The sequence below is a fragment of the Barbus barbus genome, assembly GCF_936440315.1.
Source record: "Barbus barbus genome assembly, chromosome: 21".
Lineage (NCBI taxonomy): Eukaryota > Metazoa > Chordata > Actinopteri > Cypriniformes > Cyprinidae > Barbus > Barbus barbus.
The window spans coordinates 3,194,036-3,770,751 of NC_136749.1; the positions used below are offsets into that span (position 1 = coordinate 3,194,036).

A 576,716-nucleotide genomic window follows, 5' to 3' on the forward strand; every position below is an offset into this window, starting at 1 on the left:
TCTCGTTTTTAAATAGTGGTTCTGTTTAGCCCCCTACAGTCACCTATGTAACAATTTAGTTATAGCTCAAACAACAATCGGAGATTATGGCTAGCAGTATGATACTTCAGTAGTGTTTCTATATAGCCCCCATAGTTAGTCTAACTATATAACAACTTGAATAAAGCTTAGACAATAATCAGAGGTTATGGTTAGCACTATGAAATATGCCTGAACCATGCTAGTATTTCAATAGTATTTTATCTAGCCCCCCTTCTAACACACTTCATCCTATGGGCTCATTCCGGCTACAGAAGATCCTTTTGCAACATTTCCTTAAGTACTTCAGATCAAGACCAACATCCCCCGAGATGGAGACAGGAGCTAACAATTGGAATTTGCATTGATTGAGTTAACACCTTTTGGGACAAAAGATAATTTTGCATGAAAACCACTGGAAACTGACCCGCCCTCTACAGTATATCTCTACAAAATATCTCTAAACTCTTAGAATCTGTATTACCTTTTAGTTTACTTCTTGTAAGAATGAGACCATTGTACCAGACACCCTGAGACAATTCAAATGATGCCAAACATGACTGTAAATATCATCTGCATTCATGTAGAACATTATATTCTACTATTGACCATTCTGAGTGAGTTGAGTGAGTGAAGGATGGGTGAGGGGAAGGAAGGGGATTTTCTCTCAGTGGGATGTGGAGACAGATGTCTGTATGTTAATACACTGTGTGTGTGTGTGTGTGTGTGTGTGTGTGTGTGTGTGTGTGTGTGTTGTCCATCTCAGCAGTTCAAACTATCTGAGGTTCTGTAATTCTTACAGGCGTGTCAATCCTAAATTTTTGCTTTAAGAGTATTTCACAAAGCGTTTTAGAGCTAAAACTAGCTCCTAAATCTGTGAAACGTTAGGAGTAGTGAAGAGGACTCCTAAGTCACTAAAACCAAGCCACAAACTATTCTAAAATGGCTATTGCTGGCAATCTGCCTCTGAACATAAACATTTTAGAAATATTTGATGGTAATGACCGTTTAAAAAGGTATCACCTTTGGTTTTGGAGGTTAACCCAACTCCAAATTTCCCTTGTTTTCATTAACCAGTTGGGCAAGAAGTAACAGCTGCTCTTGCATCCAGTTTTTTATTTTGTTTTTTACGTTTGCATGTATTATTATCAGCCATGATTATTCTACTCTGTTAATTAAAAGTCTGTTTATCTGCATATCCGCTAACTGTTTTTGAGAAGCATACAAGTAAGAGGCTGACAATAAGATGAACATATCCTTGTTTAATTGGTGACACTTATCTTGCATTTAAAATGAATGTGGCAATTAACATTTTTTATATTTAAACCTTTATTTGAATACGGCAACATAATATTGTGCTCTACAATATTTCCATGAATAAATCTCTGACAGAGACTATCAGCCAATCACTGTGAGCATAGTTAGTAAGCTGTCATAATAATAATAATTCATTACAATTACTTTTCTGCTTTTCTAAGCGCTCTACATTGTGAGGGGGGCTGTCTCCTCATCCTCCACCAGTGTGCAGGATCCACCTGGATGATGTGACGGCAGCCATATTGTGCCAGAGCACCCACCACACACCAGCTTACTGGTGGAGAGGAGAGAGAGTGATGAAGCCAATCAGTGTATGGGGACCATTAGGAGACCAATGGGGAAATTTGGCCAGGATAACACCCTACTCTTTTTCGAAAGACATCCTGGGATTTTTTAATGAGCACAGAGAGTCAGGACCTCGGGTTAACGTCTCATCCGAAGGACGGTGCTTTTTACTGTATTGTGTCCCTCTTCCAGCAGCAACCTAGTGTTCCCAGGAGGTCTCCCATCCAAGTACTGACCAGCCTCAACCCTGCTTAGCTTCAGTGGGCAACCAGTCTTGGGCTGCAGGGTGGTATGGCTGCTGGATATCATCCATAGCAATGAGGTCAACCCTGCCCCCTTACTCTTAGATTAAGACTTCTCTCTATTCCTCAGGAAAAGTTTGTCTCAGTAGCTTTGTGAACAGGGTTTAAGAGAAAACTCTTTTTAGGAGAACTGTTAGTGGTAAGATAAAATGTTTTGTGAACACGGGCCCAGGTCATGAAGTCTTTCTTTAAAATCCCTTCTCCTCAGGGCAAAGGTCATGTCAGGTATAGCACATCTATACCACTTATGAAAACATCACCATGGCATCACTATAGCTTTGCAGACACAGCTTAATTATTATATATTTCTGACGATGTGCTATATATAAATATTGGTAGTCCTATTACCATGTAAATACAGTCATACCCGCATTATCGGTAACGCAATTATTGGATACAAAACTTTTCTGTAAGTCAACTGGAGAAGTACCACGTCCCTACTGGAAAGAAACTGCTAAAACCAGCCTAAACTGGTTGGCTGGTCTTAGCTGGTTTAAGCTGGAAGTTGCTGGTTTTAGCTGGTCACCCAGCCTAGGACCAGACAGCCCAGCTAAAGCCAGCCAACCAGCTTAGGCTGCATATATAATAATATTAACAATCTTGTTGCCACTTCATGGCGTTAATCATTCAGAAAGTATTAAAGTATCACTGTATTGCTGTCTGACAGCATCAGTACTTTCTGTTACAGACTGTACAGCACTTTTCTTGAGTGTGGCTTTACGATTCTAGAGAGCTCAAGGTTGTTGCGGCGCATCCGGTGACGTCATCGCGCACCGATCGACGTCCATAATGGACTTGCAGCTGTTCTCTGACAAACAATAACAGAGCAGCGAGCGAGCGGCGGTAGCTTCCGTGTCTCTAATCGCGCTGATATCGAGCCTGTGAGGCGTCTCGACTCTGACATCTGACTCTGACTCTGGCCTCCGCTGCCTCCTCCTCCGACTCGGAAACCGGCGGAGCTTCGCCGCCCCCGCGGAAGAAAAGCCGAGGCTCGGCGGCGGAGGGAGCAGGAGAGAGCGGGGCGTCTGCTGCCGGGATCACGGGCCTCTCTGCGGCGTCTCTCCCAACCCCCCACCAGCGCTCGGCCATCCGTCTCGATAACAGCTCGCAGTCGCGCAGATCCGCCGCTGTAAACGCGTTTTATAACATGCAGGCCAACGGGACCGGAGGACAGGAGCCGGAGCCGGAGCTGTCCTGCAGGAACGGGGAGTCCTCGTCCTCCGCCGCGGGAGCGGTGCACTCCAACGGGCTGCCGTCCACCGAGAGCCCGGCGTCAGACACCAGCTCGAAGAAGAAGAAACGACTGTCCCAGAGCGACGAGGACGTGATCCGGCTGATAGGGCAACATCTCCACGGGCTAGGACTCAAGTAAGCGACGCTTGTTATTTCCGGATGAAGCCATGATGCTGTCAGCGGCGTGTTTGTGTTTTCATCATGCTGACAGTCGGGTTTTTGTTATGTATCACTGGTGTTTTAATGTTTTGAAGACCGTGGCACTGGTGTTTTGTCTTGTAACGATGCTTCTCGTAAGGTGTCAGTGCTGTTTGTGTTGCCATGATCGTGTCAGAAGTGTTTGTGTACCGAGTCAGTGGTTTTATTGGTTTTTAATACCAGTGTCGGTAGTGATCGTGATATTACTATTTTGTAACGTCAGTGGATTTTTTTTTTTAGATTCGTGGTGTTTTTGTCTTTTGAGATAGTGTCAGTGGATTTTTTTTTTAATTCAAGATTATTATTATTATTATTTTAATATTTCAGTGCTGTTATTGTCTCCATGATCGTGTCAGCGGTGTTATTGTGTTGTCAGGATGGTGTCAGTAGTGTTTTTGTTACATGCTGTTTGAGGCTTTTGATTTTTTTAAGTTATTAGTGGTGTTTTTTATTTCATGAAGATGTCAGCAGAGTTTTTGTCGCATGTCAGTGGTGTTATTGTTTTTTAATAACCGTGTGAGTGCTGTTTTGGGTTGTCATGATGGTGTCAGCGGTGTTTTCTGCTTTAATAATAGTGTAATAATAGTGACTGTTAAGATGTTGCTGTGGTATTTTCATGCTATTGTTTCTCTAAATTACCAGGCACTATAATATAATATTGTTTTAGCCAATACAGTGTAATTTAATGTTGCTACAGAACTCAAAGAGCCAGGACTGGACAGAGTATCATATAACAAAAAGACAAATAACAACTTAAAAAAAACAAGAACTGTTTTTTAATAAAATCTGAATTTGAAAAGTAAAAAAAAAAAACACGTGTATATACATATTTAGTTTAGTTCAGTTGTTATTGTTGACAAGGTAACAGATTTATTGCGTCTTCAGGGCTCACAAAATTTCAAACTTTATTCAGCAAGGATGTGTTAAATGGATAAAATTGATAGTAAAGGCTTCTATTGTTAGAAAATATTTCTATTTTGAATAAATGCTGTTCTTTTAAACTTTTTAAAAAATTAAAAAAAAAGTTTTTTCTAACTCTGTCGTGACATCATCTCTATAGCGGTTTACCCGAGCATTGCTATTCTTTCCCTTTTACTGCGGCATTCAATCAAATGGCTTCCCAGCTCATTTTTGTGTGCGCGAGGCACATTATTTCTTCTGCGCGCTCAGCTGAGAGGGAACACTGCGTGGGAGCCCTGTATTTAAGGCCCGTCGGGCAGGGCAGTGATACATTTTGGTAGCCCGACTGGAAAACACAATAGCCCCGGGACGTCGGGCTAGCGATTTTGCGAGCCCTGGTCTTGCTGTCCTGTTCTCTTTCGGTGTTGAAAAGCTGGTGAACTGCTGGTGCTCCGCACAGTTTACAGTGAGTTGAGTAGGAGTAGTGTTCCTTTCTAGGAAATGACACGTTCAGGAGTTTATTTGTTAATTATTGTGTTCATGAATCAAATACTGACTTCTTGTTGCTAGGAGATTGGAACTCTGTCTGTCTGTGTGTGCAAAAGTATAAAATTCTGAATCAATTCTGTAATCCTGAGGCTGTAATCATGTGAAAGAAGTGTGAATTCACTTTAAAATCTTTCTTTCTTTTGTCTTGTTTCAGTCAAACTGTGGACCTGTTGATGCAGGAATCAGGCTGTAGACTTGAGCATCCCGCTGCTACCAAGTTCAGGAATCATGTGATGGAGGGGGAGTGGGAAAAGGTGAGGCTTCATGTGGCCAGTCTAGGAAATGTCTTAACATTGTGGCATGCAGATGAGAGACCACTGGCATGTTTTGTTTACTAGTCTTGACGTCAGAATGAAAAGAGTTATTAAAATGCTGTAACACTGATGGCCTCAGATTTGAATGCTGTGTTACTGAGTGACTGACATATGGTTACCATAGTACTTACATAACTAAAGTAGTTTAAAGAATGGCATGGTGTTACTCTGATACAGATCTGAATAACAAGCCATTGTCACGATGACAACCTTCATTCGTCTTGTTTTCTGTCTGCCGTGTATGTGCATCATCCATCTTTTTAATCACTGCATCTTAAGCAAGTTGTTCTAACTATCACATCTTTTTACAGTATGCATGCTGGATCTCATACATGATGCACAATTTTTGGATTATGAATTTTTGGAAAAAAAAAAAATCAAATAAATCAAATAATTTAACAACAGGCTTTAGAGGATAGTGGATGCAATAAGAATGGTTTTCCAGCAACAACTAAAGTATTAAGCAATAGTTCACCCAAAAATGACAATTTACTGAAAATATCCTCACCCTCAGGCCATCCAAGATGTAGATGAGTTTGTTTCTTCATCAGGTTTGTAGAAATGTGTCTCTGCATCAGTGTCTCAGCAATGGATGCTCTGCAGTGAATGGGTGCCGTCAGAATGAGAGTCCAAACAGCTGATAAAAACATCACAATAATCCACACCACTCCAGTCCATCAGTTAACCTCTGGAGAAAGCTGCGTGTTTGTAAGAAGCAAATCCATCATTAAGACGTTTTAACTGTAAACTATTGCTTTTGGCTAAAATATGAGTCCATAATAACGCTTCCTCCAGGGAATTAGGCAAGAAATCTGCACCTGCACTGTTTACAAGCCAAAACAGTCCAAAACAAATATGTGAGTGGATTTTGATGTGAGAGACAACAGGAGATGGACTTTTTCACTGGAGGAAGCGTTATTATGGACTCATATTTTGGCCAGAAGTGATGGTTTAAAGTTAAAACATGTTAATGATATATTTGTTTCTTACAAACACACAGCTTTTGTCTTGACAAGATGTTAACTGATGGACTGGAGTGGTGTGGATTATTGTGATGTGTTTATCAGCTGTTTGGACTCTCATTCTGACGGCACCCATTCACTGCAGAGCATCCGTTGCTGAGACACTGATGCAGAGACACATTTCTACAAACCTGATGAAGAAACAAACTTGTCCACATCTTAGATTGTCTGAGGGTGAGTACATTTCCAGCAAATTTAAATTTTGGGGTTAAATATCCCATTAAAACAGTTATACAATAATGCAGTGGAATCAGAGCTGGAACCAGGATCATTAAACTGCTTATGATTCCCATAAATAGCTAGAAGGATTGCACTTTATGGGTGTTTCTAAACTTTGCCCTTTTTGTGTATGTAATGGTCATATGGGTCACAACAAGCCAAACAAGCAACAGAACTTGTGAAAACTCAGTTAATCTGTCTGTGGTTTCTAACAGGCTGAGAGTGACCTCAACGAGCTGAAAGCACTGATGCATTCACCCAGCGCTGTGGTGGTAAGAGTCCAAAGTCCTCTGAACATCTCCACCATCCGCTGTATGAAAGTCCTGACTGATTTTCTCCTGTGTTGCTCAGCGGATGAAGTTCCTGCTGCTGCAGCAGAAGTATCTGGAGTATCTGGAGGACGGGAAGGTTCTAGAAGCGCTGCAGGTGCTCCGAGCCGAACTCACTCCGCTGAAGTACAACACTGAACGCATCCACGTCCTCAGCGGGTATCACACTTCACTCCTATTTTGGGGGCATTAGAACAACGATGTCATTTCCTCATTTTTATTTTTGAATGTCTTATGCATAGGTGTCCTGTCTGTCATAAGAAAGCAAGTTTACTCTGACCTTTGAAAGAAATTCTGCCTGCGTGCTGCCACTCCTGTTATAGAGGCCACACACAGAGGGAAAAAAATGTTTTTAAGAACCCTCCAAAGATTGGGTACTGGTAAAAGTTCTACTAAAAAAGGCAAATAAATGTTTGTTCTTTTTTTGTTACAATTTCTTTTAAGGTGAGGTTGTTACAGTGTAATAAGTATTGAGTAATATGAATTAACTTAATGTACTTTCTGTATCATGGTCAAGATTAGGGTTTGGTTTAGGGTTAGTTTCTTGTAATTATGACACATTTATTGTGAAGAGTCAAGTAGGTCATGAAAAACGTAATTTTAGACCTCTGCAGGGTTATTATCGCTAACAAAAAACTAAAACTATATGAAAACATTTTCATTTCTTGAAATTAAGCAAACTTTAACTGAAATAAAGTATAAAATAACTTTTAAAAATCATTTTATTTCAGATAGTTGTCAAAGCAAACCTTTCTCAATTTGATTTAATTTACTAAAACTAAATAAACTAAAACTTGTATAAACCTATTTAAAAAAACACAACAAAATTACTAACATTTTAACCAAAACTGACTTCTTTTCTAAGAATTGTGAGTAAAAGTCACAATTACATTTCAATTTTTGTTATTCAAGCTTGCATAGAAAACCGAAAATATATTAAAAAGAAAAATCTAATTTAAAATACAAACAAAAACTATAATAGTATATCAATTATACCAAAATAGCACTTTTTCAATGAGAATAGTAAAAGGATTATTCATATGATTAATATGATTTGCAGAATATTAATCCAGATTCAGAATTTCAACTTCCCGTGTGTATTTTTTTTAAACTCTTTTCTTTTCTAATCTAATTTGTGCTTCAGAGTGACTCACAAATGAGGCATAAACTGAGTTCCAGTCTAACAGCTCTGTGGCTCCAGGCTCATTTGATCAGTGTGCAGAGAGTTTATGTGCTGTGCTGTTGTTCATCATGATGTCTGCTGTAGGTACCTGATGTGCAGTCATCCCGATGACCTGCGGGCTAAAGCTGAGTGGGAAGGCAAAGGGACGGCCTCACGATACAAACTGCTCGACAAGCTGCAGAGTGAGTTCACTTACATTTACATTTATTCATTTAGCTGACGCTTTTATCCAAAGTGACTTACAATTGCTATATATGTCAGAGGTCGCACGCCTCTGGAGCAACTAGGGGGTTAAGTGTCTTGCTCAGGGACACATTGGTGTCTCACAGTGGATTCGAACCCGGGTCTCTCACACCAAAGGCATGTGTCTTATCCACTGCGCCATCACCACCCTTAAACACATACTGCCTTTGACTCCTGTAACCATCACAAATAAACATGCTCGTGTGGAAATTTAGGGGAAATATGAGTAAATGGTCAAAGCTTGGACACTTCACCATATTGCATTATTAATTCATGAATTATTATAACTTGATTATTACACTGTGGACAGGACTGAATTAAAGAGCTGAAGTGGGATGTCGAGTGTTATTTGAATGGTATGTGAATGTTGCTATCATACTAATTAATGTCATTTGAGCAAACAGGATATTTGAACAACATATTCGACAAAACGTAAAAGTCATAAAAGTCCACTACTGCTGTTTGAGCTGTTGATGTCACTTCCTGCAGGATGCTGTCGTTCAGGCGCTAACTTGTTAGTTGAAGGGTTATTATAAAAGACTAACAGTAATGGATGTGATATTAGGGAGAGGAGTAACCTGTTGCTGGTCAAAGAAGACTGGCCTTTTAAAAATTGCTTGTAAATCTTTTCGTCAGATTGTTGTCTTTCAGGTTTTGTTTTTGCACTGACGTCAGAGGCCATTTATCGGAGCAATTTTTGATTGAAAAATAATAATTTATGGATAGTTTTGGCAATGTTCACTCAAACTAAGGTGGATCATTTCAGATCAGTGAGGCCTACAATAAATCAGTTTGAAAACCTGTGCTTATTGAAGGAAAACGAAATAGTCTAAATCCAATATTTGGTGATAAAATAACATGAGAGATTTTCAAGCCATTTTCTTTGTAGCCTGAATATTTTTGAGTGTACTGAAGTGTAACAAGGTGAAAAAATGCAAAAAAGTACAAACATGAAGTATGTTTTAGTCCAATGCGATAACATTTACTAGCATTTTTCAGAAAAAGAAATCCTCTCTGGGTCACACAACATGTTAAAATGTTTTGTTTAAAACTTTTCAGTTAATAATTGTTGTTTATACTACGGGGCCGTTGAATGCTTGAATCTGATTGGCTGACGAACGTTCTGAGGTGTGCAATTATTTTCAGGGAAACGCACGGCGAACGTAGTTCCAGGCAGCTCTCTTGACCGCATTACAGTTCCATATCACTTCGCATAGTTAACTGTAATAACGGAAATTAGCATACAGTAGTGCTAACGTTACCTATACAGCACACAGGACTAACAAAAACAACAACATGACAGACATTTCTCACTAGCGAGGTAATAACAGCGCTGCATCTTAAAGCAGACTTACAGTTTAGAGACGGTGCTTCAGAACACTGTTGAGGGACACACAGAGGTAGCCTAATTCATACAAGCTCTCTCTCTCTCTCTCTGTTTCTCTTTCTGTGTCTCTGTCTCTCTCGCTCTCTTTCTAATAACTTCATTATTAACTGCATTAGTCTGCTATCAACGGCTCAAGCCTCCATTGCCAGCTTTAAAATGACGTTTTGGAACTAGCAAAAGAGTCGTTGGATGAGATGCGGAAGAAATAATCCTACTCACAATAGCGATTTAAGTAGAAAAACCGGACGAATCCCTTGAAATATATCATCTGATCGATGTCTTGAGGTGTGGCAACCGTAGTATAAGCGGAATAATTGACTCCGGACCGTTGAATTATTAGAAAAATAATGCACACCCGAGGTGTAACGGCCACTCCGCTTCGCGTCGTGGCCGCATCACCACCTCGGGTGTGCATTATTTTTCTAATAATTCAACGGCCCGTCGTCAATTATTCCTTACATATTGTATATATCTTAATAAATGGCCAATTTTTCATATTAGAAGTTAGGCTTAATTATTTAATTGAAACTATTTAAAACTCACCTCAATGTTCATTTAATTGTGATTTTAAAAAACTAAGACGTTTCTGTATTTTAAGAAAAGTGAGTTTAGTATTTATGAATTAATGTATGAGAGGCTGTGCTATATTGTGACTATAGTAACAAGTACGCACACATAATAAATGTTTATAATACATATAATACATTAAGCTACTGCCAGAAGATCTTGACAAAACAAAACTTATTTAATCATGATTTCGACATGAATATGCACTGCTCAGAAATGATTTTCTATCTGAGAATTATTATTATTATTATTTGTTTAAACATTATTATTCACTTTTTCATTAATTCTGTTCACTTCTTCCTCTTTTTTTTCCCTTTGTACAGTTTCATGTAATTCTTTTTTTCAGCTAGGGTTCGGGTCAGTTCTATTTCAGTTCAGCCAATCCAGGAGATGAATTGATTTGGGGTGGAGGGTCCTGCGTAGTCTTTCACTTGATGTCCTGTGTTGGCTGAATTCAGATGAAACTGAGTCTAACCCTCCGCGGGCTGTCTGCTCCATCTCTGTGTCTGTCTCTCGTATCTCTCACACAGCGTACCTGCCCCCGTCTGTGATGCTGCCGCCCCGCCGTCTACAGACGCTCCTGCGCCAGGCTGTGGAGCTGCAGAGAGATCGCTGTCTCTACCACAACACCAAACTGGACAGCGGACTGGACAATGTGTCTCTGCTCATAGACCACGTGTGCAGCAGGTACCGTTTGGCAGATTTATATTCTCAGTATTTATGCAAATGAAATGAACAAGGTCAGATGTGAGCTCTGTTCCAAACTCTAGTGAGCTGCTTCGCTGTCTGCAAGCATCGTTTTAATATTTGATAGCACTTTAGATTAGGGACACGTATTCACTCCCTCAGTAAACTCCTAATTTGCTACTTTTTGATAGTAAATGAGGAGTTTATGGTTTGAAGTAATGGTTTGGCAACTAATTAAATAGTTGAACACGCATGCAATGTGACGTCTTGATCTGCTTCATCTCTGCATGCGCTGTGAGAAGGGGTTGCTTAGAGCGTGCATTTGGGATCGTTTAGCAAGATCTTTAATGAGAAGCTTTTATGAACCATATGCCAACAAAGGAGAAGCTTTATGGGCAGATAAAGCTTGATTGTTTACCTTTTGAAAACTAAGAAATCAATATGTAAATATTAGTATTATAATGTTACAGTTAAAAATAATTAAAATAATTATTTTAATTGTTTCTGCAATTTTTTTCACAATACTACTTAGCTTTATATATAAAAAAGCTTTTTTTATTATTATTATTTCCTATGCAGATGTGCTCCCCTACAGAATAACCTTTAATCAATATAGAATGATTAATTCTTTCCCAAATGGAATGTAAATGTGTGTTTTTTCATATTGCAATATAAATTGCAGAAAAACTAAATATTGCAATGTCATTTTAGACCAGTATATGTGCATATTCTCGTTCAAAATGCTGAATTATTCATATAAACCTAGTTATTTTGTCTTAGTTGAACGTAAACAGACAAGACAGACGCTCAGATTTATGCAGAAATATGGGATCTGTGCTATGTAAATAGGCCTGTCACTCTATTATTTTGCCAATAAAAATCTGAAAAATCACTCACTGCTCTGAATTTGTCTTTGTTATGGTTTAATCGAATACTTGAAGTCATGTTTACTTCTTTTGAGAAGGCTACATGCTATTATTATAATTAACTTAGCAACAGCGAATATGTTTGTCCTCTGATGCCAAAATTAGTGTGAAATTTCACTGGTCCTGAAACGGCTCGGCTCACTTTGTGTTGGAACAGAGCATATTGTGTCATTTTGTTTGTCGGGCTCTCTAAAACGCGTTGACTGTGATCTCCAGGAAGCAGTTCCCCTGCTACACCCAGCAGATCTTGACAGAGCACTGCAATGAAGTCTGGTTCTGTAAATTCTCCAACGACGGCACCAAACTGGCCTCGGGGTCCAAAGACACCACAGTCATCATATGGCAGGTTGACCCTGTGAGTGACCTTTCCCTCATCACCATGAAATAACCAGTGTTGGATAGATTACTTACTAATTGTAGTCGTTAACGTAATCCATTACATTACACATTTGAGTTTGACTCAACGTCAACGTTACATTACGTCTGATTACGTAATCCAGATTACATGTAATCAGTTACCACCCAGCACTGGAAATACTGGAGTCTTCTGCTGAGAGTCCGAGAGTCTGATGGTCTGAGGTGTTTTGACAGGACACTCATCAGCTCAAGCAGCTTAAGACGTTGGAGGGTCATGCCTATGGGGTTTCCTACCTGGCCTGGAGCCCCGATGACACGCATCTGATAGCGTGCGGCCCAGACGACTGCTCTGAGCTCTGGCTGTGGAACGTGCAGGTGAGGGTCTCGCCTGCTCAGATTCATTCCAGCGGCTCATCTCGTCTCGCGTTTAATCTGCCGCTCTGCTCCTCCAGACAGGGGAACTGAGAACCAAAATGAGCCAGTCCCATGAGGACAGCCTGACCAGCGTGGCCTGGAATCCAGACGGCAAGCGTTTCATTACCGGAGGTCAGAGAGGCCAGTTCTACCAGTGTGTAAGTGCCGCTGTACAGTTACAGTGCTCTCGCATAATAATTAGGAGAATCTCGTTAGCAAATGTCCAGGTCATATTTCAGCCTGACATCAAAAGGAAAAAAAAAGAGAGAAATCATATTGACATTTTATTTAGCATTAGGTAGAGTATTGGCCTTTGGTAGTAACTGGATATACTTTTTTTAATGCACAATTAACTTTTTTAAAACCAATTTAAAAGTCTTTCTAATTATTGATCACACAAACACTGTAATATTTTTTATTATTAAACTTACGTAGTAATATTATTATTACTTACACTTTTTTTATATTAATGTAAAGAGAATTTGCATTAATTTTCATGAAAATAATTAAAAAATATAATTAAATATACATATAAGTAAAAATATACAAAAAAATGCACTGCTGTTCAGAAATTTGGGATCGTAAGATTTTTTTATGCTCACCAGGGCTGCATTTAATGAATCAAAAATACAGTAAAAACTGTAATATTGTGAAATATTATTACAAATTAAAATAACTGTTTTCCATGTGAATATATTGTAAAATGTAATTTATTTCTGTGATCAAAGCTGTATTTTCAGCATCATTACTCCAGTCTTCAGTGTCACGTGATCCTTCAGAAATCACTCTAATATACTGATTTGCTGCTCAAGAAACATAATTATCAGTGTTGAAAACAGTTGTGCTGCTTCATAATTTTCTGGAAACCATGATGTGTGTATTTTTTAAGGATTCTTTGAATTTAAATTTATTTGAAATGGAATATCAGTGTTTTTACTGTCACTTTTGATCTATTTAATGCATCATAGCTGAATAAAAGTATTCATTTCATTTACTCCTACCAAAGCTTTTAACAAACTTGTATGTGTGTCTATATTTGCAGTGAAATATGAGATTCACACATTGAGAATTCTGGTGCATTTTAAGGCTCGCATTGCTAAGGAAAGGGAAAGGGGGAAGTGGTGTGTGGCCAAGTGTGGTGACCCATACTCGGAAAGTGTGCACTCAGTAGTGAACATGCATCTGGAGCAGTGATGGTAAATGGTGACGTGTTGATGTTATTGATCAGGATATGGAAGGAAACCTGCTGGACTCCTGGGAGGGTGTTCGTGTTCAGTGTCTGTGGTGTCTGAATGACGGTAGGACAATGCTGGCCTCTGATACACACCAGCGCATCCGGGGATACAACTTTGATGATCTGACCGACAGGAACATGTATGTTGACTGCGTTTATCACTCATAGATCCTGCTATGGCTTTTGTTGGTAAAAGTTATGAGGATGTGTTGATGTCTCTCACAGAGTTCAAGAGGACCATCCGATAATGTCCTTCACCGTGTCAAAGAACGGGAGATTAGCTCTGTTAAATGTTGCAACTCAGGTGAGTATGAAAACACGGCTGTTTTTAAGTCTAGTGTTTCATAATGTGAAGTTTTTTTTGTGCTTATGCCTCACTTGTGATTCATTTATGAATAGTCTGAGATTCTGGTGTGATTCTAAAGTACTATAAATAAAAGTGCGTTCAGGGAATCACCGTAATTAGGATTCTGACTTGTAAAAAATGCTGCCGTCCTCATAGAACTCTTAATTAAAACTTATAAACTCAGAATTTTCGGAATGCAGAAACACTCAAAACGACAGCTTCAGCAGTAAAATGTATTTTTTTGGTAATATTTCAGTTAGCAATTCTTCTAACTGACCACACAATTGTTAATGTTACAATAATGCAATAAATATCTGAAAATAAATGCAATGCATACACTATAGTTTAGAGTAGTGAGCACAGAGCTGTATAACTAATGTCCTATTAAAAATGTGTTAATTTGCATTATGATAGTTTTTTATTAATTACTGGTTATCAGTTTGGCGTTGTGCACTGTAATTTTGAATCTGATGATGTAAACGGCTCACAATGTTCAGTTGTCGTCTGTTAATTGCAGTAATTAAGAACATGGTGTGAACATACCAAAAAAACCGAGAACGCTGATGAGATGAAGAACGAGTGTTTCATTTACCATATTATCTAACAATTGGCTATTTTTCCATTCAATTTCAGTATAATAAATATATACCATTTAATGCAAAACTAATGGTAACTCTTTACAGTAAGTTAACTACATTGGGTAAATTGAACTAAAAACTAAAGAAGCGCTGTGTTGGTGTCTGCAGGGAGTTCATCTGTGGGACCTGCAGGACCGGGTTTTAGTCAGGAAGTACCAGGGTGTGACTCAGGGCTTCTACACCATCCACTCCTGTTTTGGCGGCTACAACGAAGACTTTATCGCCAGTGGCAGTGAAGGTAAGATCGTCTGCGTCTCAGTATAATGGACTGAATGCATCCAGCAGAGAGCTGATGGGGTTTGTGATCTGCGTGTTCTCTCTAGACCACAAAGTTTATATCTGGCACAAGCGCAGCGAGCTGCCCATAGCCGAGCTGACGGGTCACACGCGCACGGTCAACTGCGTGAGCTGGAACCCCGCGCTGCCGGGCCTGATGGCCAGCGCCTCGGATGACGGCACCTTGAGGGTCTGGGGTCCCGCACCCTTCCTGGACTCCCAGGAGCCCGAGGGGCTTACGGGTATGAACCTCCTCATCAGTCAAAATGCTGCTCGTTTGTTGTAGCAATAAATAAAATTGTGTTTTTGTGTTTTAACTAGTGCTGTCAAACGATTTATGTTTACATAATATATGTGTGTATACTGCATGTGTACACACACATGCATGTATATATTTAAGAAAAATGTTATGTTAATATATTAAATATATTTATAAGAATATAAATGTATATACATGTAAATATTTTCAAAATATATAGTGTGTGTGTATTTATATATACATAATAAATATACACAGTACATATATTATGTAAACAAACTTATTTTTGGATGCGATTAATCATTTGACAGCACTAGTTTTAACCCTTTGAACTGGAGCAGCGAGCTAATTTCCTAAAAAAACACTCTCTTGACACAAAATAGGTGACAAATCTGGACTTTCTGATTCAACTCGTAACTATAGCTTTTAAATATGCTTGTGTAATTCAAATGGATTTAATTCAGATTCAGGAATTAAACTGAGCTTAATGTTTGTTGGTAATGTTGCTGTGGTTCTGGTCTCCATCTCTGCTTCTGTTCTCCTGTAGAGTGCTATAGCATGGACAGTTGATGTTGACTCCGGAGCAGATGTCCACTTTGGAAAATATACAGTGAGACACACTATAGACTTTGTGAATAAAGAACGAGAAATGAAGTAAATCTAACGGCAGACAGATGTTTCCTGGCGGTTTCACATCCCCACCCGCAGCGCAGCGGACACATGAAGCCGGCGGCTGCCCTTCACCATCTGACTTCACATCTGTGTGTGTGGCGGCACCAAACGCACACGCTACACGCCTCGCAGAGGACACACCCCTCCTCGGCTCAAGCCCCTCCCCCTATTCCCTACTCTGCATCCTGAGTGGACGACTGCCTCCTGAAGCCACACCCACTCAAACAAACACACACACATGGACAAACATCGTTCAGATCGTTATTTATTACGGCTTTAATTTATTATTGTGAATGAATCAAGGCCTCAGGCTTGCTTTGTGTTCTGTACAATATTCACTCAGCGAGGGGACAAAAAAAACTCACGTAACTCTCGCACGTGTTGGAGAGAGAACAAATCATATCTTTATTTTTCAGCATGAACTTCTTTTAGCCACCTCGTATGCTTGAAAGTAAGTGTCTTCACCAGCAGATATAAGATATTGTTTTCGTTTCCCTCATGACAATTTTAAATGACTGAACTTACAGGCATTTTTTTAACTGATTGATATTTGTTTCGATTCGAAAAGTCCGATCATGACCCCACTATTTTCATTGCTTATGGTACTTTATTCTGAGAGCGGGAAGTGATGGATTGTTATTCTTTAGTCTTGAGGTGCAAGATTTAGGAAGAAAGACGCATAACAGGGCAGGACAAAACAGGTTGTTTTTTGGTAACGGGGTTGAAGACAAACTAATCTAGGCTCGCTAAGACTCAGCATGCTAATGAGCCGACGTCACGTTCCACATGTAAATACGGGCCTTCAGCGTGCATACTTTGCCTTCGTTAGGTGTTCGTGACGTGCTTGAGGTCATTATTGCAGTGAATGTTCAGGCTCTCGGTGAGAGACGAGTGATTATGTCATGGTAAGTACGTCAGAACGGACTCCCAAATGTTTCTGAGGTCAGTTTCCATGATGTTCGTCCGTTTTTTTTTTTTTTTTTTTGGGTCCACCCCCCCCCCCCCCCCTTCGGTCTCTTTTCCTCTCGTATAATCACATCTTGACTTTTTATTTTTGTTTGTTTTTTTTGTTTGTTTTTTAAATGCTTTTCAGACATGTATATGATTACTCATCAGCTTTTCTTAGTTTTATTGGCTTTTAATTTGGGTTGATTTATTTGCTTTGCTTTATTGCTTTTCCCCTTGTATTATCTTATAAGAAATGTCTTGGCAAGTGGCCTCTTAAATGCTTTTTTCTATTGGTGAATTTCTTATACTTTCGTACCATATGATGCAGTAGTACACGCAGGTGTACCCATAATGATTTAGGTATTCAGAGTGTCATCACTCGCCTACTATGATTTATTCTGTAATTATGAGCTCTTCATATACATATATATGAAGAATCAATATATATATATATATATAAATATGTGTGTTTCTTGCCATGTATCCTCCCTTACAAATGTTAACCGTTTCTCACCTGCATCAGGTAAACTCCTTGTACAGGTTATTTGCTCCCTGACCAGCCGAACCTGTTCTGTTAGCGAGGAGTGATGCGCACAAACGAAAAGACAAAACAGGTGCATGCAGAAACACCCTCACACTTATGCGAGATCTCACCGAATCGTGGTGTTGTATGTTCTGGTTTATGCAACTGAACTTTCCTTTCCTTCTGAATATTTGTGTTTCATTTCAGTCTTAGTTTGACTTTCTTGTGCTCTGAGGCGGGGTGACGGTAACTGTAGCGCCCTGGCGGAGTTCTGGGCTACGACTAAGTTTATTGCAGTCAGGTTCTGATGATCTGTTTTGCATTTCAGTGTGTTATTATTCTAAGTGATTGTACTATTATGTAATGTTCTGTAGGAGAGGTATTATGTATACATACTTTAAATAAAGCATTCAGGGTTTTAAACTATCCAGCGTAAACCGTCACTTTTGTTAGATGAATGGTTTCTGGCATAATTTGGAATCAGTCCTGAAGACTGAAGAGCCTGTTTGATGAACTTGAATGTTTATGACTTTCAAAGGTTTAGATTTTGATATTTTCTTAAGTACACACCTGGAAAAATCTTACTTTTTAATGCTAACATTAAAACTATTAAGAAATTGTCTCAGTTACTAACATAACCTCAATTTCCTGAGATAACAGGAACGAGCATTGTGTCAGATTAGCTCCATCTCTTTGTAATCCTGAAGCCTGATTGAATCACGTTTGTGCAGCTGCATGAACGAATGGCATTTCAGCCCGCCAAAACCGGTGGAGCCAACTGCCTATTAAAAGTTGGCACTGAATGCATTTCATCAGAATCTTTCTCCACTCCTTAGTTCAATCTGCCCGGCACATGCACTTTCTTCAGCGAACGAAAGTTGTGTTGTGCACAGGCCGCCTCACCAGCCTGTACAGAAGCTGCGACCCCTTGGTGGTTTACGTAGGCTACCACTATCATGTTGTCCGAACAGACCAAGACATGGTACCCCTTCAGGTCTGGCAGGAAGGCTCTGAGTGCCAGAAGAACTGCCATCATTATCAGGCAATTGATACACCAGTGCTGCTCCTGGATTGACCAGGAGCTGATCGCTGGTCTGCCCATGCACAGAACTCCCTAACTTGTGTTGGAGGTGTCTGTCGTGACTACCCTCCTCCTGGAGACCAGCCTCAAATCCGTTCCTGCCCGGTACAGATGAGGGGCTTTTCAAGGGGCCGGGGCCAGGGCCTTGACATAGCTGTGGGTTCTTGAGGCGTCCCAAGTGTGGGACAGGACCTGGGATTTCAGCATGTGAAGCAGGCACACTCCCTTCTGTCTCGGGGGAAGAGGGCCGCATCGACTTCGTAAAGGTGTGTGTACCTGAAACTGAATCAGGATACTGGCAAGCCACCAATTCAAACGCAAATAACAAAAATGGTCTGCGATCTTGATATGAAAGTATGCATCTGTCAGATCCACCGACAAAAAACAATTCCCTGTGAAAATTTGTGAGAGGATTTGTTTTAAGGTTAACATCCTGAACTGCTGCTTTATCCTTGCTTGGAGCAAGGATGGGCCTGAGGCCACCACTCTTTGCAACTAGGAAGTAGCAGCTGTAAAACCCTGACTCGCTGTGAGCTGCCAGAACCGTTTCCATGCCACTCTTTGCCAGCAGACTCTCTACTTTGGATTGGAGAATGCAAGCTCCACTGCCGCGGACCGAAGTTTGAACCTCACCCCTGAAACAAGTTCTGTGAGTGAATATGAGTGAGTGGCCTCATTTGATTGTTTCCAATACCCACTTTGACACACCTGGAATGGCTTCCCAAGCCTGCCTTTGGGTGGTGAGGAGTCGGGCTGATACTTACACTGTTGCGAAGAGGAGAATTCGTTGATGCTGGCATAGCAGGCTTCTGAGTGGACGAGGCCCCCTGGAGACTTGAAGCAGCAGCTGAGCTGAATCGTTTTGGCAGGCAGTGGTGCATGGCTTGAGACAACTTCTGAGCCGAGACTGTGGAGTCAAGGAAAGCTGTCTTGTCAGTGTCCTTGATCTCCGTTAAATTCAGCCAGAGGTGGCACTCAAGAACCACCAGGTTGGCCACTGCCTTAGAGCTGGGGTGTCAAACTCAATTCCTCAGCCCTAATTAAAAACACCCATGATCCAGCTAATCACGTCCTTCAGGCTTATTTGAAAAATACAGGGTTTGTGTGTTGGAGCAGGGTTGGAACTAAACTCTGCAGGGCTGCGGCCCTCCAGGAACTGAGTTTGACACCCCTGCCTTAGAGGCACGCAGCTTCTCATACCTCTTATCCTCAGCACCACCAACGGAGGTGAGGATAGCTGATGCTGAAGAGTTGAGTAGGGGGCACAGCACAACCTAGTACATTCATTGTGATCTTCAGGAAAGAACGGGGCAGGTTTCTTCCAACTTGCTGCAGAAACCATTCATCAAGTAGGCTGCAGGCAGGCTCATCTCAATGAGTGCAGCCTCTGCATGGGCTTTGCACGAACAGGCAATGCACATCTGAGGAGTGCTCTGCATGTGCCACATATGTGGCGTTGCATTTAGTAACAAACGGCACAATAAATACGTTACCCTGGACCACAAAACCAGTCTCAAGTAGCACGGTTATAGCCAAAATTATAGATTTTTCTTTTATGTCAGAAATCATTAGGATATTAAGTAAAGACCACGTTCCATTAAGATATTTAGTAAATTTATCTACTGTAAATATATCAATTTTTGATTAGTAATATGCATTGCTAAGAACTTAATTTGGACAAATTTAAAGGCAGTTTTCTCAGTTTCAATTTTTTTTGCACCCTCAGATTCCAGATTTTTAAATAGTTGTATCTCGGCCAAATATTTTCCTATCCTAACAACCAATACATCAATGGAAAGCTTATTTATTCTGCTTTCAGATGATGTATCATCTAAATTAAAAAGAAATTGACCCTTATGACTGGTTTTGTGGTCCAGGGTCACATATGCTCTAATAGTTTTGCCGGATAGCTGCGGAGAAGCACCGTTGTCAGCCGCGAGATCTGTCCGCGTCATGATCGGCTGCTGGGGCTCTTCTACGGCGAGCAGGAAGGCTGCTGCTTTATCTTCTTCTTGGGAGTTGGTGAGGAGATTATCTTCATGCTGAGCTGCTGATGGAGACAAATTCTGATGAAATGCCATTCAGCGCTGACTTATTTAGGCCGATGCCTCTCTCCGTCTTGGGAGGCTGAAAGGTCATCTGAACGTGATTCAATCAGGCTTCAGTATTTCAATGAAACTGTATCAATCCCAAAGTATCATCAGCTAAACTGACACAATGCAAATGAACCGTACTGATAAGGGAAATTACTAGACCTTTGAAAACAGAATGTATTAAAATCAAAACTATATTTAAAACTGGAATAAAAATGAATACCTATACATTAAAAAATATAAAAATTGGTCTCAATATTATTAAGACTGTAATTACTAAAACCTGTAATCTCAATAACACTATCAGATGTATTACAACTGCACATTTTAGGCATTCTAGTTTTGAGAAAATTTTCGAGGTTTTTCCATTTTCTCTGAAGAAATCTGGATTGTGACTCGTGCACTGAAACGAATGAACTGTAAAAACATGCTATTCAAGATCATCTTTTTATTTAATAAACCCCACAAACAAATATTCAAAAGAACTAAACAAAACCGATGACACAGATCTCACGATGAGACATGAACAGCTATTGAACGGTGCGATTCAAGGCAGAACACTGACTGATAAAACTCAAGGAAGATCACGCGACGCTGCAGTGTTTGAACGAAACCTCACCCCTGCTTACCCAGCATTCATTAACCTCAACAATGGTGAATCCACAATTCAAAATCAGAGAAAGGTATTTCGTGTAAAGAAAATAACACCTTTTTTAGGGACCATTTCGAGTTTTTGTTTAAGTTTTGATTTTAAATTAAGAGGCAGCACAGCAAATACTGATGCATGAATACAAAACATATTTTACAATTTAAATTTGATGAATCTTGACAACTGAATATTTATTACTGTAATTAAAGCACCACTGAAAAAACACAAATACCCAGGAGTAAAACATACGGACACACTAATGAAAATTCTGTAAGAAACGTGCTTAATTTTCATTAAAATAAGATTTAAAAATATCTTAATGGTTCTAAACATTGCCTTCAGTTTCTTTAAACAAAATATTATTTATTTCTTGTGATTTTGGGGTCCAGGTTTTGTGAGATTCGCCTCTACATGAATGAAATTTCACTTAAACATCATCAAATATCAGGTTGTCTGATCCGATTAAATTCTGATACGTTCTTGAACATAAAACGCAGGAGACACAAAAATCAATGATATCTGTGATGAACACATTAGTGCTTGTTCCGGTTATTCTAGAGCTCCTTTGAGTCACGCGCCGTTCATCTGTAAACAAGTTCACATACACAGACAACGCCTCCAATAACAGACAGTTTACAAAAGCATGCAAGTGGATGAGGAAGAAAAAAAACATGAAACTTAAGAACATGTCCAGCTCATCAAAACAAAAATGATGCATATATTTTAAACCATTAAGACTTCTTGCATCGACAGTTAAGCACATTTTCATTCCAATTTGTCATGATTATTGTAATGCAACAAAAAAAACTTCCCTCATTGCTGTAAAAAAAGACTATTTAAATCATAAAAATGTAAATGGTAATATTTGTGCATCACAGTAATAGGTGTACCGATAAAGCATGGAGTGTAATAGGAATTATGATTAAAAAAGACCTTACATTAATGACACAGTGCAGGTTAAAATGTGCTTAATTGTCATAATAATGATCATAAATACCAAAAGTCTTGGTCCTAAAACAGGCTTCATTATCTTTATGTAAAACTTTTTTTTTTTTGGTTTTGGTGGGTGAATGTATGGAGGCTTGTTTCTGCCACAGGATGAAAAAAAAAAGTGAGAACGGTAATTGCAACTTTTTTTCCCTCGAGTTTTGAGTTTATATTTCATAATTCAGACTTTGTATCTTGCAATTCTGATGGAAAAAATGTCAGAATTGTTAGATATAAACTAGACTTTTTTTTTTTCCCTTGCAATTTCGGAACTGCAAGTTTGTTTCGCATAATCTGAATATATCTTTCAATTTTGAATTTATTAGCTTTTATCTCACAATGCAGTACGCGAGACACAATGTTCAGAATGCACAATACGAACTCAATTGTCCGGTACAATCTTGCAATTCTGAGGGGAAAAAGTCATATTATGAAATATAAAAAATATGTATATTCAGACTGTGTTTCTCACAATTGTTTTGCCATTTCAATTCGTCAAGTTCAGAATTTTGCAATTCTGAAACCAAATCCTAATATATCTCAGAATTCAAAGTTTACATCTCGCCATTTAGACTTCTTTCTCAGAATTGTGAGATAAAAAGCCACGATTACCTTGATTTTTTTTTTATCCAGTGGTGGAAACTGAGCTTGTTTTGTGTGCAGTTGCTGGCCAAACAGACATTGAGTGATTCAGTGCGATTGTCTTGATGCTTCAGCCCTGAGAAGCCGTGCAAGATTGTGAGGTACAGACACGTGACGGGAGGAGAGCGCATGCTCCGGCGCTCGCTTCATCAGGGGTTTGTGGTCAGCAGACGAGCCGTTTCTGAGGGTCATTAGTGAGGATGTGTTGATGAGAGCTGGGCTGAACTTCTGATTGGGATGCATGGAATTTGTTCACAATATGTAAAGCCAGTTCATGATTTGGCAGTTTGTGTTGTGAAGACGGTCGCGGGTCAGTCGTTGATGAGAGCCAGGATCATGCTGCAAAACACAGAAGAGAAAATAAACCTCACTTACACACGACATTAACACTACAGCTACTGTTACCAGCTCCTAGCATTTCATCTGAAAACTGAAGTTCAGTTCTGGAATTATTATTACAATAATACTGTTTTACTGTAAAATAAAACAATGTAATAATAATATAATTAAAAGAATAACAATAATTATTGCTCTCTAAATATATATATATATATATATATATATATATATATATGTGCTGTCAAAAGATTAATCGTGATTAATCGCATCCAAAATAAGTTTTTGTTTGCATAATATATGTACTGTACTTATTGTATATATAAAAACACACAGTATGTGTATTATGTGTAATTCAGTATGTATTTTGAAAATATTTATGTATATGCATTTGTTTATTATATTTTATATTCTATATAAATATAAAAATTCTTAAATGTATACATGCATGTATTTGTATCGATATATACATAAATATACACAGTACACACATTATGTAAACAAACATATTTTGGATGTGATTAATCATTTAACAGCACTAATATATTTAATAAAACAATGGTATATTAATATAAAATAATAATAATGGTTAATAATAATAAAAACAATTATTACTACAAGTTATTTATACAAATAAAATACATGTTTAATAAAATATGATACATATTAATAGTAATAATTACTACTGCAATACTTTTTTGCTGTAAATAAAATTATTAATATTTAGTAGTATTATTATCATTTTATTTTACAGAACAACAGTAACATTACAGTAAAATTAGTAATATTTGTTAATTTCTTTGCTTTTTAAATGTTAAAGAATAGAGCAGTGAGCCGTTAAAGCTTCTCGTTTGTTGACGACATATTTGATATATAAGCAACACAAACTTGGGATTGATCACAGGCTCTTCCTGTCGGAGCAGTTTTTTACCTGTACAGGTAGATGAAGAAGCAGAGAAGGTGGAAGCCCAGTTTGATCATGGCTTCCTTCATGTGGGACTTGAGCTGGCCTCTGTTGTGAATCTCTGTGGGATCGTACACTCCCATGTTCCCCATGGGAACCTTCACGTATCTGTTCACACACATCAATGACCGTTAGCTGGAGCTGTCCTCCGGTTATATCTGCAGTGTGTGAGGTGTGATTGGGCTGAATCACCTGTAAACGCTCCATGATGCCACAGGTAAGTTGAGCAGGAACGCAAACCAGTGCATACAGACCAGCATTAGGACCGTGGCCAGAGCCAGAGCGATCAGCTCAGGAATGACCCACTGAACACAAATCATCACAGAGATGAGCCACAAAACATCCGCTCATTTACACTATTGAGCATTTCCAACAGTACTAGAAATCTGGATTTCTTCAAAGTGTGTTTTATCTGTTGTGCAAATGGAAATGTTCACATAATTGCAATGCTGCTGTCAGATCAACCATTCAAAATCACATTCCTGCTGCTTCCCTGTCACTTATGCAAAATGGATGAAAAATCTCATTTTAATCTATATATATATATATATATATATATATGACCCTGGAGCACAAAAGCAGTCTTAAGTCGCTGGGGTATATTTGTAGCAATAGCCAAAAACACATTTTATGGGTCAAAATTATCAATTTTTCTTTTATGCCAAAAGTAAAGATCATGTTCCATGAAGATATTTAGTAAATTTCCTACTGTAAATATCAAAACCTATTGTTTGATTATTAATATGCATTGCTAAGAACTTCATTTGAACAACTTTAAAGGAGATTTTCTCAATATTTAGATTTTTTTGCTCCCTCAGATTCCAGATTTTCATATAGTTGTATCTCAGACAAATATTGCCCTATCATAACAAACCATACATCAATGGAAAGATTATTTATTTATTTATTCAGCTTCAGATGATCTATAAATTTCAATTTTGAAAAATTGACCCTTATGACTGGTTTTGTGGTCCAGGGTCACATACATTATATATATATATATATATATATATATATAAAATCAAAAGTCTCTTATTACAGAAAAGGTTATACATCTATTGTTTACAATTACTATTGTGCATTAAATTCTAATTAAATGCAAATGATGTAATAAGCAACATGAGTAGAAAATTCATTCTGCAACACACTCCTTACGGAATAGAAAAGTTCATCTTAACTGAAGAATCACACACACATTAAATCACTGCCTAATACAATAAAGTGGGTTACATGTTAAGGAAATTAAACTGGTTTTAAATGGATAAAATCAGGCGTTTTGAGACATACAGAAGCTGTTCGTATTATGCATTCATAAGCACCTCGAGTAAAAACACAATGAATCTGATTATCTCTAGTTGCCCTTTGCTTTAATGACAGAAGCCCTCGAGCTGAGCCAAACCTGACGATCATGTTCTTCAGCATCACGTTTAAACAGAAACCGAGTCACATGATCAATGCCAGGAATTCCCTGGTTTACAGGATCCTCATCTTCCCTTTCTCATTTCATCTGCTCCCAGAATAAAGGATCTGTCCAGACTTACTTTGTTTAGCTTGGAGCAGCAGGATCGAGCATTGATGTAGTCGCACTCCAGATCAGACAGAGTAATAATCTGAGCATTAGTTAAGGAAATATACAGAGCATTAATAACAGAGTCTTCCTCCACTCATAACAGCAGGAATAACACACCAGCAGCATCTGGCCGCGAGACGGACATCTTCACTCAGCTCAAGAGTTTCAGAAGGATACGAAATACACGGAGAGGAATATTAAAGCACAGCAGTCGACGAGGGATAGAATGAACACGGCTGCCTCCATGTTTGCGCTTCCGCTTCCGGCTGGTTCTTCTCTCGCTGCTGAAGCGTCGGCGTCGAGTCACTAGAGCGCCACCGTCCGGAGGAACCGAGCTGCTGCTACTTACTTTTAACTTATGCACGGAATTTAATTACAAAATAAATATAATTGTAATCGGTTACAGTTGCTGAGAAAAATGTGTAATTAAATTACAGATGCTTATGAAAATGTTAATGATTACAAAGGGGGATATATCTGATTTTTTATATCTGAATTTCCTACCATAAATATATCAAAACTTCATTACTGATTAGTAATATGCATCATTTGAACAACTTTAAAGGAGATTTTCTCAATATATAGATTTTTTTGCACCCTCAGATTCCAGATTTTCTAATATTGTCCGATCCTAACAAACCATACATCAATGGAAAGATTATTTATGATGTATAAATCTGTAAAACTGACCCTTATGACTGGTTTTGTGGTCCAGGGTCACATATTTATTTGTATATATAATTTAGAAAACAATGGAAAGACGAGATTTATTTCAGATGATGTATACATATGTTTCAGGAGTTCAGGACACATGCTTATTCGATAACTGTTTTATTTCCTATTTGGATTTATACATATGCTTTATTATTATACCTTCAAGCGGGTTTGGTTTAATTTATTGGCTGCAAAGCATACGCTGGCTGAACCTCATGAATATTAATTAGGTTACGCTGCCGGACTCGGAACGTTTCAACGCAGCGCAAGGACGTTCTAATTAATATTCATGAGCTGTGCTTTCGCCGTAGTAGGGTTCGTAATTCGGTCAGAACCGAGCACATCTCTCGAGTTGCGGTTATGGCGGAGCCTTCAGCGCGGAGAGGTGTTGATGAATGGCACGATTTTAAGGAATTGAGGAGCGGAACGGGACGGAATATTAATCTGGAGCGGGGTCGTGTGAACGCTGAAGAGATGTCGCTGCTGCTGGATGAGGACACGGTCACACACTTCGACGAGAAGATACAATTATGCTTCCTAAACCCTAAACCGGACGCAGTACATCCAGTGACGCTGATAAATGAGGACACGACCCTGAAATGCGATGAGTAAGTAAAGAAAAGCATGCATTAGTGTGCATCATCAGTGTATCAGCGCAGAGTATCGTGTTCATCTGGTGATGCTCTGCTGGTTATTATCACGTGACTGCAAGCAGCATTCATCATGAAGCAGAAGTCAAACAGTTTACACACAATATCCTATTTTTTTGCGTTTTGTGTATTTAAGCTTTCGAATGATATCTAATTTAGGATGGTTTACTAAAATATGTGATAGGGAAAAAGGCAATAAAAGAAAGAGCAGTGCTTTTTGTGATGGTGCTTGTTTTGTCATTCCTGACTTGGTGGCATGAAAAAAGCTGCATGAAGAGTATAAAAAAAATCTACTTTTGTGTTCCCCTAACAAAAAATACAGTTATGGGATTATCTTGACACCAGTTGGTTAAAAGTCATTGCAAAAAATGTCCAAAAAAGGGAAGTTTGTTCTAGCATCTTCTATATTTACAGGTCTGCTTTACTATTATTTGGCTTTATTACATCTGGTAAAATATTTGTATGTTATATATACAGTTGGGCCAAAAAAAGTATTTAGTCAGCCACCAATTGTGCAAATTCTCCCACTTAAAAAGATGAGAGAGGCTTGTAATTTTCATCTTAGCTACACTTCAACTATGAGAGACAGAATGGGGGGAAAGAATCCAGGAAATCACATTGTAGGATTTTTAATGAATTAATTGGTAAATTGCTCTACAAACAAGCAAGATTTCTGGCTCTCACAGACCTGTAACTTCTTCTTTAAGAGGCTCCTCTGTCCTCCACTCGTTACCTGTATTAATGGCACCTGTTTGAACTCGTTATCAGTATAAAAGACACCTGTCCACAACCTCAAACAGTCACACTCCAAACTCCACTATGGCCAAGACCAAAGAGCTGTCGAAGGACACCAGAAACACAATTGTAGACCTGCACCAGGCTGGGAAGACTGAATCTGCAATAGGCAAGCAGCTTGGTGTGAAGAAATCAACTGTGGGAGCAATTATTAGAAAATGGAAGACATACAAGACCACTGATAATCTCCCTCGATCTGGGGCTCCTCGCAAGATCTCACCCCGTGGGGTCAAAATGATCACAAGAACGGTGAGCAAAAATCCCAGAACCACACGGGGGGACCTAGTGAATGACCTGCAGAGAGCTGGGACCAAAGTAACAAAGGCTACCATCAGTAACACACTACGCCGCCAGGGACTCAAATCCTGCAGTGCCAGACGTGTCCCCCTGCTTAAGCCAGTACATGTCCGGCCCGTCTGAAGTTTGCTAGGAGCATTTGGATGATCCAGAAGAGGATTGGGAGAATGTCATATGGTCAGATGAAACCAAAATAGAACTTTTTGGTAAAACCTCAACTCGTCGTGTTTGGAGGAGAACGAATGCGGAGTTGCATCCAAAGAACACCATACCTACTGTGAAGCATGGGGGTGGAAACATCATGCTTTGGGGCTGTTTTTCTGCAAAAGGACCCGGACGACTGATCCGTGTAAAGGAAAGAATGAATGGGGCCATGTATCGTGAGATTTTGAGTGAGAACCTCCTTCCATCAGCAAGGGCATTGAAGAGGAAACGTGGCTGGGTCTTTCAGCATGACAATGATCCCAAACACACCGCCCGGGCAACGAAGGAGTGGCTTCGTAAGAAGCATTTCAAGGTCCTGGAGTGGCCTAGCCAGTCTCCAGATCTCAACCCCATAGAACATCTTTGGAGGGAGCTGAAAGTCCCGAAACATCACTGCTCTAGAGGAGATCTGCATGGAGGAATGGGCCAAAATACCAGCAACAGTGTGTGAAAACCTTGTGAAGACTTACAGAAAACGTTTGACCTCTGTCATTGCCAACAAAGGGTATATAACAAAGTATTGAGATCAACTTTTGTTATTGACCAAATACTTATTTTCCACCATAATTAGCAAATAAATTCATTAAAAATCCTACAATGTGATTTCCTGGATTCTTTCCCCCCATTCTGTCTCTCATAGTTGAAGTGTACCTATGATGAAAATTACAGGCCTCTCTCATCTTTTTAAGTGGGAGAACTTGCACAATTGGTGGCTGACTAAATACTTTTTTGGCCAACTGTAAATGCATGTACACAACCATTCAAAATGTTTGAGGACAGAATTTTTTTTATTTTATTTTTAAAGAACAAAATCAATACTTTTATTCTGAACTGAACTTTATCTTACTTCTGAACGGTAGTGAACACTTTTTTTTTTTTTTTTTTTTTTTATAAATATGTGAAAATTAGCCATGTGAACAAGTTTGAAAACATTTTATATCTACATGCACTGTCTTCTGTGTGTGAATGGGGTTTCTCCTCCATGCAGGATCTGGAACGCTCTCACAGATAACTATGGCAGTGTCATGCCGGTGGACTGGAGTCAGTCTAAAGCTCGCTTGCTTCACCTCTCTGCGCTGAGCATTGAGGACAGACCGGTGAGTCTCGAGCCTGTGCTCTGCCAGGGACAGCATTCAGACCGCAGTAACTCTTCCTCTGTCTCGGTCCTTCAGCGGATGGAGAGCGTGAACCTGGACCTGTCTGACGATGAGGACCTGAGGGAGCAGATGGACTTGCACTCCATCATCGTGTCCTGCATCAGTGAGGAACCGCTGCTCACTGCTGAACAGGTGAGGACCGAACCTCAGTTCATTCAAAGAACTACAATCAAAATCATCAACAACTTTAGCCAAGCAAGTACTGACCCCAAACTTTTAATTAAAGATTTTATTATTTTAAAAGAAGATAAGTATAACTCATAGAGTGCCTTTCCATAGCATAGCTCATGGAGACTTTACTTTTGAGAACCAGCAGGGAAATGAACATCAATTGAATATTGCAAACAAACATTAGAATAGTACAATAATATTACATAGACACGAATACTTTTATTAATACTTTTAATACTTAGAAATTCATACTTTTATTTAGCAAGGATGCAAAGTGCATTAATGATGTTTCAAAAGATTTCAAATAATTGTTGTTTTGAACTTTCTATTCTTCAAAGAATTCTGGGGGGGGGGGTGTTCCATTTTTAATAAATTGCTTGTAAATTGTGTATGTTTTGTGAATTAGACATGCTTTTTGATTACTGAAATTAAATTCATCCATTTAAAATAGAATCCAGAAAAATTAAAACAGAAAAAAATAAAATTGTGAAAAATTTGGTTATTTTTATGGCAGAATAAAAAATAAAAAGGTAATCGTGACTCTTTATCTCACAATTAGTTAGTTGATGAAAAACCTGAAATGAAAAAAATAAACTTAAAATTATTTTAAAGACCTGAGTAACGGATACTGAAATTTCTGCTTTGCTATCCCAGGAGTAAATCACATTTTAAATTATATTCACATACAGTTATTTTAAATTGCAATAATATTTCACAATTTTACTTCTTTACCGTGTTTTTGATCAAGTCTGAATGCATGTTTAGGTGATTGAGGAGCTAGAGGAGCTCATGCAGGACTCCCCAGACGCTCCACACTCTCAGAAGAGCCAGAGATCCCACAGCAGCCAGATCCACGAGGAGCGTGAGTACATCTCTGTGGAGGTCAGGTGTAGGGATGTGGAGGCGTGTCTGAGGTGCTCTGTCTGTGCAGGAGTGAGGCTGATGTCTGCGCTGGAGCTGAACGGCGAGCTGGAGGACGTGGAGACGGCCATACGCGGCTATTCAGAGGAGCTGATCCAGCACCTGGCCATCAGGGACGAGCTGGAGTTTGAGAAGGAGGTGAAGAACAGCTTCATCTCTGTTCTCATAGACGTACAGAACCGGCAGAAGGTCCACCGAGAGATGCTGAGAAAGAAGAGGAAAGTGAAGAACACGTCTGGGTCAGAGAGGCTGCCGTCTTCTGTGAGTAGCACGAGGCGCTAGATTGGGACGTTTAGTGGAAGTATTTGTGTGTTTTGATCCTATTTGTTTTCTTAAGGCAAGACACTTCAGGCAAACCTATTGCTTTTCCATGCACTGGTCACTTTTGAGATTTTGGGCTGATTGGCTTTCATAATGTGAAAACATCCAAAACACACCAAAATACATCACAAATTAAAATTCTTTCATCCTTTACTCTACCTCAAGTTCAAACCTGTATGAATGTCCTTCTTGTGTTGAACATTAAAGATATTTTGAAGAATGTTGGTAACCAAACAGTTTCTTGTTCCTAATGACTTCCATAATATTTTTTCCAAATTATGGAAGTGAATGGAGCCCATCACCTGTTTGGTGAGTAAATGATGACAGAATTTTTATTTTTGGGCGAACTATTCTTTTAAGTGATTTATCTTATTGAACAAATTATTTATCAATTTGCATCCAAATATTTAAATTACAGAGCATACCTTTAAAGGCCGTTTTCCCAAAATGAGTTGTTTCACCTTTTCAGCAGAACTTAAATAACACCAATTTTTACAGATTTATTCCTATCTATATTCTGAAGGTTTTTTTTTTTTTAGTGGGGTTTGTTTATATATCATTTACATGATTTCATACATTTTATTTCTAAAAACGAGCTGATTTTATGGATGTTATCTGGATGTATTGTTTGATTTATAGAATTATAAAATGAAAAAATCTATTTTTTGACTCCATGAAATATAAAATATTGTCAACGTTTTTCCGAAATTGCCTCTTTAAAAACATAACTCTAATGTATCAGCATAATGAAAGAACCTTGTTTAACCTGTTCATATTGTTCAGGAAATGTATGCAAATTAGTGCGTATTTAATTATATAGTAAAAAATGTTTGCAATTCTTAATCAACATCCAATTGAGAAAATCAATGTTTTTTATTTTAAGGGTTAGTTCAAACCCATTAGACTTATCTAGTGAACACAAAAGAAGACATTTTTTTATATTTTCTTATCATTCCTCATTAAAGTCCATGCAAGCAAAATTGTCAAGACATAGAAAATGTAAGACCTGTATCAAGCAGTTTAATCCAAGTCTTCTGAACAGATTTCATTTAGGTTATCATTCACATATAAACATCAACACACACACAGAGTTGATCAAAAATGGTAAAGAAGCATATTGAGCTTTACCATATTTGATGAGCTCTATGGATGCGTGTTGTTCAGTGTTTATAAGCCCATCACAACCCAAGCCCACTTTGACAGAATCCAATCACAAGTGGCCACTGGTCTGGAAACACGTTTGTGATGTGCATCTTTTCCAGGCTTTCTTCTTCCTCGGATACCTCTTGCTGTAGTTGTTTTGATTTTTCTTCCATGCTGTTCTTTCTGTCTCTTTCTCTTCCCTCTGTTCTGTGCCTGTAGCGCTTCAGCGTGGAGGGAATCTCTTCTGCTATTCAGAATGGCTTTCGCCACACTTTTGGCAATGTGAGCGGGAAGAAACAGGTGCCTATATCTCTCGCTTTCTCTTTTCTGCTCTTCCAGGGGTGTCGAATTTGTGATTAGTTTAAAATAATAATAAAAATAATTAAATAATGAAAATTGCAAATAATAATACAACACTTACTACTAAGAAATATTGGTAACACTTTAGTTTAAGTACCAATTCTCACTATTAACTACTTTTACCCCCGGTTTCACAGATAAGACTTAAGCCTAAAACTAATGCTAGACTAAAATGTAAATCTGAGCTGTTTCAGCTGAAAGAAACTTGCACTGACTGATCTTAAAACATGTCAGTGCCTTTGTTTTGTCTTAAGATGCACACCCGTAATGCTTTTGAACTATGGCCTAACCCTGGCTTAGTCTAAGCCCTGTCTGTGAAACCGGGCCTTAAAGTTTGCTTGCTTGCTTAGTTGGGGACCCTTAATTTCCAACTTGATTGCACAGATACTATTTGTTATGTATTATTGTTTTATTATGTGCGCACACACATAGCGCTCAACTCTACAGCCTGGTGCATCAATCAGAGCTGTCCGGTCTGCAACACCGTACCAGAACTATAATTGTGATCGGGCATAACATCACACTATTTGAACTGAGCTGGACAATGACCACACTGAATCAGTGATGGACTGACTTGTGTTTACTGTTGTCCTTTTGCATTATTACACTATTTTCCTTTTTAATATCTATTTATCAATCTGTATTGTTAAAAGCGCTATATAAATAAAGGTGGCTTGACTTATAAAGCACATATTAATGTCTTATTCTGCCTGACCATATTTTAGATCTCTTAACCCACCCCATACCTAAACTTAACAACTACCTTACTATTAATAAGCAGCAAATTAGGAGTTTTTTGAGGCATAATAGTTAGTTAACAGTAAGAATTGGTCCCCAAACTAAAGTGTGACAGAAATATTTTATAAAAAAATAAATATTTAGTTTGCTTGCATGTCATGTGACCATTAACCGACATCAGATATAACCATCAGCATGTAAATGTGTTGTTAAATTACTAAACTTTTTACTTCATATTAAATAAATGACTGAAATAGTATCTAACCAATCTTAGAGGGACTTCAAGTAAATATTGCAGGTCAAAAGGATTTGTGAATTCATAACCTTTAAGATTTTCAAACTTTCTGGTTTAGCTTTCTCAAGCCAACCTTTTTATCAAGTTTAAATTAGGTGTCAATTTATGTGTTTCATTTCATCACCCTAATAGAGATCCTAATTGCTTTTGTGCCACAAAAAAATATTACTGTGCAAAATATCGCAGAACTGAATTGTAAATTCTGATTATTCCTTAAAAAAATGTAGTTTTCCCAGCACTGTGCAGATAGTAAGTGTTTTGAGACGCATCCCATGTCTGTCTTGCATGCTCAGCCCCTCTCATCTGTGCTTTTCTGCAGTATGTAACAACAGTCATCCCTTACGAGAGGAAAGATGGACCACCATCACTCCAAGACCTTCAGATTTTTACCAAAAGTGAGACCAAGTGCTTTTATTTCAAATGAATACCCAGTTTTTTCTGCTGCAGGCTGTTCGTAGCATATATGTACTGTAAATAATGACATTTCATTGTTATTGTTTGCTCTCCTACAGTTTTAGAAGCCATGAGAGATGACAGCGATAAAGTCCCAAGCCTCCTCACAGACTACATCCTCAAAGGTAACAACAGGCCACAAACAGAAAAGCATACAGTTTAAGAACAGCGCTGCAGGGGTGATGTGTTTTTGTTCACATCACCCTGATTCACCCGACAAAAACACAGAAAATCTGTGACTAACAATTCTTACATGTTTAGTTCATCATGATAATCTTCACAAATTAATGCAACTTTTATGAATTTCAAAAGTAAAAAGCTAAACATACACCAGCCATCTTGGTCACATGACTTCAGCGTCACCACCATTAAGCTTCTGACAACATTTGTGGTCTTTATTTTAAAAATAGTTTGAGTTCGAATAGCTTTCAAGAGTGTGATTATACACACAATGAGGCTGTGAAAGCGACTAGAGAGTAAATGAGTTTATCTGTTTACTATGATGAACTTAAACCTCAACGCTTCAGAAAACACATGCAAATACAAAAAGCACCTGCAAATCAAGAAAACACCTTCATCGGTTTGACAGCAGGTGGTGCAAATGCTCACAACACAACCAAATAGATTTTATTTGCAGTGCATTTCTTTGTTTGGTTGTGTTGTGAACATTTGCAGTGTGTGTGTTGTAAAATTGAGAAAGTTGTTTTCTTTATTTGCAGGTGTTTTGTCTATTTGCAGCGAGTTGAGCCACTGTACTGCAGTTACATTTCTTGTTTGTCTTTTTCCAGACAAGTAAAAGGTTTAAAGGGGTCATATGATGTTGCTAAAAAGAACATTATTTTGTGTATTTGGTGTAATGCAATGAGTTTATGTAGTTTCAGGTTAAAAAACACATTATTTTATGAAAACTTGAAATTGCATCATATGACCCCTTTTTTTTTTTTTTTATTACTGATGTTTCTTTTTTTATATAGAATAAAACGTTAAAGAATCTTGAGCTTATTTCAGGCATTTGACATTCAACAATACCTCATCCCTGCCACACTATTTTGGCTTTCTTTCAGTTAATGAGTTTGAATTTAAAATTGATTTGGTCACAAGACACAGGATGTTGAATTGCATTGACAGGAAGAGGAATTCAACAAGACAAACAAAAGGTTTTATTAGTTCAATCCAAGTTTTACAGCATTACAAAATGTCCAGCACACTGTATTTAGAATAGCTTTATTGACAACAGAATGCTAAATATATATCCCATAGTGCAGTGGTTCCCAAGCACGATCCTGGAGGCCCCTAACACTGCATGTTTTCCATGTCTCCTTTATCAAACACACCTGATTCAGACCATCAGCTCAGACCCCGAGACCTGACATGGGTGTGTCAGACAAAAGGAGAGATACAAAATGTGCAGTGTTGGGGGTCTCCAGGAGTGTGTTATATTGCCCTCTGCCATAGTGTGTTAATTGTGTGAAGGTGTCTCTGTACTGAGATGTAATTATGGGTATAATGAAATTATAAATTAAATTTTCATGAAAGAGAGCAAAAATGAAAGCGTAAACTAATTTGTAACATCGCACCAAAACGAAAATGACATATCCACAGTGGAAATTTTTTAATTTTTCATTTGTTTGCTCAACATGACACTTCAGTACTATAAATTAATTCATTAAATATGTTTGTGGAATAGCTTTGGATGTTTGTTTTAGAGACATTGTTTCTTTCATGGCATTTTGTTCCATCCGGTCCTATGGGAGCCCGTTTCCACCACAGGTTAAAAAGTAAAAACGTGATTTTTATTCTCAAAATTGTGAGTTCATATCTCGCAATTGTGAGTTTAGGCTTTTTCGCAGTTCTATGATTTGTTTCTCAGATTTGTGAGATGTAAACGCACAATCGCAAAATTATTAGTCGAAATTGCGAGATGCAAAGTTGCAGTTGTTAATTGTGTTAACTCACAATTGAGTTTATAATAACTCAATTGCAAGATATAACTTAAAATTCTGAGAAAAAAGTCAGAATTGCTAGATGTTAACTCACAATTATGGGTTTATAACTTTCGATTGCAAGACATAAACTCACAATTCTGAGAAGAAGTGTCCAAATTGAGAGAGGTAAGAAAGTAAGTCAGCATTGTGAGATGAAATTTATGGAACAAGCTTATTTATGGTCCTTTCTTTTTCTTGTGAAATTTTGCACATTTAGATTCAAATTTTTTCACAATTCTGCATCCTGTTTGTCCTCAATTCAATTCTGAATGACGCACAACACTGGTAATTAATAGTGATCGTATTTTAACTATTCATCATGAAAAGTCTGCTTAATGTAGAATTATTTTGCTCTGCTCACATTTAAGCTGTTCGCTGTCTGCATGGCATCTTCTTCTCTGTTGCTGTGAGGTTTGTAAGTTAATGAGTAATGCTGTTTTAGATCGTACAGTGCCTGTGTTTGCTATATAATGTGTCTAGCTGCCGTTACTGTAGCAGCAGATGGCATTCACTGCTGAGTGACTTACAGCCTTCCTCTAAACCCTGTTATCAGTCGCTGCTCAGTTACGTGCAGTAAACCCCCGTGTGCTGCGTCTGTAGCGGAGATTCAGTTTAGTCTCTCTTTTTAGTGGCCCAACACATGTCTAAGGAAAAGAATGGTTAATTCTGTCAATATTTACTCGCCCTCATGTAGTTTCAAACCTGTATGGCTTTGTCATTATATACACTACTAAAGTCTCTTCTGCTTACCAAGGCTGCGTTGTTTTTCAAAATAAAAAATACAGTAATATTGTGAAGTATTATTACTATTCAAAATAACTGTATCGTGAATATATGTTAAAATGTTATTTATTGCTGTGACCAAAGTCTTCAGATCCTTCAGAAATCATTCTGATATGCTGATTTGCTGCTCAAGAAACATTTCTCATTATCAGTTTAAGAAATTAATAATTTTATTCAGAAAGGTCGCATGAAAGACATTTATAATGTTACAAAAGATAACAGTTCAGCAGTAAATCAGCATATTATTATGATTTCTGAAGGATCATGTGACACTGAAGACTGGAGTAATGATGCTGAAAATTCAGCTTTGATCACAGAAATACATTTTAACATATTCACATAGAAAAAACAGCTATTTTAAATTGTAAAAATGTTTTTACTGTAGTTCAATCCAATAAATGCAGCCTTGGTGAGCAGAAGTCTTCTTTCAAAAACATTTAAAATTTGCAATTATTCCAAAGCAGTAATGTAAAAGGAGAATTTATGAAAGAAGTTTAACAGCAAAAGCTTTTGTTAGGCTTCAGAAATGTGCTTGAATTGTAGCATCTCTACTCTTTATAATATTTTTATAGTGTTTTTGGATTCTTTTAGGATCCTGACAGACATGGTGACTATAAACTGTTGCATGACGAAAAAAGCAGCATTTAGATTCAATCAGTCTCTCCTGTTATTACATATAAGCAGACGCTCATCTGATGATTCTGATGATGATTTCTCTTGTACAGTGCTCTGCCCCACCTAGAGAGAGATGCTGGTCTCTGCAGCGTCCCTGGAGGGAGTTACTCACGGTGTTCCTCAGATTTGATCTTCTCACTGCATGACATCTTCAGCTGCAGGACTCAGTTCTGATGTGGTGGTCTGTATTTTGCATGTTTTACCGCACATGGCGGTTTGCAGTATTCAGTGTTTGTGTGTTTGCAGGTTTATGTGTTCAGCGATTGGAGGAAAAATCCAGATCTGGATTGTAGGACTTGTCTCGGTGTAAATGTCCACCTTATTTTGCAGCTCAGTAAGGTCATTTCTGTGAATGTGTGAGACTTCTGATTCATTAGCTGCTATTGGTAAATATATGCAAGAATAACAACATGCAGTAAAACTATTTGCACTGCAATCCAGTGTATTTAAGACGTGTGATAATAAATGAAAATACAATAACAAACACCAGTTTGAAATATCAAGCAGAATACTAGACTGCTTTAAGGGCTAAAATAGCAGGACATGAATGACACACACATTCAGGTTATAAATGGCAGCATCTGTTCTTACAGTAATAATAAGGTGGACAGTATTAATGTACTAATGCAGCACGAGTCCCGTCAGAGAGAGATGTGGGTTAGTAAGGTTATTACCATCCCATTGTAAGCAGCAGTTTATCCACATACTGCATGATCTAAATCAGTGGTTCTCAACTGGTGGGTCACAACCCCAAAATGAATCTACAGGCCTAATAAATACTAAATAATATTAGGAATATATAAATCAATAAAAAGTCATTAAGAATAGCATATAAATAATGAAACTTTGTTCATATATGTATATATACAGTCATGGCCAAAAATATTGGCACCCTTGGTAAATATGACCAAAGAAGGCTGTAAAAATTAATCTGCATTGTTAATCCTTTTGATCTTTTATTTTAAAAAATCACAAAAATCTAACCTTTCATCGGATAATCAGAGTTTAAAATGGGGGGAAATATCATTATGAAATAAATGTTTTTCTCAAATACACATTAATCAAAGTAATAATTGATTTTAAGGACATTTTGTTTACTTTTGCATCATAAACTATTTTTAATAAAGCATGAAAAAATTGAATATGTGAATGGGTCTAATTCTAGTTGGGATGTAATCATTTGGAACTATTTGCAAATAATATTTTAAACATGCAATATGTTGAAAACGCGAAACGCTTCTTTTCTCGTCACATTCAGTTAGCAATTAGACGAATCATGTAAATGATACTATTTTCAAAATTCAAAATGGCCATATTTGAGATGAATAGTTTGCATTGCTGGATATTACTGTTGGCTTTTTAACATTTCTATCGTAAAGCAGTTCAAATATGAAATGTTTAGTACTTCCATCTTGCCTCGCTGCTTCTGTGAACTGTTAAGCCCCGCCTACTTTGGCCATCGTAGTCATTTTAAAACTTCTTTGTCATCCTAACAACAAACAGAGCAGCAGATCAGTGCAGGAGTTAGGGGACAGTGTGGCCAGTTCTAATCACTGGGGAGGACTTGTCCCCATTATTGTCTTTGGTGGTTACGGTCCTGAAGCAAACCCAGCTGAGAAGCGCTGATGTAAATCATGCTGTACTACTGTCGTCTCATCATGGGGTGTTGTAGTTCCAATCCTAAGGATTGATTAGTTGTCCTGTAACGTGTGCACTTACTGTTCTTTTAAACGTGTGTTGTTTTGCTCAGATTGATTGAACTCCAGTGAGTGAATCAGCTGATAATGCCTTACATAACTAAACATCTATTCACTCACATCCAGCTGAGCTTTACTGCAGTGATTTTGCTGTTACGGTTGTGTGTTTGAATCTATGCACCTGCGTGAAACGGACAGAGCGTTACAGTATATCTTCATGACTTGAGACACATTGCGCCTTAAATGAATAAATCTACATGCTGGTGGGATTGTGTTACTGAGCCAGTATGATCGAATGATCTGCTTGTGTGTCTGATAAATGAATCTTTCACTCAAAATGAAAATTTGCTGAGAATTGACTCATCCTCAGGCTATCCAATATGTAGATGAATTTGTTTCTTCATCAGATTTGGAGAAATGTGTCTCTGCATCAGTGTCTCAGCAATGGATGCTCTGCAGTGAATGGGTGCCGTCAGAATGAGAGTCCAAACAGCTGATAAAAACATCTCAATCCACACCACTCCAGTCCATCAGTCAATGTCTTGAGAAGTGAAAAGCTGTATGTTTGTAAGAAACAAAACTATCGTTTGGCCGTTTTAACTTCATCCTGTTGCTATGGCTAAAATCCTCTATCCATAATATTGCTTTCTTCAGTGAACAAGTCTATTCTGACGGCACCTATTCACTGAGGAGCAAGTGATGTAATCCTACATTTCTCCAAATCTGTTCCCATCTTGGATCTCCTGAGGGTGAGTCAATTCTCAGCCAGTTTTCATTTTTGGGTGAGCTATTCCTTTAAATCGGTCTCATAACAAGACAGTAATTAGCTGGACAGCAATCAGCTGTCAGTTATTTCAGAGGTTTAGTTTAACAATGAACGGTTACTAATATTGTGTCTTAACAGTTTTGTATATGTATAAATTGTGGCAATTTGTTTCTTACTTTTATTTATACTTTTCAAAGCAAAAATTAAAATATATTTAAGAAATCTTGCTCTATTTCTCCTTCTTTTTCTGCTTTAATAAAAAAATCTATTTGCTTGGACAAATCAGTAGCAATGGCTACCATCAAATGTTTGGCTCAAATACTGATAACCAGACATTAGTGACCTCCATAGTATTTTTTTGTTTCCATACTATGGAGGACGAACAGCTGTTTGGTTACCAACATTTAAATACCTTCAGTGTTCAACAAAAGAAAGAAACTCGGGTTTGGAACAACTTGAGTAAATGATGAGAAAAATTAATTTTCATGTTTGGGTGAACTATGCCTTCAAGTCGATATAAAGTCAGTCTGTTAGCACACATTCAAGTAGAAAAGTACATTGAACATTGTTCCAGCATTATTTCCAGGAAGAAATATTCAGAGCGATGCAGGGGATGTTGTCACAGACAGATCCTGTCAACCAATTATAGGCTTTTCAGCTCAATTTAAAGAGTTAAACAATATATTCACATAGAAAACAGTTATTTTAAATTGCAATAATATTTCACAATATTGCTGTTTTAACTATTACTGCCTTGGTTCTTTTAAACTTTTAACTGGTAGTACACATGTAACTTTACCTCAAGCTGACATTTATGAAGAGAGAACAAAGTTCATGTCATATCTAACTGCTGCATGTGCTTCTAGTTAACACCCATAATATCCACCCATGTTTTTCACTTATTATTCGACGCTTGCCAAGTGTCTGTAGAGAACGGACAGATACACACACTCCACCCAGTTCAGATCCTGAGGTTATAGCACTGATGTAATACAAAATAATAAAAAAACACTGCACAACAGTGCAAAGAACAAAATGAATATAACAATAATACATATAATTATTACTGTAACTGTAATTAGAAGCCACTGATACACGGATTTGTAATTATGTAAGGCGATACTACTTAATAATAACTAATACGTACTAATAATAAATAACAATAATACTGTAAAATAACAGCCCAGAAGGCCAGCAAAAAGGCTAGTTGCTCTGTTGAAGCCGCTGGTAAATGAGAATCATCTGTTGATCATGCTGTTACGCAGCTCATGATGGGCAGGCTCAACACATCAGAGTGCTTCTTGTCTCAAACGCTTCTAGCTTCATGTTTGGTGAGGAAGATGGATTTCAGAGCTGTGAAGCTTCTTTTTTGTGTGATTTGTCTGGTGCGCTGCAGCCCGGAGCAGAGCGCCACAAAGAAAAAGAATGGCAAAAAAGGTAAACGGAAACTCACTTCAGATCCAACTTTACTGTCTACCCGCATTTTTATTTGTGTTTTCATGCAATTTGCAGTCATTAGATTTTACAAAATAAATATTTTACTAAATGAACACATTCTACTGTTTTGTTTCTAATTTAGAAATCCATTTTAATTGACCCTGTTCATGTATAATGTGTAATTGTGTGCTTGTTTGCTGGTAATGAAGAGTCGAACAGTGCTGCTATCGAGGAGCTGAAGAAACAGATTGAGCAGATTGTGCAGGATCTGAACCTGCTCAAGGAACAACAAGCTTTACAAACAGGTACTGGATAAAGCTACATCTGTCAAGACATATGTACACTAACAGTCACAAGTTACACATACTAAATGTGTTATTTTTTTAACAATAAACCCATTAAAGTTGTGGAAGTCAAGTGTGTCCTTGAACTTACTAGCGAAACATCAACTCCAATTAAATATGTGTGGTATATTGTAAACAATTTCATGCTGTAGTGATGACATTTACCAGCAGAGTAGTTTCACTTTTACTTCTGTTAAATGATTGATACCCAGATACACAACAACAAGAAACATACTTTAAGTTTAAGTACTATTAAGTAAAGCTCAAGTAGCCTCTATTCTCCAAGTATAATGTAGGTAGTAATATACTCAAATCAGTGTAATGATTTCAAAATCAATAGTTCTTGGGACTAACTTGGCCCACTTTTTCAGAACTTGTTTACATCTCAAGTTTTCCATTTTATTGCATCTATACTGAAAACTATACGACAAGAGAACTTATAGGTTTGGGTTACTGTTAGTTTTCTAGCAAACTTTGAATTATACTCTCAGTAAACTACTGGTTTTTTATAGTAAGTATAGTTTTCTTTAAGCAAGCTTAATATCAAACTTGTAGTTTAATATTTATATTAGTTTTGCCCTTTAAGTAAATACATTTTCAAATTTTAAATCATTTTAATTTTAAAAGTGTACGAGTGTTAAGTCGACTCTAACTCACTTAAGTGGCCTTTTATTTAATTGATATTACATTATATCTGCAAGTAGTTTTTTTTTTTTAATATACTGTTAAGATTTGAAGGACAGTACAAGTGCACATTCAGTACTATTAAGTGCACTTCTTTTTCACAAGGGTGACCTCTGCACAAGATTTTGTTGTTGATGTACTTGTTCCTGGAAAACATTGTCTCTTCTCTGTGAGATATGAGGTGTGTGGAATTCAGCGTCTGTTGTGTGTTAGTCACAGCTCATAACATACAGAGCGTGTCCATCTGAGCTGCTCAGGGTAATGACCTGGAAGCACACATCCTAAACTTCATACTCTCCTTCCCTCTTCAGTTTGCTTAAAAGGCATTAAGATCCCAGGCAAGTGTTTTCTTGTGGACATGACGAAGAAGAGCTTTCACGCCGCAAACGATGACTGCATTGCTAAAGGAGGAACGCTCAGCAGCCCTCTTTCTGGCGACGAGAACGACCAGCTGTACGATTATGTGCGGCAGACCGTCGGGCCGGAAGGGCACATCTGGTTGGGTGTGAATGACATGCTAAAGGAGGGCGAGTGGACCGACCAGACGGGCTCACCGATACGCTTCAAGAACTGGGAATCAGAGATCACCCATCAGCCCGATGGAGGCCGCGGCCAGAACTGCGCCATCCTGTCCAGCACGGCCAACGGGAAGTGGTTCGACGAGGACTGCCGTGGAGAAAAGGTGTCTGTCTGCCAGTTCAACATCGTCTAAGCCACTCGTAGAGCAACATGATATAAAATGATGGATTAGACAGACATTTTCAGTAGAATGTGTAGCAAAAAGTTCAGTTAAAGTTACAATATGTATGATTTTTGCATTAAAATATCTAAAAACCAATTGAGCGATGTTATATATTTTGTTGGGAAGATATTTTGTGGGAAGATTTTCATAACACCACCCAAATTTATACACAGAGAAAGAGGGCGTGATTTTTATTCTGGCTGTAGTATTGTTGCTGCCACCGGCGCCACGTCCTGGAGACGCTGTGCTTCGCTGTGAAAGAGAAACGACTTTGTTTGGGCTTCCAAAAGAGGACACAACTAGAAATCAGTGGTTAAGTTGTATTCCAGAAGAGTACAGTATCCCAGCACTGGGTTGTATTTAACCCAGGATTTTTTAGAGTGTGGTAATTGGTTGCCTTCTATTGGCGGCTTGATAACACCACTAAATCCTAACGGAATACTGTACGTCCCAAAACACACTTCAGGAAACCATTTTTTAATGGTTAAAAGTTGATGGTGTACTTGTAGTGGAAACCATTCAAATTTCTGTGATGGTTTCTATACAGAAGCCAAAGGCCTATTAGAAGGTTTTGCTATCGCAAACAATTTAAGGTCTGCAACAAAACCCCTGAGTCACGGCCTAATCACAAACCATTTTCAATCAGATTTCTCTTCATTTTTCAAGATGTAAATAAATAAACATGTTTTAATATCAAAAACATACAATCGTTAAAACAAGGCGCATGTTCACGTAAATATAAAAACATCTCAGATGGACAGTCAAAAACAAACTTTAGTCTACAGTAGTAAATTCTATTTCATCAGGACTTTTCCCCCTCACACACTCAGTCTGGTTTCATAGTTCCCCTCCTCTTCGGAAATCTTCGGTGCGTCAGATGTACTTGATTGTCCCTGAACATAACCATAGAACTCATTGTCAATCAAGGCCTTGCTTTTAGTGACGAGGTTTTCACGGTTTCTGACTGGTCTCTCGGGTAAAGCTGGGTTATTCAGAGGTGAATAGTCCAGTTTGAGATCACTCACATCTGCAGTGGCTTCATGTTCTTTTTTTTCATCATCATCTTTAAGCAGATGGCTATATATTAGAGTTTCATCTATGTACATGTAAGTGTGAGGATCCTCCTCCTCCTGTGCTTTGGGGATGCCATGCAGGCCTGGAAGAAAAGCATGCTCACCGGGGTTGTAGACGGACACTGGGGGAGCCTTATTGCTCTTCTTTTTCCTGTGTAATATTAAGATGTTTTGTTAAAAATCCATTTCGATACGATACAATACTGAATATTAATAATTATCAAAACAATTTTAACTTTTACTGCAACTTCACGCCAAAATGTTTGTAGTGGCTTTGGCCACTTTTACTAAAATAACTCTAGAATGGATATTTTCACCAAATTTGGTGCATGTGCATGAGCTCAATATGAGGTTACATGAAAAGTGCTTGGGCACTTGGTGACACTATAACAGGGAAAAAAATAATGAAATTGGCTCTAACTACGCAACTGTTGGTCCGATTGGCATGCAGTGTCTTTGTCCAAGGTGCCTGCCATCAGTCTAATAAATAAAAATCAGCCACCGGGGGGGCGCTATCACATCTTATATGTGTGTAAATGATGGTATATTATACAATATTTTACAAATACTTCACACACACTGAGCGTTTAGCTCAAACTTAAAGCAAGTGAAGTATAAATCTCTGGAAACCTAGATCAGTAAGCAAAAAAATAAATAAAAGTTGAACTAATATTTGGTTGGCTATAGCAGGGTCATATTTAATAGTACACACAAAAGCCTATAATTCCAAACCGAAACCTCAGACCTGCACATAAGATCATAAACAAACGCTTATGAGAATCAGGCAATAGTTGGTGCTATAGCAGTTGTACAGCTTAAAAATTGTGTATTCATATGGAAATTTACCTGAAAAGAGATTTAGGCAGTTATTAAATAGCGTACAAAATTTATGCATGCACTTAAATGCCTTAAAGTGCTTGAACCCCTGTTCAGTAATTGTTGCTTGCAGCTCTATTTAAAACATGTTTATGCAAAACTCTCACCTGAGAAAAAACCAAATCCCCACGGCTGTTACGATCACCAACACAACTCCGACAATACCCAGGATGATGCCCAAAAGCTTGTCTGAAAACATGACAAATTTCATATCATCATTCAAGTTTTTTTTCTATGTTACATGGAAATTCTAGTGGACAGAAGAAAGTAAGCTAGTTAAGGCTGTCTCACTTGTGCTGTTTTCCAGTGTGATCTCCATCATCGCCCGGAAGGCTCCTGTCGGTGACTTGCAGTTAGTCATGTTCAGGTAAAAACTTTCTGGAACCAGGAGATCCTTAATCTTCACATCTGTTTTAGTGCTGTACAGCGTCGTTTGAGAGCGAATGGTCTGCACTGCAATGTTTGTGTGCACCTCCTTACACTTGGGCTGGCTGACATTTCTAAACTTCAGATTGCTCTTAATCTGAGGCTCCAGGTTAACAATCCAGGACACAGTGCTAGACGCTTTCATGCCAGATGGCCAGCCTGGGGTCGCCAACATGGTAGGATTATCCATTTTTGGTGCAACAGTGAATATATAGTGCTCTGTATGAGGAACAGCAAAGACTTAAATCAAGCCACTTGAACTGAACATATCTGAGCAGGTACACTATCAGTTTATGGATGTATAATGAAAGCATTTACCTGATATGTCCTGTGTAAATGAATAGGTTAAGAAGGGTTTAGTTGCCAAATTCCGGTCATTGAAACTCATAGCGGAGGCAGTTATTGCAATCTTGGATTCACGGATTTGGATTTTCTGAATGGTTCCCTTTGGACAAAACTGCCCAATAGTGATGCCGGAGTTAACATGGGACACATTTAGCAGGATGATGCTGTTGCATTTATCTTCAGGCGGACAGTAACGCAGATCTCCTGCAGGAGACTGCAGCTCCACTGCACTGTTCTGAGGGCCATGAAGGTGCCAGATGATCGTCTTCAAAAGGCCTGGGATACACTGCTGCTCGTAGTTGAAAGTTAGAGGGAACGGAGTGGAGGCACAGTCTCTCCATTCTTTACATTCTGTTGATAAAAAAAAACAAAGTAGTTTGCTGAATAGAGGAATATATCATTATTAGGGGCCAAGGAGGAGTGTACAGGACAATATAGTTATTGTCCTGGTTTGAATGGGCCTTAACCCGGTTATATTCATTCATTTTCTTCTTCTGTTGTTTAAAGGAAAATTGTGAAATTTGGCACACTGATTGTGGAGGGTCTAAAAATGACCCATTCCATTTTTAGTTTCTGTAAGTCAAACTCTTTGGCACCACCATCTGCTCAAAATTCATCATTCTTTGACCTTTGGCTCGAGACACATTTATATTTCCCTCTGATTCTATTGGTAATTCAGAGCAAAATGAACATCCTCCCCATTACGTTTGTTGCCATCTTGGACTTCTACCAAAAAACTAAATGTATTTGTCACCAAAAATGGCTCAGATAATCGCCACAAATAATAATAATGTAAGGGCTGCATCATATCACACAGTTGAGTACCTATGGTCTGGTTGACAGTCAACTCTACTTCATCCTTGTTACAGTCAAAGGAGTTCAGGACAAAATGGTTCCCTGAAGCTATGGTGATTGTGTCCATTATGACCGAATCCAGTTTCAACACACAGGTTGACTTGGGATCCTTTTTATTGACACGTATCTGTAGTACTTGCTTCTCAGGCAGATCCCCTTCACATTGCCCTGCAACAGTGGAAAGAGTAAGAAAAATAGATATAAAAAAAAAAACATTATCTGTCCATCCACTAAATAAATGGGCTAAATAATTACACAGACATGAATTACTGATTTAAGTTTAATTTACTAGTTGTACCAATGAGGGTTTTTCAGGGGCCAATGGCTAAAGGCTGATTGGTGATTTAATGCTGATATACAGAGTACGCCCAAATTTGCCCACATTTTCTTAAAATTAACCGAAAGAATTACAAGGAAAAATAAATGGTTTGTTATCCATTGGCAAAGGTGTCAAATTTGAAACTTTTGAAAAGTTAAAAAAGTCTAATTTATTGGTTGATCGCTACAAATGATTTTATTAGCTTACTTTAGAGCCTGCAGATGATGTTTCCATGCACAAGAAAGTGGTTTATTCTAGGGTTTTCACAGAACACAGTATTCTGAATCATTATTTAAACAGCACTTCCATTCCAGGGATTAAGAGTAAGCAGTTCAACACACCTGGATATCTGCTATAAAACTGGCTTATATGGACATGTAAGATTTCTGAAGAGTGTTCATGTGCATTAAAGTTATGGCACCACTTTTATACTTGGGTTATAAAGAATATGTTGCCAACACAGCATGTAAAACACCGCTTCTGTGTGGTAAAAAGTCTTCTGTGTTGCAAACTGATTACTTTTTGGAAGTAATGAACAATTTGAACCACAATTCCAGAGTTACTTTTTCAAGTTAGTTTCAAATGATCTTCTTCGAATTCATTTTTTTGAGACACTCAACACATTTGAAAAACTTTCATCTGGATGAATTTTTCATGCTTGATTTTACACAAATTATGTCCAATAAGTTGACCACAAACAGCTTTTAAAAAAAATATTTAAACAAATGGATGAAATTAAAAGCAAAAATCCCTACTGCATTTAAAATATAACCAATAATTTAATGTTTGTCATGATTGTCTGCTCGGTGTTGAAACACTGTCTGAATTCAGTGTTGATTCAACAATAAATCAATGACTGCTGCTCTATATATCATCCTTCTCCACCCTAATCAAACACGTGAAAAAACTGACTGAAGTAGCAACTCCTGTGAGACCCGAGGCTTTTCAAAACCCACTGAAAAGAAAGAAAGCTCTCTTCTCATATCCTGTATTCATGAGTCATGGCCTGGAACTGCTTGGGCTTTCCATAATGACACAACAGATGGCTCAATCAAAGTAAGGCCTTGCGTAACCAAAGTAAATCAATAAGGATAAAGCAATCAATAATAATAATAAAAGTGCGTCAAGAAAACATACAATGCAACAATTCTTAAAAATCTTTTGAGATTCACTCTTCTAAACCCAGTGTTAGAGAATGAGTTAAATTCAAAAAAGTGCACATGAACCCATACTGAGAGCCCCGATTTTTCTGAGACTGAACCATATAGTTCCTTAAAAATGGACTAAATCAAAAATACAGTTTGTTAAGACAAGAATCTAAAAGGATATTGAGATGCATTTCATACTTCTTGAGTTACAGGCACACAAACTTAGCAAAAAAGAATATCTTCGGCACTCAGACGGTATGGAGCCACATTGAGAGCTAATATCTCTGGACCTGAACCATACAGGGCCTTAAAAATGAAGATACCATTTAACATTTATTGAGTTACAGGCATGCAAACTTTGGAATAAAATGGGAAAAGTGCTTTTTGACCATTGGCATATAATGCAACAAGGATTGCAGAACTGATTTTTACTAATAGACCTACCAATCTCTAAAAAATAATAATGAAATGTAAATATAAAAATGAAATAATAATGCTGCCATTTCTTTTTCATAAGTTTTCCTCCCCTGTAGCTCCAGATCTAACTTAAAAACTGTCACTTTGACCTCTTTTTAAAAATAGTGGATTATTCAGTAAATATGCATCCATAGTGTTTAGTATTTTGCCTTATCTTCATTTATGTAGCTTTTTATCCATCAACCAAACAAATAAACAATCTTAGCCAGAGACCTCTGGTTGAGTTGACAATATGATTACTATAAAAGTATATATAAATACAGAATTCTAATTATGAAAACAAATCATTTGTGTTACCTACCCCTGCTTCTCTTGATGGCAGAGATCTGGAAGTGCACCATTAGGCCTTGCGATGGAGGCTGTGGCCCAGATATTTTGCAGTTCTTTATGGAGAGGTTAAAGTTTCCAGGCTCCACCGATGGCTGGCTTACATTCATCAGTTTCACCAGAGGGTCTTTGCCCTGCCAAGTGTACTTCATTGTAGGGATGTTTTCTGGTTGGAGGCATGTTGGAACAGTGTAGCTCAGAATGCGCACATCAGTGTAGTACGTGGGGGGAACGGTAAAATACCACATTGTCTCTGCATTTTCAGGAAAAGCGTTTGGGGTAAAGAAGTCCTGGGTTGAACTCCTCTCTGGGAGTGCAACATGGAAATTAGCCAGTGCTGTAAAATAAAGAACAACATTTCATATGCTGACTTTGTTTAGACAATTCGTGCTTAAATATATAAGTTTACCGTTGTACTTACAGTTAATGAGACGTCCCAGTGACACACCGATAACCTTCTTGTCTAGAGGTTGACCTCCAGGCACTTCCAATGACAGTTTGCCAACATTACGCACGTCGACTTGTCTAATAGCTCCATTCTGACAAAACCTTCCGACACTGACATTCTCCACTGCGAGCATGTAAACGTGTTTGTCTGGGCAGCTGTCTGTGGGTTGAATCTGCCGTAAACCAGTACTACTGAAATTCAAATGTAAGGTCTTTGTAGCTGGCGGCTTCATATTCCAGATGAAGGTGCGATTGAACTTTTGAAAGGCATTGTATTCTTTGGGTTCAATGTTATATACCACTGTGGAGCAAACGTGCATGTCAGAGAAAGAATACAGTAGATATGTTAAGCTGATAACAAGTACACATCTGCAAATCATTAATGTACAAGCATGCATTGGTTGTAAAATGAAGCTCTTTAGTCATTTTTGACTTGTCTTTTTTTTAATTTTACTTTGCCAGAATGGTATGAAACTTGGTAAAGGTACTGCCATTTGCTAGGAAATTGGTTTCTAGTGGTTCGACTGCATAAATAAAATGTAGTAACATGAAATAAAAATACAAAAAGGTTTCATTTAAATTTAAAACTAAATAATCCAACTACAATTTAGTACAATAATTTGGATTGAAATAGAAATATAAATTTGGTCACTTTTGTCCAACACGTGAGGAGCACCAGAATACATATATAATGTATAAATGAAAACGTAAAGAATAAAAAGTATAATTTTTTTATCTGACAGCTCTCACCATAGTCTGTGATGATCTGTACGGTGAATACCTTCTCTGGCTGTGAGCAGCTGAAATCCAAAAGCGTGGCACTTCTGAGGACCACAGATGACTGGCACAACGGTTGTGTGTCCTGTCTGATGCAAACTTTGCACTTTGTATTTGTGTGAGCAGCACTAGCATTAATGCGTATGGTTGTGCCCAGTTCAACAGCAATATTGAGCTCTGCACTGCCTGAAATGATGAAGACTTTTAACATCAACATTTTAGGTTAAACTGTATGACTACATAAGGAAATAATATATACTTTAGACAATTAACCACTATAACCTTTAGGTCTTTTCACATATATAATGAGTGACAAAATTATAGCCTATAATTATTTATAAAAGCACAAAATATAATGCAGTTTGAGCAACCCAAAAACAGCAGTTAGGTGTTAAATGTGTTTGTGTGTGTCTGTATGGAAAAGAGCTCGATACATCCAGTGAAATGCGTCATTATAAATGCAATCTGCCGTCACTTTTTTTTTTTTTTCAATCTCAAATGGAGCACATTGTTAACCTGTGGGCTATTTTAGCGAAGCTATAATTCATTTCTAAAGTGGAAAGACGTTTAAAAATGACTAAAATACTGACCAAACATCAAAGCAAACAGCGTAAACTGGAGCCATTTTCAAGATCATTTCCTTAAAAACGGTGTAACTTAACGTTAAAGTCAGGTCGCGTTTATAAAACCAGTAGATTTTGATTTACGTTTAAATTTTGAGAAGAGGAAAAGATTAATCCCAATTTACCGGACATCAAAATCGATGTAGCCTAAGCTAATACCTGTGCAGGTAAGTGTTGAATGTTTGTGAGTTCTGCTGTTACCTGTGAGCTCCGGGACCGTCCCCAGGAAAAACACAAAGAGCGAAAAGCACGTGAACCGACAAATTCGCATGACTTTTTAACATTTAAACTCATTAAAGTGAATATAAGCGTGCGCCATCGACCGTAGACAGGTCTAATGTTAGTGTTCTTCAGAGAAGAAAGCGGCTTCCTGGTTTGCGACAGACATTAGTCACCCATGCTGCCTCTCTCTGAATCCGCATCAAGAGTGGAAATCCGACCTCGTGTTCACTCGGGTCACCTCAAAAACTGAAGCTAGACAATAAGCAGACTAATTTACCTACTTATCGTGCAAACAGCGTTTAGTAACGCAACTAGTGTGTTAGTCCCGCCTCAAATGTATAACCTCATCCATCAAAACAGGTCAGCATGCTAATGTAAAATAGCATTGCATGAAAACACTTCAAGTGTGTTAACTTGAACAACTTAACAAAAATACCTTTGCCAACCTTCTTCACATTAAACAAATGAACAAAGATAATTCATCCTAAAAACATGGATTCTCTCATTGCATTCAGATGATCTAGGAGAATGTAAATAAGCCTGTTTAGTCTTTGTCTTTTTATTCAAGTAGTTGGATTAGTTGGAAATATTTTCTGCTATATGAAATTAAATTAGCAATAAAAGCCAATATTTTTTCGAGAACATGGCAAATGCCACCAGCTAGTTGCAACAAAACCCTTTTCTGACTAAAGGGTCCCCCACCCCTACTTAGTTTGTTGCACATGGGCACAGGCCAAAACCTGTTAGTCCGTCTATGCATGCCAACCAGAAACACATTGCAGTCCTGTATACCAAATATAGCCATTTATCAGGACCATATGTGTGTTTTTCAACCAGTATTTAATTACTCGTCCTGTTTAGAATATTTGTGACATGCAAGAAGAAACAAAAACTAGAAATGTGTGTACATTAAATGAATGATCTGGGTCCAATACAAGCTCCACTAATAGTCTCAGCCTCAGACGTCACCCTACCTCAGTCTAAGACTAATGCTGGGTACACACTAAAAGATTTTTTAAATCTTATAAGATCATCAAAATCTGAGAGAACACAAACATGAGGGAAAAAAAAGTTTTGCTCCCCCCCCCCCCCCCCCCACACACACACACACACACACACACACACATCAGGATTTCTGATCATCCGATTCGAGATCAGGGCGCCTCCAACGTTCTTCCGAGCAGATTCAGTCACTCTTAACACACCTCACACCACAGGAAAATCTGATAAGATAATCTTTAGAACCACTAAGATAATTGGGACATTACCTAGGATTGTCGAAAGGGGAGAAATCGGCCCAAAATCAGCCCGATTATCTTGTGGTGTGTACCCAGCATAAGCTCCTCTAGCCATGGTGCATAATGTTGATTTCCCCAAAAAAAAGACTATTCTTTAGAAAAAAGGCACTTACTATGGTAATGAATGCAGTGGACAAGGGTATCAAAACACATTTGAACAGTAGAAAATCTACATTCACTCAAATTAATGCCCTTTGACATTCTTATAAGCCCATACTTAGTTTAGTTTGGACTGAAATACACCACACAAACTAAACAGTTGTCCTGTGGGAGGCGCTTTGAGACATTATCAGTTTATCCGTTTGCACACATATCTATATCCATTATATCGCTCAGAAGGATCAATGGAGATGATGCTTGTTCAGACAGAGCTGAACTATAAGACAGTCACGGCAGAAATAAAGGTCATTATAGAGGTCAGTTCCAGCACAGCTTTCCTTAATTCATGTGAGTCAACATACAAGACAATAATCCTTACAGTTTAGAGTTGAATTATAATTTATGTATACAGTTGTGTCAGTGATTCAAGGGTATTTGTTATGTCATGTAAACTTTGTAAACTATGTTTTTATTCATTCCTCCATTGGCATTATTTCATTTTAATCGTGTTTTATTTAGAATGTTATCAAAAGAATCTTATAAAGATATAAGCCACTTAAAAAGTCTGGCATCGCCCATTTTGACTTATTTACATATTCTCTCAAAGCAATCCAAAACTTAATGAAACTTGATACCCATAGACAACAGGTCATTCTGAGGATGCACACCCAATGACGTCACCATCTGTCAATAGGGGGCATGAAAACTGAAAACCTGTCATAATTCTGCAACAGTTTGATCAAGGAAAATAAAATTTGGTTGTCATCTTCTTCAGGACAAGTGCTAACCAAACTGATGAAAAATCAGTCGTACAAATCAACAAAAATGACCCCCACTGGCCAAATTTCAGAAGTTTGGCATGAATTCAGGTTGATTGGGACACTTTTTTTCTGGTCATTTCAATCATTTCATTTCATTTCAGTCAACCTGTATTCTGATGTAGCGTGCATTGGGCTGTGTACCAATAAGCTATTTCACATCTTGGCTAATAACTCTGGAATGGTGATTGCTAGAAAAGAAGTCATCTTTAATCTGAATCAGTGCCACCAAACGACGTCTTCACACATTCATTTCCACACAAAGTGGTTTCCACAACCTTGCTCTTTTTTTCTTGTTTTTTCAAACTGGTCTTTAGGCCATTTGTCTGATTTGTGCATATGCACCATCTCAAGATACTTTTAATTACCCTAAATGCAACATGCAAACTTTCACAAAACACTGTATTTTGTACATTTCTGATTGAATCTGTGGGGTTAACAGCAAATTCTATATAATGCTCAAGGCTTCTGTTTATCCCAATGTTTTTTTGTTTGTTCTTTTATGAACCACCATGTATTTTTGCATGCCTTTTCCTCAAAATTACAATATGACTTTTCAAGCATTTAATAAAATACATGGCAATCTTCCATTTGAGCCACTGGTGCATGGACCCCAATGCTTGCTGACTTCTGCTATATTACTTTTTATTGTGGATTTTGTATACTTAATGTGAAATACTATCTGGCTCTTCTGCTACAAAACCTCCACAAAGGAATATTTTATGCATTTATTCATACTACAAATAACAGTTATGACAGACCTATAAAGTATAAACCTTATACAAATTTGCTCACTTTTTACAAATGGATTGCCTGTGGAGTTGTCTCTCAAGCTATAGTTTTCCACAAACGTCTAATCACGTTTTATTAGGCTATTATTTATACAAACAAATACAAACACAAAGAATCTGTCCTCAAACATGTGAAAACCATTGAAATATTTCTGCAAGATAATTGTTCCAACCAACTTGTCTTTACGCGCACGTCCTAAATGAGCTTTTTGACCTGAGACATGCTCCGCATTTTTAAATAAACACTAGAAATCGTATAAGATAAAAACATTACAAACATTTGGAATAACATCTGAATATCACATATAATGTTTTTCTATTACAATCAATTTATTTAAAAAATGAAATCTAATAAAATACCTCCATCATTCAGGAGATGCGGCTATAATAGCAGTTTCAAACACGAGAATAGTACGGTTTAAGCAAATGTATGCCACTAAGCATAGGATGTTTGACAAGTCAACTAGTTTAGGATCCTCTATTATGCTCATTTGAATTATATCCTGTACTGTTCTATTACCTCTGCCGTCTCTGCTCCATTCCATTGGGCAGAAATCCCGCGATAATAGGAACTGGCCATATGAGGGCAGCGACGCTCCATATTATGATGACTAAAGTCATGAAGCACGCCACCAGAGTGGACTCGATGGGCTTGCGGTTGAGCCTCCAGCTCCGGTCGCCCTTCAGCTCGTCCAGAGCGAAATCCACGCAGCAGAAGTGCACCGAGTCGCCCGTTTGCGAACCCTCTGACCTGCCCCGTCTGAATCTCCGGTACCGGGACAGACCGCATCCCACGCACAGCCTGAACTCCTGCTGGCCGCCCGTGACGCCCAGGGGCTCGATGTAGACCGGCGAGATCGCCCGGTTGAAAGCGGCGGAGAAGAACGCCTTGCCGTGGTTGTTGGTGGTGTACATGAGCACATCGCACTGGAAGCCGAAGTTGCTGTCCCAGCGCGCCACGAGTTTGGTGGGGAGCCTTTCCACGCTCACGTTGCACTGCGAGGAGGCATCGGGCTCCTCCACGGATCTCTTGGAGTAGCCCACATCCACCTCCAGGCTGGCCAGGAGTCTCCCGGAGGAGTTGATGGGCGGCAGCAGGAGGTCCTCGTCGCTCCAGCTGTGGGCGCAGCGGACGGGAACGGTCAGAGCCAGCAGGAGCGCGAGGGAGATGCTCAGCATGGCAGAGCGCGCGGTTCCTCCAGGCTCATGGTGGTCTCGCTCTCGCTCGTTATTCCGCTGCAGCTGCCGGGCAGTTCGTGCTCCATTAGTTCCGCGTGTGTGCTGTGCTTCTGCTGCTGCTGCCTCTGCGCGCACGGAGAGCGAAGTGAGCGACCGAGCGCACGGTTGCGCGCCACAGCGTGTGACTGACTGTCTGTCTGTGAAGCAGATTTCTGCTCCTTCACCTCTCTGCTTCAGCTGTTAGCGTGATGAGTTGATGTCCTCGTCGAAAGTGTGATAATGTGGGCTCGTGAAGATCATGTCACACACAGATGATGTGTTTTATGCATCGCATTAGAGAGACTGGGGCAAGCTGTCACAAGCGGAAGTTCCATTTATCAGTAACTATAAGGTCTGGAGTCGAAAGTCCAAAAATGTAGCAGTGGTTTGCATTGATTATATTATGTGTTTTTAAATGATTATTAGGCTATATAAAATAACGCCAGCATCATTTTATTTTGTCATATCTTTTGGGTAAGAAGTGAACACAATATTACTACACTGACAAACTATAATTGAAATGCCAAGTTTCTAAAAAATTCTATATGATATTTATTATTAAATATTTTTTCTGCATAATAATATATCTTCTACATTTATGTCTGTTCATGATTTGTTTTGTTTTATAATTGTTTTTCAGTTTTATTTGAATGTATCTGAAATTCTACATATATTGGAGGGGTCACAAAAGGTTAAATGAACTGTTTCTATTCATATTCTGCCTGGGCACTAATGGCACTAATGTTCAATAGTTTTCAGTAGTGCTCAATAGACTTTGAGGTATTTTCTAAGATAGCAAAAACAGTTTAAAGCACTATTTCTCTTTGTATTTTTATAGTGTTTTCGACAGGTATTAATCTGAAAATAGCAGTGGTGTATTTGGCAATTATGTGTATTCACATGTCTTGTCTGCAGGGATTCTCTCTGTAATACCATTTACTGTTTTATGGTTTTCATATCACATGAAAACAAAATGCCATGTTAGTTACATCATATTGTATGGTAATTTAACACAGAAGTGCTTCACTAGTTCTCATTCTTTTTGAGAATAAAATCAGTAAAAAAAAAAAAGTCTCATGTGACACTTGCTTTAGGCAGACTCACCTATGTCCTGAGGGAACATCTAACCAAATATTAATATATTTATGGACCTGTCACACGAGGCATACAAATTAGTCTGTGAAGTTCACAAGATGTGATTCATTTTAAAGGAATAGTTCACCCAAAAATGTAAATTTGCTAAAAATGCACTCAGCCTTAGACAATTTAAGATGTAGATGAGTTTGTTTCTTCATCAGATTTGGAGAAATGTAGCATTGCATCAGTGTCTCAGCAATGGATGCTCTGCAGTGAATGGGTGCCGTCAGAATGAGAGTCCAAACAGCTGATAAAAACATCACAATCCACACCACTCCAGTCCATCAGTTAACATCTTGTGATGCAAAAAGCTGCGTGTTTGTAAGAAACAAATCCATCATTAAGATGAATTTCATAATTAATCTGGACAAAAGACTAATACAATAATCCATAATAGTGCTTGTCTCGTCTGAATCAGGAGAGAAATCTGCACAGATCAAGCACCGTTTACGAGTCATAATTAATAGACTAGACTCGTGTATTACTTGTGGATTATTGAGATGTTTTTATCAGCTGTTTGGACTCTCATTCTGACGGCACCCATTCACTGCAGAGCATCCACTGGTGAGACAGTGATCACCACTCATCTACATTGATGATTGTCTGAGGGTGAGTACATTTTCAGCAAATTTTCATTCTTAGGCAAGACTATTCCTTTTACACAGTGAACTTCCCAATCTACTGCTTTACAATATGCTTATCAACATAAGAATTCACCAGGTAAAGTAAAGAATATTACAACATCCTTCAACATTACAGCAAGATGAAAAATATAATAGCCAATTGCTTTTTTGAGGAATACATGTATGAAACATGTATGAATCCTTTTCCTTGGAGATGTTTAAATGGCTTAATTAGTGCTTGAATACCGCCTTCTGTTTGATGCGAGAGCCAACTGATGTGTCGCACACATTACCTTCCATTTGCACCTGAAAGAGGAACGTCTGCCTTGCACTGGGTTTTAAAGCAGAACGGCTTATTCATCCTCTCACCTTGCCGTTCCCTTTCCTTCACACACTGTCCAAATTCCCAAATACTGCCCCCTGAAATCAAATATTCTCCACACAGTGTGGCAGTGAACAGAGGAAAAATGTAAATGACTTTCTTGTTCATTAATTATGCTATAAAAATGTAAATTGCTCCAGTGCCAAAAATGCTAATGGGAACAAGATAAAAGCCTCCTTTGTCAAAGCAGAATGTATGAAAGATTCAGCATATTTCTTTTCTTTTTAAAATCAGGAAAAAGAGAGAGACATATTTGTAGATTCTGGGTTGGCTAACACTGGCTTTTTGAAGAACCTCCTTTTTTTCATTTTTGAAACACACACACACACACAAACACACACACACACACACACACACACACACACTTACACCTGACTCATTGTAGGTATTGGCTGCCAATTGTTTTCCCCTTCCAGCTCAAGTTCCTGTGTAGATTAGGCTCTGGATGTTTCATTGACAGATTTGAGAGAACTGTGATGAGCTGAGTTGCTCAAACCGAAGTTTATTACCTAAGGCACTAATATACTCACGACCATGCTTTTTGTTGTTCTTCACTTAACCTACTCTTATCGAAAATCGCAATGCACTCCAAATGAATATGTAAGTATGTGGTGTGCACTTTCCTCTCAATAACAAAATAAACACAACACAAATGACAGTAGTGAGAAAACAGCCGTTAAGACAGCATGTGATCATAGCACAGTGGATATGTTTACAGCTCTGCAATTCACTTCCCCTGTCAAGTAAAATCACGGGCATGTGTTTATCACACTTTCTGAAATAGATTGCTTTAAAGCAAGCAGCTTTACAATATTAAACATGACGTTTAAGTATTGCTTTCAATTAGAATTAAAGCTTCAGTTATGACTATGAAGCAGCTCTAGTGTTCATGTTTTTACTTGCATCTGACCTTGACATACTGAACAGAAGAAATTAACCAAAATTTCTCAAGTATAAGTCTCTATAGGACAGTAATGGGAGTTACTAAACACACTATTTAAAGGGATAGTTTACCCAAAAAAGAAAATTCTGTCATTAGTTACTAACCCTCATGTCGTTCGAAACCTGAAAAACCTTTGTTCATCTTCGGAACACAAATTAGTGGTTCAACTGTCATTTTATGAAGCTACGAGAATACTTTTTGTGCGCAAAGAAAAGAAAAATAACAATTTTATTCAACAATTTGTCTCCTCCACATCACCCTAGCATCCTTATGGAGAGTATCACGACGCATGCATGTGCTGCTGATGTAGAACATCCATGCGCTGCGCTTGGTTTACGAGCAGAAGAATACACACGTATATCTTCATTTGTGTTCTGAAGATGAACAAAGGTCTTATGGGTTTGGAACGACATGAGTGTGAGTAAGTAATGACAGAATTTTCATTTTTGGGTGAACTATCTCTTTAAATAGGCAGAATAAACCAATCACAGAAATGAACAGCAGGTGTGCAAAATAAACAATGAGTAACCACGGAAACTAACTGAAAACTAGATCACAGAACAAATATGTGCTAACCATCCAAAACCAAAACACAGATGAACCTTGACATAAACTCACGCCATTAGTTGACATAATCAAACAGAGTTTTTTGTGAAAGCATTACAGTCACGTTTGATTTTACACGTGGTCTTATTGTGTTTGAATTATTGGTGGGTGTTGCCTTTGTAATGTTTATTAAGACCCAATCCCAATTCACCTATCCCCTTCACTGAAAACATTCCCCAAGAAATGGGACACCACTACCATCATACGTCATCTAGCTCCTACAATACACACACCTATACTGGTGTGCATTAGAGCCTTTAATTACCATTCTATGTTAATGCGCTGCTTACTGACACACACACACACACACACACACACACACATCAGATATCAGAGATTGCACAGCTCACATATCCAGGAGCAAAGAAACTTGTCACTGCTGCCCCACAACTTTTTTAAATAACAGTTTAAATGCTGAATCACATTATATTTTCCAGCAACAAGAGGATAAAATCGCTGTTTCTGAAGTAAACGTATTTATTGTATAGAGAGACGCACCTACACGCAACTCTCTCTCTCTCTCAATTTCATTTCAATTCAATTAAGCTTTATTAGCATGACTGTAACACAATGTTGCCAAAGTATTAACATATAGCCTATAAACAATAAAAAGAAAGAAACAATATAAAAACAGATAACACATAAATAAAATCCATAAATAAATGAAAAGATGAGGTGAATCAGTTTAGGGTTTACCGTGTTTAACAGCTAGCATTGTGAGTGGCTAACACAAATTGTGCAGCTAGTGCAGTGTTGTCATCTTCTCCACGTACGGAGGGCATTTTCTCAGTAATGCCCTTCATACTAAGTTCAGTAGAATCAGTGCTTCTGGGGAGAAATGTTTCCCTCACATTGTGATTTTTAAGACAAATCAGCATACAGAGTTTCTCGTCCTATTTGCTGTAGATAACAGTGTCTACAGATCCTCTGCTCTCGCTCTGTGTGTCTATGTCTTCCTCTCTAGATTTCTGAATCATGGTTACTTAATCTGTATTTGGAGAGAATTTGTTCTTCTTTAATCAGTAAATAATTGATGAATTTAGTGGTTCTGTTTAGGTTTGAGTAACATTGGAGTTTATGTCGAAGGTCAAATTGAGGTTTTAGTGATATATCATGAGTGTCTTTTAGATTTTTGTCAGTTTCTTTAATAATGGCTTTAGGGTTGTAGCTGTAGTCAGTGAGGAGTTGGATTTTATAGACTAGCTGAAGAGCCAGCGTGTTTAGAGGATGAGATTCTGGTGAAGTCTCTCTCTCTCTCTCACTAAAAGGTTTAGTGATTTCTAATTGTTGGGGGGACTAGCCCCCCTCAATGTCTATGGTGGTTATCCCCCTGATCAGACATGAAAATATGTAATGGCATTGTTGTGCAGTCAGTAATAATATGACGTTGGCAAACTTCAGCAAACATTTCTTTGAATAACATGACCGTAAATATGAACACGCGATTGAATGTAGCATAAAACAAATGATTTATGCCAAAAATGCTTACATTTACGTGTCTTTTTGTTTGCTAGGGCAGCCTTGTTGCCGCTGTAGATGGTTTTGCTCAAACCGCTTCGTTTGAAGTGTGGTCCTGAAAAATCTTCCTTCCCCTTCCCCCTCCAACCAAAAGAGAATTGAGATTAGGGGTAGGGGTAAGAGGTAGAAATGTGATTGTGCCTAAAGCTGCAGTCTGTAGGTTTTGCCTCTTTGTTGCCATCTCTGTTTGAACCCTGCAATTGTAGTTATTTGTGGAATTATATATTTTACATGGGTTGTGCACCGGCATGGCTCCAGTGGGGATGAACATGGTTGTGTTGGTGTTAAAGAATAGTGCTATAATAACCCCTACAAATAACTCATTATATACACTATAAACACTTTAAAAGAGACAGACATGTAGATGCTTATGAAATATGTTTTCTCTGTTTTGGAGGAATGATGATTTTTAAATCATACTCTATTACATCAAATTCTTTTAATACTTTAATATAGTTGGGGTGGATAATTTTATCATTTGTTTATTATTCATGCAACAAGACATATTATAGTTTTTTTTTATTAATATTGCTATATAGCTGATAACTTTGTCTAGTGATCTTTTGAATGTTTATAGCATGATTTATGAAAATGTAACTACTATAGGCCTACTGAATGACATAGCATAGACTTCTTCTTGGCTAGTGTTTGTGTATTTCATTTAATTCTGTAACCTATTTGTTCAACAGATCTATGTATTAGTGTTAAATGCTACTGTTTTTGACAGCGTTGATAACGTTTCTGACAGATAATATCATGATATTTTTTGGGTTTCCCCTAAGTGCCGGCGATGCAGTGTTGCCAGATATTGGTATTAAAAAAACTAATAAAAATAAACAAATTATTTAAAATCTTTTCCAAATAAGATAAAGATATCGCTGACAACTTCCTACTTTATTACCTTTCTAAAGTGTTAAATTACGTGGAAAAGACAAGTCTAAAAATGCTTATAATATATGGATCTGGCAACACGGAGGCTAAAAATTCTTGCAAACGGTCTAAACTGTATTACACATGTCATGCAGACATTCATATGAGGAGTTTAACAGCAAATTAGTCATTCAGAGAACAAATTTTATTTTTGAACATGAAACATTTACGTTGACCTCATAGCTGGCTACGGGCCTGGGGATGAATTTAATGTTTTGATTTGTGGCTGTCAGTCACCACAGTCCTGTACTTTGGAAACATAAACTCTAGCCTTGGAAGTATGACCCAAATAAGAATTTCCACTAGATATTGTCATCTGAACGAGTAAGTAACAAGTCTGCCACTTTTGTTCTGACCAACTGAGGAAAAAAGCATTAATCACGCTACCAATGGTGATTAACATAATGATCGGTTAGCTCATATCACATCAAACCATGCAAATTATTATTGTTATACTTTGTTCTCAAATTGTTCATGTTAACAACATCAGCATTGCATGACTATGTGTGTGTGTGTGTATTAGCCTTATATGTGGAGAGTAATTTTCTATTTAAAAATATGATGCAGTGGGATGGGAAAAAAATGCCATAAAGTCTCGAGACATATGCTTTTTAAAGGTTGAACTTACATCAATTTTACATGGCTTTCTTAACATGCGGCTCTCTTGTGCGAGACGCGAGTGCAACGGTGATAGACGTCCAATAGAGCATGCGATAAATATGCATTCTGTGTGAACAGCTTGTTTTCAGTTTTGCCGTAAACAAGATCTTGATGTTATCTTTTTCCGCAATATTTTGAATAAACAACATAGCAGTGCCGCATCTAGTGGGTGCACCTGAATCAGCTAAAAAAGCATTAAAATGCACTGACACCTACATCATCATTGCAACTTGTGTGCCACTGATAAGGCTGCCTGACGCACACGTAAAATGGGGATTTTTATTTGAAATTCGATGAATATTCAATATTTTTTGACAGCCCTAGAATGTATGTCCTTTTCCTGTTACTCATTTTTACACAAATACATTAAATTTGATGAATCAAGTCCCACTCTACATCTTTTCATGTTGAATTTTCACTTGGAAAAGAAGTCACATTATGGAAATTGGCTGCCAACACAATTTCACATTAACTTAAAATGGGATATGAGAAATGGTCTTAACACTGAAAAAATGACACACCTGACCTTTGATCATAGTGTTGGCTGAATAAAATGGCTAGACTCTGGAAGCTGAGACAGACAATACACAGCACAGGAGTCTTGGGACACGTGATCATCCCCTTGTGAGCACCAGCTCTTTCCCACATCTTGGAGGCAGCCAAATGATCAGGACGCTAATTAGTAATATTAATTAATGAGAAGCAGGAAGGGGAAAGGGCAGAGAGATGAGACTGATGCGCACACAAGGGACTGAAGGAGCTGTCAGCATGATAATCCACAGGAACTGTGATGGAAAACATCAAAAACACTGATTACAGATCACAATCTCCTGTTGGGCTGCTGCACTGAGGAGGGCCGTGTTTTCATAATTCTTTCATATTTGTTTCGGTTTATACTAAAAATCATATAGATATAACATGATTTACATAGCTACCTTTTACCTTCCATATAGACTCAGGCTGCATTCTGTACTGTTGCCGGTAGCAATTTTATATATATATATATATATATGTATATAATTTTTTTTTTCATACTATGGATGTCAATGGCTACCAGCAACTGTTTGGTTACCAACATTCTCCAAAATATCTTCTCTTGTGTTCAACATAAGAAAGAAACTCATACAGGTTTGAAAAACTCGATTGTGAGTAAATGATGACATAATTTTCATTTTTGGCTGAACTATCCCTTTAAGTACCACTTATACATTTACTACACAGTCAAACTATATTCTGAGCTTGTAGTGTTGATTATTGTAAATGAAAATCATACAGGACATGACTGTTTGTGATTTGTTAACTAAATCTGCTTATACAGTATTTTAATATATTTAAGTTTAATGTTTTCATAGGATATTGTAAGTTTTGATAATAAATTTGAAAGTGTGCTTATTTCCCAGTCATTTCCATGCCAAAAAGTGTCCCGATTTACCAGAATTTACCTCCACATATTACATTTCTGTGCTAATCTTTTTATAAGTGTTGTCTGACTAAATGACAAATCTGACTAATACTCACTAGAATAAAAAATAAACATGGTTCATTAATTACTACTTTTTACTTGAAATACTCAAGCACATTAAAAATCAAGTACTTATTTCTACTCTACTGAAAATGAGTGCTTATACATTTACTGGAGTAATATTTTAGTATGGTATCTGATTTGTGTACTTGTTAAACAAGAGTAGAGAACAGGAAAGTGCACACGTAGCAATGAAAAACAATTGAATAATTTAGGAGTTTTTAGAGTGAAAACTCAGTATTATGAAAATGCAAGTGGCTGCTTTTTTTGTTTTTTGAAGAATAATTGAGCTAAAAGAACATTTGGGGTTTAGGGACTGCAACAAAATGTAAGCTTTCTGATGCATGATGTCTCCAAACGATATTTTCTGAGCTCCCTGCAAGTTCCATGTTTCGTGAATGAGTATAGCATATTATCAGTCTGTAATTAGCACATGCACACTTCGGTCAGAGTGGAAGAAATGCAAAAATGCAAGCTTCATTTATGACTAAATTTAGGGGTAGACCGTCATCCTTGCTTATTTTTCAAAATATCATCTGTTTCTGCACAAATCATGTTGTACAAATTTCTACGACATCACCAGCTCGTAAAACACTCGTGTTTTCTCATGGAGCTGCAGAGGATCATAATGGTGATCCGTCACTACAAACACACAGCTAAACAGGACAAATAGGAAAGAAGGAAATGAGGGAGGAAGATTTAATCTCAGATTTGGACTTCATTGCACAGAGCCCGAGACGCTGAGCATCATTCATCAGAGAGAGAGAGTCACACAGATGCCCGGGGCCCGAGAGGAGACAGCAATGAGGAAATAGGATCAGGGAAATGGGCATTCACATAATTATAACCAGTTCCTGACGAAGAGATCTTCATAACATTGAGGCAGAACGGTCAGATCCAACCACATCTGTAGAATGTGTGCATGTTGCTTCTTTAATACAAGTTATTGTTCAATATGCTGTATATGGGGTTTAAGAAGAGAGGATATATTTTAATCATTTAATCATACAGGCTACTCATAACACTGACGTCCATTATGACCATCATAAGAAAAGAGTTTGTGGAAAATATCTGATTCGTGCTGATAGTTTATGTATTTGTTTAATGCAGTTTGTTTATATTTTCTGTTTTATTGTTAATTTTAGTTTTAGTAACTTTAATGTTTAATATAATTTTTTAGACATTTGTTGTAAATCAGTAAAGTTTCTGCATAATGCTTTTTCATTTTTTTCCATGTTTGTCATTTATATTAGTTGTGAATAATTTGCAGTTCATTTTAGTTAAAGCTTTTGTAATTTGTATTTTGATTTAGTTTTTTATTTTTATATTTTCAGTTTTTATGTTAATTTCAGTTAAAGTATTTTATGATTTTGGTGTAATTTTGTCATTTTTATTAGTTTTTTTAAATATAATTAATTATTGAAATTTTTAACTGTAATAATTTTAGTAGGATACTACTTTAGTAGCCACCATAAATATATATTTTTAGTTTTGGTGAAAAATAACAACTCTGAGGTTTGAGTGTAAGTCTGTAGTATTATCTGAAAGAGACAGGCACCTTCTGTTTGACACAAACAAAAGAAATCTAATCATCAAGTGTAGTTTCACCGCAGACGGATGTTTGAAACATATGGCAGCCTTTGGGATGTGAAGATATGACTGAACTTCACTGACCTTACAGTAAAGGAGTTAATGCTCTCTTTGTGAAATGGAGCCTGTGCTTCGCTGCTGATTTCACAAATCTGAACGCTTCAACAGAAAACAATCTGCTATTGAGAGATAAAAGGGTTGCTAAGGTAACAGGGAAAAACATCCAGCACTGAATGTTCATGCCTGGCAGCTACTGTATGACAGAATACTGTGCCACTCATTGTGATGCTTCAGTGTCAGATTCAAAGATGAGGGAAATTCTGATAATGTTATAATAAATGCACAAATAAAAACATAGGTCTAATTGGTGATCACTGCAGGCCAAGCATGGCTCATGTGGATGATTAGATGATGCAGTTGAAATGCATCTTTTATATCTGTTTTATACAGCATCTTGAATCTTCACTAATAGTCAGGGTTTGATAAAAACAGGTTACAGCATCAAACGAGGCATCTGACTTCCAAATCACTCCCTCTTACTGTAAGACTGAAAGACAAGTTCAGAAAAAGCCCTCTGTGAAAATCGTAAGATATGTGATTTATAGACTCATTCTTAACATTTCAATTTAGATGAATTGCATGTCATATGATACCCAATCGCCAGAAGTTTAAAGCTAAACGTAGGCTATAAACAAACTACACCACGGTCACATGACTTCAATATCACTACCATTAAGCTTCAACAACTCTTTCTCTCTTTGCCGTGATGACATCTAATAACCTCTGTGGTCCCTTTTAGCCATTTGCTTTATCAAGACAAGTAAAAACTTTACAAGAAAAATTAGGTTCAGGCACATTCAAAAAATCAGTTGAATTCAGGACTATGGAACCAGAAATGCTAACTCATTTTAGCGTTTTGGCCTACAAAAATACATCATTCCTGCAGCATTTTATGAAGACAGCAATTTTGGATATAGTCTGAGACATTTCTCAGAATATCATATTTTATGATCAACAGAAGAAAGAAACTCATACAGGTTTGGAACAACATGAGGATGAGCAAATAACGGCAGTTGCTGCGTATACGAAATCGAATAATTCCCTTCTTTATAGTAAGTGAAAAACAGTACACCAAAACATTATATATCCAAATTCATAGGCTACTATTTGAAAATAAAATGGTGCTATATAGCACTAAAAGTGGTTCTTGGCTCGTAATTATAGGGGAACCACTGTTGGTGCTATATAGCACCATATCTTTAAAGGTGCTATACAGCATCTTTGTCAAATGGTGCTATGTAGAACCATAAGAGGTGCCATACTGCATTGTATTTCTTCATCAAATATGGTGCTAAACTGCACCAACAGTGGTTCTTTGGCTCGTAAAGAACATTTAAAGGAGCTTAACAGGTTCTTTGTACAGCAGTGGTGCTATATAGCACCTTAATCACCCCAAAGAACCACTGAAGAACCATACAGGTATGGTAGCGGTGCTATATAGCCCCTCAGTCATACCAGTGAAGAACCACTGAAGCACCAAGATTTGGTGCTATATAGCACCAAAAGTGGTTCCCCTATGATTACGAGCCAAAGAACCACTTTTAGTGCTATATAGCACCATTTTTTTTAGAGTGTAGGTGAAAAGTACCCAAATGACCTGCTAATTTTGCTGTGATTCTGAAGTGCAGATCCCATCATGTTTGAAAATTAGTGAGGTGTGGGGTGGGTTAAGAGTTGTGCTACAATAACCCCTACAAATACAACTCATTATAAGCACTTTAAAAGAGACAGACATGGTGATGTTTGTGAAACATGTTTTCTTTGTTTTAGAGGGATGCACACTATATTTATTGCATCAAAATTAGTTAATGCTTTACTATAGGTTAGGGGCGTTTAATTTGTTTATTATTCATGCAACAATGCATATTACTGTTTTCATTAATAACCATTGCTATATAGATGCTAACTTTGTCTAGTGCTCTTATGAATGTTTTTAGCATTTAACTTCTATGCTGAATGAAATAGCATAGACTTTTTCATAGCTAGTGTTTGCATATTCATTTAATTCTGTAACCTGTTGTTCTACTAGTGTACAGTGCATTGCATGGACCACCTGAGAAGATTATGAATGGCACGAGGCACTGATTCTGGTAGGTCGCGTGACTGTAACACAATGACGGATGTTCATTAATGCTACTCATATTCTAGAATGCACTTTTTTAACAGTCACGAAGTAAGTTCAAATTCAGATGTACTATACCTACTCAGTATGCGACGCACCGACTATTATTATTTTTTTTTTTTGACGACACATTTTCGGGTGAACTATCTCTTTAAGAGCGTGAATTCGTTCTCTGTCTAATTCTTTACAAAAATAAAAGTAATAAAAGGCCAAAGCATCTCCAGTATGTTTAGAAGAGAACGCCAGTGAAGAATGCTTCCACCTGTCTTCAAAGTGCATTAGATAGAATAATTAACTTTTACATGTTTCTGTTGAAATCTACTCCATGGTTCTTCAGCGCGGGGGTTTAAATAAAGTTGGAGTTATTTGAACAACATGGCGGCGCCCGTGTAGCAGCGTGAATCTGTCAGATCAGCGTTTCGTGTATTAATGCAGCACCAAAATGAAGCTGTGAATGAATAAATAATATCGATGACACTGAACGGATCGCAATATATCGGTATAGGTCCCGTTGTTTGTCGTGTAAGTAGAATGTGATCTCTCTTCTTCAGCTCTAACCATTTGACATCTGATGTCTTTATTTTTACACATCCTCTCCTGCTAGAAATACTGGCTTTATTACTGAAACCGATGGATAATGTTGTTAAAGGCTGCATTACACATTCAAATGCGTTAGACTTGACTAGCATACGAGTTGCAGAGGCTCTTCTAACACTCATGATCACATTGAACATTGATATTCACTTTGGAGTCCAAGATCACAATGAATCTTCCTCGCTGGAAGATGAGTAACCATAGCGACGGGACACTGCTTCTCCTCCTCCCTCACATGAGACCTTGAGTGTGTGTGTGTGTGTGTGTGTGAGCTGGTGGGCGGCTCTGAATGTTTCTCAATATCCTCATGTGCATCAGATTAGCAGGTGCTTGATAACTGGGTCATCATGAAAAGAAATCCAAATATCGGATACACATGCTAAAGTGGTATTCATTATGCCATAAAGTATTCATACATGCTATAAAGTGGTATGATTTAAGTATATTTTGGGATGAAGGCTAATTTTTATACAGGGATTGGGCTACAAATGCCACCGAAAATATAAATATGACCCGATATGGCAAAAATACCTTAGTAATGAATTCCAGTTTCGTGAAGACTGGACAGTTATTTTATTCTAGAAGAGCCTTTTATTTATTACTTTCATGATTTCTGTTTTTCTTTCTATATCTTTTTTATTATATGACACAGGTACGAATCATTATCCATTGACAAAACATAGCAGGTGAAAGATAAAATTATTTAAAAAAATGCATTTGAACAGTTCACTTTTTAAAGCAATGTTCATGTCATTGTAAAAGTTATTTATTTATGTAGTTCGTTCGTTATTTTGATTTATAGATTGGCAAATTTAAAAACGATATGATGGTAATTTGAGGATTGACAGATTTACATAATTTTTTTTTTTTTTTTAAGGCAAGACACTAAAGGTTTTTCAGGCACTGGTAAAGCTTTTGGCTGTTTTATATGCATAACTTGTCTTGTTTCAGACTAGTGGAAAGAAACATCCAAAGTACACTTTCAGTTTTTGATTGTATATCACTTATAACACGTCAGTATATTTACATTACAATACATATCTTAAAAAGCCTCCACTTCAGCAGCACTTTCCTGCCTCAGACTTTACAATTTTATTCAGTCCATATTCTGAAGGTTTTCATGTATTATTCACCGGATGAACACTTTATTATGATGGAGTGATAAAAAGAGATATCAAAAAGGACCCAAATGATACTAATTTATTAGAATGACCTCGAATGAATTATAACGAACGTAATGAAATACTTTTTCGTGAGAATTTTTTAAAAACATTTTACAAAACCTCCCATGTGCATTGTCTTTGTAATGATACATTATTTTTCTTTAAGTGACCAATTTAGAAGTTTTTGTAGGTGTTAAAACATTTGTTTCCAAGGGGACAGGTTTATTACTACCTTACACTATCTACTGTTGCCATAGTTACGGCTTAAATATATCCGAGTCTATTTGTTTCTCTAACAGAACAGACATCTGAGCACAATACACCATAATCTGTTTAATTGAAGGAAAATGATGAATATGAAACTACAGTCGTGGCCATAATTATTGGCACCCTTGGTAAATATGATCAAAGAAGGCTGTGGAAATTAATCTGCATTGTTAATCCTTTTGATCTGTTATTTAAAAAATTCACAAAAATCGAACCTTTCATTGGATAATAAGAATTTAAAATGGGAGGAAATATCATTATGAAATAAATATTTTGCTCTAATACACATTGGCCACAATTAACGGCACCCTTTTATTCAATAATTTTTGAAACCTCCAGTTGTCAGTTTAACAGCTCTAAATGTTCTCCTATAATGCCTGATGAGGTTTCGAGAACACCTGACAAGAGATCAGAGACCATCCCTTCATCCAGAATCACTCCAGATCCTTTAGATTCACAGCTCCATGATGGTGCTTCCTCTCTTCAGTTCACCTTTTCTACAGGGTTCAGGTCAGAGGACTGGAATGGCCAGCAGAAGCTTGGTTTTGTGCTCAGTGACCCATTTTTGTGTTGTTTATTTATATATTTCTGTGAAACAGGAAGCCATGGCTGGATAATTTCATGTTCATAATCACCCTGGAGTGCTCAAAATGGGAATATATCTCTGTTTAATCTCTGACCGTGTGCTTCCTCAGAGTAATGCCGCTGGCTGTGTGGAGGGCAGGTGTGTGTCTGCAGAGGCCGCTGGTCAATGGCCGTCTGCTCAGGCTGAGCGTCCGCACTCTGTTCAGTGAATCGGGGGTCTGGGAGCGTGATTATAAGGCGGAGACACGGCGGCGGGTGGAGCAGTGGTGGCACGGTCGCATACAGGAACAGTGGCAGAGAGATGCGGCGGATCAGGTAACTCACGAATCATGTGACTGATGATGTACAGCAGATGATACTAATATGCAAAGATGCTCAGAACATCAGCTAACTGTCAATAGACAAAGTTAACCAGGATTTTGTTTTAATCTAATCATCATGTAGTTTTAAACTTGTGTGACTTTCATCTTTCTTAACACAAAAGGTGAATCTATAAAATTCACATGGAATGTTATTCCTAAAATCATTGTAATTTTTTTGTTGACATCATAAAAGAGATCCAAAATTCCATTTGGATCCATGAATATATCAAAATAAAACAAGAATGCGGAACCTGTAAAAATAAAGAAAAATATGAATATAATAAAGAAAATCAAACAAAATATATAAAGAATTACACAATTTTATTTTATTTTATTATCAGATACAATGAACGAGTAAAATTTACTCTGTTTTTAATATAAATTAAAGTTTCTTACGTAGCTTTTAAAGCCAAACTTTTTAAGTTTCAATTCAAAGTTCAAAGTAAAATCCACTTGGCTTCGTAAATTAACAAAGTGACTAATGATGTGCTCAAGTCATGTCAGAAAGGTCATATTTAAAGGTGCCATAGAATGGAAAACTGTATTTACCTTGGCATAGTTGAATAATAAGAGTTCTGTACATGGAAATGACATACAGTGAGCCTCAAACACCATTGTTTCCTCCTCGTGAATGCAAAAGACCACTGAAAAATAGGCGAATCCCAACATAACACCGACTGTGACATTACTGTCAGGATCATTAAATGTTTCCACCCCCAACATTTGCATAACGTATTCCAGCCCATGTTCTAGGCCAGCCGGACCTGCACAGCCAAGTCATCGATGCAGTGTTGCCATATATTGCTATTAAAATAAACAAAAATAAACCCAAATTATTTAAAATCTTTTGCAATTAAGATAAGCTAAAGATATCGCTGACCCTAAACTGCAACGTCCTACTTTATTAACTTTCTAAAGTGTCAAAAAGAGTGAAAAGACAAGTCCATAAATGCTTATAACAGCTGTATCTGGCAACACAGAGGCTGTGTCCCTCTCTCAAGCCTCATTCACTCCACCAGCGTCTCGATCGCAGCGATCACGTTCATACTACGGACGCTAAACATTCTTGCAAAATCTCTCAAAATCTGTATCTTCGTCTGATACAGGCTCAAACATATAAGGTTGGATGCCTAATCTCTCCATCGTTCATGCCAGACAGTAGAGATCTGATTGCTGTGTGAGCTACTGAAATGAGCCGCGCTGTGAAACAGCCAATCAGAGCAGAGCTCAGCATTATTATTCATGACCCTTCCAAATAAGGTAATAACATACCGTTTCATTCTCGGGAAAAATCCTAGGCTTGTAAATGCACATGTAAAACTGTTTCTGGAGAATTCTTGCCCTTAACTTAATGTAGATATCAGAGGACAATTCAAAATATTGTATCAATGCATTCTGTAGCACCTTTAATGCCACCGTAAAGTCATATGTACAAGTAAGAAAACTGATTTTCTTTAAGCTTGAAGTTCTTTAAGTTTCTGAGTTGGGTTCATGTCACTGAGAAAACATTTTGGACACAAGAACGCAACTTCTGTATTGATGGCAAATTTGCTGAATTTAATAAATGTCATTTATAAGTTGCATTTAAAAAATTCAGTAGAACATTCATTATTGAATAAAAGCATAAAAAGCAAAAATACACATGATGTACATTCTTTATTCATCATTTAGGATAAGTAGAGTAAAAAAAAAATTATGTTCTGATAAAAGTGACTTGGATGCATCTGATGGTGTAATTACAACTTACACCAACTCTTAAATACCAACTTCCCAGCAGGATTTGAATGCACCATAAGTGAATGAATGAAGCAAAAATATCATAGTCATAATACAACCATCCCTAACCACTATCTCTACTCTCCAACGGTAACTCTTTTAAATGTCTAACATAGCTAAACAAAAAACACTAACAGTTCTTTCCCTTTTACTTACTACTGCATACAATTATAACCCTTAATTTCAACATTTATTCTCCCAATTCAGTCCTATGCAAATTATGCGGGGAACTAAAATTCCACCCATGTAGTTTGTTAATGCAATTAAAATGATTCATTAAAGGGGTCATATGATGTTGCTAAAAAGAACATTATTTTGTGTATGTGGTGTAACGGTTTAAGGTAAAAAAAAAACACATTATTTTCCACATACTGTACATTATTGTTGCTCCGTCTTTCTGAAACGCGTACATTTTTACAAAGCTCATCGTTCTGAGAAGCGAGGTGTGCTCTGATTGGCCAGCTATCTGGTTGCGTTGTGATTGGCCGAATACCTCAAGCGTGAGACGGAAATGTTACGCCCCTCACTGCATTGTGATGGCCTTTCCCAGCGAGACGACACAAAAGCAATAAAACCCATTACAAACGAGGCATTTGTTGCATTCAGTGAGGAAATAATTACTGATTATAATGATTTATATTGTCTTTTTACGTGTCGCGTTGCATTGCGCCGCGTAAACATTACCATGTCTGCATTTGTGATCGGAGAAACGACAAACATCAAGCGCTACTCTATATTGCTCAAAACTAGCGTTTGAATCGTCAGTGGCAAATTCTTTGAATAAGAAAACGTACTTGCAGGCTGTGAGTCAGAAGTGCCAGACTGTCCTTGCAAAGTTGGAACTGCCCCACTTTATAGAAACAGTCTTTGTGCAGCCAGCATTGTAGGCTACTCTCCCAGGAAATAATCCTCCGTAAAATGCGCTGCACACACTCTAATATTTGAGTTGAACTGTTCTGGAACAGTGTTGTAAATATAACTTAATCACTGATTTCTAGTTGTGTCCTCTTTTGGAAGCCCAGACAAAGTACTTTCTCTTTCACAGCGAAACACAGCGTTTCCAGGACGTGGCGCCGGTGGCAGCAACAATACTACAGCCAGAATAAAAATCACGCCCTCTTTCTCTGCGTAAACATTTGGGTGGTGTTTTGCAAACCTTCCCACACCGTGACGTAGACGTGGGGGCGTGTTTGAATGAGTCGTTTTAGGACGGCGTGGACAAGTCTTAACGTTTATAAAGAATATCTCTTTGGTTTTGAGACTTTAGTCTTTGTAACTTCAGGGAGCTTATCTATACACAAACAGATTGTAACACTCCAAAAAGAAAGGAAAACATGACACCTTTAAGTCCTAACACAAGTTTTTTTTAAAGGAAATTTTACACATAAGAAGTGGATCAGTTGTGATAAAATACTTGGCAATTGTGTTGCTTTAGTTTAGTAAAATAAATTGAACAAGCAGCAAAAATAATTTTCTTCCAATGTAGGTGACATACGGACCGCTTTTACGATACATTTCAAGTTCAAGTTGAGCTTTATTGTGCTACATGTGGGGACAGTGATGCAGCTGGTCAGCACACTCTCAATGGGGCCCTGTAGAATGTGGTGAGGATGGGTGGAGGGAGACTTGCTCTTTTCAGCCGGCGGAGGAAGTGTAGGCGCTGTTGTGCCTTTTTGGAGAGTGACATGGTGTTGGTGGTCCAGGTGAGATCCTCTGTGATGTGCACCCCCAGGAATTTAGTGCTGCTGACTCTCTCCACAGTCGAGCTGTTGATGGTCAGTGGGAGGTGGTCAACGGAGTTTCTTCTGAAGTCCATCACAACCTCCTTTGTCTTCTCCACATTGAGGGACAGATTGTTAGTGCCACACCATTCAGCCAGCTGTGCCACTTCCTCTCTGTAGTGTGTTTCATCGTTGTTGCTGATGAGACCTACCACTGTTGTGTCATCAGCAAACTTGATGATGTGGTTGGAGCTGAACTTGGCAGTGCAGTCGTGGGTCAGCAGTGTGAAGAGCAGCGGGCTAAGCACACAGCCTTGTGGGTCACCTGTGCTCAATGTGGTAGTGCTCAAGGTGTTGTTGCTGACACAGACTGACTGAGGTCTTCCAGTTAGAAAGTCCAGGATCCAATTACACAGGGAATTGTTAAGGCCCAGCAGGTTTAGTTGATTTATGAGCTGTTGTGGGATTATTGTGTTGAATGCCGAGCTGAAATCAATGAATAGCATTCTAACATAGGAGTCTTTATTTTCTAGGTGGGTAAGAGCCAGGTGGAGGGTGGAGGAAATTGCATCGTTTGTAGAGCGGTTTGGACGGTATGCAAACTGGAGCGGGTCGAGTGTGTTGGGGAGGCTGGTTTTGATGCTGTGCATGACTAACCTCTCAAAGCACTTCATCATGATTGGAGTCAGTGCTATGAGACGGTAGTCATTTAGACAGGACACAGGTGATTTCTTTGGTACCGATTGTTGTGCATTTGGGTATGATTGTTGTGGATTTGAGACATGTGGGGACGACTGCCTGGCTCAGCAAGGTGTTGAAGATATCTGTTAGGAAATCTGTCAGCTGTGCAGCACAGTCTCTCAGAACACGGCCAGGTATGTTGTCAGGACCCGCAGCCTTGCGTGGGTTAATCCTAGATAGGTTCTTCCTTATGTCGCCGACAGACAGACAGAGCGCCCGGTCGTTGGGAGGTGTGGGCAGTTTTTGTGCAGGTGTGTCATTCTGCATTTCAAACCGTGAATAAAAGTGGTTGAGTGCATCGGGGAGGGATGTGTCCTCATCACAGGCCTGTGGCGGGGGCTTGTAGTCAGTGATGGTCTGAATGGCTTGCCACAGGCTCCATGTGTCTCTGCTGTCTGTGAAGTGATTGTTGATTTTTTTTGAGCGTATGACCGTTTTGCATTTTTGATGCCACAGGACAGACTGGCTCTTGCTGTTTTGAGGGCTGCTTTATCTCCTGATCTGAATGCTTCATCTCTGGTCTTTAGCAGCCCACGAACCTCTGCTGTCATCCATTTCTCAAAGTTAGTGTGATCAACAAGTGCAATGTGGAAATGCCTTAGAAATTCTCTTTTTAAAGGTGAGAGGAGGGGATTTTCAGTGACAGTATGCTATGTTTTTACTTTGAAGTGTCTCTCCCTTGAGATTTTCATTCAAAGAATCCCTTCCACCTCGCAGAGAAAACCTTTGTATGTGTGAGAAAAGAGACGTCTGGCTTCTGAAGCATTAGTCTTACAGAGAAGCTGCTTTTTGTTCAGGTTTGCAGGTTGGTCTCTGTTGGCTTTTAAGCTTGTTGTCGTGTTCTGTAGGAGAGAGTGCCCTGCTATCATGAGGACGCATGTGTTTGCTGGAGCTGCATTTATTAATGGAATCATTCAAAGACTGAAGGTTCAGTTCTAGATGTACGTAGATCAGATCTCATCCATCCAACCAACTGGCCCAGAGATTAATCAAATTACACTTTCATTCAATATCAGTAACATTAGAAATTGTGATTTGAGTATTTGAAAATAAAAGACAAAAGTACAAGATTGTGCTTAAATTCTTTCAACACGTGATTGAATCAGAAATGGCAAAACAATATGAAACCATTGACTGTTGTCATTGATTGTAAGCAGGGTCAGAAATTATATTTCTTTCATTAAGGGGCAATATTTACCCAATATTTGGAACTGATTTTCTTCCCTTTAGTGGCAGTTTTTGTCTTGTAGGAAAGAAGTTAAATTTAACCAAAGACTTCAATCAATCAGACCGTTACCAATAAAATTTGATCAACATCAACAAAAGTCATCTTTATACTGTAAAGATGGAACAGAAGCTACAGTAAACAGTTTAATGCTGCTTGAATGTGGCAAACATGTATTTACACAATAGTTGCATAATGAAAATTGCCTATAAATTAAAAACAGGGACTCATTTCAGGGTTGCAATATTATGAAAAAAAAGCATGCTATATAAACATGCCCCCTTATCTTAAATATTGGAGGATGCTTCTTCATTTTTGCCCCCCAAGTAATGTTTATTGCAAAATAGATATAACTCCTATATGGGTCATTACTGAATAAATAATAAAGGATGTCCATGATAAAGGAAAAGTTTAAAATATGTGGCAATTTATTGGAAATCTATTCTTCTATATGGTTTTGAAAAACTTTTATACAACTTTCAAGAAAGAGTTTCAATTTATTAAAAATGAAAAAGCTTTTGGCTTCTCCAGACATTGACTGATGGACTGGAGTGGTGTGGATTATTGATGTTTGTATCAGCTGTTTGGACTCTCATTCTGACGGCACCCATTCACTGCAGAGCATCCATTGCTGAGCAAGAGATGTAATGCTACATTTCTCCAAACCAAATCTGATGAAGAAACAAAGTAACATACATCTAGGTTGGCCTGATGGTGAATACATTTTCAATAAATTTTCTCTTTTGGATGAACTAGTCCTGTAAAATATGTTGTTGTTTTTTCCCCCGCTCAAAATCAGATGTGTTTCTGCTGTGGTATTTCTGTTGTCGTTTGAAGGTGTTCATGGCATGGCTTCTAAAAATAGTCTGACCCTGAGCCGAGACCATTTAACACCTTTTGCTTTCATTCCCCAGACATGTGCTGCAGTCCTGCTCCATCTGCCTTGTTTTCCTTTAGCAGTTCTTCCTATTGTTTTCTCACACTGTTAGTTTTCACATGTTCTCACCACACCAAAGGCTTCTTGTACAGTCACTGGCTTTTCATAAAAAAAAAAAAAAATGTTTCTCTTGCACTCCGAATAGATTTTAGTGGGGTCGACTCTCTGAAAACTGACCTCAATTGTTTATGTACCAAATTCCAGTTCCACCCACTTGAAGACTGATTCACAGGATTAATGGAAAAGCTTCTGAGGGAGATGCGGTGGAGATGTATTCTCTCCCAAAATGTGTCTCTGTCTCTTTCAGCTGCTGAATAATTCAGGCCTTTTTGACCTGCACTGATTAATGCTTGCCCAGTGCGGCGCGCTTCTTCAAAGCCGTCATGAATCATTAAAACTGCCGTGGAGAGCGTGACTGAATGTATGAGCCTAGCGGGTCTCACAGGTCAGCAGCCTGCACTTAAACAATGCCTCACATTAGGGATCTGCTCTGAGAACTAACTGGCGATATTGAGTTGTAACCTCAAGCTTCCACTACACTAGACGTGATTGCTTGTATTTGACCAGGACAGTCTGGCCTGAATATTATTACAGCAACCAGCATACCTAAAAAAGTACCATTGCATGTTGCCATGGTAAATCAATATAATTATAATGTACACCATATATGAAAAATACCAATGATTGCGTTGCATGCTACCACCGAAGTTCTTGTTTCTCTGTTTTATTTTTCCCCAAATTTCCATTTTTTTCTGTTTTAATTTTTACTGTATTCTATTTTAATGGTTAAAGGTAACCTATCATGAAAATCTGACTTTTCCAGATTTTAAGTGCTATAATCAGGTCCCCGGTGTGTCTGCCAACCAAGGAAACGTGAAAACTTTGTTTTGGTAAACCTTTTTCTGCAAGCATCTGAAAAAACGAGCGCGTCTGATTTTGCTTCCCTAGTGACATTGCAAAGGGATCTCATTATAATATGACCTCCCCTTAATCCGTAAGTTTCCAACCATGGCCCATTTCCACCATTCCACCCCATTTTTGTAACTCGTGTGTTTTTAACGTAAACTTGTGTGTGAATGAGAGCTTTCGTACTCACATGCCGTGTGACAGATGATGCACACATGTGTGCACACAGAAATCTGTATATCAGAAGTTTAAACTAATATGGTTTAAAACGCATGATTTCAGCATGATAAACATGATAACAGATGTTTTTAGCAGGGACAAGCTGTAATGGCACAGCTCTATTCTGGAAAAGGGGGCGGGGAACAGCAGCTCATTTGCTTTTAAAGAGACATGCACGAGAACAGCAGTTTTTCTGCTTCTACTCAAAATAGGCATATTCAAAATGATATAATAAATGATCTTTGGGGTATTTTGAGCTGAAACTTCACAGACAACTTCTGGGGGCACCAGGGAGTTATATTACATATTGTAAAAAGGGACATAATATGTCTCCTTTAAAATAAATGTTAGTGATCTGAAATTAATTAATTTAGCAACAATTTATAAAAAAAAAAAAAATTTTTTAGAACATCTATTTTTTTGAGTTCTGTGGTTTTCTTTTTTTAAGTGGTTTAATTGAAATGTAATAATCAAAAACCATAAAGAATCATAAAATGTTTTTACATTCAAAAACAATTGAATAGTTTATAGATTTTTGTTTTCAATTATAGGACTCTATAAAATGTTTTTTGCTCAGAAATGCTGTGTTGACTGTTTTAACTTTTCAGGATTTATAATTTATTACAAACTTATCAAATACGCTGGTAAATAAATAAAGGCATAAAACTTTAAAAATGTAATCAAATGAAAATGTAACTTTCATTTCTTGGAAAAAAAACGTGCTGCACAAAAGAGGCTTACTGTTAAAGTTCCTTAAAAATAAAGTTTTAATCATATTATCAGTATTATTATTATTTTTTATTATACTTTGAGAAATACATTCAACTGTACAATACAGCTCAAATAATACAAGTTTGATCAGAATAATTTATGCTTTATAAAACTATAAGCATTATGTTTCTTGATAATCAATCTTGATAACTGATAGAGCTTAAAGGGATAGTTCGCTCAAAAAATTAAATTCTGTCATCATTCACTCACCCTCATCTTATTCCAGAACTGTATGAGTTTATGTTTTCTGTTGAACACAAAAGATGTTTTGAGGACCCAAGAGGTCCCATTGGTGTCCGTAGTATTTGTGTCCATGCTATGGATGTCAATGGGACTCTAAACTGTTTTCAAAGTATCTACAAAAGAAGGTTATACAGGTTTAGATCATCATTGAAAATCGTACAGAAATTCTTTAAAATGAAAAAGGCACAGAATGACTCTTTGTTTTTTCAGAGCTCGCAGAAGAAGTTCTACGTCCTCTCCATGTTCCCGTACCCATCGGGTCAGCTGCATATGGGCCACGTGAGGGTTTACACCATTAGCGACACCATCAGCCACTTCCAGAGGATGAGGGGCCATCAGGTAATTTTACTCTTAAAACAGTCATATCAGAATTTACTGCTCTCTGTCGGCAGCACACACATAGTTTGATGATTTATCCTCTCTTCTGCCTCGTTTTTATATTCACCCACCCACACACAGACACACACACCAAAACACGCTCTCATAAATGGAAAAGCTGCAGTCAAGGTCTGCTGGAATGATGTGTGTTTTAATTATGAGGTGTCTGAATAATGGAAACGGTGTGAATATGTTCTTAATTAGAGCTCAAAGTTTGTCATGTTCAGAATGTGCTCACACCTTTAGAAAATGGCACTTTCTAAAGCCTGTGGCTCTGATTTGTGAGAATGTCTCTGAAAAATGCTGTCAGTTTATAACAAGGAAGGTCATTGCAGACATCATTATCCTGATGCTAAACTGATGGAGTGTGTTTTATACGGGTGGGTGTTGTGACCTGATATGACCACAGGAGTGGTTTTATGTCATGGTAACAATACATACAGTAATGTGTAGAAGAGTCATGTCGCAGAAACGTCAACATCTGATTTATTTCCATGTGGTAATGTCTTTTTCAACACATTCTCATTGGAAAACTGTGCCTCTACCCACATTTTTGTAAAAACATACCTATACACGCAATACACTCCCGTCTCCAGCTGAAATGAACACTAGTGTTATTAGTATAGTATTATTGGTTAATAAAGACTTATTTTCATACAGAGAACTATTATGATCTCAAAACATTTTACTATAGTGCTTGGTTTGTGAACTGCATTTTGAATACATTTTGACATTTGCATCAAATAACCAGCTCTATATGGCATTTCTGATATAGTAAACTTGCTCAGTAGCTCACCTGGTACAGCACTGCACTTGCAAATACATGGCATGGTTGATTTAGCCAATTGCTTTTGATAACACTAATGGTTAGATTTAGCGTAGGCATTTCATTTGATTTCTAATCTGCCGTGATACAAAATGTTGCCAGATTCACATTCATCTGTTTTGGATAAAACTAAACATGCTTTTTAGTGCAACTCATTGGACATTTCACTTTGAAAGAGTCGCGAAAATATCATTTTGCAGAAATGTCGCCACAGGTACGCATGTACGAACGTGCAAAATATGTCAAAGTCCTTTTCATTATTTTTTTTCATATTCTGTGTGATGGTCAGTTCACAGTGATAACAGACCTGGACTGTTCCACTACAAAGCTATATTTACCCCCGTAAACTAATTTCAGGGTCTTTCTTTTTTACCTTCATAAGGGCAGTGTTTCTTAACCTAATTAGATGTATGCATCATCTTTTTTGTAAAATCCTTACATTTAATCAACAAATTCAATGAGAATAATAAAATACTATAGATCCAATACCAATCAAATGAAATTAGTATCAACTAAATAATTGGCATTTAGATACATTTACACAGACTGTTTAAAGCAGCTCAGAGGTGGAATGAATGAATGCACCCTGCATTTACTGCAATTGCATAAATAATGCTATGAGATTTAAATAATAATAATAATAATAAACTTAGACTGCCAGTAGGTGGCGGCAAGTCATTCATTCAAACGATTTGTTTAAAATGCAGATTCATTCAGTAATGAAGCACTGCTATGTGTTACTTGCAGGTGTAAAACTGTTCTGCTGTGATTTCATTTATAAATTTGTAAATATTGAAAATGTTAACTTATTGAATATTGAACTGTTTTTATAAAATCAATAGGACTTTTGCATTTGTGCTGAGATTTAGGAGTAGCAGCACGTGTGATATTGCAACACTATATCATTTTATATAAATTTGGCCCTGCATATGTTGATTTTTGGGGCATTAAAATAGGCAATGAAAGTGTGAATTATGGTGCATTTTAATTAGTTTTTTACAAAACAGCTGACATGATAACATCAGCTCGCACATTTTGCAAACAATAATTACGACGTTGTTATATTTCGGTTTCCAACAACCTTCATGTCTCTTGGTGGTCATTTGTGTTATCTTTCAGTCATTATGGTAGATGATACATCATGTCACATACCCCTGAGTCTGTGCTTTCCCCAGCAGATGTTTACTCTCCGTTATTGTTTGCTGTTTGTTCTTTCACCCGTCTCTCTCTCCCTCATGTCCTTTGAATCATCCCCTCATCCATCTCTGTCCTCTGCGTGACGAATCTCTCTCTGCTCAAAGGCGCAGGCAGCATCTGGTGTGTGTTGTAAGCACAGCACTAAGTGTGTGATGATTTAATGGAGCTTGACGAAGTGCTGCTGTTGATTGAATTGGAATTGACAGTGTTCGGTTTTCGAAGGCTTCGCCAAACCGATTGAGTGAGCGACTATCAATCTCGCCATGCTGTCATTGACTTCAACTATGATTTGCTCCGTGTTTGTTCTTACATGTTTAGTTGCCATGAAAATAGCTTAAGATGCTGGCATGGCATTAAATAAATATACACTGTATTGACCCCAATTTAAGACGACCCTGATTATAAGACCCCTTTTTTTCAGATGTACCTTTCGGAAAAAACTTTTCTCTGTAAAACACATTTATTTCTTAAATTATTTTTATATTGCATATTTTTCTTATTTTAATTTTTAAAATACTGGTAAAATGTACCAACAATGACATTTAAGACATTTAGGAACTATAGGCGCTGCGTAATATCACTACGCCTGCTGCACTCATGGTACCTTCCTTGATTATTACGCCGGAATGAGAGTATAGTTCCTTGCCATATCAGCCTAGAAAATCACAACTTTTCATTTTCCGTCGGTCTTAGTGCACGATGTAACTACAGAAGTGTCAAGCTTTAAATAGGAAAATTATCAAAACTCTTTGGTCATTTTTGAGCGAGATGCTAATGGTCTAATCCGATTCAATGATCTATGCTAAGCTAAGCTAACAGTGCTACCGCCAGACCCGGAGATCGGCTGAATGGATTAAAAAACGGTAAAACTCAACTGTTTAAAGGAGCACTGCGTAAGTTCTGAAATTTCTAACAGTTACTGACACCGGTGGCCGTTAGAGGAACTGCAGCCAGTCTCATGCTCGTTCTTGGTGCGCACTAGATAAGACTTTTTTTTATTTATTTAAGCTTACGAGGAGTTTCCGTGGGTGTCTGGGTTGTGCTGGAGGCTGGTCGCTTCTTTCCGTCCGCAGAGTCCATTTAAAACACTACCGCTAGCGACTGCCGCTGTAGACGAGAACGCGCATGACGTCACATTTTGTGAATTTTCACATTTACATTTACATTTATTCATTTAGCTGACGCTTTTATCCAAAGCGACTTACAATTGCTATATATGTCAGAGGTCGCACGCCTCTGGAGCAACTAGGGGCTAAGTGTCTTGCTCAGGGACACATTGGTGTCTCACAGTGGATTCGAACCCGGGTCTCTCACACCAAAGGCATGTGTCTTATCCACTGCGCCATCACCACCCCAATTCACACCAATGTGGCGCGACTCCTCCAGACACAACTGAGCCTACAGGCTGATAGAGGCAACCGTGGTGGACAGTCAAGGTGTCATTCTTCCTATTATATTATGGTTGGCTCATAAATGGACAAATGAAAACTCTATCTTAAAGATTTAAGTAAAAACCTACACACAGCCCCTTTAACTCTAGGGGAGTTGTAAAATGAGCCTATATCCAAAAAGTGGAGTGTCCCTTTAACCAATATTACATTCAGTCATTTAGCAGATGCTTTTATCCAAAGCGACTTACAAATGAGGACAATGCAAGCAATCAAAATCAACAAAAGAGCAATGATACGCAAGTTTTTATAACAAGCCGCAGTTAGCCTAGCGCAGTCCAATAGCAAGGTTTTTTTGTTTTTATTAATTATTAAAAAGAAAACACATAGAATAGAAAAAGAATAGAGCAAGCTAGTGTTAGAGGCCTTTTATTTTGCTTTTTGTTAATTGTATAATAAATAAAAGAAAACAAATATATAGAATACAAAAAGAATAGAGAAGCTAGTGGTAGTTTTTAAATAGAAAACAAGCAGTAAATGAATAGAGTGCTAAAAGGGGCAAGTTTGTTAATATAAAGTCTAAAAGCGGCAAATTATATATATATATATATACTTCTAATAATAACATATAATTATAATATGATATAGTTAATTTAAATAATAATTGTACTGTAGTGCAGCACAAAACAAGAGAAAACTATTTATTTTGTAAATTTAATTTAATTTTGTCTTATTTTATTATTTTTGTGTTTTAGGTTGATTAGACTGTTTTGGCTCTTTAAATCCAACATTTTTTTTAAAGTGTTGAGGTGCAATTTAATATATAATACATAAAATCTTTAAATAAAGCAAGTGGTTGTGCCTCCCTCTGTACCGTGGTAAAATCACAATAATGCACAGTAATGTTTTTTTTTTTTTTTTTTAATAAAACAAGGACAACAACATGATAAGAGGTAACAGCATTCAAATAATAGTTATATTAATTGTAAAAAGTAAAAAAGATAAAAAATAAAATAAATTCCAACTGGCAGGTAGACCATGTATATCTATTTTAAGATATTTATTTTAGGCTTTAAAGCTGCAGCAAAGTGGAGTATGCTGCAACATTTGGTGTTTTTTATAATTTGCTATGTGTTGAATTTGTTTTTAAAGCGTACACTGCAGAGTGTGATGTCATATTATGACTGTTGCGGTGTTTGAAGAAATGTTTTGATGAAAGTGTGAGCGTAGCTTTAGCTGGCTGCTTCTTGCATTATGTGGTAACGCTGTGCTCTTTTAGCAGATGTTTTGCAGTCATCAAACCACTCAGCTGTCTGGAGCAGGAGTGTTAGAACAAAAAACTGTGCATTTTCAGCTGTGATTGACACTTCTGTTTGACAGCTCTGTTAATGTGTTGCTTTCTCCATGATTCTGTAAAAAAAACAACAACAAAAATAATTTACAGTGTTCACTCGTGCACATGCCCAGACACACACACACTGAGAAAACAAGCTTAAGTGTGGATTCTGAAGAAAGTAGACCTGTTGAAACATGGAGATGCTGGCTTTGGTTCAGCATGAATTTGTTTCTTGGGTGGGTCAGTCATGCTGCAGATGGAGGAAGTGTTATACAATTATTGCACAATCTGCTGCTGTATTCTACAGCTTTTACTGTTGTAACCATTTACATATCTACATTTGATGAAATACCTCAGTAATGTCCACTTCATATTTTTATTTTCATGTAAAGCGCACGCATACACACATATACTGTGTGTATATGTGTGTGTATGTAAGGGATAACCAAGGCGAAGCGGATCCTTATTTATAAAATCCTTTAATGCACGGCTAGCCATTGATTATCCCGCTTATTCCATGGTCATTTGCCAAGTTATAGACAAGTTAAAACTTGTATTGCTCTTTGCAACGCAATATTTGACTGGGAGGGTAAAAATTACGGTTATTTCCGTCAGTTAATGCTCGTTAGCGTTAGCATTCTGCCAGCTTCAAATCAGACACGGAGATTAAATAATGTGGTAAGACCACATTTATTTGAATGAATTATAGCATGTATTTCAATTAGTTGTCGACAAAAAAATGACAAAACTGCATAACAAAATGACTAAAAATAACAGAAAACACAGGGAAAAATTACCACAAGATATAAAGGCATAAAATATGAACAATGTCCAAGTTAATTAGCATTTGACCAAGGCCTGAATATCAGACAACAGAGTTTTATCGATATACTAGTGTCATTAATATTGTTATTTATTATTATTATTAATTTATTAAATATTGTAATAATTAGAAATATTCAGAAACGGTATTTATCAGAAAATCAATATTTAAAGCACTACTTCTGTAGAAGTGTGAATATTTGGAAATAAGAAATACAAATTACAATTAAAAACATTTTACAATAATTAACCCTAATTAACTTTTTTTATGGTAAATTTGCAGTCTGGTTAGTTTAGAGATAGTTAGTTTATACTGTTGTTATGTTTCTAGTAACCTTGTTCTCATGATTACAGGAATAGTTCAGCCAAAAATGAAAGTTTTCTGAACATTCACCCCTCATTTTACTCACTTGAAGACAAGTTTGTTTCTTCGTGTGAACAGATTTAGAGAAATGTAGCATTGAATCAGTGTCTCAGCAATGGATGCTCTGCAGTGAATGGGTGCCGTCAGAATGAGAGTCCAAACAGCTGATAAACACATCCACACCACTCCAGGCCATCAGTTCACATCTGGAGAAGACAAAATCTGTGTGTTTGTATGAAACACATTGATCATTAAGACATTTTAACTTCAGTCCACTGCTTATAATCCATAATAACGCTTCCTCCAGTGAAAAAGCCCATCTCCTGTTGTCTCTCACATCAAAATCCACCAACATTATTTGTTTAGGGCTGTTTTGGACTGCTTTTGCTTGTAAACAATGCTGCATATGTGACCACAAAACCAGTCTTCAGTCGCTGGGGGATATTTGTATCAATAGCCAAAAATACATTGTATGGGTCAAAATTATCCATTTTTCTTTTATGCCAAAAATCATTAGGATATTAAGTAAAGATCATGTTCCATGAAGATATTTTGTAAATGTCCTACTGTAAATATATCAAAACTTAATTTTAGATTAGTAATATGCATTGCTAAGAACTTCATTCATTCATATAGTTGTATCTCAGCCAAATATTGTCTTATTTTAACAAACCATACCTCAATGGAAATGTTATTTATTCAGCTGATGATGTACAAATCTCAATTTTGAAAAATGGACCCTTATGGACTGGTTTTGTGGACCAGGGTCACATATATTTCTTCTGATTCAGACCAGACCATAATGCTTTTTCACTCTTTATGTACTTCTGTCAATTCATTAATTAACCAACTGATACAGTTGTGCTTTATTATTATTTTTAGCATTGTCTTGGGAATCACTGACTGTAAGTGTGAGCAGCTGTGATAGTTTAGTTAACAGCAGGAACTTACAACAACAGATGAATCGACTCCTGTGTTTTATTAAAAACCTTCGTCTGAGAGGAAGTCAGTCCTCTTGAGTTAAAATGTGAGTAGCTTATTTTAGTGAATGTTGTATATAACAGTTTGTGTGGTCGTGTGACACCGAGTTGCTTGTTCTGGTTCATTATTGTTCAGCTCAGCACTTCACATGCAGCCGGTTACCAAGGAGACAGCATCTCCTCCTGTAGCGCTCGCTCTTCACACGTCTCTGCTGCTCTGCTGCACATCCACAGGTCTGGCATTGTTTACTCGCAACACAAACACAACACAGAATTTTAGAAGTTCCAGAAAGGACCAAAAACACTATGAAAGTGTCAAAGTTTTATGGAGTCTAAATTAATTATTTTTTATTTTACAGTAAAATAGTAATGTATTTTTTTTTTATTTAGTTATTGTAATTGTAATTATAACGAAGTACAAATAATATTTTATATAATAATAATTATTATTAATATTGTTGTTTTAAAATTTTAAACTACAATAGTAATATTTTTTTTAAACTGTTAAAATTGTATAACAATTTAGTTTTTATTTTACACTACAATAGTAATATTTCTTTCTCGCTTAGTTTGTTCAAATTATAAAATCATATTTTAATAATAATAATATTTATTCGTATGTATTTCGTATGTATTATTACTTCGTATGTATTTTTGACTGAAGTATACATTTAATCCTAATCTGTTATTTATCTCTGATTTGCTGTTTCTTCTCTCTGCCTTTGCATAAACAGGCGCTCAATAAAAGAGAAAGAAAGAAAGGAAGAGAAGGAAAAAGCCGACAGAGGAGTGAGTCAGATAGAGCTGTTATTATATCAGTGTGATCATCTGCGCTGATGAGGGCACAATGACACGACTCCACATTAGTCTGAAATATAGACCATGCTTTCAGAGTTCATGCTCTTCATTTGCATTCTCCATTAAACACTTTACCACGAGCACAGTCTTTATGATCGACTGCATGCATTTCATTAGTCACATCTCTCTTGAGTTACAGTATGACGTATGTTGTTACTCTTCCTGGTTTAGAGGCTGTATAATCCATGCAGGGAACTTCATCAAACTTTCCTGAAAGTCAAACAAACAACTTAAAGTCTGAAGGTTATTTAGGCCTTATGAGCTGTGAATACTGGGACCGACTGCAGAGAGAGTAGTCGTTTGCTGATGCTAAGTGGTTGCGTGGTGGTCACTAAAGGGTTGTGGGTGGTTGTTAGGGTGTTTCTAGGTGGTTAAGATTTTCTGAGTGGTTGTTAGGGTGTTAATAGGTGATGGATTTCGAAACAAATTCGAAAATAATCCCTTAAAGGAGACCTATTATGTCTGTGAATGTAAACAGCTGGGAAAGAAATTGCATGTTTCTATTAGATCTGTGTGGCAGCAGCGTAATATACAGTAAATGAATCAATAAATCCACTGCTCTCTGGTCTCCTCTGAACAATGTTCTGTGCTCATCTGTGCAGCCAAAGACAGAACAGTTAGCATGCTTTGCTCAAACATTCGCCTTGGTGTTAGAACTGTTAGAAACGTGCAGATTAAAGGGCAGGAATATTATAATAAGATCTCCTTTCTACGTCACTGGGGGAGGGAAATCTGAGCGCTTGTTTTTTCACAAGCTTGCAGAGAAAGACTTACCCAAAAAAATGTACTGGGTTGTTCTTTTTCACATTTTCTGCGTTGGTAGATGCACCGGGGACCTTATTATAGCACTTACACATTTAAAAAGCCAGATTTTCATGATATGTCACCTTTAATGGAGAAATGTAGCATCACATCACTTGCTCAGCAATGATAAAAACATCACAATAATCCACACCACTAACAATATAAAAGTTAATCAGCTAACATCTTGTGTGAAAAACTGTGTGTTTGTAAGGAACAAATCCATTATGAAGATGTTTATAACTTCAACCCATTGCTTCTGGCTAAAATATGAGTCCATAATCTATAATAACGCTTCCTTCAGTGGAAAAGGTCATCTCTCTTGAATCAGGAGAGAAATCTGCAAAGATCAAGCACCGTTTACAAGCCAAAGCAGTCAGTGTTTTGAACAGCAGTTCAGATGAGAGAGACAACAGGAGATAGACTTTTTCACTGGATGAAGCGTTATTATGGATTATGGACTTTTGGGCCAGAAATGATGGTTTAATGTTATAACACCTTAATTATGGATTTGTTTATTACAAACATGGAGCTTTACACTTCACAAAATATTAACTGATGGACTTGGAGTGTTGTGGATTATTGTGATGTTTTTATCAGCTGTTTGGACTCTCATTCTGACGGCACCCATTCACTGCAGAGCATGCATTGGTGAACAAGTGATGCAATGCTAAATTTATCCAAATCTGTTCCCTTGAAGAAACAAACTCTTTTACATCTTGTATGGCCTGAGGGTGTGTAAATACATTTTCAGCAAGTTTTTATTTTGGGTGAACTATTCCTTTAAGTTGGATTCACAATGTTGGTTGTAGCAGATTAGGAAAGCAGACCTGCGGGGTTTGACTTTACTAGCAGCTTGATGTTGTTTGTCTTGCAGGTGTTGAACCCGATGGGTTGGGATGCGTTTGGTCTGCCGGCTGAGAACGCCGCCATCGAACGCGGCCTGGACCCGGAGGACTGGACCAAAAGGTGCGGCGCTGGGAGACGCTCAGTGCTTATCCAAACACTCACAACTACACCACGCATAACGATCCATCGCACGAGCTCCTGAACACCTCTAATCATCCCGCACGCCTCTCTCTGTGTCTTACAGTAATATCGAGTCCATGCGGAAGCAGCTGGACAGTCTGGGGCTCTGCTTTAATTGGGATCGGGTGAGTGAGAGCCTGCATTCAGCAGATGTGGGACCTGACCTGTGCCTCTGTCTCTTAGCGTCTCTGACTTGCATCATTGCATCAGGATTCTTTCTTATCTCAGACTCAGACAAACACTGTTTCAGCATCAAAGGCCACCGCAGCAGACAGTACAGCACAGCTGTGCTTCTACTTTCTTAAAATAGTTACAACAGAATAAAGATAATAAGGTCACACATGTCTCAAACCATCATTTTAAATCTCCTGAGGTAATGGAAAACATGAAAAGGTCATGGAGATTTCTAAAACAGTTTTCTCTTCCCTATATGCAATGTGGAGAGGGTTGCCGAACCAAAAAACAAATCATGGTTGTTTAAAAAAAAAGGTTTGGGGTTGGTAGGATTTATTTCAACCAAGGCAGCTTTTATTTGATCAAAGATACAGGAATATCAGTAATACTGTGGAATGTCGTTACAATTTAAAATAACTGTTTTCTTTGTGATTATATAATAAAATGTAATTTATTCCTGTGATCAAAGCTGAATTACTCCAGTCTTCAGTGTCACATGATCCTCCAGAAAGCATTCTAATATACTGCTCAAGAAACATTTCTGGTTATTAATGTTGAAAACAGTTTTTATGTGATGAATAGAAAGAACATAATTTATTTGAAATATAAATTTTGGGACAGTTTGTAACATTATAAATATCTTTACTGTCACTTTAAATCAGTTTAATCAGTTTAAGTCTTAATTTTTTTAAAAACAAATTAATTAAAAAAAATCATACCAACCCCATACTTTTGAATGGTAATGCATAAAAAGAAAATTATCTAAAAAAAAAATATTTATTTACTAATTAACAGAGGGAATTAAACTTTGAATGAGGATTAAAATATATTACAGTAGCCTTCTGAATTGATTTCAGGCACATGTTTTTAACATCCTTTATGTTTTAATGTTATTTATAAAAGCCTTTAAATGTTACTCAGGAACTTTTCATTATAGACTTATTTCAGAATTGATTTAATAAATTTTTCCATAAATGAGCACAAAGCACTCTTCAAAGACAAAATAAAGGGCAGTTTACTAGAACTTAAAATATATAAAGCTTAACCAAATCTCTCGTGCCTGTGGCTATTTAAACCCAGAGAGCCTTTTAGGCGTCTTTTTGTCGCTGCTGTGCGTGTCTTGGCCATGTTTGTGTCCTCTCTGGCAGCAGGATGGAGTTTGACTGTTGCTTTGGTAATATCCAGCTGATGAGAGGCTCTGGGCTTGTGCCAGACGTGCCACTTGGAGTTCAGTTTTGCCTAATTGGATCAGAGAATGTCTTCTTCATGCTTTCAGAGTTGGTTAAGTGTTACAGACTCTGGCTCTGGCTGTCTGAGGCCTTTAACTTCAGTTTAGTCACATTACCTCAGAGACCAGACTGATGGAGAACTGATCCTCAGAGTGGACATTTACACACTGAAAAAAATTATGCAAATTATTTTTTTTAAGGTAAGTGGTTGCAAACAATTTATTTTAGCTACATTTAAAAATGTAGCTAAAATAATTTGTATAGTTTTGTCTCATATTCATCTTTTATTCATTTTGTAAATGTCTTGACTCCACAGCCAACAGAGCAATTTTGTCTTTACTGTCCCAATACTTTTGGAGGGCACTGTATATATAAAGTGTTTTATGTTTTATAGTTTGTCCAAACTTTGGATTTTCTGAGTAATTCGGATTACTTGCCCTGCCAGTATTTTCACTAGCCTCATTACATTTATCACTAACCCTAAAACAAAATAAATGTTACTTTTATAAATACAGTTTGTGTGTGTCAGAAAAGTATCTATATTATTATCCTTATTGTTTAGCCCTGTATGTTGTCACTGATGATTTTTGCTTTTTTTTTCAGACATTTATGTTTAAAGTGAAGTTTGCCTTCTTTAATTAGAGTGTGGTCTGGTCTAATGTTTTGTCAGGAGGTCACTACATGTCTGCCCGATTATTATAAGTGGACTCAGTATCTGTTCATCAAGCTGTTCAAGGCTGGACTGGCCTATCAGAAAGAGGTGAGAACATCATCATATTTATTTATTTTCTGTTTTTCATCTACTGTTGAAAGATAAATTAACTTCAAAAGATGATCTGCTTTTTTTTATTATAATAATAAGAATAAATGATGTTGTTAATGTTTAGAAAAAGACTTTAAATGATAAAAGAGTACACTACACTGTTCAAAAATGTTTTTTTAAGGAAATTAATACATTTATTGAGCAAGGAGGCATTACAATGATCAAAGGTTACAGAAAATACATTGATAATTTTACAAAGATTTTTATTTCAAAGGAATTTTGCTCTTTTTAAATTTTCTATACATCAAAGACACATTTTCAACATTGATAATAATCAGAAATGTTTGTTGAGCAGAAAATCAGTATATTAGAATGATTTCTGAAGATCATGTGACACTGAAGACTGGAGTAATGATGCTGACAATTCAGCTTTTAAATAGAAGTGAACATTAGCGAAGATAAAAGATCCTGCGGCATTTGTTTTCAGATTCCACCTGCTTTAATATTTATATCTGATGCAGTGATATTTAGACATTTGAAGTGTTGAAATGCATTTTCAGGCGCTGGTGAACTGGGACCCAGTGGATCAGACGGTTCTGGCAGATGAGCAGGTGGATGAGAGCGGCCGCTCGTGGAGGTCTGGAGCTCCTGTGGAGCAGAAGATGCTTAAGCAGTGGTTCATCAAAACCACCAATTATGCCAAGGTACGACAGCCTGAAGCAGCCTGACCTGATTCGTTCATTAATTATCATTTTAATTTTTATATTTTTTGAGAAAAATGTTAAACACTCTCGAAATTTCTATGTTAATATAGGCCTATCATGTAGGATTTACTTTAAAGCATACTTCACTCAGAAATTGCTTGTCAATTTGACAAATAATTACAACAAAACGACAAGTAGCATTGAATTAAAATGTCAAATTTAAAGCTAATCTTTGTTTTTTTTACTTTGAAATAAAAAATCATGTTTTTATACTGTGATGAAAGCAAAATTGCATGCTTTGTTCTAAAATATTTCTTTGCCTAGATATTGCTTTTATGTAATTTAAAAGAATGATTTGCAAATCTGACGTCACTATGGTTCAGTTCAGTCAAACCAGTTAATAAATTAGTCAGAATTCATTATTAGTGAATTATTTGTTTAATTTATTTTATTAATTACATTTAAGTAATTTGAATGAATGTATATTCTATGTATTTATTTGTTTATTTAAATCATTATCCAGTATTTACAAATAACTGGAAAGTCTATGGAAAGGTACTAGCAATTTATTGCCATTTATTATGTATTTTTTTAATCGAACACATCTGAATTTTACAAGCTGCTATTTTTTTTAACCATCATAATATTCCAGAACAGCATGTTCTTATGAGATATTCAGATTTGACAATCAAATGCTCTCAGTTACAGCACAGTGCTTCATTATGAATCCACACAACCATGCTTGCAATTTATTACCGTACAATATGTGCTGCTGGCTAGAGTGCTCTCCATCTTAATTATACTTCCTCTATTTAAAACATATATTCCACCCACACAATAACTGGTTAAAAGTCCTGTGAGACTAAATCAGTTTAACTGCTTAAGATCTCACAGAGGAGGCCTGTCTGTGATGAAGATTTGGAGGCTGATGATGCCCTCGAGTCATTTCCAAATGATCACATTCACAAGATGACCGCACATGAACGCCACTGCCGTGTGCTAATTATCAGTGGAGGCGTCGGTTAAAGAATCGTGTTGGAAGCAAATTGGTACTGGTCTTAATTAAGTTTCAAATGTGAATGTTGGCTGTGGAGTTTCATGTTGTGTTCTGCTAATGAAGAATAGCAATAAAGCTTGTTAGAAAATCATTTAGATGTTTCATAAAACAGACCGGTGCTGTGAGGCAGCGTTAAATTACATAATTCATTGATGGCTTGTTCACCCGAAAATTAACATTTGCTTAAAATGTACTCAACCTCGACTTCCGGTTGTGCCGAATACAGAGTAGATCTTTACAAACCTCGTCGTTTTGGAACTTTTTGGGCAGCCTTTGTTTTTTTTTAATAGTTCATAGTAGCTACTATATTCTCTCACATTATGTCAAAGGGAAAGGGCAAACAGGTGTAAAAAGATCGTGAAGCAACTTCCTCACCTGGCTCTAGCGTTAAGCCCCAAACACACTGCACAATATTCGGCTGTCCCAGAAGAAAGATCGGCGATTTCTGTGATCGTGGCTCCTAATCGGCTCTTATGTCATACAGTGAGAGAGGTTCAAAGATGGCCGTTGTCACGGTCTTGTGACCAAAGATAGCCTACGATACAGCGTGATCATCACACAGTGTGTTTGCTGCTACAACCCACATTTACGAACCAACCAATAAAAATGCGGCATGAAATCAACGCGACATGGCGCTAAAACATAAAACTGCTTACCTCAAGTTCTTATGCCATCCTCTTTCGCCACTTCCACTATTTTCAGCACACATAAACTACAACTGCTAAACTGTGATTTATCATTCTCTTTGTGTTTACCACTAACACATGGCATTTTATTCTTCTATAGTAACGTGCGTTGTATCGTACGAGGTGTCATCATCGAACAGTCTACACACACGTCATGGCCACGTTTACTGGTAGTGCCTTATCAGATTGTTGCTCTTCACAAATGTTTGTGGCTCGATTTGGTGCCTACTATATCTTCATTGTTTGGTAGTTTTCAGTGTTCAAATGTATATGTTTCCCCTACCAAGGTTCTGTTTAATATATGCAACGTATGCGGATTGTTCGCTAATTTTTCAGTCAATTGTTCATACTGTTGCTTAGAGATTTTAACAGTGTTGGTATAAATATAACTACGAGGTTGTGTGGTAAAATGTGGGGAGGGATTGCAGTTAGGAAGCTTGCTGGTTAAACAGCTAAAGTGATGTGGACGTTTGTGTCCAGATGTTTTTTGGGAGATATGCATGTGGATTTTCTCTCCTTTTGCTTGGTTTTTATTTATTTATTTTACTTTCATTCTTTCCTTTTGCCTACACTCACTTGAAGGGCTCAGGGCCCTATTTTAACGATCTAAGCGCATGGTCTAATGTGCACGGTGCACTTAGCGCATGTCCGAATCCACTAGTTTAACGACGGGAAAACGTTCGGCGCGCCCAGCGCATGGTTTAAAAGGGTTGTATTCTCTTAATGAGTAATGGGTGTGTTTTAGACATAAAAATTCCCATTCCCTTTAAGAGCCAGTTGCGCCCGCACCATGGTGGGTTCGCTATTTAAATGGCAGAATTTGCTAGCGCAAAGACAACGCATCTCCAGCGAGGAAACGGATCTGCTCAGGCGCGAGCAAATAGGTAGCCTTATTCTGATACACGCTATGACTATCCATCATGACGTATACGTATTTTTATATTTATATATTTAAAATACTGCGCCATTGACTTTAGACTAGGTTTGAGTTGGTCAATGGCGTGGTCTATTTCAGTTTCCTCAAAATAGCGACGCGCCAACGATTCGCCTGAACACACCTGGTTTTCAGACCAGCTCAAATGGGCGCAAATGCATTTGCTATTTAAACAACGTGGGTCAGGATGTGAAAATGATAACTGCGTCGGGCTGAAACTAGCAAAAAAACACCTGTGTCGCGCCAGGTGTATGATAGGGCCCTCAGTCTTCCTCATCCCTCTTATGTGCCACAAGAAAAGAATGGTCTTCAGAGAGCTTTTATGCTTACTATTAGTATTCTGTGCCTCCTGTGATCAGTGTTACACCACCTAGCGGTTTACGTAGATTTACCAGCTGCAATGTCAAAGAGCTTAGTTCACAGATAAAACGTTATAAAATTCTTAACCATTTGAAGCAGTTAAACACCAAAAGAACTTTTATTCAAGAAACTCACCTCACAATTGCTGATCATTTAAAGATTCAAAGGGACTGGGTAGGCCAGCTGTACCACTCCTCCTTTTCTAGTAAGTCACTTATGCATAGGTCAGTTCCATTTTCTATGTCTAAGGTCATTTCTGACCCAAACGGACGCTTCATCATTATTACAGGCCATATTAACGGAGTGCGTCTGGTACTAGCGAATGTGGACCGAATTGGGACAATTCAAGAATTTCCTGTTACTATCCCTCCCTGATTTAAACTCTAGCCAACTTAGGTGGAGATTTTAACTGTTGTCTGAATCCTCTTAGATTGTTCTCCTTCAAAACCCTGAGCTATATCTATATCCTCAAAAACTATTGAGCTGTTTATGGGACAGTATGCAGTTTCTGATGTCTTGCGGTTTTTTAATTCTAGTGCAAAACAGTTTTCCTCCTTTTCACCAAACCTTTTCTCGGATTGATTATTTTCTTCTTGATAAGAAAGTAATTCCACTTATCCGTGACTGACTGTTTCTACAGTACTATTGTAATCTCTTACTTCCTGGTGGGATAACTTTCAGGTCTTTTTGGCGCCTAAATTGTCTATTACTTAATGACCCAGATTTTGTAAAAGTTATTAACGGCCGACCTTTTTATTTCCACAAATGTCACCCTCTACACTTCAGCTGTCACTATATGGGAAGCATGTAAAGCCTTTTTGAGAGGAGAAATTATATTTTATTCAGCAGAGAAAAAAGTAATCTGAACAGCTTTAATTAGGTTAATTTAATTAGGCAGTTTTGGACGGGGTCCATTCCTCATCTATTTGCGCACGTCGTTGTCTTATTCAATGTAAGGTGGTTTATAGAGATCATTGGTCAAAATGCAAGCTTGCACGGATCGATCCATCCATTGACCCAGAGTGTGACAGGTGTCACTTAGGTTTAGCCACACTAACTCATATGTTCTGGACCTGTCCAGCTCTTTCTTCATTTTGAGGGTCAGTATTTTACTCTCTCTCAGCCATTACATCTGTAGACACAACACTGTCACCTATTATTGGCCTTTTTGGTGTGGTGCCCGCTCGTTATGCCTTGCATTTTTTAAATTTTGTGGCCTTTCTTACATTGCTTGCTAGACGTGTTATTTCATTAAATGGGAAGAGCCCTCAGCCACCCTCTCAAGCATGGTGAATGAAGGATGTACTGTTCTTTATGAAACTAGAGAAGATTAGATACTCTCTACAAGGGCCTAACAGAACTTTTACTAAAATTTGGAAGCCCTTTCTTATTAATGTTAAAACTCTCCAGCTGGACATAGACTGATCATCCCCTCTAACCCCTCTACATTATATGTTTGCTGATTAATTAGCTTGTAACCTTTTTCACCTCTAATTTGAGTATTGGGATGGTTGTACACATGTAGGTATATGCGTTTTTTGGGTGTGTAGGTGCACTTATATCATTTGTATTTCTATTCTTTATCTTTGTTTTGTTTTTTTCTCTCTATTATTGTTATTTGTATTGTCACCGTGTTTTTTGTTTTTTTTGGTGCAAATAGTGCAAATAGCCTGTCTTGTTGACAAAGGCTATTTACACTAACTCCGCCCACTAATGTGTGATTTGGGTTAGTCAACACTAAAAAAAGACACTAATATAGTATCAGTTTCAGTGGCGTAGATGGTAAGGTAAATACTTTTTTATACGATCGACCCGAGTTCGAATCCGCCTTTTGCAGAACTTTTTTTTTCTCCCTTTTCAAATCTCATATTGCATCAGAAAGGCATTTATTTTCAATAAAAATGAAGAAAATAATCAAAAAGTTGAAAATAAGAGTATCGGGTAGGGTTAGGGTAGGTGTAGGGAGGGCTTTGTTGTCCCAATAAGGTGGCATCCATTTAATAATTTGAATTAAAACTATAATTTACACTCAATACGTTATTATTGCGTACTGTTCTATAATGTACTACAATACTGAGGTGCAGATAATTGCCACTATTTGCAATAAGTAGTATAAATAGCAGAAAATCTTGCTATTTTAACATAGTGTGAATATAATCTATAGCTATTTGCACTTAGTGCAAATAGCCGCTGCCTTTTTTTTTTTTATCTGGTATTTAATTTTTTTTTAAAATAAATCATAAAATAAAAAATACTTAAACTCATCTACGTCTTCGATGGTCTGAGGTTGTTTCTTCATCAGATTTGGAGAAATGTGTCTCTGCATCACTGTCTCATCAATGGATGCTCTGCAGTGAATGGGTGCTGTCAGAAGAGAGTCATGAAGAGAGTCCAAACAGCTGATAAAAACATCACAATAATTCACAAGTAATCTTGAGAAGTGAAAAGCTGTGTGTTTGTAAGAAACACATCCATTGTTAAGATGTCCATAATGCATAAGCCTTTCTCCAGTAAAATACTTTGGACCCATCATTTAGCCAGAAGCAACAGGTTTAAGTTAAAATGTCTTAAAATTTGAAACAAGACTTAATATTTTAAGTAATTTTGCTTCTCAACTTGTCTTGTTTGAAGAATAATTAGATATGTGTACTGGAAAACAAGAAAAAAAAATACTGAGTAAGAAAATCACTTTTTTGCGTTGTTTGTAAGTGCAAAAAGAGAGAAAGGATGCACCTATAGTTTATTGACCAAAAGGCAGCATTAGCTCAGTTTTAAGAGGCTGAAGTTGACAGGCATCATCAGGATGTCATTCTAGTTCTGTCTCAGCTTCACTTCCCTCGTGAGCTGATTGAATGGAGCCCTGCATTCTGTGCAATTGGCCGGTATTTCCCACAGTGCTTAGTGCCAGTTGAATCGACACTTCCTCCTGGTTCAGATTGACTCATGTGAGGTGTGAACAGTCTGGTCCTCCACCTCTGATTGTACTGGGATTGAGAGCCTGAGCTCTGCTGGATGGAAGTGGCGCCTGTGAACACACAAATGTTTTTTGTCCAGTACTGCTATTATATTGTGTAAAAGCTGTTATTATACAACCTATAACTTGCAAGCTTGTTCATTCATTGATCCTTAAAAGCACACAGTGCCTGGCAACCCTTTTCACAGGCAAACACCACTCATAATTTCTTCAGAAAAAAAAATCCTCATTGTAAAAAATGTTTGTAATTTTTACAGAACCTGGTGGTAAGTTACCATACCTTATACGGTGAACAATTGCATTTTTTTTAAACATCAAATTATATGTTATATTCTGTAGCCTATATGTTATATTCTATTGATTTTAATAATAAATGTTGAAATTAACATAATATTAATAAAAGTGAAGTATTTGAATAATATAATTTTGATACAGATGGATGCTAAAGTATTTCTGCAGCATGTTAGAAATGCTAGCAATGTGCTAAACATGCTAAAATGTTAGGAACATGCTAGAAACATGCTTGCAATGTGCTAAACATGCTAAAATGTTAGGAACATGCTAGAAACATGCTTGCAATGTGTTAAACATGCTAAAATGTTAGGAACATGCTAGAAACATGCTTGCAATGTGCTAAAACATGCTAAAATGTTAGGAACATGCTAGAAACATGCTTGCAATGTGCTAAAACATGCTAAAATGTTAGGAACATGCTAGAAACATGCTTGCAATGTGCTAAAACATGCTAAAATGTTAGGAACATGCTAGAAACATGCTTGCAATGTGCTAAACCATGCTAAAATGTTAGGAACATGCTAGAAACATGCTTGCAATGTGCCAAAACATGCTGGCAGCATGCTATAGCATCATGCATCAGAATAAGAATGAGCTTTATTTGCCAAGTGTGCACAAACACACAAGGAATATGTTGGATTGATAAAAAAAACATGCTAGCAATGTGTTAAAACATGCTAAATCATGCTAGCCACATGTTAACAATACCTTACAACAATTAAGGAATACTAGCTGTCAGAAACATGCTAACAGAGTGCTTAGAAAGATGTAGTCTGATGTGGTTTGTTGGTGATCTTATGAGGTTTAATTGGATCTGAAAAGGTTTGTTGGGGCTGAATAGGTTTGAAAGGATTATTTAGGGGTCTCCTAATGAGGTCAAATGGGGTCTGATATGGTCTGACTGAGATTGATTGAGTGATTGTTTATTTGTTTGTTTGTATCTGACTTTCCTCACCCCATTTAACTTCAAGCTTCTAGAACTATATACTTTCAGGCTTTGTCAAGCCAACAAGCTTGCTATCAAATAATGTGTCTTTAGTGTGCAAGTGTATGTTGATTCACTCTGTCGCTGTCAGATGTGTTGAAATGACACAGCATGTTCCTGCGATTCACAGAGACTCTCATTTTCTCTGTAGTGGAAGTGTGTGTGTGTCATCTTGTCCATTAAAAGTCATGTCAAAAAAGAGCACACATCTTTATCATTATTTCATTATTTCAAAAGCTGTTTTAAATGTGTAGCTAAAAGTAACAAATTATAAATCCATAAACATCATTTATATTTTGGGGGGGTTGCACCACATGACATTTGACAACCTGAACTAGCCTTGCTTTGTCAAATTATCTGCTATTTTAAGAGACGTATTGGCTTTGATATGGAGTCAGGAGGGTTGACATGATATCAGTTCCTGTTATTCTGCATGTTGGTTGCACCACATGACTTAGATCTACAAGTAGTCAAAAGGTTTTTTAAAAAACAAACAAACAAAAAAAATAGCCAAAGGTTTTTTTTTTTCCTTCAAGAATTTCATTCTTTTATTGTTTTTTTTTTCTCTCTGTGATACCGCAACACTTCTGTACTGACATTTTCAACAGTATTTGTTCATGTATTTTTGAATAAATTAATAAATCTTTACAAAAATACAGTAATATATTTAAAATAACTCTTCTATTGTAGTATATATTGAGATTCTGTGATCAAATCTGAATTTTCAGCATCATTACTCCAGGCTTCAGTGTCACATGATCCTTCAGAAATCACTCTAATATACTGATTTGCAGCTCAATAAATATTTCTGATCGTTATCAATGTTAAAATCAGTTGTGTTGCCCAGTATTTCAATTCCGAAGAACAGCATTTTTTCTTTTGAAAAATTCATCTTTTTTATCACTTTAAATGTCTTTTATGGTCATATTATTCAATGCATCCTTGTTGAACAAATGTATTAATTGCTTCACATAATCTTAGTAACTTCAACAGTGTACATTGGAGGAGGGAGCTTCATAGAGACTTGCTATATAAGAGGTGGCCAACCCTGTTCCTGGAGATCTACCTTCCTGCGGAGTTCAGCTCCAACCCTGATCAAACACAACTGAACCAACTAATTAGGATCTGAAGGAGCACTTGATAATTACAGACCCTTGTGCTATATAATGTAGGCTAATAAACAAATATCCAGAACACCTTCGCAATACCCCGTCATTCAAAATTTATGCAAATAGTTTTGTCTCCGAACAGATCACCAAACACTTGCTACCTTGCATCACTTTTTCCACTGTTTCACAGATTTGTGCGTTGCCATGGAGACTCTCTATATGGTTTCAGAAATGTTCTCTATAGCCTTGTTGAAGCCTTGCCTTGGTTTGAATAGAGAAATGTAGGCTTTGGTTTGGCTTTTCTGCCGTTCTTGGCTCTTTGAGCGTTTTGTTTGCCTCTTACATCTCGCAGTGTGTCCAAGTCAGCTCTAAGCGTGTTTGCAGACTGAATGCTGGCAGGCCTGTTTGGCTGATAAAGTCCTCTCCTGCATTACAGGCTGTGAGAAACCAAAGCACAAATTACGTGGACATCTTTAGTGAACATTTTTTGGGTCCATATATCTGTGATTTTAATTTCGGTTTTAATTTAGCTTATGATGTTTTTCTAGAAATATCAGAATAAGTATTTTTCAGGTTGCATATCCCACTAGTCAGCTTTTAACAATGAGACTTTGGTAGGGTTGTCACACCCAGGGCCGGAAATGAATGGGGGCCTGGGGCAAAAATGGCACCAAATGAACAAAAATCTCCCCCTAATTCAAGATAAGGGGGCAAAATAGATGCACGATTAATCTGAATCTATTATGGCGGTCACAATTAAAGTGAAATGTGAAAAAAAAGTGTCAATTGCGGCATTAGATTTAGATCGGCGTCAGTGATTATAACGGGATTTTTTGTGAGAGTGCAGATCTCGTGCTAGACTGAAGTCATGGAGCGCTTCAGTGATAGGGATCATTCTTTCCTCTCTGTCTGTATAATGTATTCTCAGTTTAAATAACCGTTTGTTTTTCATCCTACTAAAATAACCAGTGTGAAATCTTGATTTTCTAATGTATAAAAAGCTTAATTCTAATTCTTAAACGGTTTGATAGTTATTATGCTAGAGAACTGTTGAATAGGCATTACAAAAAAGTAACTTGAGAATATTTTTATTCAACAGAATTTATTGCAAATGAACTTGTAAGGCTACAGTGTGGCCATAACATTGTTTTCAAGAGCTGCATCTGTGGCATTTAGGTATATTTACACAGACTGTTCAGAGGAGGCATGAATGCATTTACACTGCAATACAATTACAATTACATAAGTAATGCTGGGAGATTAATGCAGTGGTTCTCAAACGCCCCCTTTAAACCTTTAAAAAAAGTTTTTCTTCTGATGCCTTTGTATGTTACTCAGAGATGTACAACAATTTTGTTGTGGCTTTGTTTGGAACAATTTTTTGTGAAATTGAGCAAAAATAGACAATGTGACAATGTCTAAAAATGTAACACAAAATGAAAGGGGAAAGGGAAGTGGTGTGTGGCCAAGTATGTTGACCCATCCAAGTGTACACACAGCAGTGAACACACACCCGGAGCAGTGGGCAGCTAATGCTGCGGCGCCCGGGGAGCAGTTGGGGGTTTGGTGCCTTGCTCATGAGTCTCACCTCAGTCGTGGTATTGAGGGTGGAGAGAGTGTTGGTTATTCACTCCCCCACCTACAATCCCTGCATGACCTGAGACTCGAACCAATGACCTTCAGGTTACAAGTCCGACTCTCTATCCATCAGGCCACGGCATCCCTGCTTAAAGGGATAGTTCACCCAAAAATGAAAATTCTGTCATTAATTACTCACCCTCATGTCGTTCATGTTCAGAACACAAAAACTTAAGATAGTTTTGATGAATTCAGAGGGCTCTCTGACCCTCCCATAGACAGCAAGAGTCCTACCAAGATCAAGGCTCAGAAACAAAGCAAGGACATCGTTAAAATAATCCGTGTGACATTAGGGGTTCAACCGTAATTTTACAAAGCTACATGAATACTTTGGTGGGTGGAGATCTGGGTGGGGCAGGGTGCAGTAAACGCAATAATTAATTTTCCATAATTAATTAACACGCTAAATTGACAGCCCTAAAATAAACAGATATGCCATACCAGAAGCAGGTTCTGTTCCACCAAGATGGCTTTTGTTGATAAAATTTGGTTGGTGGTAACAGTCTATAGTATTAGTATTCAGATTTATTGAAGTAGTTTGTTTACTGTAAGTGTTTGACATAAAAATACCATAAACGCATTTAATAAGGTAATTATAATAATTGTCCCTTTCTGTTAAAAAATGCTCCAAGAAACCACTTCTAGGGGCAAATATTACTCCTTTAATGGGAAAGTTAAAGGGGTCCTATTATGCTCTTTTACAAAGTCTTGATTTTGTTTGGGGGGTGTACTAGAACATGCTCTCATGCTTAGTGGTTCAAAAAACGCATTATTTTTCACATAATTTACAATACAATACCTTTCTCCCCAGCCTGACACAAGTGACTCGATTAGTTCCGGGTTTGATGAAGGCCCGCCTTCCGAAAAATTAATGATTGGTGTCCCAGTGCGTTGTGATTGGCGAACAGCTTAGATGGCGTTTCAGTATTGCCCCGCCCCTTGCCAAAGCAGCACGTTGATGGCATCAATATTGCCATAATAAATTTGAGCCGGATTCAGACCCCGAGAGTATTGAACAAGAGGATCGCGCAGAACCTTTGCATGCACGGATATCGTAAGACATATTAGAGTGGTAACGTTATTGTTGTTGTTGTTTTTTGGCTAAATCACGTTTCAATCAACTGCTTAAAAATAACTGCATTTACTATGTACAGATAAGTGCAACGGTAATATGTATTATGTTTATTGTTGTTTAATTCTAACATGAATTGCAGTGAAACAGTTATACAGTTGAATTTATTTATTCCATAGTCTCATAATTGAAGTGTAAATTCTGCAGATTACATCATTGTCCGGTATTGTACTGTCAGCAATTTATAAGTGGAGCTGGGAACTGCTCCGTCTTTCAGCAAAAGCTGTTTGGCGAAACCAGCACTGTACTCCCTCATGTTGTGGAAGCTGTCCTCAGTAAAATGTGCAGCACACAGTACCAAATTTGGGTTATAATGCTCAGGAACAGAGTTAAAAATAAAATTCAGCCACTGTTTCCTGACATTGTCCACTTTAGGAAGGAAAAAGACGTTTGGGCAAAAAAACGTGACTCTACAGCAGCGCTTCTTCTTTGTCTTCGGCTCGTCTCATGCACTCAACCAAGAGTTCTAACCACGAGCTCACCCCTCTCCACCCCCCAGCGAATTTCCATAGGCGGGATTTATTGTAATGATATTCTAATGAGCCGCTTTGTGATGTCACAACACCCGGAAAAAAAGTCTGTAGTCCAAACGAGTCGTTCGTTGTAGTTCTTGAAAAGGGATTTTTTTAAAACTGAATATCTCCCTTTGGAGTGGAATTTGAGATTTGTAACTTTGTAGATCTTTTTTTATGCCCAAACATACACACTGACTAAAATTCAAAAAGTGAAAAAGCATAATAGGACCCCTTTCATTTTTAGCTCTGGTCACACCTATAGACTGTTTTTGATGAAGTCTTTTCCTCTTCTGTTGAAGGTCTGAAAGCAATTAAGGATGGACGAGGATTGACAGGCTACTAATCACATGAGGTTCTCCAGAGCAGTGTTTTAAAACCGACAAAGTGTTTACACACTTCAAGAAGTCAATCTACTGGCTTATGAATAGTTCTCCCTAGACATCAGACTGGAAGAAAGTGTTTCAGCTGAAAGAATGACACTCATGACCTTTACGCATTTCAAAAATTGCTTGCATTGTCTTGTTCAGAACTCATTTTGTAGAGCACTCAGCTCAAATGCATTGAAGATTTGAATACTGTGATTGGAGCTCTCTCAAATGAGACGGCTGCATCTCTACCCCCTTCCACCTCTTCGTGCAAGTGTGAAATTTCCCTCCTGCGAGTGCGTCCGAGTCGCTAATGAGTGCAGTGCTGAGGAAACGGACAACATTTGGGGCCCTTCAATTATTTTCTGTTTGTTTTGCGCTCAGGGAACGAAGCCTCTTGTGAGTAAGACCGCTAATGGATAGTGACAGAGAGGAGCGAGATGTCAAAACCCAACCGTTAGCTTTTCATATCCCATCCTTTCAGTGCTTGGCAGCCCAGCTGAGCCTTTTGGCCTGAACCGTCGTTATTATGCATAGCTTCCTCTTTTCCATCGTCAGCCTCATCTTTTCTTCCTCCACCCCAAGATTTTATTTTTTTCAGCCTGAATCTGTGTGTGTGTGTGTGTGTGTTGAGACTTTGGGCAGTTCATAAGGTTTTCTTAAAGCTTCGTTCTTCACTCGTAATGTGAAGGCAGTTGCTCGTTTCATGCCAGTAAAATGACCGTCTTCTGTTAAAACGGTTGCATTTGCATGGAGAGATCAAGAAATTCTATAGTACTTGAAGTTGTCCATTAGCATTCCCATTCATCTCAATGGTGGTTGCTCAGGACTACCCATAAGTATGCAAACTACACACAGTTTTGCTCATTTGTTTTCCTGCTAAATTATGTAGTTGCAGCATCTACCAGCAGGGAATAACCTATTCACGCTAAACCATGACTGCCTGGGAGAGATTATTGCAAATAGTGACCACAGATGGGGCACTGCTGAACACTTCTGGATCGTAAAGAAAGCCGTTGAGTCACTGAATTATTCACTCAACCTTTTTATTAAAAACATTCATTCATTTGTTCAGTAACACCACTACTGAGACTATTCCTGCTTTGGCTTTGTTTGGAGGTATTTTAGTTGGTAAACCAGAAATAGGTCATACTGTATATTTACATGTACAAAAGTTTGAGGGGTTGAATAAAAACAAATTCTCAACCAGGATGCATGGAACTGATTAAAAATGGCAGTAAAGGCATATAATGTTAGAAAAGATTTGTTTCAAATGTGGTTCTTATGAACATCAAAGAGTCCTGAAAACAAAAGTATGAGGGTTTCCAAATGAGTAATAATCATAAATGTTTCTTGAGCAGCAAACCAGCATATTAGAATGATGCTGAAAAATAAGCATGAGAAGAGCCGTTTTAAATTGTAATGATATTTCACAATTTTAGTGGTTGCCTTGGTGACCATACAAGACTTCTTTCAAAAACATTCAAATCGTACCAACCCCAATATTTTATAAAATTGTATAATTAATATAGATTAGATAAATTAAATATATATATTAACATATAATGTTATTTATGTATTTATATTGTATTTAGTTAGTGGTTATTGATACTGAATTCTGTCTTGGCAATCTCTTTTGGATGCTTAGATAAATTAGATGTATTCACATATACTTTTATTTATTTATTTATGTATGTATATAGTTATTAATACATTATTTTGTCTTGCAGCCTCTTCTTGATGCTTTGGCAGATCTCCCTGAATGGTATGGAGTCAAAAGCATGCAGGCCAACTGGATTGGCGACTGCTCAGGCTGCTTTTTCAACCACATATTGAAGGTACTGAATGCTTCATCTATGAAATACCCTTTCAGCTCTTGTGCAACTAGACAGGATTTGGTTTTTATCAGCTTCACAGCTCTTTCAGTGCTGTATTTACTGCTAACCGCTCACACAGCGCTTTCTATGAAATGATGAATTTCCATGCTGGCGTGTGAGCGTGTGTATTTCATCAGGTTAGATTTGGAGTTTGGCTGCAGGCTGTGTACTTGGTTTCTTCGAGTCTGTTGTGTTTTCTGTTGAGGGAGGATATTTGTGCTTTTTAAAATCATAATTTGATTTCCAGCACAGAGAGTGTCCGTTTGCCAGAATTGGTAAACATGTAAACATGTCATCTCTGTTTGTCAGGAGGATGGTCGTGACTCAGGGGAGGTGTTGTCTGCATACACTTGTTCTCCAGAGGCCGTGTTCGGAGCGGCTTATGTCTCAGTCCTGCCCTCTCACCGGCTGTTGCACGGCTCCAGTGCCCTCAAAACAGCTCTGCTCAGAGCCCTAAAACCCGGCAGAGGTGAGAAACACACACACATACTCCTGAAGGCACAGATATTAGATGCTTGAGAAGTGATTCTCTCAGGAACATCATCTACTGAAACTGAAGGAGTTCAACAGGGTTCAATACTAAAACACATTCATTTCATCAGCACTTTTAAAGTTTTGCTCCAAAATATATATATATATATATATATATATATTTTTTTTTTACCGAAACATTGAAACCGAAATTACAGTTTTCCAAAAGCAAAACCAAAAATAGTTTATTTAATAATCAATTAATTAGATGTATTTAATCATCAACACTCAATGAGTTGTTCAAACATTTAAAGTGCACACAAGGCAGTTTTTTTATGTCACATTTTTGATAATAGAATTATGTTTCTACTCATTTTATTTTGTTGAAATATAGGCATTTAAATGGTGGCTGTAACAAAAAATTTAGTTTTAGTTTTCATGGTAGATTTATTCAAACATGCATTAAATAATGATGTAAAAATATAACAAATATATGATATATATAAAAGATTGGTATCATTAAGATTTTTGAATGTTTTTAAAATAAATCTCTTATGCTTAGGAATAAATTAAATTTTAAAATCTATCCAAAATAGAAACAGTTTATTTAAATTGCAATGATATTTAAAAATATTACTGAAAAAAACACACCGTAGGCGAAGCACTTAATAAACATCACTATTTAGGTCAATGATTTCGGCCCTCCAAATGTGTTTGAGGCAAACCTGAAAACTGACTGCTGAACGTTTGTTGCATCACTAGCTTATATTTTATGAAGTTATTAACATGCGGATGACAGTAAAGAATGATTGCATGTATTGAAGATCTACAGATGCATTTATATCCTGTTTTTGTGGTGTGTAGGTGTGTTTTAACTCTCCAGGCTGTGGTTGTCAGTTGTTGATTTTGTGGTCTCACACAAAACCGTGAAATAACTGTGAAGCCCAAAGGCTTTGGAAAAGGACAGATTTCGGTTAATGTGGTCTCCGATTCAGCCTTAGTTATCAGTGCTGTTTGATTGATGCCTTTGACTCCTGCTTGTGCAGACAGCCTGACCGAGGTCACGGCCCTCAACGTGTTCACTGGCCGCGAGGTTCCAGTGGTGATCTCCAGCAAGAATGAGTTCGACGGACATCTGGACACTGTGATAGGTGAGATGATGCTTCTCTGTGTGTGTGTGAAGGGAGGATCTCTGTCTGTAAATCTTTAGTTTGTTAATGCAGTACATTCAGCATGCATCTGGATTTTATCCAGCAGGGACAGCAGTGTCATTACATTTTGTATGTGAGTGAATATCTTAAGGAGAATCTACAGAATGCATCAGGGATGTTTATGGATTTCACCGCTCTAGTTATTTTCCGGTGTTTTTACACATATACTATAGACACCTCATTAAACAATTTCCCAGCATGCTGTACTCCAGCATCAAGGATTTCTGTAAGAGCTCTTCAGCCTCTTCTGTGCTTTTGTCATCGCATGTACAGTTGCCCCAAAAAAAGTATTTAGACACCTATAGCATGCAAAGATATCAACATATCCTTATACACATGTATGCAGTGCATAAGGATATGTTTTTTTTAATGGTTACACTGATTGACATTATATAAAATGTTGTATTTTGTATAAACTGTAAATTTCAGTATAAAGTTATGCAACCAAGATGAATGCGAATATTATGTTTCTGCTAACTTGACACATTCATTTTGACCCACAATGCTGTTGCATTAGATTAAAACGTATCAAACCAAATGACATGTACAAACTTGTATTTACGCTTGGCTTCTTCATGCGTTTTTCTCAGACACACATTTATGTGGCCAATAGTATATGAAAATTTTAACAAATCAGGCTGCTATTTGATGAGTAAAAATGCATGAAGTGACCCTTAAACAGGGCCTTAGGTAATTTAACTCAATGGTGTCCTGCAGAGGAACTCTAATCAATCACAAAAAGTCACACTTCTTGCATTTGTCATTAGATATATTAACTAGTTTTCTTTAAAACAACTTTTTTATTCTTTATAACAGGCATCCCAGAGAGCAGTGAGGAGGATGCAGAGTTGGCTCAGTCTCTGGGTTTGAGCTGGAACTCTGTTTTGAAGACAGAAGAAGACGGCACGCAGACTCTAATAAACTCTGATGAGGTAAACTCACCATCACGATTAAACGAGAGAGCAGAGGTTAACCAGCTAACCGGTTACACATCCTGATCATCTCATCCGCTGTAGTTCACAGGTCAAAGCCGGGCAGAAGCTTTCAACTCTGTTACCCAGAAAGCCCGGGAGAGGAACGCTGGTGGATACCTCACTAGTGCCAAGTTACGTGATTGGCTGATCTCGAGGCAGCGCTACTGGGGCACACCCATTCCCATAGTGCACTGTAGCACCTGCGGACCTGTGCCAGTTCCAGAGGAGGAGCTGCCAGTCATGCTTCCTAAAGTACCGTCCCTCACAGGAAAAGGGGCGTCGCCCTTAAAGACGGCACAGGATTGGCTGCGATGCCAGTGTCCGAGGTGAGTGCAAGAGTTTGAGTTAAAAAAATGATCTTTCTCTATGATAGTCATTCAAAAGCAGATGTTAGTCGATATTTTTGTAAGCAGTATTTAGACATGTCTTTGCAAAGGGTCAATTACCTGCCCCCTTAGTTACTGTTGCTACGTCCGACATACCACACATCATGTTCTTATTTACATGAAGCCAAGAGAAAACTGACAACGCACCGACAGACAAGATAGAGCAAGTTACTTCTGGTATGAAACACAGTCTCAGCTTTCAAATTTTGTCATATTTTTAAGAAATTAAAACAATAAATACCATTTTGTGTCGGGACAGATCTTTGTAGAGCCTCAGTTCAAGTGGCACGTGAACCTGTCATCTCTTCCTCTTTACTAGTTATTGCACCAAATAAACATGAATGAACATCAGAAGGTATCTTGTTTCAACCGCAGAAAGACAGCAATATACACCATTTTTCACGTTCAAGTCCACCGATGTTAATCTGTTCTCATATCTGGTTTGTTTGTCAGACAAAAATGGCAGATTCAGGGTTATGATTGGTCAGATCGCCTGGCGAAGGGTGAATTAGATTATAAAGGAATATTATTATATTTACATGTTATAGAAGGTCTGGAAGTTTTTGCTTTGCTTTTGTTTGTTTTTTTGGGTAACATTTGGGACCACAATAATGCTCCTTTCGTTAACAAGTTAATGTGAACCAACAATGTAAAATACTTCTAAAGCATTTATTAATCTTAGTTAATGTTCATTTCAATATTTAGCACTACATAACAAAAAACTGAAGTTGTGTCTGTTAATATGATTTATAGAACCTGAGCCAACATGAACTAACAAGGAACAGTTGTAATTTTGTTAACAAAGATGAATAAATACTGTAAAAGGTGTATTTTTAATTCTTCGGTAATGTTAGTAAATGCATTAACTAATGTTGAGTAATGAGACCATACTGTAAAATGTTAGAATTTTTTTGTTTTGCTTTGTTTTTGTGTGTTTTGTTTTTGCTTTGCTTTATTTTTTTCTTTGCTTTTTGTTTTTAGTTTTTGTTTTGTTTTATTCCCCCTTGCTTTTGTTTTACTTTGCTCTACTTTGCTTGTCTCAATTTATTTATTTTCTTGTTCTGTTCTGTTGCATTTTTGTTTTTGCGTTGGCTTTGCTTTTTGTTTCCTGCTTTGCTTTTTGTTTTGCTTTATATTTGGCTTTGCTTTGTTTCCCTTTTTTTGCTTAGTTTTTTTCTTGCTTGATTTTGTTTGTTTGTTTGTTTTTTTTAGTTTTGCTTCTTTTATGTTGCTTTGTTTTGCTTTACTTTTTTGCTTAGTTATTGGTTTTTGACTTTTTTGTTTTGTTTTATTTTTAGTTTTTTGCCTTGCTTTTTGTTTTTTGCTTTGTATGTTTTGTTTTTGTTTTATATATATATTTTTTTAAGGACAGTACATACACAGAACACATTGAACACACTCATTTGAGCACCAAGGAGCTGTCTGGAGCATGTGCACTGATCGCTAGGCCTTTTCTCAAAGGAAATTTCTTCTCAGATTTAGAGTTCAGACAGTTTGGTTTCTTTGACGCAAGTCAGCGAATTGAACTCTGAGAAAATCAAAAGTGTTTGATAAGTGTTTCATCTGGTGGCATTGTAATATAAGTGGAATCATTTTCTTCCATTATCTGAGTCTTTGTACTCCCACTCTGTCATGTGAAATAATGGCAGACTCCACCAGAACTCATTGTCTCAGAGCTCATCAAAACAGAGCCATGTTCAGACCCAGACAGACTAAAGTGGCTTGTTTCTGGGAGCTCTTTTCCCCTGGAGGCAACAGGGATCATTACCACGGAGTCATGGAGGTGGTGAAGATATGCGCATAGATAGCACCTCCTCACTGTGAAGGGTATTAATAGACCCTCTCTGACCACGAAGCGGACTAATGCTGGCTGAGCCGCTGAAAGCTGATGACATTTTTACGAAAATCCTCTGTCGGATAGACACATGAATGGAGAAACAAATGCGTATTAGCGACCTGATTTCATGCATTTGTAAAATATCCACTCTGCATACACAGACACAGAAATGTGGATCAGTAGAGGTCGAACATTATGTTTTTTTAGTGGCTGATGCCAGTATCTATAAAGCAGGGTGGCAGATGGCTGATTTGATGCCGATATTTATAATGACAATTCTAGAATTTTAAAAGGAGAGGCAACAAAGAGGCCAAAATGTGCATCTGGGAACCAAATTTGAATTGAAGTGAATATAAGAGCTAATTCTAATTGCTTCCTATTTTAAGCAAGACAAGATGAACAATTTTACGTTACCAAATTTTTTCATAGGCCCATTTCCAAGTCTACAATTAAAGCAGTTATTCTAAAAGGTATGTATTCATATGCACATTTAAAATGTCTACTTTTTCTCTTATGAAAATATAAACAGACTAACAATTAGGGATGCAAAATATATTCTTACTATATTGGTTATAATTTATAATTTTCACGCGATCCTGAAGACCTTAATTAGTTGCGTTAGGTGTGTTTGATTAGAGTTGGAGCTAAACTCTGCAGGACAGTCGATCGCCAGGAACAGGGTTGGGGACCCCGGTTTTAAAACATACTCCAATCTCTCCAATGCCATTAGTTCATCCTTGTAAAGTTAAAGTAAATCAGTGTGAAATCTGTCATATTTGTAGAAACTAGTAAAATGGCAGTATTTGGTTCAGACGGTAAAGTTTTTGTCTGTGAACACTGCTTGTTCCTGTGTTGACGAGGAGATAGATCATCTCTTATCTGTGAGACCTCAAAGAAAATCACCTCAGTTCTTTAAATGATCGCCCACATTGAGTGAAGTGGCTGTGGAGAGAGAAAGGCACGGAAACCAGATAAAGAGAGAGATGGTGCTTATCTGCCTCGTCCTTGAGGAAAAGAGGAGTCATTTCCTGAGCTGTGATATTGTCTCGGGCTTCGCTGTTAGAAGTTTAATTGAAATCTGAGGATCTTTCTGTTTTTAATCATACAGCCGGATTTAGGTGCTGATTATATGTTTGAGTGTTTGTTGTGGGACACTAACACATATATATAAATGCACAACAAAACTTGCTTTCAACCCAGCCTCATTGGAAAAATGTGCCTGTGGCGACATTTCTGGAAAATGTTATTTGGTTGTCTGTGGTCGTTTGCAGCTAAGTTCCAACTTCACCTAGTTGTGACATAAAGGGCCAGTAAAACAGCAGATTGATTGGAATGCATTAATAAGCTCATGTTTTACCTTCAGTCCTTTAGACGTAAATGATGATCTTGACAATTACTCATTTACACGTTAAGAGACAGAACATTATGTGAATAAATGCTGCTTCACTGCTTTCAGCAACTTTTACTTATGAATTTGAAGGCTGCTATTGGTCATTGAAAGTAAATGTCATATTATACAACTATGAATTACTTTATAGAGAGCTTTTCCGTAAGAACAAATGGTGCAAACAAATACAGAATTAGTTACAAACTAGCTAGTAGTTGCAAAGCCTCTAGTATGGACTTTACATTACAATTTAAGTAAGAACTAATGAATCGCTGGTGCAACACTATGTTGTCTAAATGACGAGAGTGATTTGCACAGTTCAAGGTCAAGGTAATTAGTTCAGCCCCAGGAAGTCATATTTTCAGGTTCACTCTTAACACAAAAATGCCACGCGACATGCCACAATAGCAGCTGTTCAGAAAGTATTTGAAGTTAGATGTACAGCAGAATATTGGACCAATGAGATTTCACTCTGGGCGGGGCTATCCAGCAAAACACTGCAGAAATGGAAACCAAAAATTCAAAAGAAAAACTGTCATCATTTACTTACTCTGATTTCATTTTGTAGAACGTGTATTTTTTGTTTTTGTTTTATTTTTTGGTGGAATTATGCATTTAACTCTTTCCCTGCCAAACACAGAATTTTGTGTAGTATTTGATAAAAATGAGATTTTCTCAGCTTTTTGCTCAACATGTTGCTTTTTTTATTAAACTATACCTACATTCAAGTGCTGATGAAAAAGGATGCTTGAAGCTAGAATAAAACTATTTTTTTTGGTTGTTGTTTAAAAGTAGAGGCTCTGTTCTTTGATGTATTGCATGTTCAGATATTTATGCAACAAAATATTCTGGGGGACATAACATTTTACTGAAAATTTAAAAAAAGCTGGCAACTTTTTTTTTTTCAGAAACGCTGGCGGGGAAAAAGTTAAAGTCACAGTGAAACAGAAGTAGTGACAGAGCTTCTTATCAATAACAAATGTTATTTGGGCACTTGGTTCTATGCACTGGGTGTTGATTGGATATGAGATGTGGGCGTGGTTCTTAAAAGTGGAGGCAAATAAAAGGGGTGTGGTTTAAGCAGACTAAATGCAGATGATGTTCTGCATACATCACTAGAGAGAAATCTGTCGTTTTTAACTAGAAGATCCGGTTTTGATATTATTATTATTAAAGCTTCCAAGGTCAAAATATTTGAAAAAATGAAACGCACAAATTAATTGTTCATATCATGATATATAATATGTCTATAACATACAAAAAAGGCATCTATAACATATACAAAATAGAAGGTGAATTCTTTTTCATGCCAAGTTTATAGGAATAGTTCCGCCAAAAATTAAAATGAGCTAAAACTGCCCTCACCTCGGGTCACCCAAGATGTAGATGAGTTTGTTTCTTCATCAGGTTTGGAGAAATGTAGCATTGCATCAGTGTCTCAGCAATGGATGCTCTGCAGTGAATGGGTGCCGTCAGAATGAGAGTCCAAACAGATGATAAAAACATCACAATAATCCACACCACTCCAGTCCATCAGTTAACCTCTGGAGAAGACAAAAGCTGCGTGTTTGTAAGAAGCAAATCCATCATTAAGGTGCTTTAACATTAAAACTTCGGCCAACCCTTTGGCCAAAATATTAGTTTATAATCCATAATATTGCTTCCTCCAGTGAAAATGTCCATCTCCTGTTGCCTCTCACACGTTTTGACCTGATTTGGACTCTTTTCAAATGGTTTTGATCTGTGCAGATTTCTCTCCTGATTCAGACCAGATGATATTTTCACTGCAGATTTTGGCCTGAAGCAGCGTGTTCGACATTAAAACACCTTAATGATGTCTTGATGGATTTGTGAAGCATGCAGCTTTATCTCCAGATGTTAACTGATGGACTGGAGTGGTGTGGATTATTGTGATGTTTTTATCAGCTGTTTGGACTCTCATTCTGACGGCACCCATTCACTGCAGAGCATCCATTGCTGAGCAAATGATGCAATGCTACATTTCTCCAAATCAGATGAAGACACAAACTAACACACATCTTGGATGATCAGAGTAAATGTTCAGCAAATATAAAAAACTATATGACTGACCGCTGCTTTACTGTGGTTTCCGGACACAGCTGCTCTCACTCATGTTGTCTTCGGCTGTCAGTGCTGAGCTGCTTTCTCTTGTCAGTGTGCATCTAATGGCTTCCTCTCATGACATTCTGTGTTCAGTCTATTATCGGTGCAGCCACAAACACTTCCACCAATTCATCGATAATGAGTCAAAAAAAAAAACCCAACTAAATGGCAAAATCATTTTTTTCAAAAGCATAAATAATGGTTTCCTAGTGTAGATCTGTTATAAACACACTCTCTGAGCACCTCATTACGGCTCATATGTGGGATGCTCGTCTCTCAGATGGCACTTGGCTTTCAAAGAATTAACCTGCTACACCTTCGCCCTGTTGCTAGGCGACCACCAGGCGCTTGGCTGCCGCTGCCGGCGGTATAATAGGCAGGACTGTGTGATTATCAAAGATGGGCTGGACTCTCTCAGACTGGAGTGGAGGGAGGGCCGTCCGGTCGCACACTTTGGGGATGACATTAGCAGGGCTGGATTCCGCTCACGCCGTGTGCGTGTCGGGGTCCGGCTGTTAATTAGTTTCTTTTGATGCGGATGATTAGCCAAGACTCGTTAGAGTAAGTGTGACTGTATTGTAAACTGACAGATGGCCCAGAATGCAAAGCGCTGTTTGCTTTGGTGTGAGACTGGCACTCAGAGACAAACGTACAAGATTTCACCGGTGCCAGAAAACACACAGCAGGAATTTCATTCAAAATTCATTTCATTTTCGTTTTTTGGTAGCTCTAATTGTTCATAAAAAGTCTTTAGAAATTGACTAGTTTTAGTTTCCATCCTTTATTGTGTCAGAGATACATGGCTGATTCTTGTCTAGTTTATATATATTACGGTAGCAGTACTTATTATCATCAGCAAATCTGAGAGTAAGCCGAAAGTGCTGCAGTATTTCATCTCTTTTATAATGGATTTGTAAATTGTATACAATGTCATTCAAAAGTAGATTTTTCAGTGTTTTTTTTTTCTTTTATTAAAATTTTTCTTTTAAATAAATAAATACACACATATACAGGGTAAGTGTGCCGTGTGGGTGGGCTGGGTCTCTGGCCTAGGCTGCACTACACGTCTCACTGTTATAATGCATCACAAACTAGCTGAGACATATACACATCTACACATTAAAAACATAATTAAGTAGATAATAAATAAATAGATATATAAGTGTGGCATGTAGGTAGTGGCCGGGGATGGGTCCTATTGCCCAGCAGCATCCTTCCCTGGCGTGACATGGACTGGGGAGTTACGTTCTGATATGTCTTAGCCACGGTGGGATCAGAGGCACCCCCCCCCCCCCCCCCCCCCCCACCAATTATTAAACATTTATTAATTTGTAATTCAATACTAATATTATTATTTTTTACTTGCCCTCTTCATTGTCCTCCACCCTTTCCCAGTTTGGATGAAATCATTATTATTATTATTATAATCATTATGATTAATATTATTATGGTTATTATTGTTGCTAATAACATTTGTTGTCTCTATTATTATTATTATTTGGCTTTATTTATTTTTCTTTTTTTACACTACTTATATCTGTTATCAATCTATTATGATACTATTTCAGTTGTATGCTTCCTTCCCCAACCCTAGACACAATGACACAAACACACACACACACACACACACACACACACATGCATGCTCACAGACATATGAATGCAAATACAGTTAATCAGAACGGACTTGTAATGTTGGTCATCAGTATATATTTCTGTTTGTCCAAGTGTTTCTACATTTTGGCACATGTAAATATTGTCACCTTCTAAACTGAGTGTTTTTTTTCTTATATGTTATAAGTTTGATCCATGGGGTTCTGTATTTGGTCCATGTAAACATCGTCACATTCTTTACTTGCATAACAAAAAAAAACTAAAAAAGATTTTTCAATGTTTTTTAAAAAAAGTATCTTTTGCTCACCAAGACTGCATTTATTTAATCAAAAGTACAGTAAAAAATATAAAATATGATTACAATTTAAAAAGCTGTTTTCTATGTGAATATATGTTAAAATGTTATTCATTCCTGTGATGTAAAGTTGTATTTTCAGCATCATTACTCCAGTCTTCAGTGTCACATGATCCTTCAGAAATCATAATAATATTCTGATTTGCTGCTCAATAAACATTTCTGATTATTATATTATATATATATATATATATATATGTATTTTATTTTCAGGATTCTTTGATGAATATAAAGTTCAAAAGCAGCACTTCTCATTTTAATTTAGTTGTACTTGATTTACTAAAATAAAAATAAAACTGAAATAAAAATGATATAAATAATAATAATGATGATGATGATATTATGATGATGAATTAGAAAACACTAAAAATGACAAACGACAAAATTCTTTAAACTTTAACTAAAAAAAGTGTAAAAATAGAAAGTGATTCAAAATAATAATAAAAGTTAGAATAGTATCTAAATGATAAAATAACCTCGGTTTCGTTCTGTATTGTTATAAATCACGTTTCATTAAACAAATAATTTTATTTAACGCCATTTGTGAATTGGTGCAAGCATCTGTTTGAACCATCTGTTCAAAAAGGCTTGGATGATGTCAGTCCCTTAAATATGATGTCAAAAAGAGCAAATAATTTTTTTAATATTTTTTTTTTTTTTATATATAAACAGGCAAGATTGATGTGTTTGCACCTGCATCAAGGGTTTTGCAGCATCTCGTGCATGACATAAAGGTCTAAAAATGTGATGCACAAATTAAAAAGTTTAACTGAAAAAAAAAGCCCTTCCACTGCCCTACGTCTTTAAATGCACAAACATGTTCTGTGTGAATGCCCCCTAATGGGGTTGAAAAAAGACTGAATGACTTGCTTTACTTTGTATATTAAGTAAAACAAATATTTTAGCTTTATTATGAACATCACCTTTAAATATGTCAAATAGTATGACCAAGTTCAGTATTCTGGTAATTATGATTCATGGAGGCACAAATGGCAGTGTTTCTTGAAACGAAGCACGTCTAGTAGCCCAACACTCACACTCTTCCTCCTATTGATGTCAGGTGTAAAGGGCCGGCGGAGAGAGAAACAGACACCATGGACACCTTTGTGGATTCCTCCTGGTACTATTTCAGATACACTGACCCTCAGAACCCGCTGAGGTAAGGAAAAGCGGCTCTGTCTGGCCCACCAGGTGTTTGTGGAGACTGTTCCAGTCTGTGGTGCTTCCAGAGATGCTGAGAGAGCGAGACTCAGAATGGAAGACCATCTGTGTGTGCTATTTCAGATGAACAACACTGATTTTAAAATGTCACTCCTTTGTCCCTGTAATGCATCGCACACATCTTCATAAACATAATAAAATAGCACAAGCATATCTACACACTGTTCAAGATACTTCACAGGCGGCATTAATGCATAGACTGAAAGCTAAATGAAATATATAATCAGTTAGCCTTCAGTCTATGCATTAATGCTGCCTATGAAAGTTTTACCAGATATTAATGTGTTTATTTGATTTGATATGTGTGCTGTGATTTCTAAAAACTGGTCCAAACCTTTGGAGCTGACTGGGAATGTTTAAAACTGAAACTAAAAAATCCAACAAAAGTAAAGTAATTTGCATTTCAGGGTGGAATTCAATCATCATCAAAGGTGAACACTAGAGCATTGTAACTGTATATGTTAGATTACTTTCATAAAGTGTTGGGGAAATTATAAATGATTTTACTTAGAATTATTCATAAATTATATTAATTATTACAGGATTGCATTACAGTTTACATTTTTCAGTGTGTTTGGATGCACTTTGAGAGTATTTATGTATATTTATACATATACAGTTGAAGTCAAAACTTTACATACACCTTGCAGAAAACATGCATTAAGAGCTGGGGTGTGAAAACTTCTTGAATTTGAAGATCAAGGTAAATTTAACTTAATTTGTCTTCTGGACAACATGTAAGTTATCTTCTGTAGCTTCTGAAGGGCAGTACTAAATGAAAAAAATATGATATTTAGGCAAAACGAGGAAAATGTACTCATCTTCATTCTGTTCAAAAGTTTTCACGCCCCGGCTCTTAATGCATGGTTTTTCCTTCTGGAGCATCAGTGAGTGTTTGAACCTTCTGTAATAGTTGCACACGAGTCCCTCAGTTGTCCTCAGTGTGAAAAGATGGATCTTAAAACCATACAGCCTTGTAGGAAAGGGTTCAAATTCACAAAAATGCTGGAAAACCAAAGAAGTTGTGGGAGCTGAAGGATTTTTCTGAAGAACAGCAGGCAGTTTAACTGATCAGGACAAACAAGGGACTCATGAACAACCATCACTAAACAAAAATCACAGCTGTGGATCATTCAGGAAACAACACAGTATTAAGAATCAAGTGTATGTAAACTTTTGAACGGGATCATTTTTATAAATTCAACTATTATTTTATCTTGTGGATTATATGTAAACATCTTTTATGTGAAATCTCTTATTCAGGTCAGTACTAATAGCATGCATTTTGTGTGATCACTCTTACATGGTAAAATAATCAACATTTTGCAGATTCTGAAAGGTGTATGTAAAGTTTTGACCTCAACTGTATATAGCCTATATATATATTTATTTATTTTTTTTTTTGGTGGAAAACAAAGACTATATAAGTGGCCTCTAAACAAATTACACACAAAATAATTGTTATATCAATGATAAATGTAAATGATATTATCATGCTGCAATATATTAAATGTTACAGTATATAATATAGTACATCCTACATACATACAGCTCACTCATGTTATGCAGAAAATGAACTTTTTTTATCTCACAATGCTAATTGTGCTAATTTAATTTTTAAAAGTACTTAATGATAAGATTTTCTCTCCTTTCTAATCAGGCACTGAACAGAGGGCCAATAAAAGGCTCTTACAGTCAGTAGAATCACTTTGGTATTGACTGGATGATTGGGTTCATATTGTTAGTGAATATAAGTATTATGTAAATACATTGTTGCTTTAACTCAATTTCCATGAAGAAAAAGCATGGGAATTACTTCCAGAGCTCTGTCACTGTTCTGTATTGTATGGACGGTTAGTTTGGTGCTGCTGGCAGGTGTGATGAGTTCCCAGTGTGATGAGTTTGTTTATCACAGTTTGTTGGTGTGCTTATTGTTTTGTTTAGATTCACTGAGCGGTTCACATTCTCCCTTCAGAGTGCGTTTGAATGTGTTATTGGAGTGTCGTGATTGTGATGTCGATATAAAGCAGCGCCAGCATCTAAGTGTTCTTAGGGAGTTTGTGAGATGTACCACCTGTGTGTGTCACACACACACACACACACACACACACTAGTCATGTTTCAGTGGTGATGTCAGTGCATGAGTGCCTCCTAGTGACCGCTCTCATATAATACAGATCCAGTGTGAGTGTTGGTGTCCTCTCACAGGCCTTTCGAGCGCTCTCGAGCGGATCACTGGATGCCTGTGGATGTTTATATCGGAGGGAAGGAGCACGCCGTCATGCACCTGTACTACGCACGCTTCCTCAGCCACTTCTGCAGAGACCAGGGCATGGTTTCACACAGGTGCGACACACCTCCATGAGAGCCATGAGAAGAGTGCTTTTTGGTGCTTGACAACATTTCTCCTGTTTTCTTCCACAGTTATAACATATATTATATAAAACATACAGTGCTGCTTGAATGTTTGTGACCCAAAACATCATCAGATTTTCATACAAGTCCTGAAAGTAGACAAAGAGAACCCAATCAAAGAGAGAAAAATGTTTTCTTTGTCATTTATTCATTGAGAAAAATGATCCAGTGTTACATATGTGTGTTGCAAAAGTATGTGAATCTCTTGTATTATCAGTTAATTTAAAGGTGAAATTAGAGTCCATCTGTGCAGAGGTGTTTTCAGTCAGTGTTATTCAAAGAACAGGGATCTATCAAAGTCTGGTCATGTTTGTGGAAGTGAATGTCACGAAGGCAAGAAATGACAAATAAATAAATGACAAAGAAAATATTTTTCTCTCACTTGTTTGATTCGGTTCTCTTTCTACTTTCAGGATTCATATGAAAATCTGATGATGTTTTGGGTCATATTTATGCAGAAATATAGAAAATTCTAAAGGGTTCACAAACTTTCCAGCAGCACTGTATATATGTTAAGAACTTGTGCTTTGTGCTTATTTACATGTTGAATTTGCCTCATATGCTGGATTGGGTGACCGGTAATGTACATCCAGTCTCTTGATTTCAGGGAGCCCTTCAGAAAGCTGCTGGTCCAGGGTCTAATAAAGGGACAGACGTTCAGGGTGGCAGAGACCGGCCAGTGCCTCAAGAAAGAGGACGTCGACTTCACAGGTGTGTGTGTGTGTGTGTGTGTGTGAAGAAGATATGAAGTACAGTAAGAAGATATGACATACAACAGTGTGCTGTACAGGAGCTTTTTTTGTTGTCATCCACCATCGTTTTGTGGCTTTTTTGTTTTGTTTTCTGAAGTATCGGTTCAGACACAGTACCATTTTAAAAGTATCGATTTGGCACCATTTTTGTAAAAAATCCAAACAACACCCAACCCTACAAAAGTACTGGAGTTTGTGCTGGATTCATGAAATCTCGTTCATCTGGCTCTGAATTAGACTTTCAAACTGTTTAGGAGTGGGTATATCAGAAATCGCATGTTACGCTGAGAAACAAAATAGTATGAATAGTTTTGAATGTACTAACTATAAAAATAGAAGCCCTTCCTTTGGTTAAAAGAAAGCGTCTTATTGGAATCTACCATCTATTTTTACTCTATAATGTTAGCTGAGACAACCTGAAAAATGTAGGCAACTTTGATAAATAGACTGATAGAAAATATGTGCACTCTGACTCCTGTAAATTGCGTTAGGCCAGCCAATGAGACTTGAGTATAAAATTGAGACAGCTTGTGCCATTTTTGTGTGAAATGCATCAGTACTTCTCACATTTCTCACTCACTTCCTGTGTCGCTTTCTGTGGAGACTGGAGACAAAATAGTATTTTTTTAAACAGCCTCACATGAGTTAGTTCCCAAAAACGGCTGTAATTTCTGTGATCTTAGCAATGATGGTTTTATAATGCGTCTGTGTGTATAGAGTGTCGAGGAGAGATGCTTATTACGGTAAACACAGCTGCGTCTCTTCCTGAGGGTTCAAGAGCACACTAAAGACCCTGTTTACACCTGCTCTTAACATCTTGAGTGATCCAAACACTGGTGGTCTTTCAGAGCTGCTCAGGAACATATGACGTTCAAAAGTTTGGAGTCAATATTATTTTTTAAGATCTATGAAAGAAGTCTCTTCTGCTCACCAAGGCTGCATTTATTTAATAAAAAAATATAGTAAAAATGTGAAATATTATTACAATTTAAAACAATGGCTTGCTATGGTAATATAATTTCAAATGTAATTTATTTCTGTGATCAAAGCTGTATTTCCAGCATCATTACTCCAGTCTTCAGTGTCACGTGATCCTTCAGAAATCACTCTAATATGCTGATTTACTGCTCAACAAACATTTCTGATTATTATCAATGTTAAAAACAGTTCTGCTGAATGATATTTTGGTCAAAACCGTGATACGTTTTGTTTTTCAGGATTCTTTGATGAACAGAAAGTTCAAAATAACAACATTTATTTGAAATAGAAATCTTTAGTAACATTATAAATGTATTTAATGTCACTTTCAATCAATTTAATGCATCATTGCTGAATAAAAGTATTAAATAATAATAAACTCTTTTCACAGGAGATTTTAATTTGTTACTACCAGGTGTAAACAGTAGTGTGTCTCAGATCACATGATTGATGTTAACAGCAGACGTAAACAGATCATCTGTGGCAGGTCCGGAGCCCGTCCAGAGGGCCACCGGCAGCCGACTGCAGGTCACATGGGAGAAGATGAGTAAATCCAAACACAACGGACTGGACCCGCAGGAGGTGCTGCAGCAGTACGGCCTCGACACCATGCGCCTCTACCTCCTGTACGCCGCTCCACCCGAGCAGGACATCTTATGGGACGTCAAGAGTGAGTAGAGCCGTCCCACATCAAACACTGAGGGCCCTTGTGATGCATCTGTTCTGTGTTTTAATTGTAGGCATTGTAATTGTGTCAGACAGACGTCTTTGGCTGCTATGTTGTGTCTCACTGTTTTTTCACCCCCACATATTTAGGACACCATGGCAAATAAACTATTTAGACAGTTTTGAAGTAGTCCGATAAATCCTAGTGATGAAATCCATGTGACATATTTACATATGGACATAAGTGTTTATGGGTGAATTTTTTTGGGGGGGACGTTCTGATGCCCTAAACCTAGTGGTTTTCATTCTTTAAGCCCCTCATTTTCCAGGACAATATTTTTAATTGTTTTACATTTTTTAAAATTCAACGTTTTATTTTTATTTTATTACTTTTATTTTATTTATATTAAAATAATAGTAATTTCCATAATACTATAAGTTTTAAGAATGTAATATTCTTTAGCATTCACACACTCGTGATTATTGGATAAGTTATTTTTATTACTATTTTTGACAGTTAATATTTTATTTAATATTATGCTATTACTTTTTAAAGATTTTATTACCATTTTAACTAAATAAATGTTTTATAGGAAATTATATTAACCTTGTAACATTTTAATTATTTTAAAATAAGAAATAGAAGTAAAATTATAATAAATAATTTCTATAATTCCACACATTTTCAGGGCTCACACACTTTATGACCAGTGAATTTGTACATTAATTTGTTTAACTTTATTTGTTTGTTAATTCATTAATTTATTCAATAAAATGCTGTATTTTAGAGCTTGACATCACTACAAAAATGTAGTCATTTTTATTACTTTTTAAATTGTATTTATTTCCATGATTTTTCAATTCTATAAACCACACTTTTAAAATTTTTAATGTCAGTTTGCATCTTGATTTTTAGCTGTTTATGCTTGTTTTATCATATTTTAATTCATTTTAATATATTTACTAATACTATATAGCATTTTCAAATGGTGAAAAAGAAATGAAGAGCACTTCCACGTATGTTCATCAGTTTTTTTTTACCTACAATCCAGATCTTGATTTAAAGAAGTATGTGCATCTTATTCTTCAACTAAACATTAGCAACAGTGTATGAGAGTTAAATCACCTCCGAAAGCAGCTGCTGTACTCTGTCTAGCTGTTTTTAGCACGACAACACATCCTGAACGTCCTGATCTCTAACCATCCATCCTGTACAGTGACACCACCGTTATAGCAGCGCTCTGTTTAGCGTGATGCTGTGTTTGTGTGTGTGTGTGTGTGTGTGTGTAGCTGATGCTATCCCAGGTGTGTTGCGATGGCAGGCCCGTCTGTGGGGTTTGGTCTCCAAACTGAGAGCCGCACGCGAGGGTCCAGAGACGCCCAGCCCCTCCGTCCTCAACAAGAGAGAGCGATCAGAGGCCAGGAAGATCTGGGAGAACAAGAACTATGCCATCACACAGGTAAAGCCAGAGGTCACAGTGATTGTTATATGCCTATATGTTTTAGAAGTGCATTTCTCATCGTTTTGTCTGGGGCTGTTGTGCTCAAAATGCACATTTTACCTGGTTGTAGCATAGGCTTAAATCGCTAAGACACATTTGTAGCAATAGCCAAAAATACATTGTGTGGGTGAAAATGATCCATTTTTCTTTTATGCTAAAAATCATTAGGATATTAAGTAAAGATCATGTTCCGTGAAGATATTTTGTAAATTTCCTATCGTAAATATATCAAAACTTAATTTTTGATTAGTAATATGCATTGCTAAGTGCTTCATTTGAACAACTTTAAAGGTGATTTTCTCAGTATTTAGATTTTTTTTGCTCCCTCAGATTCCAGATTTTCATATAGTTGTATCTCAGCCAAATATTGTCCTCTCATAACAAACCATACATCAATGGAAAGATCATTTATTCAGTATAAACCTCAATTTCAAAAAATGGTTTTGTGGTCCAGGGTCACAAATGAGCACAAAGGTACTTACTAAACATTTGGGTGCTATTAAATATACAAGTGTTGTACCAATAAATGTAGTTGGCACCACCTGTTAACTGAGTATTTACTAAAGCCTCCAACCATGACTAATGTTTGACATTAATTGGTAATATAATAAAAACTGTAATGTAATGACTGAAACATTATACTGTATGTTGCTTGCAGAAAAGGTTAATCAGGATATACAGGTACTTTTGAATGGCCCTCATGCAGTGGAGAAAAGCATTTGCTGCAGAAGGTGTAGTAAGAGCATCTAGAAGCAGAGCCAAACCCTGACTCCTGGATAGGACCACTTTAACTAGTATTCAGTCATGTTTCTCACTCTTTGACCAGTGGGGGTCACTAGCACCACCCATACATATTTGTTCCATTCTTGTAGAGCTCCTTTGTTTTTTTGATATGTTTGGTTTGTAATTCATTTTAAAAGCACCAATATTTCATGTGTAAATTATGTTTTCTTAAGTCATATGAAATCATAAAATTCACTACATTGCACTTTAACAGAAACACCGTTAAATGCTCTCTGTGTTGCATAATAATATCAGGAGCCGGGTTTGTGCGGTCATAAAATAACACCTCTTTTCAATCAAAGCAGAATGTCCTGTATGTTTGGTAACATCTGAACACTGTAAAACATTTCCATGTACTTCAAATTAAGCATTATTAAAGGGATAGTTCACCCAAAAATGAAAATCCTGTCATCATTTACTCGCGCTCAGGTTATTCCAAACCTGTTTGAGTTTCTTTTTTCTGTTGAACACAAAAGAAGATATTATGAAGATTAACCAAACAGTGGTCCCCATTGACTTCCATAGTATGGAGGGGGAGGAAAAAAGCACCATGGGGGGACCATCAACTTTTTTTATTTATTTTGTGTTTAACAGAAGAAATAAACTTATACAGGGTTGAAACAACTTGAGGTTGATTAAATGATGACAGAATCTTCATTTCATCTCTTTAAGCATCAAATTGGCTGTACAAGTTATTTCAACTCATATTTTTAAAATCTTGTCTAGCTGAATCTCGTAGAACTTCCAAAAGTTGAAATTGGTTACATTATATTGAATTATTTAAAAGAAATAATTTTTACATTTAAGCATTTAGAAGATGCTTTTATCAAAAGCAACTTACAATATAGGAGCAAAAGCAATTAGTCACAGAGATACATCAATATACATTGTATGCAAAGACGCATTAAATTGACCAAAAGTAAGAGTAAAAGCATTAATAATGTTACAGAAGGTTGTTTTTTTTTTTACTTTATTTTTACTAAAGAATCCTGAAAAAAGTGCCATGGTTTCAACAAAAATATTGGGCAGCACAACTGTTTTCATCATAGATAATAATCAGAAATGTTTGTTGAGCAGCAAATCAGCATATTATTATGATTTCTGAAGATCATGTGACACTGAAGACTGGAGTAATGATGCTGGAAATACAGCTGCAGATCACAGAAATAAATTACATATTAAAATATATATATATAGTTATTTTCAGTTGTAATATTATTTCACAATATTACTGTTTTTACTGCATTTTTTTGATCAAAAATGCATCCCTGGTGAGCAGAAGAGTCTTCTCTATAATGCATATAGTGTGTAAATAACTTTATTTTTATTTCTGAGTGAACTATTTCTTGAACAAAAGCCTGCATAAAGTGGGAAAGTGATCTTACATGTGGAATGTGTATATTTAGCGTGTATAAATAGGGCTGGGATTGATTTTGCGCTGGTTTAAAAGGGCCTGGTCTCTACTTGATCAATCCAGAGCCGCTGAGCCTCACAGTCTTTGATCTTCTGCCGGGAAAAGCCTCTGTCATCAGCTGTGTCCTTGCTTCGGTCGGGGTCTCTGGAGGATAGCTGTTGTTCTTTCTGTTCTGATGTAGTCTCAAACCACGACAAAAGAGCAGCTTCCAGCAGCAGAGATCATGTGTTCTCACTATCAGTGAATAAACCTCCATCTTCATCCGTTCATTCATGTCAGCGAGTAATGAGGTATCTTGTGACATTCAAGCTCTGAAACCTAGAGAGCTGCCCCGCTGTATGCTAACTGTCTTCTAAGAAACATCCGAAGGGACTGAACTGAAATGCTTTACATAGTCAGCAACATATGCCACAACATGACGCACTCCGGAGGCTTGACTCACAACTTAATGATGTTTTTGAAAAAAGTCTCTTATGCTCATCAAGTCTGCATTTATTTGATAAAAAAAAAAAAAAAAAAAAAAATTATTAAAATTTAAAAGTGTTTTCTAATGTAATATATAGTAAAATGTAATTTATTTCTGTGATCAAAGCTGTATTTTCAGCATCATTACTCCAGTCTTCAGTGTCACATGATCCTTCAGAAATCACTCCAATATACTGATTTGCTGCTCAAGAAACATTTCTGATTGTTATCAATGCTGAAAACGGTTCCAATATTTCTGTGTAAACTGTGATACATTTATTTTTTAGAATTCCTTGACACATACAGTATAAAGTTCAAAAGAACAGCATTCATTTGAAATTCTAAACAGCATCTATTTGAAATTTTGTAACATTACTTGTAAATGTCTTTACTGTCACTTTTAGTCAAATGCATTCTTGCTGAATAAAAGTTTTTTTTAATGCTTCATAGTTTTGTTAAAATCCATGATACATTTTTTCAGGATTCTTTGAATAGAAATATCAAAAGAACTATTATAAATATCTTTATTTTCAAGTTAATTCATCCTTGATGAACTTGATTAAATTTTACTTTTGAACTTTAGCGTATATTTGAAGGAAACTAATATCTGATATTGTGCTGAATGAAGTTAAGCCATGTTATTCTGTTGACAGGTCACAGGTCACTTCACAGAGGACTTCCTGTTTAATGCGGCCATCTCTCGGCTCATGGGCCTGACCAACACACTCTCAGTAAGTCATCGACAATCATCGAGAATAATGTGCTTGGAAATCCAAATGATTGATTGAGCTTTCTGAACTATTTATAAGTTTTCTGCTCTCTTGCCATAGCAAGCCTCGTCTCGGGTGGTTCTGCACAGCGTGGAGTTTGAGGAGGCTTTGGCATCGCTCTGTGTGATGGCGGCACCCATGTGTCCACACTTAGCTTCTGAACTCTGGGCAGGTATGACACACGCACGTCCACCTCATTGTGTCAAAATATGAAAATACAGTCGTCATTTACTCATCCTCATGTTCCCAAAGCTGTTATTTGAAGCTAACGGTGGATGGACACTGTCAAGCCAGAAAAAGGAAAGTGTCATGAAAGTAATCCAAAAGACTTGCATGCTAAAACTTCTGTATTCATTCAGTAGCTGAAATTGAAGCTGTTATTCATTGAAAAGCTTCCTCTTTGCAATTGCTCTGAAATTGTAGTTTCATTTGCATCTATTTAAAGGGGTCATATGATGTTGCTAAAAAGAACATTATTTGGTGTAATGCAATGAGTTTATGTAGTTTCAGGTTAAAAAAAACACATTATTTTCCACATACTGTACATTATTGTTGCTCCGTCTTTCTGAAACGCGCTGATTTTTACAAAGCTCATCGTTCTGAGAAGCGAGGTGTGCTCTGATTGGCCAGCTATCCAGTGCATTGTGATTGGCCGAATACCTCAAGCGGGAGACAGAAATGTTACGCCCCTCACCGTATTGTGATGCCGTGTCCTGGCGAGACGAGACTAAAACAATAAAACCCATTATAAACGAGGCATTTGTTGCATCCAGTGGAGACATAATTACCGATTATAATGACTTGTACTGTCTTTTTACAACCATGTCTGCATTTGTGATCGGAGAAACGACAAACAACAAGCGCTACTCTATATTGCTCAAAACTAGCGTTTGAATCGTCAGTGGCAAATTCTTTGAGTAAGAAAACGTACTTGCAGGCTGTGAGTCAGAAGTGCCAGACTGTCCTTGCAAAGTTGGAATTGCCCCACTTTATAGAAACAGTCTTTGTGCAGCCAGCATTGTAGGCTACTCTCCCAGGAAATAATCCTCCGTAAAATGCGCTGCACACACTCTAATATTTGAGTTGAACTGTTCTGGAACAGTGTTGTAAATATAACTTAACCACTGATTTCTAGTTGTGTCCTCTTTTGGAAGCCCAGACAAAGTAGTTTCTCTTTCACAACGAAACACAGCGTCTCCAGGACGTGTCGCCGGCGGCAGCAACAATACTACAGCCAGAATAAAAATCACGCCCTCTTTCTCTGCGTAAACATTTGGGCGATGTTATGCAAGTCTTCCCACACCGTGACGTAGACATGTGGGGACTGTTTGAATGAGTCGTTTTAGGACGGCGTGGACAAGTCTTAACTTTTATACGTTTTTTTTGTTAATAAAAGCAAATAAGCAATCCCAGCCCAGGTGATGCAAAAGTAACTTAATGCATTACTTTCCATAAAGAATAACTAAGTGACACAATTAGTTACTTTATGTAGTAACATTTTATATTGCATTACTTTTACTTTCCCCAACACTGTCCATGATACACTAATGGTGTTTTTTGGCACTGAATGAGTACCATATTCATATACCACAACATTTATTGATTTCGATGGTAGTGCCATTTACGAATTGGTTTCCTTTCAGTTGAATTTGTATAGTTTAATATTTGGTCCTGCCTCACAGGAAGAATTGCAATTCAATGAAATTCAATGCAGTTAGACAACAAAAATATTAGTTATATTTTAAAAGCATTTAATCTTGAATATCAGTTACTTTTGACAGTAATGCATTACAATATTGCATTACTCTATAAAAAAAGCAACTAATTACATTACTTTTACTGTTACTTTTATGGAAAGTAATGCATTGTAATACTGTTGCGTTACATTTTGTCACCTGGGCTGGGTTTATTTGTTCACTTATTTGTTTTTTAATAACAAAAATCCCAAAAGTTATATTTTTGGCAACTGTAAAGGCTAACAACATGGGGAAATGATAGCTGTCAGTAAGTGAGAAAATAAAGTAACTTGCGTTACTAATTTGAAAAAGTAACGCAGATATTTTGTTGTAAACATGTTACTTTACTAGTTACTTAAAGTAATTCTAATCACATAACTTGTTACTTGTAATGTGTTAAAAACACATTTTTCACAGAAGATTAGACGTGTTTCTTTAAATGCCACAAAAATTATTTCTGTAAATACCCCATGTGTGTTTTGTGTATGATAACATTTATGGGTTATTTGTTAATTCAGCATTCATTTGCATCATCAAAACAAATTCAGTTCAAGAATCATTTTTAATTGGGCATTCCCAGTTCGACTCTGAATCCATGTGGATTGGTACATTCTGATGACAATACAAAATTGCTTGTACGATGATAGTAGAAAAAAAAGTGACTTGGGATGAAAGTGAATAATTGTGAGCTGGGTGAAAAGTCGTGGAAATACTTTGAGGAAACTCTTGGCTCTTGTTGTCCATTCCATCACATCCCGCTATTGTCACACACACACACACACACACACACACATGTTTGTCCCGTAAAGAAAAATGAACATGCCCACATGCTCTGATAACACTGACTGATGCTGACCAGAAGATGTGTAGCTATGGGACCAAACGTTGCTTGTTAAGAATATATTTATGTGTGTCTCATAGATTTAGAGGACCTTAACGTTCAACAGAAACAAAATAACAGCATGGGACAACATGAGGATAGTAAATAAGTCAGATCTCATCTCATTTAGGGCACACACACAAACACACGCTAAGGACAAGCGGAAGTGTACATCCTTCCTGAAGGCCATGTTGAGGTCAGACACAGGTTTCTAAATTTGTAGTATTGACCATCGTGTGACCATCGGATGCCTGTTTATGTGCAGATCATTCTCTGCCTTGTTACAAAACAGTTATGGACAAAACTACTGGACTTTATAAAACTCTACAAAGCAACTCTGTAAAGCATATTTTATCATATTTTTAAAGCCTGTAAATGATCAACATGATCAAAACTTTGCTGAAAAACCTGTTGCACACAATCTACTACGTCTTTTGTCATCTGATTGAGGCCTTTTAGTAAAATTGTGCAAATATCCACCTTCAGAATCTGCTTCCTGTGTCTATTTGCTGTGAAATCTTGTATCAAATAAACATAACTTTTATATTGTTAGTAATATTTCAAGATGAACACTTACTGGGCTGAAGCAACTTTTAGCTTTACTTGATTATCCATGCATAGATTTGAGGAAAAATCATGTTTAGATGTGAGTCTCAAATATGATCATCAGGCTTTTGAGGAATGTGTATTTGTTCATCTCTCAATCATCAATGTATTGCATATGTTTTGATAATTAAAACTACAGTAAGCATTTAAATATCATCATATCACTAAGACATTATTGGGAGATATAGAGTCATAACTGGCATTTATATAATTATGTACTGTAAGTGTCAGCAATATGTGATTATTGGTGTTCAGACTATGTGACAGTTTCCCGAAACCTCTCTTAGGTGTGTCTCAGGTGAGGAATCCTCTAGGAAGTGTGCTGTCGGGGAAGGGAAGTGTCCTTCAGCAGCCGTGGCCTAGTGTGGATCCAGAGTACCTACAAACACCCGACACACTGCAGCTGTCCATACGGGTATCACACACACACACACACACACACGAGACAGACAGAGTACTGAAAACACCCCAAATACATGTTATTTGCAACATTTCTTTGGAGAATGTTGCCTTTGCGGAAATTAAATCCACAGCTGATGTTGGACAAAAACTAAAGGGATAGTTCCCCCAGAAATAAAAATTTGCTGTTAATGCACTCGGCCTCAAGTGCTTCAAGATATAGGTTACCTTTTTCCTTCACTAGAACATTAAAGTTTCTTGTTTTGTTTTTTTAGCTGAAACTGTGATCCTGGATGATGCATAAAATGCAATGTCTACTATCACTTTAAGAGTTAAAAAAGCATAACAGGCAACACAAATTAATACCCATCTCTCCTGATGATATATGGAGGTCTTATGAAGTGAAACGATCAGTCTGTGCCAGAAACTGAACATTATTTACAACATTATTACCTGTAATCCAGATAATGTGATACTTTTCCAGAAACTGGTTATTTTGGACAGTTTGTTTCAATGAACTGATTCAAATAACAGACTGACCAGTTATGTAATCATACAATAACATCATGTATACACAATTATATAAAGCACCCAGTAATGGCATGATGTCTCATGTAAAACATCCACATAAATAATGTTCAGTTTCTTGCACAAACCGATTGTTTCCGCGTCATAAGACCTCGATAATTCAGCAGGATTTATTGAGGTCTTATCGTCATTGTGTTGCCTGATATGCTTTTTTGACAGCAGGCATTTACTTGTATTGTATGAATCACCAAGGAACACGGTTTCAGCTAAAAATCTTCTGAAGAAAAAAAAATCACCTACATCTTGGATGGCCTGCGGGTGAGTAAATGAACAGGATATTTCTGGGTGAACTATACCTCTTGTTCCCTGGTACAATGTGAGCGATGCTTGTTTGGAAAAATCACTGCCACAAGTCTAGGCTGTTCTGTTTACTTTACATCTCTACTAAATACGTAGTGTTAGGAGTTGATCTGAATGAATATAGCCCTAAGCATGATCAGTTTTTATAGTGATGCAGAATTTAACAAACACAACCTTTTCTCAAAAAAAAAAAAAAAATGTATTTTTGCGATATTTTCATGTCATCAGGATGTTTTTTTGCAGAATATTCGGCACAGGATGTTCTCTGGGAAAGTGGCAAAGGGAAAGTGTTTACCTCCAACTTAAAAGCCTGTATTTCAGTACAGTCTGTCTGTAATTTGTGCATGTGTGAGGATTGACCTCTGAATTTGGTGTGACGAGTGAACGATTATTACAGGCTTGAACCATCTGAGAGCTGAAATCTGTTTTGCATGACTGACTTTTGAGGCAAATGTATGTCTCTGCTTGCCCTCATGCATCTGTAATTGGTATAAATTAGTACATTTATGCTACGCTCTAAGCTATCTAGTTTTGTCCAAAATCCAAGGCAGCATCACTTGCAGCATTGCATTCTTCACGGAGAAGACATTCCCAGAATCCATTAAAAAAAAAGATGACAGATGGGAAATGGTTAGTAAAGTATCAAATGAGTTGATTTTTTAATAAGTCTGTGTACTAAAAAATTCTTGAGCTTATATTGTATCAAGCACATAAGTATTGTGTTGTTAGCTACTGAAACCGTTTACACCATTAATTCTGAGTTTGCATCTCACAATTCTTATTTTCTCAGTGTTCTGAGTTTAAATCTCATACAGTTTCGAGGTAACATCTCACAATTCTGTGAATTCTGAGTTCTCAGTTCTAATAAATTCTGAATCACGTAAATCAAAACGAATTAGTTTTTTTTTTTTTTTTGTATAATAACCATGAATGTGTGCTTTTTCTCAAATTGTGAGACGTAAACTGAGAGCTCCAAGAAAACAAACATCTAAATTATGAGAGAAACCTGGAATTTTGAGAAAAATGTCATAATTGCAAGAGGTAACTCAAAAAAGAAAGAAAGTCAGAATTGTGAATAAGTCAGAATAGTGGGATGAAATCTACTGTTGCCAGATATTGATTTCCAAAACTCACCTGAATGCAGTTGATGTCAAACTAGCTCAACTACTGTAAATCAAATTAAGAAAAAGAAAAATGTTACATTTTCATGTTATTTGTGACACACACTTTTTTTTTTTGACACACACACAGTACACATCTGGCAACATGAGATAAAGACGTAGCTACCATAACAGTTAGAAAGATTAATAAAATCAGGAAATTAATCTCCACATAAGAAGATGTTACTGCATACTCGGTTGAAATAGTACTACCCAGAAGGATTTGCTGCGCCCGCTCTCTGCCAGGCCTCACGCCGGCACCAGCCTGCTAGTATTTTAGGGAATCCCCTGCTTTGTGCGGGTGGCTGAACTACTTTGGGAGTCATAATAACAGGGATGATTTTCTCCCATGATGCAGTCCAGCTGTCTGGGTGCGTTTCATTTCACCACAGACACACTGAGGAGCAGATGCATCAGAAGACCAGCTTAGTTTCACACAAACCCACACAGAAAGCTAACAGCAGATGCAGAAGCAAGGTATCCACCCTTAATGGTTTTGTTTAGTCATCCCAGGATATGGCATACTTTAACACACAGTATGTCAGCTTTAAAAACTAAAATTACAGCTGATCAAGAGGAAAACCGTTTTACCCATGTTTTTTTCTCCAGCATAAAGTAGTATTAAACTTATATGTGCAAAGATGCTTACACACTAGAGAAAGCTCTGACAGAGCACTTGATGAATATGTATTTTGAGGATGTGGAAAGAGCAATGTCAGTTTAAAACCAGGCAGGAATAAAGCAAATTGATTTCTGAAAGCATGTTTCTCAACAGAATGTCACTTTTGCAAAGCCTTGAGATTTTAGAGAATAGATTGTGTGTGTGTGTATATGTATGTATGTATATATATATATTTCTGTCATGAAAACTCTTGGAGGGATGTACATGACAATGTTAATGTGTTTGGTGTTGGCGGAATAGATCTGCTACGCTGCGTAGTAGTAGAAAGTACCGAGTCTTGTTACTGCCAATTCATCCATCTAGAGTTTCATGCCAGAACTTTGTGTGTGTGTGTGTGTATATATATATATATATATATATATATATATATATATATATATATGCCCATCTTCCCATCTATTAAAAATGTCTTTCAATGGATTCTGGGATTGTGTTCTCCATGAAAGGCTCTTTGAAAGTTGGGTCAGTAAGAAAACATCTCTCAACCTCCCACAACAACAGTTTTATCTGACGGACAATAAAATAGGCAAAAAAAAAAATCCCTAGACTTACCGTGAAGAACTCGAATCTAGAGAACAAACAAGTTCTATAAAATGTCAAAATTTTGTTTGTCATTGTTTTGCATCAGTCAGACTTTTGCCTGTTTTTGGCTCAAAATAACAAAATGTAAAACCACTTGTTTAATTGATTATCTTCAGTTTCTAACCTTTCAGATGTCATCAGTGCTCTCTCTGTTTTGTCCTCAGATCAATAATAAGGTGTGTGGGAGTGTATCTGTACCTCGTGAAGTGGCTCAGGACGCACAGAAGGTTCAGGAACTGGTGCTGGACAGCCCTCTGGGTGCCCGTCTGCTCTCTGAGCGTGTCATTAAGAAGGCCATCCTCTCACCCAGAACGGCCCTCATCAACTTCCTGGTGGACGAATGACATGATGTACCTTATAGGAGTTCTGATTTCAGAACGGCCCGTATGTGAAAAGACTCTGATATCCACAAAGCCACATCAGGAAAACAGCTGGTCGAGGATTTTTAAAAAGGAAGCAAAGAAGGACATGGTGTACTGAGTAATTTTTTCTTGTAATGTTCTTGTTCACTTGAAAATGAAAATGGCTTTGCTCTTTGTTGCTAAATAAAGAGGATTTTAGGCGATTTTCAGTTTATGAGACACATTTTTTGTACCCAGCCCCACCTCTCAGCCCTCGTCACCTCAGACTCCAGTCCGGTCTGGTGGTGTTAGTGTTTTGTAGCGAGCTATTTCTGAATGCCCAGTTTTAGCCTGACATTACAACACCTCTGCTCTGACAGACCTGCACTGCCTGAAATGGAGATGTGGAGGTCATGCTGTGCTTTCAGACAACAGTGGGATTCCTGCTGGGTCTCATAACCAGCGTCTCACCCCGACCTCATCAAACATTCATTTACTGTGGCTGACTCACTGCCCTGAATGGAGTCTTCAGTTTTTTAACATCCTGGCTGTGGTGTTAGAGCACGTCCACACTGAAGATTACACAATGTCAAACACTGTCAAGCAAATGATTTCAGCGAGGACGCTGCTTCACAAGTAATCTGAGAAAAATAATTGGTGTAGGATTTACTTTGACTAGCAATTTCAGAGTGAAAATGGCTTCAATGTAACAAATAAATCATAGATTGAATTAAATGTTACATTTTTAAGGAGAAAGACTGAAATATATTTATTTGATTTACAGTATACAACTTTGAGATTTTTTTCAGGGTGAGGTAGAAACCAATGTAAAAATTTACACTAACCCAAAATTTGAAAACTTGGTGATGCAACTCTGTGCATCTACGTATTAACCAATAAGAATTACTTTCAGCGTACTTATTTACACATATACACAATCCTATGCATCAATGAGTTTGACTGTCTGCAAGCACATTTACCAGTTTATGCTTTGATAATAAACAAGCAAGTAAAGTTTGAAGTGCATCATCTTGAATAGCCCCATGTTGCAATAACAAGCCAAATATTGTAAGTTGCTTTGGATAAAAGCATCCGCTAAATGAATAAATGCAAATGCAAAGCAGAAATAAAATGGCATCATAAAGTGTTTTTCAAGCCTTTTCATGTAATGCACATGCATATTAAAGTCGCGATATTTTTTTCCCAAATTGTGACTTGCAAGAAAAAAGTAGTACATGGACTTGACTCTGTTCATCAGTTGTTGATTGATGGAGGCAGATCTGAATTTGCTACTTTGAACTTTCTATGTTTGTTCTGTGGAACATAAAATAAGATATTTTAAGAAAAGTCTTAGTGTTTTTTGTCTGTATGATGGTCAATGTTGACCAAAACTGGTAACAAAAACGGGTGAGTAAATAAACAGAATTTTTATTTTTTCATAGTAATACTAGATAATATGTACACTGAAAAAATTATTTTTCTGTAAATAAAAGAAAGATTATTAGAGTATGCGTAATAGTTTCAAAGTAATCCAACATATTTTTTTATATATGGTCAAATATATATATTCAAAATAATATATAGCAATAAAATGGAATCATACATTTTGGGTGAACTACCCTTTTAATTTTAAGTTAATGAGCCTGACATCTGAAACCATATTTCCATTTTTAGTGAATTGTCAGGACACATCATGTGAAACCATAGAACAAATCTGAAGGTAATGAATAGATCTCTCTTTTAAAAGATTACTGTTAGACAGCTTTAGGAATGCCCATCATTCCCTGTGGAAATGAGAACGGAGAGACTTGAGTCATCACATTTCAACACCAGAGTAATTTGGCCCCATTTTCTCAGTCTCGGCAGCCCAATCCAATGACACAACGCACACTAACACCACGCTCGAGTTAGCGCCTCGCTAAATGGGTTTCCACTGTGTTGCTTTATGTGTTGAGTGTCTGACCTTCTCCAAATGCATCAGAGAATATGTTTCTCAGTACTTGAGTGAACAATAAGTTGGGAACTGGCATAAAGGAAGCCTTTCGTGTCAAATGAAGTGCTATGCCTTTAGGGTATTGACATCCTGGGACAGTCGCTGACAGTACCTCTGTTGTTTGGAAATGTTTTTTGCTCTGTTACTCAGTAACCACACATAATTCAGTCTGAAATCGATCCCCTCTGCTGTCCCTTATGGCCTTATATAAGTGACTCACTAATAAAACACTGTAGAATAATTTCCCAGAAGTCCCACATTCCTCAAATGTGCTGACTTTAAAAGGAGGAAGGGATTTTTTTTTGTCTCAGATGACATGTGACTTGATATTTTTAGAGTATTCATTTCCTATGTATTGTGTCTTTTTGTATTGTGTTGCTGCGTTCACATTAGTGGTCTGTTATATTCTTCTAGTTTCATTTATTAGTTGTGTTTGCTAAAGCAAGCAGCATTATTACCATTTTGAATACTTACGTAGTTCACCCAAAAATGAAAATTCTGTCATTTACTCACCCTCATGTCATTCCAAACCTGTAAGACTTTCTTTGTTCTGTGGAAATATGAAAAGATATTTTGAGAAACGTCTCAGTCCAATGGAAGTCAGTGGTGGTAACCAAAGCGTTTGGATACCAAGAATCTGAACAAATCCTTATCCCCATTAAACTTTGGCACAACCCTTCGTACAGTTTCTTCAAATCATGTGACTTGTTAAAGGAAGGTTTGTTATTGTTTTTCTAAAAAAACAGATTATTGATTATTATTGTGAAACATTGGAACATGTTCATATGTGACGGACAACACTGTCACAGCAGTTAATGAACAGTCATAAAATGAAGAAGTAGTTTTAAGAAAAAATCATGTAATGTTACTGGACTTACTGTGAGGTGTGTGCTTGGGAAAGCATTTCTGTCCCTCTTCACACAGCAGATAATGTTGCTGTGTAGGAATGTTTGGCTTGCGGAGTTGATCACATGAGTTGTGCTATCCATCACTTCACTTTCCTCTTCACAACATCATGGTTTGGTTTGGCTACTGGAACTCTTGAAATGTCTCCAGATGGGACCTGATCAGCATGATGCTGTGATCTCCATGTTAACCACCAAACACGTATGTTGTATAGTTTTACATTGTGATGCATTTGAATATTATGTATCGAGTTACATAATGCTTTGAAAGCTAAAGAGGAAAGAGTGTCGGTGAATAACTTACATTTTGGTCTGTTCATCAGACAGAGCTGTTGAATGACTTCAAGTATTGAATATAGCCTAGCATGTATGTTTACTGTGCTTTTTGTCATTTTGAAGCAATGATGAAACATGAATTTTAGGGACTAAACGTGCAAACAGTATAAATTGACTAATTAAATGAAAACCTTTTATCTAGCCTATGCATTATTTTTTTCTTCTATACATTCATTCATAGCCTAAAATGAATGAATGATTCAGGCTTGTTTTGCTCCAGTCCACCAGACCAAGTTGACTCCTCAAGTAACCGTCTAAAATTAAACGTTAGATGTCAAATTCACTATAATATATCAAATGAAGCGCTGGACTATTTCCACATGTCTTGTGGTGAGCAAATTCTCCTCAGTGTAGGCTACTTTAATCATGTGAAATTACAACGCAACCACACGACAGCAGAGAGTCTTTACACGTCTCTTTCAAGTACAAGTTCTCTAAACCGCTCAAAACATTCTCCAACCCCAAAAAGCCCGATCTTGATGAATTAGCATGAGGATGCATGAGAATAACCTGCAGGCGGACACTGTTTTCCTCTCGGCGCGCGCTCGTGAACTGCACGGGTCGCGCGCTTCCTCATTCACAGGGACTCGGCGGGAGTCGCTCGGTTTCTCTCAGTGAGGAGAAGAGTTCACTACAGGAGCTGTTTAAACTCGCTGTCGTCCACTTCGTTAGATGTTTAGGTCGAGTTTCAGTCTATTTAAACGGAGAGCTGCCTCTGAAAGTGTATGTTTCTTGTCAGTCAGCTGTTAGTTCGTTTCATAGCAGATTTTCCTTCTTTTTGTCGCTGTCTACAGTTAGTTTCATTCACAGGTTGAGAAAATGCCGAGAGCTTTTTAGTCAAAATAGCTTTCCCGTCACGTTTTTTCTCGGGTCGGCTATTTTAGTGGATTTAATCTGTGTGGAAACCTCAACTCTTGACTTGGCTTTTGCCGTTTTGACTGATCTTACTGGTGGTTTTTCACAGGTGAAGGAGTTTGGACAGCTGTTGCCCATCAGTTTTCCGTCTTCAATGCTTTGACTAAGTTTACCGCTGGAGATCCTCCGCTGACAGAAGACGTTAAAAACTGAGTGTTTCAGTCGCAAACATGGATAAATACGACGATTTGGGACTTGAGGCGAGTAAATTCATCGAGGACTTGAACATGTATGAAGCATCGAAGGACGGCTTATTTCGCGTGAAGAGAGATGCAGGAAACAATCCGGATTTTGAAGAAACCAGAAAAGTTTTTGCTTCAAAGATGACTAAAATACACATACAGAAGCAGCAAGAGGAGATGGCAAGAAACAGTTTGGCAGCAAGGATCAATGGAAGTCATTCAAAAGTGTCAGATAACACATTTTACACTAAAGACAGACCACCCATCAATAGTTACAGACAGGGAGGTGAAGCAGCAGCCAAACCACCCATCATGTCTGGACCAATGGTTGGCACTGCCAGTGCGACTCCATACATGTCTTATGAAGGACAAAAGCATCATTCGGCCAGCATACCTGATGGATCCAGCAACAGGGCTCATGACATTAAGGAGACTGGGAATGCTGTTAACCCAATACCAGTGCCAGCCCGATCGGCACCCTCTACCAGCCCCCCTGGCACATGGGCTTCAAGAAGCGTTTACCCGTCTCAGACGCCATCATCTCCTTTCTCAAACAGTTCCTCCTCATCTAGCTCACCTGGAGCGGGTCAGAATTATTCTCCAGTGTCTCAGGGATCCCCTCAAACAGGGAAGTCTCCCTCTCAGTCTCCCACAGGAACATACAGGGATGCATATCACCAGCCTCAACAGGTTAGCTCTAGTCAGCACTGCCAACCAATCTCTGCCAGTGGACCTACATATCAAAACGGGGGAGCTCATAATATTGGCACCCCCTCCCCTACCCAGGTGACCCAACCTCCATTGTCCCATGGAGGGAAGCAAGGTGAGCCATCCCATCCTAAGAGCCCTGCACCCGGTAACCCGACAGTGCCCGCTTCTAACCCTGCTGAATCACCCCATGATGAGTCTTCCAGCCCTTCTCGGGCGCTCAAGCTGCCATGCCAGACCCTCCATGTACAGGCAGATCAGGGGCCATCTGCGGCTGAAATAAAATTAGAAGCTCTGACTGAACGCCTGGAAAAGGAGATGGACGCCCAGCCAAAGGCTGAGTTCTTTGGTAAGCACAACGTGATCACTGCCAGTGTTTTTCTATTTATCTTTTTCACATCTGCAATTGTGTTTAGCAGCTTGCTGATTGAAAAACCCTCTGCCTGTTTCCACTTGACCTTCACTCTATATGTGTGTGTGTCTGTGTGGTTCTTGCCACAATGAGCCGTACATTCAATTGTATGCAAGTGTGCGAATGAACGATATAGATCCCTGTTACTGGTGCATTTCCAGGCTTTTTCCTTTCCAGAAGCTATTCCTGGACCTGCTGTTTTTCTAATCTGTTGTTTATTTCTTCTATTTCATTACATTTCAGTTACCATGCAAAGGCAGACTTTGCTGTTACCTCTTTTCTTTTTTTATTGAGTTAGACTCTGATCTGTGGGAGTATGTTCAAGCTAATGGAGATTTCTCATAAGGAAAGTTTCCTCCCTGTCGCATGGTGCCTGCTGTGTATGAAACTTCCCTAAACCAACATTGCCATCCCCATTATAATTTGCTCTGTGGGCAGTGGCCCTGCAAAACTAACCTATATTCGTTCATTTTTGTTTCCACACAAGACCTACCAATTGTCTCTGGCAGGCGATATCACAAAACCAAACTCTCAAGGTATTTTATTATCTTCTGTGTTGAATTTAATTTCAGTTTACTTTGGTTACAAGTTTATTGACCTAAGAGTAAAAGGATTTATGGTTAAAGTGCAAGTATATACTTATGAAGCTCCAGAAGATGGCATATTTAAAGAGGTAGTTCACCCAAAAATTAACATTCTGTCGTTTACTCAACCTCATGTCTTTACTGTGTGAGTTTCTTTCTTGTGTGGAACATAAAAGAGAATATTTTGAGAAATCTTTTGGAAGTCAATGGGATCAAAAGTTGTTTGGTTTCCAACATTCTTCAAAATATTTTCTTTTGTGTTACGAAAGTCAGAAGAAAGAAAGTCTTAGAGGTTTGGAATGACAGAATTTTCACTTTTGTGTGAACTATCCCTTTACCATGATGCAAAAAGTGTGAATTTCACCCAGTGCTTGCGTCGTACTCTACTAGTGAACTCATGAACATGCTTGCAGGAAGTGTCACGGAGAAGAAAAAGTTGAATAAAATAGATTTAGTTTTCTTTGCACACAAAAAGTATTCTCGTCGCATCATAAAATTCAGATTGCACGTCTGATGGACTGTTTTGACAATGTCTTTCATACTTTTATGGACCTTGACAGTGCAATTTAAAATGCAGTCAAAGGGACAGTCACAAGCCTCCAGAAACAAAGAATATAATATCTTAATTTGTTAAAATAGCTTAAATATCTTAAATTGTGTTCCGATGACGAAAGAAGATTTTACGGGTTTGGAACAACATGGGGGTAAGTGATTAATGACAAATTTTTCATTTTGGGGTGGAGTATCCCTTTAAATATGCCATCTATCCTTGGTGAGGTCCATACACATGTGTAACACTGACGCCTAAGTAGACTGCTAAAATACGTAAAGAAAAACGTGGGTGGTCTCTGTGTGAGAGTCACCACATTACAAAAGGTCTCGTAAGAAGGAGCCGAATATCATTTGGAACCTATTAATGAGCCTATGTTCCTAAACTAGTTCAGTATGCCAACTTTAATGGCTAACAGAAGAAGCTGACAAGTGTTGACTTCTGATATGCATGTCTTCACCGTTTCCTCTGTGTTCTTTTCCTCTGTGTTCTTGAAAGTGTAGTCTCTGATGGTGCACTGAGCAAAGTTCTAGTGTTTTCCTTGTCTTAAAGGTGGGGTATGCATTTTTTCAAAAACGCTCGGGCCGAGTACCAAAACAAACTTGTAGCCAATCAGCAGTAAGGGGCGTGTCTACTCATGATGCAGAGGAGAGAGCATTCAGTGCACAGGATGGACATTAGCTGAGCCGGGCGACAAAAAGACAAAAAACAAAAGAGGATAATGTCTGCGGAACAAAAGAAGGTTTACGATAAGGAAAGAAGTAGGGCCCGTGTAAATATCGGATCAGCTTTCCAGCACTGGAGAGAACTTGAGGAGCGGAAGTCCTGCGATTGGACGCCGAGGTTGCTTAGTTTCTTCTCGATAGGTGAGTAACACCGTGTCTACACCAGACACACTGCAACAGCTAAAGTCGGTCTACACTGGACGCGACAAAGCGACCATTGAAAATCATTTGAAATGCACTGCTCGCATCCGATGTAGACACGGTGTAACATTGGTTTTGCTTTGTTTCACAGAACTAATTGTTGCCTGGGATGCGTACGTATGTCTGGGGCGGAGCTATCAAAATAGGGGCAAGACCCTTTTGGGGTAGCGGCGTGTTTGTTTTGGTGATTTCAAATATCAACATTGGCTACCAGAAATCGCTTACCTACCTTTAATATTCATACTTGTATAGTAGAAGGGTGGAAAACATAGCAAAGGGAATCAGTTCACCCATAACTGAATGGATTATAGGTTTTACTGCCATATGGATAAAGTGCATTGAGACATCAGTGCAGAATAGTTCTCAGATATAAAGCGTGATGGTCTAGCAGTCCCTAGTTGCACTTGCTGTTTCCATTGAGCTCTTGTAAATCATTCAGTCTTGCTAAAGGAATTTCCTGCTGGAAAAGCACAGCCATCGTAGAGTGTGTGAAGTATCTTTAGTATATGTTACTGTGATTGCAGGAGAGATACAGACATGCAATATAGACACAAACATTAGCATTCTTGTGCCTGAGTTTACATAGACACATAAATAGTGTCCTCTAAGCATGTCTCCAGACATTTGTTGTTTACATGGACTGTATAATGTGATCACTAGGGAATAGCTGGTTTAAATTTAACTAAACGAAGCCGGGGAAGCTGCTCATATCCTCGTGACCTTTGTACTGTACTTCGGCTTGACAGTCAGTCTCTCTCTCTCTCTCTCTCTCTCTCTCTCTCTCTCTCTCTCTCTCTCTCTCTCTCTCTCTCTCTGATTCAGACTAGAACATGGATTGAGTGACAAATGCTGTCTTTGGCCTTGCATGAACGGAACAAATCAAGGATTTTTCGTAAACTGAGGAGGGGGTGAATAAAGTACATTGCTTTCATTGTCAACCCCACGCAGTATTCTTTTTTTAAAAGAGCTCTCAAAGCCTTGAAAACGTCAAATGTCATTCAGGCCATAGCAAGTATCTTTTGGACAATAGGGCTGCAAAACGACTAAGTAAGGAATAATTGACAACGGGCTGTTGAATTCTTAGAAAATAATGCCGTGGTGTGACGCGAAGCAGAGTGGCCGTTACACCTCGGGTGTGCATTATTTTCTAAGAATTCAACGGCCTGAAGTTAATTATTCCACTTATACTACGGTTACCACACCTCAAAACAAGATCAGATGATATATTTCAAGGCATTTGACTGGTTTTTCTACTTAAATCGCTATTGTGAGTAGGATTATTTCTTCCGCATCTCATCCAACGCCTCTGTTGCTAATTCCAAAACATCATTTTAAACCATAACGGAGGCTTGAGCCGTTGATAGCAGACTAATGCAGTTAATACGTAAGTTATTAGAGAGAGAGAGATTACCTCTGAGTCTGTGCGTCTCTCAAAAGTCTTCGGCAGCAATGTCTCTAGTTATAGTCAAACTTTAAGTTCATTTTCTTCATGAACAGCACCGTTGTTGTTCCATCGCTTGTGAGAAGTCATGTAGTTTTTAAATTGTTAAATTGTTACTGATTAAATTGTCAGAGTAGCGCTAACAACATTAGCGCGTATGTTAATATCTATGTGTGTGTTAGAGTATGTGCTTTCCGTACATAACAAAACGTAATTTTGTGGCAAAAACATGGACATGATCTGTGTTTTTTTATCATTTTGTTTACTATATTTATTTGTTTGGCCAGTGTCGTTGTGGGTTTTGGCTCTTTTGCTGTTGTAGGCTGTAAGGACCTTTGAAATAACTCAAATCATTTGGTGAAGTGATATGGCCATGTAATGGGGTCAAGACCTGCCTGAAACTACGTTCGCCGTGCCTTTCCCTGAAAATAATTGCACAGCTTAGAACATTCGTCCGCCAATCAGATTTAAGCATTCAGTGGCCCTGTAGTATATTCACAATTAATCAATTCAATATTTATATATATAAATACTGTATTAAGGTAAAATAGATTAGATTTATATACAAAATATTTACATTTATATATTATATAAATAATATACAAGTGTTTACATACAATACATACAAATATTTTTAAAATGTATACATGTGTGTATTTATATATACATAATAAATATACACCGTACACACACACATAGTATGTAAACAAACTTTTATTTTGAATCGATTGATCGCGATTAATCGTTTTGCAGCCCTAGACAATAGTTTTAAAAAATTGATTTTTTAAAGTAAATATTCTGAGTTGTGTAGTCTAAATACAGGACCCTATTCACAAACTGTGGTGACATGTTTACACACTTAGTAACATTGTAAAATCTAGCAAAGAATAAAAAAAATAAAAATCCAAAACACACTTCTAAGGCTATACTTTGTGTTCTATAACTTGACATTAAATTTCAGAACACTAGTTGAGTGAGTCTAGTACAACAGCTGAGAGTGATGGCAGATTTGACGACATCTAACCACTGTAAACAATTATTTTGGAAAGTCATAGAAATGCTTTTTTTTTGTTGCCATTAGATCAAATGGGAATGCTATGATGTTTGTTGTAGATGAGAAATGTGAAAAGAATAAAATTAATCAAATCCATATTAATACAGCATGAATTAAAAAACATCCCAAAATAATATAATATTAGACTTTATACTAGACTTCTGCATGTCTGGTGGTTATTTACCACCACATTAAAAATTGTGTAATACATAACTAGCTGTGGATTACTCCTAATTTATGCACTATTGAAAAGTGCATTGATGACCAAACTATTCTGTTTACATTCATTAGAGAAGACCAAGTTTAGGCACTGAAGGATGTTTGAAATCCACCTGTGTCCTGTTGATGTGTTCTGGATGCTGAGTTAGCAGTAAACGGCATAATAAGCCATGCTGGTGTTTATAGTCTCAGTCTGACAGCTGCTGCACCACCGAGATGTTAAGGAATGTCTGCATTTTACAAAGTAGCTAAACGAGGACAAAGAGACGATAATAAATTACAAGACTCTTTAGTGAAGCCTAATGACGGTTTTGCCTCTGCTGACATCCAAATGGTTGGCGTCCACCCTGTCTGAAGTCGGTTATTCTTGTCCTCTCCCTGCTGCTGTGTTTTGTTTTGGAAGAGACAGTGGATGAGATGTGAGTCGGGCTGGAGGGAGGGAGTCCCGCCTTGTGCACACAGACATACATGATGAAGGATTCCTTAATCTGCCTGTCGACTAGATGGCTTTATCTTAATTGTTGTCTAGGATTCTTGGCTTCCTGTCCCTTAGCTTTCGAGTTCATGTCCTGCTCTCATGAATGGCTGTACGCTGGGTCCAGAATTAACTGTTTGGCCGACATCTCAATGGCGGATGAACTGAGAAAATGTACCCTATTTGGACAGTTTTTTTTTGACCGAGAACAAAGCCTGAGTTTACAAGAAGGGATCAGTCCCTTCCCTGTTGCACTTTGCATTAATGTTGAATGCATGTTAAATACGGACACTTTTATTAGTGAAATGCGGGAAATTGTTTACAAAAATAATATTACAATACTGCATTCACAGTGAATGGTAACTGTTAAGAAGTAAAAAATAAAATCACGCTTTGTTCTTTTAAATATATATAAATTTGGGCTTGCACAATCATTTAACTAGTCAAACAAGTGGCCAAATGTTCACCTTATGTAAATAACAGTTTGGTTATAACTTATTTCTGCTAATTTCCACATTTTTAAAATGACATCAATCATTTAGACAACTGAAATGCAAGACAGAAAACCATTTAAATCATTGCACATTAATTAAATGGTCAGGATATTATTTTCCTATTATTAAATTAAATATTGAGTTAATTTAACAAATTTACTAATAATTTAACTGTATTTTGCATAATTAGTTTTTTCCCCCTCTATTGCAGTAGTATTATTTCTGTTTTCTCCTTGCATAGTTGTGACCGTTGGTGTGCCGCAACCAGTTCAGTTTATGCATTATGTGTCCGTTCCTAATAAAGGATGGGACAGCTGGCAAGAACCGTTTTACCTATTTGCCAAAGCTAATTTGTACTTGTGCGGCATTTGGTAGGTGTAAATTTAGGGCCCTGGCTGTACTCACATGAATGTATTAATAAGCACACGTGGGCTGATAAATAGCAAAAACAGATTTAGTCTTTAATTTTAGATGCTTTAAACAAATAGCACTGGTGCTGATGGGAATCTTCTGACTGGTCATGCTAGCTCTCAAGGGGCTACATTTACTGGTAATGGTTATTTTGAATCAATATAGATCTATGTGCAAGATGTATGCTATCTGAGATCAGTTTGAAACAGTCCAGTGAGCACATTTCCCTGCATGTGTCATCTGTGATAATGTGTGAATTTAACAGAGAGGGGTGCTTGTTAGAAATTCACTCCACGTGATTTGTCCATGATTTGTTCCAGATTGACAGCATCTGGAACATGCTCGATTACCACAGAAAATCATTTTGATCTGTCTAACAATTTGAAAAATCTGCAGCAGCTCATATTTGGTCAAATAAGCTTGTATTAATTCTAAGGCTGCAACTACCCTTTTTTAATTGATTAATCTATTGATTACTTTTCTCTAGTTACTCTATTAATCTAACATTTCCCCTCTGATATATCTAGTGATTATTTTCTGATTTGCCCTGAATAATCCAATAACCATAACTTCTGGCGTTTATCTTTCTACGTTTTATTCAAACAATGTAGATTTGGGTTAAATGTGGTTATAGGTTTGTTTGTTTAGATAAATTGCTCAGAGGGGTTTGACCAAACATTTAGACAAACTATTTTAATTTTTTATTATAAATCCTCCAAGCACCCGATTCCTAGCCATTTCTAATATACATTTGATTAATATGACTAAATATTATTAAATTGTAGAGAAATTCCAGGATCAGTTCCCTCTTCACGTAGGCCTAGTATTTTCATCGGGTCAGTCGTAGAAAAATCTGATTGGTTGATAACGTTTGACGTTTAATCCAGATGTGAAAAGAATTAATATCTAGTGCAAGAGCACGGAGAGATGTGCGAGTGCACAGGACAAATTTCTGCTCAAGAGCAGCGTATATCTGAGAGCGCGCGTCTGGTTTTGTGCGAGAGCAAAGGAAATCCACGTGCGAGCGCATTATTGATCTACTTTCGCGCTACAAAAATGCGCTCTCGACATTTGGCAGTAAAATAACGCCATACATCCGTATTCTAATGCTGAGTGTAAACAGCCTATTTTCTGCCTTTAGCTGCTGTGAATAGTGCTGCTGAGTATGATTTACTTCCGTCCCTAGTGCCGAATGTATGAATCCAGACTCAGTTTAAAAGTGCTACAACACGGCGTTTAAATGAATCGTGTCAAACACTTGTTTCAACTAAAAGCTTTTTTCATAAAGCAGATGTGGGTCTGATTGTGTTTGTGTATAAAGTCTGACTGTGCTTGGCGCGTTTGGACCAGGCTTTGCTGAGTGGGCAGAACTTGTTAGCATGATGTTTGCTGAATACCAGATGAAACAGAAGCTCTTTTGTGTAGGGCCAGCGCTGGCTAATAGCAGACCTCTGTCTGTTTAACGTTGTTATCTCAGCTCATGCTTGCTCATGTCTCCTTGCGTATGCCACGTAGACCAGCCTGAACCAACAGGGATGGACAAAGAGCCTCTTGTGCTCTCAGCTCACCTTCCTAACAGCCAGGCTTGTGATTTCTCTTGAGCTGTACAGTTATCTTAAACTCATCTTAATGTAATGTTCTCTTAAAGTCAAGTCATTTGGGGGAAGTCGTGGCCTAATGGTTAGAGAGTCGGACTCGTAATCGAAAGGTTGCGGGTTCGAGTCTCGGGCCGGCAGGGATTGTAGGTGGGGGGAGTGAATGTCCAGCGCTCTCTCCACCCTCAATACCACGACTGAGGTGCCCTTGAGCAAGGCGCCGAACCCCCAACTGCTCCCCGGGCGCTGCAGCATGGCTGCCCACTGCTCCGGGTGTGTGTTCACGGTGTGTGTGTGAGTGTGTGTGTGTGTGTGTGTGCGTGCATTTGTTCACTACTCACTGCTGTGTGTGTGCACTTGGATGGGTTAAACGCAGAGCACCAATTTCGAGTATGGGTCACCATACTTGACAATACGTCACGACTTTACTTTTTTTTTTTTTTTTTTTACTATAGGGTCTGCTTGTTTACTAATTAGCAGCTGTTAACTAATTATAGAGCTGTCACTGCAATACTCTGAGTTTAGCACCTCTGTGTGTGTGTGTGTGTGTGCGTGTGTGTGTGTGAGAACTATCAGAAGTATAGTATCACACTCTTGGTGGGCAGCAACTAAATAAGAAACACACACTATATTTTCAGTTCTAGTATGGCATTTAGAATTGATATTTTCTAAATATCAATTATATTATTTTATTATCAAAGGGGTCGTATGACACAATTTCAAGTTTGTCTTTGGAGTGTTAAATATATATATATATATATATATATATATATATATATATATATATATATATATATATATATATATATATATATATATATAATCCGTGCATATACAAGATCCATAAAGTCACAAAGATTAAAGTCTCAAACCCAAAGAGCTATTCTTTCTAAAAGTTAAGTCTCATCCATGCCTTCCTAAAACGCCTCATTCAAACATGCTCCCACAAATCTACGTCAGTGTTAGACAAATTGCATAACACCGCCCAAATGTTTCCGCAAAGAAAGAAGGTGTAACTTTGATTCTTGCTGTAGTATTGTTGCTGCAGTGGAGACGCTGTGTTTCCAATTACTGTATGGTAAGGGGCGTAACATTTCTATCACATGCTTGAGGTATTCGACCAATCACAACGCACTGGATAGCTGGCCAATCAGAGCACACTTTTCAGAACCTTGAGCTTTATAAAATCACTGCGTTCCCGAAAGGCAGGGAAGAGAGGAGCAACAATAAAGTAGCCTACATGACTGTTTCTTTTGATCTTTCTTATAAAACTTTTTATCTGAAATCTTGAAATTATTTTTGTAGGCAAATATAATGTGCATTTTTTTTCAGAATTAAAAGCTTATTTTATCTTTTTATGAGTGAAGGAAATTGATAGTCAAAGATCAGTCAATAGAAAAAAAATCCCTCAGTTAATAATGTTTAAAAAGCATCCCAGATAGGGTTGCCAAACCTGCAGTTTTCCCATGAAATTGAGCTACTTTTACGGCTACTTTCCCCTAGGGCAGGGGTTCCCAAAAACACGTTCCTGGAGCCTCCCCAACACTCACATTTTGCATGTCTCCTTTGTCTGACACCCATTTCAGGTCTTAGAGTCTCTTCTAATGAGCTGATGAGTTGAATCAGATGTGATTGATAAAGGAGACATGCCAAATGTGCAGTGTTGGGGAAGTTTGGGAACCCCTGCCTTAGGGCTTAAAGGTTTGACATATTGCATAAATTGTATTTGACTGAAATGCATATATTTTCCTAATTTTATATTTTACAAACTCTTCCAGATAATGAGTTTTTTTCCAGGGAGGGCACTTGTAGGAGCATTTGAGCTCCTTTATGAAAACAGACTGTTTATTACTACTAGGCCTATATATTGATATATTTGTGTATAATGCAGAACAGTGGCTGTGAATATGTATTTAAGGTATAGGAGTGGCATTTAGGATTTGACTAATCTTGGTTTATTTTTGATTGGCCATTGGGCTGGTTTTGTTTTGCAGACATGGCAACCCAGATCTCAGGAAGCACCTCGTGAAGCTTTGTTTGAGAGCGTGAGTCAAATGTGCAGAGCTGTGGTCTAGTTAAGAAATACACTTCTAGTTTGATTGTTTAACATAATTCCAATACCTCTATGTGTAATTACATAACTCCAATATCTCCATGTTTGATGTATTTACTATTTTTCTAATATGCAGAAATGGTAATAAACGAAACAAGTTTAAGGTGTTTCCCAAGCTTTTGGCTGGTAGCGTATGTGTTTGTCCTGGTCTGAAGTGCAGATTACTGAGTTTGAGAAGGTCAGAAGTGTGGTGCTTCACACTGACTGTCCGGTCAGAAGAACAAACATTATTGTGGTTAGTGTCACAACACAGCTGACCTCTGCACTGACTTCAGCATTGCCTTCTCTCTTACACACTCTTTCATTAAGTTCTTCTGACATATTTTTAATTGATGTTGATAAAATGGAGTATAGAATGAAATTGGAAGTGTGACCTGGCTTGTTTTCTTGCTCTTTTGCAGGCAGCTGTGTGAAGTGCAGCAAGGCTGTGTATGGAGCGAGTCAGGCGTGTCAGGCCATGGGCAGCCTGTACCATGACAGCTGCTTCACCTGCAGCGCTTGCAGTAAGTATCTCATACAAACTCTCTCAAGACATAAGTGCGCTGTCATAAACACAGGCTGCTGAAGTAATCTTTTTGCATTCATTTATAAGCTGATGTGCCACCGAAGTCAGCGTATTTACGATACGACCCTGTAAGTTTAGCTTGTTATAGAGCTGTCACTGCAATACTCTGAGTGTAGCACCTCTGCGTCTCTCCACTGACTACATCCACTACATATTTACCGAGTGATCATAACTACCGGTATATAAAATCTTTTGGAGTGACTCCTGTCAGCGTGGAATTATGACTAATGTCGATCTAGTGTGATGTAAATGTCACATGAATTCCGATATGACTGTTCAGACTGCGGTCGCATTGCTAAATATCTGACCTGAATCGGATTTAGGAACACATATGGAAGTGGGCCAAATCAGAATCATAAAGATAACTGTGTCATGAAAAATAGGACATTTTTTTTATTTTATTTTATACTCCAGTCTTCAGTGTCACAAGATCCTTCATAAATCATTCTAATATGCTGATTTGCTGCTCAAGAAGCAATTTCTGATTATTATTAATGCTGAAAACAGTTGTGCTGCTTCATATTTTTTGTGGAAACCGTTCAAAAGAACAGCATTGACCCCAAACTTTTGAATGGTAGTGTAGGTAAATAATGCTGTATGCTGTTCATTACCATGTATCGTGTTCTTTTCTAAACATTCATTCGTACTTGACAGCAGTGGCTATTTGTTTTAATTTATGGTTCCTCTGATGTTATTTTAAACCATCACAAGGCTTATCAATTGAGATTTATAATCTATATATAGTTGTATGTGCACATTTATGTTTGGCGGTCATATTTGAAGCAGTAGGTCTGGTTTGTGATGGATGTCAGGCTTCATCTCAGTTTGTCTGTGTTTTGTAAATGATTTATCTTGTGGTTGGGGCGTATATGTGTGTGTTTGGAGCATATAGGCTGACAGGAAACAGCACTGGGTCTGACTGAACTAAACTAAACAGAGCCTATGCACTGCGGTGAAGTTCAGATAAACCTTAATTCCATGCATTCATCCAGTCTTGTTTCCTCACACTTTATTTAGCTCCGCTCCGGCCCCTGGGACTGGCAGCTATTTGAAGGAAAATGAGCATTCCTGAGCTTCTCCTCTGCATGACTGCCTCTGACCCACAGCGTCGCTCTCCGCAACGGCTCTTTTGTTCTCTGTGTGTGTCCAGAGTCTTGTTATAAGCGCAGTAAATGTGTCCGCGTGTACCTCCAACTGTTTACACGGATTACGAGACTAAAGATGGTGGGAATGCGCAGCTCAGGAGAGAGCGGTTTCCCTGCTGGAGAGGAATGCAGGGAGCGTGCGAGTGAGGTGGGCTGACGGGTCCGATGAGCAGATGGAGGAATGTCTGATGTGTTTGGTCAGCTGGAGCCAGAGAGGGAACGAGAGAAACAGGTGTTTGATCTCCTGAGTCAGAGCGCAGTACGTAAATGCAGACACGAATGCTTTGCCAGTGCATTGCAAGTGCACAGTCCCGCTGTACTTACTCACCAACACAGTAATGAAAAAGGATTTCGCTTCAGCTGTAGGACTCTATTAAATCTGTTTAGTTTTTGTTTTTTACCAAACACTTTTTTTTTTTACTAAGTTCTGTTTTTTCAGTTCTTAATTATTATTATTATTATTATTATGCTGGGTTCTATTATATTCTGTTAAAATTAACTTTTAGTAGTCAAAAAGCATGTCTAATTAATTGAAATCATGAGTTATACAGTTTAACAATTTTATATTTTCCCAAATTCAATGTTTCCTGTTTTAATTAGGGATTCCATTTTTAATGTGTTAATTACATTTTAATAATCAAAAACAGGTCTAATCATTTGAGACCATGAAACATATTCATAACAATTTGAATATTGATTTATTAAAATAAAAAAAACAGAAGAAAAACTGTAATTCATTTTTAATAATTTTTTAATTTTATTATTACTACTATTTTTATTGCATTTAGAAATACAGTATGCTATTATTCTCTGTTCACAATTTCTTCAAGTTGACCCAAACTTTTATTTTGACAGGTTGTCATAAAGACCTTTTTCTTTTGTTCCTGTGTGTGTGTGTATATGGTAGTTTTTTTATTAAATACATTGAATTTTTATGACTAAATTCTGCGATTCGGTCCATGTTAGAAATCATAGAGCCCTACAAATGTCTGTCCTTTAGACCAGAATCTCTGTGCCTTTTAAAGTGATTCCAACAGTTTGCTATAAATATATTAACTTGTTCAAGATTCTCTTCAAACTGTTGCCTAAAAAGAACTATTTGCATAGCATTAGAGGGATACTCCACCCCAAAATGCAAATTTTGTCATTAACCACTTATCCCCATGTCGTTCCAAACCCGTAAAAGCTTCTTTTGTCCTCGAAACACAATTTAAGATATTTTGGATGAAAACTGGGAGGCTTGTGACTATCCCATTGACTGCCAAGTAAATTACACTGTCAAGGCACAGAAAATGAGTGCCATCAGTGGTTCAATCTGAATTTTATGAAGCGACAAGAATACTTTTTGTACGCAAAGAAAAGAAAATAACGGCATTTATTCAACAATTCGTCTCCTCTCTGTCTCTCTGTGTCAGCATAGCACCATTTTGGAGAGCATCCGATGGAGGCAAAGTGCGTACGCTCTTCTGTCACCAGTAACGCATGGATACGTATTGTACGTTTATTTACGCTGATTTGAACGGAAACAGCATATCCTTGCATTACTGATGACAGATAATAGCGTACGCACTTTACGTCCATCGTTTCAGAAAAAACGTATATTCCATAAAATACAGTAAACAGTAAATGGACACCAAAATGGCTAAAAAGTTGCATCAATTTAAAAAATGTTGGCATTTGTATCATGATGCATTGCTTCAAACATATTTTGCATTGGTAAAAACTATTTATTTATATATCATTTTTAGTAGATGCACTATATTTTTATTATTTAGAAAGTGACCAATCATTTTTGTATAATTTTTTTTCTAATTTGTGACCAATATTTGTATATGTAGATTGATTTCCCCTTTCTAAAGTGTTTCTCAAGCATGTTCTCTCGTCACCACAGCTGCTATGTGAATATGACGTATCGCAACACTATGGAGACCGAGGTGTGTCCTGAGAGTTACATATAGATTAACATGGCTGTCAGTCTGAACCAAAGAAATAAAAGCGAACTATCTGTACCATATTGAATTGCATAGCATCATATTTTTTTTTTTTTCAATTTCCTTGTATTGAATTACATTGTGTTAAATCGAATTGAAATCGGATCGCACTGCATCATAATAGTGGTGAATCGTATTGCATCGCGTCGGTAGCTGCTTCATATGTATCTTTAATGTATTGTATCGTCGGCTGTGCATTGCCTTCAACTATGGAGATGCACATCCCTAGTATAGAGTATAGATTGAACTACAGTGTCCTAGTTTTGGCGTGTCACTCAAGTTGCTTGATATAAATTATTCCAAATTTAAAAAAACTGTTTTTTTTTTATGTTGCAGATTGAGCTGGATCAATCCTCTATGCTCAAACTGATCTGTCAGTTATATCCTACAGAAGAACTCTTGCTGTGTTTAGATCAGAGGGCTTCGTCAAGCAGAGAGACTTAGAAATAGCAATAGGCTACACAATCGGCCCATATAAGGGAAAGTGTGAAGGAAAACATCGCAAAGCCCTCATAATACTTCAAATCTCAACAGGCCGAGAAGAAATGCTTTGATTTCTGGCTTCTTTTTGGACTCACTTCATGGACTTCAGAAAGTTGTGCAGGAAATGGCATAGTCTGCTGCACTAACTAGCGCAAGTATTTTACATTTCAAACTCCCTGCTTTGAACATCAGATGAGTCTTTGTATGTCTTTACCGAACACAAGCTCATAGAGAAAAACCCAAAAGTCACTGACTCTACCACTCCCAAACTATTTATCTCCTCTGGACAATCAAGATTTGCCTCCTTGAACTCAATTTGGCTTGTTTTGTGGCTTCTCTGTGAAGTCCCGGTGTTTGGCGGAGACTGCAGCAGTGGTTTGTGTGAAGGGACAGAAGATCATTGTTCTGGAGCTGTTAGGAGGCCAGCTTTGTTCGTGACCCAGTCCCAATGCGCTCCGTATCAGACCCACCAGGGATTCCCTGACATTTAAGTGCTGTACAGAGGTTTTTCAGCTGAAATGGGATGGTATGGTGGCTTGGTAGTCCTGTATCCTCCAATGTATTTATAGGTACAGTGGCCTTAAAAACACCAATGCATTAGATAACAGAATAACAAAGCAATGGCATCTTTGGTTATCTGATCAATTAGCTGCATTAATTGGTCTTAAAAGGTTAGGTGCCTCAAAAATGGAAATTCTGTCATCTTTTGCTCACTCTCATGTCATTCCCAACCTATGACGTTTTTGCAGAACATTAAAGATGTTAAAAGAATGTTGAGGTCCAAACAACATTGGACTCCATTGATTTTTATTGTACAGTCTTTGGTGATCCACAGAAGAAAGAAAATCATGCAGGTTTGGAACGGACTGTTTTGACAAAACCTAATGGAAAAGAACAGATCACAGAGATAATTTATAAGTATTTTCAAGTTTAAACATCCTTAAGAACATTCAAGATCAGCCATGCCTTATAAAGTAATTTTCATTTGAATTGAATTTGGAGGGAATGTTTTAAAGAATCACAACATTTCTCACATAACGTCCTTAAAGAGATAATTTGCTTAAAGCACACATAATGTGGTATGTACCAAATTAAACAGAAGTGGGTGGCTGAATTACATGATAAATCAGATGGCTGAAATCCAGTCTGCATTGCTAACATTTTGTGAACATCATTGAGATGCACAGCTAAAGCCCTTGAGGGGCAAAATGATCCATATGCTTCACTTTCAGTAAAATATGGCCATTCATTAGTCCGGTGTCCTCCCATGAGGAAGACACAATTTTCTTTCTGAGGAGACATTGGATTCAGAATGGATTGTTTCTTAGAAATCCTGTGTTTTTGTCTCTGCAGAATAAAGCTGAAGTTAAACTAGAGAATAACGTTTAGAGCAGTTTCTCTGTACAGTCATAAATCTGTTATCACAATCCTCTCAAAATTCATTAGCTGCCATCATTCAATTATCTAGTTCAGTGAATCTGTAAGTATGTCATAGTTTTTTGAACACATTAACTAACATAGAAACTGTTTAAAGACATCAGATTTTATTGTAGCTTGTTTGTTTTTTTTGGTGGATTTGTGTGCTTGCTGGTTTTTGAGTCCCCCGTAAGCCTCCGACATCCTCTCATGAGTAGTGTGTGTGAGAAAAGGCTCTGTATTTACTCTCATCTCTCTGGAGAAAGATTAACTCAGTCCTTTGGTCCACATCTCCCAGCATTCCCTGGGACTAACATCTGTTTCCTGGCAACAGACTGATCTTTGTATGTGAGATTTTAACCCAGAAGAATGTCTTGTCATTTTCTCACATACTGCCGATTGTCTGTTGCAGACTTCCACACTGACCAGGCTTAATAATTTAATTGTTGGTCTTGGGTAGAAAAAAAAAAAAATGAAGTAGCACAACATAGTTTCCAACATTGCTAATAATCAGAAATGTTTCTTGAGCATCAAATCAGCATATTAGGATGATTTCTGAAGGATCTTTTGACACTGAAGGCTGGAGTAACAGCCATCACAGAAATAAATGAGATTTTAAAGACCTCTGTTTTAACATTAAAGGGCACCTACTATGACTTTACACGCAGAATATACATCTCCGGTGTCCCCAGAAGTTGTCTGTAAAGTGTTAGCACAAAATACCCCACAGATCATTTATTATACATTTTGAAAATGCCTACTTTGAGTAGAAGCAGAAACACTGCTGTTTTCGTGCATGTCTCTTTAAATGCAAATGAGCTACTGTTCCCTGCCCCCTTTTCCAGAATAGGGTTGTGCCTTTACAGCTCGTTCCTCAGATACTCTGCTAAATAACATCTGTTTGGTTTTGATTATCATGTCTATCGTGCTGAGTGCGTTTTAAACCATGTTTAAACTTCTGATATAGGGTTTTTTGGGCGCACACATCCGAAGCACACACAGAAAGCATCTGTCACACGGCAAGTGAGAACTAAACTAAGTTCTCTTTCATGTCTTAAACGGTCAAATACACACAAGTTTGTTAAAAACATGAGTTACAAAAAAAACCTGTCTGTGAAGGTAAACAGCTGGGAAAGAAATTGCATGTTTCTATTAGATCTGTGTGGCAGCAGCGTAATATACAGTAAATAAATCAATAAATCCTCTGGTCTCCTCTGAACAATGTTCTGTGCTCATCTGTGCAGCCAAAGACAGAACAGTTAGCATGCTTTGCTCAAACTCTTGTTAGAACTTGTACACTGTTGTCGCTTGTGAAAACACAATGACACAACCATTGCCAAGTATTTTCTCCTTGAAACTGCGTTGAACCAAAATGTGGTTTGAAAACACCCGTTTCCTACCAATTCCTTACCATTACATGTCTGACGTTGTAAAGAACAATACATAAAATGCGTTACCATTCTGTTACATTGAATTGTAGAACATCTTATTTTGCTCTTCCTCTTCTTGGGAATCAGTTTCTGGTTCAAACATGTATAGCTGAATTAATCCAATATTGCCACTGTGTAGTGTTCACTACTTCAGTTAACTGAGTGAGTGAAGGCAGGTTCGAGCTGGTGAGAATGGATTGAGCCGGGGACTAATTTGCATATTAATTTATGACGTACATTCAAGCCATTTTAAGACCTAAAAAAAATTATTTCCATTTCCAAAAATGTTTAAATGTGTCATTTTGATTATCAAGGATAAAATTAGTGACTAGTTTTCGAATAGAAAAACCTATTTTAAATGAATATTTCATAATATGACTGTGATTATTTTTGATTACATAAATGCATCTTTGGTGAGCAGAAGAGACCTCTTACTGCCCAGAACTTTTGAATGGTTGTGCACTTGAGTGTCTCGGCACACAAAAGCGTTTCTGCCAAGCATCATTTGAAAAATCCAGCTGAGCAGTGATGGTTTCAGCATTAAAGTAAACGTTCCTGTTGCCAGCAGACTCATTGGCCCGGTGAAGAGTGTTTAGGTTGACTGTGTTCCACTGAGCCTGGATGGCAACAGCATGAAGGCTTTCATTGAGCTTTGGCTTATAAGGGTTAACAGCATCGGTCTGAACCCCCCTCTGCAGAAAATGTGCGGAATGTTCCCCTTTCCTGTGGGACGGGGTCTGTCTGAATGGGGAGGGTTTGTCTGTCTGTAAGTTGAGGTAAAAAGCCAAAAACAGTCCAGATTGGGACAGGAAGTCCATGGGCTGGAAAACAACAGCGAGTGTCTGAACTGCACGTTTCGCAAAGTGCTGTCACTTTCTTAATGTGTTTACTGTGTGTTCATTGGATTCAATAAACCTTTCCCTTATGTGCTTTGAGTTTAGCCTCTGATTTATTTTCGAAACTTGTATAAGATTCAATTATATCATTGTTAGGTATTTTTCTAACGAGGTTTACACTGAAGAACAGAGAACAACTAAGATGAGACAGTGAGTGTGTTTACAGCTGCAGTCTTCTGTGGTTATGCTTGAGCCGAAAGCATGTAAGGTCATGTGATAGCCTCGTGTCTTTATTGGGAAAAGGTAATAAATAGTTTAAAGAAAATCCAATCAACACATCATTACCCAGGGCTATAATAGTCAACTAAAACTAGTTCACTTTAAACCATAAAAAATAAAATTAACATAACTGAAAAAAACAAGTTTGAACGTAGTTTATTTAACATTATATACTAAAATAACTGAAATAAAAATAAATAGAAAATGTTTATTTTCAAAAATCATGTTTTTATTGTTATCATGTTTGTCAGTTAGCTGTATTTTTTTAGTTATTTTTACCTAATCAAAATAACCCAACCTGCTGCTTGATTGAGATTAATTAGACAATCAAAAAACATGATTTTTTTTTAAATTGTTAAAGTAGTTATCTGTTTTTGCAAATGAACTCTTCATAGACATTTAAAAAAAAAAAAACTGAACACAATAAAATTACTGTAACTAATGAAAACGACATTTTGCTTTTTGATTTTAATTAATGATCAGTGTCCCATAATGAATTGATGGTAAACGTCTTTGTGTGTTTCCTGCAGGCCGAAAGCTCCGAGGGAAAGCCTTTTACTACGTCTGTGGCCAAGTCTTTTGTGAAGAGGACTTCCTGGTATGCTGTCTTTTTTATGGGGTTTTTATGTTTCAACATGTTTTGAGACATGTCTTACAACCATAGATCATGGTTATGTCAGAAGAATGTGTCGTCTTATCTAAAGCATGTCTTTAAAGACATTATGAGGTGTCAGGTTTCAAAACATGAACCTGGTTATGAGTTCACATTAGGAGTTCATCTTATGAGCTCACCTTAACTCAACTTGGCTTAAGTAGAAGACCGGTGGGCTTCAGCAGTCTGAGATGTTTTTATTTTGGCTTCTTTTTATTTTTATACAAATGGAAATTGATTATCAGCAGAGTAATTTGAGTAAAATTCACTCGACTTGGAGTATTTGAGAATCATGAGCTTCAGTGGAAGCAGTGAGTTTCCACATAAACTAGTCTAGTGAGGTGGTTAGGTATGCCAAATTACTGCCACATTTTCCTTAGATGAGCAACAACAATAAAAAAGCTTTGTAAAAACACATCCAGTAGGTGCATAAATGGCACATTTGAATAGTTGGGAGGGTGCTTCAAATGAGGTGAAACGGCATTCCAGACCAAAAAGTACAGTTTGTGTTATCTTAAGGTTCTTAAATTAGATGAGTTGTTATATCTGAGCTGTTAATGCTGTGTGTATTAGAGAAAAGGAACAGACTGAAGGGAACGAGAGCTCACCTCTGTCTTCACTCGTGTCTTTAACAGTTCTCTGGGTTTCAGCAGTCTGCTGACAAATGCAACGTATGTGGACATTTAATCATGGACATGGTGAGTCTGATGTACCTCCACACCCTGCATTAGTCACTATATCACACTTCAGAGCTTGAAGGAACTGGTTTTGTTTAATTTACAAAGCTCCTTATTATACAGGGCTCTTAAATAGATTTGGCTGAATGGAATAGTCTTACTGTGTTTTAGGTGATTTAACTTGTGTACTTGCATCAAAAAATGACAATTATTATAATAATAATCGTTTGATACAATGTACTTACTGTGTTTATGTTGTATTGCAAAACACATTTGCTGCTATGGAGGTGGGATGCGGTTGAGATTAAGGACTGGTTTTATGGTTAGTTTTAAGATGTAATTACATGCAGGTATTTTTTAAACACAAGTACAATTTAAAACATGTTTGCATGCAACAGGTTTATAATCATTAACTAAAACCATAAAGACTTAAAATAAATGTTAAATGAACTTTATTTACAAAAATTCAGCTTGATCTTTAGTTTAAAGATGTACTAAAAACTAAACTAAAATTGAAATAAAAATTAATAAACACTGTATAGGCATATTTTCAATACACACACACACACACACACATATAAATAATATATATATATTTGTTTTCAGCTAGTGGCCAAGGCAACACTTCTCATTTTTGTTTAGTTTAGGAGTACTAAAATAACTAAAACTAATTAATACTATATAATATACTGTTACAAAATAATAAAAAGTAACAAACTAGTGATCGACCGATATTGATTTTTTTATAACCGATACCGATACCAATTATTTGCATGTCTATGTGCCCGATAACCGATATGCGGAACCGATATTTATTTACTGTTATAAAGTAAATAAATGACTGCGTGAAGTAAGTCCATACTTCACTTTGGTTTTACCTCCTTTCAGTCATCTTAACAAAAAATGTTTTGAGAATTAGCAGTCTTTCATGCAGGGCTCTAGACTCATTCTTCCCACTGATCTCACTTTTGCGCACGAGCACATAATTTGGTTGCAATTTGTTTTTTGTTTTTGCTACAACATTTGATTAATCAAGGCATGCTGATGAACTATTATGTAGTTTATAGTTTATAGTTATATGGTAACGAAAGTTTTCAACATTCAACTCGTTCTTTTTCATCTGTATTATTTGTGATTTAAATTTTGTGAACAGGAATTCCTTTTTTCGTGCGCTTTTTACTTTCAAATTTGCGATCTTGGTGTCACATTTTACAAGAAAAGATCATTGTCTGTTTTGCTTATATCTATACACCTTTAACTTTTTAAGACTAAAACAAAAGATGGATTCATTGTTATTCTTAATTCAAAAGCGCAACAACAATAAAACAGTAAGTTGACAATGACAAACTCTTACATAACATTTATCAACAAAAACGAATAAGACGAGGCATGGCACAGGACACACCACATGCTGTACTATATACCTAGTATATTACAGAATGTTTAGCAAACTCTGAGGAAGCAAATAAATATTAATATATATATATTTTTTAATTAAGGAAAGCCTCCATAGCATAACCTGAGGTAAACAGCAAAGATAACAAGCTTCTCAAAATGAAAACAAAAAGAAAAGTAAAACTAAACTGGCTGTAGCTGACAGGACTTGCATGTTTTTTCTACAAGAATACCACCACGTTCACCTTCTCTGGTTTAAGAAGCAGTCTTTTACTTTAGTTTGAAAACAAATCCATCCGTTGCGCTCCATCCGCGACGCGCACCTTCACGCTCGTGCTGACGCGGCGAGTATAAACCAGGCTCTACCCACGAAGCGCTCGGCTGAAAGCACCTCTCTTCACGTGATCAGTGAAATCTGACTCCTGCTATAATGTGCTGCGGCTGGCAGCGCGCGCTGTATGAAGCAGACGCTTTGGAGCAGTGCAGACCTGGCACTCGTACAAATGCGACCACGTCAAATTTTAACTCGCAAACAATTACCATTTTGGTCGCAGTCTAGAGCCCTGTCATGTTAAATGTAATCTTCGTATTACAACAATAAAAAACATTTTATTTATAAAAAGCTTTAGCAGCAACACTAATATTAGCAGTAAGCAAAATGAACATAGAAAGTCTAATGTTTTCAAATGGAGAAAATAAAGGAAAGGAGTCATATCAACTTCATTTTTAACTACAGTTTTAGTAGGTTTATAAGCTGTTTAATAGGATAAAGAGTGAAGAATAATTCACTGGATAATGTTAATTCACAGAATAATATTCTCTGGAATATTGGAATATAACAAGCATTGTATTTTATTGCATTTCTCAACTGGCATGCTCTAAATTATGCTGCTGACAGCGCGGTTTATATGCCTTTACACAGAACTATAGGCTACTCAAACTGCGATCGATCGCGGAGATAATAAATAATTAATTTCCATAGAGTTGTATTAATTTAGATGTTTATAAACGAAATAATGGTTATATAGTAAGTGTTAATACAATTTAGGGTGCTTCAAAAAAGTTAATCTTGTTAAAAGTTACATGCGGTGGCCGAGCTGAGCATTTCTTGAGCATCAACCCGCTGAGTGAACTGCAATATGAAAGCGGCTTCACGAGACTAATGATGAGCATATAGACAACAGAGAGAGAATTACATTCAATGCTTTTCTTTCCAACATGCAATCATTCATGGCTGTATTTATTTCATGCAAAGTTACGTCTTTATTGGGAGAGGACTTGACGGATTATCTATGTGACTCCGACTTCACGAGACTAATAGACCACAGAGAGAATTAAATTGAGCGCTTTTATTTCCACCATGTGCTAATTCATGGCTGTGTTATTTCAGGCAAAGTTATAGCCTATCTTTATAGGGACAGGGCTTGACAGAGTATCTTATTTATCATATTTCTTAGAGCCAAGTTGCATTTAAACTATATATCAGGCATTTATGTAATACATCTAATTTGTGCATTAATGCCTGTAATATTAAATAGTTTACTAACTACAGCAAATCAAGTACCTGCACGCCGTTGCTGTCTCGTCTCCCCTAAGATGCGCTGCAATTGCGATCCTGCGCGCAATTCTGAAAACGTCCACAAGATGGCGGTGTTTATCGGGGAATCCGATATTACAAAACCGATATTCGATTATGGAAAAATGCTTAAATATCGGGAAAAATATCGGTAAATCGATATATCGGTCGATCTCTATAACAAACACAACAGTACTAAAACTTAAAGTGAAAATATAAAAAAATAGATAGAAACTATATAAACTATATCAGTCATAAGATAACAAGGTACACAATAAGTTCATTGTATCAGATTATTAATTTAAATGTTAAAAACCTTAAATATAAAGATGTTTTCTCACACACAGATGCCTCCATAGAGTCATACTGTCATGAGAGGAGGGATATCACACACAAAATGTGTTTCTGTTGGTTGTGTGTTGTTTGGCAGCATGTGAACATGGTGTTTCTCCTCAGATCCTGCAGGCGCTGGGAAAGTCTTACCACCCAGGCTGCTTCCGCTGCGCCATCTGTAATGAGAGTCTGGATGGAGTGCCTTTCACTGTGGACACAGAGAACAAGATCTACTGCGTGAAAGACTATCACAGGTGAGTTTGTGTGGAGCTGCAGGCCCACAGCCAATCACGGTTCTTCATTATACATTTAAATGTGTTTATTCAGACTTCGTTTTATGGCCAGAAGACTTTTACGTTCATAAAACTGCACTGGTTGTGCCGTGTGCTTGTTTTTATGTGCAGACCACCATCATAACTACAAAAAGAAGTGTTTTCCTGGTATTATTTTTTGCAGTACATTGTCTCTTTGCAAACTCACATTGACACGCAGTATAGTTTATTTTGCAGTGCCACTGAAGATTTTCCAGTGGCTTTGTGTGTTTTCAATGTCCTTAACTTTTAATTATTGTGAATTTTAACCTTCACTTTCAAATATCATATTTTTGTAGTAACTTTAAAATTGAACACAATAAACTACATAGTCAGGCAAGTGTCAGCTATGTACTGAAGATGGACAAAATTCACTGAATGATTGAACTCTGCGGTGAGGACAAGAGCAAATAGTTCATATCTGTTGTTACTTTATATCAAGACTTTTAGATCTGTTTCTACTGAAGTTGACTTTCCTGATAAACCTAGCCTGGGAAATACTGATTTGAGTATAAAGTGTGACAACTAGCCCAGGTACTCCCCTATTTATTTAAGTTTGTGTCATGATGGCATTTCCTTTTTTTAACACTGCTTTTGAAAAATTGACCAAAACTGTAAAAAAGATGACCGTATTTGCATTGCCCAGATATTATTAAAGCACGTTGTTGATGGCTGCTCCCTATAAAATCATGACTTAAAGTCTGCATACACTGGAAACTGTGACACATATCCGAATGAAACTACTCCTCAAGAAAAATATGTAGGGTTGGATTTTGTCCATTAGAAGTTAATTAATTATTGTTTGCTAATTGCTGTGTTTCATGTAGTAATCAATTTTAATCAACATTGATGTGCACAGACGAGTCGGGTATAATAAAAACTGCATTCCATTAAAAAATAAAAATTGTAAATTTTTATTTTATGTTGACTTTTGGCTGGAAAAGCAAACTCCAGATGCATAAAGTGAGCTATATATTTCCTTCAGTTGATGGTAGATGTGCGCTTTTTGTTGTGCACTATTCTCCATAATTTCTTCCACAGGCATTTTCCTAGCAGTAGCTTGATGTAATGACATTTTGAGTTTTATTGGTGTTGAGTGTGTGTGTGTGCGCGCTTTGCTGCACTACAGATTCTTCTCATGCATCCTTCGCCATGAGCAGTGAACTGAGCGATGATTTCTGTTGTTCCAAAACCCCAGACATTCAGTCAGGGGGTGACCATATGGAGATGAAATCAAACAGTGCTTTTCCACTCTGTCCTCCTGGGATTGAGCTATTCGCGGTCTATAATCGAAGAGCCAGCAGATCTACAGTCTAGTCCAGTACCTCTATTCCACTCATCTCTATCTACCTTTCACTTCCAAGTCATGCAGTGGCCCAAACAAGTATTTGGGCACACTTATAAATGTCTGATTGTCATAAAATATCAAAGCAAATGGAAAAAATAGCACTTTATAAGCAAAATGTTTAACAAAAATAGTTTTTTAATTAGAAATGAATTGAGAAAGTCGTTGAATTATTCACTTAACCGATTTGTACAAAAATTTCACAATGTATTCTTTCAAAAAAGTCGGTTACTCAACATCTTGTTTATTGAGCTGTTGTATACATGCAATGTCACACTTGCAGTTGTGTTGTTGGGATGAAAATAAGTGTTGATTTTAAGAACAGCAGCATTAAAAGGATTCTCTATTGGTTGTAAAAACCCCATAACCAGTTCACCTGTTGGTTAAAATTCGTTGCAAAAAAATGGTTAGTTCTTGAAAAGATCAAGCATCATTTGCTTGAAGGCAACAGTTTTGATATTTCAAAAAGTGCCTAAATAATTTATGCAACTAAGTATGTTACAGTCTTGTACTCTGGATAAAGAGTCATGCTGATGACTTTAATTGCCATTTAGTGGATGATCTGTGTGATTATTTCTTGTCTTTTCTTCTTCAGAGTTCTTGCTCCTAAATGTGCAGCATGTAATCAGCCGATCCTGCCCTCTGAGGTAAGACGCATATCAGGACCAATTCAGCCTGTGCTCTATAAACTCTCTTCATACAGAAACAAATCTCATTCAACTGTAAAATGTCATCAGTAAAACCCCAGGAAATCACTTAAAGTTTGAATCCGCCGGGGGCATGAGCCGTACTCCCAGCCTGTGTCATAGAATCAGCTTTCTCTGTATTAGAGCCATGCACGCGTCACAGCACTGCCAATCTAGACTTATGTCTTTTTGCCTGTTATGAGACATATTAACCAGAATGAGCATGGGAATTTTTACTACTTGGTAAAACTGCTATGCTTAACATCTTGGTCATTCCAGAACATTTAAACCTTCTTTAGGCCTGAAACTGTAAGTAATTCAGTTAGCACTGATGAAAGAGTGATTACTGCTAAGTTAGTGCATGTGTCATTTGTTAAAGCCCCCCCGTCTATAATTAGAGACGACCCGCGAGGCATGCTGCTCTCTAACACCATCAAGAGCAAGAGCTCAGTTATCATGCACTTGCAACTCTATAGGATTTCCTCCTCTCCGATCACAGCCGAGTGCAACATCAACACTGTTCACAGCTGAAACATCGCGGTACCCAGAAAAGAGCAGAAAACAAAAAAGCATAGTTCACCCTAAAATGACACAACTTTTTAAAACGGCAGTTAATAGTAATACAAGAGTTCATAAAACAACAGTTCATAGTGATAGACTAAAAAGAGAGCTGTTCCTTTAAAAGCAACAAACTAACCCAAGTCTCATTGAACATATGTGCCTACATTCCTGCAAAACTCCAAAAATGCACCTATTAATTAAAATCTTGAGTGAATGCTTGAGCACCTGCTCCTTTTCCCCTTGATGCCCAAAGTGCCCTTTTGTCAAGGCATTTTTTTTTCTTTTTGTAATTAAACGCCCTTTTGTGAAGGCCTGCCCAATCTAACTATTAGTACAATTAATTAACAATAGTTTAGCCGTAAATTAAATTATCCACATGATGAGCTTTCACCATCTCATCTGGGACGATCTCACGTTCAGACAGCTTTAGGATGCCTTCAATAACGCCTGCGGCTGCCGTAAGTGGAGTTCTCAGCGGAGTGGTGGGCTTGTAAACTTATATTATTGAATTATTATTATTTTACGAGACCGGCGTGAAGGGATCATGCACAGCTGTTGATTATATTACTGTGTAGCCTGTGGAAGCACGGTTCGCTGCAGCAAGGGGCTACAATATTTTTGTTCAATGTTATCTTAATGACAATTTTATGATTGGTTTTATAAAGGCTACTACGAACACACTTTTCCGTGGAAGTAATTCAGGAAGTATATTTAATAGTTTCTATACTAAATATGTCAATCAGTACTGCATTTTTCATATAGTTTATTACCTGAAGATAACTTGAAAAACACACACAAACCATATATTTATGCAATCGTGTGTTTGTCTTCACGTTTCATGAGTAAAACTGTTTCTGCTTTTTATTCAGCTCAGCTACAGCAGTATAGTGTGAGTTTGTCCATTATTAGGACATTAAACATTCTCAAGTTAATTTGTCATTTACTTGTCCGAGTATAAAAGTTACTTGCCCAGAGATACTTTTTTTTTTTTTTTGAGTAATAAATATAATTATTTATTGTAGTTATACAAAACACATTTAGTTTATTTAGTTAGATTTTTCGTTTTAAATAAAATGAAAAAAATAATAAATTGTGATAATACTGTTGTATTTTAAAATAAAAAGGGAGTATTAATTAAAAATACAATTATTTTATATTAAACTTAAAAATAAAATGCTAATATTTACTTCTTTATAAATTAATTTTCAAACTTAATTTTTTTTATTAGAGTTCAATTTAATCAGGCAATTAGTATAATTAGACATTTGGGCTGTTACCAAACAAATGAAATCAGTATCAACAAAATTAATCTTTGCAATGCAGAGGAAACACAGAAAGTGCATCTGAAGTGGAATAGATATATTTACCCACTGTTAATGCAGCTCTGAGGGACATGCAATGCTTTTATCTGCAGTTACAAATAATAAATAATATTTGAAATTATAAAAAACAAATTGTAAATGTGAAATTAAAACCACCAGTAGGTGGCATCAAGTCCGTGTTAATAAGTGAGTCATTGCGATTGAACCGAATCATTTAAATGTTGAAACACCATCATGTGGCTCAGAGACCCAGAACAGTGCTGTGGCTGTGTTTGGAGTTATTTTTGTTGGTGAAACAGAGCAAAAACAGGAAATATGGTGTCTAAAACGTAAGTCTCTTAATGTTAACTTCTTGTTTATTGAACTGTTATAAATCACATTTGTAATCATAATGATTTTTGGAGCAAAAACCGGTGCTCGATCTTCGTGTGAAACTATATGAAATTATATAAATGTATACATTTTCTTCTCCCATATCTTTAATTTTCTGATCATTCTTCATGCATGGTATAATACTGAATCATGCAGTGAAAGAACGCACTCGCACGTGAGCTCGTAATGTATGCGTGCACTCTGTGTTTTGATTCTTGCAGTACACTCGATAAAACAATTACGAAATTTTTGCAAACGATATATATCGCACACCCCATAACAAAGGCTATATCATAAATAAAGGCAGTTATTATTGTTTTTGGTATTGACTTTTTCAAGTTACTTGTCTGATTTCTCTTTCACTTGCCCGACCAAACCATTCACTTGTTGCGGACAAGCGTTAATGTCGAGCCCTGTTATGGTGCGTTCACACCAGACGCGAATGAAGCGTTGAGCACGAGTGATTTACATGTTAAGTCAATGCAAAGACGCGATTAGACATCCTGCGGTGCGATTCGCGCGAATGGCGCGGAGCGAATTGAGCGTTTCGAGCGAATCGCGCAAGTTGAAAAATCTGAACTTTGGCGGATATTTCGCGCCGCGCCAACCAATCAGGAGCTTGCTCTAGTAGTGACGTGATTAAGAGCGGAGGCAGAAATCAAAACAACAATAAAGGAAATTCTTTTTACACAAATGTAAGTTTCAAGGTGCTAAACCTCACTTTCCTGTTTTCTGTAAGGACCTTAAATCTTACCTGGACACTCTTCTTACATCCAACAATTCCAAAGCTCTTAAAACTGTCTCATTGTGTCATTTTCATAATATTTTCACGATTTTGTAACTAACTGTATTCCTAATTGCACTTACCCCTGGCATTGTTTACTTTGTTTTTTGTATGTTCTTTATAGCATTCAATAAAAAAAAAAAAAAAAAAAACAACAATAAAGGACATCTTATGTTTATCCACTACAGAGACATCAGAGCCAGCGGCAAATGTCAGAAGGACTAGCCGAGGTTATGCTCCTCTCTTCGGCATACATGAGCACGAGCGTCCGGTGATCGCCTGGAGCTCACGGCTCCGAAATCGGCAAAGCACATTTTCAAATAGGGGCTGTTTTTATAAATAAACCGCAGATTTGAGTTTTAAACAACTACATTCTCGGCTGAAATACACACGTCCAGTGTTTCCATAGCACATAAAGGTGATTTTTATTTGCCAAATTCTATACATATGCTCTCTGTGGCAGTCATACCTGTGCGCCTGGCAGAAGCCCCGCCCATGATGCGAATTCGCGTCTGTTGTGCAGTGAATTTCACGCGCAAATGAAGCGAATTTCACGCGCGAATGAAGCGAGTAAACCCAAAATGTTCACGCGTCCAACTACGCGCGAATAGCGCGATTTATTCGCGCAAGTCGCGTCCGGTGTGAATGCACCATAAGGGATTTCCTGCACGTCAAAAGTTTCTGCGCAAGAGCGCCCTCTGGCTTCGAGTATGAATGAAACATGCACTGCACGAGAGTGTTCAGCTCTCCTGATATTCATATCTCCTCCTCATGGATACGAATAAAACATCAGCTCTCTTCTAATTTAAATCTAGAAACCTCTATGTGAAAACACCTGCTCGAGCTTGAATAAAGTGTGGGGGACGAATTTCCATTTTATTAAGATTAATATTAAAAATGCAGCTAACACAGTTCTACACACAGCAATAAAAACAAAGGTGCTTGTTCTCTTTCGTTCTTGCTGTTTAATTGGGAAAAGTTTAAAGCGCGTCGAGGTGTCTTTATGTTATCTGACTAATTAATTTGTTACATTTATATAGAGCTTTTCTGGGTACTCAAAGCGCTTTACATAGAAGGGGGGAATCTCCTCCACCACCAAAAAAAAAAACTAAAAAACTATTCATACTAACTATTATTATTACAGTATTTATTTAAAAAGAGAGAGTGGCTTAAAAATAATTATCACAACACTGGTAAAACAGGTGTATACTGATTTTCTCATCCTCCGAATTATACATATCAATCCTGTTTTTATAATCATCAGAAGCATCCAGTTCGATGCAAAGAGCACAGCCCTACTAAAAGCCATGTTCCATGTGCCCCTTTTATACTTTGAGCACCTGCCCCTCCAAAGGTCTCTGCATGGCCCTGTTACACAGGCACGCTACTGATTAATGAAGACTTACTTTTGCATGGTTCACAATATTATATGATGACCTCAAAACACTTTTACCATAGCGCATGGTTTACCATGATATGTACAATTTACCAGTGTAATAATACATTTCCATGGTCACGTTTAAAACATTTACCCATTTTGGAGAAAACTGAACATGCTATTTAGTACCAGTCACTGGATATTTTACATTGAGCGTGAATTTGGTTCTTCATCTGAACAGATTTGGAGACATTACATCACTTGTGAAGTCTCCAAATCTCGGATGGCCAGAGGGCAAGTATATTGTTGTTATATTGACACATTTTCATTTCAGGGTGAATTATTCTTGTAACTATTTAGTGCATTACATTGCCCACAGTCATTTTTGACTTATTATCTCCAGGCTGACATTACAGGGTATATGCAGGAATTCTGAAGTTAATTACAATACCTTAAGACTTTTTAAAGACCTTCTCAAAATATTTAAAGACCTCATCGCCACTTCAAGTTCTAATCAGCAACAAACCTTTAACTTGTGGGACTTGACAGCGTTGATGCCCATCGAGGCTACGCTAATCTTCTTTTTACAATACAGTAGGCCTCACGGTTGTTTTCATCGACAGGCTTCAGCAATTGTTTAAACATCCTTCTCCAACCAGGAGTCTGCAAACTTACATTTCCCCATTTCAGCGTCTGTTTCGTGACGTGGAGGGCATCACATCACGTGACATCACCACCCGGCGCCCCGAACCGATCTCATGGACTGAGCACGCCATTGGTTTTCATGGGGAGGAAAATAAATATATTCATGCATACTTTTTGGAGTCAAACTCTTTGGACAAAGCTTGAACAAAATGTAATACCTCAGACTTTTTAATACCTTTTTAAGGGCCTTAATTTTCCCAAAGTTGATTTATCAACTTTTAATACTTTTTAAGCCTCCGCGGACATCTTGCATTAACACAGTTGAGAAACAAATTTTTATTGTTAATCAATTGTAGACGGTTCATGTTTCTGTTTGGTTATTGGAGTAGAGACCGCTTTCACTGTGGTCATGCTGTATCATTGCGTGTGTTGTGGTAAGTTGTGTTTTTCCAGATGCGTTGTCATCTCACTGGTTGTTTACTCTCATAGGGATCAGATGAAACCATTCGAGTGGTTTCTATGGACATGGACTACCACGTGGAGTGTTATCACTGTGAGGTGAGTTCAACTTGGGAGATGACTACAGTAATAGAGGTCTCTTCTGTGCTAATGTAATGTCACTCCCAATGGTTAGTGCAAGTAAAGAAACTTTTGTTGTTGAAAAACAAATCACCACTTCCCCTTGAGGCCTGCATGCCTTGACATGTGATATTAACAAAGATCTGCTTATGTCTTAGGACAGAGGAGCATGACATTAGTGATGTGAGTGCGTATCTCTTCCCGCAGGACTGTCATATGGAGCTGAATGATGAGGAGGGTCGCCGCTGCTATCCTCTGGACGGACACCTGCTATGTCACGTCTGTCACCTCAAACACATCGACCCTGCCGCCCCGCCGTCTACAGCAAACGGCTACCATAGTCAGTTTTAAACATCTGCTTCCCCCTAGTGGGTGTTCAGAGACATCACTGTTTGCCAAAGATGCTCAGCTATTGCATTGCCAAAAATCACAGCTGAGATTGAGATTACAAACTTTGTGAGACACATTATTATGTCTGAATTATTTACCATACTGTTTTTTTTTTGTTTGTTTTTTTGAGATTTACATTTATTTAATATTGTATTAGATTGAATTCAAAAAGAAAATAGTTATCCTTTCTTGTATAATATAAATACTGTAAACAATATACCATTGGCTTATGCAAAAATGTTGCTACAGATTTTTGGAAAGGCAACCATTGCGTATATTATTACAAAACGTCATCTGAATTTCTCGAATGGCACCTAAGTATAAACCTTTATTTAATTAAATACATGCTCATTAATTGTTTTGATTTTCTTGTGCTGGTCAATATGATCTTTTTTTAGACATAATGCAGTGGAGATGCTGCATCAAAAAGCTGTTTTGGTTACTGATGCCATTGCAGACATGCCCAATACACAGTCAGCCACGATTTATTACACAACAGAAAGTGTTCAATAAGAAGGAACTTTTTCAGTGAGGAAAAAATGACAAGAGTGCACCTTTTAACAGACCAAATAAATAGACATGCCTATTTGTGACCCTGGTCTTTCGAAATTGAGATTTGAACATCTCCTGTAAAATTTAATAAATAATCTTTCCATTGATGTATGGTTTGTTAGGATCGCACACTATTTGGCCAAGATGCAACTAAAATCTGGAATCTGAGGGTGCAAAAAAATCGAAATATTGAGAAAATCACCTTTTAAAGTTGTTCAAATTAAGTTCTTAGCAATGCATATTACTAATCAAAAATTAAGTTTTGATATATTTACAGTCAGAAATGTACTAAATATCATGGAACATGATCTTTACTTAATATCCTAAATGATTTTTGGCATAAAAGAAAAATTTACCATTTTGACCCATGCTATGTATTTTTGGCTATTGCTACAAATATACCCCAGCGACTTAAGACTGCTTTTGTACTCCAGGGTCACATTTATGAATATTTATTATAATAAGCCCCCAGTTACATTAGGTAGTAAGCTTTTAATTCTGTGTCAGATTCCATTTCATTTTAACGGACAAACATGAACATTCATGGTTTATTCCAAAAGCTAATGCAGATACCTGTGAATGTGTCCCAACACAAATTTTCTGAGTGATCACATCAGTTGAATTGACTTGACAGGTGATTTCAAATGACAGATCGTCACTGCTAATTTACTTTAAAAGTGTGAGTTTTATTATTCAGCCATGCAATCAGGTGCATTTACACAATGACTTTTTTTTTGATAACTACAAAAAAAGTACTTGAACAAACAAAAAATAATAATTTGGCGTCATAGAAGAGGTTCATCAACTGTTATTCTGAATACCTTTGAAATGTTCACTACAAATCTATTACAGTTGGCAGGTCAAACCCACATCTGTTATTTCAAGGTTATTTCAAGGCATATTTTAAGGCTGTTATTTCAGATCTAGACCTCTATTAATGTACATTTTGTTCAATAAAGATTTGGTATAATAAGTGTTGTGTTGTTTGCCAAGTTTGGTGAATCTGATCACAAAAGTTATTCTTGAGAAATTCAGATCATTTAAATGTTCCCAAATTTGTTTCACAAAACACCAGATTAAGATGTGATCTGACAAACGTAACTCCAGTTTAGCTCCCCTATATATTGTTTAAAAGTTACCATTCAAAGCCTTTAATCAGTAACTCACTTATGTGCCTGTTGTTTCTGTGTTTTTAAGGTTAATCGGTTGATTGTGTACACTGCCTTAAGCTCTCAGATCTCACTCAGTGTTACTTATTTATCCATCTGCTCCTATTAAAAAGTAGGATGTGATACATTGTGTTATGCTGATTATTTTTAAAATAAAACAAAAAAAAATTCATAATTTAAGATTGTTTCAGCACTTTTATGCAAAATGTTTAAATGGTAGTTCACCCAGAAACAAAACGTCTGTTATTGTTTACTCTCGTGTTGTTCCAAACCTGTATGATGTTCTTCCGTGAAACATTAAAGACATTTTGACAAATGTCTCTTTATTTTTTTTTTTTATCCATACAGTAAAAGACAATGGTCACCAAAACTGTTTGGTCACCATTCTTCAATAATTTTTTATTTTCACAGAAGAAATACATACAGAAAAACAACGTGAGGGTGAATGACAAAATTTTGGGTGATCTATTCCTTCAACACATTTTCATGAAACAACCATTTTTTACAACTTTTTGCCACTTTAGAATGCAATAATCGCTGCACAGCTGCCAGCTAACCCTGAGGTACCTCAAGGATCAGTGCTCAGCCATATCTTCTTTTATAAAAATGTTTTTGCTACACTTTGCTTTTGTTATGGTGCTGTTTTCTCATTAGGATACACATTTATTCCATGTATTATCACTGTCTTGCCACATAAAATATTGCTAATTATTTTTTGTTTACCTAAACCCAGAACAGCAAAGTGTTACAAATGAACTGAATTTCTTGATTATTTCTAGTATTTACTACATGCTTAAAGTAATTTATATTTCACTTAAAATGGACAATTAACATCCAAATGGTGATGTAGAAGTAGCAAACACAAACAATGAAATAAGTAAATTCTGCACCCCCTTGGCTTTAGTTAGGACACGTAACATTGATACTAAGCTTCACGGGTAAGATTTTGATTGGGAAATCTGTACAGCTGTTATAGAGAAGCGGATAAACTGCCTCCTTAAATGTACTGGTGAACATGCACAGATGTGTGTCAGTAAGAGGATCAGAGAATGAAATCTTTCCTCTGTCCCAGTCCAGCTGCACTCTGACCACCTTCAGCTGCTTATCAACAGTTAAATGCATGGGGGGCATGAACGGCATCTGTGATGTGTACTGACCAGCCATGTAACGCACACGCCAAACTCCAGTGTCAAAGAAAATGCCTCCTTTTCTCTGGCTGGATGCTGTGGTTACTCCAACAGACCAAGATGTGTTGTTTTGCACCTCCACATCCCAGAAGTGTGTTCCAGAGTTAAAGCCCTCAGAGCCCAGCACACAGTGATAATAGTCAAACCTCTCTGGATTGTCTGGATACTGTTGTACATCAGCACTGTATTTCACATGGGTCAGATCATCAGTCAGGAACAGCAGAGGATGTGCAGTATTGGGGTCCAGTGTGAAAGGAGCTGAGAGAACAGTCATCAGAACACATAACATGTAAACACAAACCAAGAGTTTTGATATTGTAAAGTAATTGACCACAATTTACTTTTGATTTCAGAAGTTTCAGTAAAAAAATATAGATATTAGGAGAGAAAAGGTACTGGGTGGGTAGGTAGGTACTGTCATAACTTTTCCGATGCTGGAGAAGACATGTTTACACAAATCTACATGATTGTGACAGTGCTAACTAGCATGGCAATGACCAACAAGCAAAGGATCCTTAGACTATGTGGCTGTGGGTGGTCCAAATGAACAACTTATCAGGGCCTGCAAATTCATCAGGGCAAGGCAAAATGTGGTGGAGGTAGCCAGATGCAAACTTGCAGTGGCAGATCAGACAAGAGGGAATCACAGCCAGGTTGAGCACCACCGTGACCCAGACAGTGGAGCAGGCCATCAGCTGTCCGAAACATGGAGAGGGTTTGCCAAAACTAGGCAGAGCTGGTTTTGGTTGGGGATCCAGATCTAAGCCTCAAAAGGGGCTTTCGTACAGGAGGAAATAGTTCCTAGAACTATTGGCAGAAGTTCCCAGTTTTTGGCGTGTTTGCACCGCAGGAACTAGGAACGTATTTAATTCTAGGAATTCTGTTTGGGGAAACTAAATCAGCTCCTACTTCAGAGTAGGGTCTAAATTCTGCAGCAAAAGTTACATTATTTAGTGAGAATGGTTAAATAGAGCTTAAGCCTAGTATTGTCATAATACAGGTTTAATTTCACTTTGTCTGTGCATATGAAATATTTTCATTGTGAATGTGAATGAAAAGTCACATGACTGAAACAGATGAATGTAAAACCCACTGAGTTGAACTATCTGCATCATCTTCTTCCAGACTTCAAACTTCAGGTTCCCCATGTATTTTCCCACGTTCATCAAGGCTCCAGCAGGCATCACGGGATCCTTGAGTGTGATCTGGGCTCTGTGACAGCATTCAGGAGTTAGTAAGACGGAGGAACTGCACCGCAGAGAGAAGATGGGAAGAAAACAGCTTACCTTTCTTTTGAGAACTTGAAGTTCTGCAAAACACAAATGCAGGAAATAAGCTACATGTGTACACAAATGTTATTCAACCAGTGGTCAACCGATACTGATTCTTTGATAGCTGAAGAGTGGCTGATATATCGATTGACCACTACCTCAAACCTGATGAGAATCACTTCAGTGTCTTGATTTTTGTAGATAAATGCAATAAAAAATAGATAAATACAATGAAACATTTCATTAAAATTACAGGTTATTTCTTACTTGTAGAAAGGGCATGTTGTCAGCGTCTAAATCATTTTTTATGGTTCCAATATTGTTTGAAAGAGATTCTATCTCTCTATCTATTTGTTCAATGTTCTCCTTCATCATCTGACTCTTCTGATTCTCTTCCTCTATCAGTGCAGATATTCTGATAATCTCTTCATCTCGCAGAAACTGATGAAGCCGCTCAAACTCCTCCTTCAAGCATCTCATGGTCTGCTGAGTCTGAGCCTGTATAAAATACAAAGATATGTTCACATCCCCTCTACCTTTCTAAAAATGCTTTAATCTAGAATATCTTACTGTATAGTTCTCACCGTAATGTGTTGTGATGCATCATCAAATGTTTGTTTTATTTCTTTAAAGCTCTCTAATTTTTCTTCTAAATCTTTCAATGCAGTCTTCAATTCCTCCTGAAATGTAATAATCAGTTGATGTTTGTTAAATCAGTGGAATGCCATTAATTGTAATGTTAAGCAATAGCATTTAAAGCAGTAGTTATCCCCCATAGTTCTTCTGGTATTTTCTGATGTAATTATGACAATGCTGCTTGTATTTTTTATTAACAGAGTATTGTTCTATTAAATTAATTCAGCACATTACATTTAGTCCTTTTAGAAGGTTCAAAAATCTTAATCTATCCCCCGGTTTCACAGACAGGGCTTAAACCTAGCCCTAGTCTAAAATGTAAATCTGAGCTGTTTCAGCTGAAATAAACTTGCACTGACTGATCTTAAAATATATCAGTGCCTTTGTTTTGTCTCAAGATGCACCCCAGCAATGCTTTTTTTTTCTAAGCATGTTTATAAAAATGACTTAAATGTCCTAATTGAACTATGGACTAACCCTGGTTTAGTCTAAGCCCTGTCTGTGAAACTGGGCTTATATGTTTTAAATAAAAATAAAGTATAGAACTAAATTATTTAAGGAAATCCTGGTTTAAATGGACTCTATCATGAGTCAAATCTTTGATTGAATTTGGGAATGTTCAGTGTACTGTGAAATAATAACTTTTCAGAGTGAAACTAAGCTACAAAAAACATTTATACATCACTGATGGCTCGGCAACAACATATTGCAAATAATAGGTTATAAGGAAGTCAGATGTTATTACTCTTAAACAAAACCCCAGAACAATTACAAGAGTAAAAGACTAAAAATTGATATATTTGGTGAACATCTCTATAAATTGAACTACAAGTTAAATAGTACACTGAAAAGAGAAAAATGGTAATATTTGGAAACAATTTCCACAGACATTGCTAGTAAATGTCACCAGTAATTACAAAGAAATTATATTTTGAAGTATAAAGACTTAAACAGGAGATACTCCAGTAATCTTTTCTTTCCAGCTCACCTTTAGCAGTGGTGCAGCTTCATCAACAGGTCTGAATGTGTGCTGCAGGTGTTTCTCTGAATCTCTGCACACCAGACACACAGGATGATTATCATCCAGACAGAAGAGCCTGAGTCTCTCTCCGTGCGCATCACAGAGCAGCTCAGAGGAGTCTCTGTTCAGCAGGAACGACTGGCACACGTTCCGCAGAGCTAGATTACTAGGTGTTTGACATCCTGAGAATCTTTTCCTGCAAACTGGACATTCCTGAAATCCCCTGAAGCTCCCTAGCTCTTCAAAACAAGCTCTGCAGACACTGTGACTGCATAACAGGAGCACAGGATCGGTGAAGATATCATAGCACACAGGACACAGCAGATCCTCCTCTGAAATCTGACTCAAACAACTCATTTTCTAGCGTAGACTCTCGTTATGGCTAAACAACTAACTTAAAAGCTTTAAGGGGCAGGTTAGAGACTCCAGTGAGTCGATGTATAGAAAAAATACTGTAAGAACTAGATTTTCTTTAAAATACGCTATTAAGGCGTCAGGAGTTGTTTTTGTGAGAGAATTTTACTTCCGCATCTGAAGCGCGCCCAAACCGGAAGTGACGCATCAACAGGGAGCGCCGAGCGCGGTCCATAGGAAAACTAAGGATCGCAGACAGTTTTAAATGTGTATTTACACTCGTATGACGGACCACAGACCAAATTATGAGAGCAGGACAGGCCAGGATTAGACAGAACAGCGGTCAGAGTTGATGTGAGGAGAACAGGGCAGGTGTTTGGTGAGAGATTAGTGTTAGCTTACAGATATACACACGTTAGCTAATAGCAAACACAAGTTTAGATCACATTCACTGCTGACCATGCTTTTCCACTTGACCTCCATCACATCTGCGTCTCCATTAGGAGTGGAAGCTGTGGTCCAGTAGAGGTGCTTCATAACAGCTGGCCTCCTCTGCTTCAGATCCTCCCATCTCCCAAAGCCTTAAAAACACAACATGCAACCTCCACAAACACAGTAGTTTACCATGACAGTGATAAATTGAAATAAAAATAACTACTGAAAACACCCTGACTCTGATATCCTTGTTCCATTCTGAGCTTTGGACTCTATAGCACGTGCAGCAACATTACAGGTTAATGATTACTTTAGAGGACTCATGCAAAGGCAAACTGACTCCCAGTCCTCAGTGCAAAGGAAAGCAAGCATAAAAGATTATAAACTTGCCTTCCAGAAGAGATTATATGTCTATGGCCAGAGATTATAAATCCAGGCCTTCACATCTGTATGGAAGCCTGCGAGGTTTCTTTCAGGGTTCCCACGCGTCCTGGAAAACCTGAAAATCCTGGAAAATGAATGACCAATTTTCCAGTCCTGGAAAACACATGGAAAATGAGAGAAAACATAAATTGTCCTGGAAAAAAATCTTGTTGTCCTGGAAAATTATTATTATTATTTTAATGTCCTTGGTCATTGCAGAACAGTTTACAAATGGTCTAAAACAATTAACGTTAATAACAGAAAGCGCTCTGTTCAGGGACGCAGAGTTTTCTAGCTGTGACGTAGTGACGCTGTCTTGTGTTGGCGGTTGCAGGTGCTTGCTAGAAATTAAGTGCTCGAACGTTTTCAGCAAATGTTGTCTGGTAAGCACGTAGCTAATCTTGTTAATAGGGGTTAAATGGACCGTAGTTCCGTGATCCATACGGAGACAGTCCGCACCGGTTTGCGGATTAGTTATAAAATTTAACCATCACAGAGTAAAAGTTTATCAGTTGTAACTTAACGTTACATGTTTTGTCTTGCTCGTTTACACGCTCAAGCAATTTCAAACGATTCCATTGTGAGAAGTGGTGAAATAATTCGGTAACATTACTTGCTCAATGTTTTCTTTGGACACACACACAGAGAGGCATTTCAGACAGCGCGCGAAGAACAAACTCCTTCCTCTTTCACATCGTTTATTTATTTCTTATGTGAATGAAAACCGCTTACTTGGTGTTTCGTTGCCCAATGAATCATTTGAGAAAGCGATTCAATGAACCATTCATAAAGACCGTGATTTGCTTCATTCTTAAATGAATAAGCATTTTGAATGAATCGTTTAATAAGAATTACTCTGGTGACTCACTCATTAAGACTGTTATTTGCTGCCACCTACTGGTGATTTTAGTCTCATTTTTAAAGTGTTCTTTTCTCTTACTATTCAAAATTGTATTTTATTTTAAAACATTAAATTCATGATAAATATGGATTATTGATCAACTACGATCCATTTAACACCTAATGACTGAATACTGTCAATAACATATACAGTAAATTAAGAACAAGGAGGGATGTAAAAAGAGATGGTAATAAAAATAAAGATACTAGAGCATGTAATGGCTATTCATTGCATCTGTAACATTTCTGATCTTGAATTACAGAAATAAGCAACACAAATGTCAGGGAGACAGTGCAAGTTTAAGAAGGAATGGAAAGAAGATCCCAGTTCAGGGACTGGCTAGGAGAAGTATCAGGAGATGTGCTAAGGGCATATTGCAAGTTTTGCAGGAAATCCTTTGATGTCGGTAACATGGGTCTGTCAGCACTAAAGAGTCATGAACGAGGGCAAGGCCATATAAAAGTTGTTGCACAAATGAAAAAAAGAGACAAAAATTACAAATTTTCTCAGGGAAGGGGCTTCTGAAAACAAGGGACAGGACATTTGCGGACAAACTAACAAAGACCTACAAGCAACCACTGTAGATGTAGAAAGTGTCAGTCAGTCAGCTTTTCAAGTGTCAAATACAAATGAAGAGGCAATGTGCTCAGCTCAGTGTGTGTGCGTATTCAGTGCAGTTCTGGTTTTATAGTTAAGTCATAGCCATAATGTGTATGTTTTTTAAAGACTTCTGGAGGGAAGAATATATTACTTTAGGCCATGAATATGTTATCCATGTCTTTTATTCCCATCGTAATGAAATTTGAAATGTCCTGGAAATGTCCTGGAAAAGTCCTGGAATATGAACTCTGAAAAAGAGTGGGAACCCTGTTCTTTATAGCTCTTAATATTCTGTTAATTTCTTCATACAAAGAATTGAGAATACTCAATAGCCATACAAGTAAAATGTCATTTACATGCATACTGATTTGTTTTGTTTTTTTAAGTAAAGCATTCAGTATGGAAACATTAAGACATTAGATTTCATTTTAAAGCCAAGCTGCTACTGTACGAACATTACAGGCATGCCTTCAAAATAGCAGCACACCAAAATAGAAAGTTGACTGCATAGTAAATGACCGTTACAAATGGGTAACAGGTTTATTTCTCCTTACACATAGTAACAGCTGGAGAACTATGTTTGAGCAAGTCCTGCCTGTTGATTTGCTCCAGCTGACTTATCTTATCTGTCAGTTTATTGGCGGCTGTGGAATGAATGTGTTGATGCAGGATAACAGCAGTCAGATCAGAGTCTCTGGATCGCTCACGCATTAGATGAATCTGACAATGGCATGTGTTTGGAAAATTATTCTTCTCAACATTTTCATCGTCTCTGGTAGAAGTAATGTGATGAAAGGTATGTCCTTAAATGCTTTGAGTTGTTTCGGCTAAGATAAACGACTGTATACTGCACATCTTTAAAAAAGCAATATGAAGTTCATTGAAGAGTAGGGACTTTCAGCAGTGTATCAGAATGTGTAGTTTTTAGGATGGAAGATGTAAAGCTAATATGAAGGCAATGTGAAGACAAAAGTGAAAAGAACAGTTGGAAAAGTCAGTTAAGTCCGTACTAAATGACTCCCATATCCTCTGGATACATGGCCAACAAATATTGTGCTGTTGCTTTTGTTTATTTTTATTTATTACAATATTTTTTAATGAAATAATGTATTATACTAAATTGTTTTCCAATTTAAATGTATGCATTTTTTTTACAAAGTGACTTAAAGCAGAGGAACTGGCATGAAAAAGCAGAAGCATTTAATCTTTTTTGATCTCAATTTAACTGTGAAGCTTAAAATGATTCTTAGTTTATTCGTGGAGTAATACACACACACACACGTAGGGTAAAGTGGGGGGAAATGCCCCCTTAAGGATTGTGTCCTTTTGTTTTCAGTGAAACAAAAGTTAAATGTGTTCAGAAAAGTTATCATAGTTTTAGACAATGACATAAATTATAAAACAAGTTTGAAAAATGTCCAGTTTTCATGTTATTAGATTTTTAAAAAAAATTAAATTTGTGCCAAGGGGGCGTTTTACCCCACCTATGGGGCAATACGTCCCCACGGGTGGGGTAAAATGCCCCCATGCTTCATGGTGAAAACTATATCACTCTACATCACTCGTCAACGTAGTCCATAGTGACAATAAAAATTTATATTGACTTTATCTTGTGGTTATTTAGGGAAAAACAGTAGTGGGGGCATTTTACCCCATGGGGCGTTTTTCCCCACTAATTTAAGTCAATTTTCACGTGAACATTGTAGATAGATAGATAGATAGATAGATAGATAGATAGATAGATAGATAGATAGATAGATAGATAGATGATTGATATGAAATTAAAGTCTAAATTAAGAAATCAGTTGTCCCATTTTTCATAATTTAGCCTTCAATTTCTTATGAATCATGTTGCACATTTATGGTGAAATCTTCAGTCTTCAATGGCCTGTCCATTTAAACTAAGATCTGTTATAGCTCAGTAGTCTTGAGATATATCATGCTCAATATATCACCAGGCTGATCACAGTTGTTCTCCACTACAGGCTATTTCTGGCACATCTCAGACCTCCACTGGGATCCTTCTTATGATGTAGGGAGTAACTCTGCATCAAAATGTGCTTCTAGTGGAGGCCGTCCGACCCCAAACGCAGGCATATTTGGAGATTATTCCTGTGACTCCCCATGGACTCTGATAAACTCAACATTGAGTGCCATGAGAGGGATCCTGCCTGACCCGGACTTCATCATCTGGACCGGGTTTGTGCCAAGCGCCCTCTTAACTCATAAGACTGTCCTAGTTTGAAGTGTATTCAATATAGAGTGCTGCAGTGTTGATGGATGTTTGTTGCCCAGCCCATAAGCCATCACCTTGGGTCACCTGACAAAAACAAGATTTTTCCATTGGCCTTTGGATTACTGTGCTCTGTGACCAACAAAAGGTTATGGTTCTTACACGTTTGTTCATCATGATAATCTTCACAATTTAACACAACCTTTTGGAACTTTGAAGTCTAAATGCATTGTGCAGAAATAAAAGCTAGACGTTTTAAATGAACTACACCACAGTCACAACTTCAACAAGTTGCTGGGAAAGTGACTAATGATTAGATGACTTTATCAGTTCGACATGGTGATGTTTAATGTCCCGACAACCTCTGTTGTCCCATTTAGACACTTGTTAGCAACCACCTTTATCAAGAAGAGTAAAAAAAACACAATGGGTATTACCGATTCATTTATTGTAGAATAAAACTATCTTGAGCTTGTATTCAGACCTTATTTTAGGTGTTTAACCAAAAACCCATTAAAAACCCCACTGAATTCAGGGCGATAGAACCAAACGAGCTAAAATATGAATCTGTTTTACTTGTTTTAAAGGAGCACAATAAATTTTCAACACTGCCAGTCAAAGAAGAATGTATGACTTTCAGAAACTTAAAAGCATCTAAAGGCTCTTACATGCTTGAACCTTGTAAGCAAAAATAAAATGTGCATTCATATAAAATGAATAATGACAAGTGTCCAATATAGTATAAGTCATGCTTCCATATTATTATTCTGGGAGTAATCATAAAGAATGAGTTGCTGTGTTGAGCATTTGGCCTGTATTGTAGGTAGATGAGCTGTCTGACTAAAGTCATATATTTTTTACATAATTAAATATATTTCAAACTCTTTTTCACAGAGATGATACGCCTCATGTGCCCAACGAGCAGCTGGGAGTCGAACCTGTCCTGCGTATAATCGGCAATCTCACCCACATCATAAAAACCACTTTCCCTAGTATGTGTTTCATATGGCCTGCTGACTGCTTGTTTGTTTATTTTGTCTATTAAATTCATTTCACATTTGTATTTCTTTAGATACCAAGGTGTATTCTGCAATGGGAAATCATGACTACCATCCAAAGAGCCAATTGCCCCCAGAAAAAAACAACATTTATGAGCAAACGGCAAACATGTGGCATGACTGGCTACATGCGGCGTCAAAAGAGACCTTTAAAACGGGTACAAACTACAGCAGCTCATCATTAACAATACACTGACACAGACAAAAAGGAAGAGTTTGGTTGAAGAATAATATTACAGGTTATACAATATTATAAAATAATTATATCTCATAGCTTTAACGAATGACTTTCATTGTTAATGTTTTTCACAGGTGGATATTACACAGAGAAGCTGCTGAATCAAACTGGCCTCAGAGTCGTGGTCCTAAATACAAACCTCTATTACGATCAGAACAAACTCACAGAAAGCATCAAAGACCCTGCAGATCAGTTCAGTTGGGCCGATAAAGTGCTTCAGGACGCAGCTAAAAATAATGAGAAGGTTAGTTGCATCTAAGGTTACACTTTAGACATTCTACTAACTATAAGTAACTTTGTAACTAGATGTCAACTAATTCTCCGTAGGGTAGGTTTAGGGTCAGTAGAATAAGTTGACATACTTGCAAAGTTTCTCATAGTCAGTAAATTGTGGACCCATCAAAATAAAGTGTGTTATTAAGCAGACAATCTACTAATACTCTGACTGCTAGTTAACATGTAGTTGCAAGTTCTTTATTGTTAGTAGAATGTCTAAAGTGGACTATCATAATAAAGTGTTACCGTATCTTACAGCAAGGAAGCGGGACCTTCAGTTTTGTCAGTTTATCCATGTTTTGTGTCATTATTGCACATAAAGAGCCTTTGTTCTGTCTTACCCAGGTTTACATTATCGGCCATGTCCCTCCAGGGTTTTTTGAGAAGCAGCGAGACAAAGCCTGGTTCAGAAAAGAGTTTAATAAGCGCTATATAGATCTCATACAAAAGCACAACGCTGTTATACAGGGCCAGTTCTTCGGTCATCATCACACCGACAGCTTCCGCATGTTCTACAGCTCCAAAGGTACTTTCAATTCTGCTACTAATTCAATTTGTGCATATTCTGGAATTTTAATTACCCTTTAAGTTAGAAAATGGATAAAAGACTGTTAGGGTTATTAACTGAATCAACAATTAAAACCTGTGTTACTTAAAATAAGCATTTACTGAATCTATCCATCTATAAACATTTAATTTCAGGCAATATTTTTACTTTATATTTAACAACGATGTATTAAACTAAAACTGAAATATAATAAAAATGACAACACTAAATTTAGTTTTAAAAAGCTAAAGGGTGCATATACCTACAGTGTACATGTTAGTACAAAAATGGTCCTTTCGAAAAGGTACCACCCCAATGACAGCTTTTGTACCTTTTCTTTTCTGAGAGTGTACCCTTTCAAAAGGTACACATTTGTACCATATTTATCCCTAAAGGGTGCACTTCAATGGTGCATTTTAGTAACTGAATGGTGCACTTTTGAAAGAGTGCATCCAGTGATGGCTTTTTTTCTGAGAGTGAAGATGCCTTTCACAAATTGTGTATAAACTGGAAGCTCCCTGGAATATCCCTTACAGGATCTCCCATAAGTGCAATGTTCCTGACTCCAGGAGTGACGCCCTGGATAACAACATTACCTGGTGTCATAAATGGCGGAAATAATCCTGGAATTCGCATCTTCGAGTATGACACCAAAACACTTTTGATCAAGGTAAGAAGTTTTAGTAATTTTTTATATATATATTTACTGTTTTTTTTTTTCACATCAAGTTAAACAAACAAAAATGAGAAATGTTGTCTCGACAAGCTAAAAAATAAGGTTAAGTTTATATATATATATATAGTCACATCCTCACCAGTCTAGGGTTGGTAAGGCCAGTGACAAGAGTAATATAAAAATGGGTAAACGACACAACGACACTTCTCTTCTCCTGTCCCAGCTCACAGTGACCACACAGGGATGATTACAAGTTTATTATCTCTTGGATCAAGAAGCACATCTCTTCAGAAGGGGATCCAGGCCAAAATAACCAACCAAAGCACTAACTAGGGGTTTAGACTTAAATTACCTAACAAAGAAAATTACTAAAATAAATACAGAAGTCTTCCCTAACTCCCTAGCTAGACAAAACAGGAGAAAACGAAGTTTACAAAAAATAAAAGGCAATCCCCAACTTACTGCTTCAGGAATAACGTATTAAATTGTTCACAGAAAACGAATAAATGATACAGAGAACGAATATATGGCTTAGTCCTTGCCGTGCAGGAAACGCTGTTTCTGCGGCACAACTCAGGAAATTACTCACTAGATTTTAATGGCAAGTCAACAACATCGTCGTTTAACACACTACACAATCCAACGTTGTCTGGGGCAGGAGACAGAAGACGGAACGACGAGACATCGCTCAGCCCAAAAAATGTTAGTTTTTGTCAGTGTTTATTTAAACACATCCAGTTATGCAGAATATAAGATTTGTCAATACGATACATAATACAATAAGGGTATGATTTTACCGCAAAATTCAACATATTAACATAAAATGATAAATGCAAATCTGTGTTTCGCTGCCTGGAGTCCATTTGTTTCTTTGAATTGTTGGGACCCATTAGCTTCTCTTTTCTGTAGCTTTCTGTAAAAATAGACCTCAGATTTCTTGTCAAATACAGTCAATCACTAAGTAGTTCCTCGTTTTAGATGTGTTGTGTTCTGATGCTGTCATTCACTCCGCAGTCACTCCAGCTGATGGTGACGTCATGCGCATACCCTCTATATGCATTATACAGAGTCAAGATGAAAAGAGAATATAATCTGAAGCTGGGGTTCTCAACTCTGGGCCTCGAGGTCCACTGTCCTGCAGTTTAGCTCCCACCCTAACCAAACACATCTGAGCTTGCTAATCAAGGTCTTCAGGATTACTACACTGTTACGGGCAGGCGAGTTTGATCAAGGTTGGAGCAAAAAAAGTTGAGAACCCCTGATCTAAACTTTTCTAAAGACAGTCAGTTCTTTACATTCATATAAACATACATTCATAGATACATTCATATAAACATTCATATAAACCCCTACTCACATATCCCCTACTCCTACCCCTACTCACTCATATATATATATATATCAAATAAAATCATCTTAACAAATAAAACATCTATAAACATTTGCTCAATCAGATCAGGGCTGCATTTCCCAAAAGCATCGTAAGCTTAAGTTGATCGTAGCTCCATTGGTTTCAAGGGTCTATGATGTACTTAAGCTTACGATGCTTTTGGGAAACACAGCCCAGATCCCACAGTACTCTCTCTCTCATAGCTACCAGAAGATAAGTGAAATTTACCTCACTAATAGTCTCAGCCTCAGACGTCACGCCCATGGAACGTTGGCTAAACGTCTGATGCATATGGCACTATTTTCTGGAAACACTTCAGGAATGTCGAAGGCTGTGTCCAAATTCAGGGTCTGCATCCTCCTTAGGATCCTTCCTACCCGCTTGAAGGAGGAGGGATCCTCCGACGTCCGCAAAACCCGGAAGTCGGTGTTTGTGAATTTGGACAGCCTACCCTTCTTTCAGTTCCCTCCCTTACCCGTTGCTCATATCCTGTCGCCTAGCAACCGTGACAGCGCCAAGCAAGAAGCGGGAAAATGGACAAACAAAGAGTTATTCTCCTCATTTTAATTCTTTTGGAAGAAATAAAGCAATTAAATAAATTAAATACTTTCTTTGCTCGTTGTCGGAGAGTTTTTTATATCAGACTACAAGACAGTCACATCCAGGTAAGCCATTATAGCCTATTTTTATTTGTTTTTAAGTATTCTACTAATTTCTCCTACAAATTCATTGAGCCGAAGCATAAACTTTAGCTTGTTTTGTCAGAGAAACTCCTCTCCCACTCCGCTACCGCTCGCTTCGTCCGCCATTACGCTCTGCCGAAAAGAATTATGGGATAGGTAGGACGGGAAAGGATCCACCACACCCATCCTTCCAATTCGGGGAAAAGGAGGACGTATTTGTGGGCCGCATTTGAAGGATCCTACGAATTTGGACAGCCTTCGTCGCGGCGCTGTGACGTAACATCCTTCAAATGAGTACTCCGAAGGATGCAGACCCTGAATTTGGACACAGCCTTAAGTCTGACTGGTTGAATTAAACCGGATTTCCGGGAGATGCGAGTGTCACGTTTATTTTCGGTCCGCTGGGAAACAAAGATGCTGTGGCACCAAACCCTTCACGAAAGAAGAAAGCCGTCGTGTTTACAAATGTGACGACGAACGCTTATCAGGGTCAACTAAACGCTGGATTTTCAAAAGTATATGAAATATTTAAAGTTTGTGGCATAGCATCTTTAAAATACATCCGAGAGTTTCACACATGACGCTAAACGAAATGAACTATGATTGGTTGTTTGACATGTCGGTCAAACGGCCTCATGGGCGGGCCTTGGCCAATGAAAGCGGACATCCATTCCAGACCTTCAGCCAGATCATGTTCATTTAGCAGAGTTGTTCATTTAGTGTAGGCTTTTGTCACTTTTTTTGTTTTCGATTGCAGACCCTCCAAAGCTTGAGGTTTCTTGAAATCTAGTCCATGTTGCTTTAAATGCCAGTGATCTCTGCTGACTCCACCCCTCTCTTCCTTGGCGTGACGAGCAGATATGTGTAGATTCCCTATTCGACCGCTTCAGATACGCTGATGCGTCAGCCATCTCACATTCACCATAATAATCAATGAATATTGAAAGATATACAAGCGTATAACTTGCTGTTGTAGACGCACACAGTCAATGCGCTCAAAGATGTGCAGACCGTTCCAAAAGTGGCAGATGGCTTGTATCGCGGCCCAAAGAAACAGTCGATAGAGGCATCTAGGTATATATATCTATGGAGCATACTAATCTTAACAGCGAAACTGGCTAACTAGCACATTATTAGGAAAGGCGATTTGCAAAGATTCATAAAAATCCTTATACTGACTTCTTCTGTAGATAAAGCTGGATCACGAATGATTTGGGCAAACATAGATGCATTTATGTAGATTGGGGATCGGTGCATTCACTTCAACATTAAAGTAACATCAATCCTCTGCATCTTCAGAGGAATTCTGACTCTCTTAATTTTAATATAAAAAGTTGCATGTAATGTTTTTTTAATCTTACACTGATTTGTCTCTGTTCTATACACATTTTTTTTTTTTTGCGTGAAAGACTGTCTAAAGTCGTTTGATAATCCTGACATCTCCTCAGATGTCAGAAGTAAATGACAACTGCTATATTCATTATTACATCCAACAACTAAACACTTCAATCGCTTAATCGGAGACATCTTGTCTTCCCCTGCACCGTAATCGACACAATGGCGGACAGCTCTCAGCTCACTCAGGGCGGGTCTAAGGTAAGCCGGTCTTGTCAATCAACTCTCGTGGGAGGGGCCTGTGCAGAACTACATCATTCTGACAGGAATCTCAGAACAGCCTGATTTGAGAAACGGGTTTTTAAAATAGGGATTTAAAAAAAACACTGGGTGGATTTTTATCATTATAGGATGGATGTGTACACACACTTCCAAAACACATTTATATTCAAACAACTTGTAAAGTGAATTTTGCATCCGATGACCCCTTTAAAGTCTAAGCAACTGTTGTAAGAGCAAGCAACAAATGCTCCACACACAACTTTCAACAGCCGGATCTTCTTTCTGTTTACTTTAATGCATTAATGTTGCAAATTGAGGAACAAAATACATTTTTTCACATTTCTTTTCTTGCTGCTTTGTGTTTCTGAAGGATATACTCACCTACTATATGAACCTGTCATACTCAAATGTGGTACATGAGCGCTGGGAGAAGGAGTACCGGCTGACCGAGGCGTTTCGTGTGCCGGACGCCTCTCCCGCATCCATGCACCGCGTGATGGAGCGGATATCCAGCGACAAGTGTTATCTGCAGAAGTACTATGAGTTCAACTCTGTGAATTATGACCTGATGGAGTGCCAAGCTGACTGCCGCATCGATCACGTGTGCGCGATGAGGGAAGTGGACTTTGAGGCCTATGAGAAGTGCGTGGTGAAGGAGAGAGGATCATCCAATGCTCCAGTGCTGTTTACACTGCTGCTGTCACTGATGCTGAGTCTGCTGTGTTTGAACTGATCACAGAACAGCAGCGTTTATGCACGTGATCCCTTCAGACTGTTGACCACATTTTCTCACTAATATTTAAAGTATTTTAACTTTTAACGTGCTATTCATAAATTTGATCTATCATGATTTCTTTATATTTACTGAACTGTCTCTTAGTTCAGCCCAAAATGAAAATGTTTTTGGGGGGGTCCCCAAAAATTGGAGTGACATGAAGGTAAATAAAAATTGCAGTTGTCTTTTCTTCTTTACGGAGACATACAGTGCAATGGCTTCTCTGCAATAACATTGCAGAATTCTGACTCTTTTAATTTTAAGATAAATGTTTTGTTAATCCCACATCAGAAACAAGTTGACACTGATTTGTCTCTGTTCTATACAAGTTTTTTTTTTGCGTGAAAGACTGTCAAAAGTGGTTTGATAATGATAAATTATGCATAATGATAAATTATGTACTCCTGCAATTTATACATAAATGCATTCATAAACATGATGTCATTTTTTCCTCCCACACTACATAATGCCACAGTTGTGGAGTCCAGCAGTAATTAAGGCATCCAGCAGTACGAACACTCACTGTGACCAACAATACAGTACAGTAGCCACAAAACAGTACAATGCAGTAGCGTTTGATTTGCATCTAAAGTTGCAAATTAAACTTGTGTGGAAAAAATGAATACTGCATAAAACATCTGCAAATAAAATTAATCTTGTGTTCAAGAGAACAAAATCACTTCCTGGGAAACTGGTGCAAAGTATCAATAAAATAATTGATGCAACTGGGGAAGGCTGTGACTCTTTTTCCTACATAATTATCTGCACCACATCAGTTGAGGCATCCAGGAATTTAATTGACAAATGTGTTTCCATCAGAGTTCATGTGCATGTTTTCTTACAGAATAAAAACACTGTCCACCTTAAAAAAAACATGTCATCATTTCTAATTATTCAGTCTGTTACAGGGTTTTATAATTGACACGAATGTCTGTCTTTAACATTCTCCATATGAGGATTTTTCTGTTTGACTCCATGTGATAAAGCAACAATAATCTGCCAAGATACTTGAGATGAAACAAATGCTCAGTCTTGGCAGCTAGTCAAACTCATACTCTCTGTACATTATCCGGTTATCTGTTTGTAGTCGTCATAAATGTAGACATGACAATCCGTATGATGCTCATATATACCAAGTATACAATAAATGTCAACACATTCAAAATCAAAGCCAAAACAGCTGATAAAGCTATCGTGATTCGATTACGCAGATCTTAACAAACGCATGTGAAAGACACACAAATAGGGTCACATGACAAAAACTTGCTTGGTGGACACATACGGCTTCATGGCGTTCTCCAGGGCCTTTCTGAAGTCTTGAAGGCGCACTTCAGTGCAAGCTGGAGCCGACAGCTTCCCGGCACGAATCAGGACGCAGAGTTCATCCAGCATGTTACGCAAGGCGTCTTCATCTATCACAAAAATTCCAATGAGTGTTTTAGATTAAACTCTATTGCTCCTCAAACAACAGCACCATTTATGAAAGACTGCAGGCACTCACCATGTTTGTTGTCTCTCTTCCATTGGGTCACCCAAAAACCTCTTATTTTCACATCTTTGAAGATCAGCGCACTCTAAAGACAGCATGTATAAGTGCAAAGTACACCACATTATAGGAGCGTGACAATAGAAACCTTCCACTATAATTATACATTTAAGATATCAAAGGTGCTGTATGTAAGTTTTTGACTCTACAAAAGCATAAACATATCATAATATGTTTGCAGATATTTACGAAACATGCTAAGTTAACATACTTGTTTATCTGAAAAACAATGCTACAGTCAGTTATTCTCCTTTAAAAATGTGCATTCCGGCCGGGATGTCGGTCTCTGTTTTGGTTTGTGAAACCCACCCACTGCCACTTTACCCAATTGTATTTTGGCACCTTGGGTTGCCAGTTGGCGGAAAACACAGCGTATTTCATGTCATTCATCGTCATGTGCGCTCGTTCCTGCTGGTGTCGTTAATCTGGCAACCTGCATGTGCCTTAAATCTGAGGACGAGGGGCCGGCTGAAAAAAGCCCTCTCCAATATTTTGAATTTGGACTGCAATACCTATTGTCAATCTTACATACAGCACCTTTAAGGTTGATCCAGTGCAGACAGTTAAACTCACCACTGGAGCAGTGACTGGTTGTTTGGCCATCCCACCGTAGGTCACCATGCTGCCTCCACTTCTGAGGAACACAGACACCTTGTTCATTCATTTACAGACCTCATACACCGTGCTCATCAAGGTATTGTTCAAATCAAAGTTTGTAATGTTGTTCCGCTGGCTGGTTTGGTTCATGCTTCAGAAGAGCGGTTGATGCGAAGGCCCCTCTCCAATTGACCTATCGGTAAGCCCCTCCCCTCGGACGCAGACTAGCCAATGGCAGTCGAGTATCAGTTGTGCCGGGAGCGGAACTCGGACATCTTTAGGTTTCAGCGCCATGGAGAAACATTGGAAGATGCGAAGCTCGCATCGGTTTTATGGGGTTTATGCTTCAAAAATGGACAAACGATGTGCCTGGGGTACTTGTACACTGATTCCAGGTATCCTGAGAGGATGGGCAATATAATTTATTTTATTACATTTCCTGAATCCAAACAAAACAGAGCAAAATGTCCCTAAGTATTCAACCCCAATACAAATGAAGACAAAAACGTTCATTTTCTGCTTGTCTTACACTCATTAAGTTACCATTTTCATCTGCTCAAGCAGAACGTTAATGTTATCTTGTGCTTCAGCAAGGTATCTCTGGCTAAAACTAGCTAGCTTTACTGAGTCCATGCTAACAACAAACCTAAATAGCGGACTGTTCTCGCGTCTTGTACAGTGTAGATCAAAAACACATAAATGAAGGTCTACGTTTCAGTGCCTCTCCATATTAAACTGGTTAAATGCACAAATCTTTTCGTGCCCTGCGATACATGAACAGTGTTGATCCTGCATGTTGTCATCCGCGACCGTGACGACCGTGATATGAGACTTCTCCCGCTTGCACTGTGATCTGTAAAGCCTCGCTTCGAGTTACCCACCGTATTTATTTTAAAATATTTTACAAATCCCTCCATGGAATATTTAATTCCCATTTGGTGGCCTACTGTGTCCAAAATTGTGCAAAAACATCGTGGGACAAGGCAGGAGTGGTTCTAGACATTAGGAGGCCCTAGGCAAAAATCATGTTGGAGGCCCCCCCCACACCCAATAAAAAGCACTTGAAACAAATGTGATTCCTAACCTTTTTACAACATTTAACTTTAAAAATACAGTATAAAAATTTGGAAAATTACCATTTTAAATGTTTTTGAAGGAAGTCTCTTATGCTCATCAAGCCTGGATTTAGCATATTTGATCAAAAATACAGAAAAAATTATAATATTGTGAAATATTACAATTTAAAATAATGGTTTTCTATTTTACTATACTTTAAAATATGTTTCTGTGATGCAATACTGATTTTTCATCAGCCATTACTCCAGTCATTCTAATATGCTGATTTATTATCAGTGTTAGAAACAGTGCGTCATGTTTATTTTTATTATTGTTATAACCTGTGATACTTTTTTCAGGATTTTTGATTATTAAAAAGATGTTTAAAAATAAAAATATAAATGTTTCATAACAGTATAAGTCTTTAAAGTATAATCCTTGCTGAATAGTACAGTTTTTCCCCTGTATTTGTGATCAAATAAATGCAATTTATTTCAGAAACATTAAAAATTACATTAACATGACCGCGTATCACAGAACAGGCAAGCATTTGTGTTTATCAAGCATATACATTTTTTTTTTAAATGACCGATCGTTTCGCTAGATAAGACACTTATTCATCGTCTGGTGTCGTTTATACCTCTTTGAAGCTGCACTGAAACTGTCATTTTGACCTAAAGCTGCATTGCAACGATTTGCATCGCGAAAAGTGCTATACAAATAAACTTGAATTGGTTTCATTTTTACGGTGACTGGAATTACTATTATATTAAATTAAATACATTTTGAGATTTTAACCACAATGTTAGTTACTGAGGGGGAAAAAGCTATGATTTAATCTTGATTTTATGCGTTTTATTATTTGAAGTTACATTTTTTCATATAACAATAAATATAATACAATATTCTGTTGCCCCTTGGAAGTTTTATGAGGCCCCCTTACGGAAAAAAAACTCTTCTAGAACGAATGTCACTAAACAATGAGTTGGACACGGTTTACATTATTTGATTTTTTTTTACATTTTCATTTCTCTGTTTCGGTAATGTAGCCACTTACTGTATATGACGTAACAGCTCTGTGGCGCTCTTTCCTCCAACTCCATTCAGAGCTAGCTTAGGCCGAGGACACGACTGTTAAAAGCAAACGCCGAACACCATCAAAATACAGAATCTTTCTCAAGCTACAGAATGTTTTTATATGTTGCTTTTATAACACACGATTCACTTATAGACAAACAAATATGCTTGTAGGACTAAAATGTTTCGGACAAACTAACCTTGTAAAGCTCCTTCATTTCTGGTCGTCTTAGCGTCTCCTCTGTGATGACGTGTGTGGCTCCCAGTGCTGTCAGTCTGTCAGAGAGCTGCTGCAGGTCAGGCCTAAAATGACAAACTAGCTGCTTCACACAATAACAAAATCATAGAGTTTCTGCACTTTTTGTCTTAAAGAGCTGTTCTGCAGCCGATACGGGACACTTATTTATAAGTCCTTCATTACACAGCAGAGACCCAAATTTGAGACACCAACAAAAAGTCAGTTCAGAGTCAAAGCAAATTTGTTGAAACATTATAATGACAAAAACCTGCACTGATCAATTGTCCACCATAAAACCATGCAAGTGCATTCAGAAAATAAATTACATCAAATTTTGATTTCATTTAAAGGAATTTCACTGAAGGAAGCTTTATTCTGGTTTATGGACTGGTATTTTGGTCAAAAGTGACACAGGTTTCATCAGTTGATGTTTTGATCAGCTGTTTGGACTCTCATTCTGACGGCACCCATTCACTGCAGCGCATCCATTGGCTTTTCCAAAATAAAAAAAACAAACTCATACACATCTTGGATGACCTGAGGATGACCAAATTTTCATTTTGGGTGAACCCTTCCCTGAAAGTCATTTTTACCTGTCTCTGATGACATTGACGGTTTGAATGCCCTTAGCAGCAGCAATCTGGATAACAGCCTGTCCGACTCCGCTGTTAGCTGCGTTCTGGATGACTGTGTCTCCTATAATACAGAGTTAAGTAAAGACCTCTGTTGTAGGATGAGTGGTTTGGATAGAGTAAAGCGCTGCCAACCTGGTTTGAGCTCCTCAAAGTCTGTGAGCATCCTAAAAGCTGTACAGGGATTGACTCCCAAAGTGGCAGCAGACAGTACAGGGATATCTTTAGGCAGAGTCACCAGATCATCAGCCTTCAAAACAGCTGCTGTTCTCCACGTTCCTGTGCAGATCAATGCAGGGGTGTTATAGCTTGAGAACGACCGATGATCACATTGACTTATGAATGTCATCTGAATGTTCACCTATGCCGGCATCTCTTGGAATCACCCAATCGCCCACCTTGAGTGTCTTCACCTTGTCACCAACCTCCATGACCTGGCCCACACCCTCATTGCCCCCCACTGCTGGAAGCTCAGGCAGGATGGCATATGTGCCTGTTTAACAAAAGTGGGTGAATACACAAAATCATAAGATATGAAAGATATTTGCATTCAAATCAAAGTTTCCTGGATTAATGTAAAGAAATAGCCTATATTTTCCACTCAGTTTTAAATATGCAATGCAAAAACATCTCGTTCTCATTGTTTTTTTAAACATTCAATACATTTTAAATACAAAATTAATAAATTAAATGCTGAAATTAACTAAAAAACAACAGCATTCATTTAGATTTGCTTCAATTCAGAACTAAATAAATAAAAAAGTAGTGCTGTTAAACGATTAATCGTGATTAATAGCATCCAAAATAAACGTTTTTGTTTACATAATATATGTGTGTACTGTGTATATTTATGTATATATTTAAAAATATGTTATGATTATCTATTACATATATTATTATACATGTACATATTTTCTAAATATATGCTGTGTGTCTTTTCATATATGCATAATAAATATACACGTCATGTAAACAAAAACGTTTATTTTGGATGCCATTAATCGCGATTAATCGACAAATTTGACACAATATCCTCTGCTTAAAGGTCAATGCTTGCATTTGTCCACTAAGGGTCGTTGCTTCGGTAATGCATTATTTATTGAGTTTATTAAATGCTTTGCTCTTGCCTTGAATCATGTTTAAGTCAGAGGGGTTGATGGGTGCCGCCAGTATTTTCACCAGGACACTTTCAGGTCCCATTTGAGGAAGAACCAATGACTCCAACCTGCCAAGCATGCAGAAAACACTGTTAACTTTATAAAACTGTCAACATGTCATTATCTATGGTTATGATATGCGTACTGGACGACTTGTGAGGGCTCGCCGTGGTTTCTGTGCAACAGTGCAGTGCTGTGTTTGGCTGCAGACACAGAGCAGTTGTTTTTAAGGACAGCTTCATCTCTGATCCGGTAAACGCCACGGCTCCGTATTAGAGATGTGACTCGCGACAGCTTCATTTTAAAGTTGTGATATGCGCGATATCAAAATAGCATAGTCTTACAATGTTTAAATAAGCACAAGAGAGCATACGTCCATGTTTACTTTCATGTAAGTGGCCATGTTGCTACCGTAAAACTTGTAGTAGAGGCGAAGACGTCGCGAGCGTCATGGACCGTCCAATCATGCCTTTTTTGGTAACCTACAATTCGTTCATTGGCCAGACTGACCAGCGGCCACTCACCGACGCCTGTCTTTTAGCCAATCAGGTAAGCCTACCGGACGGAACGTCACGTTGCCTAATTAATATTCATGAGGGGACGCTGCTCTAGACTTGAATTTGTAAATCTATCATCAAGTTGGCAATATACGCGCACTAATATATATATTTTCTAGTTAAAAAAATAATAAAGTACTGCTTGCTCGCAAGTCGCCGAGAAAGGCTGTTACAAGTTCAGAATAAATGTAGCTTATTACAGAAATTGTAGGTACTAACAAAAAACTAATTATGAATTTTCAAGGCAGGTTTAGGGCTGGAAATTTACCGGAAAATAAAATATTGATAAAAGTCATCACAACTGGTCTTTTTTCTTATATCCCACTAAATTTATTAGTTGACAAAACCATTGAAAACTTCACATTACATTCAAATGTTCAAGAAGTGATTCCCAAGTTCAACAGGATAGTCAAAAATGTATGATTCCTTCTGTATTAAATAGAACAAAAACATGAACTTAAATATTATTGCATAAAGGAATGGATTAGATATCGGCAATGTTTCCAGTTCATGTAAGAGGCAACCACAACATTCTAGATAGGATATACATTCCTGTTTGATCCACAAATCTCAAAAAGTCAATAATTAGAATGATTATGATGGTATGGAACTATAATAAAAGAATACAATTCATGTCACAAATCCTCACAGTCCTTGAGTAATCTGACATAGCCTACTTCCTGAGTTCAGTCATGATTCAACACTGAAGTAAAAGGTCAAATAGCGACTGAAAAATAAAGCATAAATCTGTAAAATAAGGCAGAATGCAGTGCAGACTCCAGCACAGACAGAGAGAAATCACAAAGCTCCACGATGTAACAAAATCAGTGCAATAAAACACAAACACACAAATCAATTCACCGATATCAGCTGATTCGTGGCACATGATGTTTGAGGTATTTTAGGAAATAATTCTGAGACAACTGAGGTAGGAGCCTGAGTCTCTTTACATTGTGGAGAGGATGCAGAACACATTGCTATAAATAAATACTATGCGTAAAGGCTAATAAAAGGTTTACATAAACAGTATGTATATATATATGTATATATATTAAATAAGTCTTTCAGCTCTCCTGTAAAATGGGAGTAAAAGGCTGTTAAATACATTCCAAACAATACAGGCAGCTAGAGAACGTAGGAACAGGCAACATTTGTTCAAAAGAATAACTTATTTCTCTCTATCTTGCTCCAAGAAAACCCCTGAGGCCAATTGTCAAAGACAAATAACAAAATATATTGCTAGCAGACACAGATCAGCAGCATTTAAGACAAGATAGCAAATACCAAGCCGAGGTTTGACTGTAGACTGAAGTTTAGAGATAAAAGTGTGATTGATTATTTACTTTCATGTCTAACAGGGTGAGTTATTGTTTGAAGATAACCGCAGATCACTAATGACAGATTTGGACACGTGTAAAAGGAGCCGCTGGTTGAGAGAGCCAGGTCAGCGGTTTAACATTCATTTGGTCCCTGGTGATCAGGACAGTCTATTGCAAAATTGGCAATTGCCAAATCCCCAACTCAAACCCACCCCAGAACACCACCAAAACATTTTCATAAAAGCATCAAGAAATACAAGAAACATTCAAATGCATCAATCAGTCAATAATCAAGAATAAGACCTTTGTTTTGAGTATATTCCATGTGGAGTATAGAAAACACGTTTAAAAATCACTAGGGGTTGTTTACACGATGCCATTTTCAACTAAAAATGGAAAACATTTTATGCGTTTCGGCTGTTCATTAAAACGGGGACTGAAAATGCAATAGCAAATCGCAAAGTTTTGAAAACAATACCATTATTGTCTCTGTGTAAAAAACGTGAATTTTCAATGTGAATTTTGTAGATCTGTAGGCATGCACGAGTATGTTAGAATGCGTTTGTGTGCAGGTGCATAGTGTTTCTTTACGTATAATACAGCATGTTCAGTCTTTTACATGGGTTACTGTAAACAGGGATCATTTTGGCAATGTTTGTATTCAAAACGTAAAAAAACGAAACTTTTCCATTTTTAGTGCAGCGTTGTCATGTAAACGTCCCCTTCATGAGATATGAGATAACTACTTCTGTACGCCAAACATTGTACTGAAATTCCTGAGAGCAGCTCTATTCCTGAGTGCTAAACCAGTAAAAAAAGTGACATTCTTCTCATCTGTTGCTTTTATAGACCTGAGGGAGTTCCAACAGCAGCATCAGCATTTGTCTTTCTAGTGATATGACTGGTTTTCAAGCGTCGTCCCAGCGTTCCCTGCTGTTTCAGTCGGCGCTCCCGGAGGGTGGAGGGGAATGACTGTGCTCTGCTTTCTCTTCTTTGACACCGCTAGGCTTTCCCTGAGACCCCTGAGACGGCTGCTGGGCTTTAGCGGGGCAGTTGGCGACCATGTGCGCGACACTTTGGCAGAAATGGCATCTTTTGGGTTGGGGAGGCAACTTGCACTCTTTGGCATGGTGGTCCAGACCGCCACAATTATAACACCTGTGGGGCAATTATAATAAGAATTTTCCTTAAATGAATAAAACAATCACCATTATGAACAAAATCACTTAAGTGTCTTACAGCAGGGTTTAACTCAAATCCTCTTAAAATTAAGGATGGGATTTATGGAACCCCGACTTTTAGAATAGTTTTGGGAATATAAAATAGTGATTAAGACCTGGTCTCATAAACAGGGCTTAGACTAAGCCAGGATTAGGCCATAGTTTAATTAGGACATTTAAGTAATTTTTATAAAAATGCCTTAGAAAAAAGCATTACTGGTGTGCATCTTAAGACAAAACAAAGGCATGTTTTAAGATCAGTCAGTGCAAGTTTCTTTCAATTGAAACAGCTCAGATTTACATTTTAGTCTGGGACTAGGTTTAAGCCTTGTCTGTGAAACCGGGGGTAAGTGTGTTTACATGTACCACAAAATGCTGAACTATAAAAAATCAGGTCATTCTAAAAAAATCATTTATGTGAGACTTAATAAGGTTTGTTTCCTGTATAAACAGTTTCGTAGCTGGCATGTGCACGTCAAATATTCTCACAGAATGACTAAAAAAGGGATTCATTTGCCAATAAAAACTGGGTATGGCAAACACACACACACACACACACACATTTGCATATGTGCTATTTTGAGTTTCATGTTTGATACTTCAAGCTTTTATGGCTCATATAGTATGATATAGCAGAAAATGGAGCTTATATTTGAGGTGGAAAAACACCTAAATTTTATTCGGAGGCAAAATATGCAATTTGGCGCAGCTGCTGATGTTTATATGGACAAATATAAGATGCCATTCTTGTAATGTAAATCAGTAAAACCTTTATAACAGTCAAACTAAGACTTCTTATATAAAATGCATATATCTATCACTGTTCTAGTAATGTCTTAGTAAGATGATATTTATATGACTCGTTTTATGATCAAAGTTTTATGCAATACAATGATGACTGAGAGATGAACAAATACATTTTCCTCAAAAGCCTGATGATCATATTTGAGACTCACATTTGAACATGATTGTATAAAATCTAGTGGATAAATCTAGTAAGTCCAGTAAGTGTTCATATTGAAATATTACTAAAGTTGTGGCCTAATGGATAGAGAGTTGGACTTGTAACCCGAAGGTTGTGGGTTCGAGTCTCAGGTCTGGCAGGGATTGTAGGAGAGGGAGTGAATAACCAACACACTCTTCACCCTCAATACCACGACTGAGGTGAGACCCTTGAGCGAGGCACCGAACCCCCAACTGCTCCCCGGGCGCCGCAGCATTGGCTGCCCACTGCGCCGGGTGTATGTGCACTACTGTGTGTACACTTGGATGGGTTAAATGCATCCCTTATAAAAGGAAAAAGACAAGTTTAGCTTCAATCCTGATCAAACTCACCTACCTGTGATCTTGAAGACTCTGATTAGCAGCTCAGGTGTGTTTGATTAGGGTTAGAGCTAAACTCTGCAGGAGTGGGCCAGATTTGAGGATGCCTGGTCAAAACTATCAATCAGAAGGCATGTAGTAAATCGTGTGCAAAAATAGGCTTTATAGGGTTAATGTTTTGCCAAACAGTGTGAGCAAATATTCAAATTAAAATAAAACATTGTTTTTTGTTTTTGTTTTTTAATCTAACCAAGTGTATTTTGAAACACGTTTTTCTGAATGTCCATTCATGCCCAGGCTGTGACACAGTTATTTAGAGGAGGGCCATGTGCGGAGCTCCCAGTGGCATATGGGTGCCTGGTATGGGGCAGTCACTGCTGCATTGATGTCCACTCAGCTGAGGTCATGTGGGTGACTGCAGGGCACAGGGGACTTTTGGGGAACACTACAGTGGCTTCTGGAGGTTTATAGGCACTGACCCGAGGCCTTCATCACACGGCAGTGATGGACAGCAGGCCAAGCGTGCAGAAGGCAATGATAGCCTTTGTTTGAAAAAAGCTGCAGCAGCAACCTATGAACTATGACCTCTTGCCGTCCTAACCCCCAAACACCCCACCCAGTCCCTAAACACATGCAGTTTCCATGGCAATCCTGACCCCTGACCTCTCTCGGGCACCTTCATCTGGTATCAATTAAATAAACTGCTGCGTTTTCTCCTCCACATCCTGAAGTCAAGCATTCTGCTCTCCCTTGTGAAAAAGGAGTGTGTTTAATAATTGAATGTGCACTTGTAGTGTTCTTCAAATCTTAAAAGTGTTTTTTTTTTTTTTTTTTAAACTGTACTTGCAGAAAACATAAAAAAAGACACTTAAGTGTACTTAAAATGAGACATTTTCTTAGTCCTTAACACACTAAAGTACACTTTTTAAAAGTGCACTATGTTATAATGTCAAATTAAAAGTTTGACTTCATGTACATTTTAAATCATTGCTTTAATCATATTTTGTCATGCTTCAAAGTACTTTGATGTGTTGATTATCATACTAAAGCACATATAAAATACATCATTCAAATTTCAATTGTAGTGAATTATTTGATGTTATATTTAAAATGAATATATTTTAAAATGCCACTTCGTCATTATAAATGTGTAATTACTAGTTTAGTTAAATATGTGACATACATGTTTCAATATAAAAGACCCCTTTTTACTCGAATTGCATGTAATATAAATTGTATATAACATGCTATTAAGTGTCTGGAAACATCACATTCTTTAAAAGTATATCATTTTAAAGTATATAACTTTTTTAAAAGATTACAACAGTTTACTTCTTTTTCACAAAGGCTGCTTCAGTAGAACAAGTCCATTCAAATGAATGAATAACCATGATGGACAGATATGGTTTTCTTAAAGGGGCAACATGCTCCAGGGATGTATCGAACGCAAGCCTCGCAAGACCCTTTGAGGAGACAACGATCTGATTCTGTCAACACGGTGTCTTTCACAGTAATCAGAACGGACTGACCGATGGGCCATATGATACGCCTCTAACTTCCAACCGCACTGAGAGCTGGGAAAGGTTTGTTTTGGTACCATTTGGGAGCAAAAAAATGGCATGAAATAAACTCCTCGCTCTATGTATGCAAACAGAACTTTCTTTAATCAAATGTACCATAATTGTGGCATAATGTTTTACTTTTTCACAAATCAAATCTAAAACGGCATGCAAATACTGAGTCCTCTTTGTAAACAACAGCCTCAGGATTGGGGGATATCCATCAGGTATAAATCCATCAGTGACCAGGCGTTTTAAACAGTTATTGATCCAGGTCACATCGACAGCCTGTCCATGCAGCCCTAACCCAGGCCAGAGGAGGGGGAAGGGAGGATCTGGTGAAAGGGTTGAGGCGACCAAACCACATTTTTGGAGAGAAAAATAGGACATTTAGTTGCTCCTATGATGTAATAATAAAAGAGCTTTTTTATATGACATGAATATGACATGGAACAGGGTTGACCAGCCAAACAAGGGATTAGCAATTCATAGTCCCCAAACTAATTGTGGAACTACCCACTTTTTGGCGTGTTCGCACCGCGGGAACTAGGAACGGTTTTAGTTCCAGGAACTCCGTTTGGAGGAACTAAATTAGCTCCTACTTCAGAGTAGGGTCTAAAACAGTTTGTGACGTAAGTGTACGCTGATTGGCTAAACAACTACGAAAACGCCCTCACCCGCCATGATTTAAAACACTGTTTAAACACATACTGTGTAAATATTGTATCATTGTATCATTTACCTGAAGACTTCATCTACAGCGTTTTGTGCTTCTATCAGCCTCAATGAAAATGCAAATTCTCGTTGGAGATTTTTAGTCCTCCTTTCCGTTCGTTCAATTGCTTGATGTATACGTCGAAACTCCATGTCCATTATTGTGAAACCCGCGAGACACAACAAAAACACAGCTCCGATCACAGCGTCCTCCATCCTCCTGTTGTTAATGTTGTTCTTCTTTGTTTTTACGCTGTCGACCGGCTTACTTCACTTCCTAGTACCCACTGTCGGTGCGAATGCAACCCTTTAAATGGTACTGGGAAATAGTTCGCGCAAAATCGTCCCAGTACTTTAGTACTGTACTTTTAGTTCTGGAACTAAAGCAGTGAGAAAGGCCCTATAGGGTAAAGGGTCCTTCAGATTATTCAAATGTTCTTCTCTGATCACTGAAAGGTTCACTGGGGAACCCAGAATGGTTCATCTAAGACATCACTGCGAAAACACAAAGAGTGTATAGCTCTGAGATGACTCACCTGTCTCCTTTGGCACGGCGTTTCTGGACACTCTTGCCTTTGGGTCTCCTCTCACTGCCTAGACAGTGAGCTCCTCCAGGACCCGTCACCCGCAGAGACTCAAGACCCTTGGAGGACTTCTTGAACGTGAATTCAACAGCCTCACCCTCCTTCAGACTGCGGAAACCCTCCATGTGCAGTTTACTCTGAGAGAGGCAGACAAGGACATTGTCAGTAAGGTCTCTAGACCAAATCCACATTCATAAAGGAACTCAATTACTTACATGCACAAGGCAACAAATTGCTGTTAGGATTGAAATACAAAACATCTGGTATCATCAGTATTTGTGTTACTGTGGAACACTATTCAAGTAAAATGGTCTTCAAAGCAAAACGAGGATCACAGCATTAAAATAACTGGAGTCATGTGGATTGTTGTGATGTGTTTATCAGCTCTCATTCTGACGGCACCCATTCACTGCTGAGGATTCATTGGTGAGCAAGTGATGTAATCATACATTTCTCCAAATCTTTTCCCATGAAGAAACAAACTCATGTAAATCTCGGATGACCTAAGGGGGAGTAAATATCCAGCAAATTTTCATTTTTTGGGTGAACTATTGCTTTAACTAGCTGAGTATGTGGTGATGTATGTTCTTATGGGATATGAAAGAGAAAGCGAGTGATTTATGTGTGAAAAACCCAGGCCTTACCATCCCCCGACCCGGTTACAGCATTCCTGATTCACACACACACATCCCCCCACATCACACACAGGTCTCTTAATCCCCCTCACTGACCACTGGGAAGATGATGTGGGGTCCAGAAAAATTCTTCAAATGGTTGCTTGGCTTTAGTATATCCTGAGGGTTAACTTTTTCCCCATGAAGAATTAGCTCCTGTTATGAGCACCTGAACTAATTATTTAAAGGAATAGTTCACCCATCATTTACTCACACTCATGCCGTTTCAAACCCAAATGCCTTTCTCTTTTCTATGGACAATAAAACAAGGAGTTCTTAAAGTCAGCATGAAATGAAAATCTTATCTGATCATTAACTGTTTACTAAATGCATGTTATTGTTCTTGTTGTGACTGAATCATCCATGCATGCTTTTTTATTTTTTGACCTTGTAATTTTTCATCAAAAAGTGACAACACTTCATAACTGCGCATTCAGATCTGCCTCTATTTTTTGAATTCATCACTCACATCTCAAAGTAACAACTGAAGCTTATGTTCCCTCCTTTTTTGATTTTCCATTGCACTTGGATGTACGTCACTATATATATATATATAGACCAGACCTGTGTCTATTTCCATTTAATCATGACTTTTCATAACTCATGGAAGTGTAGCTTTCTGGCTTCAAAATAAAAATGGCATTCTCAGAGCTCAAACAGTAGAGCATGCTGCTAGCAACTCCAAGGTAATGGGTTTGATTCCTTGGAAATGCATGAACTCCTTAAATGTATACCTTGAATGCAATATAAGTCGCTTTGGATAGAAATGTCTGCTAAATGCATAAATGTAAAAAGGATGCAAAAATACATTAAAAGTATATCATTAGTTAATGAGATGTCCAATTTATTTATTTTTTAAAAATCAGACATTCTTCAGTTTATTTGCTCATCAGACTAGTCTGAATGTTTTTTTCACAAAATTGAGTTCAGTTCATCACTGAAAGCTATCATGCGGCTTGGGAAGATTTGCATGGACGCTTTTATGTTCTTTTTGAAGTTTGAAAACCTCAGTCCCTATTTATTGCCATTGCATGCATGGAATAGGGTGACCAGAATAGTCCTCAGATAATTCACCTTTTTGTGTTCAACGAAAGAAAGATAATCATATGAGTTGGGTAAATGACAATTTCATTTCATGGTAAACTATTCCTTTAACGGAATGAAATATTCATCTGCCACCAAACAATGCCAGTGATGTGATGTGATGTCGTGCAGCAAATACATTGCAGACATTATCGTGTTGATATACCTGATAAAAAAAATAAAATAAAAAGCATCTGCCAAATGCACAAATGTTGATGAATACAATGAGTGGATTTAGAGATTATAGAAATTATATTTTGCATATGACCATTAAGATTTTAAGCACTGTTTCCATGACCGTGAACTGCTTTTTTACCAACTGTAAGTAGCTTAGTTATGCAAACATAACATTTTCTTTACCGTAATGCATAAAATATGATGTCCATCTGTATTAGGTGCTATGAGTAATATTTATCTGATGCTGTATATCAGTTAGAGTTTATGCAGCACATATCTTATTAACATTCTGCTGAAAACTGGGAATGAAGGAGAAATCTTTATTCTTCCACTTCTCCTGGATATTTTATATACACTTCAATAAATAAGACCAACGTATCAAACACACTCTCTGTGGATCATCAGGTTTGGGTTTGGCCTTACAGGAGTAGTATTACAGATCTTCTTACTGAAGTGATGTAAAAGGTCCCGCTGGAGCTGACAAGGATCTGTAGTTGTGTATGTTTTGTGGAAACATCATTGTTTATGTTGTGGCAGATGCAGTGTTCCCTTTCAAGTACTTCCATTGTGTGTCGGTCAAAGTGACCGTTAACCTATTTCCCTAGACACGTGTGACCCCCAACCCCCAACTTCCCTTCCTCCCACTGACGTCCCCCTGATGCTCATAGGGCGTCTTTTAAAGCTCTCGCTACAGTAAAAACCCTACGAAGTGAGCATGTTCACAGGATCTGTACTGTATGGACATGCATGATCCATTCGTAACAGTCACACAGGTGATGGAGAAATCACAAGCAAGCAGGTTGTGACATAATAGGAAGCAAAAGTCCACAAAGACAGAAAGGATCTGTCACGCTCTCTTTCTTTTGTCTGCTCTCACAAAGAGCGGTGGAGTTAATGTTGAGTAGCTGAGGCCCGCTGTCACGACTGAACGTGTGTGCAGCACGTGGATCATGAATGCATGTGGCGATGGACTGATATATCGGCCTGTACAACATCATTTTGAGAGAACTGATCACTCCCCATTGGATCGGTTTCTAACTTTTCAATGCAAATTGGATATTTGGGGTTTTTAATTGAGTGTTTAAATGTTAAATGTTCATTTAACCTCAATTATGCATATACATAATTAAGTTGTATTCCAATAATAATGGTATTATATCAGACACCTTGCATTGGCTTTTGCTACTGAAAACCCCAATCAACCATTTACAACTCTTTAGTTTGCTCACTGATAGACCAACAACAACACAGAAAATGTACTACATGCCCAGTACTACTCTGTTTAAGAGAACACTGGGACTGTGATGATTATAGTAAATGATGTTGCAAATTTATGTATTAGGTTTCTGAGACACAAATGGCCAACCAGTTGGTCACCTCAACAAAAACCGGCTCCTAAATGCTACTTCAGTAGCATACATGTATCTGGCTAATGACTTTATGGCAGGAAACAAGATTAAAGGTATCTTCCTTGAAGGTGCAATTGCTGACAGCCCAGACTATTTTTTTTAAGACGTGACACTTACATGGGAATTGAGAGGTAACAGCGAGAACTACTAACCACACCAGAATGGACCAATTCAATTACTGCAGATGTTCAAACACTTTGTCTGGGAAGTGATGCTGTTTGGACATTTGTGAAAGATTGTTTCAACCATTTTACTTTCAGATGTTGGCTTTCCAAATGGAAAAGAGGTCAATGCAAATAAGAGTTGGAATAATATGCTGCAGGGATGATGTATTTTTGTAGACCAAAACCCAAAACAAGTCAACACTTCCAGTTCCATCATCCTCAAGTCAATTGTTTTTTTGAATAGGTTTTTGATCAAATGCCTGAAATTAGATCTGTGGTGTACATCACTGTTTCTGCGGGTTTTTTGAATGCAAATTTATGACTTTTTAAAGACCAAATTGAAGGAATAAATTGAAATGCATCAAAATGTTTTCTAAATGTCTAGAGAGCACACAATCAGTTGTTTTATAAACACCTCAAAATGTGAAAATAGGACTTCCCACGCATCACAATTACTTTTTAATTCATTTTACAAATAAGTAAATAAATAAAGTTTGATTAGCTCTGCTGCAAACCACTAGAATATGGACATAACATTTACTGCAAAAAAAAATTCTGAAATTCTGAAACCGATATACATTTACTTGGGAAGCTAAATGACATAAATCTTGTTTTTCTATAAAACCGATCAAAATTTAGTTTATGATTAAAAAGAACAAATGTCCACAAACGGACTTCGGTAAAATAACTTTTAGGTTGTGTTCATTTGTTAAGATTATCTTAATGAACAAAAATGTTTTTTGTGTGTGTAAGAAACTTGTGTTTTCTGCAATAATCCAAAAGTCACAAGCCTGATTTTACTCGAAATTACTTGACACTACACATACCTGATGGACAAACACGTCGACTGGAGTTTCTAAAGGCACACCATCTCTTGTGCTCATGGACAGGAATCCGAAACCCATCCGGACATTGAACCACTTGCACAGGCCCATGCCGTGGTACGACTGAGGGTCTTCCTCTGCAGCCTGCCCCTCCTCCTCCTCTGCTTTCTTACAGCCTCCTGCAAAACCATTCACATTTACCATCATTGGAAATATATGCATGCAGGCATGTATTCAAAGGTGAAATTTCACAAATTGAATGTAGCAGAAACATATTTGAAACTTGCATTATAAAATAATTGACAGATCTAACCCACAGTGGTTGTTTTAAACGATTTATACAGTAAATCTGCGCCATATAGGCTATTCAAAGGGTTCACTGTAATTTTGTAAATATAAAAAATAAAAAGTTTTTAAAACACATTTGTGCATATTTACAATTAAAGCGTTTTAGCCTATATTGCAGCTTGAAAAGCAATGTAACAACTTAGTATTTGCCACTTTCTCCATGTATTTTGCAGTTATTAGGCTATTACGATTTTTTCATAAGAGGCAACGAATTATATTCACCAAAACGAAATGCCTTGATATTGTGGTGAAACCATTTAAATTTTTTAACTTATGTTTTTAAAAATATAATATATAAAATTGTAATATTCGTTTTTATTTGAATAAATAAATACATGATTTCCTATATCGCACAAAAATTAATAGGCTTCTATAATTTTAAAAAATCAATTAATTTAACCATGGACAAACCTTGATAGTACTGGTGTAAATCTGAACCCATGTTGAGCTGAATGAAACCCACACGCTCGGTCTCCTTCCTCAAGTCTCATGAAAACACTCTCACAACAGAACTCAAGTAAAACAAAGAGGCTCTCCACGATACCTCACTTACACGCGTACACGAGGGGGTGGGGGTCACGGAGAAGAAGAAACCTGAAGACAATGCGTGGACCCCCACCCCCCGCGTCTCCTAAACAAGCAACACCTTGATGTGGACTACCTTCATGAAGAAGACCAGAACTTCCAAAACAAATGACATAGCCTACCCTCTGCCATGGGCTCCTCTCTTCGCCTCCCCTATGTTCAGTGTGGGATGTTTGCGTTAAATCTCGGTTCTCCAGGTGTTCTCTGGGTGTTTCGGTGGCTGCTCTGAACTGATGATGCTTCTCGACCCCCTCTCTCTCCCGGTTTCGGTCAAGTCCACGTGATTCCCAATCACTCTCCCCTCCAGGATGACCAACACCAATTCCTCAATGGATGCCCCCCTTTGTCCAAAACAAGCCAATCACACATAGAGACCACCGCGCAAACGCCCGGCCCCCAAACTCCTCCACACATAGGTGACCAAAACCCCACATTAGATGTTTGTTTGTACGATGCGAATGACACTAAAGTTAAACCTATCGTCATTTAATTACGTGGTTCTCAACATGTTGGTCATTGATCTGTTGAATTCTGATAAATTCTTAAGCATTTTGTTTTAATGACACGATTAGTTTTAGATGTTTCTAAATGAAACGGTGTGAAGTTATGCTCAAAAGGAGAGTCATTCTGTGTGTTTGGGGTCTCTGTTCTGATCATACTGACCATTAGAAATAGACTGAAAGCAGCTTCAGTCATTTATTATCCATTATTATAAACAATAAATCTGTGATCAGGGAAAATGTAACCGATCTTTTGATTTAAATCAGATGTTAGGCTACACAAAATACATGATATTTAGCTCTTTATTCGACATTATTACCGTTTGTTATTATTATTATTATTATATCGTTTTATATATTACATTTATAGGCCATTTTATTATTATTATTACAGTTTAGGTAATTATTATTATAGCATACGAAACTAAAAATAAATGAAATTTGTGCAATACGTTTTCATTAATACATGTATTAACCTCGAAGTTATAACTGCGTGCGTAAAGCTCCCACAGTTCTGTCGAATATTTAGCTAGATGTTGTTTTTTTCACCAGTTATAAAATCATAGTGGTGTTCAAATTTGGCTTGAATATGTAATAACTATCACATGTGAGAATGCAAGAGAAAGCCCGGAGGCAGCAGGCACACTGATCCGCTGAATGATGACAGAGGCGAGGGAAGCTGAGCTCTGATAGACGCGTATCGCGTGAACTGGCGCGTTTTTGGACATGTTTCGTTTCATCCATCATCATTCTGTGACCAGAGATGCAGAGCTGCCCTCCCCCATCCAAACAATCGATAATCAAACCAGCATACCAATTGATCAATGCATTGTTGCTATGGTGACGCAACAATAACCTATCTATCAATAACCCCTAATTACATTGGCAAGCATGTGTATGCTACTACATCACAAGGATCTGAGAAGAGACATTTCTGCAAGATAAATCATAAACTAAAACAATGTTTGTTTTTGTGAAGAAAAATTGTTTTAAAGAAGCATTTGTGATAGATATTTTAAGCTAATGAATGATGTATCTGAAAGGTGCAAACAAAGATTACATTTATGGTGAAAGGAATATGTTTAAACACCGTATTTTGTTGATGAAACTAGAAATAAAATATAGGGATCCTTATATGATGCTTATTGAATCAAATGTAAATGAAAATGTTTCTGCATTTACCATTAGTTACATTTTTTCATTTTCTTTTTGTTGTTAAACTGGTCATAATTGGAACATAGTCAATGTTATGAAGAGCTATAGAGTATCAATCGATACTAAAACAAAATATAAAGACTGTGTTCTATAAATGATAAATTAAGAACAGAATATGAGCATTTCTTTGTAACATACATTGAGCTTAAGTCAGCTGCAGCAGGGTCCTATTCTTTGAGCGTTTGTCATGCAGTATATATTAAGTTGAGCATTTCTGTGTGGAAAACCCTCAATTACTATTTATTACAATAGAAAGACTACACACTTCATCACCTGTCTTTCACATATTTTTATAGACAAATACATGTTTCAATAACTCTTTAAAAAGTAACTGATTAAAAGACAGTCTTTTTTTTTCATCTGCATTTGAACACAAACATAAACAGTAATATAAAATCCACACACTCCAGAGAGAGCAGAGAATATATATATATATATATATATATATATATATATATATATATATATATGTGTGTGTATGGGAGCATGGTTGATTCTGGGGACATCTGCTGGTTAAATGCAAGTAAGTGCAATAAAAAGACGTCCAAAATGCTACAGAAATTACTGGCATATATTTTTAATCATTAATATCTTGAAACGTTATATGATTATTAAACTTCATTTTTTATAATAAAGTGTCTTTTCAGTTTTGTTTTTAAAGGTCTCTAATACAACATTATTTATGTCTAGATATATAAAAAGTCTGTTTTTTATGATTTATAAGTCTATGATATGGGTATGCTTTTATATCATCTATGAGCAAATAAGCAAACATAACTGTGCTCATCATGAACCACTATACCAGGCTTGTTTGATTAGTTAACACAGCTTCTCGACTCTTTGGTCAATAGACAATAGTCTATGGTGAATAAAATTCACAATAGATAACATAACAAATGTTTAAACTGAGAAATTTTTTAATTTTATGCACAAAATGAGCTCATTTCAAATTTGATGCCTGCTGCAGGTCTCAAAATATTTGAGACAGGGGCATGTTTACCATGGTGTAGCATCTCCTCTTCTTTTCAAAACAGTTTGAAGACGTCTGGGCATCGAGGTTATGAGTTTCTGGAGTTTTGGTGTTGGAATTTGGTCCCAGTCTTGTCTGATATAGGTTTCCAGCTGCTGAAGAGTTCGTGGTCGTCTTTGACATATTTGTCGTTTAATGATGCACCAAATGTTCTCTATAGGTGAAAGATCTGGACTGCAGGCAGGCCAATTCAGCACCGCACTCTTCTGCTACGAAGCCATGCTGTTGTAATAGCTGCAGAGAACACTTAGGGCCCTGGGACTACAGCAAACCTAAGGGCCCCCTTTAGATTAGAATATCTTTGTGCCACAACGTTTTCTACCACAGGAATAATTTAGTATTTTTTTTTTATTTATTTTTTATTTGAATCCAGAATGAACTGTTTTATTAAGATCATGAATCAGGCAAATACAATAAATTACCATAGATTTATAATTTATACATTTATAACAACAACAAAACTACTACTACACAACTGCTACTACTACTAATAATAAACTATGGTATTTGTAATGAAAAACATCTTGAACACATGAAACTAAAACAATACCCTTTGTCTGATCCCCGGTGATCGGCCCACCGGGAAAAGTTCAGGGGCTCCTGATGTCCCCTTTATCTGAAATCACCCCTTATACCTGTTGGGTACGATTTGAGGCGACAGCCATTTGTAGTGGTGTCCGAAACCATAGAGTTAATTATTGAGTGCACTCATTCAATTCCATCATTTACTGCAATAAGGAGTGTACACTCAATGGCACAATAATACCCATAATGGAGAGTGAAGGTCATGCCAAATGTTATGCTGTTTGTAAAATTACGCCTCATAAATTATTTTATAAGTTATTTATTAAAGAAATATGAATTGTACCTCACCTTCAGCATTATAATTATTAAAGTTTGAGATTGGGCCGCTGCATGTCGTGCCAAACCTCTGACGGAAGACAGCTTGAGATCGGTTTATGAGAACAGCTTCTAATTCGCCATTAACGCAGAAGTACTGAGATTAAACAACGCACCTATCGATAACAGTATTGTTTGACGTCAAGCTTATCGGTAGTCCGGTATTTACCCAATTACGCACCAGTCCAAAAAAAAAAAAAAAAAAAGACTGTTCTCACTTCCCATCAGAAAAATAGCGTTCCGCGGGGGGCCCCCTGCACCGCGGGGCCCCACGCAATTGCATACATACATGAGTCACTCCCTGCATCGCTGTCACTCATGCTTTCTGCTATAGCCATTCCGAGAAAGTGGGATCCGCTTAAGGTATGTAATAATGTCTGTTTAATAAGTTTAACATTGATCAGTTCTATGTGCAGGACTTTTTGTTTAGCGGCTTAATAATTTGTGTGTGTATATATATATATATATATATATATATATATATATATATATATATATATATATATAGTCACAGAATTCCGTTTAAATGTTCATGGAGGAAAAGAACTGCACAATGTGTAATGGCTCTGATTTATAAACGTTGCGCATACACAAAATGGGCATAGAAATATGCGTCCGCAATTTTCCAAGCATCGGGATTTATAAAAAATAAACTTTGCGTAAATCACAGTACGGACATAACCACGCGTACAAACTCTTTTTCCTGGAGAGAGTGAGGAGTTAAACCGTTTTCATTTCGATATACACATTTACATATTCCACTCTCACTTAAATTACATAAAGTTGTAACGCAGAAGTTAAATCTAAATATGATGAGCTCCCTACCCGATCTCATGAACGTGCAAATAGTAGGCTACGCCAAATAAAGACTGATTGATATTCAGAAATGGACTTTGGCGTGTATATAAGTTGTATTTACACTGCAATAATCTAGGCTGATCTGTTTCCACTAAAAACAGCTAGAAGATGTTCACCTTTTCAGCAAAGCATACATTTAATTTGATTTGAATGGTTTGAAACAAATACTATTTGTCCTGTGGAAAAGAATGAGGTCAGTTATATTCTTGGTGTATTGGGTGTATGCAAATTTTGAAAATATGGTTATGGTTTCATATTCATCCATGTCGTATGTTCTTATTTATTATACAGTATATTTATTACGAGTTATCTTTTATGATTCATTTGTGGTTTTATTACATTATATTCATATTACTGTCTGATGTTACTCAGATACTCAAGTTTTATGCATTGTATTTATAATTCTAGTTAAGATCATATTCTGAGGTAGTAGGCCTATATCCTTTTTCCTTGACATATAAAAAGGTTTTACGTAATATGTTTTGTTCCTTCGTTTGACATATAAAGTACATTTTATGTTTTAATGATGTCTGCACAAGGTGTTGGAGACTTGTCTTCCAAACCATTTCCGTATATGCACGGATGTTGTTCAATTAGTCTTCAATTTTCTTGAGCTCTTTCTTCTTAGAGCTCAATGGTATTTGGCCTATTGATATTTGGAGATCTGCAGAGCCTGCTCAAAGAGAGTAAAAACTACAACAACATCCTCGAGCATGTCAAGTTAACCTCGCTTTGACAAAAGTCAATTCAATAACAGTTTACACACAAAAACACCAAAGCACAAACAAACACAGCCACTGAGGAGGGAAATAAAGTGGCCAAAAAGAGCCAGATTACAAAAACCTATAGTCTCACGCACAGACCAGCGCAATCCTGTGCCAGTGCTTCAAACACAAATAAAACCAACAAAATATAACCGATGGACCCAGATGAGTTCCAGACAAAACTGACAAAACAGAGCAGCAGTGCAGTCAGTTATGATGTTTGTTAGGCTTCAATTAAGATCACTGGAAACCGCTGGACGTGCAATCAAACCTGCCGGACATTGAACAGAAAAAGCTACTCATAAAAACTGGCCAGCAGCCAGCACACATGACAGACAGGAGGATAACTCAACTGCTAGCACTCTTTCAAAGGATGATGCATCCCAATCAGCCAAACACTTCCCTCTTTTATCTTCACAACACAGACACTAATAGGTTAATGATACTTACCCAACTGACCAATCAAAGTACAAACACTGATTGGGTAACGCCAGCCAATCATACTCACTCTGCTACACATGCTCTGAAGATCTTCATCTCATAGCTTTTAAAGATTATTATACTCAGATATTTAGACTATTCTCTTAGAATTTTAGCAGAATATATTCAGTTTGGATATTGAATCCTTTATTAATCTTTTCTTTTAATATTTTACATTTAATCACTTGTAATTGTTACCACTTATGATTTGTTTCCAGTTCAAATTATATATATTTTTTAATAAACGACTCTTTTACGGAAATACTTAATCTGGCTGGATCTCTCTCACATCAATTCTAAAATAGGCTAGCTATTTATCTGAGAACTAAACAGTTTTGTTTTTATGGATATTTTGATATATTTATTCTAAACCATAACAAGGATACTGGATGTTTTTAGCAATAAAAAATAATGTATGGCACAAATTGCATTTAGTCTGTATAGTGCATTTAATGCATATCTCATATTTCCTTAATGTCTTACCTTTGACGGTGTTAAACATTTAGACTAGTCTTAAAAAGTTAGTTACCTTTTTCATAACTTTTTTAATTCAGTTATGAAAAGGTAGATTGTTCTTATTTGTACTGGAAAACAAAGACTGGTTACCCTTTGGCAGCCGCTAGCTGGTCAACCTAATGCTATGCAACTGGCCCATGGTGTCACATGGATGGAATATGCATGGAAAAGGTGTGTTCGGCTTGAAGCGGCGCTGCGCAGAATGATCAGTGTATGACATCAAAGTACCGCGAGAGCGATAAGACAGCAGATGAATTCTTAAGCTTTCGAATCGCTCTCGCGGTACTTTGATGTCATACAGCCATCATTCTGCGCAGCGCCGCTTCAAACCGAACACACCTTATGATCAGTGTTGGGGAGTAGTTAACTACAAGTTACTAACTTATACTACTAACTTAACTACATTTTTCAGTAGCTTGGCAGTAGCTCAGTTGCTTTTTAAACAGTGCAGCTTTTCCAGTAGCTAACTACTTTTTGCAGCAAGTAGCGGTGTAGCGCGAGCAAAAGCTACATTGCGTTTTGTCGAGCCTGCGCGAATCAGCGCGATGCAAGGATATTCTTCTTGTTTGATTACAAACTCATTTTTTGCCATTACCGCCACCTGTTGTTTAATCACGCATCTTGCGGCTAACGGTTCACTGACGTACAGAAGTGGGTTGACACACCCATATTATCCATGATGGAGCAAGACGTGGCGGCAGATTTGGAGGATGGAGAAACAACTAACGTTAATTACCCATGGCCTTATTTGTCCAAGTTCATGTCTCTCAAAGAAACGACAAGTAAAGGTTACACTTTTTGTAACAGTCTGAGATATTGAGTGTTGTGTGTAATAAAACAATACTCTTTGAAATCATAATTGTATTGCATTGTTTTAAACACTAAATATTTTACTTAAAACATTCCTCAGACACTTATTCAGTTATTTATAATATACGTTGTTCAAAAAAAATCTAAAGTAGTTTCAATGTAGCTAGCTACTTTTTGATAGTAACTTGTAGTGTAGCTAACTACTTTTCCAAAAGGGTAGCTTGACTGTAGTTTAACTACTTTAACTTACGAGTAGCTTGTAGCTTGTCAAACTACAGTTTCAGAGTAGCTTCCCCAACACTGCTTATGATATGCAGATGAGTACATGCATAGGTTATTTTGGGGTGGAGATGCACGTACGCACAATTTCCCCCTGACTCGGATTTGTAAAGTGATTTTTGCGCGGGTTGTGGCATACTGGTCCGTGTATATTTTGGTCATTGGATTTTCCTTTCAGAAACGGATATTAAAAAACAAAAAACAAGTGGTTATTTGATTTTTGTTTTAAAATACAAAATATAAAATTAAAATACAAAGCGTTTCTCTTTTTCAGTGTCAAAAAGAGATGAGCGAAATTTTAAAAATGATTTGAATTTCACTTTCTATTTCGGATATCAAAAAATAAAATTACTTTAAAACAGAAACGAAAAAAAGGCCCTTTTGTTCATATTCCGAGACCGGATGTGACTAGCACTCACGTGACAAGACCGCCACATTTGACAGTGCTTAGCCGTGCTTAGCCCAGAATAAAATGTCTTTAGAACCTTACTCAGTTATGATTTTAGACATGGCAAAACAAGGCCTGTCATCCACAGAAATCTCAGCGCAGATATCACAAGTAAATGGGGGAGCAAGAGGATGTTCCGCAAGAAACGTGAGGAGATTTTGCAGTGAAAATGGATTAAGTTTGATGGGACTCCCTGACGCACATTTGGAGTTGGAGGTGGCAAAAGCTATAACCGAGGTATGATCCTGCTTTTTTTTTTTTTTACTACAGAGAGAGAGAGAGTATTAAATTTATTATTATTATTTTATTATTGTTCATATAACTGTTTTATTGTGTTTGTATATATTATGTATATATTTTATTTGTATATGCTTTGGCAACATTGTTTCAAAAAACTTTCATGCCAATAAAGCCCTATTGAATTAGAGAGAGAGAGAGACAGAGAGAGAGAGAGAGAGAGAGATGGTTGAAATAAAAACAGTCAAGTCAGCACTGAACATGGGTCTGTAAACCAATTTACAATTGACTGGTCTGCAATATGAGAATTATTGTTATTGAGATTAAAAAATAAATAAATGGCTGTAAACTGTCCCAAAATATATACCTCTCAAAAAATGTACTATAGCCTACAGTAAATTTTATAGATTTAAGAATTGAAGTTAAGAGAGAGAGAGAGAGAGAGAGAGAGAACATGTGATATGCACAGTATGTCCCGCATTTATATGTCTTATCAAATTTATTTGGCTGGCATCTTTTATGCCCGTTTATTACGAATGGTACATAAATCCCAATAAATAGCCTCAGCCTTCCATTGTTTATAAATAGTTTCTAAGTCACAGTTAACATAATCCTCACAACACTGATACATTCCATAACACAAAAACGTTTTATTTCATTAAACAGACATCAGTTGGTAAATATTTGGAACGTAGAAAAAGACAGGCTGTATATTTTTTATTTTCTAGACTGGACCTACATATGGAAGAAAGATGATGAAGGGGTATCTCGCCACGAAAGGAGTGCATGCTGCAGAGATACGAATTGGATCAGCGCTCAGAACTATTCATCAGCCATACCATGAAGCAAGACGTCAGGTCTGTTACTGTCTCCTCTCTCTAATACATAATCAAATATGTGGATGGAATTTATGTGTAAATATGAGATAATGTTTTTTTTTTTTTGTCTGTGTTTTATTTTTTTGCTGTTTAGCTGCAGTTACTTAGATTAAGATTAAAAACTTGCAGATATTTATATTAAGCCTATAATCAGAACAAACCCCTAATTTTCATTTTACTTTTTTGATAGAGACACAAATAGACAATAGGTTATATTTGTAAAATATGCAGCCATATAGGACTAATGAGATTTATTTTTGTGTGAAATAGTTACATCGTTTTCCTATCTCTCTTAGGGTGCCCGCAATCTCAACCCCATACCATATCAAGCTGATTACATGGGTCAAAAGGTTCATATGGACCAAAACGAAAAACTGGCTATGTTTGGGGTCACCCATGTTTTAGCCATTGATGGCTTTAGCAAAAAGATTGTTGGTCATTCTACAATGCCTATAAAAAACAACCTTGCCATCTATGAAGATGTTTTCAGGTAATGGCAATTATTATTATTGTGGACAATAAAGAAAGTGCATACACATGGCTAACATTCATGATAGAATATAAAACATATAATAACTGTTGAACATCTACAGTATATTGTTATGAAGCCTATTATACTGAGAATAACTAATAACAGTTAAGTTTGAAAAGTTTTGCACAAAATAAAACACTTTTTTATCCAATAGGCCTGCAGTACTTGCCTATGGTATGTGGGACCAGGTACGAGTAGATCATGGCAAGGAGTTTTATTTGACGCTTTTCATGCAGGAGCTGCTGTCATCTCACCGCCATAATCAGGAGCGAAGGCCATATATACAGACTTCATCCACAAAGGTACAGCTCAACAGTTTGTTTGGTTGCTTCAGCAATTCACTTGTATCCCTGCTTTTTTATTATTATTACTATTATTAGTTTTGCTTTAGCAGTATAATGTTGTTTTGCATGTATGAGACAAATTGTCATTGGTATTACTATGCTTTCCAAATTTTATAGTTAATTAAACAAAATTAACTGGCTGAGAACATGTTTCTTTTTTAAATCTGGTTACAGCTTAATAAAAAACTGCTGCAGAAGCAATTACATCCTATTTGTCTTCAAGCAGAATTCCTGGTAAAACTATAAATTTACTTGTTCGGCGGTCGATGTGCATAATGACTGCTGAGTTAATACATTTACAGATTTACTGGGAATCCTGCATGACCATTTTTCCTTAATAGACTAAGATTTATTTACCCACCAGAACAAATTGACTGATTACACATCTTTGTTGCAAATTCAGAATCATATAGTTGAACGAATCTGGCCTGAAGTCAACAATCGTGTCAACTATCCACTGAAGACAGCACTTATGGGGTTGGTGGATCAAGAGGAAATAGACATGGATGACAGCCTTGTGAGATATTGTGTGTCCAACCTTACTGGCCGCTTGTGTGAGATTGGTCTTACAAGGCTGGTGGAGTCATGGAATGCTCATAGAATTCCAGGTGAAATAAAACCGTGTTTCAAAGATTACAAGAGGCATTCATAATTTTCAATACCATCAGTATGTTCTTTATTTTACAGGTAAAGGAACACCAAATGACTTGGCTGGCCGTGGGTGTCCCAAAAAAATCCAACAGGAGCTGTTGCCTCATTCAGCTGAAGCAGCAGACCTTTACAGCCAACAGCTGGGATCATCACTGACCAGGCATTCAACTTTTGGAGTTGATCCATTTTCAACTGAACAGGACAAGATTACAGTTGAGAACCAGTTTGCTGAGCATTATTCAGACATTTCAGAACTGTACTCTAGAGCAGTGAACAATGACTTTGCCCCATACAAACAGGCATTGCTCTGTCTTATAACCACAACTCAGCGCAATGTGTGAAAAGCCATTAGCTCTATTTAACTGTTAACTGTAAATTTGTTTGTGTAAAAATTCAACATGTTACTCCTCTTCAAAAAGGGATCTCAGAACAGAAAATGTCTCTGACAGACCATTAATTTCAAATATGGTGTTGTTTGCAGTGTTCCCTCTACATTTTGCACAGTGCACAGAGGTCTCCTGCCACTGTACCACACATGTTTTGCAGCCAATAATGCTCCGGCAACACTCTGTGAAGACTGGCTCCTCGATAAATTCTAAAAGACAAAATGAGAAAAACTAGTCATTCTTAGTGTGTCCATATGACCTTAACTCTTAACCAGCACCCCTTCTTTTTTGAGAATTTTCTGAAAATGACATATAACCAACTACAAATGTCTGTAGCTCTTAAACCCTATAGTCCACAACTGGTCTTTTTTTAAACTTCTGATTGAACGACATCATACTCTACATTTGTTCACTACTTTTACCCACAATCCTCTCTGATTTAGAGTGTACATCCGATGTACACTTGCTGAAGCACTATTTACCACAATTCAATGTGTAGAGGACTGAGCTTTAGACAATTTTATATAGATGACTTGTTAAAATTAAATAAAATATTAATAAGGTAATTTTGTTTTATTAAAATATTATTTAGGCATTAACACAATTTTATGTGTTTGACTAACAGTCAGGTATTGTAATAATATGTGACGTTGTTAACATTAATATTTCATATATTGTCTAAATAATAGGTTAATAGGTACATCGGATGTACACTCTAATTCAGAGAGGATTGTGGGTAAAAGTAGTGAACGAATGTAGGGAATGATGTCGTTCACTCAGATTTCGGACACCGAAACAAATAGGCAGACACCCTAAATAGTGCACTATATAGTGGATAGGGAGCCATTTCAGACACAGCTTTTGTTAATGTATCGTTACATCATAAGTTTTAACACAAAGGTTTGCATTTGTACATGTAATTAATTGTAGTGGATGAGACATAGGTGACCATGGTTAAAAAATGTAATAATGCATATTTGGAAAATTACAATTCTTGATCAAACTGGATTCAAAATAAATGTACATGTGGGACAATGACTATCTATTGTTTACTCACTCATACAAATAACACAGCAGAATCCTTGCTTGATGGTCTGTAGCTGGGAAGGAGTCAGGATCACTCTTTGAGTGGCAGCTAGATTGGTGAGCTCTTTGATTGCTGCAGTGATATCTGGTAAGGTCTGTGATGCCAGTACAAGCTCTTCTATCTTCTCAGTCACCTCTCCAATTCCAGCAGCATCTTCATCTTTTCGGCTATTACAAGGAAAACACATAATAGATATACTGTTTGTGTTTTAGCGGTTTTGCTTGTGGTAGCCAAATAAATCTTTGGCCCAAACATTATAGAAGCCACTAAAATACAGAAGCATTAATGGCCAAAGGGTTGGCAAACCGGTGCTGATTTGAAATAAAGTTTCAATAGTCTGGACAACAAAGGTAAGGACAAATATGTAAGGGATAATGTATAGCGAGGAGGTTGTTATTAAGAATACAACCCCGACAGGCTGTATCGGGAGCCCGACGCGAAGCGGAGGGATCTTGAGCAGCCTGAAGGGGTTGTATTCTCAATAACTACCGACTCGCTATACATTATCAAGAAATAACAGACCGCATTCTACATTGGAATTAAACCAAGCCATGTAATAAGCGGGATAATGTATAGTGAGCCGGTTGTTATAGTGAATAACAACCCCGGCAGGCTGAACGGGATCCCGACGCTTATAGTTGTTATTCACTATAACAACCGGCTCACTATACATTATCCCGCTTATTACATGGCTACCTACAAAATAATAAATAAATAATTTGCCACGAATTATTGATTTTAAAAGGAGTTTATTGATTTAAAAACGATTGTATTGCTTCCGCCAAAGAAAATAGTCCGTTCTGCGTCCATAGCAACGCGCTGTTTTTCATGGCAACGGTCTGTTATCAAGAAATAACAGACAGCATTCTACATTGGAATTCAGCCAAGCCATGTAATAAAAGTAAATAAACAATGCCTTTCAATATATGGACAAATAAGAGAAATATGAATACTTAATATGACCTCATTCTCCTCCTTTTAGAGCCCTGTACCTCCTGGAAGGCCTGTTCTTGTATAGCAAGAATCTTTCTTGCATTTTGTTTCCAGTACTGGGACCCTTTACATTAGGGGTGAAAACCAGAAAAAAGGTTAAATCATCATGAGTGTATCTCATCCCCTCTAATTTTAAATCACAAAAGTAAAGACTTAAAAATAAAACAAAATTAAAAGTTTAGTTCACCCAAAAACAAAAATTATGTCAGTTATTACTCACCCACATGTTATTCTAACCCTGTAAGACTTCCTTTCTTTGTCGCATCATAATTTAAGATTTTTATGATGACATCTGATAATCACTCCTCAGTAGTGTTATAGGTGGCCGAAACTTGCTCAATCAGAAAAAATATTAAGACATTGTTAAAATAGTGAAAGTGACTCTAGACAACCATACGTTTATCAAGCGACGAGAATACTTTTTGTGTGCAAAAATCAACAAAATAACGACTTTATCCCACTATTTATTCTCTTCAGCATTGGTCTTGTGTGTTTCCTTGGTGTTTTTACTTAGTCTATGTGCGTAGAGCTTCTGGGTTGAACGTCACACGCACCACTCAAATGACCTGCGTAGACCAACAGTGAGCCTGTGTGAAGACGTATGAATAGTGGAATAAAGTCGTTATTTTGTTGATTTTAGCGCACAAAAAGCAATCTTGTCGCTTTATAAACGTATGGTTGAGCCACTGGAGTCACTTTGACTATTTTAACAATGTCTTAATTACGTTTTCTGATCGAGCAAGTTTCAGCCACCTATAACACTTCTGAGGAGTGATTTAGCTATCAGATGTCATCATAAAAATCTTAAATTATGATGCGACAAAGAAGGAAGTCTAAACTGAGATAATTTTCATTTTTGGGTGAACTAACCCTTTAATGTTTCTCACCAGTTGTGCCTTCAGACTCCAAAATGGCATTCCCCTGCACATCAGTCAATACCATTGGGTCATGACACCCAATGGCATCTTGAACTTTACCGATTATCCCCTGAAGGGTAGCCTCAGTTTCCAAAAACCGGATCACCACCATTCTGCTGGGACTCAACCTCCCACCAACCACCTCAGCAAGAAAAACCGATCTGGAAGAACATCATATTAAAATAATCATGCAGACAGACACTGCAAAAACATAACCTTCACCACTTTCTTGGCAGAGGTTATGAAAGTCAGGGGGGGGATGTTAAAATGTAAATGAAAAGTACAAGTAGTATTAACTATTACACTACAACTAAAAAGGAGGCAGCTGGAGATTATAATATTATCAAATGTGATGAGGTGTTTTTCCTTTATATCTAATTATATTAGACTTTCCCGTGGCGTCTGTCGTTGCTATGCAAACATGCACTGCGCTCTCCACAATGACCGTTTGCATCCCTGAAATTTATAAATCGTATCACAGTCATTTAAGAAGTTAACGTTACCTTTGAAATGTTTTAGAGGCAGTGGCCCTGGGGGGGGCTGAGGCAGCCCGCTGAGCAGATGATGATGATGTACTAGGAGTAACAGTCGCAGGTGATCGCATAAATGAAAAACGAGCTGTGGCAGTTGAAGATGATGAGGTGTCCTCCTCCTCACCATGAACCTCATAGTGAGCTCTTGGTGTAAGGTCCAATGTACTAAAAAAACCAGAAGCTCCAGGAAAAATGGCCACATTTGCGTCGTCAGTCACATATAGACTATGTGCTGAGACCTGTCAAGAAATGCATTTAAATCAAATAACCGCAAGTGTTTATTTCCAAATTTTTCTCAATTAGTTCTAATATTTTCCAGTGACTACTGAGAGATTAACTTCTTAAAATCAGACACCACAATGTTTCCGTTAAAAGAAAAGTTTTACGGTTTCGCCAGCGAACGTTAACGTTAGCTATCGTTAGAGATCGTACGTTAGCTTATAACATTTTTTACCTGGAAAATGCGACTTATTTTTTCTGCAGTCATGTCTTCTTCCCTGAGAGAGACTCTTTTATTGTTTCGAAAAACAACGTATGGCTCCATGTCTGCTCTGCTCTCACGCTCAATTAGTCGTCACAGCACGTAACTTAATTTCTTCACAACTGTCAAATGTGGCGGTCTTTTCACGTGAGTGCTAGTCACATCCGGTCTCGGAATATGAACAAACGGGCCTTTTTTTCGTTTCTGTTTTAAAGTAATTTTATTTTTTGATATCCGAAATAGAAAGTGAAATTCAAATCATTTTTAAAATTTCGCTCATCTCTTTTTGACACTGAAAAAGAGAAACGCTTTGTATTTTAATTTTATATTTTGTATTTTAAAACAAAAATCAAATAACCACTTGTTTTTTGTTTTTTAATATCCGTTTCTGAAAGGAAAATCCAATGACCAAAATATACACGGACCCATACTCATGGTTTTATAAATCCGAAAACTTTTGTGTGTACGCACACTTTTAGGATTTTTTTTTAATAAATGAGACCCCTGGTGATTTGAACCAGGTGCATTAGAAAGAGGGACATGCAAAATAGTTAAAGCGGGGATGAAGAAACGCTGCACTAGAAAGTTTCGGAAAGGTGTGTTGAGAATTGGACACTTCTGAGAATAAATCACTCTTCTAGCGCCATCTACTGCATCTTCTCTATATGTGCTTAAAATGTAACCTACTGCACTCATTTTGGTGATACATGATAACAATGATTCCACATAATTTCTTGGTTTATTTGGCAACGTTTTATTGCTAAAATATTTTTTGTCCACCCTCCACTCCAAAATATTTTTACATTTTAAAATTAAAATCTGACAAAAGTCTTCTCTACACTTTCACACACACACACACACACACACACACACACACACACTCACACACACAACACATACTTTTGAGTGTAAGGCAAGCTTTGGGACATACTTCTTCGTCATAGCTGCATTGGAGAGAAATAAAGCACATTGCAGGTCTTTCCTGCCGAGAACTCTGCTCACATGTTTGCAAAATTATGCATTTCGAAGTTAATGACCAAACATATCATTATAAACGTTCATAGTGTTGCTGCAGATGAAATATAACGTGGATAACATTAAATAAATATTTTTTAGACATTGAGGTTAGCATTGATTATTTATCACTCAAATCCCTTTTTCTACCTGTCCATCGGTCGCGCATATCCGCCATGTTTGTAGTTTTTTTAAAACACTTTTTATGCGTGTTTGTAGTTATAATCGAATCCTTGTCCACCGCGCAATGTGTTGTGGGCAATATTAGAGTCTGCATCGATCTGCACTTACAAATTCAACCCGCAAGTAGTAGACCATCCGGGAATCTTTGCCATACTTTTTTAATCATACTATGGCTGTGTTCGAAATGCCATACAATCAGCATACTACTCTTACTATTTCTGCAGTATGCAGTATATATGCTGTGCTTAGTATGCACATTTTCTGTATGCATGGCATACCCAGATGACCTACTATATTTGCCAGAATCTGCTAAAACACTGAAATCAGTACAGAAGCTGTGTTCGGAATGGCATACTACCACACAACTCCTACTATACTCCAGTATGCTGTGTGTATACTGTGAATAGTATGTGGATTTTTCTGTATGCATGGAATGCCTGGATTGCCTGCTACATTTGCTGAAATTTGATGTATGCATCTGAAGACGCTGCATGGGATACTGTTTCCCAGAATGCAATGCACTCCATGTAACGTTTCATCTTCAAATGCGCGAGTCAACTGGAGGCAGGGAATAGTAATTATAGGCTAAATATAAGACTTACACTCAATATGTTATTGCATACTGTTTTATAATGTACTAGGGTATTGAAGTATAAATATCTGCCACCTAACTACTATTTACACGCCTGTTGCTACTGGGCAGTAAGCAGTAGGCAAGTATGCCATTTCGAACACAGCCTTAGATTTGGGACATACTAATTCTATTTTCGAATACTATTTAGGACAGATAGTATGTGAATCGGGACGCAGCATTGGTTTCTCTCATCATTACATTGAAAGTGAATGCGGCCTGGTGATGAATACATATCATAACAATAATAGTCATAACATTAATAACACTGATTTTCAAGTGAAGGATTGGACTGAAATTTAAATGGTTATCTGCTAGAAAGCTTACTTCAAAGCATTGTAATTCTTTGGATATGCTACGTTATTTTTTGATGATAAATTATAGAAGACAAGAATATTAACATTTAAATGCACAACAGTACACCTTTTTCACAAATATTTAATATTGAATTGTTTTAAGCGAACACTTGTCATGCAATAATGAAAAAAATTGTCCTGTGGTTTAAAATACACTTCTTTTTTCAGCGCTGAATCATGCATAACATCACATGTGCAGAGATTCAGACTCCAGTGGGTTTTCTGTATGTGATTCTACCTGTTATACCGAATCAAACACTCAGTCATGACTGTGAGCAGGGCTGGTATTCAGAGGTGAGTACACACACACACACACACACACACACACACACACACACAGAGACAGAGACACACACACACTCACACACACACACACACACACACACACAAACTGAATGATTTTCATCTGTTTCATTTGATCAGGATGGACTTAAGATAGCAGATCCTTCAAATCCTCAAACAATGATTGATCCTGTAGTTTCTGTCTCATCTGATCGTCTCGTCACTTCTTACTGTGTGAATCTGAATCATCAGATCATCTGTGATTCTGCTGAAGTAAATCAACTCAATCTCTCAACATTCATCTGTTTTCAATATTAATCCTTCGTAAACATTATACATGCTGCTGTAATGCTTCTTTCCTTCATTTCAGCTTCATTACAGTCGTGAGATCATGTTCAGAGGTGAGAGAAACAGTAAAAGACATCAGTGTGTTCTGATTGAGATCAAACTGTGTGTTGAATTGAATCTTCTGTGGTTGAAGTGAATCACAATGATTCTGAATGTGTTTTTCAGTGAGGAATGAAACTGTAGCGACTCCAGTCTCAGGTGAGATTCATCTGATTATTCAAACTAATACTGTTTCAAACTAAATCCAGTTTCAATCTTTTCTTTCATATTGGCTCATATTTGTGATCTTTGTGTTTGTAAATATGTTCTGAATGAAGTGACTCCAGATCTCCAGCATTCAGGTGAAACAATCAGAACTTAATTATTTAAACATTTAATAATTTTGTACTTTTTATTTTGTATTGATTTTCTGATAGATCAGTTGTGGTGGTTTTCTGTCCTGATCTTCATTGTTCTTCTGGCATTTCTCTGTTTCTTGCTGCATAAAAGGATCTTCAGGTGAGTCACGAGTCTTTAATTGTTTCAGAGAGGCTTAAAAATAGTCAGGAAGATCAAATTATGATTGTAAGAAACCATGACTGACATTATAAGTGGAAATATAATTTATGATCGAACCTCTTCAGCAGACTATGACCTATATTTGTCATAAAGTCATATGAAATCAATGGTCTAAACTTTAATATCTCAGAATAAATATGATAATGTTTCATAAGTGTTATCATAATCTGTTGTCAGATGTTTTCAGAGGGAAGCTCGATCCATCTGTCAACGGGAGGATTCAGAAAACAGATGTGAATCGAACCAAGAGAAAGAAAGTCTTGAAGTGAGTTTGATTGAAGCACATGATCATTTGTGAAACAGACGGATGAGGTTTGAATCTTCGACTCAGACTCTGTGAATGAACTGTAAGTCAATGTGTTTCTCTCAGGGATCCTCAGTCTGATGAAGATCTGATCTGATCATCCTCATTCACTGCAGTTCAATGATATTCATCTTCATCATCATCAGCATCACAGTCATAATTGTGGGGTAACGTTAAACAGGCTGACTGTGAGCATGTGACAGTTAAAACATTAAGATTATTTTAACTTAATTAAAATGGAAAAGCAATGAGTAATTAACAAGCTTTCACAACGAACATGCTACAGTTTATTGTGCTGTCAATAAGTCAACACAGACTTATCATGCAACAGTTTCGTTAAATGAATCTGCTAACAATTGCATTAGAGGCATATGATGGCTATGCAAGACTATTTAGCAAATCACGATCACTTCGACTACGTTAACTTTCCAATGAAATGCATCACACTTGTTTTTAATGTTAAACAAATAAAAATTGATTCACACTCTGATTGTCATCCATCTTCGCTGACCCTCTAATTCGGTAGGTGGCGTTGTCACTAAAAACCTAGGGTCCTAGAAATGCGGTCCTAGGACTGAGTTCCTGAAAATGCAGCCTCCGGTTTTGCAGGCAGATGCTACTCGAACAACTGCCTGCACACACACAAGGTTAACAGACAATAAACATTCCATCGTGCAAATCTGAATACAAGTGAGATGGTAATATTACACCCTCCAGGACCAGATTTGAGAAACTCTGATTTGTGAGATATTACATACAGTGCCCTCCACTAATATCGGCACCCTTGGTAAATATGAGCAAAGGCGGCTGTGGAAATAAATCTGCATTGTTTATCTTTTTGATCTTTCAATCAAAAAATTCACAAAATTCTAACTTATCATTGAAGTAAAAGAATTTAAAGTGTGTGTGTGTGGGGGGGGGGGGGGGGGGTGTCATTGTGAAATAAATGCTTTCTTTAATTAATTTTGGCCACAATTATTGTTCACCCCACTCCCTTTCTACAGGGTTCAGGTCAGAGGACTGGTACGGCCATGGCAGAAACACACTCAGTGACCCATTTTTGTGTTGATTTTGATATTTGTTTTGGATTATTGTCCTGATGGAAGATCCAACCACGGCCCAATATAAGATTTCTAACAGAGGCAGTCAGGTTTAGATTTTTTATCTGTTGGTATTTGATAGAATCCATGATGCCATGTGTCTGAACAGGCCCACAACATTAAAGATCCAGCAGTATATTTAACCGTGGACATTTATCCTTGTTTTTATCCCATCTGGTGGGTTTGCTGCCAAATAGCTATTTTTTAGTTTCAGCTGACCATAGAAGCCAGTGCCATTTGAAGTTCCAGTCGTGTCTGACAACTTAATATGCTGGAGTTTGTTTTTGAATGAGCTAGGATAATTTTTCTTGAAACCCTCCCAAACAACATGTGGTGATATAGGGGCTGTTTGACAATTTTTTAGGCTGTCTGACCCCAAGACTCAACTAATCTCTTCAATTCTCCAGCTGTGGTCCTTGGAGAGGCTTTAGTCTTTAACTCTCCTCACCGTGCATTAGGACGATATAGACACACGTCCTCTTCCAGGCAGATTTGTAACATCTTTAGTTGATTAGAATTTCTTAATTTTTGCCCTGATGGTGGAAATGAGGATTTTCAATGCTTTAGCTCTTTTCTTACAGCCACTTTCCATTTTGTGAAGCTCAACAATCTTGTTCTGCACATCAGAACTATATTCTTAGGTTTTACTCCTTGTGATGGATAATTAAGGGAATTTGGCCTTTGCGTTCCTCATATTTATAATGCTGTGGAACAGGAAGTCATGGCTGGACAATTTCATGCTCCTAGTCACCCTGGTGTGCTAAAAAATGTATATATGAATGGGAAAATACTTCAGAGATATTTTACTCATAAGAATATCTAGGGTGCCAATAATTATGGCCAACATGCTTTGGAGAAAAAACATTTCATCATAAGATTCCCCCCACATTCCATTGTTTTACTTCAATGATAGGTTAGAATTTTGTGATTTGTTTGAATGAAAGATCAAAAGGATAAACAATGCAGATTTATTTCTACAGCTGCCTTTGCTCATATTCAGGTTAGTAAGGGTGCCAATATTAGTGAAGGGCACTGTAACTAGCAGTGCCTCACAAGGAAGGGACTTTATTTTACAGTCGTGTCCTACATGTCATATGCTTGTACTACTTATTACAATAACTGGGTATAATAACTAGGAACTAACTCTGAGCCTACACTAACCTTATCCCATGTAGTTACCTTATACTACCCAGTATTTTCTTAGTTAAGTACACTGGGAGTACACACATTGTAAAAAGTGCAACAAAAATTTTATTAGCAAAAAGATTAACCGAATACCAATGAATACTATGAATGGATATAGAAATAAAAAGTGCATAAGATGTAAATGATTGTGTTGGATGTTATCTTGTGAAAAGATAAACTGTTGTTGTTCTTAAACTAATAAAAAAAGAACTTGAGGCAAACAAGTGAAAATTTCATTTTTATTAACTGGTATCAGCTATATAATATCTAACGTAAATGAGAAAATCATATACCAATAATACACAATGCCAAGGTATATGGATGGAGGTTTAAGTCATATTTGCCTAACATGCTCAAGTGAGCAGTACAGTTAGGGGAAGCAGTCCTTTTAGGTTTTTGCTATTTTAAACAACCTATCCTACAGATTGAAACCAGTATGTAAGTGTACACCAGAGTGGCTCGGTGAAGGGTTGGCCTGATCTGCCATGAAATCAACACATCAGACAATGATACAAAGCAATGTCAAGGTGGCAGTCTGTGAACTGAAGCCCTAAACATACACAAAGGCTTGAGCAAAGATACACCGCTGTGTCCAAAACCTTCCGCTGTCATCTGAGGAGAATTCATGCACCACATTTTTGATCAGGTACACTCCATTAATAATGGCATTTTGACACAAAAAAAGCAAAACCTTCTAAAACGTACACTATTACTGTACATTTACTACTTGAAAAGGTATAATTCAGTATATTTTCAATAAATGGCTTTAACCATAGTCACCTTTTAAAACATCCTTCAACCATGGACTAAATATCAACTATACAAAAATATTCAGAATCAAAATGTCTTGTTTTTGAGACCTGAATTTGTTCTTGGAGTGAGTTACCACCCTGATTATGGTATTATGAGCCCTTATGAGCTACAGAACGTACTATTACATGCTGTGTCTTCAAGCGCAGACAAAAACAGAGGACAGTATTGAAATCTAAATAAAAACTAAATACGTATTCAATCCAAACTAATGGTCATAAATTTGAATAAGCATTTATTTTTCATATATATATACACATTCTTTACCGTCTTGAATAAGGAAAGTGTCAATTGAGCAAAGAAAACAAATAGCTTAGGATTGTTTATTGCTCTAAAAGTAATTTGAAAGGAAAGCACCATCATGGAATATTAGTGCAACATGCCAAAAACTGTTTTAAATGCATTTAGTTCAATGTTCATGTCAACATGTCTCAGAAGAACAGAAACACGGCTTAACCTCATTTACAATGACTGGCCAAGACATTAAGGCATCTGAAACATCCACAAATTCATAAGCATTACTAATTGTATTAAATAAAATGGAAAAAGGCCAACAGGGACAATGTTTTAACTGCAAATACCAATGAGTGGGACTATCGCATAACATCTGCATCAGAGGATTCAATCTGCTTTGGTCCACAATGCAAAACAGTACAATAATAAATAGTTCTTGACATCAGGTTCAGGTCGTTTTAATTTTATAAAAAGGCTGGCACTCTGCCACAGCGCAAGTGACCCCTGAAAACTCAGTCCCAAAAAAGTCCCAATTAACAAAACAAAATCCTTGAATCTAAACTATTACCGTACTGTAACAAAGCAATCAATTTTTACAGCATTCACTATAATATTCAGTGTATCCCCAAAGGCATCTCAGTGGTGTCGAGGTCATGTCAACAGGAGAATTATTCCACCGTATAGAACATCTAAACACTATTTAGAAACATGTGCATCTTTAACAAGACATGTGCATCTTTAACCTCACAAATTGAGTTTGAGGATTCAATAGACTGAGATGATCATTTCAATAGCACACTCAGATCAGATCCACCAATCCCAAAACTGTCTGAAAAGAAGAGGTGAAAGAGCAGAGAAACTCAGACCCATCACTGAGAACCGCACAGACTTCAGAAGAGTGTCTGATCTCTGGGCTGACTTTGACCTACAGCGGGTTTGTGCTGTGCCTGAATCTCACTGGTTTACAGGATCCTCCAGCAGTCCATACTTGCCCTCAAGCACCTGAACTGTAGCAGAGAGAGCACTGCAAGACAAGACAAGAGACGGGCCCATGTTTTATTTGAAGTAGGGATGTGCCAAGATGGTTGACTAAATGACTAGTAGACTAGTGAGGTCAACTGATCAGTACTGGATCAAAGAAGAGACATCCAATTTTGATGTGCGCATCAAACTAAACTTACGAAAGTGATTTTATATACGGCAACACTATTTTGATTTACTTTAGACATTCTACTAACAATAAGTAACTACATGCCAACTAGCAGTCATTAGAGGATTTGTAGACTGTCTGCTTAATATCTTCCAACACTTTATTTTGATGGGTCCACAACATATACTTGCAAAGTTTGTCATAGTATGTCAACTTAATTTATAAACACTAAACCTAACCTAACAGTCTACTCCGAGAGTTAGTAGACATGTTGTTGTAAATAAAGGCGAGTTGCAAATGAATGAGAATTAGTTGATATGTAGTTATAAAGTTACTTATAGTGAGTAGAATGTCTAAAGTGGACTATCAAAATAAAGTGTAACCTTACATACAGTGCTATGCATAGGTTTAGACACCCATGCTAAAGTTGACTAAAAAGAGAAATAAAAAATCATCTTTTGGAAATTTAACTTAATGCCTTAATTAAAAAAATTAGGAAAAATCCAACCTTTAAGGACACCAATTTTCTTTGTGAATGAATAATGTATCGTAAATAAATAAATGTTCTTCCTTAAAATACAGGGTGCATAAGTTTGGGCACCCCTATGTTAAATTCCCATAGAGGCAGGTAGATTTTTATTTTTAAAGGCCAGTTACTTCATGGATCCAGGATTAAAATTTGGTGTCCTTAAAGGTTGAATTTTTCCTAATTTTTTAAATTAAGGCATTAAGTTCAATTTCCAAAAGATGATTTTTTATTTCTCTTTTTAGTCAACTTTAGCATGGGTGTCTAAACTTATGCATAGCACTGTACATAACACATTAAATGCAAGTCAAGTGCCTACTTTAATGTTTCAAATACCTTTGGTGCAAAAACAAGTGTCAAAATCTGGAGAAACGTTTCACTGTCATTCAGTCTAACAGATTTATATAAAAATTAAAATTATTCTGACCTGTATATATTAAAATAATACGTGATCATACTAAATTAACTTATTTAGAAGTCCCTTTGGATAAAAGCACCTGCAAAATGACTAAATGTTATTATATTTTAAATGATTAAAAACTTCTTGCTGACAAATGCAGAATACCTCATGGTTTGAAGGATAATGGTAAAGATTGAAAATGACAATTAATTAGTTCTGAGGGCCGCACTGTGATCCTTAATTGAATCTTTTAATGTCATCTAATGATTCTTGTTCTAAATATGATCGACAAGATTTTTTGCCATGTAAAATATCGGTGATATTTTAGTGGGCGTCTTATGTAAACCATGGTGAAAATGTATGGCAATCATTTTTTTGCTCAGAAAAAAAATAAAAAGAAACTGAACAGCACATATTCTATTGCACGGAAAAAAATAATGCTGTATTAAACCTTTATTGTATTATTGCTTGAAAACCCCTTTTTGTCATTGAACCATATACATACACACACAGCACTTTTATGAATGTGTTAACATGGTTGCGAGTTGCTCACCATCCCGGTCTGATTATACGGTATCTGCCGCATACAGACAGATCCACAACTGTTGAACCCAAACGGCTTTTATCTCCAATCAGGCCACCGTCCACCACAACATCCAGACTGGGCCACAAATCCTCAAACTCCTGCAGAAAACATTCAGCAGGTCAAACACACACTGAGGCCCATTTAGGAATAACTTTGAGTTCTGTACTTACGTTAGAAGCAACTGTGCTGGTTTGTGCACTGATGTTAGCACTGGTGAGAGCAAGCGGCTCGCCGCACATCTGACAGAGACGCCTCATGAACGGATGGTCTGGAATACGAACCCCTATGAGCTACAGCACACAAAATATTACATGATACAGAAGACAGACCACAACAGAGGACACTACTGAAATCTACACACATAACAAAAAGAAGTGTGCTTAAGTGTGATAAGAAAATGTTATGCAAGTGCACATTTAATACAATTAAGTACATTTAAAAGTGCATAATGTGATAGTCAAATGAAAAGGTTTAAGGTACATTGTTTTAATCATCTTTTGTTGTGCTTTAATGAAGTACACTTATTTTGATGTGTTGAACAACATACTAAAGCACAAGAAAAGTACTTGATTATATTTTGTAATTTAGTGTATTTGATATTTAAAAGTAATATATGTGACCCTGGACCACAAAACCAGTCTTAAGTGTAAATTTTTCAAAATTGAGATTTATACATCATCTGAAAGCTGAATAAATAATGTTTCCATTGATGTATGGTTTGTTAGAATCGGGCAAGATTTGATCTGAAAATCTTGAATCTGAGGGTGCAAAAAAAAAACATCGAAATATTGAGAAAATCACCTTTAAAGTTGTCCAAATAAAGCAATGCATATTACTAATAAAAAAATGAAGCTTTGATATATTTACGGTAGGAAATTTACAAATTATCTTCATGGAACATGATCTTTACTTAAGATCCTAATGATTTTTGGCATAAAAGAAAAATCAATAATTTTGACCCATACAATGTATTTTTGGCTATTTCTACAAATATACCCCAGATACTTAAGACTGCTTTTGTGCTCCAGGGTCACATATTTTAAATGTACTAATCAGACAACTTCATTAAAAATGCGAAAATACAAATATTTGTAAATAGTTTCAATAGAAATTACATTAAAGTATATTTTAGTTTATCATAAATGCTTGTCAGTACATTCAGCAGTAACACTTCAACCATATTGCAAAGATAAATAATTATGAAATTACAGTTAAAGATGTACTTAAGTTCTAATTAAGTGGGTCAAAAAAGTTCAACTAATTGCATTTAATATACCATATACATTTTTGATTCAATTTTAAATAACATGCAATTATGTGTTCAAATACATTACATTCATAACAATAGTAGTACTCTTTTAAAAGTATGCTAAAGCATTCTTATTCACAAGGGGTATATATATTCAAGCAAACACAGAATAACTAAAGCACACCTTGGTAAAAGGATTGAGGTCTCCGTTCAGTGTGGAGGACCTCTCCAGAACGAGTGTAACCGGTCCAGGCAGCAGATCTCTGAGCAGATCCTCCTTCACAGACACCTTACAGAACCTGAAAACATTCAGAACCCGCCTTACAACACAAATACAGTACTCTATCAGAGGGTAATACCATGGTACTTCATGCATATTGCTTAAGTCACACTTAAAATATTTGTTGCAGTCAAATCAGTGCGTTGCAATGTCACTACTATTCAAACAAATGAGATGTTGGTACAATGTTTTTGAAAGCCTCTTGATCAAAATACAGTAAAATCAGTCATATTGTAAAATAAAATAACAGTTTTCTATTTTTAATATATTTTATGCTGATTTCTGTGATGTGCAGCTGTATTTCCAGCATCATTACTCCAGTCTTCAGTGTCACATGATCTTCAGAAATCACTCTAATATACTGATTTACTGCTCAACAAACATTTCTGATGTTTTCAAATGTGGAAAAAAGGGTGTTCTGCTAAAAATTGTGGTAACAGAGACATTTTCAGGATTCTTTGAGGAATATTTAAAATATTAATATTTTGTAATAGGCTATAAAACATCTGTGGTTGCAGTTTTGATTCATTTAATGCATTATTACGGAAATAAAAAATATCTTACGGACCCCAAACCTTTCAACAGTAGTGTTGTTTTAGTAAACTGATCTGAGATCTGTGAGCAAACCTGTATATGTCCTGTATTTCTCCGACACAGATGGCTAGAGGTTTGTCTCCGTTCCTTCCTTTGATATCATAAACTCTCCTGACGGCCGCAGAGTTTTGAGCCACGCAGGCCAGACCGTAGATGGTGTCGGTGGGAACGGCCACGACCTGGCCGGCCTTCAGAGCCTTGACTGTGGCGGTCAGGATCTCGGTCCACTCTGTGCTCACAACAAACAAAACACACACCAGCAAAAGAGGATTAGAAAACTCCAGGCCAAGGGCTGATGCTTCTCTGATCTATTAGAGCCACATTAAAAAGTTTTTTGGTACACACCTTGTATTTTTAGATCCATCAACACTACATTATGAAGATCATCACTTTTTATTACACTACAATATTGTTATGCGTGTTTCTTTTTAAATGTTATAATTTCTGTATTTTTACTCAAATTACTTAATGTCTCAAAGTTGTCAATTTTTTGCCAAAACCAACAATTTCACCTCAAATAAAAAACGTTTTACCAAAAATAAGTGGTCTACTTGGTTACCACTGAAACAACAGAATGACACAGAAAACGTGTGAAGAAAAAAAAGATTTTAGCAATTTTAATAAAATATAATTATGTAGGTAGCTATGACATCACGACAAATATTTTGTCCATCGAACACAAAAATGGTTTAAAATGTGATTTTCAGCACAGGGTCATGAACCTATTTTAGCACCAGTCGTTCATAATACATAACTTCAAATATAGAGCAAATGACGCTGCAATAGAATTATTGATGAATAATAAAGACATTACACGACTCGTTATTTATTTATTATTAGTCCACAGAGCCAGAAGTGAAAGACACCGGTAAGATAGCGGAAACACGAGCAGAGAAGTGCCAGTAGTGTTTGTTTCTGGACTAAAGCAGCACGTGTGAGTGTATGATGGCCATATATCATTACCCTGCTGCTGCTGCGGCGTCAGGTCCTCGGAGCTCTGCGCTGCTAACCGCAGGACTCTCGTCTTCAGCTCTTTACACATCCTCTCGCTCCTCAAAGACCTGTTTAGTCTGAACGAGCAACTATCTAGACGTATTCCTGGCCGGCCGTGCGAATAACGCTGAAGAGCACCATAAACAGCTCGACGGCATGCTTTCATAAAGCAGGAAGTCAGTTTGACAGCGATTCAAAATAAAAGTCCCTTTATAACAAACCTGCGGTACAAAAATATAAATTTAGATCTTTATTTCAGTCGTGCAGGAACAACACATTCCTAAGTTATGTTAAGACCGGTAAATATAATTAAATTTCTCATGTCATTAATTAATATAATTAAGATCGGAAAAATTTCGTACATTTAAAGAATAATTTCATAGACTGATATTTCTTATTAATGTCCATACTACAGAGAACACTGAGGAAGCAAACACCCAAATAAAATATCTTCCTGCAGATCAGGTAAATTGCATGCTTCTGTATTTATTTATTAAACCGCTATTATTTATTTCACTAATAAATACATTTTTCTTCTGTGAAACATCTGGAGGCTCTTGATGGCAAAATCTCAGACAGACAGGAGCTCTGCACCATGATCCTGAATGACCTGCTGGAAATAGTATTTTTATATTATTTACAGATGTGCTTTTAAAATGCTGCTGTTTATTTTGTAGGAAAGAGGACTTGAAAATGCATGAACTACTGAACTCTTTGCTTTCAGTATTTGCACTTTACAAGTGTCTATAAATAAATAAAATCTTGATGTGAAAGTGTTGGAATACAGCAATTTCTTTCTGCAACAATCAAAAGTGTAAAATAATGTAACAACTCAGGATTTTACTGGTATTGTATTGCTTTTTGATTCAAAAAGTTATTACTTTGCCATAATACATTATACTTTATACAAAACAAGCATATGAGAAAAATTTCACATTATACATTCTTTAAAAATACAGATCTTTACAGTTTCCTCACACTTTGGGTATCAAAAGCAGTCCTTATGGAAGCATTTGTTTCCTCTTTACCTCAAGCTTCTGAGACTCAACGAACATGTCAGACCAACTTCTCTTGTCTGGTGTCCTCTGATGCTGCCTGAACCAGAACAAATCCAGAGTAATGAAAAGCAACGGCTTAATAAGCTAGTTTGTTGCACTGAAAGACCAAACCATAAGTTAATGCCTTAAAAAGACCCATGTGTGAATGAAAACATAATGATGATGGCACCTGATGAAGGTGGAATGATTATTTAAGCAACAACAACATCATTGCAGGTTTACATGAACCGATCTTGAGCAAGAACAAAACCAGAACAGTTGACAGTCAAGCAAGTAGTTCTTTCACCAGTATTTTTCCAACATTAAAACAAATGCAAGATTTTCATGTCATGTGGGGTTCAATTAAAAAAAAATAAAAAATACACTGAAGCAGCAATAATGTTTAACAGGAAAAAATATATACATAACATTGCAATGCCCAGATACAAAACAGATTAAGTCACACCAAACATAACTGTACACAACACAAACATTTTGATAGGTGAGACTCAAGGAAAAAAGGCTTTTAAACTTGAAATACTCAATGCAACAGGACACGGCTGTTTCTCTACATCAGGGGTCACCAAGTTCGGTCCTGCAGAGTTCAGCTCCAACCCTAATCAAACACACCTGAAGCAGCTAATCAAGCTCTTACTAGGGCTGTGTCCAAATTCAGGGTCTGCATCCTCCTTAGGATCCTTCCTACCCGGTTGAAGGAGGAGGGATCCTCCGACGTCCGCAAAACCCGGAAGTTGGTGTTTGTGAATTTGGACGGCCTACCCTTCTTTCAGTTCCCTCCCTTACCCGTTGCTCATATCCTGTCGCCTAGCAACCGTGACAGCGCCAAGCAAGAAGCGGGAAAATGGACAAACAAAGAGTTATTCTCCTCATTTTAATTCTTTTGGAAGAAATAAAGCAATTAAATAAATTAAATACTTTCTTTGCTCGTTGTCTGACTACAAGACAGTCACATCCAGGTAAGCCATTATAGCCTATTTTTATTTGTTTTTAAGTATTCTACTAATTTCTCCTACAAATTCATTGAGCCGAAGCATAAACTTTAGCTTGTTTTGTCAGAGAAACTCCTCTCCCACTCCGCTACAGCTCGCTTCGTCCGCCATTACGCTCTGCCGAAAAGAATTATGGGATAGGTAGGACGGGAAAGGATCCACAACACCCATCCTTCCAATTCGGGGAAAAGGAGGACGTATTTGTGGGCCGCATTTGAAGGATCCTACGAATTTGGACAGCCTTCGTCGCGGCGCTGTGACGTAACATCCTTCAAATGAGTACTCCGAAGGATGCAGACCCTGAATTTGGACACAGCCTAGGTATACTTCACACTTCCAGGCATGTGTGTTGAGACAGGATCAAGTTTGATGACCCCTGCTCTACATGATGACTTGCACACTAAAATGACCACTGAATGCTGACACATGATATTTTGCTTATGAACATGTACAGATGGAGTGATTTTATGTCTTTTCTATATGCTCTATGACATTGCATAGTTACTTATTTTTGTTAGGTGATCAAAATGAATCTTTCATGTAAAGTAACTTGCCAGTCCTATGTGAAATATGCGAACAAACAATAAAGTCAAAAAAGCGTGTGCATTATTATTATTAAGGTACGATTGATCATTATATTGGCTGGACCCCAAAGGGAAAAACTGTGTTGTTCAGACAGATCGCATTACAATGTTCTAGTACTAGGTTTGCACAGGTCCCATTAATAGATATTTAACAAGAAAATGTAGTGGATAAATAGCAAAGCAACTAATTAACATCGAGGGAGCGGCGTACGCAGATTCTACCATGAGCTACCAGCATCACTGTCAGTTCACGGCTTCATTTGGCACAGGATAGGAAAAGGCTCGCTCAGTAATATCAATCCGATTCAAATTCTCCATATCTAGTCCACGCTGAAATGAAATAACGATCATGAGTTGTAAGGCAATTCTTATCCTACTTGAGTCTGAAACACAAGGATCTGCGGAGAACTACATACTGCATACGAGATGCACAGGTGACCGTAAAGGCAGTGCAGAGTCACATCTCTCATCTCACACCCAAAGTCTGATTTCTCATAGTTTGATACAAAAATACAAATACAATCTAAAGGTTTAAACATTTATCTTCTCAAATGTATTATGTATTTACATTATGGTCAGCTCTTTAGAACCTCGATACAGCAGTGGTATATAAATGAGGGGCGTTGGCCGGGTCGGGCTGAACCGTGGCTGGGTAGTGCACTACAAGCAAGTTCAAAACAACAGGTCAGATGAGTTCTGTGTCTGCTTATCTGGTCAGGAACCCATAAACACACACACACACACACACACACACAGACAGACACACACACACACGCGCGCTTATCATCTTAGAATATACCGCTGCTTGTTTTTCTGCATCCCTGAGCGGGTCACAAGAGACTCACGCGGGTTTAGAAACAGGGTTCACAAAAGAAAAAGTGCAAGGAGACACTGATAAAAGGTGGGAAACAGAGATCTGTAACAACCGATGGGGGAACCCCCCCCAAAAAAAATCAAGAGGAGAAAGAAAACATTTTTTGCATAAAGAAAAAGACTACATATTGTATATTGTGGCTACAAACTAAGAACATGTTCCCATAATTAATTTCCACAATTTATGAATTTGTTCCCTTGATTTAACAAATCATGGCCACATCCTATTTGAACTAAAACAAGGGAATGATTTAGTAAATAGTAGCCACAATTTACTTCAATGAGGGAGTGAATTCCTAAATTGTGGCCATGACATATTAATTCGATTCGTCATTGTTGATGATATTCGTCATTAGTGTAAATCAGGGTCCATTATATAAATAAAACTAATTAGTAAATCGTGTTACAAGAATATAAAAATTAAATGAAAAGAAATTTGAAATTACAAATTAAAATCAGTCTATTCAATTGTTTAAATAATATATTTATATTTATTTATTGTTTATATTATTTTTACATTACTATAAGGACAATGATAATAATACAAAAAATATATATATTTTTAAATATTTTTAATTTTCTTTATGCAAAAAGTACCATTTTATATTTTTGTTTTGATTGTGGGAAATATGACCCAGAAACTTTCTAGACCGGTTTGGTGAGATTCACTTAAAGACAGACTTAGTTTGGGGAAAATTGAGAAAAATATAGTGAAAAGTTGGGAAAAAGAGCTACATTTATCCAACAATTGAGTATTTTAATAAATTAACACATAAAATTAAATACTAAGTTATAGGCAGCCAGACAAACCTAAATTACATTTAAAAGGCAGGTAAATGTTCATCGCAGTTTATCAAGAGTGACAAACTCACATGAGTCAAAAATCACATTATTATTATTATTTTGAGCACTGCAGCCTTTCTAATAAATTACACATAAAATACTTCAACTTTTCAATGTGCAGGACTTTTCGTAGATGAATTCATTACCCACAAACTGTGATGAAGGACTCTCTGTTGAAGTCTCAGACACACCAGTGAACTAACGCATTCCCATCGATCTAGAGGGTTTCAAGTTTAAACTCAAGTACAGCATGTGGCGGGGCGAAAACTCATCTTGTTTTGTACGGCGAATCTCTATAAGCAGATTTAGATCTTTAAATAATCTCTGAAATAATCAGCGGGCTTAAAACACTACCCAGACTCAAATCATTATGAGAAGCGACTTCTTCTGGTGCCCTAATCTGCTCCGCTTCTACTCTCCCTTAAAAGTGCACCAAAAACCACTCACTCGGATCAGGACACCACACAGGCCTGGGGAGAGACGCGTGCCTATAGCAGAGGTACAGGTGTATGTGAGGTACCCATCTGTACACGGTACAGACGAACAGTGAGGCCTGAGCCTCTAGGGGGCGCTGCTGCCGCCTCCATCGGTCACGCCGAACTCATCCGCCACCATCAGCAGAGCCTCTATGTTGGCCGTGGTGTCTGGACTGAGCAGATCGGAGACATCCATGCCGGCCAGGCCATCGCTGGGGGTGTTGGGGGTCACCGGAGCGGCCAGGTTGTCCTGCTGGGGCTTAGCGGGTTTCTGTTTGGATGGGCAGCAGGAGCTAGGCTCTTCGGGGAGGGCAGGAGGAGCAGGAGGAGCAGGAGGCGGCGCAGCAGCAGGAGGAGGCGGCGATGTGTCTTTTGACTTCTCCAGCGAGGAGGCAGTGCTCTTGTCTTTAGCCGAGTCTCTGCAGGCACACTGACACTGGCAGGACTCCTCCTGCTTTATGATGATGACCGGAAGACTCAGACCGATCTGCTGCACTGCGTTCCCTGAAACAACCACAAAAACTACTTGTGAGAGACGCTCATGACAATCTGTACTGCACTCTCTGTGTTAGGGCTGCATACCTGAATGTCCACCGACGGGTATGGCTGTTGTAAAAAAGACCTTCTCTACTTTTGAGCCCTGAAAATAAAAGCAGTCGTAATGTCAAAAACTGCCATTAATTCAAATCTGAACTAGACAATTATTAAGATCATAACTATTGTTAAAACCAACTAACATTAAAAACATGAATTCAGAGAATATCTGAAATGAAACTTGTCATCAGGTCATGTCGTCACAAACCCATAAGATTTCCATAAATTTTAGAAAAACAATTGAAGATTTCTTTTTATTTTTTCAATTAATTTTTTTCACTAAAATTTTCAAGCTTCAAAATGTTCATAAAGACATCATAAAATAAATATTTTACTTTCACAATTTCTTTTACGATATATCTTAATGAAGATTTTGAAGATTTGGACTTGCAATGGAGCGACAGAATACTCCCAGGCTTCATTAAAAATACCTTAATTTGTGCTTTGCATATACAGTCGAAGTCAAAACTTTACATACACATTTCAGAATCTGCAAAATGTTAATTATTTTACCAATAAAAGAGTAATCACACAAAATGCATGTTATTGGTTATTTAGTACTGACCTGAATAAGATATTTCACATAAAATATGTTTACATATAATCTACAAGAGAAAATAATGACCCCGTTCAAAAGTTTATATCCACTTGATTCTTAATACTGTGTTGTTTCCTGAATGATACACAGCTGTGATTTTTGTTTAGTGATAGTTGTTCATGAGTCCCTTGTTTGTCCTGATCAGTTAAACTGCTTGCTGTTCTTCAGAAAAATCCTTCAGCTCCCACAAATTCTTTGGTTTTCCAGCATTTTTGTGTATTTGAACCCTTTCCAACAATGACTGAATGATTTTAAGATCCATCTTTTCACACTGAGGACAACTGAGGGACTCGTGTGCAACTATTACAGAAGGTTCAAACGCTCACTGATGCTCCAGAAGGAAAAGCCATGCATTAAGAGCCGGGGCGTGAAAACTTTTGAACAGAATGAAGAGGAGTAAATTTTTCTTGTTTTGCCTAAATATCATATTTTTTCATTTAGTACTGCCCTTCAGAAGCTACAGAAGATAACTTGCATGTTTTCCAGAAGACAAATTAAGTTAAATTTACCTTGATCTTCAAATTAAAAAAGTTTTCACGCCCCGGCTCTTAATGCATGGCTTTTCCTTCTGGAGCATCAGTGAGCGTTTGAACCTTCTGTAATAGTTGCACACGAGTCCCTCAGTTGTCCTCAGTGTGAAAAGATGGATCTTAAAACCATACAGTCATTGTTGGAAAGGGTTCAAATACACAAAAATGCTGGAAAACCAAAGAATTTGTGGGAGCTGAAGGATTTTTCTGAAGAACAGCAGGCAGTTTAACTGATCAGGACAAACAAGGGACTCATGAACAACCATCACTAAACAAAAATCACAGCTGTGGATCATTCAGGAAACAACACAGTATTAAGAATCAAGTGTATGTAAACTTTTGAACGGGGTCATTATTTTCTCTTGTGGACTACATGTAAACATCTTTTATGTGAAATCTCTTATTCAGGTCAGTACTAAATAACCAATAACATGCACTTTGTGTGATCACTCTTATTTTGGTAAAATAATTAACATTTTGCAGATTCTGAAAGGTGTATGTAAAGTTTTGACTTCGACTGTAAATAAAAGTCTTATGGGTTTGAAACGACACAAGGGTGAGTAAATAATGACAAAACTTTCATTTTTGGGTGAAGTATCCCTTTAAGGGCAGCTTAATAAATTAAGACAAAACAAGATAGAAACATGGACCTGTTGTTCAGGGTTTTGCTGTGCGCTGGCGGCACTGCTGAGGATCCACTGCAGGTTCTGATCGGACATGACGATGCTGGGCTGCAGGCCGAGCGTGGGGGCGATAGTGATCGTAGGAGGTGGAGGAGGAGGAGCCAAAGGCACCGTGTGCGTTACTGCCGCCGTCACCTCAGTCGTCAGGGCTGGCGTGCTGGAGACTCCGGGCGCGGATGGCGGAGGTACCGGCTGAGCCGTGGAGGTCAGTGTCACGTAGTGCTGGGTGACTGAGGGTGCAGATGGAGCGGGCACTTCTGGTGAGTGTGATGAGGTGGGCGGAGCACAGGGGAAAGTGGGGGTCAGTAATGAGCTGCTGACAGCGGGAGGGGGCGGGGCCGGCTGAGAGGGGAGTGTCGTAGGTGGAGTCTGAGCCTCCACATCAGGGGTCGTGATGGAGCAGCATGGGGAAGAGGTGGATGAAGGGGGCTGAGTGGACACGTCTGCAGCAGCTGTCTGAGGTGACGGCTCAAGGCCAAAAGACTCCGCTAGGTTATCTGGAGAGACAGAGGCCTGACGTCAGACTGAGCCACAGGATATGTGATGGCTCACTCCTACTATGCAGTACATTTTGTCATAAATATGCTGGTTGAAATGTTAAAGATGACATTATAATATTATCAATAAGTGAACTTTTAAAAAGATTGCGAGCAAGTTTTAGCACGCTGTTCGTGGCATGTTTCTAGCATTAAACTTAATACTTATATAATGCATCCCTGCTAAATAAAAGTATGAATTTCTATATTCCAGTGGTTGGAGCAAAAGATCTAACATTAACTTATAGGCTACAGTGAATTTTCTAAATGTTGTTCAGGAAACCGAAAACTTCAACTTGCTTCAAACAGGGCTGCCAGCTTTTGAGTTAAGCCTGGAGTGAAAATGATTCAGGAGTAATTAACAAGCTTGCGATTAAGTACGCTACCAGTCAAAAGTTTTTGAACAATAAGATTTTTAATGTTTTTTAAAGAATACTCTTCTGCTCACCAAGCCTGCATTTATTTGATCCAAAGTACAGCAAAAGCAGTAATATTGTGACATGTTTGTACTATTTAAAATAACTGCTTTCTATTTGAATATATTTTAAAATGTCATTTATTCCTGTGATTTCAAAGCTGAAATTTTATCATTACTCCAGTCACATGATCCTTCAGAAATCATTCTAATATTCTGATATGCTGCTCAAAATAAACAAACAAATAAATAAACATTTATTATTATTATGCTGAAAACAGCCAAGTAGATTTTTTTCAGGTTGCTTTCAGCATTTATCTGAATTAGAACACACACGTGGTCAGAATTGTTGGTACCCTTGGTAAATATGATCTAAGAAGGCTGTGGAAATAAATCTGCATTATTAATCCTTTTGAGCTGTTATTTAAAAAAATCTAACCTTTCATTGGAGAAAAATAATTTGAAATGGGGGAAATATCATTAAGGAATACATGTTTGACCTCTAATACACATTGGACACAATTAATGGCACCCTTTTAGTCAATACTTTTTGAAACCTCCATCTGCCAAAATAGTATAGGAGTTTTCTCCTATAATGCCTGATGAGGTTAGAGAACACCTGACAAGAGATCAGAGACCATTCCTTCATCCAGAATCACTCCAGACCCTTTAGATTCACAGCTCCATGTTGGTGGTTCTTCTCTTCAGTTCACCTCACTCATTTTCTACAGGGTTCAGGTCAGAGGACTGGAATGGCCAGCAGAAGCTTGGTTTTGTGCTCAGTGACCCATTTTTGTGTTGTTTTTGAGGTTTGTGTTTGGATTATTGTACGGTTGGAAGATCCAAACATGGCCCATTATAAGATTTCTTGTTGTCAGTAACTTCATCTCTTGGTATTTGATAGAATCCATGATGCCATGTGTCTAAACAAGATGTCCAGGACCTCCAGCAGAAATATAGGCCCACAACATTAAAAATACAGCAGTATATTTCATTGTACACATGGGGTCCTTTATATCCCTGTGTTCACCAAACCCATCTTGAGTGTTTGGTGCTAAAAAGCAATTTTTTTTAGTTTCATCTGACAATAGAAGCCAGTCCCATTTAAAGTTCCAGTCGTGTCTGATAACTGAATATGCTGGAGACAGAGAGCATTTTCTTTTCTTGATTTTTTTCTTGAAACCCTCCCAAACAACATGTGGTAATGTAGGGGCTGTTTGACAATTTTTTTAGAAGGTTTTCTGACCCTGAGGCTCAACTATTTTCTGCAATTCTCCAGCTGTGGTCCTTGGAGAGGCTTTAGCCACTCAAACTCTCCTTCTCACCGTGCATTAGGACGATATAGACACAAATCCTCTTCCAGCCAGTTTCATAACATTTTATGTTGATTGGAAATTCTTCATTATTGCCCTGATGGTGGAAATGGGAATTTTCACTGCTCTTGCTCTTTTATTAAAGCCACTTCACTAATTTGTGAAGCTCAATTATCTTTTGCTGCACATCAGAAATATGGCTTGGTTTTTCTCATTGTGATGGGTGATTCATTTGGAATTTGGCCTTTGTTTTGTTTTCCCTCCCATTTATATTTCTGTGAAACAGGAAGCCATGGCTGGATAATTTCATATTCATAATCACGCTGGTGTGCTCAAAATTGAATGGTATGGTGTATAATGTTACAAAAGCTTTTTATTTCAGATAAATGCTGATTTTGAATCTTTCTATTCATTAAAAGAATATTGAAAATACTGTACTCAACTGTTTTAAATATTGCTAATAATAATAATAATAATAAAAATGTTTCTTGAGCAGCAAATCAGCATATTAAAATGATTTCTGAAGGATCATGTGACACTGAAGACTGGAGTAATGATGCTGGAAATTCAACTTTGATCACAGAAATAAATTACTCTGGGGTCGGCTGTATCGCCGGCGATACCAGCTTGGTTTTTTTAAGATCAGTGCAAAAGACACTAAAAATACTCAAATAAGTGTTATACATCAATCGAAACTGTTAAGTGTCTACTTTTTTTGTGTACACTCACGATTACAACAAAACTTTGTGGTTTTGGGGAAAAAAAAGAAAACCAACAGGGTGCGCTCTCTGTCTTCTCCATCTCCGCGATCTGTTTTCAGTAACGCATCACTATAATGAAGTGTAACTCAGCAAATACTCAACACAGAAACATGGGAGTTATCTCTATAGAAAGACTGAAGTGTCTACTTTCAAATTAAACATATTGTTTTCATATCGAAAACAAACATTCTGTGATGAAGTAATCCATATGAAACCAACACGATGTTCAGTCTGTCCCGTCTAACTCATTATTTTTAATGCGGTCCCGCCCCCTCGTGTTCACATGTAAATAACCACGTGACCCGCGCACGCTTGGAGACACCAAACATAAACAAAGCGTCAGTGAAGAGTTCATCACGGATACTGTTCGTTTCTGGAAGAAGACGCGCTGAGTAAAGGCTGGATTTCCCTCAAAATAAGAACAAGAGTTCATCCAGAAGAGAAGATCGATCTGATGAGTAAGTAATGCTTCTTTTTTTGCATTAGCTAACGTGTTATTGTGAGATAAACTTGAACACGTTTAGTTGGGTTTTTCCCAAACGACAACATGATGAATGCTACCATCTAAGAATGTTTAATGTTCACAAATAGATTTAAATAGCGTGCTAAACAATAACAATTAATTTCTCAGATATAAAGTATCCTTTTTTTTTTGGTACAAAGTACATCCTTTTGTAGTTCACAGCATACGTGAGTCTATTGCTGCAGAATCATAACAGCTACTATAAAATCATGCATACTAGGCTATATGACTACAAAATCATAGTTGTTTTTTATTCCAAACTGTAATTCCAGACTACAATGTTTGAATATGATTTGCAATTAAATTAAATACAATGTACAATGTACAAATACAAAACTATATATATATATATATATATATATATATATATATATATATATATATATATATATATATATATATATATATATAGATGCTCCTGATATTAACATGCTCACAAATGTTTTTTTTTTTTGATGGTTTGTATTTTATTGAATTAGGTACCTGAACCACAGATGAATCCTGATGACTTTCTTCAAGATGTTTTTCTCTGAGAGCGCTGTACCAACATCAGATGGTCAACTACACTGATATTCTATGGTAAAACAAGCTCCTTTACTACTGATTGTTTTTTTTGTTTTTTCTTTAATCCATGGAAATAAGTAAATATCAGGTACTTGTTGAACAGAATCTGTTGCAGGAATGAGTTAAAGTCTGTTCACATCTCTGTGGTTAGATCAGTGCACAATAATGGGTCTTTGACCTTCATTATGTATGTTTTAATTATACTGTGTTGCAAATAAAATACAAAAAAAACATTTTTTTCAGTCTCCTCACACTCTGTCTTACCTGCCTCAAAGTCACAGTCACACTGATAGGCCATTATGGGGCCATTAGGAGAGGGCCCTTTGCCTCTCAGGTGAAAATCACTTCATATTCAAGGCCATTACCACTCCCTCGCATATACATTTACGCATTTAGCAGACGCTTTTCTCCAAAGCGACTTACATTGCATTCAAGTTATAGTTTTTACATTTTATCAGCTCTTGCTTTCCCTGGGAATCGAACCCATGACCTTGGCGTTGCTAGCGCCATGCTCTACTATTTGAGCTACAGGAAAGCCTACTTTACATATTGGCTTTCGATCACAAAACATGTCTTTAAAAATTTAAATCAATATATTGTTTTCTGTGAATGAGTATAATTTCACATAATTGTGAAGTAAATATTCTAGCCTACAAGCCTGATTACTCAAAAGTCTTATTCAGGACTATTTAGTGTGGCTTTTATGGCCTTATTTCAGCTACATTTTTCCCCTCAAAACTTACTAACCATGCATTATATTTTTTTCTAACAAATGCAAACATGTACATCCAATCTTGGTCACATATTATTGTAGCACAGTTTGTGCTGAATACAAAAAAAATACATGTTGGTCAATAGTATGATTTAAGAAGCTGAAATAAGCCCAAATATCAGGGCATGACAAAACATCTCAAGGGCCCCAAAATCACCTCAGACCCCAGAGGGTTAAAATATATTCACATAGAAAGCAGTTATTATAAATAGTACAAATATTTCACAATATTACAGTTTTTGCTGTACTTTGGATCAAGTAAATGCAGGCTTGGTGAGCAGAAGAAACATTAAGAAATCTTTAGGGCTGCAACAACTAATCAATAAAATCGATAAAGAAATGACAGTAAGACGTGACTGTGATCAAAGTGAACGTGTGTTCCTGCAGAACATTCAACAGAATTTGTGTTTTTATTCGTCTTTATTATTATTTTAATTTTTAAATTAGAGATTTAAAATATATTCACTAGCTAGCCTATATACAGTGCTTAAATTTATTAAAACTAATTTATGTAAAGTTTCAAACAAATTATGTAAGGTTTGTGCCACTGCTGCTCTAAACTAACAGTACTGGTGATTACCAAAGTCATTTAGCTTTCTGTATCGGTTAGTCCTTCAATATGCATAAGCGCTTTAGTAACAGTAGTAGGCTATTTCTAATGCTATAATATGATTATTGCTGTTATCTAAGAAAGAAAGGCAGAAAAAATGTCAATCACTTTATAGTGTTTTTTTTTTCCAGATACCCAATTACAGTCAAAAAGTACATAAACAATACGAGCAAGAATGCAAGCTGTTATGAAAGACATAGGAGGCTGTTTTTGTTATTATGTGAATAAATACTATTTAGTTGTTTGTTATTTTCCCAATAAATATAATTTTTATAAACAATTTTTTTGACAGATTCCTAAAATATTTGTGTTTTCTCTTTATTATGGTCAGGTGGTCTAATAAATTAAGCACTGTATGTTTTCATAGCATTAGTTGGCACGTTTGTTTGCAGGACATTGGGCAGAATGTGGAAGTGTCAATAAAATAAAAAAATAAATCAAACCGATTTTTTTAAACCGATTAATCGGGAAAAATTATTGCCCAAATAATCGATAATCAAAATAATCGTTAGTTGCAGTCCTAAAAATCTTACCGTTTAAAGACTTTTGACTGCTAATGTACACTTTATTTTTCTCAATTTTTCTAAACTATACAGGGAACCCTATTGTTAAGGTTAAATGTAACAATTGATTTGTATACAAGATCATAATTTTTTTTATAATAACGTTTTATAATAATCTATACATTTTTATTAATTATAATAAAAAAAGAGCAATTATGAGTAAATTTAAATTCTTTCTAGTGTACATTGTTCTGTAGTTTATGGACACTGAATGGATTTTCTGCTGTTATGTGACAATCTATTCTCTAGCTGCTGTCTTTCTGTGGTTAAACACTCATTGAGTGATTACATGAGACACTATAAATTGAGTATGTGGTAGTGTATCTTTCAACATGGATAGGATGTTCATTCAATGTTTAATTCGTGCTAATAAGAATGCACTCATGCTTCGCTTGAACTGAGGCAAAGCAGGAGCGTGCATGATCCGTCACGCCACTAAAGAGCTCCAAAACTGTATTTATCATTTGAAATTCCTAATAAAACTAACATAATTTGAATGCTGAGTCCTTGTTTCCTATTATCAAAAGTGACCTGCTCTGTCGTGTCCGTCAGCTCGTTGTCCGTGTCCTCTGTTAACATGTTACCATGTTTTAATATGTTGCTACCATGTTTTCAGAAATAGCATGTTTTTACACATTGCTAGCATATTTAAGCACATCTCTAACATGTTTTATCATGTTGTTACCATGTTTCTAATGCATTGCTAACGTTTTTCCTGCATTTCTAACATGTTGTAACCATGTTTTAACACATTGCTGGAATGTTTTAACATGTTTAACAAACTCTACCCATACAGACCACAGGCTGAGCACCCCCTGCTGGCCTCCCTAACACCTCTTCCAGCAGCAACCTAGTTTTCCCAGGAGGTCTCCCATCCAGGTACTGACCAGGCTCAACCCTGCTTAGCTTCAGTGGGCAACCGGTCTTGGGTTACAGGGTGATATGGCTGTTGCTATCACGTTTACAGCATAAATTTTAAGTGCCTGCGAAAATCTCTGAAAGTCTGGTATTCTCAAAAAATTAATTAAAATAAATACTTTAATTGATTACATAAAACACTAACAAATGCTTTTTCACTTATTCAAACCGTACTGCATAAGAGGAGTGACCCAGTGTATTTGAACACAGTGAGCTCTAAAGATCTTGCCTGTGGGTTTAGGGTCGTCTGGGCTGACACTGTTCTCAGGACTCTGGAACATCAGCTCAAAGATTCGTATGGGGGTGACGCTGTTCAGATCCAAACCCTGAGACTGAGACATGAACATGTGCTGAGATGAACTCGTATCTGAGTGACGACTGAAAACAGCTCTGTGGAAATGAGGACGCGACTCACATTGTGGTTCTCCTGGAGCTCAGAGTCTGTGGAAATGAGGCTCAAATCACTGAGGCACAGCGAGTGATTCGCATCCTGCAGTTGAACAAGTACAACAGTACCAATTAAGTCCACTGTCCTAAAGCGGCCATGTAACAAAGCAGCCAGACAGGGCTGTGATTATGTGAGTGCGCACCTCATGACTGCTCATGGTGAAAGCTGGACCTTTATCATGACCCCGAATGTGACTCTTCAGGCTGTACTGAGAGCTGAAGGTCTTCTCACAGCCATTGCTCGGACAGAAAAACGGCTTCTCTCCTGGAACAGAAAAAGAGACCATAAGAGACTGGACAGGTTCTCTCATCTATATAAAAGATATATATATATATATATATATATATGTGTGTGTGTGTGTATATATATACACATATACACACACACAGACATATATACACACGCATATATATACACACATATATACACACATATATATATATATATATATATATATATATATATATATATATAAACATTTATATAATTTAACGCAGGCGATGAATTTTTTCAGATTAACGCGTTAAAAATATTTAACGCAATTAACGCAGGGGCAGGGCTAAGGTTGGCCACCCAGTTCGCAACTGCTGTCTCTGTCACTTTTTTTCTTGAAAAGGATTGTGTTTATTTAGATGCAGAACTGTGTGTATGCAATGTCCTAGTTATGCCGTCAGTTAAGGCATGAAGTTACCAAAAAGGCGATTAAAGTTGCCTTAAAACTGTGTGCATGCATGCAATATGTTATATATGCGTCACATTTAAGAACATGTCTCTGAAATGATTTTAAAAACTGTCCTGAGGCACCCTCTCCCTCATCTAAAACACCATCCGCTCATTAGTAGACTAAGTCGAATACATGTTCAAATTGATAGCTCTCAATTATACTGTAACGCTGAATGGCTACAGGTTAAATATTCAGGAGAAAAACAAATATTTTTATTGATATCAGTGATGCTGGCCTTCAATCATAAAAAAATATGCCATTAAAGAAATATTAAAAATATACTGTCTTTATGTTGTTTGTACTTTGTACATTTGAAGATTGAATGTGAAATTATTGCAATATAAATGTATATTTAAAAACTTTAATGCTAGGTGGGATTAATCGCAATTAATTGTAGAAAAATGTGCGATTAATTAGTTTGATATATTTTTAATCGATTGACAGCACAAATATATATATATATATAAAAAAAGAGACGAACTGGACAGGTTCTCTCATATAAATAAGGTCTGTCTGTCTGTCTGTCTATCTCTCTTAGTATTTATGGGTTAGTATTTATGATGAATAATAATTCGTTTTAATTTGATATTTTAATATAAAATTTATTTTAGCAAAAGCTTTGCTAAAGCGTTTTAAGTGGTCTTCTGTATGCTGTTTGTTCCACTATCTGTACCAATAACAATAATTTGATTTTACGAGTTAGATGCTTCTTATGCTTAGCAAGGCTGTATTTATTTGATCCAAAATTCTGGAAAATTTTAAATATTGCAATTTTAATATAACTTGTTTTCTACTTTAATATAGTTAAAAATGTAATTTATTCCTGTGATCAAAGCAGAATTTTCAGCATTATTATTTCAGTCTTCAGTGTCGCATGATCCTTCAGAAATCATTCTAATATGCTGATCTGCTGCTCAGGAAACATTTCTGATTATTATCAACGTTGAAAATAGCTGTGCTGCTTCACATTTTGGTTCAAAAGAACAGTGTTTAATAAAAATAGAAAACTTTTGTAACAAAATAAATGTCTTTACCATCCCTTTTGTGCAATTTAATTCATACTTGCTAAATAAAAGTATTAGTTATTGGTAATGTAATATGTCACCGATATATTGTGACCATCTACTGTTTTTATTTCAATGGTTTGATTACCAATTTCACATCTAAAAACGAATGACTTTGTCATGATGCAATGAAAGGTCTTTGAGAGCAGTGTATTACACCAAGCTCATATTCATGTGTTTGTGTCAGACTGACAGAGCATGAAACCTCAGTAAAAACAATCCAGCTGCTTAGTGAGAGGCACATTCACCAAGCCCTTCACCGCAGGCCAGAAACCCCTCAGCTGTCTGAGGTCATAGAATTATTTTAATAATCAAAATTAATATATTAATATAATCAAAGCTCTGTAGTTTGTATTGTGGGGGAAACAACACATTAACACATTTTTCCTAAAAAAAAAAAAAACTGGTGCATGGATTTCAAGTAAACCTAAGTTGTTTCAGTCATAAGTTGAAATATTACTAACAATAAAAAAAAAATGTTTACTTGATAAAAATCAGTAAGGATTTCACAGCAAAAAGAAGCATGAGCAACAAGCTGAAGGTTGACATCTCTACAATTAGACTAAAAGATCTTTTACTTGCTCAAACTTATCAGTCAGACAACAGAAGGCATTTAGTAGATTGTGCAACTAAGATTTTAGGCAAAGTTTTGATTATGCTGATAAATTAGAGGCCTTAGAAATTTGCATATCAAATATGAAACAGTAGGCTATATAGGGTAAAGAAGTTATGCGACTTTGTCAGTGTATTGCTTTCATATTGAGATCATTCATGAGCTGGTGGCTTACCAGTGTGTGTCCGTACATGTGTTTTCAGGTGATGACTAGCAGCGAAAGCCTTACCACAGCCATCATGATCACACCTGCAGACACAAACATGATAGTAGCTCAATCGTTACTAATATGCAAACGTGCCACATTCATGATTAAGGACGTGCTCCAACTCGACTGCAGTATCAGAAACTGTGTCCACTTCCAGTGATACTGGCTGCACATTCAAGATCTGATCGCTCTGAGTGGGCGCTGTATAAATCAATCAGTTATCCTCACCGGAATGGTTTTTCCCCCGTGTGTGTGCGGATGTGTTTCCTCAGGTCACTGAGTGTGGTGAAGTACTTGGTGCATCCCTCGGATTCACAGTTAAACGTCTTGCCAGTGTGCAGCCTCTGGTGTGCTTTCAGTCTGACGAGACCAAGACAATAATCATGCAGTGATCAGGTTTAGTCATTGAGCAAATGCCTTCACACAAAGTAAAATGAATGAATTATCTATGGGTGAATGAATAATAGCGGTGCTCCGATTGATCAGGTACCGATCATTATCGGCCGATAATTGCTTTGGGATGTTTGATTGGCGCTCTGTAAAAAGGCTGTGAGAGGTTTGGCATGACATGCAGCGGCACCGGTGAAAGAATTATAATGCTGAAGGTGAGGTACAATTCATATTTATTCATTAAATAACATGTAAAGTTTTCCCTCTCAAAATGCGCAAATGGCTTAAAATCACATCGGGTCTGCATTATAAGCGAGCTGCACGCTGCATAGTTGACACAGGAATTGTCACTTGCACAATAGATGCAGTGTCGCATCGTTAGTAAAGTTTATAAATAGCTTTTCTTGCTAATTCTTTCCAGTGTTTAACCATTCAGCGCTCGCGCGCTCTCCTGGAGACCGTGTGGTCATGCATACTCACAACGCACACACATAATGCCAGGTTGACATTACTCTGCTTGCAGTGCGTATTTTTCCACGCTCATGTTAAAGGATCAGAGCGTTAACAGTGCACGCGGTTACGGTCCGCTAGTGCGTTCCAGGAGTGCTGAGTCTGCAGCAGTGCAGCGATCACCGAATCTCTCTTTGCTGCGCTGCACGCACTGAATTAAAGTGACAGCGCATTGTTTGCGGTAAATATGAACATGAATTGACACGAAAATGTAGTAATTACACTATAAATGCATATAATTAAAGTCTACTGTGTTTCAGAGTCATCGCATGTGGCTTTATGGCTAGGTTTAAAGGAAAAGAGCACTTTTAGATAAACAAGGCAATAATAGATGGTACTTATGGAAGTATGGAAAGCAAAGTTCTTTATAAACTGCAGGATTGCTTGTAGTAAAGATTTGAATGCAAAAGAAAATGTTTCTGCCAGTCAATTTAGTTAATTTAGAATGTTTGTGATAACATAAGAAAAGTAGTTTAAATGTTTTGCCACTTGCTTGAGCAACTTAATATATAAATCTAGAAGTAGCCTAAATGCAAAAGTAAAAAGCATTGAATAATGTGTTTCTTATATTTATTGCATTTAAACACGTCTATAAAGATTGTATTACTGTAAAAGAAAAAAGAATCACAATGAAAAAGCCTTTTCAGTAACAATGTCTGGGTTTGAAATCAAAATAATGGATAAATGTTGTGTTTACGGTAAACAGATGGATCAGTAGTGGACTCCTGTGTGGAATCAGGCTTGTGCTGTGTGTAAGCTTTTCTGCAACAATTGCACAATTGTAAAAAAAATGCACTCTGGATGATCAAACATTTAGGTGAGATAAATGTATATTTCAGACCAGATCAATTTCTCTCTGAACGGGGCGACCCAGTGAGATACAGAAATTAAATCAAAGAAACCAATAAAACGACCTGCACTCTTTGCTTGGCAGAGCTACGGCTGATTAGATGCATATCTGAGGGTGCAGGACATTAGCAAACAGAGGCTGACAGGAAGTGAGATCTGTGGCTTCTGGCTAGCAGTCACATGAGCATGAGCTTCTGTGAGACCCCCATACAATACAATCGCTGTCTTAACAGCAAAGCCCACAGGAGGGCAGGAGCAGCTACTCAAGCACGCAAATGTAAAACGAATAAACAGTGTTTCATCCTCCTATTCACCTGTAGAGAGTGTTGAAGGCTTTCTCACAGCCCTGCACGTCACACTCAAAGGGCTTCTCTTTTGTGTGGACGCGGACGTGGATCTTCAGGCTGTAGGATGTGAGGAAGGCTTTGCCGCAGCCCTGCTGGTTGCACACGAACGTGTATTCACCGCGGTGCGTCTTCTGATGCGTGCGCAGGTTTCCCGCCGTGCTGTATGTGCGCGTACATCCCTCAAACATGCATTGGTATCGCTTCACCTGAGAGACAGAAAGAGCCCATGGTCACAAAGAGAGACTGGGAATGACAGTCTCCAATGGAGGACAAAAGGCATCACTAAGATGATTAAAACATCACAAGTAATTCACACCACTCCAGAGTCCAGACCATGAATTAACGTCTTGTGAATAGAAAAGCTGCGTGTTTGTAAGAAACAAATCAATCATTATGAAGTATTTAAGGTCAAACTTTCGCTTCTGGCCAAAATACAGTACTAGTCCATAATCCATAATAACGCTTCCTACAGTGAAAAAGTCCATCTCCTGTCTTCTCTCACATCAAATCCGACCATTTGGCATTTAAACAGTCTGTGCATATTTCTCTCCTGATTCAGACGAGGAGACTTTTTTCACAGAGGACTTCTATTTTAGCTGGAACTATTATGATGGATTTTTTTTAACAAACATGCAGCTTTTTGCTTCACAAGACATTAACTGATGGACTGGAGTGGTGTGGATTAATGTTCAGACTCTCATTCTGACGGCACCCATTCACTGCAGAGGATCCATTGGTGAGCAAGTGATGTAATGCTACATTTCTCTAAATCTGTTCCGATAAAGAAACAAACCCCTCTACATTTTGGACAGCCCGAGTAGATTTTCATTTTTGGTTGTACTACTCCTTTAGGTGGCGTGTGGGTCGGATACGTAACCAAGTGGTTAACTCACATGGTGCTACCCGTGGTGCTCATGTGTGCAACATGACATCAAATCTGGCTCATGATATTTCCCAATCCACCCACTTCTTCTCTCTTCATTTCCTGTCACAATACTGGCCAATGATTGCATATTACTGATACGACTTCTGCAGCATGCATTCTGTGCATACTAGGCCTGTGCAAATTTTCTGCATGCACATAATATCACCTGCTAAGTTTAACTAAAGGTGCAGTACACAGCAGAGCACATTGCGTGCAACACTGGCTATATCTCACAGTGCAGCGCATTTGAATGACCTTTCATTTCTAGCGTGATGTGAGCTTTCTAAAACATTCACTTTGCTTGCCTATTAAATGGTAGAATGTTTTGATTTCATGCTGCTCTTTGCATTTTATCAAAAATTAAGGTATATCACTTTTTACTAAAATATTGAGAAGGGTCTGGCTGCAGACTTGCACTCTCAGACAAATGCGCTTCCGTGGGTGATGTCACTTGCAGTCTTTTGTATTTTTTTATTTTGTTCTATTTATAGATTATTTTGCTATATACACATAATATAAGTTCATTATATTTATTTTTAATATAGTGTTTCATCAATGTCCGTGTTTTAATTTATATATATATAAAAAAAAATTATAGGCACCACTGGATGAGGAGCATATCGAGTTTGAGGAAACTGCTTCACGAACCTTTGCGCATTGCGTTCATATCCTGTAGCCACGGATTTGCGGGTCTTGTTTTTTTCTCTTACAGATGACTCACAGGACCCTGTTAGTTATTGTACTAAATTAGTTTTAATCGTTTAACCACCACAGCATCTCGTCTCCATTGGCAACGCACACGATTCGTGTCGAATGCAAGTGACGTCGCAGGCAGCGGAAAGTGCAAGCGGCGATTGCAAGTGATATTGTAATTTAGTTTCTTTTTTCTTGTCTTCACCACCTGGCTACTGTTGTAAAATGTTGAGAGATTCAAACAAAAAATAATCAATAAATAGAACAAAATAAAAAAGACTTCAAGTGACGTCAGCCTTGGAAGCGCATGTGTCTGAGAGTGCAAGTGTGCAGCCAGACCCTACTGAAAACATTAAGCAGCAGAATTGATTTCAACATGAAAAATGTTTCCTGAGCAGTAAGTCAGTATATTAGAACAATTTCTGAAGGGTCATGTGACACTGAAGACTGGAGTAATGACGCTGAAAATTCAGCTTTGATCACAGAAATAAATTACATTTTACAATATATTCACGTAGGAAACTTGTTTTAAATTGTAATATTTCCCAATATTACTGTTTTTGCTGTATTTATGATCAAATAAATGCAGCCTTAGTGAGCAGAAGAGACTTTTCAAAAACCATTCAAACATATTACTGACCCCAAACGTTTAAACAGGTAGTATAAATTACATTTTTTAAAAATCTAATCTATTCTTTAAAGTTACATGTTGAAAAAAAAAAAGTTAAAACAAAGACAAATTAATAAAATTAAGATATGTTTCAGTGGCATATGTTCTTGCCTATTTTTTTCCACTCTCTTGTAATATGTATCTTGGTGCGACCGATCAAAGGGCATCAAGGGCCAAGCTGGACCTGGTTTCATCATCTCTGGTCTAGAATTACTGATGTTCTGTGTGTCTAAAAAATATAGAACATGCAATTGCCCTAAATAAAATAAGTTATATTAAATCAACATAATTACCAACTAAGATTACACTATCAGGAATTATTATTTTATTCTATGTGCAGAATTCCGCTCAAATGTTTCATAAGCTGCTTATATCATAACAATGGATCAATAAAGCGTGTTCTGCTGTGTTTGGGAAACACTGAGCTCTATTCTGAGTGGTTTACATGTGGCCCTGAATGACCTGCGCCTCTCTCTCTGTGTGTGTGTGTGTGTGTGTGTTCAGCAGCAAACAGACTCTCTTTCACATCAAGCCACTGATCAGTATTCAGCAGCAAAATCTCTCGTCGCACAGATATCTCTGTTCCTGTGAGCAAAGAACATCAGGCAGTGAGATAATACTGATCTCTCTCTGCTCTTAACAGACAAAAACATATCAATAACTCAAAAAACATACCTTACTTCATTTGCTCTGGAAATGTCATGCCCACTTTAAGGCATGAAAGTGTGATTTTTATCCTCACATGGTCTACTGCATTGTATTTGTCCGCCTACTACTGAACTTTAATGATGCATCACATCAGTTGCTTCTGACCATGTCATCTCAATGCTCTTTTAATGCTTCACTTCAAATCTTGAAGTGAACTTATTTAAAATCTCCTTACATTTTCATTCAACTATGTACATAATCAACCAGGGGCATTTCCTCAGAGTAGGCAAGGGAGGCAGTGTCTCATCAAAAAACAATTAATATTACAAAGGTAAAACTGACAAAGTATAAGTGTCACTCGCTTTTATAAAGTAACACTGTCCAACAGTGACACCCACAGATAAAGTCTCCCCTCAGCCCACTGACTTTCAACAGAGACCCCATAATGTGCCATGACTTTACTGGGGGGTAACTGACTGTTCGCAAAGACCCACCCTCCTTAGTTACTGTTGCCATGACCGACAAACAATACTGCTCTCACTCTACACTCATGTTCTCACCGCTTTGTGGCTCTTTAATGTGTCGTGACAGATCACTGTATTGCCCCAGTTCAAACACGTGAACCGATCGTCTTTTCATATTTACTTAAAGCACGAAATGAACATGACTAAACATCGGAAAGCGTTTAATTTTAACCGCGGAACATCATTTTTCAAGTTTAAGTCCACCGAAGTTAATCTACTGATTTGTGTTTAAGGCTAGAAGGGATACAGCTGTGGCTACCGGGCATGTGCATTTACAACAATATAACGTGAAACCTATGAAAATCAGGGCTCGCAAAATCGCTAGCCCGATGTCCCGGGGCTATTGTGTTTTCCAGTCGGGCTACCAAAATGTATCACTGCCCTGCCCGACGGGCCTTAAATACAGGGCTCCCACGCAGTGTTCCCTCTCAGCTGAGCGCGCAGAAGAAATAATGTGCCTCGCGCACACAAAAATGAGTTGGGAAGCCATTTGATTGAATGCCGCAGTAAAAGGGAAAGAATAGCAATGCTCGGGTAAACCGCTATAGAGATGATGTCACGACAGAGTTAGAGCCGGTTTCATAGAAAGAGAAGGATGTGCACCAAATGAGTCGCTGTAGAAACTGAATACTTCAATGGTTGAGGTGCGCTCAACACGAGAGACAAAGCAAACACAATGACATCTGAAATAAAACGTCCTCCTGTATTAAAGAAGAGTGGCTTGATTAAGTGCTGGAAATAATGGAGGATGGGTAACAAAACTCTGAGACATGTTCAGTCACACAAGAGTATTGTACAAACTGTACTTCATCATGATGTTTAGACCGCTATAGAAGAATCATATGTTCACGTTTTTTATATTTAATTTACAGATCTCAGCTTAAGTTTGTATTCTATTCTATTCTATTCTATTCTATTAGTTTAAATAGTTTGTTTTGATAATATATTATGTTAGGGCTATATTATAAACCTGTCCTGATAAATAATTGACCTTGTTTTTGAGTCTCTTGCTCATCAAGGCTGCATTCATTTAAAAAAAATACAGAAAAAAACAGGGATATAGTGAAATATTATTGCAATTTCTAAAATTGGTTTCCTATTTTAATACCTATACTATAAAATAGTATTTATTCCTGTGATTAAAGCTGTATTTTCAGCATCATTACGCCAGCAGTGTCCCATGATCCTTCAGGAATCACTCTAATATACTGATTTATTATCAGCGTTGAAACTGTTGTGCTGCTTCATATTTATTTGGAACCTGTTACTTTTTTCTTTGATTCTTTGATTAATAAAAAGTTTAAAAGAACAGCATTTATTCAAAATAGAAATATTTTCTAACAACAGAAGCCTTTACTACCAGTTTTATCCATTTAACACATCCTTTCTGAATAAAGTTTAACTTTCTTTAAACTTTTTTTAAAGTATCTTTAAAAAAGAAATAAAAACATTTCTGACACCAAACTTTTGAATAGTTTATATTGTAACAAAATCTCTATTTTGACTAAACGCTGTTTTTTTTTTTTACTTTTAATTTTTTTTTTAAATATCACAGGTCCCGAAAAATACAGTATAAAAAATAAAATAAAATAAAAAAGCAGTACAACTGTTTCCAACATTGATTAAAATTCAGCGTATTATAATGACTTCTAAAGGATCACGTGACTCTGAAAATACTGCTTTGCTTCACAGGAATTAATACAAGTTTAAAGTCTATTAAAATAGAAAACATTTATTTTAAATTGCAATAATATTTCACAATATTATTCTGTGAAATAATATTCAGTATTTATCAAATAGATACAGCCTTGATGAGCATAAGACACTTCTTTAAAAAACATCTTTGATCCAAACTGAACTGCAGAGTATTGTTCAGTAAACATGTTTTCTCTTTAACCTAACATGTACATCATTTAGTGACATCAAGGGTCAAATCAAATATAAATAGCTCATTAAAGTTAAAAGTTACACTCTTTTGTGTGCATGCTGTACAGGTGTAAAGAATGCTTTTGCTCAGGTGACCGAAGTGTCCGCCCAATAGAGACGTTTTGCTCAGAAAGAAACAAATTAGAGGGAACATTGCTCCCACGGGTCCTTACATTTGATACAACTACACTGAAGAGTTTTTAAGGCCTTTACCATTTAACGCATTTAAACCTGTCTATGAAATAATTTTTCAAATTGCCTTAAATAGATTTAAGAATTCTGCAGATACCTTGTAAATAGTCAAATAAAACTCCTTGATATTCGTTGATATTTGTGCATTGAAAATATTTTTGATTGACATTTATGGTCTTTATTTTATTTGGGCTAGTTAAATTAATTTTCGGGCTACCAAAATCTGAAGAGTACCTGCCCGAAGGGATACCAGGGATTTAGACATTTTGCGAGCCCTGAAAATGGTTTTTAAAAAGTACATGGCACCAAAGTTTCATCACTTTAGAGTGTCGCAGTGACCGTCTTTTTGCAGTAAAGTACCTGTCATAGTTTAATGAGAGGGTTGATTGATCAGATCGCCTGTCAATCAAGCTCCTTGCGAATGATCAATTGAGATGAATGGAGGAGAGTCATGTGAGAGGAGGCTATAATTGAGGTGCGTTCATGCCATATCAGAAAGAGTCCAACTTGTGAAAAGGGTTCACGTTCTCGTCAAACTTGTAATTACAATTTGTGAACTGGGAGTTTTCTGAGAGCTACGACTTGTACCACCTGACCGTTGATAGTGTTGCCATAGAAAAGCATAATTCCGAGTCACAATATGGCGCGAATGCAGCACTGGATATGATCGGTTATCTCACCTATTGTTTTCGTATGAGCTCTCGGCCTGAATAAAGACAATTATGACATCATTGACTAATTATAATTCTGAAAAAAAATAAATAAATCCACAAAACCATGCAGCAGCACAGCTGTTTTCAGCATTCATAATCAGAAATGTTTCTTGAGTAAATCAGCACATTAGAATGATTTCTGAAGGATCATGTGACACTGAAGACTGGAGTAATGATGCTGAAAATACAGCTTTGAACACAGAAATACATTACATTTTACATAAGTCACAATTTTTTACATTTTAATAATATTTAATAATGTTTTTCTTTTTTTTTTTTTTATAAATAGGCATAAGAGACTTCTTACAGAAATAGAAAAAAATCTTACTGGCCCAAAACTTTGAAACAGTAGCAAACATGAATATATTAAAATGAATTTAAAAATGTAAAAAAATCCAATTATTTCAGTGTCTTGTGCGTGTGAACTAGTAAATGCGGTTTGTCTAATCAGAGCAATGTCACAGATGGGTCATGTTTAAAACGTCATGAGAAAAAAACACCTGAAAAACACCTGATTTGAGCATAATATGAGCGTAATTGGTGCTGTGGCTTACACTGTGAATCAGCTGAGCTCTCATACATTATCAACATTATCAATCATTCTCTGAATACAATAGCAAGAATAAAGAGCTCATGTAACACAAAAAAGACAAGTACAAACATATCCAAGTATTTAGGGTTATTATGAGACAAAGCCGTGTAGATGTGATGAATGACCTTTCAATATGTGTGTGTGTGTGTGGCATAATCGTCAGTAAAAGCCAGTCATTTGCAAGTCTGTGTGATGCAAATAAACCACCTGGAGCCATTTGTTGCAGCCAAATGATTATATTTCTGCTTTGCGGTGGCCATTCCACATGAGAAATACTACATTATGACAATATTTGAATGCTTTGAGTTTGCATCTTTAGTCTCTTCAGCATGGCATCATTACAAATGTTACATAATATCTGTCAGCTTAATAATCAAACCATCACTTATAGTCTCTGAGACTATATTTATGTAAGCCTCTTGGTAGGACTGCAAGATAATTATTAAACAGCTCATCAAGATTATTTTGCTCAAAAATATAATCACGATTATTAATCACGCTACCTTGTCATTTAATTGCACTTTATTGCACTTTCAAGAGAATCAAATAGCATGGTTTGCTGGCAGGTTTAGTCACAGCAAACAGGACAAACGACTGTGCGATCGAAAAACTGAAGAACAGGCACATTTAACTTTTGAGTAGAAGATCTCAGAGAATGCTTAACTTTAACGTACATGTTTGCAAGTGCTTTCAGCTCAACAGTGCAGCGAGCGAGAGCGCATGGTTGCCAGGTTGGGAATATTAAGTAAACCACTGCAGAAAATCTATCAATTTTTTGATTGGAGAATTTAAACCCTCAGCATCTGGCAACCACAACCAATGCAAGATAATGCAAATGAAATATAAATAACCAGAGGGCAAATATCAGAGGCGATTATGTTTAAACGAGACAAGCAGACACTGTGATCATGACATCGGAATGGCAGCTTCAACACATTACATTGGCAGAGATCTTGTGCCTGTGCTGTGAGTGAGGAAGAGCATTTAGTGTTCAGACTGAGTCATCATCATTAATCACAGAACAAAATGGATGCGGCACAATTAGCTCAGACCTCCCAAAAACACACTGCTTGAGTTTAAAGATCTGCTAGTGATGCAACAAAATTTGGACTGGAAAAGTATCCACTTTCCGATGACTAACACTCACCCAAACCAAAAATGATGCTACAGTACAGTTAAAATGTTAATGTTTCGTTGAAATGGTGAGAGGCGGCTCAATGCCAAAGAACCAACTTAATTCCTCAAACTTTATTTCCATTTCATTTTCTTTCAATTTAGCTTCTATGTAAAAAATTACTTTTAAATTAATTTTTAAAATTAACTTTAATTTAAACAGTAAACCTGTGCCCGAAAAAGAAGTATTGTTAATTTTGATTACATTTTAAAACATTAATTCAATTGTTAAAGCTTTATGCATTCATTTGATTACCATCATTTTTGTGTAATACATTTGAAAGAATAAAACATTTTCATAGGGCCCTATTATTGTTCAAATTTATTAATTTATTAAATTGTTAAAGTTATAGGAATTCATTTAATTTTTTTATTATTATTATTATTAACACTTAAAAAGCATTAACACAGAATTTAGGACTTTTTATTATTATTATTATTAAAATTAATTTAAACCATAGAAACAAAACCCAGATAAATCAAAACAGAAAACATGGAATTTGGGACAAAATAAAACCGATTTCAAAGGGCACTATTATTTGAATACATTTTTAGATCGTTAAAGCATTATGAATTAAATTAATTAAACATGCTTCATGATTATTATAATTGAATAAAACCATCAAAATGGAATCTAAAAAAGAATCAGAATTTGGGACAAAATCAAACATATTTAATAGGGCACTTATTAAAATCACATTATTGTTGACATTTTAATACAATATTAATTTGTTAAAGTTTTATGAATTCAATTTTTTTAGACATGAGTTCTGATTATTAACATTTAATGAAATCATCAAATTGAAATCCAGAAAAAATTAAAAATGGAAAAATGAAAATGGAATTTTATAGGGCCCTAAAATCTGTCTAAACCAAGTATAAATCCAAGTGGTCAGTGCATTAACATCTGACTGAGTTCCAGACTGGATGTTTAGCATGTGGTTAGGGCCAATGTGAGGTCTGGTTTGTGAAAAAAACACAGGCCTCTTGTGATTTAGCCAGACTCGCAGACGGAGGAAGTTTACTGGACCAGCAACCAGCCGTAAGAGCAGAGGACGGCTGGGTCCAGAGCTCTGATGTGAAATCATGTGGAAACACACATCCTGTGAGGATGAACACCCCATGCAAACACACACATCCCCTATCCCAGTTTATCTGATTTGCTTTCACTGAACAAGCAGATCTGACTCATGGACACACTACGGGTCTTACCGGTACAACCAGATTTAAAGCAAACAAAGCACGGAGGGTCGTCACTGAAAGCAACGCTCTGTCATATAAGCTGCTCACCTGTCTCTGCTTGGTCTCAGGGCACTCGGAGTGTAGCGTCAGTGTTGCACCCTCGATGTTTCGTGGCATAGGGGTGGACCCCGGGTTAATGATGAACTGTATTTGGTCCGGAGAGATGGTGTGGTGTATGTATCCCTGTGACATGCCATCTGGGTCACCCATGAAGGCCAGAGAGCCCTCGTCCTCTCCCTCCGGCAGGAAGGCCATGCCTTCCTCCTCGCCCTCCTCGTCCAGGCGGATGGGGTCTTGCTCGATGAGCACGGTGGTGCGATCGTAGACCCTTCCCGAGGAGGACGAGGGTCCCGAGATTATGCCATCGTCTTTGTCAAAGTCAGCCTCCTCTCGGCCCAGTTTGTCCACATCCTCTTCCTCGTCCTCAAAGAGCATGGCTGTCTCCGTGAGAGGGCCATTCTCTCCCATGATCCTGATGGAGGAGCTCAGTCCTGGGTTCGTGTCCACGTGCTTGCTTTTGTTGCGGCTGGAAAACGTTCAAAGAGGTTTAAGACAATATTCATAGTACACACAATGCCAAGTAATCAAATGGAAAACGCCTTATTTATACGCCTTTTTTAATGAAAAAAACATTGATTTCAGAAAACAAAAGACTGAAATAAAATAAAATGAGATATAAATATCAGGTGAAACAAAAACAGGTTAAAACTTACCATCCAAATTACAATTAAAACTTTGCCTTGGCAGCTAACTAAAACTAATAAAAAGAAATGAAAATGAAATAGAAATAAGAAGTGAATAAAATTACAAAAGCTCGTAAGAACGGCTAAAATCAAAAACTGAAAATATAAAAAGCTATATCAAAATTAATAAAAGCTATGACAGTATATAATTAATACTAAAATAAGGTTATTATAATTATAAATAAGGTTATTATAATGATTAAATGAGGAACAATAAGGAAATAAGTCAAGATCTATTAAAGTGTAATGTGCGCATTATCAAGAAAAATGTGTTAAAAGTTCGAAAGGTACATTTACATAAATCATTCACATAAATCATTATAATTACAATGAAAAGTACATATCAACATCAACGTTTTACAGTATTGTTGTAATAAGTATTCTAATAAAAATAACAATGTGTTGGGAAAACAGCACCATGTCTGGTACTGTCATGAGAAACTAGGACAATGCAGGGAAACTATTTTTGGCCGGTGTTAAAGTAACTACAAAACAATCAGGGTAAAGGTGCATTTGTAAACTGAAACCACCGTTGCCATGAAACTATAACAAATGCACACACAATGGTCAACCAAAAGCAGGGCTGTCCAAACTCGGTCCTGGAGAGCCGGTGTCCTGCGGAGTTTAGCTCCAACTTGCCTCAACACACCTGCCTGCAAGTTTCAAGTATACCTAGTAAGACCTTAATTGTCTGGTTCAGGTGAGTTCGATTAGGGTTGGAGCTAAACTCTGCAGGACACCGGCCCTCCAGGACCGAGTTTGGACACCCCTGACCTAAAACACAAATGCCCAAGACACACCGGCTGTGTCACAAGCTGACTAGCTAGACAGCACTTTGCACATCATTATGTTCCTTTGATGCCTGAAAATGACAATAAAAGTTTTTAAGATTATGATGTTATCTAGGAAGACGCTGTACTAGGTTATAATAACTATAAATGCTGTCTAGGAAGGGCTCGAAATGCTATAGATGGGAAGCTCTCTAGGTTATTATGCCCAGCAGTCTAGGAAGACAGCTGACTGTAAGGCAGACAGTGTACACTATGAATGCCTTTCTCATACTACTACACAGTTACAAAGAGGACATTATGTCTCAAAGTGATGAACAAAAACCCCTCATAATATTACACAATGAAGCAGATGAGTTTTTATGGCTCTTGAGGCTTCTGTCATTCTGGACACTTTCTAGAAGTTTCCACGTTCACTTTGACATTGATGACAGTCACAAGTCATGCATGAAAATATTCACATTTATCAATTTGAACACACACAGAAACCCGCGAATACATTAGAGACCTTAAAAGCATGCAGTCTTTAATGTCGTGCAGTCATAAACGTGGCATATTCAGCTTAAACTGGAAATATTTTGATAAAAACAAACTGTCACATCAGTACTGCTAACTGTTAGCTCACCTGTGTATTGAAGCTCCAGTCATTAGTTCATCTGCTTCTGTCCGGTCAACATTAATAATATCCCGAAGACAGAAGGACTGAAATAATTAAGTAACACATATTTCATATAATCACTTAAAGCGGTCGTATTTTATTAAGAATTCAGAGAGAAGCTAAAAGGCTAATGTGCTAGCAGAGTCTCCATTCACATCAATGACAGGCGTTAGCTTCATTAGCACGCCTTTAACACTAGTTTATACATTATATAAACCAGTGTCGTTTGACACAAGCGCAGTTCATTTAACCGGTTAAAATGTCAAATATTCTTTACTCGCTAAATATGTGATAGTTAAAGCATGTAGGGTGGATGTATGCTAACAGAGTTACCCCGTTAGCATTGAACAGAAACTAATGAAACCGAGACAAGCCGTTAAAACATCTGAACAAAAACAACACGCTTTTACACCGCCAAATAAAGCAGATTAAAACAATTTAATGCATTTACCAGTGTTATAAAGACGCTAGAAGCCTCTGCAATGTTGTGTATGGGGTCCTGTCTTCATTCCTCCTTAGCGGCACCATCATGAACAGCAGCGCATACAGACTCCAGATCAGATCAGATCACTGTTACTCAGATCAGATCACTATTATTCAGACCAGATCAGATCACTGTTATTCAGATCAGATCACTGTTATTCAGACCAGATCAGATCACTGTTATTCAGATCAGATCACTGTTATTCAGATCAGATCACTGTTATTCAGATCAGATCACTGTTATTCAGACCAGATCAGATCATATAAGCATCACACCTCTGATTCATCGCATCTTACCTCAAAAACATACTAGCAGAAGCATGCACCAAACATATCGAACTACTAATACCATTTATACCAAACTATTCCTAAAATATCAAGGTCAACTGTATTATGCCTATTACTATGCCAACAAGACAATATATACATGTGATACTGGACCACAAAACCAGTCTTAAGTGTACATTTGAATCTGAAAGCTGAATAAATAATCTTTCCATTGATGTATGGTTTGTTATGAGAGGACAATATTTGTCTGAGATACAACTATTTGAAAATCTGGAATCTGAGGGTGCAAAAAAATCTAAATATTGAGAAAATCTCCTTTAAAGTTGTTCAAATTAAGTTCTTAGCAATGCATATTACTAATCAAAAATGAAGTTTGGATATATTTATGGTAAGAAATTTACAAAATATCTTCATGGAAAATTATCTTTACTTAATATTCTAATGATTTTTTGGCATAAAATAAATATCGATCATTTTGACCCATACAATGTATTTTTGGTTATTGCTACAAATATACCCCAGCGACTTAAGACTGCTTTTGTGCTCCAGGGGCACATATGTTGGCGATGATATAAATTGATTGAACTTTTTCTAGATCATTTATATATTGTAGTGGTATGCAAATATATCTGTGGAGCTTTTAGGCAGGAGTTATTGACACGATAAAGAAACATGGATAAATGAGTAATAAGCAGCTTGTGTGTGTGTGTGTGTGTGTGTGTGTGTGTGTGTGTACCCCAAGACAAAGATAACTATAATGCTAATAATAAAGATATAAAGTTAAAAAGATTGTTCTAGGGCATACTCACACTAGGCACAGCTGCCTTGTACTAAAACCCAAGCACGGTTGTCCTTTCGCTAACAGACAGATATCAGAGGATTATTACAGAAGCAGCTGAGGTTAATGGTGGAATTCACAGCTTTACTCACAAACTACAATACCTTTCACCAATAAGAGGAGAACCAGACCCATTATACATCTAAATGTACTCAAATTAAATTAACTGAAAAATGTGATTTCCAAGTAGTAATACAGATTTTTGCTGTCATAATGATAACAATGGCGCATACAAAAATAGTAAATTAACTGTTCCATGCTACACGTGTACCGCACCTGAGCCACCTCTTCAAACGGACCAGGGCATGGTTAAACGAACCGCACTAGACACGGTACAGAGCAGTCACACTTGTCAAATGAACTGGACTTTGGGGGTCAATCGCGCTCAAGCACGGATCAGATGCCCTAGTGCGAGTACATCCTAAATCTAAGTCAACAGCAGATAGCACACCACAACTATAACAGCGCAGAAAAAGAAAAACATTGACAGCCAATCGGATTCATTTCTGCTTTAAAGAGCTTGAGCATTTAAAGTGACCGATGACACAACTTCATTATATACTTATTATCATTCTTGATGTAAACTTCACTGGATGGCCAATTTAAAATGCATTGTGTATTTTCAAAATACTGTATTTAAATGCATTTTTCCACACAGTATTTAGCATTTTTATTTTAAATACATTTTATTTTTAGGTTGGTGTAAAACAATCCTGAAAATGAGCATGAAAATAAAGACAATTATATAATGTCTATTATAATATACTACACAATTTAAATTAAATTCTCTAGTTGATTTTGCAGTTGAAATAATGAGCAATTATTTAGGAGAAAACAGAGGAAAAGGCAAACACTGACTATTGTAATTGTTGAGATTTAATAAAATAACTTTTTTTTACAAAAAACAAACATTAAAATACAAATATATTTAAATAACCATTATTTTTCAAATAAAAACTAACATTTGCATCGTAATAAAACAAATTAGCTTCAATATCTGTTTAAAATGCTTTGAATTAAATGGCAACTACAAAGTTTATCGACATAATTCTGCTGATACCTGGAAAAACTAGGCATGTGAAATAATAAAGGCTACACGATGCAGTACATTATTCAGGTGATTTATCGTGAAGGTCTCTGTCAGAGGGCGTCTGGACCAAGAAATGCTGGAAAAACTCCTTCACCTTTCTTTTCTCTGTGAGATCTTGCTTTGTGGGCGACCGGAGCAAAAGGCCAGCAAAGATCGGGGCTGTAAACAAGAGACAAACGAGTCAGTCAAATTGCCAAAGTCAGTTCCACATCAAACTCCCAGATGTTTCCAGGTTTTCCATGACTGTAAACAACATGGAAAAATAAAAAAACGACTTAATTATGCAACTAATAACATTTTAGCAGTAGGATGATACTCGACGCTTTGCTTCCAGCTGCAGTATTTGCCATTTTGTTCATCTTCACCGAGTACTGAATGGGTTTTATGTAGAATAAACTTTTGAGTTCTGCTTTCCATTGAAACTGACCTGTGCTCTCAAAATCTGCAGACAAAAATACACGAAAACAAGTAGTGAAAGTGCATTGTCAACCTACCTAAAATATTGACATCCAGCTGGTTGTGTGCAGAGTACTTTAACATCTCTTGAAGAAAGGCCGTCAAATAGTTAAAAACATTTTTATGACACTGAGGTAGCATAGAAATGATCTGTGGACAAAGAAAAAGGAAACGTGTTATTGTTTTATTTTTACTGTGACTGCACTTCTTCAGAGCATACAAACACAGCACTAGCGCAAAGGCATACCACACTGAACGAGGCATACGGAAGACACACACCTGTCTACAGTGCATGCTGTCTGCGCAGCAGTCCAAGCACTGCGGGTAGAAGGAGAAGGGAATCACCGGTTCAGGAAGGGCATCGAGGAACAGGAGCAGGGCTTCAGCCACAGAGTGGTTACTGCCAGCTAAAAGTGCTTCAGGTCAAGGGCATTCAACAGTCTACCGAGGGGTTGCACTACATAAAGCTTATCAAATATGCATATCAGAATGATTTCTGAAGGATCATGCGACACTGTGGCCTGGAGTAATGATGCTGAAAATTCAGCTTCGGATCGAAGAAATAAATTACATTATAAATATGTATTAAAACAGAAAACAGTTATTTTATATTGGAGTAATATTTCACAATATTACTGTTCTTACTGTATTTTTGATCAAATAAATGCAACCTTGGTGAGCAGACAAGACTTAAACAAAAAAAACAACCTTAATTTATTTAGTTATTTTTTTAATGCTACTAAATATCAATAAAAATTATTGGTGAGCATAAGAGACCTCTTTCAAAAACATTGAAAAATCTTAATAATTCCAAACTTCTGGCTGCCATTGTTTGCTTTCCATGTACATTAGTTAATATAGTCTGTTCATCTACTTAGATTTGAGCTTAAAATCTTTCAGAAACCCTGTAAAATATAAGACCTGCGCAAATCAAATTAATACCATGAGCGCGGTAGGGCAATGCCTATAGTATCATATTAAACTGTACCGTTAAAAAGCATAATTTACAATTCAGTTTTCACAAAAAAAAAGTTTTATAAAATGATAAACTTTACATTTCAGCCTTTAAGAAAACGGATGAGTCAAAAGTATTAATTATTATATTAAATTTACCTCCATTTATTTTTAAGGCAGTCTTGCTTGTATAAAAATGGCGGACGCGTTGACGTATCGCAGCAACGGCTCAAAGCGGCCAATGAGGCATCTAGGTATTTATTATGTCTATGTGAAACACTATAATGTTGCCCAGAGACGCAAAACAGTGCTGTGGCTGTGTTTGGAATGGTTTTTGTTGGAGAACTAGAGAAAAAATATGGTGTCTAATTAAACGCAAGTCTCAATATTAACTTCTTGTTTGTTGAACTGTTGTATAAAATCAATATCACATTTGTAATCATACTGACTTTGAGAAACAAACGACACTCTTCGTGTGATATTAACTATATGTAATGATATAAATACATTTTCTGCCCCATATCTTGAATTATGTGATGATTGTAAATGCATTTTGATTCACGCAGTGAAAGAACGCACTATAAATGCGCACGCACACTAGACTTCATCATGTAGTGTATGCGTGCACTCGGTAGGTGTGCCTTGTTCGCAATATACTCGATAATATGAAATCGTACATTGTTAAAACAACAATTACGATATTATCACAGACCATACATATAGCACCGGACTTTAAACGTGCAGCGCTCATGTTTTTTTAATAAAATCATAGACTTTTGAAGTTTAATCGCCATATCGCAATTCTTGTCTTTCCTCCCCAAATTTAAGACCTCTTGAAATCATAATTATTTCTTGTACAATTTAAGACTTTAAGACCCGTGGAAACCCGGTTTTATTAAGAAATAGTAGTAGCCCAGCTATGACTTGTTATTTTTACATTACTTGCAATAATTTATGTTTGTATGTAATGTAATTTGAGCCGTTATCATTGGGTCTATAATAGACCTGAACAAAAAATAGGCAATAACAAAGGTAAAAAAACAAAACAACCTAAAATGACATGCAAATGGCAAACATTAGTCAAATAGAGGGTTATTATTATTATTATTTTTTTTTTATTATTTGGTCACAAAAAACATTTGATTTTAAGATTACTACTGCATTTATATTTTAGTTTTCATTATTATTTTAATTACACTTTTTGATATCACAAAAAGGGAGGACTCTTTTAGTCTTATCAGACACTCTTATATTCTTGGTTTTTATTTTTATTCTGGTCCTGCAATGTGAAAAAGAACATTGCCACCCATACAATATGCCATGAATTATTACATTAGGTTACGCTTGGAATATCTTTTTTTATCCAAACCTTCACTCACCAAGTCTTTCTCCTGGTCTATGTTTGCAGTGGCAAAATAAAAGAAAGTATCTTAATTTCTGGAATGATCCAGAAATGAAAGCAGCTTCTAGTCAGTTCACACCAGACATGAATCATACAGTGACTGTGTGAAAGGATACGGAGAGTGTCTAAGCTGCCCGTGTCCAAACAATCCCGAATCTCCTCGAAGTCGCTGCGCAGGCCGGGCTGTTGAAAGAGGTCTTCCTGTAATACAGACATGGTCAACTATTTCACTATTTTTATGGCTGCTTTCACAGTTCTTGGATGAACTCCAGGCATTGTGCTTCAAAGTTTCATTTGCAATCAGTTGATGAATCGCATGTGTAATTGTGTAGTAGATTTAGTCAGCCATCTCTGAACAGCAAAGAATGGTTTGGGGAAGCTTTAATTTCTTGTTTCGGGTTACTGAAACAGCTCCTAAGGCAACAGGTAGTGAATATCCTCAACAGATTCCTGCTTTAGTGCTGGTGTTGCTATAGAGAGGAGCTCAATGGCTCCACCATAAAAAAGATCAACAGCTTTTAGCAGCACAAAATTACAAAAGCACAGTTTAAATGTTTCAAGTCAGGGAAAGAGAAAAGTTTAAGCAAGCTTAAAACACAATACGTGAGAAAAGGGCAATCCTGACCTGTTTTTTTGCATTACGGAAGAGATGGTCCACCATCATCCATATTTCCTTGGGGATCTCTTGAGGTTTATCAGTCTCTGGGTTACTCACTTGGCTATTCGACTTCATACTCTGATGTAACAAATGAGAAGTATGAGGCAGGTTAATCAGTCCCAGATAATTACAGCTTGCAACCAAGTTTTGATTTATAGAATATTTATTAAATGCAAGTATCCTTCACAGAGAACACAACCAATAATGCATGATAGCAACTGCCGGGAAAAATCAATTCCTTCAAGATTTTAAGCAGTGAGAAATACTGGCTTTATGTACACTACCGTTCAACAGTTTGGGGTCAGTAAACATTTTTTTTCCAAGAAATACACACTTTTATTCAATAAAGAGGATTTAAATTAAACAAGTGACAGTAAAGAAATTCTATTGTAAATAAATGCTGATCTTTTGAACTTTCTATTTATCAAAGAATCTTGAAAAATAAAATGTATCGCTGTTTTCATAAAAATATGGTGATTTGCCAGAAAATTTGATCACAGGAATAAATTTCAAAACATACCTGTATAGAAAAGTTATGTTAATATTACTGTTCTTACTGTATTTTTTTTTTGATCAAATAAATGCAGCCTTGGTGAGCAGAAAGAGGCTTAAAATCATCTTCATTGACCACAAACTTCTGAATGGTAATGGACTATGAAATATCAATAATGTAATTCAACATTGAGTCTTATGTCATATCTGCTTAATAAAGTAGCAACATGCTGTTGTAATATATTGAGTCTCCCATGTGCATCATGTGAGGAGTGCAGTCAGAAAGTAGCGGTCTATTTAGGAAGGTTTTAAAACGGCTATAAACATGATTCAAAGATATAACTGTCGGTGAATCCGTCACAAATGGCAGTGCTCTTGTCACAATGTTTCTAATGGCAGGATCTCACCAGCTCTCTGATGGTCTCCAGGGGCATGTCCTGGATGGGTTCTTTCAGCAGGCACAGGGTACTGAGAGACGAGCCGAAGCAGCTGGGCAGGTAGTTGCCTGTGATAGAGATGAAGTAATCTTTACCCCTCTCTAGATGCAGAACCAGGATGTCCTCCAGCTGCTGCTGGCCTGAGTTCAGCTCTGGGGCTGTAGAGCGGTTCACAAACACCTCCATGTCGATGTCCACACTGGCACCTATGCAAAAACATCAGTGAAGGGAACGCAGAGTTCAGACTGATTAAAACTCTTCTTTGATCTGCACCAATAATGACTGATTGTTGTTATAGATGAAAAAAAAAAAAACATTCGAAAGGAGGTTTGGACTCAACAGTGTGCATTATGTATCATCTTCGATAATATAATTATTGGTCTAACAATGTGCAAGCTGATATTCATAGTCTATCACTAGACGGGTTTCCATCCAAAGTTGATGCATCAAAAATTAGAATTAAAACACTTAAACATTCACATTAAAACATTTGCAAATAAGCACGTTTCTATCCAATGTGTCAAAGAGAAAAAAAAATCGTCACTTCCTGATAAACTGGCACTAAATAATCAAAATGAAAAAGTGGGAGATGCCACTGAATGTCGCAATTTTCATATAGGCCAGGGGTGTCCAAACTCGGTCCTGGAGGGCCACTGTCCTGCAGAGTTTAGCTCCAACTCTAAACACACATGAACTAGCTAATCAAAGTCTTACTAGGGCATATTAGAAACTTCCAGGCAGGTGTGTTGAGGCAAGCTGGAGTTATACTCTGCAGGACACCGGCCCTCCAGGACCTAGTTTGGACACCCCTGATATAGGCTATAATAAATGACTTGCTGACATCATGTAACGCAGTCGTGTAACAGTTCTGGAAGGCAATAGTACAGATATACGTCGATGACAAACTTTGCTCGGGCATTTCAGATTGACAATAACAACATTTTAGATGCTGTACAATGAGATCAGTCCGCTGATTAGTCAGGTTATGCAATCCCATCGTGCAAAGTCACATACATTTGATGCGCATGGAGGAATTTATCCTGCAAATGCATTTCCATCTCCCATTATTCGCATTAACCCTTTTTCGCACAAGACAAAAACCACCTCAAGTGAGCTTTGTAAATTAAGGGATTTTTTTCTTTGATATTTGGCTTTTCCATCACTCGTTTCCGAAGCAATACTTCATAATGCGTATTAAAGCAGGGTGACGAAAACAGATAATTGCTTTAAAAAAAAAACTAATAAAAACATGCCTTGAGAGCATGCCAAATATCAGCATGCTTGCAAATATAATACTGATTTTATGCAACAGTTTAATAAGCAAGAAGTTAATATTAAGTGAATTTCAGACTAAAAAGAGGGGGGGAAACTTTTGCATAAATGCATAAATAAAGTATTATTTATGCAGCTGTAACTGCAGTGTAAATGCATTCATGCCATCTCTGAGCTGCATTAAACCGTCTGTGTAAATGCATCCAAATGCCACTTCAGTTGCAGATGTCAAATTCTGCAGCACAAAGATTTTGTTGATACTGATTTCACTTGACTGGAAACAGGCTTATAGTGTCTTATTACGCTCACTTAATTGTTCATTAAATGTAAGTGTTTGATATAAAAGACGATGCAAACATCTAATAAGGATAGAAGAAACTGCCCCTGGGAATTAATTTGCCAGGGCAAATATCCCAGCTTAATGGAAAAGTTAATTTCTGTGACTGCTGTCAAACATTTCCAAATTAATTCTGTAATCATTTACTCACCCATTACATTTAGTTGTTCTAAACCTTCATGAGTTTCTTATGTTGAGCACAAACAGACTTTGACTTCCATAGTATGAAAAAATACAACAGAAGTCGAACTGTTTGCTTGTACAGTAAATGGATGGGGTGAGTAAACGACGACATCATTTTCATTTTTGGGGCGAACTCTCTCTTCAAGTTTTTAATTGTGAACACTGACAGCACAGTGTAGCAAGGCTATTATAGTTTTGAATTTTTAAATTCGTTTTATTTTAATATATTCAGTTTAGTTTTTATTAGTTTCATTCATATTTGTGTTAGTTTTTATTTTGTGAACACATTTGTATTCAGTTTTCATACGGTTTAGTTTCAGTTTAAAGTTTAGCAGAATCAACAGATCACTTCCAGAGCCAAAGAAAGACTTTGTATATTTAGTAAGGCAAACATTTATCGACACAAAATTAACGCTTGCTAAGATTGATTAGATGGTAAAAGTATACAAATACACACCAAAGGAAGCAGTCAAGCCTTTTTACTAAATAAATCTACACATGTTGCGCTTAATGGTGTGTTGAAATAATTAATATGAAAATAAATGTAGCCTAATTTGGTTATATTAGATGTCTTTTTTCTTATTTAACCATAATCATGATATTGTAACTGATCGGGTCTTGCTCACTTTTCCGTGAACAGCCGCGTTAAAATCATAACTGGGTCTAATGAAATTCAATAATAACGGCAATCGTATTTAACAGTAAAGGCTCATATTTGAATATGTTCTTTATTTATGAAGAATTATAAGCATGTGCATGATGGGATTTAGCCTATGCATATTTTTTCGAAAGCCTAGATGCTAACGTTAGACCAAAGTTTTGTATTGTTTACAGAAAGGATGCGCGTTCTCATCTTTTTTTCTGTTAATCATCATGTTGCGCTGTGTGTCTGTTTTTCTTGTCTAATGTTGGTTTGATTGCTTGTGTTACATGAGAAAGTAATTTTGCCCACCTGATGATGTAGATTAATGCGAGTGCAGTTCTGGTCTGGTACAGAATTAAATTAGTGCTGCTGTCGATTAACGGGTCGGGTGTTCGGTTAAGTATTGCTGGTGCACGTTTACCAAACATGCCCCGTGCAGGACTCTGCTTTAAACCGCTTTGCGTCTCTCCATCAGATAACCCCATGCACGCGATGTGCCATTTACAGCTCTTTCACTAAACTGTCACGCAGCTCATATATTTTTCCGCCAAAGGGTGAGAACGTAACAGCTAATTACGAAAATGATTATTTATTTTTGTTAATTATTTTATTTCAGTTAGTTTCGTTTTAATTTTTCAAATATTGTCATTGTCGTTTTCGTCTTAGTTTTCGTTTACGAAAATGACCTTGTAGTGTAGTTCGCACACATTTTGTGTACTGATGACGAAGAATTGCTTCACATGGCTGTATAATAACACATCAAGTATGTTCTGAATGACTGTGTCTTGGTTGCATCAAGCAGCATTTTGCTGTCAGTGAAGACTGAACAATGACTGTTATTGCAACTTCTTGCACAGTTACACAACAGTTACGTCATACAACTGACCACCAGTCACTGCAGCAAATACTGCTAGTTGTGAGTTGCTTTAACAAGAGGGCATGTAACAGCCATCTCAATAAAACACAAACAGCTGGTTGATTTAGAACGGTTAACTAGATGTCACTCCATTCATCGAATAAACACCAACACTGTGATGAATGTAAGTGTAGTAGTGAATCCCTCTGACCTTGAGCCAAGAAGCCTTTAGCAGGGTTTGCTGCTAACCAGGGCTTGCAGTAGGCGGGCTCGTCCAGCTTTGGAATGAACTCAAACTGACACGGCACCTGTCCATCATTATAAACGGTCACAGTCTTTGCCTGATGCTGCATGAACTTCACATCCTGGAAGACGAACTACAGAAAGAAACCAAAAGGACATATGAAACCTTTGTTTTCCATTTAAATGAGCATTACATATTTCACAATACTATTCACAAGTCTGGGGTCAGTACATTATTAGTGTCTTACCAAGTCAGCAATTGTTTGCTCAAAATACAGTAAAAACAGTATTACTGTCAAATATCATTACCATATAAAATAACCATTTTCTATTTTAATAGATTATAAATTAATTCCAGAGATCAAAGCTGAATTTTCAGCATCATTACTCCAGTCTTCAGTGTCATATGATCCTTCAGAAATTATTCTAATATGCTGATTTGGTCAAAAAAAAAATTTATCATCAATGTTGAAAACAGATTTGCTGCTTCATTTTTTTGGAAACTGTCATAGATTTTTTTTTTTTTCAAGATTCTTTGATTAAAAGAAAGTAAAAAATAACCATTTATTTGAAATAGAAGTCTTTTGTAACATTATAAATGTCTTTAGCATAACTTTTGAACAATTAAATGCATCCTTGCTAAAGAAAGTATTAATGTCTTTCCAAAAAAAATACAAAAAACAAAACAATATAGCTGCAAGCAGCGATGACGGGCCCAAGCCGTCAGTGCAAACTCCACCCCGGTGGCATCAGAAAAGCGGTGCACAGCGAGCACATGCATTACAGTAACCCTCTGGCAGTTTGGATTTGACGGATACATTAATGAAAGGGTTAATCCAAACCATCAAGACATACATAAAACTTTCAAAAACACTTTCAATAAGGTTTCAGTTACTAACATTAACTATATTAATTAACATGAACAATACTTATATAGCATTTATTAATGTTAGTTAATATTCAAAACTTATAAACTATTAAAATGTAAAGTTTTATCTGTTAACATTAGCTAATGCACTGTGAATTAACATGAACATTTTGATTAACGAACATCAACAAACATTAATAAATTCTGTGAAAATATATTTTTCATTGGTAGTTCACGTGAGTTAATGCATTTACTAATTTAACAAAGGAGACATTATTATAGTTATCAAAGCTTTTAATGATTTAAGCATTTTTTTATTATTTATTTTTCCCATGAACTAACATGAATAATTTGTACTAACACAAATAAATAAAGTAAAAATATATTGTCCATACTTAATGTTATTTGTGAATTAACCAATGTTAAAAAACTATATTATTTAACTGTTGTTAGTTAACATCAACAATAATTATAATGTTAATTAATATTAAGTCCAAAAATGTTTTAATACATTATTAAAATTTAAAGTTGTATCTTTTGAACATGACTATTTTTCTAACTTTAAAAAGATGAATAAATGCTATAAAAAAAAAAAAAAAAAAAAAGTTTCGTTCATTGTTAGTTCATACTATCAATGAAGAATTACATGCTGTAAAAATATTTTGCATTGTTAGTTCATGCATTCCCTAATGTTAACAAATGAAACCTTAACATAAAGTGTTATCAAAACCTTTAATGATTTAAGCATTTTTTTTTATGATTTTATTTGTCCAAGTATTCGTGAAATATGTCTGCCTGCATTATAGCTTAGTTTGCATCTGTCAGCTGAACTGTTTTACTGTTACATTTAAACCACTATTAAAGCATCAAAAGTTTAAACAGACCCTCTCCCTCTCTCTCTCACCCACCTCCTCAACCCACACTCAACTCAGTCACCCACCCCCACCCCACACACAGAAGCAGAGTGACATCTGATAATTTTTAAATTTTCTGCTCTCCATAGTGTATTGTAAATTCATTAATCACATTTCCTCAGAATGACTTGTTCCGTGTATGCATTTTTTTATGAAGTGTTTGGAAGCTGCTCTTAAAAGATCAAAAAAATAATAATTTTGCTCTTTTTTTACTGTAACTTTAATAAATTGCCATTAAAACACTGTTCAAGATATCCTAAATCCATTCGCAATTTAGCATCTTCAGTATCTTGTCATCATGATGAAAAAAGTTTGGTGTGAATTACTTGTTTCTGCTTGGAGGAGTATGAATTAATTTGCAGCCTGAAATTACCAAAAATAGACATTAAAATAAAAATAGCCGACTTCCTGTTGGTCGTAGCTAATGACTGTAAATTAGAAAGTTGTCCGGCTTGATTAGAACAATATATGTTCCGGGTTTGGTGTCTGCAGCTAAAACTAACCCCCCCCACTTTTGACAAAAGTTGGCGCTATAGAGTGCCTCCTCCACGCCAATTTATGAGCTTTTGGTATTGTCTATCTATCATTAATACGGATATGTGTGTTGAGTTTCATGACATTCTAAACATGTTATCTGCATCAAAATCACCAGAAAACAACTTTCAAGTTTGACACGTTGCCATGGCAACAGCATTTTAGATATCAATATTCCCTTCACAGTTTTACATCGGCCGTGTTTTGACATTATTCTGATGAAGTTTGAAGCAAATAAGAGTAAAAATAAGATGCTGAATTCAAAGCATTTGAAAAATGACACTTCCTGCTGCCAGTTAGTGGCGCTTTAACTTTCAGTCAAAAGTCACATCTATCCGATCGGTATCAAAGAACAAATGAACCAGTGAAGTCTGATCAAATCTGACAATGTATGTGGACGTTATTAGGCATTTCCGGTTTCTCATTTTTCGCCATAACTTCATTGCCTCGCCCCGGGCAAATGGTTCGAGATATCAAATCTCTTCGCAATTTAGCATCCCCAATGTCTTGAGATCATGTTCACGGAGTTTGGTGGCAATCGTTTGGAAATCCTCAGAGTATATCAAATTCCAGAGCATGCGCTTTTTAAGCAGCCCTAAATAGCCAATTTCCTGTTGGGCGGAGCCTAAGACATGCAACGTGAAAGTTGTTCAGCTCAATGAGTTCTATATGTATACCGAGTTTCATATGCAAGATGGCGCTGTTGTGTGTGGCGTGCCGTCTGTCGTTTGGTGTGGTGTTGAGTTTGTTTATTTTATTTGTAATGTTTTATTCGACAAAAGGCACTTCACTGGTACTGACATATGACCATTTATCTCTTTTAAACCATCACACCATTTTAAAATCGCACTGCTCAATCAAGCGCAAAACAGCTCTCATTACGTTCCCCCACCCTTACTGATGTCCATTCCTGATCGTCTTCGCCGTTGGCCTTGCTCCTTTCCGGTGAGAAAGCGTAAGAGACGACGCGGCAAATGGGGTGGCCTAGCTGTTAAGCTGAAGCTTTTCCTGGCGCACCAGCGGGAGGATCTATCTTCACTGGGCCTCAATGCGGAAAGCTCGTACAGGAATTGTTTCATTCACCGGCGCTCTCTGGATGAGAGTGGATTATTCCTTTGTTTCCGACTGCCGCAGGTCCATGTGCGTTACCGCAGGCAATTCAGTCAGAGGAGTCCAGCGATAACTCCCTACGGCTAAATATGGCCTTGATCAACACCAGATAGATTCTTACTGAAACTTGGTTCATGACTGGGGACTTAAGCCCATTTTCTGAACTCCTACCAACAAACTGTTCGTTCTTCATTTCTCCTTGTACTACAGGCAAGGGTGGAGGCTTGGCCTCAATCTATAAAGACACTTTTTCCTGTCACTCTGTCCATTTTAATGAATACAGCAGTTTTGAATTGCAGTTATTTGCCCTGGAACTTTCTGATCCTTTCCTCATAGCAGTGATTTACCGTCCTCCAAAATACAACAAGGACTTTTTACCTGATTTTGCAGATTTACTGGGGGAATTTATACCAAAATATGATAAAATTTTAATTCTGGGAGGATTATCAATTTATTACATGCTTTTGAAATAGTTCTACAGGTCAATGTCCCTACCCATCAGCACGGACATACACTTGACTTAGTATCGCATGGCTTTTCTCTCTGTGACCTTGAGGTGTGTGAAAATGGTTTCTCTGACCACAAGACTGTCATGTTTATGATTCCTTGCGTTTTAAATGTTTCTAATCGTACTTCATCTGCTCGGTAGTCCCGGCTAATTACTTCTACTACCAAAAATGCTTTTTCCCAAGCTTTCTGTGAAGCCACTCTATCCCTGGATGATTCTCAAACAGATTTGAGTGCTAAGGAGCTCCTATCCAGGTTTAATTATATCTCTGCTAATGTCTTACTCTGTGGCACCTTTAAAAACCTCACAACAAAAACCTAGGTCAGAGCCCTGGATAGATGAGACCATACGCTCGCTCAGGAAGTGTTGTAGAAGAGCAGAGCATAAATGGAAAAACTCCAGGTCTCTTTTGAAATATTAAGTGATTCGCTATTGCAATACCAGAAAGCAGTCAAAGCAGCAAAATCGAGATATTTTTAGAAATCATTACTAAAAACCGTCACAGGCCGAAAAACACTTTTCACTATCATCAATTCTAGTATGAACCCCTCTGTGTGTTTGTTTCCTGAAATGTCTCCATCTGTGTGAGAAGCTTTTCTTAATTTTTTTGGTCAATAAGATAAGAGATCTTAGATTGGGGATACCTCCCTCTTCCTTCGATTCTTCTCTTCCCTGTTTGTAGTGCTGTTTTTAGTCATTTTAAACCCATTTCTGGCACTCATCTTCAAGAAATAGTGGATCAGCTTAAGCCTTCAGGCTCTTGTAATGATATTATTCCTCCATACTTTCTTAAACAAGTTTTTGATGTAGTTGGGCCTCATCTCTTGATTATGATTAATCGCTTCTTAGAAACTGGTATTGTACCTGACTTGTTAAAACATGCAACAGTCCACCCCCTGCTTAAAAAACAGAACTTAGACCCCACAGTGTTAGCCAACTTTAGACCTCTCTCAAATTTGTCATTTATCGCTAAAATCTTGGGAGAAAATCGTCCTACAGCAATTGCAGGGTTTTCTAGATGACAATATGATTTTTGAAATATTTAAAAAACATCACTCTACTGAGACTGCATTGTTGAAAGTCTTAAATATTTTAGTAACCTGTGATGCTGGTAACTATGCTGTGCTTGTGCTCCTAGATTTGACCGCTACATTTGATACGGTCGATCACAAAGTTCTTATTGCTCGGTTGGCGCAGGTATAAAGGGTACTGCTTTAAATCTTATTTTTCTAATCAAAGGTTTTCAGTAAATTTTGGAGATCTTTTTTTCTAGTGAAGCATTTTTATCATGTGGGGTTCCGCAGGGATCCATTTTGGCTCCCATTCTTTTTTCAATATACATGCTCCCACTCGGTTCTATTTTCAGGAAGTATGGGCTGTCATTCCATTGCTGCGCTGATGACACCCAAGTGTATTTGCCCTTAAAACGTAATTCAGATGGTCTGGACACTCTCACTCTCAGGACACTCTTCTTGTGTGAAGACATTGGTGAAAAACCTGGGTATTGTCTTTGATGAGTCTTTGAAATTTGATAAGCAGATAAACTTGGTCGTGAAATCATGCTTTTTTCAGTTGCGAATGCTATCAAAAGTAAAGTAATTTCTCTCCTTCAAAAACTTTGAAAAAGTAATCCATGCCTTTATATCTTCCAGGCTGGATTACTGTAATTCTCTATGTGTTGGGATTAGCCAATCAGCTCTTTCCCGGTTACAGTTAGTTCAAAATGCAGCAGCCAGACTGCCCACAGGTACTCGAAAACGGGACCACATCACTCCAATTTTACACTCTTCACTGGTTGCCTGTGCGCTACAGAACTGATTTTAAAATATTACTCCTAGCGTACAAATCTTTAAATGGAATGGCCCCATCTTACCTGTCTGACCTATTGATAGAACATTTTTCCAGTATATCACTTCGGTCGTCTAACCAGAGACTGTTGTTCATTCCAAGGTCAAAGTATAAGTGCAGAGGTGACCGTGCATTTTCTGTAGTTGCCCCAGACTCTGGAATGAATTACCTGTCACAATCAGACTTGCTCCCTCTGTATCTGCTTTCAAGTCTAGCCTAAAAACTTATCTGTTTGATAAGGTTTATAATGTGTATTAATACTTTCTTTCCTTACATTTTATTGTTGTTATTGCACGTTGTGTATGTTTTTGTGTTTTTATTATTTTTATTAGTTTTCTATTTTTCCTTTGCTGTAAAGCACATTGGACAACCATGGGTTGTAATTAATAGTGCTATATAAATACATTTGCCATTGCCATATGAATACGTGGACGTATGTGTGAGCTATACATCAAGTTTTTGACTGTGTTCCAGGGGGCGCTGTTGAGTTCGTGCCACGCCCGGGTCCCAGCCTCTGTGGCGTCCTAATGGCTGCAGGTTCCAACATGCGTGCCAATTTTCAAGAGTATTTGAGCACGTTAAAATTGTTAGTTTTTGAACTAACAATTTTACGTAGCACAACTAAGCACGTAGTTGAAAAAAATAAAAATAAAAAAATCCTTAGACGAACAAGAGGCCCCTGCGCCTTAGTGGCTTGGGCCCTAAAACAACAACAAAAAAATACTTACTGACCCCAAACTTCTGAATATAATTGTAACATGTAAAAGTCAATGGCTGAATTATGGAAGACTGCTAACCTCTCTTTGAGACACAGACACTGAAGGAATACAATCATTCTCCAGCCTGTCAATGTGCCTCACAATCTCTTCGAACTTCCGTTTGTATGACTCCTCGTTCACGACCTTGATCTGCGCAGAGAAACAGAGCAGATGTCAGTAAGAGGACAGAGATGGAGGACTAGCTGAAGGATGCATGATCGCGGCTGGTGTTCTCACCCCGATCTCTAGCAGAGAGCTGACGGGTTTGTGGTCACTGGTCTTCAGGGTCATGTGACTCTGGTAATGAAGCTGTTTAATGTTCTTTCCCCTCCACAGGATGCGGTCACACCATGCTGGAACTCGGCACTTCTCACTGCATAAACAAAACACTGTTTTGTCCACTTTAGGACTGAATGATACGGAGGTACACCTCTAATTAAAAAAAATTACATTAATACTAACCGTGGAGAATTTTATCATCGATTTATCATCCGGTAATCGTTCCATCCTTAGTATATAATTGTAAAATTACAATACTAATATTTCCATCTTAATTTCTTTACTTTAAAAAGTAAACCAGTGTCTCAGATCGACTGTCCACAGTAAAAAAATAAAAAAAAATAAAAAAAGCAAGCATATGTAAATGTGTGTAAATGAACTCTGTGCCATGCTTCACACTAGAGCTGACCCCCAATAGTCGGAGATTTGATTTGATCATGCCATTTTGGCTAAAGGGGAGTGCTCAATGTCTGATTTCACATAGGCTGTAATAACTTATTGGGAGAAAACTGGTAGTTCTATTATGATAATTCTGTAAACAAAAATGTGAAGAGAAAGAAGCATTTAATAAACATTTTTTACATGCGTGAATAAATCCAACCACCCGTGACAGATTTAACTTTCACTTTCTATGATCCATGACAGACAGAGGAACATCTTGGAGGCTTCTGCCAGCCAACGTTAACACCTTGTGATAGACACACCTAGATGCGACGCGACAAGATAAAAAAATAAAATAAAAATATATATATATTTCAATACTTTCTCGCGCAGTTATATCATTGGGTAATTATACTGTAAATAAAATGCAGGCATCAGGGAGCCGCTATTAATATGCTGGCCATTGAAACTTCTTTCAAATGCACGATCGCTTTTTAGTTTCACTTTCACTTTCGAGATTCACGATCGCACGAACTCTGTTTATACTATGGAGCGGCAGCACTTACCACACATTTTACAAGATCAGATGCTTGTCAGTGGTGCACAGGATCTATAATTCATTTGCCATCATCCTCAGTCATCTTTTCTTACTCTGTTTATGTGGTAAGTGAAATCTTGTGTACTGTAATGTAACAGGCTACCGCTAGCAGCTAACCATGTCCCTTTAGCGGCTCGCGCTATTTTATTAGAACGTGTTATTTGTTTTCTGTGCCTTTCTGAATACAGACACCAACCCATCCCTGCACAGCCTGGAACATAACATTTATTTCCATGATCTGCCATTTTCGCTGTTGTCCTCACTTGTTTCTTCACAATAACTGCAGAACTTCTGATGGTTCGGCTGGCGGCTGGCCTAGAATGTGGGCGGGTTTATGCAAATGTTGGGGGCGTAAAACTATTAGTGATTCCGACAGTAACGTCACAGTCAGTTTTATGTCTGATTCGCCTATTTTTCAGTGGTCTTTTACATTCATGAGATTTACATAAGGAGGAAACAATGGTGTTTGAGGCTCACAGTATGTCATTTCCATGTACAGAACTGTTATTCTTAAACTATGCCAAGCTAAATACAGTTTTCCATTCTATGGCACCTTTAAGGTTACTACTGCATCTTTCTGAAAAAAAAAAAAAACTGTAGCGATTGAATAGTTTATTTATAGTTATTTTCAAATCTTCAATGTACTGTCATTATAAAAGAACTTCATTATTGTTTTTTTTAATTCTAACAAATAAGTTCTTGTTAAAAACTAACCAAAATTAAAAATAATTTGCTTATTATTTCTGCACAGGAGAGACTTGGTGTTGTTTCTAAACAAAAGGAAATATCGGTATCAGCTTTGGCTATTGGCCAAAATGAGTTAAAATATCGGCATATCGGATATTGGCAAAAATCCAAAATCTTGCATCCCATTTATAAAAATAAACACACATGACTCGACTATCAGTCGACTATAGGCAAGACTTGACAAATCTGATTTCACAATGTAAATCCTTAGTCGGGCACACCCCTACTTCACACTAAAACATTCAGTGCACATATTTAACTAATTCACAGAACTCAAATTTTTAATCGCGCTAAGCCATATAACAATATTGATTTTATTTCAAATATCATGCAGCCCTAGTCATTACTAAGGTGCTATGAGTGGGTTTTTAGCACATTCATATGTGGTTGTTCATTGGTCAAGAGAGCCTCTATAGGCTAATATTCTGGTATCTAAATATGGTTTGGGGTGCTCATTTTTCGAAAGACAAATTTTCATTTGTTTTACTACTAAAAACATAGGTCTGATCGTTAGAAATATGACAGCTTACCATGATTTGAGGTATTTATTTATTTATATGCATAGCACAAAATGATTATGTGGCCAAGTTAACAGTAATAGTTTTCTATGGTCTTTTTGGAATGACTAGTTTGGGTTGTGAACATTGTAGTATGTTTCCATATTATATCAAACTTTACAGACTGGCAACAAACCAACTATGTTGTGGAAAATATATTTTATAGAAAAAGTGTCAGATCAAATAGTGTGTGATGGTGTTTTCTGACCTTGTATCCCACTGATCTGAGCCAGTGTCATATTTGTATGTTGGTTGGAAATCAATCTCTCCCTCCGTGAAGCCCACAAACACAACCTCCTCATCCATCTGCCGTTTCAGCTGAAACACATGCACATCCACGGTCATTTATACTCAACACTCTCCAGACAAACCGCAGCTGTGTTCAGTCTTACCTGGTCGTGACTATACAGGCTCTCAAAATCCTTTTTAGCTATCAAGTCCTTCACATGATCAACTTCAAGGTCACTTATTCGATAGTTTAGATCTCCCAGCCACAACACAACACTGGAAATGAAGAGAGAACCATGATGATGACAGATTTAAACAGGGAGAATTAGAGTTTTGTCTCTAGTTAAATTGGCAGGCTGTTGAGTTTAGCTCATACTTGTGTTTCATGATGGTGAGGGGTGGTAGTGTGGGGTCATCCTGTCTGAACTGAGTCCTGCGGCAAATGTCCTTGAAGTCTTGATTGCGTCTTTCAAAATCTTCTGTGTGTGCAGCGAGGTGGGAGTTCACCACACAGATGTCCGAGTTGTGAAATTGGAAGTGGATTGCTACTGCACCTTTATTACCCTAAAGGAGAAAAGGTTATTTGAATGCACCAATAACAGGGCTATATTTTTTAGAGTGCTCCTAATTAAAAAAAAAGTAAAGTTAACCCTATTAAACCGGGTTTGTCACCGTCGACGCATCAAACCAAGCTGTATTCATGTTACCGCAACTCTTAAACAGTTTGCACCATAGAAATAAGTCAAAATGCTCATGCCAGTAGGCAATTTTCGCTTTTGGACAATATATAGCTTATTATGGTAATGTCCTGATTTCAGCAAACAGCACAGCAGCTTTTGGGAAGCATGAAAAGAGAGAATCTGAATGGATAATTACAGAACGCAACAGTCTGAAGTGCAAAAAATCATTTAAAAAAACATGGCGAAAAACGAGTATACAGCAGAAGATGCAACGGTGATGATTTCTGATGAGATGTGGAAGGAGGCAGCGGGACTTGTCAGACCAACATCTTGGCATGCGCTGTGTCTGAGTTTGTATGTTTGTATCTGTGAATTTGCACCCGTGCATGTGCGCTAAAAAAGTCTCCTGAGTGAAGACTGTGAAACCCAGGGTGCTTCTCAATATCCCTCCTCGCTTCCTCACTCCTCCGTCCTCCATCCTATGACCCGGAAACCGATCGAGCTTAGCCATCTTGAAGGACATCTCAATTCTCTAATTGCACCATGAGGAGGCGAGGAACGAGGAGTGAGGAGCCTTCCAAAGGAGCTATGAGCGAGGATACACAGGTGTATCCTATGCGGAAGTCTTTTTCATCGAAAAACCTGACGCACGTGTAAATTCTCCCCCCCTTCTCATCTGTTGTAATAATTTTGAATTTATATTTTACCTTTGCAATTTAAATAAACCATACATGTCATATATTTCAACAGGGCATCTTGCTTTATTAATGTTTATTTTGAAAGTCTTAAAAAAAAAAACTTTAACAACATAAGGGCAGATCCATTTTGCGCAGCTGATGACGCTCTAAAGTGATGCTAAAGGGAGCGAGGATATATCATTTCACTTGATTCAATTCCTCCATCCTCGCGTCTTTTATGTGCATCCTTCCCTCGTATCCTGAAGGGGTGGAGCTAAGATGCGAGGAAAGGACGCAAGGAAAGGAAACGAGGATGCACAAATAAGAATTGAGAAGCACCCCCAGTGTCAGACTTTTTATTAGAGTCCAGTTTTCAAGTTTGAATTGTTGGATTCTTTCGTTCAAGTGTTTTCTGATTTGTTCCAAATAAAAACCAGTAAAATTTATTCAAATTCTATTTACAAACTCTCAACAAACAATAATGGTCAATAACTGTAATTTACTGAAAGCAAATTGTTTTCTGAAAAAAAAAAAAAAAAAAAGACGCCTTGCATTTTAAGATTACATATTGTTTTAGAATTTTACGGTCAAAAAATAAAAAAAATTAAAAATTGCCTGTTTTAGCTTCAGGTTCTAAATGGTTAAAGTCTACTTTTCAGAGATGATAATATTAGTACGCCAGAATATAACATGCACAAGTAGGCATGTATCAAGGTTACACTTTTTTTAGGTGATGTTGTAATATTAAAAGTACCATTAACTAGCTGTGTGTACTTACTAAAAGGTTAAGGTTAAGGTAAGGGTTTGGTTTAGTTGTTTGTAATTAGGCATAACTTACTGTTATTACTAAAGTAAGTACATGCAAATTGTAACTGTCACCTTAAAATAAAGAGTTACCCTTATCAATTATGAGAGAATTCAGTAACATAGTGAGAGTTGTGACTGTTGTTTTTGGAACACATTCAATAAGACTATACCACTATACTAATACTAATCTACTACTACTGATAATGACAAAATAATAAATTAGCAGTAATACTATTGTACTGCAAAATAAAAACAGCATTTAATAATAATAATAAAATTAATTTTCTAATATAATAATATACATTTTATTACATAATTCTAGTTTTTGCAAATTTTAGAAGCAATATGCTACTTTAAAAACAGTATTTATTTATTTATTATTATTATTATTATTATAAATAACAACAATCATAAAAATAAAATTGAAGCCATAATCTTTTTACTAGCATTTGGGGCTTTGCAATTGTTAATTTTGGACTGTATACAACTATTCATTATCTTCAATCGGGTCAATCGCACTGCAGAGTCCTGAATAACTGATTGTTTTCATAAAAACAGACACCACTGACCATCCGCCCCATGACGCCTGTGCCGACGGTCTCAGCCTCCACCTCAGAGATGTGTGCTGCATGCTCCGCCTTCACATAGAACAACAGCATGATGCCCACCAACCGCACCAGCTTCACCTGCAAAACACAAATTATCAGAAAGGCTTGATTAAATGAAATGACAATGACATCTAAGCCATAGCCAACAAATGTATTTCTTGACTTCATACTTCATTCTCTTTAATATGGAAACGAGTCAACAAACATGGCGTTAGTAAACTATAACTACTTTCAGTTTTTGGGTGAATAATATTATATAATAATAATAATAATATTGTATGTTCAATCAATTTTAAGGCACTAAAAAATAAAACAACATTTCACGCACTGGTCAATTTTGTGATAACCATTTTCTCAAAATGACTTTTTTTCTCTCTCATGAAAATATATATATATATATATATATATATATATATATATATATATATATATATATGAAGAGTTCATTTGCAAAAACATAACTATTTATCTCTGTTTAGATTTATTTTCAGAAATCATGCTTCTTTATTGTGCATTACAAGTAATGTCAATCAAACTGCAGTTGGGTTGTTTTGATTAAGTAATAATAACTCGGTAATAAATACTAGGTAACAGGTAACTTGCAAAAGGTCATTGAAAGTATGGTTTTTTTATATATTAAAAGCATAAGCTATTTATAGTATTTATTTATATAAATATTTATAGCAAAAGCAGATAACTCCACATTTCATGTTTCAGAGTTAAACAAAAACAGTCGTTTAATCTTTGTAATCTCCTCAGCTGACATTGATCTCAAAAACAAGGTTTGTCAGGCATCATAAAAAAAAACATGAAATATTTTGATATATGCCTACAAAATTAAATAGGATTTTTGAAATTTTCTTTAATGTTCAGGCTGTATTCAGTTCAGATATGTATGAAAAATAATAGATTAAATTAGACAGCCTCATTTGCATATTTAAACAACATTTCTGAAACTTGGGGAAATATGGTGATCTCTATTAGTATTTTTTTCACTTGAGGTGCTAATTTACTGAATGCTTTCCTACTAAGTAGTTTGTTTTATTTATTACATTTTATTAATCATAATCCATCCATATCAGCAGCATATTCTAATAATTCTATGTTTTGTGTTAAAGATCTGGATTAAGGTCATGGGTGAGAGGGCAGAGGAAGTCCTTACTAAAGCGTACTTGGCATCTGGATGGAGGCCCTTGTAGACGGCTAACATCCACTCGGGTTCTTTAGGAGTGTCATTGAAGAGAAACGCCTCCTTACTGAGATCCAGCTCCTGGAACCTACAGATAGAAAACAGCAGGGAATCAGAATCACTGATTTGTTCAACTTCATTGCCATTTAGGTTCATATAGCTAAATATAATAATGTGGAGTCTTACCCCACGAGGTAAAAGTCTGGAGCAGTGGCAGTGGATGCCAGCCATGGACTGAGACTTTCCTTTGGATTCTGGCCATTCACATTGTAGGTGCCCAAGAAAAAGCTGTTGGCACACAAGTGATTCATATGATCTCACGACACAAGCCAAAGAGAGAAGCTGTCAGTATAAATTAAGAAACGCTTCACATTCTGAAACCTCACAATCAGCCTGGGAGCACTTCTGCAAAAGGTCAAAATAAAAAAAGCCATTCCAAAAAGGCGTACAAAAAAAGCCATTCCAACACACAAGTCTGATTAATTATGGCTGAGACTGGATTTAATACAGCTTTGTTTTGAAATGACTATGCTTATGATTGCAAATGGAACAACATCAATAAGTTTGTATGAATAGTGTTCATGCATGTTCAGCTGTAGCACAGGTTTCAATCCAAAAGGGGGCACCGCTGACACAGTACTGCAATCGTCCACTCAAGAATGATCATAACTAACCTTAAAAATACATTGAACTGAAATCTAGAAATGTAAATCAAAAAAAGTGACAATAAAGACACTTATAATTGTACAAAAATTATTTTCAAATTAATATAAAAATGCAATTAGAGGCATAAAAAGTCAGGCCCCATAGGGCTCAGGCTGAAATGCAGGGCTCTAATTAACAATGTCACTTTAATAACTCACAAAATAACATTTTTGTTTACATATTGTGAAATGTAGGCCGCATGGGATCATGGAGGCCTCTGAAAAGCAGCAGATGCAAATGTTAAAATCAGTGCATGACATAACAGGCAAATGTTAACATCAAGCATGACTGGCACCCAACCGCACCTGTAGTTCTTGATGAAGGTGTAGGCGTCCTCGTTCTTGAGGAGCTCACATTTGATGAGGTTATCCCGCAGGCCGAACTGGGGCATGCCGAGCATCTGGGATTTATTTGACAGGATGGGCTGGGAGTTTCGGATCAGGTCATCTCTCACCTCACTCGTCACTCTCTCTTGACTGAAACAAAATCAGAGTGCTTTATGACACACATTTTTGACAGAAATGTTAATACTTTTATTCAGTTAGGATGCATTAAATTAATCAAAATCACCAGTAAAGACTTTTATAATTTTACAAAATATTTCTATTTTAAATAAATGTTGTTCTTTAATTTCTATTTATCAAAGAATACTGGAAAAAAACAAACAGGATCAAGGTTTCCATAGAAATATTCAGCGGCACATCAGACTGGAGTAATGACGCTGAAAATTCAGCTTTGATCACGGGAATAAATTACTTTAACATACGTACTGTATATTCACACTGAAGACAGTTATTTTAAACTGTAATAATATTTCACAATATTACGGTGTTTACTGTATTTTTGATCAAATAAATGCAGCCTTGGGAAGCATAAGAGACTGCTTTCAAAGAGATCTTAGTAAGGTGTCAAATTGTTAATCAAACGGTTTTCTTATATGACTGCAGTTAACATTTTAATAGTTTTTCCCCCTAAAAAAAATAAAGTCAAAACTGCGACATTTCACTGTCAAGGCAACGGTCCACTGGATTCTTTTATAGCAACAGAAGCTGATCTACTATATGTGGAGCGATATGCCCAAAATCTTATTTCACAATATGAGAAATTATATTTCCTGATAAAGATATATTTATCCCAATATAGGCTCTAGTTATTTTTATTTTATTTGTGCTATTAAAAATAAAGCAAATTACAAAAAATAAACCCATACAATATATAAAAAAAAAAATACTAATTAGTTTCAGTACAGTAGCCCAGGTATATTTAACATGTAGATAGAAATACTAATTATAATACTAAATAATCAAATGTAAAAAATACTGTATAGTCTTATACAGTAAGACTGTAATTAAATTAGTCAGTCATTAAATTAAATATAATTAAATTATAAATAAATTAAAATTGTTTAATTAAATAAGTAATTCATTCAAAAACAGTGAGTGATTCTCTTTTGTTGTTTGATGCATTAATGAAAAAAAAATTAATAAAACAGACAACAACAGTTTATTAGGCTGCTGTCACTTCAAGAACAAATGTGCAGATCTAATATACTGATAAACATCCCATTTTCTTCCAACTCGTTGTGTTTACATAGAACATGGCAGACTGTGTTTACATGAATACTCCAGCCAATGGCACCTTGTGGCATAACTGTGCCTGTATTTGACCATTCAGGTGCAATAAGTTACGAAAAAGAACTGAATTTGGGATCGCATGCTGTCTGAGAGAGTCGGCTCTCTATACGTGTGGTTTGGATGTGTATTCGTCAGCACGAGCACTTCATTGCGGCTTATTGTAATTAGTACAGTAGCTGATTTTACCATCAAACATCCCAATGGGATTACACATCCCACTCATGCATGTTTCTTTAATACTCTAACATGCCATTAACATTCAGTAGTACAGCAAAGTTAAAGAAATTTAAAACTTAAAATTGATTTTTTTAAATTAGAATACAGAACCGCAATTCACATGTGAATCGATTTTTTTCTTCCACCCATATGATGAAACAATATTTAACATACAGATGCAACAATTTCCTTTTGAAAGGACAGATTATTTAGATTTAATTGTCTGAAAAGAAAACAAAAACAAGGTAATGTCAATTAATGTAAATAAACTGCTGTCAAAATTATCGCATATTTTTCTGTAATTAATCACAATTAATCCCACCTAACATTAAAATTCTTAAATATATTTTCACATTGCAATAATTTCACATTCGATCTACAGATCAATGTACAAACATCATGAAGGCAGTGTATATATATATAAAATATTTGCCATCTTTTTTATGACTGAAGGCCAGTATCACTGATACCAACACTACTGATGTCTCTTTAAAATTGTATTTACTATTGGTTATTTATTTGCATGCTATTGCTTTAAGAGCTGCCGCTGCTGAACATTACGTGGATCTGACACGCACTGTATTTTCTCTCAACTCTCTTTACCTTTTCTGACACAATTCAGGTCTTAAAGTCTCTACTAATGAACCGACGAGTTGAATCGGGTGTGTTAGATGACTGCTCCAGGACACTTTTGAAAACCATTTCAGAGACATGTTCTTAAAATAAAACATAACATATTACATACATGCACAGCTTTAAGGCAACTTTAAATGGCCTTCTTGGTAACTTCATGACTTAACTGACCACTGCATTGCATGCATATAGTTTCATTCGTGCTTTGATATGAAAAGATACAGGCTACAGCGTGCGCCGGTGCCTTTGTACGTGCAAATACTCGCAAATGAAGTTGGAGCAGGCGTCTGTAACGTCTCCCATTTCATAAAGACATTCTACAAATAAATAAATGCACTTCATGCCAAGCAAAAAAATAAAAATAAATAAATAAAAAGAGACAGAGGCAGCAGTTGTGAGTGGGGTGGCCAACCCTATAGCCCCTCTCCTGCATTAATTGCGTTAAACTGAAAAAAAATTGCCTGCATTAACGCTAATTTTGACAGCACTAAAATAAACACAATATGAAAGTATTATTCTAAGGCATTAAGAATTTTGGTTAAAATATGGCTTCACACTCTCTACTCTCTACTCACACTTTTAACTAACAAGCAGATTTTTATTAACTTCACTTTGAAAAACAATAACCATAGTGATCATTTTACACTGGGTAAGAACGTTTAAAATAATACTAAAAGAGAATAAAGGATTTTATTGTTGTCGTTGATTTCTCTTTGATAGTATATGACGCATCATTGTACATGTGAGCAGCAGACATGACACGGTTTCAGTTGTTGTGACTCATCTCGTTTTAATGTCTGAAAATGTATGCAATTTGTTGCCATGAAGGACTATGCATTAAATAAAGCAGAACTGAATGTGCTGAGTCATGTTTTAAAAACATGTTTACTGCAACAAAATCTATAAGTCTATCAGCTGGTTTGGTTTCTTGTATCAGGCAGCAGTGATTTCACCAAAATCCATAGGACAGTCACATAAAACTGACTGACGAGCTTGCATCTGGCCCACAGACCGACAGACCCTGGCTTAAAGTGGACCTATTATGCACGTTTTTACAAGATGTAAAATAAGTCCCTGATGTCCCCAGAGTGTATGTGTGAAGTTTTAGCTCAATATACCCCACAGATAAATTTTTATAGCTTGTTAAACTTGGCACTTTTAGGGTATGAGCCAAAACGCGCTGATTTTGAGTGTGTTGCTTTAAATGCAAATGAGCTGTTGCGGAGCTTCAAGAGCTCCAGCTCCTCATTAGCAGTGCTAGCCTTTATAAATAAACATTCCACTATTAATACAAACCTGTTATCTTTACAGAAAACATACTTGGTTTCAGAGTCAGTCATCTGATTATATTGCGCATAATAAATTTGCATTTATGAATTACACATAAAATAACAGGATAAAAATAACAACAGCTGGTCTCATGCTATCACAAACTTTATAAGTCCCACTTCTGATTTTGAGCTCGACACATTAAAGCGATCGACTTGCATTGCTTTCATATGCAACTTTTAACCACTGCATTCCTATTCACGATCATTCTGGCAGCACTTGAAGGCAGCACCAGTGAAAACAGACAGAGACAATGGTAGCTTTAGCAATTAGCCGTACAGAGTGCCAAGAAGCTCTTTCAGAAAGACAATTTGGAAAACAAACGCATCATACTTACTTTGTCTGGAGCTGACGTTCGCGCACGAAGCGTTGGTATTAACTCCTAAACATATAGGGGACGTTACCAATTTTTTCCGGGATATTTCCTTCGAAAATGAAATTTAACCACAGTGTCCTTGGCTCAGATGGGGGGAGATTCTGGTGACTCCTATGTTCATTAGTGCATCCTAAAACACAACGCTTGTTTTGCCTCTTTGGTGCTGACATTGTATATATCTCCAGTAATGGCGGACCGCAGCTTCTCACTCAGGGCTGTGTTTATGCTAATAGGGCCGAGAGCGTCACAAATGGGCGAGACTTATTCCCCTCGGTGACGTGAACAGAGGGAGAATCTGAAACAGCTCGTTTGGAGAGACTGTTCATGATTTATTGGTTTTATAAAAAAATGAGTTGGTGGATTTTTACCATTATAGGCTGGTTGTTTTCACACACTACAGCCACACAACTGTGTTCAAACAGCGTATAAAAAGTGATTTTTGCATAATAGGTCCCCTTTAAATCAGGAACAGCCAGATGTAGAATTGTTATAACTACATATAGTGTGTAAGCCTTTATGAAAACAACATAAAACTGACCTGAGCTAACTGTGTCTGCAACACTTTAATAAAGTGGGGAATGTACCTTTCATGCTCGTCCTCTTTCTTCTGCCCGCTGTTGTTGGCTGCGTGTGCTCTTTCTGCAAAGGTGGAGACAGATTTCACAGACAAAGCTCAACTCAGATTAGTCTACAGCATTACATAAACGCAATTCATAGATCTCATAATTTTAGGGGAGAGTTTTTCAGGAAATGAGTCCTACAGCTCTTTTCTAGCACTCAAATTCCTGATCATATTAAAAGCGAGTTTGTTACAGCAATTTGTAAGAAAGGATCTCCTCTGATAGCAAACGAAGCAGAACAGGTCAAAGTTCCACTGTGCCATCATGAATCAGAAGTAAAGGGCTGTGTCCAGCGCACCTCATCGGCTGATAATGTCATGATGGTGTAGAAAAAATGAATGTGGGAGGGACCAAAACAAACATAAGCTTCCTCAAAACTATTTCATACAGGGCAGGAAATTTCAAAGGAAAGGTTTGGCAACAATGGTTTCTGCATTAACACAAAGTTCAGTAACAAATCCTTTATACAGCTTTGACTGGCTAATATTGGCCTGTGGGCAGCACATTGCTCTATGCTGGAGCCGAGCTATTGCCAGAAACATGAAGATGAAACAAAAGTCAGCATGAAATGAAAATTTACAGTACAATAAATTTATGCACAATTTATGTGTCGTAAGTTCCCTTTTTTTCGACTTTGTATTGTTCAATCCAAATGTCATAACTGGACCTTTTACTGAAACTACAAACAGATAATCTATTACACTCAGATGAATGCCAAAATACATTAGACATGACCTGTTGCTACTTCTGTTTCATTGCAATTGTAATAAACTAAATAGACACACCTGCCCATTGTGTGCTTGATTAAACACTTGTATATTATGCATTAATTTCTGATGAATTCGTCGTTTTTTGTGACCTTGGAATGGACTAGATACCCTGCTTAAATTTCGAAAAGACACTCGTGAAGTAGAAAGTGAGACGACATCAGTCCAAAAAAAAAAAAAAAAAAAAAAAAAAAAAAAAAAGGTTTTAGGTTCAAATTTATATCCAGTACAACCCAATGTCTCACAAAGACTGAATTATTATTTTTTTTCATTTCTCTAATTTAATACAAATATTTTCAATCCAAAAATGTATCATATTACATTAAATACTACCAGGTCCAGCACAATTTAAAAAAGTTGAATAGAACAATTTACAAAGAGCTTCAATGGGAACAAGAAACAAAATTCAATTGCTCAAAGTCACAAATTGCTTATTTACTTTGATCTATAAACAATGAAGAATCTGCAATAAAAACAGATTTTGAATCCCAGGCTTGTGCTCTCAGACTTTAAGACTATGTAATTAGTTTAATTAATTATTTTTTATATTTAGTTAGTTCTGAAATATTCCTGTGGTCTGACAAATAAATATTGAATGAAAGTACCAATATTACAGAATTAGCCAGATGTTTAATATAAAATAATAATATATAAAATACTTTTCTACGTGTGAAAGCAGGGCACTACAGTCAACTACCCCATAATACTTACTAGTGATAAACAAGCAAATAAGCAGAAAAATAAATAACAATAGAAGCAAATATAACCGTGTCAGATTATCACCTGTACATGTGATCAATTCCTTTATGTTTCTATATCACATCCCATCTAGTTAGCATTTCTGAACATCAACAGTGTCTCTGATGTAGTATTCCAGCACTGCTGGCGCTTTAGGAGTCAGAAGTGCTGTCTAGGAAGGCATTTGAGACACAGCCAGACTCAATCACGACAGAACACACTTCACTGAGACAAACCAGGAGGACAAGTTATTTTATGTCGCACTACTCTGGGGTGCGTTTCCCAAAATCATCGTTAGCTAACTATGGTGGTAAATCCCATTGAACTCTATTGGTAACGACGTAAATTGCGACCATGAATGTTCCTGTCAAACCGAACTAATATAAAAGACGTTCGTATTTATATACACAATGAGATATCTGTAGTTATCGGTTTACATTTATCTCTAACCGAGAGCACTTTTCTTACCATTTAATCCAGTCGTATTAGACATCTCTCCGTCGTCGCATTCTGACTGTAGCTACACACACGGACCGACTCGGGATCATTTGACTGCCCTACTATGCTGAAGGTTTGGCTCATGAATATTAATGCAGTCATACTGACGTCGCCTCGTAACCTTCCTTTGGCGTCCAATCACGAGTCTTCATTTACCAACGTCAGCTTTGCAGCCAATCAAATTGACCTTTGGCATGACGTCACACATCATTTATTATTCATGAGCACAGCCTTCGCCGTAGTAGAATTCGTCGTGACGCTTCCAGTTTGCAGACTAGAGCAATAGATTGAGAATTAGACTCAGCTAGCTAATAATGCTTTCACTATCCCAGCCAATTTATAATAATATAACAAAGACAGGGACGGATTAACGCACGACCAGAGGGGGGCCCAGCCGAGAACACGATTTCAACCGGGCCCCCTCAGATTTTTGAGGCAAGTGGATTTTGAATGCAGCTTCCAAAAAACAAAACAAAACAAAAAAAAAAAAATAGCAGAATAATATTTTTTATATTTAATAAACAAATCACACTGGTGTGATTAGCTCATTCAGTGCGGCACATCATCAGCTGCTAAATTAAGATCTGTGTTCACTCCACAGCCCGTGTTTCTACAGCACTGCTTATTATTATTATAATCACACATGATTCTGTTGAGTTTGAGGACAATGACCAATAAGAGGCGTCCAGAAGAGACCAGCTGCTCTGTTCAGTGTGAGAGCTCCCTGAATGAATTCTGCTCTCTGCCGATTCCTCTCAGAAACAACAAAGTGCTACGATATAAGCAAGATATTCATTTCACAATGTAAGCAACTTCAGTGATTAATGGGAGTTTTTGAGAGTGCTTTAATTCTGGCTAAATCAATGATAATGTTCTTTGATAATGTAAACGTAGTGTCTATTTACACTTTTGGCAGAGGCTATTTACACTCCATATGTTATTATTGCATACGGTTTTATAATATACTGAAGTGCAATTGCCACTATTTTGCAACAAGTAGTATAAATAGCAGAAAATCCTGCTATTTTAACAGTGCAAATATAATATATAGCTTTTTGCACTTAGTGTAAATGACATATCGCTAAAAATACTGCCATTTTCACTTAGTAAAAATCCATTTTCACTTATAAAATCCATTGCTATTTGAATTTAAGAAAAATGACCGCAATTTCAACTGAGGGGGGGCTATAATCAGTCCAGGTCACCTCTGCATCATGAGCATGTAATTCATAAACACCCAAATTCCAGTCCATCAATATATCCAGCGCTATCTTCCTTTGCATTATATAACTAAAATGCAAATATGAATTCTGATAACACTTTACATTGCAGAAAGTGTGCTTGAGGACAATCATTTTTCTTAAGTGAAATAATTCTGAAATAAGATCAGATACAAATAAATGAAAAGTTGAAATTTTGTGTTTATGTTGCCTTGGTAATAAACAATGTTTAGTACTAAAATTGTACAAATTAAAGCTAAATAGATAAAAAAAAACAAAAAAAACAAAAACAAACTAGTAGTATTAAACAAAAACTTAAAATATCAATGCAAAATATGAATACTATATCAAAAGGCCTATGTAACACTGTTAATGTTTAATAAAATGATGACTTCTCTGAGATTTTTGTAGGAGATACCAATGATACCAAGCTCGTGGTTTCTCTGAGGTTATTATCCGCTGATGACGCAGTGCTGGCATGTGGAAGTACTGGTCTGTTTACTATAAGACCTTCATGCAAATTGAAAGAGAACAGATACGATTCTTCTGTAAGGGTTTCAGTGTTTGGATGATTATACAGACCTCTGTACAGTAAGCAAATATACAGTTTTTTTTATCACCAATTAACACAGAGCAGAGAGATACCACAGGTCCATGATGAACCTACTTTGTGGACTTTTCTAAAGTTTTTCCAAACAAAAGCATCTCAATATATTCTCATGCCTCACTGAAGTCGGTCTTCTTAGGATATGAGTGACTGTACATCATGTGCAACTACATTATTTGGTTAACTGAGACTTTTTTTTTTATGAGGCTGCATTTATTTGAACAAAAATAGAGTAAAAACTCTAATACTGTTAAAATAAATACTGTTTAAATACCTGTTTTCTATTAGAACGTACTTTAAAATGTAACTTATTCCTGTGGTGGCAAATGCAACGCTTACCTGATTTCTTAATTTGACTCATCTTGACAGTCGCTGCTGACTTTCTTAGCGATCGAGCTGCTTTTGAAATCTTACGGTACTTAGAAAGCCAGTCAAATTTAGGTTCTTCCTTCGGATACTGCTCACAGACATCTGAAATTTAAAAAAAATTTTTTTACATAGATGAATTAAACTTTCAGTTTCAGAATAAAACATAAGTGATAAATACATAGGGGAAAAAATGATGTGAATACACAAGTCTCACTCTTAAACATCAATCATTTCTATGTATATTTTGAGAAAGGCAAAGAGGAAGTGTATTTTTCTTCTTTCCTTTGCTGCTGTTCTCTCTCTCAAAACTACTAGCCGCAATTTCACACGAACTTCAACATCTAATCACCCAGTAGAGCTGTGACTTCCCTTTGCAAGCAAGCAGCTGCTTTTGTCTTGAGTTTCTATATGACCACAAATGACCTTGTTGCCGCTTACCTTGGAAATGTCTCATGTTCTTCCGATTAATGACCACATCTGCTGAGCCCCTGATACTCGCCATCAGTGCTCAAGAGATGAAGGTCCTTCCAGCTATGTTAAACATCACTTAGCCTAAGCATATTTCCTCTTCAGTCCTTGATTTTAGTTCGAGCCGTGAGATAAAATTACTTTGAAGCCTTCATGTTCAAATCACGAAAATGCATTGTAGATCCACAATCATTAGAGCAAATAGCATTCTGCTATCTATTCTGTATAATAAAAGCCACAAACTGAGTTGAAGCGGACAACCTACTTTTTTGAACTCAAACTCCGCCTCTCACACGCTTCTGTTCCTCAATCTTATTCTCTCTCAAACGTCTTCCTTAACGTGTATGTGCTAGATTTAGCAGCGGTCTGAGAGTTGAGCACACTGGCTGCTTAGCTTCTTCGATCTGAATAACTTAGAGATGATCTCAGTTTATTTACTGAAGAAAGATATAGATATATATATAGCACTCGCAGGCTTATAGCTGGGCTTCTCTCTTATTACGCAATGACTCCATAAGTACCATTTTACTAGGTAAATGAATGACAGAACCAGTCAGCTAACGTCTTTGACCTTCCATAATTTTGATTAGCATGAATTGAAACACGTTTGGCAGGTTCGCCATCAATGAAACGTTTTCTTCTGCATCACTGCCATGTGGATTCCCCTTCATTTAATGGACTACTCAACATAAAAAACCACATTGTTCTGCACAAAATAATATAAATGATTAAATGTGTTCTCATATCAAGTCTTTTAAAAGTTTTGGGGTCAGTAAGATTTTTTATGTTTTTGAAATAAGTCTGTTCTGCTCATCAAGGCTGCATTTATTTGATCAAAAAAACAGTTTTCACTGATTTTTGAGGAAACTGTGGTACATTTTTATTATATTTGTCAGGTTTCTATGATGTATAGAGAGTTCAAAAGAACAGCAATTAATTGAAATATAAATATTTGGTCACATCGCACACATCCTAACTGAATAAAGGTGACTTTTTTTCATTCATTCATAAATAAATAACTAACTTACTGACCCAAAGCTATGAAAAGTCATGCAGAATGTGTGTCTTACCACTCCATGCCCGATTGACTTTGCCGAGGAAGAGACGGGTTTGAGAACCAAAAGGTAACTTCAGCTCCAACTCCTCTTCAAAAAAAGTTACTCGTACCCGAGTATCTGCACCTTTGTAATGACAAATAAACTAGCTATTAAAATAGCTCTGAATATTGATGCATTGATATTTACTATAATAACTTTGATGATGTGGCGCAGCAAACACTACTGCAACTGTAGATATAATATAAATGCTCACCAACAACAGCAAGCTCATCTGGAGATGAAACTGTGAAGATATCAGATAAATCTGTTCAAATTGACCATGAAAGCATGCTTTCACTTAATATTACCTAAATCATTCCTTCAACAATTACCTTCAACAACTGAGAAATCATAAGAAATGGGTATGATTTCATCCAGTGTGACGTCATCGCCAGTGATGGCCATTCTTCGATGGGAATATATGAATAACCTGAAAAATAAAATAAGTTGAAAGTCTGCAAACACAACATCAGCTTTATAAACTTTTTGTCTTTATGATTTTTGCCATTATGTAATTAATTAAAAACTATTAATGCTACATTTTATACGCCGTTGATAAAAGTCAAACATTAAAAATACTAAAAATACATCATTAACAAAGCCTTTTTTGGTTTGTTTTCCCAGAAGAGCAATTTGAATGTATATACCCAGCTATGAACAGTTTGCTACCGTTCCCGTTAAGTTATGAAAACATTTTAAAAAGTTATGAGAACATTTGAGACAACACTAATGGAGCAATCAATTTCATCACTTTGCAAACATTATGGGAACGCTACATTTAAATGCTCTCTGAACCACCCAAAACTACTACGTTTTAGATTAACTTTTTTTTTTAACTTTAAATAACAGATTTTTCATAAGACGTTCAGTGAACAATGTTAAAATAATGTTTTTGTGCTAATGATGCATTATTAAAGGATAACATCAAACATTATCATTAATGGAAGAACGTCAGCTGGGTACCTGCTAAAAGATTTATTCAGATTTAGATGTTAGTCTCAACTACACATACTAAACACTACAAAATTCCAATTGTGGATCATGGAGAAATGTATATTAATGTTACTGATGAAAATGATTATTAAACTCACGCATGTTCGTTGTTCTGCTGCACCAGTCCGATCAGTTTGCTCTCTCTCACATCATTCAGCAGTGAAACACACTCCACAGCATGAGTTGGGCTGCTAAGGATAACTAACACAATGCATTACCTTTCTATCAACCGAGATATTATAATAACCGATGTTCAATTTATGAGCCATTTTTAACTCCGTGCACTGCGACATCTAGCGGACACGCGAGGAATGGCACGCTTTTCCCATTAAAACTGGGCATGCTCGATAAAATCACGAGAAAAAAAAATACATTAATAGCCATTAATGTGCTTAGTAAGATACACTGTAAACAGAAATGCAGAGAATATTATTTTTTCATTATATTTTAACTATATTTCTTATATGCACACATAACACAAAGTTTCGCAACAACCTTAATTTCGTATATAACAACACATGCAGTCGATTTCAAAATCACGGCTTTACTCTGAACAGAAATAGCAATGCAATCCCGGATTCAGATGAGCGCTGAGAGGATACTATAGTGCAGTTCTCTCCTTTAGCCAAAGTCTCTTGAATAGCCACGGATTGATCCATTACTCACAGCCAGTCTGCGCCGGATACTTCACACGTAAGAGGTGACATTTACGATCATTTACATCAACAGGCGATCAAAGTGTGCCGGATAACGGTCTGAAGTGTTGTACTGTCTTCCTTCATGAGTCCAGCGACTTCCCGTCCGATAATGCCACGCAGCACATTCAAGAGTTCATGCCCAGAGCTCAAATCACAGCTTTATCATAGCGTCTGTATTCGGTTATCAAGAGCCACGCTAACAGAGACACTTCTGACTTTCTCTTCTTTAGGTGTATTACTTTTCTTCTGGCCGTCGGAGACTGCAGAGACCCCAAACTCGGATCCCACCCACTGCGCCTTTACGACACATGCACTAGTTGGCGCTATTGTTCGTATTAGTAATGTTTTGAACGAACAGCATGTCTGTCTTTTTTAATAATATGCATACTGTCCGTAGTAAGGAACATTTCTTTATGTATAGGATGTGTTTCAGTTCATTCCAAAGATGTTTGATGGGTTTGAGGTCAAGAGCTCTGTGGGGCTCTTCCACACCAAACTCATCCAGCCATATTTGTGCATGGGGTACAGTCATGCTGGAATAGAAAAGGGCCTTCCCCAATGTATTCCCACAAAGTTGGAAGCATAGCATATCCAAAATGCCTTGCTGAAGCATTAAGAGGTTTCCACTGGTGGCTGCTTTACAGCACTGCATCTGATGCTTGGTGTTGTGAGGCTTGCATGCAGCTACTCGTCCATGGAAACCCATTCCACGAAGCTCCCGTCACACAGATTCTGTGCCGATATTAATGCCAGTGGAAGTTTGGTACTCTTCAGCTCTGGAATCAGCAGAGCGTTGGTGACTTTACGTACTATACACCTCACTCTGTGACTTTACCTGCTCTTCTGCTTCGTTGCTGAATTGCTGCTTTTCATGTTTCCACTTTCCAATAATACCACTTACAGCTGACGCAGAATATGAAGCAGAGACAAAATTTCACAAATTGACTTACTGCAAAAGTGCCATTATCAAAGATAATGGCACTTACTAATGTTTGTAAATGCAGACTGCATGGCTATAGGTGCTTGATTTTATACACTTGTGGTAATGGGTCTGATTGAAACACCTGCATTCAATGATTAAGAGCTGTGGTCCAATACTTTTGTCCATAGTGCATGTAGTGTACTTTGTGTTTTGTAGCCTATACTCCTTTTAATATATATACAGTATATATAAAATATTGAATATATATATATATATAGAGAGAGAGAGAGAGAATATTGAATAAAAAAATTGAATAGTATAGTATAGTTGCATTTTAGTATTCTTTTACCTATTTGAATATACCTCCTCGCAGTCTTTCATATGTCTGCATGCTAAATTCCCAAACCTGCATCATTTTTAGTTGGTTAATTTATGTGACTGTCACAGTTGTAAAGTAATCAGATAACAGATTTAAGACAGACTGGTTAACCAGGATGATCTAATACAGTAGTTCAAGAAATGTAATACATTTTTAGGAGAATGCAAAAAACAAGAAAATGTACAAATAAATGCTAGACTGGGTGCTGAGAAGATAAAGTATGTATTTATTAATTTCAAAAGCAGTTATTAAGATCTATGTCTTGCTGTCAGATTAAAGCAGTACAGAGAAATAAACATCATTGCAACCTTTATCAACCGAGCTGTCAGAATCCTAATCATGACGTTTATCAGTGTTACTCTGACAGAATTTTTGAATTCAAATGTCATTTAAGAAAATTAGCCTAGCTTATAGGCTCTTAGATCTGTACACTTACATTTTAACAAACACATTTTTTTCTGTAAAAATAAAGCTTTATATTTATGAGTAAAGGCATTCATATGACCAATATTATAAATATTTTACATTGTCTAATTTCCCTTTAGATGCATAAAGTGCATACTCCATTTGTTTGACGTTAGCTGGTTTGTACATAACTATTATATTTTGCAAGCGCACAGTGAAATCTGCCTGATTGGACAACCTATTTTTTATTTCATATGATTAGTTTCAGAAAATGGATTATATGAGCATTCTAATAATATTCTTTGTAGTATTTTGAGTAATATAGAATAGAACATTGCTTTTAGAAAGCACAAACCCCGTGTACAGTGAACACCAAACAAAACACGAGTAAGAAAAGAAGCTTTAGATAACTATGATTGACTGTAATCAAAATTCAAACACACGTACACTGTAAGAAAAGACCATTAAAAACAGTCCAATGTACCATCTTAATATGTATTGATTTTTCACAGATGTTTTACCAGTTGCACATTGTTTTAGGAATTGTCCTTAAACTTAACGGAAACGATAGTGGTCATTTTCTGCCAGGACATAGTCCATTTTCTACATATATATATATTTTTTTTCTTACAGTGTACATTAATGCCCAAAAAAAAAGAGCAAGAATTAATCAAAGAACTCGTGAGAGGAAGCAAACCTCATATTTGTCACTGCAGTGTTAATATATTCCCCTGTGGATCACTTCTGTCTAACTCTGTGATATAAAGAATCCAACATGTTCCCACAACATGTAACTCTCTACAGATGCCAATGGTAAAGCTTATTTGACATCTATACACATATATACACACACATTCTGCTTCTCATGCTGAACTTACACACACACACACACACACCTTCAATTGCTTACATCACAAATAATGTAAAAGTGACAGTAAAAGAAGTACAATCAGCTTTAAAACACACATACACTCTCCTAATAGAAAACAGTGCTTCCATGGATTGCCTATTAAATGTGACTTTGTTACACTCAAGTGAAGACTTTGACTATCCAGAAGAGCAGCAGAGAGGCCGTGAGCAGTGTGGGACAGTGAGGACCCCTGGTGGCGGAGCTGGGCATGTTCACTTCACCTGTCAGTTTGAGGCATGAGGTGGTTATAGTGGCATTGCAGCACTCCAAGAGACAGACAGCAGTGGCAGTAGTGGTGCTTGAACAAACTGTCATCTTTCTGCAATCTGTACTGCAACCCGCCTGCCAGCTCTCTGTGTTGCTAGATGATGTCCTTTGTAGCTAGGAATTGAGACAATGCATTGCTTTCATTTAATATTCATAATATAATATGAATGTATGTATAATATGGTGCATTAGAGCACGAGATGAGTATTAAACCAAATATCCTTCAACATACAAAAGTTAAAATGGTTTAATAAAGTCAACATAAAATTAAAATCTATAAACTCATAATATAATGTATGTGTGTGTGTCTATATTTTCCACCTTTAATTCTTAATTATGTGTTATTTGCCATTTCTTTGTAATTGTTTGTGAAATTTACTAGCAATAGCACACTACTTTTTTTTCTTTCAGTGTATACGCATAGACCCCAGTGACATTATCCCGGACGAGCCCCCATTTATTTTAACAATCCCTTTATATGGACAGACTCATGTAGGGGAAGACGAGGTGGGTTATTGAAATAGATTCATGTAGAGGTTATTATTGGGGGGTATAAAAATATGTGTGTTTGAGGGATAATGATTTGGGAAAAGGCTTGAGGAGAACCAAGAGATTAACTAAAGGTTACACCAAAAAGTCTAAACTATTATGATTATTATTTAATGATTATTATAGAGTCCACATCAAAAACCTGATAACATTCTGTTTATTATAAGCGCACGCTGCAGTTTTGTACCAATTTAAATAAGTACACTAAATAATACTCTAATTTTACACAAATTGTATAGAAACACTTTACACTAAAGTTACATAGTTAACCACATTTGTCAACATGAACAATGAACACTTCTTCTAAAGCATTAATTAATCATAGTTAATGTCCTAATATATTTTTAAAATCAAAACTTATATCCGTTAATATTATTTAATAAACCTGAGCTAACATGAACCAACAAGGAACAAATGTATTTTTATTAACTAACATTAACAAATATATAAATAGCTAATGCATTGCTCATAATTGGATAATGCTGGTTAATGCATTAATTAAGGTTAACTAAGGATGATTATTGTAAAGTGTTACCAATTATATTTTGGCTCAAACCTTACATTTTGATTTAATCATAATTCTTTTTCCAAAGACAAAGCTATTCATACAAAGAAAAAAATATATATTTATTATAAAGAAAGGCCATTTACATTTATTTATTTAATTTAAATATAAATGTTTATTTATTTCCAGAAATATTATATATATATATAAAAGAAAGAAAATAGTTTCTTTTAGTCTTTTTTGTCCAATTAGACCAATACAAATGCATTTTAAATTGACGACACAGACATTTTACATGGTTTTTAATTGTATTCTCATAGATTTAGAACGATTATCCAGAAAAAAAAAAATTAAAATTAAATAATAGAGAGTTATCGATCTATGCTGTGAACGGCTCTTAACTCTAATAGACAGGTGGGTGGGAAAACATCTAATCAAATAAAAAAGATAATTAGGACAATTAAACCTACTGTAAGTAACATTAAATTCTAAAATAAATACTAGATTGCTTTTTTGTTTATTTGTTTTTTTACTTTACCATGCAGTAGTCCTGACCAACTGGACACAGCGCGGTTTTGGCGGCACTGGTTTTGTAACACCCTGCTCCAGTACACGTGACAGTATGACACTTCTTGCCCTTTTGGGAGTAAGAAAAGCAAAGAAAAGTCAGAAGGTGGCAGAAAATGTTCATTTGTGCCCTAAAGTGACAAATAGCTGTGTGTGTTCTTACATTGTTTGCTGCGGTGGGTGGAACTGTGGTCTTTATGGTTGTGATTGTAGTAGTGGGATTTGTTGTAGCTACTAATGACGAGATGCCAGTAATAAAAGAGTCAATATTCAAAAGTAACCATTCATATAAGTTAGAGATGATAAGAGAAAGAGTTGGAGGTTACCTGTGGTATTGTGTGAACTGAACATGGCATGCAGAGTGTTGCTGAGGCACTTGGTTGTGTTGCAACAGTTGACAGAGCAATTAGTGAGAGTTCCGTTCCCGCAGGACACGCCACACGAGGCACTGCAGCTGACAGAGTAACTTGCGTTCCCTTTCATTATCTGAAGCACAACAGAGCGAGAAGTAACTCTTTAAATCAAGCCTGCATCAGATCATGATTTGCATGGATTACTTTCCACTGGAGATTCCCATCTGAAAGCGCAGCACGGCAGACTGACCTCACAGTAATATTCACTGGATGGGCAGTGTTTCTCGGTCATGTTCATCATCTGATCATAACAATCTTTTGTGCAAGCAAATGCTGGACAGGATAGCTATTGGGGAAAAAACAGTGGCAGTTCAATAACTGTTACACTAAGATATACGTAAAGCCTTTTGGAGTAGGTTTTGCAAGAAAATACTATTTACGTCTTTCAGAATTTCAAATGTAATTCAGTGTGTTACTTGCCATTTCTTTGCAGTTAATTGTGAAGTTTACTTGCAATTTCACTTACCGCAGTGTAAGTTTCTGATGAAGATGTATTTCCTGAAACAATAGACAAATCAGGACAATAAAAAAAAAACAAAAAAACAACAACAATTTAGTTGGATTTTAGTGTTCACACAAGAAAGATAGAAAGAACCTGACTCCATACTAGTAATACCTGTTGCTGCGACAGTAGCACTGTTAGAAGCAGTGTTCTGAACAGTGGCGGATGAAGCTCCTGTCACTGAAGAGGAAATGGAGGAGGACAAGCTTACTGTATTCGCAGATTGAGTTGTCGAACTCTGATCAACAGATCCTGTCATTGTAGATGATGTTGTATCTGTTGTGGCTGCTGCACTACTTGTTGTGGAAGTTGTCCATACTTTAGAGAGCAGACTCATTTGCAATAAAAGAAAAAACAGGAAGCCTGTTGGAAAGACAGATAAAGGACAGCAAATGTCTGTGACAACTAGGGCATTTACTGTATTTGCATGTGGTTAAATGTAACTTGGGCAGTTGAGAAATGCATGCACACAAGAAGCACAAATTAAAATTGTAATTAATTTCTTTACACACAGATGGATTTTACATGCAGTTTGCACTGAAGTTCCCTCTGCTTCACACTGTTAAAAGTTTTAACCTGCAATTGTTACCATAAAGAGCTATACCCATAAATATCAGTTTATTTAGATGTTACCAAATATTGATTTAAATACCATTCCATGAAAAGGTACAATGACAAACCTGTTTTCGAAGATCTCCGAGTCTTGCTTATTTGGATAGTGCAACATATTTCTCCCAACGCCATCTGAAACCATGAAATACTGATGAAAAACAGCAAGAATATTAATGTGTTTATTAATGTTGGTGAGCTTGATTGCTGATTTGACATGGTTAAAGGGTCCTACAACCAATATAAATCAAGGCATGTATCAATATCAGAAAAATCTCTGAATTATCCTCTGATGGTAGTTTGCATTCATGACGTTCACCAAGAGCTATGCAAACCTGTCATAATTGGCATTGTGGAACATGCCTAACCTCCTGTGACCTCCGAGCATGATATTCTGCTTTGATCTGCAGTGGAGCATGTCATCAGAGACAATTTCTTCTAATAGATGCCAATTGTTTGGCTGAAACAGAGCCACATTGATTCGGTTTCCACCGCCGCATGTATTTCAGTTTGAAACAGGCGGCTAGCTATCCACGTTACATCGATGTTACCTCACAGAAATCGCAATCTTCGTTTCAATTTCTCTGGCAGACACACCGGTTCATAGTTACAAAAGTTCCCTTGCTACGAGGCCGCTTGCCCACACACAATTAACAACTTGTTTGTTCTCTGTGAATCCCACGGGCGTAAGTGCAAAGCACGGCTTGTTACCCCTTTCCCCATGAGGCGGTGATCAACCCCGTCAGGAAACTATCCTGGAAACCATGTCTTGTATGAAGACATTGGCTCACCCAAATTATGACTCTTTCTCTTTCCATTCCACAGTAATGCATTCATGTTTATGGATGACTTTGACCATCTATTTGCATTTCTCCTCTTCTATAGCTTGCTTATTAATCAAGTTGTCTAATAAACCTGGCATACAAATATTACTGGCTTTACTACTGCATGTAAATATAATTTTTTGGATGTACTGAAAAAAAAAGTGTGAAGCATTTCCAATTTTCACTGAGAAATTGCTAGTAAATTTCACAAAGAATTGCATTTCAAAAATGTCAGATATATCAGATATATAATATACTATTGATGATGTCCTGTATTTACCAGGGCATTACTCACTAACCTTTATAATATAACATATATTTTTATAACTGATATATAAGAAAATGCATAGGTCTTCTTCCAGTTCTCATTCATAAAGCAATAAATCTCATAAGACATTTATAACAGTATTTGTCCAATAAATACACACATGTAATATTTAGCATCTGCCATATGCAGCATCTTGGGTCTTTTAGATTCTCAGTATCACCTGTTTGAAAACACAGCAACCCTCTCTACGCAACAGCATCTCTTGTGAAGATCTTTCCAGCTACGCCTATAGCCCACAGCTGGACACACATCTTAATACGACATATTGAGAAATGTTGCTTACCTTCGCCGATCAGTGGGGAAGCACAGATTGGGTTGTAACAGCTGTGGATGAAGTTAAGAGTGTCTATATGATCCTCTACCCCTTCCTCTCTCTCTTTCTCTCTCCCTCTCTGTTGCTATTTGCTCCTCCAGTGTGGTGACATCAGAGGGAAGGTTTCCTAATTAGTGGGAACTCTGATGGGATTGGTCTAATTGTGTGCGTCAACTAGAATAATGGGGTGTGCCTTTATTTAAATGAGGCATTCAACTCTCTATTGATGTTATGTTTACAAGAGGTTAAACTGATAGAAAAAAATTAAAAGTGTAAAACCAAAAATGTAAAAGACTTTTTATTTGATTTATTAGCATTGCAATGGTAATAATAATGATAATAAAAGATATGTAAACAAATAATATAAAATAAAACTAATATTTCATTTTAGTGTTGACATGAAAAAAGTGTTGACATGAGAACTCTAATATTTAAAAAGCATCGCAGGATGCAGGAAGTTGGTTGAAAGACAAAAAGTCACATTGCCAACTACTGGCCTGTCATGCATAATACAGTGTTTGTAGTCGCTTTTGCATATCCATGTAAACTAGGATCATTTTGACAATATTGCAGTCTGTTCGTGAAACTTTTCAAAAATGCAAAGGAAAACTTTAACATTTTTAGTACAATCATTGTCATGTAAATGTACCTACAATATCCAAACTTTTCACAATACTGCAAGAAACTCCATGGGATGTACTTCCAGCTTTAGTAATGCTACTCACAAATGGCCATTCACAGATAATTTGAAACAAAGAAATTCTACTCTTGTGAATCCAGATCAATCTCATCTTTTCTGTAAATGTACATATGACAGCTCTTTGTTCAGAATGAACATAAACTCACTGCATGCTTGAAAAGGTCTGGAGATGCTATATATGGCAAGTTGAGAGAAGTAGAAACTGTGCCATGTCACACTGCTCTAAGACGGACTTTGAAGGTGATTTCAGCCGGTGAAATCAAGACTTTTCCACAACAATTACCTCTTTGTAGTGGTGTGTATTACAAAAATGCAGAGCACCTGAATGCTCTGAGACACTGAAGGATTGTGGGTGCTCAGATTACAAACATGGATTTCTGGGACTTCTTAATATCTTTCAGAGTTTATACACTCTTCTATACTTTTTTCTTTTATTTTGATTTTTTAAACATGCTACACTATCCTATGTTTTTATAGGTATGGAAGATTGAAAATAAACAGGGTTAACTTCACCAGTACTTATAATGCGGAAACTGAAATGCAGGTCTTTTACAGTATCACTGATCAAATGTTTCTTTGAAAGCACAACTGATGGTGAAAGGAAAGAGAGTCAAGTTTTAGCACTAGATCTGTATGATTCAAGGTCTATGAAAACAAGATATTCAAGTTGCTAAAACAAATTTTAGTGGTTGGCATAGTCTATATGCAAAGCTGGTGTTCCACTATTACATTACAAAATCAAAACAACTAGAAACTGAAACTGTTAGCTGAATGCAAGTTCAAATCAGTTTGAAGATTATTTTGAATCTGATGGTTATTAGGCTTTTGATTATTTGATTATGCTGTACGAATTAGTGATGAACTGACTTTAACTGGAAAATTGAGTGCTTCCTATTGTCCTCTTGCAATATTGGCACATTTTTTCCTGTTTAATACTGTAAAGCTGCTTTGACACAATCTGTACTGCATAAAGCACTATATAAATAAAGGTGACTTGACTTGATTTTACATCTTTAAATAGATTCAGGCAATGGAAAGTAGAACAAGTTTTCATGACTAAATACCAAATATTCTTTATGAGAAACTTTCAGAATCACACTACTCTTTGAATGATTGAAAAGTAATAATAATAATAATATTTTTTTGCTGATTGCAGTGTTGATTCTAATCCCTGTTTTTGGCCAAACATTAGAAAACATGCAGAGTTGTCTGTCCCTTGATTAGGATTGGCATGGTATCAGAAGATACCTATACATACAGTAGCTTTTGCACCTGCCATTGCCAGACAGATGGTTGTGGTAGTACGAAACTTCATTAAAAAGCTACAAAGATGTTGAATTTGAAGATGACCTCAAACCACAAGGACCTTGTCTTATTCTCTCTGGGAGCTCACATCAGAGACAGAATAAATGGACAAAACAATGGCAATATTTTATTTATATCAGTAGCGTCCAATCCTGCACCCGGAGGACCAACATTCTGCAGAGTTTAGCTCCAACCTGCTCAAATACACCTGCCTGAAAGTTTCTAGTAGAAGTCCTGAAGACCTTGACTGCCTGGTTCAGGTGTATTTAATTGCATGGAACTCATAATTGTTATTTCCGACTATCATTAGCTCCAACCCTAATCAAATACAACTAAACAAGCTAATCAAGGTCTTCAGGATCACTAGAAAGTTACTGATCAAGGTTGGAGCTAAACTCTGGAGGAAAATGCACATCGAGGGCCAGTGTTGAGGACCCCTAAACTTGCTACAACAATAGGGGCTTTCGCACCGGAGGAACCTTTTCATAGTTCATTGAACTGTTGGCGGAAGTTCCCAGTTTTTGGCGTGTTCGCACCGCAGGAACTAGGAACGTATTTATTTCTAGGAACTCCATTTGGGGGAACTAAATGAGCTCTAAAACAGTTCTGATTGGTCAAAGACAAATGAAACATCTGCTTCCCAGCATTTTTAAAAAGCCATGTAAAAATATTTACTCCACCAACATGGAAAACAGTGATACCGCCATTTACCTGTTGTCTGCAGTGTTGTGTTCTTTTCTCAGCCTCGATGATAACACTGCAAGTTGTGTTAGAGGAGATTTAGTCAGATTTTCATGCTCGTTGTGAGGGAACCACTGTTTTAGATGATGCACGAGTTGTGATGTTAGGAGGAGCATATCAGTGTGACCATGGCAGAAACACTTATCTATAATATATACCAGGGTGTCTTCCTGCAGACTTCCTGCTTCATCACACCTGTAAATTATTTTCAAGTAACCCTGATGTCCTTGAAGTTCTTTCACGTCTTCTTGCTCTTGAATGCTTTAAAATGTATTCACACTTGCCCCGGGAAACCCGTTAAAATTTCCAGGGACCCCCCAACAGCTGTGGACCCCTATAATTGTCACCACTTTCTCCCCACCAGCTATGGCCTTGATGACATGTTGTAGTAATGTAGACTTGGAGGTACAAGTTTCCCAGGTACATTCGGAGGCTGAATAAGCTCTCCAGAAAAGTTGATTTCAATGGCCAGCCCTGCATAAAGGGGTATCTGCATTCGTATCACTCTTCTAGATCACTATCTGGTTTCAAAATATGTGATGGATAACACTGTTCAGGGGTTCTCGTTAGTAAACACTCTTGCATTTGTGTTCAATCTATAATTCATGGTCATGGCTCATGGTCCACTCACGGTGCTATGAATGGACTTGTTGGTCTTGGGCAGGGGTGTCCAGTATTACTCCTGGAGGGTTATCTTCCAGCAGAGTTTAGCTCTAACCCTAATTAAAAACAACTTAACCAGCTAAACAAGGTCTTCAGGAAAGAGGCACTTTGGCCCTTTTCCAAATGGTCTTTGACTGTTGGTAAGAAGTCTGCTGAAGTGCATATCAAGGGAGCATAACTCATGGACTTAATGGACACACCTACGTGGCAGCTATTGTATATTTGCCATTTGGTACAGGACTTTTAAGACGAGCCTCTAAGTGTAAGCAAAAAGGTGTGTTGGAGCTAAACTTTGCAGGACATTGGCCCAATAGGAGCAAGATTGGACATTTCTATCTTGGGCCTGCAAGTTCAGACACCACTGTAGATGGACTGCCAGATGATTAAGGGCCCTCAAACCCCAAGACACTAGGGACATAAGCACGTAACCTGCCAAGACTGTCTTTGACAACCAACCACAAAGCTTGACATCATCTCCATATTACCCAGGGGTGTCCAGTCCTGCTCCTGGTGGGCCAGAGTTTAGCTTCAGTCAGCTACAACACATTTGCCTGGAAGTTTCTAGTGAGTGTGTAGACCTTAATTACTTTGATTCATGTGTGTTTAATTAGGGTCGGGGCTAAACTCTGCAGGAGAGTGGCCCTCCAGGAAGGTTTGGACACCCCTGAGCTAAAGGATAGCTCACTGTAAGAGAAGACACAACGTAGCTGTGTCTCACAAGCAAGGCTTTAGAATTCCATCAATCACAATGACAAGGAGACATTCAGGAGACATTAACCAAAATACAGAACCACATGTGAACCAACATACAGTGCAGCCTGATAAAGACTGGTTGTCTGATCTGCGGTTTGGATGAGACGCCTGTCCCCAGATGAAAGTGGAACCAAAATAGAGGAAGATGACAGGAGGCATGTTGACGTCACATTCCCTGCAAAAACTTCCCTCAGCTCACCCAGCTCAGACCCTTGAGGTTAATCTTTGGGCAGCTTTATTTCCTTGGCACAAAATAACAAACAATTCATTCAGAGTGGCACCAACACCAACTGCTTTAGGTGTAACAGATGGTGTTGTGGAACTGCTTGAAGGTGCTGCACTGGGACCTGGCAACACAACTGTTGTTTCTTGACACAGACTTTCATTATTTGCATTCAGGTAGGCTACAACATCCATTAGTTCCTGCAATTCCTCTTCCATTCCCATTGAGCACAATGATGCTTACCACTGAAGGGGAAGCAGATGTGTAGAGGAGACCGCAGACGAGACCCAATGCAAATTAATTGTCTCCAGGGTCGTATACTACTGTTTCACTTCTATTGTGAACAAAACACCATTTTTCTACAGATCTAACAAAGTACTTCACAGATGCAATGACATCTGTCATTATACTTGTTTTAGTGATTATTTTTATGCTTAAAAGATTTTCCTTAAGAAAAGTTAAAAGTAAATTCCTTATAGACAGTTGCAATGAGTTTTATGTCAAAGCAAATGTATCACTGTATCCTGTGTATATCATGCATCTATAAAACTATGTAAATTATACATATATATATATATATATATATATATGTATATATATGTATATATATGTATACACACACACACACACACACACACACACACACACATATATATATATATATATATATATCATCAAGTCCTTTCGTAGCGCAAGCGCCGATCTAAACGATGTCTAACATGCCGTCTTTCTGTGCAAAAGCTGATGTAAGCTTGGCATGACAGAGTGGTGTCCTCTGTCAGCGCAGACCACCAAGCTACCCTGTCTTCCGCAATATGATGCCATCGGTCAGGGTTGATGTTAAAGACATTCATGTCCCGCTTGACGACATCCTTAAAGCGGAGCTTGGGTCGTACACGAAGGCGGTGTCCAACAGCTAACTCCCCATAGAAGATGGACTTTGGGATACGTTCATCCGGCATACGACGCACATGGCCGATCCATCTAAGACGTCTCCTCCGGATCGCGGTGTACATGCCACTGCTGTTAGTGAGCTTCAGCACGGTGGTGTTTGGGACCCGATCCTGCCATGGCAGGCCAAGGATCTGTCGTAGACAACGGAAGTGAAAAGCATTAAGCTTGTGCTCCTCCCGCCAGTATGTAGGCCACGTTTCGCTTCCATACAGTAGAACAGAGAGCACACAGGATTCATATACGCGCACCTTTACTTTGAGAGAAAGGTGGCTGTTGTTCCAGACACGAGACTGAAGTCGCCCAAAGGTTGTTGAGGCACGACCGATCCTGGTATTCAATTCAGCATCAAGGCTGTTGTTTGCTGTCAGAGTTGAGCCGAGATAGACAAATTTCTCGACAACCGACAGCACTGTGCCGTTGATGGTGACGTGAGGGGGAGCAGAAACGTTCTGAGCCATCACCACTGTCTTACTGAGGCTTATGGTGAGTCCGAACTCTGTGCAGGCAGCGGCAAAAGAATTGCACATCTCCTGAATTTCTTGTTCAGTGTGAGCCACGAAGGCAGCATCATCTGCGTAGAGCAACTCGCGCACAAGGACGCGCTTCACCCTGGTTTATAGTAGTATATATGTATAACCCTGTAGTTTGCAGGGTACAGTGTGCCAGATGCTTCCGGGTAAACAGTGCAAGTTGCTCAACAAATAATAGAGGCTGAGTTTTGCATTCAAAAGCAGAACATTTTTCTTGTTGACAAAGTGTGAAGCGAAGGTCAAATTTCTTAGGGAGAAACTTATTTGCTAAAGTAAACGATCAAGGATTTTTTTTTAATTGAATTATGCATACTAAAAAATAGCCCAGGCCCTGCAAAGAATTTGGATGGAGCAACATAATAATGAAGTAATAAAATCATAGCTCAGTCCGATAAAGGATCTTTTTGTAAACTTTATTTAGCTTTTATATCAAGAGTTTATCATAGCTATGGCAAACCTAAACTGTGCCATTACACTAAAATATTCTTAATATTAAACCAGATTAAACAGGATTATACATGTGATTTATGATGCATTATTCAATGTTTTTCTTGTTTGTTTGATTTTAGTTAAATTCATTACAGTTTTTTAAGGCATTGCATAAGTTGGCATACATATTTTTTTAAATATATAGTGCCAGTCACAGGGTGTTATCCCTCTTAAAATATAATAAGCATTTAAAAGATCTCTTTATCAGAACTCTATTATACTGAATTGCTTGAAGAATGTAGTGATTACTTTATTGTAATTAATTGATTGCAGACCAACAAATCGTGCATCTTTTCTCCTTGACTAGAGGAAAACAGTTCAGTTCAACTAAGTTCAACTCAATTAAATTTTTTTTTTATTATTTTTATTTGTGTAGCCTATAGTGCTTTTCACAATACATATTGTGAAAAGCACCACAGAGAATGCACATTTATGGCACAATTTATGCATGGCTGAAAAATTATATCTCTGTCATTTAGATTTAAAACTGATAATGTGGGACCCAATTGTCCAAAAATTGATAAAGAATATTAAACATCAATATTTAAAAAGTCATTTTGGATTCCTCCTAAATAAATATTTTGTACACACTTTATTAAATATTAGAGATCAACAGAAGAAACAATTGCTCCAAGAGGAGGGAATCCTCCGTTCGTAGTAAGCAGTACATTTCTGCCATCTGTAAAATTTTGCTCTCAAATATGTGGCTTTGCATTTCCATTCGCAACCAGGGGACACGTTTGCATTGCATGTCTCATTTTCATAATTACTGCACTTCAGTTGGGAAAATGCATGCTGTAGAAGAACTGCAGTAAAACTATAATCAAATTATATGGTCATGTCGAAGACACAGGCAAAAAATTTTCCATCCAACTTTATTCATTAAAAAAATATATCAAAAACGAATACAAATATATAATAGCTTTATACATTTATATTCAAATGTATATTTTCATTTAACTTAAAGCGCCGTACTGTACATTGCATTCAATGTTAATTGCACTGTAAAAAAAAAGTTTTTTAAAGTAAAATACAATTTCAGTCTTTCTACTTGTAATGTAATGCTTATTTCAATGTTACTTGCCCTTACTTTGTAATTAATAGTGAAATTTACTTGGTATTTCTGAGTGAAAACTGTTTCTACACCATTTTCTCAGTGCCATCCTGTTTGAGCTACAGAAATGTATTTACTAATTATATAACAATACATTTATTATTAACTTAATGGCATGAGAATACAATAGACACTAAAAAGCACCAAAAAAGTGTTTTGTAAAATTTTTTTTTTTTAGTATTTCAGTTATTAAGACTAAATCAGTTAAAATGACATTAGTTAAATTCTTAAGCTACCATTGTTTTTTTTTTTTTTTTTTACAAAAAGTACCATAAAACTGAATAAATACTCTTGAAGTATGTATACCGTAGTACATAAATAGAGTGCTACCATATCAAATAATGTAACACCTACAGCATCGGATACCATGGTACAGCCACTACTGATATTTTTACTGGCAGACAGTACAAACACTGTAAATGGTTTTGAATGAAAATGCCCTGTCATTTATAACAATGCAGGTAATTCATAACTGAAGTGAATGAGGGACGTAACCCGATAAGATCCCTCATTAAGATGCTTGAATCTGAATTCAGAAGGCTGTATGGGCTATTGTGTCCCGGTGGACAGGTGCTTGGAGAGCGTGCTAATGAAACCCCTGAGAGTCCAAACGCTGCTCGACAGCCAACAGCACTTTAATATCAGATATGTTATGAATGCACAGAGATTTACAGGCCAGATTTTGAAGGTGAATTATTGAAGGACAACCTAAATGAAGATTATTTGGGCTGATTCAGTCATGTTAAATAATATTTCTGACTTGAATAAAACCACTTAATTTAGATGTGACTATTTTTGGGTTAAGTGCACAGACTAAAAATACAAGTAAAATGCAATTCTATACTGATAATCTTGGAGCTTGACAGGCACATTCATTTTCATTTTATGGAAAAGAGTGGCCAGGATATTCTTCAAAAATGCATATTTTGTGCTCCACAGATGTAAGAAAATCACATGGATTTGAAATGCCATAAAATTAGGTACATGGTGACAGAATTGTCATTTTAGGGTGAACTGTGCCTTTAAGACAGATAAACGCTCCCCAGTGTTTTTATGGTAACTTTAAACTGCTGTTTACACCAGGCCACAATTTTCCACTCATCCCGCTTCTGACAATCCACAAATACACAGCTGACTATTTACACAGAACAATCAGTCGCCCTCATTTTAAGCTCAAATTTCATTTGAAAGCTCAGGATCAACATCAGAATTCACACTGAATGGAAAATGAGCCTTTCGTTGCGACATGCTATCGGATATGTTCAAACAGAAGTTAAATCACGATGCGCTTTGTATTTTACTATGGATGGACAAACCCATGTGTCTGGAATGAGGGATGAAATGCTCTCAGACAAACAAGCTACGCAACTAAAAGAGATTTTTGTGACAATGAAATGCTGAATGAAACATAACTGAGTGGGATCATCAGGCCATATATATTACATGTCCAGTCCTTTTATGTGAAAATATGAGTATGCTGTACTGAATTTTCATATTGTTCTTATTTGTCTTATTATATTTGATAGCATTTTAATCTAAAAATGAATTTGGGTTCTTTCTTTCCTTAATATTTTCCATCCTTATAGACTTCTGTAGTATTTGTCTAACTTAAAGCTGTAATTATGGGGAGTCATGGCCTAATGGATAGAGAGTCGGACTTGTAACCTGAAGGTCATGGGTTTGAGTCTCAGGTCCGGCAGGGATTGTAGGTGGGGGGAGTGAATGACCAGTGCTGAGACCCTTGAGCAAGGCACTGAACCCCCAACTGCTCCCTGGGCGCTGCAGCATTGGCTGCCCACTGCTCCAGGTGTGTGTGTGTGTGTTTACTGCTGTGTGTGTGCGCACTTGGATGGGTTAAATGCAAAACACAAATTCTGAGTATGGGTCACCATACTTGGCCACACGTGCTGAAAACTGTTCAGCTATTTTTTTTTTGTCTTTACTTTATTTTTTATAGTCACAAATACGAATTACATTAGGAATCACATACTGTAACTGACATATTTTCAATTCAAAATGTGAACATCACTAGCAGGTAAAGCGAGTAGTTTGCATCCTTGAAAATGACTGTCAGTCGGTAAAATGTTTGGCAGCTTTCATCTCACCTGGAGCTTTTCCAATAGGCTTTTGCAGGAATATTTTTTTCTGACTGATCATCTCAAAAGTTTTGATAAGTGACATTAAGAAGTGACATAATTTTGGTGGGAAAACAATAACACAGGCATACAGTCTGTATCGTAGAAATAGTTCACCCAAAAATGAAATTTTTCTGAAAATATACTAACCCTCAGGCCAGTCAAGGTGTAGATAAGTTTTTTTATTCAGGAATGTAGCATTGCATCACTTGCTCAGCAATGGATGCTCTGCAGTGAATGGGTGCCGTCAGAATGAGAGTCCAAACAGCTGATAAAAACATCACAATAATCCACACCACTCCAGTCCATCAGTTAACATCTTGAGAAGCCAAAAGCTGCGTGTTTGTAAGAAACAAATCCACCATTAAAACGTTTTTAATTTCAACCCCTTTTTTTCCGGTTATTGATTTCTCCAGGGAAAAAAGTTGTTTATGAGCCAAAATATTTCAAAACGATAATGTGGGTGGATTTTGATGTGAGAGGACAACAAAAGAAATAAAGGTAAAGGTTTTTGAATTATTGTGATATTCTGATGGCACCCATTCACTGCAGAGGATCCATTGGTGAGAAAGTGATGTAATGCTACATTTCTCCAAATCTGTTCCCATGAGGAAATAAAGTAATCTACTGTACATCTTGGAAGGCCTGAGGGTGAGTAATTTTTATTTTTTTGGTTAACTATTTTCCTGTAAGAGTGGAGTAGGTGTATTCAGCTTTTTTCCTCTAAAAAAACTAAACAATAACAACAAAAGTCATTCAGATAATACCAAAATAGGGGATTGCACCCTGTTTATTTCTAAATAGTTATAATCAGTAAAGTTTAATTGTCTGTGCTTGATCAGTGTGTATTTGCAAAAGTGTGCAATAAGCTGGTATAGATATATTTTTTAAAATTATTATTACCAAAAAGGTCCTGCTTAACACAAACAAATTGTCTATGAGAATACCCAGAAAATATTTAATCTATACATCCATGAATATTCCATAATTCCCGTGTATTTGTTTATTAACAGTAACTGTGGTGCAGTCTAGACAGCATTTAGAAGAAGAAAAAAGTACATTGGACATCTGGTGGATATCTGATCTCATTACTATTTTTAGTTTAAAATCAGGAAATGGATACTTCTGCCATCTAATGGCAGGACTGAAGCACCTGTCCCAAAAAACACCTCACCCAAACTCAAAACATTTCTATGTCACTGCATGTCAGTCTTTAAATTTTGAAATGATTATCCAATATATATATATATATATATATATATAACACAAACATCTTGCTAGATTGAGCTTGTTTTAGAGGAATCTGAGTGTGTTTAGTCCCTGATCACTACTCACTGCAGTACACTGATATATGGACTTGGAAAAAATAGGATCAGGTTAGTATGAATTAGTATGTGATGGGACACTAGAGGAACACGTAACCCAGTCAGTAATGAGATTAGACAGGATTATGTCTCTGAACTCTCGATGTGTCTGCAGCAGGCTTGGTAGAAGCAACAAGTTGGTCTGTGAACATGCCATCGGATAACCAAATGAAGAGAAACAAACCAACAGGTTAATTCTTATCCACGGAGGTTCAACAGGGATCTGTATTCGGCTATTGAAACATTCAACCAGGCATTGTGTCAAGGTATTTACCTGCTTCAATGTTTTAAAGAAAATAAATACCCAAATAGATTGCTCTTTCTCTCAAAGCCACAGCGGTTGGCACTCTGGTGGTGAGTCTTAAATCCAAACCAATCAGAATTTAAAGACTTATTATACAGAACTGCTTGGCCTGTTGTATTTCACCTACTGTATATATTGCAGGCAATAGAGCACCATGTGAAATCTTCATAAAATGGCTACTTATGTACTGTGGTCAGCAGTTGTCTGGACTCTCAAGGGCCTGTTGTGCACATGGAGGTTTTTCTGGGTAATTATGTCCTCTTCATGTTAATACATTCTATAAATATATTATAGTTTTACTGTATCTCTACACAAATCACTGATAAATCAAATCAAATGTTATTTATTTAGGTCAGCCCATATTGTGCTCTAAAATCTGCACCATTAACACAGCATGCAGCTGACACTGACCATAAATTACCATCCAAACAGTACCCAGGTAAATCCTAACATCACAGAAAAAAGTAATCGATCAGTTATTATGCAAAGGAAGCAACGTTTGGTGATCGTCTTTCAATAGCAATGTAAATATAATGTTCATACCTGTCCAATAGATGGCAGGCAAGTTTTGTGAAATAAGAAATAGTCTGTCAATATCACATTGCAACATGCTTAAATCTAGAGCAAAACTGTTTTCTATCTGAATTTTTATTGATTTAAATGGAAAGTTTACCCAAAAAATGGACAATCTGTCATTGATTAGACACTCTCATGTCATACAAAACATTTATGAATATATATCTGAGGAAAACAAGAGAAGATATTTAGAAGATATTATGTTTTTGTCAATACAGTGAAAGTAGGGTTCAAAGACCACTGGACTCCACTGATTTTTACTACAGAGACAAAAAAATTCAGAAATTTTTAATTTCAACATTAGAAAAAAAAGGGTTTTGAATGACATAAGTGAGTAAATAGCGAACAGATTTTTCATTCTTAGGTGAACTGTCTTATTAATTGTTCTCCATTATCCATAGCAAAACAGAATCAGCATTTGCCAAAGTATTAATCTGTGTAGTGTAAATCTGTAGTTGTCCAGGATGTCAAGCATCTGGCAAGGACCGATGTAAATGCAGCCTCAGAGAAGAAGGCCAAACCAGAAAACTGTGTTCAGCCTGAACGCACAAGTGGCCTGTTCAAGAGACTGTTAAAGGCTGAGGGGGAAATTCAAGAACTGAAGACAGAGATTGCAAATCAGAGAGCATCATGGGAGATGCGGTTTGTGGAGCTGCGAAAGAGACAACATGATCTAAGAGACCAGGTATGTGGGTCTACTATTGCTTCTTCTGCATCGCTGCTTTGATTGCCTGGCTCTTTTGCTAAATGCAAAATTAATGGATTTTTTCTTTTTTCAAAATGACTACAACTGCTTGATTATTTGGGATTAATTTGGATAGCAACAAGAACCAGCAATGCTTATGGTTGTAGTACTTAAGAATGCTTGGTGTAATGACTAGGTTATCATCTCTGTTTATCACTAAATGCCACTAGCATCTATCATGGCGGACAAGCTAGAATGCTAACTTTCATAGCATCAGTTTCACACCTTGAAGATTTGAGGAATTTTTATGTGAAGGTGAAAGATATACCCACACAGATGTTGCAATGGGCTGAACGCTGCTTGGTTTGAAAATGAATTGTGTGAGCAGTGCTACATCGCTACACTATTAATAAAAGACAATGTCAAAGCCAAATAACTGCAATACTGAGAAACACATTGTAGTGGTGTTTTATTCCTGGATGACTAGGTTTGGAACAAATCGGTTGAGTGAATTATTCAGTGGCTCCATCCTAAAAATGGTCACTTGTTTCATTTATGCATGAATTATAATCAAACAAAATGATTCATTCACTCCATCATAAAGATAATAAACATTTCTGAATAAATCAGCATTTTTGAACAAACCAGTTGAGTGAACGATTCAGCGACTCTATCATAAAGGCTGTCAATTTCATTTCTGAATAAATCAGTGTTTTTGAACAAATTGGTTGAACAAATGATTCATGACTAACTCATAAATACAGTCACTTTTTTACAGTGTGAGAACAGAAATGATTTGGGTGGAACCTTTCTAAATTGTATTTTAATTGTGTGATGTGATCTTTTCAGCTGACCTCTGAGATTCTGGTAAGGACTGGAATACTGTACAGAGACACTGATTCAGAAGACGCAAATGAAGTCTTTCTAGAGTCTGGCTTGGACAATGGACTCAATTCTGAGGAGAAGGAGCATGAATGTTCTAGTAAGAACTTCCTTTGGTGGACTTTCTGGATGTCAGAACTGCCTTTGTGTGAGGATAATTGAAATTAAATACATTTGAAAAAATTAGATAATCTCTTCCAACTTTCCACAGGTGGTCTCAGACACCAGCAAAAGGGACCTGTGGAATTGCTTAGAGATGGTGGCAGTCAAACCTCCTGCCCATCAGACTCCAGAGCAGCTTCTGTCATGTCTAACATCAGGTATCTTTGATAAGTGTTTTAAGCTGGACATGTTCATGCATGCCCTGCTCCTGTCATTGGAAAGTACTATCACAATACAATTTTCCAGAGAACTGTGTTACAATCAGATAAATCTGACTGTGGAATGCAGTGCACTGACCAATCAGAAGCACATATTCCAAAGAGTTGTTTAATAATGAATAAATAATTTATTAATTTGCATGAGTATAGTAAAGTGCTACATTTTGTGTTAAATTTAAATTCCAATCTTAAACTGAATTTCCAATCTGAACACCATACTTGTACTTGCATGACCTCTTTCTTCAGTGTAAGGTCTTGGAGGAGTGGAGGGGGACCTCATCGAGTGTTTGTACCCCACTCCCCTCTGGATCTGAAGATTGGGCACAGGGTCCGAATCATGTTACCCTCTGGACGGATCAGCAATGGTACCTTACGCTACCTGGGCAACATACAAAACTCTCCAGAATACCATCTTGGCGTAGAACTGGAGTTGGCTGATAATGGACAGCATGATGGCACCTATGAAGGACGGCGCTACTTTTACTGGTATGATCATTTTTCTTGCCTTCAGCAATTCAGATGATGGGAAAATTTTGTGTATACCTTCATGAAAAGACCAGCTAAGAATCTCTACAGTAAAACACTGATCTTTTCAGCAAAGTAGGTATTGGATCTTTAAATATTTCAAGGTTATTTATAGATTCTTATTTAAATATTTAATATTTTGACCAAATTTACCATATTGAAGCTTCCTAGTAATATATTTGCCTTTTAAGACAGTGGTTCTGGACCAGCGACCCTCTATTCATTATCCAGATCCCTTACCGTCCTCATGAATAAAACTGTAGGCTATTGTCTTCCCATATTAAAGTGATAGTTCACCCAAAAATGAAAATTCTGTCATTAATTACTCACCCTCATGTCCTTCCAAACCCGTAAGACCTTTGTTCATCTTCGGAACAAAAATTAAGATATTTTTGATGTAACATCAGGGGTTCAACCGTAATTTTACGAAGCTACGAGAATGCTATAGAAATATAACATAATATAATATAGTATAATAACATAATTTATTATTTATTAGAGTACCCCAGAATGTAATCAACATAATGAGTGTTGTTTACATTCATAATACTGAACGTAAACAACGCTCATTACGTTGATTACATTCTGGGGTACTCTCCAAAATGGCAGAAGACTCGGGGAGAAGAATTGCTGAATAACTTATGATATTATTGCTTTCTTTGCTTACAAATAGTATTCTGGTAGCTCTCAGATTTCATCAAAAATATCTTAATTTGTGTTCCGAAGATGAACGAAGGTCTTACGGGTTTGGAACCGAACATGAGGGTGAGTAATTATTGACAGAATTTTCTCTTTTTAGGGTGAACTATCCCTTTAATGTTGTTTCTTCTTCTTCTATCACTAAAAAAAACATGTCATTGAATGCCAAATAACAAATTTGATTTGACTGAACCGTTGGAATATCACTATCATTATTAAAAAATATTAAAATAGGTAGCTCATCAGAAGAAACAGTATCTAAGCGCTATGTTAACTTATTATTTTTCCAATGGAAAACAAGAGCAAGGAAAAAAGACAAAGAATTTATCTTAAATTTCTGGTTTGTTTAGCGATATCAGTTTTGATATGTGTCTGTATTTTGTGTGTTGGGCTACATAAACATTAAAGTAAAGCGTTGTTACTTGGAAATGATAAACCATCTTGTCTAGTCGCATTGGTGTAAACTGGCAGGTTTCACACCTTGTCTACACCAGATAAGAATGGCGCAACATGTCATATCAAAAGCAAATAGAACCCATTATTGTCCTTCATACTGGCTGCGTCTGAAAGCATAGCTGACTTGACCTATCAGGCAATGACTTTGCATTTGTGCACCTTCCCAAACTGATTTCAGACAGACTTCTGAGGCAGCATAAAAGTTTAGTGATCTACAACAAAATAGAGAAAGACCTCAACACACCTTTTTTTTTTTTTTAAATATTGCGTTTTGAGTAATATTATTTTAAATTATTATCATTATCTTCAGTGCTCTTCTTTCATTCTGATATTTCTTTTTTAATTTCCTCTTTCTCTTCAGTGACCCTGGACATGGTGCGTTTGTAGCATTCAGTAAATTGTTAATGGCTTGGGAGTAGAAGGAACACTTAAGAGAAGACCCTCCAGGCCACTCAAGAGCACTCTTGCAACAGTTCGCTGTATGGATCCATAATAGAGCGCAGCAATGATGAAGTATTTTTGTAGGCCAACCAAGATTCCCTAGACAAAAACACAATAGGGTTTTGGATTACTGCAGAAATTATGAAGTAAAAAGCTAAACTTAAGTAAACGTGGTCACATGATTTCAGTGTCACCACTGTAGATACCAAAAACTTTATTTAAGACATTTCCCCTGAAAGTTTGAGTTTGAGTAGTATGCAATAGCATGATTATGAACACAATGAAGCTGTGAAACTGGCTAGTGAGTAGATGAGTTTACTTGTTCAGTTTGAAGACATTTAATGTCTTTTGTTATTTGTTAGCGACCGCCTTTATCAAGACAAGCAGACGCATTAAAAAACACTAAAGGGATTTACTGATGCTGATATTTTATGTCATAGAATAAAACGTGACAATATCTTAGGCTTGTGTTCACCACTTCAGGCATTTAACCAAAAACCCATTCAAAAAACACATTGACTTCAGGATGATGGAAACGGAGGTGCTAAAATGCAAACTTTGTCCAGGTTTGGCCTACAAAAACACAGCATGCCTGCAGGACTACTTGCAACTCTATTAGTAGAACAATAACTTGTAACTGGCAAACAGGTGACCTTATATATGTTACCATAAAGGTGAAGAGGGTAATTTCTGCACCACTACTGACACCAAATGTAATATGGTGTCAACCAAACTGTTTATCAACCAAAAACAATTAATCTCACCCCAAAATTGTGCCATCGGATGGACATGGTAGCAGTGTTTTGAAAGTGGCATCAACCTATGAATGTATTAGCTACTTGGTATCTCTGCATATTAATAAGCTGTCATTTTTACCAAGAAATCACACGTGATCATATGATTCGTATGAAAACGTATGCTTTTTAGAAAATAAGTCAGCATGAAGGTACACCCTAACTCTGACCTCAATGGGACGCAAACAGATCGTACAAAAAATAACAAATTAGCCACCAATTCTGTATTTAGGTAGATGTAAATGTAAATATAGTTACGAATTGCCACGAGATTGTGTTGGAATCTGCACCTTTTCATATTTATTTATGACTGTTGGGGAAATTCTGTATTAAAATATATACTAAAAAATCCCCAGAGATAGGAAGACTCATATCAGTAGGTTAAACAGATCAAATTATCCAAAATATTTCCATACAAGGAACAGGTATGTGTAGTGAGTGGTGATGAGTGATCAAATTCTATGGAATTATGTTGACACGCATTCCATGCTTATTGCCAATATCTGTTAATGCAAATGAAGGATACACCCTATTGAACATGGATAAAGAGAGCATTTAAACAGCCATCTGAGGTAAAAACCAGTCACCTCTGAAAATATAATATTCACAAGAGGCCAGGTGTGTTCTCCAGGATGCACTTATCAAAAGATTTGCCCTGTTTATTGAAGGATGTGTTCTGATATTTCAGAAAAGAGACTGGACCGATACATGTTATTCCCCATTCATGGAAATTAAGAGGATTTTTTTGTGTTGTTTACATGTTTACCCACTGACTTCTCAAAGAGAAATTGCTCATGTTACCAAAAGTAATAATGTTACACACGTCTTAAGCAAAAGTGTTTGCTTTGGCTTTTTTTTGGTTATTTTTGTCACTGAACTTCCTCTTACAAAGAAAGCAAATCACATTCCTATGGATTAAGATGATCACATGACTCACGAGGAGCTGTTTTGCATTTTCATAACACATTTTGGTGCTTGTGAACTTCCTTCTTCCTTGTAGATGTTAATAGATAAATATATTGTCAAAGAGAGTGGGAAGGACTGAGAGAGAGAGAGAGAGAGAGAGAAATACATAATTTGACATTGAATGATGATATACACAAGCTCCCCAGATTTACTATTCAAATTAAATAAACTCTCATAACCTATATCCTTTTGTAAATACAGGACATAAGTCAAATGTAATATGTTCATGTCACAACATTTTAATTTGTTATATTTGTATAACAGAGCTTCATAATCTCTCATTGCCACTGGCTTTCAGCAGTAAAAGCAAAAATAACATTAACATAGGTTTTTACCCATACGCAGTATATTCAGGTGGGTCATCGTTACCATCAGGTAGACACAGATAAACACATCTTTGAAAAGCAGTTGTTATAATAATACAATTTAATAAAGTAACAAATAGGACAAAACATTTTGTGTTGACTGTAAAGGTGTGTCTAAGGAATGGATTAAATGTATTGTAGTTTCAGATGCCAGTTAAAACACTGCCATCAGTCTCAAATAAAATCAAAACAGAAACTATTTCACAGAAACAATTTATTTTGTGACAACAGCAGGTTTCCCAGCTTATTAACATGCATGTTAACATAAAACACTTATGCATCTGGTATTACTGGTTAACCTCCATCTAAAAACATTGCACTACATTCTTTTTTATTTATTAATAATTATGATGCATGCAGTATTTCTACAACTCATATTATTTGAGAGACTATTTGTATATTTTAAAACAGGATTTCAAAGATTGGATAAAGGATCATTTAAAATGACACCTAAAACCTCATTTTATAATATACACCATTATGTCAAAACTTTGACACGCACAAATGCAAAGTATGACTACTTAGTGCAAAGAATTGGCTCTTCTCTTGTTTGAGAGCAGATGTTTGAACAATGAGATGACGCAACTCAATTTTGCATAGAAGGAAAGATGTAAGATGTCCTTTGTACATTCAAATTGTCAAAATCAACAAGCTCAGAGTTACACAGCAGAGCCAACCTGATATGAAACATGTAACATTGAAGCACAATTAAAGATGATTTCCAGTATTGTGGTAAGTTTTAAAAACTACAATGCATCAGAGTCAAATCACAGTGCTTGACGTAAGTATAAAAAAAAAAACACCAGGGGATCCCCACCCACAATAATTGGAACAAAGAAATACAACGAGAAAACTGCAGGAGACAAGGAATCACACCTACTACTATTTGAAGTCATTCTGTGGTGGAGCTGATTTGAATGAACAATTAGCAGCAAATGTATTAACTAGAAAATTACTCTGAACATTGAAAACAGGGAGGTTCCTTAATGACTGCAATTACATGCAACTATAATTAGAACGCTCACATTACATTTCAGCTTCTGTCCAAAACCAAATCTGTAGCCTTCGAGACAAGGTACTGTACAGTTTGCTACATGCTAGGAGCAACAATTGATGCAATGTGCATCAACCTCTTAAAAAACATCTAGACACACATTTGACTTTTTTAGTCATACATAGTTACCACATATACTATGTGATAAGTCATTCAGGTTTTTGAGACTTTAAAGAGCACAAAAAACAGAAGAGAGCTATCAAAGCTACAGGAAAAAAAAAATACAATTGCATTCCTTTAGAGGTACAACAGCTTGTCAGTGGGGCATTACCCTTAAATGGACATATCTGTGTACCTTATCTACCCCTCGAAAGTGCAGATTAGTAATAAGTACTTTAAAGTAGTATTAAATAATAGAAGTAATAGGTGCATTCAAACTACTACTATGAAATTTTAAGGGTAAAAACGTACAAAAGTTCAAGGAGCGCCCAAGTGACAAGTTGTTGTACCCCTAAATCGTCACGTTTGTACCTTATCGCCCCCTAAAAGGCACATACCTTAGCGTTGAAATAGGTACCTTTCAAAGGACTACTACAGACTTTTTCAAGGGTAAAAAAAAGTACCCCTAAAAGGTACAATGTTTGCACATTCTTTCTGAGATTGTAAATACTCTTTCTTTTGAGAAACTTGGCATGCAGTCTTTTTTATGGTCCCAAAGTTTCAATGAATCAGAAGAACTCTCCACTGGACTTGAGTTTGAGAATCTTTGCTGCCAGCTGCTGTGCATCTTTCAGCTGCGGGAACATTTCCATAACTTTGTTTACATGATACGGGTTAAAAATCGCATAAAGCTTCTTCCTGACCTCCTCTCTTTCTTCCTGGAAAGCATCGGACAGTGGCATGGCTGAGTGCTGCTGGTTTCCGTAGACATCGGGAGACCTGTGCGAGCTAGGACAGGGTAAAGGTTCGGGTAAACTAGTTGCCTGTGGTAAGTAGTAAGGGTAAGCCCAGGCACCATAAGCAGGGAGACTATAACGGTGGATGGGGTTGGGCAGAGGTAGGGAGCTGTAGGCACCAAAGTTGGGCTGATAGTTGGAGAAAGGACTCATGTTGTCATAGTAGCGCTGGCCACCTGCAGGTACACCGAGGTTACCAGACATTGGTGGATGATTGGAACCTCTCCTATGCAACTCATCAATGCTCTGGGACGGATCTGAAAACTGGCTTTCGTAGGATCCAAGCCCTGAGTCAGAACTGAAAATGGACGAAGGGTTTGTTGGGTAAGGTACTTGCAGACTGGTTCTGTCTACCGAAGCACTGCGTTGTCCCACTGTGGCTGTATTTAAGTCATCCCAGTACTGGAGCATAACATCCCTGCCGTCAGAGCTCTTGGGATCCAAGTTGAGCTTTTGTTCCAGTTCTTTCTCTAAGGAGGGTGAGCTGGACCCGAAACCAGGGTCATTTCTTGGGTACATGCCTCTTAGTGGCCCAGTTACTCTGCTTTCCTCTTTTGAACCAGACAGTCTGGCATTCTCTCGAAGCTCATCGGCTAGAGAACGCTGTGACTGGTTTGTGCGCTCAGGGTGGTAGAACTTACACTTGATCCCATATGTGCACTTTTTTCCTGAAGAGTAAAAAGACAAATGTGTTATAAGGTCTACTTCAGGAATGTGCAACATCGGTCCAGGAGGGTCATGGTCCCGAGTTTAGTTCCATCCATAATCATAGACACCTGTCTGAAGTTTTCTAGCAAACTTAGGTGAGCTTTTTCAGGTTTGTTTGATTAGGGATGCAACTAAACTCTGCAGGACAGTAGCCCTCCAAGACCAGATTAGCCAGATCTTTGGTCTACTTCAGAGGTGTCCGGCAGAGTTTTGCTCCAACCTTGATAAAAACTCTATCAAGTCTGTAGCTTTCTAGTAAACTTTGACTTAGTAGTAACCTTGCTTAGCTTGTTCAGGTGTGTTCGATTAGGGTTGGAGCTAAACTCTGCAGGACTGTGGCTCTTCACTCCTGGTCTACTTCCTTCTGTTCATGCATCTTGTATGTTGACAGAGTGAATCCAGATAATGGAGACCCACTCCCCTGCAAAGTTTATTTCCAACTTTCTTCGAAACACCTGCCTGTGATTTTCAAGTAATCCCGAAGACCTCGATTCAGATATGTTTGATTACGGTTGGAGCTAAACTCTGTAGGACAGTGGGTCTCCATGAGCAGGACTGAAGACCTCTGAGAGTTACAAAGAGTTAGGTGAAATACTAGGGCTATCAATTGACTGAATTACATTCAATGCAGATTTATTAAGGACTGCTATTATGCTTTTGGATTTCACCTTTAGTGTGTAATAGCTTTTTGTGCACGTAAAACCAGAAATGTCCAAACCTATTCCAAGAGGGCCACTGTCCTGCAGTGTTTAGCTCCATCCCTAATTAAGCGCACCTGAACCAGCTAATCAAGGACTTCAGACTCACAAGAAACTTCCAGGCAAGCGTGTTGGAGCTGGTTGCAAATAAACTCTGCAGGACCTTGGCCTTCTAGGGGCAGGATTGGACACCCCTGATGTAAAGTTGATGCTAATGGGATTTAACCTCTTTAGCAAACAACAACAAAAAAGAAAACACTTGCCTAAAATATCTTGTTTGTAGTCATGCAATTACATCCCTGACTTAGCTTCGTCATCACATTACACATTTGCATACTGCCCGCTTACTGGCTACTTTAGCCTGCCCTCAAGTAACAACTGGATAGGTGATTTTACTACTTCAAATATACACTGTTTGGACATTGTATGGAATTTCAATACCAACACTGCAGTTATCATAGAAATCATTCTGTTTACAACTGCCCATGAAGCCTCTGGAGCTGAAACCCAATTATGGTAAGGGTCGTTATATTTTGTTACACTCTTTAAGTGGCTGACTAATCACAACAGACTGGGCCAGCTTTCAGAAAGGCGGCCTTAAAGAGACAGGGGCTAAAATGTTTCAGGCAGAGGTTGATAAGAGTTGCTGCAGCAATTCAGTTGCTGTGCAGTATTAGTAAAATAATTTTAAACTTTTAATTATGTAACTATATTCTAGCAGACCCAAAAATGTAAATTATGAAATTGTAAATGAGCATAATATGGAAAATGTAATCAATTTAATTACCATCAAATCACATATCAGAATTTGCTAAGATACTTAAGCAATTATACTTAATCAATGTGGCAGTTTAACGCAGACTTTACAATTGTTTGAGAAGTCATAATACCATTTTGTTTGGTTTTCTTATAATTGACCATGACCTTATCACTGGCCTACAGGGTGTTATATCTGGCTGTGAATGTCTTTGATGGCAGGAAAATCCATTATTACGAAATATGGGATGAGTCATTGGACATGACAATAAATGTCAATTTTTCATTGGGCTATATTTTTATAATTAATTGCACTGAACAAACACATTAATTGACAGCCCTAGAAATATATTTCAATTAGTAGCTTGTGGTTTATATGGCATACATGATTCCGAGTGATAGAAACTGATAAGTACTTACCATATGGACAGAGTTGTCGCTTGTGGTCAAGCAACATCGTTTTTTTACGAAGAAAATTATCTAAATTGGGTCCATGACGGCCGAGAGGGTCATCAGGTGGCATGAACCTGACCAAGAGGGTTGTGTTGATGGTTAGTTAAATGAATAGGAATAAGAACAGGCATCACACAAAGCATTAGCAGCTCCTAAAGAATAGTTGTAAGAACGTACTTGTCATTAACAAAGGAGTACATAAGCAATCTCTCCTCAATGCAACGCTTCCACTCCGGACGTTCACTTTGCAGGTCACGATATGTGTCGTTGGACACTATAATGCCGTCCAGATCATGAGCTAATTTGACAATAAAGCGATCATCATAGCAGACCACGCGCTTTCCTCCGACCCTTCGTGAAGGTGTAAACACAAGAATCTTCTTCCTTTCCAGCTCTTCTAAAATATGCTGATCTGGAAGCAAAGACAAACAAATGTGGACATTTTTAGCATGAGTTTGGAATGAAAGCTGTCTTTCTTACTGCCATGGGACATTATTTACCAGTCGCTGATAGAACAACTGGACCATAACACCCATCAAATTGAAACAATTTGACAGACAACTCCTTTAAGCTGGAACTAATTTAAGCAATTAACCTTGCTTGACCAGTTTTTCTACATTACAGATACATAACAAATGGTTATTCCATCAAAGGTGACCATATCAAATGCTACTTTGAGAAGGTGGTAAACTAAAAGATTCCAAAGAACACGGGCCGTCATCTGTGAAGCAGGGAAGAGGCAATAATTCATCACACCGCACCAGACTCGATTAAAGATTCACAATGAAACTGCAGGTGATAAGGAAAACTCTTGAACTTCCTGGTGGGGAATTCCCAGTGACACCTGCAGGAAACTGAACTCTTCCTTATTCTTCTTGTTTTGTCATTACTGTTCTTGCTTGAATTGATTTGAGGAATCTGAGCAGGGGTGTACACAACAAAACAGAGACAGTCCAGGGACGAAAACAACTGAGATTCTCATCTCCACATCAATATCTCTAGGCTGTTAAAACTGAACCTGAATGTTTCTAAAGTCCTGAAACAAAGGTAATTTTATACTAGTATGTTGTACTAGTACTAGTACAGAGGGAATGTTTTGCAACCACAAACTAATGAACAGCAAATTGTTTTTTTTTTTTTAAATTAAACTGTTTGAATTTTAAAGACCTTTTCAATTATTGCAATGTGAAAACACAATATTCTGTGTAATGCATGAGTCTAAAGGTTTAGCTTTACATTAATATATTGATGTCAGTAGATTGGTTTTGAAAGAAATCTTACATGTTCACCAAGACAGCATTTATTTGACCAAAAATACAGTAAAAAGTGTAATATTTTGAAATATTACAATTCAAAATAACTTTTTTTTTTAAATAAATTTTGAAATTCATTAATTTCTGTTATTCCTGTGATGCAAAGCTGAATTTTCAGCATCATTACTCCAGTCTTTAGTGTCACATGATCCTTCAGAAATCAGTAAACATTTTATTTTATTATCAGTGTTCAAAACTGCTGCTTCATATTTTTATTTCTTTTTTCTTTTTCATTATTTCTTTTTTTGATTCTTTGATCAATAGAACGTTCAGCATATATTTAAAATAATTTTTTTTTGTAAATTATTTCTTCAAATAAAATCTTACGGACCTCAAACTTTTGAACGGTAATGTATGTTTACTGAAAAACCTGCCAAAAATACTGCTGAAGAAAATGATTTCTTTGCAGTGTGAAGTATAGGCTTATCTGCATCTGTGCAGTCAGATGGGCGTTTTCGCTCTTCAAACAAACCGGTCTGTGATGACTCATCTTTACCAAAAGTGCTGAGGGAGTGTCTCTACCTGAAATGGGTACATCAGGCCTGGGCTGCTCTTTTCTCCAGGAAGGCACAAATACAGTGATATTTCTGTGTCCTCGGTCAAGGAAGTAATTAACTGCCAGCTCAATCCCACGGCAGGAAAACACTTCCTTGTTCCCATGACTGAAAAAAAAAAGAGAGAAAGAAATTAGTTTAGCACATGAGTAAATATGCATGCCAATTTTTTTTTACTTACAAGTCCTGTGTGAACGGCTCTTTAAATATTCTGTGTGTTTGGTGCTCAATAACTATTGTTTTTAAATGAAGAACATACATTTCTTGAAAGTTCATCAAGTTTTGCTAAACTGCGGTTAAGCCATTTAATGCATCAACACTATCAGTTTTTAATAAATGTGAAAAGTATATTGAATTCCAAGGGTTGATTCAGTAAACCTAAAACTAAGCAGCTTGATCCATCGCAATTTTTTTTCCAGATGTGCACGTTGGAATTACTTGTAGCAATAATGCAACTAGAAGGCATGCTAAAACACAACCTGATTTGCATAACCTCATTATGGAGTACTACAACAGTACAACAACTGGAATGCAAACTGTAGTTGTTGACAGATGCATGTCAGACATGTTTATAGTATTACTGATAAAAAAAACCCCAAAGAGATAAGACAGACAAGTGATGACAGAATTGTTTGCTTTGACTGGGAATCTACATCCAACAAAAAACACGAAAGAACAAGTCATTTCCATTACGTCATGATGCTATTGCAAATATCAATGCATCAATTGGCTTTCACAAACAATGTGTGTGAAGTGTTTTAACTTCTCTCTTAAACTACTTATAAACCCTTCATTTCAAGGAAGAATGTCTTTCACAAAATTCCCTAATGTGACCTTTGCAGAATGCATGACCAAAAATGTTGCAGAGTGTGTTGAGCATGAGGCCTTGGTCTCTTGGAAACGAAATGGTTAAAACAGTGCCTATTATTTGCATATTGGAGAACAGAAAAGCATAGAGAAAGGGGAAGTACAGACCTTTTCAGAAGAACTAGGTCTACGTTTAAGCCCAAAGGCAATATGAGCAATTCACTACGGGAAGTGGTAAGTCATATTACAATAAACACACTAGTTACTACTTTTAAAATGAATTATTCATCAATTGATGTTTCTTCCAAATAAAGAGCTATCAACAAGTCTGTATTTGTGCCATTATTTGGATGTGATATTCACATTTTTAAAAACACACTTAAAAAAAAAAAAATCAGAATGTTACAACAATCTAAGGTGGACTAACATAAAAAAAATAAGTGGAATGAAAGTGAAAACCTTGTATAATTTGGGAAAAGTTTATACACAACCAGAGCACAGCTGTCATGAATTTGATAGTTATTTTTGATAGAATTTGATACTTTCTGATACTTGTTAAACTGGCAAAGACTCAAAACTCCAGCTTAGTTTTCAATCTCCGTTCTCTTTCCATTGAAAAATCACATAAGAAAAAACAAGCCAGTAGTACCATGTCCTCACCTCATGGCCACGTTGCTGCCATCAATAACAATAGGCTTCAGGTCACTTTCGGGTTCAGTGGTGTCCTCCAGCATTGAGCCCTGTGTCCTAGATGAGCTTCCTCCCCGATGGGGCAAACTGAACGCACCATCATCACTGTCAGAGCTAGAAGAGGGCACAGCCTTGGCCCCTGAACGCACCAGCTCCCCCAGCACCGCGTTGGTGTCCGTCCCCAGGCCAAGCTTCCTCAGGGCGGCCTTCACCTCTTGTGGAGAGTAACCCAGCTTACGAAAGAAGTCGACCTTCATCTGCAGGTCATGGAGGTCAAGTCCGTCTTGGCCCAGGCCAGTGGGTTGATGGGAACACCTCGACTGCATCCCGCTGTATGTTGGATGTTTGCTGTTCTGGGGGTTTTCAGAGCAGGAGCTGCGGTGTCAACCATATGCTGCTCCGACATGTTGCTCTTGCTTCTGAATAAGGCTGAAACAAACAAATAAATGATAAATAAAACAAACCATAACAATGCAAGTTATAAACTACAATTAAACATGTTATATTTACATCGAAAATTATAATACATACAATATAAACAGTAGAACAAGGTAATATTTTATATGGTAATATCTTTATACATACGCATATTTTATGCATTGCATGATTTGATCTTCATAAATTCAATCATTCATTCATGAACAACACCATTACAGTGACCATATCATTTATGTATAAGTGCAATTCAATCCATCAACCTCCTCCCAAAAATAATAAACAATTTCATGCATGCATTTTGCAAAAAAAAAAATAAAAATAATAAAAATAAGTTTTAGTCTTGTAATTTAGAATACATATTAGAATGAAGTAAATATAAAAGAACATTTTAAAAAGGGTAATCTGTCCTTCAGAGGATACGTATGTTTTCGTGTTGTTTCCGAGTTGACTTTGATATTTATTTGCAATAGTGTCAGAATTCTGATATATACTAGGCCAGTGAAAATGGTCCAGTGCATGCAAAATACATAGAGATCAACAAAATAGTGACTTGCTATTTTACTAAAAATGTTGGAAATGGCTTTAAATCTGTTTCCAGACTGTCCAGTGGGCTCAAGCATCATATTTAAAATAATGGTAACATGTACTCCAATGCATTTGATAAACAAATCAGTTTATAGTGGTTTATATCAGGTTTTCTTCTTTATTTTTGTTCTACTAATTTGCATTTGCTTTTACTAATTGCTGCAATATTTACATTTAAGGCATTCTATGCAGTGAACCTTTTACTCACAAAGTAGTGAGAATCTGTTTATTTAAATTGTACATTGCATGTGTCATTTGTTAACTTCTGCATGGTTAATAAATTACATATACACTTCCCCTACTTTTACAACACTTTCCACGAAAAGTTCCTGATTCATTGATTACGTAAGATATAGCATAGGCAGTGTATTTAAACTCTTACAGACACAGGGTTATAATGCAAACATACACGAGTAAACTCTAATATACTCTACTGCCAAAGACGCGACTTAACAGCGTTCATCTTCTCAGAACGACGCTGTCTGCGTTTCAAGAGCTCAGCTGATCGAGCTCCAGCCCTGCGTGTGGACCCCGGGTGAAGGACTACAGAAACTTATAAACCATTTGTAGTTTTCAAGTAAGAATCCTAAAGCGTTACTTTAATGTAAAATACTGACAGTTTAAATGCCTGTCTCAGCTGTTACACAACAGACGTTTCTTATATAATAGTTTCCAAAATAAAACAGATTAATTTAGACCTACCATATTCTCCCAATGATGAGTCCGGTGATCTGTAACGCGCCCGCGCGTGTGTGTGTGCTAGAAAGTACTGATCTGGTGTTTTATGACGTGTTTTATTGTAACACCTTTCCTCCTGTACTTCCTGCTCCAGGTAACTCGACCTGTTTCACTCCCAAAGAGAGAGAGAGAGACTCTGCTCGTCTGTACTACACAAACGACCACATTTACTTGAAAATTATTTTTATATTCATATTCTTCATTCAGTATATATATATATATATATATATATATATATATATATATATATATATATATATATATATATATATATATATATATATATAATTTTTTTCACACAGTTTTTCATTTTAATTTTCATACTTTCAGTTCCTTTATTTCTGTTTCCAGCACCTTATTCACTTCCTATTGTATATTTTTATTGTATTGTTTTGTCCTTTTGGCACTGTTAGTACTGATTAGAAAATTAAGGTTTGTGTTTTTGTATTATTTTCTTGACAGTAAAGCACATTTCCCCCATACTGTACATTACCATGCTTCATGGGTATATATTATTATTATTATTTATTTTATTCATTTTATTTTGCCACTAGTTTCAATATATTTAAAAAATTAGATTCTCAATACTTTAATGTATTTTTAGGCATAATTTGTTTTACATCATTTTTTTCTTTTCTTTTGATTTTGGGTGGGAATGTACCTGGATATGACAGAAAACACTTTCAAGGAACTGCTTGTAAAAAAATAAAAAAAGAAAGCCCTACAAACTGCATATTTACATCAAAGACAAAAGGCAATATGTATAATATGTATCCTACTACTTGTTTCACTTCCGTTTCAGTTTTTATAACCATTTCTTACTATGTGTAAGTAAGTTGTTGTTTTTAGCATGTGTGTTTGGCAGTGTTATTTCTTAGGATTACTGATAAACCATACTGTCATGATTTGTATTTGTTATCCATTTTAATTTTAGTTAAATAATGTCTGAATTTATTATGTCTGTATAGGTGTTAGGGAAGCAGACTTCACACAAAATGATTAATACAAAGTAGTGATGTTTATTGCCAGCAGAGCAATTAAACGGATGAGACGGTGAGTATGGAATGCAGATATACTGACTGACTTGTCTTGACAGGAACTCGTGGACAAAGAGAGGACCACACACCTCACTGTTTGAAGACAGCTTTCTTGACTGGAGAACCAGGAACCAGGAGACGGACAAACACAATGCTTGGAGAGATCACAAGAGGTAAGTACACAGGCAGGTAGGTAGCAGGTAAGTCGCTGAGGTAGCGTACAGGAGTCCACTTCGTAGAAACGAGACCGGACGTTTGAGTGCAGTGAGGTGTGTGGCTTTATGGTGAGGGGTGATGAGTTTCAGATTGTGCGCAAGTGTGCTTCATTAGAATTCCGGTGATGGTGTTCGCTGTGATTGGCTAGTTTGGGAGCCTGGTCGATCTGTGACATTACCCCCCTCTCCATGGCCCACTCCAGAGGGCCGAAAACCCCGACGTTGTGGCGGTCTACCTCTTCCTCTGGGGGCTGGTCGATCTGGGTGAGTGGAGTGGAATTCCTCAAGTAGTGTAGGGTCCAAGATGTCATCTCTGGGGACCCATGACCTCTCCTCTGGAACATAATCCTCCCAGTCGACGAGATACTCCAAGCGACCACCACGGCGCCGGGAGTCCAGGATCTCCTTTACCTTATAAATGGCTCCGTCCTCCAGTATCAGTGGGAGAGGGGGTTCTTCACTCGGACCAGACTCTGTGGAGTAAGAGACAGGAGAGTGATAAGGTTTCAGGAGTGACACGTGAAAGGTGGAATGGATTCTGTATTGTGGTGGTAATTGTAGTTGGAAAGTGACCGGGTTGATTTGTCTCAGGATGGTTAAGGGGCCAACATATCTGGGACTGAGCTTTTTGCAGGGCAGGTGCATTCGGATGCCTCTTGTTGACAGCCAGACCTTCTGTCCCGGTTGATACTGTGGGGCTTCGGACCTACGAAGGTCTGCTGTCATCTTGCGCCTGCGAACTGCACGTTGGAGTTGATGGTGAGCATCGTCCCAGACCCTCTCGCTCTCTCGGAACCAGTAGTCGACCGCAGGTACTTCCGACGGTTCCCACGACCAGGGGAATAGCGGTGGCTGGTAACCGAGTACGCACTGGAAGGGAGTGAGTCCAGTAGAAGCTTGTCGTAGGGAATTTTGGGCGTACTCGGCCCAGCCAATGAACTGGTTCCAAGAGTCCTGGTGGCTATGGCAGAAGGTTCGTAGGAAGCGACCGATCTCCTGGATCTTCCTCTCCGTCTGCCCGTTCGTCTGTGAATGGTAGCCTGATGATAGACTTACGGTCACACCTAGGAGTTTAAAGAAGCCTCTCCATACTCTGTAGATGAATTGTGGGCCTCGATCAGACTGGAATGCCGAAGTATCTGAAGACGTAGTTGAATAATAACTCGGCCATCTCCTTGGCTGTAGGTAGACCTCTGAGGGGAAGAAGTCGACAAGACTTAGAAAATCGGTCCACAATCACCAATACACATGTGTTACCGTCTGACGCAGGCAGGTAGGTGATGAAATCAACCCCTAGGTGTGACCATGGACGGTTGGGAATGGGCAGAGGGAGGAGTTTGCCTGCTGGTAAATAGCGAGGGCTTTTAGAAATGGCGCATTCCGCGCAGCCCAGGATGAACCTTCTCACATCCCTGGCCATGTTGGGCCACCAGTATCGATTCCTTCAGCAGCGAGAGGGTGCTGTTGGCCCCTGGGTGGCAAGTTGAGTTGGCCGGGCTGAGTTTCTGGGAAAAGAAGACACATGGATGGAGTTTGGCTGGAGTCCGGCTGGAGTCCCCTGCTGCTGAGAGAGAACTGCTCCTACCCCTGAAGTGGAGGCGTCGACCTCTACAATAAAGGGTCTTTGGGGATCTGGATGCACGAGCATTGGAGCATGGGTGAAGGCTTCCTTTAACTTCTCAAAGGCTTCCGTGGCGGCTGGTGTCCAGGACAGAGACTTGGGCCTATTGCGTAGAAGGTTGGTAAGGGGACTGGTTATGGCACTGTAACCTTGGATGAATCTTCTATAGAAATTGGCGAAACCTAGAAATCGTTGGAGTTCCTTAATACTGGTAGGTACTGGCCAGGTCCTGGATGAGAAATGTTCATTCCATCAACCCTCAGTATAGTTCTTTGGATACATCATCGACAGTGGTGGCATCCACCTTCCCCTCGTCCATTCGGATGCCACCACTGTCGATGATGTATCCCAAGAACTGTACTGAGGGTTGATGGAATGAGCATTTCTCGGCTTTGAGGAACAGATGGAACTCCTTCAGACGTTGTAAGACCTGCACAACGCGGTGGCGATGTTCAGCCTAGCTCCGAGAGTAAATGAGGATGTCATCGATGTACACTAGGACGAACCGGTGTAGATACTCTCGGAGCACCTCGTGCATGAAATCCTGGAATACGGAGGGGGCGTTGACAAGGCCATACAGCATAACCAAATATTCATAGTGGCCGGTGGGTGTTACAAAGGCCATCTTCCACTCGTCCCCCTCGCGTATCCGGATGAGGTTATACGCGCTGCGGAGGTCTAACTTCGTGAAAATGGTGGCACCACGAAGATGTTCTAGGGCAGCTGGGACGAGAGGAAGAGGATAACGGAATTTAACTGTTATGTTGTTTAGTGCCCGGTAATCGATGCAAGGTCACAAGCCTGCGTCCTTTTTGGCCACAAAGAAAAAACTCAAAGCAGCAGGGGAGGTGGAAGGGCGGATGTAGCCTTGCTTAAGAGCCTCACTGACATACTCCTCCATGGCCTTCTGTTCTGGAAGTGACAGGGGGTAGATTTTACCCTTGGGCACTGGCTCACCTGGTATGAGATCGATTGCGCAGTCCCATGGCCGATGAGGAGGTAATTGAGAGGCCTTCTTCAGGCAGAATACGTCTCTGAAGGGGGCATAACAGGTGGGTATGTCGACGGATTGCTTCTTGACTGGACTCTCTATGGACGTTGAATTCACTGGGATTGCCTGAACAGGTCGGTTGAGTGGTTGCGGGATTCCAGGGAAACAGTCTGGGAAACAGTGATTGCCCCACTTCAGGACTTCTCCAGTGTGCCAATAGATCTGTGGTTCATGTTGTACAAACCATGGACGCCCGAGAATGTCGGTGTGCGCTCCCTCCAGAACCAGTAGGTGAATGCTCTCCTCATGCAACTGACCTATTCTTAATTGAACGGGACTGGCGCTGAATCTGACTGTGCTTCGTCCAATGGGCTTTCCGGTTATCGAGTGGATTTGGTTGACTGTCTGGTTGGCAATGGTCGAGAGCTTGAGTTGGCGGCAGAGGCTCCCTGATATGAAGTTCCCGGCGGACCCAGAATCAAGGAGGGCCTAGACTGGAATAGATATGTTGGGGGTAGCAAGCATGACTACAGTTGTGAGCGGCTTCATATTTTGAGTGATGGGTTGAATGACACTCACCAAAAGTTGAGGAGGGCGAATAGGACATATGGATCTTATATGCACACTATTTCCACAGTACAGGCACAATCCATTCCTCAGTCGCCTCTGCCGCTCAGTCAGACAGATGAGTGTTGTCAGTTTGCATGGGTTCATGGACAGGTTCTCGAGGGTGACTTACCTCTGGGTTGCGGACGGGAGGAGAACAATGGGTTAATGACGGCTGCTCCGCAAAACAAGACTGCATGCGTGTAGAGCATCAGATGGTTTGTTGAATAAAGCTTTCCAAACCGCAGGAGTCATCATAACTGGCAAGCTGCAAGCGCAATCTGGGTTCCAAACCTTGCCGAAAGGTGGTGAGAAGGGCACTCTCATTCCATCCGCTGGCCGCCGCCAGGGTCCTAAACTGGAGGGCATAATCATATATGGATCTGGTACCCTGGCGGAGATGGTAGAGTTGATCGCTGATGGAAGCATCATCATTTAATCGACCAAAAAGTGGGTTGTGAAACTATTATACGAATGAGTGATGGGACCAGACTGTGAAAAAATAGTTTCAGCCCATTGAAGTGCTTTACCAGTTAAGAGGGATACGATGAAGGCTATTTTAGATTTTTCGGTGGGATACAGATGCGGTTGCATATCAATGTTTAGCGAACATTGCAGGAGGAACCTGTTACACTCCTCCACCACGCCAGAGAAGGGCGCTGGTCTGGCCATGGGACTGGAGATCATTGGTGCCGAAGAAACAGTGGTACTGGTGACTGAGGTGACCGGGGGTGCTGGTGGTGGTGATGGAATAAGAACTCGTCGGAGGTGGTCCACGAGTTCCTGAAAGGGATCGGGATTGCTCATGCTGCACCGGTGTTGGTCCGGTCTTCTGTTAGGGAAGCAGACTTCACACAAAGGATTAATACAAAGTAGTGATGTTTATTGAGAGCCGAGCAATTAAACGGATGATGAGACGGCGAGTGTGGAATGCAGATATATTCGGATGAAGAGAGAGTGGATAACTTGACTGACTTATCTTGACAGGAACTCGTGGACGAAGAGAGGACCACACACCTCACTGTTTGAAGACAGCGTTCTTGACTGGAGAACCAGGAACCAGGAGACGGACAAACACAATGCTTGGAGAGATCACAAGTAGGATTAACGATTACCGGTTTGACGATAAATCATGATAAAATTCCCCACGGTTAGTATTACCGTTTCATAATTTAATTATCATTAAAACCGTATTTGATTACCACGATTTGAACAACTCACGATAAATAAATACTGTCCAGCATAAAGCACAGTTTTAAGTAACAGTCTCACATGCGCACAGCAGCAGAGTAGTTTCGTTTTGAGTGAAAATAGAGCAGAAAAGCTGGGAGGTTTTAAAAGACTGCTGAGGGAATTGTGCAAATTAATTTATAAATGAATGAATTATAATATACCTCTGAAGGTTATGAATGTCTTCAGAAACAATTCGATGGCATTTTGTTTTCATCTTCGCTCCATGTGATACCTAAAGAAGGTGTTCTCAATCGCAATACTGCTTTGTTCATTGAGGTTACTGGAAACAGCTATATTCAGCTTTTCCATAAGTGCCACCTAGTGTCAGAGAGTGGATTTACAGAGACTTATATTTACATTCAGAACGTGGCCAAAAACGGACCGAATTTACATGTCCTGCTGTAAATTTTGACCGGTTGATGAAAAACAAGCTTATGGGGATTCTACACATTTGAACAATTCAGATAAGTTATATAGAATTATTTTTGGAGCAGATAAAATACATATAATCATTTATTAATCAATTATCATTTTGACGTAATCCTTTTCTTTATTTAAAGGCTGAAATGTGAGGTTTACATTTTTATGAAACTTTTTCAAAGCTTTATTTGGACATTCACATTAGATATTTAAACATTAAACTGTTGTCAGTCAAGTTGTCATTTAAAATCTTAACATCTTTGGTCATGTTATTTTTTTTGTGATTATGCAAACAAAAAGTCATTTTATTTACTTATGCTCTAAATTGCATAATTTCATTCATAAATGGTTGGTGAATTTACTTTTATGGATGTGAAACATGTCTAAAAGAAATGTGGGAGGTGCTTTTATGAACATACAGTATGTCTTATTTTATGATCATGACATAATGCTCTTTATGAAAGCGTAAATTGTGGGTAATATTACACTTGAAGAAAGAGTGATAAGTATCAAAATACAGGTAAGACGTTATTATGTAAGGTTTTATTCCTCTCTCATGTGTTTTCCCTCAGTGGATGAATACCAGAAAAGGACAGTATATATATATATATATATATATATATATATATACATATAAAAATAATTATATATTTTATTTTCTCTTTTGCCTGTGAAAGTATATTGTAATTGTATTTAGTGTACTGTGTTACTGACATCTGTTTATTAGGGTTGACCAAAATTTTTGTCAGTGCAAGTATACCTGTAATGTTTTGTGTTTTACACATGCTTACATTGATTTTGGGTGTCAAGAGTTTTTTTAACGAACTGTGCATTTATTATCACTACTTAATATTTAGTATACTCAGTATTTATGATTGATAGCATGGTATAATGTGCATACAACCTTTTTTATGTTTTGTTATTGATTGATAAATGTTGATGTTTACATACATCCTTTACAGAGACCTATAAATAAAATAGATCATAAAACTTTAGGAACCTGTCAACACATGCACTATGTTTGGACTCTGATGCCTTGCCATTATTTTATTGTCACCAAAGTGACATTGGCAATTAGCTCCACTTGGTGGCTTCAAAACAAAGCAAATAATTCGGTGCCTTCTTTTGCAGTGCTTTACTGACTCTTTGAGGGTCAGTGTCTATTGTGTGTGCGTCTTGAGGAAGTTATTATGAGTGAGGTTACTAATGTGTCCTGCTCCGTGAGCCACAGGTTAATGGTGTGCACTGAGTGCAGTTCCGGACGCTGGAGAAAGCAATCACTAGGGGTTGCCAGTCCACTGCTCTCTCTGAGGTCCTGTGTCAGCGGGCCCAGGTGTCTCTGGCGCTGATATTACAGCGGGGCAATGAGCTACAGCAAACAGAGATGAGTTTCCCCGCTGGCACACAGCTGCCATGACAACCAGCGTCCAGAGAGATCCGAGGAGCGGCTGGACCTGCAGCGTTTGCTCTATCAGGATAAAGTCAGCGTAACCTTGAAATAAAATATCACAGCAATTACACTGTTACACTCTGGATGTCAATACATTAGATGCAACATATCAAATCAAAAGGATCCTAGAGTTTTCCCTAAGAACTAAGTTTCTGTGCCATGCACACTAAGACTACCAGACCAACTAAATATTACTTATGCTCTAATAGTGTTTGGCAATCACAAAATCTTCACATTCAAATTTTCTTCACATCTAACATGATAACATAATTTTTTTTTTTAAACATGGCATTAAAAGTTGATATGACAAATATGACAAACATATGTAAAGAATTCTATTATAATGAACACAAGAGGGCACTAAAAGTATGTGATACAGAATTGGCTATGAACCATGAGTTAGGCTTATATAAAATCTTAAATAGCTTGTGTTGCACTTTACACTTCGTTACTGAACAGAGCTGTCCAGAATAACATAGCCTACTATTCACATACTCACACAATTTGCGCAGTGTGAAAACTGTGCAAAGTGCTCACATTTTCTGTATGTACAGAATTCTCAATTTGATAAAATGCACATAATAGCCTACTGTTTCCCTATGATTTTTTTTAACATACATTAAATCAGTATTTATTCAAACTAGGTCTACCAGAGGTTAGGATGTTTTTAAAAAAACAATTACCTTATTGACTACAACCCAAATTCCGGAAATGTTGGGATGTTTTTTCATTTTCAATAAAATTAAAACTAAAATACATTCAAATCACATGAGCCAATATTTTATCCACAATAGAACATAGAGAACATAAAAAAAAAATGCTGAGAAATTTTACACTTTTATCCACTATATGAGCTCATTTCAAATTTGATGCCTGCTTCAGGTCTCAAAAAAGTTGGTACGGGGTCAACAAAGGTCTTAAAAAGCAAGAAATGTTGAAAAGATTCAGCTTGGAGAACATCTAGTAACTAATTAAGTTAATTGACATCAGGTCTGTGACTGTCACAGAATAGCCCGTCTCCACCTTCACTGATCACTTCCAACTGCACCTCATCTAATCATGCTCACCTGATCATCGTCACCATCATCATCCTGCACAATAGAAAAGCACGCACCTCCAGTCACTCAATTCCGATCTTGAAGTTACCACACTGCAAAGCCTGTTGTTTCTACAAGGACCGACTTCATACGAAGCTTCCAGCTGAGTATACTCCCTGATATTATCTACCAGTCGTACTTATCTGTTACTCTGTTCCTCTTCATCTCCTGCTCGCAGAATCCAGCTCCCGGTTCCTACCGCCATTCCCGAACTCTCTGAGACTCCCATCATCTACGGATCTGAAAGAGGAAAAGGGGACTGTTATTATCAAGACTCAAGATCACCGTCACGTACAGAGAAGAATTACTCACCTGACTCCACGCCATCCACCTTGTGCTGTATTCACTCACGATCTGTCAATAAACCCATTTCACTTGAACCACTTACCTCTGTGTCAGCAGTTACGTTACAGTGACATGATTAGCTATAAAAGGGAGAGGCAGAGTCTCTCAGAAGTAAAGATGAGCAGAGGCTCCCCAATCTGTGAAAGAGTGTGTAAAAAAATTGTGGAATATTTTAAAAACAACATTCCTCAATGTCAAATTGCAAAGGCTTTGCAAATCTTATCATCTACAGTGCATGACATCATCAAAAGATTCAGAGAAACTGGAGAAATCTCTGTGCATAAGGGACAAGGCCGAAGACATTTGTTGGATGCCTGTGGTCTTCAGGCTCTCAGACAACATTGCATCACTCATCGGCATGATTCTGTCATTGACATTACTAAATGGGCCCAGGAATACTTCCAGAAACCACTGTCGGTAAACACAATCCGCCATGCCATCTGCAGATGCCAACTAAAGCTCTATCATGCAAAAAAGGAAGCCATATGTGAACATGGTCCAGAAGCGCCGTTATGTCCTGTGGGCCAAGGGTTATTTAAAATGGACCGTTTTAAAGTGGAAAAGTGTTCTATGGTCAGACGAGTCCAAATTTGACATTCTTGTTAGAAATCACAGACGCCGTGTCCTTCTGGCTAAAGAGGAGGGAGACCTTCCAGCGTGTTATCAGCGTTCAGTTCAAAAGCCTGCAAAAACCATTTCTGATGGTATGGGGTGCATAATTGCATATGGTATGGGCAGCTTGCATGTTCTTGAAGGCACTATGAATGCTCAAATGTATATAAAAGTTTCAGAGCAACATATGCTCCTCTCCAGATGACGTCTATTTCAGGGAAGGACTTGTGTATTTCAGCAGGACAATGCAAAACCAGATACTGCAGCTATAACAACAGCATGGCTTCGTAGTAGAACAGTCCGGGTGCTGAATTGGCCTGCCTGCAGTCCAGATCTTTCACCTATAGAGAACATTTGGCGTATCATTAAATGAAAAATATGTCAAAGACAACCACGAACTCTTCAGCAGATGGAAACCTATATCAGGCAAGAATGGGACCAAATTCCAACACCAAAACTCCAGAAACTCATAACCTCGATGCCCAGACATCTTCAAACTGTTTTGAAAAGAAGAGGAGATGCTACACCATGGTAAACATGCCCCTGTCTCAACTATTTTGAGACCTATAACATGCATCAAATTGTAAGGTCTGTTTTGGGTTTTGTTTCTTCATGTTTTCATTCTCTTTTATTTTGAAGTTTGGTCATGGTTCCAGTTTGTGTCATGCTTCCCTTACCCTCATGTATTCCTGCTATTGGTTCTCTTAGTCATTGTCATGTTCTGATTGGTTCTCTTGTTCATTGTGTCATGTCTTCATTGGTTGTTCTTGTCATGTGACCTGCTTAGTTTCGTATAAGTTTGCTCGTTAGTGCATTTGGTTTTGGTCGTGTATTATCGTTGTAACCTGCTATTGGTGAGTTTAGTTTGTTCATGCCACGTCAAGCCTGTTCATGTCAAGTCTGTCTCAAGTCAAGTCTGCATCTGTTTGGATCATGTTTGGATTTTGGAAACCACTTTGTAAATAAACTGCACTTGGGTTCATACTACACTCGCCTTCAGTGGACTCCCTCGTTACAGAATACACGACCCCTACAATGAACCCAGCAGTTGGATGTCTCCTCTGCCTGTGTCAGGGCAACCGGGCTATAGAGGAGTATGTTGCTGATTTTTGTGAACTTTGCTATTTGGTGGATTTTAATGACGTGACCCTAAAAGACATTTTTCGTTCCGGTGTCGACGAACCACTTCGTTCCAGTCTGCCAGGGGGAACTACTTGTTGGTCACTGGACCGATACATTGACTTTGTTCTTGTGTTGGCCGGGTCACCACTGACTGTGGGTATTATGGATAGGGAGCCTGTTAACGTCATGCCTGCTGCTCCAAGACATGCTCAAATCTTGCCAGAGTCTGATCACGTCATGCTGGCTAATCAAGAGCTTCTGCATAACATGGCTGCCATTCAAGAGCTGCGTCGCAAGATGGCCGCCACTCAAGAATCTCTTCGGCAAATGGCCGCAGTTCTAGAGTCTGCTCACGTCATGCCTGCCCAGCCAGAGTCTGCTCACGTCATGCCTGCCCAGCCCGAGTCTGCTCACGTCATGCCTGCCCAGCCCGAGTCTGCTCACGTCATGCCTGCCCAGCCCGAGTCTGCTCACGTCATGCCTGCCCAGCCCGAGTCTGCTCACGTCATGCCTGCCCAGCCCGAGTCTGCTCACGTCATGCCTGCCCAGCCCGAGTCTGCTCACGTCATGCCTGCCCAGCCCGAGTCTGCTCACGCCATGCCTGCCCAGCCCGAGTCTACGGGGCCTGCTCACGCCACGCCTGAGTCCCCGGCCAAGATGGCCGCCACCAAAATTTCCCCAAGGATTTTTTTTTGGGGGGGCTGTAGTACCGAAGCTCCTGCTAATGCGGAGCTTGGGTCTGGAGCTAATGGATGCATGGTTGGCGTATCTGACCTCCCATTGAATACCGCACTGTCTGTGATGGCGGTTGCCATTGGGTGCGTGTGGGCTGCACACTGTGCTCCTGAATCCTCGTCCTGCTCTGTCACGGCTATGGAGGCCGTGTGTGAATCCTTGTCCTGCCCAGTCATGGCTATGGAGGCCGTATGTGAATCCTTGTCCTGCCCAGTCACGGGTATAGTGTCCGCGCTTCAAGAGCGCCCTCAAATGCCCGCTCCTCCTGAGCACCCTCAAGTGCCCGCTCCTCCAGAGCGCCCCTCAGATCCCAAGTCTCTAGTCCTGGCTGCTCTGCCCTGGTGGGCTCCGGTCCCGTCTGCTCCGCCCTGGTGGACCCTGATCCTGCCTGCTCCCCATGGCCCCCTGCCTTGCCTGCTCCGCCATGGCCCCCTGCCATGGCCCCCTGCCTTGCCTGCTCCGCCATGGCTCCCTGCTCTCCCAGGTCCGCCATTGCCCCATGCTCCTAGTCCTGTTGCCCTTCACGGGCCTGGCCCACCATCCCTCCCCCCATTCTGCCTCTGCTTCACCACCCCCCTGGACTTTTTTGGGATTGTTTTGGGTTTTTGTTTGGGCGTCGGGAGCCGCCCTTAGAGGGGGGAAAATGTAAGGTCTGTTTTGGGTTTTGTTTCTTCATATTTTCATTCTCTTTTATTTTGAAGTTTGGTCATGGTTCCTGTTTGTGTCATGCTTCCCTTACCCTCATGTATTCCTGCTATTGGTTCTCTTAGTCATTATCATGTTCTGATTGGTTCTCTTGTTCATTGTGTCATGTCTTCATTGGTTGTTCTTGTCATGTGACCTGCTTAGTTTTGTATAAGTTTGCTCGTTAGTGCATTTGGTTTTGGTCGTGTATTATCGTTGTAACCTGCTATTGGTGAGTTTAGTTTGTTCATGCCACGTCAAGCCTGTTCATGTCAAGTCTGCATCTGTTTGGATTTTGGAAACCACTTTGTAAATAAACTGCACTTGGGTTCATACTACACTCGCCTTCAGTGGACTCCCTCGTTACACAAATTTGAAATGAGCTCATTATGTGCATAAAATTGTAAAACTTCTCAGTTTAAACATTTGTTATGTTATCTATGTTCTATTGTGAATAAAATATTGGCTCATGTGACTTTAAATTTCTTTTAGTTTTCATTTTATTCAAATTTAAAAAGTGTCCCAACATTTCCAGAATTCGGGTTGTATATGACCAATGAGATTTATCCCGACAAATATGTATTCTCTTTACTCCATTTTATTCCAGGATAAATTGTAGTGTCGCCCACATTCTTGCAACCCTGAAAATAAAATCTGTAATTCAAACTAAAATGAAAATATGTCTTGGTCTCAGTGGCAAAGCTTTTCTCTGACTATATAATCTTTCCTCATGATGAGGACGACAAAAAGGACTAGTAAACGGTTGATCTGGCATTTCTAAACATTATACTATCACATAAATCCAATTACTTACTGTTCAGATGCGAACAATCTGTAGTGCATGTTTTTATATGCTGGTATGTTAAGTTACATCACCCTCTTCTGTCGGAAATGGGAAATGTACCCCATCTGGTCAGAATCAGGGATGAAATGTTTCCATTCCAAGGAAGAAAAATAAATGACCAATTGTTGGATATCAAAAACTGATATGCAATGGCCCCCCCCTGCAATGGCCAAGTCAGTCTCCTGATTGTAACCCAAATTGAGGATGCATTTGACTTGCTGAGGACAAAGCTAAAGGCAGAAAGACCCACAAACAAACAATAACTAAAGTCAGCTGCAGTAAAGTTCTGGCAAAGCACCATAAAGGAAGCAACCCAGTCTCAGGTGATGCCCATTAGTTCCAGACTTAATGCAGTCATTGCCTGCAAAGGATTCTCAATAAAATATTAAAAAATATTATTTATGATTTTATTTATTTGTCCAATTACATTTGAGCCCCTGAAAATGGGGGTACTGTGTATAAAAATGGTTGTAATTTTAGTAATATAAATATTAAATAGTAATAAACAGTATGTAATATTCTAAGCATTGAATTAAAGCTTAAAGTCGGCACTTCAATTTCATCTTGATTGTTTTATTTTTAATTCTGTTCTGGCATACAGAGCCGAAATTATAAAATTGTGCCAGTGTCCAAATATATATGGATCTGACTGTAAAGCATTGTATAATTTGTTTTATAGGTTTAATATATTAACAAGTGTTGTGCTGGTGAATGGAATGGTTATAATATAGCTATAAACGTGCTGCAATCAAGATTGGTTTAATCAACATTTATTTACATATAAGCCTCCTTGAAATATTCCCTCACAGGCCACCACTGTAACTAGTCACATATTAAAATGAATTGAGTATTGAAAATAAACAGAGATATCGTGTGCTGGAGAGGCGTTTATCACAGATCATGTGTGATGTGAAAGTGCATAGCGAACAGGTGCAGGGCAGGTATGTCAGTGCTGATGCTAATAGGTTGTCATGGAAACAGACACTGGAGATATTGTCATCATGAGTGCGTGCTGTACTGAGATTGTCATTGCAGAAACCGGCATTGGACAGTTGCTGGGACTGGTGTGACTCACTTTGATGGGCTGCTGTTGGGTTCAGGTGTGTTCTGTCCACATGGTTTGATCGATAGATTGGAATCTGAGTCCTGTAAGCAGCTGACTGTATTATACTGCATAGAATCATAACCATGCAATGCAAGAAAAGTCAGCATAGGCATTTCATTCTCAGTTGAGATGGCCATTGCTGTGTGCAGCAAGCTGTTGTTCCCAGTCTGTGCATCAGACGATGACCTTGACAAGGTTTGTCTCTTGCAATCCAAATAGCCTTTTTTGTAGCCCTGGAACAATTAGCTAAAAATAAAGGTTCCAAAAGGCATTTTTGCACTGAAAAAATGGTAACCTAAAAATGGTAGCATCTAAGTAAACTGGTTTTATTCAGGTTAAAAATATTATTATTGAACCAACCTTTATAAATGTATACCAACAAAATTAATATTTACGGGAGAAATAACTTCTCAAGGTAACAATTGAAGGCCATCAATTTTAACTGTGCAGCAATGCAATATTAGAAACATTTCTGGTTACCCAAAGAACCTTTTATTAGAAAAGTTCTTCAAACAAGAACCTTTTCTACTAAAAAAGAACCTTTTGTGTGATAGAAAAGTTCTAGAAGTTTAATTCCCATTCCTGAACATTTTTAAGAGTGAATCTTCAAGAGGTTCTAAACAAAATGCTAAAGGTTTTGTTATTGCATTGTTTACACTTGTCAGAGTGGTTTTCCAATTCTATTTTTATTTATTTATTTTTTGTTGGTTCAATTCGGGAAACTAGTTTTAGATTTATTTACTATCATCTCAGTTATCTCAGATACAATAGAATAGAGAACCATTGAAAAACCATTACCAAAACGCATGTGTCTATTGTATGGATCATATTTTAGTCTCGCCACAGTTTTGCAATTTTGTGATTGAAAAAGCAAAAAACAGAAACAACAACAAAAAAAGAAATTTCAACCAACTTCAGCATTATTTTTCATAGCGTGCAATTTTATTAATCAGCTAATTACAGCTAAACAAGATCCATCAATCCCAGGAAAGTCAGACTGATCAACATGGGAATGTGCTGCTCTCTTGCTCTTCAAAAAAACAAAAAAAACAATCAAAGAACTGCTAAAGAAAACTCCATTTCCTATTTTTTCATGTAATGGTTTTACTAATTAATGTTACCGACTCACCCATAACATTAGTTTGTGCATAGTGTGTGAGAACGAGTGTGTGTGTGCGTGTGAGAGAGAGAGAGCCCAGGTTTATGTAATTAATCTTGATCTTGTGATGGTAAGCTAATTAGTAACATGATGTCAAAATAAAAGAATAAATAAATATTGCAAAAAGCTGTTATAGCAACCATGACTCCCCCTAATTCATGTCAGTAACTGAATGATTTTTTTAACACGTGATAAACAATATAGAGTCCCACTTTATATTAGGTGGCCTTAACTACTATAACTTAACCTTTACCTTAACATTTTTTAGAGTGCAGAATTTACATTTTTTGGGTGAACTGTCGCTTTAACTAGTTGCTGAAATTTTAGTTTTTCACTAACCACGCATAAACGTTGATTTCTCAAAAACACAATAATGTACATAAATGCTGCTAACATATTATTGTAGCCCAGTTTGTGCTGTTTACAGTGTTATTAGACTTTAGCCATTTATATTTTTATAAGCAACTGAAAAAAGCACAAATGTCAGGGCATGTCGAAAGTTCTCCAGGCCCCCAAAACATCCTCAGGGCCCAGAGGGTTAATGACCACTTTATCACAGACAGGTGCTGCTAATAAGCTATAGATGGTCTGTCTCTACTTAAATGGTATTCTATCATGCTGTAAACCTTTATGCTCATGAAGGTCACAAAACTCCAGCCTGTTGATAATACCTAGAATATTAAAATGGCCAAAAGAAGATAGATCCTATTACTTTCTTCTTCAAAACACAAAAGGGGATAATATAATGAATATCCAATTCGGGTGTATTCACTAGAATGATAATACATTAGTTTAATATGAATGTTTAATAAAACATCCAAGAGTGTTAGCAAAAACGAGCATGCAGCTTGCTAATCATCTTCTAAGTGCTCTGACAACCTGGAAAAACCCCCAAAACAGCCTCATATTTAAAATTGTGACAGCCGCCATTGCTCTCCTGGGCACACTTGCAAGCTCACGTTTTTGTGTGTACTGTTCCTTTACATTTTGAGTAGCTTAACTTGGTTAAATAAGCAGGTTTCTCACATTCTGTACAGTATGCCTAAGCATCAGTTGGGCTCATTGGTGCTGTGAAATATGTCGTACTGTACATGAATTTTGCATATTAGAGCAACAGCAATGAGCTCCTGGCAATTCAAATCCAGTCCTGTCTGAATTCTTGTTCGTTCATAATAAAAAATAATCTTCTGCTGTGAGCATTTGATATACATACTGTTAGGGAATATTTCTATAATTTTTTAAATCCCTGTCAGGATTCAGTCAATCAATCCTGTATAAAGTATCACAGGTTCTAGAAAAATTTTTAAGCAGTACAATTGTTTCCAACACTGACAATAACCAAATATCAAATCAGCACATTAGAATGATCTCTGAAGGATTATGTGACACTTAAGACTGGAGTAATGGCTGATCAAAATCCAGCTTTGCATCACAGAAATAAATATAAAGAATATTAAAACCAAAAAAACATTGTTAAATTGTAATATTTGACAATATTACTGATTTTGTCTGTATTTTTGATCAAATAAATGGAGGCTTGATGAGCATAAGAGACTTTATTCAAAAACATGAAAAATATGAATGCATCCAGACATTTGTCCAGTACTGCATATAAACAAAAGACAGAGACTGTTTCCAGCATATTTATTAACATGTGATCAATATCAAAAGCAGCAGGCTGGCCATGAGCAGCTTTGAGTACTACACTGCATTTCATCCTCAAGTTCTCAAACACATCTGGGTGTTCATATGGTCACATGTGGTTTGGCACTGTCCTGTCTCCCTGTAGCACTCACTGCCTTAGGTGTCTTACATTACAGATGATGGCTTTTCTAAAGACAAAAGTAGAAAATCAATTATTTTATTTAATGCACAATATTTACAAATAATACTATTATTGTTTAATACATCAGTACATGTTGGAATTAACATTAGACAAGCATAAGTGATAAAATGTTTACCGTTAGCTTTTGTAAACTACTGCAGTTAACTGTTTCACTATTCAACATTCAAGTTTAGAGAATACATTTCTATAACGTGTTACTCACTGCATTTATCTGCTGACAAGACAGCTAGACGACTAATGAGAACTCATATTTAATTATAGCCCACATAACGCTTGCAATAAAACAGAAATAAAAGCTTGGCCTTTTTTCACTAAACAATAATAAAAATGCCAGGCGCATATGTAAACAATGATGAAAACACAATGCTGCATCATACTTGAAGAGTTAGCGTAAAGAAATACAAAGAATCAAATGAAAAAAAAAAAAATACAAGAACTTGTCCTTAACTGTATATCCTAGAGCTGCTAGTGTCTATTCTGCTTGTCGCTTCACTGCTGCAATCCAGGCGCGTTTCTTGGAGATCAAAACCCTTTAATTTCCGATTATTTATAAATTAATGTTAGTTCCAGCCCAGAGGGATCACCCAACCACCGAGCAACAAGGATCTAATTTTAATTTGGTCATTTTAAACAGCAGAATCGCAATCCCACTGTGCATCAAGCGCCTGCCGCCATTGTTTTGAATGCGCTTGAACGCTGACCGGAAACGTCCGAGGAACAAAGACGTCACTCACTTCCTTATACCGCCGAAAATCCGTTGAAATGTCTATATAGCTAATAGCATAAGGTGGCCCATCTTTATCCATCCATCCATCATCCAAACTTTTTATCCTTTATTGTCTCTGTATCTTTATTATTTATTTTAGAAATGTAAGCCTATTTCAGTTGTTTAGCACAGCTGGGCAGTGTGTTGGGCTGTAACACACTGCTTTGGGAACAATCTGATATTGTGTAAAGCAGAACCACCATAGGAATCCCAAGTTCATATACATGAGTGATGAGAAGCCATTACCCCACATCTCTCCTCTATTCCCAGCATGCATTTGGACTACGAGAGAGCAATTATTATAATTTTTTTAACAATAGGAGATGTTTATGATGAAATTGCCAGTAGCAGTCTGCTGAGATGGATGAATATTGCGTGTAGTCTTTGTACAAAAGAAAGATAACATTTATTGACAGTCATTAGAAATGACAACTCTTCCTCAATTCAGACCGATGAAATAAAGGAACGGAAAGTGTCGGAGCATATCTCATATTCTGCAATATAATGTGCACGGCTTCAGGCAACATCACATTACTGTGTTCACCTAAAATAATTTATTGATACTGAAGACTACTCAGTTAAGAAAACAGCCAAAGCCACTAAGAGAGCTGCAATTCGTTCAATTTATTGAGCCGCAGAATTCAATATCCAGTGTACTTTTGTCTTCTTTGATGTAAAGAGCATGTTGAAACGACATAACATTATCGTCTCTCTGCAAGCATGGCAATCATCCACCACCTTTTTATCTGTATGTCTCATTTGTCACTGTCATTTAGTGCTTGTGGATGTCACATAAATAGCAGCGTTTCAAGCTGATCAAAGGGCAGCCTAAACATTTTCATTTCACGTGGAGTCATTTTCTTTTGCCTGGAAAAGAACATCATTTCTCATCTCTCTTTTCAACAGGAGGTGGCTTTGAGCACAAATGCTTTCTGTAGAAACTGAAGAAAGGAGTTGGATGTTCTTTTTGATTGCCAGGATGAAAGCTTATAAAGTTTTAACTACATTTCATCCAACATGGCGCCGGTGATGGCAGCTATAGTGCGTTGCTCTTCAGTGTTCGTATTGTTTTTGTTTGTTTTTCCTGTTTTTTGTTTTTCAAATAAGATCAGTTTTACCAGGGATGATCTGCTGAACATTCGACAGAACACACCACAAAATTTTCTACCGGTTTTTGATTCTTCGGACGTTTTGCTGGACATTGTAGTTGGCGGAGCCGTAGCTCTGGTCAAACGCTTCAGGAGGACGCACAGACGGGGGAAGAGAGCTGGAGCGCTCGTGAAACTTCGTCAGCGCGGATTTCGAACAGCGTTGCCTAGCATCCATCTGGCGAATCTCCCCTCTCTACCCAACAAAACGGACGAACTCCTTCTGCTCTCCCGGACAAACAAGGATTTTTCTAACTCTGCTGCTTTGTGTTTCACGGAATCCTGGCTGAATGGCGTCATACCGGACAGCGCGATTCATCTGCCTAATTATCAGCTGATCAGAGCAGATCGGGATGCAGAATCAACGGGGAAATCGCGCGGCGGCGGGACGTGCTTTTACATCAATGAGAGGTGGTGTACAGATGTAACTGTATATATATATATATATATATATTATATATTTAGTGCATATTTATGCATTTAGCAGACGCTTTTATCCAAAGCGACTTACATTGCATTCAAGTTACAGTTTTTTTTACATTTTATCAGCTCTTGCTTTCCCTGGGAATCGAACCCATGATCTTGGCGTTGCTAGCGCCATGCTTTACCATTTGAGCTATAGGAAAGCCACTGTGTTAAAGAAGATGTGCTGTTCAGATCTAGAAACGCTCTTCATTAACTGCAAGCCGTTCTATTCGCCGCGGGAGTTCTGCTCGTTCATTCTCGTGAGTGTCTACATTCCACCGCAAGTGCACGTGAGCACAGCTTTACAGAAACTCACTGATCTGATCACAGAGAGTGAGCAACAACACCCAGACTCTGTTTTAATCATTCTTGGGGACTTTAATAAAGCAAATCTCTCCCGCGAACTGTCAAAATACAGACAGCACATCACATGTCCCACCAGAGACAGTAATATATTGGATCACTGTTACACAACAATAAAGGACGCATATCACTCTGTCCCACGGGCAGCTTTAGGACTCTCTGATCACTGTTTGATTAATCTTATTCCGTCCTACAGGCAGAAACTTAAGTCTGCAAAGCCTGTATTAAGATCTGTTAAAAGATGGACTAACGAAACAGAGCGGGATCTACAAGCCTGTTTCGACCTCACTGATTGGACCGTTTTTGAAGCTGCGGCAAATGACCTGGACGAGCTCACAGAGACTGTAACATCTTATATCAGTTTCTGTGAGGACATGTGCATTCCTACCAGGACTCATCTATTCTACAACAATGACAAACCATGGTTGACTGCCAAACTCAGACAGCTCCGTCAGGCCAAAGAAGATGCTCACAGAAAGGGGGATAAAGTCTTGTACAAACAGGCCAAATACACACTGGAAAAGGAGATCAGAGTGGAAAAGAGGAATTATTCTGACATGCAAGGAAAAAATGATCTTCCAGTGATCCTGCTTCAGTGTGGATAGGAATGAAGGATATCACCAGCTACAAGACACCATCCCCCAGCACTCTGGAGAATCAACACCTGGCAGACGACTTAAACAAGTTCTTTTGTCGTTTTGAACGATCACCCCACACCCGCCCAGAACACCTCTTCACACAACCTTTCACACCTCCAGCAACCCCTCTCTCCCCCACACCTACAATTCAAATCAGTGAAGATGATATGTGCCAGGTCTTCAGGAAGAACAAAAGAGGGAAAGCACCAGGCCCAGACGGTGTGTCACCAGCCTGCCTAAACATCTGTGCTGAGCAGCTGGCCCCCATCTTCACACAGATCTTCAATAGATCACTGGAGCTGTGTGAAGTCCCCTCATGCTTCAAACGCTCCACCATCATCCCCGTCCCAAAGAAACCCAAAATTACTGGATTTAATGACTACAGACCTGTGGCTCTAACGTCTGTAGCCATGAAATCATTTGAAAGACTGGTTTTGGCTTATCTGAAGGACATCACTGGACCCTTACTGGACCCCCTGCAGTTTGCCTACAGAGCAAACAGGTCTGTGGATGATGCAGTCAACATGGGACTGCACTTCATCCTGCAGCATCTGGACAGACCAGGGACTTATGTGAGGATCATGTTTGTGGACTTCAGCTCCGCTTTTAACACCATACACCATTATCACGGAAACCCTTCAAAATAAACTAACTCAGCTCTCCGTCCCCACCTCCGTCTGCCAGTGGATCAACAGCTTCCTGACAGACAGACAGCAGTTAGTAAAGCTTGGTAAATTCACATCCAGCACTCCAACCATCAGCACTGGAGCTCCTCAGGGCTGCGTTCTCTGACCACTGCTCCTCTCCCTCTACACCAACGACTGCACATCTAAAGACCCCTCTGTCAAGCTCCTGAAGTTTGCAGACGACACCACACTGATCGGCCTCATCCAGGACGGTGACGAGTCTGCTTACAGACAGGAGGTTAAGGAGCTGGCTGTCTGGTGCAGTCTCAACAACCTGGAGCTTAACACGCTCAAAACTGTGGAGATGATTGTGGACTTCAGGAGAAACCCCCCTGCACTCCCCCCACTCACCATCATGAACAGCACTGTGACTGCAGTGGAGTCATTCAGATTTCTGGGCACCACCATCTCTCAGGACCTGAAGTGGGACATTCACATTGACTCCATTGTCAGGAAGGCCCAGCAGAGGCTGTACTTTCTTCGCCAGCTGAGGAAGCTCAACCTGCCACAGGACTTACTGAAACAGTTCTACTCCGCCATCATCGAATCCATCCTCTGCACCTCAATATCTGTCTGGTTCAACTCAGCTACCAAATCTGACCTCAGAAGACTACGGAGGGTAGTCCGGACTGCTGAGCGAATCATTGGTACCACCCTCCCCACTCTCCAAGAACTGTACTTATCCAGAGTGAGCAAAAGGGCTGGCAAAATCACTCTGGACCCCTCACATCCAGCACACAACCTCTTTGAACTGTTACCGTCTGGTCGATGCTACAGAGCTCTGTGCACCAGAATGACCAGACACAGGAACAGTTTCTTCCCTCAGGCAATCCATCTCATGAACACTCAACAATAAACGTGGAACACACAACTAATACATTATCCATTCACCACACTCGCTTATTTCATTTTTATTTTTCTCATTTCTAATTTGCACATACTTGACCTGTACATACATAGTTGTCTATATTATATATTATATATATATATATATATATTTTTTTTTTGCTGCTTTGTACATTGGTTATTGGCTATTTCTTGTTATTTTGTTTTTTATTACCTGTGTCCTGTCCTGTTACTGTCTTTCTGTTATAGTGTACTGTATGTATACAGCAAATCTTGATTTTACATTTTTCTAAAGAAAATGTGCTTTTTACTGTAAAAAAAAAAAAAAAACTCAGTTCATTCTCTGTTAATCTAAAGAGAAACATTGTGTGCTACAAGAATGATCAATTCTACAAGTATGAGCAAAGGCGATTATTGCAAACACTACTAATAAAAACATACCATTTACGATGGGCAGACAAGCTCACCGTAATTAATCCAGCTTTGCAAGTTGGATGCGGCAGCGTCTCTTAACTGGCTGTCTGTGTGGCAATGCCATATTTCAATTACAGATTACATGAAAAAGGGCATTTCAGCGGCGAGACTAACACGCCAGTCTAACATTGTCCAATTAAAAAGGAGAATTACTCTATTACTGCTTTGATAGATCATCTGCTCTGGAAAACTGCAAGCTTCTCGCTGGTTAAAGGTGGTGGTCTGTCAGCCGTGAAATCAATACAAGGCACATATCATAATTCATGCTTCCCTGTGGTCTGAATAATAATTGTTTTAGCCATCACATTGCAAATATTTTCTTTTCCTCGAAAGGTGAAAAGGCTGTATACTGTATGCCGCATTATATACATGCTACGCGATCTTTGGGCCTCCGGTATATAATTGACGTGCACTATGAAGCTAGGGATTTTCACACATTTTATCCCTTTCCATGAAATTATATGTATTTGAAAAGAGCCTGCCCTTTGAGTGGTTCTGAGTGTCGGGTGAGAGCTATTGCAGGAAACAGCGAATGCTTTTCACTGGCTAGTGTGAACTTGAACTTTGGTACCAGTGCTGCTTTGAAACTCCGTCTAAATGAAGAACGCTGTGAAACATGGCCTTAGGGTGTGATGGGGTCTGGCTACGACCCAGTTAAATCCTTGTGGTCGGTGGGCACCCAACACGCTGAAGAAGAGCTGGAATACATTAATTCCAATGCAGCACTCTCTGACCCAACTCGCAAATCAACGGAAATTAAAATGTATGGAGACACATATGAACAGGGCGAAGCTTCATTTAACCTCTTCTGCAACTAGGGTAGAGCTGAGTGTAAATGTGCATAATGATGGTGTTGCCACCCACCAGCTCTCACTGGCTGTGAATATTGTGTGCCTAATTACTCAGAGCTAGGAAATCATCAAGAGTACTAAAGGCTGGCAAACGCAAAGATATAACACAGAGCTCTATGTGTGCCTGATATGTCCACATGACTTACAGTCAAGTTTTAATTATAATTTCTGCCATTATTTACACAAAATCATGTTGTTCCAAACCCATATGATTATTTTTCTTCCACGGAAACCAAAGGTAGATAGGGTAGATAGGGAGATAGGGTTCATGGGCTTTATTCCATGACTTTCTGAAGGCAATTCTGAGACAAATTTTCCCATTTTGCGAATCAATGGTCAAGTCAAGTCACCTTTATTTTTTATAGCACTTTATACAATAGCTGACAATCAGCTCTAAAAAGACAATAGTAAACGGTCATTATTCAGTTGAAATCAGTTCATCGTTGATTCAGTTCAGTTCAATAACTGTAGAAAGTCCATTAATTATGGAATGAGTTAAATTAATCTATAAAGCAGCTCTGGAGAAAACAGTGATGTCGTCATCATCAACTCATTTCAGTTCATCCAATAGTGTCCGTGAAGCCAAATATTAAGTGTTCTTCTCAACAGTGCAGTGATGCATAAAGCACAAGTCACAAATAAGTAGGGGTGTACAATACAGTATGTATCCTCTATTATTGTGTAACAGTATGCGAGGTGACATTGAGTATGTCACTCGGTTTGTAAGAACACACTTTAGTGCTCACTTTCACTGTGTAATTTAGCCTATTTTAATGCCCCTCAAACTCAAGATATACAGGGCCCTTTTCCCCCATAAGTGTTGCGATTACATTCATATGTAATGATATATAGTTTAGAGAAAACATGCATTAAAAAATGCATTAATTCCAACTCTGAGCTGCAATAAAAGTCTGTATAATGTATCTAAATGCATCTAAATGCAACTTAAGATGCAGCTTCTGTGCTGCTTCTGCAGTGCAAAGATTTCCATCAAACCGATAAAAATTCTTTCGACACTTAAGCCCAAAGTAAAGTTCAGTTTTGACATGCATGTTTAGCATAAATAGAACACAAAGGGACACATTTTCTAAACTGGGCAAAAAGGGTTTGTGCTTTAGTTAATTCTGTTTCACTGGCTTTCAAAATATACTTCATTTGATAGCATGCATGAAAACATGCTATAAAATTAATACAAATTAATATAAGGTGCTTTTGTGAGCTGAGCATAGTGAGTTAATGCTGATAATAAAATCTGGCCGAAATTTACCTTGGGTTTAATGACCAAACAGAATAACACATAGACTGAGAATAATTGTTAAAAATGCCCAAAATCAGCCAATATATTGACCTTAGTATTTTCAGAAATGACCGTATTCCTTTTACATCAAACAGTAATTTATGGGATTCTCTGCTGCATTTAAATGTGATTTTAACTTCTGAACTTTTGCAGTGTGAATGTAGCTTTGTAGTAATTGAAGTCCTTGATAAGAGCGTGATAGTATAATTCACTAAAGATTCTGCCAGTCAAATTATTATTATTATTATTTTAAATATTGTGATCTGACTCATTAGTATTATCCTGATTCAATTATTATATTGTACTTAATAATTTAGAGTAATTCTCATAATATGTCTGAGTATTCAGACTTTTTAACAAACACGGCAGCAATTATCTCAACTGCAAAATATCAGAATGAAGCAGAGGAACAATGAACACTGAGACATGAAATTGAAACCAAAGACAAGATTTCACAAAGAACAAAGAGAACTATAAATAGATCTAATGTGTGTGAAATCTGGTGACAGTGACCTCTTGTGGCAAACAGCTGACTGATCTCATTACTGTTGTGAATCTGTCACAAATGTATCCCACAGATGGAATGGTTTTTGAATGCACAGATTTATCAGGCTTGTGACTGTGACAGTTGGTGGCCTGTCACATATCCTGCTAGATATCAATATTATTTCAGTATTGTGGATAACATTTTGCCTGGATTTAGGTTCAGTTAATGGTTCCAAGACTGGGCTTTGTTAGGTGGTTTTAGATAATAATTAGATTCATTCTTGTCATTGCATCTGTGATTTTTGCCTTACAGGTTTTGCCAGCCTTAAATCTGTTTTTATGTTATTCTGTCTGCTGCATGTGGCAATTCATGACAAACTGCAACAATTAACTGCTAATCACTGAAACCTCATCAGTAACATTTTATGGCCATTCATTTCCCTTCTCAAGAGGTCAGACAGGTCTTTCTCATCAACTCACAGCCATAATGAATCAAATTAAGCAACTGAATGCAAAGATCATCAAGCCTTTTCTCTTTGCACTGGTTGCAGTGTTGTATATCATAATAGGCAGAGTTTTGCATTTGAGCTTCTACTGCTACCACAAGTAGAACCCTATATATTATTTTCTTCTTTTTTTTTCCTTTCCCATTTTATTTCATTTCAATGGTAATTTTTTTTTAGGGCCTTATGCAATCTGTTTTATTTCTCACAAATTCCATGTTTTATCCTTAACTGTCACCGTCCGTCTACAGGATGCCTAACTTTATTTCACTATATTACAATTAATTTAGCCGGATACGGTTTTAGTGATTAAATGAATTTTAATAATCAAAAATCATGTCTAAGCGATTTAATAATATATTAAAAAATTCTAGGGTCCTATGAAATGTTTTTGTGATTTAATATCATTTCATCAAAATCAGTATTAAATGAAAGCTTAAAACATAAGCAATTTAATTAATAATTTAAAATATAATCAATGAAAATTTCACATTTTCTTGTACGACAGAGGTTTAATAGTAAAATTAAAACATGAAAGAAAAATTGTGTAATATTCCTTAAAAATAACATTCTTCTTCTTCTTACATTGTCAGAAGTATACATTCTACTTTACAATAGTAATATATTTCTGTCAAACTTTCTTCTAGTTAAACTGAACTTTTATTTTGATGGGTTATAGGGAAAACCCTTGAGATTCTGTGAAAATCAGATGATAGTTTTTCTAAAATGAAATGTTAAAATGATTTTCAGAGCAGGGGCCTGTTTCAGAAAGGAGGTTAAGTGAAAACTCTGAGTATGTTAATCCTGAAATGAGGGACACTCTGCGTTTCTTCCTGTCTCCTCCCCCTTTTTAATGTAAGCGATGTTTAAATACCTCATTCATTCACACTTCAAAAACAAGTACAAATATCTAAAAATAAATGAGTAATACAGCGAATGTAAACAAGTTATTAGTCATTTACGAACAACTTTATAAAGCCTTTATATTGGGAACCTTAATGTAAAGTGTTACCGATTTATTGTGCGTTTTCTAACAACTATGCTCAAGTGGTATTTGGCTGATGCTTTAGTTCTAAACATGTTTTATGTGTGCCATGGCTGAAGGCCAAGACTTACCGTTGCTACACCAGGATACCACAACCTGACAGAGAGAGAGAAAAAAAAGTTGCTGTTGACGAGTGGTGTTTTGTGTAGACACGGTGTAAAATCATTTTAAAATGTACATTTTTATTGAAGGATCTCCCTGGAGACTTTTCCTTTAACAGGAGGCAGAGGTGCATTAAGTCTGAGTCATTTATGCCCATTCCTGCCAATTATACAGAATTTATGTTCTTGCCAGCTAGTACAATTTTGGTTCCAAAATTATTTTCTAACATTTATTGGCCACAGCAATCTGTTCTTCATTCTGATGCCCACACACTGTAGTTGTGAAGCTGATTTGACTGTTATTGAAGCAATAATTCACAAGAGACTCTTTGTACTGTGCCTAAAAACACCTCTTACCCATGATAAAATCAGTGTCATTGAGTGGCTTATCACTTTTATAAAAAAGAGAGACCAATGTGCAATAAAGAGTTACATTTTTAAATTATTTTTTCATTAGCTCTCCTGTGGCAACTTGGTGCATTAACATAGAATATGTGTCAAAGTTGTGTGTTTATATTAATTTTACAATGGCTTTCAAAAGGGCTCATCCAATCAACCTTGACTCGTTAATTAAAATTCCATTCAATAGTTCTGGAAAACAAAACAAAACAAACAAAAAAGGAAAACATTGGGACATTTTTTTTATATAAATAAAATTTAAGGTGCATTTGAAATAAGATTGATATTGGATATTTCTGAGGTATGCTTTAGTCCCTCATCATTCAGAATGCTGTGTGATTTCAGCACAGTAACTTTATGCCACAGTGTTGATAAACAGTGTGCAAATGTCTTGTTTTCTGTCACCTCTCTACATACTGCCAACTCTCTGCACTCACAGTTGTAGCAGATAGGAGAAAGTGACAAGAACTGGGTCAGCGTGTTGACGCCTACGTTATTACTATAGCAACCAATGTAGATACACCACATAATAAACATACTGCTGAAAACAAAAACAAAAAAAACGAACAGTGAGTCTTAAAGTTCAGATTAGAGAAAAACTAATTAGAATTACAATGCAGATGGAAACTTAATGTTGTTTAGACTTATAGTGTGCAGGACTTTTGGACACAGTACTCTGAGATTTTTGGATTTAAACATCACTAATCTGCTAAGAAATGGTAAAATATGATACTAAATAGTCTTTTATTACACCTGTGGCTTTTTTTGTGCTGATTTTACAAAAGTTGGTATGTCTGTTACTCACTTTAGCAATAATTCACCATTTCAAGTCATCATTTACTTATGTTTTTCCAAACAAGTACTGTATGACTTTTCTTACTTGGGCAATATTTCAGAATGTATATTTTTCATACAATGAAAGTCAATCCTTTTGTTGAAATGAAACCCCTGTTTTGTTCATTAAGGAACTCAATGGCCACAGATCTCATTTACAATGACATAAGTGGTGAGCTAATTTTAAATCAATTCTAGACACACTAATCATGTATTAAACAATTAACTGTGTAATAGTTTGATTTAAGGTTTGATATTTTTCTAAAACTGATAATAGTTTAGCCAAACCTGTTGGAACCAGGACCAATAAAACACCTCTGTTTGTACATTTTATCGGCATGCCATGTTTCTTGTCAACTCCAGTGTACTATACTGCTTGGCAGAAGAATTCAGACTTTTTATTATTAATAATTCAACTATTGAATAGTGGGGTGTTTAATGAAAGTGCTGTTTTCACAGTCATAAGCCACTGATAAATAAGCCACAACATCAGGGTTATTATTGTTAGCTAAAACAATCACCAAAAAGTTTAAAATAAAATAATAATATGATCATTTATTTTATTTGAGCTAAATTATTTTATTTCTGCATTTTTCATTTTCTTTTAGTTACTACAAAAACACTACAAAATGACTAAACCTCTAACTAAAATTACAATGAAAACTATAAAATAAACTGTAAAATATATTTCAAAATGTTAACAAACTATTATATCACTGATACCATAGTAACACTCACATCACTGTGATGCCTATCACAGAAGGGTTATTCCTTGTAGTTAATCCTAGATAAAACACATGAAATAATATTGCCATAGCTTGTAGACCTATAGATTTCATAAGGGTCTCTCTCTGTAAAAGAATGCAGTTCCAGTCATCCTGATTCAGGAATGCAGATGTGAAATATACATCCTGAAAGGGCATGTCCAGGCATGCGGAGCAAGAGTCTTTGAGCTGTGCCCTGTGTGGTCACTTCCCTCAGCTTTAGGGCTCTGTTTATGGATATGGAACCCAGTCGGACCAGCCGTCCAGTTCTCATCCCTTGGAGGCTACAGATGGCGCTCAGGAAGAGGGCCGTTGGCTGAGGTTGGCAGGCCTGGTGCCAGAGTGATTTCATGCTTGGTTTCTCTCACAGCAGTGGAGCACCGTGTCTGCTGTCCTGCTCCTCACCAGCAGGGGGCACTCCGGCCCCAGATTTACACTCGTGACCAGGCTAAATGACGATAACAGGAGGGGAAGTTGTTTATGTGTGCATAGATATGAATTACAGAGAGAGCAAAACAAAGAGAGAGAAAAGAAAAAGACAGAAGCGGGTTTAAAACAAAGCTGTTTGCAGTTTTAGAGCACGAAGGGAAGTAGAAAGCTCAGAAGTCTGGCTCTCAGGAGCGCTTTACATGCACAAACCTCCAGAGAGCGAGCTATTTTAACAGGACAGCATGCTGTGATGGGAAGTTGTGGAGGAGACGGCACTGATCTGATCCGTTGAGGAAGCTTGAATGGATTAGTCCAATTTTACAGACTGCTAACCCAACCATCATCCTCCTTTGCTCATCAATCTTTCAGAATTCCCCCATATTCGGCAACGGCTTGCTCCCTTCACTCAAGCGCTGCTCAGCCCGGTGAATCTGCGCCCCCTCTTCTGTTCACACTGTCAGCCCCAACCCAGACATTAAAGATGAATGGGCTCTTGGCCACCAATGGCATCAACTTTCTCAGAGCGGGTTTGAACTTTTGCAGTTTAGTTGTTGACTTTTTTTTAGCCTGACAGGTTTTGGAGTTCGCATATTGACCTTAAGGAGAAACGTGTAATATTTTAAATGCTAGCATAAGTTCTGCTATCCCTCTTTTGTGTGTTTGAGTCTCCCGAACGTGGAAGTTCATAATACCTGGGAAAAGCTGGCCATTAGCGCTCCTCTCATCGCCTCAATAGCAGTTCTGCTGTCTCATGACCCCTCCCCTATACGTGACCTGCTTCATGGGAATTCACTTGATGCTGAGCACGCTTTTTGAGTCAATCATCTGAGCCGTAAATGCATGCTGATTGGCAGATGGCATCAGAAGAATGCCCCACAATAGAGACTATCATGAGCTGTGACATCAGCAGACATGAAAAAAGTCTATTTCATGCTTTCAGAGCCCCTCATGCTTTAAGTTACTTGTAAGACACATTCTAGGATATACAGCTACTTTTGAATAAACGCCTGAGGAAATATCGATGTTATGTGACTTTGGGCTGTTGGAGTGTTTGAGAGATAATAAGTTATTTTTGCAACTCGATTTTGTAACACCACCTTTAATTCACCTGTGCCACCTCAATCAATTCTGAGCATGGTTTATGTCTCTTTTTTGAGCCATAAATGCATGCCGATTGGCAGCTGACATAACAAGAACGTGCACAGCCCCACAAGAGAAACAATCATGAGCTGTGACATCAGTCCATTTTGCTTTGAGTCCTTTTTGCTTTGAGAGTCCTTCAGAAATGTTTGTGACATTTAGTTACTTGTAAAACAAATTCTAGATTATAAAAGCTACTTTTGAATAAATGCCAGAGGAAAACGTCAGCCAGCTCAATATGTTGTGCAGTTGGAGTATTTGAGAAGTAAATCTGTTTGAAAACAGCCATCATTTTTGCAATTCAGTTTGGTAATTCCACATTAAATTCACCTTTGCTGCCTTGAAATTCAGTTCTGAGGATGGTTTTTGTGTCAATCTTCAGAGCCGTAAATGCATGCTAGTTGGCAGATGGTATCAAAATAATTAATAAATAATCAACACAGTCCATCAATTAATGTCTTGTGAAGTGAAAAGCTATTTGTGAAAAACAAATCCATCATATCCCATTCTCCTCTCAAAACACCTTCACTGATATTTGTTTAGAACTGTTCTGCACTGTTTTGGTTTATAAATGGCTCTTGATTTACATGAATCCCTGTTTTATCACTGGAGACATTGTATGTTAGGCTGAAGCAATAGTTTGAAGTTAAAAATTAGCAGCCTTTAATGATGGATTTGTTTAGGAACAAATACAGCTTGTGGATTACTTGTGGATTATTGTGACACTTGTGTCAGCTGTTTGGACTGCAGAGGTTCCATTGGTGAGCAAGTGATGTAACATTACATTTCCCCAAATCTGTTACGATGAAGAAATATACTCTGCCTCAGATGGCATTTCTGGGTGAACTATTCCTTTGACTAATAATAACTCTGATTCTACCGCCTTGAAATCAAAATTTGGGACCACTGACATTTTTTTACATTGACAGTTTTGGACTGAGGCACAGAGTGATATGTCATGTGCAGACATTTGAATTTTGCACATTGACTAAAACTCCTGCCTGTGTCTTGCTGTAGATACTCATCTTTGACGCTTACCCACCGGTGTCGGGGATAATCTTCGTCACACATATCCCCAAACAGCACAAATGAATTTTAATCTCTGCAAATCGGTTTGTCTGACACACTGGTGATGAAATACAGCACTGATAGCAGGAGCTGTCATTTACTTTGAGCTGGAGCAGCTAAAATGACTCTTATGTCTATAATATCATCTTGGAAACTAATCAGAAGTGCAAGTGCATGTCTGTGTAAATTTGGATGCATAAGCGGTTCATACTAAATACCCATAGAAAATTTTATTGTTTATAGGGTTCAAAGCTCAGGAGTAGTACTAGAGTTCATATTTATATAATTAATGGATTATCTCAATAATATTCCATTTAAAGTCAACATAAAATTGATCCGATTTACTTTTTGTAAAAATAAAATATTAACTGCAAAATAAAAAAACCCACATTTTAAGAAAATAATTTTAATATTATAATATTACAACTAAATTACAATAATCATAATCATGAACTGCTCACGTGTAAAAGAATACAGTGCCAAACCTCGCTCTGAAGCACTAAGTGCATATACAATTTGATAATGACATTATTGCATTTTTATTTTGATCAATTGTGCCGCCCTTAAACTTGTTCTGCCTCTGAAATGACTCCTTTTGGCTCCATTCTAATCTATATAATCGGCAATTTCATGATCCAGTCAATTCCTGACAGATAAAATCCATCCTGCCCCACATTTTGTTTTCTTGCTGAATATCCTGTTTAACATAGAAATATGACAGAGTAAAGAAGTTTGCCTCAGATGCTTCTCAAAATTTCTTGGGAGGATTAAAAATAGACACAAATGAGACAATAGCTGACGCATATTATGAGTACAGAGCCATAAACGGAATGTGGATGGCGTTATTTAATCTTATTGCTGTCTAGGAGAAACATATATTAAAGATGTTTTTCTTTTCTTTGCATGCTGTTTTTAATGAGATGTAACGGCTTATGAATGTCTCTTGCTTATTGGAAATAAATCTTCATTTTAGCATCCAAATCTGAAAAAAAAAGTCCAAAATTTGTATCCATTCCAGATATTAAAGTGATTTTGTCACCAGAAACAGAGCAAATCAATTTTTCCTTGGCACGCTGCTATCTCTTCCTCTGAATGCAATCCTCAGTCTGTGTTCGTTGGTGGGTGATTAACCCCAACATCACCATTCTAAATTTAGATGCTCCAGATTTTTCATGTTTTAACTGCAAAGAGTTCTGTTCTCACAGAAATAACATCAAGGACAAAGGACAAAGCACAATGATTTTCACTGACAGCTCCTACTGTGTAGCAGACGTTTTCCAGTCCGTGAGCATCAGCTTCATTCTTACGCCACACTTAGTATTTCAAAGACATATTCCCTGGAAGTACTATCTGTTTGTTTTCTTTGTGGCTTGATATTCAACTGTCTCTGACACGCATTATTTGCACGCTCACACAGCCGTACATTAGTAAGGGCAGTGGCGCTCCGTGGAGCCGCTACATAAGTGAGGGCGGTGGTGTTTTATTGCCTGCCTGCCTGAGCAGTCAGCCTCATAACTCCTCATAAGTAGAGAGCTTAGCCGAGGTGAGCGGATAGAAATGCACACTGTCCTGCCAGTGTCGATAGCTGTGTTTACATTTGTCTGGAGCCAATGACGTTTGTTTAATTCGGAAATGACTGACAGTTAATCTCTCCACGTGTCCCTGTTAATATTCCTGGAATATCACCTACCTAATTAACAAACTGCTATGCTAGATGGCGTTGTATGAGTTGTAATTAGCCAAACATAGTGGAAATGATTAGCTATTAGAAGTTGCCGTGCTGATAAAGCAAAGATGATTTGGGATTAAATTGTTGTGAGCTTGAATAAACATGGAAACAGGCTGGCATCCTGTTACCTGGTTGTGCTTCATGGGTTAAGAAGGATTAAAACGGCAACATTAGCTGGTGTGTCCAGATTGCAGCATTAGCAAGTCACACTAAAGTGCTGGAATCCAATGATTTATTAGGACACAACTATACATTCAAGCATTTTACGTATGTATGTAAAATAAATACCTGATTTCATCAATATTGAACAGTATACACTCATTTACATTCTACACTAGCATTCAAAGGTTTGAGATGTTTTGAAAGAAATTCATACCAAGAATAATAGGTTAACTATAAAGTTAATGAGAACTATATTAGGGTCCACACCACTGATCTATAATAGGGAACTGTACATTATATAAATCAGTTCACACCAACGCACAATAACTTTGTTTATTATAAGGACAAGCTGCAGTTTAACATATCCAACGATATACAGTTCCTCTGTGTCGTTATCGTTATACTTGTGGGTATGCTGTTATTGAAATATTTTGACAAATTGTTTAAAACAATATCTGTTATCATTATAGTTATGGTCCTTGGTGTAAATGGGCCTTTATGCTTACCAAAATGCAATTAAAATAGTAATATTTTGAAATGATATTAAAATTTGCAATAATAGTTTTCTGTTTTATACATACTATTTATATTTTTATTTATTTAGTAAGTGGAAATTTAAAACATTTCCCATGTTGAAAACAGTTGTACTGCTTAATATTGTTTGTGGAAACTGTGATTCTTGTATAAAGTTCAATAAATAGCACAGCATTTTGAAATAGAAATCTTTATAAATATTGTACATGTTTTTACAGTCACTTTTGAATAACTGAAAGCATCCTTACTGAATAGAATATATGTATACACACACTTAAGTTTTTATTAGTATACTTACATATACTAATATATACTTTGAAAGGGCACCTATTATGCCCCTTTTTATTACAAGATGTAATATTGGTCTTGTGTGTCCCCAGAATGTGTCTGTGAAGTTTCAGCTCGAAATACCCCACATATTATGTATTATAACATCTGGAAAATGTAATTTTTGGGGGCGTGTCTAAAAAAGAGCTGCTTTGGCATATTATCACTTTAAATGCAAATGAGTTGCATATTCCCGCCCCGTCTCCAGAAGAGGGCATACATTATACATCTCTGCTTTGCATATCTACAGCAATAAACAGAAGCAACATGACTGAGAGCGAGAGAACCGGTGTTCAGCCATTTATATGAGAAGCCAAACACACTGTAAATGGGATGCGATGTTACAGAGCTTGTTACAGAGGACACGTTTGCTAGCGCCACCAAACTATCAATTATCATTGATCAATTAAAATACTTAGATAACATATGCAGACAAATATGGTTAAAACGTTAGCTAAGCACTATAACGTTTTTCAGGTGCATTACCTTGAAAGATAGAAGTAATCCATTGCGTCCTCAGTGGCTCAGATGTTGAGAGAAAATGAAGAATCAACAGGATTTCTTACAAGACATTGTTGATGTTACAGCTGCTCGAGTTCAGAGAAAATGGAGAACAGCAAGCAACCAACTCGCTCAGGATGAAAACTATGGCATTGCATAGTTAAGTACAGAAAACTTAATTTCCCGCAAAGCTGCTTTGCAACGATTTGTATTGTGAAAAATGCTAAAACAAACAAACAAACAAAAAAACATGTCAGTCATCGGCCGTGGGCGGGGCCTAAAAATGTGACGTCACATTGCTTAGAGAATCATAGTGAGACTAATTTGATTTAATGGAGATTAAAAAATAAGGAGTGGGTGGATTTTTATCATTGTAGGGTGGTTGTGTTCAAACACTGCAAACACACATTTATGTCCAAACACCATATGTTGCCTTTAATGTATATATGTACAGTATTTGGGCCTATATAAAATGGTTTCTTGTTATCGTCCACCTGGTTTTCGGATATCACAATCTGCATTAGTTCCTGAAAAACCCATGCTAATAATTGGTTTTGAGTTTCAAAAACCATCTTTATGAATTTTCGGTGGCATCCTAGTGATAAGTACTGACAACAAGTCAGGAAATTCTTTGAACATATTGCAATAATAAGCTGTCATTTTATTTGTCCACTTCGAGGAGTGCTCAGTTGGATACTTTATTTGAATTCAAAGAAACCCAACAGAGCACACCAGGACGTTAAAGAACTCCTTATTTTTATGTTTGTATAGACCACTTTCATTTCCTATCTTAATTCATTTGCCGTCGGGCAGAGTATCTTTGGCCACTTCAGCGTGTGCCGCTCAGACTCATTGTGTTGAGAGCCCAAACACATTCATTTCCCCCAATCAATGTGGCTGCTCTATTGCAGGCAGCTCCTCCAGGAAGCTCATTTCCTTTCGCCTGAGATCTCTTCCCCCATCCGATGAAAAAAGACCTTATATGAAATGACAGAATCTGGGTGCCATGACAACAGGCAGCATCAAAATCCAATTAAATGAAACTTCCTCCCACTTCAACAGGGCATTGAAGAACTTCCTCTACCCCTGCACTTCCTCAACTTCAAAAGAACTTTGGCACACTTAAGTCATTCATTCTGACACTTACACGCCGCCTCATAATATCGTGCTTATGTTTCAAAGTGAGGCAAATTGCTACATTACAGGCTGCTAATGAACCAGTCCAACAATTCAGATGTTACTTGAAGATCTGTGGATTTTGAGCCACTGAGACGTGTTGCTGGTCACGTCCTGACTCTGCATTTCTACACAAAACAGACGTGCTATTGTGTGTAATGCAGGGATGGGGAAGCTTGGAAACAAGTCAACTAAATGCATTGTATTTAATGAAGAAATAAAACAAGAACAGAACAAAACACATAATGACCAAGAAACTCAGGGAAATCAGGGCTGAAAACACAAGGGTTAACAAGGTAATGAGAAACAGGTGAGCTAAATTAAAAACAAAACAAACAACAAAAAAACATTGCAACCAAGGAAACAGGAAATTAACAGGAACTGTGAATAATGGAACAAGGATAATCTTCAAAATAAGAGCCCAAAACAAGAGACAAAACAGGAGAACGACATTGTGATTTGAACCATATATATATATATATATATATATATATATATATATATATATATATATATATATATATATATATATACAGTATTATGATAACAATTATTATCTCATAGATATTATCTCTAATAATATCAGTTATTATCTCATAGCTGCATAGATATCCAGAAAAGATAAAATACACACAAAATGTAACAATGCAATAGTAATATATTCTAACCAGGCTTGTTATCATTAACTATAATTGAGATCATAAACGGACAAACATCAAACAAACAAACAAACAAAAAAGACAGAAAATGACAAAAACTCACAAAATAAGTAAAACTTTCCAGCTAAAAATATATGATATATTTACTAATATAATTACAAATCGTTATAATAGTATATTAATGGTACTAAAAGAACACTGGTTCAAATAACTTACTTGTAATCTTTCACAAACCTCAATAAAAAAAAATAAATAAAAAAATAAAAAAGATTTTGTGTTTCACAGAAAAAAAAACAACAACAAAAAACAAACACACAAAACAACAACAACATAGGTTTTTTTCTTTTCTCTTTCTTTTTTTTTATTGTTTTTTTTTTTTTTTTGGTGTGAACCATTCTTATAAGTTTCTGCAGTTTAGTTGACAGTTTTTAATACGCCTCATTCACATTTGTCCACAAAAATGATTAAAATGACCATGATTAAAAAGAAATTAAAATCATCAATCTGCAGGCTCTGTTTTCTCAGTGCTCTAGACCTATATGGAGGCGAAATGTTGAGGCAAAATAAATGCCTCTGCACATATAATTAAAGACTTAATTATCATTGCACTTAAATCTTCTTCTTTTTTTTTGGGGGGGGGGGGGGGGGGGGGGCTAATTTGTTACTCTTTAACACTTTCATGAACTATGCGGATGACAGGTTAATTAAAAAATTGTGCCTGAGTGACAATCTCCGAATGTCATAATATTTGGTATGTTTTCCTTTTGTTTTTGTGACAGCAGCTCTTGAGCTGGCATGGACAAAACCTGATGATCCATGTTAACCCAGCGTGATTTGAGATGGTTCCAGGGAGCATCATGTGCTTCAGTGGAGGCAAGAAAATCTGACCTTTTGTTCAGAGGAACTAAAATTTTTTTGCTTACATTTTGTTCAGAGAACAAATTTGCTTACATTTGATTATGACCTAGAAATGCAGAATCTTCCATATTCTTCTTCCTTATAACCTTCCTTTTTCATTTTTCAAAATCCTAAACTTTGTTTATTTTGTTGTTTAAATAAAACAAAAAGTCTCTTTGATGTGAGTTTTGGACTCCACAATAATATGCTGTTCTCTGTAAATCTTCATGCAAAGTGGATATGTTTGTTTATTTCAGGATGGTCATTTTACAATTCCACAATTGTCATTGTGACAAAATGTCTCCATGCATGCATGCAGCACTGCTAAACCATATTTTTATTAGCAATGCTCAAATATGGCAAAGAAAGACCCATCATTTTCAATAGCAAGCAGCCGTCCATTTATAGGGGTCAATGCCAAGTTCCCGCTGGCTGTGACAGATCTACAGCAGAGAGAGGGAAACACGCTTTCAAGCCTCTGAGAGAACGCTCACGCTGGGCCTGAGGAGGCTGTTCCTGTGGTGCGGACAGGGCCAGCGCTTCCTGCTGACTGGACGTGACACCAAGCAGCACATTAACCTCGCAGCACAGATTTGGCAGGTCGTGGATGCGGCACATGACTCCAGAGAGCAGCTCTGCGATGCACAGAGACCCGCAACGCTCATCACAAGTGGGAAATGAAAATCTCCCTGTTTGTTCACTGAATATGAATGTAAATAATGTTTCCTTGTACATGGAATAATAATCCAAATACATAATTAGTGTTGATTTATTGATATTGCTGTTATAATCTCAGAGGATGTTTCATTTAGATATGCCCTGATACTAAATGTATCTGCTGATTATTCACAATAACATCTGCCAATGCTGACCCCCCCCCCCCAAAAAAAAAAAAAGAAAAAAGAAGAAAAATATCCCAACTAATGCTGTAAACTTGCAGGGAAGCCTCTCATTTGGTATGTTACTATAATATTAGAGATTAAAATTAACAACAGACCTCAAGCTATTACAGCCCAAGTTGTGGAAATGTTTTTTTTTTTTATGTGAATAAAATGAAAGTTAAAGATTTCAAATCACATGAGCAAATATTTTATTCACAATAGAACATAGATAACATAACATAACATGTTTAAACTGAGAATTGTTTAAATTTTATGTACAAAATTTGGCATTGAGGAACATTGTTTTAAAGTATGCCACAATCTTTTTACACACTCTTTCACAGATTGGAGAGCCTCTGCCCAGCTTTACTTCTGATAGACTCTGCTTCTCTAAGACTTCCCTTTTATAGCTAATCATGTTTCAGACCTGATGTCAATTAACTTAATTAGTTGCTAGATGTTCTCCCAGCTGAATCTTTTCAAAATGTATTCAGCCTTTTGTTGCCCCCGTGCCTTTTGCAGGCATCAAATTTGAAATGAGCTCATTTAGTGGATAAAAGTGTAAAATGTCCCAGTTTAAACATTTGTTATGTTCTCCTTGTTCTATTATGAATAAAAAAAATTGACTCATGTGATTTGAAAGTCTTTTAGTTTTCGTTTCATTCAAATTTATATAAAACTCAAATGCACATAAGGTAGTCTCATAAAAACTTGTCTTCATAACAGATTTATTCAAACATACATATATAATTAACAATAAATTAGCTGCTCTCTAATGTTTTATAACTACCCAGTTGTGAACACTGAATAACTTTCCTGAGGTAAATGTGACGTTGTGTGTTCACAAGCTAATTTATTGACTTCTTTCTGTGGTTGAAACACTGATTGACCATAAATGGCATTTATTGTTTGAATTTTATGATAAATGGACACAATTTGAAAGCTGAGACTTTTTTTTAGCTCAATTATTAGCTAAAATAAAGCACAACATTTTTGTGATTACTTGGTGGAAAAACAAAACAAATAATATTTGGAGAAGGCTCAAATAGAAAGCGTTTAAAATGCTTAGAATATGTTTAAACCATATTGTAGTGAGATTGTGTTAATCCGATGTGTAATTGCTATATTATACATTAACACTGCTAATAATTGCTTTTATCATATCGTTATTGGCCAAAATGTTGATGCATCATAATTTTACTCTTTCTTTTGTGTGTAATAAAAAGGTCAATACTACAATTAGTCAAACTTACAATATGTTCAAGATTCAAGAGTTTTATTTGTCACATACACAATTATACAGAGTATAACCAGCAGTGAAATGTAGGTCAGGTCCGCTCCAAGGACAATGCAATTATAAAGTATACAAATATTAAGAGAAGAAAAGTAGAAAAAATAAAATAAAAAAGAATAAAATAAAAAGATAAGATAAAAAATATAAATATAAATGTGCAGGTCAGTATGTTGTTGACTTAAATAGTACTAAGAGGAATGTGCAAAATAATGTGCAAAAAAGTTGTACAGGGTATATAATAGCAGCAATATGAGGTAGAGAAAAATTATGAATAGCTTATTGATATGGTGATATTTACATGGAGTCAAGTGATGTTATGACACAGAGTTAGAGTTTAGGAGCCTGATGGCCTGGGGGAAGAAGCTCCTCCTAAGTCTCTCAGTTTTTGCCATCAGGCTACGGAAGCGCTTACCAGATGGAAGCAAAGTGAATAGACACAATCGTGGACATATATGTGGACACAATCGTGGACACACTCTAGATTTACTCATCTGTAGAGGTCTAAACATTTCATCCATTGTTATTAAGGATGTAGCACTATCTGATCACTTCTGTATTTTCTTTGATATATTGATCTCTGTCACCACTGAATCTAGATCTGTCTCTATCAGAAAGAGATGCATTAACGAGAACACTAGTGCGCTATTTATGAAGGCAATATCTTTAACACCAAGCATTTCTGAAGACTCTGTTTATCTTCTCCTGGATTCATTTAACTCAAAAGTTAAGAATGTTATTGATGATATTGCTCCGATAAAGGTCAGCAAGAAGACTGGCAGACAAAATAATTTGGAGAAAATCAACAGCAGTTCAGAGTATGAAAAGACAATGCAGAAAAGCCGAGCGGATGTGGCGGAAGACGAAACTCGAAATTCACTATAGCATCTATAAAGACAGCCTTCATAGTTTCAATGCGGAACTAGCCACAGCTAGACAGACCTTCTTCTCAAACCTTATAATCAGTAACTTAAACAACACTCGCACTCTTTTTGCGACTGTTGAGGGACTGACAACCCCCCCCCCCCCCAAGTCAGATTCCCAGTGAAATGCTTTCCAAGAGCAAATGCAATGAGTTTGCTTCCTTCTTTTCTGAGAAGATCAATAATATCAGAAAAGAGATTAGCACATCTTCTAGTTATGCAGAGCTCACACAGATTTGACCGCAATTTCAAAAAGAAGTGACTATGTCTGTTTTCAAAGAAATTGATAGCAAAATTTTGGAAGAAATAGTACAGCCCCCTAAATCGTCAACCTGCTATCTAGACTCACTTCCCACATCTTTTTTAAAAAGTGTGCTTAAATGTTTAGAAGTTGATCTCTTAGAAGTGGTGAATGCCTCACTCCTTTCTGGGACTTTTCCAAACTCCCTTAAAACTGCAGTTGTTAAGCCCCTTCTGAAAAAGCACAATCTTGATAACACCATGGTGAGCAACTATAGACCAATGTCAAATCTTCCTTTAATAGGTAAGATTATTGAAAAGGTAGTTTTTAATCAGCTGAACAACTACCTAAACTCAAATGGATACCAGGACAATTTTCAATCTGGTTTCCGAGCGCATCACAGCACAGAGACAGCACTCATTAAGATAATAAATTATATTCACTTTAATTCTGATTCTGGCAAAATATCAGTGCTGGTACTATTAGATCTTAGTGCTGCTTCCAGAAGAGATCAGATGTGCTAAAACATTAGCCACATTTAAATCCAGGCTCAAAATGAATCTGTTTAGCTGTGCATTTGTTGAATGAGCACTGTGCTATGTTCGAACTGACTGCACTGTATTTTATGTATAATCATTTTCTATTATTAACTGTTATAAATCAATTTTAATTAAATTTATATATCATTTTAAAATTCCTTGTTTTTATTATTATTTTTAATTCCCTGTTTTCATTGCTGTGATTATTATTTTGAATGACTATTAAATTTTTTTTGTAAAGCACTTTGAATTACCACTGTGTATGAAATGTGCTATATAAATAAACTTGCCTTGCCTTGCCTATTGTCCTCATTTGTAAGTCACTTTGGATAAAAGTGTCTGCTAAATGACTAAATGTAAATGTAAATAATAAATAAGATTAATCGCGATTAATCATTTGACAACACTAATTCCTTAAAAAAAAGAGATTGATAGGCTAATTTCAATGGCTATATACTGTATCAAAACAGAACTGAATTTAAAGTTCATGGCTACACAATCAAAGCAACACAAAGTTTCAAACATGCATTCACTTGGACATGCACAAACACACGGTTACAGGCACAATCCCATACTCTCCCTCACATGAGACCTTGAATTCCATAAAGGGACTTGAATGCAAAATTAAGATATTTTCTGTTGATACATGAGCAGCATCATGCATACACCTGATAAAAGACCGGAAAAAAAATAGGGAGAGATACAGAGAATGCAGTTGCCTCACGATGGTTGTTGCGCAGATATTGTTGTGCTACCTCAGAAACTGGGAGCTGTTAGACACTGCATAGTTGTTGCAGATATTTTAAAAAAAGTGATTTTGTCTTTTTAAAAATGATTAGTGAAGATTAATAAGGTTTTTGTATTTTTGTGTTATAACCACATCTCTTGCCTACCATCTTCAAAAGAAAGTTGAACCTGTGAACCATATTTCCCTGGGTGAAATTCTTAAGAGTGGTATAGTCAAAATTGAATATTCAAAATGTACTACTCCATCACTTATATACTGTAAAATTTTAAACGATTCACAAGTTAATGGTTTTGTTAAAGGTGCCTTCAGAATTTCAGGAGTATACTTTATTTTAAGTAGCTGACACAGCTTTGACATTTCTGCTTCCCCCAAATATTCAACAGATTTAACTGCATCACAATGAAAAACATGATGCCCAAAAGTGGTTGCATAGATTATTGCACTTCAAATAAAGACAAAAATCCAGAACTTAATTTTTATCACCTGTATATTAGGAAAAAAATGGCAAAAGAATATTGGTGCAGCCTCAGTCAGCAACAGGTCACTTGCAAAAAAACAACAGACTGCAGTCAAAACTGAATTGATCATCACACCCTTTTCCCTGCAGAACTCCATGTGGCAATGCATGAGGAATGTTCCTCACCAAGACAAAAATGAGGACCAACATTATGTCTACATATTTTTGTTTCAGGTGCCTGTTCACTTAGAGATGAGAGATTCAACATTAATGATTTCATGTATGTATGTATGAATTTATTTATTTCCTGTAATTCAATATCTCCTTCAGATATTTGACAGATGTGGGTTTCTACAGGAATCTATTAAAATCTGGCAGGCAATACAATTTCATTTACATTAAAATATTATGCAAAAGTTTTTTTTTTTAGCATGTTTTACCAGACTTTATGCTGATGGTCAAATATGGCTACATAAGTGTATACTGTTCAATAAAGCTATTGATGAAGTTTAATTTTTCACAGGTCTTCTTGTACTCTGATTGCAAGTAATAGATAGTATTTCATTGCAAATAAAGGATCTGTAACAATGCTATAACCATATTCTGTTTTTATAGTGTTAGATATTTTGGATAAATAACAGCTAGCTGCAAAGGGGTGGATGATAGGGGAGAGAAACAAAAGGAGACAACATATGATGGGTGGAGCAGATCTCTGCTACCAGTGCTTCGAGAAAGAGAGAGAACACAAACACACCAGTCTGCTCAGATAAAATCTTCATATCTGAGCATCACTAATTGAGTAATATCTACTTAAGTATTTCAGAAACAGCATTACATTTTCAATAGAAAGTCCATAATTTACTAAACATACTTATATTTAAAAAAAAGGCAGGATAGTGAGTGAGGCACACCAGATTTAAAAAGTCCCTTGTATGGTCCTCTAGTGAATGGTACTTCTGCTCCAGGTAGAGCAGCTGAACGGTCTAAGGCAAGCCTTGCAGAGAACGGTCCTAGAGAGGACTTCACTGCTTTTGTGGAGTGGGTGCTGGTAAATAACAATTCGGTGTTCACCATTTGCCTCAGCCAGGTGCCCTCCCTTCTCTTCATGGAGCTGTTATCTGAATATCCTGCAGACTCGGAGCCTGAACCTGCTGCAATGTCAGCGCCAGAGCCAACACCGGAGCCCATCATCGCCCCGGAGCCTGAGCTCTATGGAGAGTCTGACTAGGAGCGTGAGCCAAGTAATATTGCCAGAGGGAGTGGAATATGCGGGTATGAAATGGAGCCCCGCCCACACTCCTGACTCCACTTAGAATCTCCTGTACCCCTGCTGGCCCATCCTTGAATCTACTGCATCTCCTGAATCTCCTGTATCTCCGCTAGTTCCGCCCAGCCACTGTTCTCCTTTGTTCCCTCCCAGCCTCCCTCTCCCACACCCAGGCAGTTCCTCAGTACCTTGGTCATCCGACCCATCACCATGCTCCCTCGTCTCCACCATGGCCCATCATCCCATTGGCCATTTGGACATCCACTGGGCTTCCTCGTCCTGTTGGCACCGCCTTGGTCAGTTGTCAACCTGCTTCCTCCACAGGCTTGCACTCCTTTTCTATCATCTCATCCCTACATCACTCTGGCTCTGTCAGGCTCTTCCTTCCTCCAGATCTGCCTTTGGACTCCGTCGCTCCTCCTCTGCCACGGTCACATGAGTTGTCAGCTCCACCAAGGCCCTCCTGGCCTGCGGTGTCTCCCTGGCTCTGTGTCTGCTCGGCTCCACCTTGCTCTCCGCATCCAGTGAGATCCATCAAGTTGTCGGAACCATGGTTCTTCCAGCCTTTGATTCCGCCCTGGGGCCTTGTCCTGGATGACCTCTGGTTCAACATCTGGCTCCTCCTGCTCCTGGCTTTCCCCTGGCTCCTCCCACACTCCACTCCCCCATGGGCTTATTTGTTGGACTTGGTTTTGTTTTGCCCCTCTCCAGCTCCTCGCCCTCCTTCAGAACCCCTGCCATCCCTCTTGTAAGGCTCCACCCATCCGGCCCAAAGAAGGTATCCAAATGGTGGATGAAGGTTTCCTGCGTGTTCGGTCTTTCCAGTGTGCAAAGTTCTTCAATTTTAATTAAACTCTAATCTGACTCCATTTTATCATTTAATCTGACTCCATTTTAGCTTGAAATACAAATTGATTGCTTGTCTATTTCTAATTTGTATTCTTCTGATATTTGATTATTCCAGTTAACTCTTGACTTTATATTTACTCGTTCATTCGGTTGCTCATGTCTTTAACAAGGATGCAACGTAATCTACTAGAGTCAATAATTACAGAGTAAAACAGAATAAGGTCAAATGTAACAATTTATTCTCAGTCAGGTAAATACTGTATGTATTATCTCAATTCCACAGCAATTCAAAGAGATCAAATCATATCAATACAAAACATCAAATTCTCAAGATAAATCTATGAGTAAAGAATGCAAACCTGACTTTATAGAAATACATAGTGTGAGCATTGAGACATACCACACTACGGGCTTCTGGCTACAGAAATCGCCCTGATCCTTTTGCCAAATTTCTTTAAGTACTTCAGACCAGAATAAACATCCCCCAAACTCGAGACAGGAACTAACAATTTGGATTTGCTTTGATCAAGCCAAGTTGGCACCTTTTGGAACAGAAGGTAATTTGCATGAAAACCACTAGGTGCTGATCCGCCCTCTACAGTATGCAAACTATCTCTGAACTCTTAGGATTTGTATTACCTTTTAGTTTACTTCTTATAAGAATGAGACCATTGTACCAGTCGCCCTGAGACAATTCAAATGATACCAAACATGACTGTAAATAACACTTGCATTAATGTAGAATATTACATTCTTCTATTGACCATTCTGAGTGAAGGGAAGGATGGGTGATGGGAAGGAAGGGGATGAAAAGGAACTGATGCATATGTGAGAGAGGCATTTTCTTGTATTCTCTCTCAGTGGGATGTGGAGACAGATGTCTGTATGTTAATGCACTGTGTGTGTGTGTTGTCCATCTCAGGAGTTCAAAGTTTCTGAGGTTCTGTAATCCTTACACTCTGTAGATGGACTATTTACGGCACAAAGATGTACCTTCAGGTAGGATGAACTACTGTAACATGTATGCTCCTTTTTTTGTAGCATTGTGTTTTGTTTCAGTCAGTTGCTCTGTTCACGAGTTCATTCCCATGTTTAGTCAATCATCCTGTTCAACTGTTCTCTGATTAATTATCTCATTATTTCCCTTTGTTTGGTTCATGCTTATAAGCCCTCAGTTCTCTCCTAAGGTCCTTGCATACTGAGTCTGAAATTTTCCTATGTGTTTTTTTCATATTCATCGTCCTAAAACTTAGTCATGCACAGAAACTTTGAGCACTGAGTTCGATGCATATTAATTAATCCGTTGCCAAAAAAAACAGCAAAACAATACAAAATGCAATGATCAAACAGTGAGGATGATTTTGTTGTCCTTGATTTTCTCCTCCTCTCTTTTCTTAAAAAGAGAAAAAGAAAGAGATTTTGGATGAGATTTTCCTATCTCATCCAAACCTGAGCTAGCGTTGGGAGGAAGGAGACTTCCACCTCCTTATCAAGGAGCTGTGGGATTATCCCGTGCGATTCAAAGTTTACTTCAGGATGTCAGTGTCTTGGTTTGATGCTATGCTAGCAATACTAGAGCCACATATTAAAAAGAAGACCACCAATTTCCGTGAACTCAGTGTGCAAGGACCTATACAGCGCTTTGTGCTGGGAGATAAAGTGGATCAGCTTGTCAGATGCCATTCTGGATTTTGGCATTTGCTTGGACGGTGGCTCTGAATTGTCAAAACACCTCTCAAAACGCTTGATATGGATGTGAAAAATGCAGAAAATCAAACCCAATTCGAATTGTATTATGATGGACGAAAGTTTCAGATTGACACAATGTGAGGTTGTATTTATTTTTTTTAATGTGCAAAATGTTTGGATGAAAATTATGGCATCAGTTTGCAAGGACCTTCAGTCTATGTCCGTTCTCATTTGTAGTCCGTTCTCATCATGGGCATTTATAAAATTTTATATTTAAAAAAAATATATATTTGGTTAAATAGTGAATTTTAGCTTAGTTTCACTACTTACCATAAATTGACCAACCAACCATTTGTGTGAGCATGTTTTTATGTGATTTTCTCGTTTGTAAGGAGGCTAACTGAAAGGACACACAATCCACAACACATTGCATATCACACCTATAACCAAGTAGTAGAGATGGCTCAATCAGACTGAGTTAAGTTTGAGACATTTCACAAAACACAGTCACTCAAAATGTGAGCAGAATTTTAAAGGGTTAAAATCACACCACTGGTTGAGTCAATGTTGCTGTGTTGGTCTGGTCAGGATGCTCAAACAAGAGCAAACCTCACCTAATGTTTGCTGCATTTTTACCTGCTTGAGTAGGATGCAGCCATCATTATTCACACTTCAGAGATAGTTCTCTTTCCCCAGGCATGAGAGAAGAGCATCTGTTTGTGTGTTTGCATGCTTTACTTGAACCTGTTATCCACAGAGGAGTCGTGACACCGGCCACACACACACACACACACTCACACTCACTCAGATCAGGAATAATAAATTGTAAAATAAATCAAAGGTGCAGTGGAAGGCCTAGTTGATAAAATCCTCAGACAATTGAATGATACATTTGTGGTCCCATGCCTCGTTGTGCTGCAGGTTGCCTGGAGGTTATTACTGTGTACTTTATCCAGTTCTACCCATTCATCACCTGGGCACACTGGCGGTCATGCTTACAGACAGAAAACAGAGAGAGAGACTCTAGTCCTCACTGACTTGTTGAGCACTGGAGTGTATTTATATACAGTGGGATTGCCCTAGCTCATTTTTTTTTAACAATAATGGCAAGATCTTAAAACTATTAAAAAAATGTTAATGGTCAGAATGCATCTTATAAGGCCGTAATGCTGTAACTCTTTCACCTTCAAAACATTCATTGCTCAGTCTGTTTAAGCAAACAGGCCGACTCAGCAACACTGACTCAACCAATAGTGTGAGTTAGGGTGGTGCCATGCTTTTGTTGACCAGACAGTCAAATCATCTAGTCCTTTTGACCAATGGCAGAAGTTCAATTCAGGAAACTTGTTTCAAAACAGCCATTACTTTTGCAAATCCATTTGGCAATGCTGGTGGTCTAGAAATCACACATTTCATCCTTTAAGTCATTAAAGGGACATACAGTACCCTGAAAAATTATATATTGGAAAAAAGTAGAAGAAAAAAAAGTTACAGCCTATTTACTTAAAACTATATTTATGGTTTTGTTAAAATCTTACATTTTGATTTAATATTGTTATTTTTTTTAATCAAATAAAAAAAGACATACATACATTCATACAAACCTTATATATTATAAAGGCCTATACCATACTTAATATATTTTATATAAAAATCTAGAACTGAAAATGTAGAAAAATCTAAAAATGTTGTTTGAAAATGTTTAGTTACTTACTATGAAAAAAGATATAAGTTTATAAGTTTATTGTGATGTCTTTTTAAAATATGCCTTATATTTTTCTGTTATGTACTAAAAATACTACATTTGGTGTTAAGCTAAAATACTATTTAAACAAAAGTGTTTCTCTCTCTCTCTCTCTCTCTCTATATATTTAATATATATAAATATATATATTTATTTTTCCTGTGTGGGGTATTATTTGCATTTAGACAAACTGGAAACCATAGAAAAAACTCTTAAAATTCCGCTCATACATGCGTTAAATATTTTTAACGCGTTAATCTGATCAAAAATTAATCGCAGATTAATTAAGTGGTGTCAAAATTAGCGCGTTAACGCATGCAATTATTTTTTTTTTCAGATTAACGTGTTAAAAATATTTAATGCAATTAACGCAGGGGCAGGGCTAAGGTTGGCCACCCAGTTCGCAACTGCTAGATTGCATCAATAAACGCCGATATTAACGGCGGTTCTGCCGTGAGAACGCCGTAATTTACGGCGTCTGTACTACAAAACGCCGTAATGTACGGCGGTTTTTCGACTAGAACGCCATAAATACAGGCGCTTTCTGGACACCAGGCGCCTGGTTAATGACGAATTATGACCCATCGGCGTTCCATACTGATTGCACACTGACACGTCAAAAGCGTGCGACTTGACAGCAAACCGCGCATACTGGACGCGCGTTTATGGAAAGCCAAAGTGATCATAAACGCCTGCTCGGGCGTCTGATTGCACACTGACACGTCAAAAGCGTGTGACTTGACAGCAAACTGCGCGTACTGAACGCGCATTTGCCATGAAAACGCGCGTTCTTAGCGCGCGCTTTGAGGTTATGGAGAACGCGCGTCGGAAACGATTTTGTGTATCAAAATGCGCATCCTCGAGGTGTGATTTCCTATAATAACGGGCGTTCTTGACGCGCGCTTTGGAGTCACCAAAGACTTTATCATAACAGGAAATGGGCGTTGAATACGTGCGTTTGGAGTCGGACAAAACACACGTTCTGAACGTGTAAACAGGTAAACCAAACAGGCAGAGCAAACGTCTTTTGAAGTATGCACAAAGGCGAAAACAATGTGCTCTTTCTGTAGTGTTCTCAAAATGGCCTCTGTAGTGGACATTCTATTTCAGTGAATTTCTCTGAGACCTCACATGTCACAGTTGTAAGTCTGGATGTCCTGTACAGAGCACATTCAGGGCTTTATAGAGATACTAAATGATTGGAAGTTTCACCATGACCACTGCCTCTCCTCTGTCTTTAAAGATGGCTAAATTTAATTTAGTGAAACATTTTACATCCTTATGGAAATATGATTATATTTTGTAATTGTCATTTAAATCTGAATAATTTTCTAATTGTTTGTCATAAAGCAACATCTAATGTTATGGGTTTTCAAATTCAAATATGACTTCCTGTTATGAAACAGGACATCATTTCATACATGTCCACTGTAGAGGACACCAGGACTAAAAACATGTTTATTGTGCATTTTGGGAGACATAACAATTGAATAGGAAAATAAATTATATATATCAATTTTCTTATGAAATATTATATATTGTTACGAACATCTGGCCAATTATTACTCCCATTATGACAATTAGTTTTTCAACATGCTGTCCCAACAGCAACACATTAATATGCAAATTAGATACAGTGTAAAGATACACTGTGTTTAATGGGAAAAACAGTTTATGGACATTTGTACAGATATATTGCATAAAACAAAATGGTATATCAAATCATTTTGTTATATATTTATAACAGTTGAGAATCATCCTTAAAGTTTAGAAGAAACCTGAAACCTAAAAATGTATTGGTGATAAAAAAAAAAATTCCCATTGTTTTTGCCTTTTTGACGTCTATTCATGCCATTTTATTTTTAGGAAAACTTAGTCCTAGTGTCCTCTACAGAGGACATAGAAAAAAATATGAATAAAATATATTTTTTCAAAAATTTTAATTTTCCATTTTTTCTAATGCTCTAAACAATGTAATGACATGAAAAAATACTAAATTCACAAAGTTTTTTTTTTGGCGCGGGGGGGGGGGGGGGGGGGGTGGGGTCTCAGGAGGATATAGCGGACACAACATGACAGAATCGGGCAATGAAGTCAGCACACGCTTTTTGATTGGTTTACCTGTTTACATGTTCAGAACGTGCGCTTTGTCCGACTCCAAACGCAACTATTCGACGCCCATTTCCTGTTATGATAAACGCACGTCAAAACTGCGTTTTTGGTGACTCCAAAGCCCGAGTCAAAAACAAAACCGCAAAAAATTACACAAAACCTCGATAATCTCAAAGCGTGTGTCCAGTACGCGCGGTTTGCTGTCAAGTCGCACGCTTTTGACGTGTCAATGTGCAATCAGACGCCCGAGCAGGCATTTATGACTACTTTGGCTTTCCATAGTAGCCTGTATCATTTCATATCAAACAGCGAAAGAAACTATGTGTATGCAATGTCCTAGTTATGCCGTCAGTTAAGGCATGAAGTTACCAAAAAGGCGATTAAAGTTGCCTTAAAACTGTGTGCATGCATGCAATATGTTATATATGCGTCACATTTAAGAACATGTCTCTGAAATGGTTTTAAAAACGGTCCTGAGGCACCCTCTCCCTCATCTAAAACACCATCCGCTCATTAGTAGAGACTTTAAGACCTGAAGTGGGTCAGAAAAGGTAAAGAGATTTGTGAGACAATAAGATGCGTGTCATATCCGCGTCACGTTCAGCAGCAGCAGCTTTTAAAGCAATAGCAGGCAAATAAACTAATAACCAGCTGCTGTGATGTCTATTAATCCAAGAACAAAAGAAAAAAAGAGGAAATCAAAAACTTTTATAGCTTTAAGGGGGTTCATCTGTATTTTTATTTGGAATTTAGTGTTTGGTAATTATTCCTTTTCTGTATATTTCTGCTGAAGGGAATCAATATAAAAAGATGCCATTAAAGAAATATAAAAAATATACTGTCTTTATGTTGTTTGTACATTGTACATTTGAATATTGAATGCGAAATTATTGCAATATAAAAGTATATTTAAAAACTTTAATGTTAGGTGGGATTAATCACGATAAATTATTTTAGAAAAATGTGTGATTAATTAGTTAATTTTTTTAAATCGATTGACAGCACTAATATATATATATATATATGTATGTGTAATTAATTTTTTTTTTTTTTTCACTTTTCAGTATATCATGACAAATATGATGAGACTCTACCATCAGAATCATGAGCTCGGTAACATTGACATCAACATCTAATTAGTAGTCAACAAAGGTTAGCCAATCACATCAAAGGTAATTTCAATATGCAATGTACAGTAACCCTATAGCAAAATGCCTGTTTAATTGCAATAGTCAGAGTTATTAAAACATTTTCATATAAATCTGCTGGGGTGGAGGGTATCATGAAGTGTAAGGGTCATATTAAGAAAAGTGTATTGTTAGGACTATAAGATTACGTACATACACCTGCCTCTATCAGACTTGAGCATGACACAGCATTGGCCAATCAGCTCCCTTGTTGCTTCCATGTTGCCCTACGTGTTCACAACCAATAGTTTTGCTGTTTATAATTTCAAAGTTAAATTCATTTTATCAGATAGACATTTCCTTACTTTAATAATGATGTATTTTCACTCAATTCCAAAACGAACTTAACAACAGGTAATGTGGAAAATCACTGAAAATTCCTGCATAATATACTGGCCCCTATTTTTACCAACTTTTCTTAGAATATATAGAATGTAATGTCTCATAATGTCACTGAGTGACATTTTTCAGTAAGTTCATTTGCGTGATGTGCAGCATATGGGTTGAATGAATTTCTTCGTGGGTAGATCTGTTTCTGTGTCTCCTTTCTACTGCACATGATAGAAGAGCATAGCTGATCACATGTATGGAGCTCAAACCACAAAACCCTCATTTATTTATGACCCACATTCAAAGTGAATGATTGTTCTTGACTTCATATGTAACTATTTCCAGAGAAACAGACGTTATTGCAGTTAAAGGGCATTTTCTTCCTGGCTTAATTTCAAAAGTTACTGAAACTCAGTTTGCATTTGTAAAATATATTTAAGACCAGACAGTCAAATCATCTAGTCATCAACTTAAAATTTGCACAGCACTCACAGTTACATACAGTATATCTGATAAATTTAATTTAAATAGATTAATTTAAATATATATTTCATTTAAGTCTTAAGTCAGGACCATACAGCTTATTTAAATTAACATACATTTTTTAAAACATAAATCTGATTCCACCAATGATATCATAAGCTACTAATAATGTTGGTAACAACTGCTGCATGTTCACAGAGTAAATAGCAAAGACGTCTTTCTCCATGTCAGCTTACTTCACTATATCCTGATAATGACAAAACAAAATACGTCAAGTATTAATTAGCTCTAAATTTGCTCAGACGGTGGAAATGTTATGGGTTTGTACAGGTACTTAACAGATCGGATAGGCATTCAAACAGCATGTGCACATCTTCATTCTCTCAATTTGAGCCTGGTCTCATGAAAATGTGTATAAATAGTACACTAAATAAAAACAAAAACTTGTGGTATTGATACGCAAAAACGGACTTTGGCATACATATGATACGCACGTGTTTGGCGTGCATATAATATGCAGTTTTCACATGCATATGATATGCATCTACCCCACAACCCTAATCCTACTCATTGCGTAGCATATACACGCCAAAGTCAATTTTTGCATATCCATCCATCCATCCATCCATCTTCTTCCGCTTATCCGGGGCCGGGTCGCGGGGGCAGCAGTCTAAGCAGAGATGCCCAGACTTCCCTCTCCCTAGACACTTCCTCCAGCTCTTCCAGGGGGACACCGAGGCGTTCCCAGGCCAGCCGGGAGACATAGTCTCTCCAGCGTGTCCTAGGTCTTCCCCGGGGTCTCCTCCCAGTGGGACGCGCCCGGAACACCTTCCCGGGATGGCGTCCAGGAGGCATCCGGAACAGATGCCCGAGCCACCTCAGCTGACCCCTCTCAATGTGAAAGAGCAGCGGCTATTTGGTATTCATATGAATACCAAAATTTTTGTTTTTATTTGGCGTTCTATTTATACGTTCGTTTATGCGATCGGGTTGCTCAGTTTACAATGCCATGTTCGGCAGGTGAAATCGGATTGCTAGTAGGACCATTTTACATTTACATTGTCATTTAGCAGACGGTTTTATTCAAAGCGACTTACAAATGAGGACAATGTAAGCAATCAAAATCAAGAATAGCGCAATGATATGCTAGTGCAATAACACTAAAAGTGACCAGATCCTTCTTTTTAAGTCTCAACACATGGCAGACTCTTAATGCTACTGGGAATTCAGGCTGGTGCAATTTTAACCACAACACCATCTAAAACAGGAATTTTCAAACAGTAAATCCTGTAATATTTTCTCATATCACATTTATTAATTTCACTCCATTTTAAAATGGCATTTCAGTTGACTAAAATAACATTAATGAATTTACATTTACACTAATTCATTTAGCAGACACTTAAAGCGTTTTACTTATTTAAATGTTTTAAACGTTAAAGATTTGAATTAACATGCAGATAATGAGTATACAGTAGTTACAGAATTTGGCATTTTTCATTTTTCATGTTTTAAGTACAAAAGCACAATTTAAATGACAGATTCTGGCTAGCAAAAAACCTAGATTCATTCTCAGTTCTGCTGTGGTTATTCTGCTCTTGTAGATATGATGCATTTGAGGGAGAAAAGTGGTTCCTATAACCAGTTTATCTGAATTATTTTAATCAATTCTGTCTATATTTTTCCTCTTCCAAACTAAGTTTTGTCTCATGATATTTTAATTAAGAGTACATTTTAATTTGAAAAGTTGTTGTAATGTGTCAATTTAGCATTTATGGAATAATAATTATTATTATTTAAAAAAAAAGTAATAAAAATGTAGCTTCAGAATTAATCAGTTTTCCTTAAATCCATAGTTTAGACATCACATGCCAATAAAGCCCATATTAGTGCCATTACAATAAATCTGGAAAATGTATACTTTCGTTATAAAACAGGTCCTGGTAAAAGAGGCTTATAGCAATTCACAAATGCATCTCTAGACTGAAATAAGTGAGGAAAACAGCATTACTAATTCACACCGGGGGACGCGGTCTGCATGGAGAGAAGCTGAAGAACAGAATGTGAGTCTGTGAATAAATGAGTGAAGGAATATCTCTGATGCAGTATCATCTCAGATGGAGGTTTGGCTTGCCTAAGTCGCTTTTACTTATATCTTACAATAGACTAGGATCGAGAATTCGTACAAAACACACAAAACAACTACAAACAGAAACCATAATAAATCATTTAAGTGTGAATGTTGGTACATTCTCAGACAAGGCATAGGCATTATGAATGATAGCGCATATACAACATGCACCAAAAGACAAGGACAAAGACAATCAGGTTAAGTTATTCTATGTTCAATTCACGTAGACTTACCTTACTGATAAAGGTTTCTTCACTGGTATACTATTGGCTCCTCTGCTTTACTCGTGATGGTGGCTCACACAGGATCAAAGTGTGAAAATCAAACTCCGCACTGGCAGAAACTCAATACATATGCTACAGAATATTGGCTGTAGCCAGTAGACCTTGAAACTAGAAGTACTTTGAAATAAAACTGTGTTGCAGTAATACTACCGGCAGTAATCAAGGTTGAGTAAGACTATGTTCTATCATGACTACAGCAAGATCACAAGCTTTTTTCAAACCAATCATGTGAGACGAATGACACAAGGTCACCATTGTAAACATGGCAATATGTCTCATACTGTAAACACTTCCTGAAGCTGAAATACATGATTAAAAACCTCTGACTCTCATAATTTCATATCACAACAGGGTGACCATGATTTTGCCAGTAGATTATACTGACGCTCGCCCATTTCTTTTTAGTGACGTGCTTCTGGAAGTAACGTTTCCATTCAGTTTTTCCTCACAAGGACTAAAAAAAGTCTTCATTAAGGCATTATAAGCCTTGAACCAAGCCAACCAGCTATGAGATAAATAACAACATTACAGACTTTAATGTACTCAACGGCTTTAGTAAAGATTTAAATCCCATCAAGCACTGTGAATAACATAACCCTAATTGAATTAAAAAATTAAGGTGAAATATTGTATAAAGCTGTTGTCACATTTTGTCCAATATGATGGGATAGAACGAATCAGGTTTAGTTTGATAGTTTGATTAAGGTGTTTACATGTCTGCACTGCACTTCAATAATGCGACTAAACTAGGAAAACTCCACATGTCTTAATTTGATTTGTGTTTACTTCGATTATGACTTTAGCTGGATTAAGGTAATCAAAAATCTATGTTTACATGGTAGACTCTTAATCAGAGTATTGTCTTAATCGTATTAAAATCAGAGTATTGATGTCCATGTAAACGTAGTCAGTGAGGGAGAGGAAGTGAGCAACTTAAATAGGCTACACAATGGTGATGAACTAAATCCAAACAGGTGTGCTTGTTAACGAATGTCCATGGAAACCTATGACTGGGGGGAGAGCTAGGCTGCGTTCCAGTCCATTTTTTTTATGCCCTTCACTTGCAAACTTCCCTCTGTCTCGTTTTCTAGGATGTACATCATTGATTACACTGCATGAGTGCCTACTACTGGCAGAACCCTTGCAATGGACTGAATTGGAACATCCTAAGCCCTTGATCACTTTAGCCTCTTTCAGACTGTCAGCCCAAATCCGATTTTGTGCATATCTGGATGGAATTTGATTTGAATAACTGACTGTCCACACAGCATATCGCAACTGTTAATATCCGATTTGTGTGTCCATAAGAGCTCTTTCGTTTTTAGTGAATGTGCATTGGTTTCTATGGTGATGCCGTTTCCTTGTTATGCCTACGCTAAAAACAACAGTAACAGCAATACAGTTTGCAAGACAGATGTTGTCTTGCCATTGCGGTTGTGCTGTGTTATTATATTTTGTCTTGTGAGGCAGTGGCAAAAATGCAAGAAGCTTGAATGTGCGGCTTTATTCCATGCTGCCGTCTCCGCTACTTTCAAAACACAAAGAGGTACGTATACTAGCAGTATATTGTTTTATTCCGCTTGACTTGCAATTCGCAACGACACAAGCTTGTTTCTGCAAAGATGTTCAGCATGTTTTCTGCAAAAACGTCTGACGTGTTTACATTTTACGTGGCATGAGGATGTAAAAAAGCTACGCTAAATCCGATCTGAGTGGTTAGACTGAAACAGATTACCAGAAATGCGATTTGAATAGGATTCCAAACCACATACGAATGTAGCTCGAAACGGATTTGCACAAATCGTATTTCATATAGTTCGTTGCCGTTCAGACTATCTAAATATGATCGGATTTAAATCAGATTTGCACAAAAATCTGATTTGCTCTTACAGTCTGAACGAGGCTTTAGAATCCGCTATTGAGTTGGTTTCTTATTTACATTTTTTCCGTAGTGATTTTGTTTGATGCAGCATTCTATATGTATAGAGTAATGTTGGGGCTGTTATAAATAATATATATCACTGTCAAATATATCTATAGAAACAATATATTTTAAGTTCATCACAAAATATTCATATATATATATAAACATTTAAGTATTTCAAGAGCTCACGGAGACAGAATAGATTAAATTATTGGGCCTTCCCTATGAGTCTGATTGGTAGAATTTCTTGTACAGCATCATGGTTAATGTAGTTTTTGCACCAAAAACAGTCAAATATTTGTAAAAATTACAATTTCCCATCCTCATTTTCATTGTCTTTGAAAAACACTCGATTTCAAGCTGTGGTACTTCTTGTAGAAACGGAAGTAAACTGTAAAAAGTGATAAGTTGACTTAACTTAAAAAAATTGAGGAAACCCCAAGTACATGCAATAAGATCAGTCACAAAAACTGTCCACGCCTTTTCATTGCTACTGTTTCACTGCATGTTTTTAGCAACTCCTGACTTTTTAAACACAAAATGAGGTTTTTCATTTGCACAAGCTGTTGGTAAATCTGACCCTACATTTTGATTCTCAATTTCATGACCCCTTTCAAAATTTATAAGTTATCATTAAAAATCAATTTCCCTATGAAGAAAGTGAATGGAATTTGAGGTGTGTTTCCATAAGTTGTAGCCCCAGCCCAAACCCCAAAGCCTGATAGGTTGATAAAAATGTCCTTCCAGCACCATCAGTGTTGATCCAGGAACATATTGTACATGGCAAAATCACAGTCAATGGTAAGGTACAACAAACTGAAAGCTATTGCATGGTTTTTCAATAAAGTTTTTTTTTTTGTAAATTAAATTAAACTGATGTGGGTTTTGAATCAATAGACTGCTTAGGAGTAAAAGCAATGCATCAGGTAAACACATTAAACGGCACATCAGCAAGAACAGAAATGTGACATGCTTGCACCTTTTCATTGTGGACATCTTGTCAAAGGGTTTGCTTCACTTGCAGAGTGTTTGTACACCCTGATCGACTCGCCAACCTTCATTTTTCACCCTTCTGTCAAGATAGAGGCTTAGCATGACTGCGTTGTGCGTGTTAGCGCTGTCTTTTGAATTTAATATCTTAAAGGATGACTGCAGACTTTCCCTTTACAAAAACAGACAGTTGACTGCCCCCCTCCCATGTAATCAAAAAAGCTTTGAAAGTTGTAGCGTTTGCTGTACAGAAGATTTAAAGTCATTTAAACATTTAGAAAATGGAATATGTGGCAGTATTTTGACAGCCTGTTGACAGGTGCATGTCATACGTTGTAATGTTAATAACAGTTTCAGGAGATTCATTTGAGTTTTTCACCCTAATATTAAATCCAAAATAGGGAGTCAACGCTTGGTTTGCAGTATATGACATCGATTTTGAGATTATGAAGGCTGAATCGTTTAATTGCATCTAAATGCACAGCTTGTTGCAGCATGTCTCTGAAAATTAGAGCTCCTTTGCGACTCCGGGGATGAAAGGCGGCTCTCCGCCTCACTGAATTCATCTGACTGGAAAATGAAAAGTTTGGCCAGATCGATGTCTAATGACTGGAGTAAAAGAATACAGTGCTGCCAGACTGCGCACCCTGCATCCGAATCAATAAAGAAATCTGGATCACAGCAGGGAAGGTGGATGATGAATCAATGATAAACAAATTTCCAGGAGTTTGAAAAGCCTGGACTATTGAATTAGACCATTCACTCAAAAACCCCACATTGTGTTGTATCGCTTTGTGTTATTCCTGATGACGCTAGCATCTCAAATGCATTCAGCGTGCTCAACTTAAATTGATGGATGGGTCTTCACCATGTGTATATTTGTTATTCATTGTAATTGCTTGAGCGAGAACATAACGTGGCCGTTATCATAGAGGGTCACCATCTCAAAGCCATTGAAAAGAGGCTAGTTGTTAGAGACTTTTGTGTTTGTTGTGCACTTACGTACAGTTGGAGAACCCATTGTCCTGCTTCACAAAGCTGGTCTCTGACTCATTGTTTCTGTCGCACTCTACACTATCAGCTTGTGTTATTTTTTGTTGTTATGGCAAACCAAAGGGTATTCGTTTTTGGAAGTGCCAGAGCTTTTAAAGGTAAAGCTGAAAAGAGGAGAATAAACTCTTTTAAGGTACACTCTTAAAAATACAGGTTCTAAAAGGGATTATTTACATTGGAGTCAAAGAAAAAAAAAAATTTTTGGTTCCCTAATGAATCTCAGTGAACAGTTCTTAAATGTGGCATGACAGATCACTGTAGCCGCTTCAGTTCAGAAAAAGGAAAACCACCTCATGTGCAATTGAGTTCTATACAAATGTTTTTATTTAAGTGTGATTTCTGCATCTGAAAATAAATAGCATTGAATATAATAGCTTTGTTGTTCGTTTTAACCTCTAATGTAATGAGAGGATTCCCTGTGTAGGGATGTAACGATTACCGGTTTGACGATAAATCATGATAAAATTCCCCGCGGTTAGTATTACCGTTTCATATTTTAATTATCATTAAAACCGTATTCGATTACCGTGATTTAAACAACTCGCAATAAATAAATACTGTCCGGCATAAAGCCGAGTTTTCAGTAACAGTCTCACGTGCGCACAGCAGCACAGTAGTTTCGTTCTGAGTGAAAACAGGGCGGAAAAGCTGGGAGGTTTTAAAAGAGTGCTAAGGGAATTATACAAATTAATATATCAATGAATTAATTTTATGAATGTACCTCTGAAGGTTCGGACTGTCTTCAGAAACGATTTGATGGCATTTTGTTCTCATCTTCGCTCCATGTAATACCTAAAGGAAGTGTTCGTGGAGTTCACAGGAATCAGCTGTAATTCAGCTTTTCCGTATAAAGCGCCACCTGCTGTCAGAGACTGGATTTACAGACACTTATTTACAGACATTCAGTCTGTGTGCAGTTTCTGTCTGGCCAAAAAATTGACCAAATTTGCATGACCTGCTGTAAATTTTAACCGGTTGATGAAAAACAAACTTATGTACATTTAAACAATTCAGATATGCTATATAGAATTATTTATGGAGCAGATAAAATACATATAATCATGTATTAATTATCATTTTAATTTAACCCTTTTCTTTAAAGGCTGAAATGTGTGGTCTACCTTTATGTTAAACTTTTTCAAAGCTTTATTTGAACATTTACATTATTTATTTGAACATGCTATTAAACTGTTGTCAGTCAAATTGTCATTTAAAATCCAGACCTCATTGGTTATGTTATTGTTTTAGTGATTATGCAAACAAAAAGTCATTTTATTTGCTGTTTGTTGATTTTTAAGTATGAAACTTGGTGAAGTGATTTATGTTTCGGTACTTTTTGAACATCTCCAGCACATTTTAACAATACCGTGATAATACTGATAACCGTGATAATTTTGGTCACTATAATCGTGATTAGAAATTTTCATACCGTTACATCCCTACTGTATACTTTACAGCATTAGATTGGAGATTTGTTTATCCTTAGGAAAAGCAAACTATCAGTTTCAGCAGATATCATCCTGAAAAATTGGTTATCAGCTGAGAAGTTTTACTATCAGTTTCAGCTGAAATGAAAAAGAAATGATTGGCCCGATCCATGAGTTTCCGGGGGCCTGTTTCATAAAACAAGTTTACCAAATAAGCCAGGCTTATTTCAGAACCAAATCAAGTGATAACAAGTCAGGCTAACTGAAATAAACCTGGCTTATTTGTTAAACTTGTTTTATGAAACAGCCCCCAGTCCTGCTTCCAGAAGTTCACCTTCCTTTAGCTCCAACTCTTAAAACCACACTACTCTTTAATTTTTTATGGTATTCACAAATAACTATTGACTGTAGTAAAACTTGTCAAATTGAAAGTAATTCAATGACTCAAAGTAAGATTTTATCCACCGGTTTCACAGACAAGGCTTAAGCCTAGTCCTAGACTAAAAGTCTGTAAGTCTGAGTTGTTTCGACTGAAATAAACTTGCACTGACTGATCTTAAAACATATCGGTGCCTTTGTTTTGTCTCAAGATGCACCCAGTAATGTTTTTTTCTAAGCATGTTTATAAAAAATACTTAAATGTCCTAATTGAACTATGGCCTAATCCTGGCTTAATCTAAGCCCTGTCTGTGAAACCGGGCCTATAAGAAATATATTAAAATCTAAGCTGTGACTTTGATAATCTTGTTTGGTGCTGATATTTTTGTTTTTGTACATTGACGTTCTGAAGGGCCACTCATAATTTATTGCCAAAATGAAGTGACATTCAGCCAAGTATGGTGACCCATACTCGGAATTCGTGCTCTGCATTTAACCCATCCAACGTGCACACACACAGCAGTGAACACACACACAGAAGTGAACACACACACAGCAGTGAACACACACACAGCAGTGAACACACACACAGCAGTGAACACACACACAGCAGTGAACACACACACAGAAGTGAACACACACCCGGAGCAGTGGGCAGCCATTTTATGCTGCGGCGCCCGGGGAGCAGTTGGGGGTTCGGTGCCTTGCTCAAGGGCACCTCAGTCGTGGTATTGAGGGTGGAGAGAGCGCTGGACATTCACTCCCCCCACCTACAATCCCTGCCGGCCGGGGACTCGAACCCGCAACCTTCGGATTACAAGTCCGACTCTCTAACCAAATATTTTAATTCATTGGGTAACACTTCAGTATAGGGACCAATTCTCACTATTAAAGTTGCTTATTAGCATGCGTATTATTAACACATTGGCTGTTTATTAGTGCTTATAAAGCACATATTCTGCATGACCATATTCTACATCCCTAATCCTACCCAATACCTAAACTTAACAACTATCTTACTAACTATTAATAAGCAGCAAATTAGGAGTTTATTGAGACAAATATCATAGTTAATGGTTTGCTAAAAGTGAGAATTAGACCTTGAAATAAAGTGGAATTCATTGTAATTCTGCTTTCTTACATTAACATTCGAGCTGCATTATGTTTGCAAACTCATTTCAAATTCAGGAACTAAATTGGTATAAAGGATTTTTTCTTAAATTGTGAATTGCATACAACAAAAATAACACTAATAATGGCGAAAAAAACAAAAACATCTCTGTTGGACACTATTAATAGTTCTGACAAACGGAAAGTTATACTTAGGGTTCACGTGAAGCTGCTTCTGCAAATATGGATTTTACCTTTATGATCTGACCTTAATTTGTTATAGTCTGGCAGTGCTTGCACTTCTTTTGCTCAATGATGCAAAAAGATATTCGAGGCTATCCAGCGATGACTCCTCTCATGATTAATTTAGGTGCAGGTATCTCTGCTGACCTTGATATCTTCTTTGGTTTGTGCTGATCTTTGTTGAAGAGCAATCTAAAGGGAGTGTACAGCCTTCAAACTGTTTTTTTTTCCTCTCTTCTTTTTTTCCTGAAACTCTGTTTTTTGCTCTTATGGGATCTTAATCAATCCGAAAGTGTAAAATGCATGGACTGGGTGAAAAATAACACAGGGTTGATGTGCTACTGAGTGGAGCCACTATCCACATGAAGACAAATCTAGCCTGCATATTTTACAGCAGAACAATGAACTAAAATCACAATCACCCCACATTTGCTCGCATATCATATACTGTCATGATAATTTAATGGTATGACACCACTGTATTGTAATCAACACTAAAATGAACGGTTGGTGCACTAAAGTCAATTTGTGAGCAAGTGTTTGCTTTATGTAGACATGAGTCTTCAGACTGGAGAAGGAACTAAATTCACGTATATGACAAATCCTCTCTCAAGCACCTCTTTATCTTGTGACAAACGCTGATGCTAACATCAATCGACTCATTGGACTAGTAAACATATGCTGGTTGTTGCTAAGCAAATCAGCTGGGGTTTTTCCAGTCACTGTTTTCGTAATGATTCCAGGTTTCTGAGAGATAACATTTAAGAGAGATCTTTTTGCGTTTGTATAATCTGTGATAACAGCTACTTGTAAGCACAAGAACGTCATGTTAAATGATACCAATCTACTGCTAAACAATGACCATAACGATCTGAAATGATTATTCATGATTTTTCATTTATCTGTTTGTAACATCAGGGTCCACACATGCACATTTGTAGGGTATCGGCGCAAGTGTTCCCTTTGTTACGCCTACAGCTGAAGTGTAACCTTGTTGTTTTTTTGTGAAGTGGCGATTGGAGAGCTTTGTTTACAGCCCATGTTTCCTGAAGTGTTCTATTTTTAATGTCACACAATCAAATGCTGAAGAGGCTCCTCTTAATCCTCAAGGATTATGGTGTGTATGACTAGCACCCAAGGCCAAACCGCTCGTCTGATTCAGACAGGAGAAGCGCGCCGTATGGCACACACTGCTTGTGTAATCGTATAAGAGGCATGCAAGGAAGCCTGGAGGAAGTGGAGGAGGAAACGACACAGATTCTGGCGTTCTTTTAAAAATATGATGCTCATGATGGGTTGGCGTTCCAGTCTAGGTCAAACGCATTAAGTGGAGTATCATTGGGGTAATTGGTTTGTTTGAACACACTTGATACCGACAAACTTTATTAACCCCCAGACTACTCTGATGGTGTTCTGTGCAAATGCTCGTGTGGTCACTTTTAGGGGCCATGACTACAGTATTTAGTCTTTTACAGTATTTATAATGTTGAAATGAGTCACATTATCTGACAGACTTGACTCTGTTAATTTAAAATGTATAAAACATTGATTTTGGAATATCAGCCAGATTGCATTAAAATGATTTTTATCTAATCTTTGAACAGAGTTCTGTGCAGAGAATGCAGAACATTTATCCCCGCACTTTCTATTTAACCATCTTATGCTTTGACATTTCCCTGTTTCAACATAATTGTTTGAAGTTCCAGACATCATATTTAAGGGTTTCTCTTTCAGTCTTTATCAGTATTTCTTTGTTTACACTTATACCAGTCTCATCAAGCTATAACACACACCACACATATCAAAATATGATTGTTTTTGCATAAAAAAACAAGACAAAAACGTAATCAAAAATAATTTTCCTGGCAAAAAGTATAAAAATATTTGCAGTGGTTCTCAAACAGGGGCCTGGAGCCCACTAGAGGGCTTCATAATGACTGACTTTAGAGAAGACAAAACAAGCATTAAAGCAATCTAAAACAACAAACACTCAAGGTGTTTCTTGTTTTAATTCACCCAATCAGCAGCTGGTTTTTTTATATCTTCCCTTTTCCTTTAAGAACCAGGATTCCCACAGTGTTGGGTAACCTGGAGATAAGAGGAAGCCTAATTTTAAAAGTGTGATTTCTAGACCTAGAGAAGTAATGGAAATTAATAAAATATTTAAACTCGATGGGCATTTATATACTAAATAAAAAGTCTCTAGTTATGCCAAACTCTAAGGACTCTAGAATAGTTGACGTTTTTAAGCAAACCAAAGAATCAAATAAAGAAATAAATACATACATGCATAAAAATAAATAAAAATCACCCTGAAGAATATTCTGTTCTTAAAACTTCTGTAATGCTGAAATTTCACGTACAGAAAATAGGGCACAGATTGGAGTCAAAACGATTGAGAACCACTGGTGTAGTTGGATGATATTTGATAGGTACGATTGTAGCTACCCGTTTTTTTTCACAGACCTTCATGACATTCAACCGCAAAGCTGAAATCAGCTAATACTATTAGAATTGAATTCACATAAAACAAATGTATGAATTCAAAACTTACAATGAGGCTTTTGGGAGTATGCAAAATTGGAAATTGTGTTGACCACAATCCGTATATTTCAAAGTCTACAGTTGGAGAATCTGAACACATATTTTTACATCCATCAGCGATGGATGCCCCCAATATCTCTGTTAGATACAACACTTGTACATTGTGCCTGAGGAGGGAAAATATGTTTCTTGAAAGTTTAGCAATGACCTTGTCAAATTAAATTAAAGCTTTTTTGCACAACTGGGCCGGATTTCTAAGAATGACCAAGCTAGATATGATGTAAAACATGGTGTGCAGGTTCAGCAACTAGTCCAGCATAAACCAACCCAAATCAGCATGAAAATTCACAATTAGGTACTTCAAATAGTCCTTTTACTATAACAGTAAGTCCTTTTACTGTTACTTTTACTGTTACATATATTAACCATAGATCATCAAAAGGAAACTTAAACGTGTAAAAACATCAACAAATTACTTTCAACATACCACAAATAACTCCTAAACATCCTCCTTCTATCTGCAGCAATCATTAAATCAATATAAAAAATAAACATCATATGTCTATATTTCATAACAATTATATTTTACAGCATCCGTGTGGAAAATCAAAGCTTCTTAGTGCATTCCAGGGAAATATTCATGGTTTATAATGGAAATTAAATCAGGAGAACAGACTACAAATGCACAGTATATGTTGTCTTTTTTTCATTTACTTACTGCAGTGTACTAAGGTAACATGAAAATAATCAGAAGGAAAACAATGTAGCGGGCTGAAAATAGCTATTCTGTAGACCTTGTTGTTATATCATGTCACATTAATATATCAAACGTAATGTTATTGTCCTGACTTCTGAGAAGAGAAAATTAATGAAAATTAACAGCCCATTCAGTGAAACTGATGGATAAAGACTATCTGTAGTGCAATCTTATGATTTGAAATGATTTGTTGCAGTCTCTTTGAGTGGAACTTTACCAAAACGGAGGTGCCTCCCTTTATTTAAAATGCGGTAGGTAGGATACCAGTTCAGTCCAGCTACTGGAGGGCCACTGTCCTGCAGAGTTTAACTCCAATCCTAATCAAACAGCTAATCTAGTGCTTATTACTCAAAACATCCAGGTGAGTTGCTGACGCGTGCAGCCAGTGGCCATCAGAGCTGAGGAGCCATTGGATTTGAAAAGTTGAAGAAGGAAATGGTGACAAACTGTGCACTGAGCAGCTCTTTTCAAGTCTAAGTGCCATACGTAGGTATCAATAAAGTTGTTCCATGTGGCTGAATTGTTTGCATGTTCTCTGTAAGCCTATACTCTGGCATTCCCCATGACAAGAACTGGGTGCCACCACTAAATGATAGAGTCTGAGTGAATTTCATTTCAGTCAGGTACAGATAGGATGCGGCAGTATAGATGGCAGTGGGGTGCACTTAGGCACATATGAGGTGGACTGTGATCTCTCTAAACATGGGAGCCCATCACCGCTGCAGTCTTCCAACCCTTCAGCCCCATCCCGACTCTCCCCAGCAAGGCCTACACTCTCCTCTGTGGTATGACGCCTGGTTGAATGGGAATTGCTATAGCAGATAGCATCAGCTGGTGAAAGCTTACCAGTTAATGAGGTCTCCAAGGGCCGATGCCTCCCCAGCCCTCTTTCCTAACACCCACACATACACATTCCCTACTATCTGTTGCTTTCTCTCGCTCTATCATTTTTCACTCAGCAATATATCCAATACGGTTTCTCCCACACACAGAAACACACATAAGATTGTGAGAAGGTATCCGCTGTAGGTTATAGGTGATGTTGATAAAAGAGCGTGGTCATTTTTACTGACTCCGAGCCCGTGCTCAGTGATTACTATTGACCACCCGGACTCTTCGAACAGAGATGGTCATTATTAGGCTTTCCTTGAAAGCTCGAGACAAGAGACGAGGTGGTCAGAAAATCCGCTTAAACTGATGATTAGCCTGATGATGACTACAGGGATTTCACTTCCATCCAGTATATTTCCATCATTAATTTTCAAGCAATCTTGACAAGTCGACTGTTGGGGAATGTGAACAGCTGTTTTCATATCTTTGTGTCCATCAGTGAGGGATAGGCTGAATTTAAGAATCAAATTGGATTTCAAATTATATTGGATGTTAAAATGCAAAGACAGAAAGCAGAATGTACTTAATTGCCGTTCAAAGAAATTCAGCACAATCACACAAAAGAGATATTTCATTGATTTTGTGACAAAAGGAATGGTGACACTTTATTTTAAGGCCCTGTTCTTAACTAGTTGTCTCTACACCATACCTACAATTAACAACTTTCTTACTAACTATTAATAATTTATTGAGGCAAACGTCATATGTGTGACCAAATTATCATTTATTTGGACCAAGTATTTACATGACATATTGGTTTGAGTTGAAATTATTATTTTTATATGTGAAAAGAAAGAGACCATCCACAGACATGGAGCTCACTCACTGATTTGTAAGTCTTGATCAACTTGTTTATTTACCTGCCAACACATTATCCTGCTTATTAGATGGCTACTTAACAAATAAATTAATACATGATTATTGCTGATATGAGTTGACGCTATTTTATTTGTCTTCTTGTAGAGCACAAGCACAGCTATATTGAGTCATGTAGCAGGTGCTTTTATCCAGAGAAATCTACAAATGAGGAACATCACAAGCAATTTATCATACAAGAGCCAGCGATACTCATAATGCTTAGTTTCAAGAATAAGCTAGAGTATAGAGTATCATAAAATAAAATGAGCACTAGTAGTTTTTTATTTAGTAACATAATTAAAACTAATAAGTAAATAAATGTCATAAGTAATCTTGAAGCAGTTAGTCTGTAGATTCCATTCAATTTTAATTCTGCATCCTTAATGCATTATTTTGTGTGTGGCGTTTCCATTAATAAGCCACTTCTTCCCCAAAATTAGTGGCGTTTTGAGACAAAAATGGAATATTACTGTATATTTGCTGAAGCAAAAACACATTCTCCTTCTATCTTGCATATCTAGTGTTTGTTAGGTTTAAGTTTAATAAACGAGAAAAAAAAAATCATTTGATTCGCTGTACACTGCCTCTCTCATCTGTAGTGGAATATCTAAAGCTGCTCATTCAACTCAGTTATAAAAACTAAAGTGTTTGTTAGTTTTACTACTCATTTTGGGTGCCACGATAATTGCTTTGATTGTAAAAATAAAATATATTATTTGAAAATATATTTTCCTTAACATAAATGTAGTTATTTTATATTGCATTTCCATTTTTGCTGAAAACTGATTCATCACCGCTGTGTACTCATTCTCCAATTTTTTTCATCTTATTTGTTCCATTATAGAATGCTACATGCAGAAATATGAGAATTACAAATGCACGGAAAAGAGATGAGCATTGCAATGTCATGAAATCTGCAGGAAACACAAGCTCTGTTCTCACCTACTATCATGCTTCAATAAATTCTAAAAGCCTGGATGTTATAAATATGTGAGCGCTCCAGAGATCTTATCCAGAAGAAACTGTGATCCATTTAGACATTCGGTCTGGAGACACAGCAGCAAGACCCAAGACATGTATTGGCTGGTGTTGCTCTCTCTTGCAGGGCTCACAGAGGGCATAGTTGTGGTGCAACGGTGCTCAAGACATAAAGGTAACGCTCCATCAGAGATGCTGGATCGATTTAAAATCGATTGATTTCTCAAACTTCATACATCATGCCAAAAAAGTTACAATGTCATTATAAAAACAGGAAGACAATAGACCTTGTTTAAGAAATATGACCAGCATTCCACACTTATGAAACACTTTTATAAATAACATTTTGTAAAGAATAACTTTCACAAATCAAATGTTAATGCACATTTATAAATCATTCTTACATCCACACAGAAATCGATTCTGCTTGGGTTTCACAGATGTTCTAATGGACTGAAAAAATTATTTTACAATGTTTTTAAACAAAATGTTCTGCTCTTTGGACAATACATGTTGCCTTCCTTTAGCTCAGACAGAAGAGGATGGTATTTTAGCAATGCCGATATCCTGGATTCAATTCCCAGGAAATACATGAACTGATGAACTTTCAATGCAATGTCACTTTTGACAAAAACAAAGAACATGACTGAAAAGACCTAAATTATCAATGGATAATGAATAACGAAGCATAACATAAGCACATGACCTGATGTGAAACAAAACATCCCTTGCTCCAGATAACAGTTTAAAAAAAAAATATATATACTAAGCTAAGACTGTATTTGACCTACAAATGTGATCATGTAATCTTTTTAACATTGCGACAGAACATCTGCTGCTCTTCTCATATGTTCACTTCCACGAAACGCACATGTACAGGTGTAAATGTGTCGAAGGATCGCTAATCTGAGTACATGATTACTGATGAATAGTGACAAGTAGAGCGTAATAATATGATTCAGCTGAGAGAGCAGTAACTCTCTCGATACCTCAGGTACATTCTTTTACTATTCCGTTCCACCAGTTGAAACAAGTGGGAGACTCAATTCTGTCGGCCCCTTGATAGTTGTCCCCTGTTGTACATAATTACATAGAGAAGCGCTAGATAATATATTTTGGTATAATCACAGTGTGCGTGCTTTATATGGTGCGGACCCCTATTCCCTGATTAGTTGCTCTGATGAAATTGAATTATCTCTAATTCACTGGATTTGTGGTGATTAAGAGAGACGAATCATGCGAGAACTTAGAACGACAGCTCTGGAGCGGCAAATAAATGAACAACCTTCGTGCATTTCCCTTTGTGGGGGATGCGAGCTGAAGCTGTCTCGCTTTAATTCACACAAGCCAGCGTTGCATTCGTCAAGCAAATGAGTGTTTTGAATTTACGTGGCTGTAATATGACATAATCAAGTTGTAATTTATCAATTAGAATAATTAGGAAGCTCATCTTATTTAATTAACATGCTGAAAAGGAAAGCAATCATACAGATTTAATCTTCAGCAGCGCTTTAGTTACAGCAGTGGCATTTACAGTGTTTAGCCAAGTGCGGTGAACATTCATTACCGAGAAAAACTCTTGGCTTGACTTGACTTTCTGGTTTCTGATTATCTTTGTGATATTTTTGGAATTGTTCTAAGTGGAACTTGAGGAAACAAGTGACTAAAATAGAGACAGAATTAGAAAAAGCAAGCTACTGTAATTTCTATGGCTATACTCTAAAAAATGCTGGGTAAAAAAAACAATCCAACTTGGGTTATTTGGCAACCCAGCGCTGGATAAATATTGGACAGAACACATGCTGGGTTATTTTATTTATTTATATTGCTGGCTTAAAATGGGCTGGAAATTAAAAATCACACACAGAATTACTAGAGGCAACAGCAATAAGCAAAAGATGACTATTTATTATTAAGCAAGAACATCAATGGACAAAATACAAGACAAATTGAATTTATTTGGCTGAATACAGCATAGTTTACATTATTACATACATTTAAACTCGTTTAACAAGCATTTTAGAGATCAAAAAGGCACATTTAAAAGTAACATTTTAATTTAAGTGTTTTCAATCATTCTCTGTAATCGCTTTTTACAGAAATATGACTAATTCTCGTGCCGGTGTGTCACCGAAATCTGAGCTGGTGAAGGACTGCTGCTCGAGGGGGGAATGCTAACTTTAGAACGCGGCCTCGTGTTTCACTCGTAGCTGAGAGATGGTGTGACAGACTCCAAAACCTGCCCGTAAACAAACAGTACTGAGATTAGAGAACATATTTTAACATCACATTAAATTGAACTCTGTATTATTACGAATAAAATCCATTTATGTTATGCAAGGCAAAATGCATTTCCAGCGCGAAACCACTGCTTCTTATGTAACTGACTGACATCTCGTCGCATAAAATAATACAATTTACAGCACAGTAAAGACTTTATTAACTTAATTTTAAAGTTTAGTATAGGCTATACGGGGTGAACAGGACAATTCTGAAGCCTAACTTCATTTGTGTGTTTATTTGGATGTCTACTTGTCATAATCAATCTGCTGTTGTCTACAGACATTATCCGCATAAAGCCAAGTTTTTGTGACTGTGGACAACAGCACGCGTAAGTTCTTTGAGCGCATGAAAAACGGTTCACTAGATAATGCATACACACCAAATACGTTTATGCACACTCACGGTCAACAGAAGAATCATTTGAAGGTCTTGCACACTCAACTATGCTCAAGACAGAACGGATAATATTATATAACCACATTGGACAATGCTATATAGTCATATTGAATGGGTTTTATAAAAACAACAGTGTTAGTGTTGTCTAAGACAGCTGAATTTACAATATGAGTTTAACTGTATTAAATCAACACATGATAGGCCTAAGTATAACAAACCCGGAACTGTTTAAAAACAATGCATCATAAATTGCAATCAAAATGTTTTATCATAAATATTGCAATTACTTTTGTATTCAGTGAAGTGACATTCAGCCAAGTATGGTGACCCATACTCGGAATTCGTGCTCTGCATTTAACCCATCCAACGTGCACACACACAGCAGTGAACACACACACAGCAGTGAACACACACACAGCAGTGAACACACACACACCGTGAACATACACCCGGAGCAGTGGGCAGCCATTTTATGCTGCGGCGCCCGGGGAGCAGTTGGGGGTTCGGTGCCTTGCTCAAGGGCACCTCAGTCGTGGTATTGAGGGTGGAGAGAGCGCTGGACATTCACTCCCCCCACCTACAATTCCTGCCTGCTGGAGACTCGAACCCGCAACCTTCGGATTACAAGTCCGACTCTCTAACCATTAGGCCACGACTTCCCAATTCCCATGTAACACAGTTCGTAGGTCGGGAAGAAGGAGGCGGGAACCGGCAAACATTTGAAGATTTAATAACAAAAATAAACAAACACAAAAGTAAAGCGGCAGCCCCTCACGGACGACTGCCGCACACAAAACACAAAATAAAATCCAGGCCTGGTCCTCTCTCGTCTTCTTGCCGTGGCGTACCTGGTGGTATGGACAGACGAGGCGAGAGAAAAGGAGACGGAAAGATGAGGAGAAACAGCGACGAGAGAGGGGAGAGAGAAAAAAAAAAAAATCGGTCCAGTTCCCGGACACACTGCTGGTTGGTCCTCAACCAGCTGAGAGGCTCTCACTCGCGGTGCCATGCGATGGTACTGGACCTCTTTGGTGGACGGCTCCTCCGGTCGAGGGCAGCCGGCAGCGAGTCCACCACTCCCTGCTCCTCCCCAACATGGCAGATGGCAGCAGGCTACGGCCACATGGCGAATGGCGCCGACTCCTCCGCTCCCTCTCGGACGGCAGCCCCCCTCCTCGACCCAGGAGCACGGCAGCGAGAACTTCCGTCCCACCTGTTGTTCCATCGCTCCAGCACCACCGCCGCCTCGGGCAGCCAGCGGCCGCCCCCGCTACTCCCTGCTGCCCGATCTCCTCAGCACCGCGATCCCCCTCAGCAGCAAGGGCTCTCTCACAGCGTGTCCCTCCTTCCTCCCGGGTTTCGGCACCAATGTAACAAAGTTCCTAGGTCAGGAAGAAGGAGGCGGGAACCGGCAAACATTTAAGAATTTAATAACAAAAATAAACAAACACAAAAGTAAAGCGGCAGCCCCTCACGGACGACTGCCGCACACAAAACACAAAATAAAGTCCAGGCCTGGTGCTCTCTCGTCTTCCACTGTCATCACTCCTCCTTTTATCCTTCCGGAGCTCCTCCGTGGGACTCGAGACCGGTGAGTGGCGCAGGTGTCGCTCATTATCATTCACTCCACCGGCCTCGTTCCTCTCCCACGGCTCTCGGCCTCGCCCCACTCACTACTACATCCCAATTATTTCATTCCTAAATATTAGTATAGAAGACAAAATTAATTCACAATTCAGACTTTATATACATCACAATTATGAGTGTATATCTCACAATTGAGAGAACTGCAAGATATAAACATAGAATTGTGAGATATAAAATAACTGTGAGACTTTTTCCTTGCAATCATGAGTTTACATCTCAAAATTATTTTTTTCGGGTAATTCTGAGATATGCAAATTAATTACTCAGAATTATAAGCTATAAACTTTAGCTAACAGTTTGATTCAAAATATTTGACATTTTCTAAGATTTAACCCCTCCCACAGACTGTTTTCTGATAGAATATAGCTAAAGACCTCCAGGGTAACAGCGTCCTGAGATGTCATTTTCTCCTGAAACACTAACACACACAAACCCCCCCCCCCCCACTACAACACTTTTCCAAAACACCTATAGTACCACAATTTGTTGTGACAGATGTGTAAAGTGGGCTCATATTGACTGCTGCAGTCAGAATGGAGATTCTGTTATGTGAAATATGCATAAAGTGAAATTGTAGCCCTAAGATTTACACTGTTCATTTACTAATAGCAGATGCAGTGCCTCAGACAGATAACACACACACAATTACTCGTCAAATTCCATAACCCACCCAAACAAGCAAACTAGCTGCCAGTGTTTCTGTGGAATTACCTTCAACCTGTCCAGATGCAGAACCAGGCTATAACAGCAAGGACAAATCATCAAGACTAGACAGTTTAACTGTCAAAAATGTCTTTGGGTAGAGTTACACTCTAACTTCATTCATGTTTAAACAGACTAATAAATCCACTTTTAATCCTTTACATTAAGTACATTGTCAGGTCATGATATGTCCAGCATTCAGGAAGTTCAGTAACATGCGCATACAAATGACAATGTCATAAGTTCAACAAACACAAGACACTGGTGATGATTTCCCTTGGATATGAGAGAGAGAGAGAAAATGTGCAGTGAGTTCAGTCAGTTCAGAAAACTAATGGCTAGCAATCAGCCACGAGACCCTTTATGTGACACACATAGAGTGGACGTAAGTATCTTTCACTCTGCTGCACCAAATTACTAAAAAATACAATATATTGACCTGCTTTTTGTTTTCTATCATGCACGCTGTGTGCTTTTGTGATGACATAAGATTAACATTGTGCAATGGGGATTCGAGTGAATTTGAAAGCACACTCAGATTCGGACCAAAGCAAACAGTGTGAAAGCCCAATTAATTTCCCTCCAAAAGTCAAACTTCTGATTGGCTCACTCATCTCCTGTAAGCATAATATCCTCACAATTTAAACATTACAGTATAAGAGCACAGTGTAAGAACAGCAAATTCTGACATAAAGCTGATGATACAGTATATACAAATATACAGTGTTTAGCAAAAGTATTCATACCCCTTAAATGTTTTTTTTTCTTCACATTTTGTTGTTGCAGTCTTGTTAAACTACTTTCAATTACTTTTACAATTATGGCGGTCTACACTTCATATAGCATAAAGCAAAATATATGCCACAAATATATGACATTCTAGTTCGCTGGATGATCTAAATCAGTGGTCCCCAACCAGTGGGCCGCAATCCAGTACTGGGACGTCGAAAAGTTGTTACATGGGTCGCAAGAACTTTCTGGGGAAAAATGTGTACAGATATGACACTCTGTTATTTAAATTATTCTGTCTTTTTGTTTGCTGTATGTGATTCCTATGGAGTAGAAATTTAATTATTTCATGTAAATAAAATGCTCAATAAGTAAATGAATAATGCAATTTGAGGCAAAAGAGAGTTTGTTAATCAATTTGTTAATCATGTGCTGTTGTCTGTGTACACAGCAGCCGCAGACACCCAAAGTGTGCACACGCACTGGAACTTGTTTCAGACAAAGCGCGAATACCGAGTTAAAATTATGTTAAAATACCCATCTCGTCAATCTCATTCTCTGTGCTTTAAGAAATAAATGGAAACCAAATTTACAATGATATAAAATATATATTTTTTGTTGCTACAAAAGTTTGGAGAGCCCTGATCTAAATGATTGGAAACTTCTAAAGATCTCTGCAGCACTCTGATCTGGGTTGACTCAATGCTCCCATCAGTGAAGACACATGAAAACCCACTTTGCAAAATTCCAAGTAGGTTTTAGGGGCAAAAAAACAAAACAAAACAAAACAAAACAAAACAAAACAAACCCTAAAGGATTCTCAGACTGTGAGAAGCTACATTTTCTGGTCTGATGAACCTCAATTCCAAGCATAATGTCTGTACCATCCCAACAACAGTAAAGTGTGATGGTAGCAGCTGTGGGGGTGTTTTTCAGCAGCAGAGACTGAGGGATTCGTCAGAGTACAAGGAAAGCTCAACAGTTAAATATAGAGATAGCCTTAATGAAAACCTGCATGGTTCAGATTGTTCAGAACCTCTTACTGGGCAGAAGGTTCACATTCCAACAGGACAATGACCCTAAGCACACAGCAAGAGTGGCTTATAATCTGTGAATGTCCTTGAGTGGCCCAACCAGAGCCTAGGCTTGAATCCAGTTGAACATTTCTGGAGAAAACTGAATATGTCTGTCAGCACTCATCCAACCTGACAGAGCTTGAGAGGTGAAGGGGTGAGTAGAAGAATGGCAGATAATTGCCAAATGCAGATATGTGATGCTTGTCACATCATACCCAAAAAGGCTTGAGGCTGTAAACTTGTTTCAACTAAGTACTGAGTTAAAGGTATGAATACTTATGCAATGTACTTATTATTTAAGTTTCTCCTTTTTAATGAATTTGCAAAGTTGTGACATATCTGTAAGAAACAGCAGAAACATAAAATGTGAAAAAATGCAAGCCACTATATTTTGTACAATATTTCAAATTTAACAAGTGGATGCAGTTTCTTAGTACAAGTGTACAGTATGTATGTAGTATGCAAAATACACAGCTGCATGTGTTGTCCAAGCATATAGGCCTACACCAGCATTTATATATATATATTTATTTCATCTTCTGTTATCCTTGTAAATGCTTTTTATTCACTTGCCAATTCTATTTTGCAGCATTTCAGATATCATTTGTCATCCTTCAAGACCTTACATCCTTTCTCATTCTCATGATCCTGTGAGTGCACATTTATACACAAACCCTTGGCTTTACAACTGTGGTAATCTGTTCTTAAAAAGTTCCTTTAAAGCTTTGATTCAGCTATGCTTGAATTATGGTTTGGTTCAGCAGACGAAAGCTGCAGCCTCATTCTGGAAGATTCTGTTGTACTTATGTATTCTTCCACATTAGTCTTTCAGTTGCCGCTGAATTTTGCTTCAAAAAGCAGAAGCTGTTCTAGCCATACAACAACACTACAAAGTTATTTTTTAAACGTTCACTTGGCAGTATTGAAATACAGATTCAGACTCTTGCTCTTTTTTGAGCAGCATAAGGGAACTTTTGAATGCTTATCTCTCACTGTGAGATATTTCCACTAAAGGACTTTGTGCGTTTGGGGAAATAAGCACATTGAGTTTCCTGCAGATGGGATTCACTGGCCTATACCTGTTTATCTCTCTGCCTTTTTATCCTCTTTTTCTCTGTCTGTCTGTCTGCCTGTCTCCATCTTTCCAGCGTGAGGGCAGACAAGCTTGTCCCTTGAATGACAAACGCTTGTTTGAGACAGTTAAGTCCATCAAGGAGACAGAGAGAGACTGTGGAGGAGTGATAAATTAAAGACATGCCTGGGGGAAAGGGAAGCGCAATGGAAACAGCAAGGAACTGAAGCGGGGCGATGTTGGCGAGGAGGAGGAGGATGATGAAGAAAATAGCCTCAAATGGAGGAGATTTATTTTGTGTACTGCTATCTGCTGAATGAAGTGCTCAAATCTAATCAAGATGTTTTCGCACAGCCAAACATTTGGTCTGTCAGGCTCTTCAGCAATCTTACAATGTATAGTGACATGAAGCACAAACGTCCTTATAGTTTTAAGCTCGTAGATCAAATTCTAGTAAATAAACAGTGAGTGTGTTATTGTTTATAAAGCTTTTATTGGAGATCCCATTGAAGTATTTTGATGTATTGTATCATTGGAACACAAATGTGACCCTGGACCACAACACCAGTCATAAGGGTAAATTTTTCGAAATTGAGGTTTATATATCATCTGAAAGTGTAATAAATAAGCGTTCCATTGATGTATGGTTTGTTAGGATCGGACAATATTTGGCCGAGATACAACTATTTGAAAATCTGGAATCTGAGGGTGCAAAAATATCAAAATATTCATAGCTTTCAGTCACGTGACTTTTTTTGTTGCAGCCGCCATCTTTAGGACCTTGTGTAGCCTCTCTTTGGTGATCGGAAACCAAAATAACACTTCACCAACAACGGAAAACAATGGTATTTAAAAAAAAAAAATAGATACTTATTTACCGTCAAGCGAACTGCTGACTCCACTAAAGTCTAGCGAAAACTTACCAATTTGATGCTGACAGGCTATTTACATCTACCTCACACAATCCCTCTCCATACACTCGGGCCAGTTTCAGTTAAATTTTCACTTGCTAGAAACTTGTCCATCGGCCCGGTCCATCTTCCGCACCTGGCCTGGATGCCTGTGTACTCTCTTTCAGATTCTGGGCCGAATCAACAGGACCAGACGCGACAGCTGTAACTTACCGACACTCCAACATCCAAGCCGGACTCGGCCATTGAGCAGCACGCCAGACTTAGCCCAGTTTCATTTCTGTATCTACTGTACTATTCATTAATATTTCATTTAAAATTGATAACACTACCTAGACAAAACATTTACTTTCATTTTAATTATATAGATTATAATACATAAATAACATGATTTAACAAATCTATAAGCATCTCATTATTATGAAAGCAATTTTAAAGTCCATTAAATAACTAGCTTGACCAAGCTGGCATGAGGAATATTTATTTACAAAACAATTTATTTACAAAAGCATGCAATTACACCAAAAAACAGCAGTTATACAATAAGTGTAGATAAAATATTAACTAACACTTGGACTGTAACATTTAATAAATAAAGGTTAAAACATTAACAATTTAAAAAGGTGTTTTGAAAAACACAGGTAAATGGCAAAATTTAGGAATTAAACATTTTGTACTTGGTAAAATAATTTAAATAATTATTACCTAACTGTTACTATGAATCATTTTTAAAGGTAATCAGTGAATACTGTTCTTGGTTGTTGTTTATTGTGCAGCATGTCTTTCCACATCTTAGTCCAGTCCGAGTTCTTTGCTTGGGAGCTTTCATTTCTGCACCTGTAAAGAGAAAATAATGCACACATATCTACTACTAAAGGTCTAACTGAATGTACCAAACTGAATGAAATTAAATATATGTATATATTGTATGATGATGTTTGAAAGACTATTTACTTATTATTATTTACCCATTTAATTGTTAACTGTGTCAAGTATGATTGAAATTTAAAGTGTATCATCCTAATTAAAGAGATAGTTTCCCCAAAAATGAAAATCATTTACTCCCTTTATGTTATCTACACATGACAAACCTGTTGGTTTTGTTGCAGCATTCTTCAAAGTATCTTCTTTTGAGTTCTGCAGAAAAACAAAAGTCAGGGGTTTAAAAAAAATAAGGGGGATTTGATGTAATAATGTAAATGATGACAGAATTCTGGGTTACTTATACTTTAAAGTAAATTAGTAAAGCACTTTTCATCATAGTCATCATGGTGCAGAAAAATAACAGTGAATGCCGGTCAAAAGACCATTTTTTTAAGGTCTTGGTCTTGTCTCGGTCTCGACTGCATTTGGACTCGGTCTTGTCTTGGTCTCAGACTAAGAGAACTCGGGATGTAAACTGCGACGATAACAATTGCCGTGAACTCCCGCGGCAGGTAGAATGGTCGACACTTCACAAACATAAACTCCACCAGCGATGAACAGTGTTTTGATAATACCGCAGCATTGTTACACTAGTCTTTGTTGATATACACACACAAGCCACCTCCGTGGGTCTTACCAGATAGTGATAAATCTCTATCCGCTCGGTAGCTGGTTAGCCCGTGCTGCTGAATGGCGGAGTCCGGGATGTTGTCGTTTAGCCATGTTTCGGTGAAAAGAAACACACAACAATCCCTTGCCTCATGCTGTGTAGACCGACTGAGTTGAATTAGGTCCACTTTGCTTTCCAGAGAGCGAACGTTTGAGAACATGAGTGTTGGAAGAGCCGGTCTTGTGGGGTTAGCTCTTAGCCTAGCTCGTATACCTCCGTGCTTACCGCGCTTCCGTCCTCTCTCATATCGCTTGCGACGCTGCCTTGTGCGGGTGAGCGTCAGTAGGCGAGGCCACGGTCTCGAGGTCCAGCTTCAGCAGTAAACAAAGGCCTCGTAGCTCCTCAGTAGCCGCCGGCGACAGTTGGTGTTTGTACGCGTTGCCGATATTCAAAAGACTTTGGCGATCATAGAAGAGTTTTGGGGTGATTTCCTTATGAGTTAGCGGTAAACTGACACTATTTGAAGACGAACAGACGACATTAAAAGACATAAAAGCACCGTCTTTGGGACCCAGAGCAGCCGCTGCGTCTGACCGCGCCGCCATCTTGGATCTATAGTTGACCCATACTATGACCTATATTATGACCCATACATGTATTTTTGGCTATTGCTACAAATATACCCCAGCGACTTAAGACTGGTTTTGTGGTCCAGGGTCACAAATGATCTATTTTCTCTCATATCGGAACAGTATGTCTGCTGTACATCTGGTATAGTGAACAAATAAAACAAGTAGTTGTTACCTCTATCCATTTACATTCACCAGAATCTTAATATTCAGATTAATACATCGTAACAAATGATCCAAAAATGATCAGAAAACATATGATCAGAATACAGACAAACTGTTTTATGTATACTCTGTTGAAAAATCCAGCATATGCTGGTTAGGCACGTTTTGAATAGTGCTGTCAATTTTGGTCAAAATAAAGTTTTTGTTTACATAATATATGTGTGTGTACTTAGTATATTTATTGTGTGTATATATAAATACACACACATGCATGTATATATTTAAGAAAAATGTTATGTTTATACATTTAAAATATTTATATATAATATCAATTATATGAATATAAATATTTACATGGAAATATTTTCAAAATATATACTGTATGTGTATGTATTTATATATACATAATACATATACACAGTATACGCAAATATAGTATGTAAACAAAAACTTAATTTGGATGTGATTAATCGCGATTAATCATTTGACAGCACTAGTTATGAAGCATGGCTGCTGGTCTGAGCTGGTTTAAGATGGTTCTTAGCTGGTCATGTGCTGGTCCTAAGCTGGCCCTGAGCAGAAGCTAGTTGCTTAGGACCAGCACATGTATGACCAGCTAAGAACCAGCTCATGACCAGCTCAAACCAGCAGCCATGCTTCAAAACATAACTAACCAGCATATACTGGATTTTGCAACATGGTAGATGTTTTATCCAGTGTTTTGTGTTCCCTCGGCCTTATGTTCCCTCCACCCTAACTCTGCTAGAAGTGATGACTATCAGTCTGCAAAGCAATATATGCTGTCAGGTCACATTTAGTATTTATACATAATTAGAAAAATTAAACACTATTTTAAAGATCTACTAATAGTTCCCTATCTGTCGGTCACTACGAGTTATGTCGTGACGACATTAGGGGATTTACTTGAGAGCCCCGACTGCCTCTGATAAGATAAAACGCCAATGAATTTTGGCTAGTGGATTTTGCATACCTGAGCCACTCCCCGTGCATACGGGTATAAAAGGGCGACAGGTGCATCCACTCATCAGATTTTTGCTTCGGAGCCGAGTGGATGAGAAATCTTCAAAACAGATCAGATCTCCACAAAGCCGTCTGCCTCGAAGTTTGTTCCTGGGTGGCGTTACGGTGCAGACAGCGGTGTCCCTGCAGCAGCGATTCCCCTGGGCACTTCACCTGAAAGAGCAAATTTCTAAAACACTGGGCGGTTCGCGTCTTTTTAAAGATGCCGTTCCGTCCGTGTTCTCTTGGTTGCGGTCGCTTCCTGTCCTCGGATGACGGTCACGAGCGTTGTCTTCAGTGTCTGGGCATCCAGCACGCTGAAGATGCGTTTGTGGATGAGTCATGCGCCTGTTGTGGGCGTATGAACATGGCAACGCTGCGTTCTCGCCTTTCCTTTCTGAAAGGATTGGCACCCTCTGCCGCCACCCGTCCCGGTCTCTCTGGCTCGAGCAGAGGACCGCCGGCTGGCGCTCTGGGAGATCTGAGGGTGACGGTAAGAGCTTCTCCGCCGGGCACGTCCCCGCGGACCTCTTACTCCTCCCGCAGCGCTTGTTCCATCCGGTTCCCGAGTGATTTCGCTGGTTCGCCTCACGGGGCCGCCAGCATTTCATTCGGTGCGCCGCCCGAGGATCAAATGTCGATCGCGGCATCGGGGGATGGGCTTTCGTCCTCTGAGGATGAACGATCGGCGGGGCTGCCCCCCTCGGGTGTTGTCGCCACTGCCGATCCGGACCCAGAGCTGACGGCCATGCTTGCCCGGGCAGCCGTGAGTATCGGGCTGGAGGTCAACAGACCGCCCAGTCCCGAGCCCTCGCGGCTGGATGATTGGTTCATCGGCGCAAAACGCGACCAGCGGCCGCACTTTGCCCCGGTGCCTTTCTTCCCGGAGGTGCATGAGGAGCTGACGAAGTCGTGGACGGCCCCTTTCTCGGCCAGAAGCCGCTCGTCTCCCTCCTCCGTCCTCACTACCCTCGATGGCGGGGCGGCCAGGGGGTACGTGGATATTCCCCAGGTGGAGAGAGCGGTTGCGGTGCACCTGTGCCCGCAAAACGCCGCCACCTGGAGGAATCGTCCGCGTCTCCCGTCCAAAGCCTGTAAGCTGACGGCCGCACTCGCCGCCAAGGCCTACAGCGCTGCGGGCCAGGCCGCCTCTGCCCTGCATGCCATGGCCATCCTGCAAGTTCACCAGGCCAAGGCACTAAAACAAATGCACGAGGGTAGTCCCGACCCGGGGTTGATGCAGGAGCTGCGCACGGCGACTGACTTCGCTCTCCGGGCGACGAAAGTCACGGCGCGGTCCCTCGGGAAGGCGATGTCCACGTTAGTGGTCCAAGAGCGCCATCTCTGGCTCAATCTGGCCGAGATGAAGGACGTCGACAAAGTACGCTTTCTCGACGCCTCCATCTCCCAGACGGGGCTATTTGGCGACACTGTCGAGGGTTTTGCCCAGCAATTCTCGGCAGTACAAAAGCAGACGGAGGCAATTCAGCACATCCTCCCTAAACGGCGGGATGCTCCAGCTGCCACCGCTGGCCCAAGGACCAGGCCCCAGTCTGCTGGTCGCCGTGGGCGCCCTCCTGCGTCCTCCAGAGCTGCTCCGCCCCGTGCTGAGTCGTCACCTAGGCCGGTGCGTCGAGCCTCTCGCAGGAGTGCGGCGCCCCCTGCGCCTCAGCCGGCCGCCAAGTCCTCCAGGAAGACGACAAAGCGGCCCTGACGCGCACAACCCGGAGATGGAGGAATTTGCTCTTTCCCAGGAGACGACAAGGCTAGCGTCGCTCCTTCCCCCGGAGGAGGGCCGGGTGGAGAATCCTGTGTTTTCTTTTCTTTCTGTTCCGCCACTGGCTCAAGGGCCAGTGGTACCCACATTGTCAAAGAAAGAGCAATTTCCCTTCCCTCCGGGTTCCCAGGTCTGCGGGCTGACAGTGTGCGACGCAATGCCTCCTCACTCTCACCCGAGACCCATATTGCCAGTGGCCAAGAGAGTGCGGTCTGGGGACGCGATGCCTCCCCGCGCACCTCTAGCCAGTCCCCCCGGGGACTTAGGGAGTTTTGTGGGGATGAGTCAGAACGCACTGCCTTCTGTTCCATCCAACCTTACTCCCCCTCGCTGCACCACTGCGGGCACGTCGATTGGGCCTTTGGTGCCGCTTGCACGGTATCTGGGGGCGTGGCTTGCGCTACCCAGCCCGTCTCGCTGGCTCATTCGCACAGTTCGACTCGGCTATGCGATTCAGTTCGCCAGGCGGCCGCCCAGGTTCAGCGGCATCCTCGAGACTTCGGTGGCAGTCCGAGATGCACCTGTCCTGCGCGAGGAGATTGCTGTCCTTCTGGCAAAGGGTGCAATCGAGCCGGTCCCTCCAGCCGAGATGAGGCAGGGGTTTTTACAGCCCCTACTTCATCGTGCCCAAGAAAGGCGGTGGCCTTCGGCCAATCCTGGACCTGCGAGTCTTGAGTCGGGCCCTACACAAGCTCCCGTTCAAGATGTTGACGCAGATGAGTTCACTCCGTGGATTGGTTTGCAGCGATCGACCTGAAGGACGCTTACTCTCATGTCTCGATTCGCCCTCGACACAGGCCGTTCCTACGGTTTGCGTTCGAGGGGCGGGCATGGCAGTACAGGGTCCTCCCCTTCGGGCTCTCCCTGTCTCCCCGTGCCTTCACGAAGGTGGCGGAGGGCGCCCTTGCCCCGTTACGGGAAGTGGGCGTCAGGATCCTCAACTATCTCGATGATTGGCTCATCCTGGCCCGATCGCGAGAACAGTTGGGTGGTCACAGGGACCTGGTGCTCCGGCACCTCAGCCAGTTGGGGCTTCGGGTCAACTGGGAAAAGAGCAAGCTCTCCCCTGTGCAGAGAATCTCTTTTCTCGGTGTGGAGTTAGACTCTGTGAGTATGATGGCACGTCTCTCGGACGAGCGTGCCCAATCAGTGCTGAACTGCCTGAGTTCCTTCAGAGGCAGGACAGTGGTTCCGCTGAAACAGTTTCAGCAGCTCCTGGGGCATATGGCATCCGTAGCCGCAGTCACGCCGCTCGGGTTGCTTCATATGAGACCACTTCAGCACTGGTTACACTCACGGGTCCCGAGATGGGCATGGCGCCGCGGGACACGTCGTGTCACCATCACGCTATCGTGTCGCCGCTCTTTCAGCCCCTGGTCGGACCTTGCCTTCCTACGGGCCGGGGTGCCCTTAGGACAAGTGTCCCGGCATGTTGTTGTCACAACAGATGCCTCCAGCATGGGCTGGGGCGCTATATGCAACGGGCAGGCAGCCTCGGGGCTCTGGATGGGGCCTCGACTGCTTTGGCACTTCAACTGCCTAGAGCTGTTGGCAGTGCATCTGGCCTTAAAGCAGTTCCGGCCACTGCTCCTAGGCCAGCACGTGTTGGTCCGCACGGACAACACTGCGGCTGTTTCGTACATCAACCGGCAGGGAGGTCTACGATCACGCCGCATGTCACAGCTCGCCCGCCATCTCCTCCTCTGGAGTCAGTCACAGCTCAAATCGCTGCGCGCCGTCCACATTCCGGGGGAGCTCAATCGTGCAGCCGACGCGCTCTCACGACAGCTCACTTCCCCGGAGAATGGCGACTCCATCCCGAGACGATCCGGCTGATTTGGAGTCGATTCGGGGAAGCTCAGGTAGACCTGTTTGCTTCCCGCAAGTCCTCCCACTGCCAGCTGTATTCCCCCTGGCCGAGGCCCCCCCCCGGCACGGACGCACTGGCACACAGCTGGCCTCGGGCTCTGCGCAAGTATGCGTTTCCCCCAGTGAGCCTGATCGCACAGACACTGTGCAAGGTCAGGGAGGACGAGGAGCAGGTCTTGTTGGTTGCACCATATTGGCCCACCCGGACCTGATTTCCGGAACTCACCCTCCTCGCGACAGCCCCTCCCTGGCGCATCCCTCTGAGGAAGGACCTTCTTTCTCAGGGGCTCGGCACCATACGGCACCCGCGTCCGGCTCTGTGGAACCGCCATGTGCGGCTCCTGGATGGGACGCGGCAGACTTGAGTGGCCTGCCACAGGCTGAAGTGGAGTCTGTTCGCGGACTGGTGTTCTTCTCGGCGGGAGGACCCCCGAAGATGCACGATTGGAGTGGTGCTTTCTTTCCTGCAAGAGAGGTTGGAGCGCGGGCTGTCGCCCTCCACCTTGAAAGTGTACGTGGCTGCTATTGCGGCCCATCACGATGCAGTGGACGGCCGGTCCCTGGGGAAGCACGATCTCGTCGTGAGGTTCCTGAGGGGTGCCAGAAGGTTAAATCCTCCTAGGCCACCCCTGATGCCCTCCTGGGATCTCTCTATTGTCCTGGCTGGACTTCAGAGAGGTCCCTTTGAGCCGCTGGACTCAGTCGAGCTGAAATTCCTGTCGGCCAAGACAGCGCTCCTGACCGCGCTCACTTCCATCAAGAGGGTCGGGGACCTTCAAGCATTTTCGGTAAGCGAAGAGTGCCTTGTGTTTGGGCCGGCCTACTCTCACGTTGTCCTGAGACCCCGGCCTGGATACGTGCCTAAGGTTCCCACCACGCCTTTCCGCGATCAGGTGGTGAACCTGCAAGCACTGCCCTCGGAGGAGGCAGACCCAGCCTTGGCGTTGCTGTGTCCCGTAAGAGCGCTGCGCATATACGTGGACCGCACCCGGAGCTTCAGAAGCTCTGAGCAGCTCTTTGTCTGCCACGGAGGTCAGCAGAAAGGGAAGGCTGTCTCCAAGCAGAGGTTGGCCCACTGGATAGTGGATGCCATCGCCTTGACGTACCAATCCCAAGGCGAGCCGTGCCCCCTCGGGGTGAGGGCTCACTCCACACGGAGTGTTGCCTCCTCCTATGCGCTGGCGCACGGCGCCTCTTTGGCAGACATCTGTAGACCTGCGGGCTGGGCGACACCGAACACCTTGGCGAGATTTTACAGTCTCCGCGTTGAGCCAGTCTCTTCCCGTGTGTTGGGTAACAGGTAAGTGGCGGGAAGAGTTGGCCGGTGTCACGCTTGCTGCGCCATTCCCCCTTACCCGGGGATACGAGCGCCTATTCTCTCCTCCAGTTAGTTCCCCGGACGGCGAACCCTGGCGGAGTTCCTCCAGCACCCCCGGCAGTCAGGCTGGGCAGAGCAGTCTGACGCCAGGCCCAGTACCGGTGTTAGCTTGCCCGGGTCTCCGGTCAGCCCCTGTACTCGGCTAGGTGCCCGTGTGGCCTGATTCCCTTCGGGTGATCCCACATGTGTATTCATCCACGGTACGGTTTCCCTCACGGTAAACCCGTGTCTTCCCTTTGACAGAGCTCTGTCACACCCTGCTGGCAGCCTTCCTCCCTTCTCCTAGGTAGGATCTGCCCCAGGGTCCAGGCGTATGTAGCACTGCCCCAGGCTTGGGCCAGTCCATACCAGTGTCTCCACACGTTACCTCCCTTCGGGCAGGGTGTGGCCTCCGTAGCGCCCTTCTCCGGAAGGCTCGCTTCCCCGTCGTTACTGCCGGGCTGTAGCAACAAACAGGAAAGACTTGAAGCAGTCTTTCATAGAAGGTCGAAATCCCTTCCGATTTCTGGGGAAAGGAACAGCGGCTTGGCTGTCTCCAGCAGCAATGTACTCAGTGGTCCCTGCGGGCACCAAGGTTAGCGAATTTGCGCTGGGGCGACGGGAAGGTTGCGACCTTCGCATCGCATTTGTCTGTCACGCGCTAGCTTGTCAACATCTGCATGCCACAAGGTCGTGACGGGGTTCAGGTTGTGGCGCTTTCCATAGACCCCTAATGTCGTCACGACATAACTCGTAGTGACCGACAGATAGGGAACGTCTCGGTTACGTACATAACCCTCGTTCCCTGATGGAGGGAACGGAGACGTTATGTCCCCATGCCACAATCTTGAACCATCGCTGGTTGCCAGGGACACGTTCTCGGCTCCTCAGCGGAAAACCTGATGAGTGGATGCACCTGTCGCCCTTTTATACCCGTATGCACGGGGAGTGGCTCAGGTATGCAAAATCCACTAGCCAAAATTCATTGGCGTTTTCTCTTATCAGAGGCAGTCTGGGCTCTCAAGTAAATCCCCTAATGTCGTCACGACATAACGTCTCCGTTCCCTCCATCAGGGAACGAGGGTTACGTACGTAACCGAGACGTTTCTCTTACTAGCCTACAGATCAATTGCTGTTGCAATTTTTTATGCTTTTGTTTTTAAGCTAATAGCCGTTAATGCAACTGCACTAAAACATCATTAGCAGTAAATAATAATCAGAAAAAGTAAGTAAATAAATAGTTTGGTCTCAAAGACAACCAGAGCTGTTTAACAGCCTGTACTGATGCTCCTCTCACAAAGTGCTGATATTGTTCGGTCATAATTGCTATAAAGCACATAGAGCACAGAAAATAAAATTACCCACTTTGCGCACCTCCTAACCATTATTATTTGCGCAAATTGATTTTTAAAATCTGTTGCAACTCTGCATTTATGTACGATTTTTGCTATGTGATGAAAGTCTGAAAGCGAAATGGAGAGTGAAAAAGCGTCCCATCTGTATTTGAGTCGATACGCTAACCGTACGGCTCTCAATGAAACACATACAAGTAAAGGTAATTTCCTCAAAGAGCTCAGATATATATTCGCCAAGGAATAAAGGAGACTAAATCACAGTATTTAAAGATCCAGACAAAAATAAAAATGATACTTGAATACACAATGTTCTGCCGTTTCAAGCCTTTTTGTGAAGAAGATTGACTTCTCTAATAGAAACAGAAATAGAAAAGGCTATTGGAGAAAAGTGAAGGCTGTCTACACGAGCCTGCCCTTAAATTAAATATAATTTACAGAGGACCAAAGAAAGCGTCTGAGTCACTGTTTTTAAACATCTACTCTGAGAAACTTTGAAGTTGTTCACTTTTCCCCTTTGGTGTGGATGGGAGGGCGAACGGGGAAAAGAGGTAACAGCGAGCATCTCGGGCGGTTTCTCTAACGCACCCCGGTTGCTCAGCGCATGTTGGGCTCTACTGTATAAATTCCATTTTCATTACCTTCTGTAATATATGCAGTGTGAATCCTGGGAGGCAGGGGCGGCACAAATAAATCTGATACATGAATAAACGATGTCCCTAGGGAGGAAGGGGTCCTCCTTTGTGAAGAAGATTGACTTCTCCAAGACGGGACACATCAGGCAGGAGGAGCACAACAGAAATAGAAACCGAGTGGAGGGAAGCAAAACTCTCTAACGCTTATTCTTCCCCTCAAAATTCCCTCAATTCTGAGTCCTATAAACATTAACAAATGTTTGCTTTGACAGCTTCAGTGCTTCAATTAAACATAAGGAGGGATATTTAAACAAAAGATACAGAAAGAGACTGCTGCCTGTTTATGCTCACTTGAGTCATGAAAGTCACATCATATAACAGTAAGAGACCAGGTACATGTAGGACCTGAAGACTGATTTCATACCTTATATGTGCTGATGACATTTGTTCTTCTGGAGAGTTTCCACTGAACTGCACCCGTTTCTGTTTTCTTCTCTTTTCTAGACTTAAAACATCCTTTCTCTATTCAACCAGTCCTTCTGGTTGGTTTGTAGGCCATGGCCATGAATTTGTGATATTCTCAAAAAGATACATAATTTAAAGGGATCATCGGATGAAAAATTCACTTTATATGTTGTTTGAACATAAATGTGTGTTGGAAGTGTGTGTACTAGGACTGTCACGGTATTAAAGGTAAATGGAGCTCCTATGAAATAACAAGAGAGAAAATACTGTCAAATTCAACAATATGATGAATAAATATTAATGGGAACACTTTACAATAAGATGTCATTTGTTAAAATGTATGTATTAACTAACAATACACTTATTACAAAATTTATTAATCTTTGTTAATGTTGATAAAAATACTTGTGATTTTAATAATGCATTAGTAAATGCTGAAATTAACATGATTAATAAATGCTGTGGAAGTATTGTTCATTCTTATTTAATGTTAACTAATAAACCTTATAGTAAAGTGTTGCCATATTAACATCTAAACTGGTACTTTAACCTGTTAACTCTATACTTTAACCCGTATTTTAAGCTCTTTAACCTATAGTTGCACCGGCACCACTGAAGTCATGCAGTAGGTGCGCTGCTAATTTAGTCTTAATGTGCGTCTAGAACAACGGGAGTATTTACATCTGGTGTTATCAGTCCTGTTCATTTTAAATATTGTGGTTATCGCCAATACCGGTATATTGTCACACACTAAATTAACACGATATCGATAATTTGTTGTTTTGAATATCATGGTCAATACCGGTATATCGCGACACCCCTAGTGTGTACCCATCCATCCTATAATGATACAAATCCACCCATTGTTGTTTTGTTTTTTTAAATCCGTATTTTAAAATCCCCTTTCTCAAATCAGGCTGTTCTGAGTTTCCTGTCAGAATGACATAGTTCTGTACAGGCCTCTCCCACGATAGTTGATTGACAAGATTGTCTTACCTTAGACCCGTCCTGAGTGAACTGAGAGCTGTCCGCCATTGTATCAGCTCTGGTGCAGGGGAAGACAAGATGTCTCCGATTAAGCGATTGAGGTGTTTTGTTGTTGGATGTTATAATGAATATAGCAGTTGTCATTTACTCCTGACATCTGAGCCGCTGAAGACGCAGAGGATTAATGTTACTTTTGTTTTTGAAGGGAATGTGCCGATCTCCAATCTACATAAATGCATCTATGTTTGCGGGAATCATTCGTGATCCCGCTTCAGCTACAGAAGAAGTGAGTATAAGGGTTTTTAATTAATCTTTACAAATCGCCTTTCCAAATATGTTCTAGTTAGCCAGTTTCGCAGCTAAAGTAAACAGTACTGCTCGTCACTCCACGGAAGAGAGGGGTGGGGTCAGCAGAGCTCATTAGTATTTAAAGCAACATGGACTAAAACAGCTTGCTGAAGACAGGGCTGATGCATATGGCACACTTATCTAGAAACACTTCAGGAGTTTCGAAGTCGTCATCGGATTGGTTAGATTATACAGGATTTCCGGTAGACGTGTGTCACGCTCTGTCCATCAGTCTGAAGGTCTGGCTACGCGAGACTATTGTCAGGGCAAAAGGATGTTTTTTACACTACCACTGATAAATTTTAACCAAAGTATGTTATAGACTTTCCATTAAGACCCTATAGAATCATATCAGCTTGTGGAAAATGGGCATCCGATGACCACTTTAACAGCATTGTTCCATGCACTACTAAAACAGACTTGGGGACATTTGAACCTTATTTCAGGCCTTATTTATTTATTTGTATTTATTCACCGTCCCCTTTTTTGTCTTTGGATGTTTACAATGGCTGTGGCTTTTCACATAATTTTTTAGCATTTTTATTAGAAACTTTAAAGCTACACTATGTAATTTTGTACAGTGGCCGAGAGAGCTCAACGCACTGCAACTTCAGAAAACACATGCAAATAGAAAAAGCACCAGCAAATGAAGAAAACATCTTCATCAATTTGACAGCAGGTGCTGCAAATGCTCACAAGACAAACAAATAAAGAAATGCACTGCAAATGCTCACAACACAACCAAATAAAGAATTTTATTTGCAGCACGTTTCTTTGTTTGTGTTATGAGCATTTGCAGTGCATGTGGTGTCAAATTGATGAAGTTGTTTTTTTAATTTGCAGGTGTTTTTTTCTATTTGCAGTGCATTTCTGTATTTGTTTGTGTTGTGAGCATTACATTGTTTTAATTGTGTGACTTGTGCAAATTTGTGAAAAAGGTGATGCAGACACATAGCGTTTCTTTACAAAGTGACATCGCCAACTACTGGCTTGGCATGCATAATACAACTTTTTTAGTCATTTCTGCTGATCTGCAAGAACAGGGAATCGTTGTCATCTGAGGCCTGTTTCATAAAGTGCAATACAAAAGTGGGGATTTAGATCCAAAACATGACTTGAAATAACCTAACAAATCAATCTGGGCTAAAGCAAATCCATAAAAAAATATTTTATTTATTTTTATTTGTTTGTTTATTTAATAGGGACAATACACTAGGTTACACACAGACAACCGATGCCGTCTACATAGGGCATATAGCATAAAGCTAGTTTGCAGCTCTCGTCCCTGGTTAGGCTTTTACATAAAATCAAAACAAGCATATAAAAAAACAAACAAACAATCATCACAAGGAACAAAACAAGTACAAGTAACGTGTATTTACATATAACTATATGTGTATATGTTGTACCTAAACATTCAACAATGGCATATTAACATAACAACATACATATGTAACTTTATACAAAGTCACAAACATAAAATTTAACTCAGGGTTCAATGAGTCAAGATGCGCACGCTATTCTTAATAATATTCTTAGTTGTAGCCTATATTTTTATTTATTTGATTTATTACTCAAGTTGCATTTTCTGCATACTTTTATTTTTGGACTGATATTGACTAATAAAGTCAAATAATAGTATGTGAGAGAGTCAGTGGAAATCTCATTGCGTTCCTATACTGGTCAGTGTTAGAGGAACTCAGCTTAGCCTGACAGTTAGCCTGCTGTGGACCAGGTTAGTTTCCCAGCATAAGTTGCCACAGTGACTGAGCTTGAGCTATGTTATATTTGCTTTATGGAATCAAATAATTTGACAATGAGTCAGACTAACTGAAATACACCTGGCTTATTTGGTTAACTTGTTTTATGAAACAAAATCTTTTCTGATTTAAGAAAAATAAATAAAATAATGCCATTTTTAAAATAATTCATTTTTAATCCTAATTTTGGAGTTTGATAATGAACATACTGTGTGGAAATGTGTAAAGCCACGTGTGTTACAATTAGCCCCTGGCGCAGTATGTGTCTTTCATCACATGGTATCACAAATGTTAGTTTAGCTGCTTACTGCTACACAAACCAACTGCACAACATTCAAATTCATACAGAAGCTACTTCCATATTCTGTGACATTCAAACATGTCACAACATCCGAAGATAACCCAGGCTTTACTAAATCCTGCAAAATGAGGTTAGAACATCCCCCGAGTGATGTGTGGAGGTGCACAGATAAATGTCGCTTTAGAGACTCACAGGACATGTCGACTCAGCCTCTTTTGTCCATCTCTTCACAGTCCTGGTGTTCACACTACAGTACAGTGGATCATGGGTTTTCTCTCTGAGGATGGGGTGCAGCAAGTTGTCATCTGTCAGAAATTATATGCTTTCTGGATGCTGGAATATAACAGGACTAAAATGTTGTCTTCTCTAGCTGAACGGCCTACCAATTGCTCTGTCTGCAGAGAGAGAGGCATTCACCAGCTGAACAAAAGCATGTAAAACCAGCAGGTTGCATGGCTAGAGTCCCACAGCGAGTAGCCCTACAACCGAGGTACAAACCTGCTCTTTAACAGGGCTATGTCTTTGGATTTTATCATCTACAGTTCACAAAAACAGCAAGTCAACCTGCTTTTTTTTTTTTGCTGCTTCCACTTGCTTGCCCTTCCGTTTGCACACATAATGTGAAATCCATCCAGAGCAACTGCGGCGCTGGAGCTCGGCCAGGTTTCTAGAAAGCACTTTAGGCTACAGTTCCCATGACTCCTGGTTGGTGCTGACAGCTCGTGCATTTTATTAGCCTGGTACCTTACATTACCCATAATAATAGAAAGCCGGTGAAGTCCTTTACTTTCGATCCAGAGTCAGGTGCCAGCTCTCCTTCCCCACCCTTCAGCTTCTGTGCCAAGAAACAGAGATGCAGGTCCAGCAATTGTTGCTCTGGATGGAATGACACAGACCTCTCTTCATTATTATTGCATGCTATAGAAAGAATTCCAAATGTCAGGGAAACTACATAAATGTTTCATAAATGATATATACTATATAGTAAATCTCAAATGAGATTTTTTTATTTTTATTGCAGCATGCAGCATCTTTTATTTATATATATATATATATATATATATATATATATATATATATATATATATATATATATATATAATAAAAAAACATCAACATCATGATTTTTTAGCTGCTTTGAAACAATGTATTGTAAAAAGCAAAGTAAATTTGATTTGATCTACTGGTGTGTTGTATTAAAAATAAAACTATATATCTGAGTATTTATCACTTTTAATTATTTTATTATTTAAGTATAAACGGTACACTGGGGAAAAACATCCTGTACATCCTAGTATGTACAGTATATTCTGTAACTACGGTTCTTTTTTCCTCAGGACTGAATGCAATGTAAAGTTGGCCCACAATATCGCTAAACCTATATTGCCTATTTATCTGTTGAACCCAAGGATTTGAGGATAGTGATGGTTATTGTTGAGCTCAAAAAGCACAAAAATGTATTATAGAAGTAGTCAGTTTGATTTAAATGATGTGCTCTATTCCATCTCTTCTGAATTCATTCAGTTGCTTTTTGTGTAAAAAGTCATATTTGAAATTCGTATTAATAAACTGTTTAATCTGTATTTTCCCTCATAAAAAAAAAAAAAAAAAAAAAAAAATATATATATAAATATATCTAGTGTGGATACAGAATGTTTGTTTGTTAATTAAAATAAACACATCCATACATAAGTAGAAGCAAAATAATACACACACGCCTAATTGGTTTTGTGTCTATATAATAATAAATGTTTATGTAAATCACAATAATCTCCACGAGGACAGGTCAGATCATTGTTTCACACATCAAGGTTTCCATATTGTTCTTTGTGATGGGTGTCAATCAGATCAGGGTGTTAGCGCTGCTCCCCATCACGTGGATTATCTGTGACCGAACAGCGAGTAAATGCTTTATTAACAAAGCGGCCAAAATGGCCTGTGTGTCCTCCTAAAAAAACTATTAACTCTGTCACTGAGCATCCCCTGCCTGTCCCACAGCAGATGGGTGGACGTCTGTGATCTGTGTAAGCAATTTTGCGCATGGCTGCCACGTAATTTCTTAGGGTGACATCTCATGCTGGTTTTCGGTCTGTACTTTGACCTTGAAATTCAACAAAATTATGCCTGTCTGTGTGGATCATTGCAGGCCCTTTACAGGAACAAGAATCAATCAATCATGAATATCAGACACAGATAACACGGCTCATTATACAGCTTAGCAAATTTTCATGACTGATAGATAATTTCACTTATCTGATTTCATGAACTTGTTTGATTTACATATTCATGTACACTATTCATGCTAGCAATACTCCGAGAAGTTAAAATAACAAGGGTAAATCATTTAAATATTCAAATTATTCAGTGATATTAGGTTTGGAATTAAATTTTCACCATTATAGTATATTACAGTAGTTGCAGTAAATTGATTATTTCAATGATAGTTGTTTGTATTTTATGATGCCTCTCACTGACCTTCTTTTGTTCAAGTATAGACAGATAAAATAGCGGCCAGGTCTCCAGTTAAATCAGAAAAGTAACAGGCAGAACAGGGATAGTCAAATTACATCCTCAGGGACTACTTTACACAATAAGGGGTAACCACTGGACATTGAATAAACTGACCTTGTGATTGTAATAATAGTTTTCATTTGGTTTTAAAATGCAGTAACCAGCAATCACAGCTATAGTATGTGTTCATATTTTTGTCACCCCACTCACTTCAGTGCTGGTTAACCGCTTTTCATTTTCAAAAGTAATGTAATCAATGTAAATTTAAACATGTAAATATCATTGACACAGAAACGCATTAATAAAATTCACAAACGTGTTAAAACAAAGACGATGTCACATTTACCCTTGCTCAGCAAATTTTCAGTGGTGAAATAGTCTTTTTTTTGTGAGGGAATCTTTTGCATTAGGTTCAAGTTTGTTATGTGAATTTGCTGTGTTGACAAACAGTAGGCTGGTTGGTTTGAATGTGGCATCTGATTGAGAAAGCTAATATGCAGCATACAAATATCAAATATGCTTCAAACGCACAAGGCAAATTCATTATAATTCATCTGTAATGTGAAGGATGATCTTATAGTATTTGGGTGTGGTTTTAGGATTACAATGAAATTGTCTGATGAAATTGTCTCTCTACATTTACATGCACCCAAATAATCTGTTAGTCATTAGATCAATGGCTTAAACTGACTGAAAAGCCTTCATGTAAAAACTCGATCTGAATGAAATTTTGGTGTTGGTAGAGCTGAAATAATCCAATCAACAGGAAAAAATAGCTTGCAAAAGCTTCAGTAAGCCCTATCTTCTCAATTGACCCTTTGAAAAAACCTGTCCCACTTAGTTACTGTTGCTATGTCCGACTAGCTATGATGCTCTCTTGTCACTCATCATGTAATCACGCAGTGGAAAATACATTGTGGAGCAAAGAGGAAACTGACAACGCACCGACAGACAAGACAAGACTTTCAAATTTTGTCATTTTGTAAGAAATTCAAATAAATAAATACTGTGTTGTGGCTCTTTAATGTGTTGAGACAGATTGCTGTAGAGCCTCGGTTCAAGCGGCACATGAACTGATCATCTCTTCCTCTTTACTAGTTATTGCACAAAATAAACATGAATGAACATCAGAAGGTATCTTGTTTCAAAAGTAGAAAGAACTCAATACTCATCACTTTTCAAATTCAAGTCCACCAACGTTAATCTGCTCTCCTCTCTGAATTGATTGTCGGACAAAATGGCAGTGTTATGATTCATCAGAATGCCTGTTAATCAAGCTCTCGGCGAAGGGTCTGTTAGACTCATAAACACCTTCTGCACATACGCTGCTCTTTTATAATAAGACTGTGCATACTGTATGTATTTATGGTTATGAACTTGTCAGTGGAGGATATTTAAGGCTAGATTTGTTTAACAGGGCAAATTTACATGAGACTGCAAGGCCACGGACACACTAATAAGATTGGAGGTTCTGCTAGTGAGCTACTGACAATGTGCAAATTAAAAGACATAGATGTACATGACCAACGCAATCTACCAAGAGCAGCTTAAATTCGAGTAGAGCCACATTATAATAAGGTGCAGCTAATCTGCTAACACCACAGGTGCAAAATGGGTTAAGACATGCTTTTTGGATGCTAAATACTAGCGCAAATAACAGTAAACTGACTACCACAAACGTTTGTAAATCATGTTGCACGATTCATTTACAAGTAGCTACAGGCACATATTTCCAATGAGCCTGGGTAGGATATTAGGTATGCCTGCAGTTGAAGTATAAACAGGCTAGACTCAAAATTCTCAAAATAGTAGTTTTCATATTGTGTACTTGTGTGTCAACCAAGCAGCTGCCATTGAATCACAAAACTAGAACATTCCTGTTGTAAACACTTGCAGTGTAAACAGTTTCCTTTATTATAACAGGAGTGATTGTAGTTTTGTTGTCATGCTGCTCATATAGATGCAGAAGCAGCAACTTAATTTTATAAAATGTTGTGTTGAGCCACTGATAACCAGTAGGGGGGCAGGTTTTGGAGAATCTCTGCTGTGGAAACTCTGGATTTTTTCTTTCTTTCTTTTATAAATCAATAATGTCAATTATGCACACGCAACATCTCAAAATATTCTGTTTCTCTTGCCTCTCCTCCATCCAGATCTGTGTTTTTCCCTCTTCCTGTCAATCTTATTACCGCAGTGGTTTAAGAGCAGGCCCTGCTGTCATAACAGAGAAGAGCGCCGAAAGGTTACACACACGTAGACACACCTTCCATACAATCTCAATTGTAATGTGCTGTCAAAACCTGTCAGAATATGCAGGGCTGTTGGGTGGACATGTGCCCCTGCCCACGACTCTGCACACCAAGCCTCACGCTGTGGAAAAATATGATTATAGACAACACTTGCTCTCTAGCCGCTGAGAGCGACGTGTCTCCGGTGACATAATGCAAACGTGTGTCTCCCGCTCTGATTATTTAGAGCCGTAGAGGCTCGGGGGAGGACGGGGACTGTGACATGACACCAAGCACCTCTTCTTCAGCTAGAGATCAACCCTCATTACCTTGAGAACTGACACGGCGGCCCGTCTCCCTCAGGAAATGCTTAAAAATGAACATAAAGCAATAGAAAGGAGCGATTGACTTTCTCATCGAGGTACTCGGGGCCGCGGCGCCGGCTGTTTGCGTAGGGCATAGGATGAGCTTGCTCAAACATTAGCCTGATGAATTGCTGAAGGTTTCGAAGTGTGTTGACTAATGGAATGGGTCAACACACAGCAAGCTTTATGGAAACTCTTGATACATATAAATGTTGGGATTATCTTTCCTGTTTTCTGTTTCTCCTTTTTTTTAGAGACCCAATTATTCTATTCTGTGGCAGTTAGGAAAGAACCCTGCATATTTATAGTTACTTATTAAATCATATAGGGGAGACTGCATGGGGCTAGTTGTCACACTAACCATAAAATCTTGACAAAAAATACTTGACTTTTTGTGACAAAATGAGACAATAGTGGGGCATGCTGTCAGAATGGGAACCCGCCATTAAACAAGCGGTAAACCTGTTATAAAGCACAAAACTGTTAATAAAATTAAAGGTATAAAATAAAAGGTAAATAAAAGATAACATGCAATCAAATTTACATTTATAAACAATAAATTACAAGTCAAAAGTTTGGGGTCTGTTTTTTAATGTTTTGATAGAAGTCTCTTTTGCTCAACGCTACATTTATTTGATCAGGAAAAAGTTATATTCTAAAATATTATTACAATATAAAGTAACGGATTTATAATTTAATATATTTTTAGAAATTATGGTTACACTTTATTTCGATAGTCCACTTTAGACATTCTACTAACTATAAGTAACTTTGTAACTATATGTCAATTACATGTCAACTAATTCTCATTAATTTGCAACTACATGCCTACTAACTCTCAGTAGAGTAGGTTTAAAGTTAGAAGAGTAAGTTGACATACTTGCAAAGTTTCTTATAGTCAGTATCTTGTATGTTGTGGACCCATCAAAATAAAGTGTTAGAAGATATTAAGCAGACCATCTACTAATACTCTAATGACTGCTAGTTGACATGTAGCTGCAAAGTTACTTACTGTTAGTAGAATGTCTAAACAGCATTGGGCAGTAACTAGTTACTAGTAACTGTAATAATATTACTTTTTGCAGTAACTAGTAGTGTAACTAATTACTAATAAGATTTCAGTAATAATATTACAGGTACTATCCATAAAGCAGTTTAGTTACTTAGTGAATTTTAATGCCTAAACCCCACTGATTTAAAATCCAACAATCAAATAATTTCTAGATTTTCATAATTTTCACGACTCGCCCATGCATATGATGTCCCCAGTGCAGCAGGCAAGCTTGGAAAATGGAAAAGCTTACATTCGGCAGTTAGAAATATTGTATTATATTGATTTTGTCAGGAAAAATACTGTATGATCTGAATTATATTGCTATAATTAAAAATCTTTTTGGAAAACTAAACAGTTTCTTACAAACTTATGTGATTTGATAAAATACATAATGAAATACAATCATATATGGGTAACAGAGTAATTACAATTAGCTTCAAGCTACACATGACAATTAATGAGATTAATACAACTATCTGCCACAGCCATATCACCCTCTAGGCCAAGACTGGTTACCCACTGAAGCTAAGCAGGGTTGAGCCTGGTCAGTACCTAGACCGGAGGCCTCCTGGGAAAACTAGGTTGCTGTTGGAAGAGGTGTTAGTGAGGCCAGCAGGGGGTGCTCACTCTGTGGTCTGTGTGGGTCCTAATGCCCCAGTATAGAGATGGGGACACTATACTGTCAAAAAGCACCGTCTTTCGAATGAGACGTTAAATCGAGGTCCTGACTCTCTGTGGTCATTAAAAATCCCATGGCACTTCTCGTAAAAGAGTAGGGGTGTAACCCCAGTGTCCTGGCCAAATTCCCTGCACTGACCTCTGACCATCATGGCCTCCTAATAATCCCCATCCACTTGATTGGCTCTATGACTCCTCTCCACCTGTAGCTGGTGTGTGGTGAGTGCACTGGCGCCGTTGTGCTGTGGCTGCCGTCGCATCATCCAAGTGGATGCTGCACACTGGTGGTGGTTGAGGAGAGACCCCCCTCATGACTGTAAAGCGCTTTGGGTGTACTGCAATACACAATAAAGCGCTATATAAATACCTCATTCATTCATTCTATTGACTGTTTGTAATAACGTCCCTACGATCCAATGTGGATTTTGGTCAAACGATGAGGCAGAAATATGTTGTTAGTAACATTCTAGAATAATTTTATGTGGAAGATACACAGTTACAACTTCTGTGGGGCGTGAAGAAAAAGTAATGTAACTACTAGTGTAACCAATTACTGTTGGAAGAAAGTAATAAGTAATGTAACAATATTACTTTTGAAAGGAGTAGTGTTGGCCCCCTTCCTGATTTTTTATTTTTTGCATCTTTGTCACACTTTAATGTTTCAGATCATCAAACTAATTTTAATATTAATCAAAGATAACAAGTAAACACAACATGCAAGTTTTTGAATGAAGTTTTTTATTATGAAGGGAAAACAAAATCCAAACCCACATGGCCCTGTGTGAAAAAGTGCTTGCCCCCAAACCTAATAACTAGTTGGGCCACCCTTAGCAGCAACAACTGCAATCAAGCGTTTGTGATAACTTGCAATGAGTCTGTTACAGCGCTGTGGAGGAATTTTGGCCCGCTCATCTTGGCAGAATTGTTGTAATTCAGCCACATTGGAGGGTTTTTGATACATTTAATGCATTCTTGCGGAGTAAAAATATTAATTACAAATAAATCTTACTGAACAGAAACCTTTGAATGGTAGTGTATCTTTGTCTAAAATTAGTGCTGAAAATGCATGAACAGTTATTTTTGTGGCTGAATCAATTATGAAAACTCAATTATGAAATTATTTGGGATGTCCCTGACCAAATATTTTCCTAGTCGACTATTAGTCATTAATTTAAGCCGTCAGTCAACCTGTTGCATGTTTATGACAATAATTGTTACAGAAGTAGGACTCGGACAGAGAGATTGATTAATTGACAGGTATTTATTGACAAATAGCTGAGCAACAAGGATTGAGACAGGTACGTGGTTATCCTGGAGGTCTTCGGTAATCTGGAGAAGTGTTAACTTGAGTATCTTCTTTTGACAGGAAACTTGGAACACGAACTGAACACACACTTCACCAAGATGGCAGACTGGGACAGAACACAGGAGCAGACTGACTGGGGATCGCTGGAGAACACACTCGGGAGGGGACACTGCAGGTAAGTAGACAAAGAGTTACGTAGTAGGCATAGAGCTATGATAACTATGGCATTCCTCTTCGCATGACCAAGACCTGACACTGGAGTGCTGTGAGATGTGTATTTATGGCATGGCTAATGAGTGGTTCAATGATGTGCAGGTGCGTGTGATCAGTACTCAGGTGAGGGAGTGCGCTGTGATTGGCTGGTGACAGAGCCTGGCAGATCAGTGACAAATTTAATGTGTTGTCATATTTGTGGAACACATGCAGAACAGAGCTCATTGCTTGTCTATTATCTTTCTATCTTCTTTCAAGCAACTGACACGTTGTAAAAGTTCAGAAGAGCAAATTTTGTCGTCTGCATGTGCAAGCTTATATTTGATATTGCTCTGTCAGAATAAGTGAAACTAAAATACTGGCATGTGTCAAATGCACAAAACTTTCAAATTAACTTGACGTACCTTACCAAGGTCAAACAAGCAGAAACTATGTTAAATAGAATCTGATGTGTAATGCAAATATAGTAATTAACAGTTAATGAAAGGAAGAAATGTTGCTACTTCCTGCAACCAACTGACTAATTACATTTTGCTTGACTAAGCCTTTTTTTGCTTGTCAACTAATGTTTAGTCGACTATTAGGGGGCTGCTTGTAGAAACAACTGCGTAGATAGTTCAGATTCAGCTGTAAAGCAATTCTAAAAGACAACAGTGTCACTGTTCAGATCAAGTCAGTTTATTTGGTTCAGTTCATATCAATAGTAGTATGAATTTCATCAAATTTTAAAGTGAGTTCAGTTCAGCTATAAGCATTTCCACAAAAGGCAGTGACATCATTATTCAGCTTTAGCCATCAATGTTGATTCAGTTCAGTTCAATAATAGCGTCGATGTTGCAAGATCTGATTCTGCTCTTTGTTCTCATCTGATGGTGTCAGTGTGGTCACTATTAAATGACATAAAGCCAAATACTGTATAATAGAAATACATTTATTTATTATGTGTATGTCAAGACTTATTGGTTCTCTATTCTGCTCCCTCTTAAACATCTCACATAAAAAGCTAAAATAAACCGTTTTCCCGAGCTAAAGACGGACCCCTCCCTGGAGTCTGCGGTGCAGTGACAGGCCAGTCTGTTGAGTTTGAGTCCAGGGCCCTCACGCTGTGTGCTGTTTATGTCCTGCCCCCGTGGCCCAGATTGTTACAGAGATGACAACATGTTTTCCTCTTTTTTTTTTGTCTTTGTGCTTCTCTTTCTGACAGTCAGAAAGCCCTGAGCTAAACAAACAAAGGCAGCAACAAAGCCTGCAAGATTCTGAGTTCTGCCTTTCTTCTTGAAGCCATGGAGACAGGCAAGCAGATCTACAAGGGTTTTGTCTCCATACTAGCTAATAATGTGTCTAATGTGCCCGAAAATTAAAAGCTTGTTGTGTTGGTTTAAATTTGTGTGATTTTGTTCCTCTTTTGAAACACAAATTGAGATATTTTGAAGAATATTCACTAGGGCAATACACTGAACATTAGTGTTATTATTGCTTTAATTCTGCTGACTAGAAAATTAGTGTGTACCAATTATTGCAGAGACTATGAAAGAGCGTGCTTCCATTTTGGGGAAGAAAACATAAATAAATATAACTTCTCACAATTCTTCGTTTACATCTCACAATTTAGTTTTTTATTTTTTCTCTCTTCACATCACAGAATAATAATAAAAAAAAGTGAATTGTGACTTTTTTCTCACAATTGCAAGTTTATATCTTACACTTGAGACTTCTCAGTTTATATCTCACAATTCTTAGTTTATATGTTGCAATTATAAGAATGGTGAGGGAAAAAAGAAGGATGAATTGCATTTCCGCTGTGCAATAAAAAAAGGCAAATAAGTAAAAAAGGCAATTGTGACTTTTTACGGCTTTTTTTTTCTCGCAATTGCAAATTTGATATTTTCTTCACAGAAATGCTAGTTTATATCACAAAAAGAGTTTGTATCTTTATATCTTAAATTTTCTTGGAATTGCAAGATATACGCTCAGAATTACCTTAGATGCAATTCTTAACAGAAATGGTAACAGAGGAGAAAAAAATTATCTCAAAATGAACAGATCTGTACATGAAGTCTTGGAGTATATGCAAAAAAATAGACCTGTCACTTGTTCTCTGCAATGTTTGATGTGTTTCTTTGCTCTTCATCTTTCTTTGTTCTTCAAAGAACTCACTTTGTTTTTGCAACAACCACGGCTCTTTGTAAGGAATATTTCACTTTTTGCATACTTTTCATATTTGTATATTGGCACATCAGTACCTTTAAGTAAATATAATTTTAAATGTTTCTTTTGTGTTCATTGAGTAAAAAGCCATCACTATGTCTAAATATATGTGTAAACTGTATTGATTTTTTTAGTAAACAATTGGAACATACTTCGTAACAAAAACTGTCCTATCCAATCATATCTTTTTTTAGGTTAAAAGAAAAATAACCTTTTTAAATTGTTCTAGAATAAATACAAAAATCTTGAAATATATATTGAAATCTGGAAAAACAATATAGAGATTTACATTTACATTTATTCATTTAGCTGACGCTTTTATCCAAAGCGACTTACAATTGCTATATATGTCAGAGGTCGCACGCCTCTGGAGCAACTAGGGGTTAAGTGTCTTGCTCAGGGACACATTGGTGTCTCACAGTGGATTCGAACCCGGGTCTCTCACACCAAAGGCATGTGTCTTATCCACTGCGCCATCACCACCCCCGTGAGATAAAATTCTTTAGCTATATCACTCTGCATTAGCTCACGCTGCTCTTTCCTATACAATGAAAACACCCAATGTCCTCAAATGTTTTGTGCATTTGCCAGCCCACAGTCTTGTGACATGCATCAGACAGGGACAACTTTAAATCAATTTCACACGTTTAAGCATGAGCTGTGCAACTTGTAATATTTTGAAATATTGTCTATTTATATGTTGCTTTCAATGCATATATTTAGTGAAACCAGACTCTACAGCAGGGGCTGCTGGAACTGGACCGTGCTAATAATCAAAACCTTGATGCAGTGCTTGCAAAATTTATAATGATAGTACAAGGTTAAAACATCAAAATGAGCTTAAAGAACAGTACATTTAGAGAAACACGATTAGGTTGGCAGTGATATTGCTGCTGCCGACAGACAAATGCTTTAGCTGTGATGATTTTTGCATGTACTGTCACAAGTCTATATAAAATGCATCATCTAATAATTAGTGCTGTTGATGTAACATGTTAGTTTCATTTAATTAGTTATGAAAAAATAACACATTAAAATTATTTTTAACCACTGCCCCAGATCTACATCGGTCGTCTTACATTTCAAACAGCTGATTGGTGTTGAACATGACACAGCGCAACAACTCATTGTGTGATGCAGCCTATAGAATGCAGTTATATGGCCCTAAAATGCAAGATATTGGGGCAAAAATGAGTATGAGTATCATATATGATACAGTTAAGCAATATCACGAGCAACAAGTGCAATATAACACCAGTGCTTTTTTTGTCCCAGATATTACGATTTTATACAACAGTTCAGTAAATAAGAACTTAATGTTGTGTTATATTTCAGACACAATAGTTTCTGTTTTTGCTCAATTTTGCTGACAAAAATATTACCTATAAATTTGCAGCAAAACTGTTGTGAACATAAAACAAACACTCGAACAAACAGAAAAACCTATCCCTTTAATACCAATTTTTTTGGGGGTGAACTATCAATAATCTCATCCCATTAATGGTGACTCAAATAAAATGTATTTCTAAAGCTATACTTTTTGTAATGTCTATTTGATGCTTTTCTCAATTAACACAATAACGGCTTATCAGTTGTGATTACTTAGATTAATTGCCACACTGTGTAATTCATTAATTCAGTTGATAGCCCTGCTACTAATGTAATATTTTGAGCTACAAAAAAAGTCAGCTAATAAACCACTTTAAACCATGACAAGTTTCCACTTTAAAACCATTTTCAGACACTTTAGGTAGGTGTCAGCTTGCCTGAAACTAAAAAACACATTTCTTTAAGATTTTAAACCCATTAGGTTTCAATAAGGTTCACGCTGTCATTAAAATCAACTTCACCTTCATCTGCTCGACATACTTCAGCAGCAACTCAAAGTCTGTGCTGTACTTCTGACAAGTTATTCCTTTTTGAAATCGAAAAACTGTCCAAAACAATGAACGTCAGATTTCTTGATTTCTTTTTGCACTGGACATATGAATAAAATACTTTGCTTTAGTTTCATTTTCAGATAAATCTTAATTTCTCACAGCTTTCTGACTCGGTGACCATGGTGTGTAACCTTGCCGATACAGTAAACATTTCTGGTTGCCAGGTCCTATTATTTCAGGCTCTATAATGAGGTTGACATAATGAAGCGTCTGTCCGGCAGATGGGGAGTTCGGGGTCGCACGTGGCCACGGGAGGAGAACGCATTAGATTGGCACATCAGAACCGTCCCTCCTGTGATTTTATGAGGTTGACTCAATTATGTGGTGACCCCGGGTAATTATTCAATTCACAAAGTTAATAAACACTGGAGGGGATCTCATGACAGCCTTGAGCGCAACTTTGTCACTTGCAATTCAAATTACAGCGGGACTCCAAGGTGCAAGACACTGAAAATAGATGACAGGTAATGATCTATTGCTTTGGAGAGAGTGCTGAGTTTGTCAAGGGGGTTGGGGAAAGAGGCTGGGTTTATTTAGTCACTTATTTTTCATGCCTGCACTCAAAACAACGGCAAGAACAAAAGAAACTCTTGAATTACTGTGGGAGCTGGCACACTTGTTTCTGTTCATTCTGTTGAAGAAGAAGAAGAAGAAAAAAATCCGCCCTCTACCATGCAGCCTCCAATGAAATAAACAGACTTATTTTGGGTTGACGTTAGATGATAAACAACAGGCGTTTATTCACACAACTGCTGAGCAGAGATCCCATAATGCTTTTCAGTTCCGATCAGAAGTTCAGTAATGCTTTAGATTAGGGAACACTATTCACTATTAATAGTTGCTGATCACCATACATATTAATAGTATATTGGCTGTTTAGTAGTACTTATAATGCATGACCATATTCTAGATCCCTTAACCCTATCCCACACCTAAACATAACTAATGCAGCAGCCAGCTTGCTTGCTATTAATAAGCAGCAAATTAGGTGCTCACTGAGGGAAAACCTTTAATAGTTAATAATGAATATGTGTTACCCGAATTCCTCTTTGTAGCAGAACTTAGGTAAGTACGTATGTTATGATTGAATGATTTCACACAGTCCTGTTTGAGTGCGTAATATGGTTACAAATTTATATTTAAATTGACAGATTTTCAGGACTCATACCTACATTTTCAGAAAACCTGAGCTGTGTGAATGAAACAGTACTAGGCAGTATGAGAGAGTTTCAAATATGTTGCAGCAATGCTAGAAATGTTTTGTGTACCCAAGCAATTTGAGAGAATGAGTGTGAGGAGTGTGATATTATCATTAATATGAATTCCCTTGTCACTTGATGTGTAACATACAACTTATTTACATAATTACAGTTTTACATAATTTGCATATTTACAGTTACAGACTGATTCATGCCAGTGGATGTATAATCGCTGTGGTGTTTACTCTCTGTTGCTGTGGGATGTTGTGGTTGTTTCACATTCTCATTGGTCAGTTGGCATGTGGGCAGGTGTATGAGCTTGAAGAGCTGAACCTGAATTGTTTTTGCAAAAAAAACATGTAAGCTGGTGTTGCTAGATATTGATTACAAGAAAATCACCTGAATGTAGCTGATGCAAAACTAACTAAATCAAATGAACAAAAAGTAAACCATACTACTGTATACTATAACATTAAAAAGTTTAGGGTCAGTAATTTTTTTGTTTTACATTTTCAACATTACTCCAGTCTTCAGTGTCACATGATCCTTCAGAAATCATTCTAATATGCTGATTTGCTGCTCAAGAAACATTTCTGATTATTACAGTTGTGCCGTGTCATATTTCTATGGCAACTAATGCAATAACACATTAAAAAAGAAAAAAAACCCTACCCCAATCTCTTGAATGATAGACTTATTTATTTTCAAATATATCTACAGGAAACAATATATAACTACTATCTTATAATATGATGTAATAAACACACTGTTGAATCATTTCCATATTTTGCATCATCCAAACAAGTGATAATATCCCAAGATTCCAAAGGATTTGACAATAATCTGAAATGAGGTGAGATTGTCAAAACGTTTTTTTTTTTCAGAATTTGGTTTCAGAATAAAAACGGCTGCAGTGATGATTCCTTATGGGACTGCTGTATTCATACTGTTTCATTCATTTTCATTAATCATATAAATATTGCTTTAATATTTGTAATTTGTAAGCTTTCAGCTTGACCATAAGGGGTTACACTTTATAGTCCACTTTTGACATTCTACTAATTATAAGTAACGTTGCAACATGTCAACTAACTCTCATCAAAGTATTAGTAGACTGGTAAGTAGGATTAGGGTTAGTAGAATACGTTGACATTTAGGGTGTCCACTAGTTCACTTGCTTTGGTCCGAACCAAATACAATGTTGATTATTTTTTTGGTTTGGTGTGGTTCGCTTTCACACTGCCCTTTTTGCAAGTGAACCAGAAACTGTAAACAAAACCACACATGTGCTTAAGGTCATCCATTCATTGGTTCATCCATTCAACTGTACGAGAATTAATTTGGAAGCGGACCGAGACCACCTCTTCAGCTGGGTCTCGGTACGGTTGTTTGGTGCACACCCGAGTGCGATGGCTGTATTCACACCTGCCCAAAAGATCTGCACCGAAAGGGGAAACGAACTTGAGTTCGATTGAATCGAACCAAACAAGACAGAAGTGAATACAACCTTAGTTACTCATAGTTAGTAGAAGGTCTAAAGAGGACTATCAACATAAAGTGTTATCTAATGAGTAAAGCATGGTCCAGAAATATTGGATATGGAACTATCAGGTATTTCTTCAAGGAGGTCTCGTCTCCGGAGCCCTGAAGCATGAAACTTACGCTGAATTACTTCCATTAAAATGCCTCTCAGTTTTAATCTTTTAAGCAAAGGTGTGTGATAGATTTATATGAATTATGCCTGCCTTAGAGCTTGTTCTCATTCCATAGCTCATGAAAACCTAATTGAACATCATGTGGCCAAATGATTTAAATAGCTTGTTATTCATTCTTAAGTCGTTCAGCGGAGGGCAGGCACTCAGCTATGAAGGTAGGTCACAGACATCTGTTGCCACCATATCAGCCATTTGAGAAGGGTGAGGATTTTAATAAAAGAATAGCTGCTTGTAAAAAAATAGCTTAATAAGTATCAGGGTGAGAAATTAAATCATAATTATGTCTTCATATCTTGTCTGTTGGACTGGCTAATCTTGGCAAGGGTTTCGAGAAGTTCTTCTACTTTGATGAGTCCTGCAATTTGAGTCTTTGAGCACAGACCACATATCAAAACGAAATAACACTTGAATTGTTGGACATGGAATTGCTTGGTAGACTTCAGTGTCTCCTGAGATTAAAAGAGCCAACACATCTAAAGCAGATTGGCTCTGCTTTGAATGCTTTCAGGTTTTTCTGATGCCTACAATAAAGTTTCAAATACAAACAAAGCTTGAAGATAAGATCCCACAACAAATTCAGCATGTACTATCAACTAAACCTTTTTGTGATAAAATGTAAACAGGTTTTAGGACTAGGTAAGGTATGTTGCTCTAAGCTCCTTACTGTGTGATAAATAACATTTAAAAAGTGATGTTTGACGACTCGAGTTCAGTACAAAATAGAAGGTTTCTCAGTACTTCTTTAATTAAACATTCTCTGTTCCCTTATTTCGTAATTTGTTATATGGCTGTTCTGTAATTACTTTCTTTGTTTCTGTTCCGCAGTGTTATTACCCTTTTATCTCTGTTTTCTCATATTTGTGACTCTAATTGGACGAATGGATTACTGAATATATGTATCCATTTAAGAACAATCAATCAATCAGGAGGATTTTTTCAGTGCAAACCAAACACCATCTCTAAAATTGCAACAATAACCAAATGAGAAAATCTAGCTTGAATTTTGCAACCGATTTTAAAACTTGTCAGTTGTAATCCTTCAAATCTTTTGAAAAATGACTACTAGCAGCATATTATAACATATTCGTAGTGCACGGATATTCCCTTATACAACATACATTGAGAGGAATAACAAACAGCAAGTTGCATTTTAAATGCTGTCTGATCCTTCAAAGTCTAGAATTAAAATGATTAAAATCTGTAGGAGCATCACTCATTTTTCCTGTTCTCCAAACCCTCTGCTCACTCAGAGCTCACGGTGACCCGTAAGAATTATTATTCTTATCATTTAAGGCATGGTAGGATTAGTTAAATCATCCGTTTTTCATGAGAAGGCTGCCAACTGGAGATGAGCGTTTCATGTCTGCAGCCATTTTTCTGCCTCTGTTCTGGCGTTGTGCCTTTGGTCTGAGTCTTCGGGTGGTCTGTGATGAGGTTCTATCCCCCAAAATAAAAGCCTGGATGTCTGGACACTTGGATGAATAATTACAGAAGTCTGATAACTGCTGTCACGACAGCCTCGAAGTCAAACTTTGTAAACTTGTTTTCTCTATGTCCTACCAAAAAATGATCTTTCCTTTTGGCCAAAATCAAGCTTTTCTCCACATATTCAGAGCTTTATACTGTCAATGTTGCTTTATTTCCTGGTTGCGGTACCTTCTGTGTTGTGCTTTCTAGTATTTAACCCCATCAGCTGATATCTTGAAACAAAATATTTCAAACAAACTTGAGGTCCAAAACAACACTGACCCTAGGACAAAAAAAAAATATAATTTTCATTTTCCATAGGAGAAATTAAGCCATACCGATTTGAAAGAACATGACTGAATGATAGCTGATGTTTATCTTGCAAAGTTAAATCAAAGAATAAACCAGATAAGCGGAGACCATTTTAATGAAGTAGCGTCTATCGTAACAGATCTTGCTTTGTAGGAACCAGATCATCCATCAAGCAATTAAGGAAGTATGTAAATGAACATGAATATGTGCATATGAATCAAATCTAATTATAGCTGCTGCCAGAGCACTCATGGGATATGACATAAATAATAATCATAGACCACAATTGTGATTGTTATTTTTGAAGTGTCAGTCATAATTATGAGTGGAATGAGTTATTAAAGTGAATTACTCTCACTAACATTAGGGCTTACTCATGTGCCTGTTACAGTACTTTCTTCTTTTCCTTCTTTTGTCGGTGTAGCAGAAAATATGCTTCTTCTTCTTCTTGTTAATCAGTTAAGTTCTATTGACTAAATCAAATCTATATTGGGTGTGATCACCCTTTGTGACTTTAGTACAGTATAATATAGTGTGCAGTCAGGTTTGTTTCATCCATCTGGAGATTTCTTTCTTTCTTTCAGCCGCTCTCTTGTAAACACTGACTGACTTGATAATGATGAGATCAGATCTGTGTGGGCTGTGCCATCTGTTAAAGGACTCTATGTACATACAAAAATTACATTATTAGCAAAAACAATGTTTGGAAACGTACATCAGATAGTGTTACGAGGTTGATCCATTTGCAAAGCTTTATTATGAAACATGGTCAAGACAGGCAGGGTCGAATAACCAGCAAACAGGTATGTTAGGGGCAAGACAGAAGCGTGGTCAGTAAACAGGCGTGGTCGACGATCGGCGTACAATATCCAAACAGGGCAAGGCAGAGAGAATAATCCAGGAACACGGGCAGGAATCAAAACACAGGAAAACAACGAGGAAAACTATGAACAGAGAACGCTTGATAAAGTAGCTAAGCTAAACAATACTCGGCGGTGAAGCAGAGAAAGTCCAAGGCTTATAAAGTGTGTGTGTGTGGGTGATAGTTCACAGCTGTGAGTGATTAGTGAGTGCAATCAGGGTAATGAGAGATTGGTGCCAGCTGTGTGTCGTAAGTGCAATGTATGATGGGAAATGGAGTTCAATGTGCTGTGTAGTGTGAAAGTCCATGTGGTGAGCGGGTGACCTCTGGTGGTGAATGAATGGAATTGCACGGACCAGATTCGTGACAGATAGGTCCTACAGGCACACAAAATTGCATAAACAGCCATTAGGTTACGACTATGTCTAGCCTACAAGTCTAGACCTAGCCTGACCAACTAGCAGTTAGCCAAGAGGTTATCAGTGTAATAATCTTTTCCGTATTATATTGGGCCAATCAATCAATCAATCAATATATATATATATATATATATATATATATTTCTTTTTTTAATGTAGACCAATCTATGTAAAAAAAAAAAAAAGCCAAACAAAAGAGAAAATCAACAATATTGTTCAGTACAATTATCAGATCACAAAGATGGTGTTGTAATTATACAAATATGTAGAGTGAAGTGCTATTTTCACATCCACCACTCCGCATCCACTGGTTTGCAGTAAATGCTGCTACACACAAACTCCATCTGTGCAAGTGCTGTGAGTTTGAGTCACTTATACTCTATTTCGCTTATATGTTGTATTTGAAAATGCCACATGCATCTTCCCAAGTTTGTGATGAGAATGATTTATAAATCTGTCGTCAATTAAAAAAAAGCATTTCAAAAGAGAAGTTTCCATGCGATTTTACAAAATAAAAGCTACAAGGTTTAACGTTTGAAAGCAAAGTAGTATGTTTTAATATATTTTTGGATTGTTGCATTATTCATTTAATTGTATGCTGAATTATGCGATATATGTTATGCGAGTCCAATGCTAATTAATGGCCATGTCATTTGAAATCCAAGGCAAGAAAAATAATGATAAAACCTGGTATTGTAAATGTACTGTTATAGAAAATATATCATTTTATATTGTCTAATTATTAATTAAATAAATTATTACATTAAAATATTATTATTAAATACCTCACATTTTAATAATATTTATTTATGCTTTTTTTTTTTTTTCATGTCACTGGCCACTGGCAGGTGTGGCAAAATGTTAGTTTTAGGCTTCTTTGCGCAGCCCTAGAATGAATACTATAACAACATTTTAACACTTGTTAAAAGCAATAAAATAAAAGCTATTTTCTTCTAAACATGTGAAGTAAATATAAAACACAGCTGTCACCCAACATGGTCACTGCCTACAGACAGTTGACAGTCTGTAGCTCTGAGGGTTCAACGGCAGCAAACTGCAAGTGTTCATGTGCGTTAATCATCTAATGTTGCATTAAATTCAACATATGATAACCATTTGTCCATTTTCTCTCCCCCGTTCTCAGCATACATCTTTAAATTAGACAGGCACTCTGTGCTTGTCCATGGAGCAAATATGCTTTTTTATAGCATTAAGCCTGTCGGCCGAACGGTTTCAACCATATTTCTGACGAGATCCTTGCCAAGGAGAGCTCCATTTGTTTTATTCACAACCTCTCCCACCTCGTCCTCCACAAATCACTGAAGAAAAAAGAGGTGTAAAGTAAACCTCCATCATGGGAGGGGAAAGTACCTTTTAAGATGTGACAAAGCCTCTGCTAATGGGGGTTATCCATCCTGGGCTTTCAAAATGTCACATTCCAGTCTTGTTCATTTGCATAACCTCTAAAGCGTCCCTGCAAGTGATAGTGCATTGATTTAGTCACCACCTTACAAGCTACTTGCCTTGTTGACACAGCCAACTCCATCAGAGTTAAGGCAGTCGCTAATCCACTGAGCGTGACTCGCTCGCAGATACTCCAGCCGTCCCGTCCTCGGCCGTTCCGCACATGTCCATCTAGCGCTCGCAGTAAATATCGATAGCTTATCATTGTGTGCTTGCTGAGTGGCTGTGAGAAATAAATCAATGAGCAGGCTGATTATTGGCATGGAGATCTTTCATCGCTGTTGCTCTCAGGCACTAGATGTTGTGCTGAGTCCTTTAGCCAAAAATATTTCCGCCCATGAATTTGGGTAGTCTTGGAAAATATTCAGTATGCTTAGTGGGGCTGTGCTGCGTAGCTTCTTATCTTACATATTCTTAATTAAGTCAATTACCCTTGTTTGGTCTTTTAATGAGAAATCATTGTTTTCAAATGACTTGGAAAAAAAGGCTGTCAAACCTTTCAGCATTCTCGCTGTAGGTCACTTACATCCCAGCGAGAAAGTCATTAGTGACCATGTAATTAAGGAACAGCTCACCCAAAATAAAATTATTTCTTCAGCCTTGTTTCTGTGAAACACACACACACAAAAAATTATTTTTAAAGAGTTTTCTATATTTTTTTTTTCCTCCACACAACAACAGAGATGACAATGTTGTCAAAACAAAACAACAACAACAAAAAAAAATGCTGTAAAAGACTTTAGATATAGAAAGATGTTGCACTCCTATTAGTTATGAATGGGAGAAAGCGTAACATGCAGTATGGTGGAATAGTCCCACATTTTTAATAAAAGAGCCAATCGCCAATCTGTAAAGTCTGCCGTTAGAAGTCTTGGTTGCTAGAAACAGTCAGCGTTCTGCAAACTGCACATGTGCACTGGCTGGTCTAGACTGAAAAATAAGACTTTTTAAACATTATTTGATCTTAAGAAACAACATCTATGAGACAGTTGTTATCAGATTTCATTGGTGATTTCTAAAATGAAATGTAATCCTAAATTTGGTGAACAGTTTTGGAGAATGTTATGTTTCCCCATTCAAAGTGAAAAGAGCTGCACTTGCATGCCCGAGAGATGTTTCAAAGATGGTCACCAAGTGAAAAATGAAATGACTGGTCTTAAAGAGACTTTGATTATGTATGCCAGCACAGTAGTTGGCAATGTCACATTGTAAGCAAGCATGTGCGTGAGATTGCCGTTTTCACAAATGTTGCGTTTTTGTAGCATGGAGACGATAATTGTATAATTTTGAAAATCTTTTTTCAAAAATGTGAGTTTTAAGTCCCCAAAACGCTTTTGTCATGTAAATGAACAGCCAAAACACACAACACATTTTGGAGCTAGATTTACTAAATAAGGCAAATTAGTGCGAGAGCGCAATTGCAAAACAGCGCTGATGGACATCCAAATTTCTGCAGGTGATTTACAGACAATGTGCAAATTAAAGAACATCTCATTTCCATAACGACCAATGCAATAGACCAAGCACCGCGCAAATTAGCGTAAGGATATGTTCAGATTCAGATAACATGTTCTTCTGGCATTCCAAATAAATTAATACATGTGAAAAAAATCCTCTCCCTTCTACCACATGCTCTCTGTTCTCTGCTGTGCCTCCTTCTAGCAACAACAATAGCAGCCGTTTGAAGCGCAAAATAGTTTAAGACATGCTTTTTAGGGTCTTAAATAATGGAGCAAATACCAGTAATTTGACGAGAGCAAACATTAGTAAATTGAGTTGCATGATTGATATTAATACTCTCCTCCCATAATTTTGCATATGAAAGGGAAACTCCTACAAATGCATATTCAGTAAGGTCAGGTGCAAAAAATAACTGTCCACCCCTTTTCAGCACTAATTCTTCACTGTTCGTCTTTAGTAAATCCTGACAGTACTATTTTAACACCAACATATTAAGATGCACTAAAAAGTACCACTTAAGTGGTTTAAAAAAATCGCTCAAAAGTTCAACTTATTACATTTAATATCACTTTAAAATGTGATATATTTGAAGTTAATTACAATAACAATGTATTTAAGCGTCGAAAATAACATTTAATTTGCACTTATGTGTGTTCTTTTAAAGTATAGGGCTGCAATTATTTCTGCAATAAGAACACTTTATAAAAGTACACTTAAGTGCACTTCTTTTTCACAAGGGATGTGTAACTGTAGCTGCTTATTACATCTACATAATTACAAACTGTACAGGCTCTTCCATAACCTAGTTACATGGTAAGTACATTTTGTTTCGGTTTGGCTTAGGGTTATTTGCATGTAATTATGCATTATTTATTGTTATTATAATAGTAAGTCCATGAAAATATAAACTGTTACCAAAGTTTTCCATTTTTAGCTTAAACTGGTTAAAAAGTTATTGTAGTTTTTGTGGATAACACTTTATAGTAAGGTGTTATTATTATTATTATTATTATTAATTAGTTACATACGTGAACTAACAATCAAAAATACTTCAAAATCATTTATTAAAATGAAAAAAAGTAAATTTTTACATTTATTATTAAAATCAAAACTTGTAGGCCTATCTATTAACATTACTCAATGAAACTGAGCTAATATGAACTAACATGAACAGATATATTTTTGTCAATTCATGTTAAACACGATTCAAAAATAGTGTAACAAATATGCTTCTCATTGTTAGTCAATGCATTAACTAATGTTAACTAATGTGAGTTCACTGTAAAGTCAAAACATTTTTAATTAATATTATTATTAATAGTTTATCGTGAAGGTGAAAGACAAGACAAGCAGTCTAGATGTGATTTATAATTCTCATAGTAAAGAATGAAAACCGAAAAGTGCAGAGCCTTCCAAGAGGTAAGAGCAGCTTCTTTCTTTTTACGCTTGTTGAATATGAAAATGTCCACTATGGCTTTTTCCCTCTTTTGAAGAACAGATAAAAGTCTTAACTTTCCAAAGCACTTGTGGCCATTTCTTAGATGAAGTTGGTGGATGTAAACTTCACAGTTTCACGTCACATTTAATGTGCCATTTATGAAACAGACATTGTAGATGTAACTCAGAGATTTTTATAATAAGAAAAATTGCTTTTATTTGACACACCGCTTGTAGAATTAAGAGATTGCGATGGAGTGTGTTGCAGTACCGCCAAAAACAGTGAGAGCCAAGACACTGCAACGCTCAGGGCAGTAAATCGATTGAGCCGTGTAACATTTGCTATCGTGTGTGTGAGTGGAAGAGCTCTGGGTGATTCATGGGGGGTTGTGAAAGCCGTGATGAAAATCGATGAGGAATAATAAATTAGAAACAACAGAGTGGATTATGGAGGTTATTATGGCATGGGAAAGAAAGAGAGGGACAGAGAGAATAAGAAGGTACCAGGTGTCTTTACAAGGAGAAATGAACAAAAAATATGAGCGCATTCACTTCTGTTTGTTCAACTGTGGGCACATTTGGCTCTGTAACTATCTTAAAACACTTTTACACTCTCACTAGTTAAGAAATTTCAACTAGGAAGATATGTAGGACAACTGGACCTTTATGAGGGGATGATAAAGGGGGAATTGGACCGTTTGTCCCTGACCAGGCTTAAGAAGGACTCGAAACCACAGTAATGTTTTAGATCAGCCCAAAAATAACTGAACTAAACTGTTTCAGTATTTACTGTGTGAAATTATTTTTAAATATTTTCACACAATAAAATGAACATGAGTTGTTGTTTTTTCATGTTAAAATAAAAATATATATATTTTTTTAAATATTATGATAATTTTAATGTAGGGATGTTTACTTTCATTATGGATTTCAATTTCATTTCAAAAAGTCACTGTAAAATAATTTTAGTGTGGCCTTAATGACCAAAAGGAAAAGTTCAAATCTCTTACTTTTAATAAAAGCCACCACTTTTATTAAAATTATCCATAACTGAAGAAATACCCACATTTTTAGAGAAGAAAAAAAACTAACAAACAAAAACAAAATACATGAATACCACCCTTAAAACTGCCAGGTCAAATTTGTGGTTAAGATTGTATGAGTTCATAAGAATTAATAACCAAATCTCTAAAACATCAAATAGTTACAAATTGCCATAAGAGTGTATTGGAAGATATTTGAGACTGCATATGAAATGAAATGTTTCTCAGGACTACGGTTTCACAAATAATCAAAATAAATAGCTCTGGTTCAGACAGAAGAGCATCAGTGAGGTCAGACACCGATTAGGCCTGGCTTACAATCACTGTTCCAATTCATTCAAAAGCTGTTCAGTTGGTTTCATGTCTGAGTTTTTTGCAGGTCAGTGAAGTCCAGCTTCCACATAAGTCTCAGTAAATCATATTGACCTTGCTTGTAGCTTTTAACTTGTAGCATAAGGATTGGAATTAAAAGAAAAGTTCTCTCAAATATGACATTTCTGTTATCATTTACTCACTCCATGTCATCAAAATCCAACTTTCACCCGTCTTCTGAACACAAATGGAACATTTTTAATGAAACCTGAGAGATTTCTCTCCCTCAATTGATAGTCCACTGCACAAAAAAATGTTGCTTCAAAATTGAATAAAGACAGTGCAAACGTATTCCATTTAAATTGACTGCTTTAATTCAATTATTTTAAAGAGAAGCGATCACTTTGATAAACAGATGCAATTTAGCCTTTTATTTATGTATAAACATCGATCAGTGCACATCAAAAATGGTCAGCTCAAATGTGCTTGCTTGATGTTGTCTACATTTACATTTATTCATTTAGCTGACGCTTTTATCCAAAGCGACTTACAATTGCTATATATGTCAGAGGTCGCACGCCTCTGGAGCAGCTAGGGGTTAAGTGTCTTGCTCAGGGACACATTGGTGTCTCACAGTGGATTCGAACCTGGGTCTCTCACACCAAAGGCATGTGTCTTATCCACTGCACCATCACCACCACCTATGTAGTGTAAGTAAGTTTGCACTGTTTTCTTCACTCTCTGGCTGTGTTGCGGTTACAGTGCACACTGAGAATGTCAAACGCTCTAGATTCACTTTGGCCAAGTATACACTGCAGCTAAATTCAGTTGTCACCTCACCTTTTAGTGCTCATTACTATTCTGTACTCACACAGTTCAGTAATTTACAGGAGCGACAACCTATTCATCAACCGAATTAACTCTCGAAAAAATTCAGGTAGAGACAACCGCATTTACACAAATTCTACACAGTGTGTATAGAAGGCGTCTCAGCACTGTTGCCAGATCTTAGAAAAAACACGTACACACACACAAAATGATCATTTAAGGAATTCACTACCGTATTTAATTGCGGTTGTCACTCCTGAAACTTTATATTTTCCATTTTTTGCTGCCAAAAGTAACATTAAACACAATTTTGCGAAATTCGTCGCCTCGGCAAACACTGGTAATTTGCAATACATTAAGACAAGTGCTACAAAGATGCTAAAAAGTGACAACTGCTGCATAGTTATCTTTAAGACAACACACATGTTTGAAAAAACGAACAAACAAAAAAAGACTTATGTTTAAGGAATTAATTCAAATTTATATTCATGAAATGTGCCTGTAGGACAAACAAAAGAACAGCGCAATGGTTCTCAGCCGATTCCTCAGCTTAGAATGAAACGATAGTTGAGTAGCAGAGCAGGTGAAGACAGAGATAGTCTGAGAACATTTTCATTTTAATTAGGACTTTTCAGTTGGTTTTGTCCGACATTATTACAATTTCAACCAGATGAAAAAGGCAGGAATTAACGCACCTCAAATTATGGCTCATTCCTGCTAAACACTAAATGCAGCTGCTTTTGTGAATGGACATTGAAAAGGTCATTGGCTGGCCAGATTTACATGTGTTCATGCTGTGCATTTGTAATGTTTGCACACTGATTGTGATCAAACGGTGAAGGTGGTGCATGTTGAAATCAGAGAGTGTGTTAATGCAGCGCTGATCTCAGACTGACAAGTGTAGTAACAGACTGGTGACGGTAAAGGTGATGAGTTCAGGCTGCGGATGAGGGTGCGGGTTATTAATCTTAGCAGGGGCAATCAATCTCACCTCGTTGTATGTTACTTAAATGTGATTGAGTACATTTGAAATACCTTGTGATTGCCTCTGTTCGCTCATTTAAGTATTATAATTTAATCGGATAAACGGGGAGCTCAATTCGGCTGTCATTTATAACCCCCACCTGCGTCTCTCCTGTTCTCACCCCAGCCTCATTCCTCATGCTCCCAAACCGTGAACAGAAATGGATTGAAATGTAAGTAGTTACTCATTGATAATATTCTCTTCCACCATAGCATTCAAATCAAAGATGATGTCAGCAGTGCAGGTTACTTCAAACCAGTGACGTCAAAATTACATTATTTCGTGTTTGGTAACAAGACATGTGAGAATCAATATTGATTCTCACATGTCTTGTTACCAAACACGAAACCTGGCGAGACACATCCAACTGTGCTATATATGATTTGTGGGAAAGACGGGAAGATTGATATATGGCCTCAGAAGAATATAGTCCATTAAATTCAGAATATATATATATATATATATATATATATATATATATATATATAATTTATTTATTAAATTTTTTTGCTGCAAATCAGCATATTAGAATGATTTCTGCTGACAATTCAGCTTTGCATCAAATGTATTCAAAGAGAAAACAATTATTTTAAATTTACTAATTTTACAGAATGTTTGGACCAAACTAATTCAGGCTTGGTCATTTTTCAGTTTTTCAAGGGGAAGATTTTCAGAAAATAAGAAAAAAAAAGTGAATTTTGATATTTTCCTCACAGAAAACCTTAAGTGTGCCCTCAGAACAGTCATTATATAGCTTGCAATTTACAAAGTCTACACTTCAGATACTGTTAGGATTTATCCTTTATCCCACATGGAGCTAGAAAGCCCCCAGTATCCATTTACTTCTGTTGAATGGACAAAGTCAGCCTGTGAAAAGTTCAATGACTAGTGTGATTACATTTTTATAACATGCTAGGTGGAATGAAAAGTGTTTTTTTTTTGCGAGTTAAGCAGCCGTGAAGATCATAATATTATTGGCAATTCACTTGTAAAAACACAAGCCAATTTTAAAAACCTCTAAACTTCCCAGAATGCACAATATGCATTTCAGGGGAAGCATTTTCTTTTTGCACAGTGTGCAAATAAATGTCAAACAATAAAGTGCTACAATAAAAAGCTTTAATGGAATTGCAGAGGCCTCTCACAGCCGGAGCAGCTGAATTCTGGGAAGGAGCTGGGCTCCAAGCTGACGGGCTGCTGCCTCCATCTGTTTCCTCTCTCAGCACTGACTGGATGAGCCCTCATGCCAGTTCGACAGGGGACACCGTCTCTGCCGCCAGTGGTCAGAGGAAAACACTCCAGGAATGAGATGAGGAGATGATGGAGAGATGAGATGGGTCTGGATGAGAGGAAACTACCCTCTGAGGACTTTTATGTCATTAACTGTGCTGCTTTTGCTTTAGAGGAGCATTACGCCAGATTCTCTTGGACCGGGAGCCACAATCGAACACTATATGTCAGGTTATGCTAGGACATTCAGTGCTGATTCAGTGCTGAAAATGTTGGAAAGAGGAACAAATTATATATCAGTGGATGACACGCCATTATATTTATGTAAATGTGAAACTCATATTTAGTGCCTCACTTTCACACACTTTCATTTATTATGTGGAAAGATCCAATGTGCCATGCTGTGAGAATGTTTATTTTGCTTAAGCAGGGAATACTATAAAGATATAACAATTCCATTTTTGGCTAAAAGGATAATGATACACTGGTCTTTTGAGTTTATCTGCATCTTTTGGTGAGTTTAGATCTTCAAAAGATTATATCATCCAGTAAATGTCAAAACATGGTAAATTATACTATAGTATGTACACTATAAAACTTTTCAAAGTTGTAAATTAAACAAAGATTACTGGAGATTACATAATTACTTATTTCTACTTCAAAATTTCATGTTTAATTCAATGTGTTATTTGCCATTTCTTTTACTAGCATTTTTTTCAATTTCAAATTATACATAAAATATAAAAATGGGCAACACTTTCATTTTAAGGTGTTCTTGCTACACGTTACATGTACGTACTATTATAATAACAATAAATTATGCATAATTACATACAAGAAACCCTAAGACAAACCCTAATCTTAACCCTAACCATTTATTAAGTACATGTAGTTAATTAATAGTGCTCAGTACTTAAATGTATAATTACACTGTAACAAGGACACCTTAAAATAAAGTGTAACCTAAAAAAGTTAACATACTAAACATTTTTTTAAGATCTGAAAGCTCATAAAGTCTGTTTGACGTCAAGCTAAACATGTTTCCAAATTAGCAAACAGAACATTATCAAACTTCATTACACTGTTAATTAACTGATTAAATATTTTCTGTACACACTGTTCACCTGAAAGCAAAATACAGGCACGTTATCTTATATTTCTTAATACATTAATTTCAACAAATTATCTTGCTTCAGATTGCAGTGGATTTGTTCTGGTGTCATCTGAGGATATTTGAACTCTACAGGTTTACATTACCAATCACATTTCTTGTGTAGTCATTAGCATGCAGTTTTTTGCCTGCTGGTGTAACTGTGACCTGTCAGTCAAATTATGTTCTCTTTCTAACAGGCAGACATAGAGTGCATTTATAGTTTCTGATTTCATGACAGGCAGGGTTAAGAGTTCATGAACGGCCCCTAGAGGTGCAACGCAACAGTCAGGAAGTTCACACATAACCTCCTCAGTTGTGACTGACGGGACTGGTAGTTCAAAGGCAGCCTCTTCGGCTGGGTCAGGACAGGACAATGGTTCATAGGCCGTGACATGGGCAAAGGAAGGTTCATTAATGGCCTCCGTGGCCAGTTCAAAGCAAGGCAAGAGTTCACAGATGGCCTCTATAGCCGCGACAGGGCAGGACAAGGATTCATAGACGGCCTCCATAGCCGTGACAGGGCAGGACGAGGATTCATAGACGGCCTCCATAGCCGTGACAGGGCTGGACGAGGATTCATAGACGGTCTCCATAGCCGTGACAGGGCTGGACGAGGATTCATAGACGGCCTCCATAGCCGTGACAGGGCAGGACGAGGATTCATAGACGGCCTCCATAGCCGTGACAGGGCAGGACGAGGATTCCTAGACGGCCTCCATAGCCGTGACAAGGCTGGACGAGGATTCATAGACGGCCTCCATAGCCGTGACAGGGCTGGACGAGGATTCATAGACGGCCTCCATAGCCGTGACAGGGCAGGATGAGGATTCGTAGACGGCCTCCATAGCCGTGACAGGGCAGGACGAGGATTCATAGACGGCCTCCATAGCCATGACAGGGCAGGACGAGGATTCATAGACGGCCTCCATAGCCGTGAAAGGGCAGGACGAGGATTCATAGACTGCCTCCATAGCCGTGACAGGGCAGGACGAGGATTCATAGATGGTTATCATGGACACCTCTGAAGGTTCTGCAGTAGATGCCGCCACCTCTGGAGGTTCTACAGTGATAATATCAGGAAACAGGTAGAGTTTATTAAAAGGACAGGTACAGTGCTCATCTACGGTTCCTTCGACCGTGATATGATGGGCTGGACATTCGTTGCTGGGCGCCACCACCATGCAAGGAGCTGAAGCGAGCACCACCACTTCGGGAGGTTCTGCAGCATGCGCCGCCACCTCTGGAGACATCACAGTGGACTTCGCCACCTCGAGCAGTTCTGTGGTGGTGTATGCAGCCCAAAAGCAACATAAAGCGATCCCTATCATGGGAAGCGCTTCAGACAGGGAAATCAGCTCAGGAACAGAAGGGTTGGAATGAGTGGATTTGGGGATACCAGCTGCATGTGCCGACACCAGCGGTGCATCTCTCACACTGGATACCAGACTAGGAAATCGAAGAATTGACCTTGAATATCTGGGTGTGAGGGACAGGACGTTACAGGACTCTGGATGACCAGCTGTGACGTGAAGAGACTCTGGAAGGTCAGCGGAGACGTGAAGAGACTCTGGATGATGAGCTGAGACGTGAAGAGACTCGGGCAGATCAGCGGAGACGTGACTTGATTCATGACAATCAACTGTGCCTTGGCTGGATTCACGAAGATCAACTGTGACTTGGCTGGATTCATGATGATCAGCAGTGTATTGGCTTGATTCAGGATTGGCAGCTGTGACAGAACGGGATGCTGTTGTGTCCGCCATTTTGTGAGCGTGCTCTGGTGCAGCCGCCATTACACGAGTGAGTGCGGTTCCTCCGCGACACCCACAGTGAACGCTGAACCAACAGTCAATAAAGCATATTCCATAAAATCACTTAGAGACGAACAGGGACCTTCAAGGGTTAATCGTGATTTGAGCGGCTGGTTAATGCCCTCACAAAAAAAAAAAATCTATGAGCACACAGTCTGGCAGATCAGAATAAGCGATCTCTAAATATTCTTTTACAAAATCCTCGAGCGATCGCAAGCCCTGCTTGAGGGTTAATTACAGTCTTGCAGTGTCCATACCTGGCCAATATCCACATGAGAAGCTGCTTGTTCCTTGTGTGGCTGAGTATTTCGTTACGGGGCGAACAAGACGTAAGACATGGGGATCCATTTGCAAGCTTTATTCAAAGGCAAGGTCACAAAACAAAACAAAACAAGCAAACAACACAGGCAAGACAAAGAGTAATCCTAGTGCAAGCGTGGGTCGACGATCGGCGAACAATATCCAACAGGGCAAGGCAGAGAGATAATCCAGGTACACGAGCAATAATCCAAACGAGGTGCAAACAAAGTCCGAACGACAAGGCAAAGGGTTAATCCAGGAACACGGGAAGGTATCAAAACACGAGAAAACAGGCAAGGCAAGACTATAACAACTGAGTGGGCTCCGTAGAGTAGCTATCGCTAGGATATACGCTATACAATACTCGGCAGAGAGGAAGAGGAAGTCCATGGTTTATGTAGGGTGTGTGATCAGTGTAATCAACTGTGTGTGTCGTCAGTGCAATGGATACTGGGAATTGTAGTCTGAGGTGGTTTGCAACAGTTAGTGTGGCGCAAGAGTCCATGTGGTGAGCGAGTGACCTCTAGTGGTGAGTTAACGGACGTTCCTAGACCAGATTCATGACAGATTAAGCAGGTTTATAGCCATAATTAACAACTATAGCCATTAATTAATTAAAGTGAAGTGACATACTGCCAAGTATGGTGACCCATACTCGGAATTCGTGCTCTGCATTTAACCCATCCAACGTGCACACACACAGCAGTGAACACACACACAACTTGAACACACACCGGAGCAGTGGGCAGCCATTTATGCTGCGGCGCCCGGGGAGCAGTTGGGGGTTCGGTGCCTTGCTCAAGGGCACCTCAGTCGTGGTATTGATGGTGGAGAGAGCGCTGGACATTCACTCCCCCCACCTAGAATCCCTGCTGGCCCGAGACTCGAACCCGCAACCTTTGGATTACGAGTCCAACTCTCTAACCATTAGGCCACGACTTCCCCTCAGTCAATCAATCAATCAATCAGTCAATCAATCAATAAACTGCCAGGTATACAATGTTAATAACTGTGGAACTGTGGAAGGAAATGCATCATCACAGTCTGTGAAAAGGGTCCATGTAATGGAGGGCACTCATTTGAGGGCGTTTCTCATCAAACATCACAAAATTATTTCACGAGTAAGCATTATATGTAATTATTAGGCATGTGTTGGAAACCAGGTTATACAGCCCTACGACAGATGGACTGGAAAAAAATGGAAAGTGCCCGTAAAACATTCCTTTATAATTGGCTAACGTGTAAGAGGTCTACAGGGCAAGTATCTGTGGGGCTCAGGGATGTTGAGATTTAATTTTCAGTGTTTTTCAGCCACTTTGTGAGATGTAGATTTAAAGCTCATTAGTGCTTTAAGTTATCCTCTTAAGCCACAGACGAAAGCGCCAGCATCGCCTGACTAACTCATTCCCATCCTCATGCTTCACAGTGCTTTATCATTAGCTACAAACTGCAGATTAATATTTCATCAGACGTGACATCAGGAGAAGCCTCCAGCATAGCGGTGATATCTCATTCTAACCGCTTTAGCTGTAAGGCGTCTGTCTGCACAGCCTCAAACTATGATGGATGGACCGAGAAGGGAAATGGCTCGACCGTTGTGATTATTATTGGAGAACTGATTGTAGTTTCTACATTTTTCTCAAAAAAGATTACTCATTTTTGACTTGTACAGGTGTAGTAATTGAATTTACAATGAGTCTGGGCTTTGCGATGCAGTATAAATCAATGAGCCGGATATGTAACCCTTACGTTTAAAGTCCCTGGTTTCTGAAATCCTAAAAACTTTCCTAAAGTGACCAGGTTTTATTGTGACCTCATTTGAAATGTCAAAGAGCGCATCAGAACTGCATAAGAAATGTCTCCACAGTTTACTCAATACAAGTGTGGCAAAATTTGCAAGTTTGAATTTACATACTGAAATTGTCTCTCAGAAGATAAACCTACATTCATATGTCCTTTAGACCTGAGAATGATGTTACAATTTTGAGGACTCTTGTCTAGACTTGGTGAATTCTTGTAGCTTGACTGTGGTGGCACTCTAATGTTGTGTCGTTTTTGACAGTAAACAACTATAACATCTATAATAAGCGTGTATGGTCCCTGAAGGCTGTGCTGGTCAGAGAGGGATGAGAAATGCATCTGTCTTATAAGATATTTAGGCTTGAATGAGCCCAGCCAATCCTTTTCTGTCTTCCTCTCTTCCTCTTGGTGAAGTACGAAATAAGAAGGTCTTTATTTCTTTTCCAAATCCAGTTCAAGGATCTTTTGTTCCATTAAGTTAATTGGCTTGTTTCCATGCATTATCCAAACCGTCATCGAATTTTAAAAGTGACTGAATTGATGCATATTATATAGGCAGCTACTTTCGGTGTATTAGTGCTGCATCCATATGGTAAATAATGAGAATTTTGAGTTGCTATATTGCATAGTTATTTTAATTTCGGACACACACACACAAAAACAGTTATTAGGAGAAGTATTATTAACTTCACTGTCATGCATTCAAATTTTACACTAAGAAGGACTGCACATTGACAATCAATGCCTGGAATGGGCCGATATACACACCAGTACAGCCTGGTTTCATTCACTCTAAGAAAGAATTAAATGGTTAAAAATGTATTTTTCTGCCATTACTTTATCCATTAAGTTTACAGACATTTCCTTTAACTATAAACACATATATGGGAAAATCTATATGGAAAATTCCCACAGTAGATTGGGCCCAACTTGCTGTTTATGTGTATGTACTGTAACATATACTGGTACAAAAACATATGGCAACACTTGATTTTAAGGACCTAGTCTCACTATTAACTAGCTTGCATATTACTATCATCTTCGCTGGTTATTAGTACTTATAAAGCATATGTTAATGCCTTATTCTGCATGACCATATTTTAGATCCTTAATCCACACCATACCTAAAATTAACAACTACCTTATGAACTATTAATAAGCAACAAATTAGCATAAGTCTTAGTTGATAGTTAATAGTGAGAATTGGACCTTAAAATAAAGAGTAACCAAACATGATTTTTTTTATGTCTGGATAACATGTACCATATGGGCGTTCTGGCAAATTAAGACAAACATTATTACCTATTTACAGCTCTCTCTCTCTCTCTCTCTCTCTCTCTATATATATATATATTAAATAGTACATACATATATATATACTCATTGATCAAAAATACAATACTGATAATTCAATATTCATAAAAAGGATCTGTAAATATGTATATCAATAAAGTAGTTTAGATGTAAATAACTGAACAAACCAGCTGTGGACGTTAGATATCATTCATGAGGTAAATGCAACATTATGTGACAAGATGTTTACATCATTTACATCTTTCAGCGGTTGATCCACTGATTGTGTGATTCCATGAGAGATGATACATGTCAGCCAGTTGGACTGCATCTTTCAACATCACCTCTGATGTTCATATTTTTCTTGTAATAACGTGTAAAAATGAGGAAAGCTGATAGGAGAGAAAGTGCTGTGCCATGGTCCCATTTCAAATGACTATCCTGCTTTGATAAGACTAAATCAGTAGGTGATTTGTCACACTACATTAAAGAGCATCACAATATTTACTGTTTGATTTTTTTGATGAAAGTGACATAGTTTGATAGTTTATTATCATTATTTTGCCGCTATGAAACAACTGCCCACAGACCCCTCCATCCCCCAAATATCAAATTAAAAGAAGACAGGGAATGAAAAAATACAAAAGGCTGAGATGTGTGTAGATGTATTTTTTAAAACCAGGCAGTTAGTTAAATGGGGCATATTGGGGAGGTTTGTGAAAGGAGAGGCAGGAGGCAAAATGATGGTGATGAGGGCCATCTTCTTCAGAGTCTAGTTTTTGTTTGACAGCAGAACAAGGGTAAGAAAAGGGCCATTTTGTCTAGATAAGTGCACATCATTTGATGTTATATGACTGCAGTACAACGCTTTGTTACTTTCATCTCTACAACTCTTGATTTTCAGTTTAACCATCGCCTTACCAGCAGAACTCTGGATTCTGCTGCCTTCCATTAGTTATGTAAGTAATAAAAGTGTAATAATAAAAATGTATAATTTCTGCATCAAGCATCACCAAATGAAGTTATAAGCTATATGATATTCTAATCATTATGATTATAAAGATACAAATGTTTTGGGTTGGTAAGATTTTGTAATGTTTTTAAATTTCTTTTGCTCATCAAAGCTGCATTTATTTTGTCAAAACATTTTAAGCACATTTGATGTTTTTTATTTGAATATTTTTGTTTTTGAGTATTTTTGTTCACATGATCCTTTATAAATCATTCTGATATGCTGATTTGCTGCTCAAGAAACATTTCCGATTATGGTCTATGTTGAAAACAGTTGTGCTGCTTCGTATTTTTGTGGAAACCATGATACCTTTTAGTTTTCAGGATTATTTGATGAATAGAAAATGATAAAAAACAGCATTTATTAAAAAAAAAAAAGCTTTTGTAACATTGTCAATGTGTTCATTGTGAGTGTGTTTCTGTATATGGGTATTTATTTCTTCCAAAAGAAAAAAAAAAAGTATAACACACACACACGCACGCACGCACGCACACACACACACACACACACACATTACCTCTTAGTTGTTAAACATGACAAAAGCCGTATGTCTGCAGGCTCAGCAAATGCTAAAGCCTGTTCTTGTTACAGCAAATTCATTTACATAGTAAAAGAGCCTGATACTACAGCAAGTGTTCAGCATTAATTATGCCCAACCTGATTAAATATTTCAAAAGATGAAACAAAGACCTGCAGCTGCATTAGTGCTTATATTGTGAGGAATGACGCTTGATGCAAAGCATCATCCTATCACCTGATTCGAATGCTGTGTGGTGTAGTTCAATGCCCTTGGCTAAATGTAGAGTGTAAAGAGGAACCAATCCTGAGTGGCTAGGCTGATAAGAGCCATCTTACTCGCTCACTCTTAGTCAGGGATTCACAGTCTCTCCCTCGGCCAAGAGCTTTCCGTTCAGAGGACTCAAATGAACCACATCATTAATGAAGGTTAGTGCCAAGGGCATGCTTTGTGTTGATTATTTTAAAACCCTGTCTTTGACCGCAGATTCGTCCCGACTGTAAACCACCACGCTATTATCCCAGTTTGTCATGCAATGTTTCAAATTGCCTGATGGATGTGTGGAAAAGCATGTTTGCTTTGTGGAGTTAACTGAGCGCAGCAGAAAGTAAAAAGTTTTCAGTGCGTCGTGAGACTGTAGGTTGGTGTGTTTTCTCTTCAGTTTGACATTCTGCTCTGTTTCCATCAGCTCTATGACCCGGCTGACCCCACCGGAGGCTGTTTCTCAGTCAAACTCTGGTTGAGACTGAGAGCCCCTCTAGGACTCCATCATCCGAAAACACTACCATTCATGAATTTACACAGGTGCTGACAGCGACTGAGTGCAGTGTCTGCACATGCTGCTTAGCAGCAGGGGTGGGCGATATACGAGTTGAAAGAGTAAACCAATAGAAATATGTTAGCTGGTAGAATTTTTGAAGTAACTTGAAAAAAACCTTTTGTTGTTATGCACCATGTCATAGAGAATAATGATTCTAATAATTTTACATTCAGGTTTAATGCATGGCAATCAGGCTGAGTACATTATATTCATATATTCTGTAATTATAAAGTAAAATCTGGATAAATCCTGCAATATTTCTAAATATTTTCTTTAGTTAATATAGTTCCGTCTCCAGTATGCCATGGAAGACTTCATTCACAACAAGAAAGAAAGAAAATGAAACCAAAAAAGAGAGAATTTGCTCGTTACAACTTTTATTTATTTTTGTAGTTATTCATTAAATGTGTTTATTTTTGTTAAATTTATGTCATTGTTATGTGCTTGACCACTCAAATGATCAATCAAAAGGAGATAGATGGGCAAAATGGCAAATTTGGGCAAAATGGCGAATTCTGCATTATGATTGGTCAGATCGCCTGTCAATCAAACTCCCTGCGAAGAGTCAATTGAGAGTTTATACCTCACAATTCTGAAAGTAATATATATTTTTTTTCCTTCAGAAATGGACTTTCTAACTTGCAATTGCGAGTTTATATCCCGCAATCGTGAGGAAAAAAAAGTCTGGATCGCGAGACATAAACTGCCAATTGCGAGAAAAAACTAAAAATGACAGAATTGTGAAATTATTTTCATATCCATTTTGCTGAGAATGTAGCCATTCATCAACGGCTATGGCATTTGTTCTAATACGGTTTTATGTTTTTTTTTTCACCACTAGGGTAATCAAACCACCAAGTGGTGCACTTTAAAAATGAACCCAGTGCCTCTACCAGGGGCGCGTGTGTTCCCTTTATCCATCACTCTCTAGAGGGCAAAGGCAGACCCAAAGAGTAAAAGAACTGTATGGAACCGCTTCATACTTTAAACTTCTCCTCAGCAAGCCTGTCACTCATAACCTTATTATCCCCCAAACAGGCGATTCCCCGAGTGACTCCAGCACAGTTCCCTGACTCTGCGTGGTTGATGTTATTGCTTCAACAGGCGCCTGTGAAGAACTCTCACCTTGAAGCCAAGGAGGCTGCAAAGGCACAACAAGCGTCGATAGATCACTGTTTCCCATTCTGCGCGCTAGTTCTAAAACAGCACACTCCCCCGAATGCACAGAGCGTTTCTCTGAGGTATTTATTTTGATGCCAAATGCATAACGCTATACCAGCCACCCATAAAACATCTTTAAGCAAGCTGTCGCTTCTTTAGAGGGAGAATGCACTCTGTATTTCCTGGAAATGAAAATAAAGCCTGTCTTTGCAACTGAAAACTCATGATGTAATTCTCTAGCAAGCAGAGTAAGAGAAAGCATAGCAAATAACAGGAAGTCCCCGATACCACATTGAAAAAGGTTATTATTGTCTGCATTTATGCATTTGGCAGATGTTTTTATTCAAAGGAATTTACAATGCATTCCCAGAGAACAGACACACTGATAAATGTATATTTATTAGCGTGTCTGTTCTCTGGGAATTAAACCCACCAACTCGGTCTTGCTGGAGCTATGCTTTATAACGGTTGAGCTACAGGAACATTAAGCTTTTGTCATAAAATGTCCATCAGCACTTTCTTGTATTACAGTCTCAGTCTCTTTAGAAAAACATATTTTTTGATGCTTTCTTTGCCTTTTTTTGTGTTTTCCAGTAAAAAATATTACATATTAAAATATTACATATTACATGTAGTATGTAGAATATCGTGCTGATTTATTTTCAGTAATATATATATATATATATATATATATATATATATATATATATATATATATATATATATATATATACCTTCAGTTACATTTATTGTTCTCATCCCATTATTGGCCAACTGATGCTTAAAATAAGAAAAAACTATTTGGCCAGTAGGGTAAGAAAACTAATTAGCATTTGGTCTTAATATACATCAAATTCTGCTTCTCGCTTATTAGTTTTTGTTTTAAGGATGTTTGGATATTGTTATTGAGAAACCAAGACAAAAACACCAATTTAGAAAATGGTGTTTTGCAGTGAATCAGAACTGATGCTGAGATGTACCACATCTGTGTTAATTTCCACCGCATTGTCTAATATATGTCAAAAAGGTTGTATCCGTGGGGAACATCTTGTTCATCCATTGATTACCCACTGGTTTGGGATAATAATCATTACCAAGACAAGGCTGACTGGTGCCTGAGCCGGGGGCCATTAGTGTCTCATTTTGGCCTGGAGGTCTGCGCAATGGAAATCTATGAATCCAGTGGACCTCATCTGACTTAAACCAGGAGCTCACTGTGTTCCTGTTCTTTATCATTTCAGCATCTCAAAAACGTATGGTATGCATCTTCGCAAGGTAGGAGATTAATGGGGGCTTTGGGAAAAATGCCATCAAAATGAATAAAAATGTCCCCAAAATCTAAGCCTAAATCTAAAAAAAAAAGAAAAAAAAGCCACATTTGAGCAGCATTAAACAGTCTGTGCAAATATACATAAATGTCATTTCAGATGCAGCTTCTGTTCCTCCCTTGCAATGTAAAAAAAGGCTTTTATTAATGTAGTAAAAAAGACTAGTAGCAGTCTATACTGTGACTGTTTAAACTGACTGGATAAATTGGTTAAATGTAAGTACTCGATGTAATAATCAATGCAGATACATTTAATATATATATATATATATATATACACATATATATATATATATAAATGTCCTTACAAATAATAAAAAAAAAAGACAAGCTCAGCATTTCAACTAAGCTTACACAGTCCGTCTCTTTCTCTCTCGCACACACACACTTCATCAATAGCTGTGCTCGTATTGGTTCTTCATTAGCAGTCACACTGCAGGATTGCAACCCAAAATTTCGGACACTGCCAGAAGTCCGTCTGAGGAAAAAGATTAATTACAAAGCCAATTAATTAGCTGTCGGTGAGCATGTCAGACTAAGCCATCCAAGACTGCTGATTTTGCCCTCTGACAAAATAAATATTTTATCATGTTCAACATTCATCGAAGACAGCGATAAGTGTGCACCTAGGTTCAGAGGCAGTGGATTCTGCAGCAGCGTGGCAAAGCCACCAGAAGAGGGCTCTACATGTCAGCAAACAATTCCCTCTCTCTGGATAAACAGATTCTTTTCTTTCCCCGAGGGCACCTTCATCATCACCCTCCTCCTCCTGCACTGGGCAGAGCCAGTATTAACAGGCAGGGCCAAGGGTGCAATGCCTTTGAATATTTCAGCGTACTGCTGGTAGAATGGAGGCCCCCTGACCTGATAGGTGAAATAGAGGCGAGAGGTATGGAATAGATACAGTGAGTTGATGCATAAGTCAAATAATAAAAAAAAAAATTGCCGGAAGGTGTGAAAATGCATGAATAGAAGATCTCAGAGCGCACTCTCGTTTGCAGGTTGATTTGTGGTGTAGAATTCAAGAGAGCTGGCTGACAGAGCGGCAAAAATTCAGCCAAAGTTTCTTCATTTAAGGTGGATTCGTTTGACAAAACCTCATAAATCTGTTCTCAGAAACTGTCTGGTGTTTAAATGTAAAAATCCTATTGGATTTACAGCAAAAACGAAGACTGTTTTTGCTAGAAATTAATTTTATTTTATTTGTGTGTGGGTGTCTGTCTTTATGTGTTTTTGAATGAAGTCTCCTTTGCTTTTGTAGCAATACAGAAAAAAATATTATTATGAAATATCATTATAATTTAAAGTGCCCCTTTTATGCCTTTTCGAATATTACCTTTCATGCAGTGTGTCATGTAGCAGTATGTGAACATAACCTTTCTGCAAAGTTGCGAAGCCGACAGTGCACGATAAATAAAGTTATTGTCTATCAAAAAAAAAAGAGTCGGCTCACAATCGCCTAAACGAGTTGTCAGGAATTCGAATATTATTCTGTTATGGCTGTACGTCATGAAGTAACACATTTGCATAATTCGAGCTGTATGCGGTAGACCAATCACAAAGGACTGCGCCATCTGACCAATCACAGCAGTGAGGGCTCACGGAAAGGAGGGGTTTAGAGAGACTGATTCTTCGAACTCGAGTCGTTTAGGAATCATTTAGAAATGAGGTCAAATTAAAGCCATTTTTTTTTAGAAAACTAAAGTGTTTTTTTGACCTTGGAAACCCGTTTAAGGACACTCATAAAACAATATTAGAAACCTTAAAAATGGCATAATAGGGGCACGTTAAAATAACTGCATATTTCAAATAACAATAATAGAGGCTGTTGTTGCCAGAAATTCACTTTAAAATGTTTTAAAGCTTAAAACTGTAAATATTCACTGACTGAAATATGATTAATAACAACCTACATGATCTACTAAAATTTGCCTTGTAGACATTTAAATGAAAATTATCTATCGAGTTCAGTACAATCTGACATTAATCAATACATTTATTTTATTTTGTAACATTCATATTCTTAGTGTATGTTTTATCCAGGCTTTAAAAAAATCACACGAGACAGAATGTAGACATTATTATTTAACAAACATAATGCATCTCAAATCAGTTCATTAATTCCATAAGTTCAATTTTCTTTGGACATCAAATGATTCATAAACACTTGTACATTTTTAGACGCTGTCAAAATCTTTATATTGTACATTTAAGTGTCTATTTAAATGAACGAAATGTGCTGGAACCTGTGAACACTGTTGAATACTAATGAGATGTGGGTTCTTTGAATGACTGATAAGCTCAGTGCACCTCTCTGTATAGATGAAACTCCCACACTATTAAAATAAATATAAGCTCTGTTAACCTTGTACTGAAGCACGTGGAGTCAGGATTTTTTGGCAGTCAGACTGTTTTATGTTTTCTATTGGCCACTTATTATAACAGCAAGACAGGATTGGACGACATCCTGTCAGCAACATAAGCCACATTCAGTGAAGGTGAAATGGCCATACTTATCAAAATGAATATTAAAATGCATCACCGCTGCTATAGCAGTCATGCTGACAGAACTATACAGCATGCCTATATGTCTGCGCTGAATGCACAAGTGGATAGAAGCATCTAGGATAGAAGTGGATAGAAGCATGTTAGAAAATAAATCAGATTTGAATATTTAAATTTAAATCAGATGTCAATGAAAACAAAACAAAACATAACAATGTAAAAAAAATTGACAGACTAATGACATTTTTGAAACTGATTGATTTATGTTTTAAAGTACAATTAAATAACAAAATAAAACAAATAGACATACACTCTACCAAAATTAGTTTTATTTAGTGTCTCTTTGAAAGTCTCAGAATAAAGTAATAACAGTATTATTGTTAAATATTACTATAATTTGAAATAACTGTTTTCTGTTGTAATACATTTTAAACTTCAATTTATTGCTGTGATCAAAGCTGATGCTCGAGAAACATTATCATCAGTGTTAAAAAGAGTTGTGTCCAACTTAAACTGTCTTTTTAAGACACTTTAAATTTGAGGTTGCTATCTCAAAAAATGAGCTCTCAGTGCGATTTTGTATGGTTGCAGTACTAAACTAGTATGGTTGCAGTATCCATTAGATGAAATTGGCTTCCCATTTGTTTTCCATTTACCATTTTTTAATCTATTTTAATTTTTTTTGTACATAGCAAGTGGAAAACCTTTTCAATGAAGTATAAAAAAAAAAAAAACGCTGATCGAAAAGCACCAAAGGGTTAATATATATACATCACTTGCTTTGTTATTTGTCCCTTTGCATGAGTGCTGTGAGTGAAATTCCAAATTAAGAGAATGACTCGTAAATATGACTCGTAAATACTACTTCATGGTTCAGAAATAAACTATTGTTTGACGGTATGCAATGATCAAACGTGAAAAATGAAGCAACGCCCAAGACCCACCCCAGAATTACTGCATGGAGTTTCCTTTCATAGTAGGAAAATGCTTGGGGAAAGAATTGCCATTGACCCAAGCATGGCAGAGAGAATTTAAAAGATCGAGAGGTGCAGAAAGGAGGGAGTCGCGCAAGTTAATTGGCCTCCATCTCAGAAACATCCACCGCTGGGTGGCTCGCTTTAAGGGCCACGCTCAAAACCCGAGGCAAAATTCAAAGCTCTCGGATTTAAAGGGAATATATATCCTAAGAGCAGAGTGGGTGGGGGACGGATGAGGGCGTATAGGCATGGATAGTGGGGATCAATAATTCATAAGACCTTCTTATTAGGGGTCTCTTGACAGTCTTGCTGGTGCTCATACAGGGGTCTCTGCGCTGGATGAGAGGTGTCTGGAAGGGCAGTGTACAGAATCCTGTTGCCTTCCTCTTTGCATACTTCTTGCTTTTTCATTCATGATCACAGAAAAAAACAAACCCATGATTCATGTATCCTAGCATAACAATGAGCCCTGGTCTGGAGCCCACCGTTTATAAAGGTTGTTTCTATTAAGTAGGCTACCACACACAGCTTCTGGATTACCACGAGAGCAAGACAACCGTGTGCTTTGTAACATGTAGTTTCACGTTGTCGCGGTCCAAAGTAAGAGGGGAGAGATGCTTTCTAATAGTATGCAATTATGCTTCAGCTCTTTGAATGCTATGTAATTTTCCCTAGGTGATTATCCCTGTCTCTCTTTAAATAGCCCTAAATGTTAGCGAGATGTGTTTGAGGATTTTGTCCTAACAGACCGTGTCCTAGCAGTTTCTATACCGTCACAGAGCCTTCTGGAATCAGAGAGAGGACCAATGCTTACTAAAAGGAGGATTTCATTTGTATTCATAAAGTACAACCACACATCAGTACATGCTGACAGCATGTAAAACAAACATCCTTTTATGCAGAAACAATTTACAGATGTTTAAAACATATAGTTTAATACCCATGCGAAAAAGCAGAAACTTTTTAATATCAATATCATATTTTGTACCAGGGTTAGTATAAAACTAAAATCAAAAACCACTGAAAATGTTGTTATAAATAAAATAAACATGAAGTGAATGAAATAAAATGCATATTTACTTATTCATTTATTTTCTCATTTTCATTTAGTTTAACTTATTGTACTAAAATAACTAAAACTAAAGTAAAATACGGAAATAAAACTGAAACTGAAATAAAACAAAATAAAATGCAACGATACATATAAATTACATATCTTGATGTACCAAAAAAACTATATAGATACATTTAAACATCTTCACTGTACAGAAAGAAAGAAAGCAAATTCACTTATTTAAATAAAGTACATTGCACTCTCTTTAATTTTCATTTATTTATTTATTTATTTTTTGTAACAGTGTATATCCATAATATATATATAAAAACTAATTCAAAAAATTAATAAAACTATAATAATATCTCAAATATAATAAAATATCACTAAAACAACACTGCTTTGTACTATATGGAAGAATTTAATTATTTAGGTCATTGTCAGCAAAAATCAACCAATATGAAATTGAATGAAACTCAAGTACTGATCTGTGTTTTTATTGACACAATGGCTCTAGTCTCGCGTAGCCAGACCTTCAGACTGACGGCTGAAGGTCTGGGCCCGTATTCATAAAGATTCTAAGAATCCTCTCAGAAAACTCTTAATTTAGCTTAAAAACTTTTACGAGTCTTAGCTTAAGAGCAATTCGGGACCGATCTGAGAGCAACTCTGAGCGAGGAAAAGACAAAAACTTTCATCTTAGTGAGGAGGCGGGGTTGACCCCGTTGCTATGTATGACACAATCTTTTGAAGACTGTGATTGGTTGAAATGAAGGAAATAAAATAGTGCTTTTAAGAGTAGGGTATATTATAAGCCTTCACTTTGAAATTACAGGCGGAATTTTTCCTCTCGCTCTTTCTCACACACACACACACACACACACACACACACACACACACACACATTATATATGTATATATATTCTTTATTTTTTATTTACCATGCTGTCATACTTACAGAGCCGGCGCCAGGGCACCTCCATCGGGGGGCATTTCAATTTCTAAGGGGGGCACAAATGACGTTGTGTGTGTGTGCAATCTGTGATCTCGTGCAGTTGCTGACGCTCGCTAAAGCGTGCAATCGCATTATGTGCGCTGTTTTATTGGTACTTTCGCTTTCAAAATCGATCGCGTTCAGCAAGGAGGGGAGAGGATGGAAAGTGGGGGGGCACAGTAACTCGTTTGGGGGGGGACGGCCCGCGACGCCCCTTGGCGCCGGCCCTGCATATTTACTGTGTTTTATAGGAAATGAACAGAGACATATAAGCCTAATAAGTGCTGTAACAGACCCAAATCATCACTGCTGCATAGTTGCATTTTTCCAGTTGCCAAATATGTTAATGTAGTGATTTCTGGCGCTATGGCAATTCTGCGCGGTGTCTGAGATGTTAGCATTTCTTTAATAAGATCAGTCACAAACATGATCCCTGCACGAACTAATGTGTAGTGTCTTATTAACTCACTGTCATGCATTGTGTGCAACACATTTCTTCTCCCTCTTCATTTTCGTCCATTTTCTCCGCTGTTAAAAAAACTCTTAAGCCCCTTAAAAGTCCTCGTCTGTACTCCTAACAAGTTTGACCTTAAGACCTCTTTTAAGGGTTAAGATGCTTTCTGAATTACTTTTTTCTTTACTAGGATTTTTTCTGTAATTTTAAGAGTAAACGCCCACATTGCTAAGAATTTTCTTAGAATTTTGTCACTAGGAGCTACTTTTTGCATTACAATTCTTCATGAATACGGGCCCTGGAATCTATGGCAGGTTTCATTGGCCTAGGCCCGCCCATGAGGCCGCTTGACTGACATGTCAAACAACCAATCATAGTTCGTTTCGTTCAGCGTCACGTTTCGAGGCGTGGAAATGTCGTCACAATAACAGACCAGTGTGTGAAACTCGCGGATGTATTTAAACGATTCTATGCCCCAAAATTTAAATATTTCACATACTTTTGAAAATCCAGCGTATATTGACCCTGATAAACACGACGGCTTTCTTCTTTCGTGAGGGCGTTTGTCGCCACGGCATCTTTGTTTTCCGGCGGACCGAAAATAAACGCGACACTCGGGTCTCCCGGAAATCCGTTTTAATTCAACCAATCAGATGACGACTTCGGCCGTTTCTCAATACCAAGTACGCAAAGTTCGGACTTCACAAGTTCAACTCTGGAGGGAAAACTCCTGAGGAGGACACAAGTCCAGTAATTCTGCTAATGGAACAGAAGCGTACTTGATATTGTCAGTCAGCTCGCCTAAGTTATCTACACTGTATGTATAATCAAATGAAATATGACAAGCACAACTCTGCCTCTTTGGTTAAATGTCAGTTTTAATGAACAATAATAGTCATTATAAAAGTATAAGTATAAAGTATAAGATACTTATTTAATAGGAAATAAAGACAAAAGCAAACAATTCAGTCAAATGTATGTAACAAAGTCAGTGCTGTATTAGGATTAATAAATAAATAATTTATGAAACATAACTTTGTGCTCAGCCAAAACAATATGACTTGGAAGAAATAAGATTCATGAGACCAAAGATTGCCTGTTTGATTTACCCAAAACGAATTTTACCTCATATTTAACCACTACAGAGACATCAGAGTCAGCAGCAAATGTTAGAAGGACTAGCCGCCGTGAGGCTACTCTCGGCGTATACATGAGCACTGAGCATTGGCTCAGTGCACTGAACTAGCATTACCGATATTACCATTGACAATGGCTCCAACTATTGTCCATTCAGGTAAGTACAATAAAGTCAATCAAAGACTTAAAAGGCTTTATGTTTTAGATACGCATTCATGTTGTACGTTCCACTGTATGGAAGCAGATCGAAATTCCACAAATAAAAAAAAAGATGCATTGCAATCAACAGTGCTTGCATTTTAATGCATTGTATTTCCAGGACTTTTATTTTTAGGTCCTGAAATTCACCTTCCAGAATTCACTTTCAAATTATTAAATCTGTTTAAAAATACGATGTATAATATTCAACAGGCAAATTTCGGTCATTTTATTTCACTTTCCAAATTCGCTGTCACAAATTAAAATGCAAGCACTGTTAATTGCAATGCATCTTTTGTTTTTCAATTTGTGGAATTCAGCATGCTTTGTGTTTCAAAAACTATTGTCATTATTCTGTCTGTTCAAATGTACAAAAATGTATGTGAGCCAGAAGCACGCAACAACTCGGAATACTAATGAGATCACACTGTCCCTGATGACTGCGCGCTGCTTAATATCGGTAATGCTAGTTCAGTGCACTTCAAATTAGCTCTGCAGGTGTGACTGCTGTGAAGGTCCTGTGTTCAGACGGCTTTGTGTGTGATGCAGGATTACAGGAGTGTTTCTTTCTGACGGGATGAACGTGTGTCCGTCATCGGGGAGGAGGGGATGGAGAAGATAATGAGGAGAAACGAAAGCGAGAGGTGCATCTGGGCAAACGGCGAGTGCAGCTAAATATCGTAGGTGAAAGGACGGATAAGTAAATTGTATGTAATTATAAAACACTGTAGGTCTCCTTCACAGGTGCAAAATTATCTGCCCCTATCCAAAACTCCCCAAATATAATATGTTCAATCCATAAAACCCTAATGATACATCAGCAGCTGAACTGACATTAAATCAAAGTCATAATCTATGTAATGCCAGATGAGATAAAAGTGTGAAGCAAATTTTTTTTTTAAATTATACAAAATTCCCCCCAAAATGCATGCAATTGCACAGTAGTAATGTAGGCATATATTCTATTAGAATAAATAAATAATAACAATAAATTAGTGCTGAGCAAAAAAGTAATTAATCACGAGCTACTAATTACATCTTTAACTGTGTATTTAGATTACTGTACTAAATACTCTCTCTAGAAAGTATTGCATAACTTATTACTAATTACTTTCTAAATCCCTTATCAACCTTGACCAGATAAACAATAAAAGGACAGACATGAAACTGCTCTTTTCATTCTGTGAAATAAATAAGAAAAATATATTTTTTTCTTGAACCATATTAAAACGGAGGTGGTTACATTCAATTTAACATTACGTATTACATTTTGATATTAAATCCAATATTGTTTTATACAGAAAACAATACTGTAGCAATTTTTATACAGTTTATACACTATTTAATGGAATTACATCAGAAGTAACTGCAATTAAATTACAGAGAAATGAAGAGTAATCCTTTAGTTTACAGTAATTACTGTAATAAATTACACCCAACGCTGATTGCAATATTGAATTATATCATTGTAGATGTTGAATGTGTTCGATTCTTTTTGCAGAGCTCTTAATATCATGAATTTGAGTTTGATTTGAATTGACTTGACAAAATAGTATGTCGTGTGCAGAAAAATTACATTTCCCTTCATTCTATGCATATATATTTTTCATAGTAGAAAATAAAACAAACAAACAATGTTTGCACAGTGCATATTTAAGAATGACCATAAAGTGGGTAGCACTTTATTTTACAGTCATGTACATACTAAGTACTTATTATAGTAATTACAATAACTATGTAATAACTAGGTACTAACCCTGAACCTACCCCTAAACTTAACCCTACCCCATGTAGTTATATATTACCAGTACTTTCTTAGGTAGGTACAATGTAAGTACACTGTAAGTTCACATACTGTAAAATAAAGTGCAAGCATAAAGTGTATAATTTTACCCATTTTTCCAGCTTTGTAACTACAATGTACAACAATATAGCTATAACTATTAGTTTTGTTGATGAAGCGAAAATAAATAAGAAATCGCTGAATGTGTCCATTGGATTGCCAAAATCTCTTTAAAGCGCAAGCATACTATAATATGTCATTTAAAGGAATTCATTATTTTTCGGTTAAAACTATGAAATGATAAACTATTGTTCACCGAGTAACTACACTGTTTGAATTGGGTTTCCTCAAGATTTTTCTATGGGTTTTTATAATGGGATTTTTCAGTGCATGAATAATTTGAATATTTGAGAATATTTGGATGTTTTGCTGCAATGTAAATTGCACACACTCACACCGTATGTAGATACTTATTACAAACATGTTTTTAAAAGTAAACACAGAGGTGTAAAGAGTACCTGAAAACTATACTTGAGTAAAAGTTACAATTCACCAATTCCAAAGTAACTTGAGTAATAGTATTAGAGTATCTGATTTTAACAGTACTTAAGTATTTTACTTTTACTAAATATAGGCTGAAAGATGCAATAGTCAAAGAGACATTCCAGTCAAAAACTGGAAGAGGGAAGGATCTGTGTGCAGGGATTTCATGGAAAAACTAGAACAAATAATAAGCCGAAAACAAAAGGAAACAAAGAACAGAATGACGGGCAAACAGACAACCATTACATTCAACAACTCACAAAGAACTAAAGAAACACTAGGGCTATATATATAGGCAGTATGCACTGGATGTGCTGGCTTTGGCCTCATTGCCAGCTGCAGTCATGTCCTTATATATAAAACACCTGTGATTCACAATTATTTGCTAAGGCACTCGCATTCATGTTAAGTAGCCTTGTTGACAAGTTTGGGTGAGTATGGGAAAAACGCACAAGATATAGTACTTTCAGTGCCCTGTAGTTGGCGATATCACATCTTTTGTAGCAGAAATAAACTGCTGCAGAAAACCTAGGTGCCATGCAAAATGTAATGTGTAACTGCAACACTCATTTCAAATGTAGTGGAGTAAAGAGTACAGATACTCATTCAAAAATGTAGTGAAGTAGAGAGTAAAAGTTGCTAATATCTTTGATACTCAGTACAACTACAAAGTATCCGAAAAGATACTCAAGTACAGTAATTAGTTAAATTTACTCCAATACTTTACACCTCTGAGTAAACATAACTGCCTCAAAATTAGTTTGTTGGGTGTGTGCATTTTATGTTGTAGAGCAAAATTTACATGTATCGTCAATTCATATTTTCCACAGACTTTGTTCTACTCAGAAACTGAAAAACCCAATTATAAAAACAATAGGAAAATCTTGAGGGAATTGTTCACTGACAATAGTTCTTCTGTGGCATCACTGCAAAAACACCCTGTGGAACTTCTATTTCTAAGAGTGTAGTTCTAGTCATTTTGTTTACTTACTGTATTTTTGACAAGAAAATTATTAAATTGCAATGAAATGTCCATTTTGTCCCTGTGAACACACGTCACATCATAATTACGCTTTCAAAGAGCATAAGCACGCCTTTCCCAGGAGCAGTGGGCAGTGTAAGACCGGTGTGGCCTGATGATCTGATAGTCAGGCTTTGATGAGCATGAAGCGGAGGACTTTAAGTGATGAATGCAGAATGCGTCACAGCAGTGGAGTCTCTCCCCTGGCCTCAGCTCATTAGAGCACAGCTGCAGCACATTAACTCCAGATGAATTGCTCATCGGCCATGAGATGGGGTCTCCTCAGAGATCTCACGACCCGTCAGAGCTGCTCCTCAGGTCCTGCTCCCTACCATTTTTTCCTGCCTGCTTTCAGAGTCCTCGTTTATATGTGACAGGCAGGAATGTGGCGTGATTGTGAACATACTAACTCTTGCCGAGCTGAAGGGTTGCTTCTCCTGGTTTAGTTTTATACTGACTGAATTGAATAAGAATTAGATTTTCTTGAACATTAAAATTAGAATTTTATACATTATTTTTCAAGTATCATATGATACTGAAGACTGGTGTAATGATTCTGAAAATTTAGATTTGTATCACAGGAATAAATTACATTTTACTATATACAGTGTGTGCTGTGTGTGTGCGTATATATATATACTGTATATACATGAAGAAAAAAAAAAACTTTTATAATATATTCAAAGTTCTGGCATGAAACTCTAGATGGCGCAGTCAAATAGAGCCACCTTGATATACATAATGACATCATTATCACATGGCACAGCTGATTGCTTCTCTCCTGTATCGGTAGCATATGAGCTCGCTGCTCAACATTTAAATATTTGGAAGTGTTTGCTATAGCAGTAGCAGCACACTTCAGAAACCCTCCACCTTCCCCAGCTCCACCTGTATAGATCAGCTACGGGGTGATCATGTATGCTATGGGGGTTATGTTATATGTGCAGCAGCAGCAATATTCCTTGCATGCTCACAGCAGCATGTTGTGGATGTATTGGCATTAGCAAGTCTCTGTACTTGCTCTGCCGCATCAGCGTAGCAGATCTATTCCGCCAAGACCAAATACATTAACATTGTCATGTACATTACCATGCAAATCACTCCGAGAGTTGTCATGACAGAAATATTATTTAAAAAAATATAGTCTCCAAAATTCTAAATTTATTAAAATGCAGTTTTTGTAGTCCAAGAAATGGCAAAAAAAATCACATTTGAAAGTTAAGATTCACACATCTGTAAAATTCTGAGATTCTGCTGAGCTGAGGTTCAATGGGGCACCAGTCTGTGAATTTAATATTGCGTTTTCAGTACCATTTGGAAGGCAGCTTTCAGAATGAGGCGGGACTCAGTCCAAAAGAGGCACAATAGCTCAGTATCTCTCACCTCCTGCTTGCATGCATAATCTCCTCTTGTTTTCCTCCTTCCGGCCTCAAATGGCTGCATTTGTCACCGTGGTTACACAGTCTCTTATCTCATTAGCTGAGATCATCATGGCTTCTTCAAAGGGATTCGCACAGACTGTGTGTGTGTGTGTGTGTGTGTGTGGCTGTATATATGTGCATGTGTCTAAGTCAAAGAACTGCATTTTGGGCAAATGAGGGTTATTTGAGAGGGGCTATTTGTATGTTTGAGAATGTATACTTGCATGTGTATATATACAGTATGAATTTATATATCTGCACATCACCATACATAATTTGAGATAAAGCACAATGTCCTGAAATTATACAGATTACAGTTTTCTGACCCGTAAGGGGCAATATATTCTTTTGTTTGGTAGAATCTCATGAAAGCATCTCCAAGTTACAGTTTACCCAGAAATAAACAGGAAAATAATAATAATAATAATAGTTTTGTTTTTGTTAAGTATTTAATTAAATAAATGAATTTACATTATAGTTATACAGTCATTTCTACTCTTACATTTTTCTATAAAAACATTTGGAAATACCATTTAGTATCACTGAGATACTATTATAGTGTTTTATTATTAATATTTAGATTTTTTTTGTTTGTTTTTCTATTTTTATTTTAATTGTAAAGTTGGATTAATTGTGTTGTGTGATTTGGTAATTTTTTGAAATTTTTTTTATTTAAATTTTAACTTGTTTTTACAAATAAAAACAAGAAACAAAATAAGTTTAGCTTTTAAATTTGAATTTATTTAAGATATAGGCTTAGTTTCTTTCATTTTAAGTACAAAACGTTGATTTTATGTTTCTATAAATATAAATGTCTTCACATTGTACATATGAGGACAGTTTTTTTTTTTTTTTTTTTTTGCCAGCGCAAACCGTCTTTTGCCATTAAAATAGTACTGTCAGGTTTTACTAAAGACACAATGAAGAATTAGTGCTGAAAAGGCGTGGACACAGTTACTTCTGCGCCTGGCCTTATTGAATATGCGTTTGTAAGAGTTGCCCTTTCAGAGACAAAATGTATGGGAGGAGAGTATTAAAATTAATCATGCAACGTGATTTACTAACGTTTATATTCGTCAGATTACTGGTATTGGTAACGACAGAACTTGCGACCATAGTACTTTTGAGAAACACACCCCAGAGTGAGTGAAAAATCTGTATCAAAATGTGTGTATATTGCACACTGAAAAAGTTTTTTTTTTTTTTTTTGAGTTTTCACTTTGTGTCATCAGTTGAAATAGATGTGTAGAAGTTTACATAAAAAAAACTAAAAAAATTAAACATGAATTGAAAAAGTAATGCAAAGATAATAATAAAATGTGTCCAAAATGTGACATTTTTACAAAGACAGCAGCCTCAGAGACAGAGCCTCAGTAATATTTTATTTGCAGCATTGATAGAATGCTAAAATAAACAATGTTTTTGTCATCTAGAATAACAGCAGTGCAATCTTGGCTGTGTGTAAGGTACGCTCACATATAATGATGTAGCTTTTTGCAGGTACTAGGTGATTGAATTGAATGAAAATATTTCTGTAGCACCTATAATGGTCTCAAACCAAATGAAGCAGGAAAACTAATCAGTCCAAACAATATGATTTTGCTACTACAAAGTAATTTCAAAATCCATTTTATTCTCTCTGGCCGTGGAAGTAAGGTGTATATAGGGATATGTTTTAACAATAGATTTACATATACATAGGGTAAAAGGCTACGGCAGGGTTAGGAAAGGACAGATATTATTTTGTGTTTACTCTGAAAAGAACACTGTGATAAACAGGGAAATATATTTGACAGTGTTTACTGCAGATGTTGACTGCAGATCTGTGTGATCTAAGCACACATATTCACCTGCCAATACATTTCAGAATAATACAAAATTCAGTCACTGTACCTTTTATCAAAATTATTAATTGATATAATGATTCATTCACTAATTACAAAAATGTGACAAACTAATTTTGATATTTTTGCTAACATTGAAATACGGTGGTGTACAAAGACATGCATTTTGACATAAAAGCTTTGTTTGTACAGTGTAAACACTTTCAAAAATACAAACTTTTTTTTTCAGTCAAAAGAAGCCAATTTGTTGAAACTGAGTTGCTAAAATTAAAAGTTGGAAAGTCTTTGTGATTTTGTGATGTCAATTAGAATGGCATACTATTCAACCACTGAACACAGCAGCAAACCTGTTTTTTCTTAGAAAGCAATATTGCTTGTTTTTATAGAGGCTTGTTTCTGCCATGGGATTAAAAAAAAACAACAAAAAAAAACTTTTTTATTTTAAAATTCAGACTTTTTTTCCCTCACAATTGTGAGTTTATATCTCACAATTTAGACTTTTTTCTTGTAATTCTGAACTGAGAATTGCCTTTTTTTCAATCAACAATCTTTACAAAAAGTTGAGATGAACCACATTGAGCTTTTCTAAGCATGAGAGCTCCTTAGAAGATGAGATGCTAATATATGCCATTAATTCAATTTAGCAGAAAGATGTTTGAGCTGCCCTCATTCAGGTAACACATGTACAGGGCTCATTCTTATTAATTTATCAAGAACTGAGTCTGACTCATCTGTGCCTTACCTGTCTGATCCTCTAATAGTCCTGTGAATATGAAGAGTCCAGTGTGCGGCCAAGCCCGATTATCTTTTAATATATTCTCTCTCCAGACCTCACAGACACAGGCGGAGAAAATCTCATGGTCCTGAAAAATATGAAAGGCTCAGCAATGTTAAATGACAACTTTACATACCAAAGACATTTATAAGATGTGACAATAGATGTGAAAGTCATACCGTCTTAATGTCAAAGGGCATTTATAATTATCACAACCCTGTTGTGTTTTCAATATCTCTTCCACCGAATTAAAATATATATATGTGTGTGTAAGGTATAATCAGCGGCTAGCCATGCATTGAAGGATTTTAAATGCGTGACATTGAGGCAAAGAACTGCCTGACGCAAACATATGTGACCCTGGACCACAAAACCAGTCTTAAGTCACTGGGGTGTCTTTGTAGCAAAAGCCAAAAATACATTGTATGGGTCAAAAGTATCGATTTTTCTTTTATTCAAAAATCATTAGGACATTAAGTAATATATATATATACACACATAGTTTTGGCCTTTTGTCTTGACAGCGGGCTTTGTCATGAATGCACTTCATTCCACAAAACTTTTATTCCTTTGTTTATTAGAGTAGATAATTGACCAACCAAAAAAAAATATTAAAATTAAGCTACAAATAAGATAACGAAATTCGTTCCATAAAAGGGATTCCACAAAAAAAAACATGAAGTGGTCAAATTATGTCTGACCCACTTCCTATCTTCTGTCCAATTTACCACGCCCTTATGACGTTTACGATTTTCTGTCTTAATTAACAAATTGAACTAAAAACAAATAATATTTAAACAATTTAAAATAAAACTTTCTAAATGGCTACAACATACATATATAGTCACGATATGCTGGGGACGAAGAGGTGAGGATAACCTGAACAGTATGGTTTTTAATAAGAATCCCATAGAACAAAGGAATGCAAACACAGGAGACCAAGAGCTCGGGGAGCCACAGCGGATCAGCTTCCTTGGCCTTGGACATCGGCGGATCGGACATGGGGCTGGAGCCGACACTGGAGGGAGCTCTGGGGCTGGAGCTGACACTGGAGCGAGCTCTGGGTTACAAGACATACCCTCAGAAGCCACAAGTATTCCAGGGGGCACATGTGTGACACCCGGTGGGCTTGACGTTGCAGTGGACAGCGGGCTTGAGTCAGCGGCAAACGGCGGGCTTGACAGGAATGGCTGACGGACTTGACGGCAAGACGGTTCTGGATCGGGGCCGAAACCTCTCCAGACACTGGAGGATCCCTTCCCTCCAGCTTAGTCCAGTAGTGTCTGGGAGGTCCACAGGGCGATGGTAATTGGCCCGATCCAGAACAAAGAGTTCATAGTGGCATCATCCAAAGTAGAGCCCATAGAACAAACGAATCCCATAAGAATCCTATAGAACAAATGAATCGAACACAGGACACCAAACACAGTATGACATAAAACAGCAGACAAAGAACCAGCGGAGAACACAGGACTTATAAACAGGGAATGTAATCAGAAAGAACAGAAACAGGTGGAGTGATTAATCAAAAACCATAGAAACTAATAATTAGAACAGGAACTAAACCAAATAAGGACAAACAGGAACGCACACACACACACACACACACACACACACATATATATATAACCATGCCTATCTATATATTCAGACTTTCAACTATAAATTCACAATTTACATTTATATATTCAGATTTACATCTATATACTCAGATTTTTATTATATATATTATTTATTTTTTATTTATATATATTATATTATATATTAATTATTTCCTGTTTGGCACCACATAGTATATATATGTGTGTGTGTGTGTGTATGTTTGTGTATTGCATTTATGTATATAGAGATGGATGTACCTTTGTGGATGTATGTATATATATATATATATATATATATATATATATATATATATATATCGTGAATATCGTGAAAAAGTTCATTTTTTCTTGTAATTTATTTCAAAAAGTAAAACTTTCATATATTTTAGATTTTTAAAATTTTACATTTGAGTTTCAATTAATGACCATCCCTATAGTATAAATTCCAGGTATCTCTTGTTCTTTGAAACCACTATAATAGGGAAGACTGCTGACTTGGCAATGATCCAGAAGACGAACATTGACACCCTCCACAAAGAGAGTAAGTCACAGAGGGTCATTACTGAACGGTGTAGCTGTTTACAGAGTTCTGTATCAGAGCATATTCAATGCAAAGTTAACTGGAAGGAAGAATTTGGGTAGGAAAAGGTGCACAAGCAACAGGGATGACCACAAGCTTGAGAATACTGTCAAGCAAAGCTGAATCTAACACTTGGGAGAGCTTCACAAGGAGTGGACTGAAGCTGGAGTCAGTGCATCAAGAGTCACCACGCTCAGACGTCTTCAGGAAAAGGGCTACCAAGCCACTTCTGAACCAGAGACAACGTCAGAAGCGTCTTACCTGGGCTGTGGAGAAAAAGAAGTGGACTGTTGCTCAGTGGTCAAAGGACTCTTTTCAGATGAAAGTAAATTTTGCATTTCATTTGGAAGAGTGGAGAGGCACAGAATCCATGTTGCTTGAAGTTCAGTGTGAAGTTTCCACAGTCAATGATGATTTGGGCTGCCATGTCATCTGCTGGTGTTGGTCCACTGTGTTTTCTGAAGTCCACAGTCAACGCAGCCATTTACCAGGAAATTTTAGAGCACTTCATGCTTCCTTCTGCTGATAAGCTTTATGGAGATGCAGATTTCATTTTCCAGCAGGCCTTGGCACCTGCCCACACTGCCAAAGGTACCAAAAGCTGGTTCAATGACCATGGTGTTACTGTGCCTGATTGGCCAGCAAACTCAGCTGACCTGAACCCCTAAGAGAATCTATGGGGTATTGTCAAGAGGAAGATGAGAGACACCAGACCCAACAATGCAGATGACCTGCCACGCCGCATTGATGCAGTAATTCATGCAAAAGGAGGCCCAACCAAGTATTGAGCGCATAGAAATGAACAAACTTTTCAGAAGCCTGATATTTCTGTTTAAAATATCCTTTTCTTATATAATATTCTAATTTTCTGAGACACTGAATTTTGGGTTTTCATTATCTGTAAGCCATAATCATCAAAATTTCAAGAAACATTTTGCCATCTTACATAAAATTTCATGTTATGTAAGATGGCGGCGCGTATACACGCTGCGGCTTCTCTCTCTCCCGACAGAACGGTGTTTTCGTGTTTCTTATCTTGTGAGTTGCAGTGTTTTTGTACATCTACGATCGTACTGGCCAATAAACTGGACTACATCCGACTACTACACTCAACTCTGAGGACTGTAAGAGACTGTTGTGTTTTTGTTTTCACGGAAACGTGGCTCAGCAACAGCGTGCTGGACTGCGCCATTTAGATCGGCCAGCTATCATGCTATCAAAATTCATCACTACGCTCGCCTTCAGTGGAATCATTAAATTATTATTATTATTTTTTTTGTTTGTGATTTAAAAGCAGAATTTTCAAATGTTCATCAAATGTTTTAACCATAAAACCAGTAAGCAATAACTGATAGATAGATAGATAGATAGATAGATAGATAGATAGATAGATAGATAGATAGATAGATAGATAGATAGATAGATAGATAGATAGATAGATAGATAGGTTTTTGGAACCACATACCTCGAGTAAGCAATGTTTGGGGTTAATCAACCCGAAGTTCAGGGTTTAGCTGAAGGTAAGTTAACCGTGCTTTCTGGAATACACCCCAGATCCTTGCATGTTGTACTATTCTAATCTTGAATTATCCCTTTGAACTTGATATTTCTCTGTAAATATTTATTGTAAATACTTTAAATAGCTATAATTGGGAAAGTAAGGAGTCAGATGCCATCTTTTGTTTTTGTAATGTTTGGATCTTTGTTTTTGGATTAGGCAGTTAGGTTAGATAATTGTATTTTTGTTTCTTTATTTTGATATTGAATTTAGAGGGTATTATATTTAGAACATTTTGTTAGTTATTTTGGCACTGTCGGCTCCTTGTCACAGAATGGCCCGTCTTCACCTTCACTGATCACTTTCACCTGTTCCTCATTAATCATCATGCTCACCTGATCATCGTCACCGTCATCATCCTGCACTCATAAAAGCACTTCCCTCAGCTCACTTGATCGTCCGATCTTGAAGTAAAGTAACATGCTGTTGTGACTACAAGGAAAGACCTCGTACGAAGCGCTTGGCTGAGTATTCTACCTGAAATTCCCTACCTGTCTTACTTACCTGCTGCCCTGTTCCTCTTCATCCTCTTCACCCTCAGGATCCAGCTCCTGGCGAAAGCCATCTTCCCCAAGCGCTCGGATACTCCTGTTTACTACGGACCTGCAAGGAAAGAAGGGACGGTTAGAATCCTTGACGAACGATCACAAAGCTCACGGAGAATCACTACTCACCCTTTTCCACGTCTTCCACCATTGCTGTGTGTTCACCAAACCTGTCAATAAACTTTGTCACTTGAACCACTTACCTTTGTGTCCGACAGTCCCATTACACTCCTGAAAGTGAACTCCCAAATAAAAACTCAAAAGTTGACTGTTCACACTCGTTTTCCTTCCATGCTGTGCTCTACCCCTAGACGGGGCGTAACGCCTGAATACATTAAAAGCAGTAATATTGTGAAATATTTGTACTATTTAAAATAACTGCTTTCTATTTGAATATATTTTAAAATGTAATTTATTCCTGTGATTTAAAGCTGAATTTTCAGCATCATTACTCCAGTCACATGATCTCTCAGAAATCATTTTTAAAATTATTATTATTATTATGTTAAAGACAGTTGAGTAGATTTTTTTTCAAGTTTCTTTGAATGTTCAGAAGAGCAGCATTTATCTGAAACAATTTTGTAACCTTATAAATGTATTTTATCATAATTTTTGATCATTTTAAAGTATCATTGCTAAATAAAACTATTCATTTTTATAAAATTTACTCAGCTGTTTTAAATATTGATATGTACATTTGTAAAAATGTTTCTTGAACAGCAAATCAGCATATTCGAATAATTTCTGAAGGATCATGTGACACTGAAGACTAAAGTAATGATTCTGGAAATTCAGCTTTGATCACAGGAATACACCTTATTGATGATGTATATTTTGGAGACAAACCAATGGGCCACTGGCTGCATGCTGTCCCTGCGTGATGGTCCTTGGCAAAAAAAAAACATTCTGTTGGCCCACCGGGAAAATGCCCGGTATGCCCGATTACCAATCCACCCCTGCATGAGAGTAATGGTTTTTAAATAGGCATCAATAGCATATGAAATATGAATATTACTCTAAATAAGAAACTAAACCTGCTAGTAGGTGGGGGCAAGTCACTGTCATTTAGTCATTCATTCAACCAGTCAAATTCAAATGGATGATTAATTCAAAATGCAACATGTGATTGTCTTTATAAATGAGTCACTGAATCACTCACTCATATTAAAGTTCATATATTTGAAATGTACTAAATTGCAATTTCATTATTAAATGTGTGTAATTACAGACATGAAATCATGAAATTAAATAAAAAGTACCTTATTTTCGTAATAAGTACTCTAAGTACTAAAAAGGTTGGTCTCCTGAAAAAGCAATGTCCAAGCAATAATATTTTTTTCTGAGTATATTCTGAATCTATCATCATTGTTGGGCAACTACTTGGACAATTTAGTGAGCTAAGCTAACAGTTGCTCTTCTTTAAATGAAGCTTCACTACACTAAAGCTACAGCCCTGGGAAATGTAGCAAGCTAAGCTGCAGCAACATGCTATTAAAAAAAAAAAAAAAAAAAAAATTCTATTGAACCAACATCATACCAAGTCAATGCTCTCTCAGTGATCAATAAAACTGTCAGTCAAGCAGATAGATAGGCATGTTCAGTTTAATTGTATATTCAACAACTGTTCCAAACCAATTTGGCAACATAATCAGTATCAAATACAGGGATGGAGTTACATCAAATTGTGACATAGGCAAAATTAATTTTTGCTGTCGGCTGGAAACCTCCTATTGGTAGCTGGTATTGTGGCTTTATTGTATACAGATGCATTTATATAAATGGTAACACTTCACAATAAGGTTCAATAGTTAACATTAGTTAACTAGTGTAGTTAACATGAACGAAGAATGCACAGTACTTCTGCAGCATTTATTAATGTTAATTTCAACATTTACTAATGTATTATTAAAATCACAATGCACTGTGAACTAACATGAACTACCAATGAACGGCTGTATTTTCATTAACTAACATTAACACAGAAAAATAAATACTGTAATAAATGTATGTTAATGTAATACTGAATGAATTTATTTTATACATTGTATGCTCATGTTAGATAATACATTAGCTAACATTAATGAAATTGTATTGTATAGTGTTACCATATGTATAGGCCTACAGATAGGCTATGTTTATTTGCATCGTTGCATGTGTCATTAGATATTAATCTAAACATTTGACCAAAATCAAGTTCAAATACGAAGCTTTTGACCAGCGAATGGAATTTTTAGTTTTCCCCTGTTTTCTGTCATTATGTGGGCATTCAGTTTTTTTCTGTTATTTGGCCAAAGTATATTATGAAAGCTTCGCACAAGCTATTTGGCTGTGACTTGACAACAAATGCTAGACTTAGAAACTCCTCTCTGCTCCTCAAATACAAAAAATAATAAAAAATAATAATATAAATAGTTTTTTGAGTAAAGAAAGCGCTGTACTTATTCAATCAACAGTTCTTTATTTACCTTCAGACAGCAAACACGCTGAGATGCTATAAAATGCGCGCTGCACTTCTTTGACGAGAGAGGCGGGAGGAATAATGAGGTTTGACTGACAGTTTGAGGAGCCAATGGCATTACAAGGTTTAGTGGCTGTGGCGTCACTTTTACTGATCCAGGATCAGTGATCGTAGCAGTTATATTTCCGATTTGAGCTCGAGTTTCAGAATGCTTTCTTTGGAAAATGTAACGTTAGCTTTTGTTGACGCTACCGCGCTACTTGATCCACAAAAAAGAGCTTAGCTACTGAAAAGCTATTTGATTCAGAAAACAGCGACGCTACCACCACGCTACTGAGAAATGTAGTTAAACTAGTAGCGTCACTACTTGTAGCGACGCTACTGCCCGTCACTGTCTATCACTCACAGCCTTGTTGATGTTCACATCAAATTAAATACAGCCTCTACTCTGACCAAAGTCTATAGCAATAGCATGTAATTGAAAATTGTGTTTTTGTGGCTTGTGTGTGTGTGTATTTTTAAAAACAAAGGCATTAAATTTTTAATTTTTCAGTGTTAAACACTGTTAATTACCCATGAATGGCTGAGCGAGTATGCACTCATAGTCCCCTACTGCTCATCTTCTGATTCATGGAGTTTTCTCTTTTCTCCTTTGCTTCAAGTTGCTGTGTAGTTTAATGATTATTTTTTTCCTTAAAGCCGGGAAACAAATCAATCTTAGCTTTGTTCAATTGTACATAAATTCTAAAATAATCTCACTGCAAACAGAGCTGTACGGCTTTGTTTACCAAGGAAATTAATCAGAATTTGTTTATCGGGAAAAACTGTCCTAATGCCTTATTCTCTTTGAAATAATGAACTGTGAGGAGATGAAAACAAGTCATTTTCCTAATCCATTGCCTCTTTGCATTGCTCTATTACCCACGAGTGCATGAAGTTCTTATTTTTGTTTGTTTTTTTTCGTCAGAAGCTGATTTGCAAGACTTCGTGTCAATCTCTCACGGCATGTGCCTCACCTCTGGGTTACTCCTGCAGGTCTTGTGTATGGCATCTTGTGATTTCAGTTTATATCACAGCAGTATCTACATCCGAACCTTGCTTTCTTTAGCCCTATTTGCACGGGATTAGTATTATCTGGGGACCATGTGTGATTTAGAAATTACCCCCCCCCCCCCCCCCCCCACACACACACACACATCTGAATTTCGTGTGGTGCATTCGCAAGTGATAAGCGAAGCCTGTGATTTTACTCGAATTTACTGACTTATCTCCCGGATACCCGGATGTCAAGGCTTTGAGAGTCCTGTTCTATGATCCAATTAGATGGATTTAAAAAAAGGAAACTAGTATAGTTTCGTGCCCTGTGTCATTTACATTTCACCAGGTTAAAATAATATCTCAAGCTTTATGCTTGATTTATTTGTAAAACATTAACCTCAAAACCTTTTAAGCTTTCTCTTTCTGCAAATTGTATGATGTAGCAATATGACAGCATCCAAAATACTATCAAACACTCCAACGCAGCTCCATTCTTCGCGAAAAATGGATAAAAAGGCACACAGGAAACAAAAACCTTGAAAAATGATATGACAGTACAAAATGCTGGCCAAATCACAGAGATGCCGATTCGCACGGGACTAATATTATCACAGGACCTCTGTGTTCGGCGAAATATGGTACGTCATTTGCGGGGGAATTTTTACTTTACAAATTACAGACATGGCCGATTTGCACAGGATTAAGATCACAGACAACGTCCGTAATTATTACAAATGACTGGAGGTCACCAGGTAATACTAGTCCTGTGCGAATAGGGCTTTTATCTACAGAAATGGTGAAAATGCAGTCAGTTCTCGACCGAGGATCTGTTAAACCTCTCTCAGAACCAGCTTTTATCTGTGATTTAAGAACCAAATGATACAACTAACTATTCAACTACATATCCTTTCCACAAACAAACATAGCCATTATGGTCTCAGTTTATGAGTTGTATGGTTAGATTTACTAACAGCTTGCACCAGTTCAAGATTTGAACTAATCACAGGAGTTAACATATCATAAAGCTAGATACCAAGGTATTTATAAGTGGCTACCCTCTCTAGATGAGTGTCATCAAATGTTTTAACCATAAAATCAGTAAGCAGACAGACAGACAGACAGACAGACAGACAGACAGACAGACAGACAGACAGACAGACAGACAGACAGATAGATAGATAGATAGATAGATAGATAGATAGATAGATAGATAGATAGATAGATAGATAGATAGATAGATAGATAGATAGATAGATAGATAGATTAATGAATGAATGAATGAATATACAGTGTCATCCGCTTAAAAGTATCTGGCTCTATTCCTTCTACACCAAGACCATTTATATAAATAGAAAATAAAACTTTTCCTAAAATAGATCCTTGAGTCAAGTCAAGTCAAGTCTGCTTTATTGTCAATTCTTCCACATGTACGGCACATACATATAGAGAATTGAAATTGCGTTACTCTCAGACCCTTGGTGCATACAGTTAACATTTAAGACACTGACAGTAGACGTTCAAATACAGATAAATACAGTTTAAACATATGTACATACAACTATACAGATATACAAATGAGGACATTGTAGAAAAATAAAGAAAGAGATAGATAAAGTGGCATAAGGCACATGGCAGATAGAGTGCAAACCAGTTAAATAAAACAAAACTGTGCAGATATATGTGTATATTTATAGAGTGTATATATATATAGTGCAAGAGGAGCTTATCAGTCTGAGGACATTGTAGAAAAATAAAAAAAGAGATAAAGTGGCATAAGGCACATGGCAGAATAGATAGAGTGCAAACCAGTTAAATAAAACAAAACTGTGCAGATATATGTGTAGTGCAAAAAGAGCTTATCAGTCTGTTAAAGTGACAAAAGAACAGTCTTTTTATCAGACTATCCGAAGAGGTAGTTTGCAGTCAATGCTGGATGAGGTAGTCATCAGTCCAATGTTGCACAAGTGACAGGTGCTGGTCACAGTTTTTAAGTGGGTGGGTCTGCTGGTCCTCGACTGGAGACTCCGCAGTCTCCTCCCTGATGGCAGCAGATTGAAGAAGCTGTGTGTCGTGTGGGTGGGATCACCTCGGGGATCATCACGGATGGCTTTGCGGGTGAGACGGGTGCTGTAGATGTCCTGGAGGGAGGGGAGAGAGACACCAACGATCCTCTCAGCTGCTCTCACTATGCGTTGAAGTGACTTGTGGCAGGAATGCGTTGCAAGCGCCATACCACACAGTGATGCACCTAGTTAGGATGCTCTCGATGGTGCCTCTGTAGAAGGTGCACATGATGGGGCTGGGGCTCTGGCTCTTCTAAGTTTGCGGAGGAAGTAGAGACGCTGCTGTGCTTTCTTGGCCAGTGCTACAGTGTTGTTAGTCCAGGAGAGGTCCTCTGTGATGTGCACACCCAGGAACTTGGTGCTGCTCACTCTCTCCACAGTCGCACCGTTGATGGTCAGAGGGGCATGCTGAGTGTGTACTCTCCTGAAGTCAACAACAATCTCCTTCATCTTCTCCACATTCAGAGAGAGATTGTTGTCACTGCACCACCCGGCCAGGCAGCTCACCTCGCTCCTGTAGTTTGTCTCATCTCTGTTGCTAATGAGACCCACCACAGTCGTGTCATCCACAAACTTAATGAAAAGGTTGGAGTTGTGTGACGGTGTGCAGTCGTGGGTCAGCAGAGTGAAGAGGAGGGGGCTCAGCACACATCCTTGGGGGGCCCCAGTGTTCAGTGTGATGGTGCTGGATGTGTTAATGCCGACCCATTCTGGCTGAGGTCTCCCGGTCAGGAAGTCCAACAGCCAGTTGCACAGAGAGGTGTTGAGCCCCAGCTGGACCAGTTTGTGAGTGAGCTGTTGTGGGATGATTGTGTTGAATGCTGAACTGAAGTCTATGAACAGCATCCTGACATATGAGTCTTTTTTGTCCAGATGTGTGAGGGCTGGTTGGAGGGCAGTGGCGATGGCATCATCGGTTGAGCGGTTGGACCTATATGCAAACTGGAAGGGGTCATGGGAGGGGGGGAGGACAGACTTGATGTGGTGCATGACTAGCCATTCAAAGCACTTCATGAGAATAGGAGTGAGTGCTATTGGACGGTAGTCAGTGAAGCAGGATGGAGATGACTTCTTCGGGACTGGAATGATGGTGGTAGCTTTGAAGCATGTGGGGACAATGGCCTGATTTAACGATATGTTGAAAATGTCTGTGAAGACATCAGTGAGTTCCACTGCACAGTCTCTCAGTACACGCCCAGAAATGTTGTCAGGACCCGGAGCTTTGCGTGCATTGATCCTGCTGAGGGATCTCCTCACACTGTCCGGGGACAGCATCATCACCTGGTCGCAGGGAGGAGGTGGAGTCTTCTGTGCAGTGGTGCTGTTTTGTGCCTCAAAGCGAGCAAAGGCGGCATTCAGCTCGTTCAGCAGGGGGATGGTGCTGTCACAGGTCTGTGGTGGGGGCTTGTAGTCCGTGATGGTCTGTATCCCCTGCCACAGGCTCCGAGTGTCTCTGCTGTTGCTGAAATGATGGGCTATCCTCCTGGAGTACTGTCTCTTGGCCTCTCTGATGCCGCGGGAAAGGTTGGCCCTAGCTGTCTTCAGGCGCTCCTTATCTCCAGCTCTAAAGGCAGCGTTCCGAGCCTTCAGAAGTCTGTAGACCTCCCCTGTCAGCCACGGCTTCTGGTTGGCCCTGACAGTGATGGATTTTGTGACCGTTACATCCTCAGTGCTCTTGGTGATGTAGGCAGTGACAGTCTCTGAGTACTCTTGGAGGTCTGTAGTGTTGTTGTATGTGGCAGCCTGTTTAAACATATTCCAGTCAGTGGTGTCAAAACAGTCTTGAAGTGCCTCTGACGACCCTTCCAGCCACACTTGTATCTGTTTGTGTATTGGTTTGATGACTTTAACGAGCGGTCTGTATGCAGGCATTAGCATGACAGTGATGTGGTCTGAGGCTCCGAGGTGGGGGAGGGGGAGGGCTTTGTAAGCTCCTCTCTGGGTGGTGTAAACAAAGTCCAGAGTATTTTTTTACCCTTGTTGGAAAGTCTATGTGTTGGTGTATTTTTGGGAACACACTCTTTAACTCTGCGTGGTTGAAATCCCCAGCCAAGATGAGAAAAGCATCTGGGTGGGCTGTCTGCTGCTCACTGGTGTGCTGGTACAGATCATTTAGTGCCTTACTCCTGTTGTTGTTGTTGTTGGAGCTGGGAGGGATGTATACAGCAACGAGCAGTATAGCTGTATATTCCCTCGGTAGATAGAACGGCCGGCACTTAATAATCATAAACTCCACCAAGGGTGAGCAGTGTTTGCAGACCACAACAGCGTCGCGGCACCATGCATCATTGATGTAAACACAAAACCCGCCACCGTGGATCTTACCTCCCTCGACGAGAGCTCTGTCAGCTCGATAGCATGTTAGCTGGTCGAGCTGTATGGCGCAGTCCGGTACGCTGTTGTTAAGCCATGTTTCCGTAAACACAAAAACACAACAGTCTCTTACAGTCCTCTGAGTAGAGCGAAGTAGTCGGATGTAGTCCAGTTTATTGTCCAAAGAGCGTACGTTCCATACGATGGTGGGGATAGCTGGCTTGTGTGGGTTGGCCGCTAGCCTAGCTCGGATACATCCGCGCTTACCCCTCTTCTGCTTCCTCTCACGCCGCTTGTAGCGCCTCCGCTGTGGGCGAGATGCAGTAGTGGGGGTCGGTGGTGGAGTAGGCTTTCGGAGCAGACCGAGGTCCCGCAGCTCTTCGGTGTGCGCTGAGTTTAACTCTAAAAATGTGATTCTGCCGACATCGAGTATCACGACTGTATGCGCGCTTAAAGACAGGTAGACGTGACGAAGATGTACAAAACATTGCGATTTACAAGACAAAAAACACGAAAACACTGTTCTGTCGGGAGAGAGAGAACCCACTGCGTCTGTGCACGCCGCCATGTTGTTTACAAAGGTAAGGAGTACCATGATTCACAGAATAAAATGCTTTGGTTAAATAAGTACAACACCTGATTGTTTTTTTGTTTTTTTTATCAGCCAAAATAGTAATGGTGTCATTGGCATAACAGACAATCAGGTGATAATTATTCAGTAGAGAAAAATCTAAATTTTTCTGATAAAATAAGATATTATATATTGATTTGAAAGTTAATAAAGTCAGACTTAGAATAGACTAACTGAATGGTATTGATTAAGTAATTCTACACTTCCAAATTTGTGTCAGTTTTACTTTTTTTGTGCCAGTGTTGGGGAAAGTTACTTGCATTACTCAAAAAAAAAAAGTAACAAAAAAAGTACTTTTCTCTCGACACAGGAGAGGTGTCAGAGAATAAATGGGAAAACAAAACTAGTGCTAATTATTTTAAAAGGTAACTCAGATATTTTGTTGTACATTTAAAAGGTAAGGCATTGCTTTACTAGCTACTTGAAATAATCTGAATAATCTGATTATGTAACTTGTGTTACTTGTATTGCATTACGCCCAACATTGTTGACGACATAAAGGTAAGTGGACCTTTTTATTCAATTTCTATTCTATTTTATTTAAAAAACCCAAAACCAAAACAAACAAACAAAAACACAATGCAAACATATAAAACAACTAACACATAATAAGGCACAAATATGTAACCGTATCATGGTAGCTGTTTCACCACAGATGTTTAATTAGGGTGACCAAACGTGCCAGTTTTCCTGGACACGTCCTTGCCAGGATTTGTTTTGGCTTTGTTTTCCTGTTTTCATGTTTGCTGAATGTAATGATTGAAAAGTAGTTTGACCAATAACATGCAGACATTGTTCATAATGGACCAATCATGGTGTGTGTGTGTGAGAAGGTGGGATCTTTGTCAAAGAGATGCAATTACACGTACATGCTGTATTAGGTGTGTTCAACTTAAAAGCATGGCTCAGACCGATCAGTGTTTGACATCAAAGTACCTTGAGAGCGATTTGAAAGCATAAGGAAACGTCTGTATGGTACTTTGATGTCATACACCGATCGGTCTGCACATGCAAAAAAAGCCAAAACCTAGATATTTTAGGCAATATAGAAATCCTGGCCAAGACGCATCCGGGAAAAATGACACGTATGGTCACCCTATGCATTTTCCACAAAAGGTTTTCCCTGTTTGCATGCACCAGCCGAGCAACTGCCACTGATATGAAAGGGAATACTAACAGAAAATATACTAAAACTTCTTGCGGAATGGAGTCAGAATGGGCACTGACTCTAGCACCATCATATTGCTGGATCAAAGTTGTACAGTTAGACGAAGCCAGGGGTGGTTTCTCAGTTGTATTGTAGAGTTGTTTAACTTTTGGTTGCAGTCTTGCCTCTTCAGTGTATGTTATCTGGCCATGTTTACCATTGTCAAAAATAGCCCTGCTCATCGGTTTACATGAAGACATGTTCTGTTAGTCAGCAGCACTATCAGGGTTTGTTTGTGCACAAACAGGCTCTCGTACAGGCTCAGGTCCTTATTCTGCCACACTGGATTGGTCGGTAAGGGCTCGGATGGTGAGCCTGGTCAGGGAGCCTGTTGGGACTGGCTGCACGGGTCACAGGGGGCTTCAGGCCTGACTGTGGGCAGCAGCACCCAGCCAAGGTGGACTGATAGGTGACCTGAACAGACAGCAGGACTGAGGTGAAAAAGCGGGACTGCGGAGTGGCACAGCGCATGCATGTGACCCGAGGGCCTGTTGAGGAAAGGACGTGTCATATCGCATTACCTCTGCTTTAAGAGTAAGACTCCTGCTGCAGTGATTCACTCTTCTGTCTGGTGGCTGTGTATGTTTGTGCATGAACCAGGACACAGGCTGTTGTCATGTGGAAAAAAGAGGCTGGTGTAAGTCCATTGTTGTATTAAATTCATGCTGCAGTCGAGACAGACAAGGATACATTCATTTAACATATACAGGATGATGTTTTCTGTTGTATTGTACGCTCAGGGTTGACAATGAAACAGCAACATATATAATCACTAGGGAATTCAACAAGATTAAGTGTTAGTTCATCCAAAAATGACAATTCTGTCATTATTTGCTCAGCTTGGAAGACAATAGGATGCATTTTGAAGAATGTCCGTGTTGCCTATTTCAATAACAACCTGCAAGCATTAAAATCATAATATGACTCTCTTTGTGTGCACTTCATTGCATTGAATGTGCAAGGCCACTTAAATGTAGAGCTAGCACAAAAAAATCAGTTTGTAATGATATCAAATTAAAAGTTTAACTTCAAAATACATTTGAAATCATTATGTTGTAATAATATTTTGCTGTACTTTGAAGAAATACAGTTATTTTTATGTGTTGACTAACATTCTAAAGCACTAACATACTAAATAACTGCAAGGTAAGATATTAGTAGATGAACATTTAATGTTTGACATCTATTATAGAAATGTTAACGTCTGACAGTAAAATGTATACATTTTTTTTTTTATAAATTTTATCATTTCCATGATTTTTTCAATTAATAACTGAATGTGAAATGATATGATTTGCTTTGGAATTATTTTCACTCCGAAATTGCTAGGACATTTTACAAATAATCACAAAGTGACAAGTGACATTGAATTAAACTAAAACTTATTGTGTGTGTGTTTTCAGTGTTCAAATACTATTACAAGGCTTTCACAGCAATCAGTGGTCAAATCTTTTGGAATAAATAGTGTAGCTCAAGGCACAGATGAATAAGTGAACATCCAATTGAGCGACATCTGTGATCATGTTCAGCCTCTCCTTAAGGTTGTGGAAGACAGAAGAGCTTCGTCAGGGTTTATTTTGCGAAAATTACCAGCTTCACTATCCTATTCTAATTTGTTAGTTGTCTAATGTAAACATACATATCAACGACTAGCATTTTGCAGAACCATTTCCATTAGAATAGCATCTCTGCCTACAGAGGTTATAATAGGGGATATGGCATCTACATAAAATCGCCCCCAGCACACATTGCCAGATCTTTGGCCAGCATCTTGCCCGTGCTGCAGATAAACAGATGGAGTGATGAATGATCAATCACACACGCTATGGATTTCTCTGGCAGCACAATTTGTGAAGGTAATGAATGTGTCAGTGCAGTCAGGTCAGTGTATGATGCTCTCAATCTCTGCCGCCAGGGTCACCGCCGGTGGTCTGACCAGCTGCTAGCCTGAGGGGGAAATGATGGTGCTTCCTGTGACAGTCACAACTGCTGTTCTGGTGAGTGAGACGCCACACTGAAGCTCCAGGCAGCGTCTCTGTCTCTCGTGCACACGCGGTGTCCCTCCTGCAGGGCCCCTCCAGGCCCCTGAGTGCTCAGATGATGAAGGTCTAACACCTACTGCCTCTTCCTTTCCCAGAGGGATGCAGGGAGATAAAATGTGTTGTTTTTCTTGCTTCTTTTATGCATTTATCTTGAAGGTAGCGTACACGTACAGTATGTGGACATAATAATAAAATATCAGCAAGACACAAGACACTGAGGAAATAATAGTATAAGTAATGACAGGCACTGAGCTAAACCTGTTTTCGGCAGTCTGGGATCCAGAAGTATATTTCCCATTCTAAAATGCTGAAGATATTTGACAAGATTTCCAAGAACAACCAGTTTTGAAATAAATCACAATATTATGTCATTTTATGAAATCAAATTACATTTTTAAAAGTCCAATAGTGACATTCTTATTTACTGAAAATCACTATATGTACTTTTGGTATAGTTTGAGGATTCATTACTTTATAATATGCAAATAGCATCTATGATGACACATGCAACTTTACTAGACAAAACAAACAAGCAAACAAAAAAATCTATTTACAGTAAGGTTTTGTCTTCAGAATAGTTTTTGACTCGGTTTTAGTGTAAAAATAATAAAATGCTTTTTTAGCTCATGGTAAACCTGGAAATGCATATATGTTTGCATTAACAATGATTTTACAGGTCTTACAATCTACAGGTCCAAAAAAAGTAATGATGCTAAGTATATGGTCAGAAGAGACTTCTTGCGGAAATAAAAAAAAAGTCTAAAAAATATTTCTAAGTCTCCACATACCAAATAAATAAATAAATAAATAAATAAATAAATATTATTATAGGTTAAAATACCTATTTTCTATGTGAATATATATATATATATATATATATATATATATATATATATATATTAGATTAATTGTCTTCCACATTAATTACTGAGCATAATTTTCCTGTATTTACACAGTTGATGATTTTTGTATAGAATCCACTGAGTTTCACTATGTTAGAGTGACTGAAGCCGAAAAAGAGGACATGTGTAAGTACCATTACTACTTTTTACCCAGGAGGCCGTATTTCACTGATGCACTAATAGGTCACTGGAGTGTCATTCGATGAATAGGGGTTTGATCAAGAGAGGATGGTTGCTATGGAAATGGGCCATGTAACACAGGTAAGGGCCACTGTTGATTGCCTGAACTCAAGAGGCCCCGATGAGAGGGAAAGACCACTATACAATCACCAGCAGTGCACACATCACTTAAAGAGAGATAGGCAGATATGGTAATGGCCAAGGAAACAGGCTGTGATTTACAGATATATATATATATATATATTTAAGAGATTGATTAGGTCATCTGTGAATAAATAGAGAGTGATAGATAAAATGCATTACCATTCTGATACATGGACATGTAGATGACCATGTATAATTCACTCTTCCTCTTTTTCAGATTCATATTCAAACATATATATCTGAAATGATCCAACACTGGCACTTGCCATTATGTAGCGTTTAATACTTCAGTTAAGTGAGTGAAAGTGGAGCAGACAGTCTGGGCCGGTGCGAATGGACAGAGGCGGGGACTCATTTGCATATTCATTGTGAACTCTATGTAGGGATCGTGTGAGTCAGAAGCAGCTTAAAGCACAAAGTTTATACATTGCTTGGAAACCATAAACAGTCTACTGTATATGGCTACCTAAAAATTGTAATGAATTTGAAAATTCTGGCATGTTTCTCTTTTGTTTTGCCTATTTGAGCATGAACTCAATATGCTTTTAAAGTTGTAAATATATAAGGAATATGTCAATATCATTTATATGTTCCAAATTTCCTGCTGCCAACAGGAGGCGCTATGATTATAACTGAATATTGACATGTAGATGTCTTCAAGCCAGGACTCCTACCAAACGTGAAGTTTAGGGCACATCAGACATTGCATGTTTAAGTTAGTGTGAAACAAGTCATTTCCTGTTGCCAGCAGGTGGCGCTATAATTATAACTGAATATTGGCCTTTAGATGTGCTCAGGCCAGGACTCTTATAAAACGAGTGAAGTTGGGGGCAGATTGGGTATTGTATGCATGAGTATGACATAATTAGCATAGCTGCTGTTCCATCTAAGCAAAAATTATTTGTTCAACCCAAGCTAAAGAATAATAATAATGTACATTTGATCAGATATAACTGCAGTACAAGATTATAAGATGCGTTATGTGAATGCTTGGATAAAGAGATGTGTCTTTAATCTAGATTTAAACAGAGAAAGTGTATCTGAACACCAAACGTTATCAGGAAGGCTATTCCAGAGTTTTGGAGCCAAATGTGAAAAAGCTCTACCTCCTTTAGTGGACTTTGCCATGCTAGGTACTACCAAAAGTCCAAAGTTTTGCGACCTTAGGGAGCGGGTTGGATTGTAGCGTGGCAGAAGACAAGTTAGGTACACAGGAGCTAAACCATTTAGGGCCTTATAGGCAAGTAATAATATTTTGTAAATGATACGGAACTTAATAGGTAGCCAGTGCATAGACTGTAAAATTGGGGTAATATGATCATATTTTTTTGACCTGGTAAGAACTCTAGCCGCACTCTATCTGTAAACTCTATCTGTAGCTTGTTTATTGAAGATGCAAGACAACCACCTAGCAGTGCATTACAATAGTCCAGTCTAGAGGTCATGAATGCATGAACTAGCTTTTCTGCATCAGAAACAGGTAGCATGTTTCGAAGCTTGGCAATGTTTCTAAGATGGAAGAATGCTGTTTTTGTAACATGGGAAATATGTTTTTCAAAGGACAAGTTGCTGTCTAATATAACACCCAGATTTTTGACTTTAGAGGATGTAACAGTACATCCGTCTAGTTGCAAATTGTAATTCAAGAGATTTTGTGTACTGTTTTTTGCTCCATTAAGTAATATATCTGTCTTATCTGAATTTAATAGGAGGAAATTATTGGTCATCCAATCTTTTATATTTTTTTACACAATGTATTAGCTTAGATAGTTTAGAAGTTTCATCTCGTCTTGTTGAGCTATATAGTTGAGTATCATCAGCATAACAATGAAAACTAATCCCGTATTTTCTAATAATATTACCAAGTGGCAACATGTATATTGAAAATAGCAGAGGACCTAGGACAGATCCTTGTGGTACTCCATACTTTACTGGTGATAATTGAGATGACTCCCCATAAAAGTGGTAGCGATCGGACAGGTAGGATCTAAACCATCTTAAAGCCTGCCCTTGAATACCAGTATAGTTTTGTAATCGATCTATGAGTATGTCATGGTCTATAGTGTTGAACGCAGTACTAAGATCAAGTAATAATAGCAATGAGATGCAGCCTTGGTCTGAAGCAAGAAGCAAGTGATTTGTAATTTTAATAAGTGCAGTTTCTGTACTATGGTGAGGCCTGAAACCTGACTGAAATTCTAAATAGAGATCATTTTTTTCCAAGAAGGAGCATAATTGAGCAGACACAACTTTTTCTAAAATTTTAGATATAAACAGAAGATTTGAAATGAAGATTTGATTATCAACATTAACCAATAGATCTGAGAGGAAATCTGCTAATTGTTTTAGGAAATCTGTATATGGCCCTGGCGGTCTATACACAGTAGCCAGAGCAAGAGATAGGAGAGATTTATTTTGCACATAACAGTGTAACATTAAGCAGAAGTATTTTGAATGCGTTAAACCTCCTGTATCCTGTTTTCTGAGTAAAATTGAGAATATCACTATATATTGTTGCAACACCGCCGCCACGACCAGTCTGACGGGGCTCATGTTTATAACAGCAGCTTGGTGGAGTAGACTCATTTAGACCAAAATATTAATTTGGTTTAAGCCAGGTTTCAGTCAGGCAGAGTACATCAAAAATATTATCTGTGATCATTTCATTTACAATAACTGCTTTGGGTGTGAGTCATCTAATGTTTAGGAGCCCAAGCTTTAAAAATAGTTTTTGTTCGTTTATTTTGCGTTTTTCTGGTTTAATCACGATCATATTTTTTCTAGATCCGGCATGAAATTTATATTTTGACCTCGCTATTCGGGGAACAGAAACAGTCTGTATAGATTGGACAACGCAATACTTCTATCATTTAAGTGGGTAGAACAAAAGTCATCATAGCAGTTATTTGAGAATTGGCTGACTAGTCAGATGGAGTGTAGCGTCCTGGAGATGTTGTCCGACAGGAGTTCCGCTCCGACTCTGCTGGGGTGCAGGCCATCAGCACGAAAAAGCCTAGGACGCTCCCAGAAAAGATTCCAATTATTAACAAAGAGCAGTTTCTGTTCTTTACACCATGACAATAACCAATCATTTAAAGCAAACAGTGTACTGAACCTTTCGTGTTCTCGTCAATACGTGGGAAGTGGTCCCTCTTCAGTGTCTCCGTCTGCCGCAGCTTGGTGTTGTTAACCCCAGCGAGCAGCACAACAGCACCAATGCTCTCTTCACCCTTCAGGATCGCGGGTATCTGCGCAGAAACATCGAGAAGATGAGCACCGGGGAAACAGTGAGTGTGCACTTTACCTTCAGCTAATGTATCACGGACGTGCCGGACGATGGAGTCTCCGATGATCACAGCGTCGCGTTCCGTCTCGCGGAGGGGAGCGAAGCAGTTCCGGGTGGAGATCTCGAAGACCGGAGGCGGCAGAGGGGGAGAGGTCGTCGCCTGGGCCTGGCTCGCGTCTTCCGCTGCTGGTGCACCCAGGGTCCGTGGCGTCCCGGCACCGGAGTGAAGGACGTCCTAGGCTTTTCCGTGCTGATGGCCTGCACCCCAGCAGAGTCGGAGCGGAACTCCTGTCGGACAACATCTCCAGGATGCTACGCTCCATCTGACTAGTAAGCCAACTCTCAAATAACTGCCATGATGACTTTTGTTCAACCCACTTAAAAAATAGAAGTAATTGCGTTGTCCAATCTATAAAGACTGTGTCTGTTCCCCGAATAGCGAGATCAAAATATAAATTCAATGCAGGATCTAGAAAAAATCTGACCGTGATCAAACCAGAAAAACGCAAAATAAATGAACAAAAACAATTTTTAAAACTTGGACTCTTAAACATTAGATCACTCGCACCCAAAGCAGTTATTGTAAATGAAATGATCACAGATAATAATTTTGATGTACTCTGCCTAACTGAAACCTGGCTTAAACCAAATGAATATTTTGGTCTAAATGAGTCTACTCCACCAAGCTACTGTTATAAACATGAGCCCCGTCAGACTGGTCGTGGCGGCGGTGTTGCAACAATATATAGTGATATTCTCAATGTTACTCAGAAAACAGGATACAGGAGGTTTAACTCATTCGAACTACTTCTGCTTAATGTGTCACTGTTAGATATGCAAAATAAATCTCTCCTATCTCTTGCTCTGGCTACTGTGTATAGACCGCCAGGGCCATATACAGATTTCCTAAAAGAATTTGCAGATTTCCTCTCAGATCTACTAGTTAATGTTGATAAACTACTAATTGTCGGAGATTTTAACATTCACGTTGATAATACAAATGATGCGTTAGGACTTGCGTTTACTGACCTAATAAACTCTTTTGGAGTCAAGCAAAACGTCACCGGGCCCACTCATCGTTTTAATCATACGCTAGATTTAATTATATCGCATGGACTTGATCTTACTGATATAGATATCGTACCTCAATGTGACGATATTACTGATCATTTCCTTGTATCGTGCATGCTGCCTATTACCGATATTAGTTATATGGCTCCGCGTTATCGTCTGGGCAGAACTATTGTTCCAGCCACCAAAGACAGATTCACAAATAACCTGCCTGATTTATCTCAACTGCTCTGTGTACCCATAAATACGCATGAACTAGACGAAATGACTAGCAACATGGGCACTATCTTCTCTAATACATTGGAAGCTGTTGCCCCCCTCAAACTGAAAAAGGTTAGAGAAAAACGCACTGCGCCATGGTACAACAGTTATACCCATTCTCTCAAGAAAGAAACTCGTATTCTTGAGCGCAAATGGAGAAAAACTAAATTAGAAGTTTGTAGAATTGCGTGGAAAAACAGTATGTCCAGCTATAGACAGGCTCTAAAAGCTGCCAGGGTAGAGCATATCCGCAAACTCATAGATAAAAACCAAAACAATCCAAGGTTCTTATTTAGCACAGTGGCTAGACTAACAAATAAACAGACACCGCCCGATCTAAATATTCCCCCACAGTTTAATAGTCATGACTTTATGAATTTCTTTACTGATAAAATTGATAACATCAGAAATACAATATCAAATGTAGATTCTACTGCGTCTAGTATTTCAGCTTCATTCACCGCACCCAAAGAAAAACTGCCGTGCTTTACAACTATAGGACAGGAAGAGCTAAATAAACTTATCAGTACATCTAAACCAACAACGTGTTTATTAGATCCTGTACCCACTAAACTACTGAAAGAGTTGTTACCCGTAGCAGAAAAACCGCTTCTCAATATTATTAACTCATCGTTATATTTAGGTCACGTCCCAAAACCATTCAAGGTGGCGGTTATTAAGCCTCTTATTAAGAAACCACAACTAGATTCAAATGAACTGGCAAATTACAGACCCATTTCAAATCTTCCGTTTATGTCAAAAATTTTAGAAAAAGTTGTGTCTACTCAACTATGCTCCTTTTTGCAAAAAAATGATCTCTATGAAGAATTTCAATCAGGTTTCAGGCCCAATCATAGTACAGAAACTGCACTTGTTAAAATTACGAATGACTTACTACTTGCTTCAGATCAAGGCTGCACCTCATTGCTAGTATTACTTGATCTTAGTGCTGCGTTTGACACTATAGACCATAATATACTCATAGATCGATTACAAAAATATATTGGTATTCAAGGACAGGCTTTAAGATGGTTTAGATCCTACCTGTCCGATCGCTACCACTTTGTCCATTTAAATGGAGAGTCATCTCAATTATCACCAGTAAAGTATGGAGTACCACAAGGATCTGTCCTAGGTCCTCTGCTATTTTCAATTTACATGTTGCCCCTTGGAAATATTATTAGAAAACACGGGATAAGTTTTCATTGTTATGCTGATGATACTCAATTATATATCTCAACAAGACCAGATGAAACTTCTCAACTATCTAAGCTAATAGATTGTGTAAAAAGTGTAAAAGATTGGATGACCAATAATTTCCTCCTACTAAATTCAGACAAGACAGAGATATTACTTATTGGACCAAAAAACAGTACACAGAATCTCTTGGATTATAATTTGCAACTAGACGGATGCACTGTCACGTCCTCTAAAGTCAAAAATCTGGGTGTTATTTTAGACAGCAATTTGTCCTTTGAAAATCATATTTCCCATGTTACAAAAACAGCATTCTTCCATCTTAGAAACATTGCCAAGCTTCGAAGCATGCTACCTGTTTCTGATGCAGAAAAGCTAGTTCATGCATTCATGACCTCTAGACTGGACTATTGTAATGCACTGTTAGGTGGTTGTCCTGCATCTTCAATAAACAAGCTACAGATAGTCCAAAATGCAGCGGCTAGAGTTCTTACCAGATCAAGAAAATATGATCATATTACCCCAATTTTACAGTCTCTGCACTGGCTACCTATTAAGTTCCGTATCATTTACAAAATATTATTACTTGCCTATAAGGCCCTAAATGATTTAGCACCTGCGTACCTAACTAGTCTTCTACCACGCTACAATCCAACCCGCTCTCTAAGGTCGCAAAACTCTGGACTTTTGGTAGTACCTAGGATAGCAAAGTCCAATAAAGGAGGTAGAGCTTTTTCACATTTGGCTCCCAAACTCTGGAATAGCCTTCCTGATAACATTCGGGGTTCAGACACACTCTCTCTGTTTAAATCTAGATTAAAGACATATCTCTTTAGTCAAGCATACACATAATGCATTTTATAATCTTGTACTGCAGTTATATCTGATCAAATGTACATTATTATTATTCTTTAGCTTGGGTTGAACAATTTATTTTTGCTTAGATGGAACAGCAGCTACGCTAATCATGTCTCTGCTTGTCTCTACGTTTCTGCCACGGGATTAACATCCCGTGGTAGCCAGGAATTACAGAACTTCAGTCTGGATCCAACCACTACATGATCTAAGATGACCGAACACCTGAGATGGAGGATCAGCGCCGGGAGATGACGTATGTGTCCCTAATCGTAGGCAGAGGCCAACACCTGGATGAACGCCAGAGACAGATCCCCATTGAGGACCCCACCACTTAGACAGCCATCGGAAAAGACCACTGGAACCAGCTGAGCCCATTCAATCTGACTTGCTGCGGTTTGGAACTGAACTACTGGTTTGTTGGCCAGAGGAGAATTGGCCCCCCGACTGAGCCTGGTTTCTCCCAAGGTTTTTTTCTCCATTCTATCACCGATGGAGTTTTGGTTCCTTGCCGCTGTCGCCTCTGGCTTGCTTAGTTGGGGACGCTTCATTTCCAGCGATATCGCCGACCTTATTGCAAAGACACTATTTAAACTTATTGACACATTATTTTCCTTTTGTGATATTGTGCAGTGCTTTGACACAATTTGCATTGTAAAAAGCGCTATATAAATAAAGGTGACTTGACTTGACTTGACGTCTGGGAAGATCGCGTCCTGGGTGCACAGGGTCTGTGGAGAGAAACACGGAGTAGAGGTGGTGGGAGTGTTAGCAGCGTGCTGTATACTTACCCTGGACTTGTGAGCGTCAGCCCGGGATGTTTCAAGCGCGGCTCTCCGCTCTCTCAGCTGGGCCTGCTTCTCCACCAGGTCGCGGATCTGCTTCTCCACGGCGTCCAGCTCCAGCTGCACCGAATGCAGCTCGAATGTGTCCTCACCTGCACTCAAAGGTAGACACAAATCCGCCATTTAAGCAAGTAACAGTGAAACAATGGTAATGTGTGTGAATAGAGTATTAGCAATCTAAGCGAGATTAGCGGCAGCCACGCTGCCGATGCTAACGGGCTATAAGCTAATAGCAGACTCGAGAAATTAAAATAAAACTAGTGATAACAAGGCGCTCTGATTGGTTTTGTTTTAGAATGCTAAAGGGGATATATTCACATGTTATAGAAACTAAAATTATAGTGTATAACATTGTTTTTAAGATAGAAAATAGACGATAAAGAATCAATTTGATGGAGTTCAAACTCAAAACACGCAGTCACATATAACAGTAAAATAATCATTGCGCTGATTTGTCATATTTTACTGTTTTGCTAATAGTACACCACAGTGTTAAACATGTCACTTCCTATTGACAGTAGGTGGCGCTATCACTATAACTGAATCTTGGCATGAAGCGTTCAGGACAGGACTCTCATCAAACATGTTACGTCTCGGGCAGATTGGACACTGAATGTCTGAGTTACATCAACTTCCTGTTTCACTGCATTAGTGCTTTAGCACTTAGCCAAGTGTTACTAAAATGTTTTAGGAAGTTTAGCATGTTCCCAGCCTGTTTAACACTTGCTCACTTTTTAATATAAACCTAGGAGTCCATTACAGTGTTAAACATGCCACTTCCTGTTGCCAACAGGTGGCGCTATGACTATAACCGAATACGGGTATGTAGATGTGTTCAGGACAGGACTTTTATCAAACTTGATAAATTTGAGGCTGATTCAACACTGCATGACTGAGTTACAGCAACTTCCTGTTTCACTGCATTAATAGCATGCTTTAGCGCTTAGCTAAGTGTTGCTAGCATGTTTTAGTATGTTTGTAGCATGTTGCCAGCCTATTTAACACTTGTTGACACTTATGCTTCTAGGAGTCCATAACAGTGTTAAACATGTCACTTCCTGTTGCCAGCAGGTGGCGTTATGACTATAACTGAATATGGGCATGAGTATGTGTTCAGGACTGAACTCATATCAAATATGTGAAGATTGGGGCAGATCGGACATTGCTTGCCTGAGTTACAGCAACTTCCTGTTTCATGGCAAAACATCAAAATTTGTGTGGCCATCAGGGACACGCCCCTTGACGAAAACCCAAGATCTTCGTAATTTAGCATTGCAAAGGCCTTATGATTACACACAGAAAATTTGAGGACGATCTGATTAAAACTCTAGGAGGAGTTCATCAAAGTACGAGGGCTGGAAATTGCAAAAATCGTACAGGAAATTCAAAATAACGTGTTTGTTTTTGCATTGGATTGGATTTTTTTGTAGGCAATGGCGTGTTACACGTGTGTACCGATTTTCGTGCATATACGTAAAGCATAGCTTGAGGCGTACTCTTTTGAAATTTTATAGGTGTTTATAGGAGTTTTGGAGTATGTTTAGGCCTTCAAAAAAGCGATTCACTTTGGAGAAGAAGAATAATAATAAACGGAGCAATTCCAATAGGGTCCTCACACTATCGGTGCTCGGGCCCTAGTTACAAATAAAAGCACAGGTGGGAGGAGAAAATTCTGCGGGTGATTTTTTTGTCATTACTGCCTGCATTATGTTTTTTGGGCATTAATCAATGGGGAAAATACCAGTAATTTGCAAGTGCAAATGTTAGTAAATTGCATTGCATGATTCATTTTAATACTCTCCTCCCATAAATTTTTGCATCTGAAAGGGAAACTCCTACAAATGCATTTTCAGTAAGGTCAGGCACAAAAATAACTAATTCTTTACTGTGCGTCTTTAGTAAATGCTGACTATTTTAACGCTAAAAGACGGTTTGCGCTGGCACAAGCTGTTAGTAAATCTGTTAGTAAATCTTAAACTATTTTGTCCTTGAAATGGCTTGTTGTTGCTAGGAGCAGGAACCACAGAGATCAGAGAGTACGTGTTAGAAGGGAGATCATTTTTTCGACACGTATTCATTTATTTAGAATGCCAGAAAAACACGTTATCTGAACATATTGTTTGCATTGCATTTGCAGTGCATTTGCGACTACGCTAATTTGCGCTGCGCTTGATATATTGCATTGGTAGATATTTAAATAAGATGTTGAGCCTGTGTTCTTTTAATTTGCACGTTGTCAGTAAATCACCCACATAAATTTTAATGCCCTTCAGAGCTGTTCTGGAACAGTGCTCTCGCGCTAATTTTCCCAGTTTAGTAAATCTGGCCCTTAATGTCATATTATTGCTGCAACTCTGTAATTGACCGTGATTAAAAATGAAAAAAAAAAAAAAAAACTTTTCACAGTCTTCACAGTTCTCAGATAATTGAAACAAACAACAATAGGCTAATAATAAATTAATTAATTAATAAAAAAGCACTATATTGGTGCTCCCGTTTACATTAACTTCTGTGTGTAATTGGCTAAGCCTTTAAAGAAACAAAGGTCATGGCCCTTACAGGCCTCCTGTTGTCTCAATATTGATTTAATTACCGAGCTGATATCAGGCTTAATTTAGCGAACGATTGCAGCAGAACTGAAGCAAACTCTCTCTTAAAATGCTGCAACTGAAGGTGAAAGAAATGAACGCCTGTACGAGAGCTAAAAATGATTCTGAGACCTCTCCACTCTGACAGATTCCTGATCAGCAAGGAAAGCGATACCATCGTCTCCACACGAGATGTCTCCAAATGCTCCAATCAAAGAAAAAGCAAACCCTTGTACACTCTAAAAATAGTCTGTCTTTATCCTGCTCTGATTTGCAATACGGATTTGTGAGCGCTCCCGTAGCCACGCGCCGTGCGCTGGCTGAACATCTGCCAGAGACTTCAGAGGGGCCTGTGTCAGGAAGAGAAATCGTTGACGGAGGCGGCATTCGAGAAGTTGTGGTTCGTGAAGGGATGTTTACCACGTTGAAAAAGATGTAGCTTTGGAAATGGAAATTGCCTGCCTAACCACCTGTGCAACGTTAGCTTGATGAATGTAGTGAATAATGTTTCAGTTCGCACGACAGGGAACCCTCCGGCACGCGGGGTGTCAAGCCGTCTGCCAGAGCATCTTTCGACTCAATTTGAAGTTTGAAGTGGGAGGAGGAGTTTGACGCCCACTGACCTGTCACTCTCAGCACTACACTGGGCTGCCATTAGAGTAGAACTGTCATTAACTGCAGGATTTAATACAGCAATCATACCTCAAACTGACAGACAAATGACTTACAAACACAAATATATAAACATGCACATGCGTAAACACTAGCCGCACTGCAGAAATCACCTGCATTGTACAAGATGTTTTTAGAAACTGATTATATGCAATCTGGATTTGTAAACCAGATTCCAGAAAAGTACTTGCAATTAAATTGCCGAAATTGAGAGCACAGCTTTTGACAACTGGATTTACAGAAATCATTTTATTTTATAGGAGTGTTTTCAGCATTGCAACATATCAAATCATCCCCTCATGAACACATTTTAATACTTATTTGAATTACCATTCAGAATAAAAGACCCAAACAGTCATATGGAGAATTACACCATGGTCTGAAAACAAAATTGGCATCCAATATGATATATTTATGCAAAATGTGTAAATAAGTAGTGTATAAGAGCATCTAAAAGGTTATCAATAAAAACAGTCTAAAACTAGAACTGTTGGGTCCTAAAAACAGCATCATTAAAAAAAAAAAAAAACAGGATCATTAATGACATCACCAAAGATTTTAAGGGCCAGATTTGCTAAACAGGGCAAATTAGCGTTTAGAGCGCAATTCCATAAAAGCGCCAATGGAAGGGGACAATTCTGTGGGAGATTTACTGACAATGCGCACTTTAGAGAAAACAGACACAGCCAGATCATTTCTATAGTGACCAGCGCAATCTACCAAGAGCAACGCAAATTACCGCCTGTTTTAAGACATGCTTTTTTTTGGCCTTTAAATAATGATGCAAATACCAGTACTTTGACGAGCGCAAACATTACTAAATCGTGTTGCATCATTTTAATAGTCTCCTCTTATACATTTTGTGTCTGAAAGGAAAACTCCTATACAAATGCATATTCAATAAGGTCAGGTTCAAAAATAACGGTCCACGTCTTTTCAGCGCTAATTCTTCACTGCACATCTTTAGTAAATCCTGACAGTATTATTTGAACGCCAAAAGATGGTTTGCACTTGCAAAATAAATGAATAAATATATAATAATAATAATAAAATAATACAAATTTTATTTATTTATTTATTATGTTTAATGCACTTTATGTTGTTGACAATAAAGTGTGGAATACACTATCAGTATGGTTCAGGATTATCCTATTCAAATCAATGTTATAAATGAGTTAGGTCAAATTTAAACTAAAAGCAGTTAAAATGGTCAGATTATATTGCCTAAAATACATAATGTAATAGATATAATAACTTAAATTTTCGTCATTCATTATAATTGCATCATATCTTGTCATTATAAGAGAAAATAACATCATGCTGCTATCTGCATTATGAATAGTCTTACACATGAAGAGAAATCTGAAAATGTATTTTGGTAGTGATATATTTGTTTGTTTTGATTCTGGACTGGACTTTCATTGCCTTAAAATCAGTAATTATTATAACCATGGCCGAGTGTACATTAATGATGGGAAGCAATTTTAGAAAACCCCAAATATATCAATGAATTTGCCCATTCCAGACTATAATATTTTATTTTCTCTCTGAGAGCAAACAGATAAATGTGGTGCATATGTCACATTTAGGAAATGAGGTTTGCTTCTGAAAGCCATACGTTGCTCTAAACGGCCCTAATGTTGCTGTGTTTCCACACTGAAGCCAACTGATTCAATTAGGGGGCAGCAGAGATACATGCCAAGTTACACATTCAGTGATGAATATGTGCTCTCAGTGCATATGAATATTCATTTCAGCCCGCTGGGTATGCATTCACTCAGATATAAGCGCTAAGGCAATAAATGCCATTAAGAGGAGCCTCTGTTGTTTGGCTGTATTTACAAGAGTGAAAGTAGCTCGAGGATATAGACTCCAGTCATTTATCATACTTTGTCAATGTAAATCAAGCTTTTGGGCCAGTGTCCAGTGGTGCTCCCACGGGAAGATGAATGCCAGCGGTTCATTCAATGAGTTGAAACCTTAGGGCAGCCGTGCTGTTCACATTGAATCCAGCCAATGTAAGACACTCGCAGACAACATGAATCAAAATCCAACCCAGGCTCATAAAAAATATGTGCTTGTAGCAACATTTTTGCAAAAATGATATAACGTTGTTTTTGTTGTAGTTTGTAGTGTTTTTTGGTTTTTTTGCACATTTCAAGGCAGTATGAATGTGAAAGGGCTGGCGAGTGTGCTAAAAGGTTAATGCTCTATCTGTGTGTTTAAAATAACATACACTAAATTCTACCCTCAACGTAACCAATAATGTTAACAAAAGAAAATGTGAGAGAAAACTGTATTTGCTCAATATTTTACCCCATTATAAATGCTGTACCAGGTGAGCTACTGAGCAAGTTTATTTTGTCAGGAAAGTCATACATCTTGAGCTGGTTATGTGATACAAACATCAAATTGTATTACTTTACACATCACACACTATGGTAAACGCATTTTGAGATTAAATAAAAAAACATGTGAAAATCTGCCCTTTTAATCATCATTTTTATAAAAGCAATAAATGTTGTTTTTCTGCTCTAGTGTTAATTTCTGATGAAAACTGCAGTTGATTGTATATGCACCTCTTTGGAGCAAAAATTTAGGCCATATAGTCATCAGAGTTGGTTATGAGAAAAACCGGGTTAAAAGTTTTCTGAAGATTCTAAAGAAAAAACACCAAGCATCATTACATATTTTCTTCCAGTTCTTTTCTTAATAATAATTACTATAATATTAATCACAATATAGCTATTTTTATTTTATCTTTGTTATTAAAAATAAGAACAAAGATGCAAATAAACAGTAGTTTAATCAAGAGCAGCGAGGGATTCTGTCTTTTCTTTTAATGTCTGATTAACATTGAGACAGATCTATATTAAGACCTACTGTAAAGCATGGATCAAATATAATGTTACACAACAGATTTTTCCCCAACCGTTAACTAAACGTTCATTTGAGACATAACAGATTAGCCTATGTTTGTGTGAATCTCGCCAAGATATATTTCTCAATAATGTGCTTTATAGGGAGATCACATGCTCTCAGAGAGGCGTGTCTTATTGAAAACTATATTTCACTGGTTTGGACACATGTCATTGAGAATTCAATATGAATATTCACAATGCTGGAATGTAACTTATGTGTGGCTGTCAGTGTGGACATTCACTGCACGGAATCACAAATTTTAGCCTACGTATTGGAAGTATGACCCAAATAAGAATTTTCACTGGATATTGTCATCTGAATGAGTAAGAATTCTGCAAATTTTTGTTCTGTCCAACGGATGAAAAAGCATTACAATAAATCGTGCTGCAATGGAGATTAAATCTAACGTTTTTGGCTCATATCCCATCAAATCATGCAAATTATTATTACTGTTATACTTTGTTCTCAAATTGTTCATGTTAAAAACATCAGCATTGCGTGACTATATGAATATGTAGTGTGTATTAGTGTAGATTTCAATTTCTGTACATTCTAATCTCTAATTGTCATACCACTCGAAAAAGCCAAAAAGCTAATTATTCTTCCTTAGAACTGGTTCTCTTTAAAATACAAGTCGTGTGAAATCCCATGTAGGCTATCTGTAATCAGGTGCACATTTCAAACTGGAATATAATCTAATTTCAGTCACTTGTGTTTCTTAAACACATAAACCTTTTTGCATTACATCAAAAATGATAAATTTACTTATTCCAGTTTATTACTTATTCCAGCTGCTGTGAGAAAAGCTATGAACGATCTGCCACCTGCAGCATCCTCACACATGACAGCCTACTAGCTGGGACAACTTCTTTATGTTTACAGCCGTGACGTAATTTAAAAGTGCTGATAGACTTCAGTAACCTCTAACTAGCTCTGGACTGTCAGTCAAATCCAACAGACATAATTACAGACAGATGCTGAGGTGCTACAGTGGCCTGTTTTATAATTAATCAATAGCTGACACGCATTTTAATTTTGTACTGTTCATTGTTGGGATTTAAATTGGTATACTGTATATTCACTCAATAAAACTACAGAGAATGGGTAAACCCTTATGAAAAAAAAATACTTATGAAAATGAAAAGGAAATTTGAGTTATTTGAGATTGTATTTAAAATTAACGTAATAATCTGCAAGTTCATCATTACAAATGTGTAATTACAAATACATTTAAATATGTGCCATACAAATGTATATATATTTTTTTTTACACATTTTATATTTTAGTGTATTTTGGTGTATTCAGCAGTACACTTTATCCAAATTTCATGCACAATTAAAGTATTTATGAAATTGCAAAGTTATACTTGAGTATATAATGCAAATAATGCAATTAAAGGTGCAAAAATTACATTCAATTTGCACTTTAAATGTATTATTTTAAAGTGTATTGTTTTTGTGATAAGTATGCTAAAATGTACTTCTTTTTCAAAGAGGAAAAATATATATATTTTAAATATAATTGTCACTCTCAAATCTTTGCTTATGTGGACATTGTGATGCTGTCATAAATAAAGACTGGAGGATTCAAGCTGCGGAAACAAGAGCGATTTATTGAACACACGTCAGGATCATACAGCAGTCAATGAAGTAGCTTGTGCACTGCGTCAGCTTCGCCGGTAACGCAGGGATGCAAAGGACGGCCAAGTCTCCGGTGACGGAGTCCAGGAGACGACGGAGATCAGGAGCCGAAGAACCAGGAAGCAGGAACGGACGGAAACCACTGACCAAGACACGGCAGGCAATCCAAGGATCTGACAACAAAGAACAGCGTGAAAGCCCCCACACACACTAACAGAGCGAGGATGACACCGTGAGCCCATGAACTGTGACAATACCCCTCCCCCTAGGAGCGCCTCTCGGCGATCCCAGCTGATCTTACCCATTGATTGTAATCCTCAATAAGGGAGTGATCCAATATATCCCTAGCCGGAACCCAACTTCTCTCCTCCGGACCGTAACCTTCCCAGTCCACCAAGTATTGGAATCCTCATCCCCTCCGTCTCGAGTCCAGAATACGATTGACCGAATAAGTGGGTTCCCCATCTACGAGTTGTGGTGGGGGAGGAACCGGAGTAGGCGGATTAAGGCGAGAATGAAAAACGGATTTGATATTGGACACAAGAAATACGGGATGAATTCTCCTGTATGCAGGAGGGAGATTGTGGCGGACTGTCACTGGACTAATCTCCTTAGTGACAGGAAACGGGCCAATACATTTGGAAGCCAATTTATTACACACGGATCGGAGAGGAATGTTCTTGGTAGAAAGCCACACCTTTTGACCAATGACGTAAATGGGAGGCCTTGACCGGTGGCGATCAGCCTTAGCCTTGGTGCGCGCCCCTACCCAGAGGAGAGTCTCTCGAGCTCTCATCCAGGTACGGTGACACCTCTGGATGAAAGCGTGAGCAGAGGGGACCGCAACTTCGGACTCCATACTAGGAAAAAGAGGTGGCTGGTAACCTAAACTACATTCAAACGGCGAGAGGCCCGTGGACGACATCGGTAATGAGATATGTGCGTACTCAACCCATGATAGTTGCTGACACCAGAAAGTGGGATTCTGAGTGACCAAACATCGCAATACCCTCTCGAGATCCTGGTTGGCCTGCTCAGTTTGACCGTTGGTCTGAGAGTGAAACCCTGAAGACAAACTAACAGTCACTCCCAGTAAACGACAAAACTCTCTCCAAAATTTGGAAACAAATTGGGGACCCCTGTCGGAAACCACGTCTACTGGGAGGCCATGAATGCAAAAAACGTGATTTACTACAGTGACCGCTGTCTCCTTGGCTGAAGGCAATTTGGGCAAGGGCATAAAATGAGCCGCTTTCGAGAACCGGTCCACTATGGTTAAAACCACCGTATTGCCCAGGGAGGGCGGGAGGGCAGTTACAAAATCTAGCGCGATATGGGACCAGGGTCTCGAAGGGACCGACAGCGGCTCAAGTAACCCATCTGGAGGTCGATTGGAAGTTTTACCCCGAGCGCAGACTGAGTAGGCCAAAACAAACTCCCGGATGTCACGAGCCATGGCACGCCACCAGAAACGTTGTTTCACCAGAAAAAGGGTGCGACCGATTCCTGGATGACAAGCCATGTTGGAACAATGACCCCATCGGATAACGTCGGACCGTAACCTCTCCAGCATAAACAACTGGCTCGCTGGACATGCGGGCGGAGGCGTTACCCCTTCTAACGCCGTGAGGACCTTCGATTCGATCTCCCAAGTGACTGCAGAGACAACAAATCTCTCGGGTACAATGCACTCAGGAGACATCGGGAGGTCTGAATAATCAAAAATGCGTGACAACGTGTCGGGTTTGACGTTTTTAGAACCCGGCCGATAGGAGATGGAAAAATCAAAACGTCCAAAAAATAATGCCCAACGAGCCTGCCTGGAGTTAAGATGTTTAGCGGAATGAATATATTCGAGATTCTTATGGTCGGTCCATACAACGAAAGGAACCCCCGAACCCTCTAACCAATGATGCCATTCCTCCAACGCTAACTTGACGGCCAGCAACACTCTGTTACCGATGTCGTAATTGCGTTCAGCAGTGGACAAACAGTGGGAAAGAAACGCGCAGGGATGCATCTTGTCGTCCGAGGTGGCACGCTGGGATAACACTGCACCTACCCCCACCTCTGATGCGTCGACCTCCACCACAAACTGACGTGTGGGATCAGGGGTCCGGAGAATGGGAGCCGAAAAGAAGCGGCTTCTTAGTTTGGTAAAAGCAGCCTCGGCTGCATCCGACCACCTAAACGCCGTCTTGGTGGAGGTCAAGGCAGTCAGAGGAAAGGCTAGTTGACAAAAAGCCCATTCTCTAACAGCCTCAGGAGTACTTGCCTGACGTGTTGAACGTGTTCCTGGAGAGAAGAAGAAAAAATATGTCATCCAGGTAGACATATGAACTGATCGACCATATCTCTCAACATGTCATTTACAAGTGCCTGGAAGACCGCAGGGGAGTTAGAAAGCCCAAACGGCATAACAAAATATTCAAAGTGCCTTCTGGGGGTTTAAATGCGGTCTTCCACTCATTCCCCTCTCTTATGCGGACCAAATGATAGGCGTTTCTTAAATCTAATTTGGTGAAGACGGATGCTCCCTCGAACGCTGAAGACATCAACGGCAAAGCATAAATATTCTTTACCGTGATGTTGTTCAAGCCTCGGTAGTCAATACAAGGTCGCAGAGAGCCATCCTTCTTCGTGACGAAAAAAGATCCTGCTCCCGCAGGAGAAGAAGAGGGGCGGATGATCCCGGTTGCCAGAGAATCAGAAATATATTTCTCCATGGCCTCCCTCTTTGGAACAGAAAGTGAGTATAATCTGCCCTTAGGCGGAGACATACCTGGCACTAAATCTATAGCACAGTCGTAGGGACGATGAGGAGGGAGAGAAGCAGCCCTGGACTTACTGAACACTTCCTTGAGGTCGAAATACTCCTTGGGCACGTTTGACAGGTTCACCGTCTCATCCTGCAACGAAGAACAAGAAACAGAAAAACCAGCAGACACAAGACAAGAGGCATAGCAGGTCTCACTCCCCTCAGAGACGGTGTTGCGACCCCAATCCACCAGAGGATTGTGTTGAGTGAGCCAAGGCTGACCTAACACCACTGGAGCCAGTGGTGAGTTGGTGATGAGAAATGTGATAGTCTTTGAGTGATTGCCTGAAGTAATGAGGGTGATGGGTACCGTGGAGAGGCTGATCTCAGAAAGTGATTGTTCGTTTAAGGCGCTGACCGAGATCTTGTGACGGAGTGAAAGCATAGGAATGTGAAGCAGACGTGCCAGGGAAACTTGGCTCCGGAGTCTAACAGCGCCGTACAGTCGTGCCCTCCGGCCGTCCATTGCATCCTCACTGGGAGAAGGGTGGTAGACGAGGCTTTATTAAGGGACACTCCATCCGACAGTAACCTCAGACCTACTGTCGGGCTTGATCTTTTACTGGGCAGTTCATTAGGAAATGGCCAGCCGCTCCGCAGTATAAACATAAACCCCTCATCCTCCGGCGGTATCTCTCCTCCCGGGAGAGTTGAGGTCTACCCACCTGCATGGGTTCGCCATCTGGCGATTAGCTGACCGTATCAACCGTGTCGAGGGAAGGATATTCTGGTGAAAACTTGCGTCGACCTCACAAATCGCGTTGCTGAAGATGCGCATCCACGCATAAGGCTAAGTCCACAAGCTCGTCCAACCCAGTGGGTAGTTCCACTGTGTAAATCTCCCGTTGGATACGGTTAGCCAGGCCATGCAGGAACATATCCCACTACGCCTTATCATTCCAACCGCTCTCCGCCACCAAGGTCCGGAACTGAATGGAAGAGTCGGAAACGGATTGCTCCCCCTGGTGGAGATCGGCTAGCATGCGCGCCACCTCACGCCTGACCAGCGCACGATTGAAAACCCTTCTCATCTCTTCGGAAAGAGAGCGGAACGAGGAACAACATGGATGGCAATTCTCCCACACTGCCGTTCCCCACAATGCTGCCTTTGCCTTCGGACGGAAACCACTGACCAGGACACAGCAGGCAATCCAAGGATCTGACAATAAAGGACAGCGTGAAAGCGTCTAATATAGCGCTGTAAATGATCCGCAGCTGGAGCGAATCAGCCTCAATCAGCCACGCACACACACACCGTGAGCCCATGAACCGTGAAAGATGCATCATGATTTTGGTCACAATTGAAATTTAGAGAGACAGTGCACTTTATAATGGCATACACTGATAAAATTAATAGTTTTAAATAAAATAATAAATAAGGTTGATGAAAAGCCATCAGTGGTTTTCCTAAATTTGGATTTCCTGTATGTTGCTCTTTATGTTGGATTTAATTGCCTTTGCCTGCTTGGGTTACAGCTGGGAATGCCGTGTATCACGGCTGTTCAATATCAATGATTACCCATACTTAAATCCATGCGGACATTAGCCGCCTGCCCTCAGCATTGATGAGCCAGCGTCTGAAAGAACCGACTACTCTCAGCTCTTAATCCTGTTGCGAATGCATATTTCACAATATATTTCATACTTGTCAAGTTATGTGGATTGCATAATGATAATGAAATCTTAAAAAGCTGAATTAAAATAATTAAAAAATAAAAACAATCAAAAACAAACGATAATTAAAAACGATTCATTAACCAGCATGTAAGAAAAAAAAGGGACAATATACTTATTGTGTTCATGTTGAATTGCACAACATTTTTGCTGCAATTGAGGTGAAGGTGGGATATGGTAAAGTTAAGGAAAAGTTTGGTCGACTGTTTAATTTTAGTTTAATTTTAACTACATGTAAAACAATTCATGTACACAATACGTGCATTGTATTTAAATGTAAGTAGTAGTCAAAGACACTTAATATAAAGTGGTTCTAAAAAAATTTGTCCCTATATATTTTTCTAAAGAAAAAAATGTGGGATCAATAGGGTTAAATCTATTCAAAGTGCTCGGCCTGCAGGTCAAACGGCTGCTCCTCATTTGTTCTGAAGGTCTTGATGGGCCTGGCCAAGTAGGGGATACCACAAATCAAACAATCCACTTGATTGTATCCTTACAGGGAATTGATTTCCAACCCACACGTCACAGGCCTCCGCTGATTAAACCTAAAAATCCTCCCTCCTCTCAGAAAAGAAGGTAACTATAGTGAAATCAGCGCTGGGAATGAAGAATGGCTTTCTGCTCGCCAAACCAGATGGTGCTGATGAAACAAAATCCTTAACCTGAAATTCAAACATTTGCTTGTTTCTGAAGCGACGTGGCATGACAGAATGTAAAACATCTCTGCCCAACCTCTCCAAGTCAGGGAGCATGACTGTGAAATGCTGCTGAGTAATTGTAAATGCACTCAGACTGTTGTTTTTCTAAATTAATCATCAGTTGCGCAGTATGAGCATGTAGGATTTTGATGCTGATGATCTGAGATACAATCACACATTAGCTGTCCCTATAGGTAAAACGTTATTGTGCAGATATTGCTTTTTCATATTTCAGGTTCACTGTAAGTCTGTCAAAATAAACCACCTACTTCAACTTAAAAACTTTAATTCAACTGCCTTAAATGTTTAAATACAATCAAATTGCCATTTTAATTAAAAATTATAATAAACATACTTTAAAAAGAGGCTCATATAACTTAAAACGATTAATTAAAGCATTGGCAAAGCATATTACCATGACTAATTGATCACAATTTTTTTCTCAGCTGTTTTTTATACTAAAAAAAGACACATGAATAATTAGTTGACATGCAGTAATAATACAAAGCTCAAATCATTTGATGACACCCATTTGAAATATTGGAGTTAACATTGACATATCTGACTTTTAATTGCGTACTTTATGAACTTGGCAATTTTGAGCTTCCTTTGAGACGTTATTTAGATCTTTCTAGAAACACATGCAAGTTCACTGTGACATTTTCAGAGGCGTGAATTTGAGATTCAGAAGTCACAATTTGCTCTCTGTTTAATCATGCTGTTGTCTAGAAGGAGCACTTGATATATTAAAGAGATCTCTTTTGCGATTTTTCTTGCCAACTGGCATTCTTTGTAGTAATTAGTCTAGATTCAAAAAAGTACATCAGCAAAATAATTTGTGGCTTTGTATGTCCAATTCCACTGGCAAAGATTCAAATGTCTGTTTTCAATTTATGCATCAAGAAATATAGATCAAACAACGGTAGATGTGAGAAAAACAAGGCTTTTCATCCGCTCTCCAGGATTGCTGGTGGGTTTCTCCCGATGAGGTTCAGGCGGATTTGGGAAGTCAGTAGAGTCTAACTAATCAGGGGCTGCTTGGGGGAGCATTGAGACAGACATGTGGAGGGGAAATGTGACACCTGGAAATTACACAATGTAATGGAATCAGCCAAGTGGTAAATGTAGCTTTTAAACAGGTTTTGTGTTCTCCATTAACTGCACAGACACTGATTGGTTCTGACAGTGCAGAAAGTGCTGGTCAGCATGTTTGCTAACTCCTATCGCTTGCCCCGAACTTCTTCTTAGTTAGAGGGCTGCTGGGTCCCAGAGACAATTCGCCTGGTGTAATGTGAGGAAAAATGGGAAGAAAGGGATCAGGTATGGTTCGATCAGACACCTGACCATATAGATTGTCGATATTTTATACTCCTTTATAGTTGTGTATTATATTTTTGCACTCTTTGAACTGAACACAATGTGCATGTTATGTTGCGTTATTACGGAATATTACAGATAAAATGAATAGAACTGTTAGATGAAAATTAAAATTTGCCCCATTCACAACGGTGAAATATTCAGTGTATTTTTTACAGTGTAGAAATTACTTCAGAAAATGTAGTTCCTTCAATGTTTTTTTTTTTTTTTTTTTCACACAGTTCTTTACAATGCAATAATTCATTATGGTTATTGCTGTCAAGCTCCAAATAGCCCAAGGATGAAAAAATACAAATAAAAGTATAAAACTTGTGTGAAATCATACTGAAGTTTTGTGTTCAAACTGGCTAGTCTCATTTATTTGTTACTTTTTTGACAACCAACGTTGTTTGGTGTCTTGGTACGATGCGTCAGCATGCCATTTCTGAATCTAAACAAATGCAAGTGCGATTTTAGCTGATACGGTTGAAGTGTTTCATTGGAGAGGAGGATTATCAGTGAATATTTTTTTGTCTTTTCGCCATACAAAGATACTGTATGATATTAGATAAATTGTAATATAGCAAACATGTCACATGTTGTCATTATTGGAGTCTGACTGAATATCTTTCAAAACATTTGTGCTTCACAGAGGAAAGGAGAACTCATTGAAATCTGGACGCTTCTCAGAACCTTCAAAGTGAAATGTGCAATGAGTGGCGGCAAAAGTGCATTCAGTTTTCTTTGAAACAGATGCATGTGGCAACACTGAATTCTGTTGGCTGCTGCATGTATTGTGGCAGTGTGGAAACAAAATGTCCAGTAAGTGGCGATAAAAGGTTAATGCTCTATCACGTTTGAAAATAACGGACCACATAAACTAAACCATAAACTAATCCTAACTAAAAAAAAAAAAAAGTGAAATAAAAACACATTTGCTAAATGATAAGTGCAATGCTCTACCAGGTGAGCTACTGAGCAATTGTACTATATTAGAAGCTGCGTATGTATAATGCAAATTGAAAATTTATTAGTTTACATATAATGCATTATGATGTGAAATGGAACTGTGCAAAAATAAGTGTTTATTATTATTGATTCTGTAATCATAATTTGTGTTAAAAGGAATTAAAAGATGTTGGTGTTTTACTGTTACTAGTGTTCATTTTAGCTGGAAACTCCAATTGATTTTATATGTAGCTTTGCAAAAATTTATACACGGTCATATTTTTCCAATGAGCCTTTGTTGGGAAAGTAAGTTGTATGGGTTTTTGAATAAATTATGACAGTATTTTTATTTTTGGGCGAATTACAATATTTAAGGTTATATGAACACATAGGTTTTGACTTTAGCTACTCATCTCGTATGCATGCAACATTGATTCAGCTTCTAAAACGTCAGTGGCCACTGGCAGTTAACTGAGGTATGGCATTAGACACCAAATACATGTCCAGTCAAATATCAGCCTTAATAACTCTACACCTCTGATATGCTTTGAATATACACTGCAGGTTGATTTAATTTTCTTGACATCGTGAAAACATGTGCTGCAGGAGGGAATCCTGGATACGGGAGCCAATTCTGTGACAAGGATGAAGTGAGCTAAGGTCTTTCAAAGAGGCAAGGATGATCTCCATTGCAAATGAGAGAGGAAGCCAGTTGGCTGTGCGGCGGTTTGTGTATTTCAAATGAGTAAATGACAAAAGCTTGTATTCTGCCAGTCAGTCGCTGGAATTTTCTGACTCTGCTATATTCATTTTCCACATCAACAATCAGGGAAGTTTCTTTTAAAAACCTCATGATTTCTGTAGATTTAAAGCACTTCTTTTGCATGATCCTAACTCGCATTAGCTCAATAATCCAAAGCATAAGAAGTAGCTAAATTAGCCCAAGGGATGCTAATGTTAAAATTGTCGTGATGACAATTAGCTGCACTGCCCGGGGTACTTTTGTAGCTCGCTATTAACATAATGGACTAAAACTTTCATGGCATTGCAAAGCCCTACAAATCATCACAGATTCTCAAAGCACAGTCTAACTGAGCATTAAATTCAGACTGACAGTCAACGAGCACCTTTGCTTTTTTTAGCATCTAGGTCATCTCTTTATCATTGGCACTCAGCGTCGCTCCGTGTGGCTGCCCAGTCATCTGAAGGGCAAGATCAAATAAGTTCTTTTAGCGCTATTGAGCCTTAACTGTATTCTCACGTGGACATTTAAGTAAGGTTCAATGCCGTAATACATGACGGCACTCTCTCATAAGGAAACATTACTCTAGCAACTTTTATCCTGAGTACTATAACAACTCTCTGATGCTGGATTCGAAGGATTCCATTGCTTTACTTTGAGGTCATCCACTTAACTTCATAATCTTCAAAATCTGTAGGATGTTTTTTTTTTTTCTTCCCCATGTGTAACACAAAATAAGCTTCTGGTCAATTCATAATATCCAAAAATTTCCTTATGACATTGCCCTGTACATGGAGCAAAGTGAACAAGTAAAATGTGCCAGATTTAGTTAAGGTAGGGAAGAAAGGGCAGGTTGATGATAAAACAAAACAAAATAAAATTGTAGTACTAAAAATTCATTCATGCAATTACAGTGACTTTTTTTATATCTTCCATTTCTGATGGGAGTTTATTCCAGTTATGGGTTCCTATAAAACGGGAAAAAAAAATCTTATATTTGACAGTCATAAAATAATTATTTCAGAAACTTATAACAACCCGTTTGACAGATAAAAGTGTTTAAGTAAGGCATAATGTACAGGCAGCCGGTAGTTATCGCGAAATAAGCCCCGACAGTGTGATCAGGACCCGACGCGAAGCGAAGGGTCTTGTATCACACTGAAGGGGCTTATTTCGCGATAACTACCGGCTGCCTGTACATTATCCCGCTTATTACATGGCTACTTGCCACATAAGGGAAAAAAACTGGACATAAATATGAATTTGAAACATTTTATTGGCATATTTGTTTTAAATTAACATTTTTATCCTTCCGCGAAACGATACAGTACCACATGACTAACATTCAAACGAATGTACGTTAGTAAGACAATTTATAACATCTACATATGAATATATATATATAAGTATTTTATTTATTTACAAGTATTACATTGCACATTTCCATTAATTGTGAACTGTGACATTGTAAATGTGGTCCCAGCAGGGATGTTGAAGTTGATGTTTTTGGTAGAGTCAGCGAAAGTTTCCTCTATGGACTTTTTGTTGATTGCACCTAAAATCACACTTATCATTAAACTATGTTGGTACGGAAGTTCTAAGCGGCCATGCATTATTATAATTTTTCTGTGTTGTTTTCTCGTGTTGTTTTGTCGTTATCACGACTTAATTTTCTCATGATCTCGACATAACGAAAGTTGTTTTGTCGTTATCACGACTTAATTTTCTCGTGATCTCGACATAACGAAATTAGTTTTGTGGTTATCTGGACATAGCGAAAGTTGTTGATCTCAACCTAAAAACCGTTTTCTCACGACGTAATTGTAGCTATCGTGAGAAAATCAGGGTCGCTATATTGTCTTCGACGATAAAGTTGCAGACCCGACAGCCTCCTTCTCAAGTGTCGAACACTTATGTGTAAGTCGTCAATCACTGACAGACACAGAGCTAAAATGTCCGAGTATGAATATGCATGCATGACAAGTATTCTATCATGGATCAATGTAGTCGGTCACACACACAACACCTTCAATATTTGGGATGGTACTTATACCATATTTTTATTTTTATTATTTCAGTTTGAGTGAGTCCCTGATCAAAGTAAAAGCGAATACGATCATCCATGATGCTGCGATGATGCTGCTTCTATAGCATTTTCTCATGCCGAATACGCAGAGAAAATTAAGTCGTGATAACGACAAAACAACTTTCGTTATGTCGAGATCACGAGAAAATTAAGTCGTGATCACGAGAAAACAAGACAGAAAAATTATAATAATGCATGGCCGCTTAGAACTTCCGTAATGTTGGTGATTGAATTTTATGATAAATATTATATTTAATACGAACACTTACTGCTTGCCAAGCTGTTGTCAGGATTTGATGAGAGTATACTGCTCCATTTCTGTCTGTCAGCGGTGGTCGGAGTCCAGTAAGTCTTTAAACGGTAATCTTTGTTGGCGTGGAGGGATTTTAAACATACAAGTAGTACCGGCTATGCGTTATTACTTTGGAGCGGTTATTATTTGAAAAGAACGAACCTGCAAATGTCTCAACTGACCAATCAGAATCAAGCATTCCAGAGAGCCGTGTAATAAAGAATAATGTTTGGTAACACTATTTCGATAGTCCACTTTAGACATTCTACTAACAGTAAGTAACTTTGCAACTACGTACATGTCAACTAGCAGTCATTAGAGTATTAGTAGACTGTCTGCTTAATATCTTCTGACACTTTATTTGATGGGTCCACAACATACTGACTATGAGAAAGTTTGCAAGTATATGTCAACATATTCTACTGACCCTAAACCTAACCTAACAGTCTACTCTGAGAGTTAGTAGACATGTAGTTGCAAATTAATGAAAATTAGTTGACATACAAAGTAGTTACAAAGTTATTTATAGTTAGTAGAATGTCTAAAGTGGACTATCAAAATAAAGTGTAACCTAATGTTTTATTGGAAAAATATTGCCAATTCTCACTTTACTTTCAAAATGTTATGTACAAATTGTTGCATCCAACCAGGAGTGATATGCAAAAGTTCCAAAGCTCAGAAGCTCTATTGGAAATTAATGCTCTATCTAAAATTAATGCCTTTTTGGTGGAATGGTGGCTTTACAACAGGTACAGAACAAAATGCCAAATGCCAGAACAGAATGCCAGACATGTAAAAACGCAGCACAATATCATGATAGTTTATATCTATTATATATTTGATGGATTGGTAAATATGAATTTGGTGAATTGGTATAATTAATAAAAATATATTATTTATTATTTATTTGTACATTTTCATGTGATCTGCTTACACCTCAGTGCTGGTTATTTTTATGGGTGGAGTTGGGGTGATCCTTCATGCTTATTTAAATTAAATTAAATTAATCATTCATTCATTCATTCATTTAAAGTTTTGTGTAATTCACATTATACAAAAACCTATGAAATTTAGTAAAATAGTAAAATTTTTCCTGTGACTGAAACACATTACAGCTCCATTTTAGTATTCGTGGAAACAGTTTTTAAAGTCTTCTTCAAAGCTGTTATTATTCCTAATAGATACAGTTGTATTTCGTTGTCCAGCACGAGCTGATTTGAAGGTTTGATTCTCACCCATCCATCAAACTTAAAAGATTACCACATGGGTCGGAAAGGATGATTTCATTTAATTCATTAAATGATGACTTTTAGGCCTATTGTGCACATTATTAAGAATTGCTAAAGATGAAGTGCTTGGCAGGTTATCAAAACGCACCAGGAACGGATTCTCCAAATGTGCAACAGATGGAATCAGGGTGGTTATAAACAAGAACAGTCTGTCCATCAGTGGGCCCGTCCTACTGTGAAAATGTGTATTCAACAGTGAAATATACCAACAGATTAAAAACCAGAGGTGTTGGAGAATATTTAACTATATTATTTTGTTATATTAATGCAACACATTTTGTTGTTTGTGGAAAATATGTGGAAGTAACATAGCAAATGTATTTATTTTGATCTCCTCTGAGATGGTCAGTTTTGTGTTTTTAAATCAAAGAAATCTGGGACACCGGCATTAATTATTAATCAGGCCTTTATTTTCTCCTCCGTGTGATTTGATTGTATTCTTTTTGAAGTGTCTACGCTGGATGAGGATGAATTATTTATAGCCGAGAGCATAATGCCTGATTACAGATATTTGGACATGTATGCTTTTACATAATATCTGTGGATTGCTTGACTTCCAAGATCATCCATGAACCATCAACAATGTTGGTATAATATTAAAAGAGTGTTTTGGGATCAGGGAGGGCCAGAGAAAATAACCAATATAGATGAAAGACAGAAATATCAGTTCAGCCTCATCTGAGCTTTTGTTCTGTGTACACTTTCTTTGAATGGCTGTGTAACTACAACTGGCAAGCAGGTGAGACTGTTTACTTGAGCTAGAAGCCTTTTTATGTAACCTTTTTGTTAAACCTGAGAAATGACAGTCTCTATTGTCTATTGTCATTTATCTTTTAGCAGAAGTGAACCCAGTAGCAGTGGCCACAGTCGTGCCCTCGCCAGAGCCATTGTACCCATGAGAAGGGCATTTGAATCCCAGCTTTTACAAGGGCAGTGACCCTGGATGTGATCCTAAGCACCCTCATTGTCCGCTTGCCATTTGAGAGGACAACAGCAAAACAAAAAGAGCTAATTACCATATTCTCCTACTTTACAAGGTTCTGCACAGCATCTGCTGCAAACAAAAACAAACGATAAAAACACAGTAGATTTTGAGCTGATCTAATCCATGAATCTGAGCATCAGATGAGTTTGTTACTTCATCAGAAAATAGGGTGTATTTTCATTTCTTGACAACTTTAAAAGATTAGCTCACCCCGAAATTAAAATTAGCTGAAAATGTACTCTCCTTCAGGCAATCCAAGATGCAGATTAGTTTGTTCCTTTATCGGATTTGGAGAAATGTAGCATTCCATCACTTGCTCACCAATGCATGGAATGGGTGCCGTCAGAATGAACATCCAAACAGTTGATAAAAACATCACAATAATCCACACCACTCCAGTCCATCAGTTAAGTGTGAAGTGAAAAGCTCCGTGTTTGTAAGAAATGCATTTGATGGACTGGAGTTGTATAGTTTTATCAGCTGTTTGGTCTCTCATTCTGACGGCACCCATTCAATGTAAAGGATCCATTGGTGAGCAAGTGAAGAAGAAGAAGCAGAAGAAGAGCTGTATATTCACTACCGTCTTTAGAGTCATATAATAATATTTTACTGTGTGTAAAATATTTGATCTCAGTTTAATTTTTTTAGTACATCAGGTTAAACTAAATAAAAATTATAAATGTTTTCTTGACTACTTGCGTATTGATTGATTGATTTATTGATTGAGCGTTAACATTTATTTTAAACCGTTTTGGCTTTAGTTAAAGATAATAACCCTGGCACACTGTTCATTTAATTGATCTGTGCAATATTGCTTGATATATTGACTATGGCTCTTGATTGTAGAAAACTGCTTTGGGCAAATTGTTTTCACAACCCCTTGATGACATGCAATTTTTATTGATCTATGCTGAGATTTTGCCCAAAAATGACATTTTGTGCCCTCATGTTGGATTAAACCCCAATAAATTAAGAGTCAGATAAATGATTGGCTGCAGATGTGCGCGTCCCGAAGCAAAGATGGCAGATTTCAAATTGCATTCTTCTGGGGAGTCCTGTGGCAGCAGAATAACTACCATTGAGATGAATGGGAAAGCTAGTCTACACAGCCAGATCATTGACTAAATGGAAAAAGCTCTGGTCCATATTGCAACTTATCTGGCCAAGAACCGCCCACTTAGACAAGAAGATTTGTCTGTCTGACATGTAAAGCGATCAATCACAGCTCATTTTGTTTTTATGTCCCAGTTAGAGCGGGGTTTATCAGATTAGAGATTGTATCTCACAATATTAAATACTACTGCTATTGCTACTACCACTATTATATAAGACATTAATTAATCAGGAATAGCCATATATCTGTAAAATAAAATATATATTACCGAAAACTATACAGACATATAGACAAAAAACAACAACAACAAAATTACTTAAAAGGTAAAAAAAAATTAAATTAATTCAGGAATAATATAAAATAAAAAAAAAATAATTCAAACTCCTAACAGCGAAACCTACTCCCACTGTTAGCAATTCTCCAGGACAATATGTAGAGTAATTTTAATAGCTCTTGCTTTGAGTATTCCAACCAATCAACACAGTAGCTTTTGTTTACCCAGTGTCATGAGTTGGGGTGGGGCTATCTGTTTCTCTGACCAATAATAATAATGAGAGTTCAGGAAACCTGTTTGAAAACAGTTGTTATTTTTGCAATTCCATTTATTGTGATTAGAGTCACATAAATTACTCATTTCATCTTTAAAGAAACTTGCAATTAACTACAATTTCAGATAACATTTATAAATATGGTCCACCACAAGCCTGTATCTCATTTGCCTTTGAGAACCAGAATTATGCTTTCTTCAAATGGTTTCGACTCAGGGGCTTCGAGAATAGTCTTTTTGTTGTTGTTGTTGTTGTGATATACCACAGTTTATTTCAGTGTCTGCATTTCTCTTTCATTTCAAAGCACGGCTGAGAAAAGAACAGGTGTGTGAGTGTGTGCCCCGTCTCTCCTTACAACTGGTGACGGTTTATGCATCTTCCTCTCAGATGACTATGTGACTGGAAATTCTATTAAAGCAAACATTTAACCAGATTCAGTCTTTAATGAGACCGTCTCTAATTTTATCACATTTCCTTTCTAAAGCATTGCACCGACTCGCCCACGCTTGCCGAAGAGCGTCTCAGCGCCGGCCTTCCTTATCAGCAGAGACAGATGGGATTGTTGATAGTTGACAGACATGCTGATAGCTGATCTCATTTTTTCTCTTTTTTTATCTAAAATCACTGAAAATGCACTGGGAATCCTTATCGGCTGAATCTTCAAAGTGACTAAAAGGCCAGTTACACAAGCAGGTTTTAAATTATGTTTGTGCCATTGAATCTTCTTGGCCACACATTAGGACGTGACAATTATAAATGTAGCGTAATGTCTTCAATTGGTAGAAATATTTGTATATAGCAGCACATACAGTATATTTTACATCATTTTTATTTCGGCTGCACAACATTGAGTCGACAACCTGTTTCGAGACCTTTAAAGCCAGGTAGGTGTGTTATATAATGCATAAAGTGGTGTGGGAGGATTCATCTATTGTTTTCAGAGTGTTCAAATTGTGCTCATTATTTCTCACGGATTATGAGTGTTCATGGTGTTAATGCTGACTTGCACTGCTTAGAGTTTGGCCGTAAAACTGTAAACAGACTGTTCAGAAAATAATTACCTTTTCTGAAAATAAAGTGGGCATCCATCCGGTTTTGAAATACTGTGTCCATCTACTGGTGCAGACTTGAGCCAGATGCTCATTTGTCCTTCTTTTAAGATCACTATTTTATGTTGTACAATAGAATTTAATTAATAGATAATTACAAATGTTAAGGTTGTTTTATGTTTATAATGTTTTTGAACAAATCGTGTGGGTCATTGATTCAAAAATCATACATAACTGGATACTAGTCAGGGGCGTTTCCTCTGAGGAGGCAAGGGAGGCAGTGTCTCCTCAAAAAACTGGATGAGAAAATAATCGATATTACAAACATAAATCGCAAATATTACTAAATATGGCATTACAAGTGTAAAAGTCACTCGTTTTTTTATAAAGTAACGCTGTAAAACAGTTAAAGTTACAGCAGAGGCTTGCCTCCCTTCGGTCCATAGACTTAATACAGAGACACTAAAGCATGCGGTGACTTTTCTGGAGGCTTGTTGAAATGAATGGGGGAAAGTCACGTAAGAGGAGGCAATGCATCCATCGCGCTATAATTGGATATGATAGGTTATGATTGGATGTGATTGGTTCCTGCGATAAATCCCACCTCTTATTTTCGTGTGAGCTCTCGGCCTCAATGAATGAATGAATGAAGAAAATGATGCCGTTATTGACTAATTATAAAGTAAGTAAACAAATCTCCTGCTTAGATATGACACAAAGCAGTGATGTCAAAATAAAACTGGAAATGGTCTGAAAACGTGATGACTGCATCAGTTTTGAGTGAGCATTCAGAGTGATGAAATTAAAGATATATCTTCGTGTCTGTGGCAGTGTTTAGATAGCTTTTATGACAATGATGACCTGGAAATAAGTTGACTATTAAAAAGAACAGCTGAACATCAGTTCACAAATTAAAAATATTGGTAATATTTTACAATAAGCTGTCATTTAATATAACATGAACAAACAATGGACATTTAGTACAGTATTTAGCCTATTAATATTTGTTTATTATTTATTTACCCAGGAAAATGTGACAATATTAAGTGTAACAGACACACACACACACACACACATATACAGTATATATATATATATATATATATATATATATATATATATATAAATATATATATATATATATATAAGACTGCCTCCTCATTTTAAAACACCATCGCACGCCACTGATACTAGTATACTACTCAAATTCAAATTTTATTTGTCACATACATATACATACATAGTACGACATGTAGTGAAATGTATTGTACGACTGTCCAACAAATTGTCCAACAAAATTAAGAAAAACCTCAAGTTTACAAAAATACAAATAGAAAAAGTACAGTAAACATATATATATAGAAATAAACTAGCAATAAAAATAAAATAACAAATAGATATGAGAATAAAAATAGATATGAAGAATAAAAATAGAATATGATTCTATATAGATTCTATATGTATGTCAGTGATAAAGTGTCCGTGTGCTGTGCAGTGTAGTAAAGTGTATAAGTGAGTAAAATGAATACTAAAAGACAAAAGGTATGTAAATCCCACTCATTTATCCTTACGTAACCTTCTACAATTTAGTGCAGATTGTAATGAAATCAAACAAAATAAAAAACTCTTACTCTTACTATTTTTAGCATATCTTTCTGTGGCATAAACAGGTACAGTACATGTTTAAATACATCTATTTTTTTTTTATTTTGTTTGATTGATAAATTTACTAAGGTCAGAAAAATTACTATCATATAGATTTGTTTTTCATGATTATCATCCACAAGTTACAAATCCAAACTCTGCTTGAAGGGATAATTCACCCAAAAATTAAATACATTCACTTTTAATTTACTCAACCTCAGGCCATCAGGTGACATTTTCAAGTTCAAGTTCAAGTTCAAGTTGAGCTTTATTGTCATTCCGCTACATGTGGGGACATACAGTGGAACGAAATGTCGTGTCTCGCAGGACCACGGTGCTACATAAATACAGACATAGAACAATGATGAAGTAAAAAACACTATAAACCTATACACTACTAACCTACTGACAGATTTAACTATAAGTATACTATATAAGTATTTACCCTATACAAACTAAAAGAATAAAGGATAAAAAATACAACTATACGAATGCTTCACATAAATATTACCCTATACAAACTAAAAAATAGAAGATAAAAAATACAAACTATACGAATGCTTCACAAATACTGTACATGTGCAAAGAGAGACATTTGAGTCAGCAGCTGGTTGGGGAACAGTGCAGGATGATTTGTAGTGCATGAGCATGTAAACAAACATATATTGCTGAGTCTTTTGTGAGATTGTGCACACGCAGCAGTGTGTGTAACTGTCCATAGTGCACATAGTGTAAAGTGTAAGTGTCCATAGTGTAAAGTGTCCATAGTGCACATAGTGTAAAGTGTCCATAGTGTAAAGTGTCCATAGTGCACATAGAGGAGAGTGTGTTACTACAGGTGGTTTGTACAGGCCCACTCACCTGTGTGTAGCACACTTTGAATTGCACAAAAAATACAAATAAAATAACTAAAAAAAAATTAAAGTTCCATACAGTTTTTCTTTGGTGTGGTAAGGTTTGGGGTGGGGGGTGGTCCATGTTTCAGGAGGTAGGGGTTTGCATGGGGTTTCAGAGGGGGGCGGGGTGGTTTGAGTTCAGGGCTCTCACAGCCTGGGGGAAAAAGCTGTTGAGCAGTCTGGCGGAGCGGGCTCTGATGCTCCGGTACCGTCTTCCTGATGGTAGGAGCTGGAAGAGACTGTGGGAGGGATGGGTGGAGTCCTTCACGATGCTGTTGGTTTTGCTGGAGCATCGTGTAAGGAAGATGTCCAGGATGGAGGGGAGAGGGGCACCGATGATCTTTGCAGCTGTGTTCACTGTCCGCTGGAGGGTCTTGCGGTCAGCAGCACCGCAGTTCCCGTACCAGACAGTGATGCAGCTGGTCAGCACACTCTCAATGGTGCCTCTGTAGAATGTGGTGAGGATGGGTGGAGGGAGACTTGCTCTTTTCAGCCGGCGGAGAAAGTGTAGGCGCTGTTGTGCCTTTTTGGAGAGTGACATGGTGTTGGTGGTCCAGGTGAGATCCTCTGTGATGTGCACCCCCAGGAATTTAGTGCTGCTGACTCTCTCCACAGTCGAGCTGTCGATGGTCAGTGGGGGGTGGTCAACGGAGTTTCTTCTGAAGTCCATCACAACCTCCTTTGTCTTCTCCACATTGAGGGACAGATTGTTTGTGCCACACCATTCAGCCAGCTGTGCCACTTCCTCTCTGTAGTGCGTTTCATCGTTGTTGCTGATGAGACCTACCACTGTTGTGTCATCAGCAAACTTGATGATGTGGTTGGAGCTGAACTTGGCAGTGCAGTCGTGGGTCAGCAGTGTGAAGAGCAGCGGGCTAAGCACACAGCCTTGTGGGGCACCTGTGCTCAGTGTTGTAGTGCTCGAGGTGTTGTTGCCGACACGGACTGACTGAGGTCTTCCAGTTAGAAAGTCCAGGATCCAATTACAAAGGGAATTGTTAAGGCCCAGCAGGTTTAGCTTATTTATGAGCTGTTGTGGGATTATTGTGTTGAATGCCGAGCTGAAGTCAATGAACAGCATTCTAACATAGGAGTCTTTATTTTCTAGGTGGGTAAGAGCCAGGTGGAGGGTGGAGGAAATTGCATCGTCCGTAGAGCGGTTTGGACGGTATGCAAACTGGAGCGGGTCGAGTGTGTTGGGGAGGCTGGTTTTGATGTTATGCATGACTAGCCTCTCAAAACACTTCATCATGATTGGAGTCAGTGCTATGGGACGGTAGTCATTGAGACAGGACACAGGTGATTTCTTTGGTACCGGTATGATTGTTGTGGATTTGAGACATGTGGGGACAACTGCCTGGCTCAGCGAGATGTTGAAGATATCTGTTAGGACATCTGTCAGCTGTGCAGCACAGTCTCTCAGAACACGGCCAGGTATGTTGTCAGGACCCGCAGCCTTGCGTGGGTTAATCCTAGATAGGGTCTTCCTTACGTCGGCTGGAGACAGACAGAGCGCCCGGTCGTTGGGAGGTGTGGGCAGTTTTTGTGCAGGTGTGTCATTCTGCATTTCAAACCGTGAATAAAAGTGGTTGAGTGCATCGGGGAGGGATGTGTCCTCATCACAGGCCTGTGGCGGGGGCTTGTAGTCAGTAAACAGAAGAATAACAGAAGTTCTACTTCTGTTCTACTTTCTTCAGTAGAACAGAAGATTCATAAAAATCCTTGGTGATTAATAAAATGCAAGCCAACGTTGCAAGAGTATACATGACAACAAAATTAATACATGTGGCTTCTCACAATTTAATTAGTTCTTACGATGTGAACTGATCAGTCTGTGCAAGAAATGGAACATCATATACAACATTATTACCTGTAATCCAGAGCATCAGGCAAACGGTCCAGAGTGATGTTCAGTTCGCGAACAAATCATCCTTTTGAACTCTGTCTTTTTAATGCACTGGGCAAACCAGCCTCCAACCAACCTTGGACTGAAACATCTGAAACATGGCTCAAGGTGCAGAGACCTACAAGTTACTCATCAAAACTGACTTTTGGACATGCCTGACAGTCACTCCAACTTAAAATGAGCCAAAATACCGGCATATATAATGTTATAATGCTGTTTTTTGTGGACTCATTCAATGCTTATTTACTGAAGAGCTGCTGATACGAGCATTCATGAACTAAGCACTTGAATGAAAGGGGCAAAATGAAAGCTTTTATGGTTTCTCATGGTTTATATAACATATGAGCTGATTAATTTGAATTACATTATATGACTTATACATGTAAAACATACATTTCACATCATTATTCAGTGTTTTAATAATACAATTGCATATACGCCATGTCATAGCATGATAAAATAAACAAACTGGTGAATCAGTTATTTGAACCAGTTCATTGAAAGAACCAGTTTGTGGAAAATAATCCGATTTTCCCAGAGTCTATGGATGACAGGTAATAATGTTGTAAATAATGCATAGTTTCTTGCACAGACTGATCGTTGCGCTTCATAAGATCTCAGTATATTGTCAGGAGCCACGGGTAATCATTTTATGTTGCTGTATATGCTTTTTGGGACTCAAAGTTACAGAACGTTGACTTACATTTACATTAGAAGGGAAAAAAGTCACCTACATTTTGGCCTGCCTGAGTAAATTAACAGCAACTTTTCAAGCTAATCAGCAGCACAAATGGTGCAGGACAAGGTACACAACAAAGTTTAATGCAAAGATTAGAGGTTTAAGTCCCTGAATCTAAATATGGACAATATTGTGATACATGCATCAGTAAACACAACTAATATGTATAAATAAGCACTTTTGTTCACGACTTAAGGCTATGATGCAATATGTTTTACTAGGTCAAATGTCATTCAGTAAATAGTTTTTATCCAAAGCTTTGGCAGTGCACTAATTACAGGAACAGTAGTTTCACTGGAGAGACCTGTGGTTAAATACCCTCTTCAAGGTTAAAATAGTAGTAAGTCACGAGAATTGTTTCAGTAACTCTCAGGGGCTGCAGCCCAACCTTTGACCTCCACATCAACAGATCAGAATCGTAATCATCAGGCTGTCCTCATCTCACTCGCCTAATCAAATGTTGATATCTGCTTTCAACAGCAATCTGTGCAATGGCAATGCATGAGATATAGTGGTGATAATATACTGATTGCAATGCTTTCAGACACTTAATTGCATGCTATTTGCAATTAAATGGAAATGTTTTATAGTTGAAATGTATATTAGATGCATTTATTTGAACTTCCTGACTGTAAGAGTGCTGTTTTTGACCCACTTGCATAGGACACCGTAATATATCTTTACATGTAATTTCACAATTATTTCTGGAGTTTAGTAACTATTATGGGTAAGCTAAAATATACTTCAAAGTAATTTCTATTGAAGCTTGTGTCATGTATTCAAAATACATTTGTTACGAAATTTAAATTTTGTACATTTGACATCTATTATCTTGAAATGTAATATCAAATAGCACACTGCACATGTGCTTTAGTATGTTGGTCAACACTTCAGAAATGAATGTACATTTAAGCACAATATAAGATTATTATAACATTGTTTAAAATGTACTAAAAAGTAAAATAAAATAAAATTGACATTTATCAAATTAAGATTTTCGGTCCCGCTTTATATTGGGTGGCCTTAACATTGTATTTACATTTAAATTAATCATTTGATACAATGCACTTTTTTTGTTCATACATGTTTTTACATTGTAATTATATATTTAAAATACCTGGATGTAATTACATCTGTAATTAATTTCTGCAATTATATTTATGGTTACACTGTTGACCCATCCCTTACACTTTAACCTACACTTAAACCCACCCATACCACCAAACCTGTCCCTAACCTTAACCGTATCCCACCTCAGTAGCAGCAAAAGTCTTTTGCAATACAATATGAACACAATAAGTACATTGTACTTATTTTTTGATATAAGTACATAGCAGTTAAGGCCACCTAATATAAAATGGGACCAGATTTTCATTTCATCAGCAGATCGAGTCATGACATATAACATACAATAACATGCATTTAGAAAATGGTGAATTTATTTACACCTAGAATGCATGTGAGTGCATGCAGCTTAATCACTATTTTGAAATTTTTATTTTATTATTATTATAATAATTTTTATAAATATTATGAATTGACCTTGAACTGACCGTACCTTGTCAATAAAAAGGGTTGATTATCTAATATAATTATTTTTTACCTTAGGTATGTTCATGTTAATAAATAGGCTGATCTCATATAAGACAAATTTATGTGCTTTAACAAGCTTTGCATTTTTGCTTTCAAACCCAGTGGTTGAAATGATTTTCTGTGGCAATCAACATTGTCCCACAAACACTGTCAATAGAGATTAACTGGAACTGAACATTACTCTAGGGTATCCAAGTCTATGTAAAAACTACTGTGGATGAAAGCGTCTGACTATACTTACTGTAATTGCTTTAATATAAAACCTGTTTGTCATTTGAATGCTACGTTACATAACATCCAGTATTTACCTTAGGTTGAAACCCATCCATCATGCGTAAGTGTTAATGGAAACGGTCTGGCTATTCCACAAACCGTCTGGCTGCAAAATTAGATTAAATTACGAGACATTCTGTAATTGTGAGACATTCTGCCTAGTGACCAGTGTAAACGCCCATGGAAATGCCTCACTAATGTCACTTGTCATGTTTATCTGGTATGGCATATTCTGTGCATGCATTAATCAAGCATATCCTGCATAAATCATTTATGATGTAATGGGACTGTTGTGTTGGCTGATGTCTTTCCTGTCCCCTCCTCCTTAAAATAACAACAGCGTGGTCACAAGAGGCACCTTCAGCCCAATCTGTGTGCATCTGCCTGCCACATTTTAGCTAAAACATGATGAAGTATTAATGATATTTCCCTCGTAGAGCGCCGCCAGACAGGTCTGCGGTTGACATCTGTCTGACAGAGCTCAAGGAGGCCACTGCCAAATCTCCACAGCCTTGAAGAATCACTTTTCCTAAGGGGACACACTCAGGAGCATTCTGGCTGGATACAACCATTCCCCATCCTTTCTATCTCCTCATGTTCCTTTGTATGTCAAGCCGAGGAAAGTACTTGGGGCTATTTTGGAACTGATTACTTTAATTGGCAATAAACTGCAATTATTTTGTGCAGCTGGAAAATGAATGGCATACTAACAACAAGAAAGAAAAAAAAACTAACCTTTTGATAGTCTACCCCAAAACCAATTTTTAATGGAAATGCTATCAGAAATCTTAAAGGCTCCATGAAAACTTCTTAACAAGAGCCATTTTCGGTCTTGTGTTGATGCATTTCATATTGGAACAGGAAGTTATTGCTTCTCCCTTTTCTTAAAAATCTACTTCCTACTTACCATACTTAGTGGAAAGTGGCATTAGTGGAAGGGATAATCTTATTCTAGAGAGTGTTTGCTTAAAGATGAGACATAAATATTTTTAATCCAGACTGCAATTTAATATTACATGTGCATCTCTGCACATCTAAAGGAATAGTTCACCCAAAAAATTTAATTTGCTGAAAATGTCCTCACCCTCAGGTCATGCAAGATGTAGATGAGGTTGTTTCAGATTCTGAGAAATGTAGCGTTACATCACTTGCTCACCAATGGATCCTCTGCAGTGAATGGGTGCAGTCAGAATGAGAGTCCAAAGAGCTGATAAAAACATATCAATAATCCATGAGTAATCCATGCCACTCCAGTCCAACAAATCAATTGTTAAGACATTTTTAACTTTAAACCACTGCTTCTGGATAAAATACGAGTCTATAATCAATAATACTGTAAATAAACTGTAAAAGCCATTCATTACAATTAAAATGCTTATCACACCGAATTTTCGCACAAAATATTCATCTATCTTAAGATGCTTATGGAGGTGTGTTTTGATCAATTTACGGGGATTTGGGCTTCTTATCAGCTTGGCTGGGATGGGACGCTAAACCAGTTCAAAGACCTGCAAACCACCTTGGTTTAATATTACTCGCTATGCTAGTTACTCGATATGCTAGTTATTTATCTAAATTTAGTAAAAAATAATTTAATATCACTGAATCAACACATTAATCTACACCACCAAAATACGGGTTAAATCAAGTAAAAATATCTTTAAAGTAACAATTTCACAATGGAAGTCAATGCACTCCAATAATTTAAGGTGAATTCATTAGTTTTGGTGCTAATTTTTGAAGTTATGTTTATATATTAAATATATTTATATATAATATAATAATATAAATATATAAATGTATATACACATGTAAATATTTTCAAAATATATACTGAATGGGTGTGTATTTATATATATATATATATATACACATAATAAACAAACACAGTATACACACATATATTATGTAAACAAAAATGTTTATTTTGGATGCGATTAATCGCGATTAATCATTTGACAGCACTAAATAAATAAATAAATAAAATACTGTTCTTGTGAAGCATTGTTGGAATGTTTAGTACTCACATGAGATGAAGAATGTACCATAAAATGTGTTTTAATGATATACGCTGCAGGTCACCACACTTAATGTACTTTACCATGTTGAAATAAATAAACATTTAGTGTGGGTCACATAAAAAAGTGCTTTACAGTTATGTATATCCCTTATTGCTTTTCTTGTGTTGATATTATAAAGTTACCCAGTCATTAAAGATGAGAGCTGAAAGGATAAACTTTGCACAGACAAGGTTAATAAGCAATTCTACCACACTAGTATCATTGCAATATTTATTTAAGCTACAGATTTTAAAGAATATGAAATCCATTAAATGCATCAGCTTCCTTAAAGGTTTATTTCATCTATGACCTATATTATAAGGACTCGGATCAACTGATGAGTTCATTGAATTTCATAAAGCCTATTTCTGTGGTTTCAAGTAATTCAATTAGTTGCTTTTTAAGTATCACATAATGAATAGCATCAGTTTTCCTGTATCTCAGATAATTGAAATGCCAAAGAAAATGGAGCTGACAGACTGACTGACTGGCTGAGTGGGTATCGGGTGAATGTCTTTCGACAGTTAGACTAGACAGGAGTAATGAAATTGTACAAGGACAGATTTTTTCATTCATAGACTCAGTAGCATTACCAGCTAATGCATTCATATTTTATTCTTTATGTGATGACATTGCTCACTACGAAATACCTTACACTGCTTAGCCCAAATGTTCTGTGCCTACATGGAGCTAAAATACACATAACATAAATATGAATATGTTCAAATTGGGCATAATTTTATTAAATATACATTTATTTTATTTTCATGTATTAGCAACCTTAATGCTAGGAAATTGTCAGACATTTTGTGAAAAAGGTTGTTTGTTCACAAAATATGAAATTAAATGCTTGTGTATATAAATTGATATGCTTTTTACTCTTTTATTTGTGAATCATAAATGGCCTCTAAAATGTAAAGGAAAAATGAATGAATATTAAATGAATATTTGTCATATGACATAATTAAAATCTAAAAATAAGAGCTCTTAAATTATTATGATCCCAACATGATATGATTCTGCAAATATTTCATTTTACATGATTTTCAGTTACATTAGTATTGGCTTGACTCTTTCAACGGTCCATTTCTAGTAGCATTTGTTCATAAATGCAACAAAAATGCAGTTTTTTTTTATGTCAACGTAAATTCAAATTGGTTTATAAATTCTTACAATACCTCCTATTATTTCAATTGCAGTGGACAATGCATAATGTTAGCAAAAATGAGGGAAACGTATTCTTGGTTTTAAAGTAATAAAAATAAGCAAAAAGTATATTTTCCTCATTTGATTTAATAATTGATGCATTAAACGGTTAAAAGAGTTGTGTAGACTCTTGTAATAGACTCTTCTCTACCAAAGCACCATTAAATAAGTCTGTAAAGAATTCTAGGACAAACTGTAGCTGATAAGTCCGGTAGGTGATCCAGTCTAACCCTGGATAATGACCAGACATGTCCAGAGTGGACAGCTTGAGACGTGTGAGAGCAGATAGACAGTCAGAGAGACACAGGACAGCGAAGTGTGGCAGATGAAACTTGTATTCCATCATCTGTGGCTGACAGAAGCCGTCAGACTCGTTCTCATTTACCTTTTTTCTTTCTTTCTTTTTTTTTTAGTGTGTGAGTATGTAATATTGTGTGTGTGTGCATGTGTGTGTATGTGCAGAGTAGAGATTTGCTGGCACTGAGACCTTAGACAGAGGAGTAATTGATTTAGAGAATGTTAAAATCAATTGGCAGACAGCTGGGGTCTGGGAGATTAGAAGTGAAGTATAGGTGGAGTGGAGAGCAGGAGACAGCCCCAGAGCAAACAGTAATCTCAGCATTATAGACCAGGGGGAGATGTACCTGTTTTCTCTTATTTCACTTTCATTCTCTCTCTCTCTTTCTCTTTCTCTCCTGTCGGTGACAGTCCATAGTCTCGTACACCAACCTTGTCTCCGTCAGAGCACCTCTCAGCAGCCTTGTGCCTCGGAGGGAAAGAGAGAATTTGTTGAGAGTGCAAAATAGCCAAATGAGTATCATGAGATCAAGTAAGGTGTAATTTCAGGTGACCTTTGATCTTTATATTTTTACAAATATACCATTCATTTCTGAAACAGTATTTGGACTTTGGAGTATCTGGAAACCTGTGTGTAAGTTCCAACATGGGGGGGGCTCACAAAGACTGTAACATCTTATATCAGTTTCTGTGAATATGTGCATTCCTATCAGGACTCATCTAACTTATAACAGCGACAAACCATGGTTCACTGCAAAACTCAGACAGCTTCGTCAGGCCAAGGAAGATGCTTACAGTAATGGGGATAAAGTCTTGTATAAACAGGCCAAATACACACTAGAAAAGGAGATCAGAGTGGCAAAGAGGAATTATTCTGGCAAACTAAAGAACAAATTATCTTCCAGTGATTCTGCTTCAGTGTGGAAAGGTATGAAAGATATCACCAGTTACAAGACACCATCCCCCAGCACTCTGGAGAATCAACAACTGGCAGACAGTCTGAATGAGTTCTACTGAAGATTTGAAAAAACACCCCACACCTGCCCTGATCACCTCTCCACACAACCATTAACACCTACAGCAACCCCCCTCTCCCCCACACCTGCAATTCAGATCAGTGAAGATGACGTGCGCCAGGTCTTCAGAAAGAACAAAAGAAGGAAAGCATTAGGCCCAGACAGTGTGTCACCAGCCTGCCGAAAAATCTGTGCTGACCAGCTGGCCCCCATCTTCACACAGATCTTCAACAGATCACTGGAGCTGGGCAAATCCCCTCATGCTTAAAATGCTCCACCATCATCCCCATCCCAAAGAAACCCAAAATTACTGGCCTTAATGACTACAGACCTGTGGCTCTAACGTCTGTGCCATGAAATAATTTGAAAGACTGGTTTTGGCTTATCTGAAGGACATCACTGGACCCTTACTGGACCCCCTGCAGTTTGCCTACAGAGCAAACAGGTCTGTGGATGATGCAGTCAACATGGGACTGCACTTCATCCTGCAGCATCTGGACAAACCAGGGACTTATGTGAGGATCCTGTTTGTAGACTTCAGCTCCGCTTTTAACACCATCATACCGGACACCCTTCAGAATAAACTAACTCAGCTCTCCGTGCCCACAAACGTCTGTCAGTGGATCAGCAGCTTCCTGACAGACAGGCAGCAGATAGTGAGGCATGGAAAATACACATCCAGCACCCGTACGATCAGCACTGGAGCTCCTCAGGGCTGCGTTCTCTCCCCACTGCTCTTCTCCCTCTACACCAACGACTGGACATCTAAAGACCCCTCTGTCAAGCTCCTGAAGTTTGCAGACGACACCACACTGATCAGCCTCAGCCACGAGTCTGCTTACAGACAAGAGGTTAAGGAGCTGGCTGTCTGGTGCAGTCTTAACAACCTGCAGCTTAACATGCTCAAAACTGTGGAGATGATCGTGGACTTCAGGAGAAATCCCCCTGCACTCCCCCCAATCACCCCCCACTCCTCGAACAGCACTGCGACTGTGGAGTCATTCAGATTTCTCAGGATCTGAAGTGGGACAATCACATTGAGTCCATTGTGAAAAAGCCCCAGCAGAGGCTGTACTTCCTTCGCCAGCTGAGAAAGTTCAACCTGCCATAGGAGCTGCTGGAACAGTTCTACTCTGCCATCATTGAATCCGTCCTCTGCACTTCAATTACTGTCTGATTCAGCTCAGCTACCAAATCTGACCTCAGAAGACTACGGAGGGTAGTCCGGACTGCTGAGCGAATCATTGGTACAACCCTCCCCACTCTCCAAGAACTGTACTTATCCAGAGTGAGCAAAAGGGCTGGCAAAATCACTCTGGACCCCTCACATCCAGCACACTCCCTCTTTGAACTGTTACCGTCTGGTCGACGCTACAGAGCTCTGAGCACCAGAAAGACCAGGCACAGGAACAGTTTCTTCCCTCAGGCAATCCATCTCATGAACACTTGACATTAAACGTGGAACACACAACACTATTATACATTATTTATTCACCAAACATGCTTATTTTTTAATTTAAAATATGCACATATCATAACTGTACATACATAATTGTCTATATTATATATTGTGTTTTTGCTTTTTGTGCATTGCCTATTTGTATATTATTATTTTATTATCTGTGTCCTGTCCTGTTGCTGTCTTTCTGTTGCACTGTGGAGCTCTGTCACTATAACAAATTCCTTGTATTCCTTGTACAAATTCCAGGTATGTGTAAACATTCCTGGCCAATAAAGCTCATTCTGATTCTGATTCTGAACTTTTATTCCTTTTCACACAAAAAAAAATATTATACAAGGCAAATTACTGATTAATAAACTGACTTATTTTCACATAGTTCCTTTCACATTACTATGTTAAAACGTCAAAACACATGACCATAGTGCATGATTTGTAAACTAATAGATTTTCTTATTTGCATCACATAAGCAGCTTCATATGAATGACTTTTCTGAAGTAGTAAACTTGCTTGGTAGCCCACCCGCTCAGGGGCGATTCTAGGACACATAGGAAAGTCATGTAAAAGTAACATAAAAATGGCACTGCACAAGTGCCTGGACAACTCATCTCTCTTTTTATAAATAAAAACCACTGATCAGAAAATACGCCTTCTGAACTTTTATTGTCCAAACAGACAGTGTGTCTGTGTTTGTCTATTGAACTTTTTGTAAAAAAAAAAAATAATGTTCTGACTTTCACCCGTTGCTGCAGATAGATGGCTGGTGTGGTCCACACTGGCCCTCTCTAGCTGGCTCTGACTTGCTAATTTCCTGGCCAACTTGGCCCTGCCGGGTGGATTGGCTCTGACCTGCACTGCACTGTATCTACCTGTCTGTGACATGGTTTCTTCTAGAAGAAACCTTGAATGTATTACTGCTCTTGTCCCCTTTTCATTTTTTTACACAACATTGTCTAAAATAAAAAAAACTAACTTAATCATCAAATAGTATATTTAATAGCCATATTCTCATCCGATTAAAGACAAAATCATTTAAATGTGAAGCTGTTCTTGGAGATTGCAAACGAAAATAAAAAATACAAGACTACCACGGTACCACTCAAAAATGTTTGTTTATTCAATACAAACAGGTGTTTTTACTATTCTACATCTTAAAATTCCAAGTGTCAGAACGCTAACATTATTAAACCCCACTGTGAGGACCGGGCTGAAGTAAAAAGAAAGGCATAAAAAGAATAAGTTTCCCAAAAATGAGATCACTTTAATAAGTCCAAACCAGTTCACATTTGGAAAGAAAACAAACAAAAAAAAAAACTCTAAATTCACAAATAATCAAATCAAATAACTAAGCCTATTAACAGAATGGTCAAAACAAAACTAAACTTAAATAACCAAACATGTGCTAACCAAACGAACTGACTCCAAATAACACAACAGATCCACATTTATACAATTGGACTAGTCCATATTACACACAGAAGGGGGAAACAAAACAAACAATTTACAGAATACAACATTCAAACCATCCAACTACTTAAAAGCTTTACATACAGATGAAATACACATTTTAACTAGATCCAAAATCAAATACCGTTAAAGAAGTAAAGAATTAAACACAATCTTAAACTAAACCATATCAGTTCTCCCTCTGCTTCATCTGTCCATTGGTGCCGACAAGCGGAACTAAAAGAGCGGCGGAACCAACGCAATGGTCCTTTAGATTCCCGGAACACCCAATGGAAGCTCGAGGACCTCCGCAGAGCCCACTGTCCGGTAACCTCAACTCAAGGAAAACAGTATTAACAAACATACACAGAGCAGCGAACTAAATGGTGTGCACTCCCAATTAGACGCGATGCACTGTGATTATAATAAAGTGTGAAAATGACATCAAAGTTTGTGTCCTATTTGAAATACAAAATTAAAGTGATATAAAATAACTCCAAATAATAATAGAAACATGTGTATAGGTCCATGTATGTGCATGAGAGAGAGACATTACGGCTTACTGATGTGTGGCCACACCATGGGCCATCACACCCACATTTTAGCGTTTACCACGTTACTGCAGACTATTTGGGAAAGTGTAATAATGCTACAGTTAAGTGTAATAATGATGCAGAGCGCTCAGGCGTGAATCCTGTGGCACATGAGTTACGATCAAAGAGCTCAAAGACCTGCAAAAGCAAGTTAAAATGGCATGGTGGTTTTAGTTTATGGTAGGGTTTAGTGTAGGTTGTATGGTATTTTCAGACATGAGTCTTTTAGCCCCACTCACAAAATATTTCAACCAGTGTAATAAAATGCTGCTGGATTTTGTTCATCTGTTTTGGATAAAACTGAATGTGCTTTTTGTGCAACTGTTGTTTGTGAAAGTGATGCAAATGTCAAGGCTTGCCTGCATAGCAGCTTAGGCTACATTCACTGTGGACTCATAAAAACAACAATAACAACAACAAAAATGACTTCAACCTTGAACCTTTCTGATTATGGAATTTATATATAACACACTAAATAAACATTGAATTGAGAGTTCAACTTTAAAGTCAAGGTACAGGGTAATAAAACCTGTTTAGCAAATGTATGCGGATACAGGTGTTTAAATTACCCTCTCTTTTGATAAGCATGCACCTGCAGAACAAATGCGCTGCACAACATTCTTTATCCTTTACAATTTAGTTGCTAGGAGATGATTATATTGTCAATGAACACCTGCAAGATAATGTTAGCATTGATATTTTGCTTTCTTATGTCATCGTCTGAGTATTGAATAATAAAATGGCTTTATAGGAGATATCAGGTTGAAATATCCCACATCTGACATTGAATGGAAAGCACCATTAACAGTACAAGACATTGCAAAAAAAAAATTCTTAACTTTTTTTGAACTTCTTTAAAGCAGATCTCAACATCCTTAAAGCAATATCAAATTTCATTCAGAAGCAAACTTGTATAAGACTTTGTATTTAATAATGCAGTAGGCCCTATATATAAATTATTTTTACCACTTTGGCAAAGTTTTTTTCTTTCTTTTCTCTTTTTCTTGATTTAAGAATAAACCACATTCAATTTCTCTATAGTATATTGTAAGAATGTTTAGTGTTTGTTCTTTGCTTTCCAGTAAAATTACAAAAATTATGTTTTGCTGCATACAATAAAAAACACATAGAGTTTAGTTTTCAAGTATTGCCCAGGATGAAATAGGCCACTTAATTTAATGAAAAACCAAGGCTGCGTTCAAAGGTTATTTGTTTAATTGTTTTCAGCCCGATATAACAACTTGAAGATATCCAAACCTTTGTCCCTCTGCTGGAATATATCAAGTCTGTTGTCCAATAGATTGAATTAAATCAGCAGAGTAAATCTGTCAGTGTAATGGTGGAGAAACCGGCTTTGGAAGAGGACTCAGGCTGAAGATATACAGCAACAAGAAGGAGGACGTCGAGGAGGAAAGAGTGCAGACTTCACCATTCACAACAAATTAGTTACATGAGGGCAGAAGTCTGAATATTTTCCCTTTAGCTATTTGGAACAAGTCTGATGGAATATAGCACCTGAAAAGAGTTACATTTCACTGCAAATCTGACCCTAATAATTAACATTATTATGATTATTATTCCTCAGATAAAACAAAAATATATAATATGCATACTGTGGATAGTCGGGAGAGCACTGCAGCACTGGCCTTTATGTAAATGGATTTAAGGTAGCTGAATCAGTGTTTCCGTTTGAGAAAAGGTTATTGCAGTGGAAAGAATGTGTTTGTATAGTCAGTCTTAACTTTCACCGGTATTACAGAACCATGGTAGTCTGTAGCTTTTACTATTTGTTTACTAAAACACTTCGTCAAAACAGTTGAAATTATTTAGCAGCAAAGAAAGATCAGAAAAATGTCCATAATGAGAAAAGCTGAAATCCAAAAAGTTCTGTTTTTCTTTTTTTACTGTTATTCCAATCCTTCCATTTCTGTTGTTTTGTAGTTGTATTGGCCTTATTATTAATTTGAACATGTGGGGGAAGGAAAGGAATAATAAAGAATGTGTAGCTGTGTCCAAACCTTTTCATCAGAAATGCATATGCACGTCGATGGAGCTTTTTTTTTTTTTTTATCAGATCAGGCCAACAGATGCTGACAATCTTTAGCTGTACTTTACTGAACCTTGAATAAATTTTGAATTAAAGATTTGAAAACAAGCTTCTGAAAGTTCCCATTCTTTACAAACAGACATGACTAACCAAATCTGGGTAAGAAAATGACAATATTGTCAATTTAGGCTTTACTATGACTTATGGAAACTTACTCTCATCTCGCAAGACAGCAGATGTTTGCAAATCCATGCAGCTACTTCAAGAAGTCAAAGTATGTATGCACTGTAATAAAAGCAGCACAAATGGTAATTAGATTCTACATTTAGTGTACATTTGCTCTGTTCCACAGTGATAGCACTCAACCATTGGTAATCTCTATGCTAAATGGGTCTAAGAACATAACGGTTCAAGAGAACAGTTACAGCTGAAGAAGGTTTAATATATGCTAATACAATGGCTTAGTGGTATGCTCCACTATACCATTACTTTCTGGAACAGAGAGGATAAACTTTTATGCTTTGTAGGGCTAGGACTGGCCAATAACTCTATGAGACAGCCTTAAGACTGGGTAAAACAATTGGCAATCTTTTATTGGATGTTTGCTTGTGCTCTATGTTCCAGGTTGGTGGCAGGTTCAGATATGTTTTGGCTTGTCTGTGACTATAGTGGAAACCACATTTGCACAACACAAACTCATTAGAAAAACATGCCTTTACCTTAATTTTTTTTAAAAACTCCAAAAGTACACCTATACATGCTATTTACAGCAGTTACAAGCTGAAATGAAAACTAATGGCAGTAAAACACCAACAATGTTTTAATTTTTATTACAGGGGCAAATTATGAAATAATAAAGACTCATTTTGCACAATATTATGTTATGACCTCAAAAGACTTTTACCACAGTGCATGATTTGTAAACTAATACATAACCAACTGGCTTTTCTGATGCAGTAAACTTGCTTGGTAACCCACCTGGTACAGCGATCTAGTGATGTGGAGCAGCTGGGTACCAATAAAACAGTGCAAAGACTTGTAAAAGAAATCTAAAAAAGCATGGTTATTCAGCAAATGAGTTTCTCACTCACATTTGATTTGTTAACACAATAGGTTAGGTTTAGGTCATAAATGGGTTAGGCGCCCTGGAGGCTTGAGCAGAGCCAGGACAGGGAGGAGACAAGGGAAACCTCCAGGGCGGATCCGTGGACTCGGGAGGTCATGGCGGGACAGGAGTCTCAGGGAGCCATGGCGGATAAGGAGACTTTGGGAGCCATGGCCATATTATTTTTTCAGGAGGCCATGGCGGATCAGGGAGCTCCGTGGCCTTGGCCCTTGGCCCGGCCATACATGCAGTGACTGTATGCCCCCCCCAAAAAAATTTGTCTTGGGGAGGTTCCCCTCTGGGAACAATTTAGGCGAAGCGGGCTCGTGGGGGCGCTCTGGAAGCGCAGACTCTTGGGGGCGCTCAGGCAGCGCGGAGCTGGACGGGACCAGTGGAGACATAGGAGGGCGCTCTGGAAGCACGGACACTTGGGTGCTCTGGCAACGCAGACAATTTGGGGCGCTCTGGCAGCGCGGAGCTGGACGGGACCAGCGGAGACATAGGAGGGCGTTCTGTCAGTGGGCTTGCCATACTCTCTGCAGGCGGGCTTGCCTTGGGAGCCGCGGACGGTGGCATCAATCTCCCGCGAACGGCGTGTCTGGGTGAGCCGCGGATGGCAGCGACGATCTCCTGCGAAGGGTGGGTCTGGGTGAGCCGCAGACGGCAGCGATGATCTCCCATGAACGGCGGGTCTGGATGAGCCGTAAATGGCGGCGACAATCTTCCGCAAATGGCGGCAGGAATTTCCCTGCGAACGGCGGGCTTGAGAGAGCCACGGGTGGCAGACTTGCATTGGCCGCTGACGGCGGCGGTTGGCTGACGTTCCATGGGCAATACTTTCGGGGAACTAACCTCAGCTTCATCTTCGGTTTTGGTCATGTCTTCTGTTATGAGATGCTCCTTCAAGGAATGCAGGAAGACAAGAGATTCAGAGTAATCGGGTTCTTTAATGGTGCCAACGTATTCAATAACATAATATAAGGCATACACATAACTGCAAGACGAAGAAGATTACTGAACTCAAGGCTTATAAAGAACGCAAACTAATAAGGAAACAAGATGATTAATACAAGACAGGTGAACTGTATGATAATTAACTAAATAAGGAAAGGAAAACCAAATAAGGACAAAACGTAACTAAATGGAAACAGACACGTGACATACCCATAATAACTACTCTTTTTGTTTCAGTACTGTATGAGTTAAGATACATGTAGCATCAAATGACCATTCCAGCCATCTATGAAATTATGGTAACACTTTATTTTAGGGTCTCTTAACTAGTTGCTTATTAGCATGCCTATTACTACAAAATTAGCCATTTATTAGTACAAATTAAGCACCTATTACTGCCTTATTCTACTTGACCTTATTCTACATCCTTAATCCTACCCAATACCTAAACTTAACAACTACCTTACTAACTCTTAATAGGCAGTACATTTGGAACTTATTGGGGAAAAGTCAAAGTTAATAGTGAATAAGTGTTCCTTATTCTAAAGTGTTATTGAAATTACTTTATCATGAAAATCTACCCAGTGATGCCCAAAGACTACAGGACTCTTTGTCTAGCAAATAAATGACTACTTGGGGCACTCCTGAACGTAGACAGATTCAGATTGTGGAGGGGGTTCACGCTGAATAGTTACCCCAATGGGGCACTGAAGAAAATGAACATGGTGCAGTTAGTGGCTGCAAAATGTGTAAAGGGTGAGTTAAGCATTGAGCACAGTGAAGCACAGGAAGGGCTCACTTGCAATATGAGTTGATCTTTAGACTGGGTTCAAATGAGACTGTCCATCCTATCAAGACTTACTGTAGATATACCTCATTAAAGTAGGATGATCATTCTTATATCTCATACGGAAATGTTATATATGACATTGCCCTATATCAAGAAATATATTTACATATATGCTACCTACAGTATAAGGCAATACTATAATCACATACAGTCTAACAAATGCTGGGTTCAGCCTGCTGGGTCATTTTATTGGGTTGTTTTTTTTTTTAAATGTTTACCCAGGTGCTGGGTCATTTTAACACTGGGTTATTTTAACTACCTAACCACTGGTTTGACCTTTTCCCTGATGAAACTTAACAACAACGCAGCTGCTGAGAGCACAGGCTTTTGAAGTCCACAGAAGAGAGCTGTTGTCAGTGCTACCGCCGATTTGGTGCACTCTTTCAAGGAAATTAAGGTTTGTATACATTTTTTTTAATTTATAAAATCTTTAATGTAGTGTAAATTATATTATTTTATGCCACGCAACATAAGGATGTATGGAAGCCATGTGAGCTGCGTCTGCTGGAAATGCCTTTGCTTTGCATAACATAAATTGATTTTATTTGTTAAATACAGTAAGTTAATTTGCTGTTAAAATATGTTCCCTAATCTCAGTACTGTTTGTTTTTGGGCAGGTTTTGGAGTCAGTCACGCCATCTCTCAGATACGAGTGAAACTCGTTTTCAGTTTCCCCGCGAACAGCAGTCCTTCACCAGCTCAGATTTCGGTGACACGCTGGCATGAGAATTAGTACTTTTCGGTAAAAAGCGATTACAGAGAGCAGTTGAAAACACTTAAATTAAAATGCTCCTTTTAAATGTGCCTTTTTTATTTCTAAAATGCTTACTAAACGAGTTTAAATGTATGTAATATTGTAAACTATGCTGTATTCAGCCAAATAAATTCAGTTTGTTTTGTATTTTGTCCATGGGTATTCTTGCATAATAATAAATGTTCATCTTTTGATTATTGCTGTTGCCTATAGTAATTATGTGTGTGATTTTTAATTTCCAGCTCATTTTAAGACAGCAATATAATAATTTTTAAACAATAGATGACTTAAATTAAACAACCCAGCATGGTGGGTGAAAACGTTTAACCCGATTCAGCTGGGTAAAAATAACCCAGCATGTGTTCTGTCCAATATTTACCCAGTGCTGGGTTGCCAAATAACCCAAGTTGGTTTGTTTTTAACCCAGCATTTAATATATATATATATATATATATATATATATATATATATAGGACAGGCAGGACAATGCAAGGCTGACATCAAACACCGGGGAGTAACGAGTAGACCAGACGAAATAGCACTGCACAGACAGGACTATAAATACAAAGGCAAATTAACGAACACGGCTGGACAAGGATACACTACTAATGACATGAAACGAGGACAGGAACACGACACACACGACAGAGGTCTGACATACACTCACCTAAAGGATTATTAGGAATACCTGTTCAATTTCTCATTAATGCAATTATCTAATCAACCAATCACATAGCAGTTGCTTCAATGCATTTAGGGGTGTGGTCCTGGTCAAGACAATCTCCTGAACTCCAAACTGAATGTCATAATGGGAAAGAAAGGTGATTTAAGCAATTTTGAGCGTGGCATGGTTGTTGGTGCCAGACGGGCCGGTCTGAGTATTTCACAATCTGCTCAGTTACTGGGATTTTCACGCACAACCATTTCTAGGGTTTACAAAGAATGGTGTGAAAAGGGAAAAACATCCAGTATGCGGCAGTCCTGTGGGCGAAAATGCCTTGTTGATGCTAGAGGTCAGAGGAGAATGGGCCGACTGATTCAAGCTGGTAGAAGAGCAACTTTGACTGAAATAACCACTCGTTACAACCGAGGTATGCAGCAAAGCATTTGTGAAGCCACAACACGCACAACCTTGAGTCGGATGGGCTACAACAGCAGAAGACCCCACCGGGTACCACTCATCTCCACTACAAAAAGGAAAAAGAGGCTACAATTTGCACGAGCTCACCAAAATTGGACGGTTGAAGACTGGAAAAATGTTGCCTGGTCTGATGAGTCTCGATTTCTGTTGAGAAATTCAGATGGTAGAGTCAGAATTTGGCGTAAACAGAATGAGAACATGGATCCATCATGTCTTGTTAGCACTGTGCAGGCTGATGGTGGTGGTGTAATGGTGTGGGAGATGTTTTCTTGGCACACTTTAGGCCCCTTAGTGCCAATTGGGCATCGTTTAAATGCCACAGCCTACCTGAGCATTGTTTCTGACCTTGTCCATCCCTTTATGACCACCATGTACCCATCCTCTGATGGCTACTTCCAGCAGGATAATGCACCATGTCACAAAGCTCGAATCATTTCAAATTGGTTTCTTGAACATGACAATGAGTTCACTGTACTAAAATGGCCCCCACAGTCACCAGATCTCAACCCAATAGAGCATCTTTGGGATGTGGTGGAATGGGAGCTTCGTGCCCTGGATGTGCATCCCACAAATCTCCATCAACTGCAAGATGCTATCCTATCAATATGGGCCAACATTTCTAAAGAATGCTTTCAGCACCTTGTTGAATCAATGCCACGTAGAATTAAGGCAGTTCTGAAGGCGAAAGGGGGTCAAACACAGTATTAGTATGGTGTTCCTAATAATCCTTTAGGTGAGTGTATATCAATTTTTTTTTCTGCACATTATACTGTTATGGCAGTAGGGGGCAGCAAGTCATAAAATCATTAGGGATGTAACGATTCACTCAACTCGTGATTCGATTTGATTCACAATATTGATTTCACAATTTGATTTTCTCATGATTTTTTCAAACAAAATGAGATTGAAGACATTATACTATAAATGAAAATTCATTTTATTAAGCTATTGCTGCACATTTCTTTGTGAAATTGAAATATAACAAAACTAATTTGAAATTTTAAAACAAACCTCAAATCAAAAAAAGCAAGTTACACAAATGAAACATCTCTTCATATTAAAAAACTAAGGCTTTGTCTGTGCTCTTTCCATATAAAATTAGAGGCAACCACTGTATTTATATTATGATGCAAACAAAGATGCAGCATACGCAGCATGAACAGTTTTTAATCTAAATCATACTGTATAATTTTGAAATTTGAAGCAAAAGCAGAATGGTCTGACTTTAGTTTTGTGAAACTATTCTACATAAAACATATCTGAACGAAACAGTTGACGAGCTGAATGAGACACAAGTTCACTCTGTGCCAGCAGGTGGCACTTATGAACGGCAATGATATAATGTTTCCTGGGTTATCATTGTAAACAAAGCAGAGCTGCTCCTATAAACACTACTTTAATATGCATCGTTCAGATGCAAGATGAAAAGAAAATACCACGTAAACTTTACCACGTCAGTTACCTGAGATGCATTCATATAAACTCCTACTCCAATTGTATCGTGATTTGTTTGGCATCTCAACTGATTTGAATTGACACATATTTAAGTAAATTTTCAACTGGCTTGCGGTTCATCGTTACATGTCTATTTGTCATTATAAGTGAGTCACTGAATTATTCATTCAACCGATTTCTCAAAAATGCAGATACATTCTTGAATGAAGCCAGTGACTGACTATGAGTGGAAAATCGATTGATTCATTCAGTTGATTTGCTTAAAACTCTCAATCATTTCATAATGAAATGCTACATCTAGTAATGATCACAGTATTTCTGTGTTTGGAGCTATTGTCATCGGCAATCAGAAACAAAGTAATTGGCAATTGGTAAACGGCAAGTAAAAATATTATCATCTTGTTCATAGAAATTGTATAAAATGCCACACAATAGTGATGCTTCCTATTCCCTCAGTAATCCAACAAGCCTGATGTAAGAGATTTTATAATAAATGGTTGTGAAAATAATATAATGCATCCAATAATTCAGATTTGATAAAAAAATATTCTTGATGAACTTAGGCCCATTGAGAATATTTTAAAAATAAAGCATAAAACTGAAGTCCCATATATAACTTCCTGCTCATCTGTTGTGACAATTACTCAAATTAAACAGTGTGGATCATGAGGCCAGTCTTCACTAGCCATCTCAAGAAATTGTTAATATTGATACTGAAACAGAATCCAATAAGACTCTACAGAGAGGCAGATCACGGGGGTGACAAGAAGGAATGGTTAAAACTAAGACAAATCTGTTTACTACAACCTGTTTATATGCATAATAACTGTTATTTACATGTTGTCTCGTGACCAAACATCCTAATGTTTCATTGGTGGCTTACAATGTTTGATTTGATGTAGCTGCAATGAAGGTCAAGAAGATCTTTGAACGGCTTAATTAGTGCCTGAGAAAAGGTTAACCAAAGGCTGGAATGCAACAAAATTTTTGCTCAGATTTTTGCCACGATTTACAGTCTGGAGAATTGGACACTAGTTGCAGAAATTCAGAGCCATTCTGTAGATTTTAGGCAGTGTGAGTTGGCAGATTATAGTGTACAATGCACATATGCACATATTCCTGCCTATTCCTGTCCCTGTCTGTTGTGCTTCTGAGAGGTTTGCTATTGTAGCTCTGCTTTTGTATTGCATCTTTACCTTACTTTCACTCTCTGTTTTTTAAAGTGATAATATATAACTAAATTCCCACCATATTTCTGGTATTATCTATCAAACTAATCAAACTAATGTGATCGTTCACTTTTAAAACGTGAGTGCAGCGCGTTAGCATTCGTTAGCTGGTTAGCTTGTTACTCACGGTTCCATTCGCGTTTCTATTCGTGCCTATTATTGTTTTCTTTTTTCTCGCTCCGTTTTCGTTTCTCACTCGCACCGATTTCACGAGTTCATCAAACAACAGTGGTAAGTTAAGTTGATATTCATCAATCATGGTGAGTAATTACTTCTGCTCCTGCTATTGTTGTGTGCACTGCTTGCCACATGTACAGTTTATCTATCTCTGTCGGCAACGAGGTATTCACATATGATAAATGCAGGGGAATAGTTAGGCTGACAGAGAAGATTTTAGAACTAGAGACACGCATCCAAACTTTAGTTGAGGATAGTAAGAATGTGAGGTCTTTAGATACAGCCTTGTTTGCGAATAGCTCAGGGAGTCCTGTACATTGTTCGGTTCCGGCATTAGAGCCCATGCAGCAGGGCAACTGGGTGACTGTAAGGCTCCTGGGGTGGTGCCACTCTTCTCTCTAGAAATATGGCACATAGTCTTAGAGTTTGTACTTGACTATCTCGGGCCCAGCTCAGGAAGACGACAGACTGGCTAAACCGACTGTCTGCTAGTCGCCTCACGTCACAGAAGTCAGTTAATTCTCAGCACATAGAGACTCCTTCACCTAGATATCACACTATAGAGACTTTGTCTATTCCCCAAACTAGAAAATACAGAAAACGTCCAAACCAAATTAGGAGTAACAATTGAATTGACGTTCAACAAATAAAAAATGTTTACAATACAGAGAAACAATTGATAAAACTTGGCTTACTGAATATCAGGTCACTTTCTACAAAAGCACTTTTTGTAAATGATTTGATCAGTGATCATAACCTAGATTTGCTCTGTTTGACAGAAACATGGCTAAAACCAGATGAATACATTACTTTAAATGAGTCTACCCCCCCAAGATTACTGCTTTAAAAATGAGCCACGTCCAAAAGGTAAAGGGGGAGGTGTTGCAACTGATGATACTCAGCTCTATATTTCTTCACGGCCTGGTGAAACACACCAAATTGAGAAACTAATGGAATGCATAGTTGATTTAAAAAACTGGATGACGAGTAACTTCTTACTGCTATATTCTGAAAAAACAGAGGTGTTAATTATCGGACCAAAAAACCCCACATGTAATAACCTAGAACACTATCTAACACTTGACGGCTGCTCTGTCAATTCTTCTTCATCAGTTAGGAACCTATGTGTGCTGTTTGATAGCAATCTTTAATTTGAAAGCCACGTTTCTAGCATCTGTAAAACTACGCTTTTCCATCTCAAAAACATATCTAAATTGCGAACTATGCTCTCAACGTCAAATGCAGAAATGCTAATTCATGCATTTATGACCTCAAGGTTAGACTATTGTAATGTTTTATTGGGTGGTTGTTCTGCACGCTTGATGACCAAACTACAGCTGGTCCAAAATGCAGCAGCTAAAGTCCTTATTAGAACCAGGAAGTATGACCATATTAGCCCGTTTCTGTCAACACTGCACTGGCTCCTTATCAAACATCGTATAGATTTAAAAATCTTGTTAATTACTTATAAAGCCCTGAATGGCTTAGCTCCTCAGTACTTGAGCAAGCTCTTATCACATTATAGTCCTCCATGTCCGGTGCGTTCTCAAAACTCTGGCCGTTTGATAATACCTAGAATATCAAAATCGACTGCGGGCGGCAGATCCTTTTCCTATTAAGCACCTAAACTCTGGAACAATCTACCTAACACTGTTCAGGAGGCAGACACACTCTGGCAGTTTAAATCTAGATTAAAGACACATTTCTTTAACCTGGCTTACACATAACACACTACTACACTTCTATTATTCAAATCTGTTAAAGTATTGTTAGGCTGCGTTAATTAGATCAACCGGAACCGGGAACACTCCCCATAACACACGATGTACTCGTTACATCGTAAGAAGAATGGCATCTACGCTAATATTTGTCTGTTTCTTTCTTATTCTGTTTCTCAGTCCGTGTCCGGATCAGATGGTGGATCAGCGCCGGGAGATGATGTCTGCGCCCTTGATCGTCGGCGGAGGGCGGATACCTGGATTAGCCCCGGGGACATATCCCCAGTGAAGGCATAGACTAAAATACAATTAAACTAAAAATAAAACAAAATAGCTAAAAATATAATAAAATAACTAACTACATAATACTATTATTGTTAGAAATTGCAACAATATAAACATATAAATATAATACATTTATACATTTAAAATTTTAATTAAATCAATAATTAAACAATAAATAAACAATAATATCCTAGCCAGAGGAGAACTGGCCCCCCTTTTTCTCCCAAAACTTCCCAAGGTTTTTTTCTCCATTCTGTCACAGAGGGAGTTTTGGTTCCTTGCCACTGTCGCCTCTGGCTTGCTCAGTTGGGGACACTTGAGTTCTAGCGATTATCGTAAGGGCCGGCGCCAGAGGGGGGGCTGGGGAGGCTTTGCCCCCCCACGGATATCCCTGTGCCCCTCCTCCGGACTGAGGGGGACAGTCGGACTTTAGTTTAGCGTGTATAATAATCTAACTCATAGTGTAAAATAGTCTAATTGAATGCTTTTAGATGGAAAAGCTGCCCATAAACTCCTGGTCTAGGATCTGTTTTCTTCGGAATAACAGCATAACGAAATAGATTTGGCAAACAATCCAGTGTATCTTCTGCTTTGGAAAGCGTCAAATGATTTTACAATGCATTTTCACAGAGGGGAGCAAAGTAACCAATAAAATACATGTTTGTTGATTTCTACAACGCAGTGGCCAATCAGGTGGTTAGGTTGGAATCCACACACTCACCGCTTTTTGTCCAGCACCGAGTTCTATCGTGCTCGTAACTTCATAAAAAAAAAAAAACGTTTGATTGAGTTGTCACATTCATTGGTTAAAACGGAACTTTGTAAGATCATGATGAATGAGTGACAGTTTTTATCAGAATTTAAATAAAACTTGCATGTTTCATGCTTGACAAGCGACCACTTACGACATAGAGATAGCTAACTACACTATATAGATCAAGATAATAATTTCAGAAGCACAGAGTGATGTGATTCTGCAACCGAGCCTGGTCCAAACGCAGGATTTCGGTAAGATTTCGGTTATTAATTATTTGTATTGGCTGTCATGCCAAATCATGCAGCTGCTTGCTTTTCTGTTTAATTTAAGTGTTTTTGTGAACTTATATGCTTTAATAACAATAATTGTAACATTTTACAATAAGGTTCCATTAGTTAATGTTAAGTGTTAGTGAATTATTGTAAATTGTTACCCAAATAATGGATTTTGAGCATTTACTTGAAACCAACCGCACTCCTACCCAGCGCGATTCGTCCCGCCCCAAGAAATATAAAAGCACCCCGAAGTCGTGCGTCCTGGCGCCGAGCCTGATTATCGTCAATGTGATTTCACCGATACTATTTAAACTAAACTGAGCTAGATAATGACATCACTGAATTCAATAATGAAGTGCCTTTAACTGAAAATTGAGTGTTTAATCTTATTATTATACATTACTGACACTCTGTCCTCCAATTTGATACTGTTAAGGGCTTTGACACAATCTGTATTGTTAAAAGCGCTATATAAAATAAAGGTGACAATTTTTTTTTTTTTTTTTTTACTTCAGACAACAATTCCATCTAGTCGAAGGATATCAAACATGTTTGATATTTTAAGATCTTTTTTTTTTTTACATTATGTATGTGACCCTGGACCACTTAAGTCGCTTTTTTTTATTTGTAGCAATAGCTGAAAATACATTGTATGGGTCAAATTTATCGATTTTTCTTTTATTCCCAAAATCACTATGATATTAAGTAAAGATAATGTTCCATGAATATATTTTTTTAATTTCTTACCATAAATATATAAGATCTTCATTTTTGATTAGTAATATGCATTGGTAAGAACTTCATTTGGACAACTTTAAAGGTGATTTTCTCAATTTTTACATTTTTTTTTTTTTGCACCCTCAGATTCCAGATTTTCAAATAGTTGTATCTCAACCAAATACTATCCATATATACATATATATATTTTTAGATGATTTGGTTACACTGAGGGGGCAATAAATGAATTTACTCAAATTATGTAAGTACTTTCATGACTTACATTGAGCAGGGCATTATAAATGAACTTTGTAATGCAGAAAATATCCACTACCCATTATATTTCTCCCCATTTTTTATTCAGTGAAGTGCTTCACATTTATATAACCTCTAAAACTTTTATCAAAGCATTCAATTTTGCCGAAACATTTGTTCAGATAGAGTGATCATGTTAGGATGTCACACAGCACGCTATACATTTGTGCTGCTTGTCTCCTCAATGTGTGAGGATGAGTCAGAGCCAAACGCTTCTGAAGATTTGACACAGCACATCTGAACCCATGAAGCTGATGCCCCTCGGCATCTGTTAGCATCTAAGAGAATTCTCGTAATCTCTTCCGCTTTTTTCCATATTTTATTGCAGCGTGAAGAATGCAGCAATGAAAACAGGACAAAAGGCATCACTCTTCTGTGCAAGATATCAAAAGGTCAGGCCTGAGGATTTAACTTGCTATCTGGTGGGAATTATGGATTCAGTTCTTAGTAATAAGAGTTATCCCAGGTACGGTGTCTGTGAATATGTGTTATGCTGAAGGATGTTGGTCTTTTAGATTGAACAGATTCATCCATCTGCAGAGCGAGCAATCATAAAATGCAATAAGACAGCATAGCGTTGAATAACGTTACTATTCTGTGCCTTTTGGCATATATGTCCTTTGGCAATAAAACAATAATTTTGGGGCTAGTTATCACAAAGATATCCTTGTGACAACTAGCTCCAATCTCATCTATGTTATTTATATATACATATATATATATATATATATATATATATATACACACACACACACACACATATACATATACATATATATATACCGTATATTTAAATAAATAAATAAACAAATAAATATAATAATTATAATAATTATATATATATATATATATATATATATATATATATATATATATATATATATACACTTTATTTAATTTATTCCTTTGATGCAAAGCTGAATTTTCAGTATTATTACTCCAGTCTCTGGTGTTACATGATCCTTCAGAAATCATTCTAATTTCTAATATGAAATTATAAACATTTCTGATTATAATCAATGTTGAAAACAGTTGTGCTGCTTCTTAATTTTGTGATACATTTTTATTCATTTATTTTAGGATTATTTTATGAATGGAAAGGTTGATTGATTGATTGAATGATTTTTGCAAAAATCAATAAAAGTTTTCATGAATATAATAAAAATATAAAATATAATAAAACTGACATCAAACTTTTGGACAGTAGTGAGTTTGTTTATGTTGTATGTTTATGCATATTTATTTAGTTTAGGTTAGATCTTAAATCTTGGTAAACACTTATTAAACAAGGATCATTAAACAAATATTAAAAGGACCAGTTATATTGAAGGTAGATTTTAAATGAAAGGTTGAACTTGTGTTGTCAGGACAGGGTTATTTGTTATAAATGCCAGGTCAAGGCAAGTCGTCATTCTTGTTGTGGTTGAATGTTGCATGTGTTTTAGATTTTTGCATTTTTTCCACCCCAGAGCAGTACTCTACACTGACAACAATATGCTAAAATAAATAAATAAATAAATAAAAATCCAATATGAACCTATGTGAAATATTCACTGGAGTTAAAAGTGTGACAACTAGCACCAGTCTCCACTGTATTCAGAACAGGCTGATTTTGTATTCATGTTATTCATGTCTGTTTAAATGTACGTCAAATCAAATAGACTATGATTTCCAGAAAAGCACTGTAATTTCCATTTGCTGCATCGTCATACAAGTATGGCAACGTATGCCACACAAGCGTATAGCGTAACATCATGCAAATGGATTTGACTGTTTGACATCAGATTTCGGCTGATGTGCACGCTTGTGTGTTTTTACATGTGCATCAGCCCTACAGATTTGCTGGGATTGTGGTTTTGCATTTTCTCAGCGGGATGCTGAGAGCACACATGCATGCATTCCCCTGCAGTCAGGGCTTGCGCAGAGACGTTCGGGCCAGGCTCGGGGATCCGGGCTGTGTGTGCATTGATCCAGAAGATGTCGAGATCACATCACGCAGAGAGCCCTGCTCCCTAGCCCCGCTTATAGCTCCCAGCCGCAAGCTAAACGTTTGGCAGATACGTGCGGTTTATGGTTGTCAGATTGTGTCCCACATGCACAGATATGTAAATCAGACTGACAAATAACTCAAGCCCTGGTTAGAGAGGAGAGGGCATTTGCACTCAGAGTCTAGGCTAATGTAGGGAATGAAGTGAGAATTTATTCAAGTCAAAAAAAGGCATCGCTGCGTGACAGGATGGTGCCAAAACCATTCCTCTTTTTGTCTCTGAAGAAAATGCGATGCCACGGGGCAATGATGACTTTAATAAAACATTCATGCTGCACAGAAATCCAGCTGCATAAACTGCTAAACTTGAGATGACAAATGATAAAATTACATACGAGAACCTTTACTTGGAGTGTGTGATTATTTCACCAGAGACATTGCAACTGTCTTGGAGCTTCGCTTAGTGTGATGGCAGCTACAGTATAGAGACTGTAAATATATTTGGAAATAATTTTCTTGTCCTTACAAATTTATTATATTAATTCTTCAATTTGAATAATTCATTCTCAAGATTAATCAAGATGAATGAAGGATGCTCACAAGACAACAATACAGTAACATTATTGCTTACACATAAAACCATCAGACTCTAAAGAAGAGTTTCATTTAACAAATAGTACAGTATTTGCCCTTATAGTTTTATATACAACAATGATGTGTCATCTCTGTCACACAAATTATTTAGGATTTGATCATTTGAGATCAGATACATTTTCCCATCTACAGTGCATTCGTTTCGTCAAGGCCAAATATTTTTTCTGACTGTTGTGACAATTCAATAGAATGAGTTGAAAATGAGTTTGGATCCATCCAGTAGATTCAGTTAATACAGTCGTTCAATGTGCTGTAAATATTTATAATACATATTTGCAGTGTTGTATCCGAGTCCAGTGTCGAGTCCTAGTTTTCAATTGAGTTTAAGTGGGAGACATTTATTAATGTATTTTCATATTAATTTTATGTTGTTACTTTTTTTATTTTTATTTTTTATTTTATATTACACATGACATGGATTCGTCTGTACTCTGAAAAATTCAAGTACTAAAACTCTGAATATTTTACACATAAGTTTGTATCTGACAGTATTGACCCATAATAAGTAAAGGAAAACACATTTTGTGAGAAAATGGAAGCACGGGAGATGCACTCAAATTCATGAGAATACCTCAGATTCAGCCCAAATATTTCCTTGCCCGCTGAAAAACAAACAAACAAAAACCAATAAAAACCATCACAAAATTTGTAATGGATTTGTTCCATAAAACAAGTTTACCAAATAAGCCAAGCTTATTTCAGTTAGGCTGACTTACTTTAAAGCAAATCAACTGACAAAAAGAAAGACTAACTGGAATAAGCTTGGCTTATTTGGTAAACTTGTTTTATGGAACAGACCACTGGATATAATGGGAGTTGTATTGGTTTTAAAGGGGTCATATGATGCGATTTCAAGTTTTCCTTTCTCTTTGGAGTGTTACAAGCTGATAGATAAGCATAGATAAGATCCCTGAAGTTGCAAAGACTAAAGTCTCAAAACCAAAGCGATATTCTTTATTAAAGTTAAGACTCTGCCACGCCCCCCTAAAACGGACCCACATCTTGACGTCAAGATGTGGAAATATTTGCGTAATGCAGCCCAAATGTTCACGCAAAGAAAGAAGGTGCTTTCAGTAACCGCAGCAGTGTTGATGAAGCCGTGTCAGGGAGACACTGTTTCTATAAAGCAAAAGCACTTTATTTGGCCTTCCGAAAGTAGATGCATTTAGGAATCATTAAGATTGCCTTCAACAGAACAGCAACACATTTTATGGACGACCGTTTCGTGAACCTAGGAGAGGAGGTAATTCTGATTTTGCTATGACAATCTGGCGCTTCTGAATCAGCGACTGTATGTTTTGTTATTCATTTAAGTATTTGCTATTGACTGATTAAATGCAGAATTTTGTACGTCGTGTGTGTGTGTGTGTGTGTGTGTAAATGTGTGTGTGTGTGTGAGAGAGAGAGAGTCACAGCGCAGCATCATTTGTGTGTGTGTGTGTATGTGTGTGTGCTCGCGTTTGTGAGAGAGGGAAACACAGTCACACAATCTCGGCTTGTGTGCAAACACATATGAGCTTCATCACTGTGTCTGTCACGTGACTCTGTTCCCCTCTCGGGCTTGAGCTGATGGTAAAACTAAGGACATTATTTACTGTCTTTCTTTACCATAATTTTGAAAGCTGAAGCTGGCGATTATGGAAAGGGGCATTACATTTCCGACATGGCTTGCGGTGTTCGGCCAATCACAATGCACTGTGCCAGTTGGCCAATCAGAGCAGACTGCACTCGTCGGAAGGAGGGACTTTGTAGAAAACCAAGCGTTTGAGAGAGTTGGGGCATAGAGAACTTACAATAATGTACAGTATTTGAAAAATAATGTGTTTTTTGAACAATAAAACATGTCAACATATTCTGTTACACCAAATACACAAAATAATGATCTTTAAAAAAAGCATCATATGACCCCTTTAACGGAAACAGTAATGGATCCTGTGGCTACTATACTGGTAATTGGTCGCCTTCTATTGGTGGCTTGTTAAAACCACCAAATCCTAATGGAATACTGTATGTCCCAAAACACACTACAGAAAACCATTTGTAATGGTTTTAATGGTTAAAAGTTGATGATTTGTAATGTTAGAAATGTTATTTGTTATGTAAATGGTAGTTAACACCACTAGAATTTCTTTGGTGGTTTCTATTGTTTTTTTTGTTGTTTTTTCAGCAGGAATGATAGGCCCTAGTCTCAGCCTCTGACGTCACGCCCACGGACCGTTGGCTAAACGTCTGATGCATATGGCACTTTTCTGGAAACACTTCAGGAATGCCGAAGTCGTTATCTGACTGGTTGAATTAAACCGGATTTCCGGGAGACGCGAGTGTCGCGTTTATTTTCGGTCTGCCGGGAAACAAAGATGCCGTGATGTTCCTTCCAAATCTGCGATTTCTCGAATATTGCAGCTTGTCAATGACACTTATTAATTCAAGTATCCCCAAAAAGTCTTGTCGTCCATGTAAGACAAATTGATGGGAGGACAGGATAATGCAGAGACTCTCAATGGTGAATTGGTTCAAAACTGCAGCTGGAATTGCTTGCCAGTTCAGTGCTGAACAGCGTAAGGATCTGCCTCGGCACATTTAAAGGAAGTTAGACTGAAATAGCACTTTTCATTGACCAAACCTCGCATCAGCAGAAAGAATCAAAAGTCTAGGCTCACATTTGCTGAAGAGCATGTTGTGTGGAGAGAGGAGAACTGGTCCAGAGTAATCTCTGGAAAACCCTTGATGACAAAGAACTCACTTGACTCACTACAGTTACCGAACTATGGAGGAGACTGGAAAAACAGTAGACCAAGATCACACCAGCGCAGTGTGACAAAGTAGTGATATCCTCCATGGGCAGGTGTGCTCAATGCATTCAAAACAAGGTCCTCTACACTTCCTACTAATTTTCTGACCGCTGTAACTGTCCAAAATTTTTAAAACGTCTTTTGTGCTTCAGTGGTTACTGTTCTCTAATTTTGATCACTGTGTTTTCCACATAATAAAGGGTTTTGATGAAAAACTTTGTTTATTTTGTCAAACATGATGTATGTACAACAGTTGTATGCCCACAGCTAATATTCCTTCAAACTTTAAGCAAAAAAAAAAAATAATAAAAATAAATAAATAAAAAATCAGGTATTCATAGTTCCCTATCGATACTCCACTCGTACTGCGTCTTGCTAAAGACGCTATGGGAAAAAGCCTTTTTTCTCCTTTACTGAAGCCTTATTCAAGATCATTGGTTCGTGCAGTGTGTTAAAAACGAACCAATGTGTCGGCAGCGGAGCTGCATGAGCCTATGGCGACGGAGCCCGCCAGATCCCGCCAGAATGGGCGGGGTTATCTGGCTATATAATCGGCCGTCTGGCCATAGGATCCTCAGATTTCTTCTCCTTCAGCGACGACATCTCGCCTTCGCTGATCCCAAGAAGCCGCCTCGCCGTTGACACGCCTCGCAGCTGAGCCAGAGACCTCCTGCCAGCTGAGACGCCGCTTTCACCGCGCTCCAGCCCCGCAGAAGCCCCGGTCTGTTCGCTGCCGCCATCCGGTGAGTGCTATAAAAATGCATATTTATCGGCGTTGTTGCAAATGCCGCAACAGCGAGTGTGGCTCGTGCAGGGGATCCTGCACGATGCAAAGAGCAGTGAGCGCGTGCCGCCTGTCTGGGTCTCGCCCACGCACTGACTGCGCGCTTACTGAGACAGCTCGTTCGAGTATGAGTCTCGCTCTTCCCGCTCGCTGTCCGTCTCTGTGGAGGCAGCTCCGCTCTCCCGTTTCCTCTCTCTCAGCAAAGCTCGGAGAATGAAACATCAGAGCCACGGAGCTTCCTGCAGCGCTCGGATCCGCCGGTGTTCACACGTGAGAATCAGAGCTCCTCCTTCATTGGGCGGCTCTATTCTCTTTGGCGGACCGGAGTGGAAAGTTATGTGTGTGCGTCACTGAGACTGCGCTCACACAGGCAGCCTGCTTTCACCGAAAGCCGGGCTTTACTCTGATTTGCTCGCGGTCCTCTATGTAGCAGGCCCCGCCTCCCCCCTTCTCTTCTCCCAGTCAACTCGGAGACAGGAACAGCGAGTGAGGCTGAGCAATCAGGTTGAGTGATTTTTCGCGCCGGCTTAGCCCCGTGTGTTTCACTCTGCATACAGCGCTTTGATCTGCCAGCGCGTGTGGATTAGCGCGCCTCATTACATTGAGTGGCTCAATCCTTCTGCGCGCATTGTAAAATGCTGCGCTGGGCGGCCACCCACTCACGTTTATTTTCTCCCAGTCACCTCGGAGAAAAAGACGGTAAAATCGCATGGCTGGGCGTTCAGGCTTGAGTGATTTTTCGCGCCGGCATAGCCCCGTGTGTTTCACTCTGCATACAGCGCTTTGATCTGCCAGCGCGTGTGGATTAGCGCGCCTCATTACATTGAGTGGCTCAATCCTTCTGTGCACATTGTAACATGCTGCACTGGGCGGCCCCGACTCTCGCGTTTCTCTTCTCCCAGTCAGCTCGGAGAAGGAGACGGATAAAAAAAAAAAAAAAAAAAAGGCTTGAGTGATTTTTCGCGCCGGCATAGCCCCGCGTTTTTCACTCTGCATACAGTCTTTGATCTGCCAGTGTGTTTACACTAAGTATTAGCGCCTCTTGCAGCTCTTTGATCTGCCAGCGCTACTTTCATTATGAAAGCTTCAGTCTGTCCCTGCCGCGCTCACGGTCCCTTTCTTCAATGAAGGTGGCCACGCCTCCCCTGCTCTAGTGTTTCTACTCTCCCAGTTATCTCGGGGAAGAAACTGCAAGCTCCAGGGTTCGCGCGATCAAGCTTGAGTGAATTTACGCCAGGGCAGCCCCGCGTTTCACTCTTTGATCTTGGCTCGCCTGCTTCAGTGAAGATGGCCCCTCCCCTCGTCCGCTACGAGCGGATCTGAGAGGATGCGCGCGGCACTTTTGATCTGCTGGTGTGTTTACACAATGGTAATTAATACCCCTCTTCTAAGAGTGGTTGATCCTTTTAGGCAGATCGAAAGCAAGTTGTCACTATGATTATAACTGACAGCTTCAGACTCCTGACGCTTCTGGGCTGTGCCCACGGCCCAAATGGCCTCTGTCATGCCTCCAAACACCCCGTTTAGCTCCGGGTGCCGATGGCAATGAGTTTGTGGTAAATACTGTTGTGAACACTGGGCCCTTTCAAAAAGCGCCCACACAACTGATCGCTGTTATAGCAAGGAAATAAAACACAAACATTTTCAAAAGGGAGTACATTCCTCTCCCTCTTATCACGAGCTTCAGGTCCCCGCTTGGCGGCCTGCCACTCGAGTTTATCCTGCCCCTTGCCACGCGGGCCAAGGCCTGGAGGGCCATCCCCGGAGTGTCAGAATGGGTTATACGGATAATAGAACGAGGTTACTCACTCCAATTCGCTCGCAGACCCCCGCGCTTCAGCGGCGTGGTCTCCTCTTCTGTAGACGGCTAGAACGCTCACGTTCTACGTTCAGAAATGATGATGCTGTTGAAAAAAGGAGCCATAGAAATGGTTCCTCCAGCTCAGAGCGAATCAGGCTTTACAGCCATTACTTCCTCGTTCCCAAGAAGGATGGCGGCCTCCGGCCCATCCTCGATCTCAGACGCCTGAATCGCGCCCTCGTGAGGAGGTCGTTCAGGATGATCACACTGAAGCAGATCCTCTCGCAAATTCGCTCAGAGGACTGGTTCTGTTCCCTGGACCTGAAAGACGCATACTTTCACGTCCAGATAGCCCCCCCATCACAGACGATTCTTGAGATTCGCCTTTGAGGGAGTGGCTTATCAGTACACGGTCCTTTCCTTTGGACTGTCCCTGGCCCCACGCACTTTTACGAAGTGCATGGGCGCGGCTCTTTCCCCTCTCAGGCAGATGGGAATCCGCATTCTCAATTACCTCGACGACTGGCTCATTCTGGCCCAGTCAGAGGTACAACTACTCTCACACAGAGCCCTCCTCCTCAGCCACCTAGAATGCCTGGGGCTCAGGGTCAATTTTGCCAAGAGCGCGCTGTTTCCCAGCCGACGGATGTCGTTTCTGGGAACAGTTTTGGACTCAGCTCAGATGAGAGCTGTGCTAGCGCTGGAACGCGCTCTGGCCATTTAAAAGCTCGCAGCCTCCTTCCAGAGCGGCACCGCTCGCCCCGTCAAAGCGTTTCAGAGGATGCTGGGCCTCATGGCCACAGCATCGCCGGTGCTACAGTTGGGCCTGCTTCGCATGCGGCCCCTTCAGCGCTGGTTGAAACCACGGGTTCCACCCCACGCATGGCGACATGATCGCCTACATATCAGGGTGAGCCAGGCCTGTGTAACAGCCCTGGTCCCCTGGAAGAACCCACGATGGTTCAGAAAGGGTGTGACCATAGGGATGGTCTGAAGCAGGAAAGTTGTCACAACAGACGCCTCCAACATGGGTTGGGGGCGCTGTGCGAAGGCAAACCGACCTTTGGTCGAAGGCGGAGCAGAACCTCCACATCAACTGCTTAGAAATGCTAGCAGTGTGTCGAGCCTGCCAGTTTTTCCTGCCAGAGCTAAAGGGACGACATTTGCTGATCCGCTCAGACAACATGTCAGTGGTGTCCTATGTAAATCACCAGGGAGGTCTCTCCTCGAAGCGCCTCTTCCTTATGGTAGAGCGACTTCTGGAGTGGGCTCAGCTCAACTTGCGCTCGCTGAGAGCAGCAAATTTGCCGGGCAGATTGAACCGAGGAGCGGATATGCTATCACGGAGCAACGTCCCCTCAGAAGAGTGGATGCTCCATCCGCAGACGGTTCGAATGATCTGGAGAATCTTTGGCAAGGCCGAAGTAGACCTTTTCGCCTCCAAAGACAACTCTCACTGCCCAGCCTATTATTCGAAGGCCAAGGACGCGTTGGCCCACGACTGGCCCAACCTCCTCCTTTATGCATACCCTCCGATCGCTCTGATTCCTCAGGTCATCAGGCGAATCAGGGAACAACGACACAAGGTCTTGTTGGTGGCCCCCCTGTGGGAGAACCAGCCTTGGATGTCAGAGCTGACCCAGCTGCTAACCGCAGCCCCCTGGTCCGTGCCCCTGAGACGAGATCTCCTCTCTCAGGTGAATGGTTTGTGGCACCCTCTTCCCAAACTGTGGGCGCTTCACCTCTGGCCGCTCAACGGGAGCCTACCAGCCTCCCAGAGCGAGTGCTAAATACCATTTCTGAGGCTAGAGCCCCGTCTACGAGACGCCTCTATGCCCTTAAATGGGCGGTTTTCTCCAAATGGTGTCTAAACCGCGGTGAGGACCCCCCTACATCTGAGTTGGCGGTGATTCTGTCCTTCCTGCAGGAACTGCCGGATAAAGGACGCTCTCCCTCCACACTCGGGGTGTTCGTATCGGCAATAGTGGCCTTCCACGCCCCTATTGCGGGCCAATCAGTGGGCAGGGACAATGCTATCGTCCGTTTTCTAAGGGGTGCCAAGAGGCTGAATCCGCCTCGGCCCCTTACTGTCCCTACATGGGACTTACCCACTGTGCTGAGGGCCCTGAGGGGCCCTCCTTTTTGAGCCGCTCCAGTCCACGAACCTTTGGTCACTGTCGCTGAAGACTGCTCTGCTACTAGCACTAGCGTCAGTCAAGCGAGTAGGAGACCTGCAGGCGCTCTCTGTGAGCCCCGCCTGCCTGGAATTTGGGCCAAACGACTCCAAGGTCGTCCTAAAACCAAGGCATGGATACGTACCTAAGGTACTTTCCACTCCGTTCAGAGCTCAGGTCATCAAACTCTCCGCGCTTCCTCCCTCCGAGGAGGACCGGGAGTTAATTTTGTGATGCCATGTTAGAGCCCTACGGATCTACTTTGAGCGTTCCACCTCCTTCAGGCGCACGGAACAGCTCTTTGTTAGCTTCGGTAACCGCGCCAAAGGGCTTCCGGTCACGAAGCAGAGACTCTCTAAGTGGATAGTGGATGCCGTTACGCTGGCTTACTCTTCCTTGGGCCTTCAATGCCCCATTGGAGTACGAGCCCATTTGACTAGAGGCATTGCCTCGTCACGGGCCTGGTCTAGCAGTGTGTCTATTACAGACATTTGTGTGGCGGCCGGCTGGGCCTCGCCGTCCACATTTGCAAGGTTTTATAAGCTGGACGTACCGGCCTTGCAGGCCAGGGTCCTATCTGCTTAGATGAGTATGACTTACGTTGTGGGAATAACCCTAACGGAGAACTCTTGACTGCACGGGCACTCAAGCTCTCTGATGGGTTCCTTGCATATCTCAGCCCTGAAAGTGCTGAGTATGCGAGGAATGCATGGAATGACCCGGGCCGAGCGTGACCCCTACGAGCTCAGCTCGCTTTAGCCCGAGTATACTATTATACTTCCCTCTGAGCATGGAATGCTTATGGAGGTATTTTACACAGTCGTTCCTCTACCATAGCACGGCGTGATTGAATTGTGTTCCCATAGCGTCTTTAGCAAGACGCAGTACGAGTGGAGTATCGATAGGGAACGTACTCGGTTACTATCGTAACCTCGGTTCCCTGAGATACGGAACGAGTACTGCGTACTTTGCCGTGCCAGGTAGCTGCACGACTCAGTCGTCGCTTCAGTCGAAGTAAACCTGAGGATCCTATGGCCAGACGGCCGATTATATAGCCAGATAACCCCGCCCATTCTGGCGGGATCTGGCGGGCTCCGTCGCCATAGGCTCATGCAGCTCCGCTGCCGACACATTGGTTCGTTTTTAACACACTGCACGAACCAATGATCGTGCAGTTTCACTGCGTGATTGAATAAGGCTTCAGTAAAGGAGAAAAAAGGCTTTTTCCCATAGCGTCTTTAGCAAGACGCAGTACTCGTTCCGTATCTCAGGGAACCGAGGTTACGATAGTAACCGAGTACGATTGTTCTCTTTTGATCTGCACTGCAGAAACTTCCAGGCAGGTGTGCTGAGGCAAGTTGGAGCTAAACTCTTCAGTACAGTGGCCCTCCAGGAACAGGTTTGGACACCTCAATGTAAACGAACAACCAAAACACATAAAAAAGTTTTCAATATTTGTGGAAACTGCTGTTGTCTAAACACCCCCTTATTTTCTAAGGCTGCTCTAATTTTTCCCCCCCTTGGTTACTGATATTGATGCTCAACTCTCTCTTGTTTTAGTTTCTCAGTTACTTGTGCACATATCGATTGACTCTTTTGGTTATAATGTTAATTGATTTTTTTGAATTGATTGAATTAATTGATTATTGGTGTGTATTTCATGTTCCTGAGTTTTGCATGATAGAGAAGATTATTTATATATAGTATACACTTTCCTGTTTATTTTGTTGCAATTGGATCCAATCGTCTACTCTCTCCTTGCCTGCATCACAATGACACTAACATATTTAAATAATGTTTAACATTTTATTAATGTTATCTGAAGAAGGTTTGTTTATAACTTTGAGAAAACCTTGAATTAACCAACATTTAGAGAATGTTAGCTGGGTAAACTGTTTTATTATTATTATTAATATTTTTAATACCCATACTCAAGAGCATGCATCATTTTGGCTCATTTTACATTGATTTTCAGCTATTTGATATGAACTTAATCCAAGTTTTGGAGCTAGATATTAAGCCTCATACTGTGAAACTTGTCAGATCTGCATTTGTCGCTGCTATGGTTAAGGTCGGATTGTTGTGGAACGTCAAATAAACACTGACAGTATGAGGGCTACTAGATATGACCCAAACGTTCTCACTTGGACCCACACAGCAAAAATTACATCTTTGAGACTTTGAGATATATTTTATTTTTGTGGTGCCAGAAGGCATAAAATATTTGCTTTGTCCAAAAATTTGAGAAATGTCCAAAATCATTAACTGGCAATAGTATGTAATTTTGTCTCTCTCTCTCTCTCTCTCTCTCTCTCTTTCTGTGTGTGTGTGTGTTGTGGGTGAGAGAGAGAGAGAGAGAGAGAGAGAGAGAGAGAGAGAGAGTGTTTTAAATTTGTGATGATTATAAAAATAATTACAAATAAAATAAAATAAATAATATAAAAAAAAGTCAAACTAAAATCTGTATAGATATTTAACATCTTTAAGCTGATCTATAACATAGAAAGAAAATAACTGTACAAAAAAAAAAACAAGTATAAACAGTCTATTTAAATACAGATAAGATATGAGTCACTTTGTATAATGGGTGCTGAGTGTTCATACCATTTTGTACGGTGGAAAAGAGACAGCATATGTCTGTTTTTCAACCTTGCTTTATTTAACTCTCTTGTTGCTGTCTGTAATTCTGCATGAAATCCAAAAAAGGCAAGTTATTATATTGGTTTCACAGCATATTGGATCCTCTGTAAATGTGAAATAATGCAAAAAGGCAATAAAAAAAATCTCATTCATGCAGAATATAAACACAGACATTCATCAAAGTCACTGTAACAGTCAAAGACTGAATGCATTGTTGCCAATCAAATTTGCTGATAAAACTGTAACACAAGCATGTTATGATTTAGCCTATAATGTGGCCTAGCAAGACATGCTCCTGGATCAACATCCATATGATTATGTTGGTCAAAGAACAAGGATATCCTACCTAAGCAATGTGGTAAATGCACTACTAAAACAATGTGGAATAAGAGTGCGACAACAATAAATTATGTCTTGACCACTAACAAAACTTCAAACCTGAGGCCCACGGATTTCAGACCTTTTATCTTGCACACTGAAGACAGTGAAGTGAAGACCTTTATGACAATAACGAATAATTAGCACATAACCGTAACACCACAGTTAATATCTAGAATGGCAACATTTAAAATCCAAAATATTTTAGAGTAGCTTTTGTAAACAAGGATGTATTATTGGCATAAGTTCCCAACAAAACACTGCGGAAAACAATTGTCTTCTATCTTGGTGTTGTAATTTCATGACGACTCTTCTGGAAACAACCAAAGAGACTCAGTGAGGGAAAGAGCTCCACTCCTATGAAGCATTGTGAAAGAAATGAAAATAACATACACACTTTTTCATATATATTGTGGCATATATGGTATATACTTCATGGGAGTGAGTGTTCTCTGAAAGCACTTTTGGTGCATTTGATCGCCTCGACCTGATGATTGGTCGAATTTTCTGTGCAACATCATGTTATGGACTCCTTTTAAAAATAAGTTGAAATTATGTGAATTAAAGGACATACTATCGGTTAAGAACCTCAAAACTCATAGTACTGTAGGTCTTTCTTTAAAAGGTTTATACATCATTAAAAGTTAGTTTCCCTATGCAGTTTTTACTTCCTGTGCCCAACCGTTGCACTCTATATCTTAGGCTAAATTTAATTAACATTAACATCATCTGGATATATCAAGATCAGTATCTAACATCAGACAAGAGTGCAAAGGATGATTCATGGACTGTGCCAGTAGATCCAGACGCCTGCAGTGGCATGAAACCTGGAAAAAAGACACTGCAGATGTAAAATTTATAGACAACCAGTGTGTACCTGTGAAATAAACAAAGAAATGAAAACCCTTACTAGCCCCTATAACCAACATGTTCTCATGAATATTTGTTTTTGCTTTATGGAAAGCGTGGTTCTAAACCTACATGTACATTTACTTTTTCACTGTCCTGATACTGATATCATCTAAAACAAATTAATTACATATTAACATATGTTTAGGAATCCTTATTTCTGTGAATATTGCATTTCTGCATTACTGATTTAATTCTGATAGTGGCTGAAGAGTGTAAGCTCTACTGTGTGTGTTTGATGCACAAGAACCAATGAGGTCTGTTCTCACACGCCAAGAAATTATGGTTTTTGTTTACCATATCTGAGAGCTCTATGTACAGGATGTGTGTTGACCCATAGTTATATGAAAGCGCTTATGAATGCTTATAAAATAGTAACAATGTAATTATACGCATGATGTAAAAGAAGAAATATGTTACATCTCTTCAACTGTAAGTACATCACAATGTTTGGGTATATTGCATGTTTCAGAGTTTATCCAAATGTACAAATACCTTTACTTCACAAGCTGCTGTAACAATGCCCTCTCAACACCATATTGCAGCTTTGATACTCATTGTCTCTTTTACAATGTTCTATAAACATTATTTATTTATTCTATCAATTGTATTTTTCTCATATTTGCAAAGTAATTTCTTTTTATTTGGAGAATATAGGACCTTATAAAGGACCACAATCTGTCCTTGGTAGAATGCCATCCATTAAAATGTGCCACTTACTAACAAAGGAAATGTGTCCTCTCGGCTCCTGACCTGACCAAGGTTGAGTATCACTGATCTATGCTAACTATTGTGAAAGCACAGCATTGAATCCAAATGAGCCAAATAGTAAAAAGCTACTCCCAAATGCATCTGATGTGAGATGCAACACTGCCAAAATTTGTTTTACATTTTTACAACCTAGTCTATGGAATAGTTGTAAGATTGCACAATTTGGGAATACGACGATAGTTCAAGATTGTGATTTAAAAATGTATAAAATTAAAAATATACTGTATAAAATTAAAGATATGCAAGTTGGTTTAGCTGACCCAGAGCAGATAACCAGAGCAAAACAAGTTGCACTCCACACTGTCTGATATGATGCAATGCTGTCTTGTTCACCGACTAAACAATAAAACATGCAGATTTTCCAAAGTCCTTGTTTCAAATGGGAAACAAGCAGCAAAAGACATGTGACCGTGCAAACATGCTCATGTGTAAACGCAGTTTCTACAATAAGAGAGATAAAATACTACATTTCTTTTCTTAGAAGTGCATTCTTTCAAAATGCTTCCAACCTGTCTGCAAGCATCAGAATTTCCTGTTTTGGCATTTCATTGTGTCCTGCGCTGAGCAAATGTCTGGCGGGGACACATTGAGAAGGGTTGTCTCTGATGATAATAACAATGCTCAGGGGGGTGGCAGCCCTTGTAGCACACGTTATCTTCAGTCTACCATGCACAAGAGTGTTGTTGTTTTTTTCACAGGCCTGTTGAAGCAACGTTAGGCAAATGTCAGGACAGCCACTGTCAGCCTCACACATTTATTGTGTAGCATATTAGTAAAGCTTCTGCATGATTGCTCAGGTTCCCTGTAATCCGCTGCAGGAGTGTGGGCCGGTGGACCAAGCTTTCGAGGGGATGATGTACGGACAGAACGGATGATGGCAGCTGCCAGTGGACCTCCTCACAGGGAATAAGACGGATTCGTTTGGCACAGAGCAGTGGCAAAGGTTCCAAAGTGCCCATCCCACCTTTCAGAGATGGAACTAAATGTTCTAAGTAAGCATCTTATCACAGTTCTCGTGCACATTGTTGTGCTGTTTTCCCTGTCTTGTGTCCGTCTTTGTCTGTGGCACATTTAGTTGACTTTCCAAGCATGCGCTGCATCCAGACGGCTCATACAGTTCTCATTAAACTTTAACAAGAGAGGAAACACAGGCGAAACCACATACATTTTCTCAAGTTTCACTCCACAAGAGGTCCGATCAATAATAAATGTGGATTTGGCGGCATGAGGGAGGAGCCGAGGAGCAGCAGGATTGAAGGAGAAATGTGTTGTGATTGCTATGATTGCATCACATGCCTGGTCAGTATTCCTGAGTGGAGTGTGATTATTTATTATTTGTAATCATTCATATTCATAGAATTTCATAGGATGGGTGGAGAAAGGGGGCAGGATCGGCAAAGGAACTAGAGATGGGAATCGAACTCGGGTCGTCATGAGCACAGTTTGTGCTATATGTCACGTACTAACCACTAGGATATCGGCGCTGACAAAAATGAAGTTTTAACAATATTCACATGACTATCTGGTGTTTTTAAAATGCTTAAAGCCAAACCATGTTCAAATCCATCAGTCAACACCATTACTGAGGATTTTCTCAAAAGCATGGTTTAAAATCACACGTTTCTTACAAACATATAACCAATCCGAGGTGGAGCTTTTCATATCTGGTCAAAGGTTTCTATTTACAATGTGTTTTTGCAGCGTTGAGCAATGTAGCCAATCACAGACATAACTGTTAATTTATTTAATGCAATGGCCAATAAGATGTGTTTGTTTCCCTTTCTAACACAAACATTATGGGAGGAGAGTATTTATATGAATCATGCAATATGACTTACCAACGTTTGTGGTAGTCAATTTATTGTACCATTATTCAATGCACAAAAAGCATGTCTTAGCCCATTTTGCAACTGTGTTGTAGTAGGTTTAGTAGAATTGCACCTAATTATCATTAGCTCTGCTTACACTAATTTGCGCTGCTCTTCGTAGATTGCGGTCATAATGGAAATGTTTTGGCTGCATCTGCATTTTGTGCATTGTCAGTAGATCATCCACAGATTTAATTTGAGCTGGAAATCTAGCTCCAAGCCTTTTATGCTTAAACAATTGAACAGACCCCCCACCCCATGCTCATTTACAGGTTCATAATTTTGTTTAGGGGGTCTATAATAATATGTTTAAATATGTCAGTATTTAAAAAAAAAAAAAAAAAAAAAAAAAACTTTCTTTAAAAACCCACTTCCAAAAACTCTAGTCTGCTCTGATTGGTCAGCTGGCCAAATTCTGTTGGGAATGCACTAACCGGTGAGTAAATACTACTGTGACTATGCTAACTATGGCATCAGTTTTGCAGTATCAACTCAAGACGAAGTTCAATAATGTCAAGAAGAACAATCTAAAAGACAAAACCACCTCCACAAACATAACATGCAGGGCATTTCATCATCACAGTAAAAATGGTATGCCTGTCATCAATACTGACCTGCATTCAGCTGCAATGGTTCAGGAAGCAGCTGTTAGAAAACACAACAAAGAGCTTGTGTTTGTGCTACTGAGGAACAATACTTTTTAATCACTATTCCCTCACAGTGTGTAGTCACTTGTGTTGCTTGATCTAGTTACAGAAATAATTTTAGGATTGGCAATGAGGTGGTTCAGGCAGGTGTTTAAGAGAAGTTATCTAACTTTGGTGTGGACTTTATGCTTTGTAACTTTGCAGATCAATTGAATGTTGCAACTGTCCTGGTCATGGGGACAATTG

General features: G+C 37.9%; 20 protein-coding genes across 33 annotated transcripts; 8 read left to right on the plus strand and 12 right to left on the minus strand.

Moving 5' to 3' along the window:
• The first annotated feature begins 1,266 nt into the window (after window positions 1-1,266).
• Window positions 1,267-17,730, plus strand: LOC306887762 (WD repeat-containing protein 26-like). The gene is made up of 15 exons (XM_079445771.1): window positions 1,267-2,395; window positions 2,496-3,290; window positions 4,957-5,056; window positions 6,573-6,629; window positions 6,709-6,845; window positions 7,954-8,051; window positions 10,597-10,753; window positions 11,896-12,034; window positions 12,271-12,411; window positions 12,489-12,608; window positions 13,679-13,824; window positions 13,910-13,988; window positions 14,777-14,906; window positions 14,992-15,186; window positions 15,751-17,730. Exons 2-15 carry the CDS (start codon window positions 3,070-3,072, stop codon window positions 15,771-15,773), a joined length of 1,743 nt encoding a protein of 580 aa, XP_079301897.1. The 5' UTR covers window positions 1,267-2,395; window positions 2,496-3,069; the 3' UTR covers window positions 15,774-17,730.
• A 3,219-nt stretch (window positions 17,731-20,949) lies between these two features.
• Window positions 20,950-25,945, minus strand: LOC306887383 (protein cornichon homolog 4-like). The gene is made up of 5 exons (XM_079445065.1): window positions 25,846-25,945; window positions 25,640-25,708; window positions 24,291-24,403; window positions 24,066-24,206; window positions 20,950-23,137 (listed from the first exon to the last, which is right to left on the minus strand). Exons 1-5 carry the CDS (start codon window positions 25,912-25,914, stop codon window positions 23,110-23,112), a joined length of 420 nt encoding a protein of 139 aa, XP_079301191.1. The 5' UTR covers window positions 25,915-25,945; the 3' UTR covers window positions 20,950-23,109.
• Window positions 25,946-26,684: 739 nt separating this feature from the next.
• Window positions 26,685-40,009, plus strand: fez2a (fasciculation and elongation protein zeta 2a). Of its 6 annotated transcripts, XM_079445584.1 has the most exons (9): window positions 26,730-26,990; window positions 29,317-29,425; window positions 29,501-29,617; window positions 30,422-30,518; window positions 30,588-30,838; window positions 32,261-32,341; window positions 33,754-33,829; window positions 33,947-34,012; window positions 37,381-38,202. In XM_079445584.1, exons 1-9 carry the CDS (start codon window positions 26,743-26,745, stop codon window positions 37,395-37,397), a joined length of 1,062 nt encoding a protein of 353 aa, XP_079301710.1. In that variant the 5' UTR covers window positions 26,730-26,742; the 3' UTR covers window positions 37,398-38,202. The 6 variants fall into 6 exon arrangements, with proteins under 6 accessions (XP_079301711.1, XP_079301710.1, XP_079301707.1 ...); XM_079445585.1 differs by lacking the exon at window positions 32,261-32,341 and having other exon boundaries at window positions 26,685-26,990; window positions 37,381-40,009; XM_079445581.1 differs by having other exon boundaries at window positions 29,317-29,617.
• A 712-nt stretch (window positions 40,010-40,721) lies between these two features.
• On the plus strand, window positions 40,722-43,695 carry LOC306887654 (tetranectin-like). The gene is made up of 3 exons (XM_079445587.1): window positions 40,722-41,230; window positions 41,440-41,535; window positions 42,570-43,695. Exons 1-3 carry the CDS (start codon window positions 41,062-41,064, stop codon window positions 42,968-42,970), a joined length of 666 nt encoding a protein of 221 aa, XP_079301713.1. The 5' UTR covers window positions 40,722-41,061; the 3' UTR covers window positions 42,971-43,695.
• Window positions 43,663-51,251, minus strand: cdcp1a (CUB domain containing protein 1a). Its single transcript, XM_079445586.1, has 9 exons — window positions 50,895-51,251; window positions 50,044-50,256; window positions 49,268-49,594; window positions 48,821-49,183; window positions 46,546-46,743; window positions 45,694-46,071; window positions 45,241-45,594; window positions 45,057-45,138; window positions 43,663-44,224 (listed from the first exon to the last, which is right to left on the minus strand). Exons 1-9 carry the CDS (start codon window positions 50,962-50,964, stop codon window positions 43,819-43,821), a joined length of 2,391 nt encoding a protein of 796 aa, XP_079301712.1. The 5' UTR covers window positions 50,965-51,251; the 3' UTR covers window positions 43,663-43,818.
• Window positions 51,252-53,438: 2,187 nt separating this feature from the next.
• On the minus strand, window positions 53,439-56,192 carry LOC306887084 (transmembrane protein 158-like). The gene has a single exon (XM_079444568.1). The coding sequence runs from the start codon at window positions 55,098-55,100 to the stop codon at window positions 54,438-54,440; it is 663 nt and encodes a 220-aa protein (XP_079300694.1). The 5' UTR covers window positions 55,101-56,192; the 3' UTR covers window positions 53,439-54,437.
• An 11,388-nt stretch (window positions 56,193-67,580) lies between these two features.
• On the plus strand, window positions 67,581-135,456 carry lars2 (leucyl-tRNA synthetase 2, mitochondrial). The gene is made up of 21 exons (XM_079445008.1): window positions 67,581-67,754; window positions 69,952-70,156; window positions 78,953-79,081; window positions 88,570-88,661; window positions 88,786-88,846; window positions 90,795-90,884; window positions 91,448-91,591; window positions 105,371-105,478; window positions 105,827-105,986; window positions 107,035-107,139; window positions 108,016-108,131; window positions 108,216-108,499; window positions 116,937-117,035; window positions 119,306-119,443; window positions 120,120-120,223; window positions 121,730-121,912; window positions 123,199-123,368; window positions 126,726-126,803; window positions 126,903-127,014; window positions 130,352-130,479; window positions 133,940-135,456. The coding sequence occupies exons 2-21, from the start codon at window positions 69,956-69,958 to the stop codon at window positions 134,117-134,119; spliced, it is 2,682 nt and encodes an 893-aa protein (XP_079301134.1). The 5' UTR covers window positions 67,581-67,754; window positions 69,952-69,955; the 3' UTR covers window positions 134,120-135,456.
• Window positions 135,457-137,140: 1,684 nt separating this feature from the next.
• Window positions 137,141-172,918, plus strand: limd1a (LIM domains containing 1a). 2 transcript variants are annotated; one of them, XM_079445114.1, is made up of 9 exons: window positions 137,141-137,216; window positions 138,315-139,504; window positions 149,831-149,932; window positions 158,105-158,172; window positions 158,862-158,924; window positions 162,331-162,461; window positions 164,459-164,510; window positions 170,101-170,169; window positions 170,398-172,918. In XM_079445114.1, exons 2-9 carry the CDS (start codon window positions 138,436-138,438, stop codon window positions 170,539-170,541), a joined length of 1,698 nt encoding a protein of 565 aa, XP_079301240.1. In that variant the 5' UTR covers window positions 137,141-137,216; window positions 138,315-138,435; the 3' UTR covers window positions 170,542-172,918. The 2 variants fall into 2 exon arrangements, with proteins under 2 accessions (XP_079301240.1, XP_079301239.1); XM_079445113.1 differs by lacking the exon at window positions 137,141-137,216 and having other exon boundaries at window positions 137,842-139,504.
• A 52-nt stretch (window positions 172,919-172,970) lies between these two features.
• On the minus strand, window positions 172,971-176,966 carry LOC306887418 (zinc-binding protein A33-like). The gene is made up of 6 exons (XM_079445115.1): window positions 176,384-176,966; window positions 175,344-175,439; window positions 175,027-175,257; window positions 174,775-174,797; window positions 174,582-174,700; window positions 172,971-173,746 (listed from the first exon to the last, which is right to left on the minus strand). The coding sequence occupies exons 1-6, from the start codon at window positions 176,771-176,773 to the stop codon at window positions 173,202-173,204; spliced, it is 1,404 nt and encodes a 467-aa protein (XP_079301241.1). The 5' UTR covers window positions 176,774-176,966; the 3' UTR covers window positions 172,971-173,201.
• A 969-nt stretch (window positions 176,967-177,935) lies between these two features.
• On the plus strand, window positions 177,936-189,487 carry LOC306887423 (acid sphingomyelinase-like phosphodiesterase 3b). Of its 2 annotated transcripts, none has more exons than XM_079445122.1 (8): window positions 177,936-178,011; window positions 181,115-181,328; window positions 182,257-182,354; window positions 182,435-182,578; window positions 182,733-182,902; window positions 183,280-183,460; window positions 184,018-184,151; window positions 188,218-189,345. In XM_079445122.1, the coding sequence occupies exons 1-8, from the start codon at window positions 178,002-178,004 to the stop codon at window positions 188,578-188,580; spliced, it is 1,314 nt and encodes a 437-aa protein (XP_079301248.1). In that variant the 5' UTR covers window positions 177,936-178,001; the 3' UTR covers window positions 188,581-189,345. The 2 variants fall into 2 exon arrangements, with proteins under 2 accessions (XP_079301248.1, XP_079301247.1); XM_079445121.1 differs by lacking the exon at window positions 177,936-178,011 and adding an exon at window positions 179,637-179,925 and having other exon boundaries at window positions 188,218-189,487.
• On the minus strand, window positions 188,839-195,375 carry mecr (mitochondrial trans-2-enoyl-CoA reductase). Its single transcript, XM_079445123.1, has 10 exons — window positions 195,071-195,375; window positions 194,896-194,993; window positions 194,130-194,261; window positions 193,904-194,047; window positions 193,730-193,832; window positions 193,099-193,201; window positions 192,879-192,952; window positions 190,742-190,802; window positions 190,124-190,196; window positions 188,839-190,034 (listed from the first exon to the last, which is right to left on the minus strand). The coding sequence occupies exons 1-10, from the start codon at window positions 195,223-195,225 to the stop codon at window positions 189,871-189,873; spliced, it is 1,107 nt and encodes a 368-aa protein (XP_079301249.1). The 5' UTR covers window positions 195,226-195,375; the 3' UTR covers window positions 188,839-189,870.
• Window positions 195,376-197,739: 2,364 nt separating this feature from the next.
• lin28aa (lin-28 homolog Aa) lies at window positions 197,740-206,736 on the minus strand (the record flags this gene model as incomplete). Its single annotated transcript, XM_079444916.1, has 3 exons — window positions 197,740-197,959; window positions 202,154-202,338; window positions 206,536-206,736. The coding sequence occupies 3 exons, from the start codon at window positions 206,734-206,736 to the stop codon at window positions 197,740-197,742; spliced, it is 606 nt and encodes a 201-aa protein (XP_079301042.1).
• Window positions 206,737-215,228: 8,492 nt separating this feature from the next.
• On the plus strand, window positions 215,229-219,330 carry LOC306886901 (uncharacterized protein). Of its 2 annotated transcripts, XR_013785648.1 has the most exons (7): window positions 215,229-215,502; window positions 216,231-216,359; window positions 216,677-216,870; window positions 217,067-217,214; window positions 217,660-217,864; window positions 217,944-218,737; window positions 219,018-219,326. XR_013785648.1 is itself a non-coding variant. In XM_079444265.1 (6 exons), the coding sequence occupies exons 1-6, from the start codon at window positions 215,290-215,292 to the stop codon at window positions 218,246-218,248; spliced, it is 1,194 nt and encodes a 397-aa protein (XP_079300391.1). In that variant the 5' UTR covers window positions 215,235-215,289; the 3' UTR covers window positions 218,249-219,330. The 2 variants fall into 2 exon arrangements, 1 of the variants encoding a protein (XP_079300391.1); XM_079444265.1 differs by having other exon boundaries at window positions 215,235-215,502; window positions 217,944-219,330.
• Window positions 218,309-222,453, minus strand: LOC306887291 (uncharacterized protein; the record flags this gene model as incomplete). The annotated part of the gene is made up of 6 exons (XM_079444917.1): window positions 222,278-222,453; window positions 221,794-222,062; window positions 221,261-221,451; window positions 220,344-220,437; window positions 219,351-219,547; window positions 218,309-218,502 (listed from the first exon to the last, which is right to left on the minus strand). Exons 1-6 carry the CDS (start codon window positions 222,365-222,367, stop codon window positions 218,309-218,311), a joined length of 1,035 nt encoding a protein of 344 aa, XP_079301043.1. The 5' UTR covers window positions 222,368-222,453.
• A 6,034-nt stretch (window positions 222,454-228,487) lies between these two features.
• Window positions 228,488-235,271, minus strand: LOC306887050 (threonylcarbamoyl-AMP synthase-like). The gene is made up of 6 exons (XM_079444518.1): window positions 235,058-235,271; window positions 234,128-234,323; window positions 233,405-233,519; window positions 232,142-232,261; window positions 231,939-232,069; window positions 228,488-230,333 (listed from the first exon to the last, which is right to left on the minus strand). Exons 1-6 carry the CDS (start codon window positions 235,251-235,253, stop codon window positions 230,264-230,266), a joined length of 828 nt encoding a protein of 275 aa, XP_079300644.1. The 5' UTR covers window positions 235,254-235,271; the 3' UTR covers window positions 228,488-230,263.
• A 3,798-nt stretch (window positions 235,272-239,069) lies between these two features.
• Window positions 239,070-266,456, minus strand: LOC306887770 (metal regulatory transcription factor 1-like). Its single transcript, XM_079445785.1, has 12 exons — window positions 266,382-266,456; window positions 265,898-265,974; window positions 263,790-264,267; window positions 254,411-254,649; window positions 252,576-252,707; window positions 252,315-252,388; window positions 249,881-250,002; window positions 249,706-249,780; window positions 249,520-249,622; window positions 242,283-242,812; window positions 240,493-240,550; window positions 239,070-240,414 (listed from the first exon to the last, which is right to left on the minus strand). The coding sequence occupies exons 2-12, from the start codon at window positions 265,918-265,920 to the stop codon at window positions 239,996-239,998; spliced, it is 2,253 nt and encodes a 750-aa protein (XP_079301911.1). The 5' UTR covers window positions 265,921-265,974; window positions 266,382-266,456; the 3' UTR covers window positions 239,070-239,995.
• A 1,760-nt stretch (window positions 266,457-268,216) lies between these two features.
• LOC306887346 (type II inositol 1,4,5-trisphosphate 5-phosphatase-like) lies at window positions 268,217-303,119 on the minus strand. Of its 3 annotated transcripts, XM_079445003.1 has the most exons (22): window positions 302,222-303,119; window positions 301,463-301,560; window positions 301,345-301,374; window positions 301,104-301,214; window positions 299,536-299,667; window positions 295,331-295,385; window positions 290,864-291,034; window positions 290,040-290,141; window positions 289,827-289,941; window positions 288,626-288,742; window positions 286,269-286,456; window positions 286,057-286,168; window positions 285,873-285,982; window positions 283,340-283,475; window positions 283,142-283,252; window positions 276,531-276,696; window positions 272,999-273,234; window positions 272,067-272,177; window positions 271,558-271,642; window positions 269,365-269,492; window positions 269,124-269,235; window positions 268,217-268,788 (listed from the first exon to the last, which is right to left on the minus strand). In XM_079445003.1, exons 2-22 carry the CDS (start codon window positions 301,533-301,535, stop codon window positions 268,649-268,651), a joined length of 2,541 nt encoding a protein of 846 aa, XP_079301129.1. In that variant the 5' UTR covers window positions 301,536-301,560; window positions 302,222-303,119; the 3' UTR covers window positions 268,217-268,648. The 3 variants fall into 3 exon arrangements, with proteins under 3 accessions (XP_079301129.1, XP_079301130.1, XP_079301131.1); XM_079445004.1 differs by lacking the exons at window positions 301,104-301,214; window positions 301,345-301,374; window positions 301,463-301,560; window positions 302,222-303,119 and adding an exon at window positions 300,004-300,272; XM_079445005.1 differs by lacking the exons at window positions 299,536-299,667; window positions 301,104-301,214; window positions 301,345-301,374; window positions 301,463-301,560; window positions 302,222-303,119 and adding an exon at window positions 297,340-297,435.
• A 1,203-nt stretch (window positions 303,120-304,322) lies between these two features.
• LOC306887145 (uncharacterized protein) lies at window positions 304,323-310,416 on the minus strand. The gene is made up of 9 exons (XM_079444686.1): window positions 310,285-310,416; window positions 308,921-308,984; window positions 308,355-308,603; window positions 308,205-308,236; window positions 307,929-308,024; window positions 307,652-307,811; window positions 307,489-307,559; window positions 307,297-307,395; window positions 304,323-305,818 (listed from the first exon to the last, which is right to left on the minus strand). The coding sequence occupies exons 2-9, from the start codon at window positions 308,982-308,984 to the stop codon at window positions 305,558-305,560; spliced, it is 1,032 nt and encodes a 343-aa protein (XP_079300812.1). The 5' UTR covers window positions 310,285-310,416; the 3' UTR covers window positions 304,323-305,557.
• A 10,945-nt stretch (window positions 310,417-321,361) lies between these two features.
• LOC306887161 (uncharacterized protein) lies at window positions 321,362-328,534 on the plus strand. Of its 4 annotated transcripts, none has more exons than XM_079444703.1 (8): window positions 321,362-321,551; window positions 321,731-321,836; window positions 321,941-322,028; window positions 322,621-322,850; window positions 323,700-323,832; window positions 323,944-324,052; window positions 324,359-324,598; window positions 326,154-328,534. In XM_079444703.1, the coding sequence occupies exons 2-8, from the start codon at window positions 321,762-321,764 to the stop codon at window positions 326,209-326,211; spliced, it is 933 nt and encodes a 310-aa protein (XP_079300829.1). In that variant the 5' UTR covers window positions 321,362-321,551; window positions 321,731-321,761; the 3' UTR covers window positions 326,212-328,534. The 4 variants fall into 4 exon arrangements, with proteins under 4 accessions (XP_079300829.1, XP_079300830.1, XP_079300832.1 ...); XM_079444704.1 differs by having other exon boundaries at window positions 321,372-321,639; XM_079444706.1 differs by lacking the exon at window positions 321,941-322,028 and having other exon boundaries at window positions 321,388-321,639.
• LOC306887159 (endoribonuclease ZC3H12A-like) lies at window positions 328,393-338,144 on the minus strand. The gene is made up of 6 exons (XM_079444701.1): window positions 338,013-338,144; window positions 336,258-336,716; window positions 334,759-334,898; window positions 333,101-333,335; window positions 332,891-332,997; window positions 328,393-330,976 (listed from the first exon to the last, which is right to left on the minus strand). The coding sequence occupies exons 2-6, from the start codon at window positions 336,611-336,613 to the stop codon at window positions 330,081-330,083; spliced, it is 1,734 nt and encodes a 577-aa protein (XP_079300827.1). The 5' UTR covers window positions 336,614-336,716; window positions 338,013-338,144; the 3' UTR covers window positions 328,393-330,080.
• Window positions 338,145-576,716: the final 238,572 nt, after the last annotated feature.

Excerpts from the sequence above, each read along its gene's own strand:
- LOC306887159 (XM_079444701.1), bottom strand. The coding sequence starts at position 336,613 with ATGCAGTCGAGGTGTTCCCATCAACCCACTGGCCTGGGCCAAGACGGA. Across the intron at positions 332,998-333,100 it reads TACTCCTTTGTTAATGACAA|GTTCATGCCACCTGATGACC; the intron begins GTACGTTCTTAC and ends CCTCTTGGTCAG. Across the intron at positions 330,977-332,890 it reads GCGACAACTCTGTCCATATG|GAAAAAAGTGCACATATGGG; the intron begins GTAAGTACTTAT and ends TTTACTCTTCAG.
- cdcp1a (XM_079445586.1), bottom strand. The coding sequence starts at position 50,964 with ATGCGAATTTGTCGGTTCACGTGCTTTTCGCTCTTTGTGTTTTTCCTG. Across the intron at positions 46,072-46,545 it reads GACTGTCAACCAGACCATAG|AATGTAAAGAATGGAGAGAC; the intron begins GTACTCAACTGT and ends TTTTATCAACAG. Across the intron at positions 45,139-45,240 it reads CACACTGGAAAACAGCACAA|ACAAGCTTTTGGGCATCATC; the intron begins GTGAGACAGCCT and ends TCATGTTTTCAG.
- LOC306887418 (XM_079445115.1), bottom strand. The coding sequence starts at position 176,773 with ATGAGTTGTTTGAGTCAGATTTCAGAGGAGGATCTGCTGTGTCCTGTG. Across the intron at positions 175,258-175,343 it reads ATGCATCACAACACATTACG|GCTCAGACTCAGCAGACCAT; the intron begins GTGAGAACTATA and ends TATTTTATACAG. Across the intron at positions 174,701-174,774 it reads TTCAAGTTCTCAAAAGAAAG|AGCCCAGATCACACTCAAGG; the intron begins GTAAGCTGTTTT and ends ATGCTGTCACAG.
- LOC306887346 (XM_079445003.1), bottom strand. The coding sequence starts at position 301,535 with ATGGCCATCACTGGCGATGACGTCACACTGGATGAAATCATACCCATT. Across the intron at positions 289,942-290,039 it reads CCAGACTTTTACCTCGTGGG|GTTCCAGGAGCTGGATCTCA; the intron begins GTAAGACTCCAC and ends TTCTATCTGTAG. Across the intron at positions 283,476-285,872 it reads TCAGATCAGTGGGATACAAG|TGAGAAGTGCCGAGTTCCAG; the intron begins GTCAGAAAACAC and ends TTGTTTATGCAG.
- LOC306886901 (XM_079444265.1), top strand. The coding sequence starts at position 215,290 with ATGTCTTTAGAACCTTACTCAGTTATGATTTTAGACATGGCAAAACAA. Across the intron at positions 216,871-217,066 it reads ATCTATGAAGATGTTTTCAG|GCCTGCAGTACTTGCCTATG; the intron begins GTAATGGCAATT and ends TTTATCCAATAG. Across the intron at positions 217,215-217,659 it reads TACAGACTTCATCCACAAAG|AATCATATAGTTGAACGAAT; the intron begins GTACAGCTCAAC and ends TTGCAAATTCAG.
- limd1a (XM_079445114.1), top strand. The coding sequence starts at position 138,436 with ATGGATAAATACGACGATTTGGGACTTGAGGCGAGTAAATTCATCGAG. Across the intron at positions 139,505-149,830 it reads GCCAAAGGCTGAGTTCTTTG|GCAGCTGTGTGAAGTGCAGC; the intron begins GTAAGCACAACG and ends GCTCTTTTGCAG. Across the intron at positions 170,170-170,397 it reads TGGAGTGTTATCACTGTGAG|GACTGTCATATGGAGCTGAA; the intron begins GTGAGTTCAACT and ends CTCTTCCCGCAG.
- LOC306887762 (XM_079445771.1), top strand. The coding sequence starts at position 3,070 with ATGCAGGCCAACGGGACCGGAGGACAGGAGCCGGAGCCGGAGCTGTCC. Across the intron at positions 3,291-4,956 it reads CTCCACGGGCTAGGACTCAA|TCAAACTGTGGACCTGTTGA; the intron begins GTAAGCGACGCT and ends GTCTTGTTTCAG. Across the intron at positions 13,989-14,776 it reads TGTTAAATGTTGCAACTCAG|GGAGTTCATCTGTGGGACCT; the intron begins GTGAGTATGAAA and ends TGGTGTCTGCAG.
- lars2 (XM_079445008.1), top strand. The coding sequence starts at position 69,956 with ATGCCGCTGGCTGTGTGGAGGGCAGGTGTGTGTCTGCAGAGGCCGCTG. Across the intron at positions 70,157-78,952 it reads AGAGAGATGCGGCGGATCAG|AGCTCGCAGAAGAAGTTCTA; the intron begins GTAACTCACGAA and ends TTGTTTTTTCAG. Across the intron at positions 108,500-116,936 it reads CTGCGATGCCAGTGTCCGAG|GTGTAAAGGGCCGGCGGAGA; the intron begins GTGAGTGCAAGA and ends TATTGATGTCAG.
- LOC306887654 (XM_079445587.1), top strand. The coding sequence starts at position 41,062 with ATGATGGGCAGGCTCAACACATCAGAGTGCTTCTTGTCTCAAACGCTT. Across the intron at positions 41,231-41,439 it reads GAAAAAGAATGGCAAAAAAG|AGTCGAACAGTGCTGCTATC; the intron begins GTAAACGGAAAC and ends CTGGTAATGAAG. Across the intron at positions 41,536-42,569 it reads ACAACAAGCTTTACAAACAG|TTTGCTTAAAAGGCATTAAG; the intron begins GTACTGGATAAA and ends TTCCCTCTTCAG.
- LOC306887145 (XM_079444686.1), bottom strand. The coding sequence starts at position 308,984 with ATGGCGTTGGGAGAAATATGTTGCACTATCCAAATAAGCAAGACTCGG. Across the intron at positions 308,025-308,204 it reads CATCAGAAACTTACACTGCG|CTATCCTGTCCAGCATTTGC; the intron begins GTAAGTGAAATT and ends TTTCCCCAATAG. Across the intron at positions 305,819-307,296 it reads TTGGTCAGGACTACTGCATG|CTACAAAGGACATCATCTAG; the intron begins GTAAAGTAAAAA and ends CTCAATTCCTAG.
- LOC306887161 (XM_079444703.1), top strand. The coding sequence starts at position 321,762 with ATGGCTACTTATGTACTGTGGTCAGCAGTTGTCTGGACTCTCAAGGGC. Across the intron at positions 322,029-322,620 it reads ACCATCCAAACAGTACCCAG|TTGTCCAGGATGTCAAGCAT; the intron begins GTAAATCCTAAC and ends GTAAATCTGTAG. Across the intron at positions 324,599-326,153 it reads GGACGGCGCTACTTTTACTG|TGACCCTGGACATGGTGCGT; the intron begins GTATGATCATTT and ends CTTTCTCTTCAG.
- mecr (XM_079445123.1), bottom strand. The coding sequence starts at position 195,225 with ATGAAGCTGTCGCGAGTCACATCTCTAATACGGAGCCGTGGCGTTTAC. Across the intron at positions 194,994-195,070 it reads GAGCCCTCACAAGTCGTCCA|GTTGGAGTCATTGGTTCTTC; the intron begins GTACGCATATCA and ends CATGCTTGGCAG. Across the intron at positions 192,953-193,098 it reads AAATGAAGGAGCTTTACAAG|TCGTGTCCTCGGCCTAAGCT; the intron begins GTTAGTTTGTCC and ends TGCTTTTAACAG.
- LOC306887423 (XM_079445121.1), top strand. The coding sequence starts at position 179,844 with ATGAATCTGACAATGGCATGTGTTTGGAAAATTATTCTTCTCAACATT. Across the intron at positions 179,926-181,114 it reads TAGAAGTAATGTGATGAAAG|GCTATTTCTGGCACATCTCA; the intron begins GTATGTCCTTAA and ends TCTCCACTACAG. Across the intron at positions 182,579-182,732 it reads AAAAGAGACCTTTAAAACGG|GTGGATATTACACAGAGAAG; the intron begins GTACAAACTACA and ends TGTTTTTCACAG.
- LOC306887770 (XM_079445785.1), bottom strand. The coding sequence starts at position 265,920 with ATGACTGGAGCTTCAATACACAG. Across the intron at positions 254,650-263,789 it reads CTGAGACCAAGCAGAGACAG|GTGAAGCGATACCAATGCAT; the intron begins GTGAGCAGCTTA and ends TCTGTCTCTCAG. Across the intron at positions 250,003-252,314 it reads ACATGTACGGACACACACTG|GAGAGAAGCCGTTTTTCTGT; the intron begins GTAAGCCACCAG and ends TTTCTGTTCCAG.
- LOC306887383 (XM_079445065.1), bottom strand. The coding sequence starts at position 25,914 with ATGGAGGCAGCCGTGTTCATTCTATCCCTCGTCGACTGCTGTGCTTTA. Across the intron at positions 24,404-25,639 it reads GCTGCTCCAAGCTAAACAAA|TGGGTCATTCCTGAGCTGAT; the intron begins GTAAGTCTGGAC and ends ATTTGTGTTCAG. Across the intron at positions 24,207-24,290 it reads GCATCATGGAGCGTTTACAG|ATACGTGAAGGTTCCCATGG; the intron begins GTGATTCAGCCC and ends GTGTGTGAACAG.
- LOC306887050 (XM_079444518.1), bottom strand. The coding sequence starts at position 235,253 with ATGAAAGCATGCCGTCGAGCTGTTTATGGTGCTCTTCAGCGTTATTCG. Across the intron at positions 234,324-235,057 it reads GACGCCGCAGCAGCAGCAGG|AGTGGACCGAGATCCTGACC; the intron begins GTAATGATATAT and ends TTGTGAGCACAG. Across the intron at positions 232,070-232,141 it reads CCAGCACAGTTGCTTCTAAC|GAGTTTGAGGATTTGTGGCC; the intron begins GTAAGTACAGAA and ends TGTTTTCTGCAG.
- fez2a (XM_079445580.1), top strand. The coding sequence starts at position 26,743 with ATGGCGGAGCCTTCAGCGCGGAGAGGTGTTGATGAATGGCACGATTTT. Across the intron at positions 32,342-33,753 it reads ATGTGAGCGGGAAGAAACAG|TATGTAACAACAGTCATCCC; the intron begins GTGCCTATATCT and ends GCTTTTCTGCAG. Across the intron at positions 33,830-33,946 it reads CCTTCAGATTTTTACCAAAA|TTTTAGAAGCCATGAGAGAT; the intron begins GTGAGACCAAGT and ends GCTCTCCTACAG.
- LOC306887084 (XM_079444568.1), bottom strand. The coding sequence starts at position 55,100 with ATGCTGAGCATCTCCCTCGCGCTCCTGCTGGCTCTGACCGTTCCCGTC.